General features: G+C 46.7%; 6 protein-coding genes, 1 long non-coding RNA gene and 3 pseudogenes across 29 annotated transcripts in view; 3 read left to right on the top strand and 7 right to left on the bottom strand.

The window, feature by feature from the left end:
* The window catches only part of LOC137368897 (pikachurin), a 251771-nt gene extending 239914 nt beyond the window's left edge, over positions 1–11857 (bottom strand). For all 3 annotated transcript variants that reach the window (XM_068029148.1, XM_068029149.1, XM_068029147.1), the window contains exon 1: positions 11325–11857. In XM_068029148.1, coding sequence (XP_067885249.1) covers positions 11325–11433 — 109 coding nt within the window. In that variant the 5' untranslated portion in view covers positions 11434–11857. The remainder of the gene's footprint in view (positions 1–11324) is intronic.
* Positions 11858–42625: 30768 nt separating this feature from the next.
* LOC137368899 (junctional adhesion molecule-like) lies at positions 42626–159070 on the bottom strand. 4 transcript variants are annotated; one of them, XM_068029161.1, is made up of 12 exons: positions 158572–159069; positions 145217–145600; positions 130782–131132; positions 126637–126750; positions 117732–117771; positions 101503–101564; positions 77372–77419; positions 77243–77278; positions 64807–64860; positions 62012–62053; positions 59319–59368; positions 42626–43040 (listed from the first exon to the last, which is right to left on the bottom strand). In XM_068029161.1, the coding sequence occupies exons 1-11, from the start codon at positions 158630–158632 to the stop codon at positions 59334–59336; spliced, it is 1227 nt and encodes a 408-aa protein (XP_067885262.1). In that variant the 5' UTR covers positions 158633–159069; the 3' UTR covers positions 42626–43040; positions 59319–59333. The 4 variants fall into 4 exon arrangements, with proteins under 4 accessions (XP_067885262.1, XP_067885261.1, XP_067885263.1 ...); XM_068029160.1 differs by lacking the exon at positions 42626–43040 and adding an exon at positions 48013–51153 and having other exon boundaries at positions 158572–159068; XM_068029162.1 differs by lacking the exon at positions 42626–43040 and adding an exon at positions 48013–51153 and having other exon boundaries at positions 158568–158656.
* LOC137368618 (large ribosomal subunit protein eL32 pseudogene) lies at positions 155189–155555 on the top strand (annotated as a pseudogene).
* Positions 159071–168771: 9701 nt separating the features above from the next.
* On the bottom strand, positions 168772–308907 carry LOC137368898 (uncharacterized). 8 transcript variants are annotated; one of them, XM_068029151.1, is made up of 13 exons: positions 308781–308906; positions 292893–293285; positions 283593–283943; positions 281033–281146; positions 279375–279414; positions 276081–276142; positions 259616–259663; positions 256699–256746; positions 256570–256605; positions 246662–246715; positions 246539–246580; positions 186814–186863; positions 168772–169095 (listed from the first exon to the last, which is right to left on the bottom strand). In XM_068029151.1, the coding sequence occupies exons 1-12, from the start codon at positions 308839–308841 to the stop codon at positions 186829–186831; spliced, it is 1284 nt and encodes a 427-aa protein (XP_067885252.1). In that variant the 5' UTR covers positions 308842–308906; the 3' UTR covers positions 168772–169095; positions 186814–186828. The 8 variants fall into 8 exon arrangements, with proteins under 8 accessions (XP_067885252.1, XP_067885256.1, XP_067885255.1 ...); XM_068029155.1 differs by having other exon boundaries at positions 308777–308879; XM_068029152.1 differs by lacking the exon at positions 168772–169095 and adding an exon at positions 182916–183351.
* On the top strand, positions 297855–298221 carry LOC137368619 (large ribosomal subunit protein eL32-like; annotated as a pseudogene).
* Positions 308908–325063: 16156 nt separating the features above from the next.
* Positions 325064–404410, bottom strand: LOC137368900 (uncharacterized). 2 transcript variants are annotated; one of them, XM_068029165.1, is made up of 10 exons: positions 404288–404410; positions 388162–388554; positions 371536–371886; positions 369747–369854; positions 364684–364723; positions 363402–363463; positions 343752–343805; positions 343629–343670; positions 338657–338706; positions 325064–325379 (listed from the first exon to the last, which is right to left on the bottom strand). In XM_068029165.1, exons 1-9 carry the CDS (start codon positions 404346–404348, stop codon positions 338672–338674), a joined length of 1146 nt encoding a protein of 381 aa, XP_067885266.1. In that variant the 5' UTR covers positions 404349–404410; the 3' UTR covers positions 325064–325379; positions 338657–338671. The 2 variants fall into 2 exon arrangements, with proteins under 2 accessions (XP_067885266.1, XP_067885265.1); XM_068029164.1 differs by having other exon boundaries at positions 325064–332311.
* On the top strand, positions 399170–402754 carry LOC137368620 (large ribosomal subunit protein eL32-like; annotated as a pseudogene).
* Positions 404411–404502: 92 nt separating the features above from the next.
* LOC137368621 (uncharacterized) lies at positions 404503–426917 on the bottom strand. 3 transcript variants are annotated; one of them, XR_010974787.1, is made up of 4 exons: positions 426127–426917; positions 423474–423614; positions 413129–413309; positions 404503–404722 (listed from the first exon to the last, which is right to left on the bottom strand). It is a non-coding gene; the product is annotated as an uncharacterized lncRNA (long non-coding RNA). The 3 variants fall into 3 exon arrangements; XR_010974788.1 differs by lacking the exon at positions 413129–413309; XR_010974789.1 differs by lacking the exons at positions 404503–404722; positions 413129–413309 and adding an exon at positions 422573–422834.
* Positions 426918–429193: 2276 nt separating this feature from the next.
* sem1 (SEM1 26S proteasome subunit) lies at positions 429194–429584 on the bottom strand. Its single transcript, XM_068028763.1, has one exon. The coding sequence runs from the start codon at positions 429542–429544 to the stop codon at positions 429332–429334; it is 213 nt and encodes a 70-aa protein (XP_067884864.1). The 5' UTR covers positions 429545–429584; the 3' UTR covers positions 429194–429331.
* Positions 429585–451020: 21436 nt separating this feature from the next.
* On the bottom strand, positions 451021–559921 carry znf131 (zinc finger protein 131). 8 transcript variants are annotated; one of them, XR_010974834.1, is made up of 10 exons: positions 559798–559921; positions 532267–532445; positions 523227–523332; positions 483066–483201; positions 480144–480245; positions 474421–474565; positions 472481–473229; positions 459478–459554; positions 453045–453175; positions 452013–452100 (listed from the first exon to the last, which is right to left on the bottom strand). XR_010974834.1 is itself a non-coding variant. In XM_068029172.1 (9 exons), the coding sequence occupies exons 2-9, from the start codon at positions 532305–532307 to the stop codon at positions 451846–451848; spliced, it is 1665 nt and encodes a 554-aa protein (XP_067885273.1). In that variant the 5' UTR covers positions 532308–532445; positions 559798–559920; the 3' UTR covers positions 451021–451845. The 8 variants fall into 8 exon arrangements, 7 of the variants coding, with proteins under 7 accessions (XP_067885273.1, XP_067885275.1, XP_067885274.1 ...); XM_068029172.1 differs by lacking the exon at positions 459478–459554 and having other exon boundaries at positions 451021–452100; positions 559798–559920; XM_068029174.1 differs by lacking the exons at positions 459478–459554; positions 532267–532445 and adding an exon at positions 547503–547555 and having other exon boundaries at positions 451021–452100; positions 559798–559919.
* Positions 559922–576716: the final 16795 nt, after the last annotated feature.

Genomic DNA, 576716 nt, shown 5'->3' on the forward strand with positions numbered 1-576716 from the left:
GGGAGATCGAGGAGAGGGAAAGATGATCGGGGAGGGGGGAAAGTGTGATCGGGGAGGGGGAAAGGAGATTGGGAGGAAGGGGGAAAGGGTGATCGGGGAGGGGGAAAGGATGATCGAGGAGAGGGAAAGGGTAATCCAGGAGAGGGAAAGGGTGATCGTCGAGGGTGAAAGGAGACCGGGGGGGAGGGGGAAAGGAGATCGGGGGAGGGGGAAAAGGTGATCGGGGAGGGGGAAAGGGTGATCGAGGAGGGGAGAGGTGATTGGGGAGGTAAAAAAGGCTGATCGGGGAGAGGGAAAGGAGATCTGGGAGGGGAAAGTGTGATCGGGGAGGGGGAAAGGTGATCAGAGAGAGGGAAAGGGGGATTGGGGAGGGGGAAAGGGTGATCGAGGAGGGGGCAGGGTGAACGAGGAGGAGGCAGGGTGATCGAGGAGGGGGAAAGGGTGATCGAGGAGGGGGCAGGGTGAACGAGGAGGAGGCAGGGTGATCGAGGAGGGGGAAAGGGTGATCGGGGAGCGGGAAAGGGTGATCGAGGAGGGAAAGGTGATCGGGAGGGGGAAAAGGGTGATCGAGGAGGGGGCAGGGTGATCGAGGAGGGGGCAGGGTGATCGAGGAGGGGAAAGGTTGATAGTGGAGGGGGAAAGGGTGATCGAGGAGGGGGAAAGAGTGATCGAGGAGGGAAAATGGGAGATCGAGGAGAGGGAAAGATGATCGGGAGGGGGAAAGTGTGATCGGGGGGGGGAAAGGAGATGGGGGGAGGGGGAAAGGGTGATCGGGGAGGGGGAAAGGATGATCGAGGAAGGGGAAAGGTTGATCAAGGAGGGGGAAAGCGTGATCAAGGAGGGGGAAAGCGTGATCAAGGAGGGGGACAGGGTGATCCAGGAGAGGGAAAGGGTGATTGGCGAGGGTGAAAGGAGACCGGGGGGAGGGGGAAAGGAGATCGGGGGGAGGGGGAAAAGGTGATCGGGGAGGGGGAAAGGGTGATCGAGGAGGGGGAGAGGTGATTGGGGAGGTAAAAAGGGTGATCGGGGAAAGGGAAAGGAGATCTGGGAGGGGGAAAGTGTGATCGGGGAGGGGGAAAGGTGCTTCAGAGAGAGGGAAAGGGGGATTGGGGAGGGGGAAAGGTGATCGGGGGAGGGGAGAGGGTGATCAGTGAGGGGGAAATGTGATGAGGGAGGGGGAAAGGTGATCGGGGAGGGGGGAAAGGGTGATCGGGGGAGGGAAAAGGGTGATCGGGGGAGGGGAAAGGGTGATCGGGGGAGGGGGGAAAGGGTGATCGAGGAGGGGGATGGGTGATCGAGGAGGGGGAAAGGAGATCGGAGAGGGGAAAGGGTGATCGGGGGAGGGGAAGGGTGATCGGGGGAGGGGGAAAGGGTGATCGGGGGAGGGGAAAGGGTGATCGAGGAGGGGGGATGGGTGATCGAGGAGGGGGAAAGGAGATCGGAGAGGGGAAAGGGTGATCGGGGAGGAGGCATGGGTGATCGGGGAGGGGGAACATGATCGAAGGGGGAAAGGAGATCGGGGAGGGGGAAAGGGTGATCGAGGATGGGGAAAGGGTGATCGAGGAGGGGGAAAGGGTGATCAGGAGGGGGAAAGGTGATCGAGGAGGGGGAAAGGGTGATCGAGGAGGGGGCAGGGTGATCGAGGAGGGGGAAAGGGTGATCGGGAGGGGGAAAGGGTGATCGGGGAGGGGGAAAGGGTGATCGGGGAGGGGGAAGTGTGATCGGAGAGGGGGAAAGGGTGATCGAGGAGGGGGAAAGTTGATCGGGGAGGGGGAAAGGAGATCGGGGAGGGGAAAGGAGATCGGGAGGGGAAAGGAGATCGGGGGGAGAGGGAAAGTGTGATCGGGGAGGGGGAATGGAGATCGGGGGGAGGGGGAAAGGGCGATCGGGTAGGGGGAAAGGCTGATCGGGGAGGGGGAAAGGGTGATCGAGGAGGGGGCAGGGTGATCGAGGAGGGGGCAGGGTGATCGAGGAGGGGGAAAGGTTGATAGTGGAGTGGGAAAGGTTGATAGTGGAGTGGGAAGGTTGATAGTGGAGTGGGAAAGGGTTATCGAGGAGGGGGAAAGGGTGATCGAGGAGGGAGAAAGGAGATCAGGGAGGGGGAAAGGAGATCAGGAAGGGGGAAAGGCTGATCGAGGAGGGGGAAAGGGTGATCGGAGAGGGGAAAGGGTGATCGAGGAGGGGGAAAGTTGATCGGGGAGGGGGAAAGGAGATCGGGGAGGGGAAAGGAGATCGGGGAGGGGGAAAGGAGATCGGGGGGAGAGGGAAAGGGTGATCGGGGAGGGGGAATGGAGATCGGGGGGAGGGGGAAAGGGCGATCGGGTAGGGGGAAAGGCTGATCGGGAGGGGGAAAGGGTGATCGGGGAGGGGGCAGGGTGATCGAGGAGGGGGCAGGGTGATCGAGGAGGGGGAAAGTTTGATAGTGGAGTGGGAAAGGTTGATAGTGGAGTGGGAAAGGTTGATAGTGGAGTGGGAAAGGGTTATCGAGGAGGGGGGGGAAAGGGTGATCGAGGAGGGAGAAAGGAGATCAGGGAGGGGGAAAGGAGATCAGGAAGGGGGAAAGGGTGATCGAGGAGGGGGAAAGGGTGATCGAGGAGGGGGCAGGGTGAACGAGGAGGAGGCAGGGTGATCGAGGAGGAGGCAGGGTGATCGAGGAGGGGGAAGGTTGATAGTGGAGGGGGAAAGGTTGATAGTGGAGGGGGAAGGGTGATCGAGGAGGGGGAAAGGGTGATCGAGGAGGGGGAAAGGGTGATCGAGGAGGGGGAATGGGAGATCGAGGAGAGGGAAAGATGATCGGGGAGGGGGAAAGTGTGATCGGGGAGGGGGAAAGGAGATTGGGAGGAAGGGGGAAAGGGTGATCGGGGAGGGGGAAAGGATGATCGAGGAGAGGGAAAGGGTAATCCAGGAGAGGGAAAGGGTGATCGTCGAGGGTGAAAGGAGCCGGGGGGGAGGGGGAAAGGAGATCGGGGGGAGGGGGAAAAGGTGATCGGGGAGGGGGAAAGGGTGATCGAGGAGGGGGAGAGGTGATTGGGGAGGTAAAAAGGCTGATCGGGGAGAGGGAAAGGAGATCTGGGAGGGGGAAAGTGTGATCGGGGAGGGGAAAGGTGATCAGAGAGAGGGAAAGGGGGATTGTGGGAGGGGGAAGGGTGATCGAGGAGGGGGCAGGGTGAACGAGGAGGAGGCAGGGTGATCGAGGAGGGGGAAAGGGTGATCGAGGAGGGGGCAGGGTGAACGAGGAGGAGGCAGGGTGATCGAGGAGGGGGAAAGGGTGATCGGGGAGCGGGAAAGGGTGATCGAGGAGGGAAAGGTGATCGGGGAGGGGGAAAGGGTGATCGAGGAGGGGGCAGGGTGATCGAGGAGGGGGCAGGGTGATCGAGGAGGGGGAAAGGTTGATAGTGGAGGGGGAAAGGGTGATCGAGGAGGGGGAAAGAGTGATCGAGGAGGGAAAATGGGAGATCGAGAGAGGGAAAGATGATCGGGGAGGGGAAAGTGTGATCGGGGGGGGGGAAAGGAGATGGGGGGGAGGGGGAAAGGGTGATCGGGGAGGGGGAAAGGATGATCGAGGAAGGGGAAAGGTTGATCAAGGAGGGGGAAAGCGTGATCAAGGAGGGGGAAAGCGTGATCAAGGAGGGGGAAAGCGTGATCAAGGAGGGGGAAAGCGTGATCAAGGAGGGGGACAGGGTGATCCAGGAGAGGGAAAGGGTGATTGGCGAGGGTGAAAGGAGACCGGGGGAGGGGGGAAAGGAGATCGGGGGAGAGGGAAAGGTGATCGGGGAGGGGAAAGGGTGATCGAGGAGGGGGAGAGGTGATTGGGGAGGTAAAAAGGGTGATCGGGAAAGGGAAAGGAGATCTGGGAGGGGGAAAGTGTGATCGGGGAGGGGGAAAGGTGTTCAGAGAGAGGGAAAGGGGGATTGGGAGGGGGAAAGGTGATCGGGGGAGGGGAGAGGGTGATCAGTGAGGGGGAAATGTGATGAGGGAGGGGAAAGGTGATCGGGGAGGGGGAAAGGGTGGATCGGGGGAGGGAAAAGGGTGATCGGGGGAGGGGAAAGTGTGATCGGCGTACGGGGAAAGGGTGATCGGGGGAGGGGAAAGGGTGATCGGGGGAGGGGGAAAGGGTGATCGAGGAGGGGGATGGGTGATCGAGGAGGGGGAAAGGAGATCGGAGAGGGGAAAGGGTGATCGGGGAGGAGGCATGGGTGATCGGGGAGGGGGAAACATGATCGAAAGGGGGAAAGGAGATCGGGGAGGGGGAAAGGGTGATCGAGGATGGGAAAGGGTGATCAAGGAGGGGGAAAGGGTGATCGAGGAGGGGGAAAGGGTGATCGAGGAGGGGGAAAGGGTGATCGAGGAGGGGGCAGGGTGATCGAGGAGGGGGAAAGGGTGATCGGGGAGGGGGAAAGGGTGATCGGGGAGGGGGAAAGGGTGATCGGGGAGGGGGAAAGGGTGATCGGGGAGGGGGAAAGGGTGATCGGGGAGGGGAAAGTGTGATCGGAGAGGGGGAAAGGGTGATCGAGGAGGGGGAAAGTTGATCGGGGAGGGGGAAAGGAGATCGGGGAGGGGGAAAGGAGATCGGGGAGGGGGAAAGGAGATCGGGGGAGAGGGAAAGGTGATCGGGGAGGGGAATGGAGATCGGGGGGAGGGGGAAAGGGCGATCGGGTAGGGGGAAAGGCTGATCGGGGAGGGGGAAAGGGTGATCGAGGAGGGGGCAGGGTGATCGAGGAGGGGGCAGGGTGATCGAGGAGGGGGAAAGGTTGATAGTGGAGTGGGAAAGGTTGATAGTGGAGTGGGAAAGGTTGATAGTGGAGTGGGAAAGGGTTATCGAGGAGGGGGAAAGGGTGATCGAGGAGGGAGAAGGAGATCAGGGAGGGGGAAAGGAGATCAGGAAGGGGGAAAGGGTGATCGAGGAGGGGGAAAGGGTGATCGAGGAGGGGGCAGGGTGAACGAGGAGGAGGCAGGGTGATCGAGGAGGGGGAAAGGGTGATCGGGGAGCGGGAAAGGGTGATCGAGGAGGGGGAAAGGGTGATCGAGGAGGGGGAATGGGAGATCGAGGAGAGGGAAAGATGATCGGGGAGGGGAAAGTGTGATCGGGAGGGGGAAATGTGATGAGGGAGGGGGAAATGTGATGAGGGAGGAGGAAAGGTGATCGGGGAGGGGGAAAGGGTGATCGGGGGAGGGAAAAGGGTGATCGGGGGAGGGGGAAAGGGTGATCGGGGGAGGGGGAAAGGAGATCGGGGAGGGGGAAAGGGTGATCGAGGATGGGGAAAGGGTGATCAAGGAGGGGGAAAGGGTGATCGAGGAGGGGGCATGGTGATCGAGGAGGAGGCAGGGTGATCGGGGAGCGGGAAAGGGTGATCGAGGAGGGGGCAGGGTGATCGGGAAGGGGGAAAGGGTGATCGAGGAGGGGACAGGGTGATCGAGGAGGGGGAAAGGTTGATAGTGGAGGGGGAAAGGGTGATCGAGGAGGGGGAAAGGGTGATCGAGGAGGGGGCAGGGTGATAGTGGAGGGGGGAAAGCCGTGATCGAGGAGGGGGAAAGGGTGATCGAGGAGGGGGAAAGGGTGATCAAGGAGGGGGAAAGGGTGATCGAGGAGGGGGAAAGGGTGATCGAGGAGGGGGAATGGGAGATCGAGGAGAGGGAAAGATGATCGGGAGGGGGAAAGTGTGATCGGGGAGGGGGAAAGGAGATTGGGAGGGAGGGGGAAAGGGTGATCGGGGAGGGGAAAGGATGATCGAGGAAGGGGGAAAGGGTGATCAAGGAGAGGGAAAGGGTGATCAAGGAGAGGGAAAGGGTAATCCAGGAGAGGGAAAGGGTGATCGGCGAGGTGAAAGGAGACCGGGGGGGAGGGGGAAAGGAGATCGGGGGAGGGGGAGAAGGTGATCGGGGAGGGGGAAAGGGTGATCGAGGAGGGGGAGAGGTGATTGGGGAGGTAAAAAGGCTGATCGGGGAGAGGGAAAGGAGATCTGGGAGGGGGAAAGTGTGATCGGGGAGGGGGAAAGGTGATCAGAGAGAGGGAAAGGGGGATTGGGAGGGGGAAAGGGTGATCGAGGAGGGGGCAGGGTGAACGAGGAGGAGGCAGGGTGATCGAGGAGGGGGAAAGGGTGATCGAGGAGGGGGCAGGGTGAACGAGGAGGAGGCAGGGTGATCGAGGAGGGGGAAAGGGTGATCGGGGAGCGGGAAAGGGTGATCGAGGAGGGGAAGGGTGATCGGGGAGGGGGAAAGGGTGATCGAGGAGGGGGCAGGTGATCGAGGAGGGGGCAGGGTGATCGAGGAGGGGAAAGGTTGATAGTGGAGGGGGAAAGGGTGATCGAGGAGGGGGAAAGAGTGATCGAGGAGGGAAAATGGGAGATCGAGGAGAGGGAAAGATGATCGGGGAGGGGGAAAGTGTGATCGGGGGGGGGGAAAGGAGATGGGGGGGAGGGGGAAAGGGTGATCGGGAGGGGGAAAGGATGATCGAGGAAGGGAAAGGTTGATCAAGGAGGGGGAAAGCGTGATCAAGGAGGGGGAAAGCGTGATCAAGGAGGGGGAAAGCGTGATCAAGGAGGGGGGAAAGCGTGATCAAGGGAGGGGGACAGGGTGATCCAGGAGAGGGAAAGGGTGATTGGCGAGGGTGAAAGGAGACCGGGGGGAGGGGAGAAGGAGATCGGGGGGAGGGGGAAAAGGTGATCGGGGAGGGGGAAAAGGGTGATCGAGGAGGGGGAGAGGTGATTGGGGAGGTAAAAAGGGTGATCGGGGAAGGGAAAGGAGATCTGGGAGGGGGAAAATGTGATCGGGAGGGGGAAAGGTGTTCAGAGAGAGGGAAAGGGGGATTGGGGGAGGGGAAAGGTGATCGGGGGAGGGGAGAGGGTGATCGGGGGAGGGGGAAAGTGCGATCGGCGTACGGGGAAAGGGTGATCGGGGGAGGGGAAAGGGTGATCGGGGGAGGGGAAAGGGTGATCGAGGAGGGGGATGGGTGATCGAGGAGGGGGATGGGTGATCGAGGAGGGGGGAAAGGAGATCGGAGAGGGAAAGGGTGATCGGGGAGGAGGCATGGGTGATCGGGGAGGGGGAAACATGATCGAAAGGGGAAAGGAGATCGGGGAGGGGGAAAGGGTGATCGAGGATGGGGAAAGGGTGATCAAGGAGGGGGAAAGGGTGATCGAGGAGGGGGAAAGGGTGATCGAGGAGGGGGAAAGGGTGATCGAGGAGGGGGCAGGGTGATCGAGGAGGGGCAGGGTGATCGAGGAGGGGGAAAGGGTGATCGGGGAGGGGGAAAGGGTGATCGGGGAGGGGGAAAGGGTGATCGGGGAGGGGGAAAGTGTGATCGGAGAGGGGGAAAGGGTGATCGAGGAGGGGAAAGTTGATCGGGGAGGGGGAAGGGAGATCGGGGAGGGGAAAGGAGATCGGGGAGGGGAAAGGAGATCGGGGGGAGAGGGAAAGGGTGATCGGGGAGGGGGAATGGAGATCGGGGGGAGGGGGAAAGGGTGATCGGGAGGGGGCAGGGTGATCGAGGAGGGGGCAGGGTGATCGAGGAGGGGGAAAGGTTGATAGTGGAGTGGGAAAGGTTGATAGTGGAGTGGGAAAGGTTGATAGTGGAGTGGGAAAGGGTTATCGAGGAGGGGAAAGGGTGATCGAGGAGGGAGAAAGGAGATCAGGAGGGGGAAAGGAGATCAGGAAGGGGGAAAGGGTGATCGAGGAGGGGAAAGGGTGATCGAGGAGGGGGCAGGGTGAACGAGGAGGAGGCAGGGTGATCGAGGAGGGGGAAAGGGTGATCGGGGAGCGGGAAAGGGTGATCGAGGAGGGGGAAAGGGTGATCGAGAGGGGGAATGGGAGATCGAGGAGAGGGAAAGATGATCGGGGAGGGGGAAAGTGTGATCGGGGAGGGGGAAATGTGATGAGGGAGGGGGAAATGTGATGAGGGAGGAGGAAAGGTGATCGGGGAGGGGGAAAGGGTGATCGGGGGAGGGAAAGGGTGATCGGGGAGGGGGAAAGGGTGATCGGGGGAGGGGGAAAGGAGATCGGGAGGGGGAAAGGGTGATCGAGGATGGGGAAAGGGTGATCAAGGAGGGGGAAAGGGTGATCGAGGAGGGGGCATGGTGATCGAGGAGGAGGCAGGGTGATCGGGGAGCGGGAAAGGGTGATCGAGGAGGGGGCAGGGTGATCGGGAAGGGGGAAAGGGTGATCGAGGAGGGGGCAGGGTGATCGAGGAGGGGGAAAGGTTGATAGTGGAGGGGAAAGGGTGATCGAGGAGGGGGAAAGGGTGATCGAGGAGGGGGCAGGGTGATCGAGGAGGGGGAAAGGTTGATAGTGGAGGGGGAAAGGGTGATCGAGGAGGGGGAAAGGGTGATCGAGGAGGGGGAAAGGGTGATCGAGGAGGGGGAAAGGGTGATCGAGGAGGGGGAATGGGAGATCGAGGAGAGGGAAAGATGATCGGGGAGGGGGAAAGTGTGATCGGGGAGGGGGAAAGGAGATTGGGAGGGAGGGGGAAAGGGTGATCGGGGAGGGGGAAAGGATGATCGAGGAAGGGGAAAGGGTGATCAAGGAGAGGAAAGGGTGATCAAGGAGAGGGAAAGGGTAATCAGGAGAGGGAAAGGGTGATCGGCGAGGGTGAAAGGAGACCGGGGGGGAGGGGGAAAGGAGATCGGGGGGAGGGGGAGAAGGTGATCGGGGAGGGGGAAAGGGTGATCGAGGAGGGGGAGAGGTGATTGGGGAGGTAAAAAGGCTGATCGGGGAGAGGGAAAGGAGATCTGGGAGGGGGAAAGTGTGATCGGGGAGGGGGAAAGGTGATCAGAGAGAGGGAAAGGGGGATTGGGGAGGGGGAAAGGTGATCGGGGGAGGGGAGAGGGTGATCGGTGAGGGGGAAATGTGATGAGGGAGGGGAAAAGCTGATCGGGGAGGGGGAAAGGAGATCGGGGGGAGGGGGAAAGGGTGATCGGGGAGGGGGAAAGGAGATCGGGGAGGGGGAAAGGAGATCGGGGGGAGGGGGAAAGGGTTATCGGGGAGGGGGAAAGGGTGATCGGGGAGGGGGAAAGGGTGATCGAGGAGGGGAAAGGAGATCGAGGAGGGGGAAAGGAGATCGAGGAGGGGGAAAGGGTGATCGAGGATAGGGAAAGGGTGATCGAGGAGTGGGAAAGGGTGATGAGGTGGGGCAAGGGTAATTGAGGAGGGGAAAGGGTGATCTGGGGGAGGGGGAAAGTGTGATCGAGGAGGGGGAAAGTAGATCAGGGACAGGGAAAGGGTGATCGAGGAGGGGGAAAGGGTGATCGAGGATGGCGAAAGGGTGATCGAGGAGGGGGATAGGAGATCGAGGAGGGGGAAAGGGTGATCGAGGAGGGGGAAAGGGTGATCGGGGAGGGGGAAAGGGTGATCGGGGAGGGGAAAGGGTAATTGAGGAGGGGAAAGGTTGATCGAGGAGGGGGAAAGGGTGATCGGGGAGGGGAAAGGGTAATTGAGGAGGGGAAAGGGTGATCGAGGAGGGGGAAAGGGTGATCGAGGAGGGGGAAAGGGTGATCGAGGAGGGGGAAAGGGTGATCGGGGTGAGGGAGAAAAGGTGATCGGGGAGGGGGAAAGGGTGATCGAGGAGGGCGAAAGGGTGATCGAGGGGAGGGGGAAAGTGTGATCCGGGCGGGGTCAGGGTGATCGGCGAGGGGGAAAGGGTGATCGGGAGGGGGCAGAGTGATCGGGGAGTGGGCAGAGTGATCGAGGATGGGGCAGAGTGATCGAGGAGGGGGCAGAGCGATCGAGGAGGGGGCACGGCGATCGGGGAGGTGGCAGGGCGATCGGGGAGGGGGCAGGGCGATCGGGGAGGGGGCAGGGCGATCGGGGAGGGGGCAGAGCAATCGAGGAGGGGGCAGAGGGATCGAGGAGGGGGCACAGTAATCGGGGAGGGGGCAGGGCGATCGGGGAGGGGGCAGAGTGATCGAGCAGGGCGCAGGGCGATCGAGGAGGGGGCAGACTGATCGAGGAGGGCGCAGGGCGATCGAGGAGGGGGCACAGTAATCGGGGAGGGGGCAGGGCAATCGGGGAGGGGGCAGAGTGATCGAGCAGGGCGCAGGGCGTTCGAGGAGGGGGCAGACTGATCGAGGAGGGCGCAGGGCGATCGAGGAGGGGGCGGGTTGATCAGGAAGGGGGTTGCCCTGATTACCCACCCCCTCCCCGATCCCCCCGCTCCATCTTCGATCACTCCATCTCCTCCCCCGATCACTTCACCCTCTTCTCGATCACCCTGTTCCTCCCCAATCACTCCAGCCCCCTCCTCGATCACTCTAGCCCCCTCCTCGATCACTCCATCCCCCTCCCCGATCACTCCATCCCCCTCCTCGATCACCCTGCCCCCTCCCCGATCACTCTGCCCCCTTCTCGATCACCCTGCCCCCTCCTCAATCCAGCCCCTCCTCGATCACTCCAGCCCCTCCTCAATCACTCCAGCCCCCTCCTCAATCTCTCCAGCCCCCTCTTCAATCAGCCCCCGCACAATCCCACCACCTCTCCAACCAATTACCCTGCCCCTCCCCACCTCATTGTCCCTTCCCCGATCTCAGTGGCTGCCCCACCAATCACTCGGCCCCCTTCCCCCGATCCCCACTCCCCTCCCCTCCTCCGATCACACATTGAACAATGTGATCGGGGTCGGATTGATTAGCAAAACACTCTCGCCTTCCTGAGGCGGCATTGTCCAAATCCATGCCTGCTAAAGTGATTCAGGGCTGCAGTGTGGCCTGCAGGAGGAGGAGTCCACTGCAGTGAGTTAATCTCCTCCGCACACTCCTTTCCCATCAGGCACAGGTCGGGAGCCTCTGACGGTTATCACAGTGAGCACGGAGAGGTCACCACGGAAACAAATTCCCATTGCTGAAATGCCAATGATATCACCATAGGACACCCCAGCCTTATCTCTGTGAAGGGTTGGCGTGATGAACTCCACAGTTGAGCAGCCACGTAGCCATGGGGAGGTGCAGGTTTGTCTCGATTTCAGCCAATCGAGAGGTGAAACTGTGGCTTCACACTAGGAACCTGTCTCAGCAAATCAGCTGTGCAAGAACCAATGCAGGGAAAGCATTCTCAATCACACCCCCCACCTGTCTGGAGGGTTCTTTGTCCTTACTGGGGTACGGTTAGCTTCAGCTATTCCACGAGGGTGGGCTTCTTTCATGCTGAGCCTGAGCAACAGGATGATCCCATCCCAAGATGTCCCAACTCGAGGGGCAAGATTGCCAGGAGACCCCCTTCCCTCACTCCTACAACTGTGAAGGAAAAGGCTGCCAGTCCAGAGTGGGGATGGGGGATCTTCACCCATCCTCTACTCACAGTTGCCCAAATCAAAGCCACTCAGGAGATCCGGCTCTTACCTGCTCTGCGTAGTGCAGTCCTCTCCCGCCTGTAACACGCCGTCTGAGCGGAGAAGAGAAGCACGAACAGGAGGGGGGCCAAGTGCCCCGATCGCCCCTGGACACCCATCCGGAGAGACGCCAGAATTCCCGAGCAAGCAGGTTTCCCGCTGACTCGCGGCGGTGGAAGGAACAGGGAGCTGCTGGAGGAGGGGTGAACTAGGGGGCTGTGCAAAAAGCCTGGCTTTGCCTGGATCCGCAGGCAATGGGGCAAGAGGGAGAGGATCTTGGAGGAGAACAGTTTACAAGACAGACCTCCCACTGGGAGCAGCAACCGATTCCTGCAGACTTCGTCCCCCTGGAGTAACGGAGAGAGAGGAGGAGAACAAAGCTCCAAAAGCAGATGAATGATTCAATGGTTGGTCACCATTACTTTGGACTCTTTTCCTCTTCCTCCTCTGTCTCTGTCTGTCTTTATCTCTGTTCTCTCCCTTTCTCCTTGCCTCTCTCTCCTTCTCCTTGCCTCTCTCTCTCTCTCTCTCTATCTCTCTCGTCGAGTGTCGAGTGCAGTTGCTCCTTCTGGACAAGAGAGAGATCCGACTGTTAAGGAGATAAGTGAAGTTTAATCCTGTGCTGATGTAAGGGAAGCCCAGATGTAGCCTTGTGCAGCTAACTTTAGCACAGCAGGGTGAACATTTAAAGCAACATTGTCCACTCAATAAAATAGCTTTGAAGTTTGCATGAGAATACACCTGATACAGTGAGTGACATCTAATTGTTTGCAAAGTATTCTCTAGTAAAATTACTGCTACTTCATTAAATGGGCAGTGTTGCTTTAAAAAATAATCAGTATTTAAGACAGTCTTGGAAGGGTCAAAAGCAGGGAGGAGGTTGCAATTTTTATTTCCATACTGAGGATCCAACTCTACATCATAATTATTTTTAATTGTCATTATTTTCAAACAAATTAAGTCTTAAAACAGACATCTAATTCCTCCCACCTTCTTTGAAGACATTTGTATCGAAAGAATGAATTTGTGTTTCTCTGATGTAATTTCTCCACCTCGGAATGTCCCAAAGTACTTTCCAATCTGTGAACTACCTTTGACGTTTAGTCACTGTTGCAGCAATTCTCCAGCATTTTAGGTTGCGCAACAGAAATAAATAAAGCAGGAAGGGTCTGTGAGGAACCTCAGCACGAGTGAGGGGAGGACTGAGGCAAGGGGCAGATTCAGGAAAGGATGCACTTTATTAGCATAATGCAACTTTTAAAAGAAAGATCAATTTGATGGAACACAAGGCCTTTAAATGCAAATGAAAGGCACGGGGGCATCGCCCAGTGTTAACCACCTCCTGTGAATCACATTAAGTGCAGATTTCCTCTGTCAAGCTGTTAATGACATCTGGGAAACAACATAGAACAAAGAACAAGAACAAAGAAAATTACAGCACAGGAACAGGCCCTTCGGCCCTCCAAGCCTGCGCCGATCCAGATCCTCTATCTAAACATGTCGCCTATTTTCTAAGGGTCTGTATCTCTTTGCTTCCTGCCCATTCATGTATCTGTCTAGATACATCTTAAAAGACGCTATCGTGCCCGCGTCTACCACCTCCGCTGGCAACGCGTTCCAGGCACCCACCACCCTCTGCGTAAAGAACTTTCCACGCATATCCCCCCTAAACTTTTCCCCTCTCACTTTGAACTCGTGACCCCTAGTAATTGAATCCCCCACTCTGGGGAAAAAGCTTCTTGCTATCCACCCTGTCTATATCTATCATGATTTTGTACACCTCAATCAGGTCCCCCCTCAACCTCCGTCTTTCTAATGAAAATAATCCTAATCTGCTCAACCTATCTTCATAGCTAGCACCCTCCATACCAGGCAACATCCTGGTGAACCTCCTCTGCACCCTCTCCAAAGCATCCACATCCTTTTGGTAATGTGGCGACCAGAACTGCATGCAGTATTCCAAATGTGGCCGAACCAAAGTCCTATACAACTGTAACATGACCTGCCACCCCTTGTACTCAATACCCCGTCCGATGAAGGAAAGCATGCCGTATGTCTTCTTGACCACTCTATTGACCTGCGTTGCCACCTTCAGGGAACAATGGAACTGAACACCCAAATCTCTCTGTACATCAATTTTCCCCAGGACTTTTCCATTTACTGTTTAGTTCACTCTTGAATTGGATCTTCCAAAATGCATCACCTCGCATTTGCCCTGATTGAACTCCATCTGCCATTTCTCTGCCCAACTCTCCAATCTATCTACATTCTGCTGTATTCTCTGACAGTCCCCTTCACTATCTGCTACTCCACCAATCTTAGTGTCATCTGCAAACTTGCTAATCAGACCACCTATACTTTCCTCCAAATCATTTATGTATATCACAAACAACAGTGGTCCCAGCACGGATCCCTGTGGAACACCACTGGTCACACGTCTCCATTTTGAGAAACTCCCTTCCACTGCTACTCTCTGTCTCCTGTTGCCCAGCCAGTTCTTTATCCATCTAGCTAGTACACCCTGGACCCCATGCGACTTCACTTTCTCCATCAGCCTACCATGGGGAACCTTATCAAATGCCTTACTGAAGTCCATGTATATGACATCTACAGCCCTTCCCTCATCAATCAACTTTGTCACTTCCTCAAAGAATTCTATTAAGTTGGTAAGACATGACCTTCCCTGCACAAAACCATGTTGCCTATCACTGATCACATCTGGGAGAAGGGAAAGAGAAGAGAAAGTCCTGCATTCCTATAGCACCATTCAGCACCTCAGGATGTCTCAAAGTGCTTTACAGCTAACCAGGTATTTCTGCAGTATAGTCACGGTTGTAAAGTAAAAAACACAGCAGCCAATGTGTGCACAGCAAGATCCCACAAACAGCAATGCAATAACAACCAGATGGTCTGTTTTGTGATGTTGATCTGAGGGATAACTCCCCCAATCTTCTTTGAAATAGTTCCATGGGATCTCTTACATAGAGTCATTTACGGCACAGAAGGAGGACATTCGGCCCATTGAGTCCATGCTGGCTCTCCAAGGAGCTATGCTATCAGTCCCACTCCCCGGCTTGATCCCCGTGGCCCTGCAAGTCTATTTCTCTCAGGTGACCATCCAACTTCCCCCTGAAGTCATTGATCGTCTCCACTTCCACCACCTTTGTGGGCAGCCAGTTCCAGGTTATTACATACTGCTGCTTCCTCATATTCCCCACATCGACCCAAGAGGGCAAACAGGACCTCAGTTTAATGTCGCATCCAAAAGACAGCATCTCCAACAGTGCAGCGCCTCCTCCGTACTGCGCTGGGCACGTCAGCCTGGATTACATATACACTTTTCTGGAGAGGGGCTTAAACCCATCACCTTCTAACTCAGAGGCGAGTATGGCACCCACTGAGCCACAATGTGCACAGGAAGGTTTGGGAACAGTTCATTTCCAGCTGGTCTCCATCCATACTGGATGAGGCAAAGCTAACTGAGATCATTAATGACTGCCCCCTCCCTGTCCTTCTCCCCCCAACCCATCAATACATTGTCGATTGCTTCTGCCTGCCTCAGCACCTTGTATTTATAAAACGCCTTTTCTTACAGTAAAACACCCCAAGGTGCTTCACTGGAATGTTGTCAAACAAAATTTGACCCCAAGCCACATAAGGCAATATTTGATCAGAGGAACAAAAACTTGGTCAAAGAGGTAGGTTTTAAGGAGGGTCTTAAAGGAGCAGTGAGAGGTGGAGAGGTTTAGGCCTGACTGCAGCAGACAGAGTGAATTATACTCCGAAGAGTTGGCAGTCTGACAGTGAGGCCTCTGCCCAACACCCGAGGTCGATGAGCTGAGGCTGATTATTTGTGGAAGCATCAAGACCTTTCGCAAGAGGTGAGGGGCTGACTCAGGCCCAGGTGCCTGGCTCACTGCACCCCCTCGGGAACAGACACCCTGGTGTAAGAAAGGCAGGAAGCTGGCCCCAGACCTTTGACCTCATCAGGACGGGACCCCACAACACACGTTAGTTCCAGGCCCTAGCCCTACACCTCCCAACACACAGGAGACCGTTACAGCCCCTACCTCTGCTACCCCAACAGTCAGGACTACGTTGCAAAATCTCATCAGCTGCAGGGATCAAGGGTCTTCTGGATAATGATTCCAATCTGTTACTGTGTTACTATGTTACCATGTTACTCTGTCACTGTGTTTCTCAGTATTACTGTTAGTGCGTTTCTTTGTTACTCTATGTTACTCTGTGTTATTGTGTTACTCTGTGTTACCGTGTTACTCTGTGTTACTATGTTATTCTGTGTTATTCTGCTACTCTGTGTTACCATTACACTGTGTTACTATGTTACTCTGTGTCATTCTGTTACTCTATGTTACCATTACAATGTATTACCTGGAGGCCTGGACAACGTATGCCAGCCAAGAGCGACGTCTCAATTCATTCCATCTTCGCTGCCTTCGGAGAATACTTGGCATCAGGTGGCAGGACTATATCTCCAACACAGAAGTCCTTGAAGCGGCCAACATCCCCAGCTTATACACACTACTGAGTCAGCGGCGCTTGAGATGGCTTGGCCATGTGAGCCGCATGGAAGATGGCAGGATCCCCAAAGACACATTGTACAGCGAGCTCGCCACTGGTATCAGACCCACCGGCCGTCCATGTCTCCGTTATAAAGACGTCTGCAAACGCGACATGAAATCGTGTGACATTGATCACAAGTCGTGGGAGTCAGTTGCCAGCATTCGCCAGAGCTGGCGGGCAGCCATAAAGACAGGGCTAAATTGTGGCGAGTCGAAGAGACTTAGTAGTTGGCAGGAAAAAAGACAGAGGCGCAAGGGGAGAGCCAACTGTGCAACAGCCCCAACAAACAAATTTCTCTGCAGCACCTGTGGAAGAGCCTGTCACTCCAGAATTGGCCTTTATAGCCACTCCAGGCGCTGCTTCACAAACCACTGACCACCTCCAGGCGCGTATCCATTGTCTCTCGAGATAAGGAGGCCCAAAAGAAAGAAAACTGTGTTACTCTGTGTAACTGTGTTACTCTGTCACTGTGTTTCTCAGTATTACTGTTACAGTGATTCTGTGTTACCCTCTGTTACTCTGTTATTCTGTTACTATGTTACTCTGTGTTACTCTGTATTACTGTGTTACTCTGTCACTGTGTTTCTCAGTATTACTGTTACAGTGATTCTGTGTTACCCTCTGTTACTCTGTTATTCTGTTACTATGTTACTCTGTGTTACTGTGTTACTGTGTTACTCTGTATTACTGTGTTACTCTATTATTGTGTTACTCTATTGTTACTCTGTTATTGTGTTTCTCTGTCTTACTCTGTTATTGTGTTACTCTATGTTCCTCTGTTAATATATTACTCCGTGTCACTGTATTACCAGATTTGGGAGAAAAAAAGAACTCCCTCTGACTACAGGAATGTGACAATTGTAGCTATCAAGAAGGGAGATAAATCATGCTGTGGAAACTGTTGAGGTATTTCCCTCTTGTCCATATCAGGGAAAATCCTGATATGCATTCTCCTGAATTGCCTACTTCCTGTGGCTGAGGAAATCCTCCCAGAGACACAGTGTGGCTTTAGACCTTCCAGAGGAACCTCCGACATGGTCTTTGTTGGCAGACAAATCCAAGAAAATTGTCAAGAACACCACTAGGAACTCTTCACTGCATTCATCGACCTGACTAAAGCATTTAACTCAGTAAATCGCAAGGCTCTGTGGATTGTGTTCCAAAGATTTGGATGTCCAAGAAACTCCATCACCATCCTGCAATTGCTCCATGACTGCAACTGTCGAGAATGGGAGATCTGAAATAGACGCCTTCAAAATCCAGACCGGGGTCAAGCAAGGCTGTGTGATAGCCATCCTCAAAAAGCTGTAATAAATTTGTCAAAAAGGATCTCCCTTTAGGAAAAGCATACCGACTTGTTCTAATCATACTATGCTTTTCCAAGTGCAATGATTAGACTTCTTCAATAATAGTTTCCAGTATCTTCCCAATGACTGATAGGCTAACTGACCTGTAGTTCCCTGTTTTCTCTCTACCTCCTTTCTTGAAAAGTGGGTGTAACATTTGCCAATTTCCAATCTGACGGGAGCATTCCTTGAATCTAAGGAATACTGGAAAATCAAAGTCAGTGCATCCACTATCTCTGCAGCTAACTCATTTAGAACCCTAGGATGTAGGTCATCTGGTCCCCAGGACTTGTCAGATTTTAGTGCCACAAGTTTCTCCACTACAACTTCTCAGCTGATATCAATATCCTTAATTTCCTCACTCTTTTAGCCCGTGGATTACTGTCTATTTCTGGTATGAAACTTGGGTCTTCTACTGTGAAGACAGACACAAAATATTTGTTCAATGCTTCTGCCATTTCCTCATTCCCCATGATGATTTCTCCAGTCTCTGCCTCTAAGGGACCAACATCTACTTTAGCTACTCTCTTCCTTTTTATGTACTTATAAAAACTCTTACAATCTGTTTTATATTGCTGGCTAGTTTACTCTCATTTTATTTTTTCCCTTTTTAGCAACTTTCTCATGGCCCTTTGCTGGTTTCTAAAACACTCCCAATCCACAGACTTGCTTTTGTTTGCAACATTGTAAGCCTCTTCTGTGAGTCTAATACTCTCCTTACTTCCTCGGTGAGCCCACGGATGGGTCTTTCTTGATAAGTTTTTGAACGCAATGTACTTTTGTTGAACCCTTTGAATTGTTTCTTTTAATGTTTCCCACTGTTCATTTACCGCCATACCTTCCAGTCTATCTATCCAATTAACCTTAGCCAGTTCTCCCCTCATACCTTCGTAATTGGTTAAAACCATTACTCTCTCTCATCCTGACCATTCCCTCCATACAGCCCTTCATCTTCGCTCCCTTAAGTCAAAAGGATGCAGACTTGATTGGATATGGTGGATAATTGGTTTAACCATTCACAGCCAGATCTGGCCGGACCACAGAAAGCACTAGCAGATCCTGCTCTCGTCTGCCAAAACTGCTCATTGTTCCAGGATCATCCTGGAAAATTGCCCAGGTAGGTCCTGTACACAAAAAGCAGGACAAATCCAACCTGGCCAATTACCACCCCATCAGTCTACTCCCAATCATCAGTAAAAAGCGATGGAAGGTATTGTCGACAGTGTAATCAAGCGGCACTTGCTTAGCAATAACCTGCTTGGTGACATAAAAATAGGAAGTGCTGCAAGTACTCAGCAGGTCTGGCAGCATCCGTGGAGAGAGAAACAGGTCTGAGACATTTCATCAGAACTGGGAAAAGTTAGAAATGTGACAGGTTTTAAGCAAATTAAGTGGGGGTGGGGGGGAGAAAGAGAACAAAAGGGAAGGTGTGTGATAGGACAGAGGACAGGAGTGATTAACTGACAAGGAGGTCATGGAGCAAAGGCAAAGGGTGTGTTCATGGTGTGGTGAAAGATAAAGCATTAGTACATATAGAGTGTTAATGACAGAATAATGAACAGCCCTGGCCAAAAGCACAAACATGAAGAAACCAGTAGGCAGGCACATGGTAAAAAAATGATGAAACAAAATAAAATAAATTAAAAATAAAAAAGGGGGCCAGTCATGCTCTGAAATTATTAAACTCAATGTTCAGTCCAGTAGACTGTAGCATGCCTAATCGATAAATAAGGTGCTGTTCCTCAAACTTGTGTTGATGTTCACTGGAATACTGCAGCAGGTCCAGGACAGAGATGTGGGCATGAGAACAGGGGTGTGTGTGTTGAAATGGCAAGCGACCAGAAGCTCGATTTCAGTGAGGCTCAGTTTGGGTTTTGCCAGGGCCACTCAGCTCCTGACCTCATTACAGCCTTGGTCTAAACATGGACAAAAGAGCTGAACTCAAGTGGTGAGGTGAGAGTGACTGCCCTTGACATCAAGGCAGTATTTGACTGAGTATGGCATCAAGGAGCCCTAGCAAAACTGGAGTCATTGGGAATCAGGGGGAAAACTCTCCACTAGCTGGAGTCATACCTAGCTGGTTGCTGGGGGTCAATCATCTCAGTTCCAGGACATCACTACAGGAGTTTCTCAGGGTAGTGTCCGAGGTCCAACCATCCTCAGCTGCTTTATCAATGACCTTCCATCAATCATAAGGTCAGAATTGGGGATGTTCGCTGATGATTGTACAATGCTCAGCACCATTCCTCAGATACTAAAGCAGTCCGTGTAGAAATGCAGCAAGACCTGGACAATATCCAGGCTTGGGCTGGTAAGTGGCAAGTAACATTCACGCCACACAAGTGCCAGGCAATAATTAGCTCGAACAAGAGAGAATCTTACCATCTCCCCTTGTCATTCAATGGCATTACGATCGCAGAATCCCACATTATCAACATCTGGGGTTTACCATTGACCAGAAACTGAACTGGAGTAGCCATATAAATACCATGGCTACAAGAGCAGGTCAGAGGCTAGGAATCCTGTGGCGAGTAACTCACCTCCTGACTCCCCAAAGCCTGTCCACCATCTACAAGGCACAAGTCAAGGGTGTGATGGAATACTTTCCACTTGCCTGGATGAATGCAGCTCCAACAACACTCAAGAAGCTCGACACCATCCAGGGCAAAGCAGCCCGCTTGATTGGCACCTCATCCACAAAAACATTCACTCCCTCCACGACTGGTGCACAATGGCAGCAGTATGTACCATCTACAAGATGCACAGCAGAAACGCACCAAGGCTCCTTAGACAGCACCTTCCAAACCCATGACCTCTACCACCTAGAAGGGCAAGGGCAGCAGATGCATGGGAACACCAGCAACTGCAATTCCCTTCCGAGCCACACACCATCCTGACTTGGAACTATATTGTCGTTCCTTCACTGTCGCTGGGTCAAAATCCCGGAACTCCCTTCCTAACAGCACTGTGAGTATTCCTACCCCACATGGACTGCAACAGTTCAAGAAGGCAGCTCACCACCACCTTCTCAAGGACAATTAGGATGGGCAATAAATGCTGTCTTAGCCAGCGATGCCCACATCCCGTGAACGAATTAAAAAAAATATTGATGCCTGTGCTGTCAGTTGCCTGGGCTCTAAACTCTGGAATACCCTCCCTACACCTCTCTGTCTCTCCACCTCCCTTTCTTCCTTTAAGACACTCCTCAAGACCGACCTCTTTGACCAAGATTTTGGCCATCTGACCTGATATCTCTTTAGGTGGATCAGTGTCATATTTTGTTTTATAAAGCACCTTTGAAGTGCCTTGGAACCTTTTATTATATTAAAGGCACTAGATAAATAGAAGTTGTTTTGTATTGTGTCACTCTGTGTTACTGTGTTACTACATTATATTGTGTTACTTAATTACGCTGTGTTACTGTATTACTGTGTAACTGTATTACACCGTGTTACAGTATTACACTGTGTTACTATATGACACTGTGTTACTGTATTACACTGTGTTACTATATTATTGTGTTACTGTATTACACTGTGTTACTGTATTACACTGTGTTACTGTATTATTGTGTTACTGTATTACACTGTGTTACTGTATGACACTGTGTTACTGTATTACACTGTGTTACTGTATTATTGTGTTACTGTATTACACTGTGTTGCTATATGACACTGTGTTACTGTATTACACTGTGTTACTGTATTATTGTGTTACTGTATTACACTGTGTTACTATATGACACTGTGTTCCTGTATTACACCGTGTTACTGTATTACTGTGTTACTGTATTACACTGTGTTACTGTATGACACTGTGTTACTGTATTACACCGTGTTACTGTATTACACTGTGTTACTATATGACACTGTTACTATATGACACTGTGTTACTGTATGACACTGTGTTACTGTATTACTGTGTTACTGTATTACACTGTGTTACTGTATGACTGTGTTACTGTATTACACCGTGTTACTGTATTACTGTTACTGTATTACACTGTGTTACTGTATTACACTGTGTTACTGCATGACACTGTGTTACTGTATTACACTGTGTTACTTTATCACACTGTGTTACTGTATTACACTGTGTTACTGTATTACTGTTACTGTATTACACTGTGTTACTGTATTACACTGTGTTACTTTATCACACTGTGTTACTGTATTACAGTGTTAATGTATTACATTGTATTACTGAGTTAACGTGTTATTCTGTGTTACAGTTACTGTGTTACAGTTATTGTATTACTGTATCATTATGTTGTTGCATCACTGTGTTACTGTATCACTGTGACAGTGAGGACCCAAGCAATGATTAATCAATGCAGGGCTCGGTTTGAATTAAATAATTTATTTAAAACTCTGTAAAAACTTTTAAATAAACATACTTGAGGCCTGTGCTTGCCTGAGATTGGTTGTCATGACACCTCCGATGTTGGAAAGGAATTTAGGAGAGAATGGTTAAGTGGACAAGAGCAACATCTACCGACCAGAACGAGTAATGCAGTAAAATCAGAGGCGGAATGTGACAGAAATAGTGGGCTGAGCTTTACCGTGGGCTTTGGGACCGAGATGTCAGGCGAAAAAGCGGGTCCTGAGACCGCACTTGCCAGCAGTGGAACAGGCTCGGTGATTTTACTGCAGGCGACCTTGGCAGAGGTGGGCATTTTTGAGGCAGGTCGGACACCTCGGGTCGGACACCTCGGGGGCACCGCCAGGTAAAAAAATAAAAAAAAATCCAAGGGACCGAGGGTCGGAGAGGAAATCCCTCCAAGGGGATTGCTGGGGCCACAGGGGCGGCCCCCTCTTTGAGGGATGGAGCCTCCATCTCCGATGGCCACTTGATGCTGCAGGGAGACCACCTCCATTAAGCTGGTGGCCTCACCACAGGGCAGGGGATGGAGGGGGGCTGGCTGTTGCCCTGCTGTCGGCAAAATGCCAGCGGCTCCATCAAATGTCCCTTAATAGAGCCTTTAAGTAGGCCAAGTGGCTGGCAACTTGTGGCAAAGGATATCCGATCCACCTCGCAGCCTGACAAGGGGAAAATTCCCTGGAGGCGGGAGTGTGTCAGGATGCTGTTGTAACGCAGCTCCCCACACTGTACCGGCCAGCAACCACCCTGCCAACCCGCCCACCGTCATCATTCCTGCTGACCGGGCCTGGTAACATTCTGCCCATAGATCATTTGTTTCATTGGTAAGGTGACCCAGAATATAACTTCAAAAGGCATCAGGAAAATTAGACCGAACGCAAAAAAGCGGGAGGCAGATGTATTCAAAGAGTGACAAGTGTTTAGACTAATCAAAGTAATAGAAGAGAAAAACTGGGAGTTATTCAGGATACAATTTGATGCCCAAGTTGGCAGGTAAATATACTGGATGGAGGGGGTTTATTGGGAGGTTAATACACTGGATGGAGGGGGTTTATTGGGAGGTTAATACACTGGATGGAGGGGGTTTATTGGGAGGTTAATGCACTGGATGGAGGGGGTTTATTGGAAGGTTAATTTACTGGATGGAGGGGGTTTGTTGGAAGGTTAATTTACTGGATGGAGGGGGTTTATTGGAAGGTTAATTTACTGGATGGAGGGGGTTTATTGGAAGGTTAATTTGCTGGATGGAGGGGGTTTATTGGAAGGTTAATTTACTGGATGCAGGGGGTTTATTGCAAGGTTAATTTACTGGATGGAGTGGGTTTATTGGAAGGTTAATTTACTGGATGGAGTGGGTTTATTGGAAGGTTAATTTACTGGATGGAGCGGGTTTATTGGAAGGTTAATACACTGGATGGAGGGGGTTTATTGGAAGGTTAATTTAATGGATGGAGTGGCTTTATTGGAAGGTTAATTTACTGGCTGGAGGGGGTTGATTGGAAGGTTAATTTACTGGATGGAGGGGGTTTATTGGAAGGTTAATTTACTGGATGGAGGGGGTTTATTGGAAGGTTAATTTACTGGATGGAGGGGGTTTATTGGAAGGTTAATTTACTGGATGGAGTGGCTTTATTGGAAGGTTAATTTACTGGATGGAGCGGGTTTATTGGAAGGTTAATTTACTGGATGGAGTGGCTTTATTGGAAGGTTAATTTACTGGATGGAGTGGCTTTATTGGAAGGTTAATTTACTGGATGGAGGGGGTTTATTGGAAGGTTAATTTACTGGATGGAGGGGGTGCATTGGGAGGTTAATACACTGGATGGAGGGGGTTTATTGGAAGGTTAATTTACTGGATGGAGGGGGTTTATTGGAAGGTTAATTTACTGGATGGAGGGGGTGCATTGGGAGGTTAATACACTGGATGGAGGGGGTTTATTGGAAGGTTAATTTACTGGATGGAGGGGGTTTATTGGAAGGTTAATTTACTGGATGGAGGGGGTTTATTGGAAGGTTAATTTACTGGATGGAGTGGCTTTATTGGAAGGTTAATTTACTGGATGGAGCGGGTTTATTGGAAGGTTAATTTACTGGATGGAGGGGGTGCATTGGGAGGTTAATACACTGGATGGAGGGGGTTTATTGGAAGGTTAATTTACTGGATGGAGTGGCTTTATTGGAAGGTTAATTTACTGGATGGAGGGGGTTTATTGGAAGGTTAATTTACTGGATGGAGGGGGTGCATTGGGAGGTTAATACACTGGATGGAGGGGGTTATTGGAAGGTTAATTTACTGGATGGAGGGGGTTTATTGGAAGGTTAATTTACTGGATGGAGGGGGTTTATTGGAAGGTTAATTTACTGGATGGAGTGGCTTTATTGGAAGGTTAATTTACTGGATGGAGCGGGTTTATTGGAAGATTAATACACTGGATGGAGTGGCTTTATTGGAAGGTTAATTTACTGGATGGAGGGGGTTTATTGGAAGGTTAATTTACTGGATGGAGGGGGTGCATTGGGAGGTTAATACACTGGATGGAGGGGTTTATTGGAAGGTAAATACACTGGATGGAGGGGGTTTATTGGAAGGTTAATTTACTGGATGGAGGGGGTTTATTGGAAGGTTAATTTACTGGATGGAGGGGGTTTATTGGAAGGTTAATTTACTGGATGGAGGGGGTTTATTGGAAGGTTAATTTACTGGATGGAGAGGGTTTATTGGAAGGTTAATTTACTGGATGGAGTGGCTTTATTGGAAGGTTAATTTACTGGATGGAGCGGGTTTATTGGAAGATTAATACACTGGATGGAGTGGCTTTATTGGAAGGTTAATTACTGGATGGAGGGGGTTTATTGGAAGGTTAATTTACTGGATGGAGGGGGTGCATTGGGAGGTTAATACACTGGATGGAGGGGGTTTATTGGAAGGTAAATACACTGGATGGAGGGGGTTTATTGGAAGGTTAATTTACTGGATGGAGGGGGTTTATTGGAAGGTTAATTTACTGGATGGAGGGGGTTTATTGGAAGGTTAATTTACTGGATGGAGTGGCTTTATTGGAAGGTTAATTTACTGGATGGAGTGGCTTTATTGGAAGGTTAATTTACTGGATGGAGGGGGTTTATTGGAAGGTTAATTTACTGGATGGAGGGGGTTTATTGGAAGGTTAATTTACTGGATGGAGGGGGTGCATTGGAAGGTTAATTACTGGATGGAGGGGGTGCATTGGAAGGTTAATTTACTGGATGGAGTGGCTTTATTGGAAGGTTAATTTACTGGATGGAGGGGGTTTATTGGAAGGTTAATTTACTGGATGGAGGGGGTTTATTGGAAGGTTAATTTACTGGATGGAGGGGGTTTATTGGAAGGTTAATTTACTGGATGGAGGGGGTTTATTGGAAGGTTAATTTACTGGATGGAGTGGCTTTATTGGAAGGTTAATTTACTGGATGGAGGGGGTTTATTGGAAGGTTAATTTACTGGATGGAGGGGGTTTATTGGAAGGTTAATTTACTGGATGGAGTGGCTTTATTGGAAGGTTAATTTACTGGATGGAGTGGCTTTATTGGAAGGTTAATTTACTGGATGGAGGGGGTTTATTGGAAGGTTAATTTACTGGATGGAGGGGGTTTATTGGAAGGTTAATTTACTGGATGGAGGGGGTTTATTGGAAGGTTAATTTACTGGATGGAGTGGCTTTATTGGAAGGTTAATTTACTGGATGGAGTGGCTTTATTGGAAGGTTAATTTACTGGATGGAGGGGGTTTATTGGGAGGTTAATTTACTGGATGGAGGGGGTTTATTGGAAGGTTAATTTACTGGATGGAGGGGGTTTATTGGAAGGTTAATTTACTGGATGGAGGGGGTTTATTGGAAGGTTAATTTACTGGATGGAGGGGGTTTATTGGAAGGTTAATTTACTGGATGGAGTGGCTTTATTGGAAGGTTAATTTACTGGATGGAGGGGGTTTATTGGAAGGTTAATTTACTGGATGGAGGGGGTTTATTGGAAGGTAAATACACTGGATGGAGGGGGTTTATTGGAAGGTTAATTTACTCGATGGTTGGGGGGGGGGGGGGTGGTTTATTGAGAGGTTAATTTACTGGGTGGAGGGGGTCTATTGGGAGGTTAATACACTGGATGGAGGGGGTTTATTGGGAGGGTAATACACTGGATGGAGGGGGTTTATTGGAAGGTTAATTTACTGGATGGAGGGGGTGCATTGGGAGGTTAATACACTGGATGGAGTGGGTTTATTGGAAGGTAAATACACTGGATGGAGGGGGTTTATTGGAAGGTTAATTTATTGGATGGAGGGGGTGCATTGGGAGGTTAATTTACTGGATGGAGGGGGTTTATTGGAAGGTTAATTTATTGGATGGAGGGGGTTTATTGGAAGGTTAATACACTGGATGGAGGGGGTTTATTGGAAGGTTAATTTAGTCGATGTTGGGGGGGGGGTGGTTTATTGAGAGGTTAATTTACTGGGTGGAGGGGGTTTATTGGGAGGGTAATTTACTGGATGGAGGGGGTTTATTGGGAGGTTAATTTACTGGATGGAGTGGGTTTACTGGAAGGTTAATTTACTGGATGGAGTGGGTTTATTGGAAGGTTAATTTACCGGATGGAGGGGGGTTATTGGAAGGTTAATTTACTGGATGGAGGGGGTTTATTGGGAGGTTAATTTACTGGATGGAGGGGGTTTATTGGGAGGTTAATTTACTGGATGGAGGGGGTTTATTGGAAGGTTAATTTACCGGATGGAGGGGGTTTATTGGAAGGTTAATTTACCGGATGGAGTGGGTTTATTGGGAGGTTAATTTACCGGATGGAGTGGGTTTATTGGGAGGTTAATTTACTGGATGGAGGGGGTTTATTGGGAGGTTAATTTACTGGATGGAGGGGGTTTATTGGGAGGTTAATTTACCGGATGGAGGGGGTTTATTGGGAGGTTAATTTACTGGATGGAGGGGGTTTATTGGGAGGTTAATTTACTGGATGGAGGGGGTTTATTGGGAGGTTAATTTACTGGATGGAGGGGGTTTATTGGGAGGTTAATTTACTGGATGGAGGGGGTTTATTGGAAGGTTAATTTACCGGATGGAGTGGGTTTATTGGGAGGTTAATTTACTGGATGGAGGGGGTTTATTGGGAGGTTAATTTACTGGATGGAGGGGGTTTATTGGGAGGTTAATTTACTGGATGGAGGGGGTTTATTGGGAGGTTAATTTACTGGATGGAGGGGGTTTATTGGGAGGTTAATTTACTGGATGGAGGGGGTTTATTGGAAGGTTAATTTACCGGATGGAGTGGGTTTATTGGGAGGTTAATTTACTGGATGGAGGGGGTTTATTGGGAGGTTAATTTATTGGATGGAGGGGGTTTATTGGGAGGTTAATTTACTGGATGGAGGGGGTTTATTGGGAGGTTAATTTATTGGATGGAGGGGGTTTATTGGGAGGTTAATTTACTGGATGGAGGGGGTTTATTGGGAGGTTAATTTATTGGATGGAGGGGGTTTATTGGGAGGTTAATTTACTGGATGGAGGGGGTTTATTGGGAGGTTAATTTACTGGATGGAGGGGGTTTATTGGGAGGTTAATTTACTGGATGGAGGGGGTTTATTGGGAGGTTAATTTACTGGATGGAGGGGGTTTATTGGGAGGTTAATTTACTGGATGGAGGGGGTTTATTGGAAGGTTAATTTACCGGATGGAGTGGGTTTATTGGGAGGTTAATTTACTGGATGGAGGGGGTTTATTGGGAGGTTAATTTACTGGATGGAGGGGGTTTATTGGGAGGTTAATTTACTGGATGGAGGGGGTTTATTGGAAGGTTAATTTACTGGATGGAGGGGGTTTATTGGGAGGTTAATTTACTGGATGGAGGGGGTTTATTGGGAGGTTAATTTACTGGATGGAGGGGGTTTATTGGGAGGTTAATTTACTGGATGGAGGGGGTTTATTGGGAGGTTAATTTACTGGATGGAGTGGGTTTATTGGGAGGTTAATTTACTGGATGGAGGGGGTTTATTGGGAGGTTAATTTACTGGATGGAGGGGGTTTATTGGGAGGTTAATTTACTGGATGGAGGGGGTTTATTGGGAGGTTAATTTACTGGATGGAGGGGGTTTATTGGAAGGTTAATTTACCGGATGGAGTGGGTTTATTGGGAGGTTAATTTACTGGATGGAGGGGGTTTATTGGAAGGTTAATTTACCGGATGGAGTGGGTTTATTGGGAGGTTAATTTACTGGATGGAGGGGGTTTATTGGAAGGTTAATTTACTGGATGGAGGGGGTTTATTGGAAGGTTAATTTACCGGATGGAGTGGGTTTATTGGGAGGTTAATTTACTGGATGGAGTGGGTTTATTGGGAGGTTAATTTACTGGATGGAGGGGGTTTATTGGAAGGTTAATTTACCGGATGGAGTGGGTTTATTGGGAGGTTAATTTACTGGATGGAGGGGGTTTATTGGGAGGTTAATTTACTGGATGGAGGGGGTTTATTGGGAGGTTAATTTACTGGATGGAGGGGGTTTATTGGAAGGTTAATTTACCGGATGGAGTGGGTTTATTGGGAGGTTAATTTACTGGATGGAGGGGGTTTATTGGGAGGTTAATTTACTGGATGGAGGGGGTTTATTGGGAGGTTAATTTACTGGATGGAGGGGGTTTATTGGATGGTTAATTTACTGGATGGAGGGGGTTTATTGGAAGGTTAATTTACCGGATGGAGTGGGTTTATTGGGAGGTTAATTTACTGGATGGAGGGGGTTTATTGGGAGGTTAATTTACTGGATGGAGGGGGTTTATTGGGAGGTTAATTTACTGGATGGAGGGGGTTTATTGGGAGGTTAATTTACTGGATGGAGGGGGTTTATTGGAAGGTTAATTTACTGGATGGAGGGGGTTTATTGGAAGGTTAATTTACTGGATGGAGGGGGTTTATTGGATGGTTAATTTACTGGATGGAGGGGGTTTATTGGAAGGTTAATTTACTGGATGGAGGGGGTTTATTGGGAGGTTAATTTACTGGATGGAGGGGGTTTATTGGGAGGTTAATTTACTGGATGGAGGGGGTTTATTGGGAGGTTAATTTACTGGATGGAGGGGGTTTATTGGGAGGTTAATTTACTGGATGGAGGGGGTTTATTGGGAGGTTAATTTACTGGATGGAGTGGGTTTATTGGGAGGTTAATTTACTGGATGGAGTGGGTTTATTGGGAGGTTAATTTACTGGATGGAGGGGGTTTATTGGGAGGTTAATTTACTGGATGGAGGGGGTTTATTGGGAGGTTAATTTACTGGATGGAGGGGGTTTATTGGGAGGTTAATTTACTGGATGGAGGGGGTTTATTGGATGGTTAATTTACTGGATGGAGGGGGTTTATTGGGAGGTTAATTTACTGGATGGAGGGGGTTTATTGGGAGGTTAATTTACTGGATGGAGGGGGTTTATTGGATGGTTAATTTACTGGATGGAGGGGGTTTATTGGGAGGTTAATTTACTGGATGGAGGCGGTTTATTGGATGGTTAATTTACTGGATGGAGGGGGTTTATTGGGAGGTTAATTTACTGGATGGAGGGGGTTTATTGGATGGTTAATTTACTGGATGGAGGGGGTTTATTGGGAGGTTAATTTACTGGATGGAGGGGGTTTATTGGGAGGTTAATTTACCGGATGGAGTGGGTTTATTGGGAGGTTAATTTACCGGATGGAGGGGGTTTATTGGGAGGTTAATTTACTGGATGGAGGGGGTTTATTGGGAGGTTAATTTACTGGATGGAGGGGGTTTATTGGAAGGTTAATTTACTGGATGGAGGGGGTTTATTGGAAGGTTAATTTACTGGATGGAGGGGGTTTATTGGAAGGTTAATTTACTGGATGGAGGGGGTTTATTGGGAGGTTAATTTACTGGATGGAGGGGGTTTATTGGAAGGTTAATTTACTGGATGGAGGGGGTTTATTGGGAGGTTAATTTACTGGATGGAGGGGGTTTATTGGAAGGTTAATTTACTGGATGGAGGGGGTTTATTGGGAGGTTAATTTACTGGATGGAGGGGGTTTATTGGATGGTTAATTTACTGGATGGAGGGGGTTTATTGGAAGGTTAATTTACTGGATGGAGGGGGTTTATTGGGAGGTTAATTTACTGGATGGAGGGGGTTTATTGGGAGGTTAATTTACTGGATGGAGTGGGTTTATTGGGAGGTTAATTTACTGGATGGAGTGGGTTTATTGGGAGGTTAATTTACTGGATGGAGTGGGTTTATTGGGAGGTTAATTTACTGGATGGAGTGGGTTTATTGGGAGGTTAATTTACTGGATGGAGTGGGTTTATTGGGAGGTTAATTTACTGGATGGAGGGGGTTTATTGGAAGGTTAATTTACTGGATGGAGGGGGTTTATTGGAAGGTTAATTTACTGGATGGAGGGGATTTATTGGAAGGTTAATTTACTGGATGGAGGGGGTTTATTGGGAGGTTAATTTACTGGATGGAGGGGGTTTATTGGAAGGTTAATTTACTGGATGGAGGGGGTTTATTGGAAGGTTAATTTACTGGATGGAGGGGGTTTATTGGGAGGTTAATTTACTGGATGGAGGGGATTTATTGGAAGGTTAATTTACTGGATGGAGGGGGTTTATTGGAATGTTAATTTACTGGATGGAGGGGGTTTATTGGGAGGTTAATTTACTGGATGGAGGGGGTTTATTGGGAGGTTAATTTACTGGATGGAGGGGGTTTATTGGAAGGTTAATTTACTGGATGGAGGGGGTTTATTGGAAGGTTAATTTACTGGATGGAGGGGGTTTATTGGAAGGTTAATTTACTGGATGGAGGGGGTTTATTGGGAGGTTAATTTACTGGATGGAGGGGATTTATTGGAAGGTTAATTTACTGGATGGAGGGGGTTTATTGGGAGGTTAATTTACTGGATGGAGGGGATTTATTGGAAGGTTAATTTACTGGATGGAGGGGATTTATTGGAATGTTAATTTACTGGATGGAGGGGGTTTATTGGGAGGTTAATTTACTGGATGGAGGGGGTTTATTGGGAGGTTAATTTACTGGATGGAGGGGGTTTATTGGAAGGTTAATTTACTGGATGGAGGGGGTTTATTGGAAGGTTAATTTACTGGATGGAGGGGATTTATTGGAAGGTTAATTTACTGGATGGAGGGGGTTTATTGGGAGGTTAATTTACTGGATGGAGGGGATTTATTGGAAGGTTAATTTACTGGATGGAGGGGGTTTATTGGGAGGTTAATTTACTGGATGGAGGGGGTTTATTGGGAGGTTAATTTACTGGATGGAGGGGGTTTATTGGGAGGTTAATTTACTGGATGGAGGGGGTTTATTGGATGGTTAATTTACCGGATGGAGTGGGTCTATTGGTAGGTTAATTTACTGGATGGAGGGGGTTTATTGGAAGGTTAATTTACTGGATGGAGGGGGTTTATTGGAAGGTTAATTTACTGGATGGAGGGGGTTTATTGGGAGGTTAATTTACTGGATGGAGGGGGTTTATTGGATGGTTAATTTACTGGATGGAGGGGCTTTATTGGAAGGTTAATTTACTGGATGGAGGGGGTTTATTGGATGGTTAATTTACCGGATGGAGTGGGTCTATTGGTAGGTTAATTTACTGGATGGAGGGGGTTTATTGGAAGGTTAATTTACTGGATGGAGGGGGTTTATTGGAAGGTTAATTTACTGGATGGAGGGGGTTTATTGGATGGTTAATTTACTGGATGGAGGGGGTTTATTGGAAGGTTAATTTACCGGATGGAGTGGGTCTATTGGAAGGTTAATTTACTGGATGGAGGGGGTCTATTGGAAGGTTAATTTACTGGATGGAGGGGGTTTATTGGATGGTTAATTTACTGGATGGAGGGGGTTTATTGGAAGGTTAATTTACTGGATGGAGGGGGTTTATTGGGAGGTTAATTTACTGGATGGAGGGGGTTTATTGGGAGGTTAATTTACTGGATGGAGGGGGTCTATTGGTAGATTAATTTACTGGATGGAGGGGGTTTATTGGGAGGTTAATTTACTGGATGGAGGGGGTTTATTGGGAGGTTAATTTACTGGATGGAGGGGGTTTATTGGGAGGTTAATTTACTGGATGGAGGGGGTTTATTGGGAGGTTAATTTACTGGATGGAGGGGGTTTATTGGGAGGTTAATTTACTGGATGGAGGGGGTCTATTGGTAGATTAATTTACTGGATGGAGGGGGTTTATTGGGAGGTTAATTTACTGGATGGAGGGGGTTTATTGGGAGGTTAATTTACTGGATGGAGGGGGTTTATTGGGAGGTTAATTTACTGGATGGAGGGGGTTTATTGGGAGGTTAATTTACTGGATGGAGGGGGTTTATTGGGAGGTTAATTTACTGGATGGAGGGGGTTTATTGGATGGTTAATTTACTGGATGGAGGGGGTTTATTGGAAGGTTAATTTACTGGATGGAGGGGGTTTATTGGGAGGTTAATTTACTGGATGGAGGGGGTTTATTGGGAGGTTAATTTACTGGATGGAGGGGGTTTATTGGAAGGTTAATTTACTGGATGGAGGGGGTTTATTGGGAGGTTAATTTACTGGATGGAGGGGGTTTATTGGGAGGTTAATTTACTGGATGGAGGGGGTTTATTGGGAGGTTAATTTACTGGATGGAGGGGGTTTATTGGGAGGTTAATTTACTGGATGGAGGGGGTTTATTGGATGGTTAATTTACTGGATGGAGGGGGTTTATTGGAAGGTTAATTTACTGGATGGAGGGGGTTTATTGGGAGGTTAATTTACTGGATGGAGGGGGTTTATTGGGAGGTTAATTTACTGGATGGAGGGGGTTTATTGGGAGGTTAATTTACTGGATGGAGGGGGTTTATTGGGAGGTTAATTTACTGGATGGAGGGGGTTTATTGGAAGGTTAATTTACTGGATGGAGGGGGTTTATTGGAAGGTTAATTTACTGGATGGAGGGGGTTTATTGGAAGGTTAATTTACTGGATGGAGGGGGTTTATTGGGAGGTTAATTTACTGGATGGAGGGGGTTTATTGGGAGGTTAATTTACTGGATGGAGGGGGTTTATTGGAAGGTTAATTTACTGGATGGAGGGGGTTTATTGGAAGGTTAATTTACTGGATGGAGGGGGTTATTGGATGGTTAATTTACTGGATGGAGGGGGTTTATTGGAAGGTTAATTTACTGGATGGAGGGGGTTTATTGGAAGGTAAATGCACTGGATGGAGGGGGTTTATTGGGAAGTTAATTTACTGGATGGAGGGGTTTATTGGGAGGTTAATTTACTGGATGGAGGGGGTTTATTGGAAGGTTAATTTACTGGATGGAGGGGGTTTATTGGGAGGTTAATTTACTGGATGGAGGGGGTTTATTGGGAGGTTAATTTACTGGATGGAGGGGGTTTATTGGGAGGTTAATTTAGTGGATGGAGGGGGTTTATTGGAAGGTAAATTTACTGGATGGAGGGGGTTTATTGGGAGGTTAATTTACTGGATGGAGGGGGTTTATTGGGAGGTTAATTTACTGGATGGAGGGGGTTTATTGGGAGGTTAATTTACTGGATGGAGGGGTTTATTGGAAGGTTAATTTACTGGATGGAGGGGGTTTATTGGGAGGTTAATTTACTGGATGGAGGGGGTTTATTGGAAGGTTAATTTACTGGATGGAGGGGGTTTATTGGAAGGTAAATGCACTGGATGGAGGGGGTTTATTGGAAGGTTAATTTACTGGATGGAGGGGGTTTATTGGGAGGTTAATTTACTGGATGGAGGGGGTTTATTGGGAGGTTAATTTACTGGATGGAGGGGGTTTATTGGAAGGTTAATTTACTGGATGGAGGGGGTTTATTGGAAGGTTAATTTACTGGATGGAGGGGGTTTATTGGGAGGTTAATTTACTGGATGGAGGGGGTTTATTGGAATGTTAATTTACTGGATGGAGGGGGTTTATTGGAAGGTTAATTTACTGGATGGAGGGGGTTTATTGGAAGGTTAATTTACTGGATGGAGGGGGTTTATTGGAAGGTTAATTTACTGGATGGAGGGGGTTTATTGGAAGGTAAATGCACTGGATGGAGGGGGTTTATTGGGAGGTTAATTTACTGGATGGGGGGGGTTTATTGGAAGGTTAATTTACTGGATGGAGGGGGGTTATTGGAAGGTTAATTTACTGGATGGAGGGGGGTTATTGGAAGGTTAATTTACTGGATGGAGGGGGTTTATTGGGAGGTTAATTTACTGGATGGAGGGGGTTTATTGGAAGGTTAATTTACTGGATGGAGGGGGTTTATTGGAAGGTTAATTTACTGGATGGAGGGGGTTTATTGGAAGGTTAATTTACTGGATGGAGGGGGTTTATTGGAAGGTTAATTTACTGGATGGAGGGGGGTTATTGGAAGGTTAATTTACTGGATGGAGGGGGTTTATTGGGAGGTTAATTTACTGGATGGAGGGGGTTTATTGGAAGGTTAATTTACTGGATGGAGGGGGTTTATTGGAAGGTTAATTTACTGGATGGAGGGGGTTTATTGGAAGGTTAATTTACTGGATGGAGGGGGTTTATTGGGAGGTTAATTTACTGGATGGAGGGGGTCTATTGGAAGGTTAATTTACTGGATGGAGGGGGTCTATTGGAAGGTTAATTTACTGGATGGAGGGGGTTTATTGGATGGTTAATTTACTGGATGGAGGGGGTTTATTGGAAGGTTAATTTACTGGATGGAGGGGGTTTATTGGAAGGTTAATTTACTGGATGGAGGGGGTCTATTGGTAGATTAATTTACTGGATGGAGGGGGTTTATTGGGAGGTTAATTTACTGGATGGAGGGGGTTTATTGGGAGGTTAATTTACTGGATGGAGGGGGTTTATTGGAAGGTTAATTTACTGGATGGAGGGGGGTTATTGGATGGTTAATTTACTGGATGGAGGGGGTTTATTGGAAGGTTAATTTACTGGATGGAGGGGGTTTATTGGAAGGTTAATTTACTGGATGGAGGGGGTCTATTGGTAGATTAATTTACTGGATGGAGGGGGTTTATTGGGAGGTTAATTTACTGGATGGAGGGGGTTTATTGGGAGGTTAATTTACTGGATGGAGGGGGTTTATTGGAAGGTTAATTTACTGGATGGAGGGGGTTTATTGGGAGGTTAATTTACTGGATGGAGGGGGTTTATTGGAAGGTTAATTTACTGGATGGAGGGGGGTTATTGGATGGTTAATTTACTGGATGGAGGGGGTTTATTGGAAGGTTAATTTACTGGATGGAGGGGGTTTATTGGAAGGTAAATGCACTGGATGGAGGGGGTTTATTGGAAGGTTAATTTACTGGATGGAGGGGGGTTATTGGATGGTTAATTTACTGGATGGAGGGGGTTTATTGGAAGGTTAATTTACTGGATGGAGGGGGTTTATTGGAAGGTAAATGCACTGGATGGAGGGGGTTTATTGGAAGGTTAATTTACTGGATGGAGGGGTTTATTGGGAGGTTAATTTACTGGATGGAGGGGGTTTATTGGAAGGTTAATTTACTGGATGGAGGGGGTTTATTGGGAGGTTAATTTACTGGATGGAGGGGGTTTATTGGGAGGTTAATTTACTGGATGGAGGGGGTTTATTGGGAGGTTAATTTACTGGATGGAGGGGGTTTATTGGGAGGTTAATTTACTGGATGGAGGGGGTTTATTGGGAGGTTAATTTACTGGATGGAGGGGGTTTATTGGAAGGTTAATTTACTGGATGGAGGGGTTTATTGGAAGGTTAATTTACTGGATGGAGGGGGTTTATTGGGAGGTTAATTTACTGGATGGAGGGGGTTTATTGGGAGGTTAATTTACTGGATGGAGGGGGTTTATTGGAAGGTTAATTTACTGGATGGAGGGGGTTTATTGGAAGGTAAATGCACTGGATGGAGGGGGTTTATTGGGAGGTTAATTTACTGGATGGAGGGGGTTTATTGGAAGGTTAATTTACTGGATGGAGGGGGGTTATTGGAAGGTTAATTTACTGGATGGAGGGGGTTTAATGGAAGGTTAATTTACTGGATGGAGGGGGTTTATTGGAAGGTTAATTTACTGGATGGAGGGGGTTTATTGGGAGGTTAATTTACTGGATGGAGGGGGTTTATTGGGAGGTTAATTTACTGGATGGAGGGGGTTTATTGGAATGTTAATTTACTGGATGGAGGGGGTTTATTGGAAGGTTAATTTACTGGATGGAGGGGGTTTATTGGGAGGTTAATTTACTGGATGGAGGGGGTTTATTGGAATGTTAATTTACTGGATGGAGGGGGTTTATTGGAAGGTTAATTTACTGGATGAAGGGGGTTTATTGGAAGGTTAATTTACTGGATGGAGGGGGTTTATTGGGAGGTTAATTTACTGGATGGAGGGGGTTTATTGGAAGGTTAATTTACTGGATGGAGGGGGTTTATTGGGAGGTTAATTTACTGGATGGAGGGGGTTTATTGGGAGGTTAATTTACTGGATGGAGGGGGTTTATTGGAAGGTTAATTTACTGGATGGAGGGGGTTTATTGGGAGGTTAATTTACTGGATGGAGGGGGTTTATTGGAATGTTAATTTACTGGATGGAGGGGGTTTATTGGAAGGTTAATTTACTGGATGGAGGGGGTTTATTGGAAGGTTAATTTACTGGATGGAGGGGGTTTATTGGAAGGTTAATTTACTGGATGGAGGGGGTTTATTGGAAGGTAAATGCACTGGATGGAGGGGGTTTATTGGGAGGTTAATTTACTGGATGGAGGGGGTTTATTGGAAGGTTAATTTACTGGATGGAGGGGGTTTATTGGAAGGTTAATTTACTGGATGGAGGGGGTTTATTGGAAGGTAAATGCACTGGATGGAGGGGGTTTATTGGGAGGTTAATTTACTGGATGGGGGGCGTTTATTGGAAGGTTAATTTACTGGATGGAGGGGGTTTATTGGAAGGTTAATTTACTGGATGGAGGGGGTTTATTGGAAGGTTAATTTACTGGATGGAGGGGGGTTATTGGAAGGTTAATTTACTGGATGGAGGGGGTTTATTGGGAGGTTAATTTACCGGATGGAGGGGGTTTATTGGAAGGTTAATTTACTGGATGGAGGGGGTTTATTGGAAGGTTAATTTACTGGATGGAGCGGGTTTATTGGAAGGTTAATTTACTGGATGGAGGGGGTTTATTGGAAGGTTAATTTACTGGATGGAGGGGGTTTATTGGGAGGTTAATTTACCGGATGGAGTGGGTTTATTGGAAGGTTAATTTACTGGATGGAGGGGGTTTATTGGAAGGTTAATTTGCTGGATGGAGGGGGTTTATTGGAAGGTTAATTTACTGGATGGAGGGGGTTTATTGGAAGGTTAATTTACTGGATGGAGGGGGTTTATTGGATGGTTAATTTACTGGATGGAGGGGGTTTATTGGATGGTTAATTTACTGGATGGAGGGGGTTTATTGGATGGTTAATTTACTGGATGGAGGGGGTTTATTGGGAGGTTAATTTACTGGATGGAGGGGGTTTATTGGGAGGTTAATTTACTGGATGGAGGGGGTTTATTGGATGGTTAATTTACTGGATGGAGGGGGTTTATTGGATGGTTAATTTACTGGATGGAGGGGGTTTATTGGGAGGTTAATTTACCGGATGGAGGGGGTTTATTGGGAGGTTAATTTACCGGATGGAGTGGGTTTATTGGAAGGTTAATTTACTGGATGGAGGGGGTTTATTGGAAGGTTAATTTACTGGATGGAGGGGGTTTATTGGAAGGTTAATTTACTGGATGGAGGGGGTTTATTGGAAGGTTAATTTACTGGATGGAGGGGGTTTATTGGGAGGTTAATTTACCGGATGGAGTGGGTTTATTGGAAGGTTAATTTACTGGATGGAGGGGGTTTATTGGAAGGTTAATTTGCTGGATGGAGGGGGTTTATTGGAAGGTTAATTTACTGGATGGAGGGGGTTTATTGGAAGGTTAATTTACTGGATGGAGGGGGTTTATTGGATGGTTAATTTACTGGATGGAGGGGGTTTATTGGATGGTTAATTTACTGGATGGAGGGGGTTTATTGGATGGTTAATTTACTGGATGGAGGGGGTTTATTGGGAGGTTAATTTACTGGATGGAGGGGGTTTATTGGGAGGTTAATTTACTGGATGGAGGGGGTTTATTGGATGGTTAATTTACTGGATGGAGGGGGTTTATTGGATGGTTAATTTACTGGATGGAGGGGGTTTATTGGGAGGTTAATTTACCGGATGGAGGGGGTTTATTGGGAGGTTAATTTACCGGATGGAGTGGGTTTATTGGAAGGTTAATTTACTGGATGGAGGGGGTTTATTGGAAGGTTAATTTACTGGATGGAGGGGGTTTATTGGATGGTTAATTTACTGGATGGAGGGGGTTTATTGGATGGTTAATTTACTGGATGGAGGGGGTTTATTGGGAGGTTAATTTACCGGATGGAGGGGGTTTATTGGAAGGTTAATTTACTGGATGGAGGGGGTTTATTGGAAGGTTAATTTGCTGGATGGAGGGGGTTTATTGGAAGGTTAATTTACTGGATGGAGGGGGTTTATTGGAAGGTTAATTTACTGGATGGAGGGGGTTTATTGGATGGTTAATTTACTGGATGGAGGGGGTTTATTGGGAGGTTAATTTACTGGATGGAGGGGGTTTATTGGAAGGTTAATTTACTGGATGGAGGGGGTTTATTGGATGGTTAATTTACTGGATGGAGGGGTTTATTGGAAGGTTAATTTACTGGATAGAGGGGGTTTATTGGAAGGTTAATTTACTGGATGGAGGGGGTTTATTGGATGGTTAATTTACTGGATGGAGGGGGTTTATTGGAAGGTTAATTTACTGGATGGAGGGGGTTTATTGGGAGGTTAATTTACTGGATGGAGGGGCTTTATTGGAAGGTTAATTTACTGGATGGAGGGGGTTTATTGGAAGGTTAATTTACTGGATGGAGGGGGTTTATTGGAAGGTTAATTTACTGGATGGAGGGGGTTTATTGGATGGTTAATTTACTGGATGGAGGGGTTTATTGGAAGGTTAATTTACTGGATGGAGGGGGTTTATTGGAAGGTTAATTTACTGGATGGAGGGGGTTTATTGGATGGTTAATTTACTGGATGGAGGGGGTTTATTGGAAGGTTAATTTACTGGATGGAGGGGTTTATTGGAAGGTTAATTTACTGGATGGAGGGGTTTATTGGAAGGTTAATTTACTGGATGGAGGGGGTTTATTGGAAGGTTAATTTACTGGATGGAGGGGGTTTATTGGAAGGTTAATTTACTGGATGGAGGGGGTTTATTGGAAGGTTAATTTACTGGATGGAGGGGGTTTGTTGGAAGGTTAATTTGCTGGATGGAGGGGGTTTGTTGGAAGGTTAATTTGCTGGATGGAGGGGGTTTATTGGGAGGTTAATTTACTGGATGGAGTGGGTTTATTGGAAGGTTAATTTACTGGATGGAGTGGGTTTATTGGAAGGTTAATTTACCTGATGGAGGGGGTTTATTGGAAGGTTAATTTACCTGATGGAGGGGGTTTATTGGAAGGTTAATTTACTGGATGGAGGGGGTTTATTGGAAGGTTAATTTACTGGATGGAGGGGGTTTGTTGGAAGGTTAATTTGCTGGATGGAGGGGGTTTGTTGGAAGGTTAATTTACTGGATGGAGTGGGTTTATTGGAAGGTTAATTTACTGGATGGAGTGGGTTTATTGGAAGGTTAATTTACTGGATGGAGGGGGTTTATTGGAAGGTTAATTTGCTGGATGGAGGGGGTTTATTGGAAGGTTAATTTACTGGATGGAGGGGGTTTATTGGAAGGTTAATTTACTGGATGGAGGGCGTTTATTGTGAGGTTAATTTACTGGATGGAGGGGGTTTATTGGAAGGTTAATTTACTGGATGGAGGGCGTTTATTGTGAGGTTAATTTACTGGATGGAGGGGGTTTATTGGAAGGTTAATTTACTGGATGGAGGGGGTTTATTGGGAGGTTAAGTTACCGGATGGAGGGGGTTTATTGGGAGGTTAATTTACTGGATGGAGGGGGTTTATTGGGAGGTTAATTTACTGGATGGAGGGGGTTTATTGGAAGGTAAATACACTGGACGGAGGGGGTTTATTGGATGGTTAATTTACTGGATGGAGGGGGTTTATTGGGAGGTTAAGTTACCGGATGGAGGGGGTTTATTGGGAGGTTAATTTACTGGATGGAGGGGGTTTATTGGAAGGTTAATTTACTGGATGGAGGGGGTTTATTGGGAGGTTAATTTACTGGATGGAGGGGGTTTATTGGAAGGTTAATATACTGGATGGAGGGGGTTTATTCGAATGTTCATGCACTGGATGGAGGGGGTTTATTGGAAGGTTAATTTACTGGATGGAGGGGGTTTATTCGAATGTTCATGCACTGGATGGAGGGGGTTTATTGGAAGGTTAATTTACTGGATGGAGGGGGTTTATTGGAAGGTTAATTTACTGGATGGAGGGGGTTTATTGGAAGGTTAATTTACTGGATGGAGGGGGTTTATTGGGAGGTTAATTTACCGGATGGAGGGGGTTTATTGGGAGGTTAATGCACTGGATGGAGGGGGTTGATTGGATTGTTAATTTACTGGATGGAGGGGGTTTATTGGAAGGTTAATTTACTGGACGGAGGGGGTTTATTGGAAGGTTAATTTACTGGATGGAGGGGGTTTATTGGAAGGTAAATACACTGGACGGAGGGGGTTTATTGGAAGGTTAATTTACTGGATGGAGGGGGTTGATTGGGAGGTTAATTTACTGGATGGAGGGGGTTTATTGGAAGGTTAATTTACTGGATGGAGGGGGTTTATTGGAAGGTAAATACACTGGACGGAGGGGGTTTATTGGAAGGTTAATTTACTGGATGGAGGGGGTTTATTGGAAGGTTAATTTACTGGATGGAGGGGGTTTATTGGAATGTTCATGCACTGGATGGAGGGGGTTTATTGGAAGGTTAATTTACTGGATGGAGGGGGTTTATTGGAAGGTTAATTTACTGGATGGAGGGGGTTTATTGGAAGGTAAATACACTGGATGGAGGGGGTTTATTGGAAGGTTAATTTACTGGATGGAGGGGGTTTATTGGAAGGTAAATACACTGGATGGAGGGGGTTTATTGGAAGGTTAATTTACTGGATGGAGGGGGTTTATTGGGAGGTTAATACAGTGGATGGGGGGCGTTTATTGGAAGGTTAATTTACTGGATGGAGGGGGTTTATTGGGAGGTTAATACACTGGATGGAGGGAGTTTATTGGAAGGTTAATTTACTGGATGGAGGGGGTTTATTGGAAGGTAAATGCACTGGATGGAGGGGGTTTATTGGAAGGTTAATTTACTGGATGGAGGGGGTTTATTGGGAGGTTAATACAGTGGATGGGGGGCGTTTATTGGAAGGTTAATTTACTGGATGGAGGGGGTTTATTGGGAGGTTAATACACTGGATGGAGGGAGTTTATTGGAAGGTTAATTTACTGGATGGAGGGGGTTTATTGGAAGGTAAATGCACTGGATGGAGGGGGTTTATTGGAAGGTTAATTTACTGGATGGAGGGGGTCTATTGGGAGGTTACTGGACTGGATGGAGGAGGTTTATTGGGAGGTTAATGCCCTGAATGGAAGGGGTTTTTGGGAGGTTACTGGACTGGATGGAGGAGGTTTATTGGGAGGTTAATACACTGCATGGAAGGGGTTTATTGGTAAGTTAATAGACTCGAATAAGGGGGTTTATTGGGAAGTTATTGTACTGGAAGGAGGGGCTTTATTAGTAGGATAATACACTGTTAGGAGCGGGTTTATTGGGAAATTAATACACTGGATGGAGGGGTTTATTGGGACGTTAATGTACTGGATGGAGGGGGTTTGATTGGGATGTTAATGTACTGGATGGAGGGGGTTTGATTGGGATGTTAATACACTGTATAGAGGGGTTTTATTGGTACATTAATGTACTGGTGGAGGGGGTTGATTGGGAGGTTAATGTACTGGATGGAGGGGGTTTGATTGGGATGTTAATACACTGTATAGAGGGGTTTTATTGGTACATTAATGTACTGGTGGAGGGGGTTTATTGGGAAGTTAATACACCGGATGGAGGGGGTTGCTTGGGAGGTTAATGTACTGGATGGAGGGAATTTATTGGGAGGTTAATACACTGGATGGAGGTTTTTATTTTGGGAGGTACTGGATGGAGGGGGTTTATTTGGAATTTAATATACTGTATGAAGGATGTTTATTGGGAGGTTAATACACTGAATGGAGGGGGTTTATTGGGAAGTTAATGTACTGCATGAAGGGGGTTTAGTGGGATTGTTAATGTACTGGATGGAGGGGGTTTATTTGGAGGTTAATACACTGGATGGAGGGGTTTATTGGGACGTAAATATACTGGATGGCGGGGTTTACTGGCAAGTACATACACTGGGTGGAGGGTTTATTTGGAGGCTAATACACTGGATGGCGGAGGTTTATTGGCAAGTAGATACACTGGATGGAGGGGGTTTATTTGGAGGTTAATACACTCAATGGAGGGTGTCTATTGGAAGGTTAATGCACTGGTGGAGGGGGTGTGTTGGGATGTTAATACACTGGATGGAAAGGATTTATTGGGAGGTTAATGCCCTGGATGGAAGGGATTTTTGGGAGGTTACTGGACTGGATGGAGGTGGTTTATTGGGAGGTTAAGGTACTGGATGGAGGGGGTTTATTGGGATTGTTAATGTACTGGATGGATGGCATTTATTTGGAGGTTAATCGATGGAGGGGATTTATTTGTGTGAGTAATGTATAGGCCCCATTGCAGTAGCTACACTATATGATGGGGTATAAATGTAGAAATAATGGGGTTTTGTAAGAAAGGCACAGCAATAATCATCATTGATTTTAATCTACATATAGATTGGATGAATCAGATTTCCAAAGGTAGCCCAGAAGATGAGTTTGTGCAGTGTATTTGGGACAGTTTCTTACAGCAGCACATTCTAGAGCCAACCAGAGAGCAGGACAACATTTGCTAAATAATCCTCAATGTGCTAAGAATTATGCTGAGAACCATTTTAAGATTGTCAGTCAGACTCGCAGTGTGGTGCATTTGCACGTACTGGAAGTGACATATATTAATGCACATGGCCATATTCTTTGCAGATAGAAAAAGCATGTACACACTTTGTGCCTGTTTCAGCTGAAGAAAATAAGTGACAGCCATTCGCTGGTTCATTCGTCAGGGCAAACAGTTTGGGCAGAAAGTCAGTTTGCTCCTGGACTGAGATGATCTCTCCTGTCTGCTCCCATCTCTTGCTCGCAAACCTCCGAATCCACTGAAAATACATGAATCCCAAGAGAGAAAAGTCTCCTGCAGCGAACAAGGTTTAAAAAGATTAAAGGGCCCCAACGAAAAGCAAGATCTATCTACAATCAAGGACTCTACGGTGAGCTCAAAGAACTGTAACAACAACTCTTCAGATATTGCCTCAAATCTTTCCACTTTATTTTTCTTCTGCTCTTTTCTGTCTCTATTTGCATGTGTGTATTGCATATGTATGCTAGCGTGGACAAATCGTGTATCCGTAGGCGCTAACTGATTTAGAGTTTAAGTTTAATAAATTTCAATTTTTCTTCTTTAAACCTAAGAAAGCCTCTTTGTGCTGGTTTCTTTGCCTTATAATTGGAAAGCGGTGAACAAGGATTCACCAAGGGGGAGCTAAAAACATGGTGTGTTTAAAATTAAACCCTGTTATGGTAAGACCAGGTGAAGGCTGAGAGGGACCCCTAGACACCTTTCTCACCTGATCGTAACAAAAAACTTTTCATCTTAGGGGATTGGTTGTTCCCTTTTTTCCTGTCTGTGGGGGAGAATTCCTTGCTAATCTTCCCTTTGTCCTCAGGAACACTCCTGCTTCTGGGTATTTGTCCAGATTCTGCTGCACTCCCCTGCGGCACATCGACTAGGTGAGACATTACCCTCACGGTTTCTCTGCCCTCTTGAGGACTTTCTTTGTCTCTGCAGGTTCCTGTAAATGCTGTTAGCAACTCTAGTGTCAGCTTCTACTGTCTGTATTTACATAGAAGGATGTGGGGTCTAACTTTTCAAATATTTTGGGGTTGGCTGACCAGTTTTCATCTGGGATTCTTCTCGGACTTCCTTTACCTGCCTTCTTGGTCACTTTTTCCCTGTTCCTTTCTAACCTGTTGCCAGCCTTGTGCCTGTCTGTCCCCTTTTGTTCATGGCAGGAGTCCCTTACAATTCACCAGCCCTATGCTGGAGGGTCCTCCAAACACCAATACAGGACATAGTGGTGCAGATTTCACTGTCGATTGGAGTTTCCCCTCAACCTGGCACATGTGACAACTCCTGCAGCACTCCACCAAGTCTTTGTGGTGTTTTAGCCAGTCAAACTGCTGTCTTATGCGGGCTTTGGTTTTCCGTATACCGACATGTAAAGCATTGTTATCTCATGGGCCATTTTTAATATTTCTCTCGAGTACTTCTGCGGCACCACTAACTGGTGAACCACTGTCCACTCCTTGCTCTCAGATCTGTGAGGAGAAATCCACTTCCTCATCAGTGCCTCATTCTTTAAATAGTAGCAGTCAGGGACTCCCTCAGCTTGTGCTAACACTTGCAATACTGGGTCAGATCGCTGAGCCTCAGCTAGGGAAGACTCATTTAACTCATTCCCTGGGTCTTCTAACTTTCCAAAGAAAGTCTCAGATAGATAGACCTCATGGTCATTTGCCTGCAGTGCCAATTCAGTCTCCTCTGGGGGAGTTGGTTTGATCATGGCCCGATTCACTTACACATTCAGGGAAACTGTCTCCTGCCACTGCCCTGTCTCTCTGACCTTCCTCGGTCTCTCTTTCACTACTGGGGACGATACAACCTTCACCCCCACCAGATCATTACCTAGGAGCAGGTCAACCCCATCCACAGGCAAACTAGGGATAATCCATACGGTCACCAGTCCCGAAACTAGGTCGCACTCCAAGTGCACCCATTGTAAAGGTACAGGCATACACTGCCCTCCAATACCATTTACCACCATTCTGGTGTTCACTGCACTCTCTGGGGGAAAGGTCAGGCCTTTTCCCAGTAAAAGGGATCTAGTGGCCCCTGTGTCCCTGAGAATTACTATGTTTGCCCCACTCAGGGGGTATGGGGATACTCTCCCTTTAGACACAAAACCCTGATAACCTTCAGGAATCCTATTAAATTTTCCTGCACTTGCAGCATTAAGCTTCCTGGATCTCACTGCAGTTAAAGCCACAGCTTGTTCTGCTGTGCTTTCCATCAGGGTCCCTTCTTCACTGAGTGGGTGTGCCCTGATGAACCCTACAGGTTTTCCTTTTAGTTTCCAGCAGTCAGCTTTTAGATGCCCTGCTTTATTACAATGGAAGCATACAGGTCTCCGGATCCCACTCCTGCTTACAGCACCTTCCTTTATGGCTGGACGAGGGCCTCCTGTGTCTCCTGCTTTTCTTTCCCTCCCAGGACTGCTAGGGTTTCTATCACCTTCCCACCCTTTGTCCTTTTCAGATTTGTGGGGGTGATTAGGAAAGGTTTTCCCCTGGGAAACTGACTTATAAATGAAAGCAAACTCATCAGCCAGAACTGCTGCCTGCCGGGCTTTATGAACCTTCTGTTCCTGTACATGTGCCTTTATGGAGATTGGGAAAGAGTTTTTCAATTCCTCTAACAAAATTACGTCTCTGAGATTTTCATAGCTGAGCTGTACTTTAAGAGCCCTCAGCCACTGGTCAAAAGCCAGCTGCTTATTTCTCTCAAACTCCAGGTAAGTTTGATCAGATGCATTTGGTAATACCATCATGCTGGATGGGCATCTTCCCCTCCCCTCCCCTGTCACTATTCCAAAGGGATCGTTCTCTCCGTGACACCCTGGTCCACTCCTCCATTACCCCGACACCGCATCCCCTTCCCAACCAATCACAAGAGGTGTAATACCTGTCCATTTACCTCCTCTCTCCTCACTAGCCCAGGCCCCAAACACTCCTTTCAGGTGAAGCAGCGATTTACTTGTACCTCTTTCAATGTAGTATACTGTATTCGCTGCTCACAATGTTGTCTCCTCTACATTGGGGAGACCAGATGCAGACTGGGTGACCGCTTTGCGGAAAACCTCCGCTCAGTCCGAAAGCATGACCCTGAGCTTCCGGTTGCTTGCCATTTCAACACTGCCCCCTGCTCTCATGTTCACATCTCTGTCCTGGGCTTGCTGCAGTGTTCCAGTGAACATCAACGCAAGCTCGAGGAACAGCATCTCATTTACCGATTAGGCACACTACAGCCTGCCGGACCGAACATTAAGTTCAATAATTTCAAAGCATGACTGGCCTCCCTTTTTTAATTTTAGTTTTATTTTTTATTTTATTTTATTTTAGTTTGGTGTGTTTCATCATTCAATTTTTGGAGTGTGTGGTTTGCATGTTAGCCCCGCAGTCTCCATATTTCCCTCCTCACAGTTGTTGTGTGATGCTCTTACCTTCAGGTTACTACGGCCCATAGAGCAGCTGGATGAATCCCACTGATGGATAATGGATAGCAACAGTCTCTCTGCTTCCCCCCGGTCTTAGTCCTTTCACCATCCCACATGTGGCTCCTGCTGTCATTTCCAAGGGTTTATCACTCTGAGCAGAAAGCACTGCAGGCTCAGCTTTCAGCAGAGGCCTCTTTCTCTTTGGATGATGTTCCTGAATCATCCAGGCGTACAGACTGGGATAGGTCTCGGCCATTCAGCCAATCGAGCCAGATCTCCATTATATAGAATGTTCAGGGGGCTAAGACAAACCTGGCTTACGTTTCAAATCAGTGCAACACTGACACAAACCATGTGTGCTCAGTCAAACACACAAACACAGAAACACACAACTACAGACATACTCACACTCATTGACGCTCTCATGGACACACATTAATACGGATCACATACATGCAAAAAGCAAAAACATTCTCTGGCAAATGAGCAGTAGCTATGGGAAAAATGACTGCACAGGAGGACACAACAAAGTGTAAATACAGTAGACATAGGGAATTCGATAGACAGGCATTATTGCAACTACTGATGAGAGTCTCTCTTGGTGTTTCTTCTGTGGTGCCAGTGTAAAGGACATCACTATACAGGTGCAGAACATTTTGGCAGGAGAGGATGGAGACCTTAACATTCCTGGCGACAAGCTGTTCAGGAAAGATGGGGAAGGGTAAAAAGATGCGAGGCGAGTGGTGAGAGTGGCAGAATTGATCAAATAAGCTAAAGACAGAATCTAGTTGGTGAAAATTAAGGAACAATAGAGGAGCCAATTTGTTACTGGCTGTATATTTTTGGCCTCCAAATAGTGAGAAGGAGTTAGCAGAGCAAATGGGGAAGTGGTGGCATTGTGGTAATGTCATTGAACTAGTAATACTCTGGGGTTTGAATCCCAAAACAGCAAATGGTGAAATTTGAATTCAATCAATAAATCTGGAATTAACATCTAGTCGAATGGTGACCATGAAGCCATTGTTGTAAAAACCCATCTGGATCACTAATGTCCTTTATGGAAGGAAATCTGTCATCTTTTCCTGGTCAGGCCTACATGTGACTCCAGACCCACAGCAACGTGGTTGACTCTTAAATTACCTCTGAAATGGCCTAACAACCTACTCAGTTCAAGGGCAATTAGGGATGGGCAATAAATGCTAGCCTAGCCAGCGACTCCCACACAACAAATAAAAAAAACAATTTTGAGTGAAAGATGCAAGAATTACAAAGTAATGATAATAGGGGACTTCAATTATCCTGATGTAGATTGGGATCATAACAGTGTGAAGGGAAAAGAGGGATGGAAATCCTGAAACGCTTAGAGGGGAAATGTCTTGATCAGTGTGTTTCCAGCCCAATGAGGAAGAAAGCAGTGCTGGGTCTAGTGCTGGGAATGCAGTGGGCAAGTGCAGCATGCTTCAGTGGTGAGCATTTTGGAAACAGTGATCATAATATTATCAGGTTTAGAACAGTTATGGAAAAGGAGAGGAGGAATCAAGTGTAAAAATATTAATTTGGAGGAGGGATAACTTCAATGAGTTGAAAAGGAATCCTTCACAGTTGGATCGAAAACAATGATTGGCAGAGAAAACACTAACTGGGCAATGGGAGGCCCTTCAAAGAGGAGATAGTTCAGGCACAGAATAGACATATTCCTATGACGGGGAAAGGAAGAGCATCCAAAGCTAGAGATCCCTGGATGACAAGATTTAAAGATTAAAATGAAACAGAAAAAGGAAGCTTATGATAACTGTCAGTTTCATATTTCAGTAGAGAACCAAACCAAGCACAGAGGTGTAAGGCATTTTAATATATCGTGCATTTCTGTTTACAAGTAAAATGTATCCAGATGTGGTGTGGACCAGTGTGTGGAGCTCACGGGGTGGTAAGGCCTTACCACCTGCATGTGGTCATTTCCTGCTCTCAGCAGGGATGGCGGTGGGAGGGGCAGTCAAGTGCCTACCAACAATGGATGTGATATCTGTATCTTGATAAGGCAGGAAGAAAACCATTCACACATATTCTGAGAGGCCATTGTCTACGAGAGTTGTAGACAGAGTGTCTGATGTCGTAATAATCTTCTTCTTCTTTGGCCTCCTTATCTCGAGAGACAATGTTTAAGCGCCTGGAGGTGGTCAGTGGTGTGTGGAGCAGCGCCTGGAGTGGCTATAAAGGACAATTCTAGAGTGACAGACTCTTCCACAGGTGCTGCAGATAAAATTGGTTGTCGGGGCTGTTACACAGTTGGCTCTCCCCTTACACTTCTGTCTTTTTTCCTGCCAACTGCTAAGTCTCTTCATCTCTTTAGCCCCGCCTTTGTGGCTGTCCGCCAGCTCTGGCGATCACTGGCAACTGACTCCCACGACTTGTGGTCAATGTCACAGGACTTCATGTCGCGTTTGCAGACGTCTTTAAAGCGGAGACAAGGACGGCCAGTGGGTCTCATACCAGTGACGAGCTCACTGTACAATATGTCCGTGGGGATCCTGCCATCTTCCATGCGGCTCACATGGCCAAGCCATCTCAAGCGCCGCTGGCTCAGTAGTGTGTATAAGCTGGGGGTGTTGGCCTCCTCGAGGACTTCTGTGTTGGAGATACGGTCCTGCCACCTGATGCCAAAGATTCTCCGGAGGCAGCGAAGATGGAATGAGTTGAGATGTCATACGTTGTCCAGGCCTCACTGCCATAGAGCAAGGTACTGAGGACACAGGCTTGAAACACTCGGACTTTTGTGTTCCGTGTCAGTGCGCCATTTTCCCACACCCTCTTGGCCAGTCTGGACATAGCAGTGGAAGCCTTTCCCATGCGCTTGTTGATTTCTGCATCGAGAGACAGGTTACTGGTGATAGTTGAGCCTCGGTAGGTGAACTCTTGAACCACTTCCAGAGCGTGGTCACTGATATCGATGAATGGAGCATTTCTGAGGTCCTGTCCCATGATGTTCATTTTCTTGAGGCTGATGGTTAGGCCAAATTCGTTGCAGGCAGCCGTAATCCTGTCGATGAGTCTCTGCAGACACTCTTCTGTGTGGGATGTTAATGCAGCATCGTCAGCAAAGAGGACTTCCCTGATGAGGACTTTCCATACTTTGGTCTTCACTCTAAGACAGGCAAGGTTGAACAACCTGCCCCCTGATCTTGTGTGGAGGAAAATTCCTTCTTCTGAAGACTTGAACGCATGTGAGAGCAGCAGTGAGAAGAAGATCCCAAACAGCGTAGATGCGAGAACACAGCCCTGTTTCACGCCACTCAGGATAGGAAAGGGGTCTGATGAGGCACCACTATGCTGAATTGTGCCTTTCATATTGTCATGGAATGAGGTGATGATACTTAGTAGTTTTGGTGGACATCCGATCTTTGCTAGTAGTCTGAAAAGACCACGTCTGCTAACGAGGTCAAAGGATTTGGTGAGATCTATGAAAGCAACGCAGAGTAGCCAACATTTTAATGACAGTCCTGATACGTCTATGTGTGTGTGTCTGTGTGTGTTTCTGTTCAGTTAAACTGTCTTTATTTATAAAATGTCCAATCTGTGTCCCAGCGATGATGTCTTCAGTCAGAAGTTTTCTTGCTTCATCACAGTCCATGTTCCTACTACCCGGTGAACTCCGCACGCTGGTCCACATTAAAGTGCGAGGGGATAAAGGGGTAGTGGCTGGGTGGATACATAATTGACCAAGAGACAGAAAGCAGGAAATAGTGAACAGTCGTTTTTCAGACCAGAGGGAAGTAAACAGTGGTGTTCCCCAGGTATTAGGACCACTGCTCTATTTGATATATATTGATGGCCTGGACTTAAGTATATCATTTAAGTACAACATTCCAAAGTCTGTTGATGACATGTAGCTCAGCAATCTAGGAAACACAGAGGTGGATAGTAACATAGACAGACTGGTAAAATGGGCAGAATGGGTCAGATGAAATTTGACGCAGGGAAGTTTGAAGTGATATATCTTGGAAGGAAGAATGAGGAGAGACAAAGAAAGCCAAATGGTTGAATTTTAAAGTGCTGCAGGAGCAAAGAGACCCGGGGGTGTAAATACACAAGCCTTTGAAGGTGGTCGGACAGTTGGGAAGGCTGGCCGAAAGGCATACAGATACCTTGGCTTTATTAATTTTTTTAAATTTATTTTTCACACAAGTGGTAGTCGATATCTGCAAATCTTTCCCCCCATTTAGATGCTGTGGATGCTGAGGATTATTTGGACATGGAATTCTCAGTGCTGTGTGAGAAGGGAGGATGCCAGAGTGAAGGTATTCCAATAGGGAGTTTCAGGAGAGATGGGTACAGAGCTGATGTGACAATACATTCAAGGCCTTACAGAAGGGAGGTTAGTGATGGGACGAGGAGGAGGGAGGTGGATGGTGGTTGAGATGAAACTCATGATGGCTCTGATTGGCTTGGAATTGTTTAGATTATGACAGTGCTAGCATGGTTTGACTCCATGCTCACACAGTTCGGTTTAAAGCCTGGCTCCGGTGTAAAATTAAAACGCAACCCGGGCCCGGCCCAACCACAGCCAACCCGAACACTACCCGGGCTGACCCGACAAGAATATCCTTCATCCGTTCTGGAGATGGAGTTGTTGGGAATCATGGGTGAGCCTGATCCCGTGAGTTCCCGGAGGCAGCACTGTCCAGCCCGACCCGACCCGAGCCCGAATGCTGGACTCGGAATATCGACCCGACCCGAACCCGACACAAGTAGGCGGTTCTAGTCGGGTTCGGGTCGGGTAGCCAGTCTGTAGTTTGGTTTGGACCAATTTGGATTGGATTCAGTGATGGCACAGATTGGTTTAGATTGATTCATTGATGGCACGGACTGGTTTGGTGAAGGTGCTGCAGGTTCCAGTGGCAATGCTGGTAACTTCTGGTCCTTTGGAATATCTCAGGTGTGGAAGGTGCCTTGTGAATCCCTCATGCTTCAGGTTATCTATAAATACAGTTAATGAAAAGTAACTGTGATCAGGGCATTGAACTAACACCGAAACAGGTAGACTATTCAGCCCCTCGAACCTGCTAGACCATTTAGTTAGATCATGGTTGATCTGTACCTTAACTCCATTTATCAGCCTTTGCTCCATAACCTTAAATACCCTTAACAAATAAAATCTACAGATGTCTTAAAAATTTCAATTGGCCCCGTCACGCCAACGTGCTGTGTAGAATGAGAATGTTTTTAATCCATCAGCTTGGGACCTGAATTTATTTTTCTAAAAAAAGGAACAGATAAAAGATGACTTTGCGAGCAGCTTAAGATGGCCACCTAATTTACAACACTGTATCCTACATTGCAAGGCCTGTGAAGTGGAACAAGAGCCAAGACCTAGGAAATTTAAGGGAACTGCTTGTTCCCATTAGTAAGGTATCAAAATTATTACTGAAGACAATAGGACCCTAAATTAAAAGCAAAATACTGCGGATGCTGGAAATCTGAAATAAAAACAAGAAATGCTGGAAACACTCAGCAGGTCTGGCAGCATCTGTGGAGAGAGAAGCAGAGTTAACGTTTCAGGTCAGTGACCCTTCTTCAGTACTGGCAAATATTAGAAATGTAAAATGTTATAAGCAAGTAAAGTGGGGGTGGGGCAAGAGATAACAAAGGAGAAGGTGTAGATAGGACAAGGTCACAGAATAGCTGACCAGAAGGTCGTGGAGCAAAGATATGTTAATAGTGTGTTGAAAGACAAAGCATTAGTACAGATAGGGTGTTAATGGACTGAAAATTGAACAGCCACAAGTACAAACATGAAAAAAAACAGTGGGTAAGCAAACTGAACAAACTAAGATGAAATAAAATAAAATAAACACCAAAAATATATAAAAAAAGTAAAAAGAAAAAAATAACTTTAAAAAAAAATGTCAAATGGGGGGCCCGTCATTCTCTAAAATTATTGAACTACATCCAGGGAGAAGACTTGGAGGGCGGAGTTCCGGATCAGTAAGTTATCTCGGGTGAAAAAAACCTTAAAAAAAAAACCTGAGAAAGTGACGTCACAAGAAAGCTGTGACCTGATTGGCTGGTAGGGTATCTGTACTGAATTTGAAAATAAAACATTGATTAAAATTGATTAAAACACTAATTAACGAACTAATTAATAAGTAGAGGAGTAACTAAACCGGAGGGAGGAGATTACTGTATTTAGCATTTAATATTTATAGTAGAAATCTAGCACTAGGGACCATATAGTTAATTGTAACTTAATTTATTAAGGATTTAACAAGTATTTAGGTATTTATTTTAAATTAATTTATTAATTAGTGCTAGAAATGACAGTTAGAGGGGTGAAGTGCTTCACCTGTGAGATGTGGGAGGTCCGTAATGCTTCCAGCGTTCCGTATGACTCCATCTGCAGGAAGTGTACCCAGTTGCAGCATGGATCGGTTAGAGCGGCAACTGGATGCACTTAGAGGAGTATGCAGGTGGCAAAAAGCATCATAGACAGGAGTTTTAGAGACATGGTTACACCCAAGGTGCAGGCAAATAGATGGGTGACCGCTAGAAGGGGCAGGCAGTCAGTGCAGGAATCCCTTGTGGCTATCCCCCTCTCTAACAAGTATACCATTTTGGATACTGTTGGGGGGGATGGCCTATCAGGGGAAAACAAAAGCAGCAGCCAGAGCAGTGGCACCACGGGTGGCACTGTTGTTCAGCAGGGAGGGACAAAGTGCAGAAGAGCAATAGTTATAGGGGACTCGATAGTCAGGGGCACAGATAGGCGCTTCTGTGGATGTGAAAGAGACTCCAGGATGGTATGTTGACTCCCTGGTGCCAGGGTCAAGGATGTCTCTGAACGGACAGGGGGCATTCTGAAGGGGGAGGGTGAACAGCCAGACGTTGTGGTACTCATTGGTACTAATGACATAGGCAGGAAGAGTGACGAGGTCCTGTGGGGGAGTTCAGGGAGTCAGGTAGAAAGTTTAAAAAACAGGACCTCTAGGGTTGTAATCTCAGGATTATTCCCTGTGCCACATGCCAGTGAGGCTAGAAATAGGAAGATAGTGCAGCTAAACACGTGGCTGAACAGCTGGTGTAAGAGGGAGAGTTTCAGATATCTGGATCATTGGGATCTCTTCAGGGACAGATGGGACCTGTACAAGAAGGACGGGTTGCATCTAAACTGGAGGGGCACAAATATCCTGGCTGCGAGGTTAGCTAGCATCACTCAGGAGGGTTTAAAACTAGTGTGGTGGGGGGGGGTGAGTGGGGTGGGGGTGGGAACCACAGCAGTAGGACAGCAGGTGAAATAACTGAGAGGCAACTAGTAAATAAGGCCAGTAAGACTGAGAGGAAGAGCAGGCAGGGAGATGTTGTTGAGCACAGCGGGACTGGTGGTCTGAAGTGCATTTGTTTCAATGCGAGAAGTATAACAGGTAAGGCAGATGAACTTAGAGCTTGGATTAGTACTTGGAACTATGATGTTGTTACTGTTCCAGAGACTTGGTTGAGGGAAGGACAGGATTGGCAGCTAAATGTTCCAGGATTTAGAAGCTTCAGGCGGCATAGAGGGGGATGTAAAAGGGGTGGGGGAGTTGCATTACTGGTTAAGGAGAATATCACAACTGTACTACGGGAGGACACCTCAGAGGGGTCATGCAGCGAGGCAATATGGGTTGAGCTCAGGAATAGGAAGGGTGCAGTCACAATGTTGGGGGTTTACTACAGGCCTCCCAACAGCCAGCGGGAGGTAGAGGAGCAGATATGTAGACAGATTTTGGAAAGATGTAAAAGCAACAGGGTTGTAGTGGTGGATGATTTTAACTTGTGGTCGGGAAATTATTAGAGAGGATTCTTCGGGACAGGATTTACTCCCATTTGGAAACAAATGAACTTATTAGCAAGAGGCAGCATGGTTTTGTGAAGGGGAGGTCATGTCTCACTAACTTGATTGAGTTTTTTGAGGAAGTGACGAAGATGATTGATGAAGGAAGGGCAGTGGATGTTGTCTATATGGACTTCAGTAAAGCCTTTGACAAGGTCCCTCATGGAAGACTGGTACAAAAGGTGAAGTCACACGGGATCAGAGGTGAGCTGGCAAGATGGATACAGAACTGGCTCGGTCATAGAAGACAGAGGGTAGCAGTGGAAGGGTGCTTTTCTGAATGGAGGGATGTGACTAGTGGTGTTCCGCAGGGATCAGTGCTGGGACCTTTGCTGTTTGTAGTATATATAAATGATTTGGAGGAAAATGTAGCTGGTCTGATTATTAAGTTTGCGGACGACACAGAGGTTGGTGGAGTTGCGGATAGTGATGAGGATTGTCAGAGGATACAGCAGGATATAGATAGGTTGGAGACTTGGGCAGAGAAATGGCAGATGGAGTTTAATCTGGGCAAATGTGAGGTAATGCATTTTGGAAGGTCTAATGCAGGTGGGAAGTATACAGTAAATGGCAGAAACCTTAGGAGTATTGACAGTCAGAAAGATCTGGGCATACAGGTCCACAGGTCACTGAAAGTGGCAACGCAGGTGGATAAGGTTGTCAAGAAGGGATACGGCATGTTTGCCTTCATCGGTCGGGGCATAGAGTATAAAAATTGGCAATTCATGCTGCAGCTGTACAGAACTTTAGTTAGGCCACACTTAGAATATTGCGTCCAATTCCGGTCGCCACATTACCAGAAGGACGTGGAGGCTTTGGAGAGGGTACAGAGGAGGTTTACCAGGATGTTGCCTGGTATGGAGGGCATTAGCTATGAGGAGAGGTTGGATAAACTCGGATTGTTTTCACTGGAACGACGGAGGTGGAGGGGCGACATGATAGAGGTTTACAAAGTTATGAGCGGCATGGACAGAGTGGACAGTCAGAAGCTTTTTCCCAGAATGGAAGAGTCAGTTACTAGGGGACATAGGTTTAAAGTGCGAGAGGCAAAGTTTAGAGGGGATGTGCGAGGCAAGTTCTTTACACAGAGGATGGTGAGTGCCTGGAACTTGCTGCCGAGGGAGGTGGTGGAAGCAGATACGATAGCGATGTTAAAGAGGCATCTTGACAAATACATGAATAGGATGGGAATAGAGGGATACGGTCCCCGGAAGTGCAGAAGGTTTTAGTTTAGACAGGCATCAAGATCGGCGCAGGCTTGGAGGGCTGAATGGCCTGTTCCTATGCTGTACTGTTCTTTGTTCTTTGTTCAATGTTCAGTCCGGCTGGCTGTAGTGTGCCTAATCGGTAGATGAGATGCTGTTCCTCGAGCTTGCGTCGATGTTCACTGGAACACTGCATCAATCCCAGGACAGAGACGTGAGCATGAGAGCAGGGGTGTGTTGAAATGGCAAGCAACCGGAAGCTCAGGGTCCTGCTTGCAGACTGAGCGGAGGTGTTCCGCAAAGCGGTCACCCAGTCTGCGTTTGGTCTGTCCAATGTAGAGGAGACCACATTGTGAGCAGCGAATACAGTATACTACATTGAAAGAAGTACAAGTAAATCGCTGCTTCACCTGAAAGGACCCTAGAATAGGACCCTAGGACCCAATAGGACCCTAGTTGTGAGAAAGGAATCCTCAGACATGGGCTGTTTTAGCTGCAAGAAGAAATACACACTGCTAACTACCATGCTTGAATCACTAGGTGACTGTCATGTGACAAGCCCACCACCGCAACCCCCCCCCCCCCCCATCTGTCTGTTTTTAAACTCGTTTGTGTGTATCGTAGAGTCATCGAGTTATACAGCACAGAAACAGGCCCTTCGGCCCATCATGTTCGTGCCAGCCATCAAGCACCTATCTATTCTAATCCCATTTTCCAGCACTCAGCCTGTAGCCTTGTACGCTATGGCATTTCAAGTGCTCATCTAAAAACTTCTTAAATGTTGTGACGGTTCCTGCCTTTACCACCCCTTCAGGTAGTGTGTTCCAGATTGCAACCACCCTCTGAGTAAAAATGTTATTCCTCAAATCACCTCTAAGCTTCCTGCCCCTTACCTTAAATCTATGCCCCCTGGTTATTGACCCCTCCGCTAAGGGAGAAAGTTTCTTCCTATCTAACCTATCAATGCCCCTCATAATTTTGTCTGCCTCAATCATGTCCCCCCTCAGCCTTCTCTGCTCCAAGGAAAACAACGCTAGCCAATCCAATCTCTCTTCATAGCTGAAATGCTCCAGTCCAGGCAAGATCCTGGTGAATCTCCTCTGCACCCTCTCCAGGGCAATCACATCCTTCCTGTAGTGCAGTGACCAGAACTGTACACAGTACTCCAGCTGTGGCTTAACTAGTGTTTTATATAGCTGTGTGTGCTCTCTTCTCTGCAGCAGGCTGTCAAGTATCCTAAGTGCACACCCAAGTGGGGTCCCCTCCATATTCATTCTCTCTCTCTCTCTCTCTCTCTCTCTCTCTCTCTCTCTCTCTCTCTCTCTCTCTCTCTCTCTCTCTATACAATTTAACTTGGAAGCTTCAAATCCTGCCTGCCGACTATGACCATCTCTGCATTCTGCAGCTGCATCTTGAAGGAAATCATCTGCATCACTGTCTGCAAGAGACCCACCAAATCAGTCGTCTATTTCTTCAAACCAGGAGCCTCAGGACCACCAAATTCAGCTGGAAGCCAGCCAAATCACCAAATTCCAGACCTTTTTTTCCTATGAACTCCAACTCGATCAATCCCCATCCTGTAACCTATTTGTGTGTGAGTGAACCTCCAGTGTGTGTGTGCGAAAGCTGGAGCGTATTTTATTGTTTTACTTGGATTGGTTTAAGTATAGCAAAGCTAACCACTTTCTTTGTTAAATTCAAGAAAACCTGTCCGATTGGTTCTTTTTATGATCATAGCATGTAAATAATCAAACACCCACTGAATTGGCAAGTACATCCACTTTAAAAAAGAATTAAACCTGTTGTGGTGAAACAAGGAGAAAGAAAAGAAGAAAGCCCTTCAATCCCTCCTCACCTGATCGGAACAAACCCCAGAATCCAGAGTCTTTTTTGTAAAGTAAGTTCAAGATTTCCATTGCTGTTAGTGTGAAAAAGTGCCTCCTCATTCCACGCCTAAACGGCCCAGCTCTAATTTTAACATTGTGCCTCCTTGCTCTGGATTCCCCACCAGTGGAAATAGCTTCTTTCTATCAACTATTGTGAACCCTTTTAACATCTCAAACACCTCAACCTTCTAACTTCAAGGGAATAGAAGCCAAATTTATGGAACCAATACTGAGGAATCCCAGGACTCCCTCCCGACTGTATACCCACTGTTTACAACCATACCTAATAATTTAACTCTTTAAGCCCTGGTATAATTCTGCTGTATCTGTTTTATTTCCTTCAAGACCAATATATCATTCTTGATGTGTGATTCACAAAACTGAACCCAGGACTCCAGATGGGATCTGACCAAGGTTCAGTACAACTGAAGTGTCACTTCCTCACTTTTACATTCCAATCCCTTTGAGGTAAAGGCCAACATTCCATTACATTTACTAGCTGTTTACCAGCTTTTAGAGATTTGTCACCTAAATCCCTTTGGTACATCACTGCTCCTAGTCTCCCACTTTAAAAAGAATATTCTAATTGGTCTCTCTCAGATCCAAAGTGGATTAGCTCACACTTCTCCATACTGAACACCATCTGCCACAGTTTTGCCCACTCACTTAACCTGTCTATGTCTCTTTGTCACTTCCTGCTCCCATCTGCACAAATTACTGTGCCTTTAACTTAGTGTCATTTGCAAACTTGAATATACAACTCTCTATTCCTTCATTCAGGTCTTTGATATAATATGGTGAGAAGTTGAGGCCCCAGTACAGATCCCTGGGGAACACCACTTGTCACATTCTGCCAGAGGGCATTCCCTTTATCCCTAATCTCTGTTTCCTATCGCCCAAACACAGGGCTACCTCCAATCCCAGAGTCCTAACTCATTAGACTAATCACTTATGTGGAACACATCAAGTGCCTCTGGAAGTGCATATATAGACAATATCCATAGATGTTCCTCTGTTCACCTCATTAGTGACCTCCTCAAAAAGATCCACTCAGTTAGTCAGCATAATTTATCCATCACAAATCCTGCTGACTCTCTTGCCAGCTCAGACTCCAGCTGATGTACTCTGGGTTGGTCTGGGTGCATGCTGTGGTCATTACTGTAACCAAGCCAGCAAACCAGAGTCAATGAGTTACGGTTACATTCAATAAATCTGGTGGGCTGGCCCCAGAAAGAATTACTATTAAAACCTATTGGTTTCCCTTCAAGGAAGGGAACCTGAAGTCCTTACCCAGTCTGGCCTATATGTCACTCTGGTCCAACATAACATGGTTAACTCAGACTGTTCTGTTTCATTTGTTTTATATTTGTTCACAGGATGTGGGCATCACTGGCTAGGCCAGCATTTATTGCCTGTCCCTAATTGGCCTTGAGAAGGTGGTGGTGAGCTGCTGTCGTGTTAGCCATTACTCAGTGGGTAGCACTCTCACCTCGGAGACAGAAGGTCATGGGATCCTCCCAGGGACTTGAGGACATAATCCAGGCTAACACTCCACTGCAGTACCGAGGGAGTGCTGCACTGTCAGAGGGACGTCTTTCAGATGAGCCATGATACCAAGGCCCTGTCTGCTCTCTCAAGTGGATGTAAATGATCCCATGGCCACTATTTCAACGAAAAGTGGGGGACTTGTCCCCAGTGCCCCCGCCAATATTTATCCCTCAACCAACGTCACAAACAGATTATCTGGTCATTATCACACTGTTATTTGTAGGAGCTTGCTATGTGTATTTTGCTGCCAGATTTCCTAAATTACAACAGTGATTATGGTTCAAAAGTACCTCATTGGCTGTGAAGCAACTTGGGACATCCTGAAGTTCTGAGAGGCGCGATATAAATGCAAGTCTTTCTTTTTCTTAACGCTTTCTGAAGTGGTCCAGCAAGCCATTGTGTTTTAAAAGCAATCATTACACAGGCAGATGTCCAGCACCTTCTTCTTGAGGCATAAAGGACAGGCTGACGCATATCTCAGGAACAGACATATATATATATAGGAAATATATAGGAAATATAACATATGTTTTTGAGAAGAGAATGCCTGGCTTAAGAGCTGGTGAGTCCTGTGATGTTCCCTGACATTTGAGCGGAGAAACAGAGTGGCATCAGTTCCACAGGTTTAGTACTTACTCTTAATGATCACTCCTAACGTGTGGTCACAACAGATGCATAGATTACATCTGAAACAAAAGAAACAGGGATCAGAGCTGATTACAGAACTTACAGAACATTTACCCCGACATCAACCCCTTCAGTGCAAGGATATGTACAGGAAAGGGGAACATTTACCTCGACTTAAACCCCTTCAGTGCGAAGGTAAGTACAGGAAAGGGGAACATTTACCCCGACATCAACCCCTTCAGTATGAGGGTAAGTACAGGAAAGGGGAACATTTACCCCGACATCAACCCCTTCAGTGTGAGGGTAAGTACAGGAAAGGGGAACATTTACCCCGACATCAACCGCTTCAGTGGGGGGGTAAGTACAGGAAAGGGGAACATTTACCCCGACATCAACCCCTTCATTATGAGGGTAAGTACAGGAAATGGGAACATTTACCCCGACATCAACCCCTTCAGTATGAGGGTAAGTACAGGAAAGGGGAACATTTACCCCGACATCAACCCCTTCAGTGGGGGGGTAAGTACAGGAAAGGGGAACATTTACCCCGACATCAACCCCTTCATTATGAGGGTAAGTACAGGAAATGGGAACATTTACCCCGACATCAACCCCTTCAGTATGAGGGTAAGTACAGGAAAGGGGAACATTTACCCCGACATCAACCCCTTCATTATGAGGGTAAGTACAGGAAAGGGGAACATTTACCCCGACATCAACCCCTTCAGTGTGAGGGTAAGTACAGGAAAGGGGAACATTTACCCCGACATCAACCCCTTCAGTATGAGGGTAAGTACAGGAAATGGGAACATTTACCCCGACATCAACCCCTTCATTATGAGGGTAAGTACAGGAAAGGGGAACATTTACCCCGACATCAACCGCTTCAGTGGGGGGGTAAGTACAGGAAAGGGGAACATTTACCCCGACATCAACCCCTTCAGTATGAGGGTAAGTACAGGAAAGGGGAACATTTACCCCGACATCAACCCCTTCATTATGAGGGTAAGTACAGGAAAGGGGAACATTTACCCCGACATCAACCCCTTCATTATGAGGGTAAGTACAGGAAATGGGAACATTTACCCCGACATCAACCCCTTCATTATGAGGGTAAGTACAGGAAAGGGGAACATTTACCCCGACATCAACCCCTTCAGAGCGGAGGGTAAGTACAGGAAAGGGGAACATTTACCCCGACATCAACCCCTTCATTATGAGGGTAAGTACAGGAAAGGGGAACATTTACCCCGACATCAACCCCTTCAGAGCGGAGGGTAAGTACAGGAAAGGGGAACATTTACCCCGACATCAACCCCTTCAGAGCGGAGGGTAAGTACAGGAAAGGGGAACATTTACCCCGACATCAACCCCTTCAATGTGACGGTAAGTACAGGAAAGGGGAACATTTACCCCGACATCAACCCCTTCAGTGCGAGGGTAAGTACAGGAAAGGGGAACATTTACCCCGACATCAACCCCTTCAGTGCGAGGGTAAGTACAGGAAAGGGGAACATTTACCCCGACATCAACCGCTTCAGTGGGGGGGTAAGTACAGGAAAGGGGAACATTTACCCCGACATCAACCCCTTCATTATGAGGGTAAGTACAGGAAAGGGGAACATTTACCCCGACATCAACCCCTTCAGTGTGAGGGTAAGTACAGGAAAGGGGAACATTTACCCCGACATCAACCCCTTCATTATGAGGGTAAGTACAGGAAAGGGGAACATTTACCCCGACATCAACCCCTTCAGTGCAAGGGTAAGTACAGGAAAGGGGAACATTTACCCCGACATCAACCCCTTCAGAGCGGAGGGTAAGTACAGGAAAGGGGAACATTTACCCCGACATCAACCCCTTCAGAGCGGAGGGTAAGTACAGGAAAGGGGAACATTTACCCCGACATCAACCCCTTCAGAGCGGAGGGTAAGTACAGGAAAGGGGAACATTTACCCCGACATCAACCCCTTCAGAGCGGAGGGTAAGTACAGGAAAGGGGAACATTTACCCCGACATCAACCGCTTCAGTGGGGGGGTAAGTACAGGAAAGGGGAACATTTACCCCGACATCAACCCCTTCATTATGAGGGTAAGTACAGGAAATGGGAACATTTACCCCGTCATCAACCCCTTCAGTGGGGGGGTAAGTACAGGAAAGGGGAACATTTACCCCGACATCAACTCCTTCAGTGGGGGGGTAAGTACAGGAAAGGGGAACATTTACCCTGACATCAACCGCTTCAGTGGTGGTGGGTAAGTACAGGAAAGGGGAACATTTTCCCCGACATCAACCCCTTCAGGGTTAATACAGGAAAGGGGAACATTTTTCCTAATTTTCTTCAAGCACTTCTGTTTATTGGTTATAAATACTTTGGGAGAGATGGGCTGATTGACTGACAGTCGTGAATCATCCAATGGGGCAGTGGAGATTCTGGTTCCTTTCCGATTTGTGCTGAAAAGCTGTTCCGCATGAAGGTGACCAATGGCGGGAGCATTGGGAGGGGGAGGGGATTGGAGGTCATGTGATGAGACCTCCAGGAATACATCCGACCAGAGTCAGGGACCCCAATAACAGAGAGATGAATCACCCGACCCCAACTGCCATTGGTCCACACACGAGAGAATGGCCTTCGGAGGCTGAGGGAAGAGGAGGAGGGGAGAAAATTAAAATAGTATTTTGAAAGGAAAAAATGACTCACTCTCTTCTGAATCAGCGACTGTGGGTTTCTTGCTACCTTGAGCTGAAGGAGAATGTTCCGTTAGTCGAGAGGCTAAATTTGAATCTTTCAGCAATATGACTAAATGTAAAAATATTTAAAATATTTTGAACATCGAGACATGTTGTCAAAGCCTTTCATCTTGCACTCATCAGGACAATCCGCAAGAATACCAATGTAAGGGAAAACAACAACTTTATACTCTATGAGAAGAAAGTGCTGATTGGTTGGCAAGTGAACTCTGATTGGCAGAGGCATTGCCATGGCAAATGCACCAGTTTCTGGTGACTGACAGTTAACTGCCAAGCTTTGTTTGAAATTTAAACCAGGCAGCTTGATTCTGATTGGTCCCTGAGGAATGAACCAGCGAGTGGTTGTCACTTATTTAGTCCAGCTGAAACAGGCGCAATGTTTGTACATGTTCTTTCTGTCTGCAAAGAATGGGGCCCTGTATATTAATATATGTATCTTCCAGTATGCACAAATGCACACACTGTGAGCCCAAATGACAATCTTAAACTGGTTGTCAGCGTAATTCTTAACACACTGAGGATTATTTAGCAAATCTTGACCAATCGCAGAATCACATTACTGTGTTTTAAGTTTTGCGAGCGCAAGGGCTGTTAGGGTACTGCCTGTACCTTGCCCATTGCAAACAGCAGAAGGGACATGTTGTTTGATACAATCCACCAGTCTTTGGGATGTACAGCCCATATAACTGGCATCACACTGGCATTGAAATTCAAATATCACATTACTCATTTGTGTTATAGGCAGAACATCTTTTTTGACTTGACAGCAGCATCCTGTTCGTGGCAAACACCACACACAATAGCAGCGTGAAACAGCTAGCTTCACCTGTTTCTCAAAGTTTTGGGATACATTACCCTTCTGGGGTAATTTGAGGTAGACTAGGTACTTTTCAGGCCCAAAAATGACATCCTTCGGCCCGTTCATAAGTTTGCACGATATACAACGTACTAAGAATTATGCTGACAACCAATTTGAGATTGTCAGTCAGGCTTGCAGTGTGGCACATTTGCGTGTACTATAAGCTACAGATATTAATATACAGGGCCCTGCTCTTTGCAGACATAAAGAACGTATACACACATTGTGCCTCTTTCAGCTAAACAAAATAAGTGACAGCCATTCGCTGGTTCATTCCTCAAAGCAATGCCTTGACCAATCAGAGTCAAGCTGCCTGATTTACATTTCAAACAAATCTTGGCAGTTAACTATCAGTCACCATAAACTGGTGCACTCGCCATGGTGCTACGACCGACTGTTCCAGTCAAAGCCCCCAATCAAAATATACGATTCTGATTGTGGTGGGAGAAATGCACTGTTAATTCAATCCCGTCCCTCCACTATCACCTAATATTCCTTAAACTTTCCAAATTAAAGAAGGGGCTAGCCAAATTGTACCATCTATTAACCCCCAAATGAGGCTAACCAAACCAAGTGTCTTTAAATCAACAAATTAACTGTTTAATTAGAAAAACTAAATTCTTAAACACTACAAAGATATAAACAACATTTGCAATCGAAAAAGAGTCCTTGCAAATTTATGCTCCTGCCAGAGGTGAAAAAAGTCCAAGGTTGCTTGAAGTCTTCACAGAATCTGATAGGAAAAAAACCTTCTTCAACGCAGTGGTTAGCACTGCAGCCTCACAGCTCCAGTGACCCAGGTTCAGTTCTGGGTACCGCCTGTGTGGAGTTTGCAAGTTCTCCCTGTGACTGTGTGGGTTTCTGCTGGGTGCTCTAGTTTCCTCCCACAGCCAAAGACTTGCAGGTTGATAGGTAAATCGGCCATTGCAAATTACCCCTAGTGTATGTAGGTGCTAGGAGAATTGAGGGAAGATGGGTATGTGGTAGGGAATATGGGATTAATGTAGGATTAGTATAAATGGGTGGTTGATGGTCAGCACAGACTCAGTGGGCCAAAGGGCCTGTTTCAGTGCAGTATCACTCGATGTATTGATGCAGAACAGCAGTCTAATTCTAGCAGTAAGTGATGCTTTCCTTCTCCAGCAGTGACCACAGTAAATCAACAACTCGCAACTACTTTCAATAGAATCAATCTGGCTTCAGAATTTTTGAGGGATAAAAGATTGTCACAGTTTAACTTCCCCTCCTTCAGTTTAAATTATCAGAGATCTCTGTTTTGGCTTGACCTTTTTTAGAATTTTGAGAGAGAATAATAAATAAACAGACTAAATTCTCTTCCTTCAGTTTAAATGAGCTGAGAGCACTTTTTTCAGGTGCTAACACACAGCTGTCTGTCTGTGTCCTCTGTTAGAACAGGCTGTTTGCACTATAAGTCAGTTCAAAATAAAATTGTAACATGTATCTCTCGATGCTCAGTCCGAGTGGCTGTATCTAAGGCAACGAGAATGCACACTTTGAACCTCAGTCTCCAAATGGCTGTATCCAAGGCAACAAGAATGCATTCTTTGACTCAGTCTTTAGATCCTGCTGCCTTAAAGCAGTCCAACTCTTTTCCAGCCTTAAAGGCACACTGCATTCATCCCAGAAAAAGAAACTCCAGGATCATAACAATGGAAATGCCTCTACCAATCAGAGATCACTTTCCAACCAATCAGCACGCTCTTCTCATACAGTAAAAGTTGTTGTTTTCCCTTACACTGGTATTCTTTCAGATTGTCCTGATGAGTGCAAGATGAAAAGCTTCAACAACATGTCTCTATTTTCAGCCACACTCAAGTTCTGTATTACCAAAGAATTATTTTGGACATCAGTTTATCGCCGCTTACCTTTTCTGCTGCTGTCAATCACTATGTTGGCATAAATATAGGAATCAGGCTGAGCTGTAAGACAAACAGAATCCACTCTGAAACTGCCTGACTGCTTTACTCTGGAATCATAGAATCTTATAGCATAACATCAACTTGCATTTATATAGTGCCTTTAAAATAGAAAAAGGTCACAAAACACTTCATAGGAAACAGACTAAAATTTGACACTGAGCCACAAAGAGAGACATTGAAACAGATGACTAAACACTTGGTCAAACAGCTCAGATTTAAGGAGTGACTGAAAACGAGAAGAGAGGTAGAGAGGCGGAGAGGTTTACAGAGGGAATCCCAGAGCTCAGGGGCTTGGTGGATGAAGGCACGGCCACCGATAGTGTTACGATGAGAATCAGAGATGGGCAAGGGGCCAGAATTGGAGAAGTTCAGAATTCTCGGAGGGTTGTAAGGTTAGAGGAGGTTACAGAGATAGGGAGGTGCAAGGCTTATGGAGAGATTTGAACACAAGCAGGAAAACTTTAAATTTTATGTCGGTGGACCTTTTAATAATGTGTTCAAGGGATTGGGTATTGCCAACAAAGGCAGCATTTATTGTGCATCCCAAATGGCCCTTAAGAAGGTGGTAGTGTAGGTACACCCACAGTGCTGTTAGGGAGGGAGATGTAGGATTTTGACCCAGTGACACTGAAGGAAGGGCATTATAGTTGCAAGTCAGGATGGCGTGTGAATTAAATGAAGACTTGAATTTATATAGTGCCTTTCATGACCACCAGACTGTCTTAAAATGCTTTACAGCCGATAAAATACTTTTGAAGTGTGGTTGGTCACTGTTGTAACATAGGAAATGTGGCAGCCAATTTACACACAGCAAACCCCCACAAACAGCAATGTGATAATGACCAGAGAATCTGTTTTTGTGATGTTGATTGAGGGATAAATATTTGCTACGACACCAGGGAGAACTCCCCTGCTCTTCTTCAAAACAGTACCACAGGATCTTTTACATCCACCCCAGTCGGCAGATGGGGTCTCGGTTTGGCATATCATCTAAAAGACAACACTTCCGACAGTGCAGCACTCCCTCCATACTGCACTGGAGTGCCAGCCTTGATGTTTGTGCTCAAGCCCTGGGATGGCACTTGAATCTGGAGCCTTGTGATTTAGAGGTGAGAGTGCAACCAGCTGAGCCATGGCTGACTTGGAGGGGGAACTTGCAGGTGATGGTGTTCCCATGCAGCAGCTGCCCTTCTACTTCTAGGTGGCACAGGGCACGGGTTTGGAAGATGCTGTCAAAGGAATCTCGGTAAGTTGCTGCAACATCTTTCAAAACCGTGTAGATGGTGCACACTGCAGGCACAGCGCGTCAGATGGTGGAGGGAGTGAATGTTTAAGGTGCTGACGGGGTGCCGATCAAGCAGGCTACTTTGTCCTGGATGTTGACTTTCTTGAGTGTTGGAGCTGCGCTCATCCTGCAATTGGACAGTATTCCATCACAGTCCCAGACTTCTGGTTATAGATGGTGGACACGATTTGGGGAGTGAGGAAGTGAGTTAGTCACCACTGAATTCTCAGTATCTGACCTGCTCTTGTAGCCATAGTATTTAGATGGCTGGTCATAGGAACATGGGAACACAGGTGCAGCAGGAGGCCATTCAGCCCATCAAGCCTGCTCTTCCATTCAATTAGGTCATCAGCTACCTCAACGCCACTTTCCTGCACTTTCCCCACATCCCTTTATGTCATTAGTATCCAGATATCTATTGATTTCTGTCTTGAACATGCTCAGTGATTGAGCTTCCACATCCCTCTGGGGTAGGGAATTCCAAAGATTCACCACCCTCTGAGTGAAGAAATTCCTCCTCATCTCAGTCTTAAATGACGTACTCCTTATTCTGAGACTGTGTCCCCTTGTTCTAGACTCACCATCCAGAGGAAACATCCTATTCTCATCTACCCTGTCGCGCCATATAAGAATTGTGTAAGTTTCAATGAGATCAGTTCTATTTTTCAAAACTCTAGAGAATACAGGCCCAGTTTCCTCACTGTCTCCTCATAAGACCATCCCACCATCCCAGGGATTAGTCTGGTCAAACTCTGCTGCACTCCTTCTATGGCAAGTCTATCCTTCCTTAGATAAGGAGACCAAAACTGTACACAATATTCCAGGTGCGGTCTCACCAAGGCTCTATACAATTGCAGCAAGACATCTTTACTCCTGTACTCAAATCCCCTTGCAATGAAGGCCAACATACCATTTGCCTTCCGAATTGCTTGCTGCACCTGCTTGATAGCTTTTAGTGACTCATGAACAAGGACACACAGGTCGCTTTTAACATCAACATTTCACAATCGCTGTGGGGCGAATTTTACAGACCCCCTCCCCCCCACCCTGATTTCGGGGGTCATGGTGGGAGGAGGCTGGAAAATGCCTCCAGGAGAGGCCCGCTACAGGCCTCGACGCCAGTAAGGCCCGGCGCCATATTGCCGGCGGTAGCGAGGTCTCGTGATGGTCTCCCAGCTACTCAACAGTGGGCTCAAAATTTAAATATCTTAATTTATTTAAAGTATTGAATTAAATCCTTAGCTGCTCCCGCTCAGTCCTGGTGCGATGTTCGTGCCAGTGGCCGGCACTCTCGTGCCTTGAATCTCTGTCCAGAGATCCGATGTGGGGCACTGGTGGGGAGGGGGGGAGCAGGTACGTATTTGAGTGCAGGAGTGGGTGGGGAGTGGGTTCAAAGCAATCTGATTGTCTAGGGGATGGTGGGAAGGGTTTGAAGTGCAAAGTTCATAAACTTTGGGGGGGGGAAGGTCAGGTACAGAAGATTAAGTATTTTGGGGGGGGGGGTGGGGTGAGGAGAGCAAGGAATGAACTGTATGGTCATGGGGGGGGGGTGGTGCAAGAAACGGTACGTTAATTTTTTCAATAAAATGTAAAAGGCAAATAACTTTAAATATGTAAGTGAAAGTGAACGCCTGCGTAATGGCGCCTGATGCCGTTGAAAGGATCGAACCTCCTGTCCCCTCCATGTGATGGGGGAGGGGCAATCCGTCCCGGCCATGTAAATGAGCCGCTGCGTTTAATATCGCGGCAGCTCCGCAGAATAAGGCCCGAGATCGGCAGCAAGTTTGTAAAATGCAGCCCTGTCTTTCTGTTTTTTTCCACCAAAGTGGATAACTGCATACATTCACATTATATTCCATCTGGCATGTTCTTGCCCATTTACTGAGCCTGTCAAAGTCTCCTTAAAGCCTCCTTGCATCCTCCTCACAACTTACATTCCCACCTAGTTTTACATCATGAGCAAATTTGGAAATATTACACTTGGTCCCGACATCCAAATCATTGATATAGTGTGTGAACAGCTGGTGCCCAAGCACTGATCCTTGCAATACCCCACTAATCACAGAATTGTTACAGTGCAGAAGGAGGCCATTCAGCCGATCATGACCACACCGGCTCTCCAAAAGAGCAATTCACTCAGTTCCATTGCCCTGCCTTCTCCCAGTAACCCTGAACATTCTTCCTTTTCATATAACAGTCTAAATCTCTTTTGAATGCTTCAATTGAACCTGCCTCCACCACATTCTCAGGCAGTGCATTCTAGACTTTAACCACTCGCTGTATGAAAAAGTTTTCCTCATGTCACTTTTGCTTCTCTTACCAAATACTTGAAAACTGTGCTCTCTTATTCTCGATCCTTTCATGAGTGGGAACAGTTTCTCTCTATCTATTCTGTCTAGACCTCTCACGATTTTGAATTCCTCTAACAAATCACCTCTCAGCCTTCTCGTCTCCAATAGAAACAGTCTTAACTTCTGCAACCTATCTTCAGAACTGAAGTTCCTCATCCCTGGAACTATTCTCGTGAATCTTTTCTGTACTCTCTCCAATGTCCTCACATCTTTCCTAAATTGCGGTGCCCAGAACTGGACGCAATACTCCAGCTGAGACCTAACTAGTGTCTTATATGTCTTAGAGTAATGTATATTTGTTGTAGACCATGTAATACTTCTTTAAATACTAGCTATTACCTGTCTACTGTCAAATCTTTTAGTGTATATTCCCAATCCATCATAGCCAACTTGCCTCTCATACCTTCATAGTTTCCTTTGTTCCAATTTAAGACTCTAGTTTCAGAATGAACTACATCACTTTCAAACTTAATGTAAAATTTTACTATATTATGGTCACTATTTCCCAAAATTTCCTTTACAGAAACCCATCTCATACATGCTCCAGGAATTCATCCTCCACAGCCTTAGTGCTCGTTGGGTTTACCCAGTATATACGTAAATTGAACTCACCCATTATTACTGTATTACCCATGCTACATGCACCTCTAATTTCCTGATTTATACTGGACCCAATGTAGGTCAGTGAGCACAGAGTAACAGTGACTTGATGCGAGTTAGGCGATGGGCATAGAGTTTTGGATGAGTTGAATTTTATGGAGGATGGAAGACTGAGCTTCTTATTCCAAGCAAGACAATTTGTACTTTACTTCCTAAGATGAGATACAAATCCCTGTGACCTTGAGAGTATCTTCACTAGCTTTGACATCTCAGTCAGCTTTCAGTAACATACCCTCATCACTAAAAAACAGAACAACTTGCTGTTAATTATTTGGAATTGGAATTTAATCTGTGCCTCCTTCCACTCTTCAGCAGAGTGGCGCAGTGGTTAGCATCACAGCCTCACAGCTCCAGTAACCCAGGTTCAGTTCTGGGTACTGCCTGTGTGGAGTTTGCAAGTTCTCCCTGTGACCGCGAGGGTTTCTGCCAGGTGCTCTGGTTTCCTCCCACTGCCAAAGACTTGCAGGTTGATAGGTAAATTGACCATTGTAAATTGCCCTTAGTGTAGGTCGGAGAATGGTAGGGCATATGGGATTAATGTAGGAGAGGATGTGGTAAGGAATATGGGATTAATGTAGGATTAGTATAAATGGGTGGTTGATGGTCAGCACAGACTCAGTGGGCCGAAGGGCCTGTTTCAGTGCTGTATCTCTCTATAATCTATAATAAGTCAGAAGGTGGAACACACTACCACAAAGAGTGGTTGAGGCAAATACCACTGATGCATTTATGAGGAAGCTAGATAAATACATGAGGAAGAAAGGAACAGAGGGGTATTGGATGGAGTGAGATGAAGGAGGCTTGTGTGGAGCATAAACACTAGCATAATCTAGTTTGGCTGAACGGCCTGTTTCTGTGCTGCAAATTCTACGTGATAGAGAATCACAACTGCTGACTTGGTTTTGTTCAAATTACTAAACAAATTTACTTTAATGAAGCAGGATTGAATAATTAACAGTTCTAAATGTGCATATATTTACAGAATAAATCTAACTTCTTGAAAGGAAAGGAATTAGAGGTCCCTACATAATTCTGAGTTATCGTTTTGCAGAATACTTTTACAACTCTGCAATGTTTCTTAATAGTGCAGGAGCCGATGCTGTCTCCAACTCAAGAATTGGAAACTAATTGAAAGATGCAAGCAGCTCCAGTGCTGTAAATCATAGAATGATGCAGCACAGAAGGAGGCCTTTCGGCCCATCGTGCCTGTGCCAGCTCTTTGAGATAGCAATCCTATTAGTCCCACTTCAGCTGCTCGTTCCCCATAGTTTTACAAATTTCTCGCCTTCAAGTATATATCCAACTCCCACTTCAAAGTAACAATTGAATCTGCTTCCACCTCCCAGATAATAATTTTGGACAAAATTAATTGGCATTTCACCAAGTGTGGGCTAATTGATGAAAATCAGCACGGATTTGTTAAGGACAAATGCTGTTTGACTAACTAGATTGAAACAACGGACAGTGTTGATGAGGATGGCACATTTGATGTTGTGCATGGTGTTTGATGTGTCCTAGACCCAACCATCTTCAGCTGCTTCATCAATGACTTTCCTTCAATCGTAAGGTCAGAAGATGTTCGCTGATGATTGCACAATGTTCAGCACCATTTGCGACTCCTCAGATACTGAAGCAGTCTGTGTAGAAATGCAGCAAGACCTGGACAATATCCAGGCTTGGCCTGATACGTTGCAAGTAACATTTGTGCCACACAAGTGCCAGGCAATGACCATCTCCAACAAGAGAGAATCTAACCACCTCCCCTTGACATTCAATGGCATTACAATCACTGAATTCCCCCACTAACAATATCCTTGGGGCTTACCATTGACCAGAAACTGAACTGGAGTAGCCATATAAATACAATGGCTACAAGAGCAGGTCAGAGGCTAGAAATCCTGCAGCGAGTAACTCACCTCCTGACTCCCCAAAGCCTGTTCACCATCTACAAGGCACAAGTCAGGAGTGTGATGGAATACTCTCCATTTGCCTGGATGGGTGCAGCTCCAACAACACTCAGGAAGGTCGACACCATCCAGGACAAAGCAGCCCACTTGATTGACACCCCATCCACAAACATTCACTCCCTCCACCACCGACTCACAGTGGCAGCAGTGTGTACCACCTACAAGATGCACTGCAGCAACTTACCAAGGCTCTTTAGACAGCACCTTCCAAACCCACGACCTCTATACCTAGAAGGACAAGGGCTGCAAATACATGGGAACGCCCCCACCTGCAAGTTCCCCCTTAAGCCATAAACCATTCTGACTTGGAACTATATCGCCGTTCCTTCACTGTTGCTGGGTAAAAATCCTGGAACCCCCTTCCTAACAGCACTGTGGGTATACCTACCCCACATGGACTGCAGCGGTTCAAGAAGGCAGCTCACCACCACCTTCTCAAGGGCAATTAGGGATGGGTAATAAATTCTGGCCTGGCCAGCGGCGCCCACATCCCACAAACGAATAAAAAAAAGTGGACTTTCAAAAAGCATTTGACAAAGTACCACATAATAGACTTGTTATCAAAAGTAAATCCCATGGAATTAAAGGGACAGTGGCAGCATGGATATGAAATTGGTGAAGGGAAAGAAAGCAGAGAGTCATGGCCGACAGCTGTTTTTCTGACCCCCAGGGATTGGCGTTGAGGCCACTGCTATTTCTGATATATATCAATGATCTAGACCTGGGTACACAGGGCTTAATTTCAATGTTTGCAGATGACACAAAGCTCAGAAATGTAGCAATCAGTGAAGAGTATGGTAAAAGGCTTCAGGAGGACATGGACAGACTTGTAAAATGAGCAGACACATGGCAGATGAACTTTAATACATTTTGCTAAGAAGAATAAGAAGACGCACTATGAACTAAATTTCAAAGGGTGCAGAAACAGAGACCAAGGGGTATATGTACACAAATTTTTGAACCTGACAGGACATCAAAAGGTGGTCATTAGAAAGGCATATGGGATCCGTGACTTTACCAACAGAGACACAGAGTACACAAGCAAGGGAGTCATCCCAACCATTTATAAAACACTCGTTAGGACTCAGCTGGAATATTGCGTTCAATTCCAGGCACCACATTTTAGGAACAATGACAAGATGTTGGAGAGGGTGCAGAAGTAGTTTGGGAATGGGACCAGGAATAAGGCACTTCAGTTCTGTGGAGAGACAAGAGAAGATGAGGTTGTTCTTCTTAGAGCAGAGAAGGTTATAAGGAAGTTTGAAAGAGGTGTTCAAAATTATGAATGGTTTTGCTAGAGAAAATAAGGAGAAACTGTTTCCAGTGGCAGGAGGCTCAGTAACCAGAGGACACAGATTTAAGGTGAAAGTAAAAGCAAAATACTGCAAACGCTGGAAATCTGAAATCAAAGGCAAGTGTCGGAAGCGGTGCTGATACAATGTACCAGAAAAAGAGTTGCGGGAGAGGTCCTGAGTAGGTCTGGAACAAGGAATGCTTGACACATCCCACAAAAAGACAGGCATAACTAGGACCCATGTGGGTACCCATAGCAACACCTTTTACTTGAAGGAAGTGAGTGGAGTTGAAGGAGAAGTTGTTCAATGTGAGAGCAAGTTCAGCCAGGCGGAGGAGGGTGATAGTGGATGGGGACTGGTTGGGCCTCTGTTCAAGGAAGAAGTGGAGAGCCCTCAAACTGTCCTGGTGGAGGATGGAGGTGCAGCGAGATTGGGCATCCATAGTGAACAGGAGGCGGTTAGGGCCAGGAAACTGGGAATTGTCGAAATGACGTAGAGCGTCTGAAGAGTCACGGATGTAGGTGCGAAGAGACTGGACCAGGGGAGAAAAGATAGAGTCAAGATGGGAAGAAATAGTGGGGCAGGACAGGCTGAAACAATGGGTCTACCAGGACAGTCCTTGCTGTGGATTTTGGGAAGGAGGTAGAGCGGGCTGTCCAGGTTTGCAGGACTATGAGGTTGGAAGCTGTAGAGGGAAGATCTCCAGAGGAGATGAGATCAGTGATAGTTCTGGGGACAGTGGCCTGATGTTAGATGGTGGGGTCATGGTTCAGGGGGAGGCATTTCAGATTGAAAGTGATTGGCAAAAGAATCAGAGGTGAAGTAAGGATTTGGGCCTTCTTTAGGCAATGAGTTATTGTGATCTAGCCTGTGCTACCTGAAAGTGTGATGGAAGCAGATGCAATAGTAACTTTCAAAAGAGAGCTTTATATATAATCGAAGGGGAAAAATCTACAGGTCGGAAAAGAGGAAGGGGTGTGAGACTAATTGAATAGCTCTTTCAAAGAGCCAGCACAACCACGATTAGCCGGAAGGTCTCCTTCTGTGCTGTATGATTCTATCAAACAGGAAGCAAAAAGTTTCTTATTTTACTGACAAACAGGAAGACGTTCCAGCTGAGACATGTGCAATGAAAGAGAGTTAACCACCGCCTATAACCTTCACACACTGCAACAGATTATTGGTGAGCTCAGAGCCCTAGACTCATTTATATTTATTAAGCTGTTCGATAACTGATGGGTCATAATACATCCAGCAAAGTTAAACTTGATGACCTTAAGGTTCACAAGCTGAAATGTATTGACGAGTGAGTTGTAGAAGTCACAAACATATCCAATGAAATGTGTATAAAAAAAGAGGGAAAAGCTCCTGAAATTTGTCACTTTGGGAGAACAGGAGAAGTATCCGAACCCAGTCCAGTGTCCTGAGCATGGCTACGCAGTCAACTGCTGAATTATAGCTTGTATTAAAATAGAGTCTGAGAGACTCTTCCTAACTGTTCATTAATATAATGTCTTATGTTTGCATAGACTAACAAAGTAATGTGTTTAATTAATGCCTCATGAGTTAATTAGATCCAGAATCGAACAGTTTCTTTTCAAGCAGCCGATTGAATTTATAGAATCTTACAACACAGGAGGCCACTCAGTCCATCGTGTCTATGCTAGCTCTTTCAAAGATAGATCCAAGTAGTCCTACTACCTCTTGCCTTTTCCCCCCAAGCCCTTTATTTTTTTCAAGTATTTATCCAATTCCCTTTTGAAAGTTATTATTGAATCTGCTTCCACCACTCTTTCAGGTAGTGCATTCCAGATCAGAACAACTTGCTGAATACATTTATTTTCCTTATCTCAGCTCTAGTTCTTTTGCCACTGGAAACACGTGGTCCTTATTTATTCTGTCAAGACGGTTTATGATTTGAACTCCTCTATCAAATCTCCCTTAACCTTCTCCACGCAAAGGAAAATAACCCAATTTTTCCAGAAATAAAAACAAGAAAGTGATGGAAATACTCAGCAGGTCTGGCAGCATCTGTGGAGAGAGAAGCAGAGTTAACGTTTCAGGTCGGTGACCCTTCATCAGTTTTTCCAGTCTCTACAAGTGACTGAAGACTTTCACCCCAGGACCGTTGGAGTAAATCTTCCCTGCACCCTCTCCAGCGGCTTGACATCCTTCCTAAAGTGTTTGCCACAACACTCCAGCTGGGGCCTTACCAGGGTTTTGTTAAGGTTTAGCATAACTTCCTTGCTTTTATACTCTGTGCCTCTGTTTATAAAAACACGGATTCTGTATGTCTTTTTAACATCCATCTCAATTAGTCCTTCAAAGACTTGTAAATGCACACTCCCACATCACTCTGTTTCTGCAATTCCTTCAGAATTGTACCACTTAGTTCTCACTGCCTCTTTCACACTTCTCTGCATTCAATTTCATCTGCCAAATGTCTGTCCATTTCACTGGTCCGTCTATGTTCTCCTGAGTCTGTTATTATCCTCCTTACGACATTTCAGAGTTTCATGTCATCTGTATACTTTGAAATTATGCCCTGTATGCTCAAGTCCAGGTTATTTAACATATAGAGCACTGGTTTCCCCAATATTGTTCACTTCCCTCCTGTCTGAAAAACAACTGCTCAACACGACTCTCTGCTTCTGACCGTCAGCCAATTTCATAACCACACAGCCAATAACCCTTTCAGCTCACGAGCTTCACTTATTTTTAACAAGTCTATTATGTGGTTCTTTATCAAACATCTTTTGAAAGTCCATATACATATTCCATGTCAGGATGATATTATAAGAGACAGTAGCAACATGGATATGAAATTGGCTGAGTGACAGGAAACAGAAAGTCGTGATTAATGAATGTTTCTTGGACTGGAGGAAGGTTTGTATGGAATTCCCCAGGGGTCAGTGTTAATGTTAGGGAGATACAGCAGCGAAACAGGCCCTTCGGCCCACCGAGTCTGCGCTGACCATCAACCACCCATTTATACTAATCATACATTAATCCCATTTCCCTCTCCCATCCCCACCTTCCCTCAATTCTCCTACCACCTACCTACACTAGAGGAAATTTACAATGGCCAATTTACCTATCAACCCGCAAGTCTTTTGGCACGTGGGAAAAAACTGGAGCACCCGGAGGAAACCCACGCGGTCACAGGGAGAACTTGCAAACTCCACACAGGCAGTACCCAGAACCGAACCCAGATCACTGGAGCTGTGAGGCTGCAGTACTAATCACTGTGCTGCTGACTCTTGTTCTTCCTGCTATATATTAATGGCCTAGTCATTGGTGTACAGGGCACAATTTCAAAATTTGTGGATGATACAAAACTTGGAAACAATGTGAACTGCAAGGAGGATAGTGCAGAACTTCAAAAGGACATAGACAAGTTCTTGAAATAGGAAAAAAAATGGCAGATGAAATTTAATGCAAAGAAGTGTGAAGTGGTTCATTTTGGTAGGAAGAACGCAGAGATGCAATATAAAATAAAATAATATAAAACAATTCTAAAGGGGGCGCAGGAGCAGAGGGACCTGGGTGTATATATGCATTAATCATTGAAGGTGGTAGGACAGGTTGAGAAAGTGGTTAATAAAGCATACAATATCCTGGGATTTATTAATAGGCCATAGAGTATAAAAGCAAGGATGTTAAACTTGTATAGATCACTGATTCAGCCTCAGCTGGAGTACTGTGTCCAGTTCTGAGCACCACACTTTCGGAGAGATGTGAAGGCCAAAAAAGTTCCAAAAAAAATTTACGAGGATGGTTCCAGGGATGGGGAACTTCAGTTACGTTGATAGTTTGGAGAAGTTGGGACTGTTTTCCTTGGAGAAAAGAAGGTTGAAAGGAGATTTGATAGAGGTATTAAAAATCATGAGGTGTCTGGAAAGCGTAGATAGGGAAAAACTGGTGGAAGGATCAAGAACGAGAGAGAACAGATTTAAGATAATTGGCAAAAGAAGCATTGGTGACATGAAAAACATTTTCATGCAGCGCGTGGTTAGGATCTAGAATACACTGCCTGAGAGGATGGTGGAGGCAGGTTCAATCGAGACATTCAAGAGGGAAGGTACAGGGCTACAGGGAGAAAGTGGGGAGTGGCCAGTGCAGACGTGACAGGCCGAATGGCCTCCTTCTGTGCTCTAACGATTCTGTGACTCTGTGACATGCTTATGTATGAGCCCAGATGTACTGCTGGGGGCTAATGGGGCAGTGTAGAGGGAGTTTTATACTGTATCTAACCCTGTGCTGTACCTGTCCTGGGAGTGTTTGATGGGACAGCGTAGAGGGAGTTTTATTCTGTATCTAACCCATGTTGTACCTGCCCTGGGAGTGTTTGATGGGGACAGTGCAGAGGAAGAGTTACTCTGTATCTAACCCATGTTGTACCTGCCCTGGGAGTATTTGATGCTGAAATGGGGAATTGCTCCATTCCCCAGTGTTAACAACTCTCTAATTGACAAAAATTCATACCAACTCCAAGCTAATGAGAGCAGTGTAGCTTCTCCATTTCCCCGATCATGGTGATGTGACACAGGACGTGGTGCTGACTGGGATCCACAATATGAGGCAGCTTCTGTTGAGACAGTTCATGGTCACTCAAACCTGAACTGGGAGTTCTCATTTGGGATAACTTTCTGACGATGGGACTGGCATGAACCCTGAGAGTTGACCAGTCTGTCATTGCAGCAGCAAACACTCCCTGGTCTGGTTACCATACCCATGGATACATCAATCCTGAAGGACATGGGGAGGGAGTGGGATAGATTTGAAACAAATGTCTTGTATATATAAATGGAGATATTCACTCACGGTCTTCTGAAGCACTGATTGTGAATCTCTTCCAACCTTTAACCAAAACAAGAAGTTCTGTTAGTTGGAGGACGAAATCTGAATATAAAATAAATAATAGCTCTAAACCATTAAGGTGCAGCTGCGTACCTGTTCGGTTGGTGTCAATCTCGGCGTAGGTGCAGGAATCGTCTTGTGCTGTAAGACAAACAGGAGTGAGATGGGGCCATTCGTCCGACATATTTGTCCTTAAATGTCAGCCGTGCCTCAGTGAACGACACACTCGCCTCAGAGTCAGAAGATTGTGGGTTCAAATCCCCACTCGGGAGACCTGAGCACAAAATCATTGGGGACAGTAGTGTAGTGGCAATGTTACTGGACTCATTCGTGCCTAGGACTAATGCTCGGGACACATGAGTTCAAATCCCACCATGGCAGTCGGTAGATTTTAAATTCAACTCATTAACAAAAGTGGAATAAAAAGTAATCATAATCATGAAACTCCCAGATTACCATAAAAACCCATCTGGTTCATAAATGTCCCTCGGGGACAGAAATCTGCTGTCCTTACCCAGTCTGGCCGACATGTGACTCCAGACCCACAGCAATGTGGTTGACTCTGAAATGGCCTGGTATGCCACTCAGCTATAGAAAAGTCAAATATGAATAAAACATGGGCAAGGAAACCTTGGCAGTGGGGGGAGCAGGATATATAAACAGAGATATTCACTCAAAATCTTCTGAAGCACTGATTGTGAATCTCTTGCCACTTTCACCAAAACGAAAAGTTCTGTTAATTGGAGGACGATACCTGAATTCAAAATAGACAACAGCTCTAAACCATTAAGGTGCAGCCATGTACCTGTTCTATTGCTGTCAAGCTCGGCGTAGATGCAGGAATCATCTTGAGCTTTAAGACAAACAGGTGTAAACGGGGCCATTCATCCACATATTTGTCCTTAGGTGTCAGCCATGCCTCAGTGAACAGTGCTAATTGCCATCTACTGCCTTCCTCAACTGATGAATCAGTGCTCTGCCATTTTGAACACCACTTGGAAGATGCACTGAGGATAGCAAGGACACAGATGCCTTTATCCATGACAGTATTGGTAGGAGTGACCACCTCACAGCCTTGTGCAGACAAACCCATCTTCACACTGACAACAATTCCATTGTGTTGTGTGGAACTTCCCCCGTGATCAAAGAACAAAGAACAAAGTATAGCACAGGAACAGGACATTCGGCCCTCCAAGCCTGTGCCGATCTTGATGCCTGTCTAAACTAAAACCGTATCCCTCTGTTCCCATCCTATTCATGTATTTGTCAAGATGCCTCTTAAACGTCGCTATCGTACCTGCTTCCACCACCTCCCCCGGCAGCAAGTTCCAGGCACTCACCACCCTCTGTGTAAAGAACTTGCCTCGCACATCCCCTCTAAACTTTGCCCCTCGCACCTTAAACCTATGTCCCCGAGTAACTGACTCTTCCACCCTGGGATAAAGCTTCTGACTATCCACTCTGTCCATGCCACTCATAACTTTGTAAACCTCTATCATGTCACCCCTCCACCTCCGTCGTTCCAGTGAAAACAATCCGAATTTATCCAACCTCTCCTCATAGCTAATGCCCTCCAGACCAGGCAACATCCTGGTAAACCTCTTCTGTACCCTCTCCAAAGCCTCCATGTTCTTCTGGTAGTGTGGCGACCAGAATTGCACGCAATATTCTAAGTGTGGCCAAACTAAAGTTCTGTACAGCTGCTGCATGACTTGCCTATTTTTATACACTATGCCCCGACCGATGAAGGCAAGCATGCCGTATGCCTTCTTGACTACCTTATCCACCTGCGTTGCCACTTTCAGTGACCTGTGGACCTGATAAATGGGATAGATTCAGAACAGATCCAGCAGCTCAAAACTGAGCATCTGTTCAACCACAATCTGTAAACTCATAGCCTGGCATATGCCTCACTCTCCCATTACCAACAAGCCAGGGGACCAACCTGAGTGCAATGAGGAATGTAGACAAGCCTGCCAGGAGTAGCACCAGGCATACTAAAAATGAGATGATTTTGTAGAATGTTTCCAGGACAGTTTCTGGAGCAATACATTGTGGAACCGACTAGGATTGAAGCTATCTTAGATCTAGTATTGTGTGATGAAGCACGGTTAATTAGGAATGTCATAGTAAAAAAATCCACTGGGAAATAGTGATCATAATAGCATTGAATTTCAAGTTAAGTTTCAACTGACATGCTCCAATCACAATCAAGAATCTTAAACATAAAAGAAAACAATTGCATAGGTATGAGGGGAGGACTGGCTAAGGTAAATTGGGTAAATAGACTAAAAGGTAGAGCGGTAAATGAACAGTGGGAAACCATTAAAGAAACAATTCAAAATGTTCAACAAAAATACATTCCACTGAACATTCCATCCATGGAACATTAAGGAAGTTAAGGATAGTATTAGAAGAGGCTTCCAATGTTGCAATAAAGAGCAGCAAGTCTGAGGATTGGAAGTGTTTTAGAAACCAGCAAATGGCCACCAAAAAGTTGATTGAAAAGAAAAAAAATATAAAAAACAGCAGATTGTAAGAGCTTTAATAGGTACATAAAAAGGAAGAGAGTAGCTAAAGTAAACATTAGTCCTTTAGAAGCAGAGAAAGGAGAAATTATCATGGGGAATGAGGAAATGGCAGAGACATTGAACAAATATTTTGTGTCTGTCTTCACAGGAGAAGACGTAAGTTTCATACCAGAAATAGGCAGTAACCTAGGGGCTAAAAAGAGAGAGAAAATTAAGGAAATTGCTATTAGCTGAGAAATGGTATTGGAGAAACTTAAAGGACAAAAATCTGACAAATCCCCAGGACCTGATGGCCTACACCTTAGGGCTCTAAAAGAGATAGCTGCAGAGATAGTGGATGCACTGGCTATGATGTTCCAGAATTCCTTAGACTCAGGAATGGTCCCATCAGATTGGAATTTGACAAATGTTACATCACTTTTCAAGAAAGGAGGGAGAGAGAAAATAGGGAACCACAGGCAGTTAGCCTAACGTCAGTCATTGGGAAAATGCTGGAATCAATTATTAAGGAAGTCTGAACAGCGCATTTAGAAGAGCATAGTATGATTAGAACAAGTCAACCTGGTCTTACTAAAGGGAAGCCGTGTTTGACAAGTTTATTAGAGCTTTTTGAGGATATAACTAGTAGGAAACTGGGCGCCACGGGTTGCCTTTGTCGGTGGGAGAGGTCATTGCACCTCACTGGACGGCAACCGCCCGCCTCAAACCGGGCAGCCCCCGGTCAATAAGGTTCTGTCCCGCCACAGTCTGCCTGCTTCAATGGGTGCTTGGAGCTCAGGGTCATTGCCCGAAAGGTGGACTGATACACCGCACCAAACAACATGAAAAAAGGAAAGAAGGTACCAGCCCTTCGCTTTGCAAGCTGGAACATCAGAACTATGTGTCCTGGCCTGTCGGAAGACCTTACACAAATCAACGATTCTCGGAAGACCGCCATCATTAACAACGAGCTCAGTAGATTCAATGTGGACATTGCAGCACTTCAGGAGACTCGCCTCCCCGCGAGTGGCTCTCTAGCAGAGCAAGACTACACCTTCTTCTGGCAGGGCAGGGATCCTGAAGAACCAAGACAGCATGGAGTGGGCTTCGCCATCAGAAACACCTTGCTCAGCATGATAGAGCCTCCCTCAAATGGCTCGGAACGCATACTGTCCATCCGACTGCTCACCACCTCTGGTCCAGTACACCTACTCAGCATCTATGCTCCAACACTCTGCTCCCCACATGAAGCTAAAGACCAGTTCTATGAACAACTCCATAACATCATTAGCAGCATCCCCAACATCGAACACCTATTCCTGCTGGGGGACTTTAATGCCAGGGTTGGGGCCAACCATGACTCATGGCCCTCCTGCCTTGGGCGCTATGGCGTTGGAAGGATGAATGAGAACGGGCAGAGACTGCTCGAGTTGTGTACCTATCATAACCTCTGCATCACCAACTCGTTCTTTCACACTAAACCCTGTCACCAGGTTTCATGGAGGCACCCAAGATCGCGTCGTTGGCACCAGCTAGACCTCATTGTCACAAGGCGAGCCGCCTTAAACAGTGTTCAAATCACACGCAGCTTCCACAGTGCGGACTGCGACACCGACCACTCCCTGGTGTGCAGCAAGGTTAGACTCAGACCAAAGAAGTTGCATCATTCCAAGCAGAAGGGCCACCCGCGCATCAACACGAGCAGAATTTCTCACCCACAGCTGTTACAAAAATTTCTAAATTCACTTGTAACAGCCCTTCAAAACACTCCCACAGGGGATGCTGAGACCAAGTGGGCCCACATCAGAGACGCCATCTATGAGTCAGCTTTGACCACCTACGGCAAAAGTGCGAAGAGAAATGCAGACTGGTTTCAATCTCATAATGAAGAGCTGGAACCTGTCATAGCCGCTAAGCGCATTGCACTGTTGAACTACAAGAAAGCCCCCAGCGATTTAACATCCGCAGCACTCAAAGCAGCCAGAAGTACTGCACAAAGAACAGCTAGGCGTTGCGCAAACGACTACTGGCAACACCTATGCAGTCATATTCAGCTGGCCTCAGACACCGGAAACATCAGAGGAATGTATGATGGCATGAAGAGAGCTCTTGGGCCAACCATCAAGAAGATCGCCCCCCTCAAATCGAAATCGGGGGACATAATCACTGACCAACGCAAACAGATGGACCGCTGGGTTGAGCACTACCTAGAACTGTACTCCAGGGAGAATGCTGTCACTGAGACTGCTCTCAATGCAGCCCAGCCTCTACCAGTCATGGATGAGCTGGACATACAGCCAACCAAATCGGAACTCAGTGATGCCATTGATTCTCTAGCCAGCGGAAAAGCCCCTGGGAAGGACAGCATTACCCCTGAAATAATCAAGAGTGCCAAGCCTGCTATACTCTCAGCACTACATGAACTGCTATGCCTGTGCTGGGACGAGGGAGCAGTACCCCAGGACATGCGCGATGCCAACATCATCACCCTCTATAAAAACAAAGGTGACCGCGGTGACTGCAACAACTACTGTGGAATCTCCCTGCTCAGCATAGTGGGGAAAGTCTTTGCTCGAGTCGCTCTGAACAGGCTCCAGAAGCTGGCCGAGCGCGTCTACCCTGAGGCACAGTGTGGCTTTCGTGCAGAGAGATCGACCATTGACATGCTGTTCTCCCTTCGTCAGATACAGGAGAAATGCCGTGAACAACAGATGCCCCTCTACATTGCTTTCATTGATCTCACCAAAGCCTTTGACCTCGTCAGCAGACGTGGTCTCTTCAGACTACTAGAAAAGATCGGATGTCCACCAAAGCTACTAAGTATCATCACCTCATTCCATGACAATATGAAAGGCACAATTCAACATGGTGGCTCCTCATCAGAGCCCTTTCCTATCCTGAGTGGTGTGAAACAGGGCTGTGTTCTCGCACCCACACTTTTTGGGATTTTCTTCTCCCTGCTGCTTTCACATGCGTTCAAATCCTCTGAAGAAGGAATTTTCCTCCACACAAGATCAGGGGACAGGTTGTTCAACCTTGCCCGTCTAAGAGCCAAGTCCAAAGTACGGAAAGTCCTCATCAGAGAAATCCTCTTTGCTGATGATGCTGCTTTAACATCTCACACTGAAGAGTGCCTGCAGAGTCTCATCGACAGGTTTGCGGCTGCCTGCAATGAATTTGGCCGAACCATCAGCCTCAAGAAAACGAACATCATGGGGCAGGACGTCAGAAATGCTCCATCCATCAATATTGGCGACCACGCTCTGGAAGTGGTTCAAGAGTTCACCTACCTAGGCTCAACTATCACCAGTAACCTGTCTCTAGATGCAGAAATCAACAAGCGCATGGGTAAGGCTTCCACTGCTATGTCCAGACTGGCCAAGAGAGTGTGGGAAAATGGCGCACTGACACGGAACACAAAAGTCCGAGTGTATCAGGCCTGTGTCCTCAGTACCTTGCTCTACGGCAGCGAGGCCTGGACAACGTATGTCAGCCAAGAGCGACGTCTCAATTCATTCCATCTTCGCTGCCTTCGGAGAATACTTGGCATCAGGTGGCAGGACTATATCTCCAACACAGAAGTCCTTGAAGCGGCCAACACCCCCAGCTTATACACACTACTGAGTCAGCGGCGCTTGAGATGGCTTGGCCATGTGAGCCGCATGGAAGATGGCAGGATCCCCAAAGACACATTGTACAGCGAGCTCGCCACTGGTATCAGACCCACCGGCCGTCCATGTCTCCGCTATAAAGACGTCTGCAAACGCGACATGAAATCGTGTGACATTGATCACAAGTCGTGGGAGTCAGTTGCCAGCATTCGCCAGAGCTGGCGGGCAGCCATAAAGACAGGGCTAAATTGTGGCGAGTCAAAGAGACTTAGTAGTTGGCAGGAAAAAAGACAGAGGCGCAAGGGGAGAGCCAACTGTGCAACAGCCCCGACAAACAAATTTCTCTGCAGCACCTGTGGAAGAGCCTGTCACTCCAGAATTGGCCTTTATAGCCACTCCAGGCGCTGCTTCACAAACCACTGACCACCTCCAGGCGCGTATCCATTGTCTCTCGAGATAAGGAGGCCCAAAAGAACTAGTAGGGAAGATAAAGGAAAACCAGTAGATGTAGTATACCTGGATTTCCTAAAAGGCATTCGCTAAGGTGCCACACAAAAGGTTAGTAAGCAAGATAAGGCCTCATGGAGTCAGGGGTAATATATTAAAATGGATAGAGGGTTGGTTAACCGACAGCAAGCAAACGGGGCAATTTCAAGTTGGCAGGCAGTGAATAGTGGAGTGCCACAAGGATCAATGCTGGGGTCTCAGCTATTACAATCTATACTAATGACAGATGAAGAGACAGAGAGTAATATATCTAAGTTTGCTGATGATACAAAGGTAGGTGGAAAGGTAAGCTACGGGGAAGACACAGAGAGACAGGAAAGAGATGGCAGATGGAGGATAATATGGGGAAATGTGAAGTTATTCACTTTGGTTACAAGCATAGAAAAATAGAATGTTTGTAAAAAGGTGTGAAACTCGTAAGGGTTGATGTTCAAAGAGACTTGAGTGTGTTTGTATAAGGAATGCAGAAAGTTAGTTAGCACGCAGGTAAAACAAGCAATTAGGAAGTCTTGCTACAATTGTACAGTTTTTTGGTGAGACCACATCTGGAGTACTGTGTGCAGTTTTGGTCTCCACATTTAAGAGAGGATATGCTTGCATTGTAGGCAGTACAGCAAAGGTTCACTAAATTAGTTCCTGAGAAAAGGGAAATAAAAGCAAAATACTGCAGATGCTGGAAGTCTGAAATAAAAACAAGAAATGCTGGAAATACTCAACAGGTCTAGCAGCATCTGTGAAGAGAGAAGCAGAGTTAACGTTTCAGGTCAGTGACCCTTCTTCACAACTGGCAAATATGAGAAATGTAAAAGGTTATAAGCAAGTAAAGCGGGGGTAGGGCAAGAGATAACAAAAGAGGTGTAGATAGGACAAGGTCACAGAATCGCTGACCAGAAGGTTGTGGAGCAAAGGCAAACAATATGTTAATGGTGTGTTGAAAGACAAAGCATTAGTACAGATAGGGTGTTAATGGACTGAAAATTGCACAGCCGCAAGTACAAACATGAAAAAAAGTGGGTAAGCAAACTGAACAAACTAAGATGAAATAAAATAAAATAAACACAAAAAAAATATAAAAAAGGAAAAAGAAAAATAAACTAAAAATAAAAGTAAAATGGGGGGCCAGTCAAGCTCTGAAATTATTGAACTCAATGTTCAGTCCGGCAGGCTGTAGTGTGCCTAATTGGTAAATGAGATGCTGTTCCTCGAGCTTGCATTGATGTTCGCTGCAATACTGCAGCAATCCCAGGACAGAGATGTGAGCATGAGAGCAGGGGGGAGTGTTGAAATGGCAAACAACCGGAAGCTCGGGGTCCTGCTTGCAGACTGAGCGGAGGTGTTCCGCAAAGCGGTCACCCAGTCTGCGTTTGGTCTCCCCAATGTAGAGGAGACCACATTGTGAGCAGCGAATACAGTATACTACATTGAAAGAAGTACAAGTAAATCGCTGCTTCACCTGAAAGGAGTGTCTGGGGCCTGGGATAAATGGGCAGGTATAACACCTCCCCCTTTCTGATGCTGAACGTTCTGTACTCAGCAAAGGTCTCAGTTTTATCCCCTTACACCCCCACCTCAATAAATTTCGCGCTCGGCATGACGTTGAGCTCTTCTTCCGTCGCCTCCGCCTCCGGGCTCCCTTCTTTGACCAGGAGTCCTTTCCCCAATCAGTGGACCCATTCATCCGCCTCCAGCATTCTCCTTCTACCTGGATCCCTCCCCCTGGCCTCTTACCCACTCTTGATCTTTTCATTGAAAACTGTCGGCGAGACATTGGTCATCTCAATTTCTCTGCCCCTCTCATTCACTCTAACCTGTCCCCCTCTGAACTTGCTGCACTCCATTCTCTCAGGTCTAACCCCAACATGGTCATTTAAAAAATAAATAAATAAATGGTCATCAAACCTGCAGACAAGGGTGGTGCTGTTGTTGTATGGCGTACCGACCTCTACCTTGCAGAGGCTGAGCGCCAACTCTCAGACACTTCTTCCTACCTCCCTGTGGACCATGACCCTACCACCGAACATCAAGCTACTGTCCACAGGACTGTCACTGACCTCATCTCCTCTGGAGATCTTCCCTCTACAGCTTCCAACATCATAGTCCCACAACCCCGGACAGCCCGCTTCTACCTCCTTCCCAAAATCCATAAACAGGACTGTCCCGGCAGACCCATTGTGACAGCTTGCTCCTGCCCCACTGAACTTATTTCTTCCCATCTTGACTCTATCTTTTCTCCGCTGGTCCAGTCTCTTCCCACCTACATCCGTGACTCTTATGACGCCCGACATCGTTTTGACAATTTCCAGTTTCCTGGCCCCAACCGCCTCCTCTTCACTATGGACGTCCAATCTCTCTACACCTCCATCCCCCACCTGGACGGTTTGAGGGCTCTCCGCTTCGTCTTTGAACAGAGGCCCACCCAGTCCCCATCCACCACCACCCTCCTCCGCCTGGCTGAACTTGTTCTCACATTGAACAACTTCTCCTTCAACTCCACTCACTTCCTTCAAGTAAAAGGTGTTGCTATGGGTACCCACATGGGTCCTAGTTATGCCTGTCTTTTTGTGGGATATTTGATTTTTTTGATTTAGAGATGCAGCACTGAAACAGGCCCTTCGGCCCACCGAGTCTGTGCCGACCATTAACCACCCATTGATACTAACCCTACACTAATCACATATTCCTACCACATCCTCACCTGTCCCTATATTGCCCTACCACCTACTTATACTAGGGGCAATTTATAATGGCCAATTTACCTATCAACCTGCAAGTCTTTTGGCTATGGGAGGAAACCGGAGCACCCGGAGGAAACCCACGCAGACACAGGGAGAACTTGCAAACTCCACACAGGCAGTACCCAGAATTGAACCCGGGTCGCTGGAGCTGTGAGGCTGCGGTGCTAACCACTGCGCCACTGTGCTGCCCAAGAGCAGATCTGCAGGAGTGCGAGCAGAATGGCCAAAGATAAAACATGCCCTGAGAATGGGCCTGTGGGAGAACGTGAGGAGTAACCGAGAATAAAATAATGCCTGAGACTGGACTGACATTCTTTGTTCCAGTCCTACTCAGGCCCCCTCCCCCAACTCTTTTTCCGGTACATTGATGACTGTATCGGTGCTGTTTCCTGATCCCGCCCCGAACTGGAAAACTTTATCAACTTTGCTTCTAATTTCCACCCTTCTCTCAGCTTTACATGGTCCATCTCCGACACTTCCCTTCCCTTCCTCGACTTCTCTATCTCCATCTCTGGGGATAGGCTGTCTACTAATATCCATTATAAGCCCACCGACTCCCACAGCTACCTCGACTACACTTCTTCACACCCTACCTCCTGTAAGGACTCCATTCCATTCTCCCAGTTTCTCTGTCTTTGACACATCTGCTCTGATGATGCTACCTTCCATGACAGCACTTCTGTTATATCTTCCTTTTTCCTCAACCAAGCATTTCCCCCCACTGTGGTTGACAGGGCCCTCAACTGTGTCCGGCCCATTTCCCGCACCTCTACCCTCACCCCTTCCCCTCCCTCCCAGAATTGCGACAGGGTTCCCCTTGTCCTCACTTTCCATCCCATCAGCCTCCATATCCAAAGAATCATCCTCCGCCATTTCCACCACCTCCAGCGTGACGCCACTACCAAACGCATCTTCCCCTCCCTTCCCCTGTCAGCATTCTGAAGGGATCGTACCCTCCATGACACCCTGATCCACTCATCCATTACCCCAACCACCTCGTCCCCTTCCCACGGCACCTTCCCCTGCAATCGCAGGAAGTGTAATACCTTCCCATTTACCTCCTCTCTCCTCACTATCCCAGGCCCCAAACACTCCTTTCAGGTGAAACAGCAATTTACTTGTACTTCTTTCAATGTAGTATACTGTATTCGCTGCTCACAATGTGGTCTCCTCTAGATTGGGGAGACCAAACACAGATTGGGTGACCACTTTGCGGAACACCTCTGCTCAGTCTGCAAGCAGGACCCCGAGCTTCCAGTTGCTGGCCATTTCAACACTCCCCCCTGCTCTCATGCTCACATCTCTGTCCTGGGATTGCTGCAGTGTTCCAGTGAACATCAACGCAAGCTCGAGGAACAGCATCTCATTTACCAATTAGGCACACTACAGCCTGCTGGACTGAACATTGAGTTCAATAATTTCAGAGCATGACAGGCCCCCCATTTTACTTTTATTTTTAGTAATTTTTTCTTTTTCCTTTTTTAAATGTTTTTTTATTTTATTTTATTTTACTTCATCTTAGTTTGTTCAGTTTGCTTGCCCACTGATTTTTTTCATGTTTGTACTTGCGGCTGTGCAATTTTCAGTCCATTAACACCCTATCTGTACTAATGCTTTGTCTTTCAACACACCATTAACATATTGTTTGCCTTTGCTCCACGACCTTCTGGTCAGCTATTCTGTGACCTTGTCCTATCTACACCTTCTCCTTTGTTATCTTTTGCCCCACCCCCGCTTTACTTGCTTATAACCTTTTACATTTCTAATATTTGCCAGTTGTGAAGAAGGGTCACTGACCTGAAACATTAACTCTGCTTCTCTCTCCACAGATGCTGCCAGACCTGCTGAGTATTTCCAGCATTTCTTGTTTTTATTTCAGACTTCCAGCATCTGCAGTATTTTGCTTTTATACCTAGGAAAAGGGAGTTGTCTTATGATGAGAGGCTGCGTAAATTGGGCCTATATGCTCTGGAGTTTAGAAGAATGAGAGGTGATCTCATTGAATCATGATTCTGAAGTGGCTGGAGAGGGTAAACACTGAGGAACTGTTTCTGCTGGTCAAGGAACTTATGAATTAGGAATTAGGAGCAAGAGTAGGCCACTCGGCCCTTCGAGCCTGCTCCGCCATTCAATAAGTTCAGGGCTGAACTGATTACTCCAATATTCCACCTACCCCCGATAACCTTTCACCCCCGGCTTATCAAGAATCTACCTACCTCTCCCTTAAAAATATTCAAAGACTCTGCTTCCACTGCCTTTTAAGGAAGAGAGTTCCAACGACTTACCACCCTCTGAGAGAAAAAATTCTCCTCATCTCTGTCTTAAATGGGCGACCCCTTATTTTTAAACAGTGACCCCTAGATCTAGAATTCTCCCACAAGAGGAAACATCAAAGAACAAAGAACAGTACAGCACAGGAACAGGCCATTAGGCCCTCCAAGCCTGCGCCGATCTTGATGCCTGCCGAAACTAAAACCTTCTGCACTTCCGGGGCCCATATCCCTCTATTCCCATCCTATTCATGTATTTGTCAAGATGTCTCTTAAACATCGCTATCGTATCTGCTTCCATCACCTCCCCTGGCAGCAAGTTACAGGCACTCATTTACACAAATGTGTAAAAAACTTGCCTCGCACATCCCCTCTAAACTTTGCCCCTCGCACCTTAAACCTATCTCCCCTAGTAACTGACTCTTCCATTCTGGGAAAAAGCTTCTGACTATCCACTCTGTACATGCCGCTCATAACTTTGTAAACCTCTATCATGTCGCCCTCCACCTCCGTCGTTCCAGTGAAAACAATCCGAGTTTATCCAACCTCTCCTCATAGCTAATGCCCTCCAGACCAGGCAGCATCCTGGTAAACCTCTTCTGTACCCTCTCCAAAGCCTCCACGTCCTTCTGGTAGTGTGGCGACCAGAATTGCACGCAATATTCTAAGTGTGGCCTAACTAAGGTTCTGTACAGCTGCAGCATGACTTGCCAATTTTTATACTCTATGCCCCGACCGATGAAGGCAAACATGCCGTATGCCTTCTTGACTACCTTATCCACCTGCGTTGCCACTTTCAGTGACCTGTGGATCCGTACACCCAGATCTCTCTGCCTGTCAATACTCCTAAGGGTTCTGCCATTTACTGTATACTTCCCACCTGCATTAGACCTTCCAAAATGCATTACCTCACATTTGCCCAGATTGAACTCCATCTGCCATTTCTCCGCCCAAGTCTCCAACCGATCTATATCCTGCTGTATCCTCTGACGATCCTCATCACTATCCGCAACTCCACCAACCTCTGTGTCGTCCGCAAACTTAATAATCAGACCAGCTACATTTTCCTCCAAATCATTTATATATACTACAAACAGCAAAGGTCCCAGCACTGATCCCTGCGGAACACCACTAGTCACATCCCTCCATTCAGAAAAGCACCCTTCCACTGCTACCCTCTGTCTTCTATGACCGAGCCAGTTCTGTACCCATCTTGCCAGCTCACCTCTGATCCCGTGTGACTTCACCTTTTGTACCAGTCTTCCATGAGGGACCTTGTCAAAGGCTTTACTGAAGTCCATATAGACAACATCCACTGCCCTTCCTTCATCAATCATCTTCGTCACTTCCTCAAAAAACTCAATCAAGTTAGTGAGACATGACCTCCCCTTCCCAAAACCATGCTGCCTCTTGATAATAAGTTCATTTGTTTCCAAATGGGAGTAAATCCTGTCCCGAAGAATCCTCTCTAATAATTTCCCTACCACAAGTTAAAATCACCCACCACTACAACCCTGTTGCTTTTACATCTTTCCAAAATCTGTCTACAATATGCTCCTCTACCTCCCGCTGGCTGTTGGGAGGCCTGTAGTAAACCCCCAACATTGTGACTGCACCCTTCCTATTCCTGAGCTCTCCCCATATTGCCTCGCTGCATGACCCCTCCGAGGTGTCCTCCCACAGTATAGCTGTGATATTCTCCTTAACCAGTAATGCAACTCCCCCACCCCTTTTACATCCCCCTCTATGCCGCCTGAAGCTTCTAAATCCCGGAACATTTAGCTGCCAATCCTGTCCTTCCCTCAACCAAGTCTCTGTAATGGCAACAACATCATAGTTCCAAGTACTAATCCAAGCTCTAAGTTCATCTGCCTTACCTGTTATACTTCTCGCATTGAAACAAATGCACTTCAGACCACCAGTCCCGCTGTGCTCAACAACATCTCCCTGCCTGCTCTTCCTCTCAGTCTTACTGGCCTTATTTACTAGTTGCCTCTCAGTTATTTCACCTGCTGTCCTACTGCTCTGGTTCCCACCTCTCCCCCCCACCCCCGCCACACTAGTTTAAACCCTCCCGAGTGACGCTAGCTAACCTCGCAGCCAGGATATTTGTGCCCCTCCAGTTTAGATGCAACCCGTCCTTCTTGTATAGGTCCCACCTGTCCCTGAAGAGATCCCAATGATCCAGATATCTGAAACCCTCCCTCTTACACCAGCTGTTCAGCCACGTGTTTAGCTGCACTATCTTCCTATTTCTAGCCTCACTGGCATGTGGCACAGGGAATAATCCTGAGATTACAACCCTAGAGGTCCTGTTTTTTAAACTTTCTACCTGACTCCCTGAACTCCCCCACAGGACCTCGTCACTCTTCCTGCCTATGTCATTAGTACCAATGAGTACCACAACGTCTGGCTGTTCACCCTCCCCCTTCAGAATGCCCCCTGTCCGTTCAGAGACAAGAAAAGTGACATGAACAAAACAAAGGCCTGTACATCACTTTCGTAGACCTCACCAAGGCATTCGACACTGTGAGCAGAGATGGACTTTGGAAAATCCTTGAAAAACCTGGATGCCCACCCAGGTTCCTGGCCATGGTGAAGCAGTTTCATGAAAATCAGTATGGACAAGTCAAGCAAAACAACGACCTGTCGAGTCCCGTCCGTATCTCCAATGGCATGAAGCAGGGATGTGTGGTGGCCCAATCTTATTCACCATCTTATTTAGCATGATGCTGCAGCAGGCAACGGAAGACCTTAGGGAGGGAGTTTATGTACACATCTGGACTGATGGAAGCCTTTTTAACCTCAGGCGTCTTCAGGCTCACACAAAGACACAAGAAAAACTCATCCGTGAACTTCTTTTCGCTGATGACTGTGCTTTCCTGGCCCACAGCCAATCAATTTGCAATGCATAATAACATGTTTTTCCGAGGCAGCGCAACTCTTCAGACTAAAAATCAGTTTAAAGTAAACTGAAGTCCTGCATCAGCCTGTACCCCAAGAAGAATATAGACCACCAAGCATTGTCATCGAGAGAACCAAGCTGAACAAGAACAAAGAACAGTACAGCACAGGAACAGGCCATTCGGCCCTCCAAGCCTGCGCCGATCTTGATGCCTGCCTATACTAAAACCTTCTGCACTTCTGGGGACCGTATCCCTCTATTCCCATCCTATTCATGTATTTGTCAAGATGTCTCTTAACGTCGCTATCGTACCTGCTTCCACCACCTCCCCCGGCAGCAAGTTCCAGGCACTCACCCCCCTCTGTGTAAAGAACTTGCCTCGCACATCCCCTCTAAACTTTGCCCCTCGCACCTTAAACCTATGTCCCCCAGTAACTGACTCTTCCACCCTGGGAAAAGGCTTCTGACTATCCACTCTGTCCATGCCGCTCATAACTTTGTAAACCTCTATCATGTCGCCCCTCCACCTCCGTCGTTCCAGTGAAAACATTCCGGGTTTTTCCAACCTCTCCTCATAGCTAATGCCTTCCAGACCAGGCAACATCCTGGTAAACCTCCTCTGTACCCTCTCCAAAGCCTCCACGTCCTTCTGGCAGTGTGGCAACCAGAATTGCACACAATATTCTAATTGTGGCCTAACCAAGGTTCTGTACATCCTTTCCACATTCACCCTGTCAAGACACCTCAGAATCTTATATGTTTCAATCAAGTTGCCTCTTACTCTTCTAAATTCCAGCAGACACAAGCCTAGCCTATCCAATCTTTCCTCATAAGACAGCCTGCCCATTCCAGGTATTAGTCTAGTAAACCTTCTCTGTACTGCCTCCAATGCAATAAGGAGACCAGTACTGTACATAGTACTCCAGATGTGGTCTCACCAATGCCCTGTATAGCTGAAGCATAACCTCCCTACTTTTGTGGTCAATTGCCCTCGCGATAAACAATAACATTCTATTAGCTTTCCTAATTACGTGCTATACCTCCACACTAACCTTTTGTGATTCATGTCCTCGGACACCCAGAGCCCTCTGCAATCTCTCACCATTTAAATAATATGCTTCTTTTTTATTCTTCCTGCCAAAGTGGACAATTTTCCCACATTATACTCCATTTGCCAGGTCTTTGCCCACTCACTTAACTTATCTATATCCCTTTGTAGCCCACTTATGTTCACTTCACAAGTTACTTTCCTACCTATCTTTGTGTCATCAGCAAATTTAGCAATGTATCCCTTCAGTCCCTTCATCTAAGTCATTTGTATAAATTGTAAAAAGTTGAGGCCCCAGCACTGATCCCTGTGGCACACCACTCGTTACATCTTGCCAACCAGAAAATGATCCATTTATACCTACTCTCTGTTTCCTGTTAGCTAGACAATCTTCCATCCATCCAATATGTTACCCTTACACCATGAGCTGTTATTTTCTGCAATAACCTTTGATGTGGCGCCTTATCAATTGCCTTCTGGAAATCTAAGTACAATACATCCACCGGTTCCCCTTTATCCACAGCACATGTAACTCCCTCAAAGGACTCCAATAAATTAGTTAAGCATGATTTCCCTTTCACAAAATCATGTTGACTCTGCCTGATTACCTTGAATTTTTCGAAATGCCCTGCTATAACATCTTTAATAATAGCTTCCAACATTTTCCCTAAGACAGATGTTAAGCTAACTGGCCTGTAGTTTCCTGCTTTCTGTCTCCCTCCCTTTTTGAATAAGGGAGTTACATTCACTATTTTCTAATCCAACGGAACCTCCCCCAAATCTAGGGAATTTTGGAAAATTAAAACTAATGTTTCAACTATCTCACTAGCCACTTCTTTTAAGACCCTAGGATGAAGTCCATCAGGACCCAGGGACCTGTCAGCCTGCAGCTCCAACAATTTGTTCAGTACCACTTCCCTGGTGATTGTAATCTTCTTGAGTTCCTCCCTCCCTCCCTTCCATTTTCTGACTTACAGCTAATACTGGGATGTTACTTGTTTCCTCAATAGTGAAGAACGATGCAAAATATCAGTTCAATTCATCTGCAATCTCCTCATAACCATTATTGACTCCACAGACTCACTTTCTATAGGAGCAAAGCTCACTTTGTTAACTCTTTTCTTTAATATCTAAAGAAACCCTTACTACCTGTCTTTATATTTCGAGCTAACTTTCTCTCGTACTCTAATTTTACCTTCCTTATCAATCTTTTAGTCATTCACGGGCAGCACAGTGGCGCAGTGGTTAGCACTGCAGCCTCACAGCTCCAGGGGCCTGGGTTCGATTCCGGGTACTGCCTGTGTGGAGTTTGCAAGTTCTCCCTGTGTCTGCGTGGGTTTTCTCCGGTTGCTCCGGTTTCCTCCCACAAGCCAAAAGACTTGCAGGTTGGTAGGTAAATTGGCCATTATAAATTGTCACTAGTATAGGTAGGGAAATATAGGGACAGGTGGGGATGTTTGGTTGGAATATGGGATTAGTGTAGGATTAGTATAAATGGGTGGTTGATGGTCGGCACAGACTCGGTGGGCCGAAGGGCCTGTTTCAGTGCTGTATATCTAATCTAATCTTTGCTGTTTTTTATATTCTGTCCAATCTTCTGACCTGCCTCCCATCTTTGCACAATTATAGGCTTTTTCTTTAAGTTTGATACTATCTTTAACTGTTTCAGTTAACCACGGATGGTGAGTCCCACCCTTGGAATTTTTCTTTCTCGTTGAAATGTATCTATTCTGTGCATTCTGAAATATTCCCTTAAATGTCTGCCACTGCATCTTTATTGACATATCCCTTAACCTGGAAACTAAAACACAGGGCATAGTCTCATGATAAGGGGCAAATCATTTAGTACAGAGATGAGGTGAAATTATTTCACTCAAAGGATTGTGAATCTTTGGAATTCTCTACCCCAGAAGGTTGCGGATGCTCCACTGTTGAATACATTTAAGGCTGGGATAGACAGATTTGTGGTCTCAGGGAATCAAGGGATATGGCGAACGGGCAGGAAAGTGGACTGGCAGCCTAAGATCAGCCATGATCATATTGAATGGTGGAGCAGGTTTGATGGGCCACAAGGTCTACTCCTGTTCCTCTTTCTTGTTTTCTTGTGTTCTTGTGATGCCAACCCAGTGAGGATACAGCACAGGACTACATGCATGCTAAACAACGGGAGCAGCATGCTATAGACAGAGTTAAGCAATTCCACACCCACAGGTCAGATCCAAGCTCCACAGTCCTGCCACATCCAGTTGTCAATGGTGTTGAACAATTGAGCAATTAACAGGAGGAAGCGGCTCCAAAAACAGGTCACAGACTGGGAATTCTGTGACAAGTAACTTACCTCCTAACCAAAGCCTGTCCACCATCTGCAAGGCACAAGTCAAGAGTGTGATGGAATACTCTCCACTTACCCGGATGACTGCAGTTCCAACACCACTCAAAAAGCTCAACACCATCTAGGACAAAGCAGCCCGCTTGATCGGCACCCCAAACGCTACCTTAAACATTCACTCCCTCCGTCACTGGCCACAGTGGCAGCAGTGTGTAACATATACAAGATGCACTGCAGTAAATTGCCAAGGCTCCTTTGACAGCACCTTCCAAACCCATGACCTCTACCACCTAGAAGAACAAGGGCAGCAAACACAAGGGAACACCACATCCTGCAAGCTACCCTCCAAGTCATACATCATCCTGACTTGGAACTATATCGCCGTTCCTTCACTGTCACTGGATCAAAATCATGGAACTCCCTCCTGAACAACTCTGTAGGTGTACCTACATCACATGGACTGCAGCAGTTCAAGAATGTAGCTCACCACCACCTTCTCAATGGCAATTAGGGATGGGCAACAAATGCTGGCCTTGTCAGCGACACCAACATCCTATGAAAGAATAAGTAAAAAGTACTGATGGAGTGCGACACAGTTGAAGGTGCCATCTTTAGGATGAGATGTTATACAAAGGCCTTGCCTACTCCCTCAACCATTATTTGCAGAAAAACAGGGAAGTTCTCCTTCGTGTCCTGGACAATATGGATTGCATAAAAATTAACCACTAAATAAACAGATTATCAGGTCATTAAATACATTTTTGTTTCTGGAATCTTGCTTGCGCAAATTACATGCAGCATTAACTACATTACAACAGTACTTCACAGGCTGTGAAATGCTTTCGGACATCATGGGGTCGTGAAAGGTGCTATATAAATACAAGTTCTCACTTTTCTTTTACAGGTGACGATATCTCCACAGCAGAGTGCTCGGTCCGTGCACTGCCTGAGCAATGGAAATATAAAACTCTAAGTGGGAGCAGACCTTGGAACCAGCACACTGCTATGCAGCTCATTACAACTGAATGACTTGCTCGGCCACTGCAGAGGACAGTTAAGAATCCACCAGAATAAAAGCAAAAAACTGCAGATGCTGGAAATCTGAAATAAAAACAAAGATTACTGGAAAATAATCAGCAGGTCTGGCAGCATCTGTGGAGAGGGAAGCAAAGTTAACGTTTCAGGTCAGTGACCTTTCATCAGAACTGGCAAAGGTCAGAACTGTAATAGGTTTTAAGCAAATAAAGTGGCGGTGGGGCAAAAGAGAACAAAAGGGAAGGACAGAGGGTCACAGAGAATAACTGACAAGGAGGTCATGTGGCAAAGGCAAAAGGATGTGTTAATGGTGTGGTGAAAGACAAAGCGTTAGTGCAGAGAGGGTGTTAAATGACAGAATAATGAACAGCCCTAGCCAAAAGCACAAACATGAAAAAAAAAGTGGGCAGGCACATGGTAAAAAAATGAATGATGAAACAAACTAAAATAAAATGAAATAAAAATTAAATGTAAAACTAAAAATAAAAACAGGAGGCCCGTCATGCTCTGAAATTATTGAACTCAATATTCAGTCCGGTAGACTGTAGCGTGCTGAATCAGTAAATGAGATGCTGTTCCTCGAGCTTGTGTTGATGCTCACTGGAACACTGCAGCAATCCCAGGACAGAGATGTGAGCATGAGAGCTGGGGGGAGTGTTGAAATGGCAAGCAACCGGAAACTCAGGGTCATATTTTTGGACTGAGCGGAGGTGTTCCACAAAGCGATCACCCAATCTGCGTTTGGTCTCCCCAGTGTAGAGGAGACTGAGTAGCGAATACAGTATACCAAATTGGAAGAAGTACAAATAAATCGCTGCTTCACCTGAAAGGAGTGTCTGGGGCCTTGGATAGTAGGAGAGAGGAGGTAAAAGTGCAGATATTACACCTCCTGCGATTGGAGGGGAAGGTGCCGTGGGAAGGGGATGCGATGTCGGGGGTAATGGAGGAGTGGACCAGGGTGTTGCGGAGGGAACGATCCCTTCAGAATGCTGACAGGGGAGGGGAGGGGAAGATGTGTTTTGTAGCGGCATCACGCTGGAGGTGGCGGAAATGGCAGAGGATGATCCTTTGGATGTGGAGGCTGGTGGGGTGGAAAGTGAGGACAAGGGGAATCCTGTCGCAGTTCTGGGAGGGAGGGGAAGGGGTGAGGGTAGAGCTGCGGGAAATGGGCCGGACACAGTTGAGGGCCCTGTCAACCACTGTACAGTTCCAAGTCAGGATGGTGTGTGACTTAGAGGGTAACTTGCAAATTGTGGTGTTCCCTTGTGTCTGTTGCCCTTGTCCTTCTAGGTGGTTGTGGCTTTGGCAGCTGCTGTCAAAGGAGCCTTGATAAGTTGCTGAAGTGTATCTTGTGGATGGTACTCACTGCCGCCACTGCGGGCTGGTGATGGAGGGAGTGAATGTTTAAGGTAGTGTTTGGGGTGCCGATCAAGCGGGCTGCATTGTCCTTTTTACTTAACCGAGGATTCCCCCCCACTGTGGTTGACAGGGCCCTCAACCATGTCCGGCCCAATTCCTACACCTCTGCCCTCACCCCTTCCCCTCCCTCCCACAGCCATAACAGGGTTCCCCTTGTCCTCAATTTCCACCCCACCAGCCTCCACATCCAAAGGATCATCCTCCGCCATTTCCGGCGTGATGCCACTACCAAATGCATCTTCCCCTCCCCCGTCACTATTCCAAAGGGATCGTTCCCTCCATGAAACCCTGGTCCACTCCTCCATTAACCCCAACACCTCATTCCTTTCCCATGGCATCTTTCTATTTAATCATAGGAGGTGTAATACCTGCCCATTTACCTCCTCTCTCCTCACTATCCAAGGCCCCAAAAAATCCTTTCAGGTGAAGCAGCGATTTACTTGTACTTCTTTCAATGTAGTATACTGTATTCGCTGCTCACAATGTGGTCTCCTCTACATTGGGGAGACCAAACGCAGATTGGGTGACCGCTTTGTGGAATGCCTCCGCTCAGTCCAAAAGCAGGACCCCGAGCTTCCGGTTGCTTGCCATTTCAATGCACCCCCCTACTCTCATGCTCACATCTCTGTCCTGGGATTGCTGCAGTGTTCCAGTGAACGTCAATGCAAGCTCGAGGAACAGCATCTCATTTACTGATTCAGCACGCAACAGCCTACTGGACTGAACATTGAGCTCAATAATTTCAGAGAATGACGGGGCCCCTTTTTTATTTTTAGTTTTACTTTTTGTTTTTTTATTTCATTTTATTTTAGTTTGTTTCATCATTCACTCTTTTTTACCCTGTGCCTGCCCACTGTTTTTTTCATCTTCGTGCTTTTGGCTAGGGCTTTCATTATTCCGTCTTTAACACCCTCTCTGCACTAATGCTTTGTCTTTCACCAAACGACTGACACACCCTTTGCCTTTGCCCCATGACCTCATTGTCAGTTATTCTCTGTGACCCTCTGTCCTATCAACACCTTCCCTTTTGTTCTCTTTTGCTCCACCCCTATTTTATTTGCTTAAAACCTATTATATTTCTAACCGCTTCCAGTTCTGATGAAAGGTCACTGACCTGAAACATTAAGTTTGCTTCTCTTTCCACGGATGCTGCCAAACCTGCTGATTATTTTCCAGCACTTTTTGTTTTTATTTAAGAATCTACCAGGTTGGAGTGGGACTAGAGTCACGTTGGGGCCAGAACAGGTAAGGACGACAGGTTTCCTTCCCTAAAGGACATGCGTGAAGATGTCGGGTTTTGATGACAATCCAACAGCTTCACAGTCACTTACTGATACCAGAGTTTTCAGTTTCAGGTTTCTTTATTAACTGATTTCAAATTGTCAAACTGACATGGTGGGATTTAAACTTCTCATTTTATCTGATGAGACAAGGAGTAGGGGGACACAGATTGAATGTTTTGGGCAAGAAATGTAAGGGGAATATTTATTTATTTAGAGATACAGCACTGAAACATGCCCTTTGGCCCACCGAGTCTGTGCCGACCAACAACCACCCATTTATACCAATCCTACATTAACCCCATATTCGCTACCAAAGAACAAAAGAAAATTACAGCACAGGAACAGGCCCTTCGGCCCTCCAAGCCTATGCCGATCCAAATCCTCTATCTAAACCTGTCGCCTATCATCTAAGGGTCTGTATCTCTTTACTTCCTGCCCATTCATGTATCTGTCTAGATACATCTTAAAAGACGCTATCGTGCCCGCGTCTACCACCTCCGCTGGCAAAGCGTTCCATGCACCCACCACCCTCTGCGTAAAGAAATTTCCACGCATATACCCCCTAAACTTTCCCCTTTCACTTTGAACTCGTGTCCCCTTGTAATTGAATCCCCCACTCTGGGAAAAAGCTTCTTGCTATCCACCCTGTCTATACCTCTCATGATTTTGTACACCTCAATCAGGTCCCCCCTCAACCTCCGTCTTTCTAATGAAAATAATCCTAATCTGCTCAATCTCTCTTAATAGCTAGCGCCCTCCATACCAGGCAACATCCTGGTGAATCTCCTCTGCACCCTCTCCAAAGCATCCACATCCTTTTGGTAATGTGGCGACCAGAACTGCACGCAGTATTCCAAATGTGGCCGAACCAAAGTCCTATACAACTGTAACATGACCTGCCAACTCTTGTACTCAATACCCCGTCCAATGAAGGAAAGCATGCCGTATGCCTTCTTGACCACTCTATTGACCTGCGTTGCCACCTTCAGGGAACAATGGACCTGAACACCTAAATCTCTCTGTACATCAATTTTCCCCAAGACTTTTCCACTTATTGTATAGTTCACTCTTGAATTGGATCTTCCAAAATGCATCACCTCGCATTTGCCCTGATTGAACTCCATCTGCCATTTCTCTGCCCAACTCTCCAGTCTATCTATATTCTGCTGTATTCTCTGACAGTCCCCTTCACTATCTGCTACTCCACCAATCTTAGTGTCGTCTGCAAACTTGCTAATCAGACCACCTATACTTTCCTCCAAATCATTTATGTATATCACAAACAACAGTGGTCCCAGCACGGATCCCTGTGGAACACCACTGGTCACACGTCTCCATTTTGAGAAACTCCCTTCCACTGCTATTCTCTGTCTCCTGTTGCCCAGCCAGTTCTTTATCCATCTAGCTAGTACACCCTGGACCCCATGCGCCTTCACTTTCTCCATCAGCCTACCATGGGGAACCTTATCAAACGCCTTACTGAAGTCCATGTATATGACATCTACAGCCCTTCCCTCATCAATCAACTTTGTCACTTCCTCAAAGAATTCTATTAAGTTGGTAAGACATGACCTTCCCTGCACAAAACCATGTTGCCTATCACTGATAAGCCCATTTTCTTCCAGATGGGAATAGATCCTATCCCTCAGTATCTTCTCCAGCAGCTTCCCTACCACTGACGTCAGGCTCACCGGTCTATAATTACCTGGATTATCCCTGCTACCCTTCTTAAACAAGGGGACAACATTAGCAATTCTCCAGTCCTCCGGGACCTCACCCGTGTTTAAGGATGTTGCAAAGATATCTGTTAAGGCCCCAACTATTTCCTCTCTCGCTTCCCCACCATTCTCCTACCACCGACCTACACGAGGAACAATTTACAATGGCCAATTTACCTAGCAACCTGCAAGTCTTTGGCTGTGGGAGGAAACCGTAGCACCCGGCAGAAACCCATGCGGTCACTGGGAGAACTTGCAAACTCCGCACAGGCAGTACCCAGAACTGAACCCAGTTCACTGGAGCTGTGAGGCTGCGGTGCTAACCACTGCGCCACTGTGCCGCCCAACTGCACCGCTGTGCCGCCCAACTGCACCGCTGTGCCGCCCAACTGCACCGCTGTGCTGCCCAACTGCACCGCTGTGCCTGAGGAAGAACATTTTTTACGCAGCGAGTGGTAATGACCTTGAACTCATTGGCTACAAAGGTGGTGGAAGGAGAGATAAACAATGACTTCAAAAGGAAATTGGATGGGTGCTTGAAGGAAATAAACCTACAGGGCTGCGGGGAGTGAACTGGGGAGTGAGACTGACTGGATTGCAATTGTCGAGAGAGGATCACCAACCATTTATGGAACAAACCTGATTTTCACTCAATTATTTTCAATAGTATGAAATTCGGACAGGGTCTATAAAGGGTCATCAATCTGTCCCATCAGTTTATCGCTCAGATAATGAAGGTGAGAATCTGCCCCTGAATATCTGTTCAGTATTTTCTATTTGTAGATATTCTGTAAACTCTCTCTACTAAACTGTCTGAATGGACTTTGATCCGTTAACTGGAGTGTAGACGGTACCTGGTGCAGGCTGCTGGTGGGTCTGATCGGTCCCGGCAATGCCAGATGAATCTGGATCCTTCCTGAATTAAAAAAACAAGCAACAGAAATATTTAGAGAAAGCTAACGGCATAATTCCAGGTGACAGTAAGGAACATCCTGTGTACACATCAACTTCCTGCTCAGAGAACAGATTTCTGAGAGTGATGAACATAGTTAATCGATCGAACCCTGCTAGAAATTGCAGATGCTGGGATGTGGGCACAATCAAACTTAGTGCAGGTGAATAGATCACCACTGTTCACAGTCTCAGCTTGGCACCAGAGTGTGACTGGTATCCAAGGAACCCAGGGCGTAGTCAGCAGCTGCAACACTTGGAGGGCTGCAGAAACTAGAAAAAAAATCAAGGTAACAAATGATTCCCGGCAGCTTTGATGCACCTTCCAGTAACTGGTTCTAGGGAAGTAATGGGGAGGTTATTGGAGATAAGAGATAAGTTTCTGCAGGGGCTTCTCAAAGTCGTCTGCCGTAACTTTGACGGAAGAGTTGCTGAAACCCTAGAAAATGGAGGACGATCGGGTGACTCCCTCCCACCCGCCAAACCTCCTCCATCCAGTATATTAATCTTCCAATAAACCCCCTCCATCCAGTATATTAACCTCCCAATAAACCCCCTCCATCCAGTGTATTAACCTCTCAATAAACCCTCTCCATCCAGTGTATTAACCTCCCAATAAACCCCCTCCATCCAGTGTATTAACCTCCCAATAAACCCTCTCCATCCAGTGTATTAACTTCCAAATAAACCCCCTCCATCCAGTGTATTAACTTCCAAATAAACCCCCTCCATCCAGTATATTAACCTCCAAATAAACCCCCTCCATCCAGTATATTAACCTCCCAATAAACCCCCTCCATCCAGTGTATTAACTTCCAAATAAACCCCCTCCATCCAGTATATTAACCTCCCAATAAACCCCCTCCATCCAGTGTATTAACTTCCAAATAAACCCCCTCCATCCAGTACATTAACCTCCCAATAAACCCTCTCCATCCAGTATATTAACCTCCCAATAAACCCCCTCCATCCAGTATATTAACCTCCCAATAAACCCCCTCCATCCAGTATATTAACCTCCCAATAAACCCCCTCCATCCAGTGTATTAACTTCCAAATAAACCCCCTCCATCCAGTACATTAACCTCCCAATAAACCCCCTCCATCCAGTGTATTAACCTCCCAATAAACCCCCTCCATCCAGTGTATTAACCTCCCAATAAACCCCCTCCATCCAGTGTATTAACCTCCCAATAAACCCTCTCCATCCAGTGTATTAACCTCCCAATAAACACCCTCCATCCAGTGTATTAACTTCCCAATAAACCCTCTCCATCCAGTGTATTAACCATCCAATAAACCCCCTCCAGCCAGTGTATTAACCTCCCAATAAACCCCCTCCAGCCAGTGTATTAACCTCCCAATAAACCCTCTCCATCCAGTGTATTAACCTTCCAATAGACCCCCTCCATCCAGTATATTAACCTCCCAATAAACCCCCTCCATCCAGTGTATTAACCTCCCAATAAACCACCTCCATCCAGTGTATTAAACTCCCAATAAACCCCCTCCATCCAGTGTATTAACCATCCAATAAACCCCCTCCATCCAGTGTATTAACATCCAAATAAACCCCCTCCATCCAGTGTATTAACCTCCCAATAAACCCCCTCCATCCAGTGTATTAACCTCCCAATAAACCAGCTCCATCCAGTGTATTAACCTCCCAATAAACCCCCTCCATCCAGTGTATTAACCTCCCAATAAACCCCCTCCATCCAGTGTATTAACCTCCCAATAAACCCCCTCCATCCAGTGTATTAACCTCCCACTAAACCCCCTCCATCCAGTGTATTAACCTCCCAATAAACCCCCTCCATCCAGTGTATTAACCTCCCAATAAACCCTCTCCATCCAGTGTATTAACCTCCCAATAAACCCCCTCCATCCAGTGTATCAACCTCCCAATAAACCCTCTCCATCCAGTGTATTAACCATCCAATAAACCCTCTCCATCCAGTGTATTAACCTCCCAATAAACCCCTCCATCCAGTGTACTAACCTCCCAATAAACACCCTCCATCCAGTGTATTAACCTCCCAATAAACCCCCTCCATCCAGTACATTAACTTCACAATGAACCCCCTCCATCCAGTGTATTAACCTCCCAATAAACCCCCTCCATCCAGTGTATTAACCTCCCAATAAACCCCCTCCATCCAGTGTATTAACCATCCAATAAACCCCCTCCATCCAGTGTATTAACCTCCCAATAAACCCCCTCCATCCAGTGTATTAACCTCCCAATAAACCCCCTCCATCCAGTGTATTAACCTCCCAATAAACCCCCTCCATCCAGTGCATTAACCTCCCAATAAACCCCCTCCATCCAGTGTATTAACCTCCCAGTAAACCTCCTCCATCCAGTGTATTAACCTCCCAATAAACCCCCTCCATCCAGTACATTAACTTCACAATGAACCCCCTCCATCCAGTGTATTAACCTCCCAATAAACCCCCTCCATCCAGTGTATTAACCATCCAATAAACCCCCTCCATCCAGTGTATTAACTTCCAAATAAACCCCCTCCATCCAGTACATTAACTTCACAATAAACCCCCTCCATCCAGTGTATTAACTTCCAAATAAACCCCCTCCATCCAGTGTATTAACCTCCCAATAAACCCCCTCCATCCAGTATATTAACCTCCCAATAAACCCCCTCCATCCAGTGAATTAACTTCCAAATAAACCCCCTCCATCCAGTACATTAACTTCACAATAAACCCCCTCCATCCAGTGTATTAACTTCCAAATAAACCCCCTCCATCCAGTATATTAACCTCCCAATAAACCCCCTCCATCCAGTATATTAACCTCCCAATAAACCCCCTCCATCCAGTATATTAACCTCCCAATAAACCCCCTCCATCCAGTACATTAACCTCCCAATAAACCCCCTCCATCCAGTATATTAACCTCCCAATAAACCCCCTCCATCCAGTACATTAACTTCACAATAAACCCCCTCCATCCAGTACATTATCCTCCCAATAAACCCTCTCCATCCAGTGTATTAACCTCCCAATAAACCCCCTCCATCCAGTGTATTAACCTCCCAATAAACCCCCTCCATCCAGTGTATTAACCTCCCAATAAACCACCTCCATCCAGTCTATTAACCTCCTAATAAACCCCCTCCATCCAGTGTATTAACCTCCCAATAAACCCCCTCCATCCAGTGTATTAACATCCCAATAAACCCCCTCCATCCAGTGTATTAACCTCCCACTAAACCCCCTCCATCCAGTGTATTAACCTCCCAATAAACCCCCTCCATCCAGTGTATTGACCTCCCAATAAACCCTCTCCATCCAGTGTATTAACCTCCCAATAAACCCCCTCCATCCAGTGTATTAACCTCCCAATAAACCCCCTCCATCCAGTGTATTAACCTCCCAATAAACCCTCTCCATCCAGTGTATTAACCATCCAATAAACCCTCTCCATCCAGTGTATTAACCTCCCAATAAACCCCTCCATCCAGTGTACTAACCTCCCAATAAACCCCCTCCATCCAGTGTATTAACCTCCCAATAAACCCTCTCCATCCAGTGTATTAACCTCCCAATAAACCCTCTCCATCCAGTGTATTAACCTCCCAATAAACCCCTCCATCCAGTGTACTAACCTCCCAATAAACCCCCTCCATCCAGTGTATTAACCTCCCAATAAACCCTCTCCATCCAGTGTATTAACTTCCCAATAAACCCTCTCCATCCAGTGTATTAACCATCCAATAAACCCCCTCCAGCCAGTGTATTAACCTCCCAATAAACCCCCTCCATCCAGTGTATTAACCTTCCAATAAACCCCCTCCATCCAGTGTATTAACCTCCCAATAAACCCCCTCCATCCAGTATATTAACCTCCCAATAAACCCCCTCCATCCAGTGTATTAACCTCCCAATAAACCCCCTCCATCCAGTGTATTTACCTCCCAATAAACCCCCTCCATCCAGTGTATTAACCTCCCAATAAACCCCCTCCATCCAGTACATTAACTTCACAATGAACCCCCTCCATCCAGTGTATTAACCTCACAATAAACCCCCTCCATCCAGTGTATTAACCTCCCAATAAACCCTCTCCATCCAGTGTATTAACCATCCAATAAACCCCCTCCATCCAGTGTATTAACTTCCAAATAAACCCCCTCCATCCAGTGTATTAACCTCCCAATAAACCCCCTCCATCCAGTGTATTAACCTCCCAATAAACCCCCTCCATCCAGTGTATTAACATCCCAATAAACCCCCTCCATCCAGTACATTAACTTCACAATGAACCCCCTCCATCCAGTGTATTAACCTCCCAATAAACCCCCTCCATCCAGTGTATTAACCTCCCAATAAACCCCCTCCATCCAGTGTATTAACCATCCAATAAACCCCCTCCATCCAGTGTATTAACTTCCAAATAAACCCCCTCCATCCAGTACATTAACTTCACAATAAACCCCTTCCATCCAGTGAATTAACTTCCAAATAAACCCCCTCCATCCAGTACATTAACTTCACAATAAACCCCCTCCATCCAGTGTATTAACCATCCAATAAACCCCCTCCATCCAGTACATTAACTTCACAATAAACCCCCTCCATCCAGTGTATTAACCATCCAATAAACCCCCTCCATCCAGTGTATTAACTTCCAAATAAACCCCCTCCATCCAGTACATTAACTTCACAATAAACCCCCTCCATCCAGTGTATTAACTTCCAAATAAACCCCCTCCATCCAGTGTATTAACCTCCCAATAAACCCCCTCCATCCAGTGTATTAACCTCCCAATAAACCCCCTCCATCCAGTGTATTAACCATCCAATAAACCCCCTCCATCCAGTGTATTAACCTCCCAATAAACCCCCTCCATCCAGTACATTAACTTCACAATGAACCCCCTCCATCCAGTGTATTAACCTCCCAATAAACCCCTCCATCCAGTGTATTAACCTCCCAATAAACCCCCTCCATCCAGTGTATTAACCATCCAATAATCCCCCTCCATCCAGTGTATTAACTTCCAAATAAACCCCCTCCATCCAGTACATTAACTTCACAATAAACCCCCTCCATCCAGTGAATTAACTTCCAAATAAACCCCCTCCATCCAGTACATTAACTTCACAATAAACCCCCTCCATCCAGTGTATTAATTTCCAAATAAACCCCCTCCATCCAGTATATTAATCTCCCAATAAACCCCCTCCATCCAGTACATTAACTTCACAATAAACCCCCTCCATCCAGTGTATTAACTACCAAATAAACCCCCTCCATCCAGTGTATTAACCTCCCAATAAACCCCCTCCATCCAGTGTATTAACCTCCCAATAAACCCCCTCCATCCAGTGTATTAACCATCCAATAAACCCCCTCCATCCAGTGTATTAACCTTCCAATAAACCCCCTCCATCCAGTACATTAACTTCACAATAAACCCCCTCCATCCAGTGTATTAACTTCCAAATAAACCCCCTCCATCCAGTGTATTAACCTCCCAATAAACCCCCTCCATCCAGTGTATTAACCTCCCAATAAACCCCCTCCATCCAGTGTATTAACCATCCAATAAACCCCCTCCATCCAGTGTATTAACCTCCCAATAAACCCCTCCATCCAGTGTATTAACCTCCCAATAAACCCCCTCCATCCAGTGTATTAACCATCCAATAATCCCCCTCCATCCAGTGTATTAACTTCCAAATAAACCCCCTCCATCCAGTACATTAACTTCACAATAAACCCCCTCCATCCAGTGAATTAACTTCCAAATAAACCCCCTCCATCCAGTACATTAACTTCACAATAAACCCCCTCCATCCAGTGTATTAATTTCCAAATAAACCCCCTCCATCCAGTATATTAATCTCCCAATAAACCCCCTCCATCCAGTATATTAACCTCCCAATAAACCCCCTCCATCCAGTATATTAACCTCCCAATAAACCCCCTCCATCCAGTATATTAACCTCCCAATAAACCCCCTCCATCCAGTACATTAACCTCCCAATAAACCCCCTCCATCCAGTGTATTAACTTCCAAATAAACCCCCTCCATCCAGTACATTAACCTCCCAATAAACCCTCTCCATCCAGTGTATTAACCTCCCAATAAACCCCCTCCATCCAGTGTATTAACCTCCCAATAAACCCCCTCCATCCAGTGTATTAACCTCCCAATAAACCACCTCCATCCAGTGTATTAACCTCCTAATAAACCCCCTCCATCCAGTGTATTAACCTCCCAATAAACCCCCTCCATCCAGTGTATTAACCTCCCAATAAACCCCCTCCATCCAGTGTATTAACCTCCCACTAAAGCCCCTCGATCCAGTGTATTAACCTCTCAATAAACCCCCTCCATCCAGTGTATTGACCTCCCAATAAACCCTCTCCATCCAGTGTATTAACCTCCCAATAAACCCCCTCCATCCAGTGTATTAACCTCCCAATAAACCCTCTCCATCCAGTGTATTAACCATCCAATAAACCCCCTCCATCCAGTGTATTAACTTCCAAATAAACCCCCTCCATCCAGTGTATTAACCTCCCAATAAACCCCCTCCATCCAGTGTATTAACCTCCCAATAAACCCCCTCCATCCAGTGTATTAACATCCCAATAAACCCCCTCCATCCAGTACATTAACTTCACAATGAACCCCCTCCATCCAGTGTATTAACCTCCCAATAAACCCCCTCCATCCAGTGTATTAACCTCCCAATAAACCCCCTCCATCCAGTGTATTAACCTCCCAATAAACCCCCTCCATCCAGTGTATTAACATCCCAATAAACCCCCTCCATCCAGTACATTAACTTCACAATGAACCCCCTCCATCCAGTGTATTAACCTCCCAATAAACCCCCTCCATCCAGTGTATTAACCATCCAATAAACCCCCTCCATCCAGTGTATTAACTTCCAAATAAACCCCCTCCATCCAGTACATTAACTTCACAATAAACCCCTTCCATCCAGTGAATTAACTTCCAAATAAACCCCCTCCATCCAGTACATTAACTTCACAATAAACCCCCTCCATCCAGTGTATTAACCATCCAATAAACCCCCTCCATCCAGTGTATTAACCATCCAATAAACCCCCTCCATCCAGTGTATTAACTTCCAAATAAACCCCCTCCATCCAGTACATTAACTTCACAATAAACCCCCTCCATCCAGTGTATTAACCTCCCAATAAACCCCCTCCATCCAGTGTATTAACTTCCAAATAAACCCCCTCCATCCAGTGTATTAACCTCCCAATAAACCCCCTCTATCCAGTGTATTAACCTCCCAATAAACTCCCTCCATCCAGTGTATTAACCATCCAATAAACCCCCTCCATCCAGTGTATTAACCTCCCAATAAACCCCCTCCATCCAGTGTATTAACCTCCCAATAAACCCCCTCCATCCAGTGTATTAACCTCCCAATAAACCCCCTCCATCCAGTACATTAACTTCACAATGAACCCCCTCCATCCAGTGTATTAACCTCCCAATAAACCCCTCCATCCAGTGTATTAACCTCCCAATAAACCCCCTCCATCCAGTGTATTAACCATCCAATAATCCCCCTCCATCCAGTGTATTAACCTCCCAATAAACCCCCTCCATCCAGTGTATTAACCTCCCAATAAACCCCCTCCATCCAGTGTATTAACCTCCCAATAAACCCCCTCCATCCAGTGTATTAACCATCCAATAATCCCCCTCCATCCAGTGTATTAAGATTCCAATAATCCCCCTCCATCCAGTGTATTAACCTCCCAATAAACCCCCTCCATCCAGTGTATTAACTTCCAAATAAACCCCCTCCATCCAGTACATTAACTTCACAATAAACCCCCTCCATCCAGTGTATTAATTTCCAAATAAACCCCCTCCATCCAGTATATTAATCTCCCAATAAACCCCCTCCATCCAGTATATTAACCTCCCAATAAACCCCCTCCATCCAGTATATTAACCTCCCAATAAACCCCCTCCATCCAGTACATTAACCTCCCAATAAACCCCCTCCATCCAGTATATTAACCTCCCAATAAACCCCCTCCATCCAGTGTATTAACTTCCAAATAAACCCCCTCCATCCAGTACATTAACTTCACAATAAACCCCCTCCATCCAGTACATTAACCTCCCAATAAACCCTCTCCATCCAGTGTATTAACCTCCCAATAAACCCCCTCCATCCAGTGTATTAACCTTCCAATAAACCCCCTCCATCCAGTGTATTAACCTCCCAATAAACCCCCTCCATCCAGTATATTAACCTCCCAATAAACCCCCTCCATCCAGTGTATTAACCTCCCAATAAACCCCCTCCATCCAGTGTATTTACCTCCCAATAAACCCCCTCCATCCAGTGTATTAACCTCCCAATAAACCCCCTCCATCCAGTACATTAACTTCACAATGAACCCCCTCCATCCAGTGTATTAACCTCACAATAAACCCCCTCCATCCAGTGTATTAACCTCCCAATAAACCCTCTCCATCCAGTGTATTAACCATCCAATAAACCCCCTCCATCCAGTGTATTAACTTCCAAATAAACCCCCTCCATCCAGTGTATTAACCTCCCAATAAACCCCCTCCATCCAGTGTATTAACCTCCCAATAAACCCCCTCCATCCAGTGTATTAACATCCCAATAAACCCCCTCCATCCAGTACATTAACTTCACAATGAACCCCCTCCATCCAGTGTATTAACCTCCCAATAAACCCCCTCCATCCAGTGTATTAACCTCCCAATAAACCCCCTCCATCCAGTGTATTAACCATCCAATAAACCCCCTCCATCCAGTGTATTAACTTCCAAATAAACCCCCTCCATCCAGTACATTAACTTCACAATAAACCCCTTCCATCCAGTGAATTAACTTCCAAATAAACCCCCTCCATCCAGTACATTAACTTCACAATAAACCCCCTCCATCCAGTGTATTAACCATCCAATAAACCCCCTCCATCCAGTACATTAACTTCACAATAAACCCCCTCCATCCAGTGTATTAACCATCCAATAAACCCCCTCCATCCAGTGTATTAACTTCCAAATAAACCCCCTCCATCCAGTACATTAACTTCACAATAAACCCCCTCCATCCAGTGTATTAACTTCCAAATAAACCCCCTCCATCCAGTGTATTAACCTCCCAATAAACCCCCTCCATCCAGTGTATTAACCTCCCAATAAACCCCCTCCATCCAGTGTATTAACCATCCAATAAACCCCCTCCATCCAGTGTATTAACCTCCCAATAAACCCCCTCCATCCAGTACATTAACTTCACAATGAACCCCCTCCATCCAGTGTATTAACCTCCCAATAAACCCCTCCATCCAGTGTATTAACCTCCCAATAAACCCCCTCCATCCAGTGTATTAACCATCCAATAATCCCCCTCCATCCAGTGTATTAACTTCCAAATAAACCCCCTCCATCCAGTACATTAACTTCACAATAAACCCCCTCCATCCAGTGAATTAACTTCCAAATAAACCCCCTCCATCCAGTACATTAACTTCACAATAAACCCCCTCCATCCAGTGTATTAATTTCCAAATAAACCCCCTCCATCCAGTATATTAATCTCCCAATAAACCCCCTCCATCCAGTACATTAACTTCACAATAAACCCCCTCCATCCAGTGTATTAACTTCCAAATAAACCCCCTCCATCCAGTGTATTAACCTCCCAATAAACCCCCTCCATCCAGTGTATTAACCTCCCAATAAACCCCCTCCATCCAGTGTATTAACCATCCAATAAACCCCCTCCATCCAGTGTATTAACCTTCCAATAAACCCCCTCCATCCAGTACATTAACTTCACAATAAACCCCCTCCATCCAGTGTATTAACTTCCAAATAAACCCCCTCCATCCAGTGTATTAACCTCCCAATAAACCCCCTCCATCCAGTGTATTAACCTCCCAATAAACCCCCTCCATCCAGTGTATTAACCATCCAATAAACCCCCTCCATCCAGTGTATTAACCTCCCAATAAACCCCTCCATCCAGTGTATTAACCTCCCAATAAACCCCCTCCATCCAGTGTATTAACCATCCAATAATCCCCCTCCATCCAGTGTATTAACTTCCAAATAAACCCCCTCCATCCAGTACATTAACTTCACAATAAACCCCCTCCATCCAGTGAATTAACTTCCAAATAAACCCCCTCCATCCAGTACATTAACTTCACAATAAACCCCCTCCATCCAGTGTATTAATTTCCAAATAAACCCCCTCCATCCAGTATATTAATCTCCCAATAAACCCCCTCCATCCAGTATATTAACCTCCCAATAAACCCCCTCCATCCAGTATATTAACCTCCCAATAAACCCCCTCCATCCAGTATATTAACCTCCCAATAAACCCCCTCCATCCAGTACATTAACCTCCCAATAAACCCCCTCCATCCAGTGTATTAACTTCCAAATAAACCCCCTCCATCCAGTACATTAACCTCCCAATAAACCCTCTCCATCCAGTGTATTAACCTCCCAATAAACCCCCTCCATCCAGTGTATTAACCTCCCAATAAACCCCCTCCATCCAGTGTATTAACCTCCCAATAAACCACCTCCATCCAGTGTATTAACCTCCTAATAAACCCCCTCCATCCAGTGTATTAACCTCCCAATAAACCCCCTCCATCCAGTGTATTAACCTCCCAATAAACCCCCTCCATCCAGTGTATTAACCTCCCACTAAAGCCCCTCGATCCAGTGTATTAACCTCTCAATAAACCCCCTCCATCCAGTGTATTGACCTCCCAATAAACCCTCTCCATCCAGTGTATTAACCTCCCAATAAACCCCCTCCATCCAGTGTATTAACCTCCCAATAAACCCTCTCCATCCAGTGTATTAACCATCCAATAAACCCCCTCCATCCAGTGTATTAACTTCCAAATAAACCCCCTCCATCCAGTGTATTAACCTCCCAATAAACCCCCTCCATCCAGTGTATTAACCTCCCAATAAACCCCCTCCATCCAGTGTATTAACATCCCAATAAACCCCCTCCATCCAGTACATTAACTTCACAATGAACCCCCTCCATCCAGTGTATTAACCTCCCAATAAACCCCCTCCATCCAGTGTATTAACCTCCCAATAAACCCCCTCCATCCAGTGTATTAACCTCCCAATAAACCCCCTCCATCCAGTGTATTAACATCCCAATAAACCCCCTCCATCCAGTACATTAACTTCACAATGAACCCCCTCCATCCAGTGTATTAACCTCCCAATAAACCCCCTCCATCCAGTGTATTAACCATCCAATAAACCCCCTCCATCCAGTGTATTAACTTCCAAATAAACCCCCTCCATCCAGTACATTAACTTCACAATAAACCCCTTCCATCCAGTGAATTAACTTCCAAATAAACCCCCTCCATCCAGTACATTAACTTCACAATAAACCCCCTCCATCCAGTGTATTAACCATCCAATAAACCCCCTCCATCCAGTGTATTAACCATCCAATAAACCCCCTCCATCCAGTGTATTAACTTCCAAATAAACCCCCTCCATCCAGTACATTAACTTCACAATAAACCCCCTCCATCCAGTGTATTAACCTCCCAATAAACCCCCTCCATCCAGTGTATTAACTTCCAAATAAACCCCCTCCATCCAGTGTATTAACCTCCCAATAAACCCCCTCTATCCAGTGTATTAACCTCCCAATAAACCCCCTCCATCCAGTGTATTAACCATCCAATAAACCCCCTCCATCCAGTGTATTAACCTCCCAATAAACCCCCTCCATCCAGTGTATTAACCTCCCAATAAACCCCCTCCATCCAGTGTATTAACCTCCCAATAAACCCCCTCCATCCAGTACATTAACTTCACAATGAACCCCCTCCATCCAGTGTATTAACCTCCCAATAAACCCCTCCATCCAGTGTATTAACCTCCCAATAAACCCCCTCCATCCAGTGTATTAACCATCCAATAATCCCCCTCCATCCAGTGTATTAACCTCCCAATAAACCCCCTCCATCCAGTGTATTAACCTCCCAATAAACCCCCTCCATCCAGTGTATTAACCTCCCAATAAACCCCCTCCATCCAGTGTATTAACCATCCAATAATCCCCCTCCATCCAGTGTATTAAGATTCCAATAATCCCCCTCCATCCAGTGTATTAACCTCCCAATAAACCCCCTCCATCCAGTGTATTAACTTCCAAATAAACCCCCTCCATCCAGTACATTAACTTCACAATAAACCCCCTCCATCCAGTGTATTAATTTCCAAATAAACCCCCTCCATCCAGTATATTAATCTCCCAATAAACCCCCTCCATCCAGTATATTAACCTCCCAATAAACCCCCTCCATCCAGTATATTAACCTCCCAATAAACCCCCTCCATCCAGTACATTAACCTCCCAATAAACCCCCTCCATCCAGTATATTAACCTCCCAATAAACCCCCTCCATCCAGTGTATTAACTTCCAAATAAACCCCCTCCATCCAGTACATTAACTTCACAATAAACCCCCTCCATCCAGTACATTAACCTCCCAATAAACCCTCTCCATCCAGTGTATTAACCTCCCAATAAACCCCCTCCATCCAGTGTATTAACCTCCCAATAAACCCCCTCCATCCAGTGTATTAACCTCCCAATAAACCACCTCCATCCAGTGTTTTAACCTCCTAATAAACCCCCTCCATCCAGTGTATTAACCTTCCAATAAACCCCCTCCATCCAGTGTATTAACCTCCCAATAAACCCCCTCCATCCAGTATATTAACCTCCCAATAAACCCCCTCCATCCAGTGTATTAACCTCCCAATAAACCCCCTCCATCCAGTGTATTTACCTCCCAATAAACCCCCTCCATCCAGTGTATTAACCTCCCAATAAACCCCCTCCATCCAGTACATTAACTTCACAATGAACCCCCTCCATCCAGTGTATTAACCTCCCAATAAACCCCCTCCATCCAGTGTATTAACCTCCCAATAAACCCCCTCCATCCAGTGTATTAACCATCCAATAAACCCCCTCCATCCAGTGTAGTAACTTCCAAATAAACCCCCTCCATCCAGTGTATTAACTTCCAAATAAACCCCCTCCATCCAGTACATTAACTTCACAATAAACCCCCTCCATCCAGTGTATTAACTTCCAAATAAACCCCCTCCATCCAGTGTATTAACCTCCCAATAAACCCCCTCCATCCAGTGTATTAACCTCCCAATAAACCCCCTCCATCCAGTGTATTAACCATCCAATAAACCCCCTCCATCCAGTGTATTAACCTCCCAATAAACCCCCTCCATCCAGTGTATTAACCTCCCAATAAACCCCCTCCATCCAGTGTATTAACCTCCCAATAAACCCCCTCCATCCAGTACATTAACTTCACAATGAACCCCCTCCATCCAGTGTATTAACCTCCCAATAAACCCCTCCATCCAGTGTATTAACCTCCCAATAAACCCCCTCCATCCAGTGTATTAACCATCCAATAATCCCCCTCCATCCAGTGTATTAACTTCCAAATAAACCCCCTCCATCCAGTACATTAACTTCACAATAAACCCCCTCCATCCAGTGAATTAACTTCCAAATAAACCCCCTCCATCCAGTACATTAACTTCACAATAAACCCCCTCCATCCAGTGTATTAATTTCCAAATAAACCCCCTCCATCCAGTACATTAACTTCACAATAAACCCCCTCCATCCAGTGAATTAACTTCCAAATAAACCCCCTCCATCCAGTACATTAACTTCACAATAAACCCCCTCCATCCAGTGAATTAACTTCCAAATAAACCCCCTCCATCCAGTACATTAACTTCACAATAAACCCCCTCCATCCAGTGAATTAACTTCCAAATAAACCCCCTCCATCCAGTACATTAACTTCACAATAAACCCCCTCCATCCAGTGTATTAATTTCCAAATAAACCCCCTCCATCCAGTATATTAATCTCCCAATAAACCCCCTCCATCCAGTATATTAACCTCCCAATAAACCCCCTCCATCCAGTATATTAACCTCCCAATAAACCCCCTCCATCCAGTACATTAACCTCCCAATAAACCCCCTCCATCCAGTATATTAACCTCCCAATAAACCCCCTCCATCCAGTATATTAACCTCCCAATAAACCCCCTCCATCCAGTACATTAACCTCCCAATAAACCCCCTCCATCCAGTATATTAACCTCCCAATAAACCCCCTCCATCCAGTATATTAACCTCCCAATAAACCCCCTCCATCCAGTACATTAACCTCCCAATAAACCCCCTCCATCCAGTATATTAATCTCCCAATAAACCCCCTCCATCCAGTATATTAACCTCCCAATAAACCCCCTCCATCCAGTATATTAACCTCCCAATAAACCCCCTCCATCCAGTATATTAACCTCCCAATAAACCCCCTCCATCCAGTACATTAACTTCACAATAAACCCCCTCCATCCAGTACATTAACCTCCCAATAAACCTCCTCCATCCAGTATATTAACCTCCCAATAAACCCCCTCCATCCAGTACATTAACTTCACAATAAACCCCCTCCATCCAGTACATTAACCTCCCAATAAACCCTCTCCATCCAGTGTATTAACCTCCCAATAAACCCCCTCCATCCAGTGTATTAACCTCCCAATAAACCCCCTCCATCCAGTGTATTAACCTCCCAATAAACCACCTCCATCCAGTGTATTAACCTCCTAATAAACCCCCTCCATCCAGTGTATTAACCTCCCAATAAACCCCCTCCATCCAGTATATTAACCTCCCAATAAACCCCCTCCATCCAGTGTATTAACCTCCCAATAAACCCCCTCCATCCAGTGTATTTACCTCCCAATAAACCCCCTCCATCCAGTACATTAACTTCACAATGAACCCCCTCCATCCAGTGTATTAACCTCCCAATAAACCCCCTCCATCCAGTACATTAACTTCACAATGAACCCCCTCCATCCAGTGTATTAACCTCCCAATAAACCCCCTCCATCCAGTGTATTAACCTCCCAATAAACCCCCTCCATCCAGTGTATTAACCATCCAATAAACCCCCTCCATCCAGTGAATTAACTTCCAAATAAACCCCCTCCATCCAGTACATTAACTTCACAATAAACCCCCTCCATCCAGTGTATTAACTTCCAAATAAACCCCCTCCATCCAGTACATTAACTTCACAATAAACCCCCTCCATCCAGTGTATTAACCTCCCAATAAACCCCCTCCATCCAGTGTATTAACCTCCCAATAAACCCCCTCCATCCAGTACATTAACTTCACAATAAACCCCCTCCATCCAGTGTATTAACCTCCCAATAAACCCCCTCCATCCAGTGTATTAACTTCCAAATAAACCCCCTCCATCCAGTACATTAACCTCCCAATAAACCCCCTCCATCCAGTGTATTACCCTCCCAATAAACAATTGGGGGATAACAACAATATCCAAAGATACTATAAAATCACATACTTCCACATTATACTAAAACATTCACTGCAAGTGACAACAATCTAATCTCAGAGTCTTTCCCTCCAGTGGCATCCATTACAAAATCAAAGTGATAACAACAAGCAAGAACCTTATTTTTGCACTAAGAAAGCAAAAGTAGACATTGCCTTTCACAAGTACCAGACGTCTCAAAGCACTTTCCAGCCAATGAAATACTTTTTGAAGTGTAGTCACTGTTGTCATGCAGCAAACGCAGCAGCCAGTACGCGCACAGCTCCTCCCACAAACAGCAATATGTCAATCACCAGATAATCTGTCTTTGTGATGTTGATTGAGGGTGAATTACAGGTTAATTTGGGGAAGGAAGCTCACAGGTGAATCTGGAGTCAGAGATTTACAAGCATCCTGGCAATTGGGAGCTTTTGCTCAGTAACGATTAGCCTGTGATTCATCTCAGAGCCTTTTCAGATCACTTTCCGCACAGCGAGTGCCTGAACAGCTGCTTTAAAAGGACAATCCGTGTTCACAGTTCATCACCATCAGGCTGCACTCTTATCTGTGAGCAAAAGATGTTCAATTCAACTCTGGACCAGGGAACTTAAGCTACCCTGCATGTATTAATAGACAATCATCCTACCTTTTTGTACATCTGATGCACCCTATTAGCCATGAACATCCTAAAGAGATAAAAATGATGAGTAAATATTTAGTTAATTAACTGAAATCCTTATCTGGAGCATTAGAAAGTGAAGGTTAAAAAGGTTAAAGTGAAATCTCATCTACACTCTACCCCATCATGACTCAACTCACACATTTAATCTCCCACAGCCCATATACACCGATTGGTCCAATTCTAGGTGCCATGAGTGAACGTGAAGAATTCAGCCAATTACAGTTTTATACAATGGCATACGTGTGAAGCACACACTATATCCTGCACAGTACCTTTAACATGTCGATAATATTATATGGACAAATGTATTACAGAAACTCCCCTAGTGAAAGGGGATCAGGCCAAACCATCCTTTATCATTTTTTTTCATTCATCCAGGGGATGTGGGCATCCCTAGCTAGGCCAGCATTTATTGCCCATCCCTAATTGCCCTTAAGAAGGTGGTGGTGAGCTGCCTCCTTGAACCGCTGCAGTAATGGGGTGTAGATACACCCACAATGCTGTTAGGAAGGGAGTTACAGAATTTTGCTCCAGCGACAGTGAAGGAACGGCGATATAGTTCCAAGTCAGGATAGTGTATAACTTGGAGGGAGTTCCCAGGCATTTGCTGCCTTTGTCCTTCTAGGTGGTAGATGTTACAGGTTTGGAAGATGCTGTTGAAGGAACCTTGGTGCATTGCTGCAATACATCTTGTAGATGGTACACACTGCTGCCACTGTGCGTCAGTGGTGGAGGGTGTGAATGTTTGTAGATGGGGTACCAATCAAGTGGGCTGCTTGTCCTGGATGGTGTCAAACTTCTTGAGTGTTGTTGGAGCTGCGCCCATCCAGGCAAGTGGAGAGTATTCTATCACACTCCTAACATCTGCCTTGTAGATGGTGGACAGGCTTTGGGGAGTCAGGAAGTGAGTTACGCGCCACCGAATTCCCAGCCTCTGACCTGCTCCTGTAGCCACAGCATTTATGTGGCTGGTCCAGTTCAGTTTCAGGTGAATGGAGACCACCCATCCCCACCACTCACCAGGAGGTTGAAAGTGGGGGATTCAGGGATGGTAATGCCATTGAATGTCAAGGGGAGATGGTTAGATTCTCTCTTGTTTGAGATGGCCATTACGAATGTTACTTGCCATTTATCAACCCAAGCCTGGTTGTTGTCCAGGTCTTGCTGCATCTGGACATGGGCTGCTTCAGTATCTGATGACATGGTCCTGTAGTTTTTTTTTTCAGGAATATGTGGTTTGCCTTTAGGCTTGCAAGGGATCAGTATTGCTTTAAGAACCAGCAAGGCTCAAGAGTTATAGGAAGGTGCATTCTCTTTGCCTCAGAAACAGCCATTGGGAGACTGCGATTCAAAGGGTGCGTTTTCGTTACCATAGATACAACCACTGGGAGTGAGTCTCATGTGATACATTTGTTACAATGCAGTTTTTGAACCAACTTTTAGTTGAAGACAGTTTGTTCTAACACACACAGTGGACACAGCTGTCTTTAGCACACCTGAAAAAGAGCTCGCAACCATTTAAATTGAAGGAAGAGGATTTTAGTCTGTTTAATTATTATCTCTCAAAATTCTAAACCATCAAGCCAAAACAGAGACCTCTGGTAATTTAAACTGAAGAAGGGAAGTTAGGCTATGACAATCTTTTATCCCTCAAAAACTCTAAGGTCAGGTTGACTCTGTTGAAAGTATTTGCAAGTCGTTAATTGTTGAAATTCACTGAGAAGGAAAGCAACATTCTGTGAGGACTTCAAGCAACATTCTGTTAGGACTTCAAGAACACTGGACTGCAAGTTTGCAAGGACTCTAATTTTTTCTACTTTAAATGTTGTTTATATCTTCATAGTGTTTAAGAAACCAGTTCTTCTGATTAAAGAGTTAATTTGTTGATTTAAAGACACCTGGTTTGGTCAGCTTCATTTGGGGGTTAATAGATGGTACAATTTGGCTGGGTCTTTCTTTAATTTGGAAAGTTTTAAATACGTTAGGTGATCTGTGGAGTGACGTGATTGAATTATCAGTGCGTTTTTCCACCACAATCAGAATCATATATTTTGATTGGGGGCTTTGACAGGAGCGGTCGGTCGTAACACTGAGGAGTCGCGAATGGTGCTGAACATTGTGCAATCATCAGCGAACATCTCCACTTCAGACCTTAGGATGGAGGGAAGGTCATTGATGAAGCAGCTGAAGATGTTTGGGCCTAGGACACTACCTTGAGGAACTCATGCAGTGATGTCCTAGGACTGAGATGATTGACCTCCAACAAATACAACCAGCTCCCTTTGCACCAGGTATAGAACAAACAAAGAACAAAGAACAGTACAGCACAGGAACAGGCCATACGGCCCTCCAAGCCTGCGCCGATCTTGATGCCTGCCTAAACTAAAACCTTCTGCACTTCCGGGGACCGTATCCCTCTATTCCCATCCTATTCATGTATTTGTCACGATGCCTCTTAAACGTCGCTATCATAACTGCTTCCACCACCTCGCCCGGCAGCAAGTTCCAGGCACTCACGACCCTCTATGTAAAGAACTTGCCTCGCACATTCCCTCTAAACTTTGCCCCTCGCACCTTAAATCTATGTCCCCTAGTAACTGACTCTTCCACCCTGGGAAAAAGCTTCTGACTATCCACTCTGTCCATGCCACTCATAACTTTGTAAACCTCTATCATGTTGCCCCTCCACCTCCGTCATTCCAGTGAAAACAATCTGAGTTCATCCAACCTCTCCTCATAGCTAATGCCCTCCAGACCAGGCAACATCCTGGTAAACCTCTTCTGTACCCTCTCCAAAGCCTCCACGTCCTTCTGGTAGTGTGACGACCAGAATTGAACACAATATTCTAAATGTGGCCTAACTAAAGTTCTGTACAGCTGCAGCATGATTTGCCAATTTTTATACTCTATGCCCCGACCGATGAAGGTAAGCATGTCGTATGCCTTCTTAACTACCTTATCCACCTGCGTTGCCACTTTCAGTGACCTGTGGATCTGTACGCCCAGATCTCTCTGCCTGTCAATACTCCTAAGGGTTCTGCCATTTACTGTATACTTCCCACCTGCATTAGACCTTCCAAAATGCAATACCTCACATTTGTCCGGATTAAACTCCATCTGCCATTTCTCCGCCCAAGTCTCCAACCGATCTATATCCTGCTGTATCCTCTGACAATCCTCATCACTATCCACAACTCCACCAACCTTTGTGTCGTCCGCAAACTTACTAATCAGACCAGCTACATTTTCCTCCAAATCATTTATATATACTACAAACAGCAAAGGTCCCAGCACTGATCCCTGCGGAACACCACTAGTCACAGCCCTCCATTCAGAAAAGCACCCTCCCACTGCTACCCTCGGCCATCTATGACCGAGCCAGTTCTGTATCCATCTTGCCAGCTCACCTCTGATCCTGTGTGACTTCATCTTTTGTACCAGTCTGCCATGAGGGACCTTGTCAAAGGCTTTACTGAAGTCCATATAGATAACATCCACTGCCCCTCCTTCATCAATCATCTTCGTCACTTCCTCAAAAAACTCAATCAAATTAGTGAGACACGACCTCCCCTTCACAAAACCATGCTGCCTCTCCCATGTTTCCAAATGGGAGCAAATCCTATCCCGAAGAATCCTCTCTAATAATTTCCCTACCACTGACGTAAGGCTCACTGGCCTATAATTTCCTGGATTATCCTTGCTACCCTTCTTGAACAAAGGAACAACATTGGCTATTCTCCAGTCCTCTGGGACCTCACCTGTAGCCAATGAGGATGCAAAGATTTCTGTCAAGGCCCCAGCAATTTCTTCCCTTGCCTCCCTTAGTATCCTGGAGTAGATCCCATCTGGCCCCGGGGACTTATCTACCTTAATGCTTTGCAAGACACACAACACCTCCTTTTTGATAATGAGATGACTGAGACTATCTACACTCCCTTCCCTAGGCTCATCATCCACCAAGTCCTTCTCTTTGGTGAATACTAATGCAAAGTACTCATTTAGTACCTCGCCCATTTCCTCTGTCTCCACGCATAGATTTCCATCTCTGTCCTTGAGTGGGCCAACCCTTTCCCTGGTTACCCTCTTGCTCTTTATATACATATAAAAAGCCTTGGGATTTTCCTTAATCCTGTTTGCCAATGACTTTTCATGACCCCCTTTAGCCCTCCTGACTCCTTGCTTAAGTTCCTTCCTACTGTCTTTATATTCCTCAAGGGATTCATCTGTTCCTAGCCTTCCAGCCCTTACGAATGCTTCCTTTCTCTTTTTGACGAGGCTCACAATATCCCGCGTTATCCAAGGTTCCCGAAACTTGCCAAACTTATCCTTCTTCCTCACAGGAACATGCTGGTCCTGGATTCTAATCAACTAACGTTTGAAAGACTCCCACATGTCAGATGTTGATTTACCCTCAAACAGCCGCCCCCAATCTAAATTCTTCAGTTCCTGCCTAATATTGTTATAATTTGCCTTCCCCCAATTTAGCACCTTCACCCGAGGACTACTCTTACTCTTATCCTTATCCACAAGTACCTTAAAACTTACGGAATTATGGTCACTGCTCCCGAAATGCTCCCCCACTGAAACTTCGACCACCTGGCCGGGCTCATTCCCCAATACCAGGTCCAGTACGGCCCCATCCCTCGTTGGACTATCTACATATTGTTTCAAGAAGCCCTCCTGGATTCTCCTTACAAATTCTGCCCCATCCAAGCCCCTAGCACTAAGTGAGTCCCAGTCAATATAGGGGAAGTTAAAATCACCCACCACTACAACCCTGTTACCTTTACATCTTTCTAAAATCTGTCTACATATCTGCTCCTCTACCTCCCGCTGGCTGCCTGTAGTAAACCCCCAACATTGTGACTGCACCCTTCCTATTCCTGAGCTCCACCCATATTGCCTCGCTGCATGACCCCTCCGAGGTACAGCTGTGACATTCTCCTTAACCAGTAATGCAACTCCCCCACCCCTTTTACATTCCCCTCTTTCCCGCCTGAAGCTTCTAAATCCTGGAACATTTAGCTGCCAATCCTGTCCTTCCCTCAACCAAGTCTCTGGAACAGTAACAACATCATAGTTCCAAGTACTAATCCAACCTCTAAGTTCATCTGCCTTACCTGTTATACTTCTCACATTGAAACAAATGCATTTCAGACCACCAGTCCCGCTATGCTCCGCAACATCTCCCTGCCTGCTCTTCCTCTTAGTCTTACTGGCCTTATTTACTAGTTCCCCATCATTTATTTCACTTGCTGTCCTACTGCTCTGGTTCCCCCCCTCCACCCCCCTGCCACACTAGTTTAAACCCTCCCGAGGGACGCTAACAAACCTCGCAGCCAGGATATTTGTGCCCCTCCAGTTTAGATGCAACCCATCTATCTTGTACAGGTCCCATCTGTCCCTGAAGAGATCCCAATGGTCCAGATATCTGAAACCCTCCCTTCTACACCAGCTGTTCAGCCATGTGTTTAGCTGCACTATCTTCCTATTTCTAGCCTCACTGGCACGTGGCACAGGGAGTAATCCCGAGATTACAACCCTGGAGGTCCTGTCTTTTAACTTACTACCTAACTCCCTAAACTCCCCCTGCAGGACCTCATCCTGCCTATGTCATTGGTACCGATGTGTACCACAACCTCTGGCTGTTCACCCTCCCCCTTCAGAATGCCCCCTTGATCCTGGCACCAGGGAGGCAACATACCATCCTGGAGTCTCTTTCACATCCACAGAAGCGCCTATCTGTGCCCCTGACTATTGAGTCCCCTATAACTATTGCTCTTCTGCACTTTGTCCCTCCCTGCTGAACAACAATGCCAGCCGTGGTGCCACTGCTCTGGCTGCTGCTGTTTTCCCCTGATAGGCCATCCCCCCCAACAGTATCCAAAACGTTATACTTGTTAGAGAGGGGGATAGCCACAGGGGATTCCTGCACTGACTGCCTGCCCCTTCTAGCGGTCACCCATCTATCTGCCTGCACCTTGGGTGTAACCACTTCCTTAAAACTCCTGTCTATGACGCTTTCTGCCACCTGCATGCTCCTAAGTGCATCCAGTTGCTGCTCCAACCGATCCATGCGGTCTGTGAGGAGCTGCAACTGGGTACACTTCCTGCAGATGTAGTCGTCCAGAACGCTGGAAGCGTCACGGACCTCCCACATCTCACAGGTGAAGCACTTCACCCCTCTAACTGACATTTCTAGCACTAATTAATAAATTAATTTAAAATAAATAAATACTTATTAAATCCTGACTAAATTGTTATAATTAACTATATGGTCCCTAGTGCTAGATTCCTACTATAAATGTTAAATGCTAACTAAATACAGTAATCTCCTCCCTCTGGTTTAGTTACTCTACTTATTAATTAGTTAGTTTATTAGGGTTTTAATCAATTTTTATCAATGGTTTATTTTGAAATTCAGTTCAAATTCCCTCCCAGTCAATCAGGTCGCAGCTTCCTGTGACGTCACTTCAGTTTTTTTTTACCAGAAGTAAGTTTTTTATACTTACCGGTCCGGAACTCCACCCTCCGAGTCTTCTCCCTGGATGTCGGCCACGAATACCCGAGGTAAGTTTTTTATACTTACCGGTCTGGAACTCCTCCCTCCGAATCTTCTCCCTGGATGTAGGCCGCGAATCCCCGAGGTAAATTTTTTATACTTACCGGTCTGGAACTCCACCCTCAGAGTCTTCTCCCTGGATGTATGACTCCAACCAGTGGAGCATTTTCCCCCTGATTCCCATTGACTCCAGTTTTGCGAAGGCTCCTTCATGCCATACTCGGTCAAATGCTGCCTTGATATAAAAAGCAGTCACTCTCACCTCCCCTCTGTCATTCAGCTCTTTTTTCCATGTTTGAACCAAGGCTGTAATGAGGTCAGGAGCTGAGTGGCCCTGGCGGAACCAAAACTGAGTATCAGTGAGCAGGTTTTTGCCACTTGATAGCACTGTCGATGACCCCTTTCATCATTTTGCTGATGATCGAGAGTAGACTAATAGGGTGGTTATTGGCCAGGCTGGATTTGTCCTGCTTTTTGTGCACAGGACATACCAGGGCAATTTTCCGCATTGCTGGGTAGATGCCAGCATTGTATTGGAATAGCTTGGCTAGGAGTGCGGAAAGTTCTGGAGCACAGGTCTTCAGGACTATTGCCGGAATGTTGTTAGGGCCCATAGCCATTGCAGTATCCAGTGCCTTCAGCCATTTCTTGATATCGGAGTGGAGTGAATCGGATTGGCTGAAGACTGATATCTGTGTTGCTGGGGACCTCAGGAGGAGGCCGAGATAGATCATCCACTCAACACTTCTGGCTGAAGATGGATGCAAATGCTTGAGCCTTGTCTTTTGCACTGATGTGCTGGGCTCCCCCATCACAGAGGATGGAAATATTTGTGGAGCCATCTCCTAATAGTTTAATTGTCCACCACCATTCACGACTGGATGTGCAGGACTGCAGAACTCAGACCTGACTGTTGGTTGTGGGATCACTTCGCTCTGTCTACTGCAGGCTGTTTAGCATGTAAGTAGTCCTGTGTTGTAGCTTCACCAGGTTGACACCTCATTTTGAGGTATCCGTGGTGTCCTCCTGCACTTTTCGTTGAACCCCGGTTTGATGGTAATGGTAGCTCTTTGAGAGAACTATCCAATCAGTTCCATTCCCCTGGCCTTCCCCCATTGCCCTGTAATATTAACTATTCAAGTATTTATCCAATTCCCTTTTGGAAGTTATTATTGAATCGGCTTCCATCGCCCTTTCAGGCAGCGCATTCCAGACCAGGACAACTCGCGAGATGAAAAAAATGTCATGTCACCTCAGGCTCTTTTGCCAATTACCTTAAATCTGTGGCCTCTGGTTACTGACCCCCTGCCAGTGGAAACAGTTTCTCCATATTTACTTCATTAAAACCCTTCATGATTTTGAACACATCTATGAAATCTCCCCTGAACCTTCTCTGCTTTAAGGAGAACAACCCCAGCTTCTCTGGTTTCTGCACATAACTGAAAACCCTCATCTCTGATACCAGGCCAGTAAATCTCCGAGAAAAGCCAACGCGTTTACATTGATCCCTTTCCAAGGTGTCGTTCAAACATAGAGACATATCTTAGGACATCATAACCATCGCTCTACTGGAACTGTCACAATATCATTGCTACACTATTATGGCAGAAATGATAACACTCATTCCACCACATCCTCAGATTATACGGTTTGTTGTTCTTACACAAGGCCGTATGTCTCAATGTTGTGAAGACATTCCTTGTTTTATCAACATCAGCTGCCTCAATTCAGATGATGATACACTCAACAACAACTTGTAATTATATAGCACCTTTAACATAAGGTGCTTCACAGGAGCGTCATCAGACCTAATTTGACACTGAGCCACATAAGGAGAGATTTGAATAGGCCAATGAAAGCTTGGTCAAAAAGGTAGGTTTTAAAAAATATCTTAAAGAAGGAGGAGAAAGAGGTAGAGAGGTGGAGAGGTTTAGGGAGGGAATTCCAGACCTTCGGGTCGAAATAGCAGAAGGCACAGCTGCCAATAGTGGGGTAAAGGAAACTGGGATTTACAAGAGGTGAGAGCTGGACAAAGACAGAGGGTTATAGGTCTGGAAGAGGTTACAGAGATAGTGAGGGCGAGGTCATAAACAAAAGGATGAGAATTTTAAATTCTCAAGATCATTGATCACCCACATTATTGGACTCAGCAGCTTGAGCTCTATAATGTGTCCAAGGCACCTTACACCTCCAATTCAAGCAGCCCGTGCAAAGAGGGCTTGAGTGGCCTGTGCACTCAAGGATCATTATGCCCCTCAAACACTGAAACATATTGTTTTATTTGACTGCATCCTGTACACAACCCACCTCCTTTCTTCCTGAAGATGATGAAAATGATGATGAGGATGAAGAGAATGAAGAGCAGAATCAGCAGTAGAATGACCAGCAGATATATATTGGTGCTGGGGGCAGGCGGCTTCTCTGTAAAACAGCAAGAACACTGTTGATAAGCAACATCTTAAACCGAGGATGTGTTCACTATTACAAAAGTGCCTCTGTGTTTTGTTTCAGAGAGACTTGGGGGTACTCGTACAAGGAACGCAAAAAGTTAACATGCAGGTGCAGCAGGCTATTAGGTAGGCAAATGGCATGTTAGCCTTTACTGCAAGGGGATTGGAGTATAGGAATAAAGAATTCTTACTAAAACTGTACAGGGCTTTGGTGAGACCACATCTGGAATACTGTGTGCAGTTTTGGTCTCCACATTTAAGAAAGGATATACTTGCACTGGAGGTGGTGCAGCGAAGGTTTACTAAACTGGTCCCTGGGATGAGGTGTTTGTGCTATGATGACAGGCTGAGTAAATTGGGCCTATATTCTCTGGAGTTTAGAAAAATGAGAGGTGATCTAATTGAGACACACAAGATTCTGAAAGGGCTAGATAGGGTAGAAGCTGAGAGATTGTTTCCACTGGTCGGGAATCTAAAACACGGGGACACAGTCTCAGGATAAGGGGCCAATCATTCAGGACTGAGATGAGGAGAATCTTTGGAATTCTCTACCCCAGAGGGTTGTGGATGCTCCATCATTGAATATATTTAAGGCTGAGTTAGATAGATTTTTGGACTCACAGGGAATCAAGGGATTTGGGAGGGGGCAGGAAAGTAGAATTGAAACCCAAGATCAGCCATGGTTGTATTGAATAACAGAGCAGCCTCAATGGGCCGAATGGTCGACCTCTGCTCCTATTTCTTGTGTTCATGTGTTCTTAAATATATTTTTTGAGAACTTATTTTTGGAAGATTGAAAAAATTTTTAACTTTGGGGTTTTAAAAAGGGGTCATGTCAAGGCCACTTGACTTTCAATGGAAATGTTTTTTAAAGGGGGCACTGAAAGGTCTTGTGAGGAGAATAAGACCTGACTTCCAGCAACAACAACAAGCCTTTCTGGGAAACCACCTGACTTCCAGCTCAATAAACAACAGAGAACTTTGGACACCTGGAGAAGTTGTTTACTAAGAGGTGACAGGTCAAGACTGATGGAGGTAAAAATATTGACCTCCTGCTGTTAGTTTTGCTTTCAAGTTGTTTTGAATTTGGGGTTGAACTGTATAAAAAGGGAGAGAACTTCCAAGGAAGGAGAGATGACCCTGAGAAGTCCACTGTGTCAATTCAGCTCATCTCCTGTCTTTGAAGAAAAGCCTGCTAAATTAATTCTTAACGCCACCGGAAAAGAACTGTTCTAAAAGATCCCAGTGACCCATCTACATGTACCCAGAGGCTGGACTGTATGCCAGTTTTGGAGCACAACATATCTCATCTGCTTCAAGAATGAGCAAATATTCAGCCTGTGCTTTTTTTTTGCCTGTAATAGAGCTCTAAAAACAAAAATCCGTTTTTACTCCGGTTAACCGGTGTGTGTGTGAACGTGAGGGGCTAAGGTAAAAAGGAAACTTTAAGATTTCAATATATGTGTTTATGCTTTACTTGATGACTGGTTAAGACTTATTTTATAATAAACTAATAATTTTATTGTTTATTAAAGAAATCTGGTTGGTGTGTTTTATTCTGGGATAAAGATAGAGTCTATGATTGACAGTATCAGAAAGTGGGAAAAAATTTAAATATATGTTGGGACCTGTGGAGAAGTGGAACTAGAATAAGCAGTGCATTCTTCCCACCTCGGTCGCAACATCACCCTTGAGTCATTCCCCAGCTTGGTTCAGTTGGTGGTGTTCGTGCCTCTGTCAGAAAGCCAGAGGTTCAAGCCCCATTCATAATTTGAGCACCTAATTCACACTGAACAGCCAATACAGTAATGAAGTGCAGAGCTACATCATCAGCAGTGCTGTCTTTCAGATGAGGCGTCAAATCAAGACCCCAACTGCCTGATCAGGTGGATGTCAAATATACCATTGCAAGCATTTTTCGAAGGAGAGCAGGGAATTCTGCTGGTGTCCTGCCAAAGCTCGCACTAAGCTATGTGAGTGTGCGACCACACAGCAATCCGGAAGGTACCGCACATTGAAATCAACAGGCCACACACAACAAAGAAAATTTAGAGGGAACATTGGTCCTGGACAACCAACAGAAATTTGCTGCTGCATTTACCTACATAATAAAAGTTATTGCTCTTAAAAAGTAATTATTTGGCTATGAAACACTTTGGGGTGTTCTAAGGATGTAAGAGGTGCTATGTCAGTGCAAGCTCTCTCTTTTCTTAATATACAGCTGGATATGTGGGGTGTGTTTAGGTCCTGTCATGGGAATCTGTGGAAGGCCCTGGTTCGCAGAGAATCTTTAGGTCCCACTGCTTCCTCCAGTGGAACTTGTGGCAGGTCTACATAGAATTAGATTGAATATACCAACAGGCTTTCCATCCACACCAGTATTTATGCTCCACATGAGCCTCTTGCTGCCCTAATTCATCTAACCCTATCTGTATATCCTTCTATTCCATCTCCTTCATGTAATTATCCAACTTTCCCTTAAATGCATCGATACTATTCACCTCAACTACACCTTGTGGTAGCAAGTTCCACATTCTAACCACTCTCCAGGTGAAGAGGTTTCTCCTGAATTCCCCACTGGATTTATTAGTGATTATATTATATTGATGACCCCTAGATTTGGTCTTTGCACAAGTGGAAACATCTTCTCTACAGCTACCGGATCAACACCCTTACATCGTCTTAAAGATATCTCTCAGGTCAGGTCTCAGCGTTCTCTTTTCTTGAGAAGACAGCCCCTGCCTGTTCAACCTTTCCTGACAGGAAGAACCACTCGGTTCTGGTATCATTCTTGAACACCTTTTTTGCAACATCTCCAGTGCCTCTAGATCCTTTTATAACATGGAGACCAGTCTGTGATCAATACTGCGTGTGGTCTAAACAAGATTCCATACAAGTTTGACATAGCTTCCCTGCTTTTCAATTCTACTCTTCTGCAAATAAACCCCAGCGCTTGGTTGACATTATTTATCACCTTGTTAACCTGTTGAAGGGGAAGTTTCTGGTCCTGAGAAGTCTGTTCACAAACCCTGCCCTGAGGTGAAGATGTGATCTATCTGCAGCTCTCGGCCTCTCTCTTCTTCCAGCTCACCTTCCTCTATTGCTTTCTGCAAGATGGATGTTTCTTGGCCCTGTAGAACTGTCATGTAGAATCATACAATCTCACAGTACAGAAGGCAGCCATGCTTTCACGGAGCTATCCAATTAGTCCTACTTCTCTGCCCTTTCCCCATAGCCCTGCAGTTTCCTCCCCTCCGAGTATTCATCCAATTGCCTTGTTAAAGTTACTGAAGAATTTGTTCCACTTTCAGACAATACATTCCAGATCAGAACAGTACATCAAGGAAGACAGCTGTTTAATTATGTGTGACACCGAATATAAGATTAGATAGATATTCTAAATGACCGCACAGAGTAGTTCCCGGGTCCTGCGCAGACTTACCTGGACTCAGATGGGAAGCAGTAAAGGTTGCATTTGGCTCCAGCTACCCCCGGATATGGAATAAAAAAGAATTGGCAATGGTTATGGATTTCTCTGAGGAGAGCTGGCATGGACTCGATGGGCCGAATGGCCTCCTTCAGGGCTCTAAATGACTCTACAGTTCTCCCTCCTTAGTCCTTTCACCCCTCTGTTGGTAATCCATGTGTGAATGCTGAGCTAGGACAGGATCCAACTTGGCTGTGATGCCTCCCACAGTCAGATAGCCACTTGGGTAAATGTGCCATTCCCGATGAAGGAGTCACACATTCTTTTTAAATCAAGAGGGACATCTTATCCTGTTGCACCTTCCAGTTAGAGATGACCGAAATGTCAGTGTAACTTTGGGTCCTTTGGACACTGACACACGTAACATTCAGTTCAATGGCTTTCAATACTGAATACCAAAATGTACCTAAAAGGATCAGCACATGCAAATTACTGTAAATACAATAAACAGCAAAACTGTTAGACCCTCACTGCACAACCTCGATACACTGGAGAATGTGGGAATGGTTTCTTACCATGTACAACCTGCAGCTGTGTCTCAGTCTGGATCAGATGTTGATAATTGTCCAATGATGTGTATTCCACCAGACACAGGTAAGTGTGATTGTCATTCACACTCAGCTGGTTTATCCTGGTTGAGGCGTTTCCCTCCTTTGGATTCCCGATGAGCTCGTACCGATTTCCACCATTTGCAGTTGTCCAAGATCCATTTGATTGGTTTCTAAATGTGACTATGTGTTGGTAGGGCTCCTTCTTCATCCATGTAACAGTGGACAGGGTGCGGCGCTCCCTGGGTGTGAACATACAGGGCAATGTAACTGAAGCTCCCTCGGTCCCAGTCACCACTGAGACATTTCCACTAGCAGCTGAGGAAAAGACAAACATCAGAATGGATCAGGTCATTGTGCAGAATTTTTCGATTAAATTTGTTATGTATTTTTCAACTTTACAATAGAATGAATGCTTTAAAACTCCCCTCACACATTTCAGCAGGTCTGTCCCAGACAGGCTGTTCCATTCTCCTACAGTAACCACCCAGATAATTTTCAACTCCTTGATCACAAGATACTTAACGGTCTCATGGATAGATGAGAAACAACTGTAAATTGTGTTTTGTGCACTTGGGTGTTATTGTCAACTGACATGTTACATTTTTACTCCTGTGTTCCATTTGTTAAAATGGAGGAGGGAGATCAGGTGGGACAGCTACTTGAAGGGGTCCAGTTGCAGGACCAAGAAGCCACCCTTTACAGCCTCCCTGGATTTGAAACTGTAGCAGTCGAGGGAACATCTCGTGTGAGCCACAGCTGCCTGGGAGTTGCACTGACTTCTCTCTAAGGCCTTCCAGCAAGATAAATCAAAAAGAATACAGTCTGCAACTCAGCAAGAAAACCTGCTTTATGCCAGTTTTCTCTCCATCAAAAAAGGTGACTGCAGCCATTAAGCTGTCTCCATTTATATCCGAGAGTGCAAGAAGCAGAAAGTGTAAGAGAAGAGGTATCTCCAACGTCTCCTACCCCCACTCTGCATTTCCAGATGGTGATCTCCAGTGTTGGACTGTCCATTAATTAAAAATGGACTCTAGTTTGAAATCGGTTAGTTTGTAGTTAGGCTAATTTTCAATTTAGTAAATGTCCTTTCCTTTTTTATGCCTTTAAAATTTCCTTGTATGTTTGTGAGCGTGCGTTGCGAAGTTAACCCCTTCCCGAGTTGAAGAGTGTGTGTTAATAAACCCTACTTCTTTGTTTTACCTTTAACAACAGTGTTGTTGCGGTACTTTACAAGTCAGGATTCAAGGGAGGGAAAAATGCAATCAAAATCTGTGTACAGACAGGTTGTGGGAAATACAGAGAAATTTTGTTTTAGAAAAAAAAGTTAATTAACTACTTGTTCATAAAAAGCAATCAAGTCCACAATACACCCATGAAATCGACCAAATATAAGAAACGAGCTGAATCAGAAATTAAAATAAACTGCTTGGAAGCCCAAAGGGGAAAATCTGGTAGCTGAAAAGATTGTTAAGAGAAATAAACGACCGCAGCAAAACCCTCTTACTTTAGCATTAGAAAATGTCACAATTTGATTCAAAGATGTTCCTGGAGCAAGGTGATGTAACTGATGAAACCTTAGAAAACCTGAGTACGGACCAGATAAATGCAATAGTGAGGGAGATACAAGTAAAACTGCCCAGCAAGGTGAAATTAACTGAGGTCCTGAAAGTGCTGGCTGAGAACTTAGGCCATAGTCCCATTCCGGAACAGGTAGATGAGGAATTAACTCCCATCTCCCACAGCCAGAATGCAATTGGCAAAATTCAGGATGGCAGTGTAGTTTCAGGAGAGAGCAAAGGAAAGAGAGGGAGAAAGGGTTTTCCAGCTAAAAACAAAATTGGAAATAGAGCTAAAGGCACAGCAGAGAGAGATACGAGACAGTTGGAGGCTGCTAGGAAAAATCTCTCTCTACCCAGTAACCGCCCAAGTCTCCCTAACCCAGGATCAGACTTCGAGATTCTTAAGTATGCTAAGCTCGGACCAAAATTTGAACAGAGTGCGGTGGAATCCTTCTTTGCCACTTTTGAGAAGGTAGTGGGACAGCTACAAGAAATGTGGGCCCTCATGATTCAGGGTGGTGAAGAAGGCGCACGACATGCTTGCCTTCATTGGCCGAGGCATTGGGCACAAGACTTGAGACGTCATGTTACAGTTGTACATGACATTGGTTCAGCCGCATTTGGAGTACTGTGTGCAGTTCCGGTCGCCGCACTACAGGAAAGATGTGATTAAGCTAGAGAGGGTGCAGAAAAGATTCACAAGGATGTTGCCTGGTTTGGAGGGCTTGAGTTATAAAGAGAGATTGGATTGGCTGGGTCTGTTTTCCCTGGAGCGAAGGAGGCTGACAGGGGACATAATAGAGGTATATAAAATTATGAGAGGCATAGATAGGGTAGATAGCCAGAGTCTGTTTCCCATGATTGGGGTGACTAAAACTAGAGGGCATATATTTAAGGTGAGAGGGAGGAGGTTTAAAGAGGATCAAAGGGGTAAATTTTTCACACAAAGAATAGTGGGTATCTGGAATGAGCTGCCTGAGGAGGTGGTGGAGGCAGGAACAGGAGCAACATTTAAGAGGCATCTGGACAGGTACTTGAATGAGCAAGGCATAGAGGGATATGGAATTAATGCAGGCAGGTGGGATTAGTATAGATAGGCATTATGGTCGGCATGGACGCGGTGGGCCGAATGATCTGTTTCTATGCTGTACGACTCTATGATTCCAGGGTCAGTTAACAGGGAAGGCTCAAGTGGTCTATTCTATGTTGACCCCTGAAATGTCTGCCATTTATTAGCAGACCAAAGCTGCCAACCTTAGTGCATATAAATTGGTCCCAGGGGCATACTGCCAGCAATTCAGGAATGCTTGAAAGAAACCTATGCAGAGTTATCTAGAATTGAAAGGCGGTGGGTAATATCTGCAAAATACAACACGCCTATGATGAATTACCCGAGCTAATATTGCTGGATGAATTCAAAAATTGCCTATCTCCCAACCTGAGAATGCACTTAGAGGAGCAGAGAGTCCGCACAGATAGACAGGTCACAGTCGCTGTCGATTGATATGGCCTGAGGCATAGGCCTGGCAATTCAGGCAGATCCTTACCCACAAAAGCAGTGGGAGGGTAAGAAGGGAGAGTGGGATAGAAAGGGAGCCACACCTGGAAAGGGGAGTACAAACAAGGGTGTGAAGAGTCCACCCCAAACCCACGAACAGAAACCCCGGTGTGCTCTCACTGCAACAAAATGGGTCACTGAAAGCTTGAGTGCTGGAGGCTAAACGGAAAGCCAGTGGGTCTAATAGGTCTCTGCAAGGGCGGTCCCAAGGAGGATACCCCAGTAAAGAGCATAGCAAGACCGGCAGAGGCCCTCACTGTAGAGCCCACACCCTCTGATGGTATTACCCTTTGCGTTGCTGGACTGGACAAAATGCCTGAGAGTTACCGGAGTTTTGTCCTCGAAGGAACTGTGTCCCCCTACCCTTCCCAGGCGATGAGCAAGTCCATTGTATTGCTGAGGGATACAGGGGCGACTCAGTCCTTAATGTTAGAGAACAGCCTAAGCCTTCCCCCCCGAAAACGCCACGAAAGCCAAGGCCCTGATCAGCAGAGTGGGAGGAGGTTACCTGTCTGTTCCTCTCCATCGGGTCCACCTACAGTGCAACCTGGTCTCAGGCCCTGTAACCGTAGGAATTGACCTAGAATTACCAGTAACTGGGATAGACTTCCTGCTGGGAAATGATTTGGCTAGCAGAAAGATAATAGTAACCCCTATAATCTTAGACCAGCCCAGCGAAACCAGGGAAACCAAACAACTACAGGGGGAAAGTCCAAGGATCTTCCCCGATCGCATAGGGTCTCAGACCCAAGTCAGACAGTTCAGCTTAGTTGAAAGGGAACTAGTCCCCCGGCTAGATGAGCCAGAGGCCTGGTTAGCTGAAACTTTCTTTAAGGACCTATCCGAAGGGAAGGAGGTTTTCAGCCGACACTCCCTAATTAACGCCCAGCAGGTCGATCCTGAAATAAGGTACATAGCACAGACTGCTTGTTCTGAGGCAGCGTCCACCTCGATCCCCAAGTGTTAGTATGTACGAGATGGGGTAGTAATGTGGAAGAAGAGACCTCCCGGGAGACCTGCAGAGGAGGAGTGGACAATGCTCCACCAGATTGTAGTGCCCCCAAAATACCGGTCAGAGATTTTGAGGATAGCCTATGCTATCCCGATAGCTGGACATGTGGGTCCTCGAAAACTTTAGCCCGAATAAGCAAACACTTCAATTGGCCTCACTTCTGGTCTGATATGTCCGAGTATTGCAAAACCTGCCATGCTTGCCAGGCTACAATTAAACCGGCCTCCCCTTCAAACCCATTCCGGCATTTGGTGAACCCTTTGACCGAATATTGATAGACTGTGTGGAGCCATTACCCAAAATGAAGCCCAGTCAACCGGTGAGTGTTTGCCAGAGGGTGGAAATCCCTGAAGGTAGCCAGGAGGAGTCAGTCGAGGAGGAGCAGACCCCGGTTGAACCCCCGGCTACCAGACTGGCAAATGCAGAAGTCTTAAAAGACTTAACCTCCCAGCTGACACAATTAACCCAAAAGCAGCGGGAGGATGTGTCGATCCTGCTGGAAAAAATTTAAGAAGATCTGTAAAGAGCAGCCAGGGTGTACCACTCTAGCAGTTCATGACGTGGATGTGGAAGACACTCCACCGATCAAAAAAACCCCCTACCGGCTGAGCCCCGGCAAGCAAACAGATGTTAGACAGGAAATCCAGTACATACTGAAGAGTGATATAATTGATCCCAGCCAAAGTAAATGGAGCTCCCTATTATCCTAGTCCCGAAGCCAGGTGGACCCATACAGCCAGCTATCCCCTACAGACTCCTTACTACCCTGCAGAGCGTGGGTCTACAGCCCAAGGTACGCCTCTGACCAGTTATCAGATTAGCGCTCATACAGCAAATATAACATTAATGGTCAGTCAGAAAGCCCAACTCAGTTCCCAGAGAAGGAGTCCCGTTGTTGCAGGACGGCAGAAAGTGGAACCAGCATCAATTGTCCATAATTTTCCAGAGATGTGTGAAAACACTCCTACAAAGATGACACCATCAAGACTTTCACCAGGTGATCTTGACTTACTGTCCAGTAAAGTCATATCTGTAATTAAAGATGTGTTTCAAGAGGACTTAGGGGACTCGTACAAAGAGACGGTACCTGAAGCACATTCATCAAAATTCTGCTCACCTTCTCTTCCTACCTGGGATGGAGGTGGCTCTGAATCCACCAACGAGCTTGTCCGGTTTGGTGAATCTGCTTGTACAAACAGGCACAGAAAGGGCACAGACCTACCAGAGTTTTACCGGAATAGTGTCAAGCAATCAGAACAGAAATTGAAGACATTGAACCAAGGGAAAAATGGGATTTGCTCTTTTCCTGCTAGTTCTGCCACTGTACCTGTACCTGACACTAATCGGGGAGAAGTGCTGAAACCAGGAAGATCTGTTGACAACTTGCCTTCCAGAAATCATTCTACTCTATGAGACACTAATGTTCTGCAGCTTGGAGAATCCCTACGGCACTGTACCTGATTATCGAACGTTTGCCCCAGAGATCAGCCAACCTTTAAGTGTGAATAAGAAAATGAATACCTCTTTACTTCTTTATTTCTGTTTAATGAAAAACAAGTTAAGAAAAAAAAGAATTCAATTTTTCAACCGGGGGAAAGGTGTCACGAGCAGATGAGAATCAACTGAAAATTGTCATGAATCGATGAGAAACAACAGTAAATTGTATTTAAAATAAAAATAGGAAATGCTGGAAATATTCAGCGGGTCTCGCAGCATCTGTGGAGAGAGAAACAGAGTTACATTTCAGGTCAGTGACCCTTCATCAGAACTGGCAGATATTAGAAACGTAAAAGGTTTTAGGCAAGTAAAGCGGAGGTGGGGCAAGAGATAACAAAGGAGAAGGTGTTGATAGGACAGGGTCACAGAGAATAACTGACCAGAAGGTCATGGAACAAAGGCAAACGGTATGCTAATGGTGTGCTGAAAGACAAAGCGTTAGTGCAGAGAGGGTGTGGATTGACTGAAAAGCACAGAGCACTCCAAGCACAAACATTAAAAAAAAATTTAAAAACCATCTGGTTTCACATTCACAGCTGTCGTTAAAGCTATAGCCTGCTATACTCTCAGTCAGAGTCTTTTCCTCTACACTGGTACCCCAACAAGTCCTATGGGTTTACCTCGCAATTTCCAGCACTCTGAATGAAAATGGCCCTTTTTGTTACAATGATAACACTTTGGCTTGCGAACCTTCCTTTCTGACCTGAGGAGGTGATTCTGAGGTATTCCCAGCCATTCCTTCTTGTTCCCGGCTACTTGCCTTCCTTTCACTCTCCCACTTTCTATCCTTCTCTGGTTTATGGGGATGACGGACAAAACAGGTTGGCTTATTCACAAGCTCAAAATCATCAGCAATCTCTGCTGCTTGCCTAGCTTTCAAAACTTTCAGGTTATCTAGATGAGTTCTCACTACTGAAGGAATGGAGTTTTTAAACTCTAAGAGAATCAATTCTCAAAGGGTCTTATATGTGGTTTCTATCTTTAATGCCCATATCTAATGGTCAAAATTCATTTGCTTCACCCTCTCAAATTCTAAATATGTCTGCCCAGCCAATCTCCGTAAGTTCCTAAACTTCTGACAGTAAGCTTCAGGGACTAACTCATACGCAGCGAGAATAGCTTTTTTTGCCAGCTCATTATCTGCAGAAGCCTCTTCAGAAAACATGGCATAAGCTTCACGAGCTCTGCCTACCAGCCTGCGCTGAATAAGCAATGTCCAGCTTTCTTTTGGCCATTTCATCTGTTTGGCTTTTTTTTCAAAAAATATATCCCTTTCCTCGAACTTAGGAAGAGCCTGTATAAACTTAAACAACTTCTCGATGGGTCCTGATCTAAATTCAGATTCTTCCTGACCTGAATTTTCCCTGGATTTAAGACTACCCCTTTGTCTTAGTTCCATCTTTTTTAGCCTAAATTCCCTCTCTTGTCTTTCACTCTCTCTCTGAAGTTCAATTTTTCTTATTTCTAACTGAATCCTAGCCAATACCACCGCATCACTTTTGGACCTACTACCTTCATGTCTTTCATATTCGCTTTCTTGTTCCTCGTATTGCCCTTCATCTGTATTATCATCATCATCATTTTCTTCTACCAATTCCAGATGTTTGGCTATTATGTCAATTATTTCTGCTTTTTCGGCACCTGATTTCAATTCCAACCCCAATTTCACTGTCAATTCTTTTAATTTGTTCTTAGTTAAAGTTATCAAGTCACTCAGGGAAACATTCTGCTTTCCCAAAAGCTCTGCTACAACCATTAATGCCATAATTTGTTCTTTGTTCTTTATAACAATGGTATAGACTGTACCTTATTATACAAGAGGCCTGGTTATAGAGAGATTCGGCACTGAAGCAGGCCCTTTGGCCCACTGAGTCTGTGCAGACCATCAAACACCCATTTATACTAATCCCATATTCCCTACCACATCCCCACAATTCTCCCACCTACACTAGGGGCAATTTACAATGGCCAATTTACCTATCAACCTGCAAGGTGTTGGCTGTGGGAGGAAACCAGAGCATCCAGCAAGAACCCACACAGTCACAAGGAGAACTTACAAACTCTGCACAGGCAGTACCCAGAACTGAACCCAGGTTGCTGGAGCTGTGAGGCTGCAGTGCTAACCACTGTGCCACCCTTTTAATTTCATTGTAATTGGTGTCAGATTTAGATCCCAACAATCAAGTTTCCAATTGATAAGTTCCCAGACTCGAGAGCAACTAATCTGATGCCAAACGCAAGACCCCAATTGAAATAAGTTATCCCAGAGATGAGTAATTACTATGATTCCAAATGTGAGCCCTCCAAATTTGTCTGATTCTGAACCCAGCGCAAGCCACCGAATTAAATATGATTCAACTGCGAGTGAGCCCCCAATTAAGATATGATTCAAATCTTGAGTGAGCCCCCAATTAATATGTTATTCAAATCCGGGACGAGCCCCCATAAATACGTTATGACCAACCGCTCCTGTCAAAGCCCCCAATCAAAATATACGATTCTAATTGTGGTGGGAGAGACGCACTGATAATTCAATCCCATTGTTCCACAGATCGCCTAACATATCATTTAAAACTTTCCAAGTGAAAGAAAGACCCACCAAATTGTACCATCTATAAACCCCGAATGAGGATAACCAAACCAGGTGTCTTTAAATCAACAAATTAACTCTTTAATTAAAAGAACTAAATTCTTAAACACTTAAAAATATTAAACTTTTAAAAATAGGAAAATTAGAGTCCTTGCAAATTTACATTCCAATATTGTTCGAAGTCCTCTCAGAATGTTGTTCGAAGTCCTCACAGAATGTTGTTCGAAGTCCTCGCAGAATGTTGTTCGAAGTCCTCGCAGAATCTTGTTCAAAGTCCAGCGAATCTCAACAATTAATGACTTGCAAAAACTTTCAACAGAATCAATATGACTTTAGAGTTTTTGAGGGATAAAAGATTGTCACAGTCTAACTTCCCTTCCTTCAATTTAAATTACCAGAGATCTCTGTCTTGGCTTGATGTTCTAGAATTTTGAGAGATAATAATGAAACAGACTAAAATCCTATTTCCTTCAGTTTAAATGGTTGCGAGCTCTTTTTCAGTGCTGACACCACAGCTGTCTGTGTCTTCTGTGTCTGTGTTCAGTTAGGACAAACACTCTTCAACTGCCAGTTCAAAACTGAATTGTAACAAATGTATCGCATCAGGCTCACTCCTAGTGGCTGTTTCCATGGTATCGAGAATGCACCCTTTGAATCGCAGTCTCCAAATGGCTGTTTCTAAGGCAACAAAAATGCACCTACCTATAACTCCTTAGGCTTGTCAGCTCTTAAAGCAATACTGATCCCTTGCAAGCCTTAAAGGCAAACTGCATATTCCGAAAAAACTACAGGACCGTGACAATATCCAGGCTGACACACAAGTGCAGTACTGAGAGAATGCTGCACTATCAGAGAGCTGTTAAACCAAGGCCCCGTCTGCTCTCTTATACAAGTGTAAAGGATCCCAGGCTACTACTTGATGAGAATCAGGGGAATTGTCCATGGTGTCCCGCTCAACATTTATTCCTCAATATCACTCAGATTACTTCGCTATTATCACATCGCTGTTTGTGGTACATTGCTGTGCATAAATTGGCTGCTGTGTTTCCTACGTTACAACAATTACAACTTCAAAAGTACTTTTGTATTTGGGACAGGCTGAGTCTATGAAAGATACAGTATTTGTTTTAAATTCATTCACAGGGTGTGGTGTCACTGGCGAGGACAGCACTAATTGCCCATCCCTAAAAACTGAGTAGTTATTTTAGAGGGCAGTTAAGAATCAACCACATTGCTGTGGGTCTGGATTCACAGTTAGACCAGAAAAATTAAGTAAACCAAATGGATTTTAATGATAATCTGGTAGTTCTATGCTCACCAATACTGATACGAGCTTTTTAATTTCAAATTTATTTAATCAACTGAATTTAAGTTTATCAGCTAATAGAGTGGGCTTTGAACCCATATCTCCTGATCATTGGAATACCAAGCCACTACACGACCACACCCCACAATATAATGACCAGTCTTTTTTTCAGATAACGGTGCAGTTTGATCATGCTAGAACTGTATAAAATGCTGGTTCGGCCACAGCTGGAGTATTGCGTACAGTTCTGGTCACCACATTACAGGAAGGACATAATTGCTCTGGAGAGAGTACAGAGGAGATTTACAAGAATGTTGCCAGGGCTTGAAAGTTGCAGCTATGAGGAAAGATTAGATAGGCTAGGGTTGTTTTCTTTAGGACAGAGGAGGTGACTTAATTGACGTGTACAAAATTATGAGGGGCCTAGATAAAGCAGACAGGAAGGACCTGTTTCCCCTAGTGGAGAGGTCAATTACCAGGGGACACAGATTTAAGGTGATTGGTAGAATGATTAGAGGGGACATGAGGAAAATATTTTTCACCCAGAGGGTGGTGGGGGTTTGGAATTCACTGCCAGGAACGGTAGTGGAGACAGAAACCCTCAACTCTTTTAAAAGATACCTGGACATGCACCTGAGGTGCTGCAACCTGCAGGGCTATGGACCAGGTGCTGGAAGGTGGGATTAGATAGGGCGGCTAGATTTTTCAGCTAGCACAGACATGACGGGCTGAATGGCTTCCTTCTGTGCCATAATTTTTCTATAGTTCTATGGTTCTATGTTCCTAACTCATACTCCACTGTACGCCTTTGTAGTTCAACACGACTGGTTTAGTTGATTTCTGCTCTGTATTGCTTGGACATGTTGAGCTTTTAGTCTCCTAAGCCTGGCTCTCTTTAGCCCTCATCAGCACCATTTACCGAGCATGTTTGTTACCCATTTTCCTTCCTAGTGCAATACTTTACAGTCACTGACTCCAGCTAGGCACTGACTACATGCTAACTCTTGATCAAAGGTACAAGACTAATCAATGACTGTTGGCAGGATATTCAGCAGGGGAGAGGGGAAGGTAGGGAAAGGTGGCAGTCTCCCCTGTCTTCACCCAATGGGACCCCAGGAGGTACAAGACCCATCATGTCTTCAGTCAATGGGACTGGGGAGGTACCTCTTGAAAAGGGACAGAAAATAATCAAAAAGACTAAGTGAACGCTCACCTTTATTTTTAGAATTCCAGAATACAAGTCATGCTTCATGCAAAGCCCTGGTTAAAGACCACACCTGGAGAATTGTGAGCAGTTCTAGACACCACACCTTTGGAAGAATATATTGGCCTTGGAGGGAGTGCAGTGTAGATTTACCAGAATGATAGCTGCGCTCCGAGTGTTAAATTAGGAGGAAAGATTACACAAACTCAGGTTGTATTCCCTGGATTTAGGTTACGGATGATTTGATTGATGTCTTCAAGATATTAAGAGCAATAGAGAGGGAAAAAACTATTTCCACTTGTTGTTGAATCTAGAACTACCCAGAGGGTGGTAGAAGCTCGGTCACTGAGTAAGTTCAAGACAGAGATTGATAAATTTCTATCAATGACATCAAGGTATATCGGGATAGTGCGGGAATATGGCATTGAGGCAGACGATTAGCGATGATCTAGAATGGCAGAGCAGGCTCGAAGGGCTGAATGGCCTACTCCTGCTACTATGTTCCACGTTCCCAGAACTAGGGGCATAGTCTAAAAATTAGAGCCAAACCTTTGAGGAGTGAAATTACAAACAATTCTATACACAAAGCGTGGCAGAAGTTTGAGGGCTGGATTTTACCTCAGGCGGATGGGAATTTGCCACCGACGTTTACATCAGTTGCGAACCCGCTTCCGCCTAGCCCGGGGATCCGTCCTGCATTTTACAGGTCCCCGGGCTTTAATTGTTCCAAGGCAGGACTTCCACCCACTTGAGGGAGGAGGTCCCGCCTCAGTGAGCTATCGGCCAATCAGCAGGCTGGCAGCTTAGTCCCAGCAGCACCACCAACAGCAGTGGCCACTGCTGGGACTGCAGCCCAGCTGACCAGATGGAACCATGAGTGAAGGTAAGTTGGGCTTGCCTCACTAGGGGGATCGGTCCTTCCCTGGTGAGGCTGGAGTGGTTATTTGGGGGCGAGGAGGCATCTTGTGTCCTGGGGCTGGGTTGGGAGGCAGGGGTGGCCCTCAATCGGGCACCCTGCTTGCCGTTAAGTGGCCACTTAAGGGCCGTGATTGGCCTTGGGCGCCCCCCCGCCACCCCGCCTGGCCGTAAAGTTGAACGGAGGCAGGAGTGGAGCAGGTAGACCTCCCAGAGCCTCCCACTCAATTTTACGTTGCCCCACACTACCATCCGACCCGCTGGGGCGGTGTAAAATTCAGCTCTGGAACTTTTTTCCAACAATCATTATTAATGCTAGTTCAATAGCATCAACAGGGGCGGCACAGTGGCGCAGTGGTTAGCACTGCAGCCTCACAGCTCCAGGGACCTGGGTTCGGTTCTGGGTACTGCCTGTGCGGAGTTTGCAAGTTCTCCCTGTGACTGCGTGGGTTTTCGCCGGGTGCTCTGGTTTCCTCCCACAGCCAAAAGACTTGTAGGTGATATGTAACTTGGCCATTGTAAATTGCCCCTAGTGTAGGTAGGTGGTAGGGAATATGGAACTACTGTAGGGTTAGTATAAATGGTTGTTGGTCAGCACAGACTCGGTGGGCCGAAGGGCCTGTTTCAGCACTGTATCTCTAAAAAAAAATTGCTAATTTTAAATCTGAGATCAGTAAGATTTTTGGTATCCAAAGGTATTAAGGGATATGGGGCAAAGGCAGGGATTATGGCGTTTGGTTGTACATCAGCTGTGATCTCATTGAATGGCAGAACAGGCTCCCTGGCTAAAGGGCCTCTTCCTGTTCCTCAGCCAATGAAGGTTGGGGAGATGGAAGCCTCTCCCCCACCCCCCAAGTCCTCAAGCCAATGGGAGTTCAGAAGGTAGCTCCCCTATCTTGTTCTCTGCCAATGGAGGCTGGGGAGGTGGAATTTCCCCACAATCCACCATGTCCTCAGCCAATGGGAGTTCAGGATGTGGCCAACCTATCTTGTCCTCAGCCAATGTCTATAGAGCAGGGGTGACATTGATAGAGATGTGGATCTTGGATCCCTGGGGATGTATTTTCTGCTCCCTCGCTCAAAGCACTGAAGCGAGTTTGAACAGGTTAAATCAGCGAGCGTGTGAAACACTGTGGGGGGATTCAGAGTTGGATTTGTAAAAGGCAGATCATGCTTGACTAATCTAATTGAATTTTTTGAGAAAGAACAGGTTTATGAAAGGAATGTGGTGGATGTTTTTTATATCAATTTTAAGAAAGTATTTGATAAGGTATGACATAAAAGGCTGTTTATCAAAACTGAGGCTCATGGAATAGGGGTATCAATGTCTAATTGGATAAAAAATTTGGCTTAAGGCCAAAAAACAGTGAGTCGTAGTAACTGGTTGTTTCTCAGACTGGGGGATGGTAGACAGTGGTGTTCCCCAAGGGTCAGTGCTAGGACCACCGCTTTATTTGCTATATATAAATGACCTGGATCTTGGAATACAGAGTAGAATCTCAAAATTTGCCGATGACACCAAACCTGGAGGTGTAGCAAACAGTGAGGATGATATGAACCACCTGTAACAGGACATAGATAGGCTAGCAGAATGGGCAGACAAGTAGCAGATGGAATTTAATACTGACAAGAGTGAGGTGAAGCATTTTGGCAGAAGGAATAGAGAGAGGGAATGTATTAAGGTGGAAGTAGGTAGATTCTTGTTAGGCAAGGGAATCAAAGATTATCGGGGGTAGATGTGTGGAATTTGAGACAGAAACAAATCAGCCACGATCTTATTAAATGGCGGAGCAGGCTCAATGGGCTGAATGGCCTACTTCTGCTCCTAATTTGTATGGTCATATGGTATACCTAATGGCCCAGTTCTAAAGAGTGTGCAGGAACAGCGGGACCTGGGGGTACATGTGCATCGATCTTTGAAAGTGGAAGGACATATTGAGAGAGTGGTTAGTAAAGCATATGGGATCTTGGGATTCATAAATAGTGGTGTTAAGTACAAAAGCAGGGAAGTTATGCTGAACCTTTATAAAACTCTAGTTAGGCCCCAACTGCAGTATTGTATCCAGTTCTGGTCACCACACTTTAAGAAGGATGTGAGGGTCCTTGAGAGGGTGCAGAGGAGATTTACCAGAATGGTTCCAGGGATGGGAGATTTTAATTACAAGGTTAGGTTGCAAAAGTTGGGTTTGTTCTCCTTAAAACAAAGGAATTTGGGGGGAGATTTAACCGAAGTGTACAAGATTATGACAGGCTTAGATAAGTTAGACAAGGAAAAACTGTTCCCATTCACAAATGTTACAAGGACTAGGGGACACAGATTAAAAGTTTTGAGCAAAAGATGCAGGGGGAATATCAGGAAGCACTTTTTTACACAGCGGTGATAACCACCAGGAACTCACTGCCCACAACCATGGTGGAAGCAAAGACCATCACTGACTTCAAGAGGAAGTTAAATGGCCACCCGAGAGAAATAGACTTGCAGGGCAACGGGGATCGTGTCAGGGAGCAAGACTAACTGTCGAGCTCATAGAGCGGCTTGAACTCAATGGGCTGAATGGCCTTCTTCTGTGCTGTAAATTATTCTATGAAGCTAGGTGATGGAATGGTCTAGAAATAGTCTCTCTCCTTACTGCCTCCTGCCTCAGATCAACTGAGAGAGCCCAGGACAGGGAGCAAAACCCGAAACCTACCAGACCAGGTGGAGCCTTTAGACATTGAGCTATCGGGGCAGCTCCAGCCCCTGAATATTGTTCCTCACCTTCCACTCTCAGACTCGTTAGTTTCGGTGTTTGAACATTTCCAACAGTGAGCTCCACACGACACCGATAATAACCACTGTCCGCCCGGATCAGCCGCTCCATCATGATTGAGACATCTTTGTTACTGAAGTTCCCCACGAATCTGAATCGATTCCCGCCGTCCTGCTGTATCACATTCTCACACAGCTCACTCTGTGAATGGCCTGGACCAGAATATGTACACTTAAAAATAACATTGTTACGGCCTTTGTACCATATCACAGAGCCGGTGACCGTCTGATCAGTGTGTGGGTGGGTGAAAGTACACGGCAAGACAGCGGACCCTCCTTCCTCAACACTCACATCATCCGCAGTGCTCATTGTCCAACCATTAGCAGAAACCTCTGTGGAGAGAGAGAGAGAGAGAGAATATTAAAACAGCACAGGGACAGAGAATACTGTTTCAAAATCAAACTGTGAGATAATATACTGATTGTGATCTGGTGACAACAGATAGGGCGGCACAGTGGCGCAGTGGTTAGCACCGCAGCCTCACAGCTCCAGGGACCCGGGTTCGATTCCAGGTACTGCCTGTGTGGAGTTTGCAAGTTCTCCCTGTGTCTGCGTGGGTTTTCTCCGGGTGCTCCGGTTTCCTCCCACAAGCCAAAAGACTTGCAGGTTGATAGGTAAATTGGCCATTATAAATTGTCACTAGTATAGGTAGGTGGTAGGGAAATATAGGAACAGGTGGGGATGTTTGGTAGGAATATGGGATTAGTGTAGGATTAGTATAAATGGGTGGTTGATGTTCGGCACAGACTCGGTGGGCCGAAGGGCCTGTTTCAGTGCTGTATCTCTAATCAAATAAAAAAAAAAGATATACATGAATGGTTCCAGGATGAGAGACTTCAAACACGAGGATAAATTGAGGAACAAAAACAAGAAATGCTGGAATCACTCAGCAGGTCTGGCAGCATCTGTGGAAAGAGAAGCAGAGTTAACGTTTCGGGTCAGTGACCCTTCTTCGGATAAATTGGGGAAGTTGGGATTGTTCTCCTTAGAGAACAGAAGATTGAATACCAACCCGAGTAGGGAAGATGGAGTTGGTAGAGATACATCACAAAAGGATATCAAAAAATCATGAGGGGTGTGGGAACAGAACTATTGGGGACATTTAAAGTGAACTAATCAATTAAGTATAGCCTACTAACAAAATAACTTCGGAGCTGCAGAGACAGCTTATTAGAAATGACTTCATAACTTCAGGGCTGCAGACGCAACTTATCAGCAGCTGTATACTGCTTAGTAATAACCCTTTGTATAACAGTCAGCCTAAAGGTTCACAAGGAGATAAGGGGATGGGAAACTGGAGTAAGAAGTTAAGACAAATTGACAAGGCAGTACCCCAATCAAGTCCCGACACCAAGAAACTGCAGAAGTTTGTAGACCAATTGGGAACAAAGAGTAGGTGTTACTGATTTGTATGAATAACTATAATAAGGCTTGATTTGGCACGAAGAATTCATTTCAGTTCGGGGGGGGGGGTGCGGGTGGGGGTGGTTAGTTCAGTGTATGTGTTGCTTTTATTTTTAGTTCAGTTCATTGTTAAGTTTTCTGAAGGTGTAACAATTAAGTACTGCAATAAAGTTTCTTAAAGCTACAGTCGGACTTCGTTTCTCTTTGTGCAACTAATGGGATCCAACAATTTGGGTTCCAACAATTTGGCGTAGTCGGCAGGATCGCTGGAGGATAAAGACCAAAGCACTGGACATCAGACCTTTATCGGGCTCCAGAGGTAAGGACTCCTCTTTGTTTTAACAAGTCCTTGGCCGTTGTCTAAGCTCGGTATTCCACCACGCGATCCCAAACCTTTCTGTTCAGCAACTCGAGTCCCCTCAGGGGGAATACGGAAGACGGAAACCCCGTATATTCAGGCGCCTTGTTCGGCGGTATTCGGTGTAATACCAACCCAAGGGCTTCGAAGGAAGCTCCATCGGCTCGAGTTTATCTGTAAAAATACCCGGTTATACCGACCATACGGCATTGATAAAATGACCAACGAAGGCAACCGACAGTTACCAACTACCGTCAAAGGGGGACGGGCCCCACCTGATGTCCCCGAAGATGAAATCCTTCGGCAGTTAAAAGAATATATAGAGCAACAGTTTAATTTGGCTAAAACGTACACTGAAATTGGGCAAATAAATGGCACCTCCACGGGACAGTGGTCCCTGGAAGATGTAAAGAGAGTTTGGGTAAGGATAAAGAATGGACCCAATGGTCCTTGGCTGCTAAAGGGCAGAGGGCTCCATGACAAAGTTTATGGCAGTGACATAAAAGACTATGTTTTGGAGTAAAAACAAGTTACTGTGTCTTTGATTTGAATGTGTGAATGTTGGAAGCTTCCACGAATGAATTGAATGTCCCTGGGATGTACAGCTTGTGTTCTGTACAACTTGTGTTCTGTAGAACTGACTGTCGTTAACTCTTTGTTGTCTGGCTTTAATGTTGATAGCATGGGTCTATTAAGTTGTTTGGAATTGAATGGGTGAGAAAAGTGATTGTTGAGTGTATTAATTTCGATTTAAGATTGTGCACCCAGTAATGGGATATAAAATTGAATTATATTTTAAGTTAAAGTTTTATTTTTATTTTAAAAGTTGGTTTTGCAACTGTGAAAAGTCAAGGAACAATTTTCTAAGAGATAAGCTTCAGCCTTGAAGGTCTGAAGATGCCTGGCAAAAATCCAATTTGAAGTTTAAAACACTGCTTTAATTGGAAACTCTGCTATTGCTTTATTTTGCAGTCTAAACTTGAAGACATGTTTTACTGACTGTGTTTAAGGAGCAAATGTCAGGAATTGGATATTGGTTTAAGGGAGAGAAGGATAAACAAAGGGGATATAGGAAAGAAATCCTGTTTAAAGTTTGTGTAAGGAGTTGGTGTTAAATCTTTTGTGTTAAGAATGTTAAATAACTTTTCCTTTAGTTTTTGCTTTTATTACAGACATTTGAAAAGGCGTCTGAAGAAAGTACAAGAAAAATGACGTAATTTACACATCTTTTTTTAAAAAGCACGTACTATTCTGTTCTGTGTGTAGTTAATAAGTATTATAAGTTAATAAGTCTGAGTTAAGTTTATACGATTAAGGCTAATTGACCTGTTAAGTTGAAAAACTGGAAATTTCATTTGTGGCCACAATGAACTTTCAAGTTTATTATGTCAAGTTTTGGAGGAGTCTTCAGTTCCGGACACAAGACTCATTCATATAACATTGGCAGTTTTGGTTTTTAAATATTTATTGCAGTGAATTGGAATTTGGAATCATCTTTGTTATAAAAAATCCTGGCATTAGAAACCTCTTACAAAAGATGTTAAAAATTTGAAAACAATTGCAGTTTGATCTAAAATGCTGTCTTTCCTGATGGAGATGTTTTCCCTTGAAGTTGACGATGTTACTAATGATTTTGTTGTTTTCAAACCCTAAGGATACCAAAAGGAATGAAAAAAGTTTAAAGTGGAGAGGAGTTCTTTTCGATCAGAAAAAAAGTTTCGTAAAGTGACGAAGCTGAGAATGTTTTGCTCCGCCCCCTCGGAGACAAACAAACTGCTGCAGCTATTGTTTTTTCCATTTAATCCACCACACAATTTTTGCATTGCTGAGAGTAAAATTTATACATATTGGACATTGTTAAATTTTAAATTTCTAAATTGACAGATATAAGTGGACAAATTAACCCATTGGGCTCAGGTGACGGCAGGTTCCAAGGCCATGTGAGAACTGATGCCACAGCAAGAGATCCAGCAGCTTTAAGAATTTAAGAACTGAATTGCAGACATCAAATGTCACAGCATCTTTATCAATGAGACAAAGTGCTTGAGAAGGAGAGATAGTTGCAAGCACTTCTGTCTTTAACGTACAAAAAGTACAACCAAGTCTGGGCATAAGAAATTGGAATCAATAAACAAAATTTAATTGATATGAGTGGTTATTTAAAGTACTCAAAGGGAAATTTATCTGATATTTAAGAGGACAATCAAAGTTTTGGAAAACAACAAAACAGTGATTTACTGTGTTGGACATTAGCAATGGGTTCTGATCCATACAACTAAAATTGTATATGATAATATAAAGCTTGAGTTGGTACCGGTAATATTGAATATCTCAGATATCCATCTACCTGACTGGTGCCCTGAGAAGACCTGAAAGTTGTAGAAGGTATTACTGTAACAATTGCTAAGACAAGAAATTGGTGATGAGGGAATAATAAAGGGAAAGAGACGTAAACGTAGTTCAGTGATTAATACGGGAACTTCAATTGTCAATACTATAGATTTGGAAAATGTGGACCAGAATATTAGAACTCTTAGTCAGCTAGTAAAGGATATTTTGAAAAAGGAACAAAAAGGACAGAGTGGTGCAGCTAAAGTAGGAAAGGACCTGATGAATACGGTGACAGGAAGGGTGATGAGACTGCCAAGGTATGTCGTAGCAGGTAGTAAGGAAGTAGGACCCATGAGAGAAAGGGTTAAAGATTTGTGAAGGAGCTGTGCAGACAACTGTATGAGCTGAGGCAGGAGATTCTATAGAAACAGACATGAAAGAGGAACAGACAAAGGTGCCTGTTGTGGGAGACAAAGTAATGGTAAAAGGGAAGGGCCGATGGAAACACTGGTCCCAAATGAAGGTATATAAAGTCAACAGCAAATGACAGACTCCAAAATAAACACCACCTGGTATGCAAACAGATACCAGGAATGGAAGAAAATGTGATTTGTTACATGCAGAGCAACTGAACTAATTACAGGACTGATGAGAGTACTGGAAGGTCATGCTCATACTATTAATGATATCATTTCAAATAATGAAAATGTTTGTAGTACATATGGTCCGTGGATGTTAGAACAAATTGGAGAAAATTTGAGGCAAATTGATGCGGGACAGGTGCCAGTTTGGATCAATGACACCCAGTTGGAATACTTAGCTAGTCACACAAATGATAAAATTACCAGATGCCAAATCAGAAAATGGAAGGTACGGAAAGGTCAGGAATGTGTAAATACAGGATCTATGAGTATTGGAGTAGTGTTGGGATTACCTGTAATTCTGAGAGATAAGTTAGGGATGCAATTATACAAAGTAGAAAATATAGGAGTGATAAAGGGAAAAGATTACATAAAATACTATGATATATTACCCGATGTGATGGAAATGTTGTGGAAATTGGAAAAGAGGTAATTGGAACAACATTGTCCATTGTCTGAGTGTAGTCTGGAAAACCAGGTGGTCATATGTCCTCATCCTACATATAAAACGGCAGAATCAAAATGTGGATTTAATGCCACTGTAAATTGCACCATGGAAACTAGGAAAGCATTGTCAGGGCTAACCCATGTGGCCTATATGGGAAAGGGGAGATATTGCTTAACCACCACAGCGAAGGAGTACCAGTATGGACATAAACGGACTTGTCCGGTGAGCAACAGTACATTTTGGTTCAACCCACAAATACCAATCCGAGTAGGGAAGATGGAGTTGGTAGAGATACATAACAAAAGACAGAAACGATAACTGTGACAGAAAGTATTAAGGAGGATTTGACAAATTACCTCCAGGAATATGAATATACTATTCAGCCATTGCCCACACGCTTGGGTAAAGAGAGACAGCAGCTAGAAGTCATTGCTGTAGTGTACTACAATCTGGAACAACAGTCGAAGATGCTACAAGATGAGATTGACGAGATAAATGATTCTACCTGGCAGGAGGACTTATGGAACTGGGGGTCAAACATGCAGATACACCCCTGGTTTAGAATTATCTCCCATGTCCTGATAGTGGTTTTGGGTATCATGGTGTTATATGTGATCTACTTAATTTGGCAACTTAAGAAATTAATTAGGCGATGTAAGAGGATGTATGGATACAGGTCGGACAGCTACCCGAAAAGCAATTGGTGTTCGAACTTGCTCTGTCAAAGGAGGGACAATTAGTTATGCCATAAAAGGGTAATTGTATAACCTTTTCATATATACTTAAAATGAATTAATGAATGATCAATGTACTCTAAGAATGGAATTGTATTATGTTTGTACAATCGATTATGTAACAGTGATGCTTAAATGAAATTGTAATTGTAAAAGTGTACCACCTTTTATGTTGTAAACAAGTAACTGAAGCCCCTGCAAAACTTATGCCTTTACAGAGCTCCCGTGGGTCCCTCTTGTGGCACAAGCAGGCAACGTATTGAGTGCGACCCCTCTGGGTGTTGAAGGCTGTTTCTGGACAAATAGAGACCATTAAAGGCACCTAGGTGGGATCAAGGGAATGATTCTTAAAAGTGTTTTGACAGAGGTCTGGACAAAGTAGATAGAGAGAAACTGTTCCCATTGGAGGAAAGGTCGAGAACCAGCGAATACCGATATAAGGTGATTGGCAAAAGAACCAAAGGCGACATGAGAAAAAACTTTCTGAGGCAGTGAGTGGTTTTGATCTGGAATGCACTGCCTGAGAGTGTGGTGGAGGCAGATTCAATTGTGGCTTTCAAAAGGGAATTGGATAATTATCATAAGAATAAAGATTTGCAGGGCTACAGAGACAAGGATGAGGAGTGGGACTAGCTGAGTAGCTCGTTTAGAGAGGCTGTACAGACACAATGGGCAGAATGGCCTCCTGTGTAATAACCGTTCTATGATAATATCAGATACAGATTGTTTATACATGGATACTATGGAGTGAGCTATAGGCTGAAATATAATGGACATGTTCAAGTGGTTTGTAAATATTTGTTCTCTAGGTTAGATTGCAGGTGTCTCGAACATCGATACTACTAAAGTCAATATAAAAACAAGAAATGCTGGAACCACTCAGCAGGTCTGGCAGCATCTGTGAAAAGAGAAGCAGAGTTAACGTTTCAGGTCAGTGACCCTTCTTCGGAACTGACAAATATTAGAAAAGTCACAGGTTATAAGCAAGTGAGGTGGGGGTGGGGCAAGAGATAACAAAGGAGGTCCAGATTGGACCAGGCCACATAGCTGACTAAAAGGTCACAGAGCAAAGGCAAACAATATGTTAATGGTGTGTTGTAAAGTCAATGTTCCTCTGAACTTTCCTCTTCTTATTTCACCTACACAATTGTGCTAAGCTTCCTGATATTCCGTATTGAAGTCAAGGCTCATCGCACTGCCTCCTGCAATTCAGTTTTCCCTTCTTCAAACTACAGGCTACCAAAACCATAACTGACCATGATTTCTTGATTTGTTCATCTTCTGTCTGCCTCCTCTATTCAGTGGTGTCCTCTAGTTTGAGGCTTTCATCTGAGTTTCTCAGTGTTAATCATTACAGTCAAATAGAGCTTGAACTGTGATGTCACTTAACTGACCCCATCACCACCACAATATTATTTCCCTACAACATCCCAGCAATCTGTCCTCCTTTACATCCCAATAACTGACTGTGCCCAAACTAGAGGCACTGGAGAAGGTGCAAAAAAGATTTACAAGGATGACCTCAGGATTCAGAGGTTCTCTGTTACATCTTCTTGTTGTTTTCTGGTCCCCAGATGTTGGAAATAATCACACTTTAAACTTGGAAAGGCTTGAGTTTTCATTTATTTGTTCAGTTAGCATGCTGCCTGCCGTAGGATTGGTGAGACTGCTTTTGTGTTACATATCCCATGACTCTCCAGTGTAGCTGTGAATGGGGCCCCACTGGAACATAGAAACATAGAAAATAGGAGCAGGGGTAAGCCATTCAGCCCTTCGAGCCTGCTACGTCATTCATTATGATCATGGCTGATCATCCAACTCAGTAACCTGTTCCCCCTTTCGCCCCATACCCTTTGATCCCTTTAGACCCAAGAGCTATATCTAACTCTTTGAAAACATACAATGTTTTGACCTCAACTGCTTTTTGTGGTAGCGAATTCCACAGTCTCACCACTCTCTGGGTGGAGAAATTTCTCCTCATCTCAGTCCTGAAAGGTTAACCTCGTATCCTAAGACTATGACCCCTGGTTCTGGACTCCCCCACCATCGGGAACATCCTTCCTGCATCTACCCTGTCAAGTCCTGTTAGAATTTTATAGGTTTCTATGAGATCCCCCCTCACTCTTCTGGACTCCAGCGAATATAATCCTAACCGACTCAATCTCTCCTCATACATCAGTCCCGTCATCCCAGGAATCAGCCTGGTAAACCTTCGCTGCACTCCCTCAATAGCAAGAACATCCCCCCTCAGATAAGGAGACCCAAACTGCACACAATATTATAGGTATGGCCTCACCAAGGCCCTGTATAATTCCAGCAAGACATCCCTGCTCCTGTACTCGAATCCTCTCGCTATGAAGGCCAACATACCATTTGCCTTTTTTACGGCCTGCTGCACTTGCATGTTTACCTTCAGCGACTGGTGTACGAGAACACCCAGGTCTCGCTGCATATTCCCCTCTCTCAGTTTATAGCCGTTCAGATAATAATCTGCCTTCCTGTTTTTGCAACCCATGTGGCTAACCTCACATTTATCCACATTATACTGCATCTGCCATGCAGTTGCCCACTCACTCAACTTGTCCAAATCACCCTGAAGCCTCTCTGCATCCCCCTCACAACTCACCCTCCCACCCAGTTTTGTGTCATCTGCAAATTTGGAGATATTACATTTAGTTCCCTCATCTAAATCATTAATATGTATTGTGAATAGCTGGGGTCCTAGCACCGAACCCTCCGGTACCCCACTAGTCACTGCCTGCCATTTGGAAAAAGACCTATTAATCCCTACTCTTTGTTTCCTGTCTGCCAACCAATTTTCTATCCATCTCAATACACTACCCCCAATCCCATGCGCTTTAATTTTACACGCTAATCTCTTATGTGGGACTTTGTCGAAAGCCTTCTGAAAGTCCAAATAAACTACATCTTTATTTTTATTTTTATTTTTTTTATACTGGCTCCCCCTCATCAACTCTACTAGTTACATCCTCAAAGAATGCTAGTAGATTTGTCAAGCATGATTTCCCTTTCGTAAATCCATGCTGCCTCTGCCCGATTCTACCACTGTTTTCCAAGTGCTCTGCTGTAAAATCTTTGATAATGGACGCGAGAATTTTCTCCACTACCAACGTCAGGCTGACTGGTTTATAATTCCCTGATTTCTCTCTACCTCCCTTTTTAAATAGTGGGCTTACCTTAGCTACCCTCCAATCTGTAGGAACTGTTCCAGAGTCTATAGAATCTGACCACCAGTGGTGACCACCATTGCATCCACTATTTCTAGGGCCACTTCCTTAAGTACTCTGGGATGCATACCATCAGGCTCCAGGGATTTATTGGCCTTCAATCCCATCAATTTCCCCAACACTATTTCTCTACTAACACTGATTTCCTTCAGTTCCACTCTCTCACTAAGCCCTGTGTTCCCCAACATTTCTGGTATGATATTTGTGTCCTCCTTTGTGAAGACAGAACCAAAGTATGCATTTAGTTGGTCAGCCATTTCTTTATTCCCCATAATAAATTCCCGTTTCTGACTGTAAGGGATCTACATTTGTCTTCACTAATCTTTTTCTCTTCACATACCTATAGAAACTTTTACAGTCAGTTTTTATGTTCCCCGCAAGCTTGCTCTCGTACTCTATTTCCCCTTCTTAATCAATCCCTTGGTCCTCCTTTGCTGAATTCTAAACTGCTCCCAATCCTCAGGTCTGTTGTTTTGTCTGGCAAATTTATATGCCTTCCTTGGATCTAATGCTATCTCTAATTTCCCTTGTAAGCCATGGTTTGGCTATCTTTCCCGTTTCACTTTTGCACCAGACAGGGATAAACAATTGGTGTAGTTCATCCACGCGCTCTTTAAATGTTTGCCATTGCCTATCCACCATCATCCCTTTAAGTAACGTTTCCCAATCTGTCACTTACACATAACAACTAGTTCCTAGCACTTTACAGATAGTATAACAATATATAACATTCTCTAAGAGGCACCAACAGGTACTATGGCTGCTCTAAGACCACTCATCAAACCTGTGAAGAAACATAGGGAGAAGTTCATTCGTTAACAGTCAGTCCGCGATGTGAAGATTGTGCCTGAGAGATTAGTAACAGAATTCGCAGGAGGTTTAAAGGTCAGGTTCTTCTTCCAAACATTGGTTTTGTTGCTGCCATAACCAAACACATGCTGTCTTCAAGATAATATCCCCAATATTAAGGAACTGGAATGAAGTTTGACCAGACATACTGTGCTGAGATCGATCACCAAGGATCTCCTCCAAAACGTGCAGTGTAATTGTGGAGAGGGCAGCCCGGCTTGCATTGAAAATCACCAATCCCAAAGCCAGGTTACACAGCAGAGGAAATGAATAATGTCTTCACAAAGCTACAAAGTTCTTTAATAAAGGTTTAAAATACAGAAATAAAGAGGCTATAATTATCAGGAAAGACTGAACAGGCTGGGGCTCTTCCCTCTAGAAAAGAGAAGGCTGAAGGATGACCTGATAGATTTCTTTAAAATTATGAAGGGTAGACGTACAGGAGATGTGAAGGAACCCGAAATAATAGACCAGAAATATAGTCAGCAACAAATCTTCTTTCCTCAGAGAGTGGTTAGAATGTGGAACCTGAGCCTTGCTGAAAATAGAGACATGTTGTTGAAGCTTTTCGTCTTGCATTTATCAGGACAATTCGAAAGAATACCAATGTAAGGGAAAACAACAACGTTGTCCTGTATGAGAAGAAAGTGCTGATTGCTTGGCAAATGAACTCTGATTGGTAGAGGCGTTGCCATGGAGAATGCACCAGGTTATGGTGACTGACAGTTAACTGCCAAGCTTTATCTGAAATTTAAACCAGGCAGCTTGACTCTGATTGGTCAAGGCATTGCCCTGCGGAACGATCCAGCGAATGGCTGTCACTTATTTTGCTTAGCTGACACAAGCGCAATGTTTGTACATGTTCTGTCTGCAAAGAGCAGGGCCCTGTGTATTAATACATGTAGTTTCCAGTACATGCAAATGTGCCACCCTGCGAGCCCTATTGACAATCTTAAATTGGCTGTCAGTGTAATTCTTAGCACACTGAGGATTATTTAGCAAATGTCCGATCGCTGAATCACATCTAATGTTGGACACTGTGTTTTGAGTTTTGCAAGCACGGGCTGGGTGGGTACGGCCTGTACCTTGCCCGTTGCGAATAGCAGAAGGGACATGTTGTTTGATACGATCCTCCAGTCTTTGGGACGTATGTCCTTTATACTGGCATTGAAATTCATATATCACATTACTCATTTGTGTGATAGGCAAGACGTCTTTGTGGCTTGATGGCAGCATCCTAGTCCACCCAGTCCCGAGCGTGACCCTGAGCTTCCGGTCGCCTGTCGTTTTAATTCACCCTCCTGCTCTCATGCCCACATCTCTGTCCTTGGCCTGCTGCAGTGTTTAGTTTAGTTTAGAGATACAGCACTGAAACAGGCCCTTCAGCCCACCGAGTCTGTGCCGACCATCAACCACCCATTAATACTAATCCTACACTAATTCCATATTCCTACCACATCCCCACCTGTCCCTATATTTCCCTACCACCTACCTATACTAGGAGCAATTTATAATGGCCAATTTACCTATCAACCTGCAAGTCTTTGGCATGTGGCAGGAAACCGGAGCACCCGGAGGAAACCCACGCAGACACAGGGAGAACTTGCAAACTCCACACAGGCAGTACCCAGAATTGAACCCGGGTCGCTGGAGCTGTGAGGCTGCGGTGCTAACCACTGCGCCACTGTATTCTAATGAAGTTCAACGTAAGCTTGAGGAACATCACCTCCTTCCGATTAGGCCCTCTACAGCCTTCTGGACTCAACATTGAGTTCAACAATTTCAGATCATGACTGCCACTTTATTTTTTTATTTATTCGCTTTTTTAATTTGCTTTCTTTTATTTTTTAACCATGTGCCTGTCTTCAACCTGTCTTTAATGTTTTACCTTTTGGACATAGCTCTTCATTATTCTGCCATTAACACTCTCTCTAGACTAACGCTTTGTCTTTTACCACAACTATTAACACACCCTTTGCCTGTTATTCTGTGACATCTCTGTTGTTAATCTCTCCTGCCCTCTGTCCTATCACACTCCTTCCCTTTTGCTCATCTTCTGCCACCTTCCCCCTTTCACTTTCTCAAAGCCTATTACATTTCTAACTTTTGCCAGTTCTGATGAAGGGTCACAGACCTGAAACGTTAACTCTGCTTCTCTCACCGCAGATGCTGTCAGACCTGCTGAGTATTTCCAGCACTTTCTGTTTTTATTACAGATTTCCAGCATCCACAGTATTTTGCTTTTATTTCTGCTGGCAAAGACCAGTTTGGCTGAATGGCCTATTTCTGTACTGTAAATTCTTGTTATAGCAGTGCACCTAATGGTGTCTGACTTACCCTTGCAAATTTAGGTTTTTACATTTTTCATAGAAAGTTGCTGGAAGTGTGAGCTGATAATATCGCAGCAAGGGAAACCAGACATCAGGAGCCTGAGTGAAGGCAAATAACTGTGTGGCTTCTTCATCAATTATACAAAGTATTGTAAAAATAATAGTGCAAGGACTGAGAAGGAAGTGTGAGTGAATTCAATGCTAAATCAGGTACAGAAAGAGAAATAAAGAGAGGGAAAGAAAAATTGAAATGAGGGAGAGAGAAAGGGAGAGAAAGGAAAAGTAACAAAAATATATTCACATATTTTAAATCACCGGAAATTAAAACCTGAAGGAATGAGACTTCACACTTGTAATATTTAAATTTCAGTGCCTAAGTGGTTGACTGACAGTAATTAGCACCCATCATATTGATAAAAGGGTACTTAGACTGAAATGGACAAGAGTTAACCCTAGCCTAAATGCACCAACTTCAGGTCATTCAACAAATTTCAATGGTGAGCCAGACAGCAAGATGCTGTTTTTGTGAAGCAGCGACTTTTGGATTTCCATTTTTATCCCTGCCTGAAGTTGCTGTAACATTTGTGCATAAGTAACAGTGAGTGCCAATAGCCTCACCGTTATGTTGACAGCAAGTTATGGCCCAATGTGTCTCCCTAAACCTGGCAGTGACTGCAGCCTTCTGTTTCTCCCCTCACACCCAGGAAGTTCCCACTAGCTTCTGTGTGCTTCTTTTTACTTGGAGCTCTGCTTTGACAGCTGTAGTAAAACAATCTAATCCTGCTTGGAATTTACTCTACAAACAAAACATTTTCCTTCGTTAAGAAACCACAAGGCACATAGTGCTGGACAGCACCAGGGATTGGAAACTAAAAGTAGGCGAACAGATAAGGTAATCAAGGAGGCAATTGAGTGATATAACAAAATGAATTTGAACAGTTATTATTAGAAAGCACCTACTGTAACCCCGCACCGAGACCGACAGCAGAACAGCGGAAAGCCAAATGTAGAGAGACCTCATCGCCAACTCTTTCGTCCTTCTCACTCACTGCTTTCTGTTTTTTTATACTGAAATACAGAAGTTGTTCGATGCGTTTCTTCACTTCCTGTGCAGCTCCTGAGAAATGTTGATCAATCTCATGCAATTTAGTACCTAATGGGAAGTCCATGTTTGTTGAGCAGCAGCAGAGAGATTTATTTAACTATTAGACACAGAGGCAAAAAACACGGCATATATGGAGAATGAGAGGGGCTGCATCAGCTTCCAACATTTCAGTAACAACATCAAACACTCCCAGGGCAGGTACAGCATGAGTTAGATACAGAGTAAAGCTCCCTCTACATTGTCCCCATCAAATACTCCAAGGGCAGGTGCAGCATGGGGTTGGCTGTTGCTTTATTGGAGGTGCTGTTTGCTGATTGCAGCAACGAGCCTCAGCTAACAGTGCTGGTGGCAGTTGGAGATTGCAGAGGTGGAGAGAGGAGCTACTTTGAGCAGAGGGAGAACACTTACAAACAAGCAGAGGAAAGCTTGAACAACTATCACCTTTACAGTGAAAAAAGAGACTTTGGTTGAGAAAAAAAAAGAAAAACAGGGTTAGATACAGAGTAAAACTCCCTCAACACTGTCCCCATCAAACACTCCTAGGACAGGTACAGCACGGGGTTAGAAAAAAAAAGAAAAAAAAAAAAAAAACGGGGTTAGATACAGAGTAAAGCTCCCTCTACACTGTTCCGTCAAACACTCCCAGGACAGGTACAGCACGGGGTTAGATACAGAGTAAAGCTCCCTCTACACTGTTCCGTCAAACACTCCCAGGACAGGTACAGCACGGGGTTAGATACAGAGTAAAGCTCCCTCGACACTGTTCCGTCAAAAAAAAAACGGGGTTGGCTGCTGCCTAATTGGAGGTGCTGAGTGCATCAATGAGGTGCAGCTGACTGTGTCTGTGTGCTGGAGGCTGCAGGCTGTGTGACTGCTGCCAGGAGCGAGACTGAGTTTAAAAGGAAGGTTTTTCCATCTATCTTTATTCTGAAAGAAGAAAACAGGAGGCCGAGGGAACTGACGGCTCTTGTGAGTTTGGGATTTTGAAGCCCTTTCATTGATTGTTGTGGGGAGGGGGAAGGAAGAGACTGGAAGACCTTGGGCGGGGCTGTTTTGTTTGAACAGAGAATTCCTGTGTTTAACAGCATTGAATAGGAGCTCCCTCTCCACCCCAACAACCTAGCCTGGGATAGCTGGAGCAGTCCAGGTGAAGAGACTTTCTCTTTCTCTTTACTGTTTCAAACAACACGGGAAGCAGAGTGTGCCTGGGCAGCTACAGCTGTTCCAGGTGAAGACATCGCACCCCCCCCCTTCCCCCCCTTCCCCCCCCACCACCAACTGGATGAACAGCAAAGAGACTGCCTGAAATAAGATTCCTCCTGACCTTCCTCTCCTTCAGCCTCTCTCCCTAGCATACCCTCCATTCTGTGTATTTGTGGGATAATTTGTTGTTGTTATTTATTATTCCTTTCTCTCAATTTCTATTTTTTTTCAGCGGTGGGTGTGACTCTTCTACCCCATAGCTTCACAGTCCTCTCTGGTGGCGGGGCCTTCCTATGCTGCAGCAGCTGCTCCTGTGGCCCCGTCACCATTTAAAATCTTGACATCAAAGCATGGGGTGAAGAGTTACACCCACCCAACCATAACTATTGAGGCTTGCGTTAAGGCAATGGCCAAAGTTGTCGGCCCCTCAGCCATTGTGGCAGCCTCAAAGATGTACGGGAAGGCTATGTTCTTCCTGAAGACCGAGCGGGTGATGTCCCTCGCCCTGAGTAAGGGGCTCACAGTGGGTGTGACTTTCCTGCCAGTGGACCCTCTGGGGGCCACTGCGCAGCAGATAATGTTGTCGAACGTCCCGCCCTTCATTCCTGATGAGCTCCTCCTACCCCACCTGCACCAACTGGGGGAGGTGAGTTCCAGGATCACCCCAGTCCCTCTCGGTCTTCGGGAGCACAGCCTCCGACATGTCTACTCCTTTCACAGCCAGCTATTTATGCAACTGGCATGGGAGCAGGGAGGGCCACATCAGCTTGGCGTTCCAGGGGACGGTCTACCCTGTTTTCTGGACCTCGGATGGGAGCAGTGCCATGTCAGCAAGGGGGTGGGGCATATTCATAAGAACTTCCCCAACCTCCCGGCCACCAACCCCACCTCGGTGGCCCAGGGTGGCACCACTGCACCTCCTCCCACTCCCCCTACATTTCCTACAGACACCACTCAGTCGGTTCCGGAGGCTGTGGTTTTCATGGCCTCCGGTGGGGAGCAGAGTGGCCGTCCGAGTGGTAGGAAGACGCGGGGAAAAAATAAACACCGAGAGGCGGGTCCCCTGGATGCCATGGCACAACCCGAGCCTGAGCTCAGCCCAAGGCACGCTCCCGGGGAACCCACTTGCCCCAGGGCTGGGCTCAGGCCCAGGGTAACTAAAAAAAAGGAGGGTGCGGAGGCGGGGGCCTCTAATGACATGGAGGTCTCTTAGCCTCCGCGCCCAAGTGGGAAAAAGAGAATGAGGCACCCCTCCACAGAGGTAACACAGGGCCCTGAGGTGCAGGGCCCATCTGTTGGAGGGGAGCTGTCTCTTGGTCTGAGCCCCCAGGTTCCCCCTGCCACCACCACCATCACTGTGCTCAGCACGTGGGCGGGGTCCAAGTACTGGCACTTTAACAACCGGCTGTTGGGGGACAAGCGATTCCAGGACTCGTTCCGTCGATTCTGGGCTGACTGGAGAAGGAAGCGGGGGGGCTTCCCCTCCTTGAGGCTATGGTGGGATGTGGGCAAGACTCACATCCAAGTCTTCTGTCAGGAGTATGCGAAGGGGCCAACCAAGAGTCGGGTAGCTGAGATCAGGCGCCTAGAGAGGGAGGTGCTCGACTTGGAGTCCTGCTTTGGTCATGCCGTCGCGGACCCTGCCCTGTGGCAGGCGTACAAAGAAACGGAAGCGTTGAGGGACCTGAGCTCATAGGGTCCCAAGGCACGTATGAGAGGTCGCGGATCCAGATCTTGGAAGATTTGGACCGCGCCTCACCCTTCTTCTACTCGCTGGAAAAATGGCGGGGGGTCCGTAAGCAGCTCGTTGAGGTGCTGGCCGACGACGGATCCTCCATCACGGATCCGGAGGGAATGGGCCTCCTGGTCCGTACTTATTACAGTGCGTTGTTCTCTCCGGATCCGTCCAGCGAGGACGTGCGCAGAGTTTTGTGGGAAGACCTGGCGATGTTCAGCCCGGAGGGCGTCAAAGGATTGGAGGCTCCAGTCACATGAGAGGAGCTGACCGGCGCCCTCCAGCTCTCGAGGGGCAAATCCCCGGGGCTGGACAGGCTGACCTGGAGTTCCTCAGGGCATTCTGAAATGTCCTGGGGGACGATTACGCACGGGTCCTGGGGGAAAGCCTGGCGACCGGGGAAATGCCCCTCTCATGGCACAGAGTGGTCATCGTCCTGCTGCCGAAGAGGGGTGATCTCCGCCTGCTTAAAAACTGGCGTCCGGTCTCCCTCCTCAGCACGGATTATAAGGTCTTTGCCCGGGCTATGTCTACCCGCCTAAGCTCTGTGCTGGCCCACATGATCCACCCCAACCAGTCCTATACAGTCCCAGGCCGGTCCATCCAGGACAACATACATCTGGTCCAGGACCCAATCAATCTTTCCCAGAGGACTGGTCTGTCGGTCGTCTTTCTCTCCCTCGATCAGGAGAAGACGTTCGACGGGGTGGACCATGAATACCTTTTCTGGACTTTGCGCGCATACTTTTATACGCCGCCACAGAGTGTCTGGTCAAAGTTAATGGGTCCTTGATGGCGCCCCTTCGCTTTGGGAGAGGAGTGCGTCAGGGATGCCCCATATCCGGCCAATTGTATACAATATGTGTGGAGCCGTTCCTGTGCCTGCTTCGCACGAGGTTGACGGGATTGCATCTGCGCGAGCCAACCATGCGGTCGTCCTCTCGGTTTATGCCGATGACTTGCTTCTCGCGGTCACAGATCCCGTTGACGTACGGAGGATGCGCGACTGCCAGCAGACCTTTTCTACCGCGTCCTCCGCAAAGATCAATTGGGAGAAATGTTCCGGACTCCTGGTGGGTCAGTGGCGGATGGACTCCCTGCCGGAGGAGTTGACGCCTTTTGCGTAGAGCACCACGTACCTCCTCTATCTGGGAGTCCACCTTAGCCCCGCTGAGGAAGCCTGGCCAGTTAACTTGCAGGAGTTGGAGGCGAAAGTCACCGCTCGGCTGGGGCGCTGGACAGGACTTTTTTTTTATTCATTCATGGGATGTGGGTGTCACTGGCCAGGCCACCATTTGTTGCCCATCCCTAATTGCCCTTGAGAAGTTGGTGGTGAGCTGCCTTCTTGAACCACTGCAGTCTATGTGGGGTAGGTACACCAACAGTGCTGTTAGGAAGGGAGTTCCAGGATTTTGACCCAGCGACAGTGAAGGAACGACGATATAGTTCCAAGTCAGGATGGTGTGTGACTTGGAGGGGAACTTGCAGGATGTGGTGTTCCCATGCATTTGCTGCCCTTGTCCTTCTCGTTGGTAGAGGTCACGGGTTTGGAAGGTTATGTCGAAGGAGCCTTGGTGAGTTGCTGCAGTGCATCTTGTAGATGGCGCACACTGCTGCCACTGTGCATCGGTGGTGCAGGGAGTGAATGTTTGTAGATGGGATGTCAATCAAGTGGCTGCTTTGTCCTGGATGGTGTCGAGCTTCTTGAGTGAAGTTGGAGCTGCACCCATCCAGGCAAGTGGAGAGTATTCCATCACACTCCTGACTTGTGCCCTGTAGATGGTGGACAGGCTCAGGAGGTGAGTTTCTTGCCGCAGGATTCCGAGCCTGTGACCTGCTCTTGGAGCCACGGTATTCACATGGCTACTCCAGTTCAGTTTCTGGTCAATGGTAACCCCTAGGATGTTGATAGTGGGGGATTCAGTGAGGGTAATGCCATTGAATGTCAAGGGGAGATGGTTAGATTGTCTCTTGTTGGAGAGGGTCATCGCCTGGCACTTGTGTGGCGCGGATGTTACTTGCCAATTATCAGCCCAAGCTCGAATATTGTCCAAGATTTGCTGCATTTCTATACGGACTGCTTCAGTATCTGAGGAGTTGCGAATGGTGCTGAACATTGTGCAATCATCAACGAACATCCCCACTTCTGACCTTATGACTGAAGGAAGGTCATTGATGAAACAGCTGAAGATGGTTGGGCCTTTGACACTACCCTGAGGAGCTCCTGCAGTGATGTCCCTGGACTCAGATGATTGACCTCCAACAACCACAACCATTTTCCTTTGCGCTCGGTATGACTCCAACCAGTGGAGAATTTTCCCCCGATTCCCATTGACCTCAGTTTTGCTCGGGCTCCTTGATGCCATACTCTGTCAAATGCTGCCTTGATGTCAAGGGCAGTCACTCTCACCTCACCTCTTGAGTTCAGCTCTTTTGTCCATGTTTGAACCAAGGCTGTAATGAGGTCAGGAGCTGAGTGGCCCTGGCGGAACCCAAACTGAGCGTCACTGAGCAGGTTATTGCTAAGCAAGTGCTGCTTGATGGCACTGTTGATGACACCTTCCATCATTTTACTGATGATTGAGAGTAGGCTGATGGGGCGGTAATTGGCCGGGTTGGGCTTGTCCTGCTTTTTGTGTACAGGACATACCTGGGCAATTTTCCACATTGCAGGGTAGATGCCAGTGTTGTAGCTGTACTGGAACAGCTTGGCTAGGGGCACGTCAAGTTCTGGAGCATAGGTCTTCAGTACTATTGCCAGAATATTGTCAGGGCCCATCGTCTTTGCAATATCCAGTGCCTTCAGTCGTTTCTTGATTTTTTTTTTATTATTCATTCACGGGGATGTGGGCGACGCTTGCCAGGCCAGCATTTATTGCCCATCCCTAATTGCCCTTGAGAAGTTGGTGGTGAGCTGCCTTCTTGAAACGCTGCAGTCCATGTGGGGTAGGTACACCCACAGTGCTGTTAGGAAGGGAGTTCCAGAATTTTGACCCAGCGACAGTGAAGGAACGGCGATATAGTTCCAAGTCAGGATGGTGTGTGACTTGGAGGGGAACTTGCAGGTGGTGGTGTTCCCATGTATTTGGTGCCCTTGTCCTTCTAGTTGGTAGAGGTCGCAGGTTTGGAAGCTGCTGTCTAAGTAGCCTTGGTGCATTGTTGCAGTGCATGTAGATTGTACACACTGCTGCCACTGTGCGTCGGTGGTGGAGGGACTGAATGTTACTAGATGGGTTGCTAATCAAGCGGGCTGCTTTGTCCTGGAGTGAATCAAATTGGCTGAAGTCTGGCATCTGTGATGATAGGGACTTCAGGAGGAGGCCGAGATGGATCATCAACTCAGCACTTCTGGCTGAAGATTGTTGCGACTGCTTCTGCCTTATCTTTCGCACAGATGTGCTGGGCTCCCCCATCATTGAGGAGCCACTTCCTCCAGTTAGTTGTGTAATTGTCCACCACCATTCATGACTGGATGTGGCAGGACTGTAGAGCTTAGATCTGATCCGTTGGTTATGGGATCACTTAGCTCTGTCTATTGCATGCTCCTTACGCAGTTTGGCATGCAGATAGTCCTGTTTTGCCGCTTCACCAGGTTGACACCTCATTTTGAGGTATGCCTGGTGCTGCTCCTGGCATGCCCTCCTGCACTATTCATTGAACCAGGGTTGGTCTCCTGGCTTGATGGTAATGGTAGAGTGGGGGATATGCCGGGCCATGAGGTTACAGATATTGATTGAGTACAATTCTACTGCTGCTGATGGCCGACAGCGCCTCATGGATGCCCAGTTTTGCTTTGCTAGATCTGTTCGAAATTTATCCTATTTAGCAGGGTGGTCGTGCCACACAACAGGAAGGAGGGTATCCTCAATGTGAAGGTGGGACTTCGTCTCCACAACGACAGTGCAGTGGTCACTCCTACCAATATTGTCATGGACAGATGCATCTGCGGCAGGCAGATTGGTGAGGACAAGGTCAAGTATGTTTTCTCCTCATATTGGTTCCCTCACCACCTGCCGCAGACCCAGTCTAGCAGCTATGTCCTTTAGGACTCGGCCAGCTCGGTCAGTAGTGGTGCTACCGAGCCACTCTTGGTGATGGAAATTGAAGTCTCCCATATAAGAGTGCATTCTGCGCCCTTGCCACCCTCAGTGCTTCCTCCAAGTGCTGTTCAACATGGAGGAATACTGACTCATCAGCTAAGGGAGGGTGGTAGGTGGTAAGCAGCAGGAGGTTTCCTTTTCCATAATAATAAAAGCAAAATACTGCGGATGCTGGAAATCTGAAATAAAAACAAGAAATGCTGGAACCACTCAGCAGGTCTGGCAGCGTCTGTGGAAAGAGAAGCAGAGTTAACGTTTCGGGTCAGTGACCCTTCATCAGAGTTCCGATGAAGGGTCACTGATCCGAAACATTAACTCTGCTTCTCTTCTCAACGATGCTGCCAGACCTGCTGAGTGGTTCCAGCATTTCTTGCTTCCTTGTCCATGTTTGACCTGATGCCATGAGAATTCATGGGGTCCAGAGTCGATATTGAGGACTCCCAGGAGAACTCCCTCCCTACTGTATACCACTATGCCGCCACCTCTGCTGGATCTGTCCTGCCGGTGGGACAGGACATACCCAGGGATGGTGATGGCAGAGTCTGGGACATTGTCTGTCAGGTATGATTCTGTGAGTATGACTATGTCAGGCTGTTGCTTGACTAGTCTGTGGGACAGCTCTTCCAACTTTGGCACAAGCCCCCAGATGTTAGTAAGGAGAACTTTGCAGGGTCGACAGGGCTGGGTTTGCTCTGAGTGTTTTCCTACAGGGGCCAAGCGCTGGTCATAAACCAACTGGTGGCCTCGATGCTGTGGTACCGGTTGGTCACTTTGGCCCCGCCCCTGCATTTGCCATCAAGATCCAGAAGAAACTTGTTGTTTTTTTCTGGGGCAAGAGGAAACGCTGGGTCTCTGCCATGGTCCTGAGTCTCCCGATCGAGGAGGGCGGCCAATGGCTGGTGTGCATCCGTGCCCAGGCTGTGACTGTCCACCTTCGGACCCTGCAGAGATACCTGTATGTCGAGCATCCTCCCAGATGGTGTGTGTTGGCTATGTATTTTTTCCACCAGTGTCACTGCTTTCAAGACGACATGCAGCTCCCGGTGGAGACCGTTAGCCACGCCTCTCTGAGGGAGTTGCCTGTGTTTTACTGGGATCTATTCCAAGTCTGGAACATGGTCGCCTCCAGTCAGGGCGCTCCTGCGCTGGTGGAGGAGAGCGCCTCGGCTCTCCGGGCGGCTGACTCTGGGGACGGACCGACCGGCGGAGGTATAGCCGAAGCCCCCGGGATGCCCCTCACTGCGGGTGGTGAGCGGGCTCGGGAGCGAGGAGCTGCTCATCGGACATAGGCCCCGAAATCCTCCTCGGGAGCCAGTCCCGCACAACCCAAGCTGCCTCTCGGAAATGCCCTCCATGCTGTTCCAATTGGCGCGGAGGGGTTTCCTGCACAGGCTGCTCCTGCACACTCTGCACTTCCTCGCCCTTGTCAGCCAGCCGGACACGCCCTGGTGATCCGTGTTGCCATCTGGCAGCGAGGGGAAACCCCAATGGAGGTCTCTCTACACGGGAGTCCTCCCCCTTTACATCGGAGAGGTGGGGTAGAGGGTGCTGCAGAGGGCAATCCCTTGCAATAGACTTTTTTAAGTAGGCTCAAGGACTCCCAGGCCGCCTGTAATTTCTGCGGCCTGGATGAGTCTGTGTTCCATGTATATATGGAGTATGCAAGTTTGCAGCGTATCTTTGAGTATTTGAAGGGGCTGCTCCTCAAGTGTTGGCTGCACTTCAGCCCCACGCTCCTGATTTTAGGGCGTGAGGAAGCGCGTGGGCCGGGAGGAGGATCTCCTCGTCGGTCTGCTCCTGGGCCTGGCCAAGGTGGCAATTCACAGGTCCAGGCTGCAGGCTGTCAGGGGTCTGCCCTCCCTGATAGCCTGCCCCTCTTCTGTGGTGACGTTCGCGCCTGGGCGTCCCTGGAGAAGGACCATGCGTTGTCGCTGGTACGCTTGAGGCCTTCCGCAACCGGTGGGCACCGCAGGAATTGGAGTGCAACGTCGACGCCGAGAATGGCATTTTGATTTGAGTTTTTTTTTTATTTCTTTGTTTTGAAAAAGTTTTTTTTTTCAAAGTATATAAAGAGGGCCTGAGGAATAAAGGCCCCCTCAACATAAAAAAAAGGGGGGAAAATGATCAGATACAGAGTAAAGCTCCCTCTACACTGTCCCATCAAACACTCTGAGGGCAGGCACAGCCCAAGTGGTTTTTGCTGGTGTTTATGCTCCACACAAGCCTCCTCCCACCCATCTTCATCTCACCGTTTCAGCATTTCCTTCCTCATGTGTTAATTTAGTTTCCCCTTAAATACAGCTGTGCTCACCTCAACCACTCCATGTGTTAGCAGGTTCCACATTCTAACCATTCTCTGAGGAAAGAATCTTTTCCTGAATTCCTTTATGATTTGTAGTTTTATGTTTATGGTCTGTGGTTTCAGTTCCCTCACATCTCCTGTACGTCTACACTACTGGATCCCTTCATAATTTTAAAGACCTCTATTGGGTCATCCCTCAGCCTTCTGTTTCTAGAGGGTAGAGCCCCAACCTGTTCAGCCTTTCCTGATAGATACATAGTAAAGCTCCCTCGACACTGTGCCATCAGTTTGATTGAAGACACATATCTGTAGGGAACCAGTTCAGAAACTGCTCCCCCAGCCTTACCTTCAGCTTTACCATTCCCATTGGTGCTGACACTTTATAAAATTACGAGTGTGCAGCTGCTGGAGGAGGTCAGTGAGAGGGGCTGGAGAGCACAGCTGGAGGCTGCTGTCTGGGTCCCCCATCCTGCCCGTATGGAGTGGTGACATGAGGATCCAGGATTACAGTTCTCCGGCTGATAAAGCAGCAGCTCATAAATTAAAAGACGAGAATATCTTACACTTTGAAAGGTCAGCAATGTCCAGCAAGTGACAGGACACTGGACCCAAAGTCTCACTACTTGTACCCGCCAGTGAGGCTGGCTTGTAAAAAGAGCAGCTTTACACTGCACACACTCCCATTCACAGAGCCAGAAAAACCACACACAGCATGTAGTACAATGGCATTTATTTACAAAGTCTGACTGGCTGCTGGAGTGTGTGATTTGCACGTTAGCCCCGCATTCTCCATATTTTCCGTCTCAGAGGCCTCACATTTGGCATTCATGTCTTTGGGTCACAACCAGCCAATATAGCAGCTTGATGGGTCCCAGTGATGGACAATAGATAGCCCAAGTCTCTCAGCCTCTGACATTCTTTGTACTTTCACCATCTCACTTGTGGCTTCTGCTGTCGTTCCCAAGGGTTTATCACTCTGAGCAGAAAGCACCGCAGGTGCAACGTTCAGCAGAGGCCTCTCTCTGCATGATGTTCTAGGCTTAGAATCAAAAAATGGTTACAGCACAGAAGGAGGCCATTCAGCCGGTCATGTACAACACTGACACAAGGCATGTGTGCTCAGTCAAACACACATATGGACACACACCACCACACATATAATGACACACACACACAACCACACACTTCATCTCATTGAAAAAGCAAAAAAGAATTCTAAGAGCAAATGAACAGTAACTGTGGGGCAAATAACTGCACATGGAGAGACAACGAAATGTAGAAATACAGTAGACATAGGGAATTTGATAGACAGGCATGATTGACTGGAATTTTACAGTGGGCGGACGGGAGCCGGACGCCGACGTAAATGTTGGTGACGACCCCGCTTCCGCCCAGCCTGGGGATCCGTCCCATATTTTACCGATCTCCAGGCTCTAATTGGCCCGAGACAGGACTTCCACCCACTTGAGGGAGGAGGTCCCGCCTCAGTGAGCTGCTGGCCAATCAGCGGACCAGCAGCTCTTAGTCTCAGCAGCGCCACCAGGTGCGGTGGCCACTGCTGGGACTGCAGCCCAGCCGATCTGATGGAGCCGTGTTATGCTCCTCTTGCTCAATGTGGGAGCTCAGGGACACGGCTGATGTCCCTGACTCCTTCACGTGCAGGAAGTGTGTCCAGCTGCAGCTCTTGTTAGACCGCATGACGGCTCTGGAGCTGCGGATGGACTCATTTTGGAGCATCCGCGATGCTGAGGAGGTCGTGGATAGCACGTTTAGTGAATTGGTCACACCGCAGATTAGGATTGCTGAGGGAGAAAGGGAATGGGTGACCAAAAGGCAGAGAAAGAGCAGGAAGGCAGCGCAGGTGTCCCCTGCGGTCATCTCCCTCCACAACAGGTATACCGTTTTGGATACTGTTGAGGGAGATGGCTCACCAGGGGAAGGCAGCAGTAGCCAGGTTCATGGCACCGTGGCTGGCTCTGCTGTTCAGAAGGGCGGCAAAAAGAGTGGAAGGGCTATAGTCATAGGGGATTCGATTGTAAGGGGAGTAGATAGGCGGTTCTGTGGTCGAAAACGAGACTCCCGAATGGTATGTTGCCTCCCAGGTGCACGGGTCAGGGATGTCTCAGATCGGCTGCAGAACATTCTGAAGGGGGAGGGTGAACAGCCAGTTGTTGTTGTGCACATAGGCACCAATGATATAGGTAAAAAACAGGATGAGGTCCTACAAGCAGAATTTAGGGACTTAGGAGCCAAGTTAAAAAGTAGGACCTCAGAGGTAGTAATCTCAGGATTGCTACCAGTGCCACGTGATAGTCAGAGTAGAAATAAAAGAATAGTCAGGATGAATGCGTGGCTTGAGAGATGGTGCAGGAGGGAGGGGTTCAGATTTTTGGGACATTGGGACCGGTTCTGGGGGAGGTGGGACTATTACAAATTGGACGGTCTACACCCGGGCCGGACTGGAACCAATGTCCTTGGGGGTGCTTTTGCTAACGCTGTTGGGGAGGGTTTAAACTAATGTGGCAGGGGGTTGGGAACCAAATGAGGAGGTCAGTGGACAGTAAGGAGGTAGTAACTAAAGCCTGTAAGGAACTAGATAATGAAGTCAGCGTGACTAAGGGAAAGAGGAGGCAGGGAGCAGATGATGAACGCAAAGGGACTGGTGATCTGAGGTGCATTTGTTTTAATGCAAGAAGTGTAGTAGGTAAGGCAGATGAACTTCGGGCTTGGATTAGTACCTGGGAGTATGATGTTATTGCTATTACTGAGACTTGGTTGAGGGAAGGGCATGATTGGCAACTAAATATCCCAGGATATCGATGCTTCAGGCGGGATAGAGAGGGAGGGAAAAGGGGTGGAGGAGTTGCATTACTGGTCAAAGAGGATATCACAGCTGTGCTGAAGGAAAGCACTATGGAGGACTCGAGCTGTGAGGCAATATGGGCAGAACTCAGAAATAGGAAGGGTGTGGTAACAATGTTGGGGCTGTACTACAGGCCTCCCAACAGCGAGCGTGAGATAGAGGTACAAATATGTGAACAGATTATGGAAAGATGTAGGAGCAACAGGGTGGTGGTGATAGGAGATTTTAATTTTCCCAACATTGACTGGGATTCACTTAGTGTTAGAGGTCTAGATGGAGCAGAATTTGTAAGGAGCATCCAGGAGGGTTTTCCAGAGCAGTATGTAAATAGTCCAACTCGGGAAGGGGCCGTACTGGACCTGGTGTTGGGGAATGAGCCCAGCCAGGTGGTTGAAGTTTCAGTAGGGGACTACTTTGGGAATAGTGATCACAATTCCGTAAGTTTTAGAATACTCATGGACAAAGACGAGAGAGTTCCTAAAGGAAGAGTGCTAAACTGGGGGAAGGCCAACTCTACCAAAATTCGGCAGGAGCTGGGGAATGTAGATTGGGAGCAGCAGTTTGAAGATAAATCCACATTTGATATGTGGGAGGCTTTTAAAGAGAGGTTGATTAGCGTGCAGGAGAGACATGTTCCTGTGAAAATGAGGGATAGAAATGGCAAGATTAGGGAACCATGGATGACAGGGGAAATTGTGAGACCAGCTAAGAGAACAAAGGAAGCATACATAAGGTCTAGGCGGCTGAAGAAAGACAAAGCTTTGGAAGAATATCGGGAATGTAGGACCAATCTGAAACGAGGAATTAAGAGGGCTAAAAGAGGTCATGAAATATCTTTAGCAAACAGGGTTAAGGAAAATCCCAAAGCCTTTTATTCATATATAAGGAGCAAGAGGGTAACAAGAGAAAGGATTGGCCCACTCAAGGACAAAGGAGGAAAGTTATGCGTGGAGTCAGAGAAAATGGGTCAGATTCTAAACGAGTACTTTGCATCGGGATTCACCGAGGAGAGGGACATGACGGATGTTGAGGTTAGGGACAGATGTTTGATTACTCTAGGTCAAGTCGGCATAAGGAGGGAGGAAGTGTTGGGTATTCTAAAAGGCATTAAGGTGGACAAGTCCCCAGGTCCGGATGGGATCTATCCCAGGTTACTGAGGGAAGCGAGAGAGGAAATAGCTGGGGCCTTAACAGATATCTTTGCAGCATCCTTAAACACAGGTGAGGTCCCGGAGGACTGGAGAATTGCTAATGTTGTCCCCTTGTTTAAGAAGGGTAGCAGGGATAATCCAGGTAATTATAGACCGGTGAGCCTGACGTCAGTGGTAGGGAAGCTGCTGGAGAAGATAGAACATAGAACATTACAGCGCAGTACAGGCCCTTCAGCCCTCGATGTTGCGCCGACCTGTGAAACCATCTGACCTACACTATTCCATTTTCATCCATATGTCTATCCAATGACCACTTAAATGCCCTTAAGGTTGGCGAGTCTACTACTGTTGCAGGCAGGGCGTTCCACGCCCCTACTACTCTCTGTGTAAAGAAACTACCTCTGACATCTGTCCTATATCTATCACCCCTCAACTTAAAGCTATGTCCCCTCGTGTTTGCCATCACCATCCGAGGAAAAAGGCTCTCACTATCCACCCTGTCCAACCCTCTGATTATCTTATATGTCTCTATTAAGTCACCTCTTCTCCTCCTTCTCTCTAACGAAAACAACCTCGTCTCTCAGCCTTTCCTCGTAAGACCTTCCCTCCATACCAGGCAACATCCTAGTAAATCTCCTCTGCACCTTTTCCAAAGCTTCCACATCCTTCCTATAATGCGGTGACCAGAACTGCACGCAATACTCCAGGTGCGGACGCACCAGAGTTCTGTACAGCTGCAGCATGACCTCGTGGCTCCTAAACTCGATCCCCCTACTAATAAAAGCTAACACACCATATGCCTTCTTAACAGCTCTATTAACCTGGGTGGCAACTTTCAGGGATTTATGTACCTGGAAAGCAAGATCTCTCTGCTCATCGACACTACCAAGATTCTTCCCATTAGCCCAGTATTCTGCAATCCTGTTACTCCTTCCGAAGTAAATCACCTCACACTTTTCCGCATTAAACTCCATTTGCCATCTCTCAGCCCAGCTCTGCAGCCTATCTCTGTCCCTCTGTAACCTACAACATCCTTCGGCACTATCCACAACTCCACCGACCTTCGTGTCATCCGCAAATTTACTAACCCACCCTTCTACACCCTCATCCAGGTCATTTATAAAAATGACAAACAGCAGTGGCCCCAAAACAGATCCTTGCGGTACACCACTAGAAACTATACTCCAGGATGAACATTTACCATCAGCCACCACCCTCTGTCTTCTTTCAGCTAGCCAATTTCTGATCCAAAGCACTAATTCACCTTCAATCCCATACTTCTGTATTTTCTGCAATAGCCTACCGTGGGGAACTTTATCAAACGCCTTACTGAAATCCATATAGACCACATCCACGGCTTTACCCTCATCCACCAGTTTGGTCACCTTGTCAAAAAACTCAATAAGGTTTGTGAGGCACGACCTACCCTTCACAAAACCGTGCTGACAATCTCTAATGAACTTATTCTTTTCAAGATGATTATAAATCCTATCTCTTATAACCTTTTCCAACATTTTACCCACAACCGAAGTAAGGCTCACAGGTCTATAATTACCAGGGTTGTCTCTACTCCCCTTCTTGAACAAGGGGACAACATTTGCTATCCTCCAGTCTTCCGGCAGTACTCCTGTCGACAATGACGACATAAAAATCAAGGACAAAGGCTCTGCAATCTCCTCCCTGGCTTCCCAGAGAATCCTAGGATAAATCCCATCTGGCCCAGGGGACTTATCTATTTTCACTCTTTCCAAAATTGCTAATACCTCCTCCTTGTGAACCTCAATCCCATCTAGCCGAGTAGTCTGTATCTCAGTATTCTCCTCGACAACATTTTCTTTCTCCACTGTAAATACTGACGAAAAATATTCATTTAACACTTCCCCTATCTCCTCCGATTCCACACACAACTTCCCACTACTATCCTTGATTGGCCCTAACCTATCTCCAGTCATTCTTTTATTCCTGATATACCTATAGAAAGCCTTAGGGTTTTCTTTGATCCTATCCGCCAATGACTTCTCGTGTCCTCTCCTTGCTCTTCTTATCTCTCCCTTTAGATCCTTCCTGGCTAGCTTGTAACTCTCAAGCGCCCTAACTGAGCCTTCACGTCTCATCCTAACATAAGCCTTCTTCTTCCTCTTGACAAGCTCTTCAACTTCTTTAGTAAACCACGGCTCCCTCGCTCGACAACTTCCTCCCTGCCTGACAGGTACATACTTATCAAGGACACGCAGTAGCTGCTCCTTGAATAAGCTCCACATTTCGATTGTGCCCATCCCCTGCAGTTTCCTTCCCCATCCTACGCATCCTAAATCTTGCCTAATCGCATCATAATTTCCTTTCCCCCAGCTATAATTCTTGCCCTGCTGTATATGCCTGTCCCTGCCCATTGCTAAGGTAAACCTAACCGAATTGTGATCACTATCACCAAAGTGCTCACCAACTTCTAAATCTAACACCTGGCCGGGTTCATTACCCAGTACCAAATCCAATGTGGCATCGCCCCTGGTTGGCCTGTCTACATACTGTGTCAGAAAACCCTCCTGCACACACTGGACAAAAACTGACCCATCTAAAGTACTCGAACTATAGTATTTCCAGTCAATATTTGGAAAGTTAAAGTCCCCCATAACAACTACCCTGTTACTCTCGCCCCTGTCGAGAATCATCTTCGCTATCCTTTCCTCTACATCTCTGGAACTATTTGGAGGTCTATAGAAAACTCCCAACAGGGTGACCTCTCCTCTCCTGTTTCTAACCTCGGCCCAGACTACCTCAGTAGACGAGTCCTCAAACGTCCTTTCTGCCGCTGTGATACTTTCCTTGATTAACAATGCCACACCCCCCCCCCTCTTTTACCATCTTCTCTGTTCTGAGTGAAACATCTAAATCCCGGAACGTGCAACATCCATTCCTGTCCCTGCTCTACCCATGTCTCTGAAATGGCCACAACATCGAGATCCCAGGTACCAACCCATGCTGCAAGCTCACCCACCTTATTCCGGATGCTCCTGGCGTTGAAGTAGACACATTTTAAACCAAGCTCTTGCTTGCCAGTGCCCTCTTGTGTCCTTATAACCTTATCCCTGACCTCACTACTCTCAACATCCTGCACACTGGAACTACAATTTAGGTTCCCATCCCCCTGCTGAATTAGTTTAAACCCCCCCGAAGAGCACTAGCAAATCTCCCCCCCAGGATATTGGTACCCCTCTGGTTCAGGTGAAGACCATCCTGTTTGTAGAGGTCCCACCTCCCCCAGAAAGAGCCCCAATTATCCAGGAAACCAAAACCCTCCCTCCAACACCATCCCTGCAGCCACAAGATACTGAGGGATAGGATCTATTCCCATTTGGAAGAAAATGGGCTTATTAGTGATGGGCAACATGGTTTTGTGCAGGGAAGGTCATGTCTTACCAACTTAATAGAATTCTTTGAGGAAGTGACAAAGTTGATTGATGAGGGAAGGGCTGTAGATGTCATATACATGGACTTCAGTAAGGCGTTTGATAAGGTTCCCCATGGTAGGCTGATGGAGAAAGTGAAGGCGCATGGGGTCCAGGGTGTACTAGCTAGATGGATAAAGAACTGGCTGGGCAACAGGAGACAGAGAGTAGCAGTGGAAGGGAGTTTCTCAAAATGGAGACGTGTGACCAGTGGTGTTCCACAGGGATCCGTGCTGGGACCACTGTTGATTGTGATATACATAAATGATTTGGAGGAAAGTATAGGTGGTCTGATTAGCAAGTTTGCAGACGACACTAAGATTGGTGGAGTAGCAGATACTGAAGGGGACTGTCAGAGAATACAGCAGAATATAGATAGATTGGAGAGTTGGGCAGAGAAATGGCAGATGGAGTTCAATCCGGGCAAATTCGAGGTGATGCATTTTGGAAGATCCAATTCAAGAGTGAACTATACAGTAAATGGAAAAGTCCTGGGGAAAATTGATGTCCAGAGAGATTTGGGTGTTCAGGTCCATTGTTCCCTGAAGGTGGCAACGCAGGTAAATAGAGTGGTAAAGAAGGCATACGCCATGCTTTCCTTCATCGGACAGGGTATTGAGTACAAGAGTTGGCAGGTCATGTTACAGTTGTATAGGACTTTGGTTCGGCCACATTTGGAATACTGCGTGCAGTTCTGGTCGCCACATTACCAAAAGGATGTGGATGCTTTCGAGAGGGTGCAGAGGAGGTTCACCAGGATGTTGCCTGGTATGGAGGGCGCTAGCTATGAAGAGAGATTGAGTAGATTAGGATTGTTTTCATTAGAAAGGCGGAGGTTGAGGGGGGACCTGATTGAGGTGTACAAAATCATGAGAGGTATCGACAGGGTGGATAGCAAGAAGCTTTTTCCCCAGAGTGGGGGATTCAAATACTAGGGGTCACGAGTTCAAAGTGAGAGGGGAAAAGTTTAGGGGGGATATGTTTGGAAAGTTCTTTACGCAGAGGGTGGTGGGTGCCTGGAACGCGTTGCCAGCGGAGGTGGTGGATGCGAACACGATAGCGTCTTTTAAGATATATTTAGACAGATACATGAATGGGCAGGAAGCAAAGAGATACAGACCCTTAGAAAATAGGCGACATGTTTAGGTAGAGGATCTGGATCGGCGCAGGCTTGGAGGGCCGAAGGGCCTGTTCCTGTGCTGTAATTTTCTTTGTTCTTTGAGAGAGTAGGTAAGTTTGGGTTGCCTCACCAGGGGGATCGGTCATGCCCTGGTGAGGCTCGGGTTGTTATTTGGCGGGGGGGGGGGGGGGTGGCATCTTGGATCCTGGGGATGGGTTGGGAGGCAGGGGCGGCCCTCAATCGGGCACCCTGTGCCCGACTGCCATGCTCCCCAACCCCCCGGGGCACGGAAAGGTTGGCAGCTATCGCTGGGCGGCCTTTCATGTCCCCAGCACACCTGCTTGCCATGGGGAAAATACCCATGGAGGCGGGAAAGGGCCTTTAAGTGGCCGTTAAGTGGCCACCGAAGGGTCTTGATTGGCCTCGGGCAGGCGGGCCGTTTCACACCCCCCGCTGCCTCCACCGGATCTCCGGAAACTTGTTCGGAGATGGAATCGGGGCGGGTAGGCCTCCTGGAGCCTGCCGCTCAATTTTACGCTGCCCCCACGCCACCATCCAACCCACTGGGGTGGCGTAAAATTCCGGCCATTGCAACTACTGATGAGAGTGTTTCTTCTGTGGTGCCAGTGTAAAGGACATCACTATGCAGGTGCAGAATATTTTGCAAGGAGAGGATGGAGACCTTAATATTCCTGGCGACAAGCTGTTCAGGAAAGATAGGGAAGTATAAAAAGATGTGGGGCGTGTGATGGGAGTGGCAGAATTGATCAAATAAACTAAAGACAGAATCTAGTTGGTGAACATTAAGGAACAATAGAGGAGCTATTACATTACAGGCTGTATACTCTTGGCCTCCAAATAGTGGGAAGGAGATGGAGGAGAAAATCTGAAGGCAAATTGCAGAAAGATGCAGGAATTACAAAGTAATGATAAAAGGGGGCTTCAATTATCCTGATATAGATTGGGATTGTAAAAGTGTAAAGGGAAAAGAGGGATGGAATTCCTGAAATGCTTCCAGGAGATATTTCTTGATCAGTGTGTTTCCAGCCCAATGAGGAAGAAAGCAGTGCTGGATCTAGTGCTGGGAATGCAGTTGACAAGTGCAGCATGCTTCAGTGGGGTGCATTTGGGAAACAGTGATCATAATATTATCAGGTTTAGAACAGTTATGGAAAAGGAGAAGGAAAAATCATGTGTGAAAATATTCATTTGGAGGAGGGCTAACTTCAGTGTGTTATAAAGGGATCCTTCACAGTTGTATAGGAAACAATGACTGGCAGAGAAAACACTAAATGGGCAATGAGACGTCTTTCAAAGAGGAGATAGTTCAGGCACAGACTAGACACATTCCTATGATAGGGAAAGGAAGGGCATCCAAAACTAGAGATCCCTGGATGAATAAAGATATAGAGATTAAAATGAAACAGAAAAAGGAAGCTTATGATAACTGTCAGTTTCATATTTCAGTAGAGAACCAAATCAAACACAGAGGAGAACAGAAAAACGAAAGAAGAGAAGCAGAGTGTATAAGAATAGATTAGTGACTAATGTAGAAAGGAAACTTTTATAAACATAGAAATAGTAAAAGGGTAGCATGAGGCCAATTATGGACTAAAACGATCTTTATGTGGAGGCAGAGGTATGAAATGAGTATTTTGCATCTGACTTCACTAAAGAAGATGTTGCCAATATAAAAGAGGAAAGGAATTGAATAGGATAAAAAGAGATTAAAAGGTATTTCGAAGGCTGTCAGGATTCGAAGTTGGAAAGTCACTTGGTCTGGATGGGATGCATCCGAGGTTGCTGAAGGAAGTAAGGGTGGAAACTGGGGAGTTCCTGGCTACAACTTTCCAATCCTCACTTGGTATGAGAATGGTCCCAGAGGACTGGAGGATTCCAAATGTTACACCTCTGTTCAAAAAAGGGGAAGAGGCATAAACACTGTAAAGACAGGCCAGTCAGCCCAATGATGGGGAAACTTTGAGAAACATTATTCTGGGACAAAATTAATTCGCACTTGGTAAAATATGGGTTAATAAATGAAATCCAACAGGGATTTGTTAAGAGGCAAATCGTGTTTGACTAACTGGATAGAGTTATTTGATGAATTAAAGGAGAGGCTTGGTGATGGTAATGTGGTTGATGCTTTATTTATGGACTTTCAAACATTGGATGAAGTAGCACATACTAAACTTGTCAGCAACATTAAAGCCCATGGATAAAGGGACAGCAGCTGCAGGGATACAAAATTGAATAAGGGACAGAAAGCAGAGAATAGTGCTGAACAGTTGTTTCTCAGACTAGGGGGAAGTAAACAGTGGTGTTTCCCAGATATTAAGACCACTGCTCTTTTTGATATATATTGATGGCCTGGTCTTAAATATACAGGACATTAGTTCAAAGACTGAAGATGACATGTAGCTTGGCAATGTAGTAAACAGTGAAGTGGACAGACTTCAGAAGGACATAGACAAACTGGTAAAACAGACAGACACATGACAGATGAAGGTTGATGCAGGGGAAGCGTGAATGATATATTTTGGAAGGAAGAATGAGGAGAGACAAAATAAACTAAATGGTTGAATTTTAAAGTGCTGCAGGAGCAGAGAGACCTAGGGGTGTACATACACAAGCCTTTGAAGGTGTTAGGACATTTGAAAATGCTGGTCCAAAGGCAGACGGAATTCCTGGCTTTATGAATACAGTACAAAAGATCAGGCATTATTTCACTGAATGGTGGAGCAAGTTCGAGGGGCCATAAAATCTACTCCTGTTCTTATGTTCTTATAGTGAAGAAGTTATGCTAAACCTTTATAACACACTTGTTTAGGCCCCAGCTGGAGTTTTGTGGCTAATTCTAGGCACCACATTTTAGGAAGGAAGCAAAAGCCTTAACAGTATACAGAGAAGGTTTATTAGAATGGTACCAGGGATGAAAGACAACAATTATTTGGACAGACTGGAGAAATTTGGATTGTCCTGTTTAGAGCAGAGAATGTTAAAAGGAGATTTGGTAGAGGTTTTCAAAATCATGAAGGGTTTTGATAGCGTAAATAAAGAGAAACTGTTTTCAGTGGCAGAAGGGTCAGAGCTCACAGATTGAAGATAATTGGTGAAAGAAGCAGAGGAGACTGAAAGAAAATATTTTTTATGCACCAAGTTGTTATCATCTGGAATGCGTTGCCTGAAAGGGTGGTGGAAACACATTCAATAACAATTTTCAAAAGGAATTGGATAAGCACTTCAAGTGGACAAAATTTGCAGTGCTATGGGAAAGAGCAGGGAAGTGAATCTAATTGGATAGCTCTTTCAAAGAGCTGGCACAGGAATGATGGACCGAATGGCCTATTTTTGTGCTGTATCATTCAATGATTCGATGATTTATCCGCCTTTGTTCCATATTCCTTGATAACCTTAGCAAACAAAAAACTATTGATCTCAGTCTTGAAAGTTCCAACTGATCCTCAGCATCTGCAGGTGAGCGACTCCAGAACAAGGAAATACAATCTTTCAATTAGAGCTAAGCTATTCAAGGATGAAATCAGGAAGCACCTTTTCACACAAGGGGTAGTGGATATCTGCAAATCTCTCCCCACACTAAATTCTCTGGATGCTGAGGATCATTTGGAGATGGAATTTTCTTTGGTCAGGTTATCAAGGAATGTGGAGCAAAGGCAGATAAATCATAGAATCATTAAATTGTCACAGCACAAAAGTAGGCCATTCAGCCCATCGTGCTCATTGATGGAGATGTACTGGCCCTGTCAGGATGAGTAGAATTGGACACAAGACAGGGAAAATAGAGGAGAGGCGATGAAAGAAGATGGCATTTTCAATGGTGTCAGCTACTACAAACAGGATAAGGAAGAAGAATGCAGAAGGCATTATTTGTGACTTTAGCCACGGAATTCTCAGTGCTGTGAGAAGGGAGGATGCCAGAGTAAAGGCATTCCAATAGGGAGTTTCAGGAGAGATGGGTACAGAGCTGAGGTGACAATACATTCAAGGGCCTTACAGAAGGGAGGTTAGTGATGGGATGAGGAGGAGGGAGGTGGGTAGTGGTTTAAATTAATGATGGCTCTGATTGGCTTGGAATTGTTTGGATTAGGTCAGTGATAGCATGGTTTGATTTAGTGCGAACACAGTTTGGTTTGGACCAATTTGGATTGGATTCACTGATGGCACAGATTGGTTTAGATTGATTCATTGATGGCAAGGATTGGTTTGGTGAAGGTGCTGCAGGTTCCAGTGGGGGTACCTCCTTTCTCTCCCTCTCCATTCCAGCTTGCAAGGTTCAAACCCTGCCTGCTGACTGTGGCCATCTCTGCCAGACTCCAGCTACAAACAGGAAATCATCTCCTTCACTGTCTCCATGAGACCCATCGAACCAGTCATCTATCTCTTCAAACCAGAAACATCAAGACCACCGAATTCAGCTGGAAGCCAGCCAAATCACCAAACTTCCCAGACTGTATACCCTTTTTATCTATGGACTCGAACTTGATCAATCTACCCTTCCCCTATTTGTGTGAGTGGACCTGAAGTGTGTGTGTGAAAGTTGGAGTGTAGTTTATTGTTTTACTTAGATCAGTTATAATTTTTTTTTATTCATTCATGGGATGTGGGCGTCGCTGGCCAGGCCAGCATTTATTGCCCATCCCTAATTGCCCTAACTGAATGGCTTGGTAGGTCATTTCAGAGGGCATGTAAGAGTCAACCACATTGCTGTGGGTCTGGAGTCACATGTAGGCCAGACCAGGTAAGGACAGCAGATTTCCTTCCCTAAAGGACATTAGTGAACCAGATAGGTTTTTACAACAATCGACAATGGTTTCGTGGCCATCATTAGACTTGCTTTTTAATTCCAGATTTATTAATTGAATTCAAATTCCACCTTTTGCTGTGGTGGGATTTGAACCCATGTCCCCAGAGCAATACCCTGGGTCTCTGGGTTACTAGTCCAGTGATAATACCACTACGCCACTGCCTCCCCTTTATTATAATAAAGTATAATAAAGTTAACCTCTTTGTTAAATTCAAGAAAACCTGTCCGATTGGTTCTTTTTATGATCAAAGCATGTAAATAATCAAACACCCACTGAATTGGCAAGTACATCCACTTTAAAAAAGAATTAAACCTGTTGTGGTGAAACAAGGAGAAAGAAAAGAAGAAAGCCCTTCAATCCCTCCTCACCTGATCGGAACAAACCCCAGAATCCAGAGTCTTTTTTGGGAAGAAAGTTCAAGACTTCCATTGCTGTTAGTGTGAAAAAGTGCCTCCTCATTCCACGCCTAAACGGCCCAGCTCTAATTTTAACATTGTGCCTCCTTGCTCTGGATTCCCCACCAGTGGAAATAGCTTCTTTCTATCAACTATAGTGAATCCTTTTAACATCTCAAACACCTCAACCTTCTAACTTCAAGGGAATAGAAGCCAAATTTATGGAACCAATACTGAGGAATCCCAGGACTCCCTCCCGACTGTATACCCACTGTTTACAACCATACCTAATAATTTAACTCTTTAAGCCCTGGTATAATTCTGCTGAATCTGTTTTATTTCCTTCAAGACCAATATATCATTCCTGATGTGTGATTCACAAAACTGAACCCAGGACTCCAGATGGGATCTGACCAAGGTTCAGTACAACTGAAGTGTCACTTCCTCACTTTTGCATTCTAATCCTTTTGAGATGAAGGCCAACATTCCATTACAACTTTTGATTACATTTTCTAGCTGTTTACCAGCTTTTAGTGACTTGTCACCTAAATCCCTTTGGTACATCACTGCTCCTAGTCTCCCACTTTAAAAAGAATATTCATTTATTTAGAGATACCGCACTGAAACAGGCGCTTCGGCCCACCGAGTCTGTGCCGACCAACAACCACCCATTTATACTAACCCTACAGTAATCCCATATTCCCTATCACCTCCCTACACTAGGGGCAATTTACAATGGCCAATTTACCTATCACCTGCAAGTCTTTAGATGTGGGAGGAAACCTGAGCACCCGGCGAAAACCCACGCAGACACAGGGAGAACTTGCAAACTCCGCACAGGCAGTACCCAGAATCGAACCCGGGTCCCTGGAGCTGTGAGGCTGCGGTGCTAACCACTGCGCCACTGTACCGCCCATTCTGATTGGTCTCTCTCAGATCCAAAGTGGATTAGCTCACACTTCTCCATACTGAACACCATCTGCCACATTTTTGCCCACTCACTTAACCTGTCTATGTCTCTTTGTCACTTCCTGCTCCCATCTGCACAACTTACAGTGTCTTTAACTTAGTGTCATTTGCAAACTTGAATATACAACTCTCTATTCCTTCATTCAGGTCTTTGATATAATATGGTGAGAAGTTGAGGCCCCACTACAGATCCCTGGGGAACACCACTTGTCACATTCTGCCAGAGGGCATTCCCTTTATCCCTAATCTCTGTTTCCCAACTCCCAAACACAGGGTTACCTCCAATCCCAGAGCCCTAACACATACGAATAATCACTTATGTGGAACACATCAAGTGCCTCTGGAAGTGCATATATAGACAATATCCATAGATGTTCCTCTGTTCACCTCATTAGTGACCTCCTCAAAAAGATCCACTCAGTTAGTCAGCATAATTTATCCATCACAAATCCTGATGACTCTCTTGCCAGCTCAGACTCCAGCTGGTGTACTCTGGGTTGGTCTGGGTGCATGCTGTGGTCATTACTGTAACCAAACCAGCAAACCAGAGTCAATGAGTTACGGTTACATTCAATAAATCTGGTGGGCTGGCCCCAGAAAAAATTATTATGAAAACCTCCTGGAATGTTGTAAAAGCCCAACTGGTTCACTTGTATCCTTCAAGGAAGGGAACCTGCAGTCCTTACCCAGTCTGGCCTATATGTCACTCTGGTCCAACAGAACGGGTTGAATTTTACCAGCCCCTCGATGCCACGAGTTGTGGCGCGGGGTCTGGTAAAATGCTGAGGGGAGAAGCCCGCATCGCCCCGAGACGTCGAGAAGGGCCCACCGCATATTACCGGCAGTGGTGGGACCTCGGTGTGGCACCCCACCGAACGGCGGCGGCACCACAATTAGCATATGGTAAAGAGTAGTTACCTTTGCTGGTTATGCAGCCTGCCACCTCTCCACTGACACTTCCGTATTTTCCAATGAACGGGAGGCCATCATGGGCCATCCCATTCACGATTTGAAAAGCCGGCGGGTCCTCAGAGGCAGAAGTTGTCGCCAGCAAAGGTAAGTTCTGTTATTCAGGGGTCTCACTCTGCATTACGGAAGGGAGGAGGGATGGGGGATATTCAGGGGTCTCACTCTGCATTACAGAAGGGAGGGGGGATATTCAGGGGTCTCACTCTGCATTACGGGAGGGAGGGGGGATATTCAGGGGTCTCACTCTGCATTACGGAAGGGAGGAGGGAGGGGAGATATTCAGGGGTCTCACTCTGCATTACGGAAGGGAGGAGGGAGTGGAGGATACACAGAGGTCTCACTCTGCATTCTGGTAGGGAGGTGGTCTGGGATTACTGGGGGGAAAGCTGTACTGGCATGAAGGGAGGTACCATGTACCATCCCTCCATTAACAATGTAAGCTCTGTGTTTGTGAGGGGCCAATGGAATACTAGGCACCCTGTGTGGGGGGGGTGCCAGAAAGGGCAGGAGCATTAAGGTTATATTGATGGTGAGGGTAATCGATTCAGCTGGTGGGATCTTGATGTGGTCATGCTGTGCCAGTCTGAGCGTTGGCCAAGATGGGCAATGCCGTGGCACACCACATAGTTGATCCAGGAAAGCAGCTGATGTACCCGTCAACCCCAATCCCTGCCCTATTAGGGACCTTTGAATACATGCAGGGTTCAACTTTATTTATCACATGGAAATAGGTATGGCTCATCCTACATTGTGTTATCCTCTGCATGTGAGGATCCGTATGCGCCAGAGGCAATATCAACAGGCAGGTGCGATCCACGTACAGGCCCCCGGTCGTGAGCAGCAGTCCCCAAGGAGAGCGCGCCATTACGTTTGCCGTGCATCTACAGGCCCCACATGATATGCCATCGGATGTCAGAGCACCAGTGTCAGAGGAGATTGCGTATATAGAGAGGGTGGTGATATGTCTCTGTGCCCTGCTCAAGAATGACCTGCAGCCCATGGGCTCCGGTGGACATCCCATGCCTTTGTTCCTCAAAGTGGCAGCGGTTCTCAAGCCTGACGCTTCTGCAGCCTTTTAGGGGCTTTGTGGGGTCACACAGTCAGCAGTGCACTGCTGCATCAGAGAGGTCACCAATGCCCTGCACCGGAGGGCCGGTGAGGATCTCTGCTTCAGGATGGACTCTCACAGCCGGGCCCAGAGGGCCAGTGGTTCTGGCACCATTGCCGGAGAACCATAGGTTGTAATGTTCATAGACTGCACTCATGTGAACATCAGGCCTCCCGCCAGGCTACCACCCGCAGATGTCACCATTAAAGCAGCCCTCTCAATCTAGGTGAAGCTGGTATGTGAACACCGCAGATGCTTGCAGCGAATGTGTGACCGCTTCTCAGGCAGCTGCCATGACACCTGGGTCTTGCACCAATCCCGGCTGCCACTGCTTTTCACTGAACTGGCTCAGATGGCAGGGTGGCTTCTTGGAGATAAGGGCTATCCTTTGCAGACATGGCTCCAGACACCAGTGAGAGATCCCACCACTGCAGCAGAGGAGAGATACAACGCCAGCCACTGAGCTACATGAGCCACCATTGAGCAGGAGATCGGCATGCTTGCCTGTATGGATAGGGTGATCCCTGTACTACAGGCCGAAAAGACCAGCTCCTTTCTTTGCTGCTCTGCACAACAGGATTCCTCCTCGGACTATGAGGATGCTGAGGACCTACAACATGAAAGATGCATGGGAGGACAGATGACACCCAGGCTCTGCATGCAGGGCTAGCAGTGAGCTAAGGATGTACGGCAGTGCCTTATCAGACAAAGGCTCTCTGCTCCATAGGAACCGAGATGAGCTCTGCAAACCACACATCACCCTCGCTCACCTGCTGTACACCAGTCCACATCTGCAGCATTCCTGTGTAAAATATTAGTGGTAGCAGCTGACGGAGCCAATGTCCATGTCACTGAATCCATGGAGACGCTCATGAGTAATGGTGGCATGGTAATGATGTTATTGCATTGGCTCTCCTGAAAGGCCAATGGTGCCTAGGGATGTGACATTGGCGCTACATGCTGGCACACATCATTCACACAGAGAAAAGGACACACATGTTGGTGAGGAACATTTGGTGAAAGACGTATTTACATTACTGTGACACCCATGCATTCCCATTTGTGTCTGTAAGCCTCTGTAATACCTTTAATGGTCTATTTACGTCTCATGTCCTGGAATGTGCAAAATTAAGATTATTCACCCAGGTGTAGCACGCCTACATGAAGGAATGTTACACTTGAGTGGGAGAAGAGGATTGCGACTTCATAGGACACTGGGACACAGCAGGGTAAGTATGTGGCAGCAAAGCGGAAAGTGCTGGGGTCACTCAGCAGGTCAGGCAGCATCTGTGGAGAGGGAAGCAGAGTTAAGTTTCAGGTCTGTGAACTTGGACATGTTAACTCTGCTTCTCTCTCCACAGATGCTGCCTGACCTGCTGAGTGACTCCAGCATTTCTTGTTTTTGTCCCTGACCAATATTTATCCCTCAACCAACATCACTAAAACAGATTATCTGGTCATTATCACATTGTTGTTTGTGGGAGCTGGCTATGTGTAATTTGCTGCCACATTTCCTCAATGACAACTGTGATTATAGTTCAAAAGTAAAGGCTGTAAAGCGCTTTGGGGCATCCTCAAGTTCTGAGAGGTGCCAGCTAAATGCAAGTCTTTATTTTACTTAATGCTTTATGAAGTGATCCAGCAAGCCATTGTTGTTCAAAACAATCACAACACAGCAAGATGTCCAGCACCACCTTCTCGAGGCAAATAGGACAGGCAATGAAAGAGATATAGATAGAGGAACTGTATTATATTGGAAAGATGTAGGAGATATATTATATTGTATAGAAATCAAAAATAATTTGTGGAGAAAGAGAATGCCAAGTTTAAGAGCTGGTGAGTCCTGTGAAGTTCCCTCACATTTGAGTGGAGAAACAGAGCGGCCTCAGTTCCACAGGTTTCATACTTACTGTTAATGATCACTCCTAACGTGTGGTCACAACAGCTGCATAGATTACATCTGAAACAAAAGAAAAAGGGATCAGAGCAGATTGCAGAACTTACAGTGTGGGGGTAAGTACAGGAAAGGGGAACATTTACCCCGACATCAACCCATTCAGGGTAAGTACAGGAAAGGGGAACATTTAGCCTGACATCAACCTCTTCAGGGGAAGTACAGGAAAGGGGAACATTTACCCCGACATCAACCCCTTCAGGGTAAGTACAGGAAAGGGGCACATTTACCCCGACATCAACCCCTTCAGGGTAAGTACAGGAAAGGGGAACATTTACCCCGACATCAACCCCTTCAGTATGAGGGTAAGTACAGGAAAGGGGAACATTGACCCGACATCAACCCCTTCAGGGTAAGTACAGGAAAGGGGCACATTTACCCCGACATCAACCCCTTCAGGGTAAGTACAGGAAAGGGGAACATTTACCCCGACATCAACCCCTTCAGTATGAGGGTAAGTACAGGAAAGGGGAACATTTACCCCGACATCAACCCCTTCAGTATGAGGGTAAGTACAGGAAAGGGGAACATTGACCCGACATCAACCCCTTCAGTGCGAGGGTAAGTACAGGAAAGGGGCACATTTACCCCGACATCAACCCCTTCAGGGTAAGTACAGGAAAGGGGAATATTTACCCCGACATCAACCCCTTCAGGGTAAGTACAGGAAAGGGGCACATTTACCCCGACATCAACCCCTTCAGTATGAGGGTAACTACAGGAAAGGGGAACATTAACCCCGACATCAACCCCTTCAGTATGAGGGTACGTACAGGAAAGGGGAACATTTACCCCGACATCAACTCCTTCAGGGGAAGTACAGGAAAGGGGAACATTTACCCTGACATCAACCCCTTCAGTGCGAGGGTAAGTACAGGAAAGGGGAACATTTACCCCGACATCAACCCCTTCAGGGGAAGTACAGGAAAGGGGAACATTTACCCTGACATCAACCCCTTCAGTGTGAGGGTAAGTACAGGAAAGGGGAACATTTACCCTGACATCAACCCCTTCAGGGTAAGTACAGGAAAGGGGCACATTTACCCCGACATCAACCCCTTCAGGGTAAGTACAGGAAAGGGGAACATTTACCCCGACATCAACCCCTTCAGTATGAGGGTAACTACAGGAAAGGGAACATTTACCCCGACATCAACCCCTTCAGTGCGAGGGTAAGTACAGGAAAGGGGCACATTTACCCCGACATCGACCCCTTCAGTATGAGGGTAACTACAGGAAAGGAGAACATTTACCCCGACATCAACTCCTTCAGGGTAAGTACAGGAAAGGGGAACATTTACCCCGACATCAACCCCTTCAGTATGAGGGTAAGTACAGGAAAGGGGAACATTTACACTGACATCAACCCCTTCAGGGTAAGTACAAGAAAGGGGAACATTTACCCTGACATCAACCCCTTCAGGTTAAGTACAGGAAAGGGGAACATTTACCCTGACATCAACCCCTTCAGGGTAAGTACAGGAAAGGGGAATATTTACCCTGACATCAACCCCTTCAGGGTAAGTACAGGAAAGGGGAATATTTACCCCGACATCAACTCCTTCAGTGTGAGGGTAAGTACAGGAAAGGGGAACGTTTACCCACACATCAACTCCTTCAGTGTGAGGGTAAGTACAGGAAAGGGGAACATTTACCCCGACATCAACCCCTTCAGGGTAAGTACAGGAAAGGGGAACATTTACCCTGACATCAACCCCTTCAATGTGAGGGTAAGTACAGGAAAGGAGAACATTTACCCCGACATCAACCCCTTCAGGGGAAGTCCAGGAAAGGGGAACATTTACCCCGACATCAACCCCTTCAGTGCGAGGGTAACGACAGGAAAGGAGAACATTTACTGCGACATCAACCCCTTCAGTGCGAGGGTAACTACAGGAAAGCAGAACATTTACCCCGACATCAACTCCTTCAGTGCGAGGGTAAGTACAGGAAAGGGGAATATTTACTCCGACATCAACCCGTTCAGTGTGAGGGTAAGTACAGGAAAGGGGCACATTTACCCCGACATCAACCCCTTCAGGGTAAGTACAGGAAAGGGGAACATTTACCCCGACATCAACCCCTTCAGTATGAGGGTAACTACAGGAAAGGGAACATTTACTCCGACATCAACCCCTTCAGTATGAGGGTAAGTACAGGAAAGGGGAACATTTATCCTGACATCAACCCCTTCAGAGCGTGGGTAAGTACAGGAAAGGGGAACATTTAGCCTGACATCAACCTCTTCAGGGGAAGTACAGGAAAGGGGCACATTTACCCCGACATCAACCCCTTCAGGGTAAGTACAGGAAAGGGGAACATTTACCCCGACATCAACCCCTTCAGTATGAGGGTAAGTACAGGAAAGGGGAACATTTACCCCGACATCAACCCCTTCAGGGGAAGTCCAGGAAAGGGGAACATTTACCCCGACATCAACCCCTTCAGTGCGAGGGTAACGACAGGAAAGGAGAACATTTACTGCGACATCAACCCCTTCAGTGCGAGGGTAACTACAGGAAAGCAGAACATTTACCCCGACATCAACCCCTTCAGTGCGAGGGTAACGACAGGAAAGGAGAACATTTACTGCGACATCAACCCCTTCAGTGCGAGGGTAAGTACAGGAAAGGGGCACATTTACCCCGACATCAACCCCTTCAGGGTAAGTACAGGAAAGGGGCACATTTACCCCGACATCAACCCCTTCAGGGTAAGTACAGGAAAGGGGAATATTTACCCCGACATCAACCCCTTCAGGGTAAGTACAGGAAAGGGGAACATTTATCCCGACATCAACTCCTTCAGTATGAGCGTAAGTACAGGAAAGGGGAACATTTACCCCGACAACAACCCCTTCAGTGTGAGGGTAAGTACAGGAAAGGGGAACATTTATCCCGACATCAACTCCTTCAGTATGAGCGTAAGTACAGGAAAGGGGAACATTTACCCCGACAACAACCCCTTCAGTGTGAGGGTAAGTACAGGAAAGGGGAACATTTACCCCGACATCAACCCCTTCAGTATGAGGGTAAGTACAGGAAAGGGGAACATTTACCCCGACATCAACCCCTTCATTATGAGGGTTAGTACAGGAAAGGGGAACATTTACCCCGACATCAACCCCTTCAGTGCGAGGATAAGTACAGGAAAGGGGAACATTTACCCCGACATCAACCCCTTCAGTGTGAGGGTTAGTACAGGAAAGGGGAACATTTACCCCGACATCAACCCCTTCAGTGCGAGGATAAGTACAGGAAAGGGGAACATTTACCCCGACATCAACCCCTTCAGTGTGAGGGTAAGTACAGGGAAGGGGAACATTTACACCGACATCAACCCCTTCAGTGTGAGGGTAAGTACAGGGAAGGGGAACATTTACCCCGACATCAACCCCTTCAGTGCGAGGGTAAGTACAGGAAAGGGGCACATTTACCCCGACATCAACCCCTTCAGGGTAAGTACAGGAAAGGGGAACATTTACCCCGACATCAACCCCTTCAGTATGAGAGTAAGTACAGGAAAGGGGAACATTTACCCCGACATCAACCCCTTCAGTACGGAGGGGAAGTACAGGAAAGGGGAACATTTACCTCGACATCAACTCCTTCAGTCCGGAGGGTAAGTACAGGAAAGGGGAACATTTACGCCGACATCAACCCCTTCAGTCCGGAGGGTAAGTACAGGAAAGGGGAACATTTACCTCGACATCAACTCCTTCAGTCCGGAGGGTAAGTACAGGAAAGGGGAACATTTACCTCGACATCAACTCCTTCAGTCCGGAGGGTAAGTACAGGAAAGGGGAACATTTACCCTGACATCAACCCCTTCAGTGCGAGGGTAAGTACAGGAAAGGGGAACATTTACCCCGACATCAACCCCTTCAGGGGAAGTACAGGAAAGGGGAACATTTACCCTGACATCAACCCCTTCAGTGTGAGGATAAGTACAAGAAAGGGGAACATTGACCCGACATCAACCCCTTCAGTGCGAGGGTAAGTACAGGAAAGGGGCACATTTACCCCGACATCAACCCCTTCAGGGTAAGTACAGGAAAGGGGAACATTTACCCCAACATCAACCCCTTCAGGGTAAGTACAGGAAAGGGGCACATTTACCCCGACATCAACCCCTTCTAGGTAAGTACAGGAAAGGGGAACATTTACCCCGACATCAACCCCTTCAGTATGAGGGTAACTACAGGAAAGGGAACATTTACCCCGACATCAACCCCTTCAGTGCGAGGGTAAGTACAGGAAAGGGGCACATTTACCCCGACATCGACCCCTTCAGTATGAGGGTAACTACAGGAAAGGAGAACATTTACCCCGACATCAACTCCTTCAGGGTAAGTACAGGAAAGGGGAACATTTACCCCGACATCAACCCCTTCAGTATGAGGGTAAGTACAGGAAAGGGGAACATTTACCCCGACATCAACTCCTTCAGTGCGAGGGTAAGTACAGGAAAGGGGAACATTTACACTGACATCAACCCCTTCAGGGTAAGTACAGGAAAGGGGAACATTTACCCTGACATCAACCCCTTCAGGATAAGTACAGGAAAGGGGAACGTTTACCCCGACATCAACTCCGTCAGTGCGAGGGTAAATACAGGAAAGGGGAACATTTACCCCGACATCAACCCCTTCAGGGTAAGTACAGGAAAGGGGAACATTTACCCTGACATCAACCCCTTCAATGTGAGGGTAAGTACAGGAAAGGAGAACATTTACCCCGACATCAACCCCTTCAGGGGAAGTACAGGAAAGGGGAACATTTACCCCGACATCAACCCCTTCAGTGCGAGGGTAACGACAGGAAAGGAGAACATTTACTGCGACATCAACCCCTTCAGTGCGAGGGTAACTACAGGAAAGCAGAACATTTACCCCGACATCAACCCCTTCAGTGTGAGGTTAAGTACAGGAAAGGGGAACATTTACCCCGACATCAACTCCTTCAGTGCGAGGGTAAGTACAGGAAAGGGGAATATTTACCCGACATCAACCCCTTCAGTGCGAGGGTAAGTACAGGAAAGGGGGACATTTACCCGACATCAACCCCTTCAGTGTGAGGGTAAGTACAGGAAAGGGGCACATTTACCCGACATCAACCCCTTCAGTATGAGGGTAAGTACAGGAAAGGGGCACATTTACCCGACATCAACCCCTTCAGTATGAGGGTAAGTACAGGAAAGGGGAACATTTACCCGACATCAACCCCTTCAGTATGAGGGTAAGTACAGGAAAGGGGAACATTTACCCCGTCATCAACCCCTTCAGGGTAAGTACAGGAAAGGGAAACATTTACCCGACATCAACCCCTTCAGTGCGAGGGTAAGTACAGGAAAGGGGAACATTTACCCCGACATCAACCCCTTCAGTATGAGGGTAAGTACAGGAAAGGGGCACATTTACCCGACATCAACCCCTTCAGTATGAGGGTAAGTACAGGAAAGGGGCACATTTACCCGACATCAACCCCTTCAGTATGAGGGTAAGTACAGGAAAGGGGAACATTTACCCCGACATCAACCCCTTCAGTGCGAGGGTATGTACAGGAAAGGGGAACATTTACCCCGACATCAACCCCTTCAGGGTAAGTACAGGAAAGGGAAACATTTACCCGACATCAACCCCTTCAGTGCGAGGGTAAGTACAGGAAAGGGGAACATTTACCCCGACATCAACCCCTTCAGTATGAGGGTAAGTACAGGAAAGGGGAACATTTACCCCGACATCAACCCCTTCAGTATGAGGGTAAGTACAGGAAAGGGGCACATTTACCCGACATCAACCCCTTCAGTATGAGGGTAAGTACAGGAAAGGGGAACATTTACCCCGACATCAACACCTTCAGGGTAAGTACAGGAAAGGGGAACATTTACCCCGACATCAACCCCTTCAGTGCGAGGGTAAGTACAGGAAAGGGGAACATTTACCCCGACATCAACCCCTTCACTATGAGGGTAAGTACAGGAAAGGGGAACATTTACCCCGACATCAACCCCTTCAGTGTGAGGGTAAGTACAGGAAAGGGGAACATTTACCCCGACATCAACCCCTTCAGGGTAAGTACAGGAAAGGGGAACATTTACCCCGACATCAACCCCTTCAGTATGAGGGTAAGTACAAGAAAGGGGAAGATTTAAAATGATATCAACCCCTTCAGAGCGAGGGTAAGTACAGGAAAGGGGAACATTTACCCCGACATCAACCCCTTCGGTGCGAGAGTAAGTACAGGAAAGGGGAACATTTACCCCGACATCAACCCCTTCAGTATGAGGGTAAGTACAGGAAAGGGGAACATTTACCCCGACATCAACCCCTTCAGTATGAGGGTAAGTACAGGAAAGGGGAACATTTACCCCGACATCAACCCCTTCAGTATGAGGGTAAGTACAGGAAAAGGGAACATTTACCCCAACATAAACCCCTTCAGTGTGAGGGTAAGTACAGGGAAGGGGAACATTTACCCGACATCAACCCCTTCAGTGCGAGAGTAAGTACAGGAAAGGGGAACATTTACCCCGACATCAACCCCTTCAGTGCGAGGGTAAGTACAGGAAAGGGGAACATTTACCCCAACATCAACCCCTTCAGTGCGAGGGTAAGTACAGGAAAGGGGAACATTTACCCCGACATCAACCCCTTCAGTGCGAGAGTAAGTACAGGAAAGGGGAACATTTACCCCGACATCAACCCCTTCAGTGCGAGGGTAAGTACAGGAAAGGGGAACATTTACCCCAACATCAACCCCTTCAGTGCGAGGGTAAGTACAGGAAAGGGGCACATTTACCCCGACATCAACCCCTTCAGGGTAAGTACAGGAAAGGGGAACATTTACCCCGACATCAACCCCATCAGTATGAGGGTAAGTACAGGAAAGGGGAACATTTACCCCGAAATCAACCCCTTCAGTATGAGGGTAAGTACAGGAAAGGGGAACATTTACCCCGACATCAACTCCTTCAGTATGAGCGTAAGTACAGGAAAGGGGAACATTTACCCCGACAACAACCCCTTCAGTGTGAGGGTAAGTACAAGAAAGGGGAAGATTTAAAATGATATCAACCCCTTCAGAGCGAGGGTAAGTACAGGAAAGGGGAACATTTACCCCGACATCAACCCCTTCAGTATGAGGGTAAGTACAGGAAAGGGGAACATTTACCCCGACATCAACCCCTTCATTATGAGGGTTAGTACAGGAAAGGGGAACATTTACCCCGACATCAACCCCTTCAGTGCGAGGATAAGTACAGGAAAGGGGAACATTTACACCGACATCAACCCCTTCAGTATGAGGGTAAGTACAGGAAAGGGGAACATTTACCCCGACATCAACCCCTTCAGTGTGAGGGTTAGTACAGGAAAGGGGAACATTTACCCCGACATCAACCCCTTCAGTGTGAGGGTTAGTACAGGAAAGGGGAACATTTACACCGACATCAACCCCTTCAGTGTGAGGGTAAGTACAGGGAAGGGGAACATTTACACCGACATCAACCCCTTCAGTGTGAGGGTAAGTACAGGGAAGGGGAACATTTACCCCGACATCAACCCCTTCAGTGCGAGGGTAAGTACAGGAAAGGGGCACATTTACCCCGACATCAACCCCTTCAGGGTAAGTACAGGAAAGGGGAACATTTACCCCGACATCAACCCCTTCAGTATGAGAGTAAGTACAGGAAAGGGGAACATTTACCCCGACATCAACCCCTTCAGTGCGAGGGTAAGTACAGGAAAGGGGAACATTTACCCCAACATCAACCCCTTCAGTGCGAGGGTAAGTACAGGAAAGGGGAACATTTACCCCGACATCAACCCCTTCAGTGCGAGAGTAAGTACAGGAAAGGGGAACATTTACCCCGACATCAACCCCTTCAGTGCGAGGGTAAGTACAGGAAAGGGGAACATTTACCCCAACATCAACCCCTTCAGTGCGAGGGTAAGTACAGGAAAGGGGCACATTTACCCCGACATCAACCCCTTCAGGGTAAGTACAGGAAAGGGGAACATTTACCCCGACATCAACCCCTTCAGTATGAGGGTAAGTACAGGAAAGGGGAACATTTACCCCGAAATCAACCCCTTCAGTATGAGGGTAAGTACAGGAAAGGGGAACATTTACCCCGACATCAACTCCTTCAGTATGAGCGTAAGTACAGGAAAGGGGAACATTTACCCCGACAACAACCCCTTCAGTGTGAGGGTAAGTACAAGAAAGGGGAAGATTTAAAATGATATCAACCCCTTCAGTATGAGGGTAAGTACAGGAAAGGGGAACATTTACCCCGACATCAACCCCTTCATTATGAGGGTTAGTACAGGAAAGGGGAACATTTACCCCGACATCAACCCCTTCAGTGCGAGGATAAGTACAGGAAAGGGGAACATTTACACCGACATCAACCCCTTCAGTATGAGGGTAAGTACAGGAAAGGGGAACATTTACCCCGACATCAACCCCTTCAGTGTGAGGGTTAGTACAGGAAAGGGGAACATTTACCCCGACATCAACCCGTTCAGTGTGAGGGTAAGTACAGGAAAGGGGAACATTTACCCCGACATCAACCCGTTCAGTGTGAGGGTAAGTACAGGAAAGGGGAACATTTACCCCGACATCAACCCGTTCAGTGTGAGGGTAAGTACAGGGAAGGGGAACATTTACACCGACATCAACCCCTTCAGTATGAGGGTAAGTACAGGAAAGGGGAACATTTACCCCGACATCAACCCGTTCAGTGTGAGGGTAAGTACAGGGAAGGGGAACATTTACACCGACATCAACCCCTTCAGTATGAGGGTAAGTACAGGAAAGGGGAACATTTACCCCGACATCAACCCCTTCAGTGTGAGGGTTAGTACAGGAAAGGGGAACATTTACCCCGACATCAACCCCTTCAGTGTGAGGGTTAGTACAGGAAAGGGGAACATTTACACCGACATCAACCCCTTCAGTGTGAGGGTAAGTACAGGGAAGGGGAACATTTACACCGACATCAACCCCTTCAGTGTGAGGGTAAGTACAGGGAAGGGGAACATTTACCCCGACATCAACCCCTTCAGTGCGAGGGTAAGTACAGGAAAGGGGCACATTTACCCCGACATCAACCCCTTCAGGGTAAGTACAGGAAAAGGGAACATTTACCCCGACATCAACCCCTTCAGTATGAGAGTAAGTACAGGAAAGGGGAACATTTACCCCGACATCAACCCCTTCAGTACGGAGGGGAAGTACAGGAAAGGGGAACATTTACCTCGACATCAACTCCTTCAGTCCGGAGGGTAAGTACAGGAAAGGGGAACATTTACCTCGACATCAACTCCTTCAGTCCGGAGGGTAAGTACAGGAAAGGGGAACATTTACCTCGACATCAACTCCTTCAGTCCGGAGGGTAAGTACAGGAAAGGGGAACATTTACCTCGACATCAACTCCTTCAGTCCGGAGGGTAAGTACAGGAAAGGGGAACATTTACCTCGACATCAACTCCTTCAGTCCGGAGGGTAAGTACAGGAAAGGGGAACATTTACCCCGACATCAACCCCTTCAGTACGGAGGGTAAGTACAGGAAAGGGGACCATTTACCCCGACATCAACCCCTTCAGTGTGAGAGTAAGTACAGGAAAGGGGAACATTTATCCTGACATCAACCCCTTCAGGGTAAGTACAGGAAAGGGGAACATTTACCCGACATCAACACCTTCAGTATGAGGGTAAGTACAGGAAAGGGGAACATTTACCCCGACATCAACCCCTTCAGTGTGAGGGTATGTACAGGAAAGGGGAACATTTACCCCGACATCAACCCCTTCAGTATGAGGGTAAGTACAGGAAAGGGGAACATTTATCCTGACATCAACCCCTTCAGGGTAAGTACAGGAAAGGGAAACATTTATCCCGACATCAACCCCTTCAGTGCGAGGGTAAGTACAGGAAAGGGGAACATTTACCCCGACATCAACCCATCAGGGTAAGTACAGGAAAGGGGAACATTTACCCGACATCAACACCTTCAGTATGAGGGTAAGTACAGGAAAGGGGAACATTTACCCCGACATCAACCCCCTCAGGGGAAGTGCAGGAAAGGGGAACATTTACCCCGACATCAACCCCTTCAGTATGAGGGTAAGTACAGGAAAGAAGAACATTTACCCCGACATCAACCCCTTCAGTGCGAGGGTAAGTACAGGAAGGGGGCACATTTACCCCGACATCAACCCCTTCAGTATGAGGGTAAGTACAGGAAAGGGGCACATTTACCCCGACATAAACCCCTTCAGTGTGAGGGTAAGTAAAGGAAAGGGGGACATTTACCCCGACATCAACCCCTTCAGAATGAAGGTAAGTACAGGAAAGGGGAACATTTACCCCGACATCAACCCCTTCAGTATGAGGGTAAGTACAGGAAAGGGGAACATTTATCCTGACATCAACCCCTTCAGTGCGTGGGTAAGTACAGGAAAGGGGAACATTTACCCCGACATCAACCCCTTCAGTACGAGGGTAAGTACAGGAAAGGGGAACATTTAGCCTGACATCAACCCCTTCAGGGTAAGTACAGAAAAGGGGAACATTTACCCCGACATCAACCCCTTCAGGGTAAGTACAGGAAAGGGGCACATTTACGCCGACATCAACCCCTTCAAGGTAAGTACAGGAAAGGGGAACATTTACCCCGACATCAACCCCTTCAGTGCGAGGGTAAGTACAGGAAAGGGGAACATTTACCCGACATCAACCCCTTCAGTGCGAGGGTAAGTACCGGAAAGGGGAACATTTACTCCGACATCAACCCCTTCAGTGCGAGGGTAAGTACAGGAAAGGGGAACATTTGCCCCAACATCAACCCCTTCAGTGCGAGGGTAAGTACAGGAAAGGGGCACATTTACCCCGACATCAACCCCTTCAGTACGGTGGGTAAGTACAGGAACGGGGAACAGTTACCCCAACATCAACCCCTTCAGTATGAGGGTAAGTACAGGGAAGGGGAACATTTACCACGACATCAACCCCTTCAGTATGAGGGTAAGTACAGGGAAGGGGAACATTTACCACGACATCAACCCCTTCAGTGTGAGGGTAAGTACAGGAAAGGGGAACATTTACCACGACATCAACCCCTTCAGTATGAGGGTAAGTACAGGGAAGGGGAACATTTACCCCAACATCAACCCCTTCAGTATGAGGGTAAGTACAGGGAAGGGGAACATTTACCACGACATCAACCCCTTCAGTATGAGGGTAAGTACAGGGAAGGGGAACATTTACCACGACATCAACCCCTTCAGTATGAGGGTAAGTACAGGAAAGGGGAACATTTACCCCGACATCAACCCCTTCAGTGTGAGGGGAAGTACAAGAAAGGGGAACATTTACCACGACATCAACCCCTTCAGTATGACGGTAAGTACAGGGAAGGGGAACATTTACCCGACACCAACCCATTCAGTGCGAGGGTAAGTACAGGAAAGGGGAACATTTACCCCAACATCAACCCCTCCAGTGTGAGGGTAAGTACAGGAAAGGAGAACATTTACTCCGACATCAACCCCTTCAGTGCGAGGGTAAGTACAGGAAAGGAGAACATTTACCCCGTCATCAACCCCTTCAGTGTGAGGGTAAGTACAGGAAAGGAGAACATTTACTCCGACATCAACCCCTCCAGTGTGAGGGTAAGTACAGGAAAGGAGAACATTTACCCCGACATCAACCACTTCGGTGCGAGAGTAAGTACAGGAAAGGGGAACATTTACCCCAACATCAACCACTTCGGTGCGAGAGTAAGTACAGGAAAGGGGAACATTTACCCCAACATCAACCCCTCCAGTATGAGGGTATGTACAGGAAAGGGGAACATTTACCCCGACATCAACCCCTCAGGGTAAGTACAGGAAAGGGGAACATTTACCCGACATCAACACCTTCAGTATGAGGGTAAGTACAGGAAAGGGGAACATTTACCCCAACATCAACCCCTCCAGTATGAGGGTATGTACAGGAAAGGGGAACATTTACCCCGACATCAACCCCTCAGGGTAAGTACAGGAAAAGGGAACATTTACCCAGACATCAGCCCCTTCAGTGTGAGGGTAAGTACAGGAAAGGGGAACATTTACCCCGACATCAACCCCCTCAGGGGAAGTACAGGAAAGGGGAACATTTACCCCGACATCAACCCCTTCAGTATGAGGGTAAGTACAGGAAAGAAGAACATTTACCCCGACATCAACCCCTTCAGTGCGAGGGTAAGTACAGGAAGGGGGCACATTTACCCCGACATCAACCCCTTCAGTATGAGGGTAAGTACAGGAAAGGGGCACATTTACCCCGACATAAACCCCTTCAGTGTGAGGGTAAGTAAAGGAAAGGGGGACATTTACCCCGACATCAACCCCTTCAGAATGAAGGTAAGTACAGGAAAGGGGAACATTTACCCCGACATCAACCCCTTCAGTATGAGGGTAAGTACAGGAAAGGGGAACATTTATCCTGACATCAACCCCTTCAGTGCGTGGGTAAGTACAGGAAAGGGGAACATTTACCCCGACATCAACCCCTTCAGTACGAGGGTAAGTACAGGAAAGGGGAACATTTAGCCTGACATCAACCCCTTCAGGGTAAGTACAGAAAAGGGGAACATTTACCCCGACATCAACCCCTTCAGGGTAAGTACAGGAAAGGGGCACATTTACGCCGACATCAACCCCTTCAAGGTAAGTACAGGAAAGGGGAACATTTACCCCGACATCAACCCCTTCAGTGCGAGGGTAAGTACAGGAAAGGGGAACATTTACCCGACATCAACCCCTTCAGTGCGAGGGTAAGTACCGGAAAGGGGAACATTTACTCCGACATCAACCCCTTCAGTGTGAGGGTAAGTACAGGAAAGGGGAACATTTGCCCCGACATCAACCCCTTCAGTGCGAGGGTAAGTACAGGAAAGGGGCACATTTACCCCGACATCAACCCCTTCAGTACGGAGGGTAAGTACAGGAAAGGGGCACATTTACCCCGACATCAACCCCTTCAGTACGGAGGGTAAGTACAGGAAAGGGGAACATTTACCCCGACATCAACCCCTTCAGAGCAGGGGTAAGTACAGGAAAGGGGAACATTTACCCCGACATCAACCCCTTCAGTACGGAGGGTAAGTACAGGAAAGCGGAACATTTACCCTGACATCAACCCCTTCAGTGCGAGGGTAAGTACAGGAAAGGGGAACATTTACCCCAACATCAACCCCTTCAGTATGAGGGTAAGTACAGGGAAGGGGAACATTTACCCGACACCAACCCATTCAGTGCGAGGGTAAGTACAGGAAAGGGGAACATTTACCCCAACATCAACCCCTTCAGTATGAGGGTAAGTACAGGGAAGGGGAACATTTACCACGACATCAACCCTTTCAGTGTGAGGGGAAGTACAAGAAAGGGGAACATTTACCACGACATCAACCCCTTCAGTATGACGGTAAGTACAGGGAAGGGGAACATTTACCCGACATCAACCCCTTCAGTGCGAGGGTAAGTACAGGAAAGGGGAACATTTACCCCAACATCAACCCCTCCAGTGTGAGGGTAAGTACAGGAAAGGAGAACATTTACTCCGACATCAACCCCTTCAGTGCGAGGGTAAGTACAGGAAAGGGGAACATTTACCCCAACATCAACCCCTCCAGTGTGAGGGTAAGTACAGGAAAGGAGAACATTTACCCCGACATCAACCCCTTCAGTGCGAGGGTAAGTACAGGAAAGGGGAACATTTACTCCGACATCAACCCCTTCAGTGCGAGGGTAAGTACAGGAAAGGGGAACATTTACCCCAACATCAACCCCTCCAGTGTGAGGGTAAGTACAGGAAAGGAGAACATTTACTCCGACATCAACCCCTTCAGTGCGAGGGTAAGTACAGGAAAGGAGAACATTTACCCCAACATCAACCCCTCCAGTGTGAGGGTAAGTACAGGAAAGGAGAACATTTACCCCGACATCAACCACTTCGGTGCGAGAGTAAGTACAGGAAAGGGGAACATTTACCCCAACATCAACCACTTCGGTGCGAGAGTAAGTACAGGAAAGGGGAACATTTACCCCAACATCAACCCCTCCAGTATGAGGGTATGTACAGGAAAGGGGAACATTTACCCCGACATCAACCACTTCGGTGCGAGAGTAAGTACAGGAAAGGGGAACATTTACCCCAACATCAACCCCTCCAGTGTGAGGGTAAGTACAGGAAAGGAGAACATTTACTCCGACATCAACCCCTTCAGTGCGAGGGTAAGTACAGGAAAGGAGAACATTTACCCCAACATCAACCCCTCCAGTGTGAGGGTAAGTACAGGAAAGGAGAACATTTACCCCGACATCAACCCCTTCAGGGTAAGTACAGGAAAGGGGAACATTTACCCCGACATCAACCACTTCGGTGCGAGAGTAAGTACAGGAAAGGGGAACATTTTCCCCAACATCAACCCCTCCAGTGTGAGGGTAAGTACAGGAAAGGGGAACATTTACCCCGACATCAACCCCTTCAGTATGAGGGAAAGTACAGGAAAGGGGAACATTTACCCCGACATCAACCCCTTCAGTATGAGGGTAAGTACAGGAAAGGGGAACATTTAAAATGATATCAACTCCTTCAGAGCGAGGGTAAGTTCAGGAAAGGGGAACATTTACCCCGACATCAACCCCTTCGGTGCGAGAGTAAGTACAGGAAAGGGGAACATTTACCCCGACATCAACCCCTTCGGTGCGAGAGTAAGTACAGGAAAGGGGAACATTTACCCTGACATCAACCACTTCAGTGCGAGGGTATGTACAGGAAAGGGGAACATTTACCCCGACATCAACCCCTTCCGTGTGAGGGTAAGTACAGGAAAGGGGACCATTTACCCCGACATCAACCCCTTCAGTATGAGGGTATGTACAGGAAAGGGGAACATTTACCCCGACATCAACCCCTTCCGTGTGAGGGTAAGTACAGGAAAGGGGACCATTTACCCCGACATCAACCCCTTCAGTGTGAGGGTAAGTACAGGAAAGAGGAACATTTACCCTGATATCAACCCCTTCAGTGTGAGGGTAAGTACAGGAAAGGGGAACATTTACCCCGACATCAACCCCTTCAGTGTGAGGGTAAGTACAGGAAAGGGGAACATTTACCCCGACATCAACCCCTTCAGGGTAAGTACAGGAAAGGGGAACATTTACCCCGACATCAACCCCTTCAGTATGAGGGTAAGTACAGGGAAGGGGAACATTTACCCCGACATCAACCCCTTCAGGGTAAGTACAGGAGAGGGGAACATTTACCACAACATCAACCCCTTCAGTATGACGGTAAGTACAGGGAAGGGGAACATTTACCCCGACATCAACCCCTTCAGGGTAAGTACAGGAGAGGGGAACATTTACCCCGACATCAACCCCTTCAGTATGACGGTAAGTACAGGAAAGGGGAACATTTACCCCGACATCAACCCCTTCAGGGTAAGTACAGGAGAGGGGAACATTTACCCCGACATCAACCCCTTCAGTATGACGGTAAGTACAGGAAAGGGGAACATTTACCCCGACAACAACCCCTTCAGTGTGAGGGGAAGTACAAGAAAGGGGAACATTTAAAATGATATCAACCCCTTCAGAGCGAGGGTAAGTACAGGAAAGGGGAACATTTACACCGACATCAACCCCTTCAGGGTAAGTACAGGAAAGGGGAACATTTACCCCGACATCAACCCCTTCAGTGTGAGGGGAAGTACAGGAAAGGGGAACATTTACCCCGACATCAACCCCTTCAGTGCGGAGTGTAAGTACAGGAAAGGGGAACATTTACCCCGACATCAACCCCTTCAGTGTGAGGGGAAGTACAAGAAAGGGGAACATTTAAAATGATATCAACCCCTTCAGAGCGAGGGTAAGTACAGGAAAGGGGAACATTTACGCTGACATCAACCCCTTCAGTGTGAGGGTAAGTACAGGAAAGGGGAACATTTACACCGACATCAACCCCTTCAGGGTAAGTACAGGAAAGGGGAACATTTACCCTGACATCAACCCCTTCAGTGTGAGGGTAAGTACAGGAAAGGGGAACATTTAAAATGATATCAACCCCTTCAGTGCGGAGGGTAAGTACAGGAAAGGGGAACATTTACCCTGACATCAACCCCTTCAGTGTGAGGGTAAGTACAGGAAAGGGGAACATTTAAAATGATATCAACCCCTTCAGAGCGAGGGTAAGTACAGGAAAGGGGAACATTTACCCCGACATCAACCCATTCGGTGCGAGAGTAAGTACAAGAAAGGGGAACATTTACACGGACATCAACCCCTTCAGTATGAGGGTAAGTAGAGGAAAGGGGAAAATTTAGCCCGACATCAACCCCTTCAGTATGAGGGTAAGTACAGGAAAGGGGAAAATTTAGCCCGACATCAACCCCTTCAGTATGAGGGTAAGTACAGGAAAGGGGAAAATTTAGCCCGACATCAACCCCTTCAGTATGAGAGTAAGGACAGGAAAGGGGAACATTTACCCCAACATCAACCCCTTTAGTATGACGGTAAGAACAGGAAAGGGGAACATTTACCCCGACATCAACCCCTTCAGTATGAGAGTAAGTACAGGAAAGGGGAACATTTACCCCAACATCAACCCCTTCAGTGCGAGGGTAAGTACAGGAAAGGGGAACATTTACCCCGAAATCAACCCCTTCAGTATGAGGGTAAGTAAAGGAAAGGGGAACATTTATCCCGACATCAACCCCTTCAGTATGAGGGTAAGTAAAGGAAAGGGGAACATTTACCCCGACATCAACTCCTTCAGTATGAGGGTAAGTACAGGAAAGGGGAACATTTAGCCCGACATCAACTCCTTCAGTATGAGGGTAAGTACAGGAAAGGGGAACATTTAGCCCGACATCAACCCCTTCAGTATGAGAGTAAGTACAGGAAAGGGGAACATTTACCCCAACATCAACCCCTTCAGTATGAGGGTAAGTACAGGAAAGGGGAACATTTACCCCGACATCAACCCCTTCAGTGCGAGGGTAAGTACAGGAAAGGGGAAAATTTACACCGACATCAACCCCTTCAGTATGAAGGTAAGTACAGGAAAGGGGAACATTTACCCCGTCATCAACCCCTTCAGTATGAGGGTAAGTACAGGAAAGGGGAACATTTACCCCGACATCAACCCCTTCAGTATGAGGGTAAGTAAAGGAAAGGGGAACATTTATCCCGACATCAACCCCTTCAGTATGAGGGTAAGTACAGGAAAGGGGAACATTTACCCCGACATCAACTCCTTCAGTATGAGGGTAAGTACAGGAAAGGGGAACATTTAGCCCGACATCAACCCCTTCAGTATGAGAGTAAGTACAGGAAAGGGGAACATTTACCCCGACATCAACCCCTTCAGTATGAGGGTAAGTACAGGAAAGGGGAACATTTACCCCGACATGAACCCCTTCAGTGCGAGGGTAAGTACAGGAAAGGGGAAAATTTACACCGACATCAACCCCTTCAGTATGAAGGTAAGTACAGGAAAGGGGAACATTTAGCCCGACATCAACCCCTTCAGTATGAGGGTAAGTACAGGAAAGGGGAACATTTACCCCGACATCAACCCCTTCAGTATGAGAGTAAGTACAGGAAAGGGGAACATTTACCCCGACATCAACTCCTTCAGTGTGAGGGTAAGTACAGGAAAGGGGAACATTTACCCCGACATCAACCCCTTCAGTATGAGAGTAAGTACAGGAAAGGGGAACATTTACACCGACATCAACCCCTTCAGTATGAGAGTAAGTACAGGAAAGGGGAACATTTACCCCGTCATCAACCCCTTCAGTGTGAGGGTAAGTACAGGAAAGGGGAACATTTACCCCGACATCAACTCCTTCAGTGTGAGGGTAAGTACAGGAAAGGGGAACATTTACCCCGTCATCAACCCCTTCAGTATGAGGGTAAGTACAGGAAAGGGGAACATTTACCCCGTCATCAACCCCTTCAGTATGAGGGTAAGTACAGGAAAGGGGAACATTTACACCGACATCAACCCCTTCAGTATGAGAGTAAGTACAGGAAAGGGGAACATTTACCCCGTCATCAACCCCTTCAGTATGAGGGTAAGTACAGGAAAGGGGAACATTTACCCCGTCATCAACCCCTTCAGTATGAGGGTAAGTACAGGAAAGGGGAACATTTACCCCGACATCAACCCCTTCAGTATGAGGGTAAGTACAGGAAAGGGGAACATTTACCCCATCATCAACACCTTCAGTATGAGGGTAAGTACAGGAAAGGGGAACATTAACCCCGTCATCAACCCCTTCAGTATGAGGGTAAGTACAGGAAAGGGGAACATTTACCCCGTCATCAACCCCTTCAGTATGAGGATAAGTACAGGAAAGGGGAAAATTTACCCCGACATCAACCCCTTCAGTGTGAGGGTAAGTACAGGAAAGGGGAACATTTACCCCGACATCAACCCGTTCAGTGTGAGGGTAAGTACAGTGAAGGGGAACATTTACCCGACATCAACCACTTCAGTGCGAGGGTAAGGACAGGAAAGGGGAACATTTACCCCGACATCAACCCCTTCAGTGCGAGGGTAAGGACAGGAAAGAGGAACATTTACCCCGACATCAACCCCTTCAGTGCGAGGGTAAGTACAGGAAAGGGGAACATTTACCCCGACATCAACCCCTTCAGTATGAAGGTAAGTACAGGAAAGGGGAACATTTACTCCGACATCAACCCCTTCGGTGCGAGAGTAAGTACAAGAAAGGGGAACATTTACACGGACATCAACCCCTTCAGTGTGAGGGTAAGTACAAGAAAGGGGAACAATTAAAATGATATCAACCCCTTCAGAGCGAGGGTAAGTACAGGAAAGGGGAACATTTACCCCGACATCAACCCCTTCGGTGCGAGAGTAAGTACAAGAAAGGGGAACATTTACACGGACATCAACCCCTTCAGTATGAGGGTAAGTACAGGAAAGGGGAACATTTACCCCGTCATCAACCCCTTCAGTATGAGGGTAAGTACAGGAAAGGGGAACATTTACCCCGTCATCAACCCCTTCAGAGTAAGTACAGGAAAGGGGAACATTTACCCCGACATCAACCCCTTCAGTATGAGGTAACGTACAGGAAAGGGGAACATTTACCCCGACATCAACCCCTTCAGTATGAGGGTAAGTACAGGAAAGGGGAACATTTACCCCGTCATCAACCCCTTCAGAGTAAGTACAGGAAAGGGGAACATTTACCCCGACATCAACCCCTTCAGTATGAGGTAACGTACAGGAAAGGGGAACATTTACCCCGACATCAACCCCTTCAGTATGAGGGTAAGTAAAGGGAAGGGGAACATTTACCCCGACATCAACCCCTTCAGAGTAAGTACAGGAAAGGGGAACATTTACCCCGACATCAACCCCTTCAGTATGAGGTAACGTACAGGAAAGGGGAACATTTACCCCGACATCAACCCCTTCAGTATGAGTGTAAGTACAGGAAAGGGGAACATTTTCCCCGACATCAACCCCTTCAGTATGAGGGTAAGTACAGGAAAGGGGAAAATTTAGCCCGACATCAACCCCTTCAGTATGAGAGTAAGGACAGGAAAGGGGAACATTTACCCCAACATCAACCCCTTTAGTATGACGGTAAGAACAGGAAAGGGGAACATTTACCCCGACATTAACCCCTTCGGTGCGAGAGTAAGTACAGGAAAGGGGACATTTACCCCGACATCAACCCCTTCAGTATGAGGGTAAGTACAGGAAAGGGGAACATTTACCCCGACATCAACCCCTTCAGTATGCGGGTAAGTACAGGAAAGGGGAACATTTACCCCGACATCAACCCCTTCAGTATGAGGGTAAGTACAGGAAATGGGAACATTTGCCCGACATCAACCCCTTCAGTATGAGAGTAAGTACAGGAAAGGGGAACATTTACCCCAACATCAACCCCTTCAGTGCGAGGGTAAGTACAGGAAAGGGGAACATTTACCCCGAAATCAACCCCTTCAGTATGAGGGTAAGTACAGGAAAGGGGAACATTTATCCCGACATCAACCCCTTCAGTACGAGGGTAAGTACAGGAAAGGGGAACATTTACCCCGACATCAACTCCTTCAGTATGAGAGTAAGTACAGGAAAGGGGAACATTTACCCCAACATCAACCCCTTAAGTACGGAGGGGAAGTACAGGAAAGGGGAACATTTACCCCGACATCAACCCCTTCAGTCCGGAGGGTAAGTACAGGAAAGGGGAACATTCACCCCGACATCAACCCCTTCAGTATGAGGGTATGTACAGGAAAGGGGAACATTTACCCCGACATCAACCCCTTCAGTGTGAGGGTAAGTACAGGAAAGGGGAACATTTACCCCGACATCAACCCCTTCAGTGCGAGGGTATGTACAGGAAAGGGGAACATTTACACCGACATCAACCCCTTCAGTATGAAGGTAAGTACAGGAAAGGGGAACATTTACCCCAACATCAACCCCTCCAGTGTGAGGGTAAGTACAGGAAAGGAGAACATTTACTCCGACATCAACCCTTTCAGTGTGAGGGGAAGTACAAGAAAGGGGAACATTTACCACGACATCAACCCCTTCAGTATGACGGTAAGTACAGGGAAGGGGAACATTTACCCGACATCAACCCCTTCAGTGCGAGGGTAAGTACAGGAAAGGGGAACATTTACCCCAACATCAACCCCTCCAGTGTGAGGGTAAGTACAGGAAAGGAGAACATTTACTCCGACATCAACCCCTTCAGTGCGAGGGTAAGTACAGGAAAGGGGAACATTTACCCCAACATCAACCCCTCCAGTGTGAGGGTAAGTACAGGAAAGGAGAACATTTACCCCGACATCAACCCCTTCAGTGCGAGGGTAAGTACAGGAAAGGGGAACATTTACTCCGACATCAACCCCTTCAGTGCGAGGGTAAGTACAGGAAAGGGGAACATTTACCCCAACATCAACCCCTCCAGTGTGAGGGTAAGTACAGGAAAGGAGAACATTTACTCCGACATCAACCCCTTCAGTGCGAGGGTAAGTACAGGAAAGGAGAACATTTACCCCAACATCAACCCCTCCAGTGTGAGGGTAAGTACAGGAAAGGAGAACATTTACCCCGACATCAACCACTTCGGTGCGAGAGTAAGTACAGGAAAGGGGAACATTTACCCCAACATCAACCACTTCGGTGCGAGAGTAAGTACAGGAAAGGGGAACATTTACCCCAACATCAACCCCTCCAGTATGAGGGTATGTACAGGAAAGGGGAACATTTACCCCGACATCAACCACTTCGGTGCGAGAGTAAGTACAGGAAAGGGGAACATTTACCCCAACATCAACCCCTCCAGTGTGAGGGTAAGTACAGGAAAGGAGAACATTTACTCCGACATCAACCCCTTCAGTGCGAGGGTAAGTACAGGAAAGGAGAACATTTACCCCAACATCAACCCCTCCAGTGTGAGGGTAAGTACAGGAAAGGAGAACATTTACCCCGACATCAACCCCTTCAGGGTAAGTACAGGAAAGGGGAACATTTACCCCGACATCAACCACTTCGGTGCGAGAGTAAGTACAGGAAAGGGGAACATTTTCCCCAACATCAACCCCTCCAGTGTGAGGGTAAGTACAGGAAAGGGGAACATTTACCCCGACATCAACCCCTTCAGTATGAGGGAAAGTACAGGAAAGGGGAACATTTACCCCGACATCAACCCCTTCAGTATGAGGGTAAGTACAGGAAAGGGGAACATTTAAAATGATATCAACTCCTTCAGAGCGAGGGTAAGTTCAGGAAAGGGGAACATTTACCCCGACATCAACCCCTTCAGTATGAGGGTAAGTTCAGGAAAGGGGAACATTTACTCCGACATCAACCCCTTCGGTGCGAGAGTAAGTACAGGAAAGGGGAACATTTACCCCGACATCAACCCCTTCGGTGCGAGAGTAAGTACAGGAAAGGGGAACATTTACCCTGACATCAACCACTTCAGTGCGTGCGTAAGTACAGGAAAGGGGAACATTTACCCCGACATCAACCCCTTCCGTGTGAGGGTAAGTACAGGAAAGGGGACCATTTACCCCGACATCAACCCCTTCAGTGTGAGGGTAAGTACAGGAAAGAGGAACATTTACCCTGATATCAACCCCTTCAGTGTGAGGGTAAGTACAGGAAAGGGGAACATTTACCCCGACATCAACCCCTTCAGTGTGAGGGTAAGTACAGGAAAGGGGAACATTTACCCCGACATCAACCCCTTCAGGGTAAGTACAGGAAAGGGGAACATTCACCCCGACATCAACCCCTTCAGTATGAGGGTAAGTACAGGGAAGGGGAACATTTACCCCGACATCAACCCCTTCAGGGTAAGTACAGGAGAGGGGAACATTTACCACAACATCAACCCCTTCAGTATGACGGTAAGTACAGGGAAGGGGAACATTTACCCCGACATCAACCCCTTCAGGGTAAGTACAGGAGAGGGGAACATTTACCCCGACATCAACCCCTTCAGTATGACGGTAAGTACAGGAAAGGGGAACATTTACCCCGACATCAACCCCTTCAGTGTGAGGGGAAGTACAAGAAAGGGGAACATTTAAAATGATATCAACCCCTTCAGAGCGAGGGTAAGTACAGGAAAGGGGAACATTTACACCGACATCAACCCCTTCAGGGTAAGTACAGGAAAGGGGAACATTTACGCTGACATCAACCCCTTCAGTGTGAGGGTAAGTACAGGAAAGGGGAACATTTACACCGACATCAACCCCTTCAGGGTAAGTACAGGAAAGGGGAACATTTACCCTGACATCAACCCCTTCAGTGTGAGGGTAAGTACAGGAAAGGGGAACATTTAAAATGATATCAACCCCTTCAGTGCGGAGGGTAAGTACAGGAAAGGGGAACATTTACCCTGACATCAACCCCTTCAGTGTGAGGGTAAGTACAGGAAAGGGGAACATTTAAAATGATATCAACCCCTTCAGAGCGAGGGTAAGTACAGGAAAGGGGAACATTTACCCCGACATCAACCCCTTCGGTGCGAGAGTAAGTACAAGAAAGGGGAACATTTACACGGACATCAACCCCTTCAGTATGAGGGTAAGTACAGGAAAGGGGAAAATTTAGCCCGACATCAACCCCTTCAGTATGAGGGTAAGTACAGGAAAGGGGAAAATTTAGCCCGACATCAACCCCTTCAGTATGAGGGTAAGTACAGGAAAGGGGAAAATTTAGCCCGACATCAACCCCTTCAGTATGAGAGTAAGGACAGGAAAGGGGAACATTTACCCCAACATCAACCCCTTTAGTATGACGGTAAGAACAGGAAAGGGGAACATTTACCCCGACATCAACCCCTTCAGTATGAGAGTAAGTACAGGAAAGGGGAACATTTACCCCAACATCAACCCCTTCAGTGCGAGGGTAAGTACAGGAAAGGGGAACATTTACCCCGAAATCAACCCCTTCAGTATGAGGGTAAGTAAAGGAAAGGGGAACATTTATCCCGACATCAACCCCTTCAGTATGAGGGTAAGTAAAGGAAAGGGGAACATTTACCCCGACATCAACTCCTTCAGTATGAGGGTAAGTACAGGAAAGGGGAACATTTAGCCCGACATCAACTCCTTCAGTATGAGGGTAAGTACAGGAAAGGGGAACATTTAGCCCGACATCAACCCCTTCAGTATGAGAGTAAGTACAGGAAAGGGGAACATTTACCCCAACATCAACCCCTTCAGTATGAGGGTAAGTACAGGAAAGGGGAACATTTACCCCGACATCAACCCCTTCAGTGCGAGGGTAAGTACAGGAAAGGGGAAAATTTACACCGACATCAACCCCTTCAGTATGAAGGTAAGTACAGGAAAGGGGAACATTTACCCCGTCATCAACCCCTTCAGTATGAGGGTAAGTACAGGAAAGGGGAACATTTACCCCGACATCAACCCCTTCAGTATGAGGGTAAGTAAAGGAAAGGGGAACATTTATCCCGACATCAACCCCTTCAGTATGAGGGTAAGTACAGGAAAGGGGAACATTTACCCCGACATCAACTCCTTCAGTATGAGGGTAAGTACAGGAAAGGGGAACATTTAGCCCGACATCAACCCCTTCAGTATGAGAGTAAGTACAGGAAAGGGGAACATTTACCCCGACATCAACCCCTTCAGTATGAGGGTAAGTACAGGAAAGGGGAACATTTACCCCGACATGAACCCCTTCAGTGCGAGGGTAAGTACAGGAAAGGGGAACATTTACCCCGACATCAACTCCTTCAGTATGAGGGTAAGTACAGGAAAGGGGAACATTTACCCCGACATCAACCCCTTCAGTATGAGAGTAAGTACAGGAAAGGGGAACATTTACCCCGACATCAACCCCTTCAGTATGAGGGTAAGTACAGGAAAGGGGAACATTTACCCCGACATCAACCCCTTCAGTATGAAGGTAAGTACAGGAAAGGGGAACATTTACCCCGACATGAACCCCTTCAGTGCGAGGGTAAGTACAGGAAAGGGGAAAATTTACACCGACATCAACCCCTTCAGTATGAGAGTAAGTACAGGAAAGGGGAACATTTACCCCGTCATCAACCCCTTCAGTATGAGGGTAAGTACAGGAAAGGGGAACATTTACCCCGACATCAACCCCTTCAGTATGAAGGTAAGTACAGGAAAGGGGAACATTTACCCCGACATGAACCCCTTCAGTGCGAGGGTAAGTACAGGAAAGGGGAAAATTTACACCGACATCAACCCCTTCAGTATGAGGGTAAGTACAGGAAAGGGGAACATTTACACCGACATCAACCCCTTCAGTGTGAGGGTAAGTACAGGAAAGGGGAACATTTACACCGACATCAACCCCTTCAGTGCGAGGACAAGTACAGGAAAGGGGAACATTTACCCCGTCATCAACCCCTTCAGTATGAGGGTAAGTACAGGAAAGGGGAACATTTACCCCGACATGAACCCCTTCAGTGCGAGGGTAAGTACAGGAAAGGGGAAAATTTACACCGACATCAACCCCTTCAGTATGAGAGTAAGTACAGGAAAGGGGAACATTTACACCGACATCAACCCCTTCAGTGCGAGGACAAGTACAGGAAAGGGGAACATTTACCCCGTCATCAACCCCTTCAGTGCGAGGACAAGTACAGGAAAGGGGAACATTTACACCGACATCAACCCCTTCAGTATGAGGGTAAGTACAGGAAAGGGGAACATTTACCCCGTCATCAACCCCTTCAGTATGAGGGTAAGTACAGGAAAGGGGAACATTTACCCCGACATCAACCCCTTCAGTATGAGGGTAAGTACAGGAAAGGGGAACATTTACCCCATCATCAACACCTTCAGTATGAGGGTAAGTACAGGAAAGGGGAACATTTACCCCGTCATCAACCCCTTCAGTATGAGGGTAAGTACAGGAAAGGGGAACATTTACCCCGTCATCAACCCCTTCAGTATGAGGGTAAGTACAGGAAAGGGGAAAATTTACCCCGACATCAACCCCTTCAGTGTGAGGGTAAGTACAGGAAAGGGGAACATTTACCCCGACATCAACCCGTTCAGTGTGAGGGTAAGTACAGTGAAGGGGAACATTTACCCGACATCAACCACTTCAGTGCGAGGGTAAGGACAGGAAAGGGGAACATTTACCCCGACATCAACCCCTTCAGTGCGAGGGTAAGGACAGGAAAGGGGAACATTTACCCCGACATCAACCCCTTCAGTGCGAGGGTAAGTACAGGAAAGGGGAACATTTACACCGACATCAACCCCTTCAGTATGAAGGTAAGTACAGGAAAGGGGAACATTTACTCCGACATCAACCCCTTCAGGGTAAGTACAGGAAAGGGGAACATTTACCCTGACATCAACCCCTTCAGTGTGAGGGTAAGTACAAGAAAGGGGAACAATTAAAATGATATCAACCCCTTCAGAGCGAGGGTAAGTACAGGAAAGGGGAACATTTACCCCGACATCAACCCCTTCGGTGCGAGAGTAAGTACAAGAAAGGGGAACATTTACACGGACATCAACCCCTTCAGTATGAGGGTAAGTACAGGAAAGGGGAACATTTACCCCGTCATCAACCCCTTCAGTATGAGGGTAAGTAAAGGGAAGGGGAACATTTACCCCGACATCAACCCCTTCAGAGTAAGTACAGGAAAGGGGAACATTTACCCCGACATCAACCCCTTCAGTATGAGGTAACGTACAGGAAAGGGGAACATTTACCCCGACATCAACCCCTTCAGTATGAGTGTAAGTACAGGAAAGGGGAACATTTTCCCCGACATCAACCCCTTCAGTATGAGGGTAAGTACAGGAAAGGGGAAAATTTAGCCCGACATCAACCCCTTCAGTATGAGAGTAAGGACAGGAAAGGGGAACATTTACCCCAACATCAACCCCTTTAGTATGACGGTAAGAACAGGAAAGGGGAACATTTACCCCGACATTAACCCCTTCGGTGCGAGAGTAAGTACAGGAAAGGGGACATTTACCCCGACATCAACCCCTTCAGTATGAGGGTAAGTACAGGAAAGGGGAACATTTACCCCGACATCAACCCCTTCAGTATGCGGGTAAGTACAGGAAAGGGGAACATTTACCCCGACATCAACCCCTTCAGTATGAGGGTAAGTACAGGAAATGGGAACATTTGCCCGACATCAACCCCTTCAGTATGAGAGTAAGTACAGGAAAGGGGAACATTTACCCCAACATCAACCCCTTCAGTGCGAGGGTAAGTACAGGAAAGGGGAACATTTACCCCGAAATCAACCCCTTCAGTATGAGGGTAAGTACAGGAAAGGGGAACATTTATCCCGACATCAACCCCTTCAGTATGAGGGTAAGTACAGGAAAGGGGAACATTTACCCCGACATCAACTCCTTCAGTATGAGAGTAAGTACAGGAAAGGGGAACATTTACCCCAACATCAACCCCTTCAGTCCGGAGGGTAAGTACAGGAAAGGGGAACATTCACCCCGACATCAACCCCTTCAGTATGAGGGTATGTACAGGAAAGGGGAACATTTACCCCGACATCAACCCCTTCAGTGTGAGGGTAAGTACAGGAAAGGGGAACATTTACCCCGACATCAACCCCTTCAGTGCGAGGGTATGTACAGGAAAGGGGAACATTTACACCGACATCAACCCCTTCAGTATGAAGGTAAGTACAGGAAAGGGGAACATTTACCCCGTCATCAACCCCTTCAGTATGAGGGTAAGTACAGGAAAGGGGAACATTTACCCCGACATCAACCCCTTCACTGCGAGGACAAGTACAGGAAAGGGGAACATTTACACCGACATCAACCCCTTCAGTATGAGGGTAAGTACAGGAAAGGGGAACATTTACCCCGTCATCAACCCCTTCAGTATGAGGGTAAGTACAGGAAAGGGGAACATTTACCCCGTCATCAACCCCTTCAGTATGAGGGTAAGTACAGGAAAGGGGAACATTTACCCCGACATCAACCCCTTCAGTGTGAGGGTAAGTACAGGAAAGGGGAACATTTACCCCGACATCAACCCGTTCAGTGTGAGGGTAAGTACAGTGAAGGGGAACATTTACCCGACATCAACCCCTTCAGTGCGAGGGTAAGGACAGGAAAGGGGAACATTTACCCCGACATCAACCCCTTCAGTGCGAGGGTAAGTACAGGAAAGGGGAACATTTACACCGACATCAACCCCTTCAGTATGAGGGTAAGTACAGGAAAGGGGAACATTTACCCCGTCATCAACCCCTTCAGTATGAGGGTAAGTACAGGAAAGGGGAACATTTACCCCGACATCAACCCCTTCAGTGCGAGGGTAAGTACAGGAAAGGGGAACATTTACCCCGACATCAACCCCTTCAGTGCGAGGGTAAGTACAGGAAAGGGGAACATTTACACCGTCATCAACCCCTTCTGTGCAAGGGTAAGTACAGGAAAGGGGAACATTTACCCCGTCATCAACCCCTTCAGTATGAGGGTAAGTACAGGAAAGGGGAACATTTACCCCGTCATCAACCCCTTCAGTATGAGGGTAAGTACAGGAAAGGGGAACATTTACCCCAACATCAACCCCTTGAGTGTGAGGGTAAGTACACGGAAGGGGAACATTTACCCGACATCAACCCCTTCAGTGCGAGGGTAAGTACAGGAAAGGGGAACATTTACCCCGACATCAACCCCTTCAGTGCGAGGGTAAGTACAGGAAAGGGGAACATTTACTCCGACATCAACCCCTTCAGTGCAAGGATAAGTACAGGAAAGGGGAACATTTACCCCAACATCAACCCCTTCAGTGCGAGGGTAAGTAAAGGAAAGGAGAACATTTACTCCGACATCAACCCCTTCAGAGAAAGTACAGGAAAGGGGAACATTTACCCCGACATCAACCCCTTCAGTATGAAGGTAAGTACAGGAAAGGGGAACATTTACCCCGACATCAACCCCTTCAGTATGAGGGTAAGTACAGGAAAGGGGAACATTTACTCCGACATCAACCCCTTCAGAGTAAGTACAGGAAAGGGGAACATTTACTTCGACATCAACCCCTTCAGTATGAGGGAAAGTAAAGGAAAGGGGAACATTTACCCCGACATCAACCCCTTCAGTATGAGGGTAAGTACAGGAAAGGGGAACATTTACCCCGACATCAACCCCTTCAGTATGAGGGTAAGTACAGGAAAGGGGAACATTTACCCCGACATCAACCCCTTCAGTATGAGGGTAAGTACAGGAAAGGGGAACATTTACCCCAACATCAACCCCTTCAGTGTGAGGGTAAGTACAGGAAAGGGGAACATTTACTCCGACATCAACCCCTTCAGTATGAGGATAAGCACAGGAAAGGGGAACATTTACCCTGACATCAACCCCTTCAGAGTGAGGGTAAGTACAAGAAAGGGGAACATTTAGCCCGACATCAACCCCTTCAGTCCGGAGGGTAAGTACAGGAAAGGGGAACATTTACCCCGACATCAACCCCTTCAGTATGAGGGTATGTACAGGAAAGGGGAACATTTACCCCGACATCAACCCCTTCAGTGTGAGGGTAAGTACAGGAAAGGGGAACATTTACCCCGACATCAACCCCTTCAGTGTGAGGGTAAGTACAGGAAAGGGGAACATTTACCCCGACATCAACCCCTTCAGTGCGAGGGTAAGTACAGGAAAGGGGAACATTTACACCGACATCAACCCCTTCAGTATGAAGGTAAGTACAGGAAAGGGGAACATTTACCCCAACATCAACCCCTTAAGTACGGAGGGGAAGTACAGGAAAGGGGAACATTTACCCCGACATCAACCCCTTCAGTCCGGAGGGTAAGAACAGGAAAGGGGAACATTTACCCCGACATCAACCCCTTCAGTATGAGGGTATGTACAGGAAAGGGGAACATTTACCCTGACATCAACCCCTTCAGTGTGAGGGTAAGTACAAGAAAGGGGAACAATTACCCCGACATCAACCCCTTCAGTGTGAGGGTAAGTACAGGAAAGGGGAACATTTACCCCGACATCAACCCCTTCAGTGCGAGGGTAAGTACAGGAAAGGGGAACATTTACACCGACATCAACCCCTTCAGTATGAAGGTAAGTACAGGAAAGGGGAACATTTACCCCGTCATCAACCCCTTCAGTATGAGGGTAAGTACAGGAAAGGGGAACATTTACCCCGACATCAACCCCTTCAGTGCGAGGACAAGTACAGGAAAGGGGAACATTTACACCGACATCAACCCCTTCAGAGTAAGTACAGGAAAGGGGAACATTTACCCCGTCATCAACCCCTTCAGTATGAGGGTAAGTACAGGAAAGGGGAACATTTACCCCGACATCAACCCCTTCAGTATGAGGGTAAGTACAGGAAAGGGGAACATTTACCCCGTCATCAACCCCTTCAGTATGAGGGTAAGTACAGGAAAGGGGAACATTTACCCCGTCATCAACCCCTTCAGTATGAGGGTAAGTACAGGAAAGGGGAACATTTACCCCGTCATCAACCCCTTCAGTATGAGGGTAAGTACAGGAAAGGGGAACATTTACCCCGTCATCAACCCCTTCAGTATGAGGGTAAGTACAGGAAAGGGGAACATTTACCCCGACATCAACCCCTTCAGTGTGAGGGTAAGTACAGGAAAGGGGAACATTTACCCCGACATCAACCCGTTCAGTGTGAGGGTAAGTACAGTGAAGGGGAACATTTACCCGACATCAACCCCTTCAGTGCGAGGGTAAGGACAGGAAAGGGGAACATTTACCCCGACATCAACCCCTTCAGTATGAGAGTAAGGACAGGAAAGGGGAACATTTACCCCGACATCAACCCCTTCAGTATGAGGGTAAGTACAGGAAAGGGGAACATTTACCCCGTCATCAACCCCTTCAGTATGAGGGTAAGTACAGGAAAGGGGAACATTTACCCCAACATCAACCCCTTGAGTGTGAGGGTAAGTACACGGAAGGGGAACATTTGCCCGACATCAACCCCTTCAGTATGAGGGTAAGTACAGGAAAGGGGAACATTTACCCCGACATCAACCCCTTCAGTATGAGGGTAAGTACAGGAAAGGGGAACATTTACCCCGTCATCAACCCCTTCAGTATGAGGGTAAGTACAGGAAAGGGGAACATTTACCCAGTCATCAACCCCTTCAGTATGAGGGTAAGTACAGGAAAGGGGAACATTTACCCCGACATCAACCCCTTCAGTATGAGGGTAAGTACAGGAAAGGGGAACATTTACCCCAACATCAACCCCTTCAGTGCGAGGGTAAGTACAGGAAAGGGGAACATTTACTCCGACATCAACCCCTTCAGTATGAGGATAAGCACAGGAAAGGGGAACATTTACCCTGACATCAACCCCTTCAGAGTGAGGGTAAGTACAAGAAAGGGGAACATTTACCCCGTCATCAACCCCTTCAGTATGAGGGTAAGTACAGGAAAGGGGAACATTTACCCCGTCATCAACCCCTTCAGTATGAGGGTAAGTACAGGAAAGGGGAACATTTACCCCGACATCAACCCCTTCAGTGTGAGGGTAAGTACAGGAAAGGGGAACATTTACCCCGACATCAACCCGTTCAGTGTGAGGGTAAGTACAGTGAAGGGGAACATTTACCCGACATCAACCCCTTCAGTGCGAGGGTAAGGACAGGAAAGGGGAACATTTACCCCGACATCAACCCCTTCAGTGCGAGGGTAAGTACAGGAAAGGGGAACATTTACCCCGTCATCAACCCCTTCAGTATGAGGGTAAGTACAGGAAAGGGGAACATTTACCCCGTCATCAACCCCTTCAGTATGAGGGTAAGTACAGGAAAGGGGAACATTTACCCCAACATCAACCCCTTGAGTGTGAGGGTAAGTACACGGAAGGGGAACATTTACCCGACATCAACCCCTTCAGTGCGAGGGTAAGTACAGGAAAGGGGAACATTTACCCCGACATCTTCCCCTTCAGAGTAAGTACAGGAAAGGGGAACATTTACTTCGACATCAACCCCTTCAGTATGAGGGAAAGTACAGGAAAGGGGAACATTTACCCCGACATCAACCCCTTCAGTATGAGGGTAAGTACAGGAAAGGGGAACATTTAGCCCGACATCAACCCCTTCAGTATGTGAGTAAGGACAGGAAAGGGGAACATTTACCCCAACATCAACCCCTTCAGTGCGAGGGTCAGTACAGGAAAGGGGAACATTTACCCCAACATCAACCCCTTCAGTGCGAGGGTAAGTACAGGAAAGGGGAACATTTACTCCGACATCAACCCCTTCAGTGCGAGGGTAAGTACAGGAAAGGGGAACATTTACCCCGACATCAACCCCTTCAGTGTGAGGGTAAGTACAGGAAACGGGAACATTTACCCCGACAACAACCCCTTCAGGGTAAGTACAGGAAAGGGGAACATTTACCCCGACATCAACCCCTTCAGTGTGAGGGTAAGTACAACAAAGGGGAACATTTAAAATAATATCAACCCCTTCAGAGCGAGGCTAAGTACAGGAAAGGAGAACATTTACTCCGACATCAACCCCTTCAGAGTGAGGGTAAGTACAAGAAAGGGGAACATTTACCCCGACATCAACCCCTTCAGAGTGAGGGTAAGTACAAGAAAGGGGAACATTTAAAATAATATCAACCCCTTCAGAGCGAGGCTAAGTACAGGAAAGGAGAACATTTACTCCGACATCAACCCCTTCAGTGCGAGGGTAAGTACAGGAAAGGGGAACATTTACCCCGACATCAACCCCTTCAGAGTAAGTACAGGATAGGGGAACATTTACCCCGAAATCAACCCCTTCAGTATGAGGGTAAGTACAGGATAGGGGAACATTTACCCCAACATCAACCCCTTAAGTACGGAGGGGAAGTACAGGAAAGGGGAACATTTACCCCGACATCAACCCCTTCAGTCCGGAGGGTAAGTACAGGAAAGGGGAACATTTACCCCGACATCAACCCCTTCAGTATGAGGGTAAGTACAGGAAAGGGGAACATTTACCCCGACATCAACCCCTTCAGTATGAGGGTAAGTACAGGAAAGGGGAACATTTATCCCGACATCAACCCCTTCAGTATGAGGGTAAGTACAGGAAAGGGGAACATTTACTCCGACATCAACCCCTTCAGTATGAGGGTAAGTACAGGAAAGGGGAACATTTACCCCGACATCAACCCCTTCAGTATGAGGGTAAGTACAGGAAAGGGGAACATTTACCCCGTCATCAACCCCTTCAGTATAAGGATAAGTACAGGAAAGGGGAACATTTACACCGACATCAACCCCTTCAGTATGAGGGTAAGTACAGGAAAGGGGAACATTTACCCCGTCATCAACCCCTTCAGTATGAGGGTAAGTACAGGGAAGGGGAACATTTACCCGACATCAACCCCTTCAGAGCGAGGGTAAGTACAGGAAAGGGGAACAATTACCCCGACATCAACCCTTTCAGTGCGAGGGTAAGTACAGGAAAGGGGAACATTTACCCCGACATCAACCCCTTCAGTGCGACGGTAAGTACAGGAAAGGGGAACATTTACCCCGACATCAACCCCTTCAGTGCGAAGGCAAGTACAGGAAAGGGGAACATTTACTCCGACATCAACCCCTTCAGTGTGAGGATAAGTACAGGAAAGGGGAACATTTACCCCAACATCAACCCCTTCAGTGCAAGGGTAAGTACAGGAAAGGGGAACATTTACCCCAACATCAACCCCTTCAGTGCGAGGGTAAGTACAGGAAAGGAGAACATTTACTCCGACATCTTCCCCTTCAGAGTAAGTACAGGAAAGGGGAACATTTAGCCCGACATCAACCCCTTCAGTATGAGAGTAAGGACAGGAAAGGGGAACATTTACCCCGACATCAACCCCTTCAGTGCGAGGGTAAGTACAGGAAAGGAGAACATTTACTCCGACATCAACCCCTTCAGTGCGAGGGTAAGTACAGGAAAGGGGAACATTTACCCCGACATCAACCCCTTCAGAGTAAGTACAGGAAAGGGGAACATTTACCCCGAAATCAACCCCTTCAGTATGAGGGTAAGTACCGGAAAGGGGAACATTTATCCCAACGTCAACCCCTTCAGTATGAGAGTAAGGACAGGAAAGGGGAACATTTAGCCCGACATCAACCCCTTCAGTATGAGAGTAAGGACAGGAAAGGGGAACATTTACCCCGACATCAACCCCTTCAGTGCGAGGGTAAGTACAGGAAAGGAGAACATTTACTCCGACATCAACCCCTTCAGTGCGAGGGTAAGTACAGGAAAGGGGAACATTTACCCCGACATCAACCCCTTCAGTATGAGGGTAAGTACCGGAAAGGGGAACATTTATCCCAACGTCAACCCCTTCAGTATGAGAGTAAGGACAGGAAAGGGGAACATTTAGCCCGACATCAACCCCTTCAGTATGAGAGTAAGGACAGGAAAGGGGAAAATTTACCCCAACGTCAACCCCTTCAGTATGAGGGTAAGTACAGGAAAGGGGAACATTTACCCCGACATCAACCCCTTCAGTGCGAGGGTAAGTACAGGAAAGGAGAACATTTACTCCGACATCAACCCCTTCAGTGCGAGGGTAAGTACAGGAAAGGGGAACATTTACCCCGAAATCAACCCCTTCAGTATGAGGGTAAGTACCGGAAAGGGGAACATTTATCCCAACGTCAACCCCTTCAGTATGAGAGTAAGGACAGGAAAGGGGAACATTTAGCCCGACATCAACCCCTTCAGTATGAGAGTAAGGACAGGAAAGGGGAAAATTTACCCCAACGTCAACCCCTTCAGTATGAGGGTAAGTACAGGAAAGGGGAACATTTACCCCAACGTCAACCCCTTCAGTATGAGGGTAAGTACAGGAAAGGGGAACATTTACCCCGACATCAACCCCTTCAGTGTGAGGGTATGTACAGGAAACGGGAACATTTACCCCAACATCAACCCCTTCAGTGCAAGGGTAAGTACAGGAAAGGGGAACATTTACCCCAACATCAACCCCTTCAGTGCGAGGGTAAGTACAGGAAAGGAGAACATTTACTCCGACATCAACCCCTTCAGTGCGAGGGTAAGTACTGGAAAGGGGAACATTTACCCCGACATCAACCCCTTCAGAGTAAGTACAGGAAAGGGGAACATTTACCCCAACGTCAACCCCTTCAGTGCGAGGGTAGGTACAGGAAAGGGGAACATTTACCCGACATCAACCCCTTCAGTGCGAGGGTAAGTACAGGAAAGGGGAACATTTACCCCGACATCAACCCCTTCAGTGTGAGGGTATGTACAGGAAACGGGAACATTTACCCCGACATCAACCCCTTCAGTGTGAGGGTAAGTACAGGAAAGGGGAACATTTACCCCGACATCAACCCCTTCAGTGTGAGGGTAAGTACAAGAAAGGGGAACATTTACCCCGTCATCAACCCCTTCAGTATGAGGGTAAGTACAGGAAAGGGGAACATTTACCCCAACATCAACCCCTTGAGTGTGAGGGTAAGTACACGGAAGGGGAACATTTACCCGACATCAACCCCTTCAGTGCGAGGGTAAGTACAGGAAAGGGGAACATTTACCCCGACATCAACCCCTTCAGTGCGAGGGTAAGTACAGGAAAGGGGAACATTTACTCCGACATCAACCCCGTCAGTGCAAGGATAAGTACAGGAAAGGGGAACATTTACCCCAACATCAACCCCTTCAGTGCGAGGGTAAGTAAAGGAAAGGAGAACATTTACTCCGACATCAACCCCTTCAGAGAAAGTACAGGAAAGGGGAACATTTACCCCGACATCAACCCCTTCAGTATGAAGGTAAGTACAGGAAAGGGGAACATTTACCCCGACATCAACCCCTTCAGTATGAGGGTAAGTACAGGAAAGGGGAACATTTACTCCGACATCAACCCCTTCAGTGCGAGGGTAAGTACAGGAAAGGGGAACATTTACCCCGACATCTTCCCCTTCAGAGTAAGTACAGGAAAGGGGAACATTTACTTCGACATCAACCCCTTCAGTATGAGGGAAAGTAAAGGAAAGGGGAACATTTACCCCGACATCAACCCCTTCAGTATGAGGGTAAGTACAGGAAAGGGGAACATTTACCCCGACATCAACCCCTTCAGTATGAGGGTAAGTACAGGAAAGGGGAACATTTACCCCAACATCAACCCCTTCAGTGCGAGGGTAAGTACAGGAAAGGGGAACATTTACTCCGACATCAACCCCTTCAGTATGAGGATAAGCACAGGAAAGGGGAACATTTACCCTGACATCAACCCCTTCAGAGTGAGGGTAAGTATAAGAAAGGGGAACATTTAGCCCGACATCAACCCCTTCAGTCCGGAGGGTAAGTACAGGAAAGGGGAACATTTACCCCGACATCAACCCCTTCAGTATGAGGGTATGTACAGGAAAGGGGAACATTTACCCCGACATCAACCCCTTCAGTGTGAGGGTAAGTACAGGAAAGGGGAACATTTACCCCGACATCAACCCCTTCAGTGCGAGGGTAAGTACAGGAAAGGGGAACATTTACACCGACATCAACCCCTTCAGTATGAAGGTAAGTACAGGAAAGGGGAACATTTACCCCAACATCAACCCCTTAAGTACGGAGGGGAAGTACAGGAAAGGGGAACATTTACCCCGACATCAACCCCTTCAGTCCGGAGGGTAAGAACAGGAAAGGGGAACATTTACCCCGACATCAACCCCTTCAGTATGAGGGTATGTACAGGAAAGGGGAACATTTACCCTGACATCAACCCCTTCAGTGTGAGGGTAAGTACAAGAAAGGGGAACAATTACCCCGACATCAACCCCTTCAGTGTGAGGGTAAGTACAGGAAAGGGGAACATTTACCCCGACATCAACCCCTTCAGTATGAGGGTAAGTACAGGAAAGGGGAACATTTACCCTGACATCAACCCCTTCAGTATGAGGGTAAGTACAGGAAAGGGGAACATTTACACCGACATCAACCCCTTCAGTATGAGGGTAAGTACAGGAAAGGGGAACATTTACCCCGTCATCAACCCCTTCAGTATGAGGGTAAGTACAGGAAAGGGGAACATTTACCCCGACATCAACCCCTTCAGTGCGAGGACAAGTACAGGAAAGGGGAACATTTACACCGACATCAACCCCTTCAGTATGAGGGTAAGTACAGGAAAGGGGAACATTTACCCCGACATCAACCCCTTCAGTATGAGGGTAAGTACAGGAAAGGGGAACATTTACCCCGTCATCAACCCCTTCAGTATGAGGGTAAGTACAGGAAAGGGGAACATTTACCCCGTCATCAACCCCTTCAGTATGAGGGTAAGTACAGGAAAGGGGAACATTTACCCCGTCATCAACCCCTTCAGTATGAGGGTAAGTACAGGAAAGGGGAACATTTACCCCGTCATCAACCCCTTCAGTATGAGGGTAAGTACAGGAAAGGGGAACATTTACCCCGACATCAACCCCTTCAGTGTGAGGGTAAGTACAGGAAAGGGGAACATTTACTCCGACATCAACCCCTTCAGTGCGAGGGTAAGTACAGGAAAGGGGAACATTTACCCCGACATCAACCCCTTCAGTATGAGGGTAAGTACAGGAAAGGGGAACATTTACCCCGTCATCAACCCCTTCAGTATGAGGGTAAGTACAGGAAAGGGGAACATTTACCCCGTCATCAACCCCTTCAGTATGAGGGTAAGTACAGGAAAGGGGAACATTTACCCCGACATCAACCCCTTCAGTGCGAGGGTAAGTACAGGAAAGGGGAACATTTACCCCGACATCAACCCGTTCAGTGTGAGGGTAAGTACAGTGAAGGGGAACATTTACCCGACATCAACCCCTTCAGTGCGAGGGTAAGGACAGGAAAGGGGAACATTTACCCCGACATCAACCCCTTCAGTATGAGAGTAAGGACAGGAAAGGGGAACATTTACCCCGACATCAACCCCTTCAGTATGAGGGTAAGTACAGGAAAGGGGAACATTTACCCCGTCATCAACCCCTTCAGTATGAGGGTAAGTACAGGAAAGGGGAACATTTACCCCAACATCAACCCCTTGAGTGTGAGGGTAAGTACACGGAAGGGGAACATTTGCCCGACATCAACCCCTTCAGTATGAGGGTAAGTACAGGAAAGGGGAACATTTACCCCGACATCAACCCCTTCAGTATGAGGGTAAGTACAGGAAAGGGGAACATTTACCCCGTCATCAACCCCTTCAGTATGAGGGTAAGTACAGGAAAGGGGAACATTTACCCAGTCATCAACCCCTTCAGTATGAGGGTAAGTACAGGAAAGGGGAACATTTACCCCGACATCAACCCCTTCAGTATGAGGGTAAGTACAGGAAAGGGGAACATTTACCCCAACATCAACCCCTTCAGTGCGAGGGTAAGTACAGGAAAGGGGAACATTTACTCCGACATCAACCCCTTCAGTATGAGGATAAGCACAGGAAAGGGGAACATTTACCCTGACATCAACCCCTTCAGAGTGAGGGTAAGTACAAGAAAGGGGAACATTTACCCCGTCATCAACCCCTTCAGTATGAGGGTAAGTACAGGAAAGGGGAACATTTACCCCGTCATCAACCCCTTCAGTATGAGGGTAAGTACAGGAAAGGGGAACATTTACCCCGACATCAACCCCTTCAGTGTGAGGGTAAGTACAGGAAAGGGGAACATTTACCCCGACAACAACCCGTTCAGTGTGAGGGTAAGTACAGTGAAGGGGAACATTTACCCGACATCAACCCCTTCAGTGCGAGGGTAAGTACAGGAAAGGGGAACATTTACCCCGACATCAACCCCTTCAGTGCGAAGGCAAGTACAGGAAAGGGGAACATTTACTCCGACATCAACCCCTTCAGTGTGAGGATAAGTACAGGAAAGGGGAACATTTACCCCAACATCAACCCCTTCAGTGCAAGGGTAAGTACAGGAAAGGGGAACATTTACCCCAACATCAACCCCTTCAGTGCGAGGGTAAGTACAGGAAAGGAGAACATTTACTCCGACATCTTCCCCTTCAGAGTAAGTACAGGAAAGGGGAACATTTAGCCCGACATCAACCCCTTCAGTATGAGAGTAAGGACAGGAAAGGGGAACATTTACCCCGACATCAACCCCTTCAGTGCGAGGGTAAGTACAGGAAAGGAGAACATTTACTCCGACATCAACCCCTTCAGTGCGAGGGTAAGTACAGGAAAGGGGAACATTTACCCCGACATCAACCCCTTCAGAGTAAGTACAGGAAAGGGGAACATTTACCCCGAAATCAACCCCTTCAGTATGAGGGTAAGTACCGGAAAGGGGAACATTTATCCCAACGTCAACCCCTTCAGTATGAGAGTAAGGACAGGAAAGGGGAACATTTAGCCCGACATCAACCCCTTCAGTATGAGAGTAAGGACAGGAAAGGGGAACATTTACCCCGACATCAACCCCTTCAGTGCGAGGGTAAGTACAGGAAAGGAGAACATTTACTCCGACATCAACCCCTTCAGTGCGAGGGTAAGTACAGGAAAGGGGAACATTTACCCCGACATCAACCCCTTCAGTATGAGGGTAAGTACCGGAAAGGGGAACATTTATCCCAACGTCAACCCCTTCAGTATGAGAGTAAGGACAGGAAAGGGGAACATTTAGCCCGACATCAACCCCTTCAGTATGAGAGTAAGGACAGGAAAGGGGAAAATTTACCCCAACGTCAACCCCTTCAGTATGAGGGTAAGTACAGGAAAGGGGAACATTTACCCCGACATCAACCCCTTCAGTGCGAGGGTAAGTACAGGAAAGGAGAACATTTACTCCGACATCAACCCCTTCAGTGCGAGGGTAAGTACAGGAAAGGGGAACATTTACCCCGAAATCAACCCCTTCAGTATGAGGGTAAGTACCGGAAAGGGGAACATTTATCCCAACGTCAACCCCTTCAGTATGAGAGTAAGGACAGGAAAGGGGAACATTTAGCCCGACATCAACCCCTTCAGTATGAGAGTAAGGACAGGAAAGGGGAAAATTTACCCCAACGTCAACCCCTTCAGTATGAGGGTAAGTACAGGAAAGGGGAACATTTACCCCAACGTCAACCCCTTCAGTATGAGGGTAAGTACAGGAAAGGGGAACATTTACCCCGACATCAACCCCTTCAGTGTGAGGGTATGTACAGGAAACGGGAACATTTACCCCAACATCAACCCCTTCAGTGCAAGGGTAAGTACAGGAAAGGGGAACATTTACCCCAACATCAACCCCTTCAGTGCGAGGGTAAGTACAGGAAAGGAGAACATTTACTCCGACATCAACCCCTTCAGTGCGAGGGTAAGTACTGGAAAGGGGAACATTTACCCCGACATCAACCCCTTCAGAGTAAGTACAGGAAAGGGGAACATTTACCCCAACGTCAACCCCTTCAGTGCGAGGGTAGGTACAGGAAAGGGGAACATTTACCCGACATCAACCCCTTCAGTGCGAGGGTAAGTACAGGAAAGGGGAACATTTACCCCGACATCAACCCCTTCAGTGTGAGGGTATGTACAGGAAACGGGAACATTTACCCCGACATCAACCCCTTCAGTGTGAGGGTAAGTACAGGAAAGGGGAACATTTACCCCGACATCAACCCCTTCAGTGTGAGGGTAAGTACAAGAAAGGGGAACATTTACCCCGTCATCAACCCCTTCAGTATGAGGGTAAGTACAGGAAAGGGGAACATTTACCCCAACATCAACCCCTTGAGTGTGAGGGTAAGTACACGGAAGGGGAACATTTACCCGACATCAACCCCTTCAGTGCGAGGGTAAGTACAGGAAAGGGGAACATTTACCCCGACATCAACCCCTTCAGTGCGAGGGTAAGTACAGGAAAGGGGAACATTTACTCCGACATCAACCCCGTCAGTGCAAGGATAAGTACAGGAAAGGGGAACATTTACCCCAACATCAACCCCTTCAGTGCGAGGGTAAGTAAAGGAAAGGAGAACATTTACTCCGACATCAACCCCTTCAGAGAAAGTACAGGAAAGGGGAACATTTACCCCGACATCAACCCCTTCAGTATGAAGGTAAGTACAGGAAAGGGGAACATTTACCCCGACATCAACCCCTTCAGTATGAGGGTAAGTACAGGAAAGGGGAACATTTACTCCGACATCAACCCCTTCAGTGCGAGGGTAAGTACAGGAAAGGGGAACATTTACCCCGACATCTTCCCCTTCAGAGTAAGTACAGGAAAGGGGAACATTTACTTCGACATCAACCCCTTCAGTATGAGGGAAAGTAAAGGAAAGGGGAACATTTACCCCGACATCAACCCCTTCAGTATGAGGGTAAGTACAGGAAAGGGGAACATTTACCCCGACATCAACCCCTTCAGTATGAGGGTAAGTACAGGAAAGGGGAACATTTACCCCAACATCAACCCCTTCAGTGCGAGGGTAAGTACAGGAAAGGGGAACATTTACTCCGACATCAACCCCTTCAGTATGAGGATAAGCACAGGAAAGGGGAACATTTACCCTGACATCAACCCCTTCAGAGTGAGGGTAAGTATAAGAAAGGGGAACATTTAGCCCGACATCAACCCCTTCAGTCCGGAGGGTAAGTACAGGAAAGGGGAACATTTACCCCGACATCAACCCCTTCAGTATGAGGGTATGTACAGGAAAGGGGAACATTTACCCCGACATCAACCCCTTCAGTGTGAGGGTAAGTACAGGAAAGGGGAACATTTACCCCGACATCAACCCCTTCAGTGCGAGGGTAAGTACAGGAAAGGGGAACATTTACACCGACATCAACCCCTTCAGTATGAAGGTAAGTACAGGAAAGGGGAACATTTACCCCAACATCAACCCCTTAAGTACGGAGGGGAAGTACAGGAAAGGGGAACATTTACCCCGACATCAACCCCTTCAGTCCGGAGGGTAAGAACAGGAAAGGGGAACATTTACCCCGACATCAACCCCTTCAGTATGAGGGTATGTACAGGAAAGGGGAACATTTACCCTGACATCAACCCCTTCAGTGTGAGGGTAAGTACAAGAAAGGGGAACAATTACCCCGACATCAACCCCTTCAGTGTGAGGGTAAGTACAGGAAAGGGGAACATTTACCCCGACATCAACCCCTTCAGTATGAGGGTAAGTACAGGAAAGGGGAACATTTACCCTGACATCAACCCCTTCAGTATGAGGGTAAGTACAGGAAAGGGGAACATTTACACCGACATCAACCCCTTCAGTATGAGGGTAAGTACAGGAAAGGGGAACATTTACCCCGTCATCAACCCCTTCAGTATGAGGGTAAGTACAGGAAAGGGGAACATTTACCCCGACATCAACCCCTTCAGTGCGAGGACAAGTACAGGAAAGGGGAACATTTACACCGACATCAACCCCTTCAGTATGAGGGTAAGTACAGGAAAGGGGAACATTTACCCCGTCATCAACCCCTTCAGTATGAGGGTAAGTACAGGAAAGGGGAACATTTACCCCGTCATCAACCCCTTCAGTATGAGGGTAAGTACAGGAAAGGGGAACATTTACCCCGTCATCAACCCCTTCAGTATGAGGGTAAGTACAGGAAAGGGGAACATTTACCCCGTCATCAACCCCTTCAGTATGAGGGTAAGTACAGGAAAGGGGAACATTTACCCCGTCATCAACCCCTTCAGTATGAGGGTAAGTACAGGAAAGGGGAACATTTACCCCGACATCAACCCCTTCAGTGCGAGGACAAGTACAGGAAAGGGGAACATTTACACCGACATCAACCCCTTCAGTATGAGGGTAAGTACAGGAAAGGGGAACATTTACCCCGACATCAACCCCTTCAGTGCGAGGACAAGTACAGGAAAGGGGAACATTTACACCGACATCAACCCCTTCAGTATGAGGGTAAGTACAGGAAAGGGGAACATTTACCCCGTCATCAACCCCTTCAGTATGAGGGTAAGTACAGGAAAGGGGAACATTTACCCCGTCATCAACCCCTTCAGTATGAGGGTAAGTACAGGAAAAGGGAACATTTACCCCGTCATCAACCCCTTCAGTATGAGGGTAAGTACAGGAAAGGGGAACATTTACCCCGACATCAACCCCTTCAGTGTGAGGGTAAGTACAGGAAAGGGGAACATTTACTCCGACATCAACCCCTTCAGTGCGAGGGTAAGTACAGGAAAGGGGAACATTTACCCCGACATCAACCCCTTCAGTATGAGGGTAAGTACAGGAAAGGGGAACATTTACCCCGTCATCAACCCCTTCAGTATGAGGGTAAGTACAGGAAAGGGGAACATTTACCCCGTCATCAACCCCTTCAGTATGAGGGTAAGTACAGGAAAGGGGAACATTTACCCCGACATCAACCCCTTCAGTGCGAGGGTAAGTACAGGAAAGGGGAACATTTACCCCGACATCAACCCGTTCAGTGTGAGGGTAAGTACAGTGAAGGGGAACATTTACCCGACATCAACCCCTTCAGTGCGAGGGTAAGGACAGGAAAGGGGAACATTTACCCCGACATCAACCCCTTCAGTATGAGAGTAAGGACAGGAAAGGGGAACATTTACCCCGACATCAACCCCTTCAGTATGAGGGTAAGTACAGGAAAGGGGAACATTTACCCCGTCATCAACCCCTTCAGTATGAGGGTAAGTACAGGAAAGGGGAACATTTACCCCAACATCAACCCCTTGAGTGTGAGGGTAAGTACACGGAAGGGGAACATTTGCCCGACATCAACCCCTTCAGTATGAGGGTAAGTACAGGAAAGGGGAACATTTACCCCGACATCAACCCCTTCAGTATGAGGGTAAGTACAGGAAAGGGGAACATTTACCCCGTCATCAACCCCTTCAGTATGAGGGTAAGTACAGGAAAGGGGAACATTTACCCAGTCATCAACCCCTTCAGTATGAGGGTAAGTACAGGAAAGGGGAACATTTACCCCGACATCAACCCCTTCAGTATGAGGGTAAGTACAGGAAAGGGGAACATTTACCCCAACATCAACCCCTTCAGTGCGAGGGTAAGTACAGGAAAGGGGAACATTTACTCCGACATCAACCCCTTCAGTATGAGGATAAGCACAGGAAAGGGGAACATTTACCCTGACATCAACCCCTTCAGAGTGAGGGTAAGTACAAGAAAGGGGAACATTTACCCCGTCATCAACCCCTTCAGTATGAGGGTAAGTACAGGAAAGGGGAACATTTACCCCGTCATCAACCCCTTCAGTATGAGGGTAAGTACAGGAAAGGGGAACATTTACCCCGACATCAACCCCTTCAGTGTGAGGGTAAGTACAGGAAAGGGGAACATTTACCCCGACAACAACCCGTTCAGTGTGAGGGTAAGTACAGTGAAGGGGAACATTTACCCGACATCAACCCCTTCAGTGCGAGGGTAAGGACAGGAAAGGGGAACATTTACCCCGACATCAACCCCTTCAGTGCGAGGGTAAGTACAGGAAAGGGGAACATTTACCCCGTCATCAACCCCTTCAGTATGAGGGTAAGTACAGGAAAGGGGAACATTTACCCCGTCATCAACCCCTTCAGTATGAGGGTAAGTACAGGAAAGGGGAACATTTACCCCAACATCAACCCCTTGAGTGTGAGGGTAAGTACACGGAAGGGGAACATTTACCCGACATCAACCCCTTCAGTGCGAGGGTATGTACAGGAAAGGGGAACATTTACCCCGACATCTTCCCCTTCAGAGTAAGTACAGGAAAGGGGAACATTTACCCCGACATCAACCCCTTCAGTATGAGGGTAAGTACAGGAAAGGGGAACATTTAGCCCGACATCAACCCCTTCAGTATGTGAGTAAGGACAGGAAAGGGGAACATTTACCCCAACATCAACCCCTTCAGTGCGAGGGTCAGTACAGGAAAGGGGAACATTTACCCCAACATCAACCCCTTCAGTGCGAGGGTAAGTACAGGAAAGGGGAACATTTACTCCGACATCAACCCCTTCAGTGCGAGGGTAAGTACAGGAAAGGGGAACATTTACCCCGACATCAACCCCTTCAGTGTGAGGGTAAGTACAGGAAACGGGAACATTTACCCCGACAACAACCCCTTCAGGGTAAGTACAGGAAAGGGGAACATTTACCCCGACATCAACCCCTTCAGTGTGAGGGTAAGTACAACAAAGGGGAACATTTAAAATAATATCAACCCCTTCAGAGCGAGGCTAAGTACAGGAAAGGAGAACATTTACTCCGACATCAACCCCTTCAGAGTGAGGGTAAGTACAAGAAAGGGGAACATTTACCCCGACATCAACCCCTTCAGAGTGAGGGTAAGTACAAGAAAGGGGAACATTTAAAATAATATCAACCCCTTCAGAGCGAGGCTAAGTACAGGAAAGGAGAACATTTACTCCGACATCAACCCCTTCAGTGCGAGGGTAAGTACAGGAAAGGGGAACATTTACCCCGACATCAACCCCTTCAGAGTAAGTACAGGATAGGGGAACATTTACCCCGAAATCAACCCCTTCAGTATGAGGGTAAGTACAGGATAGGGGAACATTTACCCCAACATCAACCCCTTAAGTACGGAGGGGAAGTACAGGAAAGGGGAACATTTACCCCGACATCAACCCCTTCAGTCCGGAGGGTAAGTACAGGAAAGGGGAACATTTACCCCGACATCAACCCCTTCAGTATGAGGGTAAGTACAGGAAAGGGGAACATTTACCCCGACATCAACCCCTTCAGTATGAGGGTAAGTACAGGAAAGGGGAACATTTATCCCGACATCAACCCCTTCAGTATGAGGGTAAGTACAGGAAAGGGGAACATTTACTCCGACATCAACCCCTTCAGTATGAGGGTAAGTACAGGAAAGGGGAACATTTACCCCGACATCAACCCCTTCAGTATGAGGGTAAGTACAGGAAAGGGGAACATTTACACCGACATCAACCCCTTCAGTATGAGGGTAAGTACAGGAAAGGGGAACATTTACCCCGTCATCAACCCCTTCAGTATAAGGATAAGTACAGGAAAGGGGAACATTTACACCGACATCAACCCCTTCAGTATGAGGGTAAGTACAGGGAAGGGGAACATTTACCCCGTCATCAACCCCTTCAGTATGAGGGTAAGTACAGGAAAGGGGAACATTTACCCCGTCATCAACCCCTTCAGTATGAGGGTAAGTACAGGGAAGGGGAACATTTACCCGACATCAACCCCTTCAGAGCGAGGGTAAGTACAGGAAAGGGGAACAATTACCCCGACATCAACCCTTTCAGTGCGAGGGTAAGTACAGGAAAGGGGAACATTTACCCCGACATCAACCCCTTCAGTGCGAGGGTAAGTACAGGAAAGGGGAACATTTACCCCGACATCAACCCCTTCAGTGCGAAGGCAAGTACAGGAAAGGGGAACATTTACTCCGACATCAACCCCTTCAGTGTGAGGATAAGTACAGGAAAGGGGAACATTTACCCCAACATCAACCCCTTCAGTGCAAGGGTAAGTACAGGAAAGGGGAACATTTACCCCAACATCAACCCCTTCAGTGCGAGGGTAAGTACAGGAAAGGAGAACATTTACTCCGACATCTTCCCCTTCAGAGTAAGTACAGGAAAGGGGAACATTTAGCCCGACATCAACCCCTTCAGTATGAGAGTAAGGACAGGAAAGGGGAACATTTACCCCGACATCAACCCCTTCAGTGCGAGGGTAAGTACAGGAAAGGAGAACATTTACTCCGACATCAACCCCTTCAGTGCGAGGGTAAGTACAGGAAAGGGGAACATTTACCCCGACATCAACCCCTTCAGAGTAAGTACAGGAAAGGGGAACATTTACCCCGAAATCAACCCCTTCAGTATGAGGGTAAGTACCGGAAAGGGGAACATTTATCCCAACGTCAACCCCTTCAGTATGAGAGTAAGGACAGGAAAGGGGAACATTTAGCCCGACATCAACCCCTTCAGTATGAGAGTAAGGACAGGAAAGGGGAACATTTACCCCAACGTCAACCCCTTCAGTATGAGGGTAAGTACAGGAAAGGGGAACATTTACCCCAACGTCAACCCCTTCAGTATGAGGGTAAGTACAGGAAAGGGGAACATTTACCCCGACATCAACCCCTTCAGTGTGAGGGTATGTACAGGAAACGGGAACATTTACCCCAACATCAACCCCTTCAGTGCAAGGGTAAGTACAGGAAAGGGGAACATTTACCCCAACATCAACCCCTTCAGTGCGAGGGTAAGTACAGGAAAGGAGAACATTTACTCCGACATCAACCCCTTCAGTGCGAGGGTAAGTACTGGAAAGGGGAACATTTACCCCGACATCAACCCCTTCAGAGTAAGTACAGGAAAGGGGAACATTTACCCCAACGTCAACCCCTTCAGTGCGATGGTAGGTACAGGAAAGGGGAACATTTACCCCGACATCAACCCCTTCAGTGTGAGGGTATGTACAGGAAACGGGAACATTTACCCCGACATCAACCCCTTCAGTGTGAGGGTAAGTACAGGAAAGGGGAACATTTACCCCGACATCAACCCCTTCAGTGTGAGGGTAAGTACAAGAAAGGGGAACATTTAAAATGATATCAACCCCTTCAGAGCGAGGGTAAGTACAGGAAAGGGGAACATTTACCCCGACATCAACCCCTTCGGTGCGAGAGTAACGACAGGAAAGGGGAACATTTACCCCGACATCAACCCCTTCAGTATGAGGGTAAGTACAGGAAAGGGGAACATTTACCCCGACATCAACCCCTTCAGTGTGAGGGTAAGTACAGGAAAGGGGAACATTTACACCGACATCAACCCCTTCAGTATGAGGGTAAGTACAGGAAAGGGGAACATTTACCCCGACATCAACCCCTTCAGTGTGAGGGTAAGTACAGGGAAGGGGAACATTTACCCGACATCAACCCCTTCGGTGCGAGAGTAACGACAGGAAAGGGGAACATTTACCCGACATCAACCCCTTCAGTGCGACGGTAAGGACAGGAAAGGGGAACATTTACCCCGACATCAACCCCTTCAGTGCGAGGGTAAGTACAGGAAAGGGGAACATTTACCTCGACATCAACCCCTTCAGTGCGAGGGTAAGTACAGGAAAGGGGAACATTTACCCCGTCATCAACCCCTTCAGTGTGAGGGTAAGTACAGGAAAGGGGAACATTTACCCCGACATCAACCCCTTCGGTGCGAGAGTAACGACAGGAAAGGGGAACATTTACCCCGACATCAACCCCTTCAGTATGAGGGTAAGTACAGGAAAGGGGAACATTTACCCCGACATCAACCCCTTCAGTGCGAAGGCAAGTACAGGAAAGGGGAACATTTACCCCGACATCTTCCCCTTCAGAGTAAGTACAGGAAAGGGGAACATTTACCCCGACATCAACCCCTTCAGTGTGAGGGCAAGTACAGGAAAGGGGAACATTTACCCCGACATCAACCCCTTCAGTATGACGGTAAGTACAGGAAAGGGGAACATTTACCCCGACATCAACCCCTTCAGGGTAAGTACAGGAAAGGGGAACATTTACCCCGACATCAACCCCTTCAGTATGACGGTAAGTACAAGAAAGGGGAACATTTACCCCGTCATCCACCCCTTCAGTATGAGGGTAAGTACAGGAAAGGGGAACATTTACCCCGACATCAACCCCTTCAGTGTGAGGGCAAGTACAGGGAAGGGGAACATTTACCCGACATCAACCCCTTCAGTGCGAGGGTAAGTACAGGAAAGGGGAACATTTACCCCGACATCAACCCCTTCAGTGCGAGGGTAAGTACAGGAAAGGGGAACATTTACCCCGACATCAACCCCTTCAGTGCGAGGGTATGTACAGGAAAGGGGAACATTTACCCCGACATCAACCCCTTCAGTGCGAGGGTAACTACAGGAAAGGGGAACATTTACCCCGACATCAACCCCTTCAGTGTGAGGGTAAGTACAGGAAAGGGGAACATTTACACCGACATCAACCCCTTCAGTATGAGGGTAAGTACAGGAAAGGGGAACATTAACCCCGTCATCAACCCCTTCAGTATGAGGGTAAGTACAGGAAAGGGGAACATTTACCCCGACATCAACCCCTTCAGTGCGAGGGTAAGTACAGGGAAGGGGAACATTTACCCGACATCAACCCCTTCAGTGCGAGGGTAAGGACAGGAAAGGGGAACATTTACCCCGACATCAACCCCTTCAGTGCGAGGGTAAGTACAGGAAAGGGGAACATTTACCCGACATCAACCCCTTCAGTGCGAGGGTAAGTACAGGAAAGGAGAACATTTACTCCGACATCAACGCCTTCAGTGCGAGGGTAAGTACAGGAAAGGGGAACATTTACCCCGACATCAACCCCTTCAGAGTAAGTACAGGAAAGGGGAACATTTACCCCGAAATCAACCCCTTCAGTATGAGGGTAAGTACCGGAAAGGGGAACATTTATCCCGACATCAACCCCTTCAGTATGAGGGTAAGTACAGGAAAGGGGAACATTTACCCCGACATCAACCCCTTCAGTATGAGGGTAAGTACAGGAAAGGGGAACATTTAGCCCGACATCAACCCCTTCAGTATGAGAGTAAGTACAGGAAAGGGGAACATTTACCCCGACATCAACCCCTTCAGTATGAGGGTATGTACAGGAAAGGGGAACATTTACCCCGACATCAACCCCTTCAGTATGAGGGTAAGTACAAGAAAGGGGAACATTTAAAATGATATCAACCCCTTCAGAGCGAGGGTAAGTGCAGGAAAGGGGAACATTTACCCCGACATCAACCCCTTCGGTGCGAGGGTAAGTACAGGAAAGGGGAACATTTACCCCGACATCAACCCCTTCAGTGTGAGGGTAAGTACAAGAAAGGGGAACATTTAAAATGATATCAACCCCTTCAGAGCGAGGGTAAGTGCAGGAAAGGGGAACATTTACCCCGACATCAACCCCTTCAGTATGAGGGTAAGTACAGGAAAGGGGAACATTTACCCCGACATCAACCCCTTCAGTGCGAGGATAAGTACAGGAAAGGGGAACATTTACCCCGACATCAACCCCTTCAGTATGAGGGTAAGTACAGGAAAGGGGAACATTTACCCCGACATCAACCCCTTCAGTGCGAGGATAAGTACAGGAAAGGGGAACATTTACCCCGTCATCAACCCCTTCAGTATGAGGGTAAGTACAGGAAAGGGGAACATTTACCCCGACATCAACCCCTTCAGTGCGAGGGTAAGTACAGGAAAGGGGAACATTTACACTGACATCAGCCCCTTCAGTATGAGGGTAAGGACAGGAAGGGGGAACATTTACCCGACATCAACCCCTTCAGGGTAAGTACAGGAAAGGGGAACATTTACCCTGACATCAACCCCTTCAGTGTGAGGGTAAGTACAGGAAAGGGGAACATTTACCCGACATCAACCCCTTCAGTGCGAGGGTAAGTACAGGAAAGGAGAACATTTACCCGACATCAACCCCTTCAGTGCGAGGGTAAGTACAGGAAAGGGGAACATTTACCCCGACATCAACCCCTTCAGTGCGAGGGTAAGTACAGGAAAGGAGAACATTTACTCCGACATCAACCCCTTCAGTGCGAGGGTAAGTACAGGAAAGGGGAACATTTACACCGACATCAACCCCTTCAGTATGAGGGTAAGGACAGGAAGGGGGAACATTTACCCCGTCATCAACCCCTTCAGTATGAGGGTAAGTACAGGAAAGGGGAACATTTACCCCGACATCAACCCCTTCAGTGCGAGGGTAAGTACAGGAAAGGAGAACATTTACTCCGACATCAACCCCTTCAGTGCGAGGGTAAGTACAGGAAAGGGGAACATTTACCCCGACATCTTCCCCTTCAGAGTAAGTACAGGAAAGGGGAACATTTACTCCGACATCAACCCCTTCAGTGCGAGGGTAAGTACAGGAAAGGAGAACATTTACTCCGACATCAACCCCTTCAGTGCGAGGGTAAGTACAGGAAAGGGGAACATTTACCCCGACATCAACCCCTTCAGCATGAGGGTAAGTACAGGAAAGGGGAACATTTACCCTGACATCAACCCCTTCAGTGTGAGGGTAAGTACAAGAAAGGGGAACATTGAAAATGATATCAACCCCTTCAGAGCGAGGGTATGTACAGGAAAGGGGAACATTTACCCCGACATCAACCCCTTCAGCATGAGGGTAAGTACAGGAAAGGGGAACATTTACCCCGACATCAACCCCTTCAGCATGAGGGTAAGTACAGGAAAGGAGAACATTTACTCCGACATCAACCCCTTCAGTGCGAGGGTAAGTACAGGAAAGGAGAACATTTACCCCGACATCAACCCCTTCAGTATGAGGGTAAGTACAGGAAAGGGGAACATTTACCCCGACATCAACCCCTTCAGCATGAGGGTAAGTACAGGAAAGGGGAACATTTACCCTGACATCAACCCCTTCAGTGTGAGGGTAAGTAGAACATAGAACATAGAACATAGAACATACAGCACAGAACAGGCCCTTCGGCCCACAATGTTGTGCCGATCCTTTGTCCTCTGTCAAGGACAATTTAATCTATACCCCATCATTCTCCTTTATCCATATACCTATCCAAAAGCCTTTTGAAAGTCCCTAAAGTTTCTGACTCAACAACTTCCCCGGGCAAGGCATTCCATGCCTCGACCACTCTCTGGGTAAAGAACCTTCCCCTGACATCCCCCTTATATCTCCCACCCTTCACCTTAAATTTATGACCCCTTGTAACGCTTTGCTCCACCCGGGGAAAAAGTTTCTGACTGTCTACCCTATCTATTCCCCTGATCATCTTATAAACCTCTATCATGTCACCCCTCATCCTTCTCCTTTCTAATGAGAAGAGGCCTAGAATGTTCAGCCTTTCCTCGTAAGACTTATTCTCCATTCCAGGCAACATCCTGGTAAATCTCCTCTGCACCCTCTCCAAGGCTTCCACATCCTTCCTAAAATGAGGCGACCAGAACTGCACACAGTACTCCAAATGAGGCCTTACCAAGGTCCTGTACAGCTGCATCATCACCTCACGGCTCTTAAATTCAATCCCTCTGCTAATGAACGCTAACACCCCATATGCCTTCTTCACAGCCCTATCCACTTGAGTTGCAACTTTCAATGATCTATGCACATAGACCCCAAGGTCTCTCTGCTCCTCCACATGCCCAAGAACCCTACCGTTAACCCAGTATTTTGCATTCATGTTTGTCCTTCCAAAATGGACGACCTCACACTTTTCAGGGTTAAACTCCATCTGCCACTTTTCAGCCCAGCACTGCAACCTATCCAAGTCCCTTTGCAGACGACAATAGCCCTCCTCGGTATCCACAACTCCACCAACCTTTGTATCATCTGCAAATTTACTGACCCACCCTTCGACTTCCTCATCCAAGTCGTTAATAAAAATCACAAACAGGAGAGGACCTAGAACTGATCCCTGCGGCACGCCACTGGTAACTGGGCTCCAGGCTGAGTATTTACCATCTAAGACCACTCTCTGCCTTCTATCAGTTAGCCAATTCTTAATCCAACTGGCCACATTCCCCACTATCCCATGCCTCCTGACTTTCTCCATAAGTCTACCATGGGGGACCTTATCAAATGCCTTACTAAAATCCATGTACACCACATCCACTGGTTTACCCTCATCCACTTGCTTGGTCACCTGCTCAAAGAATTCAATCAGGCTTGTGAGGCAAGACCTACCCCTCACAAAACCGTGCTGACTGTCCCGAAGTACAAGAAAGGGGAACATTGAAAATGATATCAACCCCTTCAGAGCGAGGGTAAGTACAGGAAAGGGGAACATTTACCCCGACATCAACCCCTTCAGCATGAGGGTAAGTACAGGAAAGGGGAACATTTACTCCGACATCAACCCCTTCAGCATGAGGGTAAGTACAGGAAAGGGGAACATTTACTCCGACATCAACCCCTTCTGTGCGAGGGTAAGTACAGGAAAGGGGAACATTTACCCCGAAATCAACCCCTTCAGTATGAGGGTAAGTGCAGGAAAGGGGAACATTTACCCCGACATCAACCCCTTCAGTGCGGAGGGTAAGTACAGGAAAGGGGAACATTTACCCCGAAATCAACCCCTTCAGTATGAGGGTAAGTACAGGAAAGGGGAACATTTATCCCAATATCAACCCCTTCAGTATGAGGGTAAGTACAGGAAAGGGGAACATTTACCCCGACATCAACCCCTTCAGTATGAGGGTAAGTACAGGAAAGGGGAACATTTAGCCCGACATCAACCCCTTCAGCATGAGGGTAAGTACAGGAAAGGGGAACATTTACTCCGACATCAACCCCTTCAGCATGAGGGTAAGTACAGGAAAGGGGAACATTTACTCCGACATCAACCCCTTCAGCATGAGGGTAAGTGCAGGAAAGGGGAACATTTACCCCGACATCAACCCCTTCAGTGCGGAGGGTAAGTACAGGAAAGGGGAACATTTACCCCGAAATCAACCCCTTCAGTATGAGGGTAAGTACAGGAAAGGGGAACATTTACCCCGACATCAACCCCTTCAGTATGAGGGTAAGTACAGGAAAGGGGAACATTTAGCCCGACATCAACCCCTTCAGCATGAGGGTAAGTACAGGAAAGGGGAACATTTAGCCCGACATCAACCCCTTCAGCATGAGGGTAAGTACAGGAAAGGGGAACATTTACTCCGACATCAACCCCTTCAGCATGAGGGTAAGTACAGGAAAGGGGAACATTTACCCCGACATCAACCCCTTCAGTATGAGGGTAAGTACAGGAAAGGGGAACATTTAGCCCGACATCAACCCCTTCAGCATGAGGGTAAGTACAGGAAAGGGGAACATTTACTCCGACATCAACCCCTTCTGTGCGAGGGTAAGTACAGGAAAGGGGAACATTTACCCCGACATCAACCCCTTCAGTGCGGAGGGTAAGTACAGGAAAGGGGAACATTTACCCCGAAATCAACCCCTTCAGTATGAGGGTAAGTACAGGAAAGGGGAACATTTATCTCAATATCAACCCCTTCAGTATGAGGGTAAGTACAGGAAAGGGGAACATTTAGCCCGACATCAACCCCTTCAGTGTGAGGGTAAGTACAAGAAAGGGGAACATTTAAAATGATATCAACCCCTTCAGAGCGAGGGTAAGTACAGGAAAGGGGAACATTTACCCCGACATCAACCCCTTCAGTATGAGGCTAAGTACAGGAAAGGGGAACAGTTACCCCGACAGCAACCCCTTCAGTGCGAGGGTAAGTACAGGAAAGGAGAACATTTACTCCGACATCAACCCCTTCAGTGCGAGGGTAAGTACAGGAAAGGGGAACATTTACCCCGACATCAACCCCTTCAGTATGAGAGTAAGTACATGAAAGGGGAACATTTACCCCAACATCAACCCCTTCAGTCCGGAGGGGAAGTACAGGAAAGGAGAACATTTACTCCGACATCAACCCCTTCAGTGCGAGGGTAAGTACAGGAAAGGGGAACATTTACACTGACATCAGCCCCTTCAGTATGAGGGTAAGGACAGGAAGGGGGAACATTTACCCGACATCAACCCCTTCAGGGTAAGTACAGGAAAGGGGAACATTTACCCTGACATCAACCCCTTCAGTGTGAGGGTAAGTACAGGAAAGGGGAACATTTACCCGACATCAACCCCTTCAGTGCGAGGGTAAGTACAGGAAAGGAGAACATTTACTCCGACATCAACCCCTTCAGTGCGAGGGTAAGTACAGGAAAGGGGAACATTTACCCCGACATCAACCCCTTCAGTGCGAGGGTAAGTACAGGAAAGGAGAACATTTACTCCGACATCAACCCCTTCAGTGCGAGGGTAAGTACAGGAAAGGGGAACATTTACACCGACATCAACCCCTTCAGTATGAGGGTAAGGACAGGAAGGGGGAACATTTACCCCGTCATCAACCCCTTCAGTATGAGGGTAAGTACAGGAAAGGGGAACATTTACCCCGACATCAACCCCTTCAGTGCGAGGGTAAGTACAGGAAAGGAGAACATTTACTCCGACATCAACCCCTTCAGTGCGAGGGTAAGTACAGGAAAGGGGAACATTTACCCCGACATCTTCCCCTTCAGAGTAAGTACAGGAAAGGGGAACATTTACTCCGACATCAACCCCTTCAGTGCGAGGGTAAGTACAGGAAAGGAGAACATTTACCCCGACATCAACCCCTTCAGTATGAGGGTAAGTACAGGAAAGGGGAACATTTACCCCGACATCAACCCCTTCAGCATGAGGGTAAGTACAGGAAAGGGGAACATTTACCCTGACATCAACCCCTTCAGTGTGAGGGTAAGTACAAGAAAGGGGAACATTGAAAATGATATCAACCCCTTCAGAGCGAGGGTATGTACAGGAAAGGGGAACATTTACCCCGACATCAACCCCTTCAGCATGAGGGTAAGTACAGGAAAGGGGAACATTTACCCCGACATCAACCCCTTCAGCATGAGGGTAAGTACAGGAAAGGAGAACATTTACTCCGACATCAACCCCTTCAGTGCGAGGGTAAGTACAGGAAAGGAGAACATTTACCCCGACATCAACCCCTTCAGCATGAGGGTAAGTACAGGAAAGGGGAACATTTACCCCGACATCAACCCCTTCAGTGTGAGGGTAAGTACAGGAAAGGGGAACATTTACCCCGACATCAACCCGTTCAGTGTGAGGGTAAGTACAGGAAAGGGGAACATTTACCCCGACATCAACCCCTTCAGTGTGAGGGTAAGTAGAACATAGAACATAGAACATAGAACATACAGCACAGAACAGGCCCTTCGGCCCACAATGTTGTGCCGATCCTTTGTCCTCTGTCAAGGACAATTTAATCTATACCCCATCATTCTCCTTTATCCATATACCTATCCAAAAGCCTTTTGAAAGTCCCTAAAGTTTCTGACTCAACAACTTCCCCGGGCAAGGCATTCCATGCCTCGACCACTCTCTGGGTAAAGAACCTTCCCCTGACATCCCCCTTATATCTCCCACCCTTCACCTTAAATTTATGACCCCTTGTAACGCTTTGCTCCACCCGGGGAAAAAGTTTCTGACTGTCTACCCTATCTATTCCCCTGATCATCTTATAAACCTCTATCATGTCACCCCTCATCCTTCTCCTTTCTAATGAGAAGAGGCCTAGAATGTTCAGCCTTTCCTCGTAAGACTTATTCTCCATTCCAGGCAACATCCTGGTAAATCTCCTCTGCACCCTCTCCAAGGCTTCCACATCCTTCCTAAAATGAGGCGACCAGAACTGCACACAGTACTCCAAATGAGGCCTTACCAAGGTCCTGTACAGCTGCATCATCACCTCACGGCTCTTAAATTCAATCCCTCTGCTAATGAACGCTAACACCCCATATGCCTTCTTCACAGCCCTATCCACTTGAGTTGCAACTTTCAATGATCTATGCACATAGACCCCAAGGTCTCTCTGCTCCTCCACATGCCCAAGAACCCTACCGTTAACCCAGTATTTTGCATTCATGTTTGTCCTTCCAAAATGGACGACCTCACACTTTTCAGGGTTAAACTCCATCTGCCACTTTTCAGCCCAGCACTGCAACCTATCCAAGTCCCTTTGCAGACGACAATAGCCCTCCTCGGTATCCACAACTCCACCAACCTTTGTATCATCTGCAAATTTACTGACCCACCCTTCGACTTCCTCATCCAAGTCGTTAATAAAAATCACAAACAGGAGAGGACCTAGAACTGATCCCTGCGGCACGCCACTGGTAACTGGGCTCCAGGCTGAGTATTTACCATCTAAGACCACTCTCTGCCTTCTATCAGTTAGCCAATTCTTAATCCAACTGGCCACATTCCCCACTATCCCATGCCTCCTGACTTTCTCCATAAGTCTACCATGGGGGACCTTATCAAATGCCTTACTAAAATCCATGTACACCACATCCACTGGTTTACCCTCATCCACTTGCTTGGTCACCTGCTCAAAGAATTCAATCAGGCTTGTGAGGCAAGACCTACCCCTCACAAAACCGTGCTGACTGTCCCGAAGTACAAGAAAGGGGAACATTGAAAATGATATCAACCCCTTCAGAGCGAGGGTAAGTACAGGAAAGGGGAACATTTACCCCGACATCAACCCCTTCAGCATGAGGGTAAGTACAGGAAAGGGGAACATTTACCCCGACATCAACCCCTTCAGCATGAGGGTAAGTACAGGAAAGGGGAACATTTACTCCGACATCAACCCCTTCAGCATGAGGGTAAGTACAGGAAAGGGGAACATTTACTCCGACATCAACCCCTTCAGTATGAGGGTAAGTACAGGAAAGGGGAACATTTACTCCGACATCAACCCCTTCTGTGCGAGGGTAAGTACAGGAAAGGGGAACATTTACCCCGAAATCAACCCCTTCAGTATGAGGGTAAGTGCAGGAAAGGGGAACATTTACCCCGACATCAACCCCTTCAGTGCGGAGGGTAAGTACAGGAAAGGGGAACATTTACCCCGAAATCAACCCCTTCAGTATGAGGGTAAGTACAGGAAAGGGGAACATTTATCCCAATATCAACCCCTTCAGTATGAGGGTAAGTACAGGAAAGGGGAACATTTACCCCGACATCAACCCCTTCAGTATGAGGGTAAGTACAGGAAAGGGGAACATTTACTCCGACATCAACCCCTTCAGCATGAGGGTAAGTACAGGAAAGGGGAACATTTACTCCGACATCAACCCCTTCTGTGCGAGGGTAAGTACAGGAAAGGGGAACATTTACCCCGAAATCAACCCCTTCAGTATGAGGGTAAGTGCAGGAAAGGGGAACATTTACCCCGACATCAACCCCTTCAGTGCGGAGGGTAAGTACAGGAAAGGGGAACATTTACCCCGAAATCAACCCCTTCAGTATGAGGGTAAGTACAGGAAAGGGGAACATTTATCTCAATATCAACCCCTTCAGTATGAGGGTAAGTACAGGAAAGGGGAACATTTACCCCGACATCAACCCCTTCAGTGTGAGGGTAAGTACAAGAAAGGGGAACATTTAAAATGATATCAACCCCTTCAGAGCGAGGGTAAGTACAGGAAAGGGGAACATTTACCCCGACATCAACCCCTTCAGTATGAGGCTAAGTACAGGAAAGGGGAACAGTTACCCCGACAGCAACCCCTTCAGTGCGAGGGTAAGTACAGGAAAGGAGAACATTTACTCCGACATCAACCCCTTCAGTGCGAGGGTAAGTACAGGAAAGGGGAACATTTACCCCGACATCAACCCCTTCAGTGCGAGGGTAAGTACAGGAAAGGGGAACATTTACCCCGACATCAACCCCTTCAGTGCGAGGGTAAGTACAGGAAAGGGGAACATTTACCCCGACATCAACCCCTTCAGTATGAGGGTAAGTACAGGAAAGGGGAACATTTATCTCAATATCAACCCCTTCAGTATGAGGGTAAGTACAGGAAAGGGGAACATTTAGCCCGACATCAACCCCTTCAGTGTGAGGGTAAGTACAAGAAAGGGGAACATTTAAAATGATATCAACCCCTTCAGAGCGAGGGTAAGTACAGGAAAGGGGAACATTTACCCCGACATCAACCCCTTCAGTATGAGGGTAAGTACAGGAAAGGGGAACATTTATCTCAATATCAACCCCTTCAGTATGAGGGTAAGTACAGGAAAGGGGAACATTTACCCCGACAGCAACCCCTTCAGTGCGAGGGTAAGTACAGGAAAGGAGAACATTTACTCCGACATCAACCCCTTCAGTGCGAGGGTAAGTACAGGAAAGGGGAACATTTACCCCGTCATCAACCCCTTCAGTATGAGGCTAAGTACAGGAAAGGGGAACAGTTACCCCGACAGCAACCCCTTCAGTGCGAGGGTAAGTACAGGAAAGGAGAACATTTACTCCGACATCAACCCCTTCAGTGCGAGGGTAAGTACAGGAAAGGGGAACATTTACCCCGACATCAACCCCTTCAGTGCGAGGGTAAGTACAGGAAAGGAGAACATTTACTCCGACATCAACCCCTTCAGTGCGAGGGTAAGTACAGGAAAGGGGAACATTTACCCCGACATCAACCCCTTCAGTATGAGGGTAAGTACAGGAAATGGGAACATTTAGCCCGACATCAACCCCTTCAGTATGAGAGTAAGTACATGAAAGGGGAACATTTACCCCAACATCAACCCCTTCAGTCCGGAGGGGAAGTACAGGAAAGGGGAACATTTACCCCGACATCAACCCCTTCAGTCCAAGGGTAAGTACAGGAAAGGGGGAACATTTACCCCGACATCAACCCCTTCAGTACGGAGGGTAAGTACAGGAAAGGGAAACATTTCCCCCAACATCAAACCCTTCAGGGTAAGTACAGGAAAGGGGAACATTTACCCCGACATCAACCCCTTCAGTACGGAGGGTAAGTACAGGAAAGGGAAACATTTCCCCCAACATCAAACCCTTCAGGGTAAGTACAGGAAAGGGGAACATTTACCCCAACATCAACCCCTTCAGTCCGGAGGGGAAGTACAGGAAAGGGGAACATTTACCCCGACATCAACCCCTTCAGTCCAAGGGTAAGTACAGGAAAGGGGGAACATTTACCCCGACATCAACCCCTTCAGTACGGAGGGTAAGTACAGGAAAGGGAAACATTTCCCCCAACATCAAACCCATCAGGGTAAGTACAGGAAAGGGGAACATTTTTCCCTTATTTTCTTCAAGCGCTTCTGTTTATTGGTTATAAATACTTTGGGAGAGATGGGCTGATTGACTGACAGTCAAGAATTATCCTTTGGGGCAATGGAGATTCTGGTTCCTTTCCGATTGGTGAACAGTGGCACCACTTGAGGATGCACCAATGGTGGGAGCATTGGGATGGAGAGGGGGAGGGGTTTGGAGGTCATGTGATGAGACCTCCAGGAATACAGCCGACCAGAGTTGGGGAACCCAATAACAGAGATGAATCACCCGGTCCCAACTGCCTTTGGTTCACACACAGGAGAATGACCTTCGGAGGCTGATGGAAGAGGAGGAGGGGAGACAATTAAAATAGTATTTTGAAAGGAAAGCAATGACTCACTCTCTTCTGAATCAGCGACTGTGGGTTTCTTGCTACCTTGAACTGAAGGAGAATGTTCCGTTAGTCGAGAGGCTGAATTTTAAATATGAAAAATATTTTGAACATCGGTTTATAGCCACTTACCTTTTTTGCTGCTGTCAGTCATTATGCTGGCATAAGTACAGGAATCAGGCTGAGCTGTAAGACAAACAGAATCCACTCTGAAACTGCCTGACTGATTTAACCTCCTCACTCTGGAATCATAGAATCTTACAGCACAACATCAACGGGTATTGATATAGCACTTTTAACATAGAAAAAGGTCACAAAACACTTCATAGTAAACAGACTAAAATTTGGCACTGAGTCACAAAGACGGACATTGGAACAGATGACCAAACACTTGGTCAAACAGGTCGGGTCGGTTTAAGGAGCCACTTAAAAGGAGAGAAGAGAAGTACAGAGGCGGAGAGGTTTCGAGAGGGAATCCCAGAGCTCAGGGGCCAGGTGGATGAAGGCGCGGCCACCAATAGTGTTACAATGAGAATCAGAGATGGGCAAGGGGCCAGAATTGAAGAAGTTCAGAATTCTCGGAGGATTGTAAGGTTAGAGGAGGTTACAGAGATAGGGAGGTGCAAGGCAATGGACAGATTTGAACACAGAAATAAAAACAAGAAAGTGATGGAAATACTCAGCAGATCTGGCAGAATCTGTGGAGAGAGCAGCAGAGTTAACGTTTCAGGTCTGCGACCCTTCATCAGTTTTTCCAGTCTCTACAAGTGACTGAAGACTTTCACCCCAGGACCGTTGGAGTAAATCTTCCCTGCACCCTCTCCAGGGGCTTGACATCCTTCCTAAAGTGTTTGCCACAACACTCCAGCTGGGGCCTTACCAGGGTTTTGTTAAGGTTTAGCATAACTTCCTTGCTTTTATACTCTGTGCCTCTGTTTATAAAAACACGGATTCTGTATGTCTTTTTAACATCCATCTCAATTAGTCCTTCAAAGACTTGTAAATGCACACTCCCACATCACTCTGTTTATGCAATTCCTTCAGAATTGTACCATTTAGTTCTCACTGTCTCTTTCACACTTCTCTGCATTCAGTTTCATCTGCCAAATGTCTGTCCATTTCACTGGTCCGTCTATGTTCTCCTGAGTCTGTTATTATCCTCCTTACGACATTTCAGAGTTTCATGTCATCTGTATACTTTGAAATTATGCCCTGTATGCTCAAGTCCAGGTTATTTAACATATAGAGCACTGGTTTCCCCAATATTGTTCACTTCCCTCCTGTCTGAAAAACAACTGCTCAACACGACTCTCTGCTTCTGACCGTCAGCCAATTTCATAACCACACAGCCAATAACCCTTTCAGCTCACGAGCTTCAATTTTTCTAACAAATTTATCATGTGATTCTTTATCAAACATCTTTTGAAAGTCCATATACATAATATTAACCAGACATGGAATATAAGCAACATGGATACGAAATTGGCTGAGTGACAGGAAACAGAAAGTCGTGGTTAATGGATGTTTCTTGGACTGGAGGAAGGTTTTTATGAAATTCCCCAGGGGTCAGTGTTAGGACTCTTGCTCTTCCTGATATATATTAATGACCCAGTCATTGGTGTACAGGGCACCATTTCAAAATTTGTGGATGATACAAAACTTGGAAACAATGTGATCTTTGAGGAGGATAGTGCAGAACTTCAAAAGGTTGTTGGAATGGGTGATCAAGTGGCAGATGAAATTTAATGCAAAGAAGTGTGAAGTGATTCATTTTGGTAGGAAGAACGCAGAGAAACAATATAAAATAAAGGATACAGTTCTAAAGCGGGTGCAGGGGCAGAGGGACCTGCGTGTATATATTGAAGGTGGTAGGTCAGATTAAGAAAATGGTTTATTAATAGGGGCCTAGAGTACAAAAGCAAGGAAGTTGTATGAAACTTGTATAGAACACTGCTTCGGTCTCAACTGGAGTATTGTGTCCAATTCTGGATGCCACACTTTAGGAAAGATGTGAAGGCATTAGAAAAAGTGCAGAAAAGATTCACAAGAATGGTTCCAGGGATGAGGAACTTCAGTTACGTTGATAGTTTGGAGAAGTTGGGACTGTTTTCCTTGGAGAAAAGAAGGTTGAAAGGAGATTTGATAGAGGTATTAAAAACCATGAGGTGTCTGGAAAGCGTAGATAGGGAAAAACTGTTCCCATTGGTGGAGGGATCAAGAACAAGAGAGAACAGATTTAAGGTAATTGGCAAAAGAAGCAATGGTGACATGAAAAACATTTTTATGCAGCAAGTGGTTAGGATCTGGAATACACTGCCTGAGAGGGTGGTGGAGGCAGGTTCAATCGAGGCATTCAAGAGGGAATTGAATTATAATCTGAAAAGTGAGAATGTGCAGGGCTACAAGGAGAAGGTAGGGAGTGGCCAGTGCAGACATGATGGGCCGAAAGGCCTCATTCTATGCTGTAACAATTTTGTGATTCCGTGACATCCTTACGGATGAGCCCAGATGTGCTGCTGGGGGCTAATGGGGCAGTGTAGAGTCATTGAGTTATACAGCACAGAAACAGGCCCTTCGTGCATTTGTTTCAATGCGAGAAGTATAACAGGTAAGGCAGATGAACTTAGAGCTTGGATTAGTACTTGGAACTATGATGTTGTTGCTATTACAGAAACTTGGTTGAGGGAAGGACAGGATTGGCAGCTAAATGTTCCGGGATTTAGAAGCTTCAGGCGGGATAGAGGGGGATGTAAAAGGGGTGGGGGAGTTGCATTACTGGTTAAGGAGAATATCGCAGCTGTACTGCGGGAGGACACCTCAGAGGGATCATGCAGTGAGGCAATATGGGTGGAGCTCAGGAATAGGAAGGGTGCAATCACGATGTTGGGGGTTTACTACAGGCCTCCCAACAGCCAGCAGGAGATAGAGGAGCAGATATGTAGACAGATTTTGGAAAGATGTAAAAGCAACAGGGTTGTAGTGGTGGGTGATTTTAACTTCCCCTATATTGACTGGAACTCACTTAGTGCTAGGGGCTTGGATGGGGCAGAATTTGTAAGGAGCATCCAGGAGGGCTTCTTGTAACAATATGTAGATAGTCCAACTAGGGAAGGGGCCATACTGGACCTGGTATTGGGGAATGAGCCCAGCCAGGTAGTCAAAGTTTCAGTAGGGGAGCATTTCGGGAACAGTGATCATAATTCCGTAGGTTTTAAGGTACTTGTGGATAAGGATAAGAGTAGTCCTCGGGTGAAGGTGCTAAATTGGTGGAAGGCTAATTATAACAATATTAGGCAGAAACTGAAGAATTTAGATTGGAGGCGGCTGTTTGAGGGTAAATCAACATCTGACATGTGGGAGTCTTTCAAACGTCAGTTGATTAGAATCCAGGACCAGCATGTTCCTGTGAGGAAGAAGGATAAGTTTGGCAAGTTTCGGGAATCTTGGATAACGCAAGATATTGTGAGCCTAGTCAAAAGGAAAAAGGAAGCATTCGTAAGGGCTGGAAGGCGAGGAACAGACGAAGCCCTTAAGTAATATAAAGACAGTAGGAAGGGACTTAAGCAAGGAGTCAGGAGGGCTAAAAGGGGTCATGAAAAGTCATTGGCAAACAGGATTAAGGAAATTCCCAAGGCGTTTTATACGTATATAAAGAGCAAGAGGGTAACCAGGGAAAGGGTTGGCCCACTCAAGGACAGAGAAGGGAATGTGTGGAGCCAGAGGAAATGGGCGAGGTACTAAATGAGTACTTTGCATCAGAATTCACCAAAGAGAAGGACTGGGTGGATGATGAGTCTAGGGAAGGGAGTGTAGATAGTCTCGGTCATGTCTTTATCAAAAAGGAGGAGGTGTTGGGCATCTTGCAAAGCATTAAGGTAGATAAGTCCCCAGGGCCTGATGGGATCTACCCCAGAATACTGAGGGAGGCAAGGGAAGAAATTGCTGGGGCCTTGACAGAAATCTTTGTATCCTCATTGGCTACAGGTGAGGTCCCAGAGGACTGGAGAATAGCCAATGTTGTTCCTTTGTTTAAGAAGGGTAGCAAGGATAATCCAGGAAATTATAGGCCGGTGAGCCTTACATCAGTGGTAGGGAAATTATTAGAGAGGATTCTTCGGGACAGGATTTACTCCCATTTGGAAACAAACGAACTTATTAGCGAGAGGCAGCATGGTTTTGTGAAGGGGAGGTTGTGTCTCACGAACTTGATTGAGTTTTTTGAGGAAGTGATGAAGATGAAGGAAGGGCAGTGGATGTTATCTATATGGACTTCAGTAATCTGTATGGACTTCAGACAAGGTCCCTCATGGCAGACTGGTACAAAAGGTGAAGTCACACGGGAGCAGAGGTGAGCTATCAAGATGGATACAGAACTGGCTCGGTCATAGAAGACAGAGGGTAGCAGTGGAAGGGTGCTTTTCTGAATGGAGGGATGTGACTAGTGGTATTCCGCAGGGATCAGTGCTGGGACCTTTGCTGTTTGTAGTATATATAAATGATTTGGAGGAAAATGTAGCTGGTCTGATTAGTAAGTTTGCGGACGACACAAAGGTTGGTGGAGTTGCGGATAGTGATGAGGATTGTCGGAGGATACAGCAGGATATAAATCGGTTGGAGACTTGGGTGGAGAAATGGCAGATGGAGTTTAATCCGGACAAATGTGAGGTAATGCATTTTGGAAGGTCTAATGCAGGTGGGACGTATACAGTAAATGGCAGAACCCTTAGGAGTATTGACAGGCAGAGAAATCTGGGCGTATAGGTCCACAGGTCACTGAAAGTGGCAACGCAGGTGGATAAGGTAGTCAAGAAGGCATACGACATGCTTGCCTTCATCGGTCGGGGCATAGAGTATAAAAATTGGCAAGTCATGCTGCAGCTGTACAGAACTTTAGTTAGGCCACACTTAGAATATTGCGTGCAATTCTGGTCGCCGCACTACCAGAAGGATGTGGAGGCTTTGGAGAGGGTACAGAAGAGGTTTACCAGGATGTTGCCTGGTCTGGAGGGCATTAGCTATGAGGAGAGGTTGGATAAACTCGGATTGTTTTCACTGGAACGACGGAGGTGGAGGGGCGACATGATAGAGGTTTACAAAGTTATGAGCGGCATGGACAGAGTGGACAGTCAGAAGCTTTTTCCCAGTTTGGAACAGTCAGTTACTAGGGGACATAGGTTTAAGGTGAGAGGGACAAAGTTTAGAGGGGATGTGCGAGGCAAGTTCTTTACACAGAGGGTGGTGAGTGCCTGGAACCTGCTGCCGGGGGAGGTGGTGGAAGCAGGTACGATAGCGACATTTAAGAGGCATCATGACAAATACATAAATAGGATGGGAATAGAGGGATACGGTCCCTGGAAGTGCAGAAGGTTTTAGTTTAGGCAGGCATCAAGATCGGCGCAGGCTTGGAGGGCCGAATGGCTTGTTCCTGTGCTGTACTGTTCTTTGTTCAAAGGCGACTAACAGCCCAGTCCTCTGGGCAAGATCGATCCGGTTCCGGACCTGGTGGATGTTGTCCTGGATGGACCGGCTCGGGACTGTGTAGGAATGGTCAGGTTGGATCATGTGGGCCAGCACGGAGCCCAGGCGGGTAGACAACGCCCGGGCAAAGATCTTATAATCCGTGCTGAGGACTGAGAAATTGTGAAATCTGCAGTGAGACCTGCTGCTGCCGTTGATGTTGAGGCTGGCTATGGTTATCTTCATGTCAAAGGTACTTAAAGACCGTCACCAATACCTCACTGTGAGGCAGCAGCAGACGTGCACCTGGCTTTCCACTCTCCCATTGAGGAACGCATTAAATCGGTGCCTCTCAACCAGTTTCACACCCGTGCCCTTCCTCTCTTTCTTGAGGGTGGCACGGACAGACTGAATGATCAGCGCCAGATTTGACCAACGGCCGAGGGCCAGCTGAACTTTAGTGCAGCACCCCTTGCAAGCCACGAGGAAATCCTGGAGTTCCTCTGTGGGGATGAGAGGAGACTCGGTGGGAGGCACGAGGGACTCCACCACCTCACTGGCGATGGAATCAAGATCGTCCTCCGTGCCCTACACTGAGTCCCCAGCCTCTTCCGGGTCGTCACTGCCAGTGGCCAACACACCCATCACACACTGTGGGGCGGACATCCCAGCCACGCCAGCTGGTCCCACCTCCGTCACGATCCCACCCCCAGGATCGATGGCGGAGGAGTCTTCTCTGGGTTCTCGTGTGGAACTGGAGCCTTTGGGCGCCAGCGGCTCAGGACCCCCCTACACCTCCGTCCCCAGGCCAATGAGGGGAGATGGAAATTCCCAACTTCAGAAATTCAACCAGAGCCGAGACCAGAGGTGGAGAGACGAGGTCATCTCCTGCCCCATCAGCACCCACAGGCCCAGCAGATGGGGCAGCACTTTCAGTTATAACTGGGTCGTGTATGTCCTGGTCCAGAGTGGATTTTGGCTGGGAGGTCCGACATTTTAGGGCCTCGCCCTCCCCTCCATTTAGGGCACCTGACCCAGTGGCAGAATAGGAGGCGTCCCCAGGCTCCCCTACCACAAGTAGAGCTCCACTTGCACCAACAGGAGGGGCATTATGTACAGGAGCCTCCACCTCCCCTCTATCCTGAGGGGTAGGGAGCTGCTGCCCAGACTTTTCAGCCTTGATGTTGGTGGTGATGGGGGGAACCTGGGGACCCGAAATAGGAGACAGCTTCCCTCCAACAGACGGGCCCTGCGGTGCAGGGCCCTGTGATACCTCTGTGGAGGGGTGCCTTCTCCTCTTTTTCCCACTTGGGCGTGGAGGCTCAGAGACCTCCATGTCATCAGAGGCCTCCGCCTCCTCCATTTTTTTTAGCTACCCTGGGCCTGAGCCCAGCCCTGGGGAAGGTGGGTTCCCGAGGAACGGGCCTTAGGCTGAGCTCAGGCTCGGGTTGTGTCATGGTGTCCAGGGGACGCGCCTCATAGTGTTTATTTTTGCTCAGCACCTTCCTTCCACTCGGACAGGCACCCCCCTCCCTGCCGGAGGCCGTGAAGACCACAGCCTCCGGTACTGACTGAGCAGTGTCTGTAGGGGTAGGGGGAGTGGGAGGAGATGCTGTGGCGCCACCCTGGGCTGCCGAGGTGGAGTTGGCAGCTGGGAGGTTGGGATAGTTCTTACGAACATGCCCCAGCCCCTTGCAGACATGGTACCGCGTCCCATCCAAAGTCCAGAAGGCGCAGTAGGCTGTTCCCTGGAACTCCACATTGAAGTGGCCCTCCAAGACCTCCTCCCTAACCAGCTGCATAAATATCTGATGGCAGAAGGAGTACACATGCCGGAGGCTGTTTTCCCGAAGACCAAGCGGGACTGGGGTAAGCCCTGACTTCACCTCCCCCAGATGGTGCATGTGGGGGAGGAGCAGCTCACTGGGAATGAAGGGTGGGACATTAGACAACATTATCCACTGCGCAGTGGCCCCCAGAGGGTCCACCGGCAGGGAGGTCCCCCGCACAGTGAGCCCCTTACTCAGGGCCAGAGACGCCGCCCGCTCGGTCTTCAGGAAGAACACAGCCTTCCCGTACATCTTCGAGCTGCAACAACAGACGAGGGGCCGACAACCTTGGCCATCACCTTTATGCAAGCCTCAGTAGACATGTTGGGGTGGGCACTGCTCTTTACCCCATGACCAGAAGTGAGCAGCTTGAATGGTGATGGGGCCACATGGGTGGCTGCAGAGACTGCAGCCGCATAGGTGTTAGAGGGCCCCGCCACCGGCACAGATGGACTTGCCATGGGTCAAGAGCTAAACCCCACCCCAATTGTAGGCCTACAGATTTCAAATAAAGCAAGCAAATTAGTAAATAAATGTATAATAAGTTAGGGGAGAGGCAGAGGGATACTGAAGAGGAAAAGAGAGGCTGGGAGTGCTGACTTGTTTTACCAAAGTGGTATGACAGATAACAGTTCAATCAAGCAGTCCTTCACAAGTTCTTCTGGTCTTCCAGTTGGGGAGAGGTGTCTTCACCTGGGTCAGCCGAAAACTGCCCACGCACTTTCTGTCTTCTGCTTTCTTCTTAGCCAGGCAGCTTCAGCTGACCCAGGCTGGGCAATCGGGGTGGGGGGAGGGAGCTTCCTTGTATATTTAGTGCAACTGCACAGCTCCCTGCAGAATTGTGCAGCCCCTACCCCTTGTTCTTCCGGCCTCTCCAACCTCTCCCAACAGTCCAAATAAATATAAGTTTGGTGCTCAACACCCACCTCGAAATACAGACGTATTCCAAAGTCTTTCCTCTGCAGCAAAAGTTGTTTGAAAGTTTTTGCAGTTCTCTCCTCAGCACTCCCTCTCCAGCAACACCTCCAGCAACTGACTGCAGAACTGTCAGCTTCACCTCGTTGAGGCACTCAGCACTCAGGCTTCCCAATCAGAGAGGAGCCAACCGCGTTTTTTTTCTTTTTTTTTTATAAGGTGGCCTTTATACCGCAGGCCCCATTTACGTATTTTATGTCGAGGGGGCCTTTATTTTCCAGGCCCTCTTTATATACATTTTATAAAAATAACTTTTTTTGAAAAACAGATAAATAAAACAAAACTCACAGTGGCACAGTGGTTAGCACCACAGCTCCAGCGACCCGGGTTCAATTCTGGGTACTGCCTGTGTGGAGTTTGCAAGTTCTCCCTGTGTCTGCGTGGGTTTCCTCCCACATGCCAAAGACTTGCAGGTTGATAGGTAAATTGGCCATTAGCAATTGCCCCTAGTATAGGTAGGTGGTAGGGAAATATAGGGACAGGTGGGGATGTGGTAGGAATATGGAATTAGTGTAGGATTAGTATAAATGGGTGGTTGATGGTCGGCACAGACTCGGTGGGCCGAAGGGCCTGTTTCAGTGCTGTATCTCTAAACTAAACTAAAATGCCATTTTCGCGTCAATTATGTGCTCCAGTCCCTGCGGTGCCCACCTGTCACAGAAGGCCTCAAGCGTATCGACGGACACCACATGCTCCTTCTCCAGGGACACCTGGGCGCGAACATAACCTCAGAAGAGGGGCAAGCAATCAGGGAGGGCGGACCCCCTAGATGGCCCACAGCCTGGACCAATGAGTTGCCATCTTGGCCAGGCCCAGGAGCAGACCGACGAGGAGATCCTCCTCCCAGCCCACGCCCCCTCCGCACCAGGTGCCCAAAGATCAGGAGCGTGGGGCTGAAGTGCAATCCAGACCTGAGGAGCAACCCCTTCAAATACTCAAACAGGGGCTGCAACCTCGCACACTCCATATACACGTGGAACACAGACTCGTCCAGGCCGCAGAAATTACAGGCGGCCTGGGAGTCCGTGAACCTACTTAAAAGTCTATTGCATGGGACAGCCCTGTGCAACACCCTCCACCCCAGGTCCCCGATGTAAAGGGGGAAGAATCCCACGTAGAGAGACCTCCACCGGGGTTTCCCCTTGCCGCCAGATGGCAACACGGACTGCCAGGGCATGTCCAGCTGGCTGTCAAGGGCAAGGAAGTGGAGAGTGTGCAGGAGCAGCCTGTAGAGGAAACCCCTCCGCGCCAACTGGAATGGCATTTCCCCAGCCAACTCCGTGCTGTACCTGTCCTGGGAGTGTTTGATGGGACGGTGTAGAGGGAGCTTTACTCTGTATCTATTCCGGTGCTGCACCTGCCTGGGATTGTTTGATAGAACAGTGTAAAAATGTTCGATTCCCCAGCATTATCATCTCTCCAATTGACAAAAATTCATCACAACTCCAAGCTAATGAGAGCAGTGTAGCTTCTCCATTTCCCCGATCATGGTGATGTGACACAGGACATGGTGCTGGCCAGGATCCACAATATGAAGCAGCTCCTGTTGAGACAGTTCATGGTCACTCAAACCTGAACTGGGAGTTCTCATTTGGGATAACTTTCTGACGATGGGACCGGCATGAACCCTGAGAGTTGACCAGTCTGTCATTGCAGCAGCAAACACTCCCTGGTCTGGTTACCATACCCATGGATACATCAATCCTGAAGGACATGGGGAGGGAGTGGGATAGATTTGAAACAAATGTCTTGTATATATAAATGGAGATATTCACTCACGGTCTTCTGAAGCACTGATTGTGAATCTCTTGCCAACTTTAACCAAAACAAGAAGTTCTGTTAGTTGGAGGATGAAATCTGAATATAAAATAAATAACAGCTCTAAACCATTAAGGTGCAGCTGCGTACCTGTTCGGTTGGTATCAATCTCGGCGTAGGTGCAGGAATCGTCTTGTGCTGTAAGACAAACAGGAGTGAAATAGTGTCATTCGTCCGACATATTTGTCCTTTGGTGTCAGCCGTGCCTCAGTGAACGACACACTCGCCTCAGAGTCTAAAGGTTGTTGGTTCAAATCCCCACTCGGGAGACCTGAACACAAAATCTAGGCTGATACTTCAGTAAAGTACATAGGGGACAGTAGTGTAGTGGCAATGTTACTGGACATATCCAGGGGACTGGACTAATGCTCAGGAGACATGAGTTCAAATCCCAACACGGCAGCTGGTGGAATTTAAATTCAGTTAGTTAAAAAAACTGGAATAAAAAGTAGTGATAATCATGAAACTATCGCATTGTCATAAAAACCCATCTGGTTCATAAACATCATTTAGGGAAGGAAATCTGCTGTCCTTACTCAGTCTGGCCTGCATGTGACTCCAGATCCACAGCAATGTGGTTGACTCTTAACTGCCCTCTGAAACGATCTGGCAAGCTACTCAGTTCTATCTAAGGGCAACTATGTGGGCATGAAAGCTGAGCTAGTTGAAGTGAACTGGGTTACTAGGCTTGGAGATAGATCAATAGAGAAGCAGAGGCAGATATTTAACAGCATGTTTCAGAATACTCAGAATAAGTATATTACGACTCTAAAGAAAAATTCTAAGGGGAGGACCCACCATCCGTGGTTAAGGAAAGCATCAAACTTAAGGAAAAAGCATATAATTGTGCAAAGATGAGTGGCGGTTCAGATGATTGGTCAGAATATAAAGAATGGCAGTGAATGACGAAAAGGTTAATCAGGAGAAAGAAATTAGAGTATGAGAGGAAGCTAACTAGAATGTAAAAATGGATAGCAAGAGTTCCTACAGGTATTTAAAAAAGAAAAGAATAAGTAAAGACCTTCTCGAGAGTGAGAATGGGGAGCTTATAGTTGATAATAAGGAAATGGCACATGAAATAAGCAAACATTTTGCTTCTGTCTTCTATAGACGATACAAAACACATTCCAGTAATAGCTGTCAATCAGGAGGTGGAGGAAAGAGAGGAACTTGGTGAAATTACAATCACTAGGGAAGCGGTACTGAGCAAACTGATGGTGCTGCGGACTGACAAGTCCCCGGGTCCTGATGGACTTCATCCTAGGGTCTTACAAGAGGTGGCTAATGAGGTAGTAGATGTGTTGGCGTTAATTTTTCAAAATTCACTAGATTCTGGTAAGGTTCCATCAGCCTGGAAAATAGCAAATATAACTCCTCTATTCAAGAAGGGGGGCGGTGGTGGCAGAAAACAGGTAACTACAGGCGAGTTAGCTTGACATCTATTGTGGGGAAGGTGTTCGAATCAATCATTAAGATGGTTATAGCTGGGCACTTAGAAAAACCCAAGGTAATCGGGAATAGTCAGCATGGTTTTATGAAAGGGAAATCATGTTTAACCAATTTATTGGAGTTCTTTGAAGGAGTGACACTTGCTGTGGATAAAGGGGAGCCTGTTGACATACTGTACTTGGATTTCCAGAAGGCATTTGACAAGGTGCCACAGAAAAGGTCATTGTGCAAAGTAGGAGCTCATGGTGTAGGGGGTAACATATCAGCACAGGTAGAAGATTGGCTGGCTGACAGAAAACAGACAGTATGCATAAATGGATGTGACGAATGGAGTCCCGCAGGGGTCTGTGCTGGAACCTCAACTTTTTAAAATATATATCAATGACTAAGATGAAGAAAGCGATGACATGGTAGCTAAATTTGCAGATGACACAGAGATAGGTAGGAAAGTATGTTGTGATGAGGACATGAGGAGGTTGCAGACCAATATAGATAGGTTGAGTGAGCGGGCAAAAATCTGGCAGATGGATGGGAAAATGTGAAGTTGTTCACTTTGGCAGGAAGAATAAAAAAGCAGAGTATTACTTAAACAGAGAACGATTGAAGAATTCCGAAGTGCAGAGGGAGCTAGATGTTCTAGTGCATGAGTCACAAAAAGTTAGTAAACAGGTACAGCAAGTCATAAAGAAGGCTAATGGAATGCTATCCTTTATTATAAGAGGAATTGAAAATAAAAGTAAGGATGTTATGCTTCAGTTATACAGGGCATTGGTGAGACCATATCTCGAATACAGTGTGCAGTTTTGGTCTCCTTATTGAAGGAAGGATGTAAATGCATTGGAGGCAATTCAGAGGAGGTTTACTAGATTGATATCTGGAATGAGCGGGTTGTCTTATGAGGAAAGGTTGGACAGACTGGGCTTGTTTTCACTGGAGTTTAGAAGAATTAGGGGAGACTTGATTGAAGTTTATAAGATTCTGAACGGTCTTGATAAGGTGGCTGTGGAAAGGATGTTTCCTCTTGTGGGTGAGTCCAGAACTAGGGGGCACTGTTTTAAAATTAGGGGTCGCCCTTTTAGGACAGAGATGAGGAGAAATTTTTTCTTTGGAACTCTCTGCCTCAGAAGATGGTGGAGGAGGGATCATTGAATAATTTTAAGGTGGAGGTAGATAGATTCTTGTTAGGCAAGGGAATCGAGGGTTATCGGGGTAAATGGGAATGTGGAATTTGAAACACAAACATATCAGCCATGATCTATTGAATGACGGAGCAGGCTCGAAGGGCCGAATGGCCTACTTCTACTCCTAATTCATATGTTCGTATGCTACAGAAGTGTCAAATAAGAATAAAATATGGGCAAGGAAACCTTGGCAGGGGGAGCAGGACAGATTTGAAAGAATTATTTTTAATATATAAATGGAGATATTCACTCACGATCTTCTGAAGCACTGATTGTGAATCTCTTGTCATCTTTCATCTAAAGTTCTGTTAATTGGAGGACAGTGCCTGAATACAAAATAGACAACAGCTCTAAACCATTAAGGTGCAGCCATGTACCTGTTCTATTGCTGTCAAGCTCGGCGTAGGTGCAGGAATCGTCTTGAGCTGTAAGACAAACAGGTGTAAACGGGGCCATTCGTCCACATATTTGTCCTTAGGTGTCAGCCATGCCTCAGTGAACAGTGCTAATTGCCATCTACTGCCTCCCTCAACTGATGAATCAGTGCTCCGCCATTTTGAACACCACTTGGAAGATGCACTGAGGATAGCAAGGACACAGATGCCTTTATCCATGACAGTATTGGTAGGAGTGACCACCTCACAGCCTTGTGCAGACAAACCCATCTTCACACTGACAACAATTCCATCGTGTTGTGTGGAACTTCCACCGTGATAAATGGGATAGATTCAGAACAGATCCAGCAGCTCAAAACTGGGCATCTGTTCAACCACAATCTGTAAACTCATCGCCCGGCATATCCCTCACTCTACCATTACCAACAAGCCAGGGGACCAACCCTGGTGCAATGAGGAATCTAGACAAGCCTGCCAGGAGCAGCACCAGGCATACTAACAAAAAAGATGATTTTGTAGAATATTTCTGGGAGGGTTTCTGGAGCAAGGGATGAAACTATCTTAAATCTAATACTGTGTAATGAAGTGTAGTTAATTAGTAATGTCATAGTAAAAGATCCACTGGGAAATAGTGATCATAATACCATTAAATTTCATGTTACGTTTCAGCTGACATACTCCAACCACAAACAAGAATCTTAAACAAAGCCAATTCGGTAGGTATGAGGGGAGAACTAGCTAAGGTAAATTGGGTAAATGGACTAAAAGGTTTCGTGGTAAATGAACAGTGGGAAACCATTAAAGAAACAATTCAAAATGTTTAACAAAAATACTTTTAATTGGAAAACAAAAACTCAGCCAGAAAGACCCATCCGTAGCTCACTCAGGAAGTTAAGGATAGTATTCAATTAAAAGAAGAGGCTTACAATGAAGCAGCAAAGTAGTATGTCTGAGGATTGGGAGTGTTTTATAAACCAGCAAAGGGCCACCAAAAAGTTAATAAAAGAGGAAAAAATAGAATGAGAGTAAACTAGCCAGTAATATTAAAAAAAGCAGATTGTAAGAGCTTTTATAGGTATATATAAAGGAAGAGAGTAGCTAAAGTAAACATTGGTACTTTAGAAGCAGAGAAAGGGGAAATTATCATGGGGACTGAGGAAATGGCAGAGGCATTGAACAAATATTTTGTGTCTGTCTTCACAGTAGAAGACACAAGTTCCATACCAGAAATAGACAGTAACTTCGGGGCTAAAAGGAGTGAGGAAATGAAGGAAATTCATATCAGCAGACAAAATGTATTGGAGAAACTTAAAGGACAAAAATCTGACAAATCCCCAGGACCTCTTGGCCTATACCCTAGGGTTCTAAAAGAGACAGCTGCAGAAATAGTGGGTGCATTAGCTATGATTTTCCAGAATTCCTTAGATTCGGGAACAGTCCCATCAGATTGGAAACTGGCAAATGTTACACCGCTTTTCAAGAAAGGAGGGAGAGAGAAAACAGGAATACAGGCGAGTTAGCCTGATATCAGTCGTTTGGAAAATGCTGGAATCTATTATCAAGGAAGTCTTAGCAATGCATTTAGAAGAGCATAGTATGATTAGAACAAGTCAACCTGGTTTTACTAAAGGGCAATCGTGTTTGACAAATTTATTAGAGCTTTTTGAAGATGTAACTAGTAGGGAAGATAAAGGGGAACCAGTAGATGTAGTATACCTGGATTTCCAAAGGCATTCAATAAGGTGCCACACAAAAGGTTAATAGACAAGAGTTTTGAAAAATAAGTGCCAACAGTGACGTCAGGGGACAGCTGCAAGCTGATTGGTTGGGTGAGTCACTGCTGTTAGTGTATTTAAATATCTTTAAAAAAAGGGAAAGTTTTTTTTGGTTGAAAAAAAACCTCTGGTAATAAGGTGAGTACTACTAAAGTTTTTTTTAAATTCAGTGTAGCTTATTAAGGACTTTAGATTGTAGTGGGTAGAATAAGGCCCCTAGTGTAAGTAGTAGTTTTTTAATTAAGGGAGTAACTAAATAATCTAAGGGTAAATCTTGGCAGGAGAGCTGAGCCCCATGATATGCTCCTCCTGCACTATGTGGGAAATCAGGGATGCTTCCAATGTCCCTGACGACCACGTGTGCAGGAAGTGTATCCATCTGCAGCTACTGACTACCCGCATTACGGAGCTGGAGCTGCGGGTGGATTCACTGTGGATCATCCGTGATGCTGAGGACGTCGTGGATAGCACATTTAGTGAGGTGGTCACACCGCAGGTAATGGCTGCACAGGCAGAAAAGGGATGGGTGACCACCAGGCGGAATAGTAGGCGCAGGCAGATAGTGCAGGAGTCCCCTGTGGCCATCTCCCTCTCAAACAGATATACCGCTTTGGATACTGTTGGGGGAATGACTTCCCAGGGTAAAGCAGCAACAGCCAAGTTCGTGGCACCATGGAGGCTCTGCTGCACAGCAGGGGAGGAAAACGGTGGAACAGCTATAGTGATAGGGGATTCTATCGTAAGGGGTGCAGATAGGCGTTTCTGTGGCCGCAAACGAGACTCCAGGATGGTATGTTGCCTCCCTGGTGCTAGGGTCAAGGATGTCTTGGAGCGGCTGCAGGACATTCAGAAAGAGGAGGGTGAGCAGCCAGAGGTCATGGTCCATATTGGTACTAACGACAAAGGCAGGAAGAGAGATGAGGTTCTGCAAAGTGAATATAGGGAGTTAGGCAGAAGGTTAAAAAGTAGGACCTCTCGGGTTGTAATCTCAGGATTTTACTCCCTGTGCCACGTGCTGGTGAGGGTAAGAATAGGAGGATAAGGCAAATGAATGTGTGGCTGAAGAGCTGGTGTAGGCGGGAGGGCTTCAGCTTCTTGGATCATTGGGATCTCTTCTGGTGCAGAGGTGACCTGTACAAGAGGGACGGGATGCATCTAAACTGGAAGGGGACCAATATCTTTGCGGGGAAGTTTGCGAGTACTACTTGGGAGGGTTTAAACTAGTCTTGCAGTGGGTGGGACCCAATGTAGTAGTCTCTCCGATGAGATTGTTGAGGCAAATGTAGAGGTTAAAACAAGCAGGTCCAGTAGGCAGGCCGGGCAGGGGCAGGGGCAGGACAGGGAGCGTGGAAGGTCTGGAAGGCTAAACTGCATTTACTTTAATGCAAGAAGCCTTACAGGGAAGGCAGATCAACAAAGAACAAAGAACAGTACAGCACAGGAACAGGCCACTCTGCCCTCGAAGCCTGCGCTGATCTTGATGCCTGCCGAAACTAAAACCTTCTGCACTTCCGGGGACCGTATCCCTCTATTCCCATCCTATTCATGTATTTGTCAAGATGCCTCTTAAACGTCGCTATCGTACCAGCCTCCACCACCTCCCCCGGAAGCAAGTTCCAGGCACTCGCCGCCCTCTGTGTAAAGAACTTGCCTCGCACATCCCCTCTAAACTTTGCCCCTCGCACCTTAAACCAATGGCCCCTAGTAACTGACTCTTCCACCCTGGGAAAAAGCTTCTGACTATCCACTCTGTCCATGCCACTCATAACTTTGTAAACCTCTATCATGTCTCCCCTCCACCTCCGTCGTTCCAGTGAAAACAATCCGAGTTTGTCCAAACTCTCCTCATAGCTAATGCCCTCCAGACCAGGCAACATCCTGGTAAACCTCTTCCATACCCTTTCCAAAGCCTCCACGTCCTTCTGATAGTGTGGCGACCAGAATTGCACGCAATATTCTATGTGTGGCCTAACTAAAGTTCTGTACAGCTGCAGCATGACTTGCCAATTTTTATACTCTATGCCCTGACTGATGAAGGCAAGCATGCCGTATGCCTTCTTGACTACCTTATCCACCTGCGTTGCCACTTTCAGTGACCTGTGGACCTGTACGCCCAGATATCTCTGCCTGTCAGTACTCCTAAGGGTTCTGCCATTTACTGTATACCTCCCACCTGCATTAGACCTTCCAAAATGCATTACCTCACATTTGTCCAGATTAAACTCCATCTGCCATTTCTCCGCCCAAGTCCCCAACCGATCTATATCCTGCTGTATCCTCTGACAATCCTCATCACTATCCACAACACCACCAACCTTTGTGTTGTCCGCAAACTTACTAATCAGACCAGCTACATTTTCCTCCAAACCTTTTATATATACTACAAACAGCAAAGGTCCCAGCACTGATCCCTGCGGAACACCACTAGTCACAGCCCTCCATTCATAAAAGCAACCTTCCACTGCTACCCTCTGTCTTCTATGACCGAGCCAGTTCTGTATCCATCTTGCCAGCTCAGCTCTGATCATGTGTCACTTCACCTTTTGTACCAGTCTGCCATGAGGGACCTTGTCAAAGGCTTTACTGAAGTCCATATAGACAACATCCACTGCCCTTCCTTCATCAATCATCTTCATCACTTCCTCAAAAAACTCAATCAAGTTAGTGAGACACGACCTCCCCTTCACAAAACCATGCTGCCTCTCGCTAAGAAGTTTGTTTGTTTCCAAATGGGAGTAAATCCTGTCCCGAAGAATCCTCTTCAATAATTTCCCTACCACTGACGTAAGGCTCATCGGCCTAAAATTTCCTGGGTTATCCTTGCTACACTTCTTAAACAAAGGAACAACATTGGCTATTCTCCAGTCCTCTGGGACCTCACCTGTAGCCAATGAGGATACAAAGATTTCAGTCAAGGCACCAGTAATTTCTTCCCTTGCCTCCCTCAGTATTCTGGGGTAGATCCCATCAGGCCCTGGGGACTTATCTACCTTAATGCTTTGCAAGATGCCCAACACCTCCTTTTTGATAACGACATGACCCAGACTATCTACACTCCCTTCCCGAGACTCATCATCCACCAAGTCCTTCTCTTTGGTGAATATCATAACCTCTGCATCACCAACTCATTCTTTCACACTAAACCCTGTCACCAGGTTTCTTGGAAGCACCCAAGATCTCGTCGTTGGCACCAGCTGGACCTCATCGTCACAAGGTGAGCCTCCTTAAACAGTGTTCAAATCACACGCATCTTCCACAGTGCGGACTGCGATACCGACCACTCCCTGGTGTGCAGCAAGGTTAGACTCAAACAAAAGAAGCTGCATCACTCCAAGCGGAAGGGCCACCCGCGCATCAACACGAGCAGAATTTCTTATCCACAGCTGTCACAAAAATTTCTAAATTCACTTGAAAAAGCCCTTCAAAACACTCCCTCAGGGGATGCAGAGACCAAATGGGCCCACATCAGAGACGCCATCTATGAGTCAGCCATGACCACCTATGGCAAACATGTGAAGCGGAATGCAGACTGGTTTCAATCTCATTTTGAAGAGCAGGAACCTGTCATAGCCGCTAAGCGTATTGCACTGTTGAATTACAAAAAAGCCCCCAGCGAGTTAACATCCGTAGCACTTAAAACATCCAGAAGCACTGCACAAAGAACAGCCAGGCGCTGCGCAAATGACTACTGCAACACCTATGCAGTCATATTCAGCTGGCCTCCGACACCGGAAACATCAGAGGAATGTATGATGGCATTAAGAGAGCTTTTGGGCCAACCATCAAGAAGATCGCCCCCCTCAAATCTAAATCAGGGGACACAATCACTGACCAACACAAGCAATTGGACCGCTGGGTTGAGCACTACCTAGAACTGTACTCCAGGGAGAATGTTGTCACTGAGACCGCCCTCAATGCAGCCCAGCCTCTGCCAGTCATGGATGAGCTGGACATACAGTCAACAAAATTGGAACTCAGTGATGCCATTGATTCTCTCGCCAGCGGAAAAGCCCCTGGGAAGGACGGCATTACCCCTGAAATAATCAAGAGTGCTAAGCCTGCTATACTCTCAGCACTACATGAACTGCTTTGCCTGTGCTGGGACGAGGGAGCAGTACCGCAGGACATGCGCGATGCCAATATCATCGCCCTCTATAAAAACAAAGGTGACCGCGGTGACTGCAACAACTACCGTGGTATCTCACTGTTCAGCATAGTGGGAAAAGTCTTCACTCGAGTCACTTTAAACAGGCTCCAGAAGCTGGCTGAGCGTGTCTACCCTGAGGAACAGTGTGGCTTTCAAGCAGAGAGATCCACCATTGACATGCTGTTCTCCCTTTGTCAGCTACAGGAGAAATGCCGTGAACAACAGATGCCCCTCTACGTTGCTTTCATTGATCTCACCAAAGCCTTTGACCTTGTCAGCAGACGTAGTCTCTTCAGACTGCCAGAAAAGATTGGATGTCCACCAAAGCTACTAAATATCATTACCTCATTCCATGACAATATGAAAGGCACAATTCAGCATAGCGGCTCCTCATCAGACCCCTTTCCTATACTGAGTGGCGTGAAACAGTGCTGTGTTCTCACACCCACACTGTTTGGGATTTTCTTCTCCCTGCTGCTCTCACACGCGTTCAAGTCTTCAGAAGAAGCAATTTTCCTCCACACAAGATCAGGTGGCAGGTTGTTCAACCTTGCCCGCCTAAGAGCGAAGACCAAAGTACAGAAAGTCCTCATCAGGGAACTCCTCTTTGCTGACAATGCTGCATTAACATCTCACACTGAAGAGTGTCTGCAGAGTCTCATCGACAGGACTGCGGCTGCCTGCAGCAAATATGGCCTAACCATCAGCCTCAAGAAAACGAACATCATGGGACAGGACCTCAGAAATGCTCCATCCATCAATATCAGTGACCACACTCTGGAAGTGGTTCAAGAGTTCACCTACCTAGACTCGACTATCACCAGTAACCTGTCTCTAGATGCAGAAATCAACAAGCGCATGGGTAAGGCTTCCACTGCAATGTCCAGACTGGCCAAGGGAGTGTGGGAAAATGGCGCACTGACACGGAACACAAAGGTCCGAGTGTATCAAGCCTGTGTCCTCAGTACCTTGCTCTATGGCTGCGAGGCCTGGACAACGTATGTCAGCCAAGAGCGACGTCTCAATTCATTCCATCTTCACTGCCTCCGGAGAATCCTTGGCATCAGGTGGCAGGACTGCATCTCCAAAACAGAAGTCCTCGAGGCGGCCAACCTCCCCAGCTTATACACACTACTGAGTCAGCGGCGCTTGAGATGTCTTGGCCATGTGGGCCACATGGAAGATGGCAAGATCCCCAAGGACACATTGTACAGCAAGCTCGCCACTGGTATCAGACCCACCGGCCATCCATGTCTCCGCTTTAAAGACGTCTGCATGTCTTTAAATGAAGTCCTGTGACATTGATCACAAGTTGTGGGAGTCAGTTGCCAGCAATCGCCAGAGCGGGGCTAAAGTGTGGCGAGTCGAAGAGACTTAGCAGTTGGCAGGAAAAAAAGACAGAAGCGCAAGGGGAGAGCCAGCTGTGTAACAGCCCCGACAACCAATTTTATCTGCAGCACCTGTGGAAGAGTCTGTCACTCTAGAATTGGCCTTTATAGCCACTCCAGGCGCTGCTCCACAAACCACTGACCACCTCCAGGCGCTTACCCATTGTCTCCCGAGACAAGGAGGCCAAAGAAGAAGAAGAAGAAGAAGATGCAAAGCACTCATTTAGTACCTCGCCCGTTTTCTCTGGCTCCACACATAGATTCCCTTCTCTGTCCTTGAGTGGGCCAACCCTTTCCCCAGTTACCCTCTTGCTCTTTATGTATGTATAAAAAGCTTTGGGATTCTCCTTAATCTTGTTTGCCAATGACTGTTCACGACCCCTTTTAGCCCTCCTGACTCCTTGCTTAAGTTCCTTCCCACTGTCTTTATATTCCTCAAGGGATTCATCTGTTCCTAGCCTTCCAGCCCTTACGAATGCTTCCTCTTTCTTTTTGACTAGGCTCACAATATCCCTCGTTATCCAAGGTTCCCGAAACTTGCCAAACTTATCCTTCTTCCTCACAGGAACATACTGGTCCTGGATTCTAATCAACTAACGTTTGAAAGACTCCGACATGTCAGATGTTGATTTACCCTCACACAGCTGCCCCCAATCTAAATTCTTCAGATCCTGCCTAATATTATGATAATTAGCCTTCCACCAATTTAGCACCTTCACCCGAGGACTACTCTTATCCTTATCCACAAGTACCTTAAAACCTACGGAATTATGGTCACTGTTCCCGAAATGCTCCCCTACTGAAACTTCGACCACCTGGCCGGGCACATTCCCCAATACCAGGTCCAGTACGGCCCCATCCCTCGTTGGACTATCTACACATTGTTTCAAGAAGCCCTCCTGGATACTCCTCACAAATTCTGCCCCATCCAAGACCCTAGCACGAAGTGAGTCCCAGTCAATATAGGGGAAGTTAAAATCACCCACCACTACAACCCTGTTACCTTTACATCTTTCCAAAATCTGTCTACATATCTGCTCCTCTATCTCCTGCTGGCTGTTGGGAAGCCTGTAGTAAACCTCCAACATCATGATTGCACCGGTCCTATTCCTGAGCTCCACCCATATTGCCTCGCTGCATGACCCCTCCGAGGTGTCCTCCCACAGTACAGCTGTGAATTCAGAGCATGGATCGGTACATGGGATTGTGATATTATAGCTATTACGGAAACGTGGTTGCGGGATGGGCAGGACTGGCAGCTCAATGTTCTGGAGAACCGATGTTTCCGGCGTGACAGAGGTGGCGGTAAGAGAGGAGGGGGAGTTGCACTATTGATTAGGGAGGACATCACGACAGTACTTAGAGAGGATATCCTGGGGGGGAACGTCCAGCGAGGCCATATGGGTAGAACTTAGAAATAAGAAAGGGGTGATCACTTTGATGCGATTATACTACAGGCCCGCCCTATAGTCAGAGGGAAGTGGAGGAGCATATATGTAGGGAAAACAGAGATAGGTGAAAGTGGCAACGCAGGTGGATAAGGTAGTCAAGAAGGCATACGGCATGCTTGCCTTCATCGGTCGGGGCATAGAGTATAAAATTTGGCAAGTCATGTTGCAGCTGTACAGAACTTTAGTTAGGCCACACTTAGAATATTGCGTGCAATTCTGGTCGCCACACTACCAGAAGGACGTGGAGGCTTTGGAGAGGGTACAGCGGAGGTTTACCAGGATGTTGCCTGGTCTGGAGGGCATTAGCTATGAGGAGAGGTTGGAAAAACTCGTATTGTTTTCACTGGAACGACGGAGGTGGAGGGGCGACATGATAGAGGTTTACAAAGTTATGAGTGGCATGGACAGAGTGGATAGTCAGAAGCTTTTTCCCAGGGTGGAAGAGTCAGTTACTAGGGGACATAGGTTTAAGGTGCGAGGGGCAAAGTTTAGAGGGGATGTGTGAGGCAAGTTTTTTTTACACAGAGGGTGATGAGTGCCTGGAACTTGCTGCCGGGGGAGGTGGTGGAAGCAGATACGATAGCGACGTTTAAGAGACATCTTGACAAATACATGAATAGGAAGGAAATAGAGGGATATGGGCCCCGGAAGTGCAGAAGGTGTTAGTTTAGGCAGGCATCAAGATCGGCGCAGGCTTGGAGGGCCGAATGGCCTGTTCCTGTGCTGTACTGTTCTTTGTTCTTTGTGAAGGAATTATAGGGTTGTAATAGTAGGTGATTTTAACTTCCCCAATATTGACTGGGACTGCCTTAGTGCTAAGGGATCAGATGGGGAAGAATTTGTTAAGTGTGTGCAGGATAAGTGTGTTGGGGAGGCGGTGGCGTACTGGTATTGTCACTGGACTAGTAACCCAGAGACCCAGGTATTTCTCTGGGGACATGCGTTCGAATCTCACCACAGCAGAAGGTGGAATTTGAATTCAATTAATAAATCTGGAATTTAAAGCTAGTCTAATGATGGCCATGAAACCATTGTCGATTGTTGTAAAAACCCATCTGGTTCACTACTGTCCTTTAGGGAAGGAAATCCGCTGTCCTTACCTGGTCTGGCCTACATGTGACTCCAGATCCACAGCAACGTGTTTGACTCTTATAGGCCCTCGAAATGGCCTAGCAAGCCACTCAGTTCAAGGGCAATTTGGGATGGGCAATAAATGCTGGCCTGGCCTGCGACACCCACATCCCATGAATGAATAAAAAATCGGATAGTTTTCTGAAGCAGTATGTGGATGGCCCTACTAGAGAAGGGGCTACACTCGACCTCCTCTTAGGAAATGAGGCTGGGCAGGTGGTTGATGTGTCAGTGGGGGAGCACTTTGGGACCAGTGACCATAACTCTATTAGCTTCAAGATAGTTATGGAAAAGGATAGGACTGGTCCTCAGGTTGAAGTTCTAAATAGGGGGAAGGCTAATTTCGATGGCATCAGACAGAAACTCTCAAAAGTTGAATGGGAGAGGCTGTTTACAGGTAAAGGGACATCTGGCAAGTGGGAGGCTTTTAAAAGTGAGATAGGAAGAGTTCAGGGCCGGCATGTTCCTGTTAGATGGAAGGGCAAAGCTGGCAAGTTTAGGGAACCTTGGTTGACGAGGGATATTGAGGGTCTGGTCAGGACAAAGAAGGAGGCATATGTCAGGTATAGGCAGCTGGGATCAAGCGAGTCCCTCGAGGAGTATAGGGGATGTAGGAGTTCAATTTTCAGTTCGTTAATACCCTACCTGTACTAATGCTTTGTCTTCCAACACACCATTAACATATCTTTGCTCCATGACCTTCTCGTCAGCTATTCTGTGACCTGGTCCTATCTACACCTTCTCCTTTGTTATCTCTTGCCCCACCCCCACTTTAATTGCTTATAACCTTTTACATTTCTAATATTTGCCAGTTCAGAAGAAGGGTCATTGACCTGAAACCTTAACTCTGCTTCTCTCCACAGATGCTGCCAGACCTGCTGAGTATTTCCAGCGTGTCTTGTTTTTATTCTGAGAGACAGGATTTATATGCATTTGGAAAGACAAGGTCTGATTAGGGATAGTCAGTATGGCTTTGTGCATGGGAAATCATGTCTCACGAATTTGATTGAGTTTTTCGAGGAGGTGACCAAGAGGATTGATGAGGGCAGGACAATGGACGTTGTCTACATGGACTTTAGCAAGGCCTTTGACAAGGTCCCACATGGTAGGCTGGTCCAGAAGGTTCAAACACATGGGATCCAGGGTGAGCTAGCCAATTGGATACAAAATTGGCTTGGTGATAGGAGGCAGAGGGTGGTAGTGGAAGGTTGTTTTTCAGATTGGAGGCCAGTGACCGGTGGTGTGCCGCAGGGATCAGTGCTGGGCCCTCTGTTGTTTGTCATATATATTAATGACTTGGAGGTTAATATAGGGGGCACGATTAGTAGGTTTGCAGATGACACCAAAATTGGTGGTATAGTGGACAGTGAAGAAGGTTGTCTAAGGTTACAACAGGATATCGATCAACTGGGAAAGTGGGCAAGGGATTGGCAAATGGAATTTAACGCAGACAAGTGTGAAGTGATGCATTTTGGGAAGTTAAACCAGGGCAGGACATATACAGTGAATGGCAGGGCCCTGGGGAGTTTTGTTGAGCAGAGAGACCTTGGGTGCAAGTATATAGTTCCCTGAAAGTGGCAACACAGGTAGACAGGGTGGTGAAGAAGGCATATGGCATACTTGCCTTCATTGGCCGAGGCATTGAGTACAAGAGTTGCGACGTCATGTTACAGTTGTACATGACATTGGTTAGGCCGCATTTGGAGTACTGTGTGCAGTTCTGGTCGCCGCACTACAGGAAAGATGTGATTAAGCTAGAGAGGGTGCAGAAAAAATTCACACGGATGTTGCCTGGTTTGGAGGGCTTGAGTTATAAAGAGAGATTGGATAGGCTTGGTATGTTTTCCCTGGAGTGAAGGAGGCCGAGAGGGGACATGATAGAGATATATAAAATTATGAGAGGCATAGATAGGGTAGATAGCCAGAATCTGTTTCCCATGGTAGGGGTGACTAAAAGTAGAGGGCTTAGATTTAAGGTGAGAGGGAGGAGGTTTAAAGGGGATCAAAGGGGTAAATTTTTCACACAAAGAATAGTGGGTATCTGGAATGAGCTGGCAGAGGAGGTGGTGGAGGCAGGAACAGTAGCAACATTTAAGAGGTATCTGGACAGGTACTTGAATGAGCAAGGCATAGAGGGATATGGAATTAATGCAGGTAGGTGGGATTAGTATAGATAGACATTAAGGTCGGCATGGACACAGTGGGCCGAAGGGCCTGTTTCTCTGCTGTACGACTCTATGACTATAAGTGCTCATGGAGAGGAGGTAATATGTTAGCAGGGCTAGAGGACTGGTTATTGGACAGGAAGCAAAGAGTGGGCATAAATGAGGAACTTTCAAGTTGACGAGCAGTGAATAGTAGAGTGCCACAATGATCAGTGCTGGGGCCTCAGCTATTTACAATCTATATTAATGACAGATGAAGAGGCAGAAAGTAATGTAGCTGAGTTTGATGATACAAAGCTAGGTGGAAAGGTATGCTGTGGGGAGGGCAGAGAGGCTGCAAAGAGATATGAAGAGGTTAAGTGAGTGGGCAACAAGATGGTAGATAGAGTATAATGTAGGGAAGTGTGAAGTTATTCGCTTTGGTCACAAGAATAGACAGCAGATTATTTTTGAAAAGGTGTGAAACTTGTAAGTGTTGATATTCAGAGAGACTTGGGTGTGCTTGTACAAGGCACGCAGAGAGTTAGCATGCAGGTACAGCAAGCAATTTGGAAGGCAAATGGCATATTGGCCTTTATTGAAAGGGGATTTAAAAAAGTCTTGCTACAATTGTACAGCATTTTGGTGAGACCACATCTGGAATACTGTGTGAAGTTTTGGTCTCCACAATTAAAAAAGGATATACTTGCATTGGAGGGGTTGCAGCAAAGGTTCACTAAATTGGTGCCTGGGATGAGGGGGTTGTCCTATGATGAGAGGATGAGTAAATTGGGCCTATATTCTCTGGAGTTTAGTAAAATGAGAGGCAATCTAATTGAGACATACAAGATTCTGAGTTGGCTTGAGAGGGTGGACACTGAGAAATTGTTTCTGCTGATCAAAGAATCGAAAACATGGCGTACAGTCTCAGGATATGGGGCCGACTGTTTAGGACTGAGATGAGGAGAAATCACATCAAAGGGTTGTGAATCTTTGGAATTCTCTACCCCAGAGGGCTGTGGATGCTCCATCATTGAATACATTTAAGGCTGGGATAGATAGATTTGTGGTCTCTCAGGGAATCAAGGGATATGGCGAGTGGACGGGAAAGCGGAGTTGAAGCCTAAGATCAGCCATGATCATATTGAATAGCGGAGCAGGCTCGATGGACCACAAGGTCTACTCCTGTTCCTCTTTCTTGTTTTCTTGTGTTCTTGAGATGCCAACCCAGTGAGGATACAGCACAGGACTACATGCAAGCTAAACAACGGGAGCAGCATGCTATAGACAGAGTTAAGCAATTCCACACCCACAGGTCAGATCCAAGCTCCACAGTCCTGCCACATCCAGTTGTCAATGGTGTTGAATAATTAAACAACTAACAGTAGGAAGAGCGTCCAAAAACAGGTCGCAGACTGGGAATTCTGTGACAAGTAACTTACCTCCTAACCAAAGCCTATCTACAAGGCACAAGTCAGGAGTGTGATGAAATACTCTCCACTTGTCTGCATGACTACAGTTCCAACAACACTCAAAAAGCTCAACACCATCTAGGACAAAGCAGCCCGCTTGATCGGCACCCCATTCACTCCCTTCATCACTGGCCGCAGTGGCAGCAGTGTGTACCATATACAAGATACACTGCAGTACCTTGCCAAGGCTCCTTTGACAGCGCCTTCCAAATCCACGACCTCTACCACCTAGAAGAACAAAGGCAGCAAACACAAGGGAACACCGCAACCTGCAAGTTACCCTCCAAGTCATACATCATCCTGACTTGGAACTATATCGCCGTTCCTTCACTGTCACTGGATCAAAATCATGGAACTCCCTCCTGAACAACTCTGTAGGTGTACCTACATCACATGGACTGCAGCAGTTCAAGAATGTAGCTCACCACCACCTTCTCAATGGCAATTAGGGATGGGCAACAAATGCTGGCCTTGTCAGCGACACCAACATCCTATGAAAGAATAAGTAAAAAGTATTGATGGAGTGCGACACAGTTGGAGGTGCCATCTTTAGGATGAGATGTTATACAAAGGCCCTGCCTACCCCCTCAGATCCCACGGCCATTATTTACAGAAAAGCAGAGAAGTTCTCCCTCGTGTTCTGGCCAATATGGATCGCACAAAAATTAATCACTAAAAAACTGATTATCAGCTCATTAAATATATATTTGTTTCTGGGATCTTGCTTGTGCAAATTAGCTGTAGCATTTACTACATTAAACAGTACTTCACGGGCTTTGAAATGCTTTCAGGCATCGTGAGGTCATGAAAGGTGCTATATAAATGCAAGTTCTTTCTTTTCTTTTAAAGGTGTCAACATCTCCACAGCAGAGTGCTCGGACCATGCACTGCCTGAGCAATGGAAATATCAAACTCTAGGTGGCAGCAGACCTTGAAACAAGCACACTGCAATGCATGGAACACTGCGAGCAGTTTGATGCAACTGAGTGGCTTGCGAGGCCACTGCAGAGGACAGTTAAGAATCTACCAGGTTGGAGTGGGACCAGAGTCACGTTGGGGCCAGAACAGGTAAGGACGACAGGTTTCCTTCCCTAAAGGACATGCGTGAAGAAGTCGGGTTTTGATGACAATCCAACGGCTTCACAGTCACTTACTGATACCAGAGTTTTCAGTTTCAGGTTTCTTTATTAACTGATTTCAAATTGTCAAACTGACATGGTGGGATTTAAACTTCTCATTTTATCTGATGATACAAGGAGTAGGGGGACACAGGTTGAATGTTTTGGGCAAGAAATGTAAGGGGAATAGGAGGAAGAACATTTTTTATGCAGCGAGTGATAATGACCTTGAACTCATTGGCTACGAGAGTGGTGGAAGGAGAGATAAACAATGATTTCAAAAGGAAATTGGATGGGTGCTTGAAGGAAATAAACCTGCAGGGCTGCGGGGAGTGAACAGGGGAGTGAGACTGACTGGATTGCTCTGCGGAGAGCCAGCATGGACACGATGGGCCGAATGGACTCCTTTTCTGCTGGATCTGACTCTATGACTCAATTACCTGCATTATTAGGTCAAGCCTGTGGATTAGGAGCAGTATTAAATACAGGTCACTCTGACCCATCTGAAATATGTCCTTTTTAATGCCATAAAACTTTATTTTATCTATAAAAAGGTCTAAGCGCATGAATTTAGGCCACTTGGATGTGTTTCTGCAGAGCAAATGCACATTTACCCCCACTGACTGCAATGTCGCCATGGTGACTCTTTTAAAGGGCATCATATTTTGATAGTCTCATGTCTTAGTGCTTTGGGAAAAGCTCTCCTATAGAATCTGTACAGACTGTTTGTTTTGTTCTGAAGATGGTCAACTGAGGCAAAGAGTCAATAAATCCTTTAATGGGGATTTAGACAACTGTTTGAAAGTGAGTTATTGAAGGGTATGGGGAGTGAGCAGGTCAGTGGGATTAGACTGCATGGGATATCAAAACAAATGGGTAAATATTTTGGAATAATAATTAGTGCCCCGAATACCTTCTATCTCTGCCCCCTTTGGTCTTGCAGGGAAAGCGGGCAGGAAAGTGGAATTGAAGCCCAAGATCAGGCATGATGGTATTGAATAGCGGAGCAGGCTCGATGGGCCATATGGTTGACTCCTGCTCCTATATCCTGTGTTCTCCCCCATCCCTTCATTCGGCAGTGAGTTTTATCAGTTCCGTTAACTCTTTCAGCACAATGTGGTTTTGAATATTTCTCTCTGGTTGTGGCTCGTTCACCCCCTCCCTCCCTCAGGTACATCTACAGTCCCACTTTCAACTTCCTCTGCAAAAACTGAGGTAAATCAAAGTGTAGCAGGCGGGCGACTCCAAGAATGGTGTTTATAAACCTGTAGACTGTAGCAGGAAGGGAAAACTGAGGGAGGAGTTGTACAGTTTTCAGAGAAAGAATAAGTGAGAGTAGGAGATGGTTCTGCGGAGTGAGCAGGAGATGGTGTGATGAACCTTGGTGAGATGCTGCTTTCCCCCTCCCAGCACAGCTATTGGGAGTCTTTTGGATGACTGAAGATGAGGAGAGAGTTTCAGCCAGTAATTCAACCTGAGGATTCAGGTAATGTGAAATGGTTATTGTCCAAAAAATAATCTAGAGGCAGCGATTGAGGGGAGGATTTTCACCTTCACTGCCTGGGCAATTGTCTAGAGAGGATCACCTGCCCTTTATAGAACAAACCTGATTTACACTCAATTATTTTCAATAGTATGAAATTCGGACAGGGTCTATAAAGGGTCATCAATCTGTCCCATCAGTTTATCACTCAGATAATGAAGGTGAGAATCTGCCCCTGAATATCTGTCCAGTATTTTCTATTTGTAGATATTCTGTAAACTCTCTCTGCTAAACTGTCTGAATGGACTTTGATCCGTTAACTGGAGTGTATTCGGTACCTGGTGCAGACTGCTGGTGGGTCTGATCGGTCCCGGCAATGCTAGATGAACCCGTATCCTTCCTGAAAAAAAAAATGAACAGAAATATTTAGAGAAAGCTAACGGCATAATTCCAGGTGACAGTAAGGAACATCCTGTGTACACATCAACTTCCTGCTCATGTTATACAGAGAACAGATTTCTGAGAGTGATTAACACAGTTAATCAGATCAGATGTAAGATCGAAGCTCTGCACTCCTGCCACATCCAGCCGTGAATGGTGGTGGACAATTAAACAACTAACTGGAGGAGGTGACTCCACAAATATCCCCATCCTCAATGATGGGGGAGCCCAGCACATCAGTGCGAAAAATAAGGCAGAAGCATTTGCAACAATCTTCAGCCAGAAGTGCCGAGTTGATGATCCATCTCAGCCCCCTCCTGAAGTCCCCAACATTACAGATGCCAGGTAGGTCCTGTACACAAAAAGCAGGACAAGTCCAACCCGACTAATTACCGCCCCATTAGTCTACTCTCAATTATCAGTAAAGTGATGGAAGGTGTCATCAACAGTGCCATCAAGCAGCACTTGCTGAGCAATAACCTGCTCAGTGATACCCAGTTTGGGTTCCGACAGGGCCTCTCAGCTCCTGACCTCATTACAGCTTTGGTTCAAAAATGGACAAAAGAGCTGAACTCAAGAGGTGAGGTGAGAGTGACTGCCCTTGACATCAAGGCAGCATTTGACCGTGTATGGCATCAAGGAACCCTAGTAAAACTGGAGTCAATGGGAATCGGGGGAAAACTCTCTGCTGGTTAGAGTCATACCTAGCGCAAAGGAAGATGGCTGTGGTTGTTGGAGGTCAATCATCTGAGCTCCAGGACATCACTGCAGGAGCTCCTCAGGGTAGTGTCCTAGGCCCAATGATCTTCAGCTGCTTCATCAATGACCTTCCTTCAATTATAAGGTCAGAAGTAGGGATGTTCGCTGATGATTGCACAATCTTCAGTACCATTTGCGACTCCTCAAATACTGAAGCAGTCCGTGTAGAAATGCAGCAAAACCTGCACAATATCCAGGCTTGGGCTGATAAGTGGCAAGTAACATTTGTGTCACACAAGTGCCAGGCAAAGACCATCTCCAACAAGAGAGAATCTAACCATCTCCCCTTGACATTCAATGGCGTTACCATCGCTGAATCCCCCACTATCAACATCCTAGGGGCTACCATTGACCAGAAACTGAACTGGAGTAACCATATAAATACTGTGGCTACAAGAGCAGATCAGAGGCTAGGAATCCTGCAGCAAGTAACTCATCTCCTGACTCCCCAAAGCCTGTCCACCATCTACAAGGCACAAGTCAGGAGTGTTATGCAATACCTTCCACTTGCCTGCATGGGTGAAACTCCAACAATACTCAAGAAGCTCTACACCATCCAGGACATACAGCCCACTTGATTGGCACACCATCCACAAACATTCACTCCCTCCACCACCGACGCACAGTGGCAGCAGTGTGTATCATCTACAAGATGCACTGCAGCAATACACCAAGGCTCCTTAGACAGCACCTTCCAAACCCGTGCCTCTACCACCCAGAAGGACAAGAGCAGCAGATGCATGGGAACACCACCACCTGCAAGTTCCCCTCCAAGCCACACACCATTCTGACTTGGAACGATATCGCTGTTCCTTCACTGTCGCTGGGTCAAAATCCTGGAACTCCCTTCCTAACAGCACTGTTGGTGTACATACCCCACATGGACTGCCAAAGTTCAAGAAGGCAGCTCACCACCACCTTCTCAAGGGCAATTAGGGATGGGCAATAAATGCTGGCCTGGCCAGCAATGGCCACATCCCATGAATGATTTTTTAAAAAAAGTTAATCAATCGAACCCTGCTAGAAATTGCAGATGCTGGGATGTGGACACAATCAGACTTGGTGCAGGTGAATAGATCACCACTGCTCACAGTCTCAGCTTGGCAGCAGAGTGTGACTGATACCCAAGGATACCCTTACTTGAGAAAGGATGTACTGGCACTGGAGAGGGTGCAGAGGAGGTTCACTAGGTTGATTCCAGTGTTGAGGGGGTTGACTTTTGAGGAGAGACTGAGTAGATTGGGATTATATTCATTGGAATTCAGAAGAATGAGAGGGGATCTTATAGAAACATATAAAATTATGAAGGGAATAGATAAGATACAAGTAGAGATGATGTTTCCACTGACAGGTGAAGCTAGGACAAGAGGGCATAGCCTCAAGATTAGAGGGAGCAGATTTAGGACTGAATTAAGAAGGAACTTCTTCACCCAGAGGGTTGTTAATCTATGGAATTCCTTGCCCAGTGAAGTAGTTGACGCTTCTTCAGTAAACGTTTTTAAAGCTAAGGTAGATATCTTTTTGAACAATAAAAGAATTAAGGGATACAGTGAGAACGCGGGTAAGTGGATCTGAGTCCACTAAAAGATCAGCCATGATCTTATTGAATGGCGGAGCAGGCTCGAGGGGCCGGACAGACTACTCCTGCTCCTAGTTCTTATGATCTTATGAACCCAGGGCGTAGTCAGTAGCTGCAACACTGGGAGGGCTGCAGAAACTAGAAAAAATCAAGGTAACCAATGATTCCAGACAGCTTTGGTGCCTCTTCCAGTAACTGGTTCTAGGGAAGTGATGGGGGGGGTTATTGGAGATGAGAGATAAATTTCTGCAGGGGCTTCACAAAGTCATCTGCCATAACTTTGACGGAAGAGTTGCTGAAACCCTAGAAAATGGAGGATGATCGGGTGACTCCCTCCCGCCCAGTGGAAATTCAGCTGTTTGAAGGGGAAGGGAGAAAATAAGAATATCCAAAAATACTATAAAATGACACACTTCCATATTATACTCAAACATTCACCGCAACTGATAACAATTCAATCAAGGAAAGTCTTTCCCTCCAGCAGGCATCCACTACAACTCAAAGTGTTGAAAGTGATAAAAATGAGCAAGAACTTAATTTTAGGGTAATTAGCGTGAATTACAGGTTAATTTGGGGAAGGAAGCTCACAGGTGAATCTGGAGTCAGAGATTTACAAGCATCCTGGCAATTGGGAGCTTTTACTCAGTAACGATTAGCCTGTGATTCATCTCAGAGCCTTTTCAGATCACTTTCCGCACAGCGAGTGCCTGAACAGCTGCTTTAAAAGGACAATCCGTGTTCACAGTTCATCACCATCAGGCTGCACTCTTATCTGTGAGCAAAAGATGTTCAATTCAACTCTGGACCAGGGAACTTAAGCTACCCTGCATGTATTAATAGACAATCATCCTACCTTTTTGTACATCTGATGCACCCTATTAGCCATGAACATCCTAAAGAGATAAAAATGATGAGTAAATATTTAGTTAATTAACTGAAATCCTTATCTGGAGCATTAGAAAGTGAAGGTTAAAAAGTTAATCAAAGCCACACCCCATCTACACTCTACCCCATCATGGACTCTACCCACACATTTAATCCCCTCCCACAGCCCATGTTCACTGATTGGTCCATATCATTCCATGTGCCATGAGTGAATGTGAAGAATGTAGCCAATTAGAATTTTATACAATGGCGTACACGTGAAGCACACACTAAATCCTGCACACTACCTTTAACATGTTGATCATATTATATTGACAAATGTATTACATAAACTCCACTATTGGAAGGGTATCAGGCCAAACCAACCCTTTTCATCAATACATACATATTGCACAATTGGATAGGTCTGGGGTTTTATTATATGATCCTTAGATTCTTTTTCTCAAGACCACCCAACATAGTCCAGTCCAATATCAATTATTGACCAAACCAGATTGCCAACAGCAGGAATCCCAACACCGAGTGAAGAGTAACAAAACACTTTCTGCCACACAAACTGTTCCACCGCCAGTTCTCTCTGTCTTTGTTCTTTTGCATTGCCCTTGCCCACTGCCCTTTCTCTGATTTCTTAAAATGTTTGTTCATTTCAGAAGAATCAAAGAATTTTACAAAACAGAAGGAGGTCATTCGGCCCATTGTGCCAGTGCCGGCTCTTTGAAAGAACTTTCCAATCAGTTCCTTCCCCCTAGCTTTCCCCCAAAGCCCTGTAAATATCCAATTCCCTTTTGGAAGTTATTATTGAATCGGCTTCCATCGCCCTTACAGGCAGCGCATTCCAGACCAGGACAACTCGCTAGATGAAAAAGGACATCCTAGGACATCATAACCATCGCTCTACTGGAACTGTCACAATATCATTGCTACACTATTATGGCATAAATGATAACACTCATTTCACCACATCCTTAGGTTGTATGGTTTGTTGTTCTTACACAAGGCCGTATGTCTCAATGCTGTGAAGGCATTCCTTGTTTTATCAACATCAGCTGCCTCCATTCAGATGATGATACACTCAACAACAACTTGTAATTATATAGCACCTTTAACATAAGGTGCTTCACAGGAGCGTAATCAGACCAAATTTGACACTGAGCCACATAAGGAGAGATTCGACTAGGCCAATGAAAGCTTGGTCAAAAAGGTAGGTTTTTTAAAATATCGTAAAGAAGGAGGAGAAAGAGGTAGAGAGGTGGAGAGGTTTAGGGAGGGAATTCCAGACCTTCGGGTCGAAATAGCAGAAGGCACAGCTGCCAATGGTGGGGTAAAGGAAACTGGGATTTACAAGAGGTGAGAGCTGGACAAAGACAGAGGGTTATAGGTCTGGAAGAGGTTACAGAGATAGTGAGGGCGAGGTCATAAACAGAAGGATGAGAATTTTAAATTCTCAAGATCATTGATCACCCACATTATTGGACACAGCAGCTTGAGCTCTATAATGTGTCCAAGGCACCTTACACCTCCAGTTCAAGCAGCCCGTGCAAAGAGGGCTTGAGGGGCCTGTGCACTCAAGGATCATTACGCCCCTCAAACACTGTTTTATTTTACCTCATCCTGCACACAACCCACCTCCTTTCTTCCTGAAGATGATGAAAATGATGATGAGGATGAAGAGAATGAGCAGCAAAATCAGCAGTAGAATGACCAGCAGATATATATTGGTGCTGGGGGCAGGCGGCTTCTCTGTAAAACAGCAAGAACACCATTGATGAGCAACATCTTAAACCAAGGATGTGTTCACCCTTGAGTCATTCCCCAGCTTGGTTCAGTTGGTGGTGTCAGAAAACCAGAGGTTCAAGCCCCATTCATAATTTGAGCACCTAATTCACACTGAACAGCCAATACAGTAATGAAGTCAGTGCTGTCATCAGCAGTGCTGTCTTTCAGATGAGACGTAAAACTAAGCTTCCGACTGCCTGATCAGGTGGATGCCAAAGATCCCATGGTACTTTTCGAAGGAGAGCAGGGAATTCTGCTGGTGTCCTGCCAAAGTTCCCACTAAGCTATGTGAGTGTGCGGCCGAGCAGCAATCCAGAACATACCGCACATTGAAATAAAGAGACCACGCACAATGAAGCAAATTTAGAGGGAACATTGGTCCTAGACAAACAACAGAAATTTGCTGCTATATTTGCCTACATAATAAAAGTTATTGCACTTCAAAAAGTAATTATTTGGCTAACAAACACTTTGGGGTGTTCTAAGGATGTAAGAGGTGCTATGTCACTGCAAGCTCTCTCTTTTCTTAATATACAGCTGGATATGTTGGGGTGGTTTAGGTCCTGTCATGGGAATCTGTGGAAGGCCCTGGTTCGCAGAGAATCTTTCGGTCCCACTGCTTCCTCCAGTGGAACTTGTGGCAGGTCTACATAGAATTAGATTGAATATACCAACAGGCTTTCCATCCACACCAGTATTTATGCTCCACACGAGCCTCTTGCTGCCCTAATTCATCTAACCCTATCTGGATATCCTTCGATTCCATCTCCTTCATGTACTTATCCAACTTTCCCTTAAATGCATCGACACTATTCACCTCAACTACACCTTGTGGTAGCAAGTTCCACATTCTAACCACTCTCCAGGTGAAGAGGTTTCTCCTGAATTTCCCACTGGATTTATTAGTGATTATCTTATATTGATGACCCCTAGATTCGTTTCTCCCACGAGTGGAAACATCTTCTCTACATCTACACTATCAAACCGCCTTACACCAGGGTTGTCCAACCTTTTCACGTGGGTGGGGGGGCACATTACAATTTTTGTCTTAAATGGGGGGGGCGGTGAGACAATTTCGGAAAGATAAAGACATTAAAAATTTATCTTACTATTAATCGAAACAACAATTGTACATTTTCGTGAAGAAGTTTTAAATGAGAAGACTAATTTATTGACTTACTTTCTCGTCACTATAATAAAAGCAAAATACTGTGGGTGTTGGAAATCTAAAATAAAAACAGAAAGTGCTGGAAATACTCAGCAGGTCTGGCAGCATCTGTGGAGAGAGAAGTAGAGTTAACGTTTCAGATCGGTGACCTTTCATCAGAACCGGCAAAGGTTAGAAATGTAATAGGTTTTAAGCAAGTAAAGTGGGGTTAGGGAGTAAAGAGAACAAAAGGGAAGGTGTGTGATAGGACAGAGGGCCAGAAAGATTAACTGGCAAGGAGGTCATGGAGCAAAGGCAAAAGGTGTGTTAATGGTGTGGTCAAAGACAAAGCATTAGTGCAGACAGAGAGTTAATGACAGAATAATGAACAGTCCGATCCAAAAGCACAAACATGAAAAAACCAGTAGGCAGGCACATGGTAAAAAAAAATGATGAAACAATATAAAATAAAATAAAAATCAAAAAAGGGGGCCAGTCATGTTCTGAAATTATTGAACTCAATGTCAGTCTGGAAGGCTGTAGCGTGCCTAATCGGAAAATAAGCTGCTGTTCCTCGGGTTTACATTGCTGTTCACTGGAACACTGCAGCAGGTCCAGGACAGAGACGTGGGCATGAGAGCGGGTGCGGGGGTTGGCGTTGAAATGGAAAGCAACCAGAAGCTCGGTGTCATGTTTTCGGACTGAGTGCAGGTGTTCCACAAAGCTGTCACACAATCCTGTGTTTTGTCTCCCTAATGTAGAGGAGACCACATTGTGGCAATGGTTACAGATTGCTTCGCAGAGAGCCAGCATGGACTCGATGGGCTGAATGGCCTCCTTCTGGGCCATAAATGACTCTAAAGTTCTCCCTCTTCAATGTTTTCACCCCCCTGTTGGTAATCCATGTGTGAATGCTGAACTAGGACATGATCCAATTTGGCTGTGATGCCTCTCACAGTCAGATAGCCACTTGGGTAAATGTACCATTCCCGATGAAGGAGTCACACATTCACTTTAAATCAAGAGGGACATCTTATACTGCTGCACCTTCCAGTTAGAGATGACCGAAATGTCAGTGTAACTTTGGGTCCTTTGGACACTGACACACGTAACATTCAGTTCAATGGCTTTCAATACTGAATACCAAAATGTACCTAAAAGGATCAGCACATGCAAATTACTGTAAATACAATAAACAGCAAAACTGTTAGACCCTCACCGCACAACCTCTATACACTGGAGAATGTGGGAATGGTTTCTTACCATGTACAACCTGCAGCTGTGTCTCAGTCTGGATCAGATGTTGATAATTGGACCGTAATGTGTATTCCACCAGACACAGGTAAGTGTGATTGTTATTCACACTCAGCTGGTTTATCCTGGTTGAGGCATTTCCCTCGTTTGGATTCCCGATGAGCTCGTACCGATTTCCACCATTTGCAGTTGTCCAAGATCCATTTGATTGGGCTCTGAATGTGACTATGTGTTGGTAGGGCTCCTTCTTCATCCATGTAACAGTGGACACGGTGCGGCGCTCCCTGGGTGTGAACATACAGGGCAATGTAACTGAAGCTCCCTCGGTCCCAGTCACCACTGAGACATTTCCACTAGCAGCTGAGGAAAGGACAAACAACAGCATGGATCATAAGAACATAAGAAATAGGAGCAGGAATAGGCCATTCAGCCCCTCGATCCTGCTCCACCATTTAATAAGATCATGGCTGATCTGATTATGGCCTTAACTCCACTTTCCTGCCAGCTCCCAGAACCCTTGACCCCCTTGATAAGAAACTGCTCAGATCAGTGTGCAGAATTTTTAGATTAAATTTGTTCTGTATTTTTCAACTTTACAATCGAATGAATTTCTTAAAAACTCCACTCTCATATCTCAGCAGGTCTGTCCCAGACAGGCTGTTACATTCTCCTATAGCACCCACCTTGATCATTTTCAACTCCTTGATCACAATATACTGACAGGTCAGAAACTCCATTCCACCCACTCGAATTCATTGATCCAGAGCCCCACACCCTTCCCGCATTGCTGAATGCAATTGTTCCTTCAATTATTTCAAGGATTTCACTCCATCCATCACTCTGTCCAGAAATCACATTCCAAGTGTTGACCACTCTCTGTGTAAAGGGGAACCTCCTGACATCAGTCTTCACTTCACAGTTCAGTACTTTTAACCCATGACCATTGCTACTCACACAGTTTGATTTAAAGGAGTATTCAGGGTCGAGGTGAAGGAGGATCTCCATGAGGTGAAGAGCCAGCAGGCCTCACTCTTTGCCACGGAGGCCTCCAAGATCATCTTCCTGTCCAGAGTCCGCTCCATTGAGCAGGATGAGATGTGCTCACGTTACAGGGAAAGGGTTGGCCCACTCAAGGACAGAGAAGGGAATCTATGTGTGGGACCAGAGGAAATGGGCGAGGTACTAAATGAGTACTTTGCATCAGTATTCACCAAAGAGAAGGACTTGGTGGATGATGAGCCGAGGGAAGGGAGTGTAGATAGTCTCAGTCATCTCATTATCAAAAGGGAGGAGGTGTTGGGTGTCTTGCAAAGCATTAAGGTAGATAAGTCCTAATGGGATCTACCCCAGAATACTCAGAGAGGCAAGGGAAAAAATTGCTGGGGCCTTGACAGAAATCTTTGCATCCTGATTGGCTACAGGTGAGGTCCCAGAGGACTGGAGAATATCCAATGTTGTTCCTTTGTTTAAGAAGGGTAGCAAGGATAATCCAGGAAATTATAGGCCGGTGAGCCTTAAGTCAGTGGTAGGGAAATTATTAGAGAGGATTCTTCGGGACAGGATTTACTCCCATTTGGAAACAAACAAACTTATTAGCGAGAGGCAGCATGGTTTTGTGAAGGGGAGGTCGTGTCTCACTAATTTGATTGAGTTTTTTGAGGAAGTGACAAAGATGATGGATAAAGGAAGGGCAGTGTATGTTGTCTATTTGGACTTCAGTAAAGCCTTTGACAAGGTCCCTCATGGAAGACTGGTACAAAAGGTGAAGTCACATGGGATCAGAGGTGAGCTGGCAAGATGGATACATAACTGGCTCGGTCATAGAAGACAGAGGGTAGCAGTGGAACGGTGCTTTTCTGAATGGAGGGCTGTGACTAGTGGTGTTCCGTAGGGATCAGCGCTGGGACCTTTGCTGTTTGTAGTATATATAAATGATTTGGAGGAAAATGTAGCTGGTCTGATTAGTAAGTTTGCGGACAACACAAAGGTTGGTGGAGCTGCGGATAGTGATGAGGATTGTCAGAGGATACAGCAGGATATAGGTCGGTCGGAATCTTGGGCGGAGAAATGGCAGATGGAGTTTAATCCGGACAAATGTGAGGTAATGCATTTTGGAAGGTCTAATGCAGGTGGGAGGTGTACAGTAAATGGCAGAACCCTCAGGAGTATTGACAGGCAGAGAGATCTGGGCGTACAGGTCCACAGGTCACTGAAAGTGGCAACGCAGGTGGATAAGGTAGTCAAGAAGGCATACGACATGCTTGCCTTCATCGGTCGGGGCATAGAGTATAGAAATTGGCAGGTTATGCTGCAGCTGTACAGAACCTTAGTTAGGCCACACTGAGAATATTGCGTGCAATTCTGGTCGCCACACTACCAGAAGGACGTGGAGGCTTTGGAGAGGGTACAGAAGAGGTTTACCAGGATGTTGCCTGGTCTGGAGGGCATTAGCTATGAGGAGAGGTTGGATAAACTCGGATTGTTTTCATTGGAACGACGGAGGTGGAGGGGCGACATGATAGAGGTTTACAAAGTTATGAGCGGCATGGACAGAGTGGATAGTCAGAAGCTTTTTCCCAGGGTGGAAGAGTCAATTACTAGGGGACATAGGTTTAAGATGAGAGGGGCAAAATTTAGAGGGGATGTGCGAGGCAAGTTCTTTACACAGAGGGTGGTGAGTGCCTGGAACTTGCTGCCGGGGGAGGTGACGGAAGCAGGTACGATAGCGACATTTAAGAGGCATCTTGACAAATACATGAATAGGATGGGAATAGAGGGATACGGTCCCCGGAAGTGCAGAAGGTTTTAGTTTAGGCAGGCATCAAGATCGGCGCAGGCTTGGAGGACAAATGGCCTGTTCCTGTGCTGTCAAGTCGGCATGAGAGAGGAAGTGTTGGGTATTCTAAAAGGCATTAAGGTGGACAAGTCCCCAGGTCCGGATGGGATCTATCCCAGGTTACTGAGGGAAGCGAGAGAGGAAATAGCTGGGGCCTTAACAGATATCTTTGCAGCATCCTTAAACACAGGTGAGGTCCCGGAGGACTGGAGAATTGCTAATGTTGTCCCCTTGTTTAAGAAGGGTAGCAGGGATAATCCAGGTAATTATAAACCGGTGAGCCTGACGTCAGTGGTAGGGAAGCTGCTGGAGAAGATACTGAGGGATAGGATCTATTCCCATTTGGAAGAAAATGGGCTTATCAGTGATAGGCAACATGGTTTTGTGCAGGGAAGGTCAAACTTAATAGAATTCTTTGAGGAAGTGACAAAGTTGATTGATGAGGGAAGGGCTGTAGATGTCATATACATGGACTTCAGTAAGGCGTTTGATAAGGTTCTCCATGGTAGGCTGATGGAGAAAGTGAAGTCGCATGGGGTCCAGGGTGTACTAGCTAGATGGATAAAGAACTGGCTGGGCAACAGGAGACAGAGAGTAGCAGTGGAAGGGAGTTTCTCAAAATGGAGACGTGTGACCAGTGGTGTTCCACAGGGATCCGTGCTGGGACCACTGTTGTTTGTGATATACATAAATGATTTGGAGGAAAGTGTAGGTGGTCTGATTAGCAAGTTTGCAGACGACACTAAGATTGGTGGAGTAGCAGATAGTGAAGGGGACTGTCAGAGAATACAGCAGAATATAGATAGATTGGAGAGTTGGGCAGAGAAATGGCAGATGGAGTTCAATCAGGGCAAATGCGAGGTGGTGCATTTTGGAAGATCCAATTCAAGAGTGAACTATACAGTAAATGGAAAAGTCCTGGGGAAAATTGATGTACAGAGAGATTTGGGTGTTCAGGTCCATTGTTCCCTGAAGGTGGCAATGCAGGTCAATAGAGTGGTCAAGAAGGCATACGGCATGCTTTCCTTCATCAGACGGGGTATTGAGTACAAGGGTTGGCAGGTCATGTTACAGTTGTATAGGACTTTGGTTCGGCCACATTTGGAATACTGCGTGCAGTTCTGGTCGCCACATTACCAAAAGGATGTAGATGCTTTGGAGAGGGTGTAGAGGAGGTTCACCAGGATGTTGCCTGATATGGAGGGCGCTAGCTATGAAGAGAGGTCGAGTAGATTAGGATTATTTTCATTAGAAAGACGGAGGTTGAGGGGGGACCTGATTGAGGTGTACAAAATCATGATAGATATAGACAGGGTGGATAGCAAGAAGCTTTTTCCCCAGAGTGGGGGATTCAATTACTAGGGGTCACGAGTTCAAAGTGAGAGGGGAAAAGTTTAGGGGGGATATGCGTGGAAAGTTCTTTACGCAGAGGGTGGTGGGTGCCTGGAACGCGTTGCCAGCGGAGGTGGTAGACGCGGGCACGATAGCGTCTTTTAAGATGTATCTAGACAGATACATGAATGGGCAGGAAGCAAAGAGATACAGACCCTTAGAAAATAGGCGACATGTTTAGATAGAGGATCTGGATCGGCGCAGGCTTGGAGGGCCGAAGGGCCTGTTCCTGTGCTGTAATTTTATTTGTTCTTTGTTCTTGTCCTGTTCTTTGTACTTCTTCCAAAAGGTAGTGAGAGAGCTCTGTGATCAGCAGCCTGAAGGAAGAGAATGGTTCAGTAACATCTTCGCAGTCCGACAAACTAAGGATCAGCAAAACCTTTTATGCTGGGCTGTACGACGTGAAGCCCGCAGACAGCACGGCCTCCCAGTCCTTCCTGTCATCTATCACGGAGGTCTTAGATGACAGCATGAAGGAGAGACTGGACAAGCTGCTAACTCTGGACGAGCTGGCAAAGGCCGTCAAGTCCTTCGAGACGAGTAAAACTCCCGGAAGCGATGGTTTACCGGTTGAGTTGTATTCGGCCCTGTGGGACTGGGTTGGCCCGGGACTGCTGGAAGTATACGAGAGTATGCTTCTGGCGGGCGGCATGTCAGAATCCATGAGGAAAGGCATCACCCTCATCTGCAAGCGGAAGGGGGAGAGGGCAGAAATCAGAAATTGGCGGCCATCTCACTGCTTCTGTCCAAGGTCAGTCTGCTTTGGAGTTGGTCATTTACCCTGACCAGACCTGCACTGTACCTGGCAGGAAGGTCTCTGATCGTCTTGCGCTACTCAGGGATATGATCACCTATGTACGGGACAGGAGGGTGGACACGTGCCTTATCAGCCTGGACCAAGAGAAGGCTTTTGACAGGATATCACACACCTACATGATGAACGTGCTCTCCAAAATGGGGTTTGGGGAGGGAATCTACAATTGGATCAAACTGCTCTACACAAACATCAGTAGCGCAGTCTCAATCAATGGGTGGGAATCAGTAAGTTTCCTGATCCAATCTGGAGTCAGACAGGGTTGTCCTCTCTCCCCGGTCTTGCTTGTTTGCTGTATTGAACCCTTTGCTGAGTCTATTAGGAAGGATGCAGGCATAAGAGGGGTGAGAATCCCAGGCAGCAGAGGCACTTGAGTAAAAACCTCCTTGTACATGGACGACGTCACCATCTTCTGCTCGGATCCGCTGTCTGTGTGCAGACTGATGAGCATCTGCGACCAGTTCGAACTGGCCTCGGGAGCCAAAGTTAACCACGGCAAGAGCGAGGCCATGTTCTTTGGAAACTGGGCTGACCGATCCTTTGTCCCCTTCACCGTTCGGTCAGACTATCTGAAGGTGCTGGGAATATAGTTCGGAAGGGCTGGGTCATGCACCAAAACCTGGAAGAAGCGAGTAGCCATGGTACACCATAAACTGAGCATGTGGGAGCAACGATCTCTCTCCATTGTGGGCAAGAACCTGGTCATCAGGTGCGAGGCGCTCACATTGTTGCTGTATGTGGCACAGGTCTAGCCCATATCCCACTCCTGCACTGTGGCGGTCGCCCGAGCCATTTTCCGCTTCGTCTGGGGATCCAAAATGGACCGGGTCCAGAGGGACACGATGTTCAAACCTCTGGATAAGGGAAAAATGTACCCAACGTCACCCTCATCCTGATGACCACCTTTGTGTGCGGCTGCATCAAGCTGTGCGTAGACCTCCAGTACACAAACAATAAGTGTCACTATGTGCTGAGCTTCTATCTGTTCCCGGTGTTGCAAAGGATGGGCCTGGTCACATTGCCGCGGAACACTCCATCCAGTTGGACCGTGCCATTCCACCTATCCTTTGTGGGAAAGTTTCTGCAGGAAAACACCTTTGACCACCAATCCATCAGGCAGTGGTCTGCACGGAATGTCCCCAAGGCCCGACAGGAAAAGGAGATGGTGGATCCTGTCGGTTGGTTCCCCGAGCAGACTGCCAAAGTCATTTGGCAGAATGTCTCATCACCAAAGCTTTCAAACAAGCACCAAGATGTAGCTTGGCTGGTGGTGAGAAGAGCCCTCCCCGTCAGATCCTTCCTGCACACCCGGAGTCTCACTCCCTCCGCACAATGCCCTCGAGGTGGCTGTGGTGGGGAAGAGACAGTTGCCCACCTCCTTTTGGAATGTGTCTTTGCAAAGCAGGTGTGGAAAGAGATACAGTGGTTTTTGTCGAGGTTCATCCCAAGCAGCTCTGTAACACAAGAGCCTGTGCTCTACGGGCTGTTCCCAGGGATGCACACTGACATAAACATCAACTGCTGCTGGAGGACCATCAATTCGGTGAAAGACGCTCTTTGGTCTGCACGAAACTTGCTGGTCTTCCAGCACAAAGAGTTGTCCACGACCGAGTGTTGCAGACTGGCACATTCCAAGGTCCAGGACTATGTGCTGAGGGACACACTAAAGCTTGGGGCAGCTGCGGCAAAGGCTCAATGGGGAAAGACCACTGTGTAAGGTCCCCCCCGCCTACCAAGGTGATCTGAGGGGCTGGATCCATGGAAAACCGCTCGGGCTGTATCCAGAAAATATGGGTTTGTTACAAAATGTACATGGCATGTAAAATGAAATGGAGGGGTTGTGAGGCAACTCATTCCTGTATTGAAGGAAACTGATCTCCTTTTCATTCTTTGTATTGTTGACTTGGTGCTGTTTTGAACTGTTTTGTAATGTATTTTTTTACAGATTTTTATGAATAAAGTGTACTTTGGGGGGAAAAAAATTAAAGAAGTATTCCAAATTATTTTGGGTTGGGGGGAAATCTGCCATGTGGCTCTTCTCTGCACCAGCTCCAGTGCTTGAATGTCTTTCCTCTTTCAACGGGCAGCACTCAAGGTGCAGCCTGATCCCATGTATCAGCCATGACTCAGTGGGTGGTGCTCTCACCGAGCACCAATCCCAGGCTGACACACCAGTGCAGTACTGAGGGAGTGCTGCACTGTCAGAGAGAGATTGAACGGAGTCCCTGTCTGCCCTCTTATATAGATGTAAAAGATTCCATGTTACTACTTGATGGTCTTATGGTCACCATTACTGAGACAGGTTTTTAATTCCAGAATAATTTAATTAATTAAATTTATATTTACCAGCTGCTGTGGTCAGTTTTGAATTTAAGTCTACTGATTATTTGCTAGGCCATTAGAATACCAGCCTAGTAACTTAACCACTATGCTACCATGCCCCATAACAAACAGACCAATCTTTCTTTTTTCAGATAGCTGTTCACTTTGGTCATGTTCCTAACTCATACTCCACTGTACGCCTTTGTAGTTCAACACGACTGGTTTTGTTGATTTCTGCTCTGTATTGCTTGGACATGTTGAGCTTTTAGTCTCCTAAGCCTGGCTCTCTTTAGCCCTCATCAGCACCATTTACCGAGCATGTTTGTTACCCATTTTCCTTCCTTGTGCAATACTTTATACAGTCACTGACTCCAGCTGGGCACTGACTACATGCTAACTCTTGATCAAAGGTACAAGACTAATCAATGACTGTTGGCAGGATATTCAGCAGGGGAGAGGGGAAGGTAGGGAAAGATGGCAGTCTCCCCTGTCTTCACCCAATGGGACCCCAGGAGGTACAAGACCCATCATGTCTTCAGTCAATGGGACTGGGGAGGTACCTCTTGAAAAGGGACAGAAAATAATCAAAAAGGCTAAGTGAATGCTCACCTTTATTTCTAGAATTCCAGAATACAAGTCATGCTTCATGCAAAGCCCTGGTTAAAGACCACACCTGGAGAATTGTGAGCAGTTTAGATTTAGATTTAGAGATACAGCACTGAAACAGGCCCTTCGGCCCACCGAGTCTGTGCCGACCATCAATCTCCCATTTATACTAATCCTACACTAATCCCATATTCCTACCACATCCTCACCCGTCCCTATATTCCCCTACCACCTACCTATACTAGTGGCAATTTATAACGGCCAATTTACCTATCAACCTGCAAGTCTTTTGGCTGTGGAAGGAAACCGGAGCACCCGGAGGAAACCCACACAGACACAGGGAGAACTTGCAAACTCCACACAGGCAGTACCCAGAATTGAACCCAGGTCACTGGAGCTGTGAGGCTGCGGTGCTAACCACTGCGCCACTGTGCCACCCTAGACATCACACCTTAGGAAGAATATATTGGCCTTGGAGGGAGTGCAGTGTAGATTTACCAGAATGATAGCTGCGCTCTAAGTGTTAAATTAGGAGGAAAGATTACACAAACTCAGGTTGTATTCCCTGGAATTTTGAAGGTTAAAAGGTGATTTTATTGAATTCTTCAAACTGTTAATGGGCATAGAGAGAGAAAAACTATTTCTGCTGGTTATGGAGTCCAGGACTCGGGGGCATAGTCTAAAAATTAGAGTCCGACCTTTCAGGAGTTGAATTAGAAACACTTCTACACACAAATGGTGATGGAAGCTTGGAACTCTCTGCCACAAATGACAGTTGATGTTAGATCAATTGCTAATTTTAAATCGGAGATCGGTAAGAGTTTTGGTATCCAAAGATATGAAGGGACATGGGGCAAAGGCAGGGATATGGAGTTCCGTTGTCGATCAGCTGTGATCTCATTGAATGGCAGAACAGGCTCCCCGGCTAAGTGGCCTCTTCCTATGTCCCCACATTGCCCTCAGCCAATGGAGGCTGGGGGAGATGGAAGCCTCCTCCCCATTCCTCCCCCTCCAATGTCCTCAGCCAATGCCTATAGAGCAGTGGTGTCTATATTGGTAGAGATGTTGCATGTGGGGATGATTTTATTTGCTCCAAGCCCAGGGCACTGAAGCCGGTTTGAACAGGTCAAATCAGCGAGTGTGCGAAATACTGCGGGAGGTTTGGGAGACAGGTGATGGAATGGTCTAGAAATAGTCTCTCTCCTTCTTACTGCCTCCTGCCTCAGATCAACTGAGAGAGCCCAGGACAGGGAGCAAAACCCGAAACCTACCAGACCAGGTGAAGCCTTTAGCCATTGAGCTACCGGGGCAGCTCCAGCCCCTGAATATTGTTCCTCACCTTCCACTCTCAGACTCGTTAGTTTCGGTGTTTGAACATTTCCAATATTGAGCTCCACACGACACTGATAAGGACCACTGTCCGCCCGGATCAGCCGCTCCATCATTATTGAGACATCTTTGTTACTGAAGTTCCCCACGAATCTGAATCGATTCCCGCCGTCCTGCTGTATCACATTCTCACACAGCTCACTCTGTGAATGGCCTGGACCAGAATATGTACACTTAAAAATAACATTGTAATCCCATGAATCGCGGTTGTACCATATCACAGAGCCGGTGACCGTCTGATCAGGGTGTGGGTGGGTGAAAGTACACGGCAAGACAGCGGAACCTCCTTCCTCAACACTCACTATATCCGCAGTGCTCATTGTCCAACCATTACCCGAAACCTCTGTGGAGAGAGAGAGAGAGAGAATATTAAAACAGCACAGGGACAGAGAATACTGTTTCAAAATCAAACTGTGAGACAACATACTGTGTTCTGTAGTGATAACAGATGCATCAGATTTACGAGAATGGTTCATGATGAGAGACTTCAATCATGAGGATTGATTGGAGAAGCTGGGATTGTTCTCCTTAGAGAACAGAAGGTTGAGAGGAGATTTGATAGAAGTGTTCAAAATCATGAGGGGTCTGGACAGAGTAGATAGAGAGAAACTGTTCCCATTGGAGGAAGGGCCAAGAACCACTGGACATTGGGGATATGGTGGCACAGTGGTAATGTCACTGGGCTAGTAATTCAGAGGCCCAGGCCTAATGCCCTGGGGGCACAGGTTCAAATCCCACCATGGCAGCTGGTGGAATTTAAATTGATCTAATTAAAAATCGAGAATTGAAAGCTAGTCTCAGTAATGGTGCTATGAAGCTATCATCAATTGTCATAAAAACCCATCTGCTTCACTAATGTCCTTACCTGATCTGGTCTACATGTGACTGCAGACCCACAGCAATGTGGTTGACTCTTAACTACCCTCTGAAGTGACCTAGCAGGGCAATTAGGGATGGGCAACCAATGCTGACCTTGCCAGCAACACCCACATGCCATGAACAAATTTTTTAAAAATTGGCCAAAGAACCAAAGGTGACATGAGAAACAACTTTTTTTTATGCAGTAAGTGGTTCATATCTGAAATGCACTGCCTGAGAGTGTGGTGAAGGCAGATTCAATCGTATCTTTAAAGAAAATTGGATAATTATCTGAAGAATAAAGATTTGCAGGGCTATAGGGAAAAGGAGGGGAAGTGACACTAGCTCAGTAGCTCTGATAGAGAGTTTGTATGGACATGATGGGCCAAATGGCCTCTTTCTGTGCTGTAGCTATTCCATGATTCTACCATTATATCAGATTCAGATGCTATGGAGTGAGTTATAGACTCAAATATAATGGACGTTGTTACGACCAGGTAAGAAGAGGGTCTAGGGGTTCCCTCTCAGCCTTTTCCTTGTTTGACCGTTACAGAGTTTAATTTTTAAAACACCGTGTGTTTAACTCCCCCTCAGTGAATCCTTGTTCACTGCTCTCCAATCAACCAGACAGGTTTTCTTAGACTTAAACAAGAAAGGTGTAAGTTTATTAACATTAAAACTCTAATTCGGTTAAAACTACTACGAATACGCGTCTCGACCACACTAGCATGCCTACGTGATAAACACACATGCAGATAGAGACAGAAAAGGAGAAAGAATAAAGGGGAAAAGTTTGAGGCAATAGCTGGAGTTCATTTACTGTCCTTTGAGTTCGATGCAGTGTCTTTGATTGCAGTTAAATCTTGCTGTTTTGTTGGGGCCCAGTGCATGTTTTCAAACTTGATTTGATGTGGGAGTCTTCTCTCTTGAAGTTCAAGTGGCTTCAGTGGATTTGGAAATTCGTGAGAGAGAGAGAGAGCCAGTGAGAGAGATCTTCCTTCTCTTTTGTCTTCAAAGCAGTCTCTGTCTTTAAACTGTCCTGTGAGCACATTTCAAACCTCTAAGTTGGCCAGCAGGTTACTCAAGTGCCTAAGTTTTTTCAACAAACTCTCCTGCATTTCTATGGATTTTCCATCTTAGCAGACACCCTCAGTGGGGGGAGGGGGGTGGTGGGGAAGTGTGGATGGAATGCTGGCTTGTTACACATTTAATGTCTCGTGATCAAAATCCATTCGGGTTAATTGGATCAGGGAACAGTTCCATTGTCTCTCCAGGCTCTTAGAATACAAATGTTTCCAGCCACTGCTGATCTCTTTAAACAAGTCATCTTTTCAGTCCAGCAGCAGTTTAAAATTAATGTTCATATTTTGAAATTAATATGCCTCATTTTTGGCAGGTGGGGTCTTCATGACATCTCCACACCCGGAGAAGAGCAAGTACAGGAAAACACACATGCATCTCTGTCATTCATTCTCATTCATTCAGAAATCCTAAAAATTGTTACAGCCTGTCTTTTCTTGGTAGCAGTGCTGCTTTAAACTGCCCTTTTTGGCATCCCAATAAACATTTGATTTTTGGGGAACTTTTTCAGTTTGCACATTTCCAAGACTGCCTAGGCTGCCTTTGTTCCCGTTGAGGTCTGTAGGGGAAGGGTAAGATTTCATTAGCCCTAAATTGGAATTCTGCTCAGAAGAGTCAGTAGTGGATGGATCTATTCTGAACTCTCTTTCAGTGATTTGATGAGTTATGCAAGGGCTTTTCACCTTAGGGGATGGTTGGTTCCCTTTTCTCTTGACTGTGGGGGAGAATTCCTTGCTACTCTTCCCTTTTTTCTCTGGGACACTCCTGCTTACAGGTATTTGTCCAGATTCTACTGCACTGCCCTAAGGCACTTTGACTAGGTGAGGCATCAGCCTCACAATTTCTCTGCCCTCTTGAGGACTTTCTTTGTCTCTGCAGGTTTCTGTAAATGCTGTGAGCAACTCTGGTGGGGTGCTTCTGGTGTCTGCATTTACATAGGAGGATGTGGGGTCTAATGTTTCAAACATTTCGGGGTTGGCTGACTGGGCAGTAGGGGTTTTCATCTGGGATTCTCTCCAGATCTCCTTTAACCTGCCCTCTTTGTCCCTTTTTCTCCTTTCCTCTCTAACTTGTTGCCAGCCTTGTGCCTGTCTGTGCCCTTTTGTTCTCAGCAGGGCTCCCTTACACTTCACCAGCCCTCTGCTGGAGGGTCATCCAAACACCAATACAGGACTTAGGGGTGCAGATTTCACTGTAGCTTGGGGTTTCCCTTCAACCCGGCACATGTTGCAACTCCTACAGTACTCCACCACAGCTTTGTGGAGTTTTGGCCAGTCAAATTGCTGTCTTTTGTTTTTCGTATACCGACATGTAAAGCCACTGTAATCTCATGGGCTATTCTTACTATTTTTCTCCAGTAGCTCTGCAGCACCACTAACTGGTGAACCACTGACCACTCCCTACCCTCAGGTCTGTGAGGAGAACTCCACGTTCTCACCAGTACCTCATTCTTTAAATAGTAGCAGTCAGGGACTCCCTCTGCTTCAATTTCAGACTGGGCAGCCTGTGTTCACTCTCTCAATACTGGGTTGGCTCACTGAGCTTCAGCTAGGAAAAATCCATTTAATTCATTCCCTGGGTCTTCTAACTTTCCAAAGAAAGTCTCGGACAGACAGACCTAGTCATTTGTCTGCAGTGCTAATTCAGTCTCCTCTGAGGGAGCTGGTTTGATCCCGGCCTGATCCACTACACAATCAGGGGAAATGCAGGGGTCCATCTCCTGCCACTGCCCCGTCTCTCTGACCTCCTGCAGTCTTTTTTTCACTACTGGCCAGATCATTACCTCGGAGCAGGTCAACCCCATCCACAGGCAAACTAGGGGCAATCCCTACAGTCATCGGTCCCGAAACTAGATCACACTCCAAGTGCATTCGGTGTACAGGTACAGGCTTACACTGCCTGCCAATACCATTCATCACCATTCAGGTATTTCCTGCACTCTCTGGGGGAAAGGTCAGGCCTTTTCCCAGTAAAAGGGAGCTAGTGGCCCCTGTATCCCTAAGGATTGCTATGGGCTTGCTTGTCCCACTCAAGGGGTATGGGGTTACTCTCCCTTCAGACACAAAATCCTGATAACCTTCAGGAATCCTCTTAAATTTTCCTGCACCTACAGCAGCCAAGTTTCCGTTCTAGCAACATCATGTTGCCATGTGTCTATCTGTGCCCTCAGCTTATCGACTTTCTTTGCTATACTCCTTGCATTTAAATAAATACCCTTTTAACACTGCCAAATTCCTGTGCTGCACACTTTTTAATCTTTGCTTCTTCTGTCTTTCAGTCACTCCTAATTTTCTGCCTCCTGTTCCCTGCCTTAAAATTGTCCTATCTAAGACTGCGCTCTGGTTCCCATCCCCTGCCAAACTAGTTTAAACCATCCCCAATAGCACTAGCAAACGTTCCTGCAAGGATATTTGTTCCAGTCCTGTTCAGGTGTAGACCATCCGGCTTGTACAGGTCCCACCTTCCCCAGAACCGATCCCAATGCCCCAGAAATCTGAAGCCCTCCCTCCTGCACCATCTCTCCAGCCACGCATTCATCTGGTGTATTTTCCTATTTCTATAATCACTAGCACCTGGCCTTGGGAGTAATCTGGAGATTACTACCTTTGAGGTCCTGCTTGCTAATCTCTTTCCTAACTCCCTAAACTCAGCCTGCAGGACCTCATCCCTCTTTCTTCCTATATCGGTGGTACCAATGGGGACCACAACCTCTGGCTGTGCACCCTCCAGAATGCCCGGTAGCCGCTCTGTGATATCTATGACCCTTGCATCAGGGAGGCAACATACTATCCTGGAATCAAGTCTGCGACCACAGAAATGCCTATCTGTTCCCCTAACTACAGAATCCCCTATCACTATTGCTCTCTTGTCCTTTTTCCTCCCTCCCTGCACAGCTGAGCCACCCATGGTGCTCTGATCATGACTCTCGCTGTGCTCTCCAGAAGATACCAGGACTAAGAGGTTCTCTCTGGCTATGGCTACTCTAAGACCACTCATCAAACCTGTGAAGAAACATAGGGAGAAGTTCATTTGTTACCAGTCAGTCCGCGATGTGAAGATTGTGCCTGAGAGATTAGTAACAGAATTCGCAGGAGGTTTAAAGGTCAGGTTCTTCTTCCACACATTGGTCTTGTTGCTGCCATAACCAAACACATGCTGTCTTCAGGATAATATCCCCAATATTAAGGAACTGGAATGAAGATTGACCAGACATACTGTGCTGAGATCGATCACCAAGGATCTCCTCCAAAATGTGCAGTGTAATTGTGGAGAGGGCAGCCCGGCTTGCAATGAAAATCACCAATCCCAAGGCCAGGTTACACAGCAGAGGAAATGAATAATGTCTTCACAAAGCTACAAAGTTCTTGAATAAAAGTTTAAAATACAGAAATAAGGAGAGGCTATAATTATCAGGAAAGACTGAACAGGCTGGGGCTCTTCCCTCTAGAAAAGAGAAGGCTGAAGGATGACCTGATACAGTTCTTTAAAAATATGAAGGGGTCCCATAGGGTAGACGTACAGGAGATGTGAAGGAACCTGAAACCACGGACCAGAAATATAGTCAGCAACAAATCTTCTTTCCTCAGACAGTGGTTAGAATGTGGAACCTAATACATGGAGTGGAAATGCTGATAGGGTGAAGTGAAAATGGGTGGGAAGAGACTCATGTGGAGTATAAACACTGGCAAAGACCATAAAATAAATAGAAACTACTGGACAGAGGGCAGAAGAGATTAACAACAGAGATGTCACAGAATAACAGGCAAAGGGAGTGTTAATAGTTGTGGTAAAAGACAAAGCATTAGTCCAGAGAGAGTGTTAATGGCAGAATAATGAAGAGCTCTGTCCAAAAGGAAAACATGAAAGGCAGGTTTAAGACAGGCACATGGTTAAAAAATATGACACAAATTTTTAAAAAAATGAAAATGTCAGTCATGCTCTGAAATTGTTGAACTCAATGGGCTGGATTTTACAGCCCCCCCCCCCCACCCCAACATCGGGGGTCATTGCAGGTGTGGGGACAGGGGTGCCGGAAAATGCCTCCAGCAGAGGCCCGCCATGGGCCTCGGTGTGGGAAATTCCGGACCGATATTGCAGGTGGCGGCGAGGCTTCAAGGTGGCCTCCCCACCGCTCAGCGACGGGACCTAAATCTAAATATATTAATTTGGTAAAATTAATGAAGTCATTATGTACCCGCTCCCACCGTCTGTCCCGGTGCCAGATTGGAGACGGCAGCTGGCACTCCTGCACGGTCGGATCTCCGTCCGGTGATGTATGGCGGCGCACTGGTGGGGAGGGGGGAGCAGGTAATTTTCTCAGTGCGGGAGGGAGGGTAAAACTAATGTCATTGGTCTGGGGGTGATGGGAAGGCGTAAAGTTTATGAACTTTTGGGGGGGTAAGGTCAAGAGCACAGGGTTTTGGAGCGGGGGAGGAGGGCAGCTAATGCATTTTAAGATGATGGCGGGGGTGGGAGAGGATCAGGGTAACTTTCACTAATTTTTACAGTCATTGTTCTTTAAATATTTAAATTACATGGAAGCCCTTTAAAAGTGGCGGCTGCACCTGCGCAAGATGCCATTGCTGAGGACGGACCGCCCGTACCTTCCACGTCATCGGAGGCGGTCCGCCCCGGCCATTTAAATGAGCTGCCACGTTTAATATCACGGCGGCTCTGTGATGAGTGACCCGCGCAGGCTGACCGCCTTAGTTTACATCTGTCGCCTCTCTCGGCAGTGGACATGTAAAATTCAGCCCGATGCTGAGTCCAGAAGGCTGCAGAGTGCCTAATCGGAAGATGAGGTGGTGTTCCTCAAGGACAGAAATGTGGACATGAGAACAGGATGGTGAATTTTTTTTTTCCCCAAAATATACTTTATTCATAAAAATCTGTAAAAAAAAACGCATGACAAAACAGTTCAAAATAGCACCAGGTTGACATTCCAAAAAGTGCAAAGGAAATCAGTTTTCTTCAATACAGGAGTGAGGCAGCTGGGATCGAGCAAGTCCCTCGAGGAGTATAGGGGATGTAGGACTACACTTAAGAAGGAAATTAGGAGGGCAAAAAGGGGCCATGAGATTTCCCTGGCAGATAAGATAAAGGAGAATCCTAAAAGATTCTATAAGCATATTAAGAGTAAAAGGGTAGCTAGGGAGTGAGTAGGTCCCCTTAAGGATCAGTGTGGCAATCTATGTGTGGAGCCACGGGAAATGGGCGAGGTCTTAAATGAATATTTCTCATCCGTATTTAACGTGGAGAAGGTCATGGAAGCCAGTGAGTTCAAGGGAGGGAACACCGATATCCTGGAGCATATCAACATTACAAAAGAAGTGTTGGAGGTCTTGAAGCGCATTAAGGTGGATAAATCCCCAGGGCCTGACCAGGTGTATCCTAGGATGCTATGGGAAGCAAGGGAGGAGATTGCTGGGGCCCTGGCAGAGATTTTTGTATCATCGTTAGCCACGGGTGAGGTACCAGAAGACTGGAGGATAGCTAATGTTGTGCCTTTATCTAAGAAGGGCAGCAGGGATAAGCCAGGGAACTACAGGCCGGTACATCAGTGGTGGGAAAGTTATTGAAGGGATTCTGAGAGACAGGATTTCTATGCATCTGTAAAGGCGTGGGCTGATTAGGGATAGTCAGCATGGCTTTGTGCGTGGGAAATCATGTCTCACGAATTTGATTGAGTTTTTCGAGGAGGTGACCAAGAGGATTGACGAGGGCAGGACGATGGACATTGTCTACATGGACTTTAGCAAGGCCTTTTACAAAGTCCAGCGTGGTAGGCTGGTCCAGATGGTTCAAACACATGGGATCCAGGGTGAGCTAGCAAATTGGATACAAAATTGGCTTGGTGATAGGAGGCAGAGGGCGGAAATGGAGGATTGTTTTTCAGATTGGAGGCCGGTGACTAGTAGTGTGCCGCAGGGATCGGTGCTGGGCCCTCTGTTGTTTGTCATATATATTAGTGACTTGGATATGAATGTAAGGGGCATGATTAGTAAGTTTGCAGATGACACCAAAATTGGTGGTATAGCGGACAGTGAAGAGGGTTGTCTAAGGTTACAATAGGATATAGATCAACTGGGAGAGTGGGCAAGGGATTGGCAAATGGAATTTAATGCAGACAAGTGTGAAGTGATGCATTTTGGGAAGTTAAACCAGAGCAGGACATATACAGTGAATGGCAGGGCCCTGGGGAGTGTTGTTGAGCAGAGAGACCTTGGGGTGCAAGTACATAGTTCCCTGAAAGTGGCAACACAGGTAGACAGGGTGGTGAAGAAGGCATATGGTATGCTTGCCTTCATTGGCCGAGGCATTGAGTACAAGAGTTGGGACGTCATGTTACAGTTGTACATAACGTTGGTTAGGCCGCATTTGGAGTACTGTGTGCAGTTCTGGTCGCCGCACTGCAGGAAAGATGTGATTAAGCTAGAGAGGGTGCAGAAAAGATTGACAAGGATGTTGCCTGGTTTGGAGGGCTTGAGTTATAAAGAGAGATTGGATAGGCTGGGTCTGTTTTCCCTTGGAGCGAAGGAGGCTGAGAGGGGACACGATAGAGATATATAAAACTATGAGAGGCATAGATAGGGTAGATAGCCAGAGTCTGTTTCCCATGGTAGGGATGACTAAAACTAGAGGGCATAGATTTAAGGTGAGAGGGAGGAGGTTTAAAGGGGATCAAAGGGGTAAATTTTTCACACAAAGAATAGTGGGTATCTGGAATGAGCTGCCTGAGGAGGTGGTGGAGGCAGGAACAGTAGCGACATTTAAGAGGCATCTGGACAGGTACTTGAATGAACAAGGCATAGAGGGATATGGAATTAATGCAGGCATGTGGGATTAGTATAGATAAGTATTATGGTCGGCACGGACGCGGTGGGCCGAAGGGCCTGTTTCTATGCTGTACGACTCTATGACTCTTTGACAACCCTTCCATTCCATTTTACATGCCATGTACATTTTACAGCAAACCCACATTTGGTGTATACAGCCCGAGGGGTTTCCCATGGTTCCAGCCCTTCAGTTCACTTTGATGGGAGGGCCTTACACAGTGGTCTTTCCCCAATGAGCCTTTGCTGCGGCTGCCCCAAGCTTTAGTGTGTCCCTCAGCACGTAGACCTGGACCTTGGAATGTGCCAGTCTGCAACACTCAGTCGTGGACAACTCTTTGCGCTGGAAGACCAGCAAGTTTCGGGCAGATTAAAGAGCGTCTTTCACCGAATTGATAGTCCTCCAGCAGCAGTTGATGTTTATCTCGGTGTGCGTCCCTGGGAACAGCCCAGAGAGCACAGACTCTTGTGTTACAGAGCTGCTTGGGATGAACCTCGACAAAAACCACTGCATCTCTTTTCACACCTGCTTTGCAAAGACACATTCCAAAAGGAGGTGGGCAACTGTCTCTTCCCCACCGCAGCCACCAGGGGCAGCGTGTGGAGGAGGCGAGACTCCGGGCGTGCAGGAAGGATCCGACAGGGAGGGCCCTTCTCACCATGAGCCAAGCTATGTCTTGGTGCTTGTTTGAAAGATCTGGTGATGAGACATTCTGCCAAATGACTTCGCAGTCTGCTCGGGGAATCATCCGACCGGATCCACCATATCCTTTTCCCGTAGGGTCTTGAGGACATTTTTCCTGCCCTTAACCAGAGGTTTGAACATCGTGTCCCTCCGGACCCGGTCCATTTTGGATCTCCAGATAAAGTGGAAAATGGCTCGGGTGACCGCAGGAGTGGGGGATGGGCCAGACCTGCGCCACATACAGCAACAATGTGAGCGCCTCGCACCTGACGACCAGGATCTTACCCACAATGGAGAGAGATCACTGCTCCCACATGCTCAGTTTATGGTTTACCATGGCTACTCGCTCCTTCCAGGTTTTGGCGCACGCCCCAGCCCTTCCGAACCAAATCCCCAGCACCTTCAGGTAGTCTGACCTGATGGCAAAGGGGACAAAGGATTGATCGGTCAAGTTCCCTAAGAACATGGCCACACTCTTGCTGTGGTTGGCTTTGGCTCCCGAGGCCAGTTCGAACTGGTCACAGATGCTCATCAGTCTGTGAACGGACAGCAGATCTGAGCAGAAGACAGCGATGTCATCCATATACAAGGAGGCTTTGACCTGAGTGCCTCCGCTGCCTGGGATTCTCACCCCTCTTATGCCCGCATCCTTCCTCATGGACTCAGCAAAAGGTTCGATCCAGCAAACAAACAAGACAGCGCAGAGAGGACAGTCCTGTCTGACTCCAGATTGGATCGGGAAACTTACTGATTCCCACCCATTGATTGAGACTGCGCTACTGATGTTTGTGTAGAGCAGTTTGATCCAATTGCAGATTCCCTCCCCAAACCCCATTTTGGAGAGCACGTTCATCACGTAGGTGTGCGATATCCTGTCAAAAGTCTTCTCTTGGTCCAGGCTGATGAGGCAGGTGTCCACCCTCCTGGCCCGTACATAGGCGATCGTATCCCTGAGTAACGCGAGACTATCTTCCTGCCGGGTACAGTACAGGTCTGGTCAGGGTGAATCACCAACTCCAGAGCAGACTTGACTCGACTGGCGATGACTTTGGACTGAATCATGCAGTCAACATTAAGCAGTGAGATGGGCCGCCAATTTCTGATTTCTGCCCTCTCCCCCTTTCGCTTGTAGATGAGGGTGATGATGCCTTTCCTCATGGATTCTGACATGCTGCCGGCCAGAAGCATACTCTCGTATACTTCCAGCAGGTCTGGGCTGACCCAATCCCACAGAGCCGAATACAACTCGACCGGTAAACCGTCACTTCTGGGAGTTCTACTCGTCTCGAAGGACCTGACTGCATTTGTCAGCTCGTCCAGAGTTAGCGGCTTGTCCAGTCTCTCCTTCATGCTGTCATCCAAGACCCCCATGATAGATGACAGGAAGGACTGGGAGGCAGTGCTGTTTGTGGGCTTCACGTCGTACAGCCCAGCATAAAAGGATTTGCTGATCCTTAGTATGTCGGACTGCGCAGATGTTACCGACCCATCCTCTTCCTTCAGGCTGCTGATAACAGAGCTCTCTCTGTGTGCCTTTTGGAAGAAGTAATGCGAGCACATCTCATCCTGCTCAATGGAGTGGACTCTGGACCGGAAGATGATCTTGGAGGCCTCCACGGCATAGAGCGAGGCCTGCTGGCTCTTCACCTATTGGTCCTCCTTGACCCTGACCCCATCGACTGCAGCTGGAGCAGATTTTGCATTCTTTTATGGAGTCGGGACATTTCCCTCTGTCTCTCTCCCGCCCTCTGAACACCTTTGAAGATAAAGAACATCTTGATGTTCTCCTTGATCGCCTCCCACCAGTGAACTGGAGACTCAAAGAGGGGTTTCACGGTTCTCCAACCTTTGTAATCCCTTTTGTGTTCCTCAATGTTCTCTGGGGTAAGCAGTGTACCAAGCAGCTTCCATGTCTTGCTGCCAACCCGTTGGTCATTCTGTAAGTGACAGCCGGCCAGTAAGAGGCAGTGGTCAGAGAAGAACAACAGCTTGACGTCGGTGGATCGGACCATGAAATCACGGGTCACAAACAGGAAGTCAATCCTGGAACAGGCAGACTGTCCGATCTTGATCAGGTGTATCTATGCTGCGCTCCATCTGCAGGGTAGCTGAAGACGTCGTGCAGCTTGGCATCTTTTACTGTTTCCGTCAGGAATCTGGACGTAGTGTCCAGTTTGCTGTCATCACTGCCGGATCGTCCAGCTGCATCAATGATGCATTGAACTGGGCATACACGTTGATCAACCGGAGCGGAGCATTGTTGTACATTACATCTGCTACGCGGAGGCGATCGCCCACCAACATCTTAACTTCGGACATGGTGAAGTTACCTCCCCGCAGCAGAATACCCAGGCCGGAGGAACTGGAATCATTACCCCCTGACCAGATCAATGGCCCATGGGACCAGCATCACAACCATTGCCTGTAGGTGCTGAGGTGTGGTATTCCACACTCTGCAGAAACAAGGCTTTGACCTTGGCGAGGCAGTCCAAAGTTGAAACACATCGTGTAGTGGATTTAATGCCACGCACGTTCATTGAAGCAATCTTTATACCCATTTTTAAGTTAGTTGTTGCTTTCCACACCATTTCACCATTTGTCTTTGCTAGTCCCAGTCCTTCTGTATGTTCCTGCATACCCATAGTGTATGCAAGCTATTTCACGTTCGTTGGGCTCAGAAACTCCTCCTGGTTTCTCATGCAGGGTTTGTTCTGCTGGGCCACAGGGCTGTCCTCTGCTGTTGGTGTCTTTCCCCTCTGTTCCTCCTCGAAAACATCACTGCTCCCGGCTTCCCGGAGCTGGAGTGCGCCAGACGTGTCTTTGTTTTCGGTGTCCTGGAGCTGGAATGCGCTGGGCATGTCGCTAGGTTTGGCGGTTTGGGGCGCACTGGGCCCATCACAGCTTCCAGTGCCCGGGGGCTGGGGGGGCTTTATCTTCCAGCTCCTTTGAGTTCTGTCATTTCTTTTGCAGGTGAAGTCGTTCCGGCCCTTCCTCGTCCAATGAGGAGGAGCTGCCATAGTCTGTTTCAGACGGTAGCCTCCTCTTGCCACTGGTTTGGGTGGTGGCCTGTTCCTTTTTTGGAGGTTTTTTCTTTGTACTACTTGTCACTGACCAGTTTGCCATCTGCTGCCTCCTCCTCCATTGATTCTGTCTGTAGAGGAGGAGTTTCCAGGCACAGGATAGGTGTTGGGTCGCTGGTTGCAGCTGCACCCCCCTGTCTTCTCCTTCTCAGATAGACATTCCTCGCTGCGGGGAGTATTGCTTGTCTCCTTCCCAGCACCAGATACATACGTCATTCCTTCTCCCGGCCTTTCCTTGGACCTTGCCGCCTGAGCATAACTGAGCAAAACTTGGGGCAGGTTTTGTAGAGGTGGTTTGCCTCACCGCACTGGTTGCAGCACTTACTCTGCTTAAGTCCTTGGTCTGATGACCTTCCTTCTTGCAGTTCTTGCAGACGATGCTGCTGCAATTGTCTGCCACGTGACCAAATTTGCCACAGGTACGACAAACACTGGGCTGCTCCGCATAGACCAAGAAGCCTCGACTTCCCCCGATAGCGAAGCTGGAGGGAGGGTGGATGATGGCTCCGTTGGCATTGACCTTCAAGGTCACCTTGACCTGCCGCTTGCTGGTCCAAATCCCAAACGGGTCTTTGACATCAGTGCTGCTGCCAGCCACCTCGACGTACACGGCAAGGAAGCTGAGTACATCCACGACAGGAACATGGGGGTTGTAGAGGTGGATTGTCACCACCCGGTCGCGTTGCGACGGCAGCGTGAAGAGTGGCTCCACTGTGAGCATGGACAGCGGCACCTGCTTTCCCTTCTCCTTGAACACCTTCAGGAACTTGATGCATCCCATCACATTCTTGAACGTCACGTCAAAATATCCACTGCTGGGGAAGTCCTGCAGGCAGAAGATGTCCGCAGCTTGGAATCCACAGCAATCAATGAGGATTCCCTTAATGAAGAAGGTACAGTCAACAGGTGCACCTTCTTATCCTTCACCACCACCCAAACGGTGTTACGCACTCCCTGGCCTGAAGCTCTAGAATTGGTTACAGTCATTTTACTCAAAACCTACCTGGAACAGGATCAAATTATGGTCTCTCCCCTGCCAGGATGGTGAATTAAAATGACAGGCGACCGGAACTCGGGGTCATGCTTGCGGATTGAGCGGAGATGTTCTGCAAAGCAGTCACCGGTCATCCGCTTCACACAGCACCTTCCCGTGCAATCACAGGAGGTGTAACACCTGCCCTTTTACCTCCTCTCTTTCAATGTAGTATATTGCATTTGCTGCTCACAATGTGGTCTCCTCGACATTGGGGAGACCAAACGCAGACTGGGTGACCGCTTTGTGGAACACCTCCGCTCAGTCCACAAGCATGACCCCGCGTTCCGGTCACCTGTCATTTTAATTCACCACCCTACTCTCATGCCCACATTTCTGTCCTTGGCCTGATGCAGTGTTCTAATGAAGCTCAACGTAAGCTTGAGAAACATCACCTCCTTCCAATTAGGCACTCTACAATCTTCTGGACTCAATATTCAGTTCAACTATTTCAGAGCATGTCTACCATTTTAATTTTTTTTGATTTATTTGTTTTTTTTAAATTTGTTTTATTTTTCACCATGTGCCTGTTCTCAACCTGTCTCCTGTTTTTGCTTTTGGACAGAGCTCTTCATTATTCTGCCATTGACACTCCGGACTAATGCTTTGTCTTTTACCACAACTATTAACACTCCCTTTGCCTTTTATTCTGTGACACAGAGTCATAGAGAGATACAGCACCGAAACGGGCCCTTCGGCCCACCGATTCCGCACCAACCATCAACCACACATATCTGGTGTTAATTTCTCTTGCCCTCTGCCCTATTACATACCTTTCCTTTTGTTCTTCTTTCCACCTCCCCCCCTTTCTCTTATTTAAAGCCTATTACATTTCTAACTTTTGCCAGTTCTGATGAAGGGTCACAGACCTGAAACGTCAAATCTGCTTCTCTCACCATGCTGCTAGACATGCTAGAATTTCCAGCAGTTTCTGTTTTTATTACAGATTTACAGCATCCACAGTATTTTGCTTTTACGTCTACTGGCAAAGACCAGTGGGGCAAAATGGCCTATGCTGTAACTTCTTGATTTTACATTTTTCATAGGAAGTTGGTGGAAGTGTGAACTGATAATATTGCAGGAAGGGAAACCAGACATCTTGAGCCTGAGTGAAGGCAAATAACTGTGTGCCTCCTTCATCAATTATACAAAGTATTGTAAAAATAACAGTAAAGGGATGAGAAGAAGGTGAATTCAATGCCAAATCAGGTACAGAAAGAGAAATAAAGAGAGGGAAAGACAAATTGGAATGAGAGAATGGAGCAGAAAGGAAAAGTAACAAAAATATTCATATATTCCTTAGACAGCACTTTCTAAACCTGCGATCTCTACCAACGAGAAGGACAAGGGCAACAAATGCATGGGAACATCACCACCTGCAAGTTCCCCTCCAAGTCACCCACCATCCTGACTTGGAACTATATCGCCGTTCCTTCACTGTCGCTGGGTCAAAATCCTGGAACTCCCTTCCTCACAGCACTGTGGGTGTACCTACCCCACATGAACTGCAGTGGTTCAAGAAGGCAGCTCACCACCACCTTCTCAAGGGCAATTAGGGATGGGCAATAAATGGTGGCATAGCCAGAAATGCCCACATCCCATGTATGAATAAAAAAATCACCAGCACTTAAATCTTGAAGGAATGAGACTTCACATTTGCAATATTTAAATTTCAGTGCCAGAATGGTTGACTGACAGTAATTAACACCCATCATATTGATAAAAGGGTACTTGACTGAAATGGACAAGACTTAACTCTAGAGTAAATGCACCAACTTCACATCATTTAGCACATCTCAATGGTGAGCCAGACAGCAAGATGCTGTTTTTGTGAAGCAGCGACTTTTGGATTTCCATTTTTATCCCTGCCTGAAGTTGCTGTAACATTTGTGCATAAGTAACAGTGAGTGCCAATAGCCTCACCGTTATGTTGACAGCAAGTTATGGCCCAATGTGTCTCCCTAAACCTGGCAGTGACTGCAGCCTTCTGTTTCTCCCCTCACACCCAGGAAGTTCCCACTAGCTTCTGTGTGCTTCTTTTTACTTGGAGCTCTGCTTTGACAGCTGCAGTAAAACAATCTAATCCTGCTTGGAATTTACTCCACAAACAAAACATTTTCCCCTGTTAAGAAACCATGATGAAGGACAAGGCACATAGTGCTGGACAGGAGCAGGGACTGGAAACTAAGTGAATAGATGAGGTAATCAAGGAGACAATTGAGTGATATAACAAAATAAATTTGAACAGTTATTATTAGAAAGCACCTACTGGAACCCCGCACCGAGACCGACAGCAGAACAGCGGAAAGCCAAATGTAGAGAGACCTCATCGCCAACTCTTTGGTCTTTCGTCCTTCTCACTCACTGCTTTCTGTTTTTTTATACTGAAATACAGAAGTTGTTCGATGTGTTTCATCACTTCCTGTGCAGCTCCTGAGAAATGTTGATCAATCTCGTGCAATTTAGTACCTAATGGAAAGTCCATGTTTGTTGAGCAGCAGCAGAGAGATTTATTTAACTATTAGACACAGAGGCAAAAAACACAGCAAATATTGAGAATGAGAGGGGCTGCATCAGCTTCCAACATTTCAGTGACAACATCAAACACTCCCAGGACAGGTACAGTATGGGGGTTAGATACAGAGTAAATCTCCCTCTACACTGTCCCCATAAAAAAAAAAGAAAAAGAAAAAAAAAAACAATGGGGTTAGATACAGAGTAAAGCTCCCTCTACACTGTCTCCATCAAACACTCCCAGGACAGGTACAGCACGGGGTTAAAAAAAGAAAAAAAAAAAAAAAAAAAAAAAAAACGGGGATTGGCTCCTCTGTGATTGGGAATACTGAGTGCCTCAACGAGGTGCAGCTGATAGTGCTGCTGGAGAGGGAGAGCTGAGGAGGGAACTGTAAAAACCTTTCAACAACTTTTGCTGCAGAGGAGGAAAGACTTTGAAAAAGGCTGTATTTCGAGGTGGGTGTTGAGCACCAAACTTTCATTTCGTTTGAATTGTTGTGGGAGGTGACAGAGGCCAGAAGAACAAGGGGTGGGGGCTATACAATTCTGTAGGGAGCTGTGCAGTTGCACTAAAGTTGCAGGGAAGCTCCCTCCCCACCCGCCCAGCCTGAGTCAGCTGAAGCTGCCTGGCTAATAGAGACATAAGGATCGAACTAGAGCCTGGGCAGCTTTCGGCTGACCTAGGTGAAGACCCCTCCCACGACCAGAAGTGTTACAGTGCTCTGAGTACCACCCTTTAAGGGGAAAAAAAGCAAAGTCATCGCTTGCAGCCTGTCTTTCCCATTTCCTGTGTACCCTCAGCCTCTCCCCAAACCTCCTAGTTGGTTTCTTTGTTTGTTTCTTTGTTTGCTTGCTTACCTGTAAATTGGGGGTGGGTTTGGCTCTTGAGCCATGGCAAGCCCATCATCACCGGTGGCGGGGCCTTCTCATACCTATGCGGCTGTAGCCTCTGTGGCCACCCATGTGACCCCGTCACCTTTTAAATTCATTACCCCATGGCTTGAAGTAAAGATCTATCCCCACCCCAATATGTCTATAGAGGCCTGCGTAAAGGCAATGGCCGAGGTTGTCGGCCCCTCGGCCATTGTGGCAGCCTCAAAAATGTACGGGAAGGCTGTGTTTTTCCTGAAGACCGAGCGGGCCGTGTCCCTGGCCCTGAGTAAAGGGCTCACTGTGGGTGGGACTTTCCTGCCGGTGGACCCTCTAGGGGCCACTGCGCAGCGGATAATCTTATCAAACGTCCCGCCCTTTATTCCCAGTGAGCTCCTCCTTCCCCACCTGCACCACATGGGGGAGGTGAGGTCGGGGATCACCCCAGTCCGGCTTGGTCTTCGGGAGCACAGCCTCCAACATGTCTACTCCTTCCGCCGCCAGGTATTTATGCAGCTGGCGCGGGAGGAGGACTCGGATGGCCAGTTTAATTTGGAGTTCCAGGGGACGGCCTACCGTGTCTTTTGGACCTCGGACGGGGCGCGGTGCCACGTCTGCAAGGGGGTGGGGCATGTTCGTAAGAACTGCCCCAACCTCCCGGCCGCCAGCTCCACCTTGGCGGCCCAGGGTCCTCCCACTCCCCCCACACATCCAACAGATACCACTCAGTCGGTTCCGGAGGCTGTGGCTTTCACAGCCTCCAGCGGGGAGGGGAGTGCCCGTCCGAGTGGAAGGAAGACGCGGAGGCAAAAGAAACATCAAGAGGCGCGTCCCCTGGACACATTGAAACAACCCGAGCCTGAGCTCAGCCCAAAGCCCGTTCTCACGGAATCCACCTGTCCCAGGGCTGGGCTCAGGCCCAGGGTGACCAAAAAAAAGGAAGGTGCAGAGGCGGAGGCCTCTGATGACATGGAGGTCTCTGAGCCTCAGCGCCCTAGTGCGAAAAAGAGAAGGCACCCCTCCACTGAAATAACACGGCCCTGAGGCGCAGGGCCCATCTGTTTGAGGGGAGCTGTCTCCTGTTTCGGGTCCTCAGGTACCCCCTAGCGCCACCACCAAGGCTACAAAGTCCAAGCAGGAGCTCCCTATTCCTCAGGATGGAAGGGAGGGGAAGGCCCCGGGACATGAGGCCCCTCCTGAAGGAGTAAGTGGGGCCCTGCTTGTGGTGGGGGACCCTGGGGACGCCGCCCATTCTGCCACTGCTACTGGGTCGGGTGCCCTGAGTGAAGGGGAGGGTGAGGCCCCAGAGGGTCGGCCCTCCCAGCCGGAGTCCACCACCAACCTAGAGACACCCGACCCGGTTATAACCGAGAATGCTGCCCCATCTGCTGGGCCTGTGGGTGCTGGCGGAGCGGGAGATGGCCTCCTCTCTCCGCCTCCAGTCTCGGCTCCGGCTGGTTTTCCGGAGTCGGGAACTTCTGTCTCCCCTGGACCACTCATTGGCCTGGGGACGGAGGTGGAGGGGGGTCCTGATCCGCTGGTGCCTACAGGCTCCAGTTTCACAATAGAACCCAGAGAGGACTCCTCCGCCATCGATCCTGGGGGTGGGATCGTGACGGAGGCAGGACCAGCTGGCGCAGCCGGGACGTCCGCCCCACAGTCTGTGGTGGATGTGTCGGCCGCTGGCGGTAACGACCCGGGGGAGGATGGGGATTTGGTGCGGGGCACGGAGGATGATCTTCATTCCATCGCCAGTGAGGTGGTGGAGTCCCTCGTGCCTCCCACCGAATCTCCTCTCATCCTCACGGCGGAACTCCGGGATTTCCTCGCGGCTTGCAGGGGTTGCCACAATAAAGTTCAGCTGGCCCTCGACCGTTGGTCGAATCTGGCGCTGATCATACAGTCCGTCCGTGCCGCCCTTAAGATAGCGGGCAAGCGCGCGGACGTGAAACTGGTTGAGAGGCGCCGTTTTAATGTGTTCCTCAATGGGTTGCTGGGGGAGTGGAGGGCCAGGTGCACTTCCACTCCCTCCTCACAGTTAGGTGTTTGTGACGGGTTTTAAGTACCTTTGACATGAAGATAACCATAGCCAGCCTCAACATCAACGGCAGCAGGGGGGCTCACCGCAGATTTCACAATCTCTCAGTCCTTAGGGAAGGGAGATACGCGGTGAGCTTTCTGCAGGAAACCCACACCGTTCCGGGAGACGAAGCCACCTGGCTCCTGGAGTGGCAGGGTGGGCTCTACATGAGTCACCTCACCCCTATTTCTAGTGGGGTGGCTATCCAGTTGGCCCTGCCTTTTCAGCCGGAGATCTTGGGGGTCAAGGAGCTAGTGCCGGGCCGCTTGCTCCACCTCGCCGTTCGCCTGGGTAGCGTGCCGCTCCACTTTGTGAACGTGCACGCGCCCAGGCCCGGCGCGTTGCAAGCGCGCTTCTTTGAAGAAGTGTCCGCTCTCTTGAGCTCCATCGATAGCGGCGAGTGCATCATCCTCGGGGGGGGGATTTTAACTGCACCCTCGAGGTGGGGGATCGCTCCGGTCCCCTGCACAGCCAAGCGTCGGTGGAGAAGTTGAGGGGACTGATCAGCTCCCTTAACTTGGTGGACGTCTGGCGGAATCTCCATCCTGACTCCAGCGCCTTCACGTGGAGGTCTGGAGGAGGAGGGTCGCGAATCGACCGCCTCTACTTTTCGGAGGCGTACGTCTCCCGCGTCTCGGCGGCCTCCATGCGGCTGGTGCCGTGCTCGGACCACCGCCTGGTGTGGGCGGAGTTCACTCCACTCCGCACGCGGGCGGGGTCCGCGTACTGGCACTTTAACAACCGGCTGCTAGAGGACGAGCGATTTCGGGACTCGTTCTGTCAATTCTGGGCCAACTGGAGAAGGAAGCAGGGGGGCTTCCCCTCCTTGAGGCTATGGTGGGATATGGGCAAGACTCACATCCGCATCTTCTGTCAGGAGTATGCGAAGGGGTCGACCAAAAGGCGGGAAGCCGAGATCGGGCGCCTTGAGAGGGAGGTGCTCGACTTGGAGTCCCGCCTCGGTCATGCCGTCGTGGACCCGGCCCTGTGGCAGGCGTACAAAGAGAAGAAGGGCGCGCTGAGGGACCTGCAGCTCATAGGGTCCCGAGGCGCGTACGTGAGGTCGCGGATCCAGATCCTGAAAGATTTGGACCGCGCCTCACCCTTCTTCTACTCGCTGGAAAAATGGCGGGGGGTCCGTAAGCAGCTCGTTGAGCTGGAGTTCCTCAGGGCGTTCTGGGATGTCCTGGGGGACGATTACGCGCGGGTCCTGGGGGAAAGCCTGGCGACCGGGGAGATGCCCCTCTCGTGGCGCAGGGCGGTCGTCATCCTGCTGCCGAAGAGGGGCGATCTCCGCCTGCTTAAAAACTCTGCCTGCGTCCGGTCTCCCTCCTCAGCACGGATTATAAGATCTTTGCCCGGGCTATGTCTACCCGCCTGGGCTCCGTGCTGGCCCACATGATCCACCCCGACCAGTCCTCCACGGTCCCGGGCCGGTCCATCCAGGACAACATCCACCTGGTCCGGGACCTGATCCATCTTTCCCAGAGGACTGGTCAGTCGGTCGCCTTTCTCTCCCTCAATCAGGAGAAGGCATTCGACAGGATGGATCACGAATACCTTTTCGGGACTCTGCGCGCTTTTGGACTCGGGCCGCATTTCGTGGCCCGGGTCCGACTTTTATACGCCGCCGCAGAGTGTCTAGTCAAAGTTAACGGGTCCTTGACGGCGCCCCTTCGCTTTGGGAGAGGAGTGCTTCAGGGATGCCCCATGTCCGGCCAATTGTATACCATCTGCGTGGAGCCCTTCCTGTGCCTGTTTCGCAGGAGGTTGACGAGATTGGCTCTGCGCGAGCCGGCCATGTGGGTCGTACTCTCGGCTTACGCCGATGATGTGCTCCTGGCGGTCACAGATCCCGTTGACTTGAGGAGGATGCGCGACTGTCAGCAGACCTTTTCTGCCGTGTCCTCCGCGAGGATCAATTGGGAGAAATGTTCCGGACTCCTGGTGGGTCAGTGACGGGTTGACTCCCTGCCGGAGGAGAGGACACCTTTTGCGTGGAGCACCACGCACCTCCTCTATCTGGGAGTCCACCTTAGCCCCGCTGAGGAAGCCTGGCCGGCAAACTGGCAGGAGTTGGAGGCGAAAGTCACCGCTCGGCTGGGGCGCTGGACAGGACTGCTCCAAGTGCTTTCCTACAGGGGCCGAGCGCTGGTCATAAACCAACTGGTGGCCTCCATGCTGTGGTACCGGTTGGTCACTTTGGCCCCGCCCCCTGCATTTGCCACCTAGATCCAGAAGAAACTCGTCGATTTCTTCTGGGGCAAGAGGAAACACTGGGTCTCTGCCGTGGTCCTGAGTCTCCCGATTGAGGAGGGCGGCCAGTTGCTGGTGTGCGTCCGCACCCAGGCTGCGACTCTCCGCCTTCGGACCCTGCCGAGATACCTGTACGTCGAGTTTCCTCCCAGATGGTGTGCGCTGGCGACTTATTTTTTCCGCCAGTGTCACTGCCTTCAAGACGACACGCAGCTCCCGGTGGAGTCCGTTAGCTGCGCCTCTCTGAGGGAGTTGCCTGTCTTTTACCGGGATCTATTCCGAGTCTCCACCGGCGGAGGAGAGTGCCTCGGCTGTCCGGGTGGCTGACTCCGGGGACGGTTCGGTGGGCGGAGGAGTAGCCGAAACCCCCGGGACGCCCCTCACTGCGCGTGGCGAGTGGGCTCGAGAGTGTAGAGCGATCCCGGCCGAGCTGACCCCCGCTCGGCCGGAACTGCTCATCGGACCCAGGCCCCAAAACCCTCCTCAGGAGCCGGTCCCGCACAACCCGAGCCGCCTCTCGGAAATGCCCTCCGTGCCATTCCAATCGGCGCGGAGGGGTTTCCTGTACGGGCTGCTCCTGCACACTCTCCACTTCCTCGCCCTTGACAGCCGGCCGGACACGCCCTGGCGGTCCGCGTTGCCATCTGGCGGCGAGGGGAAACCCCGATGGAGGTCTCTCTACACGGAAGTCTTCCCCCTTTACATCGGGGACCTGGGGTGGAGGGTGCTGCACAGAGCATTCCCGTGCAATAGGCTTTTAAGTAGGTTCACGGACTCCCAGGCCGCCTGTACTTTCTGCGGTCTGGACGAGTCTGTGTTCCACGTATATAGAGTGTGCGAGGTTGCAGCCCCTCTTTGAGTATCTGAAGGGGCTGCTCCTCAGGTTCTGGCTGCATTTCAGCCCCACGCTCCTGATCTTTGGGCACCCAGTGCGGAGGGGCTTGGGCCGGGAGGAGGATCTCCTCGTCGGTCCGCTCCTGGGCCTGGCCAAGGTGGCAATTCACAGGTCCAGGTTGAGGGCCGTTGGGGGGTCCGTCCTCCCCGATTGTCTGCCCCTCTTCCGCGGTTACTTTCGCACCCGGGTGTCCCTGGAGAAGGAGCATGCGATGTCCGCCAGTACGCTTGAGGCCTTCCGCGACCGGTGGGCACCGCAGGGACTGGAGTGCATCATTGACGCCGAGAATGGCATTTTAATTTGAGTTTTTTGTCTATTTATCTGGTTTTAATAAAGTTATTTTAAAATTGTCAATATGTACATAAAGGGGGCCTGAGGATTAAAGGCCCCCTCGACATGAAAATATAAAAGGGGCCTGGGGTATAAAGGCCACCTTAAAAAAAAAACGGGGGTTAGATACAGACATGTAGAGAAGTGGCACCTACCTATGAGAGCTTTCTCGTAGTTTTAAAAAAAAAAATGGGGTTAGTTACAGAGTAAAGCTCTCTCCACATTGTCCCCATCAAACACTCCCAGGACAGGTACAGCACGGGGGTTAGATACAGAGTAAAGCTCCCTCTACACTGTCCCCCATCAAACAGTCCCAGGACAGGTCCAGCACATGGGTTAGATACAGAGTAAAGCTAGAAAAAAAAGAAAAAAAAAAAGAAGAAAAAAAAACTGGGATTGGCTGGGCAATTTGGAGCACTTCCTGCCAGCAATCAGGGGGAGCAGCTGCACCTGTGCTGCAGCAACTGCAGAGTGGAGACTGCGAAAGTGGAGAGAGGTGAATGCGGAGTGGAGAGAAACCATCAAGGAAGGCTGCAATTGTTTTGGAGAGGTGGTTGTCAGAGCACCTGAAGAACTCTTAAGTTTGGACTGTTTGGGGGAGGGAGAAGAGGCCGGAAGACTTGGGTGGGGCTGCCAAATCCAGTAGGGGCCCCTGTATTTGTATTGGTGCTTCCAACTGGCAGTTGGATCAAACATCCCTTTCAGCCTTTCTCTCCCTTCCTCCACTCAGTCACCTATCCTCCCCTTTTCCTTTACCTTCCTACCCCTATCCTCCTCTACTCCCACTCCACTTTGTTTAAAGTTTGTTTGTTTTTTGTTTCAATTGTGTAAATTTGCTTTGTTTCTTGGGGGTGGACGTGGCTCTTAGACCCCATGGCAAGCCCTCCTTCGCCGGTGGCGGGGCCTTCCCGTACATATGCTGCTGCGGCTGCTGCAGCTGCACCTGTTGCCCCGTCACCGTTTGCTTTATTAACATCAAAGCATGGGGGTCAAGAGCTACATCCACCCGAACATGACTATAGAGGCATGTGTGAAAGCAATGGCCGAGGTTGTCGGCCCTTCGGCCATTGTTGCAGCCTCTAAAATGTACGGGAAGGCAGTGTTATTCCTGAGGACCGAGCGGGCGGTGTCCCTGGCTCTGAGCAAGGGGCTCACCGTGGGCGGGACCTTTCTGCCAGTGGACCGCCTGGAGGCCACTGCGCAAAGGCTCATTCTATCCAATGTCCCGCCCTTCATTCCTGGTGAGCTCCTCCTTCCCCACCTGCACCATCTGGGGGAGGTAAAGACGGGGCTCACCCCAGTCCCGCTCGGTTTTCAGGAGAACGGCCTCCGACACGTGTACTCCTTCTGCCGCCAGTTATTCATGCAGCTGGCGCGGGAGGAGGTTACAGAGGGCCACTTTAATGTAGAGTTCCAGGGGACGGCCTACCGCGTCTTCTGGACCTTGGATGGGGTGCGGTGCCATGTCTGTACGGGGGTGGGGCATGTTGGTAAGAACTGCCCCAACCTCCCGGCTGCCAACTCCAACTCGGCGGCCCGGGGTGGCGCCGCTGCACCTCCTCCCACCCACCTCCCCCCACATCTCCACCAGATACCATTCAGTCGGTACCGGAGGCTGTGGTTTTCACGGCCTCCGGCAGGGAGTGGGGTGACCGTCCAAGTGGAAGGAAGGCACGGAGGAGAAATAAACATCGAGAGGCGCGTCCCCTGGACACCGTGACACTATCCGAGTCTGAGCTCAGCACAAAGCCCGATCTCGGGGAGTCAACTTGCCCCAGGGTTGGGCTCAGGCCCAGGGTGAATAAAAAAAGAGTGCGGAGGTGGAGGCCTCTGATGACATGGAGGTCTCTGAGCCTCCGCACCCAACTGGGAAAAAGAGGAGAAGGCACCCCTCCACAGAGGTAACAAGGGGCCCTGAGGCGCAGGGTCCATCTGTTGGAGGGGAGCTGTCTCCTGTTTCGGGTCCCCAGGTTTCCCCTACCGGCACCACCAAGGCTACAAAGTCCGGGCAGGAGCTCCCTATTCCTCAGGATGGAGTGGAGGGGGAGACACCTGTACATGTGGCCCCTCCAGGGGAAGCCAGTGGAGCCCTGCTTGTTGTGGGGGAGCCTGGGGACGCCGCCCATTCTGCCACTGCTACTGGGTCGGGTGCCCTGAGTAGAGGGGAGGGCGGGGCCCCAAAGGGTCGGCTGTCCCAGCCGGAGTCCACCACCAACCAGGAGACACCCGACTGGTTATAACCGAGAATGCTGCCCCATCTGCTGGGCCTGTGGGTGCTGGCGGAGCGGGAGATGGCCTCCTCGCTCCGCCTCCGGTCTCGGCTCTGGCTGGATTTCCGGAGTCGGGAACTTCTGTCTCCCCTGGACCACTCATTGGCCTGTGGAGGGGGGTTCTTGGACTGCTGGCACCCACAGGCTCCAGTTTCACAATAGAACCCAGAGAGGAGTCCTCCGCCATCGATTCTGGGGGTGGGATCGTGACGGAGGCAGGATCAGCTGGCGCGGCCGGGACGTCCGCCCCACAGTGTGTGGTGGATGTGTCGGCCGCTGGCGGTGACGACCCGGAGGAGGATGGGGATTCAGTGTGGGGCACGGAGGATGATCTTCATTCCATCGCCAGTGAGGTGGTGGAGTCCCTCGTGCCTCCCACCGAATCTCCTCTCATCCCCACGGCGGAACTCCGGGATTTCCTCGCGGCTTGCAGGAAAGGGAGATATGCAGTGAGCTTTCTGCAGGAAACTCACACCATTCTGGGAGACGAAGCCACCTGGCTCCTGGAGTGGCAGGGTAGGGACTACATGAGTCACCTCACCCCTATTTCTAGTGGGGTGGCTATCCTGTAGGCCCCGACTTTTCAGCCGGAGATCTTGGGGGTCAGAGAGCTTGTGCCAGGCCGTTTGCTCCACCTCGCCGTTTGCCTGGGTAGTGTGTGCTCCACTTTGTGAACCTGTACGCACCTATGCCCGGCGCGTTGCAAGTGCGCTTCTTTGAAGAAGTGTCCACTCTGTTGAGCTCTATCGATAGCAGCAAGTGCATCATTCTCCGAGCGGTGGGGGGCGGATTTTAATTGTATTCTCGAGGTGAGGAATCGCTCCGGTCCCCTGCACGGCCAAGTGTCGGTGGAGAGGTTGAGGGATCTGATCAGCTCCCTCAACCTGGTGGACGTCTGGCAGAATTTCCATCCCGACTCCAGCACCTTCACCTGGAGGTCTGGAGGAGGAGGGTCCCGAATTGATCACCTCTACATTTTGCAGGCACACGTCTCGGAGGCCTCCATGCGGCTGGTGTCGTGCCCGGACCACCACCTGGTGTGGGTGGAGTTCACTGCGCTCCACATGCGGGCGGGGTCCGCGTACTGGCACTTTAGCAACCGGCTGCTGGAGGACGAGCGATTCCGGGACTCGTTCCGTCGATTCTGGGCCGACTGGAGAAGGAAGCAGTGGGGCTTCCCCTCCTTGAGGCTATGGTGGGATGTGGGTCTCCTTGAGGCTATGGTGGGATGTGGGCAAGACTCACATCCGCGTCTTCTGTCAGGAGTACGCGAAGGGGTCGACCAAGAGGCAGGAAGCCGAGATCGGGTGCCTAGAAAGGGAGGTGCTCGACTTGGAGTCTCGCCTCGGTCATGCCGTCGTGGATCCGGCCCTGTGGCAGGCGTACAAAAAGAAGGGCGCGCTGAGGGACCTGCAGCTCGCAGGGTCCCAAGGCATCTACTTGAGGTCGTGGATCCAGATCCTGGAAGATTTGGACCAACCCTCACCCTTCTTCTACTCGATGGAAAAATAGCGGGGGGTATGAAAGCAGCTCGTTGAGCTGCTGGCCCTGATCAGATCTGTGATGGCCGACGACGGACCCTCCATCACGGATCTGGAGGGAATGGGCCTCCTGGTCCATACCTGTTAGAGTGCATTGTTCTCTCCGATCCGTCTAGTGAGGACGCGGGCAGAGTGTCTGGTCAAAGTTAACGGGTCCTTGATGGCGCTTCTTTGCTTTGGGAGAGGAGTGCGTCAGGGATGCCCCATGTCCGGCCAAACTGAGATGAGGAGAAATTTCTTCACCCAGAGAATGGTGAACCTGTGGAATTCACTACCACAGAAAGCAATTGAGGCCAAAACATTGTATGTTTTCAAGAAGGAGTTAGATATAGCTCTTGGGTTTAAAGGGATCAAAGGATATGGGGCGAAAGTGGGAACAGTCTACTGAGTTGGATGATCAGCCATGATCATAATGAATGGCGGAGCAGGTTCGAAGGGCCAAATGGCCTACTCCTGCTCCTATTTTCGATGTTTCTACCTGCGTGGAGCCATTCCTGGGCCTGCTTCGCAGGAGGTTGACGGGATTGGTTCTGCGTGGGCTGGCCATGCGGGTCCTCTCGGCTTATGCTGATGATGTGCTCCTTCCATTGACTTGCGGAGGATGCACGACTGCCAGCAGACCTTTTCTGCCGGGTCTTCCGCAAGGATCAATTGGGAGAAATGTTCCAGACTCCTGGTGGGTCAGTGGCGGGTAGATGCCCTACCAGAGGATTTAACACCTTTTGCATGGAGCACCACGCACCTCCTCTATCTGGGAGTCCACCTTTGCCCCACTCAGGAAACCTGGCCGGCAAACTGGCAGGAGTTGGAGACGAAAGTCACCACTTGGCTGGGGTGCTGGAAAGGACTGCTCCGAGTGCTTTCCTACAGGGGCCGAGCGCTGGTCATAAATCAACTGGTGGCTTCGATGTTGTGGAACCAATTGGTCACTTTGGCCCCGCCCCCTGCATTTGCCACCAAGATCCAGAAGAAGCTCGTTGATTTCTTCTGGGGCATGAGGAAATATTGGGTCTCTGCCGCGGTCCTGAGCCTCCCGATTGAGGAGGGCTGCCAATCGCTGGTGTGCATCCGCACCCAGGCTGCAACTCTCTGCCTTCGGACCCTGCAGAGATACCTGTACATCGAGCGTCCTCCCAGTTGGTGTGCATAGGAAACGTATTTTTTCCGCCAGGGACACAGCCTTCAAGACGACCTGCAGCTCCCGGCAGAGAACGTTGGCCGCACCTCTCTGAATAGATCCTGGTAAAAGACAGGCAGCTCCCTCAGAGTCTGGAACATGGTTGCCTCCAGTCAGGGTGCTCCAGCGCCGGCGGAGGAGAGCACCTCAGCTGTTCGAGCGGTCGGCTCCGAGAAACGACAGACAGGCAGAAGAGTAACCGAAGCCCCCAGAACACCCCTCACTGCGGTGCTCGGGAGTGCAGAGTGCTCCCAGCCGAGCTGTCCCCTGTTCAGCCAGAACTGCTCATCGGACCCAGGCCCCAAAACCCTCCTCAGGAACCAGTTCCACACAACCCAAGCAGCCTCTCGGAAATGCCCTCCGTGTCTGCACACTCTCCACTTCCTCGCCCTCGTCAGCCACCCAGACATGCCATGGTGGTCTGTGTTGCCATCTAGTGGCGAGGCAAAACCCCAGTAGAGGTATCTCTGTGCGGGACTCCTCCACTTTACCTCGGGACCTGGGGTTCCGTGCAATAGACTTTTAAGCAGGTTCACGGACTCCTAGGCTGCCTGTAATTTCTGCGGCTTGGACGAGTCTGTGTTCCATGAATACATGGAATGTGTACAGTTGCAGCCCCAATTTGAGTATTTAAAGGGGCTGCTCCTCATGTTTTGGCTGCACTTCAGTCCCACGCTCCTGATCTTTGGGCACCCGGTGCGGAGGGGGTGTGGGCCGGGAGGAGGATCTCCTCGTCGATCTGCTCCTGGGCCTGGCCAAGGTGGCAATTCACAGGTCCAGGCTGCAGGCAGTCGAGGGAGGCCCATCCGCCCTGATTGCCTGTCCCTCTTCTGCAGTTACGTTCATACCCGGGTGTCCCTGGAGAAGGAGCATGCAGTGTCCGCTGGCTCACTTGAGGCCTTTCGCGACCAGTGGACACTGCAGGGGCTGGAGTGCATTGATATCGAAAATGTTATTCTAATTTGAGTTTTTGTTTTATTTATTCAATTTTAATAAAATTATTTATTTGTAAAGTGTATATAAAGGGGGCCTGGGGAATAAAGGCCCCCTCGACAAATAATATAGAAAAGGGGCCTGGGGTATAAAGGCTTCAAAAAAAAGAGAAAAAAACAGGGTTAGTTACAGAGTAAAGGTCCGTCTATACAATCCCAGGTAGATGGTGGGAATCGCTCCCCAGATAACATTGTTTGTGTGCAGACTGAGGAAAGCCCGAGTGCTTTCACTCCTGTGGAATTTCCGTCCTGTTGAGAGGGAATAGTGAGCGAGACTGTAAAAAAAAAAAAGGGTCAGATAGAGTAAAGCTCCCTCTACACTGTCCCATCAAACACTCTGAGGGCAGGCACAGCCCAACTGGTTTTTGCTGGTGTTTATGCTCCACACAAGCCTCCTCCCACCCATCTTCATCTCACCCTATCAGCATTTTCTCCCTCATGTGTTTATTTCGTTTCCCCTTAAATACAGCTGTGCTCACCTCAACCAGTCCATGTGTTAGCAGGTTCCACATTCTAAACATTCTCTGAGGAAAGAATCTTTTCCTGAATTCCTTGTTTTTTTTTGTTCATTCATGGGATGTGGGCATTGCTGGCTAGGCCAGCATTTATTGCCCATCCCTAATTGCCCTTGAGAAGGTGGTGGTGAGCTGCCTTCTTGAACCGCTGAAGTCCATGTGAGGTAGGTACACCCACAGTGCTGTTAGGAACAGAGTTCCAGGATTTTGACCCAGCGACAGTGAAGGAACGGCGATGTAGTTCCAAGTCAGGATGGTGTGTGACTTGGAGGGGAACTTGCAGGTGGTGGTGTTCCCATGCATCTGCTGCTCTTGTCCTTCTCATTGGTACAGGTCGTGGGTTTAGAAGGTGCTGTTGAAGGAGCCTTGGTGTGTTGCTGCAGTGCATCTTGTAGATCGTACACACTGCTGCCACTGTGCCTCGGTGGTAGAGGGAGTGAATGTTTGTAGATGGTGTGCCAATCAAGCGGGCTGCTTTGTTCTGGATGGTGTCAAGCTTCTTGAGTGTTGTTGGAGCTGCACCCATCCAGGCAAGTGGAGAGTATTCCATCACACTCCTAACTTGTGCCTTGTAGCTGGTGGACAGGCTTTGGGGAGTCAGGAGGTGAATTACTCACCGCAGGAGTCCTAGTCTCTGACCTGCTCTTGTAGCCATGGTATTTATATGGCTACTCCAGTTCAGTTTCTGGTCAATGGTAGCCGCTAGGATGTTGATAGTGGGGGATTCAGTGATGGTAATGCCATTGAATGTCAAGGGGAGATGGTTAAATCCTCTCTTGTTGGAGATGGTCATTGCCTGGCACTTGTGTGGTGCAAATGTTACTTGCCACTTATCAGCCCAAGCCTGGATATTGTCCAGGTCTTGCTGCATTTCTACACACACTGCTTCAGTATCTGAGGAGTCGCGAATGGTGCTGAACATTGTGCAATCATCAGTGAACATCCCCACTTCTGACCTTATGATTGAAGGAAGGTCATTGATGAAGCAGCTGAAGATGGTTGGGCCTAGGACATTACCCTGAGGAACTCCTGCACTGATGTCCAGGAGCTGAGATGATTGACCTCCAATAACCACAGCCATCTTCCTTTGCGCTCGGTATGACTCCAACCAGCAGAGCGTTTTCCCCTGATTCCCATTGACTTCAGTCTTTCTAGGGCACCTTGATGCCATACTCGGTCAAATGCTGCCTTGATGTCAAGGGCAGTCACTCTCACCTCACCTCTTAAGTTCAGTTCTTTTGTCCATGTTTGAACCAAGGCTGAAATGAGGTCAGGAGCTGAGTGGCCCTGGCAGAACCCAAACTGAGCGTCACTGAGCAGGTTATTGCTAATCAAGTGCTACTTGATGGCACTGTTGATGACACCTTCCATCACTTTACTGATGATTGAGAGTAGACTGATGGGGCGATAATTAGCCGGGTTGGTCTTGTTCTGATTTATGTGTACAGGACATACCTGGACAATTTTCCACATTGCCGGCTAGATGCCAGTGTTGGGAACAGCTTGGCTCGGGGTGCGGCAAGATCTGGAGCACAGGTCTTCAGTACTATTGCCGGATATTGTTAGGACCCATAGCCTTTGCAGTATCCAGTGCCTTCAGTCGTTTCTTTATATCACGTGGAGTGAATCGAATGGGCTGTAATGCTGGGGACTTCAGGAGGGGGCCGAGTTGGATCATCAACTTGGCACTTCTGGCTGAAGATTGTTCCAAATGCTTCAGCCTTATCTTTCGCACTGATGTGCTGGGCTCCCCCATCATTGAGGATGGGGATATTTGTGGAGCCACCTCCTCCAGTTAGTTGTTTAATTGTCCACCACCATTCATAACTGGATGTGGCAGGACTGCAGAGGTTAGATCTGATCCGTTGGTTTTGGGATCACTTAGCTCTGTCTATTGCATGTTGCTTATGTGTAGTTTTATATTTATGGTCTATGGTTTCAATTCCTTCACATCTCCTGTACGTCTACACTATTGGATCCCTTCATAATTTTAAAGACCTCTGTCGGGTCATCCCTCAGCCTTCTGTTTCTAGAGGGTAGAGCCCCAGCCTGTTTAGTCTTTCCTGATAGATAGATGCATAGTAAAGCTTCCAGAATCTCAGAAATGTTACAGTGCAGAAGGAGGCCATTCGGCCTATCGTGTCCACACTGGCTCTTTGAAAGAGCAATTCCCTCAGTCCCATTCCCCTGCCTTCTCCCGCTAACCCTGCACATTCTTTCTTTTCATATAACCGTCTATTTCCCTTTTAAATGTTTCAATTGAACCTGCCTCCACCACATTCGCAGGCAGTGCATTCCAGACCTTAACCACTTGCTGTGTGAAAAAGCTTTCTCCTCATGTCACTTTTGCCTCTCTTACAAAATACTTTCAATCTGTGCCCTCTCGTTCTCAATCCTTACACGAGTGGGAACAGTTTCTCCCTATCTACTCTGTCTAGACCCCTCATGATTTTGAAAACCTCTATCAAATCAACTCTCAGCCTTCTCTCCTCCAAGGAAAACAGTCCGAACTTCTCCAGTCTATCTTCATAACCGAAATCCCTCATCCCTGGAACCATTCTCCTGAATCTCTTCTGTTCGCTCTCCAATGCCCTCACATCTTTCCTCAAGTGCGGCGCCCAGAATTGGACGCAATACTCCAGCTGAGGCCGTAGTAGTGTCTCCCTCGACACTGTGCCATCAGTTTGATTGAAGACACATATCTGTAGGGAGCCAGTTCAGAAACTGCTCCCCCAGCCTTACCTTCAGCTTTACCATTCCCATTGGTGCTGACACTTTATAAAATTACGAGTGTGCAACTGCTGGAGGAGGTCAGTGAGAGGGGCTGGAGAGCACAGCTGGAGGCTGCTGTCTGGGTCCCCCATCCTGCCCGTATGGAGTGGTGACATGAGGATCCAGGATTACAGGCTGATAAAGCAGCAGCTCATAAATTAAAAGACGAGAATATCTTACACTTTGAAAGGTCAGCAATGTCCAGCAAGTGACAGGACACTGGACCCAAAGTCTCACTACTTGTACCCGCCAGTGAGACTGGCTTGTAAAAAGAGCAGCTTTACACTGCACACCCTCTCATTCACAGAGCCAGAAAAACCACACACAGCATGTAGTACAATGGCATTTATTTACAAAGTCTGACTGGCTGCTGGAGTGTGTGATTTGCACGTTAGCCCCGCATTCTCCATATTTTCCGTCTCAGAGGCCTCACATTTGGCATTCATGTCTTTGGGTCACAACCAGCCAATATAGCAGCTTGATGGGTCCCAGTGATGGACAATAGATAGCCCAAGTCTCTCAGCCTCTGACATTCTTTGTACTTTCACCATCTCACTTGTGGCTTCTGCTGTCGTTCCCAAGGGTTTATCACTCTGAGCAGAAAGCACCGCAGGTGCAACGTTCAGCAGAGGCCTCTCTCTGCATGATGTTCTAGGCTTAGAATCAAAAAATGGTTACAGCACAGAAGAAGGCCATTCAGCCCATCAGGTCCTTAGGAATCTCTGCAAAATCAACTCACCTTGTCCCACTCCCCTGCCTTTTCCCTGCAGCCCTGCAAATTTTTTCTCTTCAGATAATTATCCAGTTCTTTTGAACACCTTGACTGAATCTGCCTCCACCACACTCTCAGGCAGTGCATTCCAGATCCTAACTACTCTGTGTAGAAGCGCTCTTCCTCATGTCGCTTTTACTTCTTTTGCCATTCACCTTAAATCGGTGTCCCCTGATTTTGGATCTTTCGGCCAACGGGAACAATTTCTCCCTATCTACTCTACCCAGATCCCTCATGATTTTGAACAACTCTATCAAAGGTGAATAGAGACAGGGACAGGACTAACCATTATGCCCATTGAGCCTGTACCCCCATTCTATAGACCATTCAGGGGGCTGAGACTAGCCTGGTTTACTTCACAAATCTGTGCAACACTGACACAAACCATTTGTGCTCAGTCAAACACACATACGGACACACACACACATAGAAACATAGAAAATAGGAGCAGGAGTAGGCCATTCAGACTTTCGAGCCTGCTCCACCATTCATTATGATCATGGCTGATCATCCAACTCAGTAACCTGTTCCCGCTCTCCCCCCATATCCTTTGATCCCTTTCACCCCAAAAGCTATATCTAACTCCTTCTTGAAAATATACAATGTTTTGGCCTCAATTGCTTTCTGTGGTAGCAAATTCCACAGGCTCACCACTCTCTGGGTGAAGAAATTTCTCCTCATCTCAGTCCTGAAAGGTTTACCCCGTATCCTTAGACGATAACCCCTGGTTCTGAACTCCAGTGAATATAATCCTAACCGACTCAATCTCTCCTCATACGTCAGTCCTGCCATCCCAGGAATCAGTCTGGTAAACCTTGGCTGCACTCCCTCTATAGCAAGAACATCCTTCCTCAGATAAAGAGATCAAAACTGCACACAATATTCCAGGTGTGGCCTCACCAAGGCCCTGTATAATTGCAGCAAGACATCCCTGCTCCTGTACTCGAATCCTCTCGCTATGAAGGCCAACATGCCATTTGCCTTTTGTACCGCCTGCTGCACCTGCATACTTACCTTCAACGACTGGTGTACGAGAACACCCAGGTCTCATTACATAATCCCCTCTCTCAGTTTGTAGCCGTTAAGATAATAATCTGCCTTCCTGTTTTTGCTACCAAAGTGGATAACCTCACATTTATCCACATTATACTGCATCTGCCATGCATTTGCCCACTCACTCAACTTGTCCAAATCACCCTGAAGCCTCTCTGCATCCTCCTCACCACTCACCCTCCCACCCAGTTTTGTGTCATCTGCAAATTTGGAGATATTACATTTAGTTCCCTCATCTAAATCATTAATATATATTGTAAATAGCTGGGGTTCTAGCACCGATCCCTGCGGTACCCCACTAATCACTGCCTGCCATTCGGAAAAAGACCCATTTATCCCTGTTCTTTGTTTCCGTCTGCCAACCATCGCAATACACTACCCCCAATCCCATGCGCTTTAATTTTACACGCTAATCTCTTATGTGGGACTTTGTCAACAGCCTTCTGAAAGTCCAAATAAACCACATCCACTGGCTGTCCCCCATCAACTCTACGACTTACATCCTCGAAGAATTCTAGTAGATTTGTCAAGCATGATTACCCTTTCGTAAATCCATGCTGACTCTGCCCGATTCTACCACTGTTCTCCAAGTGCTCTGCTATAAAATCTTTGATAACAGACTCTAGAATTGTCCCCACAACCGACGTCAAGCTGACTGGTCTATAGTTCCCTGATTTCTCTCTCCCTCCCTTTTTAAATAGTGGGGTTACATTAGCTACCCTCCAATCTGTAGGAACTGTTCCAGAGTCTACAGACTCTTGGAAGATGACCACCAATGCATCCATTATTTCTAGGGCCATTTCCTTAAGTACTCTGGGATGTGGATTATCAGGCCCTGGGGATTTATTGGCTTCAATCCCATCAATTTCCCCAACACCAATTCTCTACTCATACTGACTTCCTTCAGTTCCTCCCTCTCACTAAATCTGATGTTCCCCAACATTTCTGGTATGATATTTGTGTCCTCCTTTGTGAAGACAGAACCAAAGTATGCATTTAGTTGGTCAGGCATTTCTTTGTTCCCCATAATAAATTCCCCTGTTTCTGACTGTAAGGGACACACACAACCACACACTTCATCTCACTGAAAAAGCAAAAAAGAATTATAAGAGCAAATGAACCATAACTGCACATGGGGACACAACAAAGTGTAGAAATGCAGTAGACATAGGGAATTCGATAGACAGGCATTATTGCAACTACTGATGAAAGTCTCTCTTGGTGTTTCTTCTGTGGTGCCAGTGTAAAGGACATCACTATACAGGTGCAGAACATTTTGCAAGGAGAGGATGGAGACCTTAATATTCCTAGCGACAAGCTGTTCAGGAAAGATAGGGAAGGATAAAAAGATGTGAGGCGAGTGATGGGGTGGCAGAAATGATTAAATTATCTAAAGGCGGAACCTAGTTGGTGAACATTAAGGAACAATAGAGGAGCTATTATGTTACAGGCTGTATACTCTTGGCCTCCAAATAGTGGGAAGGAGATGGAGGAGCAAATTTGAAGGCAAATTGCAGAAAGATGCAAGAATTACATAGTAATAATAGGGGACTTCAATTATCCTGATATAGATTTGGATTGTAACAGTGTAAAGGGAAAAGAGGGATGGAATTCCTGAAATGCTAACAGGGGGAATTTTTTGATCAGTGTGTTTCCAGCCCAATGAGGAAGAAAGCAGTGCTGGGTCTAGTGGGCAAGTGCAGCATGCTTCAGTTTCAGGTTTAGAACAGTTATGGAAAAGGAAAATGAAAAATCAAGTGTTAAAATATTCATTTGGAGGAGGGCTAACTTAAATGAGTTGAAAAGGGATCCTTCACAGTGGGTTTGGAAACAATGACTGACAGATAAAACATTAAATGGGCAATGGGAGGCCCTTCAAAGAGGAGATAGACTAGACAGGCACAGACTAGACACATTCCTATGATAGAGAAAGGAAGGGCATCCAAAGCTAGAGATCCCTGGATGGCTAAAGACTTAGAGATTAACATGAAACAGAAAAAGGAAGCTTCATATTTCAGTAGAAAACCATATCAAACACAGAGGAGAACGGAAAAAGGAAATAAGAGAAGCAGAGTGTATGATAATAGATTAGTGACTAACATAGAAAGGAACCTTTTATAAACATAGAAATAGTAAAAGGGTAGCATGAGGCCAATTATGGACTAAAACGTTCTTTATGTGGAGGCAGAGGTACGAAATGAGTATTTTGCATCTGACTTCACTAAACAAGATGCTGACAATATAAAGGAGGATTCGAAGTAGGAAAGTCACTTGGTCTGGATGGGATGCATCCGAGGTTGCTGAAGGAAGTAAGGGTGGAAACTGGGGAGTTCCTGGCTACAACTTTCCAATCCTCACTTGGTCTGAGAATGGTCCCAGAGGACTGGAGGATTACAAATGTTACACCTCTGTTCAAAAAAGGGGAAGAGGCATAAACACTGTAAAGACAGGCCAGTCAGACCAATGATGGTGGTGGGGAAACTTTGAGAAACATTATTCTGGGACAAAATTAATTAGCACTTGGTAAAATATGGGTTAATAAATGAAATCCAACAGAGATTTGTTAAGAGGCAAATCGTGTTTGACTAACTGGATAGAGTTCTTTGATGAATTAAAGGAGAGGCTTGGTGATGGTAATGTGGTTGATGTTTTATTTATGGACTTTCAAACATTGGATGAAGTAGCACATACTAAACTTGTCAGCAACATTAAAGCCCATGGATAAAGGGACAGCAGCTGCATGGATACAAAATTGAATAAGGGACAGAAAGCAGAGAATAGTGCTGAACAGTTGTTTCTCAGACTAGGGGGAAGTAAACAGTGGTGTTTCCCAGATATTAAGACCACTGCTCTTTTTGATATATATTGATGGCCTGGTCTTAAATATACAGGACATTAGTTCAAAGACTGAAGATGACATGTAGCTTGGCAATGTAGTAAACAGTGAAGTGGACAGACTTCAGAAGGACATAGACAAACTGGTAAAACAGACAGACACATGACAGATGAAGGTTGATGCAGGGGCAGCGTGAATTATATATTTTGGAAGGAAGAATGAGGAGAGACAAAATAAACTAAATGGTTGAATTTTAATGTGCTACAGGAGCAGAGAGACCTAGGGGTGTACATACACAAGCCTGTGAAGGTGTTAGGACAGTTAAAAACGCTGGTTGAAAGGCATACGGAATTCCTGGCTTCATTAATACAGTACAAAAGATCAGGCACTATCTCACTGAATGGTGGAGCAGGTTTGAGGGGCCTTAAGATCTACTCCTGTTCTTATTTCTTGTGTTCTTAAAAGTAAAGAAGTTATGCTAAACCTTTATAAAACACTTGTTAAAGCCTCAGCTGGAGTTTTGTGGCCAATTCTCGGCCACAGGAAATTGGGAATACCATGACCTCAAAGTTCCCCTCCAAGTCACACACCATCCTGACTTGGAAATGTATCATCCATTCCTTCATCATCGCTGGGTCAAAATCCTCAAGCTCCCTAGCTAACACATTTTAGGAAGGAAGCAAAAGCCTTAACAGTATGCAGAGAAGATTTACCAGAATGCTACTCGGGACAAAAGACATCAATTACATGGAGAGACTGGAAAAATGCGATTGTTTTGCTTAGAGTAGAGAATGTTAAAAGGAGATTTGGTAGAGGTGTTCAAAATCATGAAGGGCTTTGAGAGAATAAATAAAGAGAAATTCTGCAGTCAAATAAACATGACCAGACTTTGTGCCTTTTTTTAATTCAATGAAGTGTGGTGGGCAGTAATTCACTGGTGCATTCTCCATGTCAATGCCTCGACCAGAGTCGACTTGCCAACCAATCAGCACCCATTTTCTCATGCAGTGTAAATTGTTGCTCCCCTTGAAATTTGGCGTTCTTGAGTCTGTCCTAATGAGTGCAAGACGAAAAGCTTCAACAGCATGTCTCTTTTTTTCAGCAATACTAAAGAGAAACTGTTTCCAAAGGCAGAAGGGTCAGTAACCAGAGTTCACAGATTGAAGATAATTGGTGAAAACATCAGAGGGGACAGAAGGAAAATATTTTTTATGCACTGGGTAGTTATCATCTGGAATGTGCTGTGTGAAAGGGTGGTGGAAGCACATTCAATAATAATTTTCAAAATGCAATTGGACAAGTACTTCAAGGGAACAAAATCTGCAGTGCTATGGGAAAGAGCAGGGGAGTGGAACTTTCAAAGAGCTGGCACAGGAATAATGGGCTGAATGGCCTATTTTTGTGCTGTATCAGTCAATGATTCTATGATTAATCCGCCTTTGTTCCATATTCCTTGATAAACTTAGCAAGCAATAAGCTATTGATCTCAGTCTTGAAAGATCCAACTGATCCTCAGTATCCGCAGCATTTAGTGTGGGGACAGATTTGCAGATATCCACTACCCCTTGTGTGAAAAAGTGCTTCCTGATTTCATCCTTGAATGGCCTAGCTCGAATTGAAAGATTGTATCACCTTGTTCTGGAATCCCTCACCAGAGGAAATAGTATCTCTGTATCTAGCCTATCAAATGTCTTCAGTATAATCAAGAGAAATTATCAGATAGAGCTGGCTGTAGTCAGATGGAAGCTGATCGCATCCCCATGGCTGATATTGCGGAGACACCACAGTACAGTGAGCGACCTCCATCAACTAGAAGGGCAAGAGCAGCAGGAAATTGGGAATACCACGGCCTCAAAGTTCAAGTTGCAGACCCTCCTGACTTGGAAATGTATCATCATTCCTTCATCATCGTTGGATCAAACTCCACGAACTCCCTAGCTAACAGTGCTATGGAAGTACCTTCACCATACAGACTGCAGCGGTTCCAGAAGACGGCTCACCGCCACCTTCTCAAGGGCAATAAATTCTGGACATGTCAGCAATGCCTACATCTTGTGAAAGAATCAAAAAAGCATACAAATAATATGGGGAAAAAGAATGAATTCTTGCAGGGATTTCAGAGGTGAAAATGCAGTGGAGGAAAATGAAGCCATTGCTGGAGATGTCTGGATGGGTAGAATTGGACCCAAGCAAGGGCAGACAGAAGAGAGACGATGAAAGAAGATGGCATGGTCAATGGTGTCAACTACCGCAAACAGGATAAGGAAGAAGAATGCAGAAGGTGTTATTTGTGACTTTAGCCATGGAATTCTCAGTGCTGTGTGAGAAGGGAGGATGCCAGAGTGAAGGCATTCCAATAGGGAGTTTCAGGAGAGATGGGTACAGAGCTGAGGTGACAATACATTCAAGGACCTTACAGAAGGGAAGCTAGAGATGGAATGAGGAGGAGGGAGGCGGATAGTGCTTTAGATGAAATTCACGATGGCTCTCATTGGCTTGGAATTGTTTGAATTAGGTCAGTGATAGCATGGTTTGATTTTAGTGCTAACACAGTTTGGCGTGGACCAATTTGGATTGGATTCAGTGTTGGCATGGATTGGTTTCAATTGGATGAAGCAATGGCATGGATTGGTTTAGATTATATCAGTGACAGTGCAGATTAATTTTGACCAGTTCATTGATGGCATGAATTGGTTTAGATTAATTCAGTCATGGCACGGATTGGTTTAGATTGGATTCAGTGATGGCACAGATCAGTTTGGATTGGATTCAGTGATGGCACAGATTAGTTTAGATTGATTCATTGATGGCACGGACTGGTTTGGTGAAGCTGCTGCAGGCTCCAGTGGCAATGCTGGTAACTTCTGGTCCTTTGGAATATCTCAGGTGTGGAAGGTGCCTTGTGAATCCCTCATGCTTCAGGTTATCTATAAATACAGTTAATGAAAAGTAACTGTGATCAGGGCATTGAACTAACACAGAAACAGGTAGACTATTCAGCTCCTCAAGCTTGCTGCACCATTTAATTAGGTCATGGTTGATCTGTACCTTAACTCCATTTGCTCCGTAATCCTCAATACCCTTAATTAACAAAATCTACAAATCTGTCTTGAAATTTTCAATTGACCCCCAGCATCCAGTCTTTTTGGGGGAGAAAGTTCAAGATTTCCATTGCTGTTAGTGTGAAAAAGTGCCTCCTCATTCCACGCCTAAACGGCCCAGCTCTAATTTTAACATTGTGCCTCCTTGCTCTGGATTCCCCACCAGTGGAAATAGCTTCTTTCTATCAACTATAGTGAATCCTTTTAACATCTCAAACACCTCAACCGTCTAACTTCAAGGGAATAGAAGCCAAATTTATGGAGTAAATGTTGAGGATCCCCGGAGCACTCCCTCCCGACTGTATACCCACTGTTTATCAACCATTCCTCATAATTTAATTCTTTAAGCCCTGGTATAATTCTGCTGAATCTGTTTTATTTCCTTCAAGAACAATATATCATTCTTGATGTGTGATTCACAAAACTGAACCCAGGACTCCAGATGGGATCTGACCAAGGTTCAGTACAACTGAAGTGTCACTTCCTCACTTTTACATTCCAATCCCTTTGAGGTAAAGGCCAACATTCCATTACATTTACTAGCTGTTTACCAGCTTTTAGAGATTTGTCACCTAAATCCCTTTGGTACATCACTGCTCCTAGTCTCCCACTTTAAAAATAATATTCTAATTGGTCTCTCTCAGATCCAAAGTGGATTAGCTCACACTTCTCCATACTGAACACCATCTGCCACAGTTTTGCCCACTCACTTAACCTGTCTATGTCTCTTTGTCACTTCCTGCTCCCATCTGCACAACGTACAGTGCCTTTAACTTAGAGTCATTTGCAAACTTGAATATACAACTCTCTATTCCTTCATTCAGGTCTTTGATATAATATGGTGAGAAGTTGAGGCCCCACTACAGATCCCTGGGGAACACCACTTGTCACATTCTGCCAGAGGGAATTCCCTTTATCCCTAATCTCTGTTTCCTATCGCCCAAACACAGGGCGCTAACTCATACGAATAATCACTTGTGTGGAAAACATCAAGTGCCTCTGGAAGTGCATTCTCACTTTGGCCTCCTTGTCTCGGGAGACAATGGGTAAGCGCCTGGAGGTGGTCACTGGTTTGTGAAGCAGCGCCTGGAGTGACTATAAAGGCCAATTCTAGAGTGACAGACTCTTCCACAGGCGCTGCAGATAAAATTGGGTGTCGGGGCTGTTACACAGTTGGCGCTCTCCTTGCGCTTCTGTCTTTTTTCCTGCCAACTGCTAAGTCTCTTCAACTCGCCACTCTTTAACCCCGCCTTTATGGCTGTCTGCCAGCTCTGGTGATCTCTGGCAACTGACTCCCATGACTTGTGGTCAATGTCACAGGACTTCATGTCGCGTTTGCAGACGTCTTTAAAGCGGAAAAATGGACCGCCAGTAGGTCTGATACCAGTGACGAGCTCGCTGTACAATGCGTCCTTGAGGATCCTGCCATCTTCCATGCGGCTCACATGGCCAAGCCATCTCAAGCGCCACTGGCTCAGTAGGGTGTATATGCTGGGGATGTTGGCCGCCTCGAGGACTTCTGCGTTGGAGATACGTTCCTGCCACCTGATGCCAAGGATTCTCCGGAGGCGGCAAAGATGGAATGAGTTGAGATGTCGCTCTTGGCTGACATACGTCGTCCAGGCCTCGCTGCCATAGAGCAAGGTACTGGGAACACAGGCTTGATACACTCGGACATTTGTGTTCTGTGTCAGTGCGCCATTTTCCCACACTCTCTTGGCCAGTCTGGACATAGCAGCGGACGCCTTTTCCATGTGCTTATTGATTTCTGCATCAAGAGACAGGTTACTGGTGATAGTTGAGCCTAGGTAGGTGAACTCTTGAACCACTTCCAGAGCGTGGTCGCTGATATTGATGGATGGAGCATTTCTGACATCCTGTCCCATGATGTTTGTTTTTTTGAGGCTGATGGTTAGGCCAAATTCATTGCAGACAGCCACGATCCTGTCGATGAGTCTCTGCAGACACTCTTCTGTGTGGGATGTTAATGCAGCATCGTCAGCAAAGAGAAGTTCCCTGATGAGGACTTTCCGTACTTTGGTCTTCGCTCTTAGACGGGCAAGGTTGAACAACCTGCCATCTGATCTTGTGTTGAGGAAAATTCCTTCTTCTGAAGACTTGAACGCATGTGAGAGCAGCAGTGAGAAGAAGATACCAAACAGTGTAGGTGCGAGAACACAGCCCTGTTTCACACCACTCAGGATAAGAAAGTGGTCTGATGAGTTGCCGCTATGCTGAATTGTGCCTTTCATATCGTCATGGAATGAGGTGATGATAATTAATAGCTTTGGTGGACATCCGATCTTTGCTAGTAGTCTGAAAAGACCACGTCTACTGACGAGGTCAAAGTCTTTGCGAGATCTATGAAAGCAAGGTATAGGGCATCTGTTGTTCACGGCATTTCTCCTGTAGCTGACGAAGGGAGAACAGCATGTCAATGGTGGATCTCTCTACTCGAAAGCTGCACTGTGCCTCAGGGTAGACATGCTCAACCAGCTTCTGGAGTCTGTTTAAAACGACTCGAGCGAAGACTTTCCCCACTATGCTGAGCAGGGAGATTCCACGGTAGTTGTTGCAGTCACCGCGGTCACCCTTGTTCTTATAGAGGGTGATGATATCGGCATCGCGCATGTCCTGGGGTACTGCTCCCTCATCCCAGCACAGGCAAAGCAGTTCATGGAGTGCTGACAGTATAGCAGGCTTGTCACTCTTGATTATTTCAGGGGTAATACTGTCCTTTCCAGGGGCTTTTCCACTGGCTAGAGAATCAATGGCATCACTGAGTTCCGATTTTGTTGGCTGTTCGTCCAGCTCCCATGACTGGCAGAGACTGGGCTGCATTGAGGGCAGTATCAGTGACAACATTTTCCCTGGAGTACAGTTCTAGGTAGTGCTCCACCCAGCGGTCCATTTGTTTGCGTTGGTCAGTGATCGTTTCCCTGATTTCGACTTGAGGGGGGGCGATCTTCTTGATGGTTGGCCCAAAAGCTTTTTTAATGCCATCATACATTCCTCTGAAGTTTCCGGTGTCGGAGGCCAGTTGAATACGACTGCATAGGTGTTGCCAGTAGTCATTTGCACAGCGCCTGGCTGTTCTTTGTGCAGCGTTTCTGGCTACTTTAAGTGCTACGGATGTTAACTCGCTGGGGGCTTTCTTGTAGTTCAACTCTGGCAGTACATATATAGACAATATCCATAGATGTTCCTCTGTTCACCTCATTAGTGACCTCCTCAAAAAGATCCACTCAGTTAGTCAGCATAATTTATCCATCACAAATCCTGCTGACTCTCTTGCCAGCTCAGACTCCAGCTGGTGTACTCTGGGTTGGTCTGGGTGCATGCTGTGGTCATTACTGTAACCAAACCAGCAAACCAGAGTCAATGAGTTACGGTTACATTCAATAAATCTGGTGGGCTGGCCCCAGAAAAATTTATTATGAAAACCTCCTGGAATGTTGTAAAAGCCCAACTGGTTCACTTGTATCCTTCAAGGAAGGGAACCTGCAGTCCTTACCCAGTCTGGCCTATATGTCACTCTGGTCCAACATAACATGGTTAACTCAGACTGTTTTGTTTCATTTGTTCATGAGATATGGGTGTCACTGGCAAGGCCAACATTTATTGCCTGTCCCTATTTGTCCTTGAGAAGGTGGTGGTGAGCTGCTGTCGTGTTAGCCATTACTCAGTGGGTAGCACTCTCACCTCGGAGACAGAAGGTCATGGGATCCTCCCAGAGACCTGAGGACATAATTCAGGCTAACACTCCACTGCAGTACCGAGGGAGTGCTGCACTGTCAGAGGGGCGTCTTTCAGATGAATCATTATACCGAGGCCCTGTCTGCTCTCTCAGGTGGATGTAAATGATCCATGGCCACCATTTCAACGAAGAGTGGGGGACTTCTCCCCAGTGCCCTCGCCAATATTTATTCCTCAACCAACATCACTAAAACAGATTATCTGGTCATTATCACATTGTTGTTTGTAGGAGCTTGCTATGTGTAATTTGCTGCCACATTTCTTAAATTACAACAGTGATTATAGTTCAAAAGTACTTCATTGGCTGTGAAGCAACTTGGGACATTCTGAAGTTCTGAAAGGCGCTATATAAATGCAAGACTTTATTTTTCTTCATGCTTTCGGAAGTGGGCCAGCAAGCAATTGTGTGTGAAAAGCAATCATTACACAGCACCTTCTTCTAGAGGCAAATAGTATGCACATCCCAAGAACAGACATAGGCTAAGGTAAGGGGGCTGAAACTGCACACAGTACTCTAGGTGCGGTCTAACCAAGGTTCTGGACAATTGAAGCAAGATTTCACTAATCCTGTACTCAAATCGTCTTGAGCTAAAGGCTAACATATCATTAGCCTTCCCAATTGCTTGCTGCACTGCATGTTCGCTTTCAGTGACTTATTGATGAGGACACCCAGGTCCCTTTGTACATCTACACTTTCTAATCTCTTACCGTTTAAGAAATACTTTGCACATCTCTCCCTCCTACCAAAGTGGATAACCTCACATTTTTCCACATTATATTCCATCTGACATGTTCTTGCCCACTCACTAAGTCTGTCCAAATCCCCTTGAAGACATTTTGCATTTTCCTCACAGCACACATTCCCACCTAGTTCTGTGTCATCCATGAACATGGGAAAATTACACTTGGTCCCCGCATCCAGATCATTGATGTACATTGTGAACAGCTGTAGCCCAAGTACTGATATTTGCGGTAGCCTACTAGTCACAGCCTGCCAATGTGAGAATGACCGTTTATTCCTACTGTCTGTTTTCTGCCTGTTAACCAATCCTTAATCCATGCCAGTATATGACCACCTATCCCATGTGCTTTAATTTTGTGAACCAACACCGTGTGGGGGACTTTATCAAAAGCCTTCTGAAAATCCAAGTCCACCAACTCCCTCTTATCAGTTCTGTTTGTAACATCCTCAGAAAACTCCAATAGGTGCGTCAAACATGATTTCTCATTCATAAATCCATGTTAACTATGCCCAATCAGATCATTATTATCCAAGTGTCCAGTTATCACATCCTTTACAATAGATTCTAGCATTTCCTCTACTGCTGTTTCAGGCTAACAGGTCTGTAGTTCCCTGTTTTCTCTCTCCCTCCCTTCTTAAATAGTGGAGTGACATTTGCTCCCTTCCAATCTGCAGGAACTGTTATAGAATCTATAGAATTTTGGAAGATGATCACCAATGTATCCACCATCTTCATAGCTACCTCTTTCAACACTCTCAGATGTAGAATACAGGTTCTGGGGACTTATCACTCTTCAGCCCCATTAATTTTGTCACTACAACCTTCTTACAAATACCAATTTCCTTCAATTCCTCATTCTCCCTAGTCTCTTGGATTTCTAATTCTGGGAGATTTCTTGTATCTTCCTCAGTGAAGACAGGAACAAAGTAATCATTTAACTTCTCTGTCATTTCTCTATTCCCCATTATAAATTCTCCTGATTGTCTGTAATGGACCCGCATTTGTCTTAGCCAAACGTTTCCTTTTTACGTACCTATAGAAGCTTTTACAGTCCGTTTTTATGTTTTTGATAGTTTACATTCATATTCTATTCTCCCGTTCTTTATCAGTTTCTTGGTCCTCCTTTGCTGTATTCTAAAATCCTCCCAATCCTCAGGGTTACTGCTATTTCTGGCAACTTCATTGGCCTTTTTCTTTTAATCTTATACAATCCTTAACTTCCCTTGTTAGCCAAGGTTGACTGACTTTTCTTTTTGGGTTTCTGTGCCTTGAAGGAATGTATAGTTGCTGCAAACTATATGTACTAATTCTTTAAAGACTATCCATTGTCTATGTACTGTTTCATGTGTTTCTCAATCCACCTCAGCTAAATTTACCCCTCATACCTTCATAATTTCCATTGTTCAAATTTAACACCCTGGCTTCAGATTGAACTGCCTCACTTTCAAACATAATGTAAAATTCTATCATATTATGGTCACTCATTCCTGAAGGTTCTTTTACAACAAGATTATTAATCTGCCCTTTCTCATTGCATGATACCAGATCGAAAATAGCTTGTTCTCCAGTCGGATCCTCAACATACTGCTCTAGAAAACCATCCCGAACATATATATATATATATATGAGTGGAGAAACAGAGCCGCCTCAGTTCCACAGGTTTAGTACTTACTGTTAATGATCACTCCTAACGTGTGGTCACAACAGCTGCATAGGTTACATCTGAAACAAAAGAAAAATGGATCAGAGCTGATTGCAGAACTTACAGTGTGGGGGTAAGTACAGGAAAGGAGAACATTTACCCTGACATCAACCCCTTCAGGGTAAGTACAGGAAAGGGGAACATTTATCCCGACATCAACCCCTTCAGGGTAAGTACAGGAAAGGGGAACATTTAGCCCGACAAAAACCCCTTCAGGGTAAGTACAGGAAAGGGGAACATTTACCCCGACATCAACCCCTTCAGGGTAAGTACAGGAAAGGGGAACATTTCCCCTGACATCAACCCCTTCAGGGTAAGTACAGGAAAGGGGAACATTTCCCCCGACATCAACCCCTTCAGGGTAAGTACAGGAAAGGGGAACATTTACCTCGACATCAACCCCTTCAGTGCGGAGGGTAAGTACAGGAAAGGGGAACATTTACCCCGACATCAACCCCTTCAGTGCGAGGGTAAGTACAGGAAAGGGGAGCATTTACCCCAACATCAACCCTTCAGTGCGAGCGTAAGAACAGGAAAGGGGAACATTTACCCCGACATCAACCCCTTCAGTGCGAGGGTAAGTACAGGAAAGGAGAACATTTACCCCGACATCAACCCCTTCAGTGCGAGGGTAAGTACAGGAAAGGAGAACATTTACCCCGACATCAACCCCTTCAGTGCGAGGGTAAGAACAGGAAAGGGGAACATTTACCCCGACATCAACCCCTTCAGTGCGGAGGGTAAGTACAGGAAAGGGGAACATTTTTTTTTTATTCATTCATAGGATGTGGGTGTCGCTGGCCAGGCCAGCATTTATTGCCCAGCCCGAATTGCCCTTGAGAAGGTGGTGATGAGCTGCCTTCTTGAACCGCTGTAATCCATGTGGGGTAGGAACACCCACAGTGCTGTTAGGAAGGGAGTTCCAGGATTTTGACCCAGCGACAGTGAAGGAACGGCGATATAGTTCCAAGTCAGGATGGTGTGTGACTTGGAGGGGAACTTGCAGGTGGTGGTGTTCCCATGTATTTGCTGCCCTTGTCCTTGTAGGTGGTAGAGGTCGCGGGTTTGGAAGGTGCTGTCTGAGAAGCCTTGGTGCATTGCTGCAGTGCATCTTGTAGATGGTACACACTGCTGCCACTGTGCGTCGGTGGTGGAGGGAGTGAATGTTTGTGGATGGGGTGCCAATCAAGCGGGCTGCTTTGTCCTGGATGGTGTCGAGCTTCTTGAGTGTTGTTGGAGCTGCACCCATCCAAGCAAGTGGAGATTATTCCATCACACTCCTGACTTGCGCCTTGTAGATGGTGGACAGACTTTGGGGAGTCAGGAGGTGAGTTACTCGCCTCAGGATTCCTAGCCTCTGACCTCCTCTTGTAGCCACGGTATTTTTTGGTTACTCCAGTTCAGTTTCTGGTCAATGGTAGCCGCTAGGATGTTGATAGTGGGGGATTCAGCGATGGTAATGCCGTTGAATGTCATGGGGAGATGGTTAGATTCTCTCTTGTTGGAGATTGTCATTGCTGGCACTTCTGTGGCGCGAATGTTACTTGCCACTTATCAGCCCAAGCCTGGATATTGTCTAGGTCTTGCTGCATTTCTTCACGGACTGCTTCAGTATCTGAGGAGTCACGAATGGTGCTGAACATTGTGCAATCATCAGCGAACATCCCCACTTCTGACCTTATGATTGAAGGAAGGTCATTGATGAAGCAGCTGAAGATGGTTGGGCCTAGGACACTACCCTGAGGAACTCCTGCCGTGATGTCCTGGAGCTCAGATGATTGACCTCCAACAACCACAACCATCTTCCTTTGTGCTAGGTATGACTCTAGCCAGCGGAGGGTTTTCCCCCTGATTCCCATTGACCTCAGTTTTGTGAGGGCTCCTTGATGCCATACTCGGTCAAATGCTGCCTTGATGTCAAGGACAGTCACTCTCACCTCACCTCTTGAGTTCAGCTCTTTTGTACATGTTTGAACCAAGGCTGTAATGACATCAGGAGCCGAGTGGCCCTGGCGGAACCCAAACTGAGCGTCACTGAGCAGGTTGTTGCTAAGCAAGTGCTGCTTGATGGCACTGTTGATGACACCTTCCACCACTTTACTGATGATTGAGAGTAGGCTAATGGGGCGGTTGTTGGCCGGGTTAGATTTGTCCTGCTTTTCGTGTACAGGACATACCTGGGCAATTTTCCACATTGCAGGGTAGATGCCAGTGTTGTAGCTGTACTGAAACAGCTTGGCTAGGGGCGCGGCAAGTTCTGGAGCACAGGTCTTCAGTACTATTGCCGGAATATTGTCAGGGCCCGTAGCTTTTGCAGTATCCAGTGCCTTCAGTCATTTCTTGATATCACGTGGAGTGAATCGAATTGGCTGAAGTCTGGCATCTGTGATGCTGTGGACTTCAGGAGGAGGCCGAGATGGATCATCAACTCAGCACTTCTGGCTGAAGATTGTTGCAAATGCTTCAGCCATATCTTTCGCACTGATGTGCTGGGCTCCCCCATCATTGAGGATGGGGATATTTGTGCAGCCACCTCCTCCAGTTAGTTGTTTAATTGTCCACCACCATTCTCGGCTGGATGTGGCAGGACTGCAGAGCTTAGATCTGATCCTTTGGTTATGGGATCGCTTTGCTCTGTCTATCGCATGCTGCTTACACAGTCTGGCATGCAAGTAGTCCTGGGTTGTAGATTCACCAGGTTGACACCTCATTTTGAGGTATGCCTGGTGCTGCTCCTGGCATGCCGTCCTGCATTCTTCATTGAACCAGGGTTGGTCTCCTGGCCTGATGGTAATGGTAGAGTGGGGAATATGCCGGGCCATGAGGTTACAGATTGTGGTTGAGTACAATTCTGCTGCTGCTGATGGTCCACAGCGCCTCATGGATGCCCAGTTTTGCATTGCTAGATCTGTTTGAAATCTATCCCATTCAGCACGGTGATTATGCCACACAACACGATGGACGGTATCCGCAATGTGAAGGCGGGACTTCGTCTCCACAAGGACTGTGCGGTGGTCACTCCTACCAATACTGTCATGGACAGATGCATCTGCGGCAGGCAGATTGGGGAGGACGAGGTCGAGTATGTTCTTCCCTCGTGTTGGTTCCCCCACCACCTGTCACAGACCCAGTCTAGCAGCCATGTCCTTTTGGACTCGGCCAGCTTGGTCAGTAGTGATGCTGCCGAGCCACTCTTGGCGATGGACATTGAAGTCTCCCACCCAGAGTACATTTTGTGCCCTTGCCACCCTCAGTGCTTCCTCCAAGTGGTGTTCAACATGGAGGAGTACTGAGTCATCAGCTGAGGGAGGGCAGTAGGTGGTAATCAGTAGGAGGTTACCTTGCCCATGTTTGACCTGATGCCATGAGAATTCATGGGGTCCGGAGTCGATGTTGAGGACTCCCAGGGCAACTCCCTCCCTACTGTATACCACTGTGCCACCACCTCTGCTGGGTCTGTCCTGCCAGTGGGACAGGACGTACCCGGGGATGGTGATGGCAGTGTCTGGGACATTGTCTGTAAGGTATGATTCCGTGAGTATGACTATGTCAGGCTGTTGCTTGACTGGTCTGTGGGACAGCTCTCCCAACTTTGGCACAAGCCCCCAGATGTTAGTAAGGAGGACTTTGCAGGGTCGACAGGGCTGGGTTTGCCGTTGTCGTTTCCGGTGCCTAGGTCGATGCTGGGTGGTCCGTCCAGTTTCATTCCTTTTTATAGACTTTGTAGCGGTTAGGTACAACTGAGTGGCTTGCTCGGCCATTTCAGAGGGCATGTAAGAGTTAACCACATTGCTGTGGGTCTGGAGTCACATGTAGGCCAGACCAGGTAAGGAGAGCAGATTTCCTTCCCCAGAGGACATTAGTGAACCAGATGGGTTTTTACAACAATCGACAATGGTTTCATGGCCATCATTAGACTCGTTTTAATTACAAATTTATTAATTAAATTCAAATTCCACCTTCTGCTGTGGTGGGATTCAAACCCATGTCGCCAGAGAAATACCCTGGGTCTCTGGGTTACTAGTCCAGTGATAATACCACTACGCCACCGCCTACCCTAGGGGGTTTACCGCGACATCAACCCCTTCAGTGCGGGGGGTAAGTACAGGAAAGGGGAACATTTACCCCGACATCAATCCCTTCAGTGCGGAGGGTAAGTACAGGAAAGGGGAACATTTATCCCGACATCAACCCCTTCAGTGCGGGGGGTAAGTACAGGAAAGGGGAACATTTACCCCGACATCAACCCCTTCAGTGCGGACGGTAAGTGCAGGAAAGGGGAACGTTTACCTCGACATCAACCCCTTCAGTGCGGAGGGTAAGTGCAGGAAAGGGGAACGTTTACCCTGACATCAACCCCTTCAGCGCGGAGGGTAAGTACAGGAAAGGGGAACATTTACCCCGACATCAACCCCTTCAGTGCGGAGGGTAAGTACAGGAAAGGGGAACATTTACCCCGACATCAACCCCTTCAGTGCGGAGGGTAAGTACAGGAAAGGGGAACATTTACCCCGACATCAACCCCTTCAGTGCTGGGGGTAAGTACAGGAAAGGGGAACATTTTTCCCTTATTTTCTTCAAGCACTTCTGTTTATTGGTTATAAATACTTTGGGAGAGATGGGCTGATTGACTGACAGTCAAGAATTATCCAATGGGGCAATGGAGATTCTGGTTCCTTTCCGATTGGTGAACAGTGGCACCACGTGAGGATGCACCAATGGTGGGAGCATTGGGATGGGGAGGGGGAGGTGTTTGGAGGTCATGTGATGAGACCTCCAGGAATACATCCGATCAGAGTTAGGGAACCCAATAACAGAGAGATGAATCACCCAGTCCCAACTGCCTTTGGTTCACACACAGGAGAATGGCCTTCGGAGGCTGAGGGAAGAGGAGGAGGGGAGAAAATTAAAATAGTATTTTGAAAGGAAAGCAATGACTCACTCTCTTCTGAATCAGCGACTGTGGGTTTCTTGCTACCTTGAACTGAAGGAGAATGTTCCGTTAGTTGAGAGGCTGAATTTTAAATATGCAAAATATTTTGAACATCGGTTTATAGCCACTTACCTTTTTTGCTGCTGTCAGTCATTATGCTGGCATAAGTACAGGAATCAGGCTGAGCTGTAAGACAAACAGAATCCACTCTGAAACTGCCTGACTGATTTAACCTCCTCACTCTGGAATCATAGAATCTTACAGCACAACATCAACGGGTATTGATATAGCACTTTTAACATAGAAAAAGGTCACAAAACACTTCATAGTAAACAAACTAAAATTTGGCACTGAGTCACAAAGACGGACATTGGAACAGATGACCAAACACTTGGTCAAACAGGTCGGGTCGGTTTAAGGAGCCACTTGAAAGGAGAGAAGAGAAGTACAGAGGCGGAGAGGTTTAGAGAGGGAATCCCAGAGCTCAGGGGCCAGGTGGATGAAGGCAAGCTTGCCAATAGTATTACGATGAGAATCGAAGATGGGCAAGGGGCCAGAATTGGAGAAGTTCAGAATTCTTGGAGGGTTGTAAGGTTAGTGGAGGTTACAGAGATAGGGAGGTGCAAGGCAATGGACAGATTTGAACACAAGCAGGAAAACCTTAAATCTGAGGTCTTGGGGGACCTTTTTTATAAATTCCTTCAAGGGATGTGGGCATCACTGTCAAGGCCAGCATTTGTTGCCCACCCGTAATTGCCCTTGAGAAGTTGGTGGTGGTGGTGCTGTTAGGGAGGGAGATCCAGGATTTTGACCGAGTGACAGTGAAGGAAAAGCAATATACTTCCAAGTCAGGATGACGTGTGAATTAAATGAAGACTTGCATTTATATAGTGCCTTTCACAACCATGTGACGTCTTAAAGCACTTTGCAGCCAATGAAGTATTTTTGAAGTGTGGTTGGTCACTGTTGTAAGGGAGAAAGGAATAGAAGGATATGTTAATGCGGTCAGATGCAGAGGGTGGGAGGAGGCTGTGTGGAGCATAAACATTAGCATAATTTAGTTTGGCTGAATGGCTGTTTCTGTGCTGTAAATTCTATGTAATAGAGCATCACAACTGCTGACTTGGTTTTGTTCAAATTACTAAACAAATTTACTTTAATGAAGCAGAAGATTGAATAATTAAAATTCTAAATGTACATATATTTACAGAATAAAACTTCTTGAAAGGAAAGGAATTAGAGGTCCCGACATAATTCTGAGTTATCATTTTGCAGAATAAGAACAAAGAACAGTACAGCACAGGAACAAGCCATTTGGCCCTCCAAGCCTGCGCCGATCTTGATGCCTGCCTAAACTAACACCTCCTGCACTTCTGGGGCCCATATCCCTCTATTCCCTTCCTATTCATATATTTGTCAAGATTTCTCTTAAACGTCGCTATCGTATCTGCTTCCACCACCTCCCCTGGCAGCAAGTTCCAGGCACTCACCACCCTCTGTGTAAAAAACTTGCCTCGCACATCCCCTCTAAACTTTGCCCCTCGCACTTTAAATCTATGTCCCCTAGTAACTGACTCTTCCACCCTGGGAAAAAGCTTCTGACTATCCACTCTGTCCATGCCGCTCATAACTTTGTAAACCTCCATCATGTCGCCCCTCCACCTCCGTCGTTCCAGTGAAAACAATCCAAGTTTTTCCAACCTCTCCTCATAGCTAATGCCCTCCAGACCAAGCAACATCCTGGTAAACCTCTTCTGTACCCTCTCCAAAGCCTCCACGTCCTTCTGGTAGGGTGGCGACCAGAATTGCACACAATATTCTAAGTGTGGCCTAACTAAGGTTCTGTACAGCTGCAACATGACTTGCCAATTTCTATACTCTATGCCCCGACCGATGAAGGCAAGCATACCGTATGCCTTCTTCACTACCTTATCCACCTGCGTTGCCACTTTCAGTGACCTGTGGACCTGTACGCCCAGATATCTCTGCCTGTCAATACTCCTAAGGGTTCTGCCATTTACTGTATACCTCCCACCTGCATTAGACCTTCCAAAATGCATTACCTCACATTTGTCCGGATTAAACTCCATCTGCCATTTCTCCGCCCAAGTCTCCAACCGATCTATATCCTGCTGTATCCTCTGACAATCCTCATCATTATCCGCTACTCCACCAACCTTTGTGGCGTCCGCAAACTTACTAATCAGACCAGCTACATTTTCCTCCAAATCATTTACACATACTACAAACAGCAAAGGTCTCAGCACTGATCCCTGCGGAACACCACTAGTTACATCCCTCCATTCAGAAAAACACCCATCCACTGATACCCTCTGTCTTCTATGACCGAGCCAGTTCTGTATCCGTCTTGCCAGCTCACCTCTGATCCCGTGTGACTTCACCTTTTGTACCAGTCTGCCATGCGGGACCTCGTCAAAGGCTTTACTAAAGTCCTTCCCTTCACAAGACCATGCTGTCTCTCGCTAATAAGTTTGTTTGTTTCCAAATCGGAGTAAATCCCGTCCCGAATAATCCTCTCTAATAGTTTCCCTACCACTGACGTAAGGCTCACCGGCCTATAATTTCCTGGATTATCCTTGCCACCCTTCTTAAACAAAGGAACAACATTGGCTATTCTCCAGTCCTCTGGGACCTCACCTGTAGCCAATGAGGATGCAAAGATTTCTGTCAAGGCCCCAGCAATTTCTTCCCTTGCCTCCCTCAGTATTCTAGGGTAGATCCCATCAGGCCCTGGGGACTTATCTACCTTAATGCATTGCAAGACACCCAACACCTCCTCCTTTTTGATAATGAGATGACTGAGACTATCTGCACTCCCTTCCCTCGGCTCATCATCCACCAAGTCCTTCTCTTTGGTGAATACTGATGCAAAGTACTCATTTAGCACCTCGCCTATTTCCTCTGGCTCCACACATAGTTTCCCATCTCTGTCCTTGAATGGGCCAACCCTTTCCCTGGTTGCCCTCTTGCTCTTTATATACGTATAAAAAGCCTTGGGATTTTCCTTAATCCTGTTTGCCAATGACTTTTCATGACCCCTTTTAGCTCTCCTAATTCCTTGCTTAAGTTACTTCCTACTGTCTTTATATTCCTGAAGGGCTTCATCTGTTCCTAGCTTCCAGCCCTTACAAATGCTTCCTTTTTCTTTTTGACTCGGCTTACAATATCCTGTGTTATCCAAGCTTCCTGAAACTTGCCAAACTTGTCTTTCTTCCTCACAGGAACATGCTGGTCCTGGATTCTAATCAGCTGACGTTTGAAAGACTCCCACATGTCTGATGTTGATTTACCCTCAAACAGCCGCCCCCAATCTGAATTCTTCAATTCCTGCCTAATATTGTTATAATTAGCCTTCCCCCAATTTAGCACCTTCACCCGAGGACTACTCTTATCCTTATCCACAAGTACCTTAAAACTTATGGAATTATGGTCACTGCTCCCGAAATGCTCCCCCACTGAAACTTCGACCACCTGGCCGGGCTCATTCCCCAATACCAGGTCCAGAATGGCCCCATCCCTAGTTGGACTATCTACATACTGTTTCAAGAAGCCCTCCTGGATGCTCCTCACAAATTCAGCCCCATCCAAGCCCCGAGCACTAAGTGAGTCCCAGTCAATATCGGGAAAGTTAAAATCACCCACCACCACAACCCTGTTACCTTTACATCTTTCCAAAATCTGTCGACATATCTGCTCCCCTACCTCCCGCTGGCTGTTGGGATGCCTGTAGTAAACCCCCAACATTGTGACTGCACCCTTCCTATTCCTGAGCTCCACTCATATTGCCTCGCTGCATGACCCCTCTGAGGTGTCCTCCCGCAGTACAGCTGCGATATTCTCCTTAACCAGTAATGCAACTCCCCCACCCCTTTTACATCCCCCTCTATCCCGCCTGAAGCTTCTAAAGCCTGGAACATTTAGCTGCCAATCCTGCCCTTCCCTCAACCAAGTCTCTGTAATAGCAACAACATCATAGTTCCAAGTACTGATCCAAGCTCTAGGTTCATCTGCCTTACCTGTTGAAACAAATGCACTTCAGACCACCAGTCCCGCTGTGCTCAGCAACATCTCCCTGCCTGCTCTTTCTCTTAGTCCTACTGGTCTTATTTACTATGTCCTCCTCATTTATTTCACCTGCTGTCCTACTGCTCTGGTTCCCACCCCCCTGCCACACTAGTTTAAACCCTCCCGAGTGACGCTAGCAAACCTTGCAGCCAGGATATTAGTGCCCTTCCAGTTTAGATGCAACCCGTCCTTCTTGTACAGGTCCCATCTGTCCCTGAAGAGAGCCCAATGGTCCAGATATCTGAAACCCTCCCTTCTACACCAGCTACTCAGCCACGTGTTTAGCTGCACTATCTTCCTATTTCTAGCCTCACTGGCACGTGGCACAGGGAGTAATCCAGAGATTACAACCCTAGAGGTTCTGTTTTTTAACTTACCACCTAACTCCCTAAACTCCCCCTGCAGGACCTCATCACTCTTCCTGCCTATGTCATTGGTACCGATGTGTACCACAACCTCTGGCTGTTCACCCTCCCCCTTCAGAATGCCCCCTGTCCATTCAGAGACATCCTTGACCCTGGCACCAGGGAGGCAACAAACCATCCTGGAGTCTCTTTCACGTCCACAGAAGCGCCTATCTGTGCCCCTGACTATAGAGTCACCTATAACTATTGCTCTTCTGCACTTTGTCCCTCCCTGCTGAACAACAGTGCCAGCCGTGGTGCCACTGCTCTGGTTGCTGCTGTTGTTTTCCCCTGATAGGCCATCCCCCCCAACAGGATCCAAAACGGTATACTCGTTAGAGAGGGGGATAGCCACAGGGGATTCCTGCACTGACTGCCTGCCCCTTCTAGCGGTCACCCATCTATCTGTCTACACCTTGGGTGTAACCACTTCTCTAAAACTCCTGTCTATGATGGTTTCTGCCACCTGCATGCTCCTAAGTGCATCCAGTTGCCGCTCCAACCGATCCATGCGGTCTGTGAGGAGCTGCAACTGGGTACACTTCCTGCAGATGTAGTCGTTCGGAACGCTGGAAGCATTACGGACCTCCCACATCTCACAGGTGAAGCACTTCACTCCTCTAACTGTCATTTCTAGCACTAATTAGTTAATTAATATAAAATAAATAAATACTTATTAAATCCTTACTAAATTATGATACACTTAACTATATGGTCCCTGGTGCTAGATTTCTACAATAAATACTCTCTTTTGGGCCTCCTTATCTCGAGAGACAATGGATACGCGCCTGGAGGTGGTCAGTGGTTTGTGAAGCAGCGCCTGGAGTGGCTATAAAGGCCAATTCTGGAGTGACAGGCTCTTCCACAGGTGCTGCAGAGAAATTTGTTTGTTGGGGCTGTTGCACAGTTGGCTCTCCCCTTGCGCCTCTGTCTTTTTTCCTGCCAACTACTAAGTCTCTTCGACTCGCCACAATTTAGCCCTGTCTTTATGGCTGCCCGCCAGCTCTGGCGAATGCTGGCAACTGACTCCCACGACTTGTGATCAATGTCACACGATTTCATGTCGCGTTTGCAGACGTCTTTATAACGGAGACATGGACGGCCGGTGGGTCTGATACCAGTGGCGAGCTCGCTGTACAATGTGTCTTTGGGGATCCTGCCATCTTCCATGCGGCTCACATGGCCAAGCCATCTCAAGCGCCGCTGACTCAGTAGTGTGTATAAGCTGGGGATGTTGGCCGCTTCAAGGACTTCTGTGTTGGAGATATAGTCCTGCCACCTGATGCCAAGTATTCTCCGAAGGCAGCGAAGATGGAATGAATTGAGACGTCGCTCTTGGCTGGCATACGTTGTCCAGGCCTCGCTGCCGTAGAGCAAGGTACTGAGGACACAGGCCTGATACACTCGGACTTTTGTGTTCCGTGTCAGTGCGCCATTTTCCCACACTCTCTTGGCCAGTCTGAACATAGCAGTGGAAGCCTTACCCATGCGCTTGTTGATTTCTGCATCTAGAGACAGGTTACTGGTGATAGTTGAGCCTAGGTAGGTGAACTCTTGAACCACTTCCAGAGCGTGGTCGCCAATATTGATGGATGGAGCTAAATGCTAACTAAATACAGTAATCTCCTCCCTCTGGTTTAGTTACTCTACTTATTAATTAGTTAATTAGTCTTTTAATCAATTTTTATCAGTTTTATTTTCAAATTCGGTACAGATTCCCTACCAGCCAATCAGGTCACAGCTTTCCTGTGACGTCACCTTTTCAGTTTGTTTTCCCACCCGAGGTAACTCACCGCACTGGAACTCCGCCCTCCGAGTCTGCTCCGAGAATCCCCGAGGTAAGTTTTTTATACTCACCGCTCTGGAACTCCGCCCTCCGAGTCTGCTCCGAGAATCCCCGAGGTAAGTTTTTTATACTCACCGCTCTGGAACTCCGCCCTCCGAGTCTGCTCCGAGAATCCCCGAGGTAAGTTTTTTATACTCACCGCTCTGGAACTCCGCCCTCCGAGTCTGCTCCGAGAATCCCCGAGGTAAGTTTTTTATACTCACCGCTCTGGAACTCCGCCCTCCGAGTCTGCTCCGAGAATCCCCGAGGTAAGTTTTTTATACTCACCGCTCTGGAACTCCGCCCTCCGAGTCTGCTCCGAGAATCCCCGAGGTAATTTTTTTATACTCACCGCTCTGGAACTCCGCCCTCCGAGTCTGCTCCGAGAATCCCCGAGGTAAGTTTTTTATACTCACCGCTCTGGAACTCCGCCCTCCGAGTCTGCTCCGAGAATCCCCGAGGTAAGTTTTTTATACTCACCGCACTGGAACTCCGCCCTCCGAGTCTGCTCCGAGAATCCCCGAGGTAAGTTTTTTATACTCACCGCACTGGAACTCCGCCCTCCGAGTCTGCTCCGAGAATCCCCGAGGTAAGTTTTTTATACTCACCGCACTGGAACTCCGCCCTCCGAGTCTGCTCCGAGAATCCCCGAGGTAAGTTTTTTATACTCACCGCTCTGGAACTCCGCCCTCCGAGTCTGCTCCGAGAATCCCCGAGGTAAGTTTTTTATACTCACCGCTCTGGAACTCCGCCCTCCGAGTCTGCTCCGAGAATCCCCGAGGTAATTTTTTTATACTCACCGCTCTGGAACTCCGCCCTCCGAGTCTGCTCCGAGAATCCCCGAGGTAAGTTTTTTATACTCACCGCTCTGGAACTCCGCCCTCCGAGTCTGCTCCGATAATCCCCGAGGTAAGTTTTTTATATTCACCGCACTGGAACTCCGCCCTCCGAGTCTGCTCCGATAATCCCCGAGGTAAGTTTTTTATATTCACCGCACTGGAACTCCGCCCTCCGAGTCTGCTTTTACAACTCTGCAGTGTTTAATAGTGCAGGAGCCGATGCTGTCTTCAACTTGAGAATTGGAAACTAATTGTAAGATGCAAGCAGCTCCAGTGCTGTAAATCATAAAATGATGCAGCACAGATGGAGGCCTTTCGGCCCATCGTGCCTATGCCAGCTCTTTGAGAGAGCAATCCTGTTAGTCCTACTCCACCAGCTTGTTCCCCATAGCTATGAAAATTTCTTGCTTTCAAGTATATATCCAACTCCCTGTTCAAGAAACGATTGAATCTGTTTCCACCTCGCAGATAATAATCTTAAGACAAAATTAATTGGCATTTCACCAAGTGTGGGCTAATTGATGGAAGTCAGCACGGATTTGGTAAAAGCAAATGGTGTTTGACTAACTAGTTCATATTGTTTTTCCTCATTCTTCTTACCAAGATGTTTCACTTCACCCTTCTCTGTGTTAAATTTCATCTCCCATTTGTCTACTCATTTTACAAGTCTGCCGAAGTCCTCCTGAAGTCTTTTACTATCACAGAATCACAGAATAATAGTGCAGAAGAGGCCCTTCGGCCCATCGAGTCTGCACCGATGCATTAAAGACACCTGACCTGTCTACCTAATCCCATTTGCCAGCACTTGGCCCATAGCCTTGAATGTTATGACGTGCCAAGTGCTCATCCAGGTACTTTTTAAAGGATGTGAGGCAACCCGCCTCTACCACCCTCCCAGGCAGTGCATTCCAGACCGTCACCACCCTCTGGGTAAAAAAGTTCTTCCTCAAATCCCCCTTAAACCTCCCGCCCCTCACCTTAAACTTGTGTCCCCTCGTAACTGACCCTTCAATTAAGGGGAACAGCTGCTCCCGATCCACCCTGTCCATGCCCCTCCTAATCCTGTACACCTCAATCAGGTCACCCCTCAGTCTTCTCTGCTCCAGCGAAAACAACCCAAGCCTATCCAACCTCTCTTCATAGCTTAAATGTTCCATCCCAGGCAACATCCTGGCAAATCACCTCTGCACCCCCTCCAGTGCAATCACATCCTTCCTATAATGTGGCGACCAGAATTGCACACAGTACTCCAGCTGTGGCCTTACCAAAGTTCTATACAACTCCAACATGACCTCCCTGCTTTTGTAATCTATGCCTCGATTGATAAAGGCAAGTGTCCCATATGCCTTTTTCACCACCCTATTAACCTGCCCTTCTGCCTTCAGAGATCTATGGACAAACACGCCAAGGTCTCTTTGTTCCTCGGAACTTCCCAGTTTCAGGCCGTTTGTTGAATACTTCCGTGTCAAATTACTCCTTCCAAAGTGTATCACCTCACACTTTTCAGGGTTAAATTCCATCTGCCATTTTCCTGCCCATTTGACCATCCCATCTATATCTTCCTGTAACCCAAGACACTCAACCTCACTGTGAACCACTCGGCCAATCTTTGTGTCACTGATTGCTACATTTCTGAGTTTCATGTTATCAGCAAACATTGAAATTAGGCACTGTATACCCAGGTCTAGATCATTGAAATAAAAGCAAAATACTGCAGATGTTGGAAATCTGAAATAAAAACAAGAAATGCTGGAAATACTCAGCAGGTCTGGCAGCATCTGTGGAGAGGGAAGCAGAGTTAACGTTTCAGGTCAGTGACCCTTCATCAGTTCTGCTCCACTCAAAAGGTGTCAACTCCTCCGGCAGGGAGTCCACCCACCACTGACCCACCAGGAGTCAGGAACATTTCTCCCAATTGATCCTCGTGGAGGTCTGCTGGCAGTCGCGCATCCTCCGCAAGTCAACGGGATCTGTGACTGCGAGGAGCATGTGGTCGGCATAAGCCGAGAGGGTGGTCGGCATAAGCCGAGAGGATGACCCGCATGGCCATCCCACGCAGAGCCAATCCCGTCAACCTCCTGCGAAGCAGGCACAGGAACAGCTCCACGCAGATGGTATACAATTGGTCGGACATGGGGCATCTCTGACGCACTCCTCTCCCAAAGCAAAGGGGCGCTGTCAAGGACCTGTTAACTTTGACCAAACACTCTGCGGCAGTGTATAAAAGTCGGACCCGGGCCACAAAATGCGGCCCGAGTCCGAATACACGCAGAATCCCGAAAAGGTATTTGTGATCCACCCTGTCGAACGCCTTCTCCTAATCGAGGCAGAGAAAGGTGACCGACTGACCAGTCCTCTGGGAAAGATGGATCAAGTCCCGAACCAGGTGGATGTTATCCTGGATGGACAGGCCCAGGACCGTGTAGGACTGGTCGGGGTGGATTCTGTGGGCCAGCACGGAGCTCAGGCGGGTAGACATAGCCCAGGCAAAAATCTTATAATCCGTGCTGAGGAGGGAGACCGGATGCCAGTTTTTAAGCAAGCGGAGATTGCCCCTCTTCGGCAGCAGGACGATGACCGCCCTGTGCCACGTGAGGGGCATCTCCCCGATCGCCAGGCTTTCCCCTAGGTCCCGCGCGTAATCATTCCCCAAGACGTCCCAGAACACCCCGAGGAACTCCACGTCAGCCCGTTCAGCCCCGGGGATTTGCCCCTCGGGAGCTGGTGGAGGGCACCGGTCAGCTCTGCCATCGTGAGCGGAGCCTCCAATCCTTCGGCGTCCTCCAGGCTGACCTTCGGCAGGTCCTCCCACAAAACTCTGCACGTGTCCTCGCTGGATGGATCCGGAGAGAACAACGCACTGTATAAGGCACGGACCAGGAGGCCCATTCCCTCTGGATCCATGATGGAGGATCCGTCGTCGGCCAGCAGCTCAATGAGCTGCTTACGGACCACCCGCCATTTTTCCAGCAAGTAGAAAAAGGGTGAGGTGTGGTTCAAATCTTCCAGGATCTGGATCCGCAACCTCGCATACGCGCCTCAGGACCCTATGAGTTGCAGGTCCCTCAGCGCGCCCTTTTTGTACGCCTGCCACAGGGCCGGGTTCGCGATGGCAGGACCAAGGCGGGACTCCAAGTTGAGCACCTTCCTCTCTAGGTACCCGATCTCAGCTTCCCACCTCTTGGTCGACCCCTTCGCGTACTCCTGACAGAAGACACGGATGTGAGTCTTGCCCACATCCCACCATAGCCTCAAGGAGGGGAAGCCCCCCTGCTTCCTTCTCCAGTCAGCCCAGAATCGACGGAACGAGTCCTGGAATCGCTCGTCCTCCAGCAGCCAGTACTTGGACCCCGCCCGCATGCGGAGCGGAGCGAACTCCGCCCACACCAGGTGGTGCTCCGAGCACGGCACCAGCCGCATGGAGGCCGCCGAGACGCGGGAGACGTACACCTGTGAAAAGTAGAGGCGGTCGATTCGGAACCCTGCTCGTCCAGACCTCCACATGAAGGCGCTGGAGTCGGGATTTTGCCAGACGTCCACCAAGTTGAGGGAAGTGATCACTTCTGTACCGACCCTTGGCCGCGCAGGGGACCGGAGCAATCCCCCACCTCGAGGGTACAGTTAAGTTCCCCCCCGAGGATGATGCACTCGCTGCTACCGATAGAGCTCAAGAGAGCGGACACTTCTTCAAAGAAGCACGCTTGCACGCACCGGGCCTGGGCACGTACACATACACAAAGTGGAGAGGCACGCTACCCAGGTGAACAGCAAGGTGGAGCAAGCGGCCCAGCACGAGCTCCTTGACCCTCAAGATCTCCAGCTGAAAAGTCGGGGCCAACAAGATAGCCACCCCACTAGAAATAGGGGTGAGGCGACTCGTGTAGACCCCACCCTGCCACTCCAGGAGCCAGGTGGCTTTGTCTCCCGGAACAGTGTGGGTTTCCTGCAGAAAGCTCACCGCGTATCTCCCTTCCCTGAGGACTGAGAGATTGTGAAATCTGCAGAGAGACCCCTTGCTGCCGTTGATGTTGAGGCTGGCTTTGGTTATCTTCATGTCAGAGGTACTTAAAAACCGTCACCAACACCTTACTGTGAGGAGGGAGCGGAAGTGCACCTCGCCTTCCACTCCCCCAGCAACCCATTGAGGAACGCATTAAATCGGCGCCTCTCAACCAGTTTCACGCCTGCACCCTTCCCCACTTTCTTGAGGGCGGCATGGACAGACTGGATGATCAGCGCCAGATTCAACAAAAGGCTGATGGCCAGCTGAACTTCATTGCGGCACCCCCTGCATGCCACGAGGAAATCCCGGAGTTCCGCTGTGGAGATGAGAGGAGACTTACTGGGAGGCACGAGGGACTCCACCAGCTCACTGGCGATGGAATCAAGGTCGTCCTCCATGCCCCACATTGTGTCCCCATGCTCCTCCAGGTCGTCACCACCAGCGGCCGACACATCCACTGCACACTGTGGGGCGGACGTCCCGGCCGCACTAGCTGGTCCCGCCTCCGTCACAATCCCACCCCCAGGATTGATAACGGAGGAGACCTCTCTGGGTTCTCCTGCGGAACTGGAGCCTATGGGCGCCAGCGGTTCAGGAACCCCCTCCACCTCCATCCCCAAGCCAATGAGTGTTTCAGGGGAGACGGAAGTTCCCGACACCGGAAATCCAGCTGGAGCTGAAACCGGAGGCGGAGAGAGGAGGCCATCTCCCGCTCCACCAGAGCCCACAGACCCAGCAGATGCGGCGGCATTTTCAATTATAACCGGGTCGGGTATCTCCTGGTTGGTGGTGGAGTCTGGCCCTTTGGGGCCTCGCCTTCCTCTCCACTCAGGACACCTGACCCAGTGGCAGAATGGGAGGCATCCCCAGGCTCCCCTGTCAAACGCAGGGCTCCATTTGCTCCCACAGGAGGGGCCTCATGTGCAGGGGCTCGCCCCCTCCCCTCCATCCTGGGGGTTCGGGAGCTCCTGCCCAGGCTTTGCAGCCTTGATAGTGGTGGTGGCAGGGGGAACCTGGGGACACAAACCAGGAGACAGCTCCCCTCCAACAGATGGGCCCTGCACCACTTCTTTGGAGGGGTGCCTTCTCCTCTTTTTCCCAGTTGGGCGCAGAGGCTCAGAGACCTCCACGTCATCAAAGGCCTCTGCCTCCGCACCCTCCTTTTCTTCAGTCACCCTGGGCCTGAGCCCAGCCCTGGGGCAGGTGGATTCCCCGGGTGCGGGCCTTGCACTGAACTCAGGCTCGGGTTGTACCACAGTGTCCAGGGACGCGCCTCATTGTTTATTTTTCCTCCGCGCCTTCCTTCCCACTTGGACGGGTACCCTCCCCCCTCCTCACCGGAGGTCGTGAAAACCACAGCCTCCGGCACCGACTGAACGGTGTCTGGTGGAGGTGTAGGGGAGTGGGAGGAGGTGCAGCGGTGCCACCCTGGGCCGCCGAGGTGAATTTGGCGGCCGGGAGGTTGTGGCAGTTCTTATGAATATGCCCCTCCCCCTTGCAGACATGGCACTGTGCCCAGTCCAAGGTCCAGAAGACGTGGTCGGCCATTCCCTGGAACTCTACATTAAAATGGCCATCTGTGATATCCTCCCGCGCGAGCTGCATGAATAGCTGGTGGCGGAAGGAGTACACATGCCGGAGGCTGTTCTCCCGAACACCGAGCGGGACTGAGGTGAGCCCTGTCTTTACTTCCCCCAGATGGTGCAGGTGGGGAAGGAAGAGCTCACCAGGAATGAAGGGTGGGACGTCTGACAAAATGACCCGTTGTGCAATGGCCTCCAGGGGGTCCACTGGCAGAAAGATCCCGCCACAGTGAGCCGCTTGCTCAGGGCCAGGGTCACCACCCGCTCGGTCTTCAGGAAAAACACTGCCTTCCTGTACATTATAGAGGCTGCAACAATGGCCGAAGGGCCAACAAACCTGGCCATTGACTTAACACAAACCTCTATCGTCATGTTCGGATGGACTTGGCTCTTGACTCAATGCTTTGATGTTATTAGAGCAAACGGTGACGGGGCAACAGCTGCAGTAGCATATGTGCGAGAAAGCCCTGTCACCGGCAAAGAGGGTCTTGCCATCGTGTCGCAGAACCATGCCCACCCTTAAGAAATTAGGCTAACAACAGTTTTTAAACTAAAGCAATATGATGGGAGGGGTGGTGGTGGGGGTAGAGGAGAATACGGGTGCAAAGGAAAAGGACAAGGAGAGGAGAGGATAGATGTTGCTGTGTTTCGTGGTTGGAGCACCTCACTGTAGAGTCTACAGTCTACAGTCCAGTCTTCCAGTTAGCGGAGTGTTCTTCGCCCGGGTCAGTTAGAGCCGCCCGGTTCTTTCCTTTTCCGCTGTTCTCTAAAAACTGTGAAGACTTTCTTCAGCCGGCCAGCTCCTGCCATCCCGAGCCACACAATTGGGGGTGGGGAGGGAGCCCCCTTTGTGCAGGATGGAAGGTAAACACAAGAGCAAGTACACGGGCTTCCCTATAGAATTTGGCAGCCCCACCCCTGGATCTTCCGCACCTCCTCCCTTCCCCAACAGTCTAAGCAAAAAACAGTTCTCTGCTGCTCCAACACCCATAGGGATAGATTTGAAACAAATGTTTTTTATATATAAGCAGAGATATTCACTCACAGTCTTCTGAAGCACTGATTGTGAATCTCTTGCCACCTTTAACCAAAACAAGAAGTTCTGTTAGTTGGAAGATGAAATCTGAATATAAAATAAAAAACAGCTCTAAACCATTAAGGTGCAGCTGCGGACATTAGAACATTAGAACATTACAGCGCAGTACAGGCCCTTCGGCCCTCGATGTTGCGCCGACCTGTGAAATCATCTGACCTACACTATTCCATTTTCATCCATATGTCTATCCAATGACCACTTAAATGCCCTTAAAGTTGGCGAGTCTACTACTGTTGCAGGCAGGGCGTTCCACGCCCCTACTACTCTCTGAGTAAAGAAACTACCTCTAACATCTGTCCTATATCTATCACCCCTCAACTTAAAGCTATGTCCCCTCGTGTTTGCCATCACCATCCGAGGAAAAAGACTCTCACTATCTACCCGATCTAACCCTCTGATTATCTTATATGTCTCTATTAAGTCACCTCTCCTCCTCCTTCTCTCCAACGAAAACAACCTCAAGTCCCTCAGCCTTTCCTCGCAAGACCTTCCCTCCATACCAGGCAACATCCTAGTAAATCTCCTCTGCACCCTTTCCAAAGGTTCCACATCCTTCCTATAATGCGGTGACCAGAACTGCACGCAATACTCCAGGTGCGGCCTCACCAGAGTTTTGTACAGCTGCAGCATGATCTCGTGGCTCCGAAACTCGATCCCCCTACTAATAAAAGCTAACACACCATATGCCTTCTTAACAACCTGGGTAGCAACTTTCAGGGATTTATGTACCTGGATACCAAGATCTCTCTGCTCATCTACACTACCAAGAATCTTCCCATTAGCCCAGTACTCTGCATTCCTGTTACTCCTTCCAAAGTGAATCACCTCACACTTTTCCGCATTAAACTCCATTTGCCATCTCTCAGCCCAGCTCTGCAGCCTATCTATGTCCCTCTGTACCCTACAACATCCTTCGGCACTATCCACAACTCCACCGACCTTCGTGTCATCCGCAAATTTACTAACCCACCCTTCTACACCCTCATCCAGGTCATTTATAAAAATGACAAACAGCAGTGGCCCCAAAACAGATCCTTGCAGTACACCACAAGTAACTAAACTCCAGGATGAACATTTGCCATCAACTACCACCCTCTGTCTTCTTTCAGCTAGCCAATTTCTGATCCAAAGCTCTAAATCACCTTCAACCCCATACTTCTGTATTTTCTGCAATAGCCTACCATGGGGAACCTTATCAAACGCCTTACTGAAATCCATATACACCACATCCACTGCTTTACCCTCATCCACCTGTTTGGTCACCTTCTTGAAAAACTCAATAAGGTTTGTGAGGCACGACCTACCCTTCACAAAACCGTGCTGACTATCGCTAATGAACTTATTCTTTTCAAGATGATTATAAATCCTATCTCTTATAACCTTTTCCAACATTTTACCCACAACCGAAGTAAGGCTCACAGGTCTATAATTACCAGGGCTGTCTCTACTCCCCTCCTTGAACAAGGGGACAACATTTGCTATCCTCCAGTCTTCCGGCACTATTCCTGTCGACAATGACGACATGAAGATCAAGGACAAAGGCTCTGCAATCTCCTCCCTGGCTTCCCAGAGAATCCTAGGATAAATCCCATCTGGCCCAGGAGACTTATCTATTTTCACACTTTCCAAAATTGCTAACACCTCCTCCTTGTGAACCTCAATCTCATCTATCCTAGTGGTCTGAATCTCAGTATTCTCCTCGACAATATTTTCCTTCTCTACTGTAAATACTGACGAAAAATATTCATTTAACGCTTCCCCTATCTCCTCTGATTCCACACACAACTTCCCACTACTATCCTTGATTGGCCCTAATCTAACTCTAGTCATTCTTTTATTCCTGATATACCTATAGAAAGCCTTAGGGTTTTCCTTGTTCCTATCCGCCAATGACTTCTCTTGTCCTCTCCTTGCTCTTCTTAGCTCTCCCTTTGGATCCTTCCTGGCTAGCTTGTAACTCTCAAGTGCCCTAACTGAGCCTTCACGTCTCATCCTAACATCAGCCTTCTTCTTCCTCTTGACAAACGCTTCAACCTCTTTAGTAAACCACGGCTCCCTCGCTCGACAACTTCCTCCCTGCCTCACAGGTACATACTTATCAAGGACACGCAGTAGCTGCTCCTTGAATAAGCTCCACATTTCGATTGTGCCCATCCCCTGCAGTTTCCTTCCCCATCCTACGCATCCTAAATCTTGCCTAATCGCATCATAATTTCCTTTCCCCCAGCTATAATTTTTGCCCTGCGGTATATACCTGTCCCTGCCCATCGCTAAGGTAAACCTAACCGAATTGTGATCACTATCACCAAAGTGCTCACCTACATCTAAATCTAACACCTGGCCAGGTTCATTACCCAGTACCAAATCCAATGTGGCATCGCCCCTGTTTGGCCTGTCTATATACTGTGTCAGAAAACCCTCCTGCACACACTGGACAAAAACTGATCCATCTAAAGTACTCGAACTATAGTATTTCCAGTCAAAATTTGGAAAGTTAAAGTCCCCCATAACAACTACCCTGTTACTCTCGCTCCTGTCGAGAATCATCTTCGCTATCCTTTCCTCTACATCTCTGGAACTATTCAGAGGTCTACAGAAAACTCCCAACAGGGTGACCTCTCCTCTCCTGTTTCTAACCTCGGCCCATACTACCTCAGTAGACGAGTCCTCAAACGTCCTTTCTGCCGCTGTTATACTCTCCTTGATTAACAATGCCACACCCCCCCCTCTTTTACCATCTTCTCTGTTCTTACTGAAACATCTAAATCCCGGAACCTGCAACATCCATTCCTGCCCCTGCTCTACCCATGTCTCCGAAATGGCCACAACCTGTTCGGTTGGTGTCAATCTCAGCGTAGGTGCAGGAATTGTCTTGTGTTGTAAGACAAACAGGAGTGAAATAGTGTTATTCGTCCGACATATTTGTCCTTAGGTGTCAGCCGTGCCTCGATGAATGACACACTCGCCTCAGAGTCTGAAGGTTGTTGGTTCAAATCCACACTCGGGAGACCTGAACACAAAATCTAGGCTGATGCTTCAGTAAAGTACATAGGGGGCAGTAGTGTAGTGGCAATGTTACTGGACTCATCCAGGGGATTGGACTAATGCTCGGGAGATGAGTTCAAATCCCAACACGGCAACTGATGGAATTTAAATTCAATTAATTAACTAAACTGGAATAAAAAGTAATGATAATCATGAAACTACTGGATTGTTATAAAGCCCATCTGGTTCATAAGCATCCTTCAGGGAAAGAAATCTGCTATCCTTACTCAGTCTGGCCTTCTTGTGACTCTAGACCCTTAACTGCCCTCTGAAATGGCCTGCAAGCCACTCAATTGTATCAAACTGCTACAGAAAAGTCAAAGAAGAATAAAGTATGAGCAAGGAAACCTCCTGCAGATTACCACCTCCCACCCTCCCTCACCATGCTAAATGAGATAGATTCAGAGCAGATCTAGCAGCTCAAAACAGGCATCTATGAGGCGCTGTGGGTCATCAGCAGCAGGATTGTATTCAATCACAATCTTGTAACCTCATGACCTGGCATATCCCTCACTCTACCGTTACCATCAAGTGAGGGGATCAACCCTGATTTGATCAGGAGCAGCACCAGGCATACCTGAAAATGAGATGCTAACTGGGTGAAGCGACAACACAGGACTACATGCATGCTCAAGGACATAAGCGAACGAGTCATGCTTTGCTGACAATCCAACAGCTTCACAGTCATTTACTGATACCAGCTTTTTCAATTCCAGATTTCTTTATGAAATGATTTCAAGTTCTCAAACTGCCATGGTGGAATTTAAACTTCTGATCTAACCTGCTGTATTAATCCAAGCGTCTAGATTAGAAGCAGTAATAAATACAGGTCACTGTGACCCATCTGTAATATGTCCTTTTTAATGATATAAAACTTTATGTTATCTATAAAAAGGTCTAAGCACATTTAGGCCACTTTGATGTGTTTCTGCAAAACAAAAGCACGTTTATCCCCACCGGCTGCAATGTAGCCACGGTGACCCTTTTAAAGGGCATGACATTTGATCGGCTCACGTCTTCGAGTTTTGGGAAAAACTCTCCTACAGAATCTGTACAGACAGAATCTTTGCGGGGAATTTTATGCTCTCCCCATGGGCGACTTTGGAGGCAGGGAGAGCATTAATCGGGCGGGATGGTGGCAGTGGGGCCCCCGCCACCTTCCCACCTCCATCAAATTTAGTCCGGGGCGGGGGCAACTGGAATTAGCCCAGTGGGCGTGGGGTGGGTGAGGAGGGGGGGCACTGGGGGCGGGCCTATCACCGCACATGGAGCATGCCAAGCAAACTTGTGTGGGTTGCCTGCTGGCTCTGGGGTGGGAGTGTCCCTCATTAAAGGACAATGAGTGCTTGATCGAGAGAGCGAGAATTGGAAAGGGGGGGGGGGGGGGGGTGCCCGCTGAGAACCACCCCCTGCCCTGACTGTCGATCCCTTACACACCCTTCCCTGTGACCCCCCCAACCCGCGAAACCCCTCACGCTGTGACGTACCTGTGGCCTGGGTCCAGTGCCTCCGGTGAGTTCAGTGCCGGCAGCTGCCACAGCCTCTGTGGTGGTGCTGCTCAGTTAAACAGCTGCCAGCCTCTGACTGGCTAACAGCTCTCAGCAGGCAGGACTTCCGCCACCGGGTTCCTTCATCCTGGGGACGGCCCGCCGCTGTCTACTTGAGTGCCTAACTGGCACGTAATATGGCAGGACTTCCCCAGAGGAGGCAACGCAGGGCTCTCGCTGGGGCTTTAACTGGTGGCTGAGACCCCTGTGACCCAGATAAAATCCCAGCCTTCGATTTATTCTGCAGGTGGTCACTTCAGGTAAAGGTTTCAACAAACCTTTTCAAGAGGAATTAGACAACTGCTTCAAAGTGTGTAATTAAAGGGTATGGGAAATGAATAGGAGAGTCGGATAGACCGAGTGAGTCATTGAAGGGTGTGGGGAGTGAACAGAAAAGTGGGATTAGACTGGATGGGATACCAAAGGTTATGGTTGTGGAGCAGTAGAGAGTGCAATTACACTAGATAGGATATTGAAGAGTCTGGGCAGTGACAGGATGGTGGGAGTAGAATGCATGGGATATCAAGAGGAATGAGTAAATATTCTGGAATATTAATTAGTGCCCTGAATACCTTCTGTCTCCACCCCTCCCCCCGCCCCTTCATTCGGCAGTGAGTTTTATCAGTTCTGTTAACTCTTTCAGCACAATGTGGTTTTGAATATTTCTCTCTGGTTGTGGCTCGTTCACCCCCTCCCTCCCTCAGGTACATCTACAGTCCCACTTTCAACTTCCTCTGCAAAAACTGAGGTAAATCAAAGTGTAGCAGGCGGGCGACTCCAAGAATGGTGTTTATAAACCTGTAGACTGTAGCAGGAAGGGAAAACTGAGGGAGGAGTTGTACAGTTTACAGAGAAAGAATAAGTGAGAGTAGGAGATGGTTCTGCGGAGTGAGCAGGAGATGGTGTGATGAACCTTGGTTAGATGCTGCTTTCCCCCTCCCAGCACAGCTATTGGGAGTCTTTTGGATGACTGAAGATGAGGAGAGAGTTTCAGCCAGTAATTCAACCTGAGGATTCAGGTAATGTGAAATGGTTATTGTCCAAAAAATAATCTAGAGGCAGCGATTGAGGGGAGGATTTTCACCTTCACGGCCTGGGCAATTGTCGAGAGAGGATCACCCGCCCTTTATAGAACAAACCTGATTTACACTCAATTATTTTCAATAGTATGAAATTCGGACAGGGTCTATAAAGGGTCATCAATCTGTCCCATCAGTTTATCACTCAGATAATGAAGGTGAGAATCTGCCCCTGAATATCTGTCCAGTATTTTCTATTTGTAGATATTCTGTAAACTCTCTCTGCTAAACTGTCTGAATGGACTTTGATCTGTTAACTGGAGTGTAGACGGTACCTGGTGCAGACTGCTGGTGGGTCTGATCGGTCCCGGCAATGCTGGATGAATCTGGATCCTTCCTGAAAAAAAACCAGCGACAGAAATATTCAGAGAAAGCTAATGGAATAATTGCAGGTGACAGTAAGGAACATCCTGTGTACACATCATCTTCCTGTTCATGTTATACAGAGAACAGATTTCTGAGAGTGAGTAACACAGTTAATCGATCGAACCCTGCTGGAAATTGCAGATGCTGGGATGTGGACACAATCAGACTTAGTGCAGGTGAATAGATCACCACTGCTCACAGTCTCAGCTTGGCACCAGAGTGTGACTGGTATCCAAGGAACCCAGGGCATAGTCAGCAGCTGCAACACTGGGAGGGCTGCAGAAACTAGAAAAAAAATCAAGGTAACAAATGATTCCAGGCAGCTTTGATGCACCTTCCAGTAACTGGTTCTAGGGCAGTAATGGGGGGGTTATTGGAGATAAGAGATAAATTTCTGCAGCGGCTTTTCAAAGTCGTCTGCCGTAACTTTGGTGGGAGAGTTGCTGAAACCCTAGAAAATGGAGGACGATCGGGTGACTCCCTCCCACCCAGTGGAAATTCAGCTGTTTGAAGGGGAAGGGAGAAAATAACAATATTCAAAAATACTATAAAATGACACACTTCCATATTATACTCAAACATTCACCGCAACTGATAACAATTCAATCAAGGAAAGTCTTTCCCTCCAGCAGGCATCCACTACAACTCAGTGTCGAAAGTGATAAAAATGAGCAAGAACCTCATTTTTACACTAAAATAAAAGACTTCATTTATATATTGCCTTACACGACCATCGGACATCTCAAAGTGCTTTACAGCCAATGAAATACTTTTTGAAGTGTAGTCACTGTTGTCATGCAGCAAACACAGCAGCCAGTGCACGCACAGCACCTCCCACAAACAGCAATATGTCAATCACCAGATAATCTGTCTTTGTGAAGTTGATTGAGGGTGAATTAAAGGTTAATTTGGGGAAGGAAGCTCACAGGTGAATCTGGAGTCAGAGATTTACAAGCATCCTGGCAATTGGGAGCTTTTGCTCAGTAACGATTAGCCTGTGATTCATCTCAGAGCCTTTTCAGATCACTTTCCGCACAGCAAGTGCCTGAACAGCTGCTTTGAAAGGACAATCCGTGTTCACAGTTCATCACCATCAGGCTGCACTCTTATCTGTGAGCAAAAGATGTTCAATTCAACTCTGGACCAGGGAACTTAAGCTACCCTGCATGTATTAATAGACAATCATCCTACCTTTTTGTACATCTGATGCACCCTATTAGCCATGAACATCCTAAAGAGATAAAAATGATGAGTAAATATTTAGTTGATTAACTGAAATCCTTATCTGGAGCATTAGAAAATGAAAGATAAAAAAGTTAATCAAAGCCACACCCCATCTACACTCTACCCCATCATGGACTCTACCCACACATTTAATCCCCTCCCACAGCCCATGTTCACTGATTGGTCCATATCATTCCATGTGCCATGAGTGAATGTGAAGAATGTAGCCAATTAGAATTTTATACAATGGCGTACACGTGAAGCACACACTAAATCCTGCACACTACCTTTAACATGTTGATCACATTATATTGACAAATGTATTACATAAACTCCACTATTGGAAGGGTATCAGGCCAAACCAACCCTTTTCATCAATACATACATATTGCACAATTGGATAGGTCTGGGGTTTTATTATATGATCCTTAGATTCTTTTTCTCAAGACCACCCAACATAGTCCAGTCCAATATCAATTATTGACCAAACCAGATTGCCAACAGCAGGAATCCCAACACCGAGTGAAGAGTAACAAAACACTTTCTGCCACACAAACTGTTCCACCGCCAGTTCTCTCTGTCTTTGTTCTTTTGCATTGCCCTTGCCCACTGCCCTTTCTCTGATTTCTTAAAATGTTTGTTCATTTCAGAAGAATCAAAGAATCTTACAAAACAGAAGGAGGTCATTCGGCCCATTGTGCCAGTGCCGGCTCTTTGAAAGAACTTTCCAATCAGTTCCTTCCCCCTAGCTTTCCCCCAAAGCCCTGTAAATATCCAATTCCCTTTTGGAAGTTACTATTGAATCGGCTTCAATCGCCCTTTCAGGCAGCGCATTCCAGACCAGGACAACTCGCTAGATGAAAAAAATGTCATGTCACCTCAGGCTCTTTTGCCAATTACCTTAAATCTGTGGCCTCTGGTTACTGACCCCCTGCCAGTGGAAACAGTTTCTCCATATTTACTTTATTAAAACCCTTCATGATTTTGAACACATCTATGAAATCTCCCCTGAACCTTCTCTGCTTTAAGGAGAACAACCCCAGCTTCTCTGGTTTCTGCACATAACTGAAAACCCTCATCTCTGATACCAGGCCAGTAAATCTCCGAGAAAAGCCAACGCGTTTACATTGATCCCTTTCCAAGGTGTCGTTCAAACATAGAGACATATCTTAGGACATCATAACCATCGCTCTACTGGAACTGTCACAATATCATTGCTACACTGATGGGTTGCATCTAAACTGGAGGGGGACCATTATCCTTGCGGGGAGGTTTGCTAGTACTACTCAGGAGGGTTTAAACTAGTCTTGCAGGGGGGTGGGACCCAAAGTACTAGTCTCTCCGATGAGATAGTTGAGGCAAATGTAGATGTTAAAGCAAACAAGTCCAGTAGGAAGATGGGCAGGGGCAGGACAGGGAGCGTGGAAGGTCTGATAGGCTAAACTGCATTTACTTTAATGCAAGAAGCCTTACAGGTAAGGTAGATGAACTCAGAGCATGGATCGGTACATGGGATTATGATATTATAGCTATTACAGAAACGTGGTTGAGGGATGGGCAGGACTGGCAGCTCAATGTTCCGGGGTACTGATGCTTCCGGCGTGACAGAGGTGGAGGTAAGAGAGGAGGGGGAGTTGCACTATTGATTAGGGAGGACATCACGGCAGTACTTAGAGAGGATATCCCGGGGGGAATGTCCAGCGAAGCCATATGGGTAGAATTTGAAATAAGAAACGGGTGATCAATTTGATGGGATTATACTATAGACCCCCCAATAGTCAGAGGGAAGTGGAGGAGCATAGATGTAGGGAAATCACAGATTGGTGTTGGAATTACAGGGTTGTAATAGTGGGCGATTTTAACTTCCCTAATATTGACTGGGACTGCCTTAGTGCTAAGGGATCAGATGGGGAAGAATTTGTGAAGTGTGTCCAGGATAGTTTTCTGAAGCAGAATGTGGATGGCCCTACTAGAGAAGGGGCTATACGCGACCTTCTCTTAGGAAATGAGGATGGGCAGGTGGTTGATATGTTAGTGGGGGAGCACTTTGGGACCAGTGACCATAACTCTATTAGCTTCAAGATAGTTGTGGAAAAGGATAGGATTGGTCCTCAGGTTGAAGTCCTAAATTGGGGGAAGGCTAATTTCGATGGCATCAGACATGAACTCTCAAAAGTTGAATGGGAGAGGCTGTTTACAGGTAAAGGGACGTCTGGCAAGTGGGAGGCTTTTAAAAGTGAGATTGGAAGAGTTTAGGGCCGGCATGTTCCTGTTAGATGGAAGGGCAAGGATGGTAAGATTAGGGAACCTTGGTTGACGAGGGATATTGAGGGTCTGGTCAGGACAAAGAAGGAGGCATATGTCAGGTACAGGCAGCTGGGATCAAGCAAGTCCCTGGAGGAGTATAGAGGATGTAGGACTACACTTAAGAAGGAAATCAGGAGGGTGAAAAGGGGCCATGAGATTTCCCTGGCATATAAGATAAAGGAGAATCCTGAAATATTCTATAAGTATATTAAGAGCAAAAGGGTAGCTAGGGAGAGAGTAGGCCCCCTTAAGGATCAGTATGGCAATCTGTGTGTGGAGCCACGGGAAATGGGCGAGGTCTTAAATGAATATTTCTCGTCCGTATTTACCGTGGAGACGGTCATGGAAGCTAGTAAGTACAAGGGAGGGAACAGCGATATCCTGGAGCATATCAACATTACAAAGGAGGAGGTGATAGAGGTTTTGAAGCGCATTAAGGTGGATAAATCCCCAGGGCCTGAACAGGTGTATCCTAGGATGCTATGGGAAGCAAGGGAGGAGATTGCCGGGCCCTGGCAGAGATTTTTGTATCATCGTTAGCCACGGGTGAGGTACCGGAAGACTGCAGGATAGCTAATGTTCTGCCTGTATCTAAGAAGGGCAGCAGGGATAAACCAGGGAACTACAGGCCGGTAAGCCTACCACATCAGTGGTGGGAAAATTATTGGAAGGGATTCTGAGAGACAGGATTTATATGCATTTGGAAAGGCATGGTCTGATTAGGGATAGTCAGCATGGCTTTGTGTGTGGGAAATCATGTCTCACGAATTTGATTGAGTTTTTCGAGGAGGTGATCAAGAGGATTGACGAGGGCAGGGTGATGGACGTTGTCTACATGGACTTTAGCAAGGCCTCTGACAAGGTCCTGCATGGTAGGCTGGTCCAGAAGGTTCGAACACATGGGATCCGGGGTGAGCTAGCAAATTGGATACAAAATTGGCTTGGTGATAGGAGGCAGAGCATATCCTGGAGCATATCAACATTATAAAGGAGGGTTTATTGTCAGATTGGAGGCCGGTGATCAGTGGTGTGCCGCAGGGATCGGTGCTGGGCCCTCTGTTGTTTGTCATATATATTAATGACTTGGATGTGAATGTAGGGGGAATGAGTAGTATGTCTGCAGAAGACACCAAAATTGGTGGTATAGTGGACAGTGAAGAAGGTTGTCTAAGGTTACAACAGGATATAGATCAGCTGGGAAAGTGGGCAAGGGAGTGGCAAATGGAATTTAACTCAGACAAGTGCGAAGTGATGCATTTTGGGAAGTTAAGCCAGGGCAGAACATATACAGTGAATGGCAAGGCCCTGGGGAGTGTGGTTGAGCAGAGAGACCTTGGGGTGCAAGACATAGTTCCCTGAAAGTGGCAACACAGGTAGACAGGGTGGTGAAGAAGGCGTATGGCATGCTTGCCTTCATCGGCCGAGGCATTGAGTACAAGAGTTGAGTCGTCATGTTACAGTTGTACATAATGTTGGTTCGGCCGCATTTGGAGTACTGTGCGCAGTTCAGGCCGCCGCACTACAGGAAAGATGTGATTCAGCTAGAGAGGGTGCAGAAAGGATTCACAAGGATGTTGCCTGGTTTGGAGGGCTTGAGTTATAAGGAGAGATTGGATAGGCTGGGTCTGTTTTCCCTGGAGCGAAGAAGGCTGAGAGGGGACATGATAGAGGTATATAAAATTATGAAAGGCATAGATAGGGTAGATAGCCAGAGTCTGTTTCCCATGGTAGGGGTGACTAAAACTAGAGGGCATAGATTTAAGGTGAGAGGGAGGAAGTTTAAAGGGGATCAAAGGGGTAAATTTTTCACACAAAGAATAGTGGGTATCTGGAATGAGCTGCCTGAGGAGGTGGTGGAGGCAGGAACAGTAGCAACATTTAAGAGGCATCTGGACAGGTACTTGAATGAGCAAGGCATAGAGGGATATGGAATTAATGCAGGCAGGTGGGATTAGTATAGATAGGCATTATGGTTGGCAAGGACGCGATGGGCCAAAGGGCCTGTTTCTATGCTGTATGACTCGATGACTCTATAAATGATAACACTCATTCCACCACATTCTTAGACTGTATGGTTTGTTGTTCTTACACAAGGCCGCATGTCTCAATGTTGTAAAGGCCTTCCTTGTTTTATCAACATCAGCTGCCTCCATTCAGATGATGATACACTCAATAACAACTTGTAATTATATAGCACCTTTAACATAAAGTGTTTCACAGGAGCGTAATTTGACACTGAGCCACATAAGGAGAGATTCGAATAGGCCAATGAAAGCTTGGTCAAAAAGGTAGGTTTTTAAAAATATCGTAAAAAAGGAGGAGAAAGAGGTAGAGAGGTGGAGAGGTTTAGGGAGGGAATTCCAGACCTTCGGGTCGAAATAGCAGAAGGCACAGCTGCCAATGGTGGGGTAAAGGAAACTGGGATTTACAAGAGGTGAGAGCTGGACAAAGACAGAGGGTTATAGGTCTGGAAGAGGTTACAGAGATAGTGAGGGCGAGGTCATAAACAAAAGGATGAGAATTTTAAATTCTCAAGATCATTGATCACCCACATTATTGGACTCAGCAGCTTGAGCTCTATAATGTGTCCAAGGCACCTTACACCTCCAATTCAAGCAGCCCGTGCAAAGAGGGCTTGAGGTGCCTGTGCACTCAAGGATCATTATGCCCCTCAAACACTGAAACATATCGTTTTATTTGACTGCATCCTGTACACAACCCACCTCCTTTCTTCCTGAAGATGATGAAAATGATGATGAGGATGAAGAGAATGAGCAGCAAAATCAGCAGTAGAAGGACCAGTAGAATGGTGCTGGAGGCAGGCGGCTTCTCTGTAAAACAGCAAGAACACCATTGATAAACAACATCTTAAACCGAGGATGTGTTCACCCTTGAGTCATTCCCCAGCTTGGTTCAGTTGGTGGTGTCAGAAAGCCAGAGGTTCAAGCCCCATTCATAATTTGAGCACCTAATTCACACTGAACAGCCAATACAGTAATGAAGTGTAGAGCTACATCATCAGCAGTGCTGTCTTTCAGATGAGACTTAAAACTAAGCTTCCGACTGCCTGATCAGGTAGATGCCAAAGATCCCATGACAGGCACTTTTTGAAGGAGAGCAGGGAATTCTGCTGGTGTCCTGCTAAGGTTCCCACTAAGCCATGTGAGTGTGTGGCTGCACAGCAATCCAGAACATACCGCACATTGAAATCAGCAGGCCACGCACAATGAAGAAAATTTAGAGGGAACATTGGTCCTGGACAACCAACAGAAAATAGCTAAAATAAAAGCAAAATACTGTGGATGCGGGAAATCTGAAATAAAAACAGTAAGTGCTGGCAGGTCACAGATCTGAAACGTTAACTCTGTTTCTCTCTCCACAGATGCTGCCAGACATGCCGTGTATTTCCAGCTCTTTCCGTTTTTATTACACATATTGGCTGCTACATTTGCTTACATAACAAAAGTTACTGCACTTCAGTAAGGGGAAGGGGAAGTTTCTGGTCCTGAGAAGTCTGTTCATAAACCCTGCCCTGAAGTGAAGTTGTGATCTATCTGCAGCTCTCGGCCTCTCTCTTCTTCCACCTCACCTGCCTCTATTGCTTTCTGCAAGATGAATGTTTCTTGGCCCTGTGGATCTGTCATGTAGAATCATACAATCTCACAGTACAGAAGGCAGCCATGCTTTCACGGAGCTATCCAATTAGTCCTACTTCTCTGCCCTTTCCCCATAGCCCTGCAGTTTCCTCCCCTCCGAGTATTCATCCAATTGCCTTGTCAAAGTTACTGAAGAATTTGTTCCACTTTCAGACAATACATTCCAGATCATAACAGTACATCAAGGAAGACAGCTGTTTAATTATGTGTGACACCGAATATAAGATTAGATAGATATTCTAAATGACCCCACAGAGTAGTTCCCGGGTCCTGCGCAGACTCACCTGGACTCAGATGGGAAGCAGTAAGGGTTGCTTTTGGCTCCAGCTACCCCCGGGTTGAATAAAAAAGAATTGGCAATGGTTATGGATTTCTCTGAGGAGAGCTGGCATGGACTTGATGGGCCGAATGGCCTCCTTCTGGGCTCTAAATGACTCTACAGTTCTCCCTCCTTAGTCTTTTCACTCCCTGTCGGTAATCCATGTGTGAATGCTGAGCTAGGACAGGATCCAACTTGGCTGTGATGCCTCCCACAGTCAGACAGCCACTTGGGTAAATGTACCAGTACCTATGGAACCATTCCCGATGAAGGAGTCACACATTCTTTTTAAATCAAGAGGGACATCTTATCCTGTTGCACCTTCCAGTTAGAGATGACCTAAATGTCAGTGTAAATTTGGGTCCTTTGGACACTGACACACGTAACATTCAGTTCAATGGCTTTCAATACTGAATACCAAAATGTACCTAAAAGGATCAGCACATGCAAATTACTGTAAATACAATAAACAGCAAAACTGTTAGACCCTCACTGCACAACCTCGATACACTGGAGAATGTGGGAATGGTTTCTTACCATGTACAACCTGCAGCTGTGTCTCAGTCTGGATCAGATATTGATAATTGTCCAATGATGTGTATTCCACCAGACACAGGTAAGTGTGATTGTCATTCACACTCAGCTGGTTTATCCTGGTTGAGGCGTTTCCCTCCTTTGGATTCCCGATGAGCTCGTACCGATTTCCACCATTTGCAGTTGTCCAAGATCCATTTGATTGGGCTCTGAATGTGACTATGTGTTGGTAGGGCTCCTTCCTCATCCATGTAACAGTGGACAGGGTGCGGTAACTCCTGGGTGTGAACATACAGGGCAATGTAACTGAAGCTCCCTCGGTCCCAGTCACCACTGAGACATTTCCACTAGCAGCTGAGGAAAGGACAGACATCAGAATGGATCATATGAACATCAGAAATTGGAGCAGGAATAGGCCATTCAGCCCCTCAAGCCTGCTCCACCATTTAATAAGATCATGGCTGATCTGATTATGGCCTTAACTCCACTTTTCTGCCAGCTCCCAGAACCCTTGACCTCCTCAGTGTGCTCAGATCAGTGTGCAGAATTTTTAGATTAAATTTGTTTTGTATTTTTCGACTTTACAATAGAATTAATTTCTTAAAAACTCCACTCTCATATCTCAGCAGGTCTGTCCCAGACAGGCTGTTACATTCTCCTACAGTACCCACCCTGATCATTTTAAACATTTTCTTTCATTCATGGGATGGGCATCGCTGGCTATGACAGCATTTATTGCCCATCCCTAATTGCCCTTGAGAAAGTGGTGGTGTGGCACCTTCTTGAACGGCTGCAGTCCATGTGGGGTATGTACACCCATAAGTAACTTACAGGTTAGAAAGTCCACCTACTCGAATTCATTGATCCAGAGCCCCACACCCTTCCCGCATTGCTGAATGCAATTGTTCCTTAAATTATTTCAAGGATTTCACTCCCTCCATCACTCTGTCCAGAAATCCCTTTGCAAGTGTTGACCACTCTTTGTGTAAAGGGGAACCTCCTGACATCAGTCTTCACTTGACAGTTCAGTACTTTCAACCCATGACCATTGCTACTCACACAGTTTGATTTAAAGGAGTATTCCAGATTAATTTGGGTTGTGGGGAAATCTGCCGCTCTTCTCTGCACCACCTCCAGTGCTTGAATGTCTCTCCTCTCTCAATGCGCAGCACTTAAGATGCAGCCTGATTGCATGTATCAGCCATGACTCAGTGGGTGGTGCTCTCACCTCCGAGTTAGAGTGTTACGGGATCAAGTCCCACTCCAAAGACCTGAGCACCATATCCAGGCTGACACACCAGTGCAGTACTGAGGGAATGCTGCACTGTCAAAGAGAGGTTAAACTGAGGGCCCCATCTGCCCTCTTATACAGATGTAAAAATCCCATGTTACTACTTGATGAAAATCAGGGGCATTCTCCCCAGTGTCCCGCCCAACATTTATTCCTCAATATCACTCAGATTGCTTCGCTATTATCACATTGCTGTTTGTGGAACGTTGCTGTGCTTAAATTGGCTGCTGCATTTCCTACATTACAACAATTACAACTTCAAAAGTACTTTTATGTTTGTAAAGTGCTTTGGGACAGGCTGAGGCTGTGAATGACACTGTATTTTTTTAAATTCATTCACAGGTTGTGGTGTCACTGGCGAGGACAGCACTAATTGCCCATCCCTAAAAACTGAGTAGTTATTTTAGAGGGCAGTTAAGAATCAACTGTTCCGAATCAGGGTCACTGACCCGTAACATTAACTCTGCTTCTCTTTCCACAGATGCTGCCAGACCTGCCGAGTGGTTACAGCATTTCTTGTTTTTATTTCAGATTTCCAGCATCCGCAGTATTTTGCTTTTATATAAGAATCAACCACATTGCTGTGGGTCTGGATTCACAGTTAGACTAGACCAAATAAGTAAACCAGAAGGGTTTTTAAGATAATCCAGTCATTTCATGGTCACCATTACTGATACTAGCTTTTACTCCAGATTTATTTAATTAACTGAATGTGCGAATTAATTTACCAGCTGCCCAGGGGGGAAGGCTGATTTCAATATGATAAAACAGGATCTGGCCAAAGTGCACTGGGAGCATCGGCTTGTAGGAAAGCCTGCATCAGACCAGTGGGAGTCGTTGAAAAAGGAAAATGTGAGAATTCAGAGCCAACGTGTTCCCGTAAAGGGGATAAGAAAAAAAAAGGAGGCTTATGGCAGATTCAGAGAGTTGAAAACAGCAGAGGTGCTAGAGGAGTATAGAAAGCGAAGGGGAGTACTTAAAAAAGTAATTAGGAGAGCGAAGAGGGGACATGAATAAACATTGGCAGACAAGATAAAGGAAAATCCCAAGGCGTTTTATAAGTATGTTAAGGGCAACAGGATAACCAGGGAAAGAGTAGGGCCCATTAGGGACCAAAGTGGCAATCTGTGTGTGGAGCTGGAGGACATTGGTGAGATTTTAAATGATTACTTTTTATCTATGTCCACTGTGGAGAAGGACGATGTAGATGTAGAGCTCAGGGAGGGGGACTGTGATATACTTGAACAAATTAGCATTGAAAGGGAGGAAGTATTAGCGGTTTTAGGGGGCTTAAAATTGGATAAATCTCCAGGCCCAAATGAAATGTATCCCAGTCTATTATGGGAGGCAAGGGAGAGATAGCAGGGGCTCTGACACAAATTTTCAAATCCTCTCTGGCCACAGGAGAGGTACCAGAGGACTGGAGGACAGTGAATGTGGTACCATTATTCAAGAAAGGTAGCAGGGATAGAGTCATAGTCATAGAGTCATAGAGAGATACAGCACTGAAACAGGCCCTTCGGCCCACCGAGTCTGTGCTGACCAACAACCATCCATTTATAATAATCCTACATTAATCCCATATTCCCTACCACATCCCCACCATTCTCCTACCACCTACCTACACTAGGGGCAATTTACAATGGCCAATTTACCTATCAACCTGTAAGTCTTTGGCTGTGGGAGGAAACCAGAGGACCCGGCAGAAACCCACGCGGTCACAGGGAGAACTTGCAAACTCCGCACAGGCAGCACCCAGAACCAGGTAATTACAGGCCGGTGAGTCTAACATCAGTGGTAGGGAAACTACTGGAAAAAACTCTGAGGTACAGGATTAATCTCCACTTGGAGAGGCAGGGATTAATCAGGGATAGTCAGCATGGCTTTGTCAGGGGGAGATTGTGTCTAACAAACTTGATTGAATTTTCGAGGAGGTGACTAGATGTGTAGATGAGGGTAAGGCAGTTGATGTAGTCTACAAGGACTTCAGTAAGGCTTTTGATAAGATTGGTTAAGAAGGTAAGAGCCCATGAGATCCAGGGCAATTTGGCAAATTGGAACCAAAAATGGCTTAGTGGCAGGAGGCAGAGGGTGATGGTCGAGGGTTGTTTTGCAAGTGGAAGCAGGAACCAGGGGTGTACCACAGGGATCGGTGCCAGGACCCTTGCTGTTTGTAGTGTACATTAATGATTTAGATGTGAATATAGGAGGTATGATCAGTAAATTCGCAGATGACATGAAAATTGGTGGTGTCATAAATAGTGAGGAGGAAAGCCTTAGATTACAGGACGATATAGATGGGCTAGTAAGATGGGCAGAGCAATGGTAAATGGAATTTAATCCTGAGAAGTGTGAGGTGGTGCATTTTGGGAGGACTAACAAGACAAGGGAATATACAATGGATGGTAAGACCCTAGGAAGTACACCTTGGTGTACTTGTTCATAGATCACTGAAGGCAGCAGCACAGGTAGCTAAGGTGGTTAGGAAGGCATATGGGATACTTGCCTTTATTAGCCGAGGCATAGAATATAAGAGCAGGGAGGTTATGATGGAGCTGTATAAAACGCTAGTTAGGCCACAGCTGGAGTACTGTGTACAGTTCTGGTCACCACACTATAGGAAGGATGTGATTGCACTGGAGAGGGTGCAGATGAGATTCACCAGGATGTTGCCTGGGCTGGAGCATTTCAGCTATGAAGTGAGACTGGATAGACTGGAGTTGTTTTCCTTAGAGCAGAAAAGTCTAAGGGGAGACCTGATTGAGGTAACCACCACCTTCTCAAGGGAAATTAGGGATGGGCAATAAATGCTGGCCTAGCCAGCGACACCCACATCCCATGAATGAATAAAACAAAACCTGTTCCTGCTTTCCCCCCATATCCTTGGATCGCTTTCGCCCCAAGAGCTATATCTAACTCCTTCAACCTACAGTGAAAACTGCACCCCTAAGTCCTGTACCAATGTTAGGAGGATCCTCCAGCAGAGGGCTGGTGAACTGTAAGGGACCTACGCGGAGAACAAAAGGGACAGGCAGGCACAAGGCTGGCAATTCATTAGGCAGAGAAGAGGAAAAAGTGACCAAGAGGGCAGGTTAAAGGAGGTCCAGGGGACTGCTGGGTAAGTAAAAACTATATATTTGGGTGGTTTATAATCTCTTTCTTTTAGTTTTGGTGACTGCAGCTTTGACAGTAGCGAAGGTGCGAGAGCGAACTTACAGCTGGGAAGTCAATTTCAGTGGAAGTTTAAAAGTTAATTCCCTTTTGTTTTCGGAGGACCAGGGGACTGCTGGGTAAGTAAAAACTATATATTTGGGTGGTGGCTGTACCCGAGACACTACACGTGTAGTGTCTCCCACCCACCCTCCTCCTCTAACTAAAAAAAAAGGACTCTGTTGTGTTGATAAGGTAAGCTTTTTATTTAAGAAGTTCTGTCCGTTGGATTGCTAACCTTACAAGTTTTGACTTTTTGTTTTTGGTTTTTCAGTAGATTTGTTGGGAATTTAGAATAGAGGGAATGGAAGTTAAGGCAGTTGTATGTTCCTCCTGCAGAATGAGGGAGGTAAGGGTCGCCAAGAGTGTCCCTGCTGACTGCATCTGCGGGAAGTGCACCCAACTCCAGCTCCTCGAGAACCGCGTTAGGGAGCTGGAGCTGGATGAACTTCGGATCATTTGGGAGGCGGAGGGGGTTATTGAGAGGAGTTATGGGGAGGTAGTCACACCTCAGGTAAAAGAAGTAGGTAGATGGGTTACCGTCAGGGGAAGGAGAGGGAACCAGCAGGCAGTGCAGGGATCCCCTGTGGCCGTTTCCCTCAACAACAGGTATACCGTTTTGGATACTGTTGCGAGGGACGACTTACCAGGGGTAAGCAATGGGGTACAGGTATCTGGCACAGAGTCTGTCCCTGTTGCTCAGAAGGGAAGGGGGAAGAGGAGCAGAGCATTAGTCATTGGGGACTCCATAGTTAGGGGAACAGATAGGAGGTTCTGTGGGAACGAGAGAGACTCACGGTTGGTATGTTGCCTCCCAGGTGCCAGGGTTCGTGATGTCTCGGATCGTGTTTTTGGGATCCTTAAGGGGGAGGGGGAGCAGCCCCAAGTCGTGATCCACATAGGCACCAACGACATAGGTAGGAAGAGAGATGGGGATTTAAGACAGAAATTCAGGGAGCTAGGGTGGAAGCTTAGAGCGAGAACAAACAGAGTTGTTATCTCTGGGTTGTTGCCCGTGCCACGTGATAGCGAAGCGAGGAATAGGGAGAGAGAGGAGTTGAACACGTGGCTGCAGGGATGGTGCAGGAGGGAGGGTTTTGGTTTCCTGGATAATTGGGGCTCTTTCTGGGGTAGGTGGGACCTCTACAAACAGGATGGTCTTCACCTGAACCAGAGGGGTACCAATATCCTGGGGGAGAGATTTGCTAGTGCTCTTCGGGGGGGGTTTAAACTAATTCAGCAGGGGAATGGGAACCTAAAATGTAGTGCCAGTGTACAGGATGTTGAGAGTAGTGAGGTCAGGGATAAGGTTACAAGGACGCAAGAGGGCACTGGCAAGCAAGAACCTGGTTTAAAGTGTGTCTACTTCAACGCCAGCAGCATTCGGAATAAGGTGGGTGAGCTTGCAGCACGGGTTGGTACCTGGGATCTCGATGTAGTGGCCATTTCGGAGACATGGGTAGAGCAGGGGCAGGAATGGATGTTGCAGGTTCCGGGATTTAGATGTTTCAGTAAGAACAGAGAAGATGGTAAAAGAGGGGGGGGGTGTGGCATTGTTAATCAAGGAGAGTATTACAGCGACAGAAAGGACGTTTGAGGACTCGTCTACTGAGGTAGTATGGGCCGAGGTTAGAAACAGGAGAGGTGAGGTCACCCTGTTGGGAGTCTTTTATAGACCTCCAAATAGTTCCAGAGATGTAGAGGAAAGGATAGCGAAGATGATTCTCGACAGGGGCGAGAGCAACAGGGTAGTTGTTATGGGGGACTTTAACTTTCCAAATATCGACTGGAAATACTATAGTTCGAGTACTTTAGATGGGTCAGTTTTTGTCCAGTGTGTGCAGGAGGGTTTTCTGACACAGTATGTAGACAGGCCAACCAGGGGCGATGCCACATTGGATTTGGTACTGGGTAATGAACCCGGCCAGGTGTTAGATTTAGATGTAGGTGAGCACTTTGGTGATAGTGATCACAATTCGATTAGGTTTACCTTAGCGATGGGCAGGGACAGGTATATACCGCAGGGCAAAAATTATAGCTGGGGGAAAGGAAATTATGATGCGATTAGGCAAGATTTAGGATGCATAGGATGGGGAAGGAAACTGCAGGGGATGGGAACAATCGAAATGTGGAGCTTATTCAAGGAGCAGCTACTGCGTGTCCTTGATAAGTATGTACCTGTGAGGCAGGGAGGAAGTTGTCGAGCGAGGGAGCCGTGGTTTACTAAAGAAGTTGAAGCGCTTGTCAAGAGGAAGAAGAAGGCTTATGTTAGGATGAGACGTGAAGGCTCAGTTAGGGCGCTTGAGAGTTACAAGCTAGCCAGGAAGGATCTAAAGGGAGAGCTAAGAAGAGCAAGGAGAGGACACGAGAAGTCATTGGCGGATAGGATCAGGGAAAACCCTAAGGCTTTCTATAGGTATATCAGGAATAAAAGAATGACTAGAGTTAGATTAGGGCCAATCAAGGATAGTAGTGGGAAGTTGTGTGTGGAATCAGAGGAGGTAGGGGAAGTGTTAAATGAATATTTTTCATCAGTATTTACAGTAGAGAAAGAAAATGTTGTCAAGGAGAATACTGAGATTCAGGCTACTAGGCTAGATGGGATTGAGGTTCACAAGGAGGAGGTGTTAGCAATTTTGGAAAGTGTGAAAATAGATAAGGCCCCTGGGCCAGATGGGATTTATCCTAGGATTCTCTGGGAAGCTAGGGAGGAGATTGCAGAGCCTTTGTCCTTGATCTTTATGTCGTCATTGTCGACAGGAATAGTGCCGGAAGACTGGAGGATAGCAAATGTTGTCCCCTTGTTCAAGAAGGGGAGTAGAGACAGCCCTGGTAATTATAGACCTGTGAGCCTTACTTCGGTTGTGGGTAAAATGTTGGAAAAGGTTATAAGAGACAGGATGTATAATCATCTTGAAAAGAATAAGTTCATTAGCGATAGTCAGCACGGTTTTGTGACGGGTAGGTCGTGCCTCACAAACCTTATTGAGTTTTTCGAGAAGGTGACCAAACAGGTGGATGAGGGTAAAGCAGTGGATGTGGTGTATATGGATTTCAGTAAGGCGTTTGATAAGGTTCCCCATGGTAGGCTATTGCAGAAAATACGGAAGTATGGGGTTGAAGGTGATTTAGAGCTTTGGATCAGAAATTGGCTAGCTGAAAGAAGACAGAGGGTGGTGGTTGATGGCAAATGTTCATCCTGGAGTTTAGTTACTTGTGGTGTACCGCAAGGATCTGTTTTGGGGCCACTGCTGTTTGTCATTTTTATAAATGACCTGGAAGAGGGTGCAGAAGGTTGGGTTAGTAAATTTGCAGATGACACTAAGGTCGGTGGAGTTGTGGAAAGTGCCGAAGGATGTTGTAGGGTACAGAGGGACATAGATAGGCTGCAGAGCTGGGCTGAGAGATGGCAAATGGAGTTTAATGCGGAAAAGTGCGAGGTGATTCACTTTGGAAGGAGTAACAGGAATGCAGAGTACTGGGCTAATGGGAAGATTCTTGGTAGTGTAGATGAACAGAGAGATCTTGGTCTCCAGGTACATAAATCCCTGATGGTTGCTACCCAGGTTAATAGGGCTGTTAAGAAGGCATATGGTGTGTTCGCTTTTATCAGTAGGGGGATCGAGTTTCGGAGCCACGAGGTCATGCTGCAGCTGTACAAAACTCTGGTGAGGCCGCACCTGGAGTATTGCATGCAGTTCTGGTCACCACATTATAGGAAGAATGTGGAAGCTATGGAAAGGGTGCAGAGGAGATTTACTAGGATGTTGCCTGGTATGGAGGGAAGGTCTTACGAGGAAAGGCTGAGGGACTTGATGTTGTTTTCGTTGGAGAGAAGGAGGAGGAGAGGTGACTTAATAGAGACATATAAGATAATCAGAGGGTTAGATAGGGTGGATAGTGAGAGTCTTTTTCCTCGGATGGTGATGGCAAACACGAGGGGACATAGCTTTAAGTTGAGGGGTGATAGATATAGGACAGATGTCAGAGGTAGTTTCTTTACTCAGACAGTAGTAGGGGCGTGGAACGCCCTGCCTGCAACAGTAGTAGACTCGCCAACTTTAAGGGCATTTAAGTGGTCATTGGATAGACATATGGATGAAAATGGAATAGTGTAGGTCAGATGGTTTCACAGGTCGGCGCAACATCGAGGGCCGAAGGGCCTGTACTGCGCTGTAATGTTCTAATTCTAATTCTAATTCTAAAAAAACCTCTACTGTCCGGTCAGCTAACCCTGAAAAATGTGAAAAGTTAGACCCCACATCCTCCTTCATAAATGCTAGAAGCACGCCACCAGAGTTGCTAACAGTATTTACAGGAAACTGCAGAGACAAAGAAAGCCCTGTAGGGGGCAGAGAAACCATGAGGGTGATGCCTCACCTAGTCAAAGTGCTAGAGGGAAGTGCAGTAGAGTCTGCACAAATACCTGCAGGCAGGAGTGTCCTTTGGGACAAAGGGGAGATTAGCAAAGAATTCTCCCCCACAGTCAGAAAAAAAACAAACCACCCATTCCCTGAAGCCAAAAGCCTTTGCATCACTCAGCAAAGCACTGAAAGAGAGTTCAGGATAGACCCGCCCACTACTGACTCTTCTTTAAAATAAATTACATCAGCAGGAACAAAGACCCAAGGCAGCCATGGAAATGGGCAATCGGAAGAGAAACTTCCCATAAAAAAAGAACCACATGTTCATTGGGATGCCAAAAAGGGGGCAGTTAAAGCAGCACTGGCACCAAGAGAAGGCAGGCTGTAATAAGTTTTAGGATTTATGAATGAATGGGAATGAATGAGAGAAATGCATATTTTTTTCTGTATCTTACATTTTTCTCTTGACTGTTTTAATGAAATGCACTTCTCTCAAATCACATTTCATTCTGTTGGGTGTGGAGGTGTCATGCTCGGCCCCCACCTGCCAAGAATGAGGCACATTAATTTTGTCATGAATATTGCTTTTAAACGATTACTGGTGTGAAGCAAGGATTTGTTCGATGGATAAAACATTTGCACATTAACAGACAGTGTTTGGAAGAACACAGCAGCCATTCCCTGACACATTCAACACACAATGGACTTTTGATCACCAGACGTTAAAGGTGGGGGAGCTCACATTCCAGGTTGACTGCTAAGATGGCCGAGTACGCAAACGGACATGGTCAAACCAGCTTGTCATAGAGTCATAGTTATACAGCACAGAAACAGACCCTTCGGCCCATCGTGTCTTTGCCGGCCATCAAGCACTTAATCCCATTTTCCAGCACTTGGCCCGTAACCTTCCATTCTATGGCATTTCAAGTGCTCATCTTAAATGTTGTGAGGGTTCCTGCCTCTACCACCCCTTCAGGCAGTGTGTTCCAGATTGCAACCACCCTCTGGGTGAAAAAATTTTCATCAAATCCCCTCTAAACCTCCTGCCCCTTACCTTAAATCTAGGCCCCTTGGTTATTGATCCCTCTGCGAAGGGAAAAAGTTCCTTCCTATCTACCCTATCTATGCCCCTCATAATTTTGTATACCTCTATCAGGTCCCCCCTCAGCCTTCTCTGCTCTGAGGAAAACAACCCTCGCCTTTTCAGTCTCTCTTCATAGCTGAAATCCCAGTGCAGAAATCCCACATCCTTCCTATAGTGCGGTGTCCAGAACTGTGCACAGTATTCCAGCTGTGGCCTAACTAGCGTTTTATACAGCTCCATCATAACTTCCCTGCTCATATATTCAATGCCTCAGCTCATAAAAGCAAGTATCCCATATGCCTTACTAACCACCTTATCTACCTGTGCTGCTGCCTTCAGTGATTTATGGACAAGTACACCAAGGTCCCTCTGACCCTCTGCACTTCCTAGGGACCTACCATCCATTGTATATTCCCTTACCTTGATAGTCCTCCCAAAATGCATCACCTCACACTTCTCAGGATTAAATTCCATTTGCCATTTAATCTGGATCATCCTGAAATCTAAGGCTTTCCTCACTATTTACGACACCATCGATTATCGTGTCATCTGCGAACCTACTGATCATACCTCCTATATTCACGTCTAAATCATTAATATACACTCAATGTTCCGGGGTACCAATGCTTCCGGCATGACAGAGGTGGCGGTAAGAGAGGAGGGGGAGCTGCACTATTGATTAGGGAGGACATCACGGCAGTACTTAGAGAGGATATCGCGGGGGGAAAGTCCAGCGAGGCCATATGGGTAGAACGTAGAACTGAGAAATAAGAAAGGGGTGATCACTTTGATGGGATTAAACTATAGGCCCCCCAATAGTCAGAGGGAAGTGGAGGAGCATATAAGTAGGGAAACCACAGATAGGTGTAGGAATTGTAGGGGGGTTGTAATAGTAGGTGATTTTAACTTCCCTAATATTGACTGGGACTGCCTTAGGATCAGATGGGGAAGAATTTGTTAAGTGTGTCCAGGATAATTTTCTGAAGCAATATGTGGATGGCCCTACTAGAGAAGGGGCTAGACTCAACCTCCTCTTAGGAAATGAGGCAGGGCAGGTGGTTGATGTGTCAATGGGGCAGCACTTTGGGACCAGTGACCATAACTCTATTCGCTTCAAGATAGTTAAGGAAAAGGATAGTAGAGGAGTATTGACAGTCAGAGAGATCTGGGCGTACAGGTCCACAGGTCACTGAAAGTGGCAACGCAGGTGAATAAGGTAGTCAAGAAGGCATACGGCATGCTTGCCTTCATCGGTCAGGGAATAGAGTATAAAAATTGGCAAGTCATGCTGCAGCTGTACAGAACTTTAGTTAGGCCACACTTAGAATATTGCGTGCAATTCTGGCTGCCACACTACCAGAAGGATGTGGAGGCTTTGGAGAGGGTACAGAAGAGGTTTACCAGGATGTTGCCTGGTCTGGAGGGCATTAGCTATGAGGAGAGGTTGGATAAACTCGGATTGTTTTCACTGGAACGACGGAGGTGGAGGGGCGACATGATAGAGGTTTACAAAGTTATGAGCGGCATGGACAGAGTGGATAGTCAGAAGCTTTTTCCCAGTGTGGAAGAGTCAGTTACTGGGGGACATAGGTTTAAGGTGAGAGGGGCAAAGTTTAGAGGGGATGTGCGAGGCAAGTTCTTTACACAGAGGGTGGTGAGTGCCTGAAACTTGCTGCCGGGAGAGGTGGTGGAAGCAGGTACGATAGCAACGTTTAAGAGGCATCTTGACAAATACATGAATAGGATGGGAATAGAGGGATACGGTCCCCGGAAGTGCAGAAGGTTTTAGTTTAGGCAGGCATCAAGATCGGCGCAGGCTTGGACGGCCGAATGGCCTGTTCCTGTGCTGTACTGTTGTTTGTTCTTTGACTGGTCCTCAGGTTGAAGTCCTAAATTGGGGGAAGGTTAATTTCAATGGCATCAGACAGGAACTCTCAAAAGTTGAATGGGAGAGGCTGTTTACAGGTAAAGGGACGTCTGGCAAGTGGGAGGCTTTTAAAAGTGAGATAGGAGGAGTTCAGGGCCGGCATGTTCCTGTTAGATGGAAGTGCAGGGTTGGCAAGTTTAGGGAACCTTGGTTGACGAGGGATATTGAGGGTCTGGTCAGGACAAAGAAGGAGGCATATATCAGGTATAGGCAGCTGGGATCAAGCGAGTCCCTCGAGGAGTTTGGGGCATGTAGGACTACACGTAAGAAGGAAATTAGGAGGGTGAAAAGGGGCCATGAGATTTCCCTGGGAGATCAGATAAAGCAGAATCCTAAAAGATTCTGTAAGTATATTAAGCGGCACAGCGGTTAGCACCGCAGCCTCACAGCTCCAGCGACCCGGGTTCAATTCTGGGTACTGCCTGTGTGGAGTTTGCAGGTTCTCCCTGTGTCTGCGTGGGTTTCCTCCCACATGCCAAAGACTTGCAGGTTGATAGGTTAATTGGCCATTATAAATTGCCCCTAGTATAGGTAGGTGGTAGGGAAATATAGGGACAGGTGGGGATGTGGTAGAAATATGGGATTAGTGTAGGATTAGTATAAAATGGGTGGTTGATGGTCGGCACAGACTCGGTGGGCCGAAGGGCCTGTTTCAGTGCTGTATCTCTAAACTAAACTAAACTAAAAGGGTAGCTAGGGAGAGAGTAGGTCCCCTTAAGGATCAGTGTGGTGATCTATGTGTGGAGCCACGGGAAATGGGCGAGGTCTTAAATAAATACTTCTCGGCTGTATTTACCATGGAGAAGGTCATGGAAGCTGTGTGTTCAAGGGAGGGAACAGCAATACCCTGGAACATATCAACATTACAAAGGAGGAGATGTTGGAGGTTTTGAAGCACATTAAGGTGGATAAATCTCCAGGGCCTGACCGGATGTATCCTAGGATGCTATGGGAAGCAAGGGAGGAGAGGGCCCTGGCAGAGATTTTTGTGTCATCGTCAGCCATGGTTGAGGTACCGGAAGACTGGAGGATAGCTAATGTTGTGCCTTTATTTAAGAAGGGCAGCAGACATAAATTAGATTAGAGATACAGCACTGAAACAGGCCCTTCGGCCCACCGAGTCTGTGCCGAACATCAACCACCCATTTATACTAATCCTACACTAATCCCATATTCCTACCAAACATCCCCACCTGTCCCTATATTTCCCTACCACCTATCTATACGAGTGACAATTTATAATGGCCAATTTACCTATCAACCTGCAAGTCTTTTGGCTTGTGGGAGGAAACTGGAGCACCCGGAGAAAACCCACGCAGACACAGGGAGAACTTGCAAACTCCACACAGGCAGTACCCGGATTCGAACCCGGGTCTCTGGAGCTGTGAGGCTGCGGTGCTAACCACTGCGCCACTGTGCCGCCAGGGAACTAGAGGCCGGTGAGCCTTACATCAGTGGTGGGAAAGTTATTGGAAGGGATTCTGAGAGACAGGATTTAAAAAGCATTTGGAAAGGCATGGTCTGATTAGGGATAGTCAGCATGGCTTTGTGCGTGGGAAATCATTTCTCACGAATTTGATTGAGTTTTTCGAGGAGGTGACCAAGAGGATTGACGAGGGCAGGGCGATGGATGTTGTCTACATGGACTTTAGCAAGGCCTTTGACAAGGTCCCGCATGGTAGGCGTAAGCAGCATGCGATAGACAGAGCTAAGCGATCCCATAACCAACAAATTAGATCTAAGCTCTGCAGTCCTGCCACATCCAGCCGTGAATGGTGGTGAACAATTAAACAACTAATTGTCAGGAAGCAGTGGTGTACTGGTATTGTCACTGGACTAGTAACCTAGAGACCCAGGTATTTCTCTGGGGACATGGGTTCGAATCCCACCGCAGCAAAAGGTGATATTTGAATTCAATTAATAAAAAATAAAATCTGGAATTTATAAAGCTAGTCTAATGATGGCCATGAAACCATTGTCGATTGTTGTAAAAACCCATCTGGTTCACAAATGTCCTTTAGGGAAGGAAATCTGCTGTCCTTACCTGGTCTGGCCTACATGTGACTCCAAATCCACAGCAATGTGGTTGACTCTTACATGCCTTTGAAATGGCCCAGCAAGCCACTCAGTTCAAGGGCAATTAGGGATGGGCAATAAATGCTGGCCTGGCCTGCGACGCCCACATCCCATGAAAGAATAAAAAATACTAACTGGAGGAAGTGGCTGCACAAATATCCCCATCCTCAATGATGGGGGAGCCCAGCACATCAGTGCGAAAGATAAGGCTGAAGCATTTGCAACAATCTTCAGCCAGAAGTGCCGAGTCGATGATCCATCTCGGCCTCCTCCGAAAGTCCCCAGCATCACAGATGCCAGACTTCAGCCAATTCAATTCACTCCGCGTGATATTAAGAAACGACTGAAGGCACTGGATACTGCAAAAGCTATGGGCCCTGACAATATTCCGGCAATAGTACTGAAGACCTGTGCTCCAGAACTTGCCGCGCCCCTAGCCAAGCTGTTCCAGTACAGCTACAACACTGGCATTTACCCTGCAATGTGGAAAGTTGCTGCATTTCTACACGGACTGCTTACGTATCTGAGGAGTCACGAATGGTGCTGAACATTGTGCAATCATCAGCGAACATCCCCACCTCTGACCTTATGATTGAAGGAAGGTCATTGATGAAGCAGCTGAAGATGATTGGACCTCGGACACTAACCGGAGGAACTCCTGCAGTGATGTCCTGGAGCTCAGATGATTGACCTCCAACAACCACAACCATTTTCCTTTGCGCTGGGTATGACTCCAGACAGCGGAGGGTTTTCCCCTGATTCCCATTGACCTCAGTTTTGCTCGGGCTCCTTGATGCCATACTCGGTCAAATGCTGCCTTGATGTCAAGGGCAGTCACTCTCACCTCACCTCTTGAGTTCAGTTCTTTTGTCCATGTTTGAAACAAGGCTGTAATGAGGTCAGGAGCTGAGTGGCCCTGGCAGAACCCAAACTGAGCGTCACTGAGCAGGTTCTTGCAGGTTTAAAGGGGATCAAAGGGGTAAATTTTTCACACAAAGAATAGTGTGTATCTGGAATGAGCTGCCTGAGGAGGTGGTGGAGGCAGGAATAGTAGCAACATTTAAGAGGCATCTGGACAGGTACTTGAATGAACAAGGCATACAGGGATATGGAATTAATGCAGGCAGGTGAGTTTAGTATAGATAGGCATTATGATCGGCATGGACGCGGTGGGCCGAAGGGCCTGTTTTTATGCTGTACAACTCTATGACTCTATGACTACCAACAGCAAGGGTGCCAGCACCGATCTCTGCAGTACACTACTGGTCACAGGCTTCCACTCGCAAAAACAACCCTCGACCATCACACTCTGCCTCCTGCCACAAAACCAATTTTGGATCCAATTTGCCAAATTGCCCTGGATCCCATGGGCTCGTATCTTCTTAACCAATCTCCCATGCAGGACCTTATGAAAAGGCTTCCTGAAGTCCATGTCGACTACATCAGCTGCTTTACCCTCATCTACACATCTAGTCACCTCCTTGAAAAATTCAATCAAGTTCTGTTAGACATGACACTTGACTAACCTGCTAGGCAACCTGAGTTTTTTGAATTTGTACAAACAGTTTGGGCAGAAAGCTGTTTGCTCCTGGACTGAGAAGGTCTCTCTCCTGTCTGCTCCCATCTCTTTCTCACTAGCCTCTGAATCCACTGAAGACACATGAACCCCAACAGAGAAAAGTCTCCTACAGTGAACAAGGTTTAGGAAGAATACTGGGCCCCAATGAAATGCAAGATCTACCTACAATCAAGGACTCTACAGTGAACTCGAAGAAGCATAACAACAACTCTTCAGATATTGCCTCAAACTTTTCCACTTTATTTTTCTGCTGCTCTTTTCTGTCTCTATTTGCATGTGTGTATCATGTATGCATGATAGCATGGACATGTTGTGTATTTAATTTATTTATAGATACAGCACTGAAACAGGCCCTTCGGCCCACCGAGTCTGGTCTGACCAACAACCACCTATTTATACTAATCCTACATTAATCCCATATACCTACCATATCCTCACCTTCCCTACCTATACTAGGGGCAATTTATAATGGCCAATTTACCTATCAACCTGCAAGTCTTTTGGCTGTGGGAAGAAAATGCAGCACCCCAGTCACAGGGAGAACTTGCAAACTCCACACAGGCAGTACTCAGAATCGAACCCGGGTCGTTGCAGCTGTGAGATTGCAGTGCTAACCACTGCGCCACTGTGCTGCCTACTGTATCGGTAGGCGTCAACCGAATAGAGTTTAAGCTTTAATTTAATAAATTTCAACTTTTCTTCTTTAAACCTAAGAAAGACTGTTTGTGCTGGTTTCTTTGCCTTATAATTGGAAAGCAGTGAACAAGGATTCACCAAGGGGGAGCTAAAAACAAGGTGTGTTTAAAATTAAACCCTCTTACAGTAAAACCAGGTGAGGAACCCTGGACCCCGTTCTCACCCGGTCTTAACACCAGTTTGAACAGGTCAAATCAGCGAGTGTGCCAAACACCGCAGGAGGCTTGGGAGACAGGTGATGGAATGGTCTAGAAATAGTCTCTCTCCTTCTTACTGCCTCCTGCCTCAGGTCAACTGAGAGAGCCCAGGACAGGGAGCAAAACCCGAAACCTACCAGACCAGGTGGAGTCTTTAGCCATTGAGCTACCGGGGCAGCTGCAGCCCCTGAATATTGTTCCTCACCTTCCACTCTCAGACTCGTTAGTTTCTGTGTTTGAAATTGTCCAACAGTGAGCTCCACACGACACTGATAAGGACCACTGTCCGCCCGGATCAGCCGCTCCATCATTATTGAGACATCTTTGTTACTGAAGTTCCCCACGAATCTGAATCGATTCCCGCCGTCCTGTTGTTTCACATCCTCACACAGCTCACTCTGTGAATGGCCCGGACCAGAATATGTACACTTAAAAATAACATTGTAATCCCATGAATCGCGGTTGTACCATGTCACAGAGCCGGTGACCGTCTGATCAGTGTGTGGGTGGGTGAAAGTACACGGCAAGACAGCGGACCCTCCTTCCTCAACACTCACATCATCCGCAGCGCTCATTGTCCAACCATTCTCAGAAAACTCTGTGGAGAGAGAGAGAGAGAATATTAAAACAGCACAGGGACAGAGAATACTGTTTCAAAATCAAACTGTGAGACAATATACTGAGTCTGTTATATAGTGACAACAGATATAACATCGTATGGTCAGATTGGGATGTTTATATACAGAAATCAGACACTGGAGTGAGTTACAGACTGGAATATAACCGAGGGTTCCAGATGGTTTGTAAAAATCCTCTGTTCCCAAGGTTCGAGTTCAGGTGTTTGATATAATTTTTTCTGCTTCATTTGTTTGAAGAGGGGGTTTGGTCATACTTTTTCCAGCTCTGACGTGAGTCAGAGTTTTCTGAACTGTCTCCATTGTGTTAGGAGACCCAGAGTTGTCTGAAGACTCTCACTCAAGATGTATTTCCTATCCACCACCACTTTCTACTCTATTGCCGAGCCAGACCTCATCATTTGTCAGTCGTGCCACAGTCTTTGAGCTGGTTTAAAAGTCTCAAATGTGAAACTTGAAACAATGCCTTCGAAATTCACGGAGATTCTATACCTTTATCTTTTAAGAGTTCCCATGGATTTGTCAGGTAAAACATTCCAAACCATGTTCCATAGACAAATAAAAACATTTTCTGTGCCTGGGGTTTGGGAATCTTTGGAATTCTTTACTCCAGAGAGCTGCAGATGCTTGTGCGGAGGGTTCAGGGGAAGGTAGAGTTAGAAATTGGAACATTAGAACATTACAGCGCAGTACAGGCCCTTCGGCCCTCGATGTTGCGCCGATCATCTGACCTACACTATTCCATTTTCATCCATATGTCTATCCAATGACCACTTAAATGCCCTTAAAGTTGGCGAGTCTACTACTGTTGCAGGCAGGGCGTTCCACGCCCCTACTACTCTCTGCGTATAGAAACTACCTCTGACATCTGTCCTATATCTTTCACCCCTCAACTTAAAGCTATGTCCCCTCGTGTTTGCCATCATCATCCGAGGAAAAAGACTCTCACTATCCACCCTATCTAACCCTCTGATTATCTTGTATGTCTCTATTAAGTCACCTCTCCTCCTCCTTCTCTCTAACGAAAACAACCCCAAGTCCCTCAGCCTTTCCTCGTAAGACCTTCCTTCCATACCAGGCAACATCCTAGTAAATCTCCTCTGCACCCTTTCCAAAGCTTCCACATCCTTCCTATAATGCGGTGACCAGAACTGCACGCAATACTCAAGGTGTGGCCTCACCAGAGTTTTGTACAGCTGCATCATGACCTCGTGGCTCCGAAACTCGATCCTCCTACTAATAAAAGCTAACACACCATATGCCTTCTTAACAGCCCTATTAACCTGGGTAGCAACTTTCAGGGATTTATGTACCTGGACACCAAGATCTCTCTGCTCATCTACACTACCAAGAATCTTCCCATTAGCCCAGTACTCTGCATTGCTGTTACTCCTTCCAAAGTGAATCACCTCACACTTCTCCGCATTAAACTCCATTTGCCATCTCTCAGCCCAGCTCTGCAGCCTATCTATGTCCCTCTGTACCCTACAACACCCTTCGACACTATCCACAACTCCACCGACCTTCGTGTCATCCGCAAATTTACTAACCCACCCTTCTACACCCTCATCCAGGTCATTTATAAAAATGACAAACAGCAGTGGCCCCAAAACAGAACCTTGCGGTACACCACTAGTAACTAAACTCCAGGATGAACATTTGCCATCAACCACCACCCTCTGTCTTCTTTCAGCTAGCCAATTTCTGATCCAAAGCTCTAAATCACCTTCAACCCCATACTTCCGTATTTTCTGCAATAGCCTACCGTGGGGAACCTTATCAAACGCCTTACTGAAATCCATATACACCACATCCACGGCTTTACCCTCATCCACCTGTTTGGTCACCTTCTCGAAAAACTCAATAAGGTTTGTGAGGCACGACCTACCTTTCACAAAACCGTGCTGACTATCGCAAATGAACTTATTCTTTTCAAGATGATTATAAATCCTATCTCTTATAATCCTTTCCAACATTTTACCCACAACCGAAGTAAGGCTCACAGGTCTATAATTACCAGGGCTGTCTCTACTCCCCTTCTTGAACAAGGGGACAACATTTGCTATCCTCCAGTCCTCCGGCACTACTCCTGTCGACAATGACGACATAAAGATCAACAACAACGGCTCTGCAATCTCCTCCCTGGCTTCCCAGAGAATCCTAGGATAAATCCCATCTGGCCCAGGGGACTTATCTATTTTCACTCTTTCCAAAATTGCTAACACCTCCTCCTTGTGAATCTCAATCCCATCTAGCCTAGTAGGCTGTATCTCAGTAATCTCCTCGACAACATTTTCTTTCTCTACTGTAAATACTGATGAAAAATATTCATTTAACGCTTCCCCTATCTCCTCCGATTCCGCACACAACTTCCCACTACTATCCTTGATTGGCCCTGTTCTAACTCTTATCATTCTTTTATTCCTGATTTACCTATAGAAAGCCTTAGGGTTTTCTTTGATCCTATCCGCCAATGACTTCTCGTGTCCTCTCCTTGCTCTTCTTAGCCCTCCCTTTAGATCCTTCCTGGCTAGCTTGTAACTCTCAAGCGCCCTAACTGAGCCTTCACGCCTCATCCTAACATAAGCCGCCCTCTTCCTCTTGACAAGCGCTTCAACTTCTTGAGTAAACCACGGCTCCCTCGCTCGACAACTTCCTCCCTGCCTGACAGGTACATACTTATCAAGGACACGCATTAGCTGCTCCTTGAATAAGCTCCACATTTCGTTTGTGCCCATCCCCTGCAGTTTCCTTCCCCATCCTACACATCCTAAATCTTGCCTAATCGCGTCATAATTTCCTTTCCCCCAGCTATAATTCTTGCCCTGCGGTATATACCTGTCCCTGCCCATCGCTAAGGTAAACCTAACCGAATTGTGATCACTATCGCCAAAGTGCTCACCTACATCTAAATCGAACACCTGTCCGGGTTCATTACCCAATACCAAATCCAATGTGGCATCGCCCCTGGTTGGCCTGTCCACATACTGTGTCAGAAAACCCTCCTGCACACACTGGACAAAAACAGACCCATCTAAAGTACTCGAACGATAGTATTTCCAGTCATTATTTGGAAAGTTAAAGTCCCCCATAACCACTACCCTGTTACTCTCGCTCCTGTCGAGAATCATCTTCGCTATCCTTTCCTCTGCATCTCTGGAACTATTCGGAGGTCTATAGAAAACTCCCAACAGGGTGACCTCTCCTCTCCTGTTTCTAACCTCGGCCCATACTACCTCAGTAGACGAGTCCTCAAACGTCCTTTCTGCCGCTGTAATACTTTCCTTGATTAACAATGCCACACCCCCCCCTCTTTTACCATCTTCTCTGTTCTTACTGAAACATCTAAATCCCGGAACCTGCAACATCCATTCCTGCCCCTGCTCTACCCATTGCAGAAAAGTCAGGACAATAGAATAGTGGTAGCAATGTGGGTAAAGGCAAGCAGAGTGGGACAGGAAGGGACAGAGTGTTTAACGGTAATAATGCATCAGTGAATAAGGTCCATGCAAAGAACAATAAATAGGGCCCTACCAAATTCATGGTCAAATTTTACAAATTTCTCGGACATGGCATTTTTAGAATAATAAATTTCAGTGTCGCAACAAGCCATGAAAATGATCTATTTAAAAAAAGACGAGAGGTTTCTGGTGTCAAATGGCATTTATTATATACTGAAAAACTATTGTTAAAAAGCTGACTATAAACAGGTTTCATTCTTTACCTGCTGAAGTCAGTGGTTGAATGTGAGCATGGAGTCTCACACGCATTAATCTGAGATTTCATCTCCTCACAATGTGTAGCAAACAGCTTTGGTAGGTAATCCTGTCATAGTTTATTTGCACTTGGCAAGCAACCACCATTTTGCACATTGTGTCGGCTGACTACCAGCAGTTTTGGCGGATCAGGTTTTTCCAAGGCTATGTCTCTTGTGTCATGGTCCTGTAGTTTTTTTTCAGGAATATGTGGTTTGCCTTTAAGGCTTACAAGGGACCAGTATTGCTTTAAGAACCAGCAAGCCTCATTAGTTATAGGAAGGTGCATTCTCGTTGCCTTAGAAACAGCCATTTGGAGACATCCTTCTCCTCCTATTCTCTTTCATGCTGGTTCTTTGCTCAGTCTCAAAGGTGTCTGTAGCCCTCCTGATGTAGCATCTCCAGGCATCACGATCTATAGCCTGTGCTTCCCACTGGCGATGGTCGATATGGCACACAGAGAGGGACTTCTTCAGAGAGTCCTTGAAATGTTTCCATGGGGCCCCTCTGTTCCTTTTATCCGTGGTCAGTTCTCCATACAACACGATTTTGGGCAGGCGACTATCGTCCATCCAGGCAACATGACCCGCCCAACGCAGTTGGCTTTGCAGGAGAATGGCCTCAATGCTGGTGATGTTGGCTGTTTCCAGGACTTCAATGTTTGTTTTGCCAGTGGACCTTGAGGATGCTGCGGATGCAGCCCTGATGAAGTGCTCTAGAAGGCGTACATGACGAAGGTATAGGACCCATGACTCGGTGCCAGACAGAAGGGTTGTGAGGACTATGGCTTTGTACAGTTCGAGTTTGGTCTGTGCTCTGAGGCTGTGGTTACTCAACAGATATTTGTACAGTCTGCTGAATGTTCTGTTTGTTTTTGAAAGCCTATTGTCCACTTCCTTGTCGATGGTGGCATCAAATGAGATGATACTCCCCAAATGCTTGCAAAAGCATCCACAAGTTCCATTGTAAAAAGAGACGAAATCATTGTTTGTTTTCGTTTTCCAGCAGTGCAGTGTCGGATGCTCTCTTTCTGCTGCGATGGCTTTCGGACTCTAAGTAGTGCTGAACCATTGCCCGCCATGTGATCCAACGAGACATTGCAGCTTGTACAAAACAGTATTCCACCATTGGCAGGCAGAATTTGGCTTCCAAATTCTTTCACTCCATGTGCTGCAGTAATGGTCGTGGCCGTTTTTGATTTGCTCTTTCTGGCATTCTCACTTGGCTGCTAATACTTGAGACTGTTTCTCTCAAAACTGCACTGGCAGCCCTCCCTCATCCACAAATCAATGAGGTGAGCCTTGTGTCAATCACTGAAACGCGCCAAGTTCGCAACATGCCCAGCAATCAGCAAGGTTAGCCTTGTGCCAATGAATAAAACATGCAATGTTCACAAAAAGGCCGATCCATGGAGGACCCAAAATTTCACAGTCCATGACACATTTTGCACAGCTGTGAATTTGGTAGGGCCCGAGCAATAAGATTGATAAACTAGTAGAACAAATACAGTTAAATGGATTCGATCAAATCACCATTGCAGAGACATGTTTACAAGGTTGCGAAATAAATACTCCAGGATATACAACATTTTGAAAAGACAGACAGAATAGAAAAAGAGGAGGAGTAGCCCTGATAGTAAAGGATGACACAAGGACAGTAGAGAGAAAAGATCGTGTCTCAGATGATCGGGAAGTAGAATCAGTATGGGTGGAGATTAGGAATAGCAAAGGTCAGAAAATACTCATGGGAGTAGTTCATAGCTCCCTAACAGTGGTTATACCATTAACAAAGCTTTAAGCAAGAAATTATTGGAGCTTGTAACAAAGACAGTGTAATAATTGTGGGGGACTTTAATTTTCACATAGACTGGACCAATCAAATTGGCAAACATGGGCTGCCATAGTATGTTTCGTGACAGTTTCCTGGAACAACACTAGGGATAAAGCTGTTTTAGATCCAGTATTATGCAATCAGGCAGGGTTAGTTAGTAATCTCATAATAAAAGATCAGCTGGGAAAAATGATCATAATACAACTGAATTCCATATTAAGTATGAAAGTGGCATATTCCAGTCCCATACACAAATCTTAAACTTAAAGCCAATTACTTAAACATGAGGGGGAGAGCTGCGTCGATTGCTTGGGTAAATAGACTAAAAGGTGTGGCGGTAAATAAACTGTGGGAAACATTAAAAGAAATAAAACAAAATATTCAAAAAACAAAAACTTAGCAAGAAAGATTCTTTTGTGGCTTACAAAGGAAGTTAAGGATAGTCCCTTACATTTCTCCAGTACTTTTTCTCTGTTGATATCAATTACCTTAATTTCCTCTCTCTTGTTAGTCCCTAGATTACCCTCAATTTCTGACATGTAACTTAAGTCTTATACTGTGAAGATAAACACAAATTATTTGTTCAATGTCTCTGCCATTTCCCATGATAATTTCGCATGTCTCTGCCTCTAAGGGACCAACATTTACTTTAGCTACTCGCTTCTTTCTTATATACTTGTAAAAGCTCTTGCAATCTGTTTTTATACTCCCATATTCTATTATTTTTCCTTTTAATCAACATTTTGGTAGCCCTTTGTTGGTTTCTAAAACAGTACCAATCTTCAGGCTTACTACTATTCTTTGCAACATTATAAGCCTCTTCTGTTAATCTGTTCTGATGAAAGGTCACAAACCTGAAAAGTTAACTCTGCTTCTCTCTCCACAGATGCTGCCAGACTTGCTGAGTATTTTCAGCACTTTCTGTTTTTATTTCACATTCCCACCTAGTTTTGTGTCATCAGCAAACTTGGAAATATTACATTTAGTCCCCACATCCAAAACACTTATAAAGATGGTGAATAGCTGGGACCCAAGCAGTGATCCTTGTGGTATCACACTAGTCACAGCCTGCCAACCTGAGATTAACTTGTTTATTCCTACTCTCTGTTTTCTGTCTGTTAACCAATTCGCAATCTATAGCAGTATATTACCCCCAATCCCATGTGTTTTTATTTTGTTTATTAACCTCCTGTGTGGGACCTTATCAAAAGCCTTCTCAAAATCCTAATTCACCACATCCACTGGTTCCCCCATTCTGCTAGTTACATCCTCAAAAAACCCCAACAGGTTTGTCAAACATAATTTTCCTTTCATAAATCCATATTGATGCTGGCCAATCCTCCCAGTGTCCAGTTATCACATCCTTTGTAATAGATTCTAGCATTTTCCCTACTACTGATGTCAGGCTAACAGGTCTGTAGCTCTCTGTTTTCTCTCTCCCTCCTACATTTGCTACTTTTCAATCTTCAGGAACCATTCCAGAATCTATAGACTTTTGGAAAATGATCACCAATGCATCCACTATCTCTACAGCCACCTCTTTCAACACTCTGGGATATAGATCATTGGGTCTAGGGGATTTATCAACTTTCAGTCCCATTCATTTCTCCAGTATTACTTTCTTACTTATACTAATTTCTTTCAGTACCTCATTCTTGCTAGTCCCTTGGTTCTTTAGTATTTCTGGGAGGTTTTTTTTTTATCTTCCTCCGTGAAGGCAGACACAAAATATTTGTTTAGTTTCTTTGCCATTTCCTTACTCCCCATTATAAATTCTCCTGTCTTGGCCTGTAATAGGCCCATATTTGTCTTTGCTAATCTTTTTACATACCTATAAAGCTTTTACAGTCATTTTTTATGTTTCTCGCTAGTTTACTTTCATATTCTATTTTCTCTTTCTTTATCTGTTTCTTAGTCCTCCTTTGCTGAATTCTAAAATGTTCCCAATCCTCAGGTTTACTACTTTTTTGGGAAATTTTATAAGCCTCTTCCTTTGATTTAATACAATCTTTAACTTCTCTTGTTAGCCATGGTTGGATCAACTTTCCTGTTGGGTTTTTGGGCCGCAAAGGAATGTAAATTTGTTGTAAACCATGCATTAATTCTTTAAATGCTACCCATTGCCCATCCATTGACATACCTTTTAATGTAGTTCCCCAAACTATGACAGCCAACTTGCCTCTCAACCCTTTGCAGTTTCCTTTACATTTAAGACCCTAGTTTCAGATTGAACTATATCACTTTCAAGCTTAAAGTAAAATTCTAACATATTATGATCACTCTTCCCTATAGTCTCCTTTACAACGGGATTGTTAATTAGCCTTTTCTCATTGCACAATACCTGATGTAAAATAGCCCATTCTCTAGTTGATTCCTCAACATATTGTTTTAGAAAACCATCTCGTATACATTCCAGGAATTCGTTCTCCACAGCATTAATGCTAATTAGGTTTACCCAGTCTATATGTAGATTGAATCTCCTCATGATTACTGTATTACCCTTGTTACCTCTAATTTCCTGATTTATACTGTGTTGTACATTACCGCTGCTGTTTGGTGGCTTATAAACAATTCCTACCAATGTTTGCTGTCCCTTGCTGTTTCTTAGCTCCACCCAAATTGATTCTACATCTTGACCCTTCAATTTAAGATCCTCTCTCATTAACGGATTGATCAAATCCTCTCACTAATGTATTGATCGATGGGCCTTATGGTCTACTCCTGCTCCTGTTTCTTATGTTGTTATGTTCTCAGTTGTTGACTATATTCAAGACAGAGATCAATAGATTTTTGTATACTAAAGGAATTGAGGGAGGAAAGGTGGATTTAAGGTTGAAGATTAGGCACGATCATGTTGAATGATGGAGCAGGCTCGAAGGGACCAATGGCCTACTCCAGCTCCTATTTCTCATGTTCTTATGACACATAGCATTATTTTTGCAAGAGCAAAATACTACAGATGCTGGAAATCTGAAATTAAACAGAAAATGCTGGACATATTCAGTGGGTCAGGCAGCATCTGTTCAGGTCGATGACCTTTGATCAGAACTGGAAAAAGTTAGAGATGGAACAGCCTTTAACCAAATACAAAGGCGGGGGAAAGGGGGATGGAGTGGAAAGAACAAAAGGGAAGATCTATATTAGGGTGGAAGGCAGGAAAGATGAAATGACAAAAGGGTTTATAGTACAAAGCAAAAGGAAGTGGTAATGGGGGAAGTAAAGAAATAAAAGACGTGGCCAGAGGAGCGACTGGCAGAATGTGGCAGAATGATAAACAGCTGCCGTCCAGAAAAAACAAAACTAAGAAAGAAAAAGGAAACAAAATGGAGGCAGAGATTACGCTCTGAAATTGTTGAACTCAATATCTGGAAGGCCGTAAAGTGCCTAATCAAAAGGTGCGGTGCTGTGCTCAAGCTTAGGTTGAGCTTCAATGCAATACTGTAGGAGGCCGAGAACAGAAAGGTCAGAGTAGGAGCAAAGTGGAGAATTAAAATGACAGATGAAAGGAAGTAATTTTGTTTTGGGTCAGAGTCCAGTGTATCCTTATTTTGTTTCTCAGAAACTTGTTTTGTTTCTAAGAAACTTCATTTGTTTGAAATTAGTTCTTGTGTGTTGATGTGGACATTAAAAAAGAGAAGACCTGACTTCAAGCATCTCAGTTTTGTGCTTCATTCCAAAAAATTTTCACCTCATCAACTCTTGATTCTATAAAGCTGAGGGCCATCCATTGCTCGAGTACTGGGAAGGCTCTTCCAATATCTCTCTCTTCCACGGTCTGTCTCAGGAGTCTCGAACAGAATACTGGAAAAAGCTTGTGATCTGATCTCTGACCTCTCGGATCAAATCTGTATCTTCATCTCAACCTTTCCTCTCTCAGTTTCTTTCTATCTCTCACAACAATACTACTGAAGTCAATATTCCTCTGCAATTCCTCTCCTTAGTACACCTATAGTCATGCAAAGCTCTCTGCTGCATGTTGACCTTTATTGCAAGCGGATTGGACCACAAGAATAAAGAAGTCTTGTTAAAATTATGCAGGGTTTTGGTGAGACCACATCTGGAGTACTGTGTGCAGTTTTGGTCTCCACATTTAAGAAAGGATATACTTGCATTGGAGGCGATACAGCAAAGGTTCACTAGCTTGGTCCCTGGGGTGAGAGGGTTGTCCTGTGATGAGAGGCTGATTAAATTGGGCCTATATTCTCTGGAGTTTAGAAGAATGAGAGGCAATCTCATTGAAGCATACAAGATTCTGAAGGGGCTGGATAAGGTAGATGCTGAGAGATTGTTTCTGCTGGTCCAGGAATCTAAAACATGAAAGGCAAAGTCTCAGGGTAAGGGGCTGATCATTTAGAACCCTGATAAGGAGAAATTATTTCAAACGGTAACGCAGGGGGTTGTGGATGCTTTGTCGTTGAGTATATTTAAGGCTGGGATAGACAGAATTGGGGTCTCTCAGGCAATCAAGGGATAGGGGAGTGGGTGGTATAGCCCAAAGATCAGCCAATGGCGGAGCAGGCTCGACCAGCCATTTGGTCTACTCACGCTCCTATTTGTTGTGTTCTTGTATTGAAGTAAAGGCTGATTGCATTGTCTGCTCCTCTAATTCATTCTTTTACAGGCATCACACAACTGTATCGCCTCTCTCAGTTTTCCCTTCTTCAACCTACAAGCTACCAAAACCATACCTCATGATGACTTCTTAATTTGTTTATCCTCTATCCGGTCTTTTGGTGTCCTCTAGTTTGAGGCCTTCATTTAAATTTCTCAGTGTTAAACATTACACAGTCAAATAGAGCTTGAACTCTGATGTCACTTAACTGACCCCACCACCACCATAATAATGTTTCCCCACAACATCCCAGTAATCTGTCCTCCTTTACACCCCAATAACTGATGATGCCCAACCTAAAGGCACTGGAGAAGATGCAAAACAGGTTTTCAAGGATGATACCAGGACTGAGAGGTTCGCTAACAACCACCAACAGATACTATGGCTGCTCTAAACCCACTCATCAAACCTGTGAAAAAACGCAGGGAGTTTTAAAAATTTATTCATGTGATGTGGGAGTCGCTGGCCAGGCCAGCATTTATTGCCCATTCCTAATTTCCCTTGAAAAGGTGGTGGTGAGCCGCCTTCTTGAACTGCTGCAGTTCATGTGGAGTGTAGGTACACCCACAGTGCTGTTAGAAAGATGATATAGTTCCAAGTCAGGATGGTGTGTGGCTTGAAGGGGAACTTGCAGGTGGTGGTGTTCGCATTCATCTGCTGCCCTTGTCCTTCCAGGTGGTAGAGGTCGTGGGTTTGGAAGGTGCTGTCTAAGCAGCCTTGGTGCGTTGCAGCAGTGCATCTTTTAGATGGTACACACTGCTGCCACTGTGCGTCAGTGGTGGAGGCAGTGAATGTTGAAGGTGGTGGATGGGGTGCCAATCAAGCGGGCTGCTTTGCCCCTGATCGTGTCAAGCTTCTTGAGTGTTGTTGGAGCTGCAGCCATCCAGGCAAGTGGAGAGTATTCCATCACACTCCTGACTTATGCCCTGTAGATGGTGAACAGGCTTTGGGGTGTCGGGAGGTGGGCTACTTTCCACAGAATTCCCAGCCTCTGACCTGCTCTTGTAGCCATAGCATTTATGTGGCTGGTCCAGTTCAGTTTCTGGTCAATGGTAACCCCCAGGATGTTAATAGTGGGGGTTTCAACAATGGTAATGCCAATGAAAATCAAGGGGAGATGATTAGATTCTCTCTTGTTGGAGATGGTCATTGCCTGGCACGTGTGCGGCACGAATGTTATTTGTCACTTATTAGCCCAAGCCTGGATGTTGTCCAGGTTTTGCTGCATCTGGACACGGGCTGCTTCAGTATCTGAGGAGTCGCAAATGGTGCTGAACATTGTGTAATCATTAGCAAACATACCCACTTCTGACCTTATGATGGAGGGAGCAGCTGAAGATGGTTGGGTCCAGGACACTACCCTGAGGAACTCCTGCAGTTATGTCCTGGGACTGAGATAATTGACCTCCAACAACCACAACCATCTTCATTTGTGCTAGGTATGACTCCAACCAGCAAAGAGTTTTCCCCTGATTCACATTGACTTCAGTTTTGCTCGGACTCCTTGATACCATACTCAGTCAAATGCTGCCGTGATGTCAAGTGCAATCACTCTCACCTCGCCTCTGGAGTTCAGCTCTTTTGTCCATGTTTGGACTAAGTTTGTAATGAGGTCAGGAGCAGAGTTGTCCTGGCGGAACCCAATCTGAGTGTCAGTAAGCAGGTTATTGCTGAGCAAGTGCCGCTTGATAGCACTGTCAACGACCCCTTCCATCACATTGCTGATGATTGAGAGTAGACTGATAGGGTAGCAATTGGTCGGGTTGGAATTGTCCTGCTTTTTGTGGACAGGATATACCTGGGAAATTTTCCACATTGCCTGGTAGATGCCAGTGTTGTAGCTGTACTGGAACAGCTTGTCTGGGGGGGTGCGGCTAGTTCTGGAGCACAAGTCTTCAGTACTATTGCCGGAATGTTGTCAGGGTCCAAAGCCTTTCAAGTATCCAGTGCCTTCAGCCGTTTCTTGATATCACGTGGAGAGAATTGGATTGGCTGAAGACTGGCATCTGTGATGATGGGGACCTAAGGAGGAGGCCGAGATGGATCATCAACTTGGCACTTCTGACTGAAGATGGATGCAAATATTTCAGCCTTGTCTTTCGTACTGATGTGTTGGGCTCCCCCATCATTGAGGATGGGGATATTTGTGGAGACTCCCGCTCCTGTTAGTTGTTTAATTGTCCACCACCATTCAGGACTCGATGTGGCATGACTGCAGAGCTTAGATCTGATCTGTTGCTTGTGTGATTGCTTTGCCCTGTCTATCACATGCCGCTTCTGCTGTTTGGCATGCAAGTAGTCCTGTGTTGTAGCTTCACCATGCAAATACCTAATTTTTAGGTATGCCTGGTGCTGCTCCTGGCATGCTCTCCTGCACTCTTCATTGAACCAGAGTCGGTCCCCCAGCTTGAAGGTAATGATACAGTGGAGGATATGCCAGGCCATGAGATTGCAGATTGTGGTTGAATACAATTCTGCAGCTGCTGATGGCCCACAGCGCCTCATGGATGCCCAGTTTTGAGTTGCTAGATCTGTTCGAGATCTATCCCATTTAGCACAGTGATAGTGCCACACAACACGATGCAGGGTATCCTCAATGTGAAGTTGGGACTTCATCTCCACAAGGACTGTGTTGTGGTCACTCCTACCAATACTGTCATTGACAGGTGAGGATGAGGTCAGGTAGGTTTCTCCCTCACCACCTGCTGCAAACCCAGTCTAGCATCTATGTCATTTAGGACTCAGTCAGCATGGTGCTACTGAGCCACTCTTGGTGATGAACATTGAAGTTCCCCACCCAGAGTACATTCTGTGCCCTTGCTACCCTCAGAGCTTCTTTGAATTGGTGTTTAACATGGAGAAGCACTGATTCATCAGCTGAGGATTGTGAGGGGGTGGGGGGTGGATAGTGGTGGTGTTGCAGGAGCGATAGGTGGTAATCAGCAGGAAGTTTCCTTTCCCAGGTTTGACCTGATACCATGAGACTTTATGGGGTCTGGAGTCCATGTTAAGAACACCCAGGGCAGCTCCCTCCTGACTATGTCATTGTGTCGCCAACTCTGGTGCCACCTCAGGGATGGTGATGGTGGTGTCTGGGACATTGTAAGGTATGATTCCGTGAGTATGACTATATCATGCTGTTGCTTGACTAGTCTGTGGGACAGCTCTCCCAATGTTGGCACAAGCCCCAAAATGTTAATAAGGAGGACTTTTCAGGGTCGTCAGGGCTGGGTTTGCTGTTGTCGTTTCTGGTGCCTGGGTCGATGCCAGGTGGTCTGTCTGGTTTCATTCCTTCTCTTAGGCTTCATAGCAGTTAGATACAACTGACTGGCTTGCTAGGTGATTTCGGAGGGTATTTAAGAGTCAACCACATTGCTGTGGGTTTGGAGTTACCTGTAGGCCAGACCAGACCTGGTAAGGATAGCAGATTTTCTTCCCTAAATGACATTAGTGAATCAGATGGGTTTTTACAACAATCAACAATGGCTGCATGGTCCCCATTAGACTAGCTTTTAATTCCAGATTTATTAATTGAATTCAAATTTCACCATCTGCCATGGTGGGATTTGAACCCATATCCCCAGAGCTTTGTTCAGTGGCAATACCACTACGCCACCGCCTCCCCTAAGTTCATGGATTACCAGGCAGACCTCTCTGTGAAGATGTTGCGTAAATATCTCAAACCTGAGGGATTGGCAACAGAGTTTGCAGGAGGTTTAAAGGTCAGGTTTTATTACCAGACATTGGTTATGGCAGAAACAAGACCAAACACATGCTGTCCTCGGGATTCAAGAAACTCTTAATCCCCAATATTAAGGAGCTGGAATGATGAACAAGAATTACTGTGCTGAGATTTCTCACAATATCCCCTCCAGAAAGTGCAGTGTGATTGTGGAGACGGCAGCCCAGTTCGCAATGAAGATCACCAATCCCAAAGACAGGTTACACAGCAGAGGGTATGAATAGCGTCTTGGCAAAGCTATAAAGTTCTTTACTAAAAGTTTATAATACAGAAATAAGGAAAGGCTATAATATCAGGAAAGACTGAACAGGCTGGTGCTCTTCCCTCGAGGAAAGAGAAGGCTGAAGGATGACCTGATAGATATCTTTAAAATTATGAAGTGGTGCAATAGGGTAGACCTACAGAAGATGTGAAGGAACCCAAAATCACAGACCATAAATATAAGATCGTCACCAACAAATGACTAAGGAATTCAGGAGAAGCATTTTACTCAGAGAGTGGTTAGAATGTGGAACTTGGAGTGATTGAGGTGAACAGCATCGAAGTATTTAAGGGGAAGCTAAATAAACACATGAGGGAGGAAGGAATAGAAGGAAATGCTGATAGGGTGAGATGAAGATGGGTGGAATGAGGCTCGTGTGGAGCATAAACCCTGACAAAGACCAGTTGGGCCAAATGGCCTGTTTCTGTGCTGTAAATTCTATGGGCCATAATTTGCTGTAGCAGTGCACCTAACAGTGTCTCCCATTAGTTAGACTTGCCCATGCACGTTTAGGCTTTTACCTTTTTCGTAGAAGGTTGCTGAAAATGTGAGCTGATAACATCGCTGATAATAAGGAAAACCGGACATCTAGAGCCTGAGTGAAGGCAAACAACTGTGTGTCTCCTTAATTAATGATACAAAGTATTGTAAAAATAACAGTGCAAGGACTGAGAAGAAAGTGTGAGTGAATTCAATGCTAAATCAGGTACAAAAAGAGAAATAAAGAGAGGGAAAGAAAGATTGGAATAAGAGAGAGAGAAAGGGACAGAAAGGAAAAGTAACAAAAATATTGACATTGTTTAAATCACCAGAAATTAAAACCTGAAGGAATGAGACTTCACACTTGTAATATTTAGATTTCAGTGCCAGAGTGGTTGACTGACAGTAACTAACTCATCACCTTGATAAAAAGAGTACTTTGACTGAAATGGACAAGACAACTTTATGTGCTGAATTTTTAGTTTGTATCTACCACGTAAGCACATCAACTTCACATCGTTCAATACATCTCTATGGTGAGCCAGACAGCAGGATGCTGTTTTCACGAAGCAGCAACTTTGGATTTCTGCATTTAACTGTGCCTTTCATCTGAAGTTGCTGTACCATTTGTGCATAAATAGCAGTGAGTGCCAATAGCTTCACCATTATTTTGACAGTAAGTTATTGCCCAATGTGCCCTTAACCTGGCAGTGACTGCAGCATTCTGTTGCTCCTCTCACACCCTGAAAGTTCCTATTAGCTTCTCTGTGCTTCTTCCTACTACGAGCTCTGCTTTGGCAGCTGTAGTTAAGCAATCTTATCTTGCTTTGAATTTACTTAACAAGCAAAACATTTTCTCCTGTTAAGAAACAATGGGGAAGGAAGGACAGGGTACAAATTCTGGACAGCACCAGGGTTTGGAAAGTAAATGCAGACAAGCAGATAAGGTAAAGAAAAGGAGGCAATTGGGTGACATAACAATGAATTTGAACAGTTATTATTAGAAAGCACCTACTGGAACCCCACACTGAGACCGACAGCAGAACTGTGGAAAGCCAAACGTAGAGAGAACTCATCGCCAACTCTTCAATGATTTGTCCTTCTCACTTGCTGCTTTCTGTCTCTTAACACTGAAATACAGAAGTTGCTCAAAGTTTCTTCACTTCCTGTGCAACCCCTGAGAAATGTTGATCAATCTCACTTAGTTTAACAGCAGATAGGAAGTCCATGTATGTTGAGCAGGAGCTGAGATATTTATTTAACACTGTAAAATACAGGCACAAACCACAGAACATGTTGAGAATGAGAGATGTGGCATCAGCTTCCAATAGAGTCCTTAGAATGTCCACCAGACTCTATAATTACTGAGGTAGCACTTTCCATTTCCGTATCAGCGGCAAACACTCCCAGGACAGGTACAGCACAGGTTAGACACAGAGTAAAGCTCCCTCTACACAAAAAAAAACGGGGTTAGATACAGAGTAAAGCTCCCTCTACACTGTCCACATCAAACACTCAACACTCCCAGGGCAGGTATAGCACTGGGGTTGGCTGCTTCCTAATTAGGACTCCAAAGTGCATCAACGAGGTGCAGCTGACAGTGCTGCAGTCAGTTGCTGGAGGTGCTGCTGGAGGAGTGCTGAGGAGAAACTGCAAAAACTTTGAACAACATTTGCTGCAGAGGAGGAAAGACTTTTGGAATAAGCCTGTATTTCGAGGTGGGTGTTGAGCACCAGACTTTTATTTCATTTGGACTGTTGTGGGAGGTGGAAGAGGCCAGAAAAACAAGGGGTGGGGGCTATACAATTCTGCAGGGAGCTGTGCAGTTGCACTAAAGTTGCAGGGAAGCTCCCTCCCCACCTCAATTGCCCAGCCCGAGTCAGCTGAAGCTGCCTGGCTAATATACAGAAGGGGATAAGTAGTGCCTGGGCAGTTTCAGCTGACCCAGGTGAAGACGCCTCCCCCAACCAGAAGACCGTAAGACCAAGTGTGCTGGCAGAGACTGTTTCAAGTGTGATGTGTGCACCACCTCCAGAAAGGAAAAGAAAGTCATCCCTTACAGCCTGTCTTTCCCTCTCCTCTATTCGCTCAGCCGCTCCCCTAACCTGTTGTTTGTTTGTTTGTTTTGTGCATCTTAAAGTTTTCAAGCCTACAATTTGGGGTGGGTTAGCTCTTAGACCCATGGCAAGCCCTTCATCACAGGTGGCGGGGCCCTCTAAAACCTATGCAGCTGCAGCCTCTGTGGCTGCCCACGTGACCCCATCACCCTTTAAATTAATAATATCAAGCCATGGGGTGAAGAGCTATCCCTACCCCAACATGTCCACTGAGACCTGCGTGAAGGCAATGGCCGAGGTTGTCGGCCCTTCGGCCATTGTTGCGGCCTCAAAGATGTATGGGAGGCAGTGTTTTTTCTAAAGACCGAGCGGGCAGTGTCCCTGGCCCTGAATAAGGGGCTCACTGTGGGGGGGACCTTCCTGCCGGTGGACCCTCTGGGGGCCACTGCGCAGCGGATAATGTTATCCAACGTCCCACCCTTCATTCTCAGTGAGCTCCTCCTCCCTCACCTGCACCATCTGGGGGAGGTGAGGTCAGGGATCACCCCAGTCCGGCTTGGTCTTCGGGAGCACAGCCTCCAACATGTCTACTCCTTCTGCCGCCAGTTATTTATGCAGCTGGCGCGGGAGGAGGACTCGGAAGGCCAATTTAATGTGCAGTTCCAGGGGATGGCCTACCGCGTCTTTTGGACCTCGGACGGGGCGCGGTGCCATGTCTGCAAGGCGGTGGGGCATGTTCGTAAGAACTGCCCCAACCTCCCGGCCGCCAGCTCCACCTCTGGGGCGAGGCCCCAGAGGGTCGGCCCTCCCAGCCGGAGTCCACCACCAACCAGGAGACACCTGACCCGGTTACAACTGAGAATGCTGCCCCATCTGCTGGGCCTGTGGGTGCTGGCGGAGCGGGAGATGGCTTCCTCCCTCCACCTCCGGTCTCGGTTCCGGCTGTATTTCTGGAGTCAGGAACTTCTGTCTCCCCTGGACCACTCATTGGCCTGGGGACGGAGGTGGAGGGGGGTCCTGGACTGCTGGCACCCACAGGCTCCAGTTTCACAGTAGAACCCAGAGAGGACTCCTCCGCCATCGATCCTGGGGGTGGGATTGTGACGGAGGCAGGACCAGCTAGCGCGGCCGGGATGTCCGCCCCACAGTGTGTGGTGGATGTGTCGGCCACTGGCAGTGACGACCCGGAGGAGGATGGGGATTCGGTGTGGGGCACGGAGGATGAACTTGATTCCATCGCCAGTGAGGTGGTGGAGTCCCTCGTGCCTCCCACCGAATCTCTCATCACCACGGCGGAACTCCGGGATTTCCTCGTGGCTTGCAGGGGTTGCCGCGATAAAGTTCAGCTGGCCCTCGGCCGTTGGTCGAATCTGGCGCTGATCAGACAGTCCGTCCGTGCTGCCCTGAAGAAAGCAGGCAAGCGCGCGGGCGTGAAACTGGTTGAGAGGCGCCGTTTTAATGTGTTCCTCAATGGGTTGCTGGGGGAGTGGAAGGCCAGGTGCACTTCCACTCGCTCCTCACAGTGAGCTGTTGGTGACGGGTTTTAAGTACCTTTGACATGAAGATAACCATAGCCAGCCTCAACATCAACGGCAGCAGGGGGTCTCACCACAGATTTCACAATCTCTCAGTCCTCAGGGAAGGGAGATACGCGGTGAGCTTTCTGCACTTTAACAACCGGCTGCTGGAGGACGAGCGATTTCGGGACTCGTTCTGTCAATTCTGGGCCGACTGGAGAAGGAAGCAGGGGGGCTTCCCCTCCTAGTGGCTATGGTGGGATGTGGGTAAGACTCACATCCGCGTCTTCTGTCAGGAGTACGCGAAGGGGTCGACCAAGAGGCGGGAAGCCGAGATCGGGCGCCTTGAGAGGGAGGTGTTCGACTTGGAGTCCCGCCTCGGTCATGCCGTCGTAGACCCGGCCCTGTGGCAGGCGTACAAAGAGAAGAAGGGCGTGCTGAGGGACCTGCAGCTCATACGGTCCCAAAGCACGTATGTGAGGTCGCGGATCCAGATCCTGGAAGATTTGGACTGCGCCGCACCCTTCTTCTACTCGCTGGAAAAATGGCCGGGGGTCCGTAAGCAGCTCATTGAGCTGCTGGCCGACGACGGATCCTCCATCACGGATCCGGAGGGAATGGGCCTCCTGGTCCGTACTTATTACAGTGCGTTGTTCTCTCCGGATCCGTCCAGCGAAGATGCGCGCAGAGTTTTGTGGGAGGACCTGCAGCAGGTCAGCCCGGAGGGCGCCGACGGACTGGAAGCTCCGCTCACGTTGGCGGAGCTGACTGGCACCCTCCACCAGCTCTCAAGGGGCAAATCCCCAGGGCTGGATGGGTTGACCGTGGAGTTCCTCAGGGCGTTCTGGGACGTCCTGGGGGACGATTACGCGCGGGTCCTGGGAGAAAGCCTGGCGACCGGGGAGATGCCCCTCTCGTGGTGAAGGGCGGTCATCGTCCTGCTGCCGAAGAGGGGCTATCTCCGCCTGCTTAAAAACTGGCGTCCGGTCTCCCTCCTCAGCACGGATTATAAGATCTTTGCCCGGGCTATGTCTACCCGCCTGGGCTCCGTGTTGGCCCACATGATCCACCCCGACCAGTCCTACACAGTCCCGGGCCGGTCCATCCAGGACAACATCCACCTGGTCCGGGACCTGGTCCATCTTTCCCAGAGGTCTGGTCAGTCAGTCGCCTTTCTCGTCCTCGATCAGGAGAAGGCGTTCGACAGGGTGGATCACGAATACCTTTTCGGGACTCTGCGCGCTTTCAGACTTGGGCCGCATTTCGTGGCCCGGGTCCGACTCTTATACGCCGCCGCAGTGTCTAGTCAAAGTTAACGGGTCCTTGACAGCGCCCCTTCGCTTTGGGAGAGGAGTGCATCAGGGATGCCCCATGTCCGGCCAATTGTATACCATCTGCGTGGAGCCCTTGCTGTGCCTGTTTCGCAGGAGGTTGACGGGATTGGCTCTGCGCGAGCCGGCCATGTGAGTTGTCCTCTCGGCTTATGCCGACGACGTGCTCCTCGCAGTCACAGATCCCGTTGACTTGCGGAGGATGCGCGACTGCCAGCAGACCTTTTCTGCCGCGTCCTCCGCGAGCATCAACTGGGAGAAATGTTCCGGACTCCTGGTGGGTCAGTGGCGGGTGGACTCCCTGCCGGAGGAGATGCCACCTTTTGCATGGAGCACCACGCACCTCCTCTATCTGGGAGTCCACCTTAGCCCCGCTGAGGAAGCCTGGCCGGCAAACTGGCAGGAGTTGGAGGCGAAAGTCACCGCTCGGCTGGGGCGCTGGACAGGACTGCTCCGAGTGCTTTCCTAGAGGGGCCGAGCGCTGGTCATAAACCAACTGGTGACCTCCATGCTGTGGTACCGGTTGGTCACTTTGGCCCCGCCCTCTGTAATTGCCACCAAGATCCAGAAGAAACTCGTCGATTTCTTCTGGGGCAAGAGGAAACACTGGATCTCTGCCGCGGTCCTGAGTCTCCCGATTGAGGAGGGCGGCCAGTTGCTGGTGTGCGTCCGCACCCAGGCTGCGACTCTCCGCCTTTGGACCCTGCAGAGATACCTGTACGTCGAGCGTCCTCCCAGATGGTGTGCACTGGCGACGTATTTTTTCCGCCAGTGTCACTGCCTTCAAGACGACACGCAGCTCCCGGTGGAGTCCGTTAGCCGCGCCTCTCTGAGGGAGTTGCCTGTCTTTTACTGGGATCTATTCCGAGTCTGGAACATGGGCGCCTCCAGTCAGGGCGCTCCCCCGCCGGCGGAGGAGAGCGCCTCGGCTGTCCGGGCGGCCGACTCCGGGGACGGTCCGGCAGGCGGAGGAGTAGTCGAAACCCCCTGGACGCCCCTCACTGCAGGTGGGGAGGGGGCTCGTGAGTGCGGAACTCTCCCGGCCGAGCTGACCTCCGCTCGGCCGGAACTGCTCATCGGACCCAGGCCCCGAAACCCTCCTCGGGAGCTGGTCCCACACAACCCGAGCCGCCTCTCGGAAATGCCCTCCGTGCCATTCCAATCGGTGCGGGGGAGTTTCCTGTACGGGCTGCTCCTGTACACTCTCCACTTCCTCGCCCTCGTCAGCTGGCCGGACACGCCCTGGCGGTCCGCGTTGCTATCTGGCGGCGAGGGAAACCCCGATGGAGGCCTCTCTACGTGGGAGTCTTCCCCCTTTATTTTGGGGACCTGGGGTGGAGGGCAGTCCCGTGCAATCGACTTTTAAGTAGGTTCACGGACTCCCAGGCCGCCTGTACTTTCTGCAGCCTGGACATGTCCGTGTTTCACATATATACCGAGTGTGCGAGGTTGCAGCCCCTCTTTGAGTATTTGAAGGGGCTGCTCCTCAAGTTCTGGCTGCACTTCAGTCCCATGCTCCTGATCTTTGGGCACCCGGTGCGGAGGGGCGTGGGCCGGGAGGAGGATCTCCTCGTCGGTCTGCTCCTGGCCTGGCCAAGGTGGCAATTCACAGGTCCAGGCTGCGGGCCGTCGGGGGGGTCTGTCCTTCCCGATTGCCTGCCCCTCTTCCGCGGTTATGTTTGCGCCCGGGTGTCCCTGGAGAGGGAGCATGCGGTGTCTGCCAGTACGCTTGAGGCCTTCCGTGAGCGGTGGGCACCGCAGGGACTGGAGTGCATCATCGATGCTGAGAATGGCATTTTAATTTGAGTTTTTTGTTTATTTATCTGTTTTTAATAGTTATTTTAAAAATATGTATATAAAGGGGGCCTGAGGAATAAAGGCCCCCTCGACATGAAATATATAAAAGGGGCCTGGGGTATAAAGGTCACCTTCAAGGAAAAAAAAAAAATGGAGTTAAATACAGAGTAAACCTCCCTCTCCGCTGTCCCAGCAAACACTTGCATGTCAGCTGTTTGGTCTATGTACACTCTTTAGAACATCTATACTTACTCTCCTGATCCCTTCTGCCAGAATGTATCACTTCACACTTGTCTGTATTAAAGTCCATCTGCCACTTGTCTGCGCATTCTGCAAGTCCAGTCCTGTTGCAGTCAATTGGTATCATACTGTTTGCCCACCTCCAAGTTTGATATCATGGACAAAGTTTGAAATTTTGCTCTATATTCCAATATCCAATATCCAAGCCATTATATATATGTATTTTTAAAAAAGCAATGGTCCTCGCATTGAATCTTAGGGAACACCAATGTATATTATCTTTCAGTCTGAAAAACAACAATTTACCAGTTTTCTCTCTTTAAGCCAATTTTTTTTTTCATTCAAGTTGACACTCCCTCCTAGTCCATGAGCCTTTTAACCAGCCTTTTCTGTGGTACTTTCTCAAATGCTTTCTTAAAGTTCATAGACAACATCCATTATTTTCCCTTCATCAACCTTCTCTTGTTACTTCATCAGAAAATTTAATTAGAATTTCAATTATCAGCAAAGTGATGGAAGGCATAATCAACAATGCTGTCAAGCATCACTTCCTCACTAATAACCTGCTCACCATGCTTAGTTTGGGTTCCGCCAGGACCACTAGGTTCCAGACCTCATTACAGCCTTGGTCCAAACATGGACAAAAGAGCTGAAATCCACAGGTCAGGTTGAGAGTAACTGCCCTTGATCTGATGTAAGCATTTGATCTGTCAAAACTCTTTATAATTTTGAACTCAGTTTCATCTCCCATTAAACTTCTCTGCTCTAAGAAGAAAAATCCTAATTTCTCTAATCTCTCCACATGAAGCAAGTTCTTCATCCCTCCTATCATTCTCATTCAATCGTCTCAGCCCCAGGATATCACTGTAGAAGTACCTCCGGGCAGTGTCCTAGGCCCAACTATCTTCAGCTGCTTCATTAATACCTTGCCCTCCCTCAAAAGGTTCACTGATAGCACAATGTTCAGTTCCATTTGCAACTCCTCGGATAATGAAGCAGTGTGTGGCTGCATGCAGGAAGACCTAGACAACATTCTGATGAAAGGTCACTGACCTGAAACGTTAACTCTGCTTCTCTCGCACAGATGCTGCCAGACCTGCTGAGTATTTCCAACATTTTTTTTTGTATTCATTTCAGATTTCCGGCATCTGCAGTATTTTGCTTTTATTTTAGACAACATTCAGGCTTGGGCTGATATGTGGCAAATAATATTTATGCTGCACGAGTACCAGGCACTGACTATCTGCAATGAAAGAGTCTAACCTCTTCCCCTTGACATTCAACTGCATTACCTTCACCGAATACCCCACCATCAACATTTTGGGAATCACCATTGACCAGAAACTTAACTGGACAAACCATACAAACCATACTGTGGCTACAAGAGCAGGTCACAGGCTGGGAATTCTGCAGAGAGTGACTCACCTCTTAACTCCCCAAAGCCTTTCCAACATCTACGAACATACGAATTAGGTGCAATAGTAGGCCACTTGGCCGCTCGAGCCTGCTCTGCCATTCAACATCATGGCTGATCTGAATGTAACCTCAATTCAACATTCCCACCTACCCCCAATAACCTTTCAGCCCCTTGCTTATCAAGAATCTATCTACCTCTGGCTTAAAAATATTCAAAGACTACTTCCACCACCTTTTGAGGAAGAGTGTTTAAAAGACTCTCAACCCTCTGAGAGAAAATAATTCTCCTCATCTCTGTCTTAAATGTGGGACCCCCTAATTCTAGATTCTCCCACAAGTGGAAACACCATTTTTTGACAGGGAATCCACCCTGTCAAGACCTCTCAAGATCTTATATGTTTCAACCAAGTCTCTTACTCTTCTAAACTCCAGTGGATACAAGCCTAGCCTGTCCAACCTTTCGTCATAAGACAACCCACCCATTCCAGGTATTAGTATATTAAACGTCTATGAACTGCTTTCAACGCATTTACATCCTTCCTTAAATAAGGAGACGAATACCATGCACAGTACTCCAGATGTAGTCTCACCAATGCCCTGTATAGCTGAAGCATAACCTCCTTACTTTTGTATACAATTTCCCTCATAATAAACGATAACATTCTATTAGCTTTCCCAATTACTTGCTGTACATGTATACTAACCTTTTGTGATTCATGCATGATGACACCCAGATCCCTCTGCATCTGAGCTCTGCAAGCTCTCACCATTTAGATAATGTGCTCCTTTTTTATTCTTCCTTCCAAAATGGACAATTCACATTTTCCTACATTATATTCTATTTGCCAGATCTTTGCCCACTCATTTAACCTACCTACATTCCTTTGTAGCCCCCTTATGTCCTCTTCGCAACTTATTTTCCTACCCATCTTTGTGTCATGAGCAAATTTAGCATCCATACATCATCTCTTCTTCTAAGTCATTTATAGAAATTGTAAAAAGTTGAGGCCGCAGCACTGATCCCTGCAGCACACCACTCGTTACATCTTGTCAACCAGAAAATGACCCATTTATGCCTACTCTCTGTTTCCAGTTAGCTAGCCAATCTTCTATCTGTGCCACTATGTTACCCACTACATCATGAGCTTTAATTTTCCACAATAACCTTTGATGTGGTACTTTATCAAATGTCTTTTAGAAATCTAAATACAGTACATCCACCGGTTCCCCTTTATCCACAGCACATGTTACTTCAAAGTCCAATAAATTGGTTAAACATGATTTCCCTTTCATAAAGCCATTTTTCTAAGTGCCCTGCTATAACGTCGTTAATAAGCTTCCAACATTTTCCCTATGACAGATGTTAAGCTAACTGGCCTGGTAGTTTCCTGCTTTCTGTCGCCCTCCCTTTTTGGAATAAAGGAGTTACATTCCAACCTAATGGAACCTTCGCTGAATCTAGGAAATTTTGGAAAATTAAAACCAATGCATCAACTACCTCACTAGCGACTTCTTTTAAGATCCTAGGATGAAGTCCATCAGGACCCGGGGACTTGTCAGCCAGCAGCTCCAACAATTTGCTCAGCACCACTTCCCTGGTGATTGTAATTTTCTTGAGTTCCTTTCTCTCTTTCATTTCCTAATTTACATCTATTTCTGGTGTCAGGCAAGTCCCCCACCTGCCAAGAAGGAGGAAAATTAATTTCGCCACATGAACATTGATTTTAAACAGTTGTTGGTGAAGAAAGAACTCTCTTTAAAATAACAATTGGAGACTTTGGCTGGACAGAGACATTAGCATATTCACAGACAGTACTTCAAGGAACAAAGGGGCTATTCCCTGCTCCAATTTAATTTTTTTTTATTTTTTTATTTATTTAGAGATACAGCACTGAAACAGGCCCTTCGGCCCACCGAGTCTGTGCCGACCATCAACCACCCATTTATACTAATCCTACACTAATCCCATATTCCTACAACATCCCCACCTGTCCCTATATTTCCCTACCACCTACCTCAACTAGGGGCAATTTATAATGGCCAATTTACCTATCAACTGCAAGTCTTTTGGTGGTGGGAGGAAACGGGAGAACCCGGCGCAAACCCACGCAGACACGGAGAAATTGCAAACTCCACACAGGCAGTACCCAGAATTGAACCCGGGTCGCTGGAGCTGTGAGGCTGTGGTGCTAACCACTGCGCCACTGTGCTGCCCATAATCCACAATGGACTTTTGATTACCAGACGTTGAAGGTGGAAAGGCTAGCATTCCAGGTTAACTACTAAGATGGCCGAATACACAGAAGAAGTGGTCAAACCAGTTTAATTACATGACTGACTGGCTGTTGGTTTTTTGAATTTTGAACTTGCCACAGAGTGTTTGAAACTCAGACGGTTGTTAGCTCCTGGACTGAGAACACCTCTCTTCACCTACTCCTATCTCTTTCACACGGAACTGAAGAACCATTGAAGACACGGAAACTCAAAGAGAGGAAAGTCTCCTACGTGAACAAGGTTTAAGAAGAATACTGGGCCTCAATGGAAAATAAGAGCTGTCTACAATCAAAGACTCGATAGCAAGCTGTAAACACAGAAATAGTAATGTCAGGCAAACACCCACCTGCCAAGAATGAGGAAAATTAATTTTGCCACATGAACATTGATTTTTAACTGCTGATGGTGAAGAAAGAACTTGCTTTAAAAAACAGTTTGAAACTTTGGCTGGAGAGAGACATTAGCATATCCACAGACAGTACTTCAAAGAACAAAGGGGCTATTCCCTGCTCCAATTTAATCTACAATGGACTTTAGACTACCAGATGTTGAAGGTGGATAGGATAGTACTCCAGGTTAATGGCTAAAATGGCCGAATACACAAACAGATGTGTTCGGACCGGTTTGATCGCATGGCTGGCTGACTGTTGGAGTTGTTTGAATTTTAAACTGAGTTTGAAATTCAGAAGGCTGTTTTCTCCTGGACTGAGAACACCTCTCTCCTGTCTGCTCTTATCTCGCTCTCACCAGCTTCGGAAACCTTGAAGACATGAGCACCAAGAGAGAAAAGTCTCCTACAGTGAACAAAGTTTAAGAAGAATACTGGGTCCCAACGAAAAGTAAGAGCTGTCTACAATCAAGGAGCTGGAACCACAGAAACAGTAACAAGAAACCCCCTTTGGAGACTGCCTCAAACCTCTCCATTTTATTTTTCTTCTGCTCTTTTCTGTCCCTATTTGCATGTGTGTATCGCGTGTGCATGCCAGCATGGGCGTGTCGTATATCCGTAGGCGTTGCCGTATTAGAGTTTAAGATTAAGTTTAAGGTTTAATAAATTTCACTTTTCTTCTTTAAACCTAATGAAAACCTGGTGCGCTCATTTCTTTGCTTTATAGTTGGAAAGCTATGAACAAGGATTCACAAAGGGGGAGCTCAAAACAGTGTGTTAAAATCAAACTCTATTACAATAAGACCAGGTGAAGACAGTAAAAGATCCCCTAGACACCTTTCTCACCTGGCCATAACAGTAACAAGAAACCCTCTTCTGATATTGCCTCAAACTGCTCTTCTCTGTCTCTATTTGCATGTGCATATCGCGTACGCATGCTAGCGTGGGACATGGCATGTAATCCGTAGGTGTTAACTGAATTAGAGTTTAAGTTTAAGGTTTAATAAAATTTCACTTTTCTTCTTTAAACCAAAGAAAACTTGTTTATACTCATTTCTTTGCTTTATAATTGGAAAGTGGTGAACAAGGATTCACCAAAGGGGAAGCTCAAAACACAGTGTGTTTAAAAACTAAACCCTGCTACAATAAGACCAGGTGAAGACAGTAACAGACCCTAGACACCTTACTCACCTGGTTGTAACACTGGGATATTACTTGTACACTCTATAATGAAGATCGATGCAAAATACCTGTTCAATTTGTTATGATCTTGTAGTTTTTTGGGGGGAAGAATGTGGTGTGCCTTTAAGGCTGGGAAAAGGAGCCATCCTGCTTTAAGGCAGCAAGTTCCAGAAGCTGAGTCAAAGAATGCATTTTCGTTTCCCGGGGATACAGCCATTCAGAAACTGCGATTCAAAGGGTGCATTCTCGTTGCCTTGGGTACAGCCACTTGGACTGAGCATCGAGAAATACATTTGTTACAATTTAATTTTGAACTGGCTTATAGTGACAACAGCCTGTACTAACAGAGAAACAGACAGACAGCTATGTGTTATCACCTGAATGAATGCTGTCAGACCATTTAAACTGAAGCAAGAGAATTTAGTCTGTTTATTTATTATTGTCTCAAAATTCTGAAATGTCAAGCCAAAACAGAGATCTCTGAGAATTTAAACTGAAGGAAGGGAAATTAGACTGTGGCAATCTTTTATCCCTCAAAAATTCTAAAGCCAAATTGATTCATTAAAAAGTGTTTGCAAGTTGTTAATTGTAGAAATTCATCACTGGAGAAGGAAAGCAACAATTTCGATTTCTGGATTAGACTACGGACTGTTCTACTGCTGAAGAACCTTTTCTCCCCCATCGGACGGCTGTGAGGACTTCAAGCAACCTTGGACTGTTTAACATCCAGCAGGAGCGTAAATTTGCAAAGACTCTAATTTTTTCTATTTTAAATGTTGTTTATATCTTCGTGGCGTTTAAGAATATAGCTTTTCTAATTAAGCGGTTAATTTGTTGATTTAAAGACACCTGGTTTGTTTAGCCTCATTCGGGGGTGAATGGATGGTACAATTTGGCTGGGTCTTTCTTTAATTTGGAAAGTTTAAAATGATATGTTAGGTGATCTGTGGAGAGACGGGATTGAATTAACAGTGTGTTTCTCCCACCACCATCAGAATCGTATATTTTGATTGGGGGCTTGGCTGAGTGGTTGGTCGTAACACATCTGCCATCTCCTTATTTTCCATTATTAATTGCCCAGATTCACTTTCTATAGGACCAACACTCACTTTGTTTACTCATTTCTTTTTGAAATATCTATAGAAACTCTTACTATCTGTTTTTATTTTTCTAGCTAGCTTTCTCACGTACTCTAATTTTTCCCTCCTTATTAATCTTTTAGTCATTCTTTGCTGTTTTTGATATTCTATCCAATCTTCTGATCTTAGCATGAATTGATAATTGGTTAATGGACAGCAAATAGAAAGTAGGAATAAACAGGACTTTTTCAGGTTGGCAGGCTGTAACTAGCGGGGTACCGGAGGGATCAGTGCTGGGTCTCAGCTATTTACAAACTACATTAATGGCTTAGATGAAAGGACTGTGTAGAATATATCCAAGCTTGATGATGATACAAAGCTAAGTGGAAAAGTAAGCTGTGAGGAGAACAGAAAGAGGCAACAAAGGGATACAGACCGTTTTAAGTGAGTGGTTGAGAAGTTGGCAGATGGAGTATAATGTGGGGAACTGTAAAATTATCCACTTTGGTAAAAAGAATGAAAAATTAGAATTTTTTTTGAAAAGGTGACAGACTAGTTCAAGCCTAAGCAAAAGCAAAATACTGCAGATGTTGGAAATCTGAAATGAAAACAGAAAATGCAAGAAATTCTAAACTGGTCTGGCAGTATCTGTAGAGAGAGAAACAGAGTTAAATTTTCAGGTCGATACCTTTCATCATAACAGACTAGCAAATGTTGGTATTCATTTGGGTATCCTTGGACATGAGTCACAGAGAGTTAACATGTAGGTCAGACAGCAATTAGGAAAGTAAATGGTATGTTACCCTTTACTGCCAGGGGATTGGGGTTTTAGAATAAGGATGTCTTGCTGCAATTATACAAGGATTTGGTGAGACCACTCCTAGAGTACTGTATATAGTTCTGGTCTCTGTACCTAAGAAAGAATATAGTTGACTAGAGGGAATGTGTAATGAAGGTTCACTCGAATGATTCCTGGGAGCAGAAGCTTGTCCTACGAGGAGAGATTGAGTAGAATAGACCTATAGAGTTTAGAATCATGAGAGGTGTTGTCATTGAAAAGTAGAAAATTCTTTGAGGGCTTGACACAGTAGATACCGAGAGGCCTGATTAGAGATTCTAGCACAAACGGTCATAATCGCAGGATAAGGGGTTGGCCACTTAGAACTAAGAGCAGAACAAATTCTTCAGTCACAGAGTTGTGATTCTTTGGAATTCTCTACTCCAGAGAGCTGTGGATGCTCAGTCGTTGAATATATTCAAGACTGAGATTGATAGATTTTTGGGCACTAAGGAATAGAGGGATGGGCTGGGTAAGAGAAGTTGATGTGGAAGCTCAGTCATGATCTTGATGAATGGCAGAGCAGGCTCAAGGGGCTGCACAACCTACGCCTGTTCCTATTTCTTATGTTCTTGAGATGGTGTAGAGGGATGGGCAGCAAATGCTGGCCTAGCCAGCGATGCCCACATCCTGCGAACGAATAAAAAAATCCCCGTGCTTTACCTGCCCTGGGAGTATTTGTTGGGACCCTGCAGAGGGAGCCTTACTCTGTATCTAACCCCTGCTGTAGCTGCACTGGGAGCGTTTGATGGGACAGTGTAGAGGGAGCTTTACTCTGTATCTAACCCCGTGCTGTAGCTGCACTGGGAGTGTTTGATGGGACAGTGTAGAGGGAGTTTTACTCTGTATCTAACCTGTGCTGTACCTGCCCTGGGAGTGTTTGATGGGACAGTGTAGAGGGAGCTTTACTCTGTATCTAACCCCGTGCTGTAGCTGCACTGGGAGTGTTTGATGGGACAGTGTAGAGGGAGTTTTACTCTGTATCTAACCTGTGCTGTACCTGCCCTGGGAGTGTTTGATGGGATAGTGTAGAGGGAGCTTTACTCTGTATCTAACCCCTGCAGTAGCTGCACTGGGAGTGTTTGATGGGACAGTGTCGAGGGAGCTTTACTCTGTATCTAACCCCTGCTGTAGCTGCACTGGGAGTGTTTGATGGGATAGTGTAGAGGGAGCTTTACTCTGTATCTAACCCCTGCAGTAGCTGCACTGGGAGTGTTTGATGGGATAGTGTCGAGAGAGCTTTACTCTGTATCTAAACCATTTTTTTTCTTTTATTGGGGGGGGACTGTGTACAGGGGGCTTTATACTCGATCTAACTTGTGCTATTCAGAGGGTTGCCAACCCTCCCTGATTGCCTTGGGAATTGACGAGGGATCTCCCAGGCACTCCATTTAGTGACACAGAACAAAAGTACTTTCCATGTGTGATTCATGCCCGTGTGGCTCAATTCCCACTGCAACAAAAATGTTGAACTGTCTATTTAAAAAAATAATGTTCATTGTATCTTCTGTTTTTTTTCCAAAAATAGAAAGTAAACTCAAATGACAAATAGCCAGTTGGACATTACACAATCCAAAGTCATGATTAATAACCAATCTGCACTGGAAAGCTGTCGGAGGTGAGGGGGCTAACAATTTGTGAATTAACCACTCGCATCACCACTCAACAGAAATCCAGAAGCTAGCAGCTGCAGTGACTTAAAATGTACTGGTTTTAAATCCAGATGAAGAATATTCGAAGTTCATGTGGCAACATAGGGCTGAATTTATTCAGCCAGTAGAAGTGGGCTCAGAGGCATGGAGGGCAGAAAAATCGGGAGAGGATGTGCTCGCCTGGAACTCCAATGCCGTGACTTTGGTTCCAGATTTTGTCAGCGGCAGAAAAGGTCCAAGACAGGTTTGTTGCAATGATGCAGCAGGACTGAAACCGACCTTGGTGATAAGAACAAAGAACAGTACAGCACTGGAACAGGCCATTCAGCCCTCCAAGCCTGCACCGATCTTGATGCCTGTCTAAACTAAAATCTTCTGCACTTCTGTGGTCCGTATCCCTCTATTCCCATCCTATTCATGTATTTGTTCAAGATGTCTCTTAAACGTCGCTATCGTATCTGCTTCCACCACCTCCCCCGGCAGCAAGTTCCAGGCACTCGCCACCCTCTGTGTAAAAAAAACTTGCCTCGCACATCCCTCTAAACTTTGCCCCTCGCACCTTAAATCTATGTCCCCTAGTAACTGACTCTTCCACCCTGGGAAAAAGCTTCTGACTATCCACTCTGACCATGCCACTTATAACTTTGTAAACCTCTATCATGTCGCCCCTCCACCTCCGTCGTTCCAGTGAAAACAATCCGAGTTTATCCAACCTCTCCTCATAGCTAATGCCCTCCAGACCAGGCAACATCCTGGTAAACCTCTTCTGTACCCTCTCCAAAGCCTCCACATCCTTCTGGTAGTGTGGCGACCAGAATTGCACGCAATATTCTAAGTGCGGCCTAACTAAGGTTCTGTACAGCTGCAGCATAACTTGCCAATTTTTATACTCTATGCCCCGACCGATGAAGGCAAGCATGTCGTATGCCTTCTTGACTACCTTATCCACCTGCTTTGCCACTTTCAGTGATCTGTGGACCTGTACGCCCAGATCTCTCTGTCTGCCAATACTCCTAAGGGTTCTGCCATTTACTGTATACCTCCCACCTGCATTAGACCTTCCAAAATGCATTACCTCACATTTGTCCGGATTAAACTCCATCTGCCATTTCTCCGCCCAAGTCTTCAACTGATCTATATCCTGCTGTATCCTCTGACAATCCTCATCACTATCCGCAACTCCACCAACCTTTGTGTCGTCCGCAAACTTACTAATCAGACCAGCTACATTTTCCTCCAAATCATTAATATATACTACAAACAGCAAAGGTCCCAGCACTGATCCCTGCAGAACACCAGTCACATCCCTCAATTCAGAAAACACTGTAACTAAAATAAAAACTAACCTTGTAACTAAAATCCTCCATCCCTGCAACCATTCAGGTAAATCTCCTCTGCATCCCCTCAAGGACCCTGACATCCTTCCTGAAGTGTGGTGACCAGAACTGGATGCAATACTCCAGTTGGAGCCTAACCAGAGCTTTATGACGGTTCAGCATAACTTCCCTGCTTTTGTACTCAATGCCTCTATTTATAAAGGCCAATATCTCCCCCTCTCAATACGTCCTGTCACCTTCAAAGATCAATGCACATGCACCCCCAAATCCCTCAGTTCCTGCACACTCTTCAGAACTGTGCCATTAAGTCTATATTGCCTCACCCTATCCCTTCTGCCAAATGCATCCACCTCAAAATTTTCTGCATTAAATTCCATCTGCCACTTGTCTGCCCATTCTGCTAGCCTATCTATGTCCTGTTTCAGACGGTTCATATTATCCTCACTGTTTGCCACGTCTCCAAGTTTGGTGTCATCGGCAAATTTTGAGATTTGATTCTGTATTCTAATATCCAAGTCATTTAGAAATAGCAAAAAAAGCAGTCGTCCCAGCACTGACCCTTGGGGAACACCACTGTCTACCATCCTCCAGTCTGAAAAGCAACTGTTCACTATGACTCGCTGTTTTCTGTCATTAAGCCAACTTTTTATCCAGTTGGACACTGACCATTCTATTCCATGAGGTAAGGTACTGACATGGATAGAGAACTGTTTGGCATTTAGGAAACAAAGAGTCGGAATAAACGGGTTCTCTTCCGAGTGGCAGGCAGTGACCAGTGGGGCACCGCAGGGACCAGCGCTAGGACCCCAGCCATTCACAAAATACATCAATGATATAGATGAGAGAATTAAATGTAATATATCCAAGTTTGCAGACGATACAAAGCTGGGTGGGAGTGTGAGCTGTGAGGAGGATGCAGAGAGGCTCCAGTGTGATTTGGACAGGTTGAGTGAGTGAGCAAATACATGGCAGATGCAGTGTGATATGGACAAATGCGAGGTTATCCACTTTGGTGGCAAAAACAGAAAGGCAGATTATCTGAACGGCGATAGATTGGGAAAGGTACTTGGTATTTGCACAGATCTGACTGATTTTATGGTCAGTTTGGAGTTTAGAAATCGGCGCATGGGGATCATGGGCCTACAGATCCTGAACATTTAAAGTTGGTAGTGCCAAGGCAAAGCCTCAGTGTCACCTCAGGAAGGCAGCCATGGTTAATACTAGATCAATCTTACGAAGAGAAGAGGCGGGAGCTCTGCTTTGGGCGCTGTCTCAGGTGAAAGGTTCTCGGAATGTGGGCTCTATCTCAGGTGAAAGCTCTCTGAATGTGGGCGCTCTCTCGGGTGGTGGGCACTTTGAAAGGGTGGGCAATGAGGGACTTTAGTGTGTGGTCAGAGAGGAATATCAAGGGGAAGGTCCCGAGGGTGGGTTGTGTCTCCCAGGGAAGTTCCTGATACGGGCATGGGTCTCATACACCCAGTCTTTGTCGACCCCTGTGTGGTGGAGCAGCAGCTTAGAGAGAGGGAGGTCCAGGCACTGGCTGGGCATGACAGTGAAGTGGAAATATGGGAGTGGCAGCAGCCAGCCACACCAATAAGAGCTTATCCAGGGCAGTGAGTGAACCTCAGCCACCTGCAAACGTCCAAGTGGCAGTGTCAGCATAGACTACAGGGAGACCGTCACCAACTTTTTTTTTATTCTTTCGTGGGATTTGGACTTTGCTGGTAGGCCAGCATTTGTTGCCCATCCCTAACTTCCCTTGAAGTAAGTGGCCATTTCAGACAGCAGTTAAGAGTCAACCACATTGCTGTGGGTCTGGAGTCACATGTAGGCCAGACCAGGTAAGGACATCAGATTTCCTTCCCTAAAGGACATTAGGAAACCAGATGGGCTTTTAACGACAATTGATGATAGTAATGGTGATAGTAATGAAACTGAGACTAGCTTTCAATTCCAGATTTTTATTAATTTATGAATTTATTAATTAATTGAATTTAAATTCTACCAGCTGCATGGTGGGAGTTGAATCTGTGTCCCCAGGGCATTAGCCTGGGCCTCTTGATTACTAGCTGAGTGACATTATCACTACATCACCATCTCCCTTATGCACCATGCAGCAGGAAAAGCTGTGACCCATGGGCCTCAGTGGACACCCAATGAACGTGGCCCTGAAGATCACCATTGCACTCAACTTTTACGCGACCGGCTCCTTGCAGAGATCCACTGATGAAATGTGTGGGGTCTCCCAGGCAGCAGCCCACCGCTGCATCAAGGAGGTGACCAATGCCTTATTAAATAGGGCAGGTGACTTTGTGCACTACCGAACCAACCCAGACGGTCAGGAGAAGAGCGCCATCAGCTTCGGAGCCATCGCTGGATTCCCCCAGATGCAAGATGTCATCGAATACACGCAGGGACAGGTGACCATCAAGGCTCCCATGGACCACCTGCAGCCTTGATCAACAGGAAAGGTTTTCATTCCAACAATGCCCAGCTGGTCTGAACCACCAAAAGTGCATCCTGCAGATATATGCCCACTTCCCAGGAAGCAGCCGTGGCACCGACATATTTCAATAATCCCAGGTGCCACAGCTTTGCTGGCCCCCGCCCCCATCCCCCACCTTCAGGGATGCATTCTCGAGGACAAGGGCTACCCACTGAAGACATGGCTACTTATACCTTTGAGGAACCCTTGCACTGCAGTAGAGGTGAGGTACAACATCTGTCACATGTCCATCCGAGCAACCACTGAGCAGGCCATCAGACTGCTGAAAATGAGATTCCAGTGCCTGGATCGATCCGGTGGAGCCCTGCAGTATGCCCCAGAAAGGGTCTCACTTATTGTGGTAGTCTGGTATGCTCTGCACAATCTAGCACTGCAGAGGTGGGAGGCCTTGCATTAAGATTGACCACCAATCCTCATCCAATGAGGAGGATGTGGAGGAGGCTGCTGAGCAGGCATCACAGGATGAAAAGCCCCTTGCACCAGAGACGAGAGGCATGGAGAGATGCGCAAGGGAGGCTCATGACAATTTCATATTATACCCACTTCCTACCCTGATGCCCTCTTAGTGTCAATACAATAAAACTCACCTCAATGTAGTCCACCTGTCGCCTCTTTCCCATCACACTCCAGTGCCTAGCGCCCAACCTCACCGCACAGATTCACAAAGTTGAGAGGGTGACCAAAAACAGCCTGGCAGACCATTGATGAAGCAAGGGTGAAAGTGACATCTGACAAGGCAACAATCAATGCATGAATGATTTACAACAGTGACTTCCACAGCTATTTATTTGCACTATTCTAACACACAAACTTCCCCAAAACCCCAAGTTTACCTAGGTGTTCTTAACGGGTTTTTGGGCATTTCTATGAGGTGCAACCCCCGTGCAGGCAGCTGAGGTGGAGGCAGGCTGTTGATTGCCTTGCCCTATGGCTTGGAATGGCTTTGGTGGACAACCTCTAGCCACCTGAGGCCTGGAGGACCCCGGCATGCTGAGGGGTTTCTGCACAGGTGCAGGACTGGGGTGACTGGCAGAGGGGCTTAGGAGCTGCTGTCTACACTCGGAGCCCCCAGATTTGAAGCCAGCCTCTCTTCCTTCTTTTCAAGACTCACTTGAACTTCACAGCTAACCAGAGCAAGATGAAAACCTGGTGGAGATTCCTTCTCTCACCTTGCCATTGCTGTGTTGAGCTCATGGACAAGGTATGCAGGTCTGTGCGCATTCCCAGGATATGGCTCTCCATGAGGGTTGCCAATTTCTTGGTGGAGGAAGCCATGCGCTCACGTGCCTGAGACATGGTGATAGTCATGGCATGGATGGACTCCTTCATTGTCTGCTCATGACTGCGCATTGCTTCTGGCAGTTCTGCCAGATGTTCCCTTACCTCTCACAGCTACTCCAGCATGCTCTGTGCTGCTGACACCAAAGGCTTGTCATCAATCTGAGACAGCGTGGGCCAGGCCTCCCACAGTCTTCTGACTGTCGGTCTTGCCAGTCACAGCCTCTGTCAGCTGCTTGGGTGCATGCGTTGTGCTCTCACCAGCTTGTGGCCCTGCATCAAAGCCCAAGTGCATACCCACTGATGTGAGTTTCTTTCCTGGCGGAGGGTGCAGGGGAAAGATGTGATGGTGGCCCCTCTGTATATGCCTCTTCCTCAGAGATCAACAGCACACCCCCCAGTCCCAGTGCTTCGCACTGCTATAACTACATGCGAGAACACAAGCATTTAGGGGTTAGAGTGTTCAGATCTCTTCATATCAACCCTGCTTGATGTGGATCCCTAGAAGTGCGTTGATGGACACATGAGCACAATAGCTCCTCAATCTCTTGGGTTGCAACTCCAGTCTCCCCATCAATAATTGATCGGCCACTCTGGATGTCATCAGTTCCAAGGCCTCCTTCTCTGCCAGCGTCAGAGTTCTGAGGTCAGGGATCCCAGCTCCAGTCCTTGCCATCTCCTTGCTGTTGTGGGCCTTTTCTCCTGAAAGCTGAAAGAGGGACACTGCTATTCTTCCCACAATGACAAATCGGACACTTCTGCTGGTGGCAGCACACAGGCTCCTGATGGAAGCTTCCAAATGCCTCCTCCTCACCTCCGTTCTTGTATTTGGGGCAAGCTAAGCCAAATGGCTGGCTGTTGCCGAGCAGCAGCTATGTATCTAACAGGACCTACTGCTGCCTCACCGCCTTGCCAGCGCCTGGTTGGTCACTCCCTCCCCATCTAGCGCACCATCCCATGTTGCTACATTTAAGCCCCAAAGAGGAGGTCAGTATGGAGGACTGACCTTGGCAGAGCAAAGGAGGTCAGTGACCCTTTTGCAGCACTGCACCTAGTCTCGGCAGATGGCCCAAGGCTGCTGACCTCCTCTGCAATCTCTGTCTAGGTTTGCTTGCTGAGGCAGGAGGGTCTCCTCTTGCCACCTCTTAGGAACAGGACCTCCTGCCTCTCACTTGCAGCCTAGAGGAGAATCTGCAGGGAGACATCGCTAAAATGTGGGGCCTTCCCTCAAACGTGTTTGCAGCTGCATCCTGGTCAACTTCATGCAACCTCACTCCAAGCGCACTGGTGCGGGGAGTCTTCAGCAGCACTGGTGGGGGTGGGGAAGTCTTCAGCACTGCTCCTGGATTAAGGCAGCACTACATGCATAGCTGGCAGTGCTTTAAATACGGCGCTAGCATCAGCTGACACCAACATTGGTGCCGCGTTACCCTTCCCGGTCCTGCGTTAGGACGGGCCCGGCATCTCATGCATGCTAATTGGCCCGCTGCATACATCACATGCAGCAATGGCACACTTCCGGTGCCGCTGCTGGGACCTGCACCAAGTTGACTAAAATTAAGCCCACAATGTGCTCTGAAAAAGAAACTAATCACACAAACTACAATGATGCAAGGGACAGTAAAAAGCTTTAAGCGTGTGAAATAAAAATGAGGAAATGTAAGCCACCTGTCCATTTTATTTTCCAATGGTCAAATCATTTAAAATTTCAAACTGTTACCTCATCTCAAAACTAACATTTTTATAAAGCCATTCAATGTGATTTGCCACACAAAGGAACAGGAAAATAACCAACCCCATGCTTTCTTTTAATGTATATCTATTAAATTATCTTTAGTGGATGAGAAATATCTGTATATAATGGCTCGTGACCCTATCTATCCACAATAGGATTGCCGGTAATTAAAAATTTTGCATATGTCCTTTTAGGATGCTAACCCAACCGGATTCTCCAGAAATTACCTTTCATATTCTGGGAAAGGCAGCTGGCAACCCAGGACAAATGGTTCACGCATCAGTGGCTCATGCCCTCAATTCCCATCGTGCACCAATCCACCTGTCTCTGTGTTGCCGTTCTTCAGAGTCAGCCATCCCAGCCAGAAATTCCTAGTGGCTGATCCCACCCCACTGATGGACTGTGGTTTGCTGAATCTTCGGTGTAGAAAGTGGTGGAGATCCCATCACCATGCATGGCAAGGGACGCTGTGGAAGGAAATAAGGCGATTTTTACCTGTATATAGTAAGGAAGTCAATCCCACCTTAGGGGAAATTAGGGAAGGACATTAATTGCTGACCTTGCCAGCAACGCAAAGATCCCATGAATAAATAAAAAAAATAAATAAACAGGGAGCAGTACCCACCTATATAATGCAAGGGGAGGGGGGAGAGGGGTAGGTCAGTACCCAACTGTGTACAGTCAGAGGATCAATACCCACGTCTATACAGTTAGAGGATCAATACCCACCTCTATACAGTCAGAGGATCAATACCCACCTCTATACAGTCAGAGGATCAATACTCACCTGTATACAGTCAGAGGATCAATACTCACCTCTATACAGAGGATGAATATCCACCTCTATACAGTCAAAGGATCAATACCCATCTCCAAACAGTCAGAGGATCAATACCCACCTCTATACAGTCATGAGGGTCAATAGTCACCTCTATATAGTCAGAGGGTCAATAGCCACCTGTATACAGTGAGAAGGTCAATACCCACCTCTATACAGTCAGAGGGTCAATACTCACCTGTATACAGTCAGAGGATCAATACTCACCTCTATACAGAGGATGAATATCCACCTCTATACAGTCAAAGGATCAATACCCATCTCCAAACAGTCAGAGGATCAATACCCACCTCTATACAGTCATGAGGGTCAATAGTCACCTCTATATAGTCAGAGGGTCAATAGCCACCTTTATACAGTGAGAAGGTCAATACCCACCTCTATACAGTCAGAGGGTCAATACCCACCTCTATACAGTCAGAGGGTCAATACTCACCTGTATACAGTGAGAAGGTCAATACCCGCCTCTATACAGTCAGAGGGTCAATACCCACCTCTATACAGTCAGAGGGTCAATACCCACCTCTATACAGTCAGAGGGTCAATACTCACCTGTATACAGTGAGAAGTCAATACCCGCCTCTATACAGTCAGAGGGTTAATACCCACTTCTATACAGTCAGAGGGTCAATACTCACCTGTATACAGCAGGAGGGTTAATACCCACCTCTATACAGTCAGAGGGTCAATACTCACCTGTATACAGTGAGAAGGTCAAAACTCGCCTCTATCAATCAGAGGGTCAATACCCACTTGTATACAGTCAGAGGGTCAATACTCACCTGTATACAATCAGAGGGTCTAAACCCGCCTCTATATAATCCGAGGGTCAATACCCACCTCTATACAGTCAGAGGGTCAATACTCACCTCTATATAGTCAGAGGGTCAATACTCACCTGTATACAGTGAGAAGGTCAATACCCGCCTCTATACAGTCAGAGGGTCAATACCCGCTTCTATACAGTCAGAGGGTCAATACTCACCTGTATACAGCAGGAGGGTTAATAGCCACCTGTATACAGTCAGAGGGTCAATACTCACATATACACAGAGGGTCAATACTCACATATACAGTCAGAGGGTCAATACTCACTTGTATACAGTCAGAGGGTCAATACCCACCTCTATACAGTCAGAGGGTCAATAGCCACCTCTATACAGTCAGAGGGTCAATACTCACCTGTATACAGTTAGAGGGTAAATCCCCATCTCTATGCAGTCAGAGTGTCAATCCCCACCTGTATACTGTCAGAGGGTCTATACTCACCTGTATACAATCAGAGGGTCAAAACCCGCCTCTATCAATCAGAGGGTCAATACTCACCTGTATACAATCAGAGGGTCTAAACCCGCCTCTATATAATCCGAGGGTCAATACCCACCTCTATACAGTCAGAGGGTCAATACTCACCTCTCTACAGTCAGAGGGTCAATCCTCACCTGTATGCAGTCAGGGGTTCAATAGCCACCTGTATGTGGTCAGGGGTCTGTAGCCACCAGTACTCTGCTTTTTGCAATTTCACTGCAATTATCTGTCACTTGGGGAGGAACACTGAATTTTTGTTTTACACTAAAAGCCTTGTGCATCAATTTTAAGGAACTTATGGATAGAAAATGTTCATTGGTTTAATATTGCAAACTAATGTATTTTCTTTCTTTCAAAGGTGGTTTTCCCAGATCAGTGTGCAAGAAAACAAAGAGGGGAATAAAAAGCACTCACTGAAAGCGATTATCTCAACTCCATCTCTCCAATACATAGAAAGATTCATCATTGAGGAAATGTGTCTAAAAAGAATCCTGTGGGAACAGCCAAGAGGGATTTGCCTGAGCCTGCTATCATTATTTTCTGCAGATTCCAATACTCTTTTCATCTACTGGGTCATCAGCCTGGAGTTGTATGTTCCAATTCCACTCTTCCCCACACAGGCAAAGTGAACAAAGCTTGGAAATTCCACTGGTGGATGTGAGAGGTTTAAAATGACACATAATCAGTATCAGGTGCTCAAAGCTCTGGGAACATGGAATAACCAGAGTAGGCAACCCTAACTGTACTTGTCCTGGGATTATTTGATGTGACAGTGTAGAGGGAGCTTCATGCTGTATCTAACCCTTTTTGTTTAAATGGGCTGGGTGTGTTTCATGTGACAGTGTAGAGCGAGCTTTATTCTGTATCTAACCCTCATGCTGTATCTGCCCTAGGAGTGTTTGATGGGACAGTGTCGAGGGAGCTTTATTCTGTATCTAACCCCCGTGCTGTACCTGTCCTGGGTGTGTTTGATGGGGACAGTGTAGAGGGAGCTTTACTCTGTATCTAACCCTTTTTGTTTAAATGGGCTGGGTGTGTTTCATGTGACAGTGTAGAGGGAGTTTTATTCTGTATCTAACCTGGGTTTTTTTTACACTTAAAGAATTTATTTTATGAAAAATGGAAAATTCACAAAAAATTGCATCCTCCTTTGCAACAGAATGTTGAGCTACATTTCATTGTATCTTGCTTCCAGTGTTGGCGTGCTACAACACCATTTTAAACATTCACGCAGAATTCTTCATTCTACGTCCTCCAGGTATTCATATCCTGCAGCATCATTCCAGCTATGAGGTTTCCATCTTGTATCCAAATTTTTCTAATTCAGCTCTTAACTGGTTAGAAAAATCATCCTCTACGTTGTCATCATCCCAGTTGTCTTCCCAGACATGGGCGTCTTCATCTTCATCTAAACCAGTCCAGCCTTCTGCTGGAAACTCCTCGAACTCATCGTCCTCCTCCAACAGCCCCAAATCAACCGTCGCCTTCTTCTCGGCCATGATTCAGGCTTGTCTCTGCTCTAACCTGGTGCTGCACCTGCCCTGGGAGTGTTTGAAGGGACAGTATAAAGGGAGCTTTACTCTATTTAACACCTTTTTAAAAATTTTGTCGAGGGGGCCTTCATCTCTCAGGCCCCCTTTATATACATTTTACATAAATAACTTTATTAAAACCAGATAAATAAAACAGAACACAAATTAAAATGCAATTCTCTGCATCAATGTTGCACTCCAGACCCTGTGGCACCCGCCGGTTGTGGAAGGCCTCAAGTGACCGGCAGACACCGCATGCTCCTTCACCAGGGACACCCGGCATGAACGTAACCTCAGAAGAGGGACAGGCAATCAGGCCAGATGGACCCCCCGACTGCCCGCAGCCTCGTCCTGTGAACTGCCACCTTGGCCAGGCCCAGGAGCAGACCGACGAGGAGATCCTCCTCCCGGCCCACCCCCGGGTTCCTAATGATCAGGAGCGTGATCAGAAGTGCAACCAAAACTTGAGGAACAGCCCCCTTAAGTACTCAAAGAGGGGCTATAACCTCGCACACTTCATATATAAGTGGAACACTTACTCGTCCAGACCGCAGAAATTACAGGATACCTGGGAGTCCGTGAACCTACTTAACAGTCTATTGCACGGGACTGTCCTGTGCAGCACCCTCCACCCCAGGTCCCCGATGTAAAGGCGGAGGACTCCCGGGTAGACAGACCTCCACCAGGGTTTCCCCTCGCCGCCAGATAGCAATACGGACCTCCAAGGCATATCCAGGCGGCCGACGAGGGTGAGGAAGTGGAGAGTGTGCAGGAGCAGCCTGTACAGGATACCTCTCCACGCCATGTGCAATGGCACGAAGGGCATTTCCGAGAGGCAGCTCAGGTTGTGTGAGACCAGCACCGGAGGAGGGATTTGGGGCCTTGGTCTGATGAGCGGTTCCGGCCTACCGGGGGTCAGCTCGGCCGGGGGCACTCCACACTCCCGAGACCCCTAGTCACCTGCAATGAGGGATGTCCCAGAGGGATTCGGCTATTCCTCACGCCCATGTCTGTACCCAGAGCCGGCTGCATGGATAGCCAGGGCCCTCTCCTCCACTGACGGGGGAGTGCCGTGACTGGAGGTGACCATGTTCCAGACTCTGAATAGATCCCGGTAATATCAGGCAATCCCCATAGAAATGCAGGGCTAATGCTCGCTGCCGGCAGTTGCGTGTCATCCTGAAGGCAGTGCCCCGGCGGAAAAAATACGTCGCCTGTGTACACCATCTGGGTGGACACTTGACGTACAGTTATCTTTGCAGGGTCCGAATGCAGACAGTCACAGCCTAAGTGCAGAAGCACACCAGTGACTGGCTGCCCTCCTCAATCGGGAGACTCAGGACCATGGCAGAGACCCAGTGCTTCCTCTTGCCCCAAAGAAATCAACAAGGGGGTGGGACCAAAGTGACCAACCGGTACCATAACATTGAGGCCATCTGTAGGAAACCACTCAGAGCAGTCCTGTTCAGCGCCCTAGTTGAGTGGTGACTTTCACCTCCAACTCCTGCCAGTTTGCTGGTCAGATTTCCTCAGCAGTGCTAAGGTGGACTCCCAGATAGAAGAGGTGCGTGGTGCTCCGCACAAAAGGTGTTAACTCCTCCGACAGGCAGTCCACCCGCCACTGACCCACCAGGAGTCCAGAACATTTGTCCCAATTGATCCTCGCGGAGAACGCGGCAGAAAAGATCTGCTGGCACTCGTGCATCCTCCATAAGTTAACAGGATCTGTGACTGTGAGGAGCACATTATCAGTGTAAGCCGAGGGTGACCCGCATGCCCGGCCCATGCACAGCCAAACCCGTCAACCTCCTGCAAAGCAGGCACACAGATGGTATACAACTGGCCGGACATGGGGCATCCCTGAAGTACTCCTCTCCCAAAGCGAAGGGGCGCCATCAAGAACCCATTAACTTTGACCAGGTACGCTGCGGTGGTGTATAAAAGTTGGACCCTGGCCACAAAATGCAAAAAGATATTCATGATCCATCCTGTCGAACGCCTTCTCCTGATCCAGGGACAGAAAGACAACCAACAGACCAGTCCTCTGGGACAGACGGATCAGGTCCCAGACGAGGTGGATGTTGTCTGGGATGGATAGGCCCGGGACCGTGTAGGTCAGGGTGGATCACGTGGGAAAGCACGCAGCCCAGGCGGGTAGACAAAGCCCAGGCAACGATCTTATAATCCGTGCTGAGGAGGGAGACCAGACGCCAGTTCTTAAACAGGCGGAGATCACTCCTCTTTGGCAGCAGGTCGATGACTGCCCCGTTCCACGAGAGGGGCATCTCCCCGGTCGCCAGGCTTTCCCTCTGGACCCGCAAGTAATTGCCCTCCAGGATGTCCCAGAACGCCCTGAGGAACTCTACAGTCAGCCTGTCCAGCCCCGGAGATTTGCCCCTCGAGAGCCGGTGGAGGGCACCAGTCATTTCTGCCAACGTGAGTAGAGCCTCCAGTCCTTCAGTGCCCTTGGTCTGACCTTTGGTAGGTGCTCCCAGAAAACTCTGCGCGGGTCCTCACTGGATGGATCCTGGGAGAACAACGTGCTGTTATAGGCATGGACCAAGACCCATTCCCTCCAAATCCATGACTGAGGATCCGTCATCAGCCAGCAACTCAATGAGCTGTTTACAGACCCCCCCCGCCATTTTTCCAGCGAGGAGAGGAAGGGTGAAGCATGGTCCAAATCTTCCAGGATCTGGATCTGCGTCCTTGCATACGCGTCTCAGGATTCCATAAGTTGCAGGTCCCTCAGCGTGCCCTTCTTCCCTTTTTCCACCTGCCACAGGGCCGTCTCCATGCCGGCCTGACCGAGACGGGATTCCAAGTCGAGCACCTCCTTCTCTAGGCACCTGAACTCACTTCCCACCTCTTGGTCGACCCCTTCGCATACTCCTGACAGAAGGCATGGATGCAAGTCTGCCCACATCCCACCATAGTCTCAAGGACGGAAAGCTCCCGTTTCCTTTTCCAGTCAGCCCACAATCGACAAAACAAGTCTTGGAATCGCTCATCCTCCAGCAGTCGGTTGTTGAAGTGCCAGTACGCACACCCCACCCGCGTGCGGACTAAGTGAGCTCCGCCCACACCAGATGGTGGTCCGAGCACGGCACCAGCCGCATGGAGGCTGCCGAGACGCAGGAGACATATGTCTGCAAAATGTACAGGTGGCCAATTCAGGACCCTCCTCCAGACCTCCACGTGAAGGTGTGGAGTCCGGATGGAGATTCCGCCATTCGTCCACCAAGTCAAGGGAGCTGATCAGTTCCCTCAACTTCTCCACCGACGCTTGGGAGCGCTGGGAACTGGAACGATCCCTCACCTCAAGGACGATGCACTCGCCATTATCGATAGAGCTCAAGAGAGTGGACACTTCTTCAAAGAAGTGCGCTTGCAATGTGCCGGGCCTGGGCGTGTACACGTTCACAAAAGTGGAGTGTCATGGTACCCAGGCGAAAGGCAAGGTGGAGCAAGCGGCCCGGCACAAGCTCCTTGGCCCCCAAGATCTCCAGCTGAAAAGTCGGGGCCAACAAGATAGCCAGCCCATTAGAAATAGGGGTGAGATAACTCATGAAGACCCCACCCTGCCACTGCAAGAGCCAGGTGGCTTCGCCTCCCTGCAGAAAGCTCACCGCACACCTCCTTTTCCTGAGGACTGAGCAATTGTGAAATCTGCGGAGAGACCCCTTGCTGCTGTTGATGCTGAGGCTGACTATGGTCATTTTCATGAAAGAAGTACTTTGAAACCTGTTACCAACACTTCACTGTGAGTAGGGAGTGGAAGTGCACCTTGCCTTCCAATCTCCCAGTAACCCATTGAGGAACACATTGGGCCGGTGTCCTTCCCCCACTTCTTGAGGGTGGCACGGACTGACCAGATGATCAGCGCCAGATTCGACCACCGGCCGAGGGCCAGTTGAACTTTTTTTTCAAAATTCGTATCATGGGATGTGGGTGTCGATGGCCAGGCGAGCACTTATTGCCCATCCCTACTTGCCCATGGTGGTGGTGAGCTTCTTGAACAGCAGCAGTCCATGTGTGGTAGGTGCACCCAAAATGCTATTATAAAGGGCAGGCCGCAAGGAGGTCCCACAGCTCTGCCATGGGGATGAGAGAAAATTCGGTAGGAAGCACGAGGGAATCGACCAGCTCACTGGCAATGGATTCAAGATCATCCTCCGTGCCCCACACCGAGTCCCCATCCTCCTCCGGGTCATCACCGCCAGCAGCCCATACACCCACCACATACTGTGGGGCGGGCGTCACGGCCGTGCCATCAGGTCCCAACTCTGTCATGATCTCACCCTCAGGATCGATGGCGGAGGAGTCCTCTCTGGGTTCATCTGTGTAACTGGAGTCCCTGGACGCCAGCGGTCAGGACCCCCCTCCACATCTGTCTCCAGGCCAGTGAATAGCCCAGAGTAGACAGTAGTTCACGACTCCAGAAATCCAGCCGGGACCGGAGGTGGAAAGAGGAGGCTATCTCCCGCCCCGTCAGCGCACACAAACCCAGCAGTCGGTACTATTACGACCAGGTGACAGGGATCTAGGGGTTCCCTCTCAGCCTTTGCTGGTTTACCTAGGAGCAGGTCAACCCCGTGTCATGCTAGGCCCCCATCTGCCAAGAATGAAGGACATTAATTTTGTCTTGAACATTGATTTTAAACTGTTGCTTGAGCGAGGAAATTACTTGTTAAGCAGATCAGCTGTGGCTGGAAAAGACATTTGCATATTAACAGACAGTGCTTGGAAGGACAAAGGATCCTTCCCTGACACATTCAACCCACAACGGACCTTGATCACCAGGTATTATGTGTAAGAGGAGCATTTCAGAGACTGCTAAGGTGATACAATCCAGGACTGGTTAGACCAGCTGGTCACATGACTAACTGGCTATTCCAGGGTCTTTTGAAATAAAAACAAGAAATGCTGGAAATACTCAGCAGGTCTGGCAGCATCTGTGGAGACAGAAGCAGAGTTAACGTTTCAGGTCCAGTGACCTTTCATCATATCTGGCAAAGGTTAGAAATGTAATAGGTTTTAAGAAAATAAAGCAGGGGTGGGGCAAGAGATAACAAAAGTAAAGGTGTTGATAGGACAGGGTCACAGAGCATAACTGACCAGAAGGTCATGGAGAAAAGACAAACAGTATGTTAATGGTGTGCTGAAAGACAAAGCGTTAGTGCAGAGAGAGTGTTAATGGACAGAAAGATGAACAGCCCTGGCCCAAAGCACAAACATGAAAAAAAAGTGGGCAGGCACATGGTAAGAAAAATGAATGATGAAACAAACTAAAATTTAAAAAAAAGAAAAAAACTGAAAATAAAAACGGGGGCCCGTCATGCTCTGAAATGATTGAACTCAGTGTTCAGTCCGGCAGGCTGTAGCGTGCCTAATCGGTAAATGAGATGTTGTTCCTCGAGCTTGCGTTGATGTTCACTGGAGCACTGCAGCAAGCCCAGGACAGATATGTGGGCATGAGAGCAGGGAGGTCCGTTGAAATGGCAAGCAACCGGAAGCTTGGGGTCATGCTTTCAGACAGAGCGGAGGTGTTCTGCAAAGCGGTCACCAATCTGCGTTTGGTCTCCCCAATGTAGAGGAGATTGCATTGTGAGCAACGAATACAGTACACTAAATTGAAAGAAGTACAAGTAAATCGCTGTTTCACTTGAAAGGAGTGTTTGGAGCCGTGGATAGTGAGGAGAGAGGAGGTAAAAGTGCAGGTATTACACCTCCTGCAATTGCACGGGAAGGTCTTTTCTCTCTTGAGGTTTGTGTATCTTCCGTGGGTCCAGTGGCTTGGCAGTAAGTGAGAGAGAGCGAGAGAGGCTTCCTTGCTCCAGCCTCAGTTTCAACTGCCTTCTACCTCTTTCTCTGTGGCACAATTTTAAAAATAACCAGGCTGCCCAGCAGGTTAGTCATGTGACTAGCTGGTTTGACCACTTCTGTTTGTGGATTCTGCCATCTTAGCAGTCATCCTGGAATGTGAGCTTCCTCACCTTCAATGTCTGGTGATCAAAGTCCATTTTGGGTTAAGTGGACCAAGTCCTTTGTCTCTCCAAGCGCTGTCTGTTAGTATGCAAATGTTTATCCAGCCATGTGCGATTTTTTTTTAACAAGTCCTTTCTTCACTCCAGCAACAGTTTAAAAACAATGTTCATATGACAAAATTAATATGCCTCATTCTTGGCAGGTGGGGATCTGCATGACAGAACACTATGGAAATTAGTCTCTGGGCCTGGAACATCCCGGGCGGCAGCGTCAGGCTGCTGAGAGGATTCAACCTCACAAGAATCACCCCCATTCAGGACTCCAGGCCCAGTGGCAGATGGAGTATTTCGTCCCGGGGGTCCACAGGCTCCCATCATGGGTGGGCCCCTCCTCCTCGGGAGTTGCCAAATTTACAGGGGCATCTCTCCCCCCTCCATTCCGAGGGATAAAGGATTCCTGCCTAGGGCTCGAGGCCCTGATCTTGCCGGTGGGGGCGGGGGGGGGGGGGCGGGGGGGGAGTCCGAGGACCCACGCCAGAAGATGGACCCAACAACCCCTGGCCCTCTTCAGAGGAAGGGCGCTTCCTACTCTTATTCCAGGAGTGGGGGGGGAGGGGGGGCGCGGAGGCTCAGAGACCTCCATCTCAGTAGAGGTCTCTGCTTCTCCCTCCATGCCCCTCTGCCCAGTTTCCTTGGGCCCAAGCTCAGTCGCGGAGCAGGTGGACTCTCCTGGATCAGCTGCAGGGCAGAGCTCAGACTCAGGACATTTTTTCATATCCAGGGGGCGTGCCTGTTTTGTTTTGTTCAGTGTTTTGTTTTGTGCTGCGTCTTCCTTCCACCCGGATGGGTCACCCCCGCTCCCCCTCCCCACCAGAGGCTGTGAAAACCGCGGCCTCCGGAGTTGCCTGAGCGGTGCCTGATGCAGGCATAGGGGGAAGAGGGGGAGGTGCAGCAGCACCACCCTGGGCCACCGAGATGGAGCTGGCGACTGAGAGGTTGGGGCACCACCCACCTTGCAGGCATGACAGCGCGCCCCGTCTGAGGTCCAGAAGACACGGTAGGTTGTCCCCGGAACTCCACATTGAAATGGCCTTCTGAGACCTCCTCCTGCGTCAGCTGCATGAATAACTGGCGGCGGAAGGAGTAGACATGTCGGAGGCTGTTCTCTCGAAGACCGAGCAGGACTGGGGTGATCCCTGACCTCACCTCCCCCAGGTGGTGCAGGTGGGGGAGGAGGAGCTCACTGGGAATAAAGGGCGGAAAGTTGGATAACATTATCCGCTGTACAGTGGCACCCAGAGGGTCCACTGGCAGAAAGTCCTGCCCACAGTGAGCCCCTTGCTCAGGACCAGGGACAGCGCCTGCTCAGTCTTCAGGAAAAACACAGCCATCTTTGAGGCTGCAACAATGGCTGAGGGACAGTCAACCTCGGCTATTGCCTTTACACAAGCCTCAATAGACATACAGGGGTGGGGATAATTCCTCACCCCATGGCTGGAAGTGATAAGCTTTAATGGCGATGGGGCCACATGGGCGACCACAGAGGCTGCAGCCGCATAGGTGATGGGGGATCCTGCCACTGGCACAGATGAACTTGCCATGGGTTAAGAGGTAAACCCCACACCAACTGTAGGCCTGAAGATTTCAAATAAAACAAGAAAATAAATAAATAAAGCATATAAGAAGCTAGGGTAGAGGCAGAGGGTAGACTGAAGAAGGGAAAGGGAGGCTGGGAGTGATGGCTTGCTTCACCGAGGTGATCTACAAACATATGAATTAGGAGTAGAAGTAGGCCATTCGGCCCCTCTAGTCTGCTCCGCCATTCAATAAGATCATGGCTGATCATAACCTTTGATTCCTTTGCCTAACAAGAATCTTTCTACCACCGCCTTAAAATTATTCAATGAACCTGCCTCCACCACCTTCTGAGGCAGAGAGTTCCAAAGTCGCACAACCCTCTGAGAGAAAAAATTTCTCTTCATCTCTGATCTAAAAGAGCGACCCCTAAAACCGTGCCCCCTAGTTCTGGACTCCCCACAAGGAAACATCCTTTCCACATCCACCCTGACAAGACTGTTATAAACTTCAATCAAATCTCCCCTCACTCTTCTAAACTTCAGTGAAAACAAGCCAAGCCTGTCCAACCTTTCTTCATAAAACAACCCGCTCATTCCAGGTATCAATCTGGTAAACCTCCTCTGAACCGCCTTAAATAAGGAGACCAAGACTGCACACAGTATTTGAGATGTGGTCTCACGAATGCCCTGTATAACTGGAGCATAACATCCTTACTTTTATTTTCAATTCCTCTCGTAAGAAAGGATAGCATTCCATTAGCCTTCTTTATTACTTGCTGTACCTGCATACTAACTTTTTGTGACTCATGCACCAGAACACCTACATCCCTCTGCACTTCGGAATTCTGCAGTCGTTCTCCATTTAAGTAATATTCTGCTTTTGCATTCTTCCTGCCAAAGTGAACAACTTAACATTTTCCCATCCATCTGCCAGATTTTTGCCCACTCACTCAACCTATCTATATCAGTCTGCAAGCTCCTTATGTCCTCTTCACAACATACTTTTCTACCTATCTTTGTGTCATCTGCAAATTTAGCTACCATGCCATCTCTTCTCTCATCTATGTCATTGATATACATTGTAAAAGGTTGAGGCCCCAGCACAGACAGAACCCTGAGGGACTCCACTCGTCATATCCTGCCAATCAGAAAAGATCCTATTTATGCATACTGTGTTTTCTGCCGGCCTGCCAATCTTCTATCCATGCTAATATGCTACCCACTACACCACGAGCTACTACTTTGCCTTTTATGTGGCACTTTGTCAAATGTCTTCTGGAAATCCAAGTACAATACATCAATGGCAAACACGAGGGGACATAGCTTCAAGTTGAGGGGTGATAGATATCGGACAGATGTGAGAGGTAGTTTCTTTACTCAGAGAGTAGTAGGGGCGTGGAACGCCCTGCCTGCAGCAGTAGTAGATTCGCCAACTTTAAGGGCATTTAAGTGGACATTGGATAGACACATGGATGAAAATGGAATAGTGTAGGTCAGATGGTTTCACAGGTCGGCGCAACATCGAGGGCCGAAGGGCCTGTACTGCGCTGTAATGTTCTAAATTCTAAATGGGCTCCCCTTTATCCACGGCACATGTTACTCCTTCGAAGAACTCCAATAAAATTGGTTAAACCTGATCTCCCTTTCACAAAGCCATGCTGCCTATTGCCGATTACCCTGAGTTTTGCTAAGTGCCCAGCTATAACCTCCTTAATGATCGATTCTATGGTATGATAGATAAAAGTTCAGTCTTTCACAAGTTTTTTTTAATTCATTCATGGGATGTGGGTGTTGGTGGCTAGGCCACCATTTATTGCCCATCCCTAATTACCCTTGAGAAGGTGGTGGTGAGCTGCCTTCTTGAACCACTGCAGTCCATGTGCAGTAGGTACATCCACAGTACTGTTAGGAAGGGAGTTCCAGGATTTTGACCCAGCGACAGTGAAGGAGCGGCGATATAGTTCCAAGTCAGGATGGTGTGTGACTTGGAGGGGAACTTGCAGGTGGTGGTGTGTTGGTGCGTTGCTGCAGTGCATCTTGTAAATGGTGCACACTGCTGCCACTGTGCGTCGGTAGTGGAGGGAGTGAATGTTTGTAGATGGGGTGCCAATCAAGCGGGCTGCTTTGTCCTGGATGGTGTTGAGCTTCTTGAGTGTTGTTGGAGCTGCACCCATCCAGGCAAGTGGAGGGCATTCTATCACACTCCTGACTTGTGCCTTGTAGATGGTGGACAGGCTTTGGGGAGTCAGGAGGTGAGTTACTCGCCTCAGGATTCCTAGCCTCTGACCCGCTCTTATAGCCACGGTATTTATATGGCTACTCCAGTTCAGTTTCTTGTCAATGGTAACCCCTGGATGTTGATAGTGGGGGATTCAGCGATCGTAATGCCATTGAATGACAAGGGGAGATGGTTTGTTTCTTTCTTGTTGGAGATGGTCATTGCCTGGCACTTGCGTGGCGCAGATGTTTGATTTGATTTGATTTGATTTAGAGATACAGCACTGAAACAGGCCCTTCAGCCCACCGAGTCTGTGCCGACCATTAACCACCCATTTATACTAATCCTACCACATCCGCACCTGTCCCTATATTCTCCTACCACCTACCTATACTAGGGGCAATTTATAATTGCCAATTTACCTATCAACCTGCAAGTCTTTTGGCTGTGGGAGGAAACCGGAGCACCCGGAGGAAACCCACGCAGACACAGGGAGAACTTGCAAACTCCACACAGGCAGTACCCAGAATTGAACTCGGGTCGCTGGAGCTGTGAGGCTGCAGTGCTAACCACTGCGCCACTGTGCCGCCCTTATCAGCCCAAGCCTGGATATTGTCCAAGTCTTGCTGCATTTCTACATGGACTGCTTCAGTATCTGAGGAGATGCGAATGGTGCTGAACATTGCGCAATCATCAGCGAACATCTGCACTTCTGACCTTATGATTCAAGGTAGGTAATTGATGAAATAGCTGAAGATGGTTGGGCCTAGGACACTACCCTGAGGAACTCCTGCAGTGATGTCCTGGAGCACAGAAGATTGACCTCCAACAACCACAACCATCTTCCTTTGTGCCAGGTATGACTCCAACCAGCGGAGAGTTTTCCCCCTGATTCCTATTGACTTCAGTTTTGCTAGGGCTCCTTGATGCCATACTCGGTCAAATGCTGCCTTGATGTCAAGGGCAGTCACTCTCACCTCACCTCTTGAGTTCAGCTCTTTTGTCCATGTTTGAACCAAGGCTGTCATGAGGTCAGGAGCTGAGTGTCCCTGGCGGAACCCAAACTGATCGTCACTGAACAGGTTATTGCTAAGCAAGTGCTGCTTGATAGCACTGTTGATGACACCTTCCATCACTTTACTGCTAAGATTGAGGGTAGACTGATGGGGCAGTAGTACAGGACATACCTGGGCAATTTTCTACATTGCCGGGTAGATGCCAGTGTTGTAGCTGTACTGGAACAGCTGGGCGCGGCAAGTTCTGGAGCAAAGGTCTTCAGTACTATTGCTGGACAATTTTTGGATTTTTGGACAACTTTTGCTACAGAGGAGGAATAGTCTTTTAAAAACATACGGCTGTGTTTCGAGGTGGGTGTAGAGCAGCAGACTTTCATTTGATTTGGACTGATGGGCAGAGGTGGGAGAGGCCGGAGGATTCAATGCCAGAAGTTCTTCTGGTCTTCCGGTTGGAGGCAGGTGTCTTCACCTATGTCAGCCGACAGCTGCCCAGGCACTATCTGTCTTCTGCACTCTTCTTAGCCAGGCAGCTTCAGGTGACCTAGGCTGGGCAATTGGGGTGGGGAGGGAGTTTCCTTGTATGTTTAATGCAGCTGCACAGCTCCCTGCATAATTGTACAGCCCCACCCCTTGGATCTTCTGGCCTCTCCCACCTCCCCCAACAGTCCAAATCAAATTAAAGTCTGGTGCTCTACACCCACCTCGAAACACAGCCGTATGTTTTTTAAAAGACTATTCCTCCTCTGTAGCAAAAATGTTGCAGCTCTCGCTCTCCAGCAGCAGGTCCTGCCACTGACTTCAGCACTGTCAGCTGCAGCTTGTTGATGCACTCAGTCCTCAATCAGGCAGCAGCAAACCCCGTTCTGTGCCTGCCCTGGGATCTTTGATGGGACAGCGTAGAGGGAGCTTTTTTCTGTGTTGTACCTGATTTAGCAGCACTGAGTATAATAAGTGGCAAATGATGCCCAGCACTGACATTTTTCATCTTGATGAACACAAACTTGGAACGAGTTTGACACATCAGTAAAATTATAAGGCAGGGTAAGTCAAAAACAGACTGCATACATCATATATGAACTCATGCAATACCCACATTCATGCACTTTCCAGTAAGAGGCATTGATAGAAATCAGGACTAAGAACCCTGACTGGATTTTGTCCTTTTCCTTGAGCACTTTGGCTGCCACTCCCACCAAGACTATTTAAACTTTTAACATTTTTTTCTTTACCTTCCTCAAACCCTCTCCCCTGTCATCATGCCTCCTTTCATTTCTCCCCTCTTAGGTAATCTGTCCTCCCAAATCCCAAACCATCGGCACGCCCTGGCTTTCCTACTCTCCTGCTGCCTTCCGCTCAGATAAGCCTACAGCTTAGCATCCTTTGAAGGGCCCAGAGAGGCACTTGGTGCTGCCTCCTTGTGAGCTGCAACTTTTTCCAAGGTGGGCATTCCTGGAGCAGCAACCCTAACTGTCCCATCCTACTCTCTTGCCGACCTTCCTGCCCAGTGCACTTGGTGGGTGAAAATCTTGTCAAATGTCCTTTTTATCTAACTCATCCCTCCCAGTGCCTACTTTGTGGTTTCTCGCAGTAGAATAACTATCACCGCCCTCTCCACATCTCCCTCCAGATACTCCATTCACTTGTGAAAAGCCCTTGCCATCCATGAGCTCATAGTGAATGATTGCATTGACATCGTGGCTTTGATAGAAACCTGACTGAGGGATGATGACATCTTTCCCTTAAATGAAGCCTCCCCACCTTGTACTACTTACCTCACCCAGATTGGAGAGATGGAGGTGTGTGGCTCTTATCAAATACTTAGTTAGTCCCCCTATTCCTCTGGCACTTTCTCCTGCTTTCAGTATGTTACCCTGCTTCACCCCTCATTTAAAATCCCCATTCTTTACCAACCACTCAGGTACCATGCCAACTCTCTCACCAAGATATCTTCACCGCTTTCCCCCCTCAGCCTCTATAGCGAGTGACTTCTCACTCTCCTTGATTTCAATTTTTCTCAATTCATCGTGCTCTCTCCACTGAGTTTACTGCATTCCGATTCTCCATTAATCACTCCCTCTATATAAGTGCCCTAACCTGGATTCATGGCCATCCCCTTGACCTTGCTATCTCATGTGGCCTCTCTACTCCCATCATGCTAAACACAGATAACGCCATCTCTGATCACTTCCTTGAATCCCTCATCACCTACATTCCCATTCCCCCTCTCAACCCTACTTGCATCCCTTTCCACCTATATCCCCTTTCCCCTCTCAACTCTACTTCCTTCTCTATTTGCCCCTGGAAAGAACAATCCCATAATTCACTTACAACTGCACTTTAGCCCTCCATTCACCATGACATTCTGCAGCTATCGATTTGCTCATTCGCACCCTCACTTCCACCTTTGATGCCCTCGTCCCCAATAAAAACATTCTCCCTCACTTTGGCCATTCCCACAGTATGGCCCTCTTCTCCATTCCCTTCAGTCTAAGGAATGCAGACTTGAACGGATATAGTGGACAACTGGTTTAACTATTCATTGTCACATTTGGCTGGACCACATCACTATTGGGTCCTGCTCTTGTCTGCCAAAACTGCTCATTATTCTAGGATCATCCTGGAATACAAAGATAACCCTTGGCTTCTTTTCTCCAGTGCTAACTTCCTAAACCCCTCTCCCCTGTCTCCTCCACCCTCACCTCCAAGAACAAGTGCAAGGAGCTCATGGACTTCTTTGACACTGATTGAGACCATCCGATCAGCTGCCTCTGCCGTTTCCCTCTCTTCCACTAGCCCACTGGACAAAACTTCCTCCAAGGGTCCCTGATACACAACACCTGAACTCTCACTGTTCTCTAGTTTTCTCTCTTATCTCCCCTCATGGCCTCTCCAAGCTCATCTTGTCCATGACACCCACCTCTTGCTCCCTTGACCCTATTCCCATTAAAGTGCTGACCACCCAATTTCCGATCTTGCCTCCCATGTTAGCCGATATTGTTGACAGTTCTCTCTCCTCAAGCAATGTCCAACTCCCCTGCATATCTTCTGTCATCGCCTTTCTCCTCAAAAAACCAACCAACTCCTCTGTCCTTGAAAAATTACTGCCCTATATGTCCTTGAAAAATTACTGCCCCATCTCCAACCTCCCTTTCCTCTCCAAAGTCCTTGAATGTGTTGTCGCCTCCCAAATCCGTGCCTATCTTTCCAGAAATTCCATGTTTGAATCCCACAAATCAGGTTTCCACCCCGTCACAATTACCAAAACGGTTCTTAACAAAGTCACAAATGACATCCTTTGTGTACACATTGGTACAAACGACATAGGTAAAAAAAAGGGATGAGGACCTAAAAGTAGAAGATAGGGAGCTAGGAAGTAAGTTGAAAAGTAGGACTTCAAAGGGAGTGATCTCAGGATTACTACCAGTGCCACGTGCTAGTCAGATTAGAAATAGCAGGATATATCGGATGAATACGTGGCTGAAGAGATGGTGTGAAGTGGAGGGTTTTAGATTCCTGGGATATTGGGACCGGTTCTGGGGGAGGTGGGACCAGTACAAACTGGACGGGTTACACCTGGGCGGGACCGGGACTGATGTCCTGGGGGAGTATTTGCCAGAGTGGTTGGGGAGGGTTTAAACTAAAATGGCAGGGGGATGGGAACCTTTGCAAGGAGTCAAAGGAGGGGGGATCAAAGACAAGAACAAAAGACAGTAAGGGGAATAAGAAAAGTGATAGGCAGAGAAATCAAGGGCCGGAATCAAAAAGGGCCACAGTGAAAAATAGTGGGAAGAGGACAAGTAATGTTAAAAAGACAAGCCTTAAGGCTTTGTGCCTTAACGCACAAAGCATTTGCAATAAAGTGGATGAATTAATCGCGCAAATAGATGTAAACGGGTATGATATAGTTAGGATTACAGAGACATGGCTGCAAAGTGACCAGGGATGGGAAATGAACATCCAGGGATATTCAGTATTTAGGAAGGACAGACAAAAAGCAAAGGACGGTAGAGTTGCATTGCTGGTTAAAGAGGAAATTAACACAATAGTGAGGAAAGATATTAGCTCTGACGATGTGGAATCTGTATGGGTAGAGCTGAGAAACACTAAGGGGCAAAAAACGTTAGTGTAGTGGTGATGTTGGGAATGGCATTAAACAGGAAATTAGAGATGCATGCGATAAAGGAACATCTGTAATTAGGGGTGACTTTAATCTGCATATACATTGGGCAAATCAAATTAGTCACAATACCGTAGAGGAGGATTTCTTGGAGTGTAGACGGGATGGTTTTCTGGACCAATATGTTGAGGAACCAATGACAGAACAGGCCATCCTAGACTGGGTATTGTGTAATGAGAGAGGAATAATTGACAATCTAGTGATGCGAGACCCGTTGGGGACGAGTGACCATAATATGATAGAATTTTTCATCAAGATGGAAAGTGACGTAGTTGATTCTGAGACAAGGATCCTGAATCTTGGTAAAGGAAATTACGAAGGAATGAGGTGTAAGTTGGCCATGACGGATTGGGAAACGTTACTTAAAGGGATGATGGTGGATAGGCAATGGCAAACATTTAAAGAGCGCGTGGATGAACTGCAACAATTGTTTATCCCTGTCTGGCGCAGAAGTAAAACGGAAAAGGTAGCCAAACCATGGCTTACAAGGGAAATTAGAGATAGCATTAGATCCAAGGAAGAGGCATACAAATTTGCCAGGAAAAACAACAGACCTGCAATTGGGAGCAGTTTAGAATTCAGCAAAGGAGGACCAAGGGATTGATTAAGAAGGGGAAAATAGAGTACAAGAGCAAGCTTGCGGCAAACATAAAAACTGGCTGTAAAAGTGTCTATCGGTTTGTGAAGAGAAAAAGATTGGTGAAGATTGATCAGAAACAGGGGAATTTATTACGGGGAATAAAGAAATGGCTGACCAACTAAATGTATACTTTGGTTCTGTCTTCACAAAGGAGGACACAAATATCATACCAGAAATGTTGGGGAACACAGGGCTTAGTGAGAGAGAGGAACTGAAATAAATCAGTATTAGTAGAGAAATGGTGTCGGGGAAATTGATGGGATTGAAGGCCAATAAGTCCCCAGGGCCTGATGGTATGCATCCCAGAGTACTTAAGGAAGTGGCCCTAGAAATAGTGGATGCATCGGTGGTCATCTTCCAAGATGCTATAGACTCTGGAACAGTTCCTACAGATTGGAGGGTAGCTAATGTAACCCCACTATTTAAAAAGGGAGGTATAGAGAAAGCAGACCAGTCAGCCTGATGTCGGTAGTGGGGAAAATTCTAGAGTCCATTATCAAAGATTTTATAGCAGAGCACTTGGAGAACAGTGGTAGAATTGGGCAGGGTCAGCATGGATTTACGAAAGGGAAATCATGCTTGACAAATCTACCAGAGTTCTTCAAGGATGTAACTAGTAGAGTTGATGAGGGGGAGCCAGTGGATGTGGTTTATTTGGTCTTTCAGAAGGCTTTCGACAAAGTCCCACATAAGAAATTCGCATATAAAATTAAAGTGCATGGGATTGGGGGTGGTGTATTGCGATGGATAGAAAATTGGTTGGCAGACAGGAAACAAAGAGGAGGGATAAATGGGTCTTTTTCCAAATGGCAGGCAGTGAGTAGTGGGGTACCGCAGGGATTGGTGCTCGGACCCCAGCTATTCAAAATATACATTAATGATTTATATGAGGGAACTAAATGTAATATCTCCAAATTTGCAGATGACACAAAACTGGGTGGGAGGGTGAGTGGTGAGGAGGATGCAGAGAGGCTTCAGGGTGATTTAGACAAGTTGAGTGAGTGGGCTAATGCATGGCATATGCAGTATAATGTGGATAAATGTGAGGTTAACCACTTTGGTAGCAAAAACAGGAAGGCAGATTATTATCCGAACAGCTATAAACTGAGAGAGGCGAATATGCAGCGAGACCTGGGTGTTGTCGTACATCAGTTGCTAAAGTTAAGCATGCAGGTGCAACAGGTGGTAAAAAAGGCAAATGGTATGTTGGCCTTCATAGCGAGAGAATTCAAGTACAGGAGCAGGGATGTCTTGCTGCAATTATACAGGGCCTTGGTGAGGCCACACATGGAATATTGCGTGCAGTTTTGGTCTCCTTATCTGAGGAAGGATGTTCTTGCTATAGAGGCTTACCAGACTGATGCCTGGGACGGTGGGACTGACGTATGAGGTGAGATTTGGTTCTCAACCAAGGTGAGAGATCCTTGGTTGACGAGGGATATTGAGGGTCTGGTCAGGACAAAGAAGGAGGCATATGTCAGGTATAGGCAGCTGGGATCAAGCGAATCCCTCGAGGAGTATAGGGGATGTAGTACGACACTTAAGAAGGAAATTAGGAGGGTGAAAAGGGGCCATGAGATTTCCCTGGCAAATAAGATAAAGGAGAATCCTAAAGGATTCTATAAGTATATTAAGAGTAAAAAGGAACTAGGGAGAGAGTAGGTCCCCTTAAGGATCAGAGTGGCAATCTATGTGTGGAGCCACGGGAAATGGGCTAAGGGCTTAAATGAATATTTCTCGTCCGTATTTACAGTGGAGAAGGTCATGGAAGCTAGTAAGTTCAAGGGAGGGAACAGCGATATCCTGGAGCATATCAACATTACAAAGGAGGAGGTGTTGGAGGTTTTGAAGTGTATTAAGGTGGATAAATCCCCAGGGCTTGACCTAGGATGCTATGGGAAGCAAGGGAGGAGATTGCTGGGGCCCTGGCAGAGATTTTTGTATCATCGTTAGCCACGGGTGAGGTACCGGAAGACTGGAGGATAGCTAATGTTGTGTCTTTATTTAAGAAGGGCAGCAGGGATAAGCCAGGGAACTACAGGCCAGTGACCCTAACATCAGTGGTGGGAAAGTTATTGGAAGGGATTCTGAGAGACAGGATTTATATGCATTTGGAAAGGCATGGTCTGATTGGGGATTGTCAGCATGGCTTTGTGGGTGGGAAATCATGTCTCACGAATTTGATTGAGTTTTTCAAGGAGGTGACCAAGAGGATTGACGAGGGCAGGGTGATGGACGTTGTCTACATGGACTTTAGCAAGGCCTTTGACAAGGTCCCGCATGGTAGGCTGGTACAGAAGGTTCCAACACATGGGATCCAGGGTGAGCTAGCAAATTGGATACAAAATTGGCTTGGGGATAGGAGGCAGAGGGTGGTAGTGGAGGGTTGTTTTTCAGATTGGAGGCTGGTGTGCCGCAGAGATCGGTGCTGGGCCCTCTGTTGTTTGTCTTATATATTAAGGACTTGGATGTGAATGTAGGGGGCATGATTAGTAAGTTTGCAGATGACAACAAAATTGGTGGTATAGTGGACAGTGAAGAAGGTTGTCTAAGGTTACAACAGGATATAGATCAACTGGGAAAGTGGGCAAGGGAGTGGCAAATGGAATTTAACACAGACAAGTGTGAGGTGATGCATTTTGGGAAGTTAAACCAGGGCAGGACATATACAGTGAATAACAGGGCCCTGAGGAGTGTTGTTGAGCAGAGTGACCTTGGGGTGCAAGTGCATAGTTCCCTGAAAGTGGCAACACAGTTAGACAGGGTGGTGAAGGCGTATGGCATGCTTGCCTTCATCAGCCGAGGCACTGAGTACAAGATTTGGGACGTCACGTTACAGTTGTCCATAACGCTGGTTAGGCCGCATTTGGAGTACTGTGTGCAGTTCTGGTCGCCGCACTACAGGAAAGATGTGATTAAGCTTGAGAGGGTGCAGAAAAGATTCACAAGGATGTTGCCTGGTTTGGAGGGCTTGAGTTATAAAGAGAGATTGGATAGGCTGGGTCTGTTTTCCCTGGAGCAAAGGAGGCTGAGAGGGGACATGATAGAGGTATATAAAATTATGAGAGGCATAGATAGGGTAGATAGCCAGAGTCTGTTTCCCATGGTAGGGGTGACTAAAACTAGAGGGCACAGATTTAAGGTGAGAGGGAGGAGGTTTAAAGGGGATCAAAGGAGTAAATTTTTCACACAAAGAGTAGTGGGTATCTGGAATGATCTGCCTGAGGAGGTGGTGGAGGCAGGAACAGTAGCGACATTTAAGAGGCATCTGGACAGGTACTTGAATGAGCAAGGCATACAGGGATATGGAATTAATGCAGGCAGGTGGGATTAGTATAGATAGGCATTATGGTCGGCATGGATGCGGTGGGCCGAAGGGCCTGTTTCTATGCTGTACGACTCTACGACTCTATTAAGTCGGTTAGGATTATATTCGCTGGAGTTCAGAAGAGTGAGGGGGGATCTCATAGAAACCTATAAAAGTCTAACAGGACTTGACAGGGTAGATGAAGGAAGGATGTTCCCGATGGTGGGGGGAGTCCAGAACCAGGGGTCATAGTCTAAGGATATGGGGTAAACCTTTCAGGACTGAGATGAGGAGAAATTTCTTCACCTAGAGAGTGGTGAGCCTGTGGAATTCGCTACCACAGAAAGCTGTTGAGGCCAAAACATTGTATGTTTTCAAGAAGGAGTTAGATATAGCTCTTGGGATCATAGGGTATGGGGCAAAAGCAGCAACAGGCTACTGAGCTGGATGATCAGCCATGATCATAATGAATGGCGGAGCAGACTCGAACGGCCGAATGGCCTACTCCTGCTCCTATTTTCTATGTTTCTATGTGACTGTGACAAAGGTAAACTCTCCCTTCTCGACCTGTCTGCCGCCTTTGACACAGTTGACTATTACCATCCTCCTGCGATGCCTCTCCACTGTCCTCCAGCTGGGTGGGACTGCTCACACACCTGGCTTCATCCGTGTCTATCCAGTCGTAGCCAGAGAATCACCTGCAATGGCTTCTCATCCCGCTCCCGCACCGTTACCTCTGGAGCCGCCCAAGGATCTATCCTTGTCTCACTCATATTTCTCATCTACATGCTACCCCTTGATGACATCATCCGAAAACATGGCATCAGTTTCCTTATGTATACGGGGGCATCCAGCTCTTCCTCACCACAACTTCTCCTGACCCCTCCATTAAATTGTAAGACTGCTTATACGAACAAAGGAGCAGGAGTAGGCCGTTCAGCCCATCGAGCCTGCTCTGCCATTCAATACGATCATGGCTGATCATCCACTTCAATGTCTTTTTCCCACACTCTTCCCTCCTATCCCTTTATGTCATTGGTATTTAAAAATCTGTCAATCTCTGCTTTAAACATACTCAATGAATGAGCTTCCACAGCCCTCTGGGGTAGAGAATTCCAAAGATTCGCAACCCTTTGAGTAAAGAAATTTTTCCTGCTTATTTTGAAATTGTGTCCCCTGCTTCTGGACTCCCAAACCAGGGGAAACATTTTACCTACATGCACCCTGTCTATCCCTTGAAGTATTTTGTAGGTTTCAATGAGATCACCTCTCATTCTTCAAAACTCTAGAGAATACAGGCCCAGTTTCCTCAATCTCCCTTCATCCAACATCCAGTAATTAACAAGCAGAAATTTCTTCCAACTAAATATTGGGAAGACCCAAGCCTTTGAATTCAGTCCCTGCTACACACTCTGTCCCCGGCAACTGTGTGAGGCTGAACAGACCATTCGCAACCTTGGTGTCATATCTGACCACAAAATGAGCTTCCGACCACACATCTATGCCATCAATAAGACTGCCCATGTCTACCTCCATAGCATTGCACAACTCCGCCCCTAACTCAGCTCATCTGCTGCTGAAACCCTCCTCCATGCCTCTATTACATCTTGACTATTACAGTACATTCCTAGCTGGCCTCCTATATTCTACCCTCCATAATCGCGAGATCATCCAAAACTCGCATCAAGTCCTGTTCACCTATCACCTCTGTATTTGCTGCCCAAATTGGCTCCAGGTTAAGCACCACCTTGTTTCCAAATCCCTCCATGGCCTCGCCCCTTCCCTATCTCTGTAATCTCCTCCAGCTCCATAAGCCTCAAAGATATCTGCGCTCCTCTAATTCTGGTCTCTTGATCATCCCTGATTTTAATCACTCCACCATTGGCGGTCATGCATTCAGCTGCCGAGGGCCCAAGCTCTGGAATTCCCCTCCTCTCTATCTCTCTCTCCTTTAAGACACTCCTTTATAACCTATCTCTTTGACCAACCTTTTGCTTACCTGTCCCAATATGTCTTTCTGTGGCTATTTGTTTGATAATGCGAAGTTTCTTGGGCCGTTTTACTATGTGAAAAGTGCTAAATAAGTGCAAGCTAGTGTTATTTTTCTAACCGGGGGGAGCAGAGACCAATTGCAGCACCCCCTAATCTCACCCAAGGCTGAAAGCAGCAGAGAGCTGGGATTGTCCTGGTCTGTTAGTCACCAGCTAAGCTGTTCGGTGGTGGGGGGGGGGGGGGGGGGGGGGGGAAGAGGAGGGGCATTGGGGGGGTGGGGGTACAGGAAGCGAATTCACTGCCTGGATCAGTGATGGAGGCAGAAACCCTCAACTCATTTAAAAGATACCTGGATATGCACCTGAAGTGCTGTAACCTGAAAGGCTATGGACCAGGTGCTGGAAGTTGGGATTACATTGGGTGGCTACTTTCTTTTAGCCAGCGCAGATACGATGGGCTGAATGGCCTTCTTCTGTGCCGTAACTTTTCTATGGTTCTATTACATTAATGAAAGACGGCATACATGGTGTCTCCTGAATCAGCCACTGTTTTTATTAACAGGCCTATAAATGGATTTAATTGCAGTGCATTCATTGTGAACGTTTACAGAAGTTAAGTGGAGATGGGTGACTGGAACAATTTCAACGCGTGTAGGGTCCTCTCCACTTAGCATCCAACATCCGCCCTTAAAAAGGTCCAGCAGACCAGTACTTCCTGGCAGACCAGCCAGACTGCACCAGCAATGTAAAAGACACAGACCATTGACGTTAAGAGTGACAAAGACCTCCAGTAAGCATTTGACTGTAAGTGTGAGAGGGAGTTTCCAGCGGTAGTGCCACGGTGCATCCATTGCTGCTTCTCCGTGAATCAGTAAGCAGAGGACTGGAACTTTCAGCCAGTGGAAGAATGAGCGTTTCTGTCTCTTACAGTTCCTGATCACCCTGAGCCAGCACATCCACAGACCCAACGATGGCAGCCTGAACACCCTCAGCAGCCTTTGAAACTCCTGATGCACTCAGGCAAGAAGACTTCATTTGCACAGTCTTGAACAGCAATTCTATTTAAGGTCAGGAGGCAAAAAGAATTGAACACCATTCGTACAAACTTAAAATGTGAAAGTCCAACACAGGTGGAAACACAGCTGCTGAACGGTCTCGGCACTGGCATGCCTACTGCCAGTTGCCATCAGTGCTGATGTCTGTTCCCTTGTCTTGCCCCACTGATGAACCCCACTCCCACCCACCGCAGGTCAGCAAGTTCTCCTCGCACTCGCTTGCATTCACCAGGTCAGTCAGACGTGGAAGAATTCGATCTGGGCCTCACACCCTCCTCCCCCAACTCTCGCAGCCATCTCCTACACCGTCACCTGCTCGATGATCGTCTCCCCCTCCATCGCCTCTGTGTCAATCACCTCCACAGGCACCACAATCTCTGTCACCTCGCCCACCTCCTGCTCAGCAGCGCCGTGGACCTCCTTGACGTGCTGTCTCAGCTCAATGGCCCGCATGAACCACATGTCGCAGATGGTGCAGTGGTTGGGCTTCTCACCTGTGTGGACCGCCAGGTGATTCTTAAACTGGTCCCAACTGGGGAAGACGCTGGAGCAAACCTGGGATTGAAAATAACAACACTGGGATTAGCAGTGTGACCCCCACCCAAAATACATGGGTATCACCCTGGAAAGGACTCTCACCCATCAGCCTCATCTCATCCACAACGGACAAATTTTGGAAACTTGCCAAAATGTCCCAAGGTGCTTCACAGGAGTGTTGTCAATTTTTTTTTGATAAGAGCCACACAAGGAGATATAAGATAGAGCACCAAAAAGGAGGAAAGACATAAAGAAGATATTCAGATTGGTCTGTCGAGCCTGCTGCGCCATTCAAACAGATCATGGCTGATCATCTAACTCTACGCCATTTTTCCCCACTATCCCCACATCGCAACAGTAGCCCTAGTCTACTCTGCTGTAGAATACTGCTCTGCCCCATGGTCCTGCAGCCGCCACACAAAGATGAAAGGGCCAATTTTACAACACATGCTGCTGGTACAGCTGCACTATATGAAAGTTGTGGATGGGAATGCATGGGCAGTGATTTATCAATACTCAATACATATGCAATCGTAAAAGTCACGCAGCACCCTTCATCCTGGTTTACAAATTCCTCCATGGTCTTGCCTCTCCATTTCCTGTATCCTCCTCCAGCCCTAGAACCCTCCAAGATCTCTGCTTTTCTATTCTAAGTCCTTGTAATTCTGATATCTGTAGTATCCCTGATTTTAATTGCTGCACCATTATTGGACATGCCTTCAGCTGCCTAGGCCCTAAGCTCCAGAATTCCCTCCCTAAACCTCCCCACCTGTCTTTCCTCCTTTTTGGTGCTCTATCTTATATCTCCTTGTGTGGCTCTCTGTCAAATTTTTCTTGATAACACTCCTGTGAAGCACCTTGGGACATTTTACTACATTAAAGGTGTGATATAAATGCAAGTTGTTGTTGTTCTCTGCGGCCTTCTGGAAAACGAGTGGCCTGTGCTGCTCGGTGCACTGTACCTGACACTCATACATCTTCTTCCTTCCTTTCTTTGCACCCATACCCGTTCGGCACGCCACCAGGTGGCATTTCAGCGTGCTATTCCTGGCAAATCGCTCATGACAGTTCGGGCACTCAAAGGGTTTCTCACCTGGAGAAGTGAAAGAGTAGATTGCACCATTTATTGCTCTGATACCCTCATTGTGGTCAAGTCAAACATTCCAAGTGTCATACCCTCCCTCCCAAAATAAAATGTGGCATAAATGTTAAATTCTAACAGAAACAGAAATGATGCCAACCAGTTACTTTTCTCTCCTCTGAACAAAATATCAATCAGAAGCTAGTCAACCATTCTAATATCTTCCTCCTTTGTCTACTTTTCCTACATTATAAAAGTGATTGCTCTTTAAAAGTACTTAAATGGCTGTAAAGTGCTTTGGGACATCCTGAGGTCGTGAAAGGTGGAATATAAATTCTTTTCTTGGCTTGCTGACACCCCTGTGAAGTGTTTTGCTGCTATATAAATGCAAGTTGTTACAGGATCCAAGGAAGTTCCTATCATCAGTTTCCGGCCATCAGACCTCCCAATTTTCCTAAATAAAAACAGAAAGTGCCGGAAATACTCAGCAGGTCTGCGGCGATAGAAACAGAGTTAACGTTTTGAGTCAGAAATGGCTCTTCTTCCAAACCCTGAAGTACCAACCTCTAGCTTGCAGAGGCTGAGCGCCAACTCTCAGACACTTCTTCCTACCTCACCCTGGACCATGACCCCACCATCGAACATCAAGCCACTGTCTCCAGGACTGTCACTGACCTCATCTCCTCTGGAGATCTTCCCTATACAGCTTTCCACCTCACAGTCCCACAAACCCAGACAGCCCACTTCTACCTCCTTCCCAAAATCCACAAACAGGACTGTCATGCTAGATCCGTTGTGTCAGCCTGCTCCTGACCCACTGAACTTATTTCTTCCTATATTGACTCTATCTTTTCTCCCCTTGTCCAGTCTCTTTCCACCTACATCTGTGATTCTTCCGATGCCCTACATCATTTCAACCGTTTCCAGTTTCCTAGCCCTGAGCACCTCCTCTTCATTACGGACTCTCTACACTTCCATGCCCGCCCAGGATAGACTCATGGACTCAGGATGGACGCTTCTTCCTTGAACAGAGGTCCAACCAGTCCCCACCCTCCTCCTCCGTCTGGCTGAATAAAGATTTAGAACAAAAAGGGTTCTGAAGAAGAGTCGTATCCAATTCAAAACGTTAACTCTGTTTCTCTCCCCACAGATGCAGCCAGACCTGCTGAGCATTTCCAGCACTTTCTGTTTTTACTTCAGATTTCCAGCATCTGCAGTATTTTGCCATTTTCCTACATTTCTTGATTTGCTACTTTTTCTTTTATTTGTTTGTGGGATGTGGGTGTCACTGGCGAGGCCAGCATTTATTGCCCATCCCTAATTGCCCTTGAACTGAGTGGCTTGCTAGGCTATTTCAGAGGGCATTTTTTTGAGTCAACCACATTGCTGTGGTCTGGAGTCACATGTAGCCCAGACCAGGTAAGGACGGCAGATTTCCTTCCCTAAAGGACATCAGTGAACCAGATGGGTTTTTACAACCATCGACAATGGTTTCATGGTCACCATTGGACTAGCTTTTTAATTCAAAATATTTATTAATTGAATTCAAATTTCACCTTCTGCCAAGGTGGGATTCGAACCCATGTCCCCAGAGCATTAGCCTGGGCTCCAGATTACTAGTCTAGTGACATTATGCTACTGCCTCCCCAGTTCTGTTCCTGTACACTAAATTTTAAAAACTGCAACACTATCACTGTGTTCCTTTGGGTATCTGACAAAATGTCTCAGAAATTAGTGTAGGAGATCCCTGCATTGGTCTCCAGGAGGGGGTCAATATGTGCTGATTGTCTGCACTGAGTGTTGCTGGAGGGCACAGAGTGTGAAGTAGGGAGTTTGGTAAGTGAGGGAGTTCAGGAAGGAGGGGAACTATAAATGAATTAGGAAAATAAATTTGTCTTCACTGAGAGCTACTTTGAGTGCACAGAGTGTAAAGAGGGAGTTGGTGCGTGAGGGAATTCAGTGAAGGAGGGGCTCCTTTCTTTCTCTTTCTTTTTCTACCTTTTTTCGAAACAGGGCTGTGTTCTCGCACCCACACTTTTTGGGATTTTCTTCTCCCTGCTGCTTTCACATGCGTTCAAATCCTCTGAAGAAGGAATTTTCCTCCACACAAGATCAGGGGGCAGGTTGTTCAACCTTGCCCGTCTAAGAGCGAAGTCCAAAGTACGGAAAGTCCTCATCAGAGAACTCCTCTTTGCTGACGATGCTGCTTTAACATCTCACACTGAAGAATGCCTGCAGAGTCTCATTGACAGGTTTGCGTCTGCCTGCAATGAATTTGGCCTAACCATCAGCCTCAAGAAAACGAACATCATGGGGCAGGATGTCAGAAATGCTCCATCCATCAATATTGGCGACCACGCTCTGGAAGTGGTTCAAGAGTTCACCTACCTAGGCTCAACTATCACCAGTAACCTGTCTCTAGATGCAGAAATCAACAAGCGCATGGGTAAGGCTTCCACTGCTATGTTGAGACTGGCCAAGAGAGTGTGGGAAAATGGCGCACTGACACGGAACACAAAAGTCCGAGTGTATCAGGCCTGTGTCCTCAGTACCTTGCTCTACGGCAGCGAGGCCTGGACAACGTATGCCAGCCAAGAGCGACGTCTCAATTCATTCCATCTTCGCTGCCTTCGGAGAATACTTGGCATCAGGTGGCAGGACTATATCTCCAACACAGAAGTCCTTGAAGCGGCCAACATCCCCAGCTTATACACACTACTGAGTCAGCGGCGCTTGAGATGGCTTGGCCATGTGAGCCGCATGGAAGATGGCAGGATCCCCAAAGACACATTGTACAGCGAGCTCGCCACTGGTATCAGACCCACCGGCCGTCCATGTCTCCGTTATAAAGACGTCTGCAAACGCGACATGAAATCGTGTGACATTGATCACAAGTCGTGGGAGTCAGTTGCCAGCATTCGCCAGAGCTGGCGGGCAGCCATAAAGACAGGGCTAAATTGTGGCGAGTCGAAGAGACTTAGTAGTTGGCAGGAAAAAAGACAGAGGCGCAAGGGGAGAGCCAACTGTGCAACAGCCCCAACAAACAAATTTCTCTGCAGCACCTGTGGAAGAGCCTGTCACTCCAGAATTGGCCTTTATAGCCACTCCAGGCGCTGCTTCACAAACCACTGACCACCTCCAGGCGCGTATCCATTGTCTCTCGAGATAAGGAGGCCCAAAAGAAAGAAAGAAGTAGCTGCCTCTCTCTTTGGTACAGGGGTAGAAGCTGATTGGTAAGTAACTGGTAAGTTAATTCTACTTCTAATTGTAATAAATAGTTTTTGAAGTTAAGGTATGGCAGGTCAGCTCGGCCAAGTGGAATGTACATCCTGTGGTATGTGAGAAGTTATGGACTCACCACTGGTGAGGGTGATGGTTCCTTAGGGGAGTACAGCCAGAGCAAAGTCTGTGGCACCACTGGTGGCTCAGTTGCACAGGAGGGGAGGAAGAAGAGTGGAAGAGCAATAGTGATAGGGGATTCAACAGTCAGGGTAACAGACAGACGTTTCTGTGGCCAAGTAAACGTGGCTCCAGGATGGTATGTTGCCTCCCTGGTCAAGGATGTCACGGAGCGACTGCAGGACATCCTTCTGGGGGAGGGTGAACAGTCAGAGGTCATGGTTTACATTGGTACCAATGACATAGGTAAGAAGAGGGATGAGGACCTGAAAGCAGATTTTAGGGAGTTAGGAAGGAAATTAAAAAGGACCTCAAGAGCGGTAATCTCAAGTTTACTCCCAGTGCCACGTGCTAGTGAGAACGGGAATAGGAGGACTGATCGATTGAACACGTGGCTAGAGAATTGGTGTAGGATGAAGGGCATCAGACTTCTGAGGAATTGGGACCGGTTCTGGGGCAGGTGGACCTGTACAAGATGGATGAGCTACACCTTAACAGGACTGGAACCAATATCCTCGAAGGGAGATTTGCTAGTGCTGTTGTGGAGTGTTTAAACTAGCTTGTCAGGGGGATGGGAACCTGAGGGGTAGCTCAAATTGGAAGGAAGTAAAGCTGGTAAAAGGAGATAGAAAAGTAGCATGCAACATTAGAAGGCAGGTGAAACAAAGGCAAGCATCAAGGTTTAGAATGTACAATAATGTCAAGAAGACAAGGTTAAGGGCACTCTACCTGAATGCATGCAGCATTCGCAACAAGGTAGATGATTTAAAAGCACAAATAGAGGTATGATCTAATTGCCATTATGGGAACGTAGCTACAGGGTGATCAAGACTGGGAACTGAATATTCAAGGATATTCTACATTTAGGAAGGACAGGACAGGAAAAAAGAAAAAGGAGATGGTATTGCGCTGATAATAATGGAGGGGATCAGTACATTACAGCATGGCGACCCGACCCGACCCGAACCCGAAGGGACCCGATGACATGTGAAGGGTTCGGGTCGCTCTTCCAGGTCTGGCATTCGGGCTCAGGTCGGGTCAGACACACTCTATCACCACCTCCAGTACGTGGCTCCAATATGAAATGTACTTTTTAAACAACCTTTCAAGTCCAGTTACAGTTTTTGTTGTTTATCTGCACAAGCTTAAAAAGTGAAAAACGGAAGATAGGTTAACTGAATATTCAGGTGGTCGGGTCAGGTTGGGTCAGGCGTGGGAAAAAATGAAAGGGTCGGGTTGGATCGTGGTTCTGTCGGGCTCAGGTCAGGTTTCATTTGCAGACCCGGGCCGGCCTTTACAGTACATTAGGTATGACAGTGCATAGACAATGGATAGTCTTCAAAGAAATAGTGTATAGTATACAGCAACTATACATTCCTTCAAGACACAAAAACCCTAAAAGTAAAGGCAGTCAACCATGGATAACAAAGGAAGTTAACGATTGTATAAGATTAAAAGAAAAGGCAGATAAAGTTGCCAGAAATAGTGGTGAACCTGAGGATTGGGAGGATTTTAGAATAGAGCAAAGGAGGAGCAAGAAACTGATAAAGAAAGGAAGAACAGAATATGAATGTAAACTATCAAAAAACATACTGTAAAAGCTTCTTTAGGTACATAAAAAGGAAACATTTGGCTAAGACAAATGTGGGTCCATTACAAGCACAGTCCGGAGACTTTATCATGGGGAATAGAGAAATGGCAGAATAGCTAAATGATTAGTTTGTGTCTGTCTGCACTGAGGAAGATACAAGAAATCTCCCAGAATTAGCAATCCAAGGGATTAGGGAGAATGAGAAATTGAAGGAAATTAGTATTAGTCAGAAGGTTGTATTGGAGAAATTAATGGAGCTGAAGGTTTATAAGTCCCCAGGACCTGATATTCTACATCCCAGAGTGTTGAAAGAGGTAGCTATGGAGATAGTGGATGCATTGGTGATCATCTTCCAAAATTCTATAGATTCTGGAATGGTTCCTGCAGATTGGAAGGTAACAAATGTCACGCACTATTTAAGAAGGGAGGGACAGAAAAAACAGGGAACTACAGACCTGTTAGCCTTACATAAGTAGTAGGGAAAATGTTGGAATCTATTCTAAAGGATGTGATAAATGGACACTTGGATAATAATGATCTGATTGGGCATAGTCAACATGGATTTATGAATGGGAAATCATGTTTGACGAACGTGTTGGAGTTTTTTGAGGATGTTTCTCACAGAATTGATTAAGGGGAGTTGGTGGACGTGGTATACTTGGATTTTCAGAAGGCTTTTGATAAAGTCCCCCACAGGAGATTGGTTAGCAAAATTAAAGCACATAGAATAGGAGGTACTATACTAGCATGGATTAAGGATAGGTTAACAGGCAGAAAGCAGAGAGAAGGATTAAATGGGACATTCTCATGTCGGCAGGCTGTGTCTAGTGGGGTACTGCGAGGATCAGTACTTGGGCCCCAGCTGTTCACAATATATATCAATGATTTGGTCGTGGGGACCAAATGTAATATTTCCAAGTTCGCAGATGACACAAAACTAGGTGGGAATGTGTGTTGTGAGGAAGATGCAAAGCGGCTTCAAGGGGATTTGGACAGACTTAGTGAGTGGGCAAGAACGTGGCAGATAGAATATAATGTGGAAAAATATGAGGTTATCCACTTTGGTAGGAGGAACAGAGGTGTAGAGTATTTCTTAATTGGTAAGAGATTAGAAAGTGTAGATATACAAAGGGACCTGAGTGTCCTTGTCAATAAGTCACTGAAAGCTAACATGCAGGTGCAGCAAGCAATTAGGTAGGCTAATGGTATGTTAGCCTTTATCAGGAGAGGATTTGAGTACAGGAATAGTGAAGTCTTGCTTCAATTGTATAGAACCTTGTTTAGACCCCACCTAGAGTACTGTGTGCAGTTTCAGTCCCCTTACCTTAGGAAGGATATTATTGCCAAAGAGGGAGTGCAACGAAGGTTCACCAGTCTTGTTCCCGGGATAGCGGTACTGTCCTATGAAGAAAGATTGGGGAAATTGGGCCTGTATTCTCTAGAGTTTCGAAGAATGAGAGGTAATCTCATTGAAGCCTACAAAATACTTCAATGGATAGTCAGGATAGATGCAGCTAAGATGTTTCCCCTGGATGGGGAGTCTAGAACCAGGGGACACAATTCAAAATAAGGGGGAAGCCACTTAGGACAGAAATGAGGAGAAATTTCTTTACTCATGAGGTTTGTGAATCTTTGGAATTCTCTACCCCAGAGGGCTATGGAAGCTTAGTCTTTGAGTATGTTTAAAGCAAAGATTGACAGATTTCTAAATACCCAATGACAAAGGGATCTGGAGATAGTGTGGGAAAAAGGCATTGAAGTGGATGATCAGCGATGATCTTATTGAATGGCGGTGCAGGCTCGATGGGCTGAATGGCCTACTCCTGCTCCTTTGTTCCCAATATTTTAAGGTGGTTGCTGAGAATAGGTCAATATTTTCGGGGGCAGGGGGGGGGGGGGGGGGGGGGGGTCCCTGGGAGTGGGTCAATATTTGCAAGGAATCTCCAGGAGTGAATCAATATTTGAAATGGGTCAACATTTGGGTTGAGTCCCTGGCAGTAAATGAATATTTGTAGGGTGTTTCCAGGAATGTTAATATTTGCAAGAAACAAAATTAGAATTGTAAAATTCTAAAAAGTTTGCCCTTTAGAGCTTTCGAATTGCATGTCCTTTTAGGTTAAAAGTATAGTCAAGTGTATAGAAAAGATCAGTGCGAAACACTGCTTTGAACTAAACAATAAGACAAGCGACAAGGGTTTAAATAGTACAAGGCAAAATTAGGACCGCACATAAAGTGCCCAACACAACTGGTCAGACTTGAGATGGAGTAGTGGAGAGAATCTTTGAAAGCGTTTAAGAAACCATTGATGGGTGCACTGAAGGTCCTTTCTGAACAGATGAGTTAGATGGGCTGAATGCCCCCCCCCCCCCACTTCATCTGTCATCTTTATCTATCTTTCCCTAAATTTGAGCACCTCAAATATTGTTGTATCTGAGACAATAGAAGTTTACATGACAGAAGGAGGCCTTTTGGTACATTGTCTCGGTAATGGCTCTTTGCTACGGCAATCCAAAACGAATCCCACAACCTTGCTCTCTTCCCATATCCCTGTAGAATGGTAAGGCCTTGGAAACAGTACAGAAGAGATTTACAAGATTGGTGCTGGAGATGAGGGACTTCAGTTATATGGAGAGACTGCAGAAGCTGGGATTATTCACCTTAAAGGAGATAAGGTTAAGGGGACATTTAATAGTTGTGTTCAAACTTAGCAAGGGTTTTGATAGTTTCTCATTTTTCGCTGTTTCTCCCGGCAACAGGGTTGGTAACCAAAGGACAGAGAGTATACAGGAAGAAATAATGTGCAATTGTAAGAAAGGTACAGCAATAATCATGGGTGATTTTAATCAACATATATAGACAGGACAAATCAGATTGGCAAAGGGAGCCTGGACGATGGGTTCGTAGAGTGTGTTCAGAACAATTTCTTAGAGCAGCACGTTCTACAGTCAACCCGAGAGCATACTATGCTGGACCCGGTAATGTGCAATGAGACAGGATAAATTAATGACCTCAGAATAAAGGTAGCAGTGATCATAACTTGAGGTGGCAGCACAGTGGTATACAATCGAGAAGGAGTTGCCCTGGGAGTCCTTAAATTGATTCCAGACCCTATGAAGTTTCATGGCATCAGGTCAAATATGGGCAAGGAAACCTCCTGCTGATTAACACCTACCATCCCCCCTCAGCTGATGAATTAGTACTCTTCTGTGTTGAACAGGGTGCCAAGGGTGCAGAATGATGGGGGACTTCAATGTCCATCATCAAGAGTGGCTCGGTAGCACCACTACTGACATAGCTGCTAGACTGGTCTGCGGCGGGTGGTGAGAGAACAAACATGAGGAAAAAAACTACTTGACCTCATCCTCACCAATCTACCTGTCACAGATGCATCTGTCCATGACAGTATTGGTAGGAGTGACCACCGCATAGTCCTTGTGGAGACAAAGTCCCGTCATCATATTGCGGAAATCCACCATCGTGTTGTGTGGCACTACCGTCGTGCTAAATGGGATAGATTTCCAACAAATCTAGCAACTCAAAACTGGTCATCTATGAGGTTCTGTAGACGATCAGCAGCAGCAGAATTGTATTTAACCACAATCTGTAACCTCACGGCCATGCATATCCCCCACTCTATCGTTACCATCAAGCCAGGAGACCAACCCTGGTTCAGTGAACAGTGCAGGAGGGCATGCCAGGAATAGCTGCTAGACTGGTCTGCGGCGGGTGGTGAGAGAACAAACATGAGGAAAAAAACTACTTGACCTCATCCTCACCAATCTACCTGTCACAGATGCATCTCAGGCATACCTCAAAATGAGGTGTCAGCCTGATGAAGCTGCAATACAGGATTACTTGCATGCCAAACAGTAGAAGCAGCATGTGATAGACAGAGCTAAGTGATCCCACAACCAACGGATCAGATCTAAGCTCTGCAATCCTGCCACGTTCAGGGGAAGCAGTGGTGTAATTGTAATGTCACTGAACTAGTAATCCAGAGGCCTAGGCTAAAGCTCTGGATGGTGATGGTGAAATTTGAATTCAATTAATAAATCTGGAATTAAAAGCTATTCTAATGGTGACCACAAAACCGTTGTTGATTGTTGTAAAAACCAATCTGGTTCACTAATGTCCTTTAGGGGAGGAAATCTGCCGTCCTTACCTGGTCTGGCCTACATGTGATTCCAGACCCACAGCAATGTGGTTGACTCTTAGCTGCCCTCTGAAATCGCCTAGCAAGCCATTCAGTTCAAGGGGAATTAGGGTTGGGCAACAAATGGTGGACTTGTCAGCGAAGCCCACATCCCATGAAAGAATGAAAAAAAAACATCCAGTCCTGAATGGTGGTGGACAATTAAACAACTGACAGGAGGAGGAGGTGCCACAAATATTCTCATCCTCAACAATGGGAGAGCCCAGCACATCAAAAGACAGGGCTGAAGCATTTGCATTCATCTTCAGTCAGAAGTGCTGATCCATCTTGGCCTCCTCCTGTGGTCTCCAGCATCACAGATGCCAGTCTCCAGCCAATCTGATTCACTCCACATGAAATCAAGAAAGGGCTGAAGACACTACATACTGCAAAGGTTATGGGCCCTGACAATATTCCAGCAGTATTACTGAAGACATGTGCTCCAGAATTAGTCGCGGCCCTAGCGAAGCTGTTCCAGTACAGCTACAATACTGGCATCTACCCAGCAGTGTGGAAAATTGCCCAGGTATGTCCTATGCACAAAAAATCCAACCCGATCAATTACCGCCCTATCTGTCTACTCTCGATCATCAGCAAAGTGATGCAAGGGGTCGTCAACAGTGCTATCAAGCAGCACTTGGTTAGCAATAACCTGCTCACTGATGCTCAGTTTGGGTCTGCCAGGGCCACTCAGCTCCTAACCTCATTACAGCCTTAGTTCAAACATGGACAAAAGAACTGAACTCAAGAAGTGGGCTGAGAGTGAATGCCCTTGACATCAAGGCAGCATCTGACCAAGAATGGAATCAAGGAGCCCTAATAAAACTGGAGTCAATGAGAATCGGGGGAAAACTCTCCACTGGTTGGAGTCATACCTAGCACAAAGGAAGATGGTTGTGGTTGTTGGAGGTCAATCATCTCAGTCCCAGGACATTGCTGCAGGAGTTCCTCGAGGGAGTGTCCCTAGACCCAAACATCTTCAGCTGCTTCATCAATGACCTTACCCTCCATCAGAAGGGCAGAAGTGGGGATGTTCACTGATGATTGCACAATGCTCAGCACCATTTGCGACTCATCAGATACTGAAGCAGTCCGTGTAGAAATGCAGCAAGACCTGGACAACATGCAGGCTTGGGCTGATAAGTGGCAAGTAACACTCGCGCCACACAAGTGCCAGGCAATGACCATCTCAAACAAGAGAGAGAGCACCTAACCATTTCCCCTTGACATTCAATGGCATTACCATTGCTGAATCTCCCACTATCAATATCCTGGGAGTCACCATTGACCAGAAACTGAACTGGATGAGCAACATAACTGCTGTGGCTACAAGAGCAGGTCAGAGGCATTGGCAAATAATATTAGGGAAATGAATGCGTGGCTCAAAGACTGGTGTGGTAAAAGTGGGTTCTGCTTCGTGGGGCAATGGCACCAGTAGTGGGCAAAGTGGGGGCTGTACCATTAGGACAGTGTAGACATGAACTGTGCTGGGACCAGTGTTCTAGCAAGCGGCATAACTAGGAAGGTAGAGAGGGTTTTAAACTAAAAAGTGGGGGAAAGGGGTCAAATTGGGGACGATGTGGTACGTCAAAGAGTAGAGACAAGGCAAGAGAGAATGATATTCTTATGGGAAATGATAAACAGACTGTGACAGGTCGGGACAGAGAGCACAAATCTGGCAGACAAGGCTAGAAAAATAATAAAAAGGAAAAAACTAAAGGCTCTGTATCTGAACGCACATAGCATTCGAAACAAAGCAGATGAACTGATCGTGCAAATAAAAATAAATAAGTATGATCTGATAGCCATTATAGAGACATGGCTGCAGGATGACATAGATTGAGGACTGAATACTGAAGGAAGGAGAGGAAACTAGGAAAAGGTGGAGAAGTGGCTCTGTTAATAAATGATGGTATTAGCACATTAGAGAGGACTGACCTAAGTTCAGGAAATCAGAATATAGAAGCGGTTTGGGTAGAGATGAGAAATGATAAAAGCAAGAAGTCACTCGTGGGAATGATGTACAGGCCCCCGAACAGTAACGACGGGATATAAAGGAAGAAATAATAGGAGCCTGTCAGAAAGGTATGGCAATAATCATGGGGGATTTTAATTTACATATAGACTGGAAAAATCAGATGGGCAAAGATAGCCTAGATGCAGAGTTCATGGAATTTTTTCGGATAGTTTCTTAGAATGCCAACCAGAGAGCAGGCTATACTGGACTTGGTATTGTGCAATGAGATGGATTAATTAATGACCTCATAGTAAAGGCAGCCCTAAGCAGCAACGATCATAATATGAGTGAATCTTACATTCAGTTTGAGGGAGAGAAGAGTGGGTCTAAGACTAGTATTTTAAACTTAAACAAGGGCAATCATAAGGGCATGAAAGCAGAACTAGCTAAGGTAAACTGGCAAATTAAGTTCAGGGATAGGTCAATAGAGATGCAGTGGCAGACATTTAAGGGGATATTTCAGAATACACAGAATAGATACAATCCAACAAGAAATAAACTGTCAGGCAAACCCCACCTGCCAAGACTGAGGCACACATTATTTCACCACATGAACAGTAAAACTTAAAATTGCAAATCCTGACTGGAAGAACATTTGCCAGATAATGTTGAAACAATGGGGATCCAGCAGTTGCTTCTCCAATACACAGAAGTGGTCAAACCTGTTTCAGTCACATGACTAGCTGGCTGGAGCTTTTGGATTTGAAATTCCGCCAAAAAAATGTTGGAAACTGTTCCATATAAGGAGCTAGTCACGTGATTAACCTGCTGAGCACCCTGGGAACTTTTGAATTTTAAACTCCCAAAGGGATTGAGTCAGAACGCCGTGTGCTCGTGGAATGAGAACATCCCCTCTGCCTGCTTGTTCCGCCTACCTGTTCACCTCTCAGGGAACTGAAACCATTGAAGACACGTAAACTGAGAGACAGAAAAAGTTTCCTACGTGAAGAAGGTTTTAAGACTAATACTGGCCCCCAACAAAACACCAGACCATATGTCATTTCATCTCCAATAAGGCACTGAAGTGGATGATCAGCCATAATCAAATTGAATGGCGGGGCAGGTTCGATGGGCTGAATGGCCCACTCCTACTCCTATGTTCCTATAATTGTGCAAAAATAGATGGCAGGTCAGAAGAGTGCACAGAATATACAAAACAGCAAAGAATGTCTAAAAGATTATTAAGGAGGGAAAAATGAGAGTATGAGAGAAAGCTAAATGGAAATATAAAAACGGACAGTAAGAGTTTCCATAGATATTTTAAAAAGAAAAAAGTTAACAAAGTGAGAATAGGTGCTATAGAAAGTGAGTCTGGGTAATTAATAAGGGAAAATAAAGAGATGGCAGATGAAGTGAACAGGTATTTTGCATCGGTCTTCAGCACAGAGGATACAAGTAACATCCCAGAAATAGCTGTAAATCAGGAAATGGAAGGGAGGGAGGAACGCAAGCAAATTACAATCACCAGGGAAGCAGTACTGAGCAAATTGTGGGAGCTGGAGGCTGACAAGTCCCTGAGTTCTGTTGGATTTCATCCTAGGGTCCTGAAAGAAATGGCTAGTGAGACAGTTGCTACGTTGATTTTAATTTTCTAAAATTCCCTAGATTCAGGGAAGGTTCCAGTATAATGGAAAATAGTCAATGCAACTCCCTTATTCAAAAAGGGAGGGAGACAGAAAGCAGGAAACCACAGGCCAGTTAGCTGAACATCTGTCATAGCGAAAATGTTACAAGCTATTATTAAAGACATTATAGCAGAACACTTTGAAAAATTCAATGTAATCAGTCAGAGTCAACATGGTTTTGTGAAAGGAACATCATGTTTAACCAATTTTTGGTGTTTTTTGAAGTAGTAACATATGCTGTGGATAAAGGGGAACCGGTGGATGTACTGTACTTAGATTTCCAGAAGGCATTTGATAAGGTGCCACGTCAAAGCTTATTGCAAAAAAAAAGCTCATAGTGTAGGGGGTATCATATTGGCAGGGATTGAAGATTGGTTAGCTAACAGGAAAGAGAGTAGGCATAATTGGGTCATTTTCTGGTTGGCAAGATGTAACGAGTGGTGTGCCACAGGGATCAGTGCTAGGGCCTCAACTTACAATTTATATAAATTTGGATGAAGGGACCAAAGGTACGGTTGCTAAATTTGCTAATGACACAAAGATAGGTAGCAAAGTAAGTTGTGAAGAGGACATAAGGAGGCTACAAAGGGAGAAAGACAGGTGAAGTGAGTGGTCAAAGATCTGGCAAATGGAGTATAATGTGGGAAAGTGGGAAATTGTCCAGGAAGAATAAAAAAAGCAGTGAGAGATTGCAGAGTTCTGAGAGGCAGAGGGACCTGGGTGTCCTAATGCATGAATTGCAAAAGGTTAGTATACATGTACAGCAAGTAATTAGGAAAGCGAATAAAATGTTATTTTTTGTGAGGGGAATTGAATACAAATGTAGGGAGGTTATGCTGCAGTTATACAGGGCACTGGTGAGACCACATCTGGAGTACTGTGTACAGCATTGGTCTCCTTATTTAAGGAAGGATGTAAATGCTTTGGAAGCTGTTTTATTTATTTTTATTTAGAGATACAGCACTGAAACAGGCCCTTCGGCCCACCGAGTCTGTGCCGACCAACAACCATCCATTTATACTAACCCTACATTAATCCCATATTCTCTACCACATCCCCACCATTCTCCTACCACTTACCTACACTAGGGGCAATTTACAATGGCCAATTTACCTATCAACCTGCAAGTCTTTTGGAGGTGGGAGGAAACCGGAGCACCCGGTGGAAACCCACGCAGACACAGGGAGAACTTGCAACCTCCGCACAGGCAGTACCCAGAACTGAACATGGGTCGCTGGAGCTGTGAGGCTGCGGTGCTAACCACTGCGCCACTGTGCCGCCCACAGTTCAGAGAAGGTTTACTAGACTAATACCTGGAATGCGAGGGTTGTCTTATAAGGAAAGGTTGGACAGGTTAGGCTTGTATCTGCTGGAGTTTGGAAGAGTAAGAGGTGACTTAATTGGAATATATAAGATCCTGAGGGGTTTTGACAGGGTAGATATGGAAAGGATGTTTCCCCTTGTGGGAGAATCTAGAACTAGGGGTCACTGTTTAAAAATAAGGGTTGCCCATTTAAGACAGAGATGAGGAAAAGCTTTTTCTCTGAGGGTAACAAGTCTCTTCCTCAAAAGGCGGTGGAAACAGAGTCTTTGAATATTTTTAAGGCAGAGGTAGATAGATTCTGGATAAGCAAGAGGATGAAAGGTTATTGGGGTTAGACGGGAATGTGGAGTTGAGGTTACAATCAGATCAGCCATGATCATGTTGAATGACGAAGCAGGCTTGAGGGGCCAAGTGGCCTACTCCTGCTCCTGAGTCGTATGTTCGCAGAAAAGCTGTATATTATTTAAATGCAGAGAAATTGCAGAACTCTGCGGTACAGAGGGATCTGGGTGTCCTGGTACATGATTCACAAAAAGTTTGTATGCTGGTACAGCATGTGATTAGGAATGTAAATGGAATGTTGTCATTTATTGCAAGGTGAATAGAATATTTTTTTTTATTCATTCATGGGTTCTGCGCACGCTGGCTAGACCAGCATTTATTGCCCATCCTTAATTGCCCTTGAGAAGGTGGTGGTGAGCTGCCTTCTTGAACCGGTACATACCATGCAGGGTAGGTACACCCACAGTGCTGTTAAGAAGGGAGTTCCAGGATTTTGACCCAGTGACAGTGAAGGAACGGCGATATAGTTCCAAGTCAGGATGGTGTGTGGCTTGGAGGGGAACTTGCAGGTGGTGGTGTTCACATCCATTTGCTGCTCTTGTCCTTCTAGTTGGTGGAGGTCGCTGGTTTGGAAGGTGCTGTCTAAGGAGCCTTGGTGCATTGCTACAGTGAATCTTGTAGATGGTACACACTGCTGCCACTGTACGTCAGTGGTGGAAGGAGTGAACGATTGTGGATGGGGTGCCAATCAAGCGGGCTGCTTTGACCTGGATGGTGTTGAGCCTTTTGAGTGCTGTTGGAGCTGCACCCATCCAGGAAAGTGGAGAATATTCCATCACACTTCGGACTTGTGCCTTGTAGATGGTGGACAGGCTTTGGGGAGTCAGGAGGTGATTTACTTGCCACAGGATGTCTAGCCTCTGACCTGCTCTTGTAGCCACGGTATTGATCTGGCTACTCCAGTTCAGTTTCTGGTCAATGGTAACCCCCCAGAATGTTGATAGTGGGGGATTCAGCGATCATAATGCCATTGAATGCCAAGAGGAGATGGTTAGATTCTCTCTTGTTGGAGATGGTCATTGCCTGACACTTGTGTGGCACGAGCGTTACTTGCCACTTATCAGTCCAGGCCTGGATATTGTCCAGGTCTTGCTACATTTCTACACGGACTGCTTCAGTACCTGAGGAGTCGCGAATGGTGCTGAACATTATGCAATCATCAGCGAACATCCCCACTTCTGACCTTATGATTGAAGGAAGGTCATTGATGAAGCAGCTGAAGATGGTTGGGCCTAGGACACTACCCTGAGGAACTCCTGCAGTGATGTCCTGGAGCTCAGATGATTGACCTCCAACAACCACAGCCATCTTCCTTTGTGCTAGGTATGACTCCAACCAGCAGAGAGTTTTCCCTCTGATTCCCTTTGACTTCAGTTTTGCCAGGGCTCCTTGACGCCATACTTGGTCAAATGTTGCTTCGATGTCAAGGGGAGTCACTCTCACCTCACCTCTTGAGTTCAGCTCTTTTGTCCATGTTTAAACCAAGGATGTAATGAGGTCAGGAGCTGAGTAGCCCTGGCGGAATCCAAACTGAGTGTCATTGAGCAGGTTATTGCTAAGCAAGTGCCGCTTGATAGCACCGTCGAGGACACTTTCCATCACTTTACTGATGATGGAGAGTAGACTGATGGGGTGGTAATTGACCAAGTTGGACTTGTCCTGCTTTTTGTATACCAGACATACCAGGGCAATTTTTCACATTGCTGGGTAGATGCCAGTGCTGTATCTGTACTGAAACAGCTTGGCTAGTGGCACGGCATGTTCTGCAGCACAGGTCTTCAGTACTATTGACGGAATATTGTCAGGGCTCAAAGCCTTTGCAGTATCCAGTGCCTTCAATCGTTTCTTGATATCACGTGGAGTGAATCGAATTGGCTGAAGTCTGGCATCTGTGATGCTGGGGTCTTCAGGAGGAGGCTGAGATTGATCATCAACTCGGCACTTCTGGCTGAAGATTGTTGCAAATGCTTCAGTCTTATCTTCTGCATTGATGTGCTGGGCTTCCCCATCATTGAGGATGGGGATATTTGTGGAGCCACCTCCTCCAGTTAGTTGTTTAATTGTCCACGACCATTTACAGCTGGATGTGGCAGGACTGCAGAGCTTAGATCTCATCCGTTGCTTATGAGATTGCTTCGCTCTGTCTATCACATGCTGCTTACGCAGTTTTGCACGCAAGTAGTCCTGGCTTGTAGCCTCACCAGGTTGACACCTCATTTTGAGGTATGCCTGGTGCTGCTTCTGGCATGCCCTCCTGCACTCTTCATTGAACCAGGGTTGGTCTCCTGGCTTGATGGTAATTGTAGAGTGGGGGATATGCATGGCCATGAGGTTACAGATTGTGGTTGAGTACAATTCTGCTGCTGCTGATGGCCCACAGCGCCTCATGGATGCCGGGTTTTGCATTGCTAGATCTGTTTGACATCTATCTCAATTAGCACAGTGGTAGTGCCACACAACACGATGGAGGGTATCCTCAATGTGAAGTCCGGACTTCGTCTCCACAAGGACTGTGTGGTGGTCACGTGCGGTGGCGTAGTGGTATTGTCACTGGATTCGTAAACCAGAGACCCAGGGTATTGTTCTGGGGACATGGGTTCGAATCCCACCACAGCAGAAGGTGGAATTTGAATTCAATTAAGAAAAAATCTGGAATTAAAAAGCTAGTCTAATGATGGCCATGAAACCATTGTCGATTGTTGTAAAAATCCATCTGGTTCACTAATGTCCTTTAGGGAAGGAAATCTGCTGTCCTTACCTGGTCTGGCCTACATGTGACTCCAGACACAGCAATGTGGTTGACTCTTACATGCCCTCTGAAATGGCCCAGCAAGCCACTTAGTACAAGGGCAATTAGGGATGGGCAATAAATGCTGGCCTAGCCAGCGACGCCCACATCCCATGAATGAATAAAAAGAAACTCCTACCAATACCATCATGGACAGATGCATCTGCGGCAAGAGATTGTTGAGGACGAGGTCAAGTATATTTTTCTCTCTTGCTGGTTCCCTCACCACCTGCTGCAGACCCAGTCTAGCAGCTATGTCCTTTAGGACTCGGCCACTCGGTCAGTAGTGGTGCTACCGAGCCACTCTTGGTGATGGACATTGAAGACCCTCATTCAGAGTACATTCTGTGCCCTTGCCACCCTCAGTGCTTCCTCCAAGTGGTGTTCAACATGGAGAAGTACTGATTCATCAGCTGAGGGAGGGCAGTAGGCAGTCATCAGCAGGAGGTTTCCTTGCCCATGTTTGACCTGATGCCATGAGACCTCATGGGGTCTGGAGTCGATGTTGAGGATTCCCAGGGCAACTCCCTCCTGACTGTATACCACTGTGCTGCCGCCTCTGTTGGGTCTCTCCTGCTGGCGGGACAGAAGATACCCGGGGGTGGTATTGGCGGTATCTGGAACATTGTCTGTAAGGTATGATTCCGTGAGTATGACTATGTCAGGCTAGTCTGTGGACAGCTCTCCCAGCTTTGGCACAAGTCCCCAGATATTAGTAAGGAGGACTTTGCAGGGTCGACAGGACTGGGTTTGCCATTGTCGTTTCGGTGCCTAGCTCGATGCCGGCATAATATACAAGTCAGGAAGGTTTGCTACAATTGTACAGGGCATTGGTGAGACCACATCTACAGTACTGTGTACAGTTTTGGTTTCCATATTTAAGAACGGATATCATTGCATTGGAAGCAGTTCAGAGAAGGGTTGCTTGACTGATTCATGGGATAAAGGGGTTATCTTATGAGGAAAGGTTGCTCAGGTTGCATCCATTGAAGTTTAGAAGAATGAGAGATGACCTTCTTGAAATATATAAGATCCTGAGGGGACTTGACAGGATGGATGCTGAGAGGATGTTTCCCCTTATTGGGGACACTAGAACTAGGGTAAAACAGTTTAAAAATAAGGGGTCACCCATTTAAGACTGAGATGAGGAGAATTTTTTTTCTCAGAGGGTTCTTAGTCTGTAGAATTCTCATCCCCAGAGAGCAGTGGAGGCAGGGTCATTGGCTACTTTTAAGGCTGAGATAGATTCTCGATGAACAAGGGAGTCAAAGGTTATAGCAGGTAGACAGGAAAGTAGAGTTGAGGCCATAATCAGATCAGCCATGATCTTATCAAATGGCGGAGCAGGGCTGAGGGGCCAAACGGCCAACTCCTACTCCTAATTCGTATGTACATAAGTATTTAAGTTAACCATCAATTAGTGAGTTATGTTGTTCTGAAATTCACTTACTTGAAAGGGCGGTGGAAGCAGATTCAATAATAACTTGCAAAAGGGAATTGAGTAAATGCTTGGAGGGGAAGAATTTTCAGGAATATGGGGAAAGAGGAGTACTGGGACTAATTGGATAGCTCTTTCAATGAGTCATAGAGCCATAGAGAGATACAGCACCGAAACAGGCCCTTCGGCCCAACGAGTCCGTGCCGACCATCAAACACCCATTTATACTAATCCTGCATTAATCCCATTTTCCCTCTCACATCCCCACCTTCCCTCAATTGTCCTACCACCTACCTACACTAGGGGCAATTTTTACAATGGCCAATTTACCTATCAACCCGCAGGTCTTTGGCATGTGGGAGGAAACCGGACCACCCGGAGAAAACCCACGTGGTCACAGGGAGAACTTGCAAACTCCACACAGGCAATACCCAGAACTGAACCCGGGTCGCTGGAGCTGTGAGGCTGCGATGCTAGCCACTGCGCTGGCATAGGCACAATGGGCCAAATGGCCTCCTTTTGTGCTGTATCATTCAACGATTCTAGGATACAGAGAAAGATCTCGGTGCATAAAGACATAGTGTTGCTGACATCTCTTACCTGTGTGCTTTCGAAGATGCTCTTTAAAATGTCCAAAATGGTCAAACTGTTTCTCGCAGTACTGACACACGTGTACCTTGCGGACGCAGCGTGGCTTCTTGTTCCCACCCTCCTCGTCACGATGGGAGGAGAGGTGCTGTTTCCAGGCACTCTCTCGCGTGTACTGTTTGCTGCACAGGTGGCATACGTAGTTCTCCCCCGAGTGCACCTTCAGGTGTTCCTTGAAGTGGTAAAAGAGTCTAAAGGAGCGGTTGCACTTTTCACAACAGAACAGTTTGTCACCCTGCGCCAGCACTTCCACAATGTGAATCCCATCCTCTGTCACAATGGATGTTTCTGTCTCCTCGCGGGACCGGGCCGTGGGCTCCCGCTCCCCTTCCTTCTCCAGCTCCTTATCCAGCTCATCCTGCTGGTATTTGCTGGTGATATCAGCAAGCAGGGCCAGCGCTGACTCTGCTGGTTGCTCCGAGCTCGCTACATCACCAGAAGGTTGTGTTGACTCATCTGCCGTCGACAAATTCTCTACCGCTTCCACCATGTCAGCCCCGGCCTCATCTTCCATCTCTTCTGCATCAATCTCCACGATCTCCGCAGCGAAGACGTTCTCCTGGTCGATTTCCACTGTCTCGGTCTCCTGGATGGATGGCAGAGTTTCAGTAATGACATTCGATGTTTCTGCTATTGTCCGCTTCTTGGCTTTCCTCTTGCCAGGCGCCTTGGCTTTGGCCGTCGGCGAATCTGCATTGTTTCTGAAAACAGAGCAGGGCAGTGAGCAAGGCAGGGAATGTTAGCACAGCACGAGGACACAGAGCAGGGCAGTGAACAGGACAGGGAACAGCACGAGGACACACAGCAGGGCAGTAAACAGGGGAACAGCACAAGGACACAGAGCAGGCCAGTGAGCCGGACAGGAAACAGTAACACAGCACAGAGCAGGGCAGTGAGCAGGACAGGGAATGGTAACAACACAAGGACACACAGCAGGGCAGTGAGCAGAACAGGGAACAGTAACACAGCACAAGGATACAGAGCAGGACTGTCAGAGGGACAGGGAACTGAAACACAGCACAACAGCACAAGGGCACAGAGCAGAGCAGTGATCAGGGTGGGGGACAGTAGAACAACACAAGGACACAGAACAGAGTAGTCAAAGGGACAGGCAATGGTTACGCTGCAGAGGAAAGAAGAATATCCCCAAATTTAAAAGTGAAAACCAATAACTAGTTAAAATGTGACCTGGCTAGAGAAAAGGAAGAATGTATTGACTGAGTGCCAGACCACAGCTCTCAAATGTCTCCAGTGAATTGCTCTGAAGTGCAGTGAGTGTTAGCAGGATCCCTAAAACAGCAATGAGTTGAATTCAACAAAGAACCTGCTCCTAATGTCCAAGTCAATGTCCTCCCGCAAACACCAAGCAAAACACTCAAACAGGTCACTCACTCACTGCTGTTTGAGGGCCCTTCCTATGTGTAAATTGGTTGCCACACATGCTTGCATAATAAGTCACTGCATTTCAAAGTCGTTCAATGCCCGGGAAGCACTGTGGAGCGTTTGAGAGACGTAATCATGCTGCACAAATGCAAGTCTTTGCCAGCACAGGCGCAATGGGTCAATTAGCCACCTTCTAAGCTAACAACAATCCTAACTAACTAACTAACCAAGCTAACTAATCCACAAAGGATTTTCTCCATCGGCATAATGTCTCTTACTTCAGCCAGTTACCATGGCATTAAAATGGCACCCATCTGAAAACCCTAGCTTTAATAGCTAGGATCACACACACACCAAAAGTGGTCTCGAGTGGGAGGGCTGCAACCAGCCACTGAACTCATAGAATTATACAGCACAGGAGGAGGTCATTCGGCCCATCAGCCTATGTTCCAGCACCAGCCTCCAGAGAAGTAAATAGCAGAACAGAAATAGCGCAAGTGTTTTGTTACCGGTTGTTCAGTGCTTTCATCGCCTCTTCCATCTGTAAGTATTCCGCCGCCTTCCACACGTCACTCGCCTCCTCTTCCTGCAGCACCATCAGCTTGGCAGTGTAGGTAAACTCAATGAGGTGTCGGAACGCCAGGTTACTCACCCCTGAGACAACAGAGCAGCCAGTGTCAAAAACACAGGAAGCCACCTCTACACTACTTCACATCAAGGATCATCGCAAACTCACTCTTTACTAGGACCTCAAAACTGTTGAGTTTCTTACCAAACAGGCTGCATTGATAAATGCAGGGAAATAACAGATGAGTAAGGCTGCAGGGGGCCCCTAGCACAGTTCCTGCATCTGGAAGGAGCTTGAAAATTCCCCATTGCAGCCTGCAATTGTTTTTCAAAATGATACCGTGGTCTTCACCTCTGTTGTCTCTTAAAGACAAGCAGAGTTCACTCTACTGGCAGAATTTCTACAGGAATTTAAAAGACGTTTTAGTGTTAGCTGTGGTTCAGTTGTTAGCATTCTTGCCGGAGTCAGAAGGTTGTGGGTTCAAGATCCACTCCAGGGACTTGAGCACAAAAAGCAAGGCTGACACTCCACTGCAGTACTGGAGGTGTGCTACACTGTTGGAGGTGCTATCCTTTGGATTAGACATTAAACCGAGGGCCCCCATCTGCCCTATCATGTGTATGTAAATGCTCACATTAGAGTCATAGAGTTTTACCGCAAGGAAACAGGCCCTTCGGCTGTGCCGGCCATTAAGCACCTATCTATTCTAATCCCATTTTCCAGCACTTGGCCCGTAGCTTTGTATGCTATGGCGTTTCAAGTGCTCATCTAAATAATTCTTAAATGTTGTGAGGGCTCCTGCCTCCACCACCCCTTCAAGTAGTGTGTTCCAGATTCCAATCACCCTCTGGGTGAAGACATTTTTCCTCAAATCCCCACTAAACCTCCTGCCCCTTACCTTAAATCTATGCCCCCTGGTTATTGATCCCTCCGCTAAAGGAAACAGTTTCTTCCTATCTATTCTATCAATGCCCCTCATAATTTTGTATACCTTAATCATGACCCCCCTCAGCCTTCTCTTTTCTAAGGAAAACAACCCCGGTCTCTCTTCATAGCTGAAATGCTCCAGCCCAGGCAACATCCTGGTGAATCTTCTCTGCAACCTCTCCTTCCTATAGTGTGGTGACCAGAACTGTACACAGTACTCCAGCTGTGGCCTAACTAGCATTTTATACAGCTCCATCATAACCTCCCTACTCTTATATTCTATAAATGGGATATATATATATCACATTGCAATATTTCAAAGAAGAGCAGGGAGTTATTCCCAGTGCCTTGTAGATGGTGGACAGGTTTTGGGGTGTCAGGAGGTGGGTTACGCGCCGCAGGATTCCCAGCCTCTGGCCTGTTTTTGTAGCCACAGTATTTATGTGGCTGCTCCAGTTCAGTTTCTGGTCAATGGTAAACCCCAGGATGTTGATAGTGGGGGATTCAGCGATGGTAATGCCGTTGAATGTCAAGGGGAGATGGTTAGATTCTCTCTTGTTGGAGATGGTCATTGCCTGGCACTTGTGTGGTACGAATGTTACTTGCCACTTATCAGCCCAAGCCTGTGTATTGTCCAGGTCTTGCTGCATATGGACACAGGCTACTTCAGTATCTTAGCATATGAATTAGGAACAGGAGTAGGCCATTCAGCCCCTCAAGTCTGTCCAGCCATTTGATAAGGTCATGGCTGATCCGAATGTGGCACCAACCCCACTTTCCTGCCTGTCCCCATAACACTTGACTCCCTTGTCTATCAAGAATCTATCTAACTCAGCCGTGAATATATTTAATGACCCAGCCTCTACTGCTCTCTGAGGAAGAAAGTTCACAGGCTAACAACCGTCAGAGAAAAAGATTCTCCTCATTTCATTCTGAAATGGGAGACCCCTTATTTCTAAACTGTGTCCCCTAGTTCTAGTCTTGCCCATAAAGGAAACATCCATCCAGCATCCACTCTGTCAAGTCCCCTCAGGATCTTATTTGTTTCAATAAGATCACCTCTTATTCTTCTACCAATGGGTATAGGCCAACCTGTTCAACCTTTCCTTATAAGATAAGTCCTTCATCCCTGGAATCAGTCTGAACTGTTTCCAATGCAATTTTATCCTTTCTTGAGTAAGGAGACCAAAACTGGACACAGTTCTCCAGATGTGGTCTCACAAGGCCCTGTCCAGCTGTAGTAAAACTTACCCACTTTTATATTCCATTCCCCTTGCAATAAACAGCAACATTCCATTTGCTTTCCTAATCACTTGCTGTACCTGCATACTAACTTTTTGTGATTCATGTATCAGGACACCCAGATCCCTCTGCATCTCAGAGTTCTGCAATTTCTCTCCATTTAAATAATATTATGCTTTTCTATTCTTCCTGCCAAAGTGGACAAGTTCACATTTTCCCACATCTGTCAAATTTTTGCCCGCTCACTTAACCTATCTATATCCCTTTGCAGACTCTACGTCTTCTTCAAAACTTACTCTCCTACCTATCTTTGTGTCATCTGCAAATTTATCCAAGTCATTGATATAGATTGTAAATAGTTGAGGCCCCAGCACTGATCCCTGTGGCACTTCACTAGTCAGATCCTGCCAACCTGAAAGTGCTCCATTTATCCCTACTCTCTGCTTCCTGTTAGCTAAACAATTCTCCATCCATGCTAATATGTTACCCCCTTCACCATGAACTTTTATTTTGTGTAGTAATCTTTGATGTGGCACCCTATCAAATGCCTTTTGAAAATCCAAGTACAACACATCTATCTACAGGTTCCCCTTTTTTCTCATTGCTTGTTACTTCCTCAAAGAATTATAATAAATTAGTCAAACATGATTTCCGTTACATCAAACCATGTTGACTCTGCCTGATCACATTATGATTTTCAAAATGACCTTCTTAATAATGGATTCTAGCATTTTCCCTATGACAGACAGATGCTAGGCTAACTGGCCTATAGTTTCCTGCTTTCCGTCTCCCTCCTTTCTTGAATAAGATATATTACATTAGCTATTTTCCAATCCACTGGGACCTTTCCAGAAGATCACAACTAATGCATCTACTATCTTTGCAGCCAATTCTTTTAAGACCCGAGGATGCAGGCAATCAGGTCCTGGGGCCTTGTGAACCTTTAGCTCTAATTGTTAGCCCAATACCTTTTCCCTGGTGATTGCAAATGTTTTACGTTCTTCCCTCCTTTTTGCCTCTTGTTTTACAAATATCTTTGGGATGTTTTTTGTGTCTTCTACAGTGAAGACCGACACAAAATTTTGGAGGAGTTGCGAATGGTACTGAACATCATACAATCATCAGCGAACGTCCCTACTTCTGATCTTATGATGGAGGGAAGGTCCATTGATGAAGTAGCTGAAGATAGTTGGGCCTAGGACACTAACCTCAGAAACTCGTACAGCAATGTCCTGGGACTGAGATGACTGGCCTCAAACAACCACAAACATCTTTCTTTATGCTAGGTATGACTCAACCAGTGGAGGGTTTCCTCCCTAATTCTCTTTGACTTCAATTTTGCTGCCTTGATGTCAAGAGCAGTCATTGTCACATCACCTCTTGAGTTCAGCTCTTTTATCCATGTTTGGACCAAGGTTGTAATGAGGTCAGGAGTCGAGTGCCCTGGCAGAACCCAAACTGAACATCAGTGAGCAGGTTGTTACTGTTTAAGTGCCGCTTTGCTGATGATCGAGAGTAGACCGATGGGGCGGTAATTGGGTGGACTGGATTGAATTGGCTGTAAAGCGCTTTGGGACGTCCTGAGGTCACGAAAGTGCTATAAAAATCCAAGTCTTTCTTTTTTTATATGGGAATCTGCTCCACATGTTGAACACTCTCTATGTCATGAGGAACTGCTTGATTATGGCACCTTTAACATTCCAAGGTGCTTCACAGAGGCGGAATAATAATAGAAGGGATTATTGAGACAGAGAATATAACAGAGAGAGGAATTAAGGGAGAGAAAGACCAAATGGGAGCTGCAAGCAGCTGAAGGCTCTGCTACCATAGGGAGAAACACTTCCAGTCGGCACAGCATGGGATAGATACAGAGTAAAGCTCCCTCTACATTGTCCCATCAAACACTCCCAGGTCAGGTACAACATGATCCCTTGCTGTGCATTAATGCGCAAAGCTAAATTGCACACAATTGCTATTGGTGCTGTTCTAAGTGAGTTGGGTATTGCTGAATTTTAGGCAGACTCAAATTGAAATTTGGTTCTTTTAACCAACTCTCTGGATCCAACTATTAAATTAGCTTCAACCGTAGTTTTGGACGTAGGGAGTACGTTAGCGATGGGAGCGCACATTGTAAAATTTGATCAGGAAAATGACAGTAGATCTCCACAGGAATAATAATAGGACACAAGTCTACCTCCCTGCCACTACCCTTAACCACCACGAGTGTCCCTATGCCAACCGACTACTTACCTGGCACCAAAGCACCAAGGAGCCAGAACTTGGCTCCATTGGCAAGACAGCAGCCAATGTGCTCAGCTCTCACCAGATATTTCACACCTTAGACTCTCCCTTGCCAATTCACCCTGCACAGTTATTTGTTAACCATATGTGACAACAGCATGCAGAGTTTGACTGCAAGCAGAGCTTCGAAACCCACATCCTGTGCATCAACAAAGCTTCCCATTTCCGCTGGGAACCAAACATTGCTGACTCCTGTTTTTCCAATGCTCAGCTGCAGAAATCCAGACTAATTAGAACATTGATGCTGGACAAGCAGATGGTCAGCACAGGATTGGGGACAGGCAGCTTGAGGGTGTTGATGTACAAGATGCTCTCAGGCCTTCGACACTGTTGCCCTAAAAATGGTGGCTGGAAGTTGCACGGAGAGCAACTTCACCCCTGAAGAAGCTCTCATCCAAGCTGCCACCATCTCCAGGCTCAGCTTCTCAATCACTCCCTTCCACCTGCATCCCAGACATTGCACTACACAAACCCCAACTCATGCCAAACAGCTCAACACCTCCCTCTTTAACCTTACTTTGGGTCACACTCCTAAATCTTTGCTGAGTGTATAATTCCCCCTCTCCCCCGGAGAAACACCCGTATGATGTTTGTTGTTAAAGCTCCACATATACAAGTGCATGTGTATTGCACAAAAACAGAATATTTAGTCCAATTGGTCCATGCAGGTGTTTTTATGCTCCAGACCTCCCACCCTACTTCATTTAACTTACCAGAAAAAACTTCTATTCGTTCCTCCCATGTGTACATCTAGCTTCCCCTTGAATGCATCTGTACTATTCATCTCAACTACTCCTTGTCGTAGTGAGTTCCACGTTCTAACCACTCTCTGAGTAAAAAAAGTTATCCTGAATTTCTTGTTGAATTTATTGGTAACTCTCTCATATTTATGAATCCTCGTTTTGGATTCTCCCACAAGTGGAAACGTTTTCTCTACGTCTACCCTATCAAACCCAAAGGGGTAAATAGCAAATTTCGGACTAATGTCAGGAAGCCCATCAACACACAAAGAGAGTGACCAATACCTGGAATTGGTTCCAGGATGGCGGGATGCAAAAGCTCTGAAGTAATTCAAGCGGATGCTGAACTAGGAGGGGATGGGGTGGGATCATGGATATCCAAGGAACCATAAGGATCAAACAGCCTTCCTCAACTTATCTCTGTGAAGTAGTTGCAGTCCTTGGGAAAACTCACCTTCGATCTCAACCAAGGGCTCTTCCTTGAAATCCTGGAAAAAGCGGCAGAAAAACTGGCTGCAGGCTGCAAGGACAGCTTTGTGGGCTTTGAAATGGTGACCTGCAGAACAAAAGGGGCAGAGATAAATCCTTTCATTTTATGAAAAAAAAATTGCTCTCTGGACATGGGTGTTCTGGAAAGGCCAGTATACATCACACATCCTTAACAACCATGTGGCTTACTAGACAGTATTGGTGGGAGTAGTAGGACAGCGCTGCACATGGTACTCATACAGTGTTAGCCGTGGCTCAGTTGGTAGCACTCGCACCTCAGTCAGAAGGTTGTGGGTTCAAGTCTCACTCCAGACACTTCAGTGTGAACTCCAGGCTGACACTCCAGTGATGAGACAGTGCTGAACTGTTGCAGGTGCTGCCTTTCAGATGAGACATTAAAGCAAGGTCCTGTCTGCTCTTTCAAATGGATGTAAAATATCCCTCGGTACCATTTTTGAAGAAGAACTGGGGAGTTCTCCCTGGTGTCCTGGTCAATATTTATCCCTCAGTCAACTTCATTAAAACAGATCACAATGTTGTTTGTGGAAGTTTGCTATGCACATATTGGCTGTCGTGTTTCCTACATTACAACAGTGACTACACTTCAAAAGTACTTAAGTACTTTTGAAGAACTCTGGGATGCCTTGTGGTTGTGAACAGCACTGTATAAATGTAAGCCACTCTTATTAATACATTAAATTAGCACCTTGCATGTGATTTTGTCCTATAGGACAGGGATACCAGTACGATAAATACATTTATAGTACTAGCTGGTGCCAGCTCTCTGTAAATATAATGAAGACTTTAAAAAGTAAATTCATTGACCGAAATTAAAAGAAATACATTTATTTTGCACCTCATTGATTCACCAAATGCACTACTCAACTTAGGTAGGTAAACATAGACATCATTCGGCAGCAGCAAAGTCCCACATACACCTAATAAGCATCAGCTTGGCCTAGTTGGCAGAGCAGTCTCCACAGACCTGAGCATGTAATCTATGCTGGCTTCCCAGAGCAGTACTGAAGGAGCAAGCGCTACACTGTCCAACCTGCTGTGATAAATTACACTGGGTCCTATCTGCCTTTTCTGCTCAGTATTAAAAGCTGCAATGGGGAAATGGTTGGGAAAGTTTTCTGGAAGAATGGGATCAAATCAGTTGAGCTTAGTTGATGAATTTTTTTTATTCATCTTTTTTGGTGGGATGTTGGCGTCACTGGATAGCCAGCATTTATTTCCCATCCCGAATTGCCCTTGAGGGCATTTTAAGAGTCAACCACATTTGCTGAGATATTTGGTCAGGTTCTGGTGTACTGGTTGTTATGATCGTCCATTTTCATGGTTTATATTAATATTTTTAGAGGTCATTTTTAGTGTTGAGGAAATTAAATTTGCAAATGTAAGGCAATTGAAACTCTGGAATTCAGAAATTGCCAGACCACCCCAAGGTACTTCAAAGATCTTTCCATGTTTATTTACAGAGGTCAGAGTTAGAACTGTGGCAACACAAAATAATGGATAGCCCTTCTCATAGTTTCTTAATGGAGCCAGAAAGTCACCATCAGAGGCATAAGTTATTCATGTGGGTATCCAGAATCAAAGGGATATTTTGGAGTTGGAGTTAATTAGCTTAAATTTCTATCTAAGACATCCCAGAAGTACCACATTGCTGTGGAGATAGATTATGCAGGGAGATGCCTTTAGGTCTGGTATTTTATCTCTATGATTGCTCACAAAAAGTTCAGTTGGTGTCTTGGAAGCAGCTGGACCCAGTAGCAAAGGGCTATCAGAAGCCAAGGGTACTTTCTGATTCAATCTCATTACGCAAGAGTGCTAGTGAGGTCCATGCTTGATCTGGGAAGTCCACAATCAGGAGGTGTTGAAGGACAATTCAGGGGATCACCTTGCCAGATGCTAGCGGAGGAACCCCAAGAGGCCTCATACGTCGGAGGATAGCTGTAACACTAAGAAGAGTCAAAGTGAATTCCTGAGAGCTGTAGCATACCTTGGATTGGTCCCAGGAGAAGTGAATGAATCCTCAAGATCCTGTAAAGTATAGGGGAACCCTAGGGTGAACGTAAAAGTCAAACGGGGAGTGTTCTGTTGAGATTTTCGGGTTTAAAGTATAAATGATTACAAACTATAGTGTTGAGTTAGTCGTGTTTGCTTTGCTTAACTCTAGCACAGTAAAGGTTTTTGTTGAAAATGTGAAATCTTGTGGCATAATTCTTTCATTTAGTAACTGGGAGTTATATTTTCCTTTTAGAAAGTTACCAGTCTCTAACAAGATCGTAACATTGCGTGTAGATTTTCAGTCAGGGCCAATGTTCCCGCTAGTGTACAGCCTTGCAGCAGTCTGAAAGTTACTGCGCAGGCCTCGTTCTGTGATAAGTAATATATGCGCTTGGCTACACAAAAAATTTAAAGGGATCCTGCACGACAGCTAAATTTTAAAGGGACTATTGGTCAGGACCTTGTCCTTTTCCAAATCTTCTTGGCATAGTACCAGAAGCAAAGTAAGGTAGCCACTCTTTAACATTACCCTGGACAACAGAACTTCAATTTTAAGGGATGGCACCTCCCATGTAGCACTCAGTGAGCGCTGCACTGAGGATTAGATGCTTGGATTCATGACCTCTGACCTTGGGGCCAGAGTGCCACCAACTGAGTCAAGCTGATTGGTAGGAATGTATACAAGTTAGTGCTAATGCAGTTTTCATAGAATCATAGAAATATATGGAGATAGAAATTTTTTAAATTATGGAACACTTGAGTTCATTTTTTTTTGCGCTGTAAATAACAAAACACTACTTCCTTCCCCCACCCAAAGAACATGGTCCACCAACGGGCCTTAACCGTGCATGGAAAGCAAGTATGAGATACTGACCGTCCACAATGAGGGTGATGTCAGTAAATTGCTCCTGCTGCCGCTGTTCATTCAGTCTGTCCAGTACCACCTTGTAGTGGCTCTGCACCTCATGAACATGGTCCACTAACACCTCCTCCTCCGCCATGTCAGGTAACTGGGAAACAAAGCACAAAACCAAGCCTATGTTTAAAACCCTGTTCCGTGCCTCCTTCCATTACGTTATTTTCATTCCAATTTATATTCCTTCCTGACCAGGAGAGCAGACCAAATGCCACCAATGGCTGAGAAGTTTAACGCACTGGTTGTGGCATTGAGTCAAAGGCCATCTTGATCTTGCAAACAAGTTAGAGAGAGATGATATGTGAGCCATAGGCTTTTGAGAGCTCTGCATTCATGATAGGGATACAACTTTAAAAGTTTTAGAAAATGTCAGAATGATAAAGGCAAGGCAGTATAACTTTAAGAAATCATTGACCTTACTTGCCCTTCATCAGGAGCAATTCCCAGCTTTTAAGCATAAAAGTCAAGGGACTAGTTCAGACAGGAAGGGGAGTTTAGAGGAAGGAACTGAGAGTAAGAAGGTGTGGGCTAGAAAGTAATCCCTGTTACTGCCTTGCTGATCGCTGTACTTAAAGACACACCTGCCATGGGTGACTAAATCTCACTTGTTTTGTGCGCTAGTTTGAGTGCCTACTTAACCACCGGGTCCGGGGCCTGCTTCAGCTAGTTACAATCTATGCTGAGTGAACTGATCCCAAGTGACCATTAGCAGCTGCATCCCTGGACCGGGCAAGCAGGTTGCTGCTCCTAATTGTAATCTATTAACTTCAGTTGTACAGAGCCTTGGTCAGACCACCTCCGGAGTACTGCGTTCAGTTTTCGGTACCGTACCTGAGGGGTGTGGATTCACGAGAATGATACCGGGGCTTAAAGAGTTAAATTATGCGGACAGGTTGCATAAGTTTGGCTTGTATTCCTTGAGTTTAGAAGATTGAGGGGTGATCTGCCTGAGGTACACAGGGCCCTGCTAAAACGGAGTCCACAGGGATTGTATCTCGAGACCGCGTTACAGCATTATATAGTTGTATTTATCCTATGGAGGTAGTCACCCCGGAGCTTAAGAGAGCGCAGGCAGAGAGGGACTGTGGCTGCCAGACTGACATGAAGGTCAAGACAGGTAGTGCAGGAGACCCCAGAGAACATCCCACTTTCTAACCGGTATGCAGTTCTGAGTACCGATGGGAGAGGGGGTTCCTCTGGAGAGTGCAGGGAGAGTCATGACCAGAGCAACCTGGGTGGATCAACTGTGCAGGGAGGGAGGAGAAAAGACAAGAGAGCTGTTAGGGGATTCTGTAGTTAGGGAAACAGATAGGCATTTCTGTGGTCACAGACATGATTCCAGGATGGTATGTTGCCTCCCTGGTGCAAAGGCTATGGATATCACCGAGTGGCTACAGGGCATTCTGGAGGGTGAGGGTGCACAGCCAGAGATCGTGGTCCACATTGGTACCAACGATAAAGGAAGAAAGAGGGATGAGGACCTGCAGACTGAGTTTAGGGAGTTAGGAAAGAGATTAGCAAGCAGGACCTCAAGGGTAGTAATCTCTGGATTACTCCCAAGGCCACGTGCTAGTGAGTATAGAAGTAGGAGACTACACCAGATGAATGCGTGGCTGGAGAGATGGTGCAGGAGTGAGGGCTTCAGATTTCTGGGGCATTGGAACTGGTTCTGGGGTAGGTGGGACCTGTACAAACCGGATGCTCTGCACCTGAACAGGACTGGGACAAATATGCTTGCAGGAAGGTTTGCTAGTGCTGTTGGGGATGGTTTAAACTAGTTTGGCAGGGGGATGGGAACATGAGCACTGTTTCAGATAGGACAATTTCAGGCCAGGGAATGGACGGCAGAAAATTAGCAAGTGAGAAAGACAGAAGAAGCAAAGGTTAAAAAGTGTGCAGCACAGGAATTTGGCAGCATTAAAAGGTATTTATTTAAATGCAAGAAATGTAGTAAATAAAACCAATGAGCTGAGGGCACAGATGGACACATGGCAACACAATATCATTGTTATAACGGAAACTTGGCCTAAAGTGGGGCACGAATGGCGGCTCAACATCCCTGGAAATAGAGTTTTCAGGCGGGATAGAGAGGGGGATAAAAAAGGAGGCGATGTAGCATTATTGGTTAAGGAATCAATAAGAGCTGTGAGGAGGGATGATATGTTAAATGAATCATCAAATGAGGCCACATGGGTGGAGATTAGAAATAGAAAAGGGGAAGCCACACCACGAGGAGTGTACTATAGACTCCCAAATAGTGGGAGGGAGGTAGAAGAACAAATATGTAGGCAAATTTCTGAGTGCAAAAACTATAGGGCAATAATAGTTGGGGATTTCAACTGCCCCAATATCAACTGGGATACAAACAGTGTGAAGGGCACAGAGGGCAGAAAATTCTTGAACTGCATTCAAGAGAACTTTTTAGCCAGCACGTAACAAGCCCAATGAGAGGGGGCGCAATTCTAGATTTAATCTTCGGCAATGAAGATGAGCAAGTAGATGGAGTAGCAGTGGGTGACCACTTTGGAGATAGCAATCATAATACAGTTAGTTTTAGCATAATCATGGAAAAGGACAAAGATAAGACAGGAGTTAAATTTCTAAATTGGGCGGGGGAAGGCAAATTTTACAAAACTGAGGGGTGGCCTGGCGAAAGTGGACTGGACACAGCTACTGGAAGGAAAATCAGTGGCAAACCAGCAGGAGGCATTCAAAAGCGAGATACTACAGGCACAGTGTAGGCATGTCCCCACAAAGATAAAGGGTGATACAGCCAAATCTAGAATCCCCTGGTTTATTTATTTATTTAGAGATACAGCACTGAAACAGGCCCTTCGGCCCACCGAATTTGTGCCGACCATCAACCACCCATTTATACTAATCCTACATTAATCCCATATTCCTACCACATCCCCACCTTCCCTATATTCCCCTACCACCTACCTATACTAGGGGCAATTTATAACGGCCAATTTACCTATCAACCTGCTTGCAGGCATACAGGTTATGTTGAAGCAGAAAAGAAAGCTTATGATGATCACAAAAAACGTAATACTTTAGAAAGCCTAGAGGAGTGTAGAAAATGCAGAGGTGAAGTAAAAAAGGAAATTAGAAAAGCAAAGCGAGGACATGAAAAAATAATGGCATGTAAAATCAAGGAAAACCCAAAGATGTTTTACCAGTACATTAAGAGCAAGAGGATAGCTAAGGAAAGGGTAGGGCCTATCAGGGATGTACAAAGGAACTTAAACGTGGATGCAGATGATGTGGGCAGGGTTCTTAATGAGTTTTTTTGCCTCTGTCTTCACAAAGGAGAGGGATGATGCAGACATTGTCGTAAAAGAGGAGGAGTGTGAAATATTAGATACGATAAGCATAATGAAAGTGAAAGTACTAGAGGGTCTGACATCCTTGAAAGTGGAAAAATCACCAGGACTGGATGGATTGCATCCCAGGTTGTTAAAAGAAGCCAGTGAGGAAATAGCGGATGCTCTGAGGATCATCTTTAAATCCTCACTGGATACGGGCGAGGTGCCAGAGGATTGGAGGTCTGCAAACGTTGTACCATTGTTTAAAAAGTGTGCGAGGGATAGGCCAAATAATTATAGGCTGGTCCGTCTGACCTCAGTGGTGGGTAAATTATTAGAATCAATTCAGAGGGACAGGATAAACTGCTACTTAGAAAGGCACGGATTAATCAGGGATAGTCAGCATAGATTTGTTAAGGGAAGGTCATGTCTTACTAACTTAAATTGAATTTTTTGAGGAAGTAACAAGGAGGATTGATGAGGGTAATGCAGTGGATGTGGTCTATATGGAGTTAGTAAGGCATGTGACAAGGTCCAGCATGGCAGACTGGTCAGTAAAATGAAAGCCCATGGGATACAGGGGAATGTGGCAGGTTGGATCCAAAATTGGCTCAGTGACAGGAAGCAAAGGGTAGTAGTTGACGGATGTTTTTGTGAATGCAAAGTTGTTTCCAGTGGCGTTCCACAGGAGTCAGTGTTGGGTCCCTTGCTGTTTGTGGTATATATTAATGATTTGGACTTAAATGTGGGAGGCATGATTGGGAAATTTGCTGATGACACAAAAAATTTGTTGTGTCGTTGAAAGTGAAGAGAATAGCTGTAGACTCTAGAATGATATCAATGGTTTGGTTGAGTGGGCGGAAAAGTGGCAAATGGAATTCAATCCGGAGAAGTGTGAGGTAATGCACTTGGGGAGGGCGAACAAAGTAAGGGAATACACAATAAACAGGAGGATATTGAGAGGGGCAGAAGAGGTGAGAGACCTTGAAGTGCATGTCCACAGGTCCCTAAAGGTGGCAGGACAAGTCGATAGAGTGGTGAAGAAGGCATATGGAATGCTTTCCTTTATTGGCCAAGGTATAGGATACAAAAGCAGGGATGTAATGCTGGAACTGTATAAAACTGGCTAGGCCACAGTTGGAGTATTGCGTACAGTTCTGCTCACCACATTACAGGAAGGACATAATTGCTCTGGAGAGAGTACAGAGGAGAATTACAAGAATGTTGCCAGGGCTCGAAAGTTGCAGCTATGAGGAAAGATTGGATTATCTGGGATTGTTTTCTTTAGAACAGAGGAGGCTGAGGGATGACTTAATTTTTTTTTTTAGAATATTACAGCGCAGTACAGGCCCTTCAGCCCTCGATGTTGCGCCGATCATCTGACCTACACTATTCCATTTACATCCATATGTCTATCCAATGACCACTTAAATGCCCTTAAAGTTGGCGAGTCTACTACTGTTGCAGGCAGGGCGTTCCACGCCCCTACTACTCTCTGCGTAAAGAAACTACCTCTGACATCTGTCCTATATCTTTCACCCCTCAACTTAAAGCTATGTCCCCTCGTGTTTGCCATCCTCATCCGAGGAAAAAGACTCTCACTATCCACCCTATCTAACCCTCTGATTATCTTGTATGTCTCTATTAAGTCACCTCTCCTCCTCCTTCTCTCTAACGAAAACAACCCCAAGTCCCTCAGCCTTTCCTCGTAAGACCTTCCTTCCATACCAGGCAACATCCTAGTAAATCTCCTCTGCACCCTTTCCAAAGCTTCCACATCCTTCCTATAATGCGGTGACCAGAACTGCACGCAATACTCAAGGTGCGGCCTCACCAGAGTTTTGTACAGCTGCATCATGACCTCGTGGCTCCGAAACTCGAACCCCCTACTAATAAAAGCTAACACACCATATGCCTTCTTAACAGCCCTATTAACCTGGGTAGCAACTTTCAGGGATTTATGCACCTGGACACCAAGATCTCTCTGCTCATCTACACTACCAAGAATCTTCCCATTAGCCCAGTACTCTGCATTGCTGTTACTCCTTCCAAAGTGAATCACCTCACACTTCTCCGCATTAAACTCCATTTGCCATCTCTCAGCCCAGCTCTGCAGCCTATCTATGTCCCTCTGTACCCTACAACACCCTTCGACACTATCCACAACTCCACCGACCTTCGTGTCATCCGCAAATTTACTAACCCACCCTTCTACACCCTCTTCCAGGTCATTTATAAAAATGACAAACAGCAGTGGCCCCAAAACAGATCCTTGCGGTACACCACTAGTAACTAAACTCCAGGATGAACATTTGCCATCAATCACCACCCTCTGTCTTCTTTCAGCTAGCCAATTTCTGATCCAAAGCTCTAAATCACCTTCAACCCCATACTTCCGTATTTTCTGCAATAGCCTACCGTGGGGAACCTTATCAAACGCCTTACTGAAATCCATATACACCACATCCACGGCTTTACCCTCATCCACCTGTTTGGTCACCTTCTCGAAAAACTCAATAAGGTTTGTGAGGCACGACCTCCCTTTCACAAAACCGTGCTGACTATCGCAAATGAACTTATTCTTTTCAAGATGATTATAAATCCTGTCTCTTATAACCTTTTCCAACATTTTACCCACAACCGAAGTAAGGCTCACAGGTCTATAATTACCAGGGCTGTCTCTACTCCCCTTCTTGAACAAGGGGACAACATTTGCTGTCCTCCAGTCCTCCGGCACTACTCCTGTCGACAATGACGACATAAAGATCAACAACAACGGCTCTGCAATCTCCTCCCTGGCTTCCCAGAGAATCCTAGGATAAATCCCATCTGGCCCAGGGGACTTATCTATTTTCACTCTTTCCAAAATTGCTAACACCTCCTCCTTGTGAATCTCAATCCCATCTAGCCTAGTAGGCTGTATCTCAGTAATCTCCTCGGCAACATTTTCTTTTTCTACTGTAAATACTGACGAAAAATATTCATTTAACGCTTCCCCTATCTCCTCTGATTCCGCACACAACTTCCCACTACTATCCTTGATTGGCCCTGTTCTAACTCTTATCATTCGTTTATTCCTGATATACCTATAGAAAGCCTTAGGGTTTTCTTTGATCCTATCCGCCAATGACTTCTCGTGTCCTCTCCCTGCTCTTCTTAGCCCTCCCTTTAGATCCTTCCTGGCTAGCTTGTAACTCTCAAGCGCCCTAACTGAGCCTTCACGTCTCATCCTAACATAAGCCGCCCTCTTCCTCTTGACAAGCGCTTCAACTTCTTGAGTAAACCACGGCTCCCTCGCTCGACAACTTCCTCCCTGCCTGACAGGTACATACTTATCAAGGACACGCATTAGCTGCTCCTTGAATAAGCTTCACATTTCGTTTGTGCCCATCCCCTGCAGTTTCCTTCCCCATCCTACACATCCTAAATCTTGCCTAATCGCGTCATAATTTCCTTTCCCCCAGCTATAATTCTTGCCCTGCGGTATATACCTGTCCCTGCCCATCGCTAAGGTAAACCTAACCGAATTGTGATCACTATCGCCAAAGTGCTCACCTACATCTAAATCGAACACCTGGCCCGGTTCATTACCCAGTACCAAATCCAATGTGGCATCGCCCCTGGTTGGCCTGTCCACATACTGTGTCATGAAACCCTCCTGCACACACTGGACAAAAACAGACCCATCTAAAGTACTCGAACTATAGTATTTCCAGTCAATATTTGGAAAGTTAAAGTCCCCCATAACCACTACCCTGTTACTCTCGCTCCTGTCGAGAATCATCTTCGCTATCCTTTCCTCTACATCTCTGGAACTATTCGGAGGTCTATAGAAAACTCCCAACAGGTGTGTTGAAAGACAAAGCATTAGTACAGATTAGGTGTGAATACACTGAATAGTTTGCTTACCCACTGTTTTTTTCAGGTTGTTTTTCTTCAGGTTTGCACTTGCTGCTGTTCAATAATCAGTGTATTCACACCTAATCTGTACTAATGCTTTGTCTTTCAACACACCATTAAGATATTGTTTGCCTTTGCTCCGTGACCTTTTGGTCAGCTATGTGGCCTGGTCCAATCTGCACCTTCTCCTTTGTTATCTCTTGCCCCACCCCCACCTCACTTGTTTATAATCTTTTAGTGTTTAATTCACTGCCACTTCTCTTCCAGGAATGCCTACCTTGAAGAAGTTCTGCTCTTTTCTCCGACGGGATTTTCGTTTGTCTCTTTTACCTTGTTCACCTTCATTGCTTTCTATTTCCCTCCTGGTGTTCGATAAGGTATCTACCAAAACTCGTTTTCACAGCCACATCTCCTTCCTCAGTGACTGTCTCCGGCTCCGACTTATTCCACGTGGATTCCAACTGCAGTTTCACCCATCATGCTTTGAAACCACCCAGGATCACAGGTATCTCCGAGAAATACAACGTTCCTCGGACTGCTACTCTCGCCTTATCCTGAGATCCACACTCAGTGCTATGCGCCGCCACATGCACACACTGGACCTCTCTCTCCAGCAGCACCGTCTCACCTTATCTCAAATCTGTTCTACTCCGCAGTTTCATCTCATCTTACGTCTCATCAGATGCATTAACAAAAAACTTTTTTTCTTCCTTTCAGGTGTTAAGGAACGCAAGCTCCAGCAGCTGATGGGGACTAATGCCCCTCCAGATCCTCCTTCCGCTTCACTTCCCTCTGACCCCACCCCTTCTGATCTGACCCCTTGCCGTGTATTCACTATAGCCTCTGACCTCCCCCTCTCTGATGCTGAGCGTTCTGTACTCAGCAAAGGTCTCAGTTTTATCCCCTTACGCCCCCACCTCAACGAATTTCGCGCTCGGCATGACGTTGAGCTCTTCTTCCGTCGCCTCCGGGCTCACTTCTTCGACCAGGAGTCCTCCCCCCGACCAGCAGACCCATTCACCCGCATCCAGCATTCTCCCTCTACCTGGACCCCTCCCCCTGGCCTCTTACCCGCTCTTGATCTCTTCATTGAAAACTGTCGGCGAGACATTGGTCGTCTCAATTTCTCTGCCCCCCTCACTCACTCTAACCTGTCCCCCTCTGAACTTGAGGCACTCCGTTCTCTCAGGTCTAACCCCGACATGGTCATCAAACCTGCAGACAAGGGTGGTGCTGTTGTTGTATGGCATACCGACATCTACCTTGCAGAAGCTCAACGCCAACTCACAGACACCTCTTCCTACCTCCCTCTGGACCATGACCCCACCACCGAACGTCAAGCCACCGTCCAAAGGACTGTCACTGACCTCATCTCCTCTGGAGATCTTCCCTCTACGGCTTCCAACCTCATAGTCCCACAACCCCGGACAGCCCGCTTCTACCTCCTTCCCAAAATCCACAAACGGGACTGTCCCGGCAGACCCATTGTGTCAGCCTGCTCCTGCCCCACTGAACTTATTTCTTCCTATCTAGACTCTATCTTTTCTCCGCTGGTCCAGTCTCTTCCCACCTACATCCGTGACTCTTCTGACGCCCTACATCATTTTGACAATTTCCAGTTTCCTGGTCCCAACCGCCTCCTCTTCACTATGGACGTCCAATCTCTCTACACCTCCATCCCCCACCAGGATGGTTTGAGGGCTCTCCGCTTCTTCCTGGAACAGAGGCCCAACCAGTCCCCATCCACCAACACCCTCCTCCGCCTGGCTGAAATTGTTCTCACATTGAACAACTTCTCCTTCAACTCCATGCACTTCCTTCAAGTAAAAGGTGTCGCTATGGGTACCCGCATGGGTCCTAGTTATGCCTGTCTTTTTGTGGGATATGTCGAGCATTCTTTGTTCCAGTCCTACTCAGGCCCCCTCCCCCAACTCTTTTTCCGGTACATTGATGACTGTATCGGTGCCGTTTCCTGCTCCTGCCCCGAACTAGAAAACTTTATCAACTTTGCTTCCAATTTCCACCCTTCTCTCACCTTTACATGGTCCATCTCTGACACTTCCCTTCCCTTCCTCGACTTCTCTGTCTCCATCTCTGGGGATAGGTTGTCTACCAATATCCATTATAAGCCCACTGACTCCCACAGCTACCTCGACTACACTTCTTCACACCCTACCTCCTGTAAGGACTCCATTCCATTCTCCCAGTTTCTCCGTCTCCGACGCATCTGCTCTGATGATGCTACCTTCCATGATGGTGCTTCTGATATGACCTCCTTTTTCCTCAACCGAGGATTTCCCCCCACTGTGATTGACAGGGCCCTCAACTGTGTCCGACCCATTCCCCGCACCTCTACCCTCACCCCTTCCCCTCCCTCCCAGAACCGTGACAGGGTTCCCCTTGTCCTCACTTTTCATCCCACCAGCCTCCATATCCAAAGGATCATCCTCCGCCATTTTTGCCACCTCCAGCGTGATGCCACTACCAGTCACATCTTCCCCTCCCTTCCCCTGTCAGCATTCCGAAGGGATTGTTCCCTCCGCGACACCCTGGTCCACTCCTCCATTACACCCACCACCTCGTCCCCGTCCCAGGGCACCTTCCCCTGCAATCGCAGGAGGTGTAATACCTGCCCATTTACCTCCTCTCTCCTTACTATCCCAGGCCCCAAACACTCCTTTCAGGTGAAGCAGCGATTTACTTGTACTTCTTTCAATGTAGTATACTGTATTCGCTGCTCACAGTGTGGTCTCCTCTACATTGGGGAGACCAAGCACAGACTGGGTGACCGCTTTGCGGAACATCTCCGCTCAGTCCGCAAGCAGGACCCTGAGCTTCCGGTTGCTTGCCATTTCAACACTCCCCCCTGCTCTCATGCTCACATCTCTGTCCTGGGATTGCTGCAGTGTTCCAGTGAACATCAACGCAAGCTCGCGGAACAGCATCTCATCTACCGATTAGGCACACTGCAGCCTGCCGGACTGAACATTGAGTTCAATAATTTCAGAGCATGACAGCCCCCCCATTTTACTTTCATTTTTAGTTATTTTTTCTTCCTTTTTTTACATTCCTTTTTACATTTTTTACAATCTTTTTTTGCATTTATTTCATTTCATCTTAGTTTGCTCAGTTTGCTTACCCACTGTTTTTTTCAGGTTGTTTTTCTTCAGGTTTGCACTTGCTGCTGTTCAATATTCAGTGTATTAACACCTAATCTGTACTAATGCTTTGTCTTTCAACACACCATTAACATATTGTTTGCCTTTGCTCCGTGACCTTTTGGTCAGCTATGTGGCCTGGTCCAATCTGCACCTTCTCCTTTGTTATCTCTTGCCCCACCCCCACCTCACTTGTTTATAATCTGTGACTTTTCTAATATTTGTCTGTTCCGAAGAAGGGCCACTGACCCGAAACGTTAACTCTGCTTCTCTTTCCACAGATGCTGCCAGACCCGCTGAGTGATTCCAGCATTTCTTGTTTTTGTTTCAGATTTCCAGCATCCACAGTATTTTGCTTTTATTTAGGATTGACATATGTATCTCGAGCCAGAGACCCTTAAATGTATTTCAAAACATCTACCAAAATAAATAAAGTATATCAATAAATGATATGTGCTAATGACGAGTGCAAGGATAAATATAAATGAAAATTTTGGGGTCCAAGATGGACCTTTGTTATACTGAGTTTTAGCAGACTATAGCGGACTGCATTATAGCAGGATCCCAAGGTATTTAACATGATAAAGGGATTCAATGGGGTAATATAGAGATAGGCATCAAGAACAAGGGGGCATAGACCTTAAAATTAGAGCATTCTGTTCAAGGATGATGTTGTGAAGTGCTTTTTTTACACAAAGGGTAGTGGAAATTCAGAATTCTCCCACAAAAGGCTACAGATGCTGGGGGACAATTGGAACTTTTAAGACTGAAATTGATAGAATTTTGTTGGTAAGGGTATCAAAAGATATGGAACAAAAGCAGGTCAATACAATAGAGGTTCAGATCAGCCATTATCTCAGTGATGGCAGAAAGTCACAAAGGGCTGAATGGCCTAGTCGTGCTCCCATTACCCCAAGAACAACTTGCATTTATACGGCCTTTAACATAGTAAAATGTCCCAAGGTGCTTCACAGAAGTGTTATTAACGAAAATTTAACACTGAGTCAAATAAGGAGATATTAGGACAGTTGACTAGAAGCTTGGTCAAAGAGGCAAATTTTAAGGAATGCCTTAAGAAGGAAAGGAACGCTGAGACCTTTAAAGGAGGGAATTCCAGAGCTTGGGGCCTTGGCAGCCAAAGACACGGCCCCCAATGATGGAGCAATTAAAATCAGAGATGTGCAAGAGACCAAAATCGCCCTCTGTAGAGCATGGACATTGGTTGAGGCCTCGACTGTATGCTTTCCGCAGTTGAGTAACCTGCAGACATTTAAAGAGTACTTGGGTAAGATACCAGGGGGCTGCCCATGCCCTCAGTGCTCTCCACAGCAAGTGGAAGAGAAAAAAATTAAAGGGGTAAGAAAACTAAAAAGTAAGAAGGCCAGAAATGAGCCACGGCTGCTGCTCCCCGACTGGACATTGGCAGATTAATAGCAGTCAAAAGTGACTTGTGACTTCCAAAACAATGAGCCATAAATAGAAGATAGTCACTAGTAATTCCAATAGGCAATTCAGGAGAAACGTCTTTAGGAACATAGGAACAGGAGGAGGTTGATCTGTGATCTAACTCCATATACCCGCCTTTACCCATATTCCTTAATAACTTTGGTTAACAAAAATATATTAATCTCAGATTTCAAATTAGCAATTAATCTAAAACCAATTGCTGTTTGTGGAACAGAGTTCCAAACTTCTACCACCCTTTGTGTGGAGAAGTGTTTCCTAATTTCACTCCTGAAAGATCTGGCTCTAATTTTTAGACTGAGCCCCCAGTCCTAGATTCCCCAACTAGCGGAAATATTTTCTTTACCCAGAGAGTGGTTAGATTGTGGAACTCAATACCGCAGGAGTGATTGAGGAGAGTAGCATAGATGCATTTAAGGAGAAACTGGATAAACACATGAGGGAGAAAGGGATAGAAGGTGAGGTCAATGGGATTAGATGATGAGGGGTGGGAGGAGGAGGCTTGTGTGGAGCATAAACACTGGCTTGGATCTGTTGGGCCAGATCCTGTTTCTATGCTTCAATTCTATATAGTAGTTTTTGGTTTTGCTTCCCCTCACCACAGCTAGCTGGAGCCTGTATCTGTTCTATTTCTGCAGAGTGGATATTTCCAGTGAACAGACGTGTCAGCACATGAAGTGAGAACCAGACCTTCTGCTGAACTCAGCAGTGTCATCGATTATTCATTCATCTTCAGAGAGAGAACTGTAATGTAATGCAGATGAAAAGCCTACAATTGTTTCAGAAACAACCAGACACGATGATGGGGAACCACTGATTTGTTTTAAATTAACAGATGGGCAAGGCAAATAGCTTTCCCTCACCCAGGTCCACAGATATACAGGATGGGATGGAGGAGGGTTGGGGGATGTGGGGGTTGGCGGAGGGGGTGCGGGCAAAGAACCAGTGTGCAATATATGGGGCAGAGAACAGATGTAATGCACGGTGAGAGATAGAGGGAAAGGAAGTGAGGTTCATGGTGTTCTTCACAATAAAATGTAACCTCATGACTTCAGCCAGCCAGGAATAAATCAATGGTTTCACAGAACATTCTGGAGGTCTGCCAAAAGATAAATTACGAAAAAGTGCTGTAACTACTGCAATTACAGCATGGCAGCATCGGATCTATGGGGTGACAACACTGCACCTGAAACCTTAATTTAAAAGGGCAACACAGGGTTTCCAGCTGAATTTAACTCTGCTCCCTCCTCTACATGCTACCCCTGGGCGGCATCACTCCACATGGAACCAGCTTCATTTATGCAAACAGCACTCCGTTCTCACTGACCTACAGCAGTTCCCGGTCCTCCCAAGGCCTCAAGTTTAAAATTCTCATCTTTCGGTTTAAATCCCTTCAGCACCTCACACCCTCCTATCTCTGTAACTTCCTGTAGCCCTGCAAATCATCCCCACTCCACTCCACTCCCTCCCTCAACACCACCACGCTGTTCCTCAGACTCTAGCCTCTTGTGCATTCTCTGTGCCCCCACCCCATCATTGGCAGCCACGGCTTCAGCCACCTTGGCCCAATGACTTTGAATTCTGACCCCAAACCTCTATCATTCCTCCTTTAACACCCTCCACTTTGACCAAGCATTTGGTCACCCCTCCTAGCATCTCTTCGGATTGGCAACTCAGGATAAGGGGTCGGCCATTTAGAACTGAGATGAGGAGAATCTTCTTCATTGAGGGTTGTGAATCTTTGGAATTCCCTACCTCAGAGAGCTAAGGATGCTCAGTCATTGAGCATATTCAAGACTGAGACTGACAGATTTTTAGACACTAGGGTAATCAAGGGATATACCGACCAGCCTATTTCCTGGTCCTATTTCTTATGTTCTTTGCTCACCTCTGCAGAGTTTTTGGGAAGTTTTCTTATCTGAAAGTCGCTGTATAAACACAAAGTTGCTATTGTTGAATTAAAAGCTTTCCCAAATTAAAATGATGCAAGGGAAAAAGACACCACACAAAATCATGAAATGAAACAGCACAGAATCAGGCCATTCAGCCCACCATTCCTGTGCCAATTCATAAAGACAGCTATCCAATTAATGCCACCACCTGCCCCCGCTCTCCTTGTAAATATTTTCTCAAGTATTTATCTAATTCTCTTTTTAAAGTTCTTATTGAATCTGCTTGCACCATCCTTTCAGGCAGTGCATTCCAGATCACAACAACTCGCTGTGAAAAAGGAAAATATTTCAGAATACAGATACAGAATAATACAGTGCAGAAGAGGCCCTTCGGCCCATCGGGTCTGCACCGATACATTAAAGACACCTGACCTGTCTACCTAATCCCATTTGCGAGCGCTTGGCCCATAGCCTTGAATGTTATGACGTGCCAAGTGCCCAGAATTAGGTCCAGCAGTTTACCCTCCCTTGTTGGATATTTAGCTAAAAGGTTTTCCTGGAGACATTTTAAGAACTCCACTCCATCTAAGCCCTTAATACGTTGACTATCCCAATTAATGTTTGCACTGGAGTGCTGACTTGGGGCTGCATTAGAGTGCTAAAGTGGGAGTTTTGTGACTGAGGGAGTTCGATGAGGAGGGAGTGAGGAGCTCCTTTCATTTCCTACCTGTCCTCAAAGAGCGTGAGGGGAGCTGAGAGTTTCCAAAGAGCACAGCTGACTGGTGAGTAAGTCCCAGTGGGTATTTTTCAAACTGGATTGAATTGTAAGTCATTGTTTTAGCAAGACTTAGTTGATTTATTTTTTTTTCATTGTAACAGTCTTCTAAAGTTTTAACTTTAAAGGGTTTAGTCATGGTAGGAGAGCTTAAAGCCGTGGTTTGCTCCTCTTGCTGCATGTGGGAATCCGGGAACATCTCCAGTCCCCGGGACCAGCATGTGCGTAGGAAGTGTGTCCAGCTGCAGCTCCTGGAAGCTCGGGTTTCAGAGCTGGAACAGCGGCTGGAAACACTGTGGAGCATCCGTGAGTCTGAGAGCATCATGGATAGCACGTTTAGAGAGGTGGTCACACCGCAGCTGAAGGGACCTGAGGAAGGAAGGGAATGGGTGACCACCAGGCAGTCCAAGAGAAACAGGCAGGTAGTTCAGGAGTCCCCTGGGGTCCCGCTTGCAAATCGGTATTCCATTTTGGAGCCTGATGAGGCTGGTTCCTCCAGGGAGTGCGGACAGAGCTAAGCTTCTGGCACCACAAGCAGCCTGTCTGCGCAGGAGGGGGAAAGATAGGAAGAGCAATAGTAATAGGGGATTCGAAAGTCAGGGGAACAGATAGGCGCTACTGTGGCCATCAACGTGACTCCAGGATGGTGTGTTGCCTCCCTGGTGCCAGGGTCCGGGATGTCACTGAACGGCTGCAGGGCATCCTGAAGGGGGAGGGTGATAAGGCAGAGGTCATGGTACATGTTGGTACCGATGACATAGGTAGAAAGAGGGATGAGGTCTTTCACCAAGAATTCAGGGAGTTAGGCAGTAGACTAAAAAGCAGGACCTCTCAGGTTGTAATCTCTGGATTACTTCCAGTGCCACGTGCTAGCGAGTACAGAAATAGGAGAATAGCATAGATGAATGCGTGGCTTAAGAGTTGGTGCAGGAGGAAGGGTTTTAGATTCCTGGACCACTGGGACCGTTTCTGGGGAAGGTGGGACCTGTACAAGCGGGACGGTCTACATCTGAACCAGAGGGGACCAGAGAACCATCCTTGCTGGTGGGTTTGCTCGTGCTGTTGGAAGGAGTTTAAACTAATTTGGCAGGGGGAGGGGATGCAGACTCCTAGCAGAACAGGGACACAGCTAAACACAGGAAAGCAAACACGTCAGAGGGAATACAGTGGAAGTAAGTTTCAAGGGAGTAAGACCAGGATGGATGGCCTCTACTTTAATGCCAGGAGTATTACATGTAAAACTGATGAGTTAAGGGCAAGGATTGACACGTGGAATTGTGATATAGTAGCCATCAGGGAGACATGGTTGACGGAGGGGCAGGATTGGCAGCTCAATATCCCGGGATACAGAATCTTCAGGCGAGACAGAGGAGGGGGTAAAAGAGGGGGCATTGCAATATTAGTTAAGGAGTCAGTTACTGCAGTAAGGAGAGATGATATCTTGGAGGGGGCATCAAATGAAGCTTTATGGGTAGAGTTTAGGAATAAAAAAGGGACAGCCACATTGCTAGGTGTTTATTATAGATCTCCAGATAGTCAGCAGGAAATTGAGGAGCAAATATGTGCACAATTCGCAGAGGAGTGTAAAAATAATAATAGGGTAGTTATATTAGGTGATTTCCTCATGTCACCTTTGGTTACTGCCATCACAGATAAGGCCAACTCTGATCACTTCCTTGTATCACTTGCCACCCACATCCCCCTTCCCCTCCCAACCCTACTTCCTTCTGAGACCAACCCTGAAAATAACTCTGCCCCCATTCACTTACAACAGCACTTTCGAAATCCCAACTCTCTAGCCTTTGGCCCTCCAATTCATCACATTTCTGCAGCTACCGATCTGCTCAACTCCACCATCGATGCACCAGTCCCCATTAAAACCATAACTCTCTCTTACCTTGGCCAACTTCATTCCTGTCTCAGCTCATTAAAACCTAACTCTTTGGCCAAGCTTTTGGTCATCCGACCCAATATCTCCTTAAATGGCTCAGTGCCATATTTTGTTTTATAATGCTCCTGCACCTTGGAACATTTTATTATGTTGCAGGCGCTATACAAATATAAGTCGTTGTTCCCTGATACAGCCCTCATCGCTGCTCTCTTACGTCCAAGGAACGCAGGCTTGAACGGATATGTGGGATAACTGGTTTAGCCACTGGCAGCAGATCTGTCTGGACTACATAAAGCACCATCAGGTCCTGCTCTCATCTGCCAGATTGTTCACTATTTCAAGATCACCCTGGAATGCAAAGATAATTCTCAGCTTCTTTACTCTACTGCAAATCATCTTCTTGAACTCCCTCTCTCCACTGTCACTTCCACCCTCAATGCCTAACAATGGTGCAAGGAACTCACCAACTTCTTTGTCACTAAGATTAAGACCATCCGATAAGATGCCTCTGCCTCGTCCCTCCCATCCCCTTGTCCACCAGGCTAAATTTCCTCAAGGTTCCCCCACTACCCCACCCACCCCAGTCCTGAACTTTCATCTTTCTCCCCCCATGGCCTCTCCAAGCTCAACTTATCCTTGAGAGCCACCTCTTGCTCCCTCAACCCTACTCACACTAACTGTTGAGCACCCAACTTCCCTTTCTGGTTCCCATGTTAGCTGACATTATTAACAGTTCCCTCTCCTCATGTACGGTCACTCTCTCCTTCAAATCTGCTGTCATCACCCCACTACTCAAAAAAAAAACCTTGACTCTTCTGTCCCTGCAAGCTACCACCCCATATCCAACCTCCCTTTCCTCTCCAAAGTTCTTGAACATTTTGTCACCTCCCAAATTGTGACCATCTTTCCCAGAACTCCACATTTGAATCCTCCAATAAGGATTCTCACCCGCACCCACCAATTACTGAAACAGCTCTTATCAAAATCACAAAAGACATCCTATGTGACTGTGACAAAGGTAAACTATCCCTCCTCGTCTTTCTCAACTTGTCTGCAGCATCTAACACGGTTGACCACACAAGCCTCCTCCAAAACCTCTTCACCGTTGTCTAGCTGGGTGGAACTGCACTCTTATCCATCCAATCGCAGCCAGAGAATCACCTGCAATGGCAATGCCTTCTCTTCCTATTACTGCACCATTATCTTTGGTGTTCCCCCAAGGACCCCTCCTATTTCTCACCTACATGCTGCCCCTCAGCGATATCATCTGTCAGACTCCACATGCACACTGGAGACAGCAGCTCTACCTCACCACCACTTCTCTTGAACCCTCTACTGTCTCTAAATAGTCACACTGCTTATCTGACCTCCAGTACTGGATGAGCAAAATTTTTCTCCAACCAAATATTGAGAAGACCAAAGCCATTGTCCTCGATCCCCAGCACAATCACCATTCCCCAGCCACTGACACTATCCCTCTCCTTGGCAGCTGTCTGAGGCTGAACCATACTGTTTACAACCTCGGTGTTATACTTGGATCTTGAGACAAGCTTCTAACCACATATCCACACAAAGACCACCTATTTCCACATCCATAGATTTGCCTGACTCCACCCCCATCTCAGTTATCCTGCTGCTGAAACCCTCACCCACGCCATATTCTAACAGAGCCCGACATGTAGGAAGGATGTTTCCCCAGGCTGGGGAGTCTAGAACCAGGGGGCACAGTCTCAGAATAAGGAGCAGGCCATTTAGGACTGAGATGAGGAGGAATTTCTTCACTCAAAGGGTGGTAAATCTTTGGAATTCTCTGTCCTAGAGGGCTGTGGAGGCTCAGTCGTTGAGTATGTTGAAGACTGAAATTGATAGATTTCTACATATTAAAAACATCAAGGGATATGGGGACAGTGCAGGAAAATGGTGTTGAAGTAGATCAGCCATGATCTCCTTAAATGGTAGAGCAGGCTCAAAGGGCTGAATGGCCTACTCCTGCTCCTACTTCTTATGTCTTTATTACCTCCACACACTTGGCTGGTCCCCACATTCTTATCTTGTAAACTTGAGGTCATCCAAAACTCTGCAGCTCATGACCTAGCTCACACCAAGTCCTGTTCATTCATCACCCCTGTGCTCACTGATCTACATTCTTCTCCAGTTAAGCAACATCTTCATTTTAAAATTTTCATCTTTATTTTCAAATCCCTCCATAGCCTCGCACCTCCTTTCTCCAGCTCTACGACTCTCCCAGTTATCTCTTCCAATTCTAGCCTCTTGAGAATCCCAGATTTTCATCACTTCATCATTGGCAGCCATGCCTTCAGCTTTCATGGCTCTAAGCTCTGGAATTCTCTCCCTAAATGTGTCCACATCTTTTTCCTACTTTAAACCGTTCTTAAAACTTACATAAAAGCAAAATACTGCGGATGCTGGAAATCTGAAACAAAAACAAGAAATGCTGGAATCACTCAGCAGGTCTGGCAGCATCTGTGGAAAGAGAAGCAGAGTTAACGTTTCAGGTCAGTGACCCTTCTTCTGAACAGTTCCGAAGAAGGGTCACTGACCCGAAACGTTAACTCTGCTTCTCTTTCCACAGATGCTGCCAGACCTGCTGAGTGATTCCAGCATTTCTTGTTTTTGTTTCAGATTTCCAGCATCCGCAGTATTTTGCTTTTATTTTAGTGTTTAATTCACTGCCACTTCTCTTCCAGGAATGCCTACCTTGAAGAAGTTCTGCTCTTTTCTCCGACGGGATTTTCGTTTGTCTCTTTTACCTTGTTCACCTTCATTGCTTTCTATTTCCCTCCTGGTGTTCGATAAGGTATCTACCAAAACTCGTTTTCACAGCCACATCTCCTTCCTCAGTGACTGTCTCCGGCTCCGACTTATTCCACGTGGATTCCAACTGCAATTTCACCCATCATGCTTTGAAACCACCCAGGATCACAGGTATCTCCGAGAAATACAACGTTCCTCGGACTGCTACTCTCGCCGCATCCTGAGATCCACACTCAGTGCTATGCGCCGCCACATGCACACACTGGACCTCTCTCTCCAGTAGCACCGTCTCACCTTATCTCAAAGCTGTTCTACTCCGCAGTTTCATCTCATCTTACGTCTCATCCGACGTATTAACAAAAAACTTTTTTTCTTCCTTTCAGGTGTTAAGGAACGCAAGCTCCAGCAGCTGATGGGGACTAATGCCCCTCCAGATCCTCCTTCCGCTTCACTTCCTTCTGACCCCACCCCTTCTGATCTGACCCCTTGCCGTGTATTCACTATACCCTCTGACCTCCCCCTCTCTGATGCTGAGCGTTCTGTACTCAGCAAAGGTCTCAGTTTTATCCCCTTACGCCCCCACCTCAATGAATTTCGCGCTCGGCATGACGTTGAGCTCTTCTTCCGTCGCCTCCGCCTCCGGGCTCACTTCTTCGACCAGGAGTCCTCCCCCCGACCAGCAGACCCATTCACCCGCCTCCAGCATTCTCCCTCTACCTGGACCCCTCCCCCTGGCCTCTTACCCGCTCTTGATCTCTTCATTGAAAACTGTCGGCGAGACATTGGTCGTCTCAATTTCTCTGCCCCCCTCACTCACTCTAACCTGTCCCCCTCTGAACTTGAGGCACTCCGTTCTCTCAGGTCTAACCCCGACATGGTCATCAAACCTGCAGACAAGGGTGGTGCTTATATGGCGTACCGACCTCTACCTTGCAGAAGCTCAACGCCAACTCACAGACACCCCTTCCTACCTCCCTCTGGACCATGACCCCACCACCGAACATCAAGCCACCGTCCAAAGGACTGTCACTGACCTCATCTCCTCTGGAGATCTTCCCTCTACGGCTTCCAACCTCATAGTCCCACAACCCCGGACAGCCCGCTTCTACCTCCTTCCCAAAATCCACAAACGGGACTGTCCCGGCAGACCCATTGTGTCAGCCTGCTCCTGCCCCACTGAACTTATTTCTTCCTATCTAGACTCTATCTTTTCTCCGCTGGTCCAGTCTCTTCCCACCTACATCCTTAAAACTTACATTTTTGACCAAGCTTTTGGTCATCATCCATCATATCTTACTGTGGCTTGATGTCAAATTTTGTTTGATAAACACTTCTGTGAAGCACCTTGGGATGTTTTATTACGTTAAAAGCACTATATAAATACAAGTTTTTGTTGTTGGTTCTTTTGTTAATCACCTGAAATTTCTGGTTACTGACTCGACTGCCGGTGGAAACTGTTTCTTCTTATTTACTGTATCAATACCCTTCATGATCTTGAACACCTCTATCAAATCTCCTCTTAACCTTCTCTGCTCCAAGGAGAACACCAGCAGCTTTTCCAATCTCTCCATGTAACTGAAGTCACTCATCCCTGGTACCATTCTAGAAAATCTTCTTTGCATCCTCTCCAAGACCTTAACATCCTTCCTAAATGTCAGGGTTATAGCTGTCATCACCAGTCTGTGCAACCTTGCTGAAAAAAAAAGCCACAATGGGCAGGTTCCCTCCGGGCAGGGGTGTAACGTCCCCCAACTGCTCAACACGGAGGGACCAGAGAGCAGGTGGTGCTCATGAAACTGTCTTCCAGCAAAGAGTCCATGCCTTCAGGAGAGAAAAATAAAGATTGAAAATATCAGGACTGCAGTTTGGAATAATAGAGGATGAAATACAGCATGTGGAGAGATTGGAAAAGCTGGTGCTGTTCTCCAACTTGCCAACAGCATTGGAATAATGACACACCCACCCTAAGAGTGGTGCAGTGAGTGGCACAAGAAACCAGTAAGGGCCTGGCATTTGATGTAAAATGTACTAAAATGTATGAAATTAAGTAAGAAATTATGAGCAGTCAGATGGAAGAGGAATGAAGAAGGATGTGGGCTTGTGGTTGCACCAGCTGCGATGGTCTGTTGCAGCAGGGTTACTGGCTGCACATGTTATACACACAGGAAGTGATAATTGGGAAACATATTTCTTGTTAAGATAACTAACACCCCTTTCTTTCAAGTAACAGATAACCAAGCACCCCTCACAGTGGTTCCCAATGAGGACTGAAGGGGAGATGAGAACTGAGGCCTAAGTCAAAGAGGCATGTTCTTAATTGGCTTTTAAAGGAAGTGAAGAAGTGAGTGCATTGGCAGAAGGAAGGGCGTTCAAAAGGGCAGAGGCAAGTGACTGAAAAATCAGCTACTCATAGAGTCATAGAGTTATACAGCACAGAAACATCTATCCGGCAATGTGAAAAATTGCCCAGGTATGTCTTGTACACAAAAAGCAGGACAAGTCCAACCCGTCCAGTTACCGCCCCATCAGTCTACTCTCAATCATCAGCAAAGTGAAGGAAGGTGTCATCAACAGTACTATAAAGCGGCATTTGCTTAGCAATAACCTACTAAGTGACAGTCAGTTTGGGTTCTGCCAGGGCCACTCAGCTCCAGACCTCATTACAGCCTTGGTTCAAACAAGGACAAAAGAGGTGAACTCAAGATGTGAGGTGAGAGTGACTGCCCTTGACATCAAGGCAGCATTTGACCGAGTATGGCATCAAGGAGCCCTAGCAAAACTGGAGTCAATGGGAATCTGGGGGAAAATCTCCGCTGGTTGGAGTCATACCTAGCGCAAAGGATGATTGTTGTGGTTGTTGGAGGTCAATCATCTCAGCTACAGGACATCACTGCAGGAGTTCCTCAGGGTAGTGTCCTCCCAACCATCTTCAGCTGCTTCATCACTCACCTTCTTCAATCATAATGTCAGAGGTGGAGATGTTCGCTGATGATTGCACAATGTTCAGCACCATTCATGACTCCTCAGATACTGAAGCAGTCTGTGTAGAAATGCAGCAAGACCTGGACAATATCCAGGCTTGGGCTGATATGTGGCAAGTAACATTCATGCCACCCAAGTGCCAGGCAATAACCATCTCCAACAAGAGAGAATTGCACCATCTTCCCTTGACATTCAACGGCATTACGATTGCTGAATCCCCCACTATCAACATCCTAGGGGCTACCATTGACCAGAAACTGAACTGGAGTAGCCATATAAATACCGTGGCTATAAGAGCAAGTCAGCGGCTAGGAATCCTGCGGCGAATAACTCACCTCCTGACTCCCCAAAGCCTGTCCACCATCCACAAGGCACGTCAGGAGTGTGATGGAATACTCTCCACTTGGCTGGATTGGTGCAGCTCCAACAACACTCAAGAAGCTCGACACCATCCAGGACAAAGCAGCCCGCTTGATTGGCACCCCATCCACAAACATTCACTCCCTCCACCACTGACGCACAGTGGCAGCAGTCTGTACCAACTGCAAAATGCACTGCAGCAATGCACCAAGGCTCCTTAAATAGCACCTTCCAAACCCACGACCTCTGGCAACTAGAAGGACAAGGGCAGCAAGTGCATGGGAACACCATCACCTGCAAGTTCCCCTGCAAGCTACACAGAATCCGGACTTGGAACTATATCGCTGTTCCTTCACTGTCGCTGGGTCAAAATCCTGGAACTCCCTACCTAACAGCACTGTGGGCATACCTACCCCACATGGACTGCAGTGTAAAGGCCTGCTCAGGTTGGGAAAAAGAACCCAACCAATCCACAGCGGACCCCAGCCCGACCCGATTCGAGCCCAAGCCTGACTCGACCTGACCCGAGCCCGACCCGACCATCCATCTACTTATCTTCCAACTCGGAACCTCCACGAAGCTGCAGGGCATGCGGGATGACGTCATAGTGACGTCACTTGCTCACTGCACAGACTCAGTTTCGTCCCGGACTCCCAGCTCAAGTAACTCTTTTATTTTTAATTCTTACCAGCAGAGCAATTACTGTGTGTGTCCAGCCCGACCCAACCCAACCCAGACTCAACCCGAGCCCGAAAGCCGGACACGACCCAACCCGAGCCCGACACATGTCGTCGGGTCCCGTCGGGTTCAGCTCGGGTAGCAGGCCTTTACTGCAGCGGTTCAAGAAGGCAGCTCATCACCACCTTCTCAAGGGCAATTAGGGATGGGCAACAAATGCTGGCCTAGCCAGTAACGCCCACATCCCATGAATGAATAAATTAAACAAAACAGGCCCTTCGGCCCACCGTAACCACGCCGGCCATCAAGCCTAGCTATTCTAATCCCATTTTCCAGCACCTGGCCCGTAGCCTTGTATGCTATGGCGTTTCAAGTGCACATCTAAATACTTGTTAAATGTTGTGAGGGCTCCTGCCTCTACCACCCCTTCAGGTAGTGTATTGCAGATTCCAACCACCCTCTGGGTGAAACCATTTTTCCTCAATTCCCCTCTAAACCTCCTGCCCCTTACCTTAAATCTATGCTCCCTGGTTATTGACACCTCTGCTAAAGCAAAAAGATTCTTCCTATCCAACCTATCTATGCCCCTCATAATTTTGGAAACCTCTATCAGGTCCTCACTCAGCCTTCTCTGCTCCAAGGAAAACAACCCTAGCCTATCCAGTCTCTCTTCATAGCTGAAATGCTCCAGCCCAGACAACATCCTGGTGAACCTCCTCTGCACCCTCTCCAGTGCAATCATATACCTTCCTATAGTGTGGCGACCAGAACTGTACACAATTCTGTTTGATCCCCGTATTTAAGAAAGGATATACTGGCATTGGCGGTAGTTCAAAAGAGATTCACTCGGCTGATGCCTGGGATGAAGGGGTTGACTTATCAGGAACGGCTAAACTGGTTAGGCCTTTATTCATTGGAGTATAGAAGAATGAGGGGTGATCTTATTGAAACGCACAAGATTCTGAGGGGGCTTGACAAGATAGATGTTGAGAAGATGTTTCCACTAGTGGGGGAATCTCGAACTAGGGGACATAGTTACAGGGTAAGGGGACACTCATTTAAAACTGAGATGCGAAGGAATTTCTTCTCTCAGAGGGTAGTGAATGTCTGGAATTCTCTACCCAAGAAAGCTGTGGAGGCGAGATCACTGAAAGTATTTAAAAAGGAGGGAGATAGATTTTTGAAATATCGGAGAGTTGAGCGCTATGAGGAGCCGGCACGAAAAAGCTGTTGAGGTCTGGGGCAGATCTTTCTTATGTTCCAGCTGTGGCCTAACTAGCGTCTTATACAGCTCCATCATAACCTCCCTGCTCTTATATTCTATGCCTCGGCTGATAAAGGCAAGTATCCCATATGCCTTCCTAACCACTTTAACCTGTGCTGCTGCCTTCAGTGATCTATGGACAAGTACACCAAGGTCCCTCTGACACTCTGTACTTCCTATGGTCCGACCACCCATTGTATATTCCCTTGCCTTGTTAGTTCTCCCAAAATGCATCACCTCACACTTCTCAGAATTAAATTCCATTTGCCACTGCTCTGCCCATCTTGCTAGCCTATCCATAACGTCCTGTAATCCAAGGCTTTCCTCCTCACTATTTACGACACCACCAATTTTCGTCTCATCTGCGAATTTACTGATCATACCTCCTATATTCGCGTCTAAATCATTAATGTACACTACAAACAGCAAAGGTCCCAGAACTGGTCACAGGCTTCCAATCGCAAAAACAACCCTCGGCCATCACCCTCTGCCTCCTGCCACTAAGCCAATTTTGGATCCAATTTGCCATATTGCCCTGGATCCCATGGGCTCTTACCTGCTTGACCAATCTCCCATCCAGGATCTTATCAAAAGCCTTACTGGTCAGTGTAAACTAAATCGACTGCTTTACCCATCTACACACCCAGTCACCTCCTCAAAAATTCAATCAAATTTGTTAGGCACGATCTCCCCCTGAAAAAGCAATGCTGACTATCCCTGATTAATCCCTTCCTCTCCAAGTGGAGATTAATCCTGTCCCTCAGAAGTTTTTCCAATAGTTTCCCTACCACTGATGTTAGATTCACCGGCCTGTAATTACCTTGCTTATGCCTACTACCCTTCTTGAATAATGGTACCACATTCGCTGTCCTCCAGTCCTCTGGCACTTCTCCTGTGGCCAGAGAGGATTTGAAAATTTGTGTCAGAGCCCCTGCAATCTCCTCCCTTGTCTCACATAGCAGCCTGGGATACATCTCATCTCATCTGGGCCTGGGGATTTATCCACTTTTAAGCCTGCTAAAACAGCTAATACCTCCTCCCTTTCAATGAATTTATTCAAGTATATCCCCCTCCCTGATTTCTACACCTACATCGTCCTTCTCCATAGTGAGCACACATAAAAGTGATCATTTAAAACCTCACCTACGTCCTCCGGCTCCACACACACATTACCACTTTGGTCCCTAATGGGCCCTACTCTTTCCCTGGTTATCCTCTTGCCCTTAATATACTTATAAAACACCTTGGGATTTTCCTTTATCTTCCCCTCTTCGCTCTCCGAATTACTTTTTTTTTTAAAAGTACCCCCCTACATTTTCTATACTCCTCTCAGGCCTCTGCTGTTTTCAGCCCTCTAAATCTGCCATAAGCCTCCTTTTTTTTCCTGATCCAATCCTCTGTATCCCTTGATATCCAGGGTTCTCTGGACTTATAGGTCCTACCCTTTACCTTAACGGGTACATGTTGGCTCTGAACTCTCACCATTTCCTTTTTGAATGACTCCCACTGGTCTCATGTAGACTTTCCTACAAGTAGCTGCTTCCAGTCCACTTTGGCCAGATCCTGTTTTCTCATATTGAAATCAGCCTTCCCACAATTCAAAACCTTTATTTCTGGTTCATCTTTGTCCTTTTCCATAACTACCTTAAATCTTAGAGTTATGGTCACTATCCCCGAAATGCTCCCCCACTGACACTTCTACCACTTGTCCGGCTTCATTCCCTAGGAATAGATCTAGTACCGCTCCTTCTCTTGCAGGACTTTCTACATGCTGGCTCAAAAACCTGTCCTGGAGGCACTTTAAGAATTCTGCCCCCTTTAAGCCTTTTGCACCAAGACTATCCCAGTTAATACTGGGGAAGTTGAAATCCCCTACTATTATTATCCTATTATTTTTACACCTCTCTGAGATTTGCCTACATATCTGCTCCTCTATCTCTCCCTGACTATTTGTAAACCTGTAGTACACCCCCAGCAAAGTGATTGCTCCTTTTTGTTTTTAAGTTCTACCCATATGGCCTCATTTGAGGAACCTTCTAAGATATCATCCCTCCTTACTGCAGTAATTGAGTCCTTGATCAGTAGTACAATGCCATCTCCTCTTTTACAATACCACCCACAACACCCCCACCCTGTCACGCCTGAAGATTCTATACCCTGGAATATTAAGTTGCCAGTCCTGCCCTTCCCTCAACCATGTCTCTGTGATATCAATAATATCAAATTCCCATGTGTTAATCAGCGCCCTCAATTCATCTGCTTTACTAGTAAGACTCCTTGCGTTAAAATAGATGCAATCCAGCCTTGCATTATTCGCTTGTGCCTTAACTGGTCTGTATTTGCTCTGCCTTACAGATTGACTTAGTTTCTCTTCTATATTTGACTGTGCATCACCTTTACTGTACCTCCACTCCGTATCCCATCCCCCTGCAGATTAGTTTAAACCCCACCCCCCGCCCCCATCCCCCCCAAAATAGCACTAGCAAATCTCCCTGCAATTGATGTTGGTCCCTTTCCAGTTCAGGTGCAACCCGTCCGACTTGTACAGGTCCCACCTTCGCCAGAAACAGATCCAGTGATCCAGGAAACTAAAACCCTCCCTCCTGCACCATCTCCTCAGCCACTCATTCATCTGCTCTATCCTCCTATTCCTATACTCACTCGCACGTGGCACCGGGAGTAATCCAGAGATTACAACCTCTGAGGTCCTGCTTTTTAATCTTCTACCTAGCTCCCTAAATTCTTGTTGCAGGACCTCATCCCTATGTCGTTGGTACCAATGTGAACCACGATCTCTGACTGTTCACCCTCCCCCTTCAGAATGTCCTGTAGCCACTGCATGACATCCTTGACCCTAGCACCAGGGAGGCAACATACCATCCTGGAGTCACGTTTGCGGCCACAGAAAGGCCTATCTGTACCCCTTACGATAGAATCCCCTATCACTATAGTTCTCCCACTCTTTTTCCTCCCCTCCTGTGCAGCCACAGACTTGGCTCTTGCTGCATTCCCCTGAGAAGCTATCTCCCCCAACAGTATTCAAAGCAGAAAATCTACTCATTATGCAGTGAAGGATGCAGGAAGAAAGCAGTAAGCTAGAGGCAGCTGAATGGATCGCCCACATTTCCACCACCACCACCCTGCCGCACCACTCACCCCTTGGACTATGCCAGCAGATCAACAATCGTCCCTATCCAAATCTCTCTCCGCCACATCCCTTCACTTGCAAGGAGCTTGTGTTCCATGACCTTATTGTGAATAATTGCATTGTCACCATGTCCTGGGAGGAAATCTGACTGATGGGTAATGACATCTTCCCCCCACCCCCTCTTTACTGAAGCCTCCCACCATCCAAACTGTCATGGTGGCAGAGCGGACCTTATCACCATATCTCACCTTGCCTGTCCCCCCTACTCACCTGGCAGCTCCCCTCCTTTGAGCACTTCATATTCTTCCATGGCCTTCAAGATCCTTGTTCTCCACTGCACACCCAAGTCAGACACCAAATTTCTTCAAGGTAGCTGTCAGCAGTGCCTCAGTGTGTGGCACTCTTGCCTTCGAGTCAGAAGGTTGTGGGCCCATCCCCTCCACAGCCTTGAGTACACTATTTAGAGAGAGATGCACTGTCGGAGGTGCTGCCTTTGGGATGACATGTTAAACCTGAGACCCTGTCTGCCCTCTCAGGTGGATGTCAGAGACCACTAGTCAAAGAACAGCAAGGGAATTCTCCCCAGTGTCCTGGCCAACATTTAACCTTCAACCAACATCACTAATCAGATGATCTGGTCATTATACCACTGTTGTGTGTGGGAGAAAATTGGTTTCCATGTTCCTTACAACAGCTATGACACTTCAACGCACTATATTAAAGCCTTGTGGAAGGTCATGTATTCGGTCATACTGAAATTCTTTCACTCCTGTCCTCCCTCAGCCACTGCACCAAGTGCCTTCTCATCTTCAACCTCCGTTCCAACTCCCCTTGTCCTCTCTCCTCTGCGTTTACTGCCCTGCCTTACCTCATTGTCCTTATAAATTGTCCTAACCATATTCACGGCCACTTTCTCAAATTTGCCATCTCTATTCCCATTCTCTCAAACAAAGAGTAGGTCATTTCTGACCACTTTCTTACATCACTCACCACTCACATTCCCCTATCACCTCTGGGAAATGCCATCCCCTAGTGGCACTTACAAACTGTGTAGACTTCAGCCCTTCATTCATCACAATATTTCTGCAGCTATTGATTAGCTCAATCACATCTGCACCTGTCTTTGATGCCTTGATCCCCAGCAAAACCCTAACTCGTGTCCCATAAGAACGTAAGAACATAAGATATAGGAGCAGGAGTAGGCCATTTGGCCCCTCGAACCTGCTCCACCATTTAATAAGATCATGGCTGATCTGATTGTTGCCTTAACTCCACTTTCCGGTCTGCCGCTGCAACACGTGACTCCCTTGTAGACCAAAAATCTGTCTAACTCAGTCTTGAATATATTCAATGACCCAGCCTTCACTCCTCTCTGGGGAAGAGAATTCCAAAGATTAAAGACCCGCAGAGAGGAAATTCCTCCTCAACTCTGTCTTGAAGGGGAGACCCCCTATTTTGAAACTGTGCCCCCTAGTTCTAAATTCCCCCACGAGGGGCAACATCCTCTTAGCATCTACCCTGTCAAGCCCCCTCAGAATCTTATGTGTTTCAATAAGATCAGTTCTCATTCTTCTAAACTCCAATGAGTATAGGACCAACCTGCTCAACATTTCCTCATAAGACAACCCCTTCATCCCAGGATAATAAAAGCAAAATACTGCAGATGTTGGAAATCTGAAATCATAGAATGTTTAAGGCACAGAAAGAGGCCACTTGGCCCATCCTGTCTGTGCTGGCCAAAAAATGATCCACTATTCTAATCCCACCTCCCAGCATTTGGTCCGTAGCCCTGCAGATTGCGGCACTTGAGGTGCACATCCAGACTCCTTTTGAATGAGTTGAGGGTTTCTGCCTCAACTACCCCTTCAGACCCCCACCACCCTCTGGGTGAAAAAGTTTTTCCTCATCTCCCCTCCCCTCTAATAATGAAAAGTCACAGACCTAAAACGTTAACTCTGCTTCTCTCTCCACAGATGCTGCCTGACCTGCTGAGTAATTCCAGCACTTTCTGTTTTTATCCCTTCATCCCAGGAAACAGCCTAGTGAACCTTCTCTGAACTGCTTCCAATGCAAGTATATCCCTCCTTAAGTAAGGAGACCAAACCTGTACATAGTACTCGAGGTGTGGTCTTACCAATGTCCTGTACAGTTGTAGCAAGACTTCCCTATTTTTATATTCTATCCCACTTGCAATAAATGCCAACATTCCATTTGCCTTCCTAATTACTTGCTGTACCTGCATGCTAACTTTTTGTGATTCATGTGCAAGGACATCCAGATCCCTCTGTATCGCAGCATTCTGCAGTATCTCTCAATTTAAATAATATTCTGCTTTTCTATACCTCCCGCAAAAATAGACAACCTTACATTTTCCCACATTATCTGTCAAATTTTTGTCCACTCACTTAACATATCCATATCCCTTTGCAGACTCTCTGTGTCCTCCTCACAACTTGCTTTCCTACCTATCTTTGTATTGCCCATAAATTTGGCTACAATACACTTGGTCCCTTCATCCAAGTCATTAGTATAGATTGTAAGTAGTTGAGGCCCCAGCACTCATCCCTCTGGCACTTCACAAGTTACAGTTTGGCAACCTGAAAATGCCCCATTTATCAGGACTCTCTGTTTCTTGTTAGTTAGCCAATCCTCTTATCGATGCTAATAATATATTACCCCCAACACCATAAGCTCTTATCTTGTGCAGTAACCTTTCATGTGGCACCTCATCGAATGCCTTTTGGAAATCAAATACACTACATCTACTGGTTCCCCTTTATCCACCCTGCTTGTTAAATACTCAAAGAACTCTAATAAATTTGTCAAACACATGATTTCCCTTTCATAAAACCATGTTGACTCTGCTTGGTTGTCTTATGATTTTCTAAATGCCCTGCTACTACTTCCTTAATAATGGATTCCGGCATTTTCCTAATGACAGATATTAGGCTAACAGCCTACAGTTTCCTGCTTTCTGTCGCCTGCATCACCCCCACCCCTTCTTACAATCCCGGTTATCCAATCCACTGAGACCTTTCCACAATCTAGGCAATTTTGGAGGATTACAATGAATGCATCTACTATCGCTGCAGCTACTTCTTTTAGGACCCTAAGATGCAGGCCATCAAGTCGAAGAGACTTGTCAGCCTTTAGTCCCACTAGTGTTCAAGTACTTTTTCTCTAGTGACAGTGACCGTTTTAAGTTCCTTCCTCCCTTTTGCCTTGATTTTCTGCTATTCTTGGGATGCTTTTTGTGTCTTCTACTATGAAGACAGATACAAAATACTTGTTCAAAATCTCTGCCATTTCCTTCTTTCTCATTAATTCCCCAGTCTCATCCTCTAAAGGACAAACACTTACTTTAGCCACTCCTTTCCTTTTTATATATTTGTAAAAGCTTTTACTGTCTGCTTTTATATTTCTTGCTAGTTTATTCTCATACTCTTAGTTCTTCCTCATTATTTTTTAGTATTTAATCATCCTTTGCTGGTTTCAATTTTTTTCCAATCTTCTGGCCCACTAGTAATCTCTGCAGCATTGTACACCTTTTCTTTCAATTTGATACCATCCTAACTTCCTTAATTAGCCATTGATAGTGCATCCTTCTCATAGTCTTTCCTTCTCATTGAAATATATCTTTGTTGAGTGTTATGAAATATCTCCCTAAATGTCTGCAACTGCTTCTCTACTTCTTCCAGGATATGACCGTCCATCTTCATTCCCTTACGTCCAAGAGGTGCACACCTGAACCTATATGATGCATCTCCAGATCTGGCTGGACCACATCAAGCACCATCGGACCCTTCTCTCCTCTGCCAAAAGTGCTCACCACTCCAGGATCATCCTGGAATGCAAAGGGTAAACTCTGGCTTCTCTTTTCCACGATCAATCATCTCCTGAACCCCTCCACTATCACCTCCAGCAGCAAGAGAGAGGTTATCATGGATTTCATTCACATCTTTCTCTAGTTTCTCTACAGTCTCTCTTCTGAGCTCATCTTGTCCACGAGACCCAGTCCCTGCTCTCTTAGTATTTCTATTAAACTTCTAACTACCAAAGTTCCTTTTCTATCCCTCGTGCTAGCTGATATTGTAAATGGTTTCTTTGCATTTCAAATCTACTGTCATCACCCTCGTCTGAAATTAACCACCCTTGACCCTTGTGACTTTGCAAATTTCCTCTCCACATCCTTGACACACAAATATCTCCCAAATCCATGCTCAGCTTTTCCCACAATTCCATGTCTGAATATCTACAATCATGTTGCTGCTCCTGCCACAGCACCGAAATGGCCTTAATTAGTCTGCTGCACTATCCATCCTCAACCTTCACAATATCTCTGCAGCCTTTGAAGCAGTTTCTCACAATCCTGCTCCAATGCCCCTCTGTTGTTCTGTCCTTGCCTGCTGCCACTCCTACCTAGACAGAAATAACCAAAGAATCTCCTGTGATGGCTTCATTTCCTGCCCTGCTCCATTACCTCTGGAGTCCCTCAAGACCTGTCCTTGTCCCGCAGTATTTTTCATCTACATACTGTCCCTCAGCAACATCATCCAAAGACACGACCTTCAGTTCCACATGGACACAGGCAATGCCAAATTCAACTCCACCCTGACCTCTCTTGACCCCTCCACTGCATCTGTCTCATCAGCCTGCTTGTCCAAATTCCAGTAATGAATTGAACTGCAATTGCTTCAGTGAAATACAGAAAGCCGAGAGAAGTATGGCAAGTGGAGGGGTGAAATCAAAATGGAAATTAGGAAAACAAAGAGAGGTCAAGAAGGAATATTAGCAAGCAAAATCAAGGTGAACCCAAAGATATTTTATCAATACATTAAGAGTAAGAGAATAGCTAAGGAGAGAGTAGGGTCCATAAAAGACCAAGGCGGACCTGCAAGGAGACAGGCATTGGCGAGCGGGAGTTCCAGCGGCTTAAAAGAGGCATAATCTCGCACACTCTCACAGGGATAGCGAGAGAGTTCCACGACTGACGTCACATTTCAGAAGGTCACGCATTGCAAGGGGAGGCAGCTGATTGGTAAGTAGGAACAGGTGGGTACTTCTACCCTTTTTTTTTTACTACTTTCAATAGCTGAATTAAAAGTAAAGGTAGGGATTTTAGATTGTGGTAGATAGTGTTTGGAGTGGAATAAGGTCCATAGCGTAATTAGTACACTAAATTAAAGGGAGTAATTGAGGAGCTTAATCTAAGGCTAAGTCATGGCAAGAGAGCTCAGCCGCATGATATGCTCCTCCTGCACTATGTGGGAAATCAAGGACACTTCCAGTAATGACTGCAGAGGCAGAAAAGGAATGGGTGACCACCAGGAGGAGTAGCAGGTGCAGGCAGGTGGTGCAGCAGTCCCCTGTGACCATCCCTCTCTCAAACAGATATATCACTTGAAAACTGTTGGGGGGATGGCCACCCAGGAGAAAGCAGCAACAGCCAAGCTCATGGCACCATGGATGGCTCTGCTGCACAGGAGGGGTGGAAAAAGAGTGGAAGAGCCATACTGATAGGAGATTCAATTGTAAGGGGAACAGATAGGCGTTTCTGTGGCCGCAAACGAATGGTGAACATTGTGCAATCATCAGCGAACATCTCCACTTCTGACCTTATGATTGAAGGTCATTGATAAAGCAGTTGAAGATGGTTGGGCTTAGGACACTACCCTGAGGAACCCCTGCAGTGATGTCCTGGAGCTCAGATGATTGACCTCCAACAACCACAACCATCTTCCTTTGCGCTAGGTATGACTCCAGCCAGCGGAGGGTTTTCCCCCTGATTCCCATTGACCTCAGTTTTGCTGGGGCTCCTTGATGCCATACTCGGTCAAATGCTGCCTTGATGTCAAGGGCACTCTCACCTCACCTTAGGGCGGCACAGTGGCGCAGTGGTTAGCACTGCAGCCTCACAGCTCCAGTGACCCGGGTTCAATTCTGGGTACTGCCTGTGCGGAGTTTGCAAGTTCTCCCTGTGTCTGCGTGGGTTTCCTCCGGGTGCTCCGGTTTCCTCCCACATGCCAAAGACTTGCAGGTTGATAGGTAAATTGGCCATTATAAATTGCCCCTAGTATAGGTAGGTGGTAGGGAAATATAGGGACAGGTGGGGATGTGGTAGGAATATGGGATTAGTGTAGGATTAGTATAAATGGGTGGTTGATGGTCAGTGGGCCGAAGGGCCTGTTTCAGTGCTGTATCTCTAAAACTAAAAACACCTGACCTGTCTACCTAATCCCATTTGCCAGCATTTGGCCCATAGCCTTGAATGTTATGACGTGCCAAGTGCTCATCCAGGTACTTCTTAAAGGATGTGAGGCAACCCGCCTCTACCACCCTCTGAGGCAGTGCATTCCAGATCGTCACCACCCTCTGTGTAAATAAGTTCTTTCTCAAATCCCCCTTAAACCTCCTGCCCCTCACCTTAAACTTGTGTCCCCTTGTAACTGACCCTTCAACTAAGGGGAACAGCTGCTCCCTATCCACCCTGTCCATGCCCCTCATAATCATGTACACCTCGATCAGGTCACCCCTCAGTCTTCTCTGCTCCAGCGAAAACAATCCAAGCCTATCCAACCTCTCTTCATAGCTTAAATGTTCCATCCCAGGCAACATCCTGTTGAATCGCCTCTGCAATCCCTCCAGTGCAATCACATCCTTCCTATAATGTGGCAACCAGAATTGCACACAGTACTCCAGCTGTGGCCTTACCAAAGTTCTGTACAACTCCAACATGACCTCCCTGCTTTTGTAATCTATGCCTCGATTGATAAAGGCAAGTATCCCATATGCCTTTTTCACCACCCTATTAACCTGCCCTTCTGCCTTCAGAGATCTATGGACAAACATGCCAAGGTCCCTTTGTTCCTCGGAACTTCCCAGTGTCAGGCCATTGATTGAATACTTCCGTGTAACATTACTCCTCCCAAAGTGTATCACCTCACACTTTTCAGGGTTAAATTCCATCTGCCACTTTTCTGCCCACTTGACCATCCTGTCTATATCTTCCTGTAACCCAAGACACTCAACCTCACTGTTAACCACTCGGCCAATCTTTGTGTCATCCGCGAACTTACTGATCCTACCCCCCCTCACATAGTCATCTATGTCATTTATATAAATGACAAACAATAGGAGACCCAGCACAGATCCGTTAGGTACGCCACTGGACACTGGCTTCCAGTCACTAAAACAGCCATCTGTCATCACTCTCTGTCTCCTACAGCTAAGCCAATTTTAAATCCATCTTATCAAGTTATCCTGTATCCCATGTGCATTTGCTTTCTTGATAAGTCTCCCATGTGGGATCTTGTCAAAGGCTTTGATGAAATCCATGTAAACTACATCAACTGCATTACCCTCATCTACACGCCTGGTCACATGCTCAAAAAATTCAATCAAATTTGTTCGGCATGACCTCCCTCTGACAAAGCCATGCTGACTATTCCTAATTAAATTTTGCCTCTCCAGGTGGAGATTAATTCTCTCCTTCAGAATTTTCTCCAATAGTTTCCCTACCACTGACGTGAGACTCACTGGTCTGTAGTTCCCTGGCTTATCTCTACAACCTTTCTTAAATAGTGGGACCACATTAGCTGTTCTCCAGTCCTCTGGCACCTCCCCCGTGGCCAGAGAGGAATTAAAAATTTGGGTCAGAGCCTCTGCAATCTCCACCCTCGCCTCCCACAGCATCCTAGGACACAAATCATCCGGACCTGGAGATCTGTCCACTTTTAAGCCTTCCAAAACCTCCAATACCTTGTCACTCCCTATGACAATTTGCTCAAGAACCTCACAGTCTCTCCCTCTGAGTTCCATATCTACATCCTTTTTCTCTTGGGTGAAGACAGATGTGAAGTATTCATTCAACACCCTACCAATGTCCTCTGGCTCCACCCACAGATTTCCCCCTTGATCCCTAATGGGTCCTACTCTTTCCCTGGTTATCCTCTTCCCATTGATATACTTATAGCATATCTTGGGATTTTCCCTACTTTTACCAGCCAGAGCTTTCTCATATCCCCTCTTTGCTCTCCTAATTGCTTTCTTAATCTCCATCCTACACTTTCTGTACTCCACTAGTGCTTCCGTTGATTTGCTCTCGTTATATTTGCTAAAAGCCTCTCTTTTCCTACTCATCGTACCCTGAATGTTTCTTGTCATCCATGGTTCTCTGGGCTTGTTGCTCCCACCTATTACCCTGGAGGGAACATGTTGGGCCTGTCCCCTCCCCATTTCCTTTTTGAGTGTCCCCCACTGCTCTTCTGTAGATTTCCCGACAAGTAACTCTTTCCATTCTACCTTGGCCAGATCCTGCCTTATTTTACTAAAATTCGCTCTCCCCCAATCCAAAACCATTTTTTGCAACTTGTCTATTTCTTTCTCCATAACAAGCTTAAATTGTACCATGTTGTGGTCGTTATCACCAAAATGATCCCCGACCAACACATCAACCTGTCCAGCTTCATTCCCCAGAATTAGGTCCAGCGCTGCACCCTCCCTTGTTGGATCCTCTACATATTGAGATAAAAAGTTCTCCTGTATACATTTTAAGAACTCCACTCCATCTAAGCCCTTAACACAATGACTATCCCAATTAATGTTGGGAAAGTTGAAATCACCTAATATAATTACCCGATTATTATTTTTACACACCTCTGCGAATTGCGCATATATTTGCTCCTCAATTTCCCGCTGACTATCTGGGGGTCTATAATAAACACCTAGCAATGTGGCTGTCCCTTTTTTATTCCTAAACTCTACCCATAAAGCTTCATTTGATGCCCCCTCCAAGATATCATCTCTCCTTACTGCAGTAACTGATTCCTTAACTAATATTGCAATGCCCCCTCCTCTTCTACCCCCTTCTCTGTCTCGCCTGAAGATTCTATATCCCAGGATATTGAGCTGCCAATCCTGCCCCTCCCTCAACCATGTCTCCGTGATGGCTACTATATCACAATTCCACGTGTCAATCCTTGCCCTTAACTCATCAGTTTTACCTGTAATACTCCTGGCATTAAAGTAGAGGCCATCCATCCTGGTCTTACTCCCTTGAAACTTACTTCTGCTGTATTCCCTCTGACTTGTTTGCTTTCCTGTGTTTAGCTGTGTCCCTATTCTGCTAGGTCTGCGTCCCCTCCCCCTGCCTAATTAGTTTAAACTCCTCCCAACAGCACGAGCAAACCCGCCAGCTGGAGTACTGTGTACAGTTCTGGCCACCACGCTATAGGAAGGATGTGACTGCCCTGGAGAGGGTGCAGAGGAGATTCACCAGGATGTTGTCTAGGCTGGAGCATTTCAGCTTGAAGAGAGGCTGAAAAGGCTAGGGTTGTTTTCCTTAGAAAAGAGCAGGCTGAGGGGGGACACAATAGAAGTATACAAAATTATGAGGGGCATTGATAGGTTCGATAGGAAGAACCTTTTTCCCTTAGCGAAGGGGTCAATAACCAGGGGGCTTAGATTTAAGGTAGGGGCAGGAGGTTTAGAGGGGATTTGAGGAAAAATTAATTCACCCAGAGGGTGGTTGGAATCTGGAACGCACTGCCTGAAGAGGTGGTAGAGGCAGGAACCCTCACAACATTTAAGTAGTATTCAGGTGAGCACTTGAAATGCCATAGCGTACAAGGCTACGGGCTGAGTGCTGGAAAATGGGATTAGAATAGTTAGGTGCTTGATGGCCGGCACAGACACAATGGGCCAAAGGGCCTGTTTCTGTGTTGTATAACTCTATGACTCTAAGGTAACCCATGTGTAGGGGTGGAAGATGTTGGTATTGTTCTCAAGGAATACTTTGCCTATGTCTTCACAAAAGAGGGGGACGATGCATATATTGTAGTTAAGGATGAGGGGTGTGAAGTATTGGATGTGATAAACATCTGGAGAGAGGAAGTATTAATGGGATTAGCCCGATGAAATGTACCCCAGACTGTTAAAAGAAGCAAGAGAGGAAATAGCAGAAGGTCTGACCATCATTTTCCAGTCCTCACTGGATATAGGTGTGGTGCTGGAGGATGGAGAACTGCTAACATTGTATCTCTGTTTAAAAAGGGAGCGAGGGATAGACAGAATAATTACAGGCCAGTCAGTCTAACCTCAGTAGTGGGCAAATTATTGGAATCTATTCTGAGAGACAGGATAAACTGTCACTTAGAAAGGCACAGGTTAATCAAGGAAAGTCTGCATGGATTTGTTACGGGAAGATCTTGTTTGACCAACTTGATCAAATTTTTTGAAGAAGAAACAAGGAAGGTAGATGAGGGTAGTGCAGCTGATGTGGTCTACGTGGATTTTAGCAAGGCTTTTGACGAGGTGCCACATGGCAGACTGGTTAAAAAAATAAAATCCCATGGGATCCAGGGAAATACAGCAAGGTGGATACAAAATTGGTTCAGTGGCAGGAAACAAAGGGTAATTGTTGACGGGTATTTTTGCAACTGGAGGGCTGTTTCCAATGGTGCTCCAAAGGGCTCGGAACTGGGTCCCCTGCTTTTTGTGGTATATATCTAAACGATTTAGACGTAAATATAGGGGGCATAATCAAGAAATTTGCAGGCGACACAAAGACTGGCTGTGTGGTAGGTAGCGAGGAGGATAGCTGTAGGCTTCAGGAAGATATTGATGGTCTGTCAGATGGACAGAAAAGTGGCAAATGGAATTCAACCTGGAGAAGAGTGAGGTGATGCATTTGGGGAGGTCAAACAAGGCAAAGGAAAACACGATTTATGGAAAAATACCGGGAAGTGTAGATGAAGTGAGGAACCTTGGAGTGAATGTCCATAGATCCCTGAAGGTAGGAGGACAGGTCGATAAGGTGGTGAAGAAAGCATATGAAATCCTTTCCTTTATTAGCTGAGGTATAGAATATAAGAGCAGGGAGGTTATGCTGGAACTATATAACCCATTGGTTAGGCCGCAACTTGAGTACTGTGTGCAGTTCTGGTCACCTCATTACAGAAAGGATGTAATTGCAGTAGAGAGGGTACAGAGGAGATTTATGAGGATGTTGCCAGGACTGGAAAAATACAGCTATGAGGATGGCATCAAGGAGCCCTAGCAAAACTGAGGACAATAGGAATCAGGGGGAAAACCCTCCGCTGGCTGGAGTCATACCTAGCGCAAAGGAAGATGGTTGTGGTTGTTGGAGGTCAATCATCTGAGCTCCAAGACATCACTGCAGGAGTTCCTCAGGGTGGTGTCCTAGGTCCAACCATCTTCAGCTGCTTCATCACTGACCTTCCTTCAATCATAAGGTCAGAAGTGGGGATGTTCGCTGATGATTGCACAGTGTTCAGCACCATTCGTGACTCCTCAGATACTGAAGCAGTCCGTGTAGAAATGCAGCAAGGCCTGGACAATATCCAGGCTTGGGCTGATAAGTGGCAAGTAACATTCGCGCCACTCAAGTGCCAGGCAATGACCATCTCCAACAAGAGAGAATCTAACCATCACCACAGGATGGGAATAGGGGGATACAGACCCCGGAAGTGCAGAAGGTTTTAGTTTAGGCAGGCATCAAGTTCGGCGCAGTCTTGGAGGGCCGAATGGCCTGTTCCTGTGCCGTACTGTTCTTTGTTGTTCTTTGTTCCTTGACATTCAACGGCATTACCATCGCTGAATCGCCCACTATCAACATCCTAGGGGCTACCATTGACCAGAAACTGAACTGGAGTAGCCATATAAATACCGTGGCTACAAGAACAGGTCAGAGGCTAGGAATCCTGAGGCGAATAACTCACCTCCTGACTCCCCAAAGCCTGTCCACCATCTACAAGGCACAAGTCAGGAGTGTGATGGAATACTCTCCACCTGCCTGGATGGGTGCAGCTCCAACAACACTCAAGAAGCTCGACACCATCCAGGACAAAGCAGCCAGCTTGATTGGCACCCCATCTACAAACATTCACTCCCTCCACCACCGATGCACAGTGGCAGCACTGTGTACCATCTACAAGATGCACTGCAGCAATGCACCAAGGCTCCTTAGACAGCACCTTCCAAACCCATGACCTCTACCAACTAGAAGGACAAGGGCAGCAAATATATGGGAACACCACCACCTGCAAGTTCCCCTCCAAGTCACACACCATCCTGACTGGGAACTGTATCGCCGTTCCTTCACTGTCGCTGGGTCAAAATCCTGGAACTTCCTTCCCAACAGCACTGTGGCTGTACCTACCCCAAATGGACTGCAGCGGATCAAGGCGGCAGCTCACCACCACCTTCTCAAGGGCAATTAGGGATGGTAATAAATGCTGGCCTGGCCAATGACGCCCACATCCCATGAATGAATTTTAAAAAAGCTTTCAGTCACCTACACTAGTACCTCCTTCTGTGACTCAATGTCATTTTGGTCTGATATTGTTCCTGTGAAGCAGCTTGGAACCTTTTCTTGTGTTAAAGGTGCTATACAGATGAAAGTTGTACGTTTGTTTCTTGAATGTTTGTTTTTGTGCTCAGTATCAAGATAATGGAAGGCAATATGCAAGGCAGGTTTTAACTAAGTTAAAACCATCCAAACTCACCTCATGCAGAACGCTTACATATAGCCCACAGTTGTTGCTTTTTTCTGATGGGTCTCTGTTCAAATAGCTGTGAGTGAGAGGAGTTGCTGACTGACTTTTGAGATGCCTGCAAAACAAGAGGGTTGGGTGTCAGTCGAGCAGACACGACCACAACAATCGATATTTATTAAATGCCTTTAAAGTAATAAAACATCCCAAAGCACTTCACAGGAGCATTATAAAACAAAATTCAACACTGAGCCACATAAGAAGATAATAAGGCAGATGACCAAAAGATTGGTGAAAGAGATAGGTTTCAAGGAATGTCTTGAAACATACAAGATCCTGAGGGGTCTTGACAGGGTGGATGTTGAAAGGATGTTTCCTCTTAGGGGAGAATTTAGAAATAGGGATCACTGTTTAAAAATAAGGGTTGTTCATTTAAGACAGAGATGAAGAGAAATTTTTTCACTGAGGATCGTGAGTCTTTGGAACTCTCTTCCTCCAAAGGCAGTGGAAGCAGAGTCTTTGAATATTTTTGAGGCAGAGGTAGATAGATTCTGATAAGCAAGAGAGTGAAAGGTTATTTGGGTAAGTGGGTATGTGGAGTTGAGGTTACAATCAGATCAGCCATGATCTTGTTGAATGGCGGAGCGGGCTCAAGGCGCCGAATGGCCTACTCCTGCTCCTAATTCGTATGTTCGTACATATGTACGTATCTCTCAAAGGAGGAAAGCGAGGTAGAGAAGGGGAGAGATGTAGGGAGGGTATTCCAGAGTATTCCAGACAAATGGTGCAGAGATTAAAATTGAGGACTCAAGAGGCCAGAATTAGAGAAGCGCAGATAAAAAAAAACAAAGAACAGTACAGCACAGGAACAGGTCATTCGGCCCTCCAAGCCTGCGCCGATCTTGATGCCTGCCTAAACTAAAACCTTCTGCACTTCCAGGGACCGTATCCCTCTATTCCCATCCTATTCATGTATTTGTCACGATGCCTCTTAAACGTCGCTATCGTACCTGCTTCCACCACCTCCCCCGGCAGCAAGTTCCAGACACTCACCACCCGCTGTGTAAAGAACTTGCCTCGCACATCCCCTCTAAACTTTGCCCCTCTCACCTTAAACCTATGTCCCCTAGTAACTGACTCTTCCACCCTGGGAAAAAGCTTCTGACTATCCACTCTGTCCATGCCACTCATAACTTTGTAAACCTCTATCATGTCGCCCCATCCACCTCCGTCGTTCCAGTGAAAACAATCCGAGTTTATCCAACCTCTCCTCATAGCTAATGCCCTCCAGACCAGGCAACATTCTGGTAAACCTCTTCTGTACCCTCTCCAAAGCCTCCACGTCCTTCTGGTAGTGTGGTGACCAGCATTGCACGCAAGCCACAGCCAAAGACTTGCAGGTGATAGGTAAATTGGCAGTTGTAAATTGCCCCTAGTAGGTAGGTGGTAGGGAATATAGGATTACTGTAGGGTTGGTATAAATGGGTGGTTGTTGGTCGGCACAGACTCAGTGGGCCGAAGGGCCTGTTTCAGTGCTGTATCTCTAAAAAAAAATATTCTAAGTGTGGCCTAACTAAAGTTCTGTACAGCTGCAGCATGACTTGCCAATGTTTATACTCTATGCCCCGACCGATGAAGGCAAGCATGCCGTATGCTTCGAAAGTTGTGGGGTTGGAGGAGATTACAGAGATAGGGAGGGGCAAGGCAATTTGAAAACAAGGATGAGAATTTTATAATCGAGATATTAGTTAACCGGGAGCCATTGTAAGTTGGCGAGCACAGGGGTGATCGGTGAACGAGATATGATGTGAGTACTTTTTTTATTCATCCAAGGGATGTGGGCGTCGCTGGTTAGGCCAGCATTTATTACCATCCCTAATTGCCCTCGAGAAGGTGGTGGTGAGCTGCTTTCTTGAACCGCTGCAGTCCCTGGGGTGTAGGTACAGCCACAGTGCTGTTAGGAAGGGAGTTCCAGGATTTTGACCCAGCGACAGTGAAGGAATGGCGATATAGTTCCAAGTCAGGATGGTATGTGGCTTGGAGGGGAACTTGCAGGTGGTGGCATTCCCATGCGTCTGCTGCCCTGGTCTTTCTAGCTGGTAGAGGTCGCGGATTTGGAAGGTGCTGTCGAAGGAGCCTTGGTGAGTTGCTACAGTGCATCTTGTAGATGGTGCACACTGCTGCCACTGTACGTCGGTGGTGGAGGGAGTGAATGTTGAAGGTGGTAGATGGGGTACTGATCAAGTGGGCTGCTCTGTCCTGGATGTGTCAAGCTTCTTGAGTGTTGTTGGAGTTGCACCCATCCAGGTCGTGGAGAGTATTCCGTCACACTCTTGACTTATGCCTTGTACATACGAACATACGAATTAGTAGCAGAAGTAGGCCATTTGGCTGCTCTAGCCTGCTCAGCATTTCAATAAGATTATGGCTGATCTGTTTGTGTTTCAAATTCCATGCTCCCATCTACCCCTATAACCCTTGATTCCCTTGCCTAACAAGAATTTTTCTCCCTCCAACTTAAAAATATTCAATGATCCCGCCTCCACCACCTTCTGCGGGAGAGATTTTTGTAGTCTTATAATCCTCAGAGAAAAAATTTCTCCTCATCCCTGTCCTAAAAGAGTGACCCCTGATTTTAAAACTGTGTCCCCTAGTTCTGGACTCCCCCCCAAAAGAGGAAACATCTTCTCCATATCCATCTTGTCTAGACCGTTCAGGTTCTTATTAACTTCAATCAAGTGTCCCCTCACTCTTCTAAACTCCAGTGAAAACAAGCCCAGTCTGTGCAACCTTTCCTCATAAGACAACCCGCTCATTCCAGGTATCAATCTAGTAAAATAAAAGCAAAATACTGCGGATGCTGGAATTCTGAAACAAAAACAAGAAATGCTGGAATCACTCAGCAGGTCTGGCAGCATCTGTGGAAAGAGAAGCAGAGTTAACGTTTCGGGTCAGCGACCCTTCTTCGGAATCAATCTAGTAAACCTCCTTTGAACTGCCTCCAACGCATTTACATCCTTCCTTAAATAAGGAGACCAAAACTGCACACAGTATTCGAGATGTGGTCTCACAAATGCCCTGTATAACTGAAGCACAACATCCTTACTTTTATTTTCAATTCTTCTCATAATAAAGGAAAGCATTCAATTAGCCTTCTTTATTACCTGCTGTACCTGTACACTAACTTTTTGTAACTCATGCACTCGAACACCTAGATCTCTCTGCACTTCGGAATTCTGCAGTCGTTCTCCGTTTAAGTAATACTCTGCTTTTTTATTCTTCGAGCCAAAGTGAACAACTTCACATTTTCCCACATTATACTCCATCTGCCAGATTTATGCCCACTCACTCAACCTATCTATATCAGTCTACAACCTCCTTATGTCCTCTTCACAACATACTTTCCTACCTATCTTTGTGTCATCTGCAAATTTAGCTACCATGCCATCGCTTCCCTTATCTAAGTCATTGATATAAACTGTAAAAAGTTGAGGCCCCAGCACAGACCCCTGGGGGACTCCACTCGTCACACCCTGCCAATCAGAGAAGGACCCATTTATGCATACTGCCATGCAGGCCCCCACCTGCCAAGAATGAGGCACATTAATTTCACCACATGGACATTAATTTCAAATTGTTGCTGGGAAAAAGAGAAGGCCTGTGACAAGGGGTTGCCAGGCCCCTTGCTGGAAAGACATTTTTGCATATTAACAGACAGTGCATGGAACAAAGGAGCTATCCCCTGCTCCAATACAATCCACAAACTGACATGGTCAAACCAGTTCATCACATGACTAACCTGCTTGGCAGGCTGGGGTTTTTTCTGAATTGTCGAGTTTGAACTGAGGGTCTGCAGAAAGCTGTTTGCTCCGGGATGGAAAAGACCTCTCCTAGCTGGCTCGCATCTCTTTCGCACGGAACTCCAAAACCCACTAAAGATACATGAACCCCAAAAGACAAAAGTCTCCTACAGTGAACAAGGTTTGAGAAGAATACTGGGCCCCAACGAAAAGTAAGATCTACCTACAATCAAGGACTCTAGAGCGAGCTCGAAGCACAGTAACAAAAAACCCTCTTCAGAGATTGCCTCAAACCTTTCCACTTTATTTTTCTTCTGCTCTTTCTGTCCTTATCTGCACGTGTGTATCGCGTATGCATGCTAGCGCGGGTGCGTCGTGTATCCATAGACGTTAACCGAATTAGACTTTTAAGTTTAATAAATTTCATTTTTCTTCTTTAAACCTGAGAAAACCCGTTGTGTTGGTTTCTTTGCCTTATAATCGGAAAGCGGTGAACAAGGATTCACCAAGAGCGAGCTAAAAACACAGTATGTTTAAAAATTAAACCCTGTTACATTAAGACCAGGTGAAGGCTGAAAGGAAACTCTAGACCTCTTTCTCACCTGGTCGTAACAAAAATCTGGGTGCTTGTGTCTGAAAATTTGCCCACAAATGAGAGAAATTGGAAGTTGGAAGCCAAATTGTTCCCAATCAAAAAAAGAGCAAGATTTTAATACACGTTTTCTTGTGGTTGTGTGCAATTGAATACTAACACGTCTGCAACTGAAGCAAGTAGCTCTCCAAGCCAGGATGAAGTAACTTGGGATAAGTTAAAAGCACTGTCTATGGAAGAGTCGAGGAAAATGGTTGAGCAGTGCGAGATCATTGTACGTGGCAATGCTAGGAAGTCTGAACTCCTAAGGCTAGTGGCCAACCATTTTTCCCTTGAATCTAAAGAAGCAAAAACAGGGTTAGAAGCAGACTCTGACAGGGTGTTGTTAGAAAGATACAACTGGAACAAAGGAAACGTGAATTAGAAGAAAGAGAAAGAGAAAGAGAGAGGCAGGAGAGGGAGACCTTCCAGAAGGAACATGAAAAAAATGAAAAACAGGAGGGAAAGAGAAATAATATTCCAGAAAGAATGCGAAGAAAGAGTGTTGAAGTGGCTTGAATTAACTAGGGGGAGACAGAGAAACCCCAGTGAAAGCATGGCCAATATGGAGGAGCGTAATTCAGGGCTGAGTACAGAATTGTTAAAACTAGCTCAGCTAATCCTAAAATTCAATGAGGAAGATGTAGAGAGAAGTTTTTGTGTCTTTTGAGAAACTGGTAAGCTAAAATGGCCAGCTGAGACCTTGTCTCTTTCACTACAAAGCAAGTTAACTGGAAAAGCCCATGAGGGTTATTCCCTGTCGCCAAATGACAGTTCAACAAATTATGAACTGACCAAAAATGCTATCCTCGGGGAATATGAATTAGTACCCAAAGCCTACTGCCAAAAGTTTAGAACCCTCAAGAAGGAAGCTAATCAAACTTATCTGGAGTTTGAAAGAAGCTGCTGGCTTTTGACCAGTGGCTGAGGGCTCTTAACGTACAGCTCAGCTATGAGAATCTCAGGGGAGTAGTTCTGCTAGAGGAATTTAAAAACTCTTTCCCATTCTCAATAAAGACTCATATAGAGGAGCAGCAGGTCCAGAGAGCCCGGCAAGCAGCCGTTCTGGCCGATGAGTTTGCTTTCATTTATAAGTCGGTTTCCCAGGGGAGAACATTTCCTAGTCACCCCCACAAATCCGAAAAGGACAAATGGTGGGAAGGTGATAGAAGCCCAGGCAGTCCTGGGAGAGAAAAGAAAGCAGGAGACACACTCCAGCCAAAAAGGAAGGTGCTGTGATCAAGGGTGAGACCTGGAGACCTGTGTGCTTCCATTGTTATAAAGCAGGGCATTTAAAAGCTGACTGCTGGAAACTAAAGGGAAAACTGGTAGGGTTAATCAGGACACACCCGCTCAGTGAAGACGGGACCCTGATGGTAAGCACAGCAGAACAAGCTGTGGCCTGAACTGCAGTAAGAGTGAGATCCAGGAAGCGTACGGCTGCAAGTGCAGGAAAATTTAATAGGATTCCTAAAGGTTATCAGGGTTTTGTGTCTAAAGGGAAAGTAACCCCATACCCCTCGAGTGGGGCCAGCAAGCCCATAGCAATTCTCAAGGACACAGGGGTCATTAGATCCCTTTTATTGGGAAAAGCCTTACCTTGCCCCCAAAGAGTGCAGTGAACACCAAAATGGTGGTGAATGGTATTGGAGGGCAGTGTATACCTGTACTTGTACACCGGGTGCACCTGGAGTGGGACCTAGTTTCGGGACCAGTGACCGTAGGGATTGTGTCTAGTTTGTCTGTGGATGGAGTTGACCTGCTCCTAGGTAATGATCTGGCGGGGGTAAAGGTGGTAGCCCACCCCCCAGTTGTGAAAGAAAGACCGCCGGAGGTCAGGAAGTGGCAGGAGATGGACCCCTGCAGAGTCCCTGAAGGTGTAGTGGATCAGGCCATGAACAAACCAGCTCCCCCAGAGGAAACTGCATTGGTACTGCAGGCAGATGACCATGAGGTCTGCCCGTCCGAGACTTTCTTTGCAAAGTTAGGAGCCAAAGGGAATTAATGAAATGGATTTTCCCCAGCTGAGGTTCAGCGAGCCCACCCAGTATTGCGAGAGTTAGCACAGGCTGCCCTGTCTGAACGTGAAGCAGAGGGAGTCCCTGATTTCTACTATTTAAAGAATGAGGTACTGATGAGGAAATGGAGTTCTCCTCACACACCTGAGAGCAAGGAGTGGACAGTAGTTCACCAGGCAGTGCTGCCCCAGAGAGAACTATTAAGAAGGGCCCACGAGACTACAGTGGCTGTACATGCTGGTATACGAAAGACCAAAGCCCGCATAAGACACCAGTTTCACTGGTCAAAACTCCACAAAGATGTGGCGGAGTACTGCAGGAGTTGTCACATGTACCAGGTTGAGGGGAAACCCCCAACCTACAGTAAAATCTGCACCAGTGTTAGGAGGACCCTTGAGCAGAGGACTGGTGAACTACAAGGGACCCCCGCCGAGAACAAAAGGGAGCAGACAGGCACAAGGCAGGCAAAGGTTTAGAAAGGAAAGTAGAAAAAGTGACCAAGAGGGCAGGTTAAAGGAAGTCTGGGGGAATCCCGGACGAAAATCCCTACTGTCCGGTCAGCCAACCCCGAAAAATGTGAAACGTTAGACCACACATCCTCCTATGTAATTGCAGAGACTGGAAGCACCCCACCAGAGTTGCAAACAGCGTTTACAGGAACCTTCAGGGACAAAGAAAGACCTCTGGGGGGTACAGAAACCGTGAGGGTGATGCCTCACCTAGTCGAAATGCCAGAGGGGAGTGCAGTAGAGTCTGCACAAATACCTGCAGGCAGGAGTGTCCCAGAGAACGAAGGGGAGATTAACAAAGAATCCTGCCCCACAATCAGAGAAAAAGGGAACAGCCCCTCCCCTAAAATCTAAAGTCTTTGCATGACTCAGCAAAGCACTGAAAAGAGAGTTCAAGATGGAGCTGCCCACTACTGACTCTCCTGGGGGGGGGGGGAAACTCCAACTTAGGGCTAAGTAAATCTAATTCCCGCCACCTTGGCAGACCTCAGCAGGAATAAAGGCCCCAGTCATGGAAATGGGCAAACTGAAGAAAAACTTCCCCAAAGAACCACATGTTTACTGGGATCCCCAGAAGGGAGCAATTAAAGCAGCATTGGCACCAAGAAAAGACTGGAAGTTTTAATAAGTTTTAGGATTTATGAATGAATGGTAAAGAATGAGAGAAATGCACGATTTTTTCTGTATCTTACATTTTTCTCGACCCTTTTAATGAAATGCGCTTTTCCCGAATCACATTTCATTCCCCTCGGTGTGGAGGTGACATGCAGGCCCCAACCTGCCAAGAATGAGGCACATTAATTTCACCACATGGACATTAAAGTTCAAATTGCTGCTGGGAAGAAAAGAAGGCCTGTGACAAGGGGTTGACAGGCCCCTTGCTAGAAAGACATTTTTGCATATTAACAGACAGTGCATGGAACAAAGGAGCTATCCCCTCCTCCAATACAATTGTCAAAACAGATGTGGTCAAACCAGTTAGTCACATGACTAACCTGCTTGGCAGTCTGGGTTTTTTTTTGAATTGCAGCATTTGAACTGAGGGTCTGCAGAAAGCTGCTTGCTTCTGGATTGAAAAGACCTCTCCTGGCTGGCTCGCCACTGCCTCTCCTGTCTGCTCCCATCTCTTTCTCATGGAACTCCAGAACCTACGGAAGACACATGAACCCCAAGAGAGAAAAGTCTCCTACAGTGAACAAAGTTTAAGAAGAATACTAGGCCCCAACGAAAAGTAAGATCTACCTGCAATCAAGGATTCTACAGCGAACTCAAAGCACAGTACCAAAAAACCCTCTTCAGAGATTGCCTCAAACTTTTCCACTTTATTTTTCTTCTGATCTTTCTGTTCATATCTGCATGTGTGTATCACGTGTGCATGCTAGCATGGGCGCATCATGCATCTGTAGGCATTAACTGACTTAGAGTTTAAGTTTAATAAATTTCACTTTTCTTCTTTAAACCTGAGAAAACCTGTTGTGTTGGTTTCTTTGCCTTATAATTGGAATGCGGTGAACAAGGATTCACCAAGAGAGATCTAAAAACACAGTGTGTTTAAAATTAAACCCTGTTACAGTAAGACCAGGTAAAGGCTGAAAGAGAACCCTAGACCTCTTTCTCACCTGATCGTAACAATGCTCTTCATTTTCTGCCAGCCAGCCAATCTTCTATCCATGCTAATATGTTACCCCCTACACCATGAGTTCCTACCTTGCGCAATAAACTCTTATGTGGCACCTTGTCAAATGCCTTCTGGAAATCCAAGTACAGTATGTCAACAGGCTCCCCTCTATCCACAGCGCATGTTACTCCTTCAAAGAACTCCAATAAATTGGTTAAACATGATTTCCCTTTCACAAAACCATGCTGGCTATTCCCGATTACCTTGCGTTTTTCTAAGTGCCCAGCTATAGCCTCCTTAATAATCGATTCTAACACCTTCCCCACAACAGACATCAAGCTAACTGGCCTATAGTTACCGGTTTTCTGCCTCCCCACCTTCTTGAATAGAGGGGTTATATTTGCTACTTTCCAGTCTGATGGAACTTTACCAGAATCTAGCAAATTTTGAAAAATTATCACCAACGCATCTACTACCTCATTAGCCATGTCTTGTAAGACCCTAGGATGAAGTCCATCAGGACCCAGGGACTTGTCAGCCCACAGCTCCATCAGTTTGGTCAGTACCGCTTCCCTGGTGATTGTAATTTCACCAAGTTTCTCTCTTCTTTCCACCTCCTGATTTACAGCTATCGCCGGAATGTTTTTAGTATCCTCTATAGTGAAGACAGAAGCAAAATATTTGTTAACTGCATCCGCCATTTCCTTATTATCTACTATTAGCTCCCTGTCTCACTCTCTAGAGAACCAACACTAACTTTACTTACTCTTTTCCTTTTTAAATACCTGTAGAAACTCTTGCTCTCCGTTTTTATATTTCTAATTAGCTTCCTCTCATACTATAATTTCTTTCTCCTGATTAACCTTTTAGTCATTCTCTGCCATTCTTTATATTCTGACCAATCATCTGAACCGCCACTCATCTTTGCACAATTATATGCTTTTCCTTAAGTTTGATGCTTTCCTTAACTTCTTTAGTTAACCACAGATGGTGGGTCCTCTCCTTAGAATTTTTCTTTATAGTAGGAATATACTTATTCATGGTATTCTGAAATATCCCCTTAAATATCTGCCACTGCTTCTCTATTGATCTATCTCTAAACCTAGTAACCCACTTCGCTTCAGCTAGCACAGCTTTCATGCCCACATAGTTGTCCGAGAGAGAGAGAAAGGAGCACAGCTCAAGGAGCGGAGGTTCAAAAAGCACGCCAAACCAGTGTCAGAGACAGACAGAGAGGAGCTCAGCCTGAGGAGCGGAGGTTCAAAAAGCGCACCAAACCAGACTCGGAGACAGACAGAGAGGAGTACAGCCTGAGGAGCGGAGGTTCAAAAAGCACGCCAAACCAGAGTCGGAGACAGACAGAGAGGAGCACAGTGGGAGCAGCAAGAGCGCAGCCGGGGGAAAATCGAAAAGTGACATCAGAGTGACGTCACAATCAAGAGAGAGAGCAGGGAAGAAACTACCTGTTTGGTGAGTATCTGGTAAGTGATTAAGGTCCATTCTAATCCTAACGTTTAAAATAGTAAAGGAATGAGCGGTGAGCTTAATAAAATATACTAAAAAAAGGAAAATAAAATAAATAATTGAATAAAATTATTAAGTAGTCAATTACAACTTTAGACTGTAGTGGGTAGTGTTTGGAGTAGAACAAGGCCCCGAACGTAATTAGTATTTTCTAATTAAAGGGAGTAACTAAGTAATCTAAAGATAATTCACGGCAAGAGAGCTCACACCCGTGATATGCTCCTCCTGTGCTATGTGGGAAATCAGGGACGCTTCCAGTGTCCACGATGCTGAGATCGTCGTGGATAGCACATTAAGCAAGGTGGTCACACCACAGGCAAATGCTGCAAAGGCAGAAAGGGAAAGGGTGACCACCAGGCAGAGTAGAGGAAGGCAAGTAGTGCAAGAGTCCCCTGTGGCCATCCCCCTCTCTAACAGATATACCACTTTGGATATTGTTGGGGGAGATGGCTCAGGGGAAAGCAGCAAGAGCCAAGTTCATGGTACCATGGGAGGGGAGGAAGAAGAGTAGCAGGGCTATAGTGATAGGGGACTCAATTGTTAGGGGAACAGACAGGCATTTCTGCGGCCGCAAAAGAGACACCAGAATGCTATGTTACCTCCTTGGTGCTAGGGTCAAGGATGTCTCTGAGCGGCTGCAGGGCAGTCTGAGGGGGGAGGGTGAGCAGCCAGTTGTCGTGGTACATATCGGTATCAACGGCATAGGTAATAAAAGAGATGAGGTCCTACAAGCTGAATATAGGGAGTAAGGACGTAAATTAAAAAGTAGGACTTCAAAGGTAGTAACCTCAGGATTATTACCAGCTCCATGTGCTAGCGAGAGCAGAAATAGCAGGATATATCAGATGAATACGTGGCTGGAGAAATAGTGTGGGGGGGAGGGATTCAGATTCCTGGGACATTGGGACCGGTTCTGGGGAAGGTGGGACCAGTACAAGCTGGACGGATTGTATCTGGGCAGGACCAGGACCAATTCTCGGGGGGCGGTGTTTGCTAGTGCTGTCGGGGAGGGTTTAAACTAGAATGGCAGGGGGATGGGAATCTGAGCAGGTAGACAGAGGAGGGGGAAACAAGGGTAGAAATGGAAGACAGAAAGGTAAGAAGCAAAAGTGGAAGGCAGAGAAAACAAGAGTGAGAAACAAATGGGGCCGTAATGCAAAATAAAGCTATGATGACTAACAATGTTAAAAAGACAAGTCTAAAGGCATTGTGTCTTAATGCGCGGAGCATTCGCAATAAGGTAGATGAATTAACAGCGCAAATATATATAAACGGTTATGATATAGCTGCAATTACAGAGACATGGCTGCATGGTGACCAAGGATAGGAGCTTAACATCCAGGGGTATTCAATATTTAGGAAGGACAGGCAAAAAGGGAAAGAAGGTGGGGTAGCGTTATTAGTAAAGGAGGAAATCAATGCAGCAGTGAGGAAAGATATTGGCTCGGAAAATCATGATGTGGAATCTGTATGGGTGGAGCCAAGAAACACCAAGGGGCAGAAAACATTGGTGGGGGTTATCTATAGGCCCCCAAACAGTAGTGGAGATGTAAGGGATGACATTAAACAGGACATTAGAGACGCATGCAATAAGGATACAACTGTAATCATGGGTGACATTAATCTACATATAGATTGGTCAAACCAAATTAGCAATAATACTGTGGAGGAGGATTTCCTGGAGTGTGTACGTGACAGTTTTTTAGACCAATACATTGAGGAACCAACTAGAGAACAGGCTATCCTAGCCTGGGTAGTGTGCAATGAGAAAGGATTAATTAACAATCTTGTTCTGCGGGGTCCCTTGGGGAGGAACAACCATAACATGATAGAATTCTTCATTAAGATGGAGAGTGAAGTAGTTGAATCTGAAACTAGGGTCCTGAATCTAAATAAAGGAAACTACGAAGGTATGAGGCACGAGTTGCCTATGGCAGATTGGGGAACTTTACTAAAAGGGTTGACAGTGGCTAGGCAATGGATAATATTTAAAGAATGTGTGCATGAATTACAACAATTATTCATTCCTGTCCAGTGCAAAAATAAAACCGGAAATGTGGCTCAACCGTGGCTTACAAAATAAATTAGGGATAGTATTAGATCCAAAGAAGAGGCATATAAAATTGCCAGAAAGAGCAGCAAGTCTGAGGATTGGGAGCAGTTTAGAATTCAGCAAAGGAGGACAAAGAGGTTGATTAAGCAGGGGAAAATAAAGTATGAGAGTAAACTTATGGAGAACATAAAAAGTGACTGTAAAAGCTTCCATAAATTTGTGAAGAGAAAAAGATTAGCGAAGACAAATGTAGGTCCCTTACAGTCAGAAACGGGGGAATTTATAATGGGGAACAAAGAAATGACAGAACAATTAAACACATACTTTGGTTCAGTCTTCACAAAGGAGGACACAAATAACCTCCCAGAAATGTTAGGCAACCAAGGGTCCAATGAAAGGGAGGAACTGAAGGAAATCAGTATTAGTAAAAAAAAATGTTAGGGAAATTAATGGGGTTAAAGGCTGACAAATCCCCAGGGCCTGATAATCTACATCCCAGAGTACTAAAGGAAGTGACGATGGAATTAGTGGATGCATTGATGGTCATCTTCCAAAATTCTATCCACTCTTGAGCCATTCCTACAGATTGGAGAGTGTCAAATGTAACCCCACTATTTAAAAAAGGAGGGAGAAAAAACAGGGAATTACAGACCAGTTAGCCTTACATCAGTAGTGGGGAAAATGCTAGAGTCTATTATGAAGGATGTGATAGCAGAACACCTGGAAATCATAAACGAGATTGGACAAAGTCAGCGTGGGTTTATGAAAGGGAAATAATACTTAACAAATCTACTGGAGTTTTCTGAGGATGTAACTAGTTGAATAGATAAGGGAGAACCGGTGGATGTGGTGTATTTGGATTTTCAGAAGGCTTTTGATAAGGTCCCACATAAGAGGTTAGTGTGCAAAATTAAAGCACATGGGACTGGGTTAATATACTGGCATGGATTGAGAATTGGTTGACAGACAGGAGAGTAGGAATGAACGGGTCTTTTTCCAGGTGGCAGGCAGTGACTACTGCGGTACCGCAGGGATCAGTGCTTGGGCCTCGGCTATTCACAACATATATTAATGACTTGGGTGAGGGAACTAAATGTAACATTTCCAAGTTTGCAGACGACACAAAGCTAGGGGGGGAATGTGAGCTGTGAGGAGGATGCAAAGAGGCTCCAATGTCATTTGGAGAAGTTGGGTGAGTGAGCAAATGCATGGCAGATGCAGTATAACATGGATAAATGTGAGGTTATCCACTTTGGTTGTAAAAACAGAAAGGCGGGTTATTATCTGAATGGTGATAGGTTGGGAAAGGGGGAGGTGCAACGAGACCTGGGTGTCCTTATACACCAGTCGCTGAAAGCAAGCATTCAGGTGCAGCAAGCAGTTAGGAAGACAAATAGTATGTTGGCCTTCATTGCAAGAGGATTTGAGTACAGGAGCAAGGATGTCTTACTGCAGTTATACAGGGCCTTGGTGAGACCACATCTGGAGTATTGTGTGCAGTTTTGGTCTCCTTATCTGAGGAAGGATGTTCTTGCCATGGATGGAGTGCAATGAAGATTTACTAGACTGATTCCTGGGATGGCATGATTGACATATGAGGAGAGATTCGGTCAACTAGGCCTATATTCACTAGAGTTTAGAAGAATGAGAAGGGATCTCATAGAAACCTATAAAATTCGAACAGAACTAGACAGGCTGGATGCAGGGAGGATGTTCCCGATGGCTGGGGAGTCCAGAACCAGGGGTCACAGTCTCAGGATACGGGGTATGCCATTTAGAATCGAGATGAGGAGAAATTTCTTCACTCAGAGGGTGGTGAACCTGTGGAATTCTCTACCACAGAAAGCAGTGGAGGCCAAGTCATTAAATATATTCAAAAAGGAGATAGATATATTTCTTAATGCCAAAGGGATCAAGGAATATGGGGAGAAAGCGGAAACAGGGTACTGAATTAGACGATCAGCCATGATCTTTTTTGAATGGCGGAATAGGCCCAAATGGCCTACTCTTGCTCCTATTTTCTATGTTTCTATTCATGTTCAAAATACCAATCTTGGACCCACTCCTCTTTTTCAAACTGGATGTAAAATTCAATCATATTGTGGTCGCTGCTACCTAGAAGTGCCTTTACTCTGAGGTCATTAATTAATCCTGTCACATTACACAAAGCCAAGTCTAATATAACCTGCTCTCTGGTTGGTTCCAGAACGTGCTGCTCTAAGAAACTATTTCAAAAGCATTCTATGAACTCCTCATCCAGGCTACTATTGCAAGTTTAATTTTTCCAGTTTATACGTAGATTAAAATCAGCCATGATTTTGCCCTCCTTTTATTACAAGCACCCGAGATTTCTTCTTGTATACTTCGCCCTACATTACGGTTTCTGTTAGGAGGCCTGTAGACCACTCCCAATGGTGACTTCTTTCCCCGACTATTCCTAATTTCCACTCAAACCGATTCTACATCTGATCTCCCGAACCAAGCTCATCTCTAACTATTGCACCTATACCATCCTTGATTAACAGTGCTTCTCCCTCCACCTTTACCTAGCTTCCTATTCTTCTTGAATGTCACATACCCCTCAATATTGAGGGCCCAATCCTGGTTATTCTGCAGCACGTCTCCGTAATGGCTATCAGACCACATTTATTTACTTCAGTGCCATCAGTTCATCTACTTTGTTATGAATGCTACATGCATTCAGGTACAGAGTCTTTAGCTTTTCTTTTTGTGATCTTTGTAACATCTAATCTCGACTGTTGGTTTGTTCTTAGGTTTTTTTTCTCTCTGTCCCTTCCTGCCATTCTCTGACCTTCATTTCCCATATTACTATTCTACTCTCCTGCCTTGACTCTACTCCTTGAATTGCTACATCTACCCAAGCTTGATCCCTCACCCCAACATATTTAGTTTGAAGTCCTTTCTACTTCCCTAGTTATACAGAATGCTAGAACACTGATCCCAGCACGGCTCAGGTGCAGACCATCCCAAAGGTACAGTCCCCACTTTCCCCAGTACTGATGCCAGTGCCCCATGCACCGAAACCCACTTCTCCCACAACAGTCTTTGAGCCAGGTTTTCGTTTCACTAATCTTATGTGCCCTCTGCCAATTGGCACATGGCTCAGGTAATAATCCAGAAATTATTACCCTTGAGATTCTGCTTTTCAATTTGGTGCCTAGCTCCTCATACTGTCTAAGCAGAATCTCTTTCCTAGTCCTCCCTATGTCATTAGTACCTACATGAACCACGTCAACTGGATCCTCCCCCTCTCAGTTCCTGTCCAGCCCTGAGCAGATGTCCCAAACCCTGGCACCAAGTAACCTTCTGGACTCACGCTCTCGACTGCACAGAACAGTGTCAATCCCCCTCACTATACTATCCCCTTCTACCACTACATTCCTCCACTTGAATGGCTTCCTGTACCAGAGTGCCATGGCCAGACTGCTAATCTACCTTGCAGACCTCTCTTTCGTCTACACAGGTTGAGAGCACCTTAAACCTGTTTGACAATTGCAAAGTCTGAGGCTCCTCCACTACTGGCTGCTCAGTCCCTTTACCTGCCTCACTCACGGTCACATCCTCCTGTCCCTCACTGCTGACCAAAATAGATGACCCTGTTCCAAGAGGTGTGATTGTCTTCTGGAACAAAGAGTCCAGGTATTTCTCCCCTCCCTTATGTTGCGCAGTGTTTGCAGTTCGGCTTCCAAATCAATAATCCTGATCCGGAATTCCTCGAGCTGCTTACACTTTCTGCAGACATGTTTGTCCTGGATCGCCTTGGCATCCAAAAGCTCGCACATACCACAGCTGCAACACAACACCTGTCCCGCCATCAATTCTTATGCTATTAGTTAATTTACTTGAATTACTTTCTTAATTAACTTGGAAATTTACTGAGCTTATTAAATGCTTGTACCATCTACAACTAAAGTCATACTTTTCTTAATTACACAAATATGTGTTTTAGGTATTTATCTTAATTATTTTATCTTTGATTTATTTTAAAGTGTTCGTTCTTCTGACAGATCTACCCTAACTCAGGTGTCATAAGCTAGCTATTCACACACTGTCCCTTACATGAAGCACTTACCGGCCAATCAACTTACTAGTTTCCTGTGATGTCAGAGTTATTTTTTCAGAGTACCCCAGCAGCTGAAATGGGCCTGGGTAATTGCCTCCACTCCAGGTAGGAAAGTCCGCGCTCCAACTCCCGGGCTGTATTTATGGCGCTCCCGGCTCTGGGTGACTGCCTCTGCTCCAGTCCAGGTAGGTAAGGCCGCGCTCCAACCTCCGACCTGTATTAATGGCACTCCTGGCTCCTGACTGCCTCCACTCCGCTCCAGGTAGGAAAGGCCGTGCTCTGATCCCCAAGCTGTATTTATGGCACTCCTGGCTCTGGGCAACTGCCTCCACTCCGCTCCAGGTAGGTAAGGCCACACTCTGATCCTCGGCCTGTATTTATGGTGCTCCCAGCTCCCGACTGCCTCCCCTCCGCTCCAGGCAGGAAAGGTCATGCTGCAATCCCCGGCCTGTATTTATGGCACTCCTGGCTCCCGCCTACCTCTGCTCCGCTCCAGGTAGGAAAGCAATAGTTGACAGTCTTTGGGGAGATAGGAGATGAGTTACTCGCCGCAGAATTCTCTGACTTGCTCTTGTAGCCACAGCATTTATGTGGTTGAGTTAGGACACATGCAGCAGAGCTTTGGATGAGCTCATGTTTACAGAGAGTGGAATGTGGGAGACCAGCCAGGACAGCGTTGGCAAGTCAAGTCAGGAGGTAACAAAGACACGGATAAGAGTTTCAGCAGCAGATCAGCCGAGTCAGGGGCGAACGCAGGTATTATTACAGAGGGAAAATGGGTCGTCTTAGTGCTGGTACAGTTTTGTGGCTGAAAGCTCATCTTGGGGGCAAATATGGCACTGAGGTTCAGAACAGTCTGGTTCAGCCTCAGACAATTGCATGGGAGAGGGATGGAGTCAGTGGCTAGGAAGCAGGATTTGTGGCGGGGACTGAAGACAATGGCTTAGGTCTCCCAATATTTAATTCACAACCTGTTTAGCATGTCCACAGTGTAAATAGCAGCCCTGCCCATGCTACTCAACGTCAATTTTTAAAAAGGTTATTCAAAAAGAGGAAAGGATCATGTAAATCAGGTATGTTCTCACTGGAAAGAGAGAAAGCTGAGGAGTGATACAAGAGCTGATTTTAGGATTCTAAAGGGTGTAGAGAAAGGAGCCCTTATCAGGGACAGAATCATGGGTTCTGTGCCGAAAACAAATACGAATGCTGGAACGCTTCCACTAACACGGTGTTTGGTCCATCATGAACATCAGATAGCAGGACTACAACACAAACAATGAAGTCCTCAATACTGCCCAGCATTGAATATATTCTCTTACAACGCCAATTGCACTGGGCAGGACCTATTTCAAGCATGGACAATTCCAGAATGCCAAAAGCAGTGTTTTATGCTCCATTAAGCAAGATTGAGGTGCACCTTGCAAATGCTTCAAAGACCAGCTGAAAAGATAGCTCTCACTGGCTAACACTGGCCAACAGGTGTGGGAGCAGGAGGCTGCCAACAGAGACAGCTAGTGCACAACCACCAAGAAAGCAACCTACAAGGTCAAAACAAACAGAGGAAAGACACAGACAACGGAAGGAGTCTGCTTATACCAGAGCCCCTCCAAACCAGGAGTTCTTGTGCCCCAACTGCCTGCAGATCAAGAATTGGCCTCCTCAAACACCAATGATCATGCCGACTACCACAGAAACGAGCCTTCCCATGATTTTGCTCGAGAAGAATCTGCCATCATCAGGCTAATACACTTCAGTAGATCAGTAGAACCCAAGTACACAGCCTGCGCTTGAAATGGGTAAATTCAAAATTCATCTGTGGAAATTTCTTTTATTCATTCACGGGATGTGGGCGTCACTGGCAAGGCCAGCATTTATTGCCCATCCCTAGTTGCCCTCGAGGAGATGGTGATGAGCTGCCTTCTTGAACCGCTGCAGCACTGTGTGGTGTACAAGCGAGTTCCAGGATTCTGATTAAGTGGCGATGAAAGAACGGCGATATAGTTCCAAGTCAGGGTCTTGTGTGACTTGGGAAGGGAACTTGCAGGTGGAGATGTTACCAAGCACCTGCTGCCCTTGTTCTAGTGGTAGAGGTAGCGGGTTTGGAAGGCGCTGTCAAAGGAGGCTGCAGTGTATCTGTGCACCAGTGATGGAGGGAGTGAATGTTTAAGGTGGTAGATAGGGTATCAATTAAGCAAGGTGCTTTGTCTTGATGGCATCAAACTTCTTGAGTGTTGTTGAAGCTGCACTCATCCAGGCAAGTGGGGAATTCCATCACACTCTAATTGGATGGTCACTTGAGTGAAATAAACTTGCAGGGCTACGTGAATAGAGTGAGGGAATGGGACTAACTGAAGAGAGCCGGCATGGGCTTGATGGGCTGAATGGCCTCCTTCTGTGCTGTAGTGAATCAATGACTTGTGCATTGTAGATGGTGGACAGGTTTTGGGGAGTCAGAAAGCGAGTAACTCGCTGCAGAATTCCAAACCTCTGACCTGCTCTTGCAGCCACAGTATTTATATGGCTGGTCCAGTTAAGTTTCTGGTCAATGGTAACCCCCAGGATGTGGATGGTGGGAGATTCAGCAATGGTCATGTTGCTGAGATGGTTAGTTTCTCTCCTGTTGGGATTGGTCATTGCCTGACACTTGTGTGAGACGAATGTTGCTTGCCACTTATCAACCCAAGCCTGAATGTTGTCCAGGTCTTGCTGCAGACAGACACGAACTGCTTCAGTATCTGAGGAGTCACGAGTGGTGCTGAACATTGTGCAATCATCAGCAAACATCCCCACTTCTGACCTTAGATCATTGATGAAGATCATTGATGAAGCAACTGAAGATGGTTGGGCCTAGGAATTACCTTGGGCAATGTACAGAAGTGAATTACGTCCAGGCAATTCCTCCCTATCTTTCCACTTTGGAAGCACTTGGCCTCTGCATGTTGCCTCTCCCACAATACTGGAAAGGAGCTTGAAAATTCAGGAGTGGGACTGGAGGGCACATTCAAGTAGAATGATTTGCCTGGTAAGGTAACAAAGCCACAGAGTTTAGAGACATTTAAAAACACGGATGCTAAGTTGGAAGAGCTGGCATACTAGACAAATTAGATTTTATGGGTTGAAGAGTTGTTTCTATCTTTGACCTCCCCTCTTAACAGTGCACATTGGTGTACAATCCAAATCCATTGTGCCATAAGCAGCTCCTTTTAATGGCCATCACTCTCTTTAACAAAGCTCAGATATCTGTATTCACTGATGAAGGAACATTAAAGTTAGACATCAGACCAAAAGCTCAGTCAAAAAGATGGCCCTCAAGAGAACATAGATGAAGAGAGGCACAGAGATACAGGAAGGAAGCTATAGAAAGTCATGCTGTGGCAGCTGCAAGTTTTGGGGAATAGGGGAAAATACTGAAGGTCAGACTCAGAGGGATGGAGCTTTCAGGAGGGGATATAGGGTTGCACAATGATGCAAACACGGAAAAGGATTTTAAAAGTAAGAAGTTGGGGAATGGGACAAGAGACAACTGGAACTTCAGTGCAGGACAGCATATAATCACAAGAGTTTTGGAGAATTTAGAGTTTTTTGAAGGTGGAAGATGGGAAGCCACAAGGGGGGTGTTGTAAAAATTGAGTCTGGAAAAGCCAAAGGGCTTTTGATGGTGGAAGAACTGAGATAAGGGCAGAGGTGGTCTTGCCGATGGATAGAATTTAACATATAAAGCTCAGGCCAGGAGTGAACCGTTTTCCCAAGATTATGGGCAGTCTGGTCCCCAGAAAAGTGGTCGGGGAGGAGGATGGAGGGAGGGATTGAAGACGACAGTTTTGATCTTCCCAACACGCAGCTGGAGGAGGTCATGACTCACACAAAACAGGAGATGGAGATAAGGGCCGGGATTTTACCAGCACACTGGAGACAGGCTGGGAGGAGGGAAGGTTGGTAAAATGGTAGCAGAAGGTGTCGGGAGGGAAGCCCAAAGTCTTCCCGGTGCCATAGATATTTCCAAAGGCGGGAACGGCAGCAGCCCAGCCTCCTGCTGACGGGCACCAATTAACTGACCTATTAATGGAAATTTTACACCCCTGACAGCATTTTACCAGTGTCGGAATGGTCTGCTGCCACATGAGGAGACCACTAGGTGCATTGAGACAGCCTCCCAGTGGTTTCCCAGGAGTGAGGGGGCCTTCCTTCCAGAGGCTGCATTTCCCACGGAGAGCCTCCTGGCAGCAATGGCCACCCCCCACGGCTCAAATGCTGCCGCCAAAGGATTCACCCCTCCGATCGCAGGGGCCTCTCTGCCTGGCTCCGGCACATAAGAAAAATTTCTTGCCAGCCCTTCGAGAGTGCCTCAACATGGAGGCCACCTCTCTCAGTAGCATTGTCAAAGCTGCAGTGCTGTCGGCCCTCTAATTGGGCCGGCAGCTCAGAGAGGCAGCTCGGAGAGTAGGGCGCCATCCTTAATTGGTTAAATTCCTTAAAAGGTTTACTAGACTGATACCTGGAATAGGAGGGCTATATTATGAAGAAAGATTGGACAAGCGAGGCTTGTATCCGCTGGAATTTAGAAGAGTAAGAGGCGACTTGATTGAAACATACAAGATCCTGAGGGGTCTTGACAGGGTGGATTGGGAAAGGATGTTTCCCCTTGTGGGGGAATCTAGAACTAGGGGTCACTGTTTAAAAATAAGGGGTCGCCCATTTAAGACAGAGATAAGGAGACATTTTTTCTCTCAGAGAGTCTTTGGAGTTCTCTTCCTCAAAAGGCAGTGGAAGCAGAGTCTTTGAATATGTTTAAGGCAGAGGTAGATAGATTCTTGATAAGCAAGGAGGTGAAAGGTTATTGGGGGTAGGTAGTAATGTGGAGAAATCAGTTCAGCCATGAACTTATTGAATGGCAGAGCAGGCTCGAGGGGCCGAATGGCCTACTCCTAAGTCGTAAGTTCATATGAACAGCAGTCCTAATGGCGGCCTCTTAATTGGCCTTCGCCAGTAAAATCCCCTCTGTGGTACCACCGTTAACAAGTGTGGGCTTGGGGCCTGCAATTGATCCCAGGGGCGGGAGCCACAGCCTGGTGGTAAATTCCATCCAAGCAGTCCGACAGCACAGAAGCAATTGGGAGGTAGTAGGGAGATGTTATTAGCAAACACTAAGATGACTCACTGCTTGTGAATAATGCCATCAAGGAGCACACGTAGATAGAGGAGAGAGCCATAAGACAGTAAGATAGGGAGTACAAACCAAACTGATAGCGCTCAACTATATCACAGTCTGCAGAGATTTATGAGGAGAATGGTACCAGGGATAAAAGACTTCAGTTGCATCGAGAGCCTAGAGAAACTGGGATTGTTAGCTCTGGTGTCCCCCATGGATCTAGCCTTGGCCCCCTCCTATTTCCAATCCACATGCTGCCCCTTGGCAACATCATCCACAAAACAATGCCAGTGTCCATTTCCACATGTACACTGACGACACTCAGCTCCACTTCACCAGAACCACTCTCGATCCTTTACTGTCTCTAAATTGTCACACTGCTTATCCGACATCCAGTACTGGATGAACAGAAATTTCCTCCAATTAAATATTAGGAGGATTGAAGCCACTGTCTTCAGTCCTCACCACAATTTCTGTTGTCTAGCCACATTCTCCATCCCACACCCTGGCAACTGTCCGAGGCTCAGCCACACCGTTCGCAACCTTGGTGTCATATTCAACCCCGAGATGAGCTTCTGACCACATATCCGCACCATCACCATTACATCTGCTGACTTCATCCCTGCCTCAGCACATCTGCTGCTGAAACCGTCAACCATTGTTACCTCTGGACTTCTTGACTATTCCAGTGCAGTACTAGGGGCCTCCCATTTACTACCCTCCATAAACTTCAGGTCATCCAAAATTCTGCTGCACATGTCCTAACTCGCACCAAGACCTGTTCACCCATCGCCCGTGCTCACTGACCTACACTGGATCCCGCTTAAGCAACACCTCGATTTTAGAATTCCCATCCTTGTTTTCAAATCCCGCCATGGCCTCGCTCCTCTGTAATCTCCACCAGCCCCAAAACACTTCAAAATATCTGTGCTCATCCAATTCTGATCTCTTTAGCATCCCCGATTTGAATTGCTCAGCTGTCTGGGCCCTAAGCGCTGGAATCCCCTCCCTACACCTCTCCGCCACTGTACCGCTCTTTCCTCCTTTAAGAGACTCATCAAAACCTACCTCTTTGAGCAAGCTTTTGGTCATCTGTCCTAATATCTCTTTATGTGGCTTGGTGTCAGATATTGTTTAATATTCGCTCCTGTGGAGCACTTTGGGACATTTTACTCCTTTAAAGGCACTGTATAAATGGTCTCCTTAAAGCAGAGAAGGTTAAGCGGAGATTTGATACGAGCATACAAATTAGGAGCAGGAGTAGGCCATTCAGCCCCTTCAAACCTCCTCCGCCATTTAATAAGATCATGGCGAATCTGATTGTGGCCTCAACTCCACTTTCCCACCTACCCCCGATACCCTTTGACTCCCTTGTTAGTGAAGAATAACTCCACTTTCCCACCTACCCCCGATACCCTTTGACTCCCTTGTTAGTGAAGAATAACTCCACTTTCCCACCTACCCCCGATACCCTTTGACTCCCTTGTTAGTGAAGAATAACTCCACTTTCCCACCTACCCCCGATACCCTTTGACTCCCTTGTTAGTGAAGAATTTATCTACCTCTGCCTTAAAAATATTCAATTACCCTGCCTCCACTGCTCTCTGGGGAAGAGAGTTCCAAAGACTCACAACCCTCAGAGAAAAAATGTCTCATCTCCGCCTTAAATGGGTGACCCCTTATTTTTAGATGTGTCCCCTAGTTCTAGTCTCTCCCACAGGGGGAAACATCCATTCAGCATTTACCCTGTCAAGTCTCCTCAGGATCTTATATGTTTCAATAAATCTCATTCTTCTAAACTCCAATGGATACAGACCCAATCTGTCCAACTTTTCTTCATAAGATAACTGCCCCCATCCCAAGTATCAGTCAAGTGAACCTTCTCAGAACTGCCTCTAACACATTTATATCCTTTCTTAAATCAGGAGGGCAGCGCAGTGGTTAGCACCGCAGCCTCACAGCTCCAGGGACCCGGTTTCGATTCTGGGTACTGCCTGTGCGGAGTTTGCAAGTCCTCCCTGTCACCGCGTGGGTTTTCGCCGTGCTCCGGTTTCCTCCCACAGCCAAAGATTTGCAGGTGATAGGTAAATTGGCCATTGTAAATTGCCCCTAGTGCAGGTAGGTGGTAGGGAATATGGGATTACTGTAGGGTTAGTATAAATGGGTCGTTCTCGGTCGGCACAGACTCGGTGAGCCGAAGGGCCTGTTTCAGTGCTGTATCTCTAAATAAAATAAAATAAAATAAAACAGTGCACAGTACTCCAGATGAGTTGTTCAAAATTGAGTGATTTTGATGGAGTAAAATATGGAGAAACTGTTTCCTGTAGTAGGAGGTCAGTAGCCAGAGGACACAGATTTAAGGTAATTAGCAAAAGAACCAGAGGGGAGATGAGGAGACCTTTTTTTGTAAATGCAATGAGTTGTTGTGATCTAGAACGTGCTGCCTGAAACAGATTCAACAGTAACTTTCAAACGGAAGTTGATGAATACTTGAAGTGGTGAAATCTTCACGGCTATGGGGAAAGAGCAGGGGAGTAGGAATAATTGGATAACTCTGCCGAAGAGCTGGCACAGACATGACAGGCTGAATGGCCTCCTTCTGAGCAGTATTAGTCTATGATTGTACCTCAGGAACTGCCATTGATACAGCCATCATTTATAACGTGAGTAATAGAAGCACTAGAATACATTAAAAATATATTTTAACAAAGAGCTGTAAGAACTGCAATATCCCACAGAACACAGAATTATGGTTTAAAAAGAGTGACCAATACCTACTGGGGAAGTGTGGATATTAAAGGATACAAATAAACTGCCCATGACATTGCCAGGTGTAAATGATGAATATATATTTTATATAGACAAGGTGACAAGAGAGATGGGAGAGAATTCAGAAACTCACCCCACGACAACATCCTAATGACCAATGTCTACAATTTCATTGCAGCTGTTCACCTATTAGAATTGAAGGGAAAATACAGACATAGCAATTTATAATGGGAAATGTTGACAGAAAATTGCAACAGGAACAGTAAGGTTTGTGACCAGGAACTGCACACTGTTATTCTTATGTTGTGTAATATCAACATGAAGCAAACAGACAGCATTTGGATTAAAAAGATAGTAAACCGCCTTAACAACTTATATATACCTATATAGCACCTTTAATGTCATAAAATGTCCAAAGACGCTTCAAATGAACATTATAAAACAAATTATGACACAGAGCCACAAAGAAGATATTAGGTCAGATGACCAAAAGCTTGGTCGAAGTGGTAGGTTTTAAGGAGTGTCTGAAAGGAAGAAAGCAAGGTGGAAAGGAAGAGAGGAGTAGGGATCGGATTCCTAAGCTTGGGACCTAGGCAGCTGAATGTGCGGCCAACAATGGTGGAGCGATTAAAATCAGGAATGTACAAGAGGCCAGAATTAGAGGAGCGCAGATCCCTTGGAGGGTTGTGGGGTTGGAGGAGATTACAAGATAGGGAGGGGCAAGGCCATGAGGGATTTAAAAACAAGGATGAGAATTTAAAAATTATTGTCCAAATAATCCACAGTGTGCCAAGTATGATGCTGACAACCAATTTAAGATAGTCAGTAATGCTCTCAATGTGGCACATTTGTGCTTACTGGAAGCTACATATATTAACACACAGGGCCCTGTTCTTTGCAGACAGAAAGAACATGTACAAACATTGTGCCTGTTTCAGCTAAACAAAATAAGTGACAGCCATTCGCTGGTTCATTCCTCAGGGCAATGCCTTGCCCAATCAGAGTCAAGCTGCCTGGTTTGAATTTTAAACAAAGCTTGGCAGTTAACTGTCAGTCACCGTAAACTGGTGCATTCGCCATGGCAACACCTCCACCAGAGTTCACTTGCCAACCAATCAGCACTCTCTTCTCATGCCGTATAAGTTGTTGTTTTCCCTTATATTGGTTATTCTTGTGATTGTCCTGATGAGTGCAAGATGAAAAGCTTCAGCAACATGTCTCTATTTTCAGCAATACTCAAGTTCTGTACTACTAAACGACTATTAAAATTAAGATTGACTGGAGGCCAATGTGGCCCAGGGAGCACAAGGGTGATTGGTGAATGAGACTTGGTGTGAGTTAAGACACGGGCAGTAGAGTTTTGGATGACCTCAAGTTTACAGCGGGTAGAATGTGGAAGATCACCCAGGAGTGCATTGGAATAGTCAGATCAGAGGTAACAAAAGCACAAATGAGGGCTTTGGCAGAAGATGAGTTGAGACAAGAGCAGTTGGGCGATGTTATAGAGGTGGAAATAGACAGTCTTAGTGACGACGTGAATATGAGGTCAAAAGCTCATCTCGATGTCAATTGTGATACCGAGGTTGCGAACTGACTGGCTTAATCCCGGACTGTTGCCAGGGAGAGAAATGGAATCAGTAACTAGGGAATAGAAAACAATGGCTTTAGTCTTCCCAATATTTAATTGGGGGTAATTTCTGCTCATCCAGTAGTGGATGTCTGATAAACAACGGGCAGACTGATTGGGCTGCATGGCCTATTCTGCCCAGAGGAGCAAGGACTTTCATGAGTCACTAAAAGCTAGTATGCACGTGCAGCAGGGAATTAGAAAGGCAAATGGTATGTTGGCCTTCATCGCAAGGGAATCTGAGTGCAGGAGTAAAAAGGTCTTGCTGCAATTGTATAGAGCCTTGATGAAACTACAACTGGAGTACTGTATACTGTTTTGGTCTCCCTATCTAAGGAAAGATATACTTACCATAGAGGGAGTGCAACGGAGATTCACCAGTCTAATCCCTGGGATGGCGGGACTGTCTTATGAGGAGAGAACGAGGAAACTGGGCCTATATCCTCTAGAGTTTCAAAGAATGAGAGGTGATCTCATTGAAACTTATAAAATTCTTATAGGGCGCGACAGGTTGGATGCAGATAGGATGTTCCTCCAGGCTGGTGAGTCCAGAACCAGGTGACATAGTCTCAGAATAAGTTGTAGGACATTTAAGACTGAGATGAAGAAGAATTTCTTCACTCAGAAGGTGGTGAATCTTTGGAATTCTCTACCCCAGAGGGATGTGGAAGCTTAATCATTGAGTATGTTCAAGACAGAAATGGATGGATATCTGGATACTAATGACATAAAGGGATGTGTATAGCACAGGAAAGTGGCATTGAGGTAGGTGATCAGCCATGATCTAACTGAATGGTAGAGCAGGCTTGACGGGCTGAATGGCCTACACCTGCTCCTATGTTTCGAAGGACAGTCATCTTTGAGCCAGGGTTCCATTTGTTATCCAACTCAGGTGAGAGAAGAATTGGGCTTCAATATGATACCCCTCTCCCCATCCAATGTATTTCTGAATGGCAAGAACACATAAGGCAATGATACCCCTCTCTGCATCCAGCATGTGTGGATGGCAGAGACACACATGAACATGATATTCTTCCCTGTGCCTAGTGTGTGTGAATGACAGGCAAGCCCAGTAGTCAGCTTGTTGATGATACCCCTCCCTGGATCCAGCAACTGCTCGCTAAGGCTGAGTTGGCAGCACTGCGACCCCTGAGTCAGAAGGTCATAGGTTCAAGTCCAATTTCAGAGACTTGAGCAATATAATGTAGGCTGACACACCAGTGCAGTACTGAGCTGCAGTTTTTCCAATGAGACATTAAACCGAGGCCTAGCCTTCCCCCTCAGATGGACATAATAAGATCTCACTGCACTATTGCAAGAGCAGGGGCATATTTATCCCTTAACCAACCTCAAGAGAACACAGATTATCCGGTCATTATCACATTGCTGTTTTGTGGGATCTTGCTGTGTGCAAATTGGCTGCCACATTTCCCACATTACAACAGTGAGTACACTTCAAAAGTACTTCATTGACTGTAAAGCATTTTGGAATGATCAGAGGTGACAAGAGGCACTATATAAGTGCAAGTGTGACGGAAACCACACCTACCAAAATGAGACATATTAATTTCGTCATATGGAACATTATTTTCGAACTGTTACTGGACTTGAAATAACTTGTTTGAAAAGACCACAACAGTGACTGAAAATATGGCTGCGCATTTCTGTTCTAAAAGACAGTTGCATGAAGAAGACAATGAGAGTATTCCCTGATTGAATTGGCCAGACGGATTTTGTCAACAGTGATGATCAAGAGACACTGAATGTGTAAGAGCCAGCATTCCACTCCCCCCCTCCACTGAGAATGTCTGATAAGCTTGAAGGGATCCACAAATCTTGCAGGCATGGCTGCTCTAAACAAGGAGCTAATCACATGACTAACCTGCTGGCCAATCTGGGGTTTTTTTTGAACTGTGCCTGACACAGAACAGTTTTGGGAAGAGACTGCAACTGAACTTCAAGAAGAGAGCACCTCTCTATCATGCAAGGTTCCAGGGACCACGGAAGTAACAAGTTTGAAACTGGAACAAGTTGCACTGGGCCCCAATGAGAACTGCAAGACTTAACTTCAATCAAAGACTTTACATCCAATCCAAAACCAGTAACTGAACTCCAGCTATTACTTCAAACCTTTCCCCTTCTTTCTCCACCTCTGTCTCTATTTGCATGTGGGTTTATCGCATATGCCTGCGAACGTGGTCGCATCGTGTATTTTTAGTGGTTTTGATTGAGTTAGAGTTTTAAGGTCAAAAAATCTAGACCTTTCTTGTTCAAACCTGAGAAAACCTGTCTGGTTGATTTCTTTGCCATTACAGTTAGAGAGCAGTGAGCAAGGACTCACTGAGGGGGAGCTAAAAACGGTGTTTTTTAAAAATTAAACCCTGTTACGGCCAAGCCAGGAAAAGGCTGAGAGGGGAGCCCTAGACCCCTGCCTCACCTGGTCATAACACAGGCCTTTCTTTTTTAATAGAATTCAATTCTGGGTTGGGGGTCAGCAAGAGGCGAGTCAGGGTTTCCATTTATAGATTGGTTACAGCACAAAAGGATGCCATTCACCCCGTCAAGTCCATGCCAACTCTCTGCAAGAGCAATATAGCTAGTCCCACTCCCTCACCTTTCCCTGTAGTCCTGCAAATTCTTAAGGAGTTTATACAATTCTTTTTTAAAGTCACGATTGACCATGCCTCCATAATCCTCTCAAACAGTGCATTCCAGATCCTAAACACTTGCTGTGTAAAAGTTTTTTCTTATGTCACCCTTGGTTCTTTTGCCAAACACTTTAAATCCAAGATCGTAAATCACTAAGACCATCTATTTCATCTCCGTAACATCACCTGCCTCAGCTCATCTGCTGCTGAAACCCTCATTTATGCCTTTGTTACTTCTTAGTACTTTCAAGATGGCTCCTGGGCTGGAAGCTCCCTTGGAAGCTCCCTTGCTGTTCAACTCTATCCATGGCCATCTGCTCCCATCCCTAACGTTTTCTCCCCCAATCTGCCCTCTTAAACTGTTTAAATTCCCCTGGCTCTTTAAATCAGCTCATTTTAGCCCTATCTAAAAGTTAACAGTTAGTTTAGTGTATGTTACCTGGGCCCACTGCCCTCCCCCAGCCACACCTGCTCTTTGTTTTCTCAATGAAATTGATCCGGATGAAACTGACGAGCACAGCTGCCGATACTTCAATCTCCGATCCTGCTGTCTTCACAGTCCAGAGTGTCTGCAGCCACGGCATGCGGTAAGTCCATTGAGGTGAAGAAGGAGCTGCGGGACCCGAGAGAAGTCCTGTGAAAAGGTGCCCCGAACACCCAAAACATCCACGAACGGCCCCCCCGGCCGCAACTTCAAAGCGCCCGCGGGAGATGGCTCGGAGAGCATCTGCAGCGCACTCTCGGCAATGCTGCATGCCTTTATTTAAACCACTGCAAAAAAAAACCCTTAGCAAATGTAATCACCTCTAAGTCTGCCAAATGATGCTTCACCTCCCGAAGGACGTGGATGAGCTTTCCGGACGTCGATGGTGGGCACTGAGGAAATGGCTTATTACCTGCACCAGATTCCACCCCCCCTCCCACCCCCCCCACCCCCGTCCCCTTCCCTGCTCCACCCTCTCAGCTCACCCCCTCACAACCCCGTCCCAGCCCGCCCCCCCTCGCACCATCTTCACCCCGCACCCCCTTCCCCTGCAGCCCCCCCCACCCCCTCCCTCTACCCCTCCCCCTTGCATCCCCTCCTCCCACCGGCACCATCCTACACCTGTGTAGGGGCCCCAACAACCCCACTGCCTTGTGGGCGTCTCGGGAGAGACCAAGGCTAAGGGAGTAAACCCTAACAGAAAATCCGGAGCGGAACCCCGTAGGCGGTCATGTGTCACCTTTGGCATGTTTCCGGCAGTTCCTGCAGCCATACTGGTGCCAAACGTCGTGTCCTGCACTCCTTTGGACCCCACCAGAAAGGCCGAGAGGGGGGTTTTGACGACTGGGCAACTCTCAACCTCCATAAATTTGTCCAGGCATGCGCCATGGAGAGGTCACTCCATAGTTGCCTCACAGCGACTAAAACAACACGGAAGGCAGCAGTTACGGGTTATAAGTCCAGATAAATTGGCGTAGAAACTGGGCGCCACGGGTTGCCTTTGTCGGTGGGAGAGGTCATTGCACCTCACTGGACAGCTACCGCCCGCCTCAAACCGGGCAGCCCCCGGTCAATAAGGTTCTGTCCCGCCACAATCTGCCTGCTTCAATGGGTGCTTGGAGCTCAGGGTCATTGCCCGAAAGGTGGACTGATACACCGCACCAAACAACATGAAAAAAGGAAAGAAGGTACCAGCCCTTCGCTTTGCAAGCTGGAACGTCAGAACTATGTGTCCTGGCCTGTCGGAAGACCTTACACAAATCAACGATTCTCGGAAGACCGCCATCATTAACAACGAGCTCAGTAGATTCAATGTGGACATTGCAGCACTTCAGGAGACTCGCCTCCCCGCGAGTGGCTCTCTAGCAGAGCAAGACTACACCTTCTTCTGGCAGGGCAGGGATCCTGAAGAACCAAGACAGCATGGAGCGGGCTTCGCCATCAGAAACTCCTTGCTCAGCATGATAGAGCCTCCCTCAAATGGCTCGGAACGCATACTGTCCATCCGACTGCTCACCACCTCTGGTCCAGTACACCTACTCAGCATCTATGCTCCAACACTCTGCTCCGCACCTGAAGCTAAAGACCAGTTCTATGAACAACTCCATAACATCATTAGCAGCATCCCCAACACCGAACACCTATTCCTGCTGGGGGACTTTAATGCCAGGGTTGGGGCCGACCATGACTCATGGCCCTCCTGCCTTGGGCGCTATGGCGTTGGAAGGATGAATGAGAACGGGCAGAGACTGCTTGAGTTGTGTACCTATCATAACCTCTGCATCACCAACTCGTTCTTTCACACTAAACCCTGTCACCAGGTTTCATGGAGGCACCCAAGATCATGTCGTTGGCACCAGCTAGACCTCATTGTCACAAGGCGAGCCGCCTTAAACAGTGTTCAAATCACACGCAGCTTCCACAGTGCGGACTGCGACACCGACCACTCCCTGGTGTGCAGCAAGGTTAGACTCAGACCAAAGAAGTTGCATCATTCCAAGCAGAAGGGCCACCCGCGCATCAACACGAGCAGAATTTCTCACCCACAGCTGTTACAAAAATTTCTAAATTCACTTGTAACAGCCCTTCAAAACACTCCCACAGGGGATGCTGAGACCAAGTGGGCCCACATCAGAGACGCCATCTATGAGTCAGCTTTGACCACCTACGGCAAAAGTGCAAAGAGAAATGCAGATTGGTTTCAATCTCATAATGAAGAGCTGGAACCTGTCATAGCCGCTAAGCGCATTGCACTTTTGAACTACAAGAAAGCCCCCAGCGATTTAACATCCGCAGCACTTAAAGCAGCCAGAAGTACTGCACAAAGAACAGCTAGGCGTTGCGCAAACGACTACTGGCAACACCTATGCAGTCATATTCAGCTGGCCTCAGACACCGGAAACATCAGAGGAATGTATGATGGCATGAAGAGAGCTCTTGGGCCAACCATCAAGAAGATCGCCCCCCTCAAATCGAAATCGGGGGACATAATCACTGACCAACGCAAACAGATGGACCGCTGGGTTGAGCACTACCTAGAACTGTACTCCAGGGAGAATGCTGTCACTGAGACTGCCCTCAATGCAGCCCAGCCTCTACCAGTCATGGATGAGCTGGACATACAGCCAACCAAATCGGAACTCAGTGATGCCATTGATTCTCTAGCCAGCGGAAAAGCCCCTGGGAAGGACAGCATTACGCCTGAAATAATCAAGAGTGCCAAGCCTGCTATACTCTCAGCACTACATGAACTGCTATGCCTGTGCTGGGACGAGGGAGCAGTACCCCAGGACATGCGCGATGCCAACATCATCACCCTCTATAAAAACAAAGGTGACCGCGGTGACTGCAACAACTACCGTGGAATCTCCCTGCTCAGCATAGTGGGGAAAGTCTTTGCTCGAGTCGCTCTGAACAGGCTCCAGAAGCTGGCCGAGCGCGTCTACCCTGAGGCACAGTGTGGCTTTCGTGCAGAGAGATCGACTATTGACATGCTGTTCTCCCTTCGTCAGATACAGGAGAAATGCCGTGAACAACAGATGCCCCTCTACATTGCTTTCATTGATCTCACCAAAGCCTTTGACCTCGTCAGCAGACGTGGTCTCTTCAGACTACTAGAAAAGATCGGATGTCCACCAAAGCTACTAAGTATCATCACCTCATTCCATGACAATATGAAAGGCACAATTCAACATGGTGGCTCCTCATCAGAGCCCTTTCCTATCCTGAGTGGTGTGAAACAGGGCTGTGTTCTCGCACCCACACTTTTTGGGATTTTCTTCTCCCTGCTGCTTTCACATGCGTTCAAATCCTCTGAAGAAGGAATTTTCCTCCACACAAGATCAGGGGGCAGGTTGTTCAACCTTGCCCGTCTAAGAGCGAAGTCCAAAGTACGGAAAGTCCTCATCAGAGAACTCCTCTTTGCTGACGATGCTGCTTTAACATCTCACACTGAAGAATGCCTGCAGAGTCTCATCGACAGGTTTGCGTCTGCCTGCAATGAATTTGGCCTAACCATCAGCCTCAAGAAAACGAACATCATGGGGCAGGATGTCAGAAATGCTCCATCCATCAATATTGGCGACCACGCTCTGGAAGTGGTTCAAGAGTTCACCTACCTAGGCTCAACTATCACCAGTAACCTGTCTCTAGATGCAGAAATCAACAAGCGCATGGGTAAGGCTTCCACTGCTATGTCCAGACTGGCCAAGAGAGTGTGGGAAAATGGCGCACTGACACGGAACACAAAAGTCCGAGTGTATCAGGCCTGTGTCCTCAGTACCTTGCTCTACGGCAGCGAGGCCTGGACAACGTATGCCAGCCAAGAGCGACGTCTCAATTCATTCCATCTTCGCTGCCTTCGGAGAATACTTGGCATCAGGTGGCAGGACTATATCTCCAACACAGAAGTCCTTGAAGCGGCCAACACCCCCAGCTTATACACACTACTGAGTCAGCGGCGCTTGAGATGGCTTGGCCATGTGAGCCGCATGGAAGATGGCAGGATCCCCAAAGACACATTGTACAGCGAGCTCGCCACTGGTATCAGACCCACCGGCCGTCCATGTCTCCGTTATAAAGACGTCTGCAAACGCGACATGAAATCGTGTGACATTGATCACAAGTCGTGGGAGTCAGTTGCCAGCATTCGCCAGAGCTGGCGGGCAGCCATAAAGACAGGGCTAAATTGTGGCGAGTCGAAGAGACTTAGTAGTTGGCAGGAAAAAAGACAGAGGCGCAAGGGGAGAGCCAACTGTGCAACAGCCCCAACAAACAAATTTCTCTGCAGCACCTGTGGAAGAGCCTGTTACTCCAGAATTGGCCTTTATAGCCACTCCAGGCGCTGCTTCACAAACCACTGACCACCTCCAGGCGCGTATCCATTGTCTCTCGAGATAAGGAGGCCCAAAAGAAAGAACTTCTTGACAACTATTCCAATGCACTCCTGGTTAGAATTAGAATATTACAGCGCAGTAAAGGCCCTTCGGCCCTCGATGTTGCGCTGACCTGTGAAACCATCTGACCTACACTATTGCATTTTCATCCATATGTCTATCCAATGACCACTTAAATGCCCTTAAAGTTGGCGAGTCTACTACTGTTGCAGGCAGGGCGTTCCACGCCCCTACTACTCTCTGAGTAAAGAAACTACCTCTAACATCTGTCCTATATCTTTCACCCCTCAACTTAAAGCTATGTCCCCTCGTGTTTGCCATCACCATCCGAGGAAAAAGACTCTCACTATCCACCCTATCTAACCCTCTGATTATCTTATATGTCTCTATTAAGTCACCTCTCCTCCTCCTTCTCTCCAACGAAAACAACCTCAAGTCCCTCAGCCTTTCCTCGTAAGACCTTCCCTCCATACCAGGCAACATCCTAGTAAATCTCCTCTGCACCCTTTCCAAAGCATCCACATCCTTCCTATAATGCGGTGACCAGAACTGCACGCAATACTCCAGGTGCGGTCTCACCAGAGTTTCTACCTTCTACCTTCCATAAACTTGGGTCATCCAAAATTCTGCTGCCTGTGTCTTAACTTGCACCAAGTCTTGTTCACCTATCACCCTTGTATTCACTGACCTACACTGGCACCCAGTCAAGCAATGTCTTAATTTTAAAATTCTCATCCTTGTTTTCAAATCTCTCCCTGGCCTTGCCCCTCCCTTTCTCTGTAATATCCTCCAGCCCCACAACCCTCCTGTAATTCTGGCCTCTTCAGTATCCCCAATTTTAATCGTTCTACCATTGGTGGCTATGCCTTCAGCTGTCTGGGCTCTCAGCTCTGGAATTCCCTCCCAAAACCTCTCCACCCCACATTCCTCCTTTAAGAAACTAAAATAAAAGCAAAGTACTGCAGATGCTGAAAATCTGAAATTAAAAGCAGAAATTACTGGAAATACTCAGCAGGTCAGGCAGCATCTGTGAAAGGCCACAGACCTGAAACATTAACTCTGCTTAGCGAGTCATAGAGCACAGAAACAGGCCCTTCGTCCCACCGTGCTTCTCTCTCCACAGATGCTCCACAAAGATTGGCTGTGTGGTAGATAGTGAGGAGGATAGCTGTAGGCTGCAGGAAGATATTGATGGTCTGGTCAGATGGACAGAAAAGTGGCAAATGGAGAAGTGTGAGGTGATACATTTGGGGAGGTCAAGCAAGGCAAAGGAATACACGATTAATGGGAAAATACTGAGAAGTGTAGAGGAAGTGAGGGACCTTGGAGTGAATGTCCACAGATCCCTGAAGGTAGCAGGACTGGTCGATAAAGTGGTTAAGAAGGCATATGGAATCCTTTCCTTTATTAACCAAGGTATAGAATATAAGATCAAGGAGGTTATGCTGGAACTGTATAACTCATTGGTTAGGCCACAACTTCAGTACTGTGTGCAGTTCTGGTCACCTGATTTACAGAAAGGATGTAATTGCACTAGAGGGGGTACAGAGGAGATTTACGAGGGCGTTGCCAGGACTGGCAAAATGCTGTGAAAACTACTGAGGCTGTAAGTAAAATATTAAAGAAGTAAATATCACAGCTGAGCATTCAGCCCCGTTGAGACTGACACCACGAAAACATTTATTCATGAGGAAAGATTGGAAAGGCTGGGATTATTCTACCTGAAACAGAGAAGGCTGAGGGGAGATCTAATTGAAATTTACAAAATTTTGAGGGACCTGGATAGAGTGGATGGGAAGGGCCTATTCACCTTCGCAGAGAGGTCAGTGACTATGGGGCATAGATTTCAAGTGATTGGTAGAAATATTAAAGGGGAGATGAAGAAATATTTTTTCACCCAGAGGGTGGTGAGGGTCTGGAACTCACTGCCTGAAAGGGTAGTTGAGGCAGAAACCCTCAACTCATTCAAAAGGAGTCTGGATGTGCACCTCAAGTGCCGTAATCTGCAGGGCTATTAACCAAATGCTGGAAGGTGGGATTAGAATGGGTAGATCGTTTTTCAGCCAGTACAGGCACGATGGGCCAAGTGGTCTCTCTGTGTGCCTTAAACTTACTATGATTCTATGCTGCCTGAGCTGCTGAGTATTTCCAGTACTCTGTTTTTATTCCTTAAAATGCACTTCTTTGACCAATTCTCAGTCACCTGAATAATATTTCTTATGTGGCTCGGTGACATATTTTGTCTTATAATGTTCTTGTGAAACGACACTGGACGTGTTACTAGGTTAAAGACACTATATAAATTTGGGTAAAATAAAAGCAAAATACTGCGGATGCTGGAAATCTGAAATAAAAACAAGAAATGCTGGAACCACTCAGCGGGTCTGGCAGCATCTGTGGAAAGAGAAGCAGAGTTAACGTTTCAGGTCAGTGTTCCGAAGAAGGGTCACTGACCCGAAACGTTAACTCTGCTTCTCTTTCCACAGATGCTGCCAGACCTGCTGAGTGGTTCCAGCATTTCTTGTTTTTATTTTATATTATATAAATATAGCTGTTGTTGCTGTTTTATCTGCGTCCTCCGGTTCTCCACCATTCTGCCAATGAGAACAATTTCTGTCTACCTGCTCTATTTGGACCCCTCATGAATTTGAATCACACGTACAGAATCAAGCTGTGCAATTGCACGTCTGCAGCAACAACCTCATTAGATATTAAGGCTCCTGCAAAGTTTTATACAATGTCTCCCTGTTCTAAGACAGATCACAATCCAGGCGACCAGCCCTCTCCACCCACCCACTGCAGAGAGCTGGAAACGTCAATCAACTTCCAGCCCTCCAATGACAGCCGGGGATCTCACGACAATCAGCTTCCAGCCCACCAATGACAGCCAGGGATCTCACGTCAATCACCCTCGCCTGGGCTTTCGGTTGAGTGAGCAGGGTTACCGAGTCCCGCATCGGCACCGGAAGGCCTACATTTAGGCTTTGACCGACAGCTAAAAGCATCCGATCGTCGGGGAAAAAAACATAATTCCAAACAGAAGGCCAATCTGACGTCTTGCATTCGCTACGAAACGCGAGCAGAGAGGTGGCCGGTAACGATAGGGATTATTTCACTTTAAACCATGTGTTTGAAGCGGCTGACGGCATTTCCCGCCCTCACGGGCGGCGGCGACTATTGACAACAGTTACGTCATCAAATCGCGCATTTCAAAAAAAATCCCCCTCTTTATTCCTTTTCCGAGCCTGTCTTGGTTTTCCTCGCTGGGATCTGACCTGTACCGAGTTGAGCCGCGCCGCGCTCTCCGCTCTCGGTGGCCTCACAGCCGCAGCTCTGCCGCTCTCGGCTCCGCGATACTGGAGAGGCCTCACATTCCCGGCAGTCCCCGCGGGTCTGACCTTTCACCCTCACAACAGGGAGGGGGAGGTAGGACGCGACTGGTTACCGGGGTAACGGGGCCTATCTCTCACAGCACTGCCAAATTCGGAAATTTAAGGTGTTTGACAGAGTTGACGCTGACAGGATATTTCCACTGGCTGGGGAATCTAGAGCCACGATCTCAGAATATATAATTAGTCAATTCGGACTGAAATGGAAGAAAGACTTGCATTTATATAGCGTCTTTCGGGACCACCAGACGTCCCAAAGCGCTTTGCAGCCAATAAAGTACTTTTTCGAATGTATTCTGGGTTGCAATGTCAGAAAGCAGCCCATTTGTGCACAGCAAGCTCCCACAAAGAGTAATGTGATAATGACTAGATAATCTGTTTTTGTGATGTTGATTGAGGTATAAATATTGGCTACGACACCAGTAATAATACCCCTGCTCTTATTCGAAATAGTGCAGAGATGCTCTCAGTATAACGTCGCATTCTTCAAAATAGTTTTTTTTATTTGTTTGTGGGCATCACTGGTGAGGCCAGCATTTATTGCCCATCCCTAATTGCCCTTGAACTGAGTGGCTTGCTCAGCTATTTCAGAGTCAACCACATTGCTGTGGGTCTGGAGTCACATGTAGGTCAGACCAAGTAAGGTTGGCAGATTTCCTTCCCTAAAGGACACTAGTGAACCAGATGGGTTTTTACAACAATTGATTATGATTTCACGGCCACTATTAGATGGGTTTTAATTCCAGATTTATTAATTGAATTCAAATTTCATTATCTGCCATGGGGGATTTGAACCTATGTCCCCAGTGCATTACTAGTCTAGTGGCATCACCACTATGTCACCACCTCCCCTGAATACAGTTTTTTGGATCGTTTACATCCTCATAAGAGGGCAGAAGAGGCCTCGGTTTAACATCTCATCAGAAAGATGGTACTTCTAACACTGGAGTGTCAGCTTTGATTTTTGTCCTGAAATGGGTCTTAATCCACAACTTTGATGCGTAGGCAAGATTGCTACAACTAAGCCAGAGCTGACACATAGCCAAGGAGAAATGTGTTCAGTCAAAGGATTGTGAGTCTTTTGAATTCTCTGCCCCCTATACCTGTGGATGCTCAGTCATTGAGTATATTCAAGACAGAGGTCAATCCACTTTTGGGTACTAAGGGAATTAAGGGATATAGGGATAGTGCAGGAAGGTGGAGTTCAGGTCGAATATAAGCCATGATCTTGTTGAATGGCGGAGAAGGCTCGAATGGCAAAATGGCTGATTCCAGCTCCTATTTCTTATGTTCCCAAAAGTACCCCCTTTTTAAAGAGGCACTTACAGCAAACTCCGTTATAAGTGAAACAAAAGGAGGCTAATCAAATTAAATGATTGTTATTATTTACATCACTAACTATGCACTCTGATGCCCACTGGTCGGAGGTAGCATCAATTAAGGTGGACACTACATGCTCCTTCTCTGGGGTCGCCCAGGCATGGTCAAGGCTGTGGAAGAGAGGCAGGCACCCAAAGTGACCACCCCCGCAGGCCGCATGTAAGCCACACACCTGGGTGACTGCCTTCGTCAGGGCCGGCAGGAGGCCCTCCACTTCAGATTGACCATATTTCCTAAACCAAACCCAGGGATGCACAGAGTGACACTCGCCCACACCATCCAAGGCTGTGGAGCACACTCTGATCTGGCTCCCCAGACATCCACCAGACCCAGCTCCAGCTTCTGCTCATTAGTCCGGTTACCTGCAGTCCCCATTACTTGAACATTTTCACTCAGCAGCTACTTTTTCTTGAACCAAATTCCACAGGAAAACTGTGTGCGATCCAGGAACTGTCCTGGGACTTGATGGGGGGAGTTAGAGGTTGAGGAGGTGGGGGACAGAGCATCCGCACTGCAGCCATAGAATATGAATTCTGCATAAATTGATGTCCCTGCCACTGATTGAAAGCAGGAGATAGGCATCCCTCCCACCAATCTGAACCTGCCCCTGCCACACAGCTCCACGTGACCGTTAATAGTTGGGGTATTCATTCAGGGATCAGTTTCGTGAACCATGGACTCTTCCAAGTAATCTTGTTTTTCCAAGGTGACACTATCTCATCCAGGAAAAAGAGGATTTATGGTTGGCCTGTCCAGCTTGTTTCCTCCTCCTCCCCGCCCACACCGGGTAGCCGAAGATCAGGAATGCAAGACTGAAGCACAGCCAAAAACTGAGGAGCAGCCGCTTCAAATAAAGGGGTAATGTGGACTAGTTTGAGCTCGGACACGTCTAGTCCTGCATGTGGCCATAGTTATAATATGGTGATCTTGAGTCTTACCTGGTGATAATCTGGCAATCCACAAGCATGCCAAATTAGTAAAAATGTCAAAAACAAAAAAAATTGACAACTCAAAAACTTGCTTGAAAACAATTCTTAGGACACTTTAAGACAAGATGTTACACTGAAAGTGCAGTGGGATATAGGTTTGTCAAACTTAAACTGCAGGTAATCCCAACACATTTATAAGGGAAGAAAACAAATGGCAAGAGTGCAGTTTGTAAAAGTAGTGAGTTTAAAAATTGTTGAAGGAGGGTGCAAATGCAAAAGACACAAGATTTATTTTCTACAGGGATGGAAAATCTACAGGAGTAGGCCATTCAGCCCTTCGGGCCTGCACCGCCATTCAAAAAAGATCATGGCTGATCATCTAATTCAGTACCCTGTTCCTGCTTTCTCCCCATATCCCTTGATCCCTTTGGCATTAAGAAATATATCTGTCTCCTTCTTGAATATATTTCATGACTTGGCCTCCACTGCCTTCTGCAGTAGAGAATTCCAAAGGTTCACCACCCTCTGAGTGAAGAAATTTCTCCTCATCTCGGTTCTAAATGGCATACCCCGTATCCTGAGACTGTGACCCCTGGTTCTGAACTCCCCAGCCATCGGGAACATCCTCCCTGCATCTAGCCTGTCTAGTCCTGTTAGAATTTTATAGGTTTCTATGAGATTCCCTCTCATTCTTCTAAACTCGAGTGAATGTCGGCCTAGTCGACCCGATCTCTCCTCATACGTCAATGCAGCCATCCCAGGAATCAGCCTAGTAAATCTTCTTTGCACCCCCTCCATGGCAAGAACATCCTTCCTCAGATAAGGAGACCAAAACTGTACACAGTACTCCAGATGTGGTCTCACCAAGGCCCTGTGTAACTGCAGTAAGACATCCTTGCTCCTGTACTCAAATCCTCTTGCAATGAAGGCCAACATACCATTCGCCTTCCTAACTGCTTGCTGCACTTGAATGCTTGCTTTCAGCGACTGGTGTACAAGGACACCCAGGTCTCGTTGCACTTCCCCTTTCCCAATCTATCACCATTCAGATAATAATCTGCCTTTCTGTTTTTACAACCAAAGTGGATAACCTCATATTTATCCACGTTGTACTGCATCTGCCATGCATTTGCCCACTCACCCAACTTCTCCAAATGACATTGGAGCCTCTTTGCATCCTCCTCACAGCTCACATTTGCCCCCAGCTTTGTGTCGTCTGCAAACTTGGAAATGTTACATTTAGTTCCCTCACCCAAGTCATTAATATGTATTGTGAATAACTGATCCCTGCGGTACCCCACTAGTCACTGCCTGCCACCCGGGAAAAGACCCATTTATTCCTACACTCTGTTTCCTGTCTGTCGACCAATTCTCAATCCAGGCAAATATATTACCCCAAACCCATGTGCTTTAATTTTGCACATTAACCTCTTATGTGGGACCTTATCAAAAGCTTTCTGAAAATCTAAATACACCACATCCACTGGTTCTCCCTTATCTATTCTACCAGTTACATCCTCAAAAACGTCCAGTAGATTTGTTAAGCCTGATGTCATTATATGATAAGGGATCTGATGTCATTGCCCACCCCCCTTGAAAAAAGTGGAAATATAGCAGACAGGGATAACTATAGAAAAACAAGAAAAGGATACAAATAAATTAATAAGAGTTATAAAAAAGGAGTATAAGCAACAACTTGCAAGAGATATTAAAAAGAGCACTCCACGTTGCTGAGCTGCCCTGCCATGACTTGCCATAGCAATGTGAGTCCACTAAAGACAAATGTAGGTCAGATTATAATGGATAATAATTGAAGACCTATTAAATTAATAGTTTGTATCTATTTCCACAATAGAATAAGAGGACAGCATGCCAGCAGTACAAGAGAATAGCTCAAGGTGAGGAACTTAGTGGAATTAATATAACTTTACAAAATGGTAATAGTGAAAATAATGCAAATTATTCTTGTCAAATGCTGAGGACCTGATTGTTTCCGCAGCAGGGTATTAATATACAAACATATGAATTCAGAGTTGGAGTAGGCCACTCTGCCCCTTCGTGCCTGTTCCTCCATTTAATAAGTCATGGCTGCCTTGTTTGTGACCTCAACTCCACTTTACCACCTAGCCCAGATACCCTTTGACTCCCTTGTTCATCAAGAATTTATCTACCTCTGCCTTAAAAATATTCAATGACCCTGCCTCCACTGCTGTCTGGGCAAGAGTTCCAAAAACACACAACTCTCTGATAGAAACAATTTCTCCTCATCTCAGTCTTAAATGGACGACCTCTTATTTGTAACTGTGTCCCTTACTTCTAGTCTCTCCCACAATGGGAAACTGGCGGGAGATTGCAGATGTGTTTGTAATAATTTTCTAAATCTCCCTAGATTCAGAAATTGTGCTCATAGATTAGCAAGTTGCAAGTGTTACTTCATTATTTAAGACAGGAGCGGGGAGAGAAACCAGGAATCTACAAATCTGCCAATTGTAAGGAAGTTATTGGAATTTGTCACCAGGTTCAACATTTGAACAAGTATGGGCTGATCAAAAAGAGTAAGCATGAATTTGTAATGGGTAGGCTATGCATAACTCACTTCATGCAATTTTTTGAGGAGGTTATTAACAAAGTGCACAGGGAAGTGTGTTGTCTGTATGGTCTTCAAGAATAACATGTGATGAAGTTCCACACAAGATTATTAGCAAAAATGAGCATGCAAAAATGGAATTGGTGGTAGCTTTAGGACAAGTGGGAAATTGTTTGTGAGGTAGGAAACAGAAATTAGGATAAAGGAACGTGCTCCGATTGGTGGGTTGTGACAAGTGCTGTTCCCCAGGGTCCTGTTCTGTGGCTTCAGTTTTTCACCATATGTATCAATAATTTGGATGAAGGATTGGAGAGTATTTGCAGATGGCACTAAATTAGGAGGAATAGTAAGTTGTGTATATGGGAGCAAGAAGTTACAAAGGGACATGACAAATCAAGTTGGTGGGCAAAACTGCAGCAGATGGAGTTCAATGCAGGGGAAGTGTGAAGTCACCCACTTTGCATCCAAGAAAGATAAATTGAAGTCACTAGAAACTGGAGGAGCAAAGAGATTTGGGTGTTCAAGTACACAAACCAGTAAAAGCTAGTGCAGAGGTACAAGGATTCATCAAAAAGGCTAATGGAATGTTAACCCTTATCTCCTGAGAGTCAGAATACAAAGGAGAGGAGGTTATACTTCAACTATACAGGGCCTTGAGCAGACCGCTTCTGGAGACTGGGAGGCTTAGTCACTGAGTACGTTTGAGACAGAGATTGAATGATTTCTAGATATTAAAGATATCAGAGAATATGGGGATAGTGCGGGAAAATGGCATTGAGGTAGAAGATCAGCCATGATCTAGTTGAATGGTAGAGCAGGCTCGAGGGACCAAAAGGGGTATTCCTACTACTATTTCTAATGTTCCTATGACACTGCATTGGAAGGTATATTGGCTTCAGAGGGAGTACAACACAGAGTCACCAACATACTGGGCGGCACAGTGGCGCAGTGGTTAGCACTGCAGCCTCACAGCTCCAGGGACCTGGGTTTGATTCTGGGTACTGCCTGTGTGGAATTTGCAAGTTCTCCCTGTGACCGCGTGGGTTTTCGCCGGGTGCTCCGGTTTCCTCCCACAGCCAAAGATTTGCAGGTGATCGGTAAATTGGCCATTGTAAATTGCCCCTAGTGTAGGTAGGTGATAGGGAATATGGGATTACTGTGGGGTTGGTATAAATGGGTGGTTGTTGGTTGGCACAGACTCGGTGGGCCGAAGGGCCTGTTTCAGTGCTGTATCTCTCTATGATCTATGAAAAGCAATAACAGGCCTCCTCCTGAAGTCTGCACCATCACAGATGCCAATCTTCAGCCAATTCAATTCACACCACGTGATATCAAGAAATGACTGAAGGCACTGGATACTGCAAAGGCTTTGGACTCTGACAACATTCCGGCAATAGAATAAAGATCTGTGCTCCAGAACTTGCCCGCCCCTAGCCAAGCTGTTCCAGTACAGCTACAACACTGGCATCTCCCGGCAATGTGGAAAATTGCCCACGTATGTCCTGTACACAAAAAGCAGGACAAATCCAACCCAACCAATTCCCGCCCCATCTGTCTACTCTCGATCATCAGAAAAGTGATGGAAGGTGTCATTGACAGTGCTATCAATCGGCATTTGCTCAGTGATGCTCAGTTTGGGTTCCGCCAGGGCCTGTCAGCTCCTGACCTCATCATAGCCTTGGTTCAAACATGGACAAAAGAGTTGAACTTGTGAGGTGAGAGTGACAGCCCTTGGCATCAAGGCAGCATTTGACCGAGTATGGCATTAAGGAGCCCGAGCAAAATGGGAATCAGGGGGAAAAATTCTCCGCTGGTCGGAGTCGTACCTAGCGCAAAGGAAGATGGTTGTGGTTTGTTGGAAGTCAATCATCTCAGTTCTAGGACATCACTGCAGGAGTTCCTCAGGGCCAACCATCTTCAGCTGCTTCATCAATGACTTTCCTTCAATCAAGGTCGGAAGTGGGGATGTCCGCTGATGATTGCACAATGTTCAGCACCATTTGGTCTTGGGCTGATAAGTGGCAAGTAACATTCGCGCCACACAAGTGCCAAGCAAAGACTATCTCAAACAAGGGAGAATCTAACCATCTCCCCTTGACATTCAATGGCATTACGATTGCTGAATCTCCCACTATCAAATCCTGGGGGTTACCATTGACCAGAAACTAAACTGGAGTTGCCATATAAATACCATGGCGACAAGAGCAGCTCAGAGGCTAGGAATCCTGTGGCGAGTAACTCACCTCCTGACTCCCCAAACCCTATACACCATCTACAAGACACAAGTCAGGAGTGTGATGGAATACTCTCCACTTGCCTGGATAGGTGCAGATCCAACAACACTCAAGAAGCTCAACACCATCCAGGACAAAGCAGCCCACTTGATTGGCACCCCATCCACAAACATTCACTCCCTCCACCACCGATGCACAGTGGCAGCAGTGTGTACCATCTACAAGATGCACTGCAGCAACGCACCAAGGCTCCTTTGACAGCACCTTCCAAACCCGTGACCTCTACCACCTAGAAGGACAAGGGCAGCAGATGCATGGGAACACCACCACCTGCAAGTTCCCCTCCAAGTCACACACCATCCTTGGAACAATATCGCTGTTCCTTCACTGTCGCTGGGTCAAAATCCTGGAACTCTCTTCCAAACAGCACTATGGGTGTACCTAACCCACATGGAATGCAGCAGTTTAAGAAGGCAGGTCACCACCAACTTCTCGAGGGCAATTAGGGCTGGGAAATAAATGCTGGGTTAGCCAGCGATGCCCACATCTCATGAATGAATAAAAAAAAGACTTATTTATTTAGCGCCTTTAACTTAGTAAAATGTCCCAAGGTGCTTCACAGGAGAGTTATGTAACAAAATTTAACACCGAGTCATATAAAAAGATATTAAGGAAGATCAGCAAAGGTTTGGTCAAAGAGGTAGGTTTTAAGAAGTGTCTTAAAGGAAGAAACAGAGGTGAAGATGCAGAGATGGTTTAGGGAGGAAATTCCAGAGCTTAGGGCCTTGGTATTGAAGGCACGGCAACCAATGGTGGTATGATTAAAATTGATAGGGTGAATACAGAGAAACTATTTAATTTCAGAACATGACGGGCCCCTCTTTTTATTTTTAGTTATTTTTTCTTTTTTTTTTTTAGTTTGTTTCATCATTACATTTTTTTACTATGTGCCTACCCACTGTTTTTTTCATGTTTGTGCTTGGGCCAGGGCTGTTCATTTTTCTGTCAGCTAACACCCTCTCTGCACTAACGCTTTGTCTTTCAGCACACCATTAACATACTTTTTGCCTTTGCTCCATGATCTACTGGTCAGTTATTCTCTGTGACTCTCTGTCTATCAACACCTTTCCTTTTGTTATCTCTTGCCCCACCTTTGCTTTATTTGCTTAAAACCTTTTACATTTTTAACATTGCCAGTACTGATGAAGGGTCACTTACCTGAAACGTTAATTCTGCTTCTCTCTTCACGGATGCTGCCAGACCTGTTGAATATTTCCTGCATTTCTTGTTTTTATTTCAGGTTTCCAGCATCTGCAGCATTTTGCTTTTATTAAACTATTTTCTCTGATGGGGGAGTCCAAAACAAGGGGACATAACCTTCAAAGTAGAGCTAGCCAATTCATTAGTAAATTCAATGTTCTACTCCAGAAAGCCAGGTGGTGAAGGATAGAACTGGAGCCAATCTTTGCACACTTTATAAACATTTATTTACAGAAATACACATTGCAAACATGCACCTCCTGACCCGACGTCTACAGTTTCAGTCCATTCTTATTTGTAGGGCACAATTGAATCCCCATTAATGCCCACACCTGCATACAGTTAAGTGCAATTAATATACCATTAACAGATACCCTTCTCTCCATTTAAATAAAAATTAGTTTACATGTACAAACAAAATTTCAAAACAAATTAAATCAAAGATCTCTATATTCTGTATAAAACATTCCATTGTGAGATGTCCCTCCTCAAGGACTCTTAACAATTTCTTACATGCATTTCTTTTTGTAAAACAATGTGACAGTTAATGACTTGCATCTGTCCGTTTAATTTTAGAGATTGCTTTTCTCTCTTGCATATGTTTCAAGCCATTTGTTTCTTTAGTCATAACATTATCTTTCTGTGATGACCTAGTATGATTAACTGAGATGGGTGTAACACTCCCTAAATTGGATTGTTGATTTAAAGTTATTCCAGACCTACTTTGCTTAATATCTAAATCAATATATTTAAAAGCCCCACAAAGCCTGACTCCCAATTTTATTTTCTACTTTATTCTTATTAAAAATACATTTTTCAAATTCTGCAACCACCCAATAAGAAATCATCAACATGTGTCAAGAAGATGCCTGAAAATTTCATAAGAACATAAGAAATAAGAGTATACCATATGGCCCCTCGCGCCTGTTCCGCCATTCACTACGATCATGACTGATCTTCGGGCTCAACTCCACTTTACTGACTGCTCCATATATCCCTTGATCCCTGAGAGACCAAAAATCTACCTGTCCCAACCTTATATGTATTCAATGATGGAGCATCCATAACCCTCTGGGTTAGAGAATTCACCCGCTGATTGAAGAAATTTCTCCTAATTTTTTTTTATCTATTCATTTGGGAGATATGGGCATCACTGGCTATCTCAGTCCTAAATGATTGGCCCCTTATCCTGAGACTGTGTCCCCGTGTCTAGATTCCCCAGCCTGGGGATACAACATTTCAGTGTCTACCCTTTCAAGCCCCTTTGGAATCCTGTATATTTCAAGGAGATCACCTCTTGTTCTTCTAAACTCAGAGTACAGACCTAATTTACTCAGCCTCTCATCATAGAACAACCCTCTCATCCCAGAAAACAATCTAGTGAACCTTCGTTGTACCGCTACCAATGCAAGTATATCCTTCCTTAAATCTGGAGACCAAAACTGTCCATAGTACTCCAGGTGTGCTCTCATCAAAGCCCTTAAACAATTCAGAGTCATAGCGTTATACAGCACAGAAACAGGCACTTCGGCCCATCATGTCTGTGCCGGCCATTAAGCACCTATCTATTCTAATCCCATTTTCCAGCACTTGGCCCATAGCCTTGTATGCTATGGCGTTTCAAGTGCTCATTTATATAAGTCTTAAATGTTGTGAGGGTTCCTGCCTCTACCACCCCTTCTGGCAGTGTGTTTCAGATTCCAACCACCCTCTGGGTGAAAAATGTTTTCCTCAAATCCCCTCCACACCTCCTACCTTAAATCTATGCCCCCTAGTTATTGACCCCTCCGCTAAGGGAAAAAATTTCTTCCTATCTATCCTATCAATGCCCCTCATAATTTTGTATACCTCAGTCAGGTCCCCCCTCAGCCTTCTCTGTTCTAAGGAAAACAACCCTAGCCTATCCAGTCTCTCCTCATAGCTGAAATTCTCCAGCCCAGGCAACATCCTGGTGAATCTCCCCTGCACCCTCTCCAGTGCAATCACATCCTTCCTATAGTGTGATGTCCAGAACTGTACACAGTACTCCACCTATGGCCTAACTAGCATTTTATACAGCTCCATCATAACCTCCCTGCTCTTATATTCCATGCCTTGGCTAATAAAGGCAGGTATCCCATATGCCTTCCTAACCACCTTATCTACCTGTGCTGCTGCCTTCAGTGATCTATGGACAAGTACACCAAGGTCCCTCTGACCCTCTCTACTTCCTAGGGTCCTACCACCCATTGTATATTCCCTTGCCTTGTTAGTCCTCCCAAAATGCATCACCTCACACTTCTCAGGATTAAATTCCATTTGCCACTGCTCCACCCATCTTACCAGCCCATCTATATCATCCTGTAATCTAAGGCTTTCCTCCTTACTATTTAGGACACCACCAATTTTCATGTCATCTGCAAACTTATTGATCCTATCTCCTATATTCACGTCTAAATCATTGTATACTACAAACAGCAAGGATCCCAGCACCGATCTCTGTGGTACACCACTGGTCACAGGCTTCCACTCGTAAAAGCAGCCATCGACCATCACCCTCTGCCTCCTGCCACTAAGCCAATTTTGGATCCAATTTGCCAAATTGCCTTGGATCTCATGGGCTCTTACCTTCTTAACCAATCTCCCATGTGGGACCTTATCAAAAGCCTTACTGAAGTCCATGTAGACTACATCAACCGTTTTACCCTCATCTACACATCTAGTCACCTCCTCGAGTAATTCAATCAAGTTTGTTAGACAAGATCTCCCCCTGACAAAACCATGCTGACTATCCCTGATTAATCCCTGCCTCTCCGAGTGGAGATTAATCCTGTCCCTCAGAATTTTTTCCAATAGTTTCCCTACCACTGATGTTAGACGCACTGGCCTATAATTACCTGGTTTATTCCTGCTACCGTTCTTGAATAATGGTACCACATTTGCTGTCCTCCAGGTTTTTGGTACCTCTCCTGTGGCCAGAGAGGATTTGAAAATTTGTGTCACAGCTCCTCCTCTCTTGCCTCACATAACAGCCTGGGATACATCTCATCTGGGCCTGGGGATTAATCTACTTTTAAGCCTACTAAAACAGCTAACACTTCCTCCCTTTCAATGCTAATTTGTTCGACTATATCACAATCCCCCTCCCTGATCTCTACACCTACATCGTCCTTCTCCATAGTGAACACAGATGAAAAGTAATCATTTAAAACCTCACCTATGTCCTCCAGCTCCACACACAGATTGCCATTTTGGTCCCTAATAGGCCCTATTCTTTCCCTGATTATCCGCTTGCCCTTAATATATTTATAAAACGCCTTGGGGTTTTCCTTTATCTTTCCTGCCAGTGTTTTTTCATTTCCCCTCTTCGCTCTCCTAATTACTTTTTTAAATACCTCCCTACACTTTCTATACTCCACTAGGCCTCTGCTGTTTTCAGTGCTCTGAATCTGCCATAAGCCTCCCTTTTTTCCTTATCCAATCCTCTATATCCCTTGACATCCAGGGTTCCCTGGACTTGTTGGTCCTACCCTGTACCATAACAGGAACATGTTGGCCCTGAACTCTCACTATTTCCTTTTTGAATGACTCCCACTTGTCTGATATAGACATTCCTACAAGTAACTGCTCCCAGTCCACTTTGGCCAGATCCTGTTTTATCATATTGAAATCGGCCTTCCCCCAATTCAGTACTTTTATTTCCGGTCCCTCTTTGTCCTTTTCCATAACTACCTTAAACTTACAGAGTTATGGTCACTATCCCCAAAATGCTCCCCCACTGACACTTCTATCACTTGTCCGGTTTCATTCCCTAGGATTAGGTCCAGTACTGCCCCTTCTCTTGTCGGACTTTCTATGTGCTGGCTCAAAAATCTCTCCTGTATGCACTTTAAGAATTCCGCCCCGTTTAAGCCTTTTGCACTCAGACTATCCCAGTTAATATTGAGGAAGTTGAAATCCCCTACTATTATTACCCTATTATCTTTACACCTCTCTGAGATTTACCTACATATCTGCTCCTGTATCTCTCCCTGACTCTTTGGAGGCCTGTCGTACACTCCCAGCAAAGTGATTGCCCCCTTTTTGTTTTTAAGTTCTACCCATGTGGCCTCATTTGAGGAACCTTCTAAGATATCTTCCCTCTTCACTGCAGTAATTGACTCCTTGATCAACAGCGCAATGCCACCTCCTCTTTTACCCTGTCCCCTGTCACGCCTGAAGATTCTATACCCTGGAATATTGAGCTGCCAGTCTGCCCTTCCCTCAACCATGTCTCTGTGATAGCAATAATATCATATTCCCATGTGTTCATTAACACCTTCAATTCATCTGCCTTACTAGTAAGACTCCTTGTGTTAAAATAGTTGCAATCCAGCCTTGCATTATTCGCTTGTGCCTTACTGTAGCAAGACGTCCTTATTCTTGTACTTCAATCCCCTTGCAATAAAGGCCAACATGCTATTTGCTTTCCTTATTGTTTACTGTATCTGCATTTTAACTTTCTGGGCGCAGTTATCGAACAGGGAAGAAGTCCCTCTACCAGTACTGAAAGCGGGAGCCCACCCAGTACCGGCGGGCGGCAGGACCCTGAAGCAGTATTTTACCAATTAAGAGACCGCTGTCCAATTGAGGATAGCGGCCTGCCTCCCAGAGCTGGCAATCCAATCAGAGAGCAGGCAGCTCGGCAGCATCACCATTAGCGGTGACCACTGCTGAGGCTGCAAGGTGGAGGAAAGGGCACTTCTATGCAAGACAAGGTAGGCTCTTTTAAGCAAGCCAGGACTAGGCAAGCAGGCCCTGGCGACTGGGGTGGGGAGGTCACCTTCAAGCAGCAGTGCCGTAGCCGCAGGGGCAGCCATTATCGCCAGGGGGCCCCTCCGTGGGCCATGGAGCGGCCATAAAGGAGGACACCCCCACCCCCCAGGGACAGAGTCTGTCCATGCGTCAGCAGCCCCTCCTGACGCCAGAAAAATGCCTGCGGGAGTGGGAGGTGACCTTTAATTGGGGAGATGGTGGCATAGTGGTAATGTCACTAGACTAGTAATCCAGATGTCCAGGCTAATAGCCTGGGGATATAGGTTCAAATCCCACCATGGCAGCTAGTAGAATTTAAATTCAATTAATTAATAAATTCAATTAATTATAATAAAATCTGTAATTGAAAGCTAGTCTCAGTAATGGTGCCATGAAACTGTCATTGGTTGTTGTAAAAACCCATCTGGTTCACTAATGTCCTTTCGGGACGGAAATCTGCCATCCTTACTTGTTCTGGCATATATGTGGCTCCAGACCCACAGCAATGTGGTTGACACTTAAATGGCCTAGCAAGCCACTTGGTTTAAGGGCAATTACGGATGGGCAACAAATGACGCCCACATCCCATGAAAGGATAAAAAGAAACTTCATTGCAAAATTTGGCCGTACGGTGGGCGACCATGCTGCTGAGGTTCCTGCCGCTGGTAAAATGCCCCCTCAATGCCTTCTGCTGCCATTTTACCAGCTCGCCTGCCTTCCAGCTCATCTCCAAAGGTCTGGTAAAATCCAGATCTCTGTGTTCCTTGTACATCAACATTTGCAAGTTTCACGCCTTTTAAAAAATGTCTGCTTTTCTATTCTTGCTACCAAAATGAATAATCTCACACTTCCCCACATTATACTCCATCTGCCACCTTGTTGCCCACTCACTTAACCTGTCTATATCTCTTTACAGCCTCTTTATGTCCTCCTCACAGCTCACATTCCCACCTCGCTTTTTATCATCAGCAAACATGGATACATTACTTGTGGTCCACTGTCTAAGTCATTAATATAGATTGTAAATAGCTGAGGCCCCAGCACTAACCTTTGTGGCACTCCACTAGTTACAGTCTGCCAACTTGAAAGTGCCCGTTTATCTCTACTTTCTGCTTTCTGTCTGTTAACCAATCCTCTATCCATGCTAATATATTACCCCCAACTCTATCTTGCCTATTAACTTTTTGTGTGGCACCTTATCGAATGCTTTTTGGAAATCCAAATACTCTTATCTACTGGTTTCCCTTTATCTACCCTACTATTTACATCCTCAAAAAACTCTAATAAATTTGTCAGACTCTGTCTGATCATACCATGATTTTCTAAGTGCACTGTTACGACTTCCTTAATAATAGATTCCAGCATTTTGCTGATGCCTGATTTCAGGCTAACTGGCCTGTAGTTACCTGTTTTCTCTGTCCCTCCTTTCTTGAATAATGGTGTTACATTTGCTAACTTCCAATCCACTGGGACCATTCTAGAATCTAAATAATTTTGGAAAATCATAACCAATCCATCCACTATATCTGCAGGTACCTCTTTTAGAACCCTAGGATGTAGGCCATCAAGTCCTGGGGATTTGTCAGATTTTAGTCCCTTAAGTTTCTTCAATATTTTTTCTCTGCTAGCGATATGGTATCAATAAAACACTGCGGGATCTGCTTTTAGTTGAACACAACTTTTTCAGCAAAACAGATCTCTCCATAAAATACCATACCTTGGACGCATCATTCAGGCCTTAGAAACATTTGTTTCGTTTCCATAGTTTTCCTTCTGCATCTGCTGCCTCTTTGGGCAGTTTCAGAAACACTTCTCTCTGAAATGTAACACCCTGCAGAAATGTAGTTTTTATGCCGATGACACATGAATATGTGGCCAAAAGAGCTAAAAAGATTTTTAAGATTACTTTTCCAGCTGTGGAAGAATCCTATCTAACATCTGTATCACCCAACGTCTCTTCAAAATCTGAGAAACTCGCCTCATTTTAACCTTATAAGTGAGTACAAATGTGACAAAGCTAGTTGACCTTTATCTGGCACTTCAGAATAAACACAAAACTCTCTCCATCTAATTCCCTTTGTTTTGTCACATTATTTATCCTCAAGTTATTGGCAGCCACTAAAACATCATGGTTTAGATTAGCAATGGAGAAGAGCAAGAGAAAATCTCAAGTAGAACTTCTAAATTGGAAGAGGGCTAACTTCATTGGCATGAGAAGGGATCTAGCTAAGTTAAGATGGAACCAAAGATTGATAGGAAAAACTGTAGCAGAGCAATGGGTGATCTTTAAGGAGGAGATATTTCAGGTACAGACTCGGTACATTCCAACATTGCCAAAAGGTAAGGGGACCAAAGCCAGGGCTCCTTGGATGACGAGGGAGATAGAGATTATGATGAAACAAAAAAAGAGGGCTTATGATGCATGTCAGGTGAATTCTGAAGGGCTTGCCATAATCTTCCAGTCTTCCCCAGATACGGGGGAGGTGCCAGAGGATTGCAGATTAGCAAATGTGACACCCTTCTTCAAGAAAAGGTGTAAAGACATTCCTAGTATCTACAGGCCGGTCACTTTTAACATCTATGGTGGGTAAGGTTTTAGAAACAATCAGGGGGGAAAAAACAGGCTCTTGGAGAGGTTTGAGTTAATTAGGGAGAGCCAGCATGGATTTGTAAAAGGCAGATCGTGCTTTACTAATCTAATTAAAATCTTTTGATGAAGTAACAGAGAAAGTTGATGAAGGGAAAGCAATGGATATTGTCCATCTGAATTTTAAGAAAGCCTTTGACAAAATACCACTTAAAAGGTTGGTAAACAAAATTGAGGCTCATGGAATAGGAGGGTCAGTGTCAGCTTGGACAAAAAATTCTCTTAAGGACAGAAAACAGTCATGGTAAATAGTTGCTTGTCAGATTGGAGGATGGTAGACAGTGATGTTCCCCAAGGTTCAGTGTGAGGACCACTGTTTTTTTTATATATATATAAATGTCTTGAATATTGGAATATAGAGTAAAATTTGAAAATTTGACAATGATACCAAACTTGGAAGTGTGGCCGACAGTGAGGATGATACCAATTGAATGCAATGGGACGTAGATGGGCTAGCAGAATGGGTAGACAAGTGACAGATGGAATTTAATATAGAGAAATGTGAGGTGATACATTTTGGCAAAAGGGATAGGGAGAGGCAATATAGACTAAATCGTACAGTTCTAAAGAGTGTACAGGGACAGGGGGATCTGGGGTTCATGTGCACAGATCTTTGAAGGTGGCAGGATGTATTGAGAGTAGTTAGCAAAGCAGAGTGATCTTGGGCTTCACAAATAGAGGTACTGAGTACAAAAGCAGAAAAACTTTGCTGAACCTTTATAAAGCTAAGGTAGACAAAAAAAAAGCTGTTCCCAGTCGCTGATGGTACAAGGACTAGGGAACACAGATTGAAGATTTTGAGCAAGAGATGCAGGGGGGATGTGAGGAAGAACTTTTTTATGCAACAAGTGGTAATGACCTGGAACTTGCTGAGGATGGTGGAAGCAGAGACGATGAATGATTTCAAAAGGAAATTGGATGGGCACTTGAAGGAAATAAACTTACAAAACTACGGGGATAAAGCCAGTGAATGGGTCTGATTGGATTCCTGTACA

Source organism: Heterodontus francisci, chromosome 4 (genome assembly GCF_036365525.1).
Source record: "Heterodontus francisci isolate sHetFra1 chromosome 4, sHetFra1.hap1, whole genome shotgun sequence".
Taxonomy (NCBI): domain Eukaryota; kingdom Metazoa; phylum Chordata; class Chondrichthyes; order Heterodontiformes; family Heterodontidae; genus Heterodontus; species Heterodontus francisci.

Excerpts from the sequence above, each read along its gene's own strand:
- LOC137368899 (XM_068029161.1), bottom strand. The coding sequence starts at position 158,632 with ATGAGGTCTCTCTACATTTGGCTTTCCGCTGTTCTGCTGTCGGTCTCG. Across the intron at positions 126,751-130,781 it reads ACAGCTGCAGGTTGTACATG|AGAAGCCGCCTGCCCCCAGC; the intron begins GTAAGAAACCAT and ends GCTGTTTTACAG. Across the intron at positions 62,054-64,806 it reads GATTGACAGCAGCAGAAAAG|CTCAAGGTAGCAAGAAACCC; the intron begins GTAAGCGGCGAT and ends ATTCTCCTTCAG.
- LOC137368898 (XM_068029151.1), bottom strand. The coding sequence starts at position 308,841 with ATGAGGTCTCTCTACATTTGGCTTTCCGCTGTTCTGCTGTCGGTCTCG. Across the intron at positions 283,944-292,892 it reads AACGAGTCTGAGAGTGGAAG|CTGCTAGTGGAAATGTCTCA; the intron begins GTGAGGAACAAT and ends TCCTTTCCTCAG. Across the intron at positions 259,664-276,080 it reads CCACCAGCAGTCTGCACCAG|CTCAAGACGATTCCTGCACC; the intron begins GTACCGAATACA and ends TTTGTCTTACAG.
- LOC137368900 (XM_068029165.1), bottom strand. The coding sequence starts at position 404,348 with ATGAGTTCTCTCTACGTTTGGCTTTCCACAGTTCTGCTGTCGGTCTCA. Across the intron at positions 369,855-371,535 it reads ACAGCTGCAGGTTGTACATG|AGAAGCCGCCTGCCTCCAGC; the intron begins GTAAGAAACCAT and ends GCTGTTTTACAG. Across the intron at positions 363,464-364,683 it reads TGCATCAGATGTACAAAAAG|GAAGGATCCAGATTCATCCA; the intron begins GTAGGATGATTG and ends GTTTTTTTTCAG.
- sem1 (XM_068028763.1), bottom strand. The coding sequence starts at position 429,544 with ATGGCCGAGAAGAAGGCGACGGTTGATTTGGGGCTGTTGGAGGAGGAC.
- znf131 (XM_068029172.1), bottom strand. The coding sequence starts at position 532,307 with ATGGACTTCATCCTAGGGTCTTACAAGACATGGCTAATGAG. Across the intron at positions 523,333-532,266 it reads TACAAGACATGGCTAATGAG|GCATCTCAAAAGTCAGTCAG; the intron begins GTAGTAGATGCG and ends CTTGTTTTGCAG. Across the intron at positions 473,230-474,420 it reads ATGAAAGCACTGAACAACCG|AAACAATGCAGATTCGCCGA; the intron begins GTAACAAAACAC and ends CTCTGTTTTCAG.